General features: G+C 43.5%; 6 protein-coding genes and 1 non-coding gene across 31 annotated transcripts; 3 read left to right on the plus strand and 4 right to left on the minus strand.

Moving 5' to 3' along the window:
* The first annotated feature begins 12,966 nt into the window (after positions 1 to 12,966).
* Positions 12,967 to 58,899, plus strand: CHST3 (carbohydrate sulfotransferase 3). 2 transcript variants are annotated; one of them, XM_035138395.2, is made up of 3 exons: positions 12,967 to 13,425; positions 53,568 to 53,851; positions 55,439 to 58,899. In XM_035138395.2, exons 2-3 carry the CDS (start codon positions 53,715 to 53,717, stop codon positions 56,676 to 56,678), a joined length of 1,377 nt encoding a protein of 458 aa, XP_034994286.1. In that variant the 5' UTR covers positions 12,967 to 13,425; positions 53,568 to 53,714; the 3' UTR covers positions 56,679 to 58,899. The 2 variants fall into 2 exon arrangements, with proteins under 2 accessions (XP_034994286.1, XP_034994287.1); XM_035138396.2 differs by lacking the exon at positions 12,967 to 13,425 and having other exon boundaries at positions 53,709 to 53,989.
* A 21,639-nt stretch (positions 58,900 to 80,538) lies between these two features.
* AIFM2 (apoptosis inducing factor mitochondria associated 2) lies at positions 80,539 to 90,865 on the plus strand. Of its 2 annotated transcripts, none has more exons than XM_035137970.2 (9): positions 80,539 to 80,813; positions 81,488 to 81,696; positions 85,390 to 85,505; positions 85,596 to 85,712; positions 86,196 to 86,288; positions 87,305 to 87,413; positions 88,672 to 88,824; positions 89,344 to 89,544; positions 89,871 to 90,865. In XM_035137970.2, exons 2-9 carry the CDS (start codon positions 81,522 to 81,524, stop codon positions 90,023 to 90,025), a joined length of 1,119 nt encoding a protein of 372 aa, XP_034993861.1. In that variant the 5' UTR covers positions 80,539 to 80,813; positions 81,488 to 81,521; the 3' UTR covers positions 90,026 to 90,865. The 2 variants fall into 2 exon arrangements, with proteins under 2 accessions (XP_034993861.1, XP_034993860.1); XM_035137969.2 differs by having other exon boundaries at positions 80,550 to 80,813; positions 85,593 to 85,712.
* Positions 90,866 to 91,329: 464 nt separating this feature from the next.
* On the minus strand, positions 91,330 to 106,295 carry LOC118096315 (core histone macro-H2A.2). 2 transcript variants are annotated; one of them, XM_035137972.2, is made up of 9 exons: positions 106,172 to 106,295; positions 101,223 to 101,447; positions 100,425 to 100,531; positions 98,219 to 98,416; positions 97,155 to 97,265; positions 94,818 to 94,917; positions 93,953 to 94,042; positions 93,136 to 93,310; positions 91,330 to 92,139 (listed from the first exon to the last, which is right to left on the minus strand). In XM_035137972.2, the coding sequence occupies exons 2-9, from the start codon at positions 101,392 to 101,394 to the stop codon at positions 91,974 to 91,976; spliced, it is 1,119 nt and encodes a 372-aa protein (XP_034993863.1). In that variant the 5' UTR covers positions 101,395 to 101,447; positions 106,172 to 106,295; the 3' UTR covers positions 91,330 to 91,973. The 2 variants fall into 2 exon arrangements, with proteins under 2 accessions (XP_034993863.1, XP_034993862.1); XM_035137971.2 differs by lacking the exon at positions 106,172 to 106,295 and adding an exon at positions 105,766 to 105,975.
* Positions 106,296 to 107,848: 1,553 nt separating this feature from the next.
* COL13A1 (collagen type XIII alpha 1 chain) lies at positions 107,849 to 203,967 on the minus strand. Of its 21 annotated transcripts, none has more exons than XM_060274916.1 (38): positions 201,388 to 203,967; positions 195,170 to 195,205; positions 192,191 to 192,217; positions 188,160 to 188,210; positions 179,877 to 179,912; positions 179,311 to 179,337; positions 177,760 to 177,786; positions 173,670 to 173,696; positions 173,513 to 173,539; positions 173,062 to 173,088; positions 167,825 to 167,890; positions 165,466 to 165,564; positions 164,917 to 164,958; positions 163,954 to 163,980; positions 162,118 to 162,153; positions 160,857 to 160,919; positions 157,048 to 157,092; positions 152,904 to 152,936; positions 151,022 to 151,048; positions 150,372 to 150,434; positions 146,796 to 146,849; positions 145,268 to 145,354; positions 144,497 to 144,565; positions 142,350 to 142,373; positions 141,789 to 141,842; positions 140,564 to 140,608; positions 139,385 to 139,474; positions 138,668 to 138,712; positions 138,098 to 138,139; positions 137,508 to 137,534; positions 136,648 to 136,728; positions 132,040 to 132,075; positions 128,290 to 128,343; positions 127,386 to 127,439; positions 126,770 to 126,805; positions 122,554 to 122,631; positions 118,444 to 118,482; positions 107,849 to 114,477 (listed from the first exon to the last, which is right to left on the minus strand). In XM_060274916.1, the coding sequence occupies exons 1-38, from the start codon at positions 201,577 to 201,579 to the stop codon at positions 114,448 to 114,450; spliced, it is 1,923 nt and encodes a 640-aa protein (XP_060130899.1). In that variant the 5' UTR covers positions 201,580 to 203,967; the 3' UTR covers positions 107,849 to 114,447. The 21 variants fall into 21 exon arrangements, with proteins under 21 accessions (XP_060130899.1, XP_060130897.1, XP_060130902.1 ...); XM_060274914.1 differs by lacking the exon at positions 122,554 to 122,631 and adding an exon at positions 123,495 to 123,581; XM_060274919.1 differs by lacking the exon at positions 122,554 to 122,631 and adding an exon at positions 123,495 to 123,581 and having other exon boundaries at positions 107,849 to 116,758.
* A 124-nt stretch (positions 203,968 to 204,091) lies between these two features.
* On the minus strand, positions 204,092 to 261,652 carry LOC132591161 (collagen alpha-1(XIII) chain-like). The gene is made up of 3 exons (XM_060274931.1): positions 260,645 to 261,652; positions 249,137 to 249,206; positions 204,092 to 205,169 (listed from the first exon to the last, which is right to left on the minus strand). The coding sequence occupies exons 1-3, from the start codon at positions 260,948 to 260,950 to the stop codon at positions 205,108 to 205,110; spliced, it is 438 nt and encodes a 145-aa protein (XP_060130914.1). The 5' UTR covers positions 260,951 to 261,652; the 3' UTR covers positions 204,092 to 205,107.
* LOC118096677 (U6atac minor spliceosomal RNA) lies at positions 212,376 to 212,487 on the plus strand. Its single transcript, XR_004693956.1, has one exon. It is a non-coding gene; the product is annotated as a U6atac minor spliceosomal RNA (small nuclear RNA).
* Positions 261,653 to 382,204: 120,552 nt separating the features above from the next.
* Positions 382,205 to 387,838, minus strand: FAM241B (family with sequence similarity 241 member B). 2 transcript variants are annotated; one of them, XM_060274932.1, is made up of 4 exons: positions 387,557 to 387,830; positions 387,199 to 387,279; positions 385,563 to 385,689; positions 382,205 to 384,093 (listed from the first exon to the last, which is right to left on the minus strand). In XM_060274932.1, the coding sequence occupies exons 3-4, from the start codon at positions 385,653 to 385,655 to the stop codon at positions 383,815 to 383,817; spliced, it is 372 nt and encodes a 123-aa protein (XP_060130915.1). In that variant the 5' UTR covers positions 385,656 to 385,689; positions 387,199 to 387,279; positions 387,557 to 387,830; the 3' UTR covers positions 382,205 to 383,814. The 2 variants fall into 2 exon arrangements, with proteins under 2 accessions (XP_060130915.1, XP_034994453.1); XM_035138562.2 differs by lacking the exon at positions 387,199 to 387,279 and having other exon boundaries at positions 387,738 to 387,838.
* Positions 387,839 to 409,375: the final 21,537 nt, after the last annotated feature.

Raw genomic sequence — 409,375 nt, forward strand, 5'->3', positions numbered from 1 at the left:
TTCCCAATTGTCTGAAATGGCCTGGCTCCAAAGAACTGCACAACAAGCTACCCAAGGGAAATTTGGACGTGTTTCTCAAGCAACAGCTCCCCAAGCCACAAGGTAAACTTTGAAATGGAGGGGAGTTTCATAAGCAGTTTGTGATGTAGCATAATTCAAAGGGTGTGTGTGAATTCTACTGAGGATGCCCAATGCCTTGAGTGCTTCTAAAGTAGCTCTTTGGATACCAGCCAATAAATTTCTCAGTTCATTCTTTGCAACTTAAGTATAGGTTTGTTTTGTTTTGTTTTAATTATATTATATTATAAAAAGGACATTCTGGTTCTCATTAAAGGCTGCTTTGTTAATGGTGGTGCTGTAGGCAATGCACATCTCTTATTCATTTATTTAATGAATTAATAGGCCGTCGTCCAGAGTACACCAAGGAAGTGCACTAGGAGGAGCTGGCTTCAAGCAGCAGGCCCATTGGCAAACCAACTCTGTGTTTACAAAGATGTCTGCAAAAGTGACTTGAAGGCTGGCAACATCAACCCTGCCGTGTAGGAATCCCTAGCGGATGACCGCAGTGCCTAAAGAAAGACAGTCAGGTATTGTATCCACAGCAGTGACCACGGGAAAAGGAATGACCGCTGGGAGGAGTGTAGAGAGAAGAAATGGTGCATCTGCAGCAACAAAACCGGACACCTTCATCTGCCCCAGCTGCAATAATAAAACATCTCTCTCCTATATTGGTCTCTACAGCCACAGCAGGCGCTGTAACTCTCCAACTGTTTGACTTCAACCCCAATAGGCGCATTCCTCTATTGTCTCCCGAGGCAGGTGGAAGCCAACCACAACAAAAAAAAGTACACCATCTCCCTCTTGGTGGCTTACAGCATTATTATGATTATTACTTCATTCCAGGTAGAAACCGATCCCTATGAAACATCTCAAAGTGATATAACAATAAAGACGTCAACAAATAATAACACAACAAGCAATTCCATATGTAAAAACAAGTTAAAATCCAGTGTAGACCAGGATAAATATCTGCACTTGTTTGAAAAAGGCCACCTTCAACAGGCGCCAAAGAGAAACAGAGGCTGTGTCTGTCTGATATACCAGTGGACAGAGCCTCAAAAGACAGGTGCTGCCATGCTAAGGGCTCAGTTCCTACATCATATAGAACGGACCACCTGATGGTGTCTGCAGGTAGCCCTCTCTTGCGGAGCACAGTGACTGGCTGGGTAGAAAAGGGCTGAGATGATCTTTAGGCATCCTGCCCTGAGCTGTATAAGGCTCTCACCAGCACCAGCTCCCAGAACTTGGCTTAGTAGCTAATTCAGTACAATTCTTTCAACAGTAGTGTAACATGGTAGAGATAGCTTACCACAGTGAGCAGCCAAGCTGCTGCATTTTGCACCAGCTGCAGCTTCTGGGCCAACCTCAGTGGGCAGCCTCTGCAGATGAAACAGAAAAAAAATACACTACTGTATATCACTTATATATTGCAATACGGTATAAAAATAATATTAAAACCCTAGAAGAAAGAGAAGAGTTTGGATTTGATATCCCGCTTTATCACTACCCTAAGGAATCTCAAAGCAGCTAACAAACTCCTTTCCCTTCCTCCCCCACAACAAACACTCTGAGGTGAGTGAGGCTGAGAGACTTCAGAGAAGTGTGACTAGCCCAAGGTCACCCAGCAGCTGCATGTGGAGGAGCGGGGAAGCGAACCCAGTCCCCCAGATTACGAGTCCACTGCTCCTAACCTAACCACTACACCACACTGGCTCTCATACTAAAGATCAAACAAGATGCTAACAGTAATAATAGCAGCAGCAGTTAAGCATTTCACTTTTCATTATCCAATTCCATCAGCCATCCATCTATGAAATCAGGCAACTGTATTGTCAAACAACACAGCTGGCCAGCGCTTGGAGGACGGCTATTAATCACCACTCAAAAGCCCAGCAGGATTCCCTTTCAAGTTGTTTTTTGTTTTTTTGGTGTAGCTTCTATTCATTTTTGAAATAACACAGGAGTCATAGAAGCACCATGAGGGATCTCGGACTTAACCTCACTTTGCTTTCACTCTCTCTTTTAAGCTGAATCAAGGCCAGAACCCCAAAGTGCCATCCATTCACCCTACTGCATCTTCTGTGAGATGCAGTCTGCACACCCACTACTCTCTATTATTATTTGCTTTCTGCTTCCAAAAGATAAAAATATTTACATATGAAGCTGCTTTCAGTTTCTTTATTTTACTTAAACAAAACAAAAGAAAGTTGTAAAGTGGAAATGTAAAGTAGGCTATTCTGGATTCCCCCCCCCCCCCCGGTGGCTTTAAAAAGACAACCAGGTTAAGCAAATATCCGAATGCTTCCCCCCAAATAAATGCATGGTATAGCAATGGCATCAGAGTAGGCTTTGCCATTGATCTGCATGGGATAAATGGATTTATGAAGGTAGCCTTCCGCATAACAAAAAAAAAAAACTTTTAAGGAAAAGTGGAACTGAGCTTTTAGGGATGCACGCTCATCTGCTTAATTGTTCATTTTTGGCTGACTCATTCTGTTTCTTTTACATATTTCCAGATGCTTGCCTAGTGACTGTGTGGGGTTAATTGAAAAACCCGTCGGCACGAAATCAGGTGACGTTGCTGACACATCACCAGTTTGGACCAAAATGCAGATATTCAGAACTGCTGCAAGATAATTGGAATCAGATGTCTTTTTCCCTACCCTAAGCCTAAGGCATTTTGGTTGCTTTAGCAACTTATTCCCCTTGCTTCTCTTCTGATGTCATTCTTGGACTGCATTGCTTTGGAACCTAGTGGCAATGGCTGCCAGGATAAGGATGTGTACGATGGCTGGAAATATAGCCTGTGTGGACACACACACACACAGGCTGAAGGTGCAATCCTGCCAGCTAGTCATAACTTCATTGAAAGCAGTGGAGTGTGGCTGGGGTTATGATTGATTGGAATGACAAGTCAAAGCAAGTAAGTTTTGCTGGATTGGATCCTGTGTGTCGAGGACCAGAGATGGATGTTGCTTTGGTGTTTTGCAGAGTTGAAGGTGGCATGGTATAGCTATACCACTACGATAGAACAAGACCCCCGTTTCTCATGCTGTACATACTTTGTCATGGACTGGCTGGGTGCAGAGAAGTGCTGGGAGGCACCAGCTGGGGAACCCCCAGGGGAAGAAGGCTCAGAGCCAGGGGACTGGTGGTGGGACAATGATGCGTGGTCAGAGGGAGAAAAGGGAGAAGAATGGGAGGAGGATGTGTCGGGAGCTGAAGAGGCAACAGGGTTTAGTGAGCAGAAAGAGGCTGTGGCAGAGGGCAGTCCAGACTCAGAGGCAGGAGAGTAGGAGGGCCAAGAAACAGAAACATGGCAGGCTGCTGCAGAATCCAGGGAATCTCATCCTTCTGCTGCAACCTCAGGTCTCCTAGAACACACAGATAAATGAAGAGGGCAGAGCAATGAGAGAGAAAGCGATGGAGCCTTAGGTTGCTGGGGAAGGAAGTGCAGAAGGAGCCATAGAGAGCAGTGGGAAGGCGGGGACCTTTGGTCCTTGCAACTGCTTCATGGGGGCAAGACCTACCCTGGGAAGGTTTGTTGCGACCACTAAGACTGAGCTGTTTTGTTTCTTTGAATAAAGAGTTTACTGACATCTGACACTTTATTGTTTTATTGCTGACCTAGGCCCGACTCCAGCTCCTGACATACTTTCTCCTTCTCCTTCCTGTGCTACTATTATTTCTGGTCAAATAGAATGAGGAGGCTTTTGTGGTGCATCAAAACCTTGCAGCACTTGTTGGACCAAAGGCAAGAGTGGGACAAAATAAACCAAGGTGTACACATTAGTATGGGCACTGATATCTTGATCATGCCAACTCTCTTAAAAAGCATTGCCTGTTTCTTGAGGGGCTGGATTTTAACTGTTCTATGAAGGCAAAGGTATTGCTACACTTGAGTGTCCTTTGTCACTGTGAGCGGCAACCATATAGTGGTACCTTGTTACTCGAACGGCTTGGCTCCCGAACCAATCGGCTCCCGAACGCCGCAAGCTGAGAAATATGTGTTCTGGTTTGCGAATATTTTTGGGAAGCCAAACGTCCGACGCAGCTTCCGATTGAGTGCAGGAAGCTCCTGCAGCCAATCGGAAACCGCGCATTTAGTTTTCGAACGGTTTTGGGAGTTGAGAACCAAGGTACCACTGTAATAGTCTCGGGAAAGATGCCTGTTTTCATTTGCAGGGTGCGTATGATGAGACGGTCTTGTGGTGTCCACAGTGCACAATTATCATGCCATCTTTCCTTATATTTAGGTATTGTTGGACCACACCTCCCATCTTCTCTGATCATTGGCCATGCTGGGTAAGGCTGATGGGAGTTGGAGTCCAACAACACCTGGAGGACTGACATGCTGGCAACATAGGTTGACTTGGCATTTGGCTCCTGAGATTGCTTTGCTGTGTGTGCCGCTCACAACCTGCATTTGCTGCACCACTTTTAAAGCTGTCTGCCAGCAGCTGGGTTGCAGAGCAATGATGCGGGAAGTGTGGGAAGAGTTCCAAGCCGGCACATGGCAAAGCAATCATATAATTGCTTGACTGAATGTTGAACTTAGCGCAGCTAAATTCAACCCACATTCCTCATGGGACGATCTGGTTGTTCGAGTTGGCCCTAACACTGATTGATAATAAAATGGGGAAGGGGAGTTAAGAAACTGTGCTTCCAATTCATTCAAAGGGAGGAAACTGTCCTTATTGTGTGTGAAAGTACTGAATTTTACAAAAGTGCTGTGAAACCAATTGAAAACGGAGATGCCTGCAAAGTATTTATGCCTCTTTGCATGACAAAGGGCTGGTCTCTCAATTTCCTTTTTATATCGGGAGAAAACCACTAAGAACCATGCAGTCTTGAAGGAAAGCAAGAATGGCTTAGTCCTTCTCCAGCAACCTTCATATATTTATTGCTCCAGCTCTTCATGTTGAGAATATTCCCCGTAGGTAAAGCCGTTCTCAAATAACACATGCGATCAATTACAAAACGTCTTGCCTCTGCATTCACTCCCAACATGGCCGTGACTTTTAATTATATTGTTATAAGGATCTCGCTTAACCGCAACATGTAGGGCACACATTTTCTCGTAACACAGGAAACGATAAGCTTTAAATGTGTCTAGAAATCACACACGAGTCCCAGTAGAATGTGAGCAACCAACAATACCATTATATTTTCACATGTGTATTATACATTCTCTGCTGCAAAACTATATGCATGGGGAACTGAGACCAGGATTCTCGCTGGCGTTGTCATCTCTTCATCTGGCAAATCATGAACAGGAAAGCCATTGTGGCCAGAGCATCCTTGGTGGTGTGGGGGGAAGTGGGGTTGCTGTATGTCCTCTTTCCCCAGGACATAATAATAATAATAATAATAATAATAATAATAATAATAATAATAATAATAATACCCCACCCATCTAGCTGGGTTTCCCATTAAAACCCTCCCTAAACAGGGCTGCCTTCAGATGTCTTCTAAAAGTCTGGTAGTTGTTCTCTTTGATATCTGGTGGGAGGGCGTTCCACAGGGCGGCTGCCACTACCGAGAAGGCCCTCTGCCTGGTTCCCTGTAACTTGGCTTCTCGCAGTGAGGGAACCACCAGAAGGCCCTCAGCGCTGGACCTCATTGTCCGGGTAGAACGATGGGGGTGGAGATGCTCCTTCAGGTATACTGGATCTAGGCCGTTTAGGGCTTTAAAGGTCAGCACCAACACTTTGAATTGTGCTCGGAAACATACTGGGAGCCAATGTAGGTCTTTCAAGACCGAATGTTATGTGGTCTCAGCGGCCGCTCCCAGTCATCAGTTAGTTGCCACATTCTGGATTAGTTGTAGTTTCCAGGTCACCTTCAAAGGTAGCCCCACATAGAGTGCATTGCAGTAGTCCAAGCGAGAGATAACCAGAGCATGCACCACTCTGGTGAGACAGTCCACGGGCAGATGGGGTCCCAGCCTGCATACCAGATGGAGCTGGTAAACAGCTGCCCCGGACACAGAATTGACCTGCGCTTCCAAAATGACTCCCAGGCTGCACACCTGGTCCTTCAGGGGCACAGTTTCCCCATTCAGGACCAGGGAGTCCTCCACACCTGCCTGCCTCCTGTCCCCCCCAAAACAGCACTTCTGTCTTGTCAGGATTCAACCTCAATCTGTTAGCCGCCATCCATCCTTCAACCGCCTCCAGACACTCACACAGGACCTTCACCGCCTTCACTGGTTCTGATTTGAAAGAGAGGTAGAGCTGGGTATCATCTGCATATTGATGAACATCCAGCCCAAACCCCCTGATGATCTCTCCCAGTGGCTGCGTGTAGATGTTGAAAAGCATGGGGGAGAGGACAGAGCCCTGAGGCACCCCACAAGTGAGAGCCCAGGGGTCTGAACACTCACCCCCCCCCCCACTTTCTGAACACAGCCCAGGAGGAAGGAGCGGAACCACTGTATAACAGTGCCCCCAGCTCCCATCCCCTCTAGATGGTCCAGAAGGATGTTATGGTCGATGGTATCAAAAGCTGCTGAGAGATCCAGCAGAAGTAGGAAACAGCTCTCTCCTTTGTCCCTAGCTCGCCGGAGATCTTTGACCAGTGCGACCAAAGCAGTTTCAGGACATGTCCTCTTTTTTTCTTCATGGGTATGTAAAATGAGAGTCGTCACAGCAATCTGTAGTTAAAAGCAGAAGTTGGCAAATGTTTCTTCTTTTTCACTCTTCAAAATGGCGACTGGGAAGTAGCTTGCTGACGAACAGCACTGAGGTCCATGTACTGTACATTTTTATGCAGAGAGGAGTAGTGCAGCCTAGCAGCTAAAATAGGAAGCTGTGAAGGAAGAAGGCCCTGGTTCAGATTTCACCCCTGACATGAACTCACTGTTTTGGGAAGCCAAAAAGGACAGTTTCGCATGTTTCAATTTTGCTATCTGTCAGGCTGCAGGGAATCCTATCCCTCCCATGGTGGCAGCAAAGAAGTAGATAAAAAAAAGAAGAGTTCTTACCAATTAGTTTATTCAATATTCTTAGATAATGGTGTTGCTCTGAGTAAAGTCCCACCCCTCAGTCTCTCCTATTCTACATCACCCCTGCTGATCTGTGCTTTCTGCCTCTGAGCTTTCTGTTCTACTACTCTCAATGCACGTCTGGTCCTGGTAGGCGGGGGTGAGGAATGCTATCCAGAGACACTGAGTCTGTCAGCTGCCTCTCTCCTGGTGCTTCTTCCTGATGCTCTCCAAATATTCCCCAGCTTCTCCCCTCTGCAGCCTCTGAAGTGTGACCTTCTGCAAACCACTGTTCTAAATCTATACTGTCCTCTTATTGGAAAGGTGCAGGAAGGGGGGGGGGTTCCCACCATTCCTCCTCAGTTCAGTCCCTGATACTATCATTCTTGAGGAGCACAGTTTGCTTGTGCTCTTTGGGAATGGCACATTGCTGAGAGGTAGAACATATGCATTGCACGTATAAGGGCTCCCCACCCCCCTGAACTCCTAGAGAGCCACTGTCACTTAAGAGCATACAAGACTGGTCTAGAAAGAGCACTGAAGAGGAAGCTGTAGAAGCCAGGTTTTGAAGGACTACATGTCCCCTGACCCCTGACTATTGGTCACATTTGATGGGGCTCATGGGAATTGGAACCCAAAAACTTTTGGAGGGCTGCAGGTTTCCCATCCCTGAGACAGAGCAATGTTGAGACTCAGTGTAAGGCAGCTTCTTTGTTCAGCACATCTATTTCCCTTGCAGGTTAAAATGCTTTTCGGACATTTTTTTGAACAGAAAGGGACAAATGTAGGTTTACCACCACTCCCAGAGGGGGGAAATGGTATTCATTATTATTCATTACCTATTTAAATGAACCCATTTCCTAGCACCTCTGTCACGTCACACAAAACAAATTTAAACTGAGCACAAACCCAGCAAAAAAAAACGTGGCGCAACTTCGGTGTACATGCATTATGGATTATATGCCCATTTCATTCCCTGGATGCGCATATAAAATTTAGCATTGTTTTAAAACAAAATTGAGCTTTCCAATAAAAATTGCGTCCTTTAAAGCAACCAATGCAACGCATTTGACAAATCCCACAAAGAGAACACAGTGCAAAGGGGTGGGGGGAGAGGACAAGAAAAACAGCAAAGGAATGCAGGGGAAAGGAGCTAAAGATGCCTTCTCCAGTACAAAACAGGTGAGCCTGCTAACCTCAGGATCCAGAGAGCCCTTTGTAAGAGTAGAAGGCACCTTCACATGTGCAGGTGGGATACCTCTGATTTCTGACAGTCCCTCTCCAGCTGCAATCCCTTTTCCCTGCCTTATGCCATTCTGTCCCTCTGCCCATCAGAAGTTGCTTGGGGAGGGGCACAAAGGGCTGCAGAGGCAGCAAGGAGGCAGAAGAGGCCTGGTGCCCGAGCAGAAGGCTGCTTGCATTCCCCACCTTGCTCAACACTTTTGAACATCTTGCATTAGATATATGGTGAACCATTGTCAACGTGGAAATGTTGTTGTTGTTTTTTTAAAAAAGCATAGAGATATGAAAATGTCCCTTGTAAGTGTCCTCTTGATTGTGCAGCACAGAAAGTTCGGTTCAAACGCAAGCAGCTACCACAGAGTAGGATTTAGGGGTTGTGGGGCAGATAAACCAGCAGCTGGACTAAACGACTGTCCCAGTACCCGCATCACCAGCATGCTTTTTTGGTCATGCAGCTTATGATCTGCATGCATAATCTGTGTCCATTTGCTTCGGTATGCTACTTTTGACGACGGTGGTGGAAAACCATTCATGAGCTAAGTGGTAATCAAAAGCCATCGTAATTAGTTCACACCATTTCACTCTGGCTGTTTTAGAAACACCAGATTATGCCAGCAAATATTAAGTACCTTAAGGATATAATCATATTTGTTGGGGTGATTTAGAAAAACAAAATGCCACTCTCCAACTGGAAATCCAGTTGCATCTGCCAGTATGATTCTGCCCTGAATCTAATAATATGAAGCTCAGGGGGAGCCATAAAACCTCCAAACATGATGTGGAATATTGTTTTCTATGCATAAAAACGCCACAGCCTTAGGGGGAAATTTTTTCATGTCTTTCCAAAGCTAGATGTGAGTTCTGTATCCTCCATTTGGAAGCCCAACAACTCCCCTTTTCAAGGGCTTGACATGTTTCCAGTTCCAGCTCCCAGTATTTGCAGACCTTTTTTTGCATGACAAGGAAAGGAGCCATTGGCTCATAACTTAATCTCATGTGGCCTGAGCCCAGAGCTGCCAGAAGTATAAGCAAAAGCATTTCTACAATGAAGGCTTATGCTTTAAAATCAGAGTTTGCTCAAGATTTTCAATGTGAGAACTACACCTAAGTAAAAGGAACCAGTGATCAGAAGATGACACAATCTTCTTAGCTCAGGAGATTTCATCACCCCTCTTTATGCTACTTCTTAACTTAATGAGCGAGCAAAATCAGCTTGAACAAATCACCTTTTGCCTATGACAGGGGTTCCCAACAAAATTTTCTCGAGGACCCCTCATCGAGCCGCTATTGTGACAAGGACCCCCATTAATTCCTAATCCTAAAATTAAAAAGTGAGAGCCAAATTAAGAGTCTTTTTATATTTTATATTTATACGTTTTTTACAGTTACAACAGAGTACTCCATCAGTATACAGTTAGTTTTAATTTTCAGTTCTTAATGAGATGAGTTAAATCTGTCCTTTGAGTCCATTATTTCTGAAATATTAGGTTCCAAACCTGAAACGTTCACTCTGAAATCTGACCGCATGTTGAGCCGATTCCTATATTTGTTTTTCATGAAACACATGGAAGAAAATGCTTGCTTTGTTTACAAACACTACTGTTTTGCAAAGAGGCAGCGCGCGCCAGGGAGGAGGGAGGGGAATGGAGAAGACAGGGTACCTGCACAGTAGCGCACAAATGAAGCCAACACGCGCAAAGCATCTTGGGGAGGTAAGCGTTAGTAGAATGCGCGCGCTGCCTCTTTGCAAAACAGTAGTGTTTGTAAAGCGCCACCTAACGGCATACAGCAGAACTACTGCCTCTATCTAATTCTAGTTTTGCGCTAGACTCTGCTCATGCAGGAAGCGGCCAAAACAAAAAATCTGTTATCATACGAAATATATTTAATATATTTTTTATTCTAATAGCATCTTGCGGACCCCTCTGGCATAGCTCGCGGACCCCTGGGGGTCCCCGGACCACCTGTTGGGAACCACTGGCCTATGACACAAACATGTTACCGCCATGCAGATGTCAAGGAAATAAACAACTATTTGACACGATACAGCAATATAAAACAATTCCAAGGAACAAGGCCCCAAACCATTGCACCAACAGTAAACAATAACATTTGGGGTCCTGCACATCACCTGCAAACCCGCAACTTACTCAAAATGTACACAATTCATCTTTTGTGTGACATGACAGCCATAACTCATTTGCATGCTTTTAAATTCATGTTGCACAGAGGGCATTGTGTGAATGTAGTAGCATGCAACAACCAACTCCATTTTCTCAAGAACTCGAAGAAGAAAATCCCCCACAGAGGTGCAGCAACCTCAGAAGTCACATTACACCTATGGTTCCATCAGTCTGGCAGGCTCCTGTAGTTGCGAGCCAGGAACCAATTTAAAATTGATGCTAGGGCGAGAAATTGAATTTGTTGACCTCTTGCTAAACCTGCGGGGGATTACTATTATTCTTATATATGAGCCTGTGCTATGCTGTTAAAAAACAAACAAACCACTGTTTCAAGCTTGTGGCAAAGGGTGAGGCTTGAGGGATGGATGACAAAAAAGCTGCCAAAGAGATGATTGGAAAATATGGAAAGACTGAGTAGTTCAAAGGCATGGCTCATCTACTAGAGCCTGATTACTTTGGGGATACCATTTTCAGATAGAGCCATTTTGGTGCTTAAAGGATAGTGCAAAAAATCTGCAACTGGGGATATCATGCAGTCCAGACACATTTGTCTAGGGATGCATTGGTATAGACACACTTATGTGTGAGTAGTAGTCACAAAGATCTGCAACTGTTTAGCACATAGTATTTATACCAGTAAATCATTAAATTTAAAGCATTTCCCACTGTTTCAACAACAACAACAAAAAGCTCACAGAGTGTCCTAAAGACCCACCAGGTTTACAATCTTAAAAAAGGAACAAGGGATGGGGAGGGCAGAGGAAAACAAGCAAACTCGGGTACCTGTTCTTAAACAAGGCAGTGGAGGCTTAGGATCAGAGTTTTCCTTCTTTGAGATGGGCTACCTTCCCAGGTTGACAAGCACCATCAGATTCCACCAGAATCTGTCTTAACATGCAGGAGAAGTCCCTAACTCAACAAGGGTTTGAGACCCATTAGCTACGCTCACCTGGTTTGACCAGCCATTCAAAGCCATTCCTGGTGTGTGGCCACTGCTGCATGCTGATTGCTTCTAGGAGACACAGGTGAGAGCTGAGCTCAGGATGGGGAGCAAAGGTGGACAAACTACCCCCAGCAGGAACACGATGTGTCCCACACTAAATATACTACCCCTCCCAACTACTAGGTCTATATATACATGTAGGGCGGCTCCCTCCCAACAGAAGCCCCATCTTCCTTTGCCACATAAATTGCTGCTTTTGCAAGCAGAGGACATTCAAAGAGATATTTTTGCTTTTTAAAAGGAAAACAAATTGAAAGTCCTGCTGTGTACACACAAGCCCTCATGCATCTGTAAATGGATGCTTGGTCCCTAGGGTGAAGACGGTGAAGAAGGTGAAAGATGATCAGGGAAGCCTTTGCCAAGGCAGCAGTGGAAGGTGGATCAGTTTTCTTAATGCATGAAGGCAAAGCCAATGGAAGATTGGACTTAGTAGAGGAAGGAACACTGGGTAAGTATAGGACGTAATGCATATGGGCAAAGTTAGGCTCCTTGCCTTGCAGAATTACCGCAAGAAAGCTGCTTTAGTCACTTCCAGAAAATGTAAGGCAAGATGTAGCCAGAAATAACCGCGGTGGAATGAGCGTGTAGGGCAGGGGGTGCCAAGCTTTTGGGGACTGTGGACATATCTATACACACACACTGCATCCAAGAACACACCACTATCTATTATATTGTAGTGGTTCTTCTAAGCCGAATTTCAACATGGGTGGGGTAGGGATTCTGGGGTCCCAGGGAAGGCATTTGCAGGTACCTATGTGGCTGGTGGGCCCCATGTTGGTGACTCCTGAGTAGGGGGATGCATCCTGTTAAACTTCCTCATAGCACACACACATCGTTTTCTTGCAAGCATTTCCCGCATCTGAGCACTAGTGCATGCTTCCAGCTCCAGCTCCAAACTGAACCACTCAACCTGTGGACTCCTGGCGGTATCATTAAAGGGCTTGTTGTTCTCCAGGCGGCGTCCATCCCTGCACCAGAGGCTTGCAAGTGAAGGGCCGAACCCTGACACTACTACAAGTCTGCCGAGCTACTTTCCCTGAATCACACCCTTCCCGGCAAGGTCTGCTGTCAATCATTCCCCGCCACCCTACGCCTGGAGGTGCACTTTTGGGCGGCCGCGGCCGCGGCCCACAGATACACACCCACAACTCACGGGCATGATGAAAGTGGCGCCTTTTCTTTCCAGCTCCGCACAAAAACCCAACAACCCCAAAGCACCCCTCGTGCAGCCCAACCAGCGCGACTCCTCGCTCCTGCCAGCAGCAGGCAAGCGCCCCAGCAACGTAGCCGCATATTTTGCCGGCGAGGGTCTTGGACAAAGCCAACAGAAGGGTCCTTGTTAGCCGGCTACTCCCTGGAGAGGGAGGGTGGGAAGGGAGAGCGCGCGCAAGAAGGAGTGAAGTGGAGAGGGGGCGGCGGCGGCGGCGGGGTGGAGCTGGGCTCTTTCTGTCTCCCTCTCTCCCGCTGCCTGTCTCCTCCTCCGCCTGCAAAAGCTGAGGGAGCGAGGGCGGGAGCAGCCGGAGCCGGCGGGAGGGGATGCAGCGACTTTGCGAACACTTTGCAACTCTCCCTCGCCGGAGGCAGCGCTTCTCCCCGGCCTCGCCGCTGGCTCCCCCTGAAGCGCAGGTCGCGGCCGGGCCGCTGGGGAAGAGATCCAGGAACCCCGGCCAAGGAAAGGAACGCGCGTCTTCTGAGGGGAAGAGAGGTGGAGAAGGAGGAGGAGGAGGGGGGACTCCTTTCCTCGTCTCCAGGGCGCGCCCTCCCGCCTGACCTCGCGCACCCGGCGCCTCAGAGGGGGAACCTTGCAAGCGGCTTTCCTCCGCAAAAGACGGCGAGCCGGAGTGGATGGTCCCCAGGTTGCTGCCGCCGGCTGCCTCGAAGTCCCTTTCGGGACAAAGGCTCCCCGGAGCCGGCCCTTCCTCGGAAAGAGGCTGCGAGGATCCCGCGTACGGGTAAGGAGGAGGAGGCGAGAGATCTCGCGCCCCAGCCGCGCCTCCCGCGCGCTGCCACGCGGGGCTTCCCCGGCCGGCTGCGCCCTTGTCTTCTTTCTGCCGCTTTTCACGCTCTTTTGTTTCTCGGTGGCGGACGAGTCCTTTTGTGCTGTGCGCTGGTGGGTTTCTAGCTTCTCGGATGTGTCGGGAGGGAAGGGAGGAAGGAGCCAAGCCTGGTGGCGCATCCTGATGCTCGGAAAGCAGGACAAGGGGCTTTCCTTCCTTTAGAGACAGAGAGAGGGAGACCCCAAATTCCCAAGCGGCTGGCGAAGTTTTGTCGGAAGAGAAAGTAGCAGCAGGCTTTTGTTTTCCTATGGTTCCTAAGTTGGATTTATTTTATTATAGGGCTCCATGCTTAGAGAGCAAAGCACCTTTAAAGTTGCATTGGTGATAGAAATACGCCTGTGTTTTAAATCTCTGGCGCTGAATAGGACTTGGAAGGGCTTAACTTTTGGATTGCGCCTGTAGATATTATTTTTGACATAGTCTGTTGTATTGCTGAAGTGCTTGAAACACAGAAGAAGGGAGACTTTACCTGAAGTTGTTAGGGTTTTTTTTTTTGTCACATACTGGCATAAGATGCAAGATGTGGGCTTTTGAATTGTACAGAGCTCTTCCTAACCAGAAGGTTGTGGTGCTGAATGGGAGTTTTCAGACAAGCAACTTGTACACTGTGTTTCAGAGATTAGTTGCTGGTCGGAACAAAAGTATGTTTCTCAAGGCCTCATCAGACAAAACGAAGGGCGCAGTTCACCAGGCGTTTATTCTGCATCAGCCCCATTGAAAGGAATGTCAGCTTTGCCAGGGTGCTCCCATTCCATCATCATCATCACCATCATTAATTAAATTTGTATACCACCCTATACCCACAGGTCTCAGGGCGGTCAATAGGGATGGTATCAAACATTTTCTAAACAAAGGCTAGTTCTGTGTAGCAATAACTCATATGGAGCTTATAATGTATGATAAATGTACACAGTTTCATATCACCATGTGTACATCTGGCAAAACAGATATGTATTGGAGTTCACACCATTTCTGCATGGAAGTAGCTATCGTCCAGAGAATTCATCACATGTGAAGTGGTCCTCTCTTGCATTATATTCCCTGTAACAAAATGACTATGATGCCTGCTTTACAGATGGGGAACTGAAACCATCGGCAATCAGTGCAAACATTCAGAAAAGGTATTGTGGTATAGTCCTTCCGTGACATCACTACATAATACCGGAGGCATGTGGTACAGTTCTTCCATTACATTACCACTAAATAATACTGGAGATGTATTTCCCTGCAGCAGAATTTTCCTGAGCGTTAAGGACAATCATGTTAAAGAGAGAAAGTTGGCATACAATCACCTTCCTCAAATCATAGCTTTCTGTTTGTATAAAGTTATTGACATGGAGGAGCATTTAAACATGACAGCCCCACACCTGTTTTCTGAAGTGGTGCAGTCATGGGGTGGGGTGGGACAGTCTCAACATGCATTTTATTTCTGGGCAGCGAGCTAACCAAGTTCTCAGAGGTAAAAGTGCGCAGGGACTTGTTCATCGTTCTGCCCACTAAACTCTCAAGGTACCTAAGCTGCTGTATGGACCGCAGGGGAGTTATTGTGGTACATGAATGCCATCTGTCTTGTGGGTATCTGATGCACTGATCTGAAAAGTGAATGGGAAGTAAATGCAGAGATTACCAGAATCATATCATAAGAGTAAGATGGTCTCCGTTGCCAGAATTTCCAAGAACAAGACCTTTTGTTGCCCTTTTTTACTCTGAAGTGATACCCGACCCCACAGACCTCCTGCATTTAAGACATAATCCAATATGTTTGGCAGAAGGATAGGAGAGTAGCAGCCTCATTCCTGACCACTGGAAGTTTTGTTGTGCAATCCTTTGGTTTCTGCAGTTTCTCTGGGTATTGGCCACACATTTTCAAGTATAACTTCATAGGTGCCAAAGTACAGAAACTTACTTTTTTCCTGGTTAATTTTTTTAGGAAGCTGAATTCTGCACACACAACTTTTACTGATAGTCATAGCCACTAGACAGAAGTTCTTCTGCAAAAGACATAGAAGACAACATCCAAAGAAAAATAGTGCTTATGTATTTGTTATATTTGCACCCCACTTTTATTCTAGGGGACGCGGGTGGCGCTGTGGGTTAAACCACAGAGCCTAGGGCTTGCTGATCAGAAGGTCGGTGGTTCGAATCCCCGCGACGGGGTGAGCTCCCGTTGCTCGGTGCCAGCTCCTGCCAACCTAGCCGTCAAAGTGCACGTAGATAAATAGGTACCGCTACAGCGGGAAGGTATATGGCATTTCTGTGTGCTGCTCTGGTTCGCCAGAAGCAGCTATATAAAATATATCACACTCAGTGGGTTTTACCATATGATGCTGCTGAGAGATAAGGGATAAGTGAGATTTAGCTGAAGGTGAGAAATCCAAGCAAATTCTATAGTTCATCTTTGTAAGCAATCATACATTTGGTAGCAGTGTTAGCAGTCCCTATGGGCCTTCCAAACTGTAAGGTTGAAGTTCTTTATTTTCCAACTTCGGAATACAATATGCGTTTTCTACAGACAAGCTTTTCAGATGCTTTGTCTGAAAAAGAAGCGCTTCATTAAAACCAAAACCGCATACATAATGTAAATTGCCAGCAGATTTCAATAGAAGCAATACTGGTGGTAGGAAATGACAGGCACAAAGGCACGATAAAGCCTTTGTTTGGACTAGAGGACTACAGCATATGATAAGCTTTTGCCAGATGAGGGTCTCCTGTAACAATGATCTTTAATTGACTAAATAAGGGAAGACATTCATTGGAGTGAAAAGGAAGGCTCACGCTTTGAAAGCTGGTGGGAACAAAGGATGGTTAGGGTGTGCCTGTACTAGCTCCTCTTGTTGCATTTCTTGTCATTTCAGTCCAGTTTCCTCCTCACTGCCTTGGCCCACATTTTTTGCACATACTTTTCTTGTATGCATGAGAATCCACTTCCCAGGATTGAGGGCCACTTAAAACAAAAAACCAAAAAAAAGCCCAATGCATTTTCTCAAGGGAAGCTGGTCACCTCTGCACTTAATGCCATCATTTGAGAGCAAAAAGAATGGGGTGAGGTGCTCTGAAATGTTCTTATGGAGTTGCTACATAGCTATGATTGATCAAGCTCCGTGGTGATTTAATATTTGCCCTTCGAATAGAAATTAGCATTAGAAATTTGCAAGGTGCAGTGGTGGGATTTGCCTGTGCCTAACCAATTTTCAAAATGCAAAAGGCTGTGGCACTGAAGGAGTAGAGGGCAAGGTGAGAAGTTTGGATGAGCGATGTTCAGGGAAAATATTTGTCCAAAACAATTGCCAGATGGTTAGCTCCTCTTTAAAGAGGTTTTAGCTTTCCACAAGAAATGAAGGAAGAGGACACAGCACATGGAATTAAAGGAAGGAAGATGATAGCAGCACATGCAGTTAACAGCTCTTCCCGACCCTGCTTCTTCACAAAGGAACGTATGTAGATTTGTAGATTGAGCGAGTTATGGACTCTTTTCTTGTCACATTAGAGAAAGACTGCAATTCACGTTGCCAGCTCATGTACTAATTTTCTTCCAATTATGATATTAACGCTTCAAAGGAAAGTGCTCCAATCATACACCTACATTCGCACTGTGGTCTCAGTTCATATATTTTCACCCTGATCTCAAGGAGGACGTCAGTTTTTAAAGGCATACCTGATTGCTACAAAACTCATAATACTGGTAGTCTTTGCTCAGTCCACACAAATGCCTACCTTTCCATTCTTTGGATTCAGGGTGTTATGAGCTAGTTGCAAGGCAATCTGTACACAAGGAGGAGTAATGTGAGTGTGCAAAACCACACTTCTTATTTTGGAGGTGCTGCTTCTCACACTACCCAGAAGCCTCCAGGAGGACATGCCATTAGTGATCGGCTTCTGTCCTGAGGGAGGAAGACTGAGAGAATTTGTAACTATATCCTGCCTTTAGAGTCATGACAAATGCCATTCTGATTTTACACTGATACCCGGTCCTACACATCTCCTCTGCTTCTCTTTCAAAAAAATAAATAAATCTCATGTTCTCATCTGTTTAACTGCCTGTTTATTGATTCATTCCTTAGCTGGCAGGCTGTGGCCTCAACAACAGGCTACACCAGGCTTTTCTTGACTATGTGGTTTTAATTTGTCATTTATTTATTTCTGAGGGATAGCAGTGGTGTACATAGAAATATTTAAAGGAGCCGCCATGACTCATTGCATAGGTTACTGGATTTCGGTGTATGCGTGTCCTACATTGGAAAGATTTGAGGAAAGCCTTGTGTCTGAGCTTCTCCTGCTTTACAGGATTATTGTGAATATAACAGTGAAATGTTCTACCATTTAGAAGCGATACTAGTAATAACAAGTATTCTCCAGTAAAAAAAGAAAGAAAATAATCTAGATGCCTGTTCCATGTATATACAGTGGCGCCTCGACTTACAAAGGCGATCCGTTCCGCGGTGCTCTTCGTAAGTCGAAGTATTTGGTTGTTGAAGCGCCCGTTCTGTGCATGTGCGATTATGCGTGAAGCGCGATTTTGCGTTTCTGCGCATGCGGAGACCGCGCACACCGCTTCTGCGCAGGTGCAGAATGTGCGCGTGGCGAAAATACTTCCGGGATTGTCGACTTCGGAAGTCGAAACCTTCGGAAGTCGAGGCATTCGTATGTCGAGGTACCACTGTATTAATTCGCAAGTGAAATTCAAAGGTAACTTTGTGTTTTTGTTTTTGAAAAGGGACATGATGTTATCACCTAGACAATTAGCTACTTGTCCAGAATGTGCCAGACTCTGGAAAAGAGGACTTGCTCAGAAACATCCAGCAATGACCTCATCCTTCAGGCCAACCTTCTCCCTTTCAGGTGTGGAAAGTTCTCCTTCTGTCCTCCACAAAACCACTCAGTGGTGGAAAAAAAATGAGCCTGGACATCATTCTGGATCTGAATGTTCCTGGGAGGCTTCTGCTTCAGGGCTGGCAGAGGCAGGTTCACGTAAATTCCATCCATGGTATTTCTCTTCCAGCTTGGATCTCAGCCACTGTGATTGGAAGCTGTGACTTCTGTTGACACAGTTGATCGCTGCAGCCAAATTCTGGGATGGAGAGACAGACACATGGGTATATTCTTCAGAGAGAGCATGTGAGGACTTCTGTGGATAATTCCTGTTAGTATTCAGAAGCATTATCCACATAAATCCCTCATTCATCTAACGGGAGAATAGGGTGTTGTGTATATGTAAACTGCAGCATTTCATCCTACCTTAGAGTCCGGGGAGGAGGGGGGCGGCGGCACAGGGAAACGATTGGGTAAGCCCTTGCTCCCTCATGGTATTAGTGCTCGGTGCCTTTCCCACCTACTAATTGGGGAGATTTATGGTTCCCAAAGTGGATGTTGAAAAAACAATTATTTTTCCTGGTAACTTTTACAAACCCGATTTGATGCTTGGACTGGAAATGGAGCAAGGTTTCCTGGAAATGTTCACCCCCAGACGCTGGGATATTCAGCGTTCACCAGGAATATGACAATGGATTGATTTACATGAAGGAATTCTTTCTTAGCACTTCCTTGCCTCCCAAGAGCTGCCTTGGGGTGGTGGTGGGGAAACTGAGCACACTAGCTGCTTTAAGGTGGTAAAACAGAAGCAAAGGCAGATTCCAAAATAGCTTGAAGGAACAGTCGTCCCATTCAGTGGCTTCTCTGGGCTCTCGGTTGTAAGGGAGGGTGGGAAAAAATCAACAAGTCAAAAGGGGCATGTTTCACTTCCCCCCCCCCACTCCCCCTTCCCATAACAGCTGAGTAGCAATCTGTGGGCACATATTTTACAGTATATAGGGAGAGAAGGAATTTGTTTTATAAAAACACAATCTCGGAAAAAAAGCAACGCAGTGTTTGAAACCAGAATATCCCGACCTGGAAAAACAGTTTGTTGAGACACAGATGTAGGTTTGTGGTTTTGAACATGCCCTAAAGGCACAGCAGGGAAGAGTGTGAACAGAGCAAGCCAACATTGTATTTTGCTGTAGGAGGAAGCAAAGGATCAGCAGCCAGATGCACCTCTGTTGTCTTTAACGGCAGGAATTCCAAGGCCAAAGCCTCCTGCTCTTGGGCGAACTCACAGCTTAGCAATAAGTTTCCCAGCCATTCCTGGTGGTCTGCAGACCATGGCATGTAAGACATCATGTTTTTCACTTAACACCACCTCCAGCCTGAGGTCTGCTGTGTAATCTCTAAGGGTGCCATTTAGGTATACATAGCATGAGTGATGAGCCCACAGGGAACATGCACTTAGCTCTAGCTCTCTCTCTCTCTCTCTCTCTTTCCTAAACAGATAACCTTCCTCAGAGAATCTAGCTGGGAGCAACCACTTCTTTTTCCAGGAGAAGCCCAATTACGCAGAGCGCTGATTGGCTGGCCTTTGTGATAGGCCCAAAGCCACACTCTCCTGCCTCTTCAGTCTGCTTTGTGTAACGCTGATTGGTTAGTCCTTGTGGCAAGTCACAGAGCCATTCTCCCCTCCTGCCAAGCTGTATTTAAAGTTCTTTTTTTTTTTTGCGTGTTCAGACCTAGAGACCTCCCCCCTAAATAAATTCACACTTGACACAAATTTTGGTTTGGTTTTTGGCAGAATTTAGGCCACAACTTTGATTACAGAAAGTGAGTGGTTGCATAGGCTCTGGTTCGACTAGCTCCCTGCACCCTCGCAAGTAGCGCTGACTTAGGGCACCAGCAAAGGGTGAACACCTGGATAGGTGGAAAGCCGGGAACAGACTATGTCTGCCACCCAGATGTCCCCCTGGACTCAGGCACGGGCACAACCCCCTCACAGGGGTTGACCAAACCATTTTGTCCCTGGATTCCTTTAACAGAATACCCTTCACATGGGGATGGCGAGAGCATTCCCCCATCCCTATCACCTGAACCAGAGCCTATCCACAACCTTACAAGTTGTGACAATTTGCTATGCGGCAGGCAAAGCCCAAATGGCACTAGCCAATCAGCCAAGTGGGGAAAATTCCTGCCATGCCCCTGTCCCAACGACAGACGACACACGACGGCATAGCAAGATCAAGCGCAACAAAGCCCTAAAAGTAGGGAGAGGTGGGCGGGTGTTCCGAATGCACGCCCTGAAAGAGGAAGCTCTGGGTCATGTGCATGGGTGTATATATAGGTCCCTCGATCCGTTTGGTCTGTGCCCCATTGGCCAGATTGAACCCAACACCAAGGGACCTACCAATTGGGTGTTGTGGCTGACCAATCTTGCCCACCCACAACACAGGTGGTCGGTCTCCAGGTCTCACCGCAACATGTGCCCTCTTTGAGGGAGGACCTGATTAAATGTATCCGTGTTTTTTAAAGAAGGTTCTGAATGAAATTTAATTGGATGAATGTGCCAGTGTTTTTTTTGGGGGGGGGGGTAGGGGTGGCAGGGGATTGCAAAACCAAAACATGTGGTGGTGGGAAGGAGAAGAGAAAATCATTGCTAGCTAGGTATTAGTGTGAATAGAGGAGTAAAGCTGGGAAAAAGCAGAGTTTAAAGTTGGGTCAAAATGATTAAGAAAAAACACACTGCACCATTCGCAAGTGTCAAGATGGGGGTTAGTTTCATGGGGAAAACCCTCATTGAGCATGGACTACTCCATGCATGTAGAATTGCTCTTGTGAGAGTTTTTGTAGGGGGGAGGGAATGGTGCCCCCCCTCAACATTAGGCACAATGTTCTTTGTCAGATGCGCCATTCTGAGCAGAGGTCTGTAATGATGTGGTGGTGTTTTGACAAGGAAGTTAAAGAGATGGTCTCTGAGGAAAATAAACAAGCATGACCCTGAAGCTGACCTTCCTTGAACTTCAGAGAGATAGTGAAAAGAAAATGTCAGAGCAGAGTTATCGATTTTACAGTTGTAGGATATCTGTGTGGCTTTTTCTTCCCAATTCTTTCAATTTCTGAATGTGTAGCACGGGTGAAGAAATTACTGTTTCATCTCTCCCTCCTTCTGATCAGGGCCAGTCCTGGAATACTACGCTTACAAGGGTTCTTTGTGGGAAAGTGGTGGCACAAGAATAGAATGTGAGGTCATTGCTTTTTCAAGGAAAGGATGTTGCATTATATGTATTGCAATATACAGCATTGCATCGGGGTAGGATATCAGCCCTACTGAGTGACGCTGCCTGCATCCCGGCTGATCTAGGGTAACGTACTCTTGGCTCCAGGCAGCCATTGCATAATCAGGACTCAAATCTACTTGCTGCCTCTTTCTGCTTCCCTACTCATCACTAGTGGATATTATCCCAAATCCAAGTACAGTACGCAGATGACTCATCAGGAGTCCACATATGAATAGATTTCTTACCCAAGGCAATTTTGTTTGTTTTTTTGTGAAAGCGAACATCTCCTCTTTCTAGACTCATTCTGGTAGAAGTGGGTTGAAGAGGGAGGCATAGAATGTCCATAATTATTTATGCATTTTTTCCCCAAAATTGTATTTGCGAGGATCGTTTTGAGGCAAGCAGTAGATCGTTTTCATTTTAAGAAGCTTTGGCATTAAGCCTCTCCTTTACTGTTCCTTCAGGGTTATGATGACTTTTCCTTCAGACAGCTGTTGCAGGAAAGAAGAGCTTAACTTAGGCAAGGACACACTAATCTCTCTCTTCTTTTTGCTTTTTAATTATATTTTCTTTCTGTGTCTCTGTGCATGGTCTAGTTGATCCTTAATGCCACCATGCCAAGTCCACCAGAGATTTCAGTTGAAATGGGCTTGTAACATTAACAGTAAAATCCTGTGCACATCTACTTAAAAGTCAGTTCTGTTCAATTCGGATTGAGGCCGCAGTCCTATGCGCTCTTCCTTGGAACTGAACCCCATTGAAAACTGTGGAAGTTTCTTCTGAGTGAACACACATAGGATTGCACTGCTTGCATCCTCTTCATTGCTGTACTCCATTGTGCTTGCAGAATGATTGCAGATGCACAAAGAAAAAACAAACAAAAGCTGCATGGCTTCTTGGCAGAGAGAGATAGACGAAAGGGCTTTAAATTGTGTAATTACAGCTTTCTCTAAACACATTAAAAATACGAATAATATACACAAGAATGGAAGCCAAGGTTCCAGGCATGAACTGCTTCACTGCTGTGGGCTGAGTTAGGTCGCGACTGAAAGATGAGTAGGATGAAAAGGTAATAGACTGGCTTTGGGAAATTGCAGACCTTTCACCAGAGCCAAAACCAAACAGATGCTGCATTCACCCAGGAACAGCAGTAAGAAGAACCTTCTCTCAGTGGTTAAGGACCCTTGCGGAATCTCCAACCCTTGGACCAGCCATCTCTCTGTTTGCATGTTTGAAAAACTGGAAGTGGGAAGCTGAGATAGGCTACAGATTTCAAACATTCTCATTGGTTGGTGAACATCTTTCTAGTCTTTATGGCGTCCCGGGTGTCTGCAAGCATGCACATCTGACCACCACTGAACATGAACATCATTAGCATGAATAGTGGGTGGTTCTGTCGGAAAGTTAAGAAAGTAACGGACTGGTTTGGGACATGTAGTGCCTTTCGGATGAGAAAGACCACTCTGCCAAATGCCCCACACCCCTAGGAATAGCAACAGGGGAAGGTCTTTCTAAATGCAGAGTTAAGGGTTTTTGAAATAGCCAGCAGAATACATTTGAAAATTCCTGTATCAGAAAGGCAGGTTAGGCCATGATGCATATTTCACCACTCCCACCATTGACTGGGCGTCTAACACGTTTGCAATACCTTAGAAAATCCCTACACAGTTCAGTATAAAAGAATAAAAGCCAGAAATATATGTGCAGTTGTATGAGACTATAAAGCAAACAGATCAACTAAATATCACATAAGCAGAGAATTGCTACGCAGCCAACAGTACATTTTCCCTTTGATGACCGTACGTCTAGTTTGATGTTTTCTCACCAATTTTCTGATGCAGCCCAATTGTATGCATGTTTGCTTAGGAATAAGTCCCACTAATCACAGTGGGGCTTTCTTCCAGGGAGATGTGCATATGATTGCAGCCTTAGGCTGAACTCCGCAGCCTAGTCTAACCAGACATGCATAGGATTCTACTGGTAATGATTCATTAGTGGGAGCTCCAGACGTAATGTGTTAGATCTCCCTTTTTGGCCAATTCACACGAGCATTTTCTGATGCTGCTCTGAACCCGATTGCAGCACTTTGGGGCGCATGTGTTGGAAAATCCAAATTTTGTACCTAGGCAGCCCAGTTCTATGTCAAGAGAAACTGAATCTCACAAATAATATGTTAATTTGCTTATTTTGTGTACACATTTGCTTATTTTGCACAATTTTGCTTCCTTTAGTCATAGGATGTGATTAAGTCCTATTCAGGGCTGAATGCCAGTTAGGGGGGGGTCACCACCATAGCTGCCAAGTTATCCCTTTTTTACAGGGATTTTCCCTTATGCTGAATAGGCTTCCTCAAGAGAAAAGCGAAAACTTGGCAGCTATGGTCACCACTCCCCCCCCTTCCTCTGCCTTTTCGACACCTACTTCCTCAGTTCCCCATGCATAGTGAGTTCTATCTCCAGGCAAGCAAGCATTCTGAGCATCCTTCAGTTTGGTATCAGCATGGATGGCACCCAGAGAACAGTGCCCAGTCTACCATTGGCTCTTTGTTGAATTTGGGGATAGGGTGCTGCTGCTAGAGGCAGTGCTGTCAACACAACCTGTGGTGGCTTCAAGGGCTGATAACGTGAAACATCATATGGCTTCGTGATGATGCCATGCGTTCTGCTTTCATGTTCGTTGACTGCCATACAAAAATACTGTTTGTCTAAAGTCACCATATAACTTTGCTATATGGATATCCTTAAAAAAAAAAAAACAACAACCAACATTTTGAAGCAGGGAGCATTTTCAGGTGGTGAAACTGCAATAGTTGCTTACTGTATTCCACCATGTGTAATGTGCTTTACTCCCAGGTAGCTGTGCATGGGATCGTAGCCCAGCATAACTTCCATTTTGTTGCATCCCTATTGTGATCATGGTTTGTAAAGTTATCCCTCTTGGTTTAAGCGAAAGGAGCTTTCTGAGCATTTGAAACCACTTTAGCTGCTGATATACACTCTCTCATGAAGTATGTAGTTTGCTGCCCTGGCTGTCATCACGAAAGATACTCTTTTAGGGACAGAGCTGTACTGGTTTGGTTAGCAATGCTTTTGCACGGGTATGCTTTTGTCATCAGAATACTAGGTAAGGATGGGAAGCAGCTAAGGACATATGAGACCAGGGCCACATATTTGGGCAGGGCAGGACAACGACAATTGAGAACTTGAAAGAGGCTGTCTAGGTTTCTCTTTCTTTCTGCAAAGAGAAATGTCTATTGGAACTCAGCCTGCGTTAGTTTCACACACCACAGCACATGCTCCATGCCCAAGGCAACCTTGACAGTTCCCTCAGGCTCGAGCAGCAGTTTCCTTTGTGCCTAGACAGGAAAACTATGCCCTTCATCTTATTCCTTGCCTGTAGCCCCACTGCAGGTAATTGGTCATATGCAGCCAACAATGATATAAATAGCCCAGCCAGTTGCTCTGTTAATTAGACGTCTGCTGTCTTGGTTGTTTTTACTTTTTTGTGGCTTTCTCAAAGTTCTTCTAATGAATAGTGAATTCTTTAATGTCGGGCTTTCCAACCTTTATATTTATTTTCGTGAATGCCACTGTCTCCAAGGACAGCTGCAGTGTCTGGGGAGTGAGCGGATCGCGTCATAGTTATTCCTACAGAGGAGAAAATGTGGGGAAATCCTGACCCGGATGCTGATGCTTCCTTGTTTTTCTGTCTGCAGGAAAGATTGTAGCCTGGAGGCTCACATCATGCTCATTCCTATAGGGAGGGAAAAGGTGGTGGGAGCCTTCCCCAGATGCTTCTGCTTCCTGGTCTGTCTGTCTGTCAAAGGGCTGCAGCTCAGTGGTAGAACCTTCTGCCTTGCATGCAGGAGGTTCCAGGTTCAATTCCCAGCTAGGGCTGGGTGAGACCCCTGTCTGAAATCCTGAGAGAGCTACTGCACATCAGTGCAGACAATACTGAACAAAAAATGTGCTAGTGCAGCTTCCTACGTTCCTCTATTTTGTGTCCTCCTTGCCAAAAGTATGCCTCTTTTGAAAGGCTGCTTCTGGACTGCTATGCACAGTTACACTTTGCCTCTAGTTCACTGCCTCCCCAGCTGTCTTCGGGCGAGGTTGGGCCAGATTCAACGGCACTGTGCAGTCCTTGCTGCTGCAGCGGCACTCTTAAACAACACAACATAATCTACACACACCCCCAGTAGTGTTGTCTGCCATACTGTGAGTGGCTGAGAAAGGACAGCATTCATGTTCAGTATAGAGAAGTGCTTTTGATGGGCAGGAGATCATCCCTCTCCACCCAGAGGCTAAGCCAGGTCATCCCCTGTTTAAATGTGGGGCAAATTTGGCTTCTCCCGAAGGGGAAAGTCTCCTCTCCCTGTTTGATACCAGGTCTGATCCTATTACTTGCAGCTAATTAATACACAAGCTGCATGGAGCCTGTCATCGCGGGCAAATTCCAGGGAGCAAGAACAGTTCATTGGAGCAGAGCAGTCATAGCTGTGCATTATTTCCCACTGTGTTTTCATCTTTCTCTGCTTTCGGGACATAAAAAAATAGGTGGATGGTGGAGAAAAGGAGTATGAATCAATTAAATAATTCTACGACCATGGTTTTTCTCGCTTCACAGAGTTATTTTGCTAAACACTGAGTCATTTTGGGAAAATGTGACTTCATGCTTCCATAGAGTTTCCTTAGTCACCTGCTTAATGAAAGGTACTTCCTTTCTTGTAGGGTGGTCCCTAGATACAGGCACAGATAAATGGGCTAATATTTGCAGTCATCCTTAGCAGCTGGTTGGCTGACTCATTCTCCCTCTTTTAAACCTTCCTTTATTTTAAAAATAAACTCTACACTCTTCATTTTCTTATCCATCCAGAAGAAAGTATTCCAGGCACATGTATTCCCCACAGGGAAGGCAAGATATGCTAATTTATAATTATCCTCATTAGGTGGGATGGTGAGAGCACACAGCTGCAAGAAAGAGGAAATTAGTCTCAATGGGCTATAATTGTCTTGCACATGAAAAGTTCTGAGCCCAGAGCACTGGGAAATGGCACCAAGAGTAAGCTTCCAGTCTAGGCACACTCAAGAGGAGAGAAGACCATGCTAGGCCACTGGCATTATTCACCACTGGCATTACTTGTGACAGGAATGGGTGCCAGGAGCAGGTCAGCAATAACTCACACGGCTTCAGTGAAGTTAACTCATTATTCACAGAAACAAGACAGCTCCAGAGGCCATGCCTACTAGAGCACAGCAACTCTTGCCAGTAGAACTCACTGCTCTGAGGCAGTTGAGAAGACTGAAGTTCCCCTCCTTACCACAGCTCCTTAAATTTCCTCCCCTGGGTCCTCCCCAAGCAAGCTGAGGCACCGTCTCTGTGCTTGTCTGTGCTCCACCCTTTTCATACCTCTTCTGGTTCTGGGAGACTAGGGGCAAGGGGAGCTGGTTGCAGCACGAGAGGAAGACCACTTGGCTTCCTCACCTGCCTGACTCAACTCTGCCTCTTGGCTCCCCTCCCCTCCTGCCTCTGCCTCTGCTTCTGCCGCTGGGCTGCTCTCTGCCACAGACACTTCCTGCTCACTAAACCCTGTTGCCTCTTCAGCTTCTGAAACCTCCTCCCAGTCTGCTCCATCGTCTTTCTCTGGCCACTCATCTCTGGCTCTGAGTCTTCTTCCCTTGGAGGTTCCCCAGCTGGTACCTTCCACCACTCCTCTGCATCTAGCCAGTCCATGACATCTTGCTGCTCTTTATATATTGTAAGAGCAGGACTGATAATGCTATGCGAAAACCAAGGCTACCCCTGCGAAACAGCATCATCTTAAGTTCTCCCCTTGTACTCCATGATGGATAGAAATGGGTAGCTGTGTTATGTTATGTTATGTTATTCATCTTCCTGCCCCAGCCTGATGAATTTTGAGTCATGTAAAGAAGTTTCAGTCTTCTTGGGAAAAAATATGCTGCATTCCACTTGCCCTCCAACCAAACATCTCAAATCTCAGTGAACATTAGCTGTGTCAGAAAGCTGAGCGTCAGCTGGGAGCAGCTTATCCGAAGAGGGAAGTGTTAAAAGGTGCACAGAGACTCTCTCTGTTTCAGCTAACAATAGGCCATTTATTACTTTTAATTCTGCCTCCCTTACCCAGACAGCAAGCATGTAAATGAGGAGTTTTGATCCAGCACTAAAGAAGGTAACAGAGAGAGAGAGAGAGAGAGAGAGAGAGAGAGCATGGTAGGCATTACATTCTTTAATAAAGATTATTGCAGAGGGAGACTGAAAAGGGGAAGCTTTTAAAAATAGATTTATTTTAAGGTAAACTTTCTACTGCTGTACCTAGTTCCTACTTTTTATTTTAAGTTCAAATATACAAATACGGAAGTTCAGCTGGAAAAAAATCTCAGGCGCCTGGTCCTCTAGGTGCCTAGAATTTTTATTCAAGCACCTAAATGTTTGAAATATCTTTTCCTGGCTTTGTTCACCAGCGGTGAACATCTGCGTCCTTCAAGTGATTGATTCTCTCCAAGGGACTAGATCATATTATGTTCCTCATGTGATTCTTTTTTAAAAAATAATAATAACCACTTCCATTTTTCAGAATGTCAGAATCTCAAATCTGGCAAAACGTGTGGACTTGTAGAAACATTTAACACAGCAATTATGGCTCCACATGCCCATTTTCTCAGCACAGTAGTTTTCATGTCAGCCGATTTCATGGTCAGCAGCTACAGCTGCTCTCCAACTACAGGCCTTCCAGGAGCTGTGTAGGAGCTCTACTCATTGAGTAGCTGCATTCCTGGATAGACCAGGGTGCAGCTAAGTTGCTTTACTGTCTCATTCAGCTTCTTCATCTCTTTCAACTGTGATTGGAAACATCCTTGAACATGAAGTTGCTATGCTTATCCGCTTGTTCTATATGCTGGAGGAGCAGAATTTATTCTCTCAAATACCTCACACCTGCCCTTTTTGGACCAAAACATCATAATTTGTCAGTGTATGTCTTCAGTATGAGATTCCATAGTGCATCTTTTCTACTTGTGCCCTCATTAAATTTCCACAGCTGACTTAGCTGTTGGCATTATTTTCAGAGTACCTGCACTGTTTTTGATGTGTCAACTTTTCTGGAATAGGTGGTGATAATTATTTAGCGGTGGACAGTAATTATATTGTTTCCACGCACTACCTCCCTGTTCCCAACAGTCTTTACAGGGCAGAGAGAAAGGAATAAAGTTATTTTTGTAATGATATATTTATTGGGGCACAGAAGCAAGCACACAGACAAGCAGTGCTAGATTCAAGGCTGTATCAGTGCAATCTTCACAGTTCTCTCTGCAGGAACTTGTTAGCACCTCTGATAAACTATTACTCCCCACCGGCAACCCCCCCCAAACCCTGTTTTTCAGCATTGCACACTCCTTTAACTCAAACTGGACACATTAGTTCTCATCTACACTGCAGAATCAGATATATGGTTCAAGGAGACTTTGGGCAAAGGATAGCCTAATGAAGCCTTGGTGCCCTGTCAGCTACTAGGCTGTGCCTTTTAAAGGAAGGCCTCGTAGCAAACAGGAGTTTTGTCGGCTTTATGTGAAAGAACGTCATGCCTTGCTCCAGCCATACGAAGCATTTTGGTAGATAATTCATTACTCATGTTGGAATTTGGCCAACACACTGAGGACCCCTTTGCCTTGAGGAAGATATTTCGAATGTCACAAGATTTCAAATGCACATGTGTGTATATGACCTCAGCTTGACATCTAATTGGAAAAAAAAACACATGGCTGGACTGATACATGATACTTTCTGAAGCATAGTCACATATAAAAATCAACATCTGTAAAAGCTGCATGCAGATACGCCAGAAATGTGAATTGAGCATGCGAGGCTTACATAGTTCTATATCACAGTTGCTTTTTACTACTACCACTACTACTACTACATCTTGCATGGGGGTTGTATTTATGGAATGGCACATATAGGCAAAGATACATACCCCCCCCCCCCGGAATTGCCCTGCACAATAATCCTTACCTTCCAGGTAAAGCAGAGAGCTTGCTTACCAGGTTCTGGGATGGTCTCATGAAATATCGTGGGGCTGGCTGAGTTCTCACAAGATATTGTGGGAACTCAGATGGCCCTGCCAGATCTCACGAGACCATCCCAAAGCCTGGTAAAAGCTCTTTCCATGCCAGGAAAACACAACCCAAAGGGAGATTCTAAGTTCTCCACCTTGCACACAGTTAATTTGTGAGATTTTGACTGACCGGCTTTCAATTGCATAAGGTTGAAATCATGCCAGATAATTGCGTGCAAGATGCAATTATACCGTACACTGATGGCAAAGAGAGCATAGCTTGGGAAGAATGGAAAGAAAAGGATTTCTCATTACAATACTGTACTTGATTTTTTGGAAGACATTTGCTTAGGGTTGCCATATGTCTTGAATTTCCCGGACTTAGCTGGGTATTTGACCCTCATAAACATGGCACCCGATTTCCTTAAAAAAAAAACTCTAAAACTCTTTTTTTTTGAGATTTTGCAAAAATATATATATCATGGAAATGCATTCTGGTTCTCAGACTACTACCGGTAAGCCCCTCTGGATTCTATGTGGTTGTGACATATCCAGGTTTAAACACACAATTCTGTTGCTGTCATGTCTAGTTTAACCTTATGGTCTTCTCAGAGGCTTTGGTAAAGTTTCTGCATTCAGAAACCGAGCGTTCAAAAAGAAATGGAACTGAAAAGCATGTTTGAAGCTATGTAGAGGGATTTACATATTTTATTTCCCCCCTCCACCCAAGTTCCTTAAATATATTGACATGTTCACATCTTGGCAGTTAGAGACCCTGGACACGACTTGGAAAGCTTTAAGCTGTAAGCTCAGGAAAGCAAAAGAGCAGCCGTCACACAATTGCACATTCCATCAGAATAGTTAAGTGAACGTCAGCTAGCAGAGACTTTTAAAATGCATAAATGGGTGCAGGGCTTTTTTCAATACCCATCGCTGTGAAGATAATCTAAGCAGGGTTTTCGAAACCAAGTACCAGTCTTGCTCTGAGCTCCTGATGCTTTTCAATAGGCTGCTTTATGTACCGGGAGGCAGAGAAGTTAACTGAAACTACTCTGTTGGGAATTGACTCGTTTCTAAGAATCCAAGTGAAGAAATAGCTTCTTGTAGACGCTTCGCTTGTAACACTATTAAGTGAATGTTTCTTTAAGCAGCGCAAATATTACCCGTATTTGTATATCTACTGTGAGCAGGAGGGGCATCCGTTTACTGCATTTAAAAACCCAAAAACCCTGCAAACAGAGTCATTTTCAGATACTGGCTTTGCTCATTCAGTACTGGGGGTGCAGCACTACAACAACAGGCTGTGTCCCAAATCTACACACATTCATTGTAATGTCTGAAAGAGAGGGGGCTGCCTCAGGAATTGGGAAAAGCCTTTACAGGTGGTTCAAGGAAGGGGTGGTGCCTGGTGGTGTGTCTGTGAAGTGGGAGAGCGGCATTGTGCCAACAAATAATAATAATAATAATAATAATAATAATAATAATAATAATAATAATAATTTTATTATTTATATCCCACCCATCTGACTGGGTTTCCCTAGCCACTCTGGGCGGCTCCCAACAGAGGACTAAAAACAGAATAAAACTTCAAACATTAAAAACTTCCCTAAACAGGGCTGCCTTCAGATGTCTTCTAAAAGTCAGATAGTTGTTTATTTCCTTGACATTTGGTGGGAGGGCGTTTCACAGGGCAGGCGCCACTACCGAGAAGGCGCCAGACCTAGAGACATACAACGGATGTCAGAAGAGAGCCTATGCACACATAGCAGTTTTCCACTATGATATCACTCTCCCCACAACCGAACCTGTGTAGAGTGCTGGATGGGGTTTGCAAAGGAAAAAAGCCTCCACGGGGGCCCCTGTTACAAATAATGCATATAGATTGGCAGGTGTGGGGACAGCCTGGCTCTGTGACGCCACCCCTTCCTCCCATGTGCATTCATTGTCCGGAAAGGGTGAGCCAAATCCTGCAAGGGAGCCAGAGCTTAATGTTCTCTGTTTCTTCTGCTTCCCCCCTGCTCCCGACACCTTCTGTTCTCTACTAGAGTGAAAGCTCCAAATGTATGTTTTTGGGTAAAGGGGCACTTCCAAAATCCAGAATGGCATAAAAATAGTATGCTGGAAGGAATTTTTTTACATATATAAAAATAGTAGATCATTAAATAAATATGCGGCAAAGTTAATAGGAAGGTGGATGATTCCAGTCTGATGTGATGAACTGAATGGGATGAAAACTTGCTGTTCAGCTTTGAGCAGCCAACTGCACCGAAAGAAGACAGCTAGTCCCTATGGGGTCACTTGGTATTTAATACTCCATACCGAAAACAAACTCTGAACCTGCTAATAGATCTATAGGGGTTAGCGGTTCGAAGAATATTATCCACAATATCCTCCAAGGTTATGGTGATATGTTTTGCATGTTGCTGCTTTCGGAGGTGGCCCATAGATAGAACCACTTCCATGTTCACACCCTTTGCTTATTGGTGACTTTGAACTATGGGTGAGATTGACACATTCAAACTGCAATGTGATCAGTTTTGAGGGGAAGGGAGTGGCTTTGGCAAGTCTCTTTTACTCATTAAAGAGCTGTGAGGGACCCAAGGGCGTACCCACCGCGGGGCAGGGAGGGGCCGCTGCCCTACTCTAGAGGCAGGGCCGGTCGGGCAGCTGCGGGCAAGAGTGGCGCTGCCGGCGGGGCTGGTGGGCAGAGGCGGAGGACAGCCCAGCGGAGCGCGAGTTCGGCGCCCGCAGCAGTCTCTTGTGCCCGAGCCGTGCGGAGTCCACACAGCCGCGCTGTGTGGGAGGGGGCAAGGGCTGACGCTCCCGACGTTCGGTAGACCTTTGCGCATGCGCAAAGCGGGGCGCATGCGCACAGCGCGGCTGTGGACTCCGGCGGCCGCCGTGCAGGGCGCATGCGCACAGCGCGGCTGTGCTCAAAGGTCTCCCGAACGTCGGGAGTCGTTCAGCGCCTGCCAGACCGCTGCAGCAACGGAGCCTCGGATAGCTTCGCGGAGGCCGGGGCTTTGCTCCAGACCTCCGCGGAGGCCCCGATCCAAGCCTGGTTCCCTTCTCTCCCCCCCCCCCCGCCCACCCCCAGACTTCCCTCTTCTCCTCTAGGCGGCCGCTGGTTTTCTCCCCTTCGCCGCCGTCGCTTCAGGTTTATTTTGATTTCACCTGGGCTCTGTAGCCCCGCCCACATTCCCACTTTGTGGCCCCTCCCCTCCCGTGCCTTGGCCCCCCCCTTGCCCCCCCTAGTTTTGATCCTGGGTACGCCCCTGGAGGGACCTCTGACATTAGCATCACGAAGTGTGAGTCAAATTAACTGACTCCCGGTTGGCCATTTCCATATTCATTCCTGTGATTCCTGATTTTCCGGCATCTTCTGGTTCTCCTGGAGCAGATTCCTAGGCTCCCTGCCATAGTGCCGCGGAAACAGTCTGTTTAGGAAGAATCAACTCCTTTACCCAGATGAACACAAGATGCTGAAACCGGCTTTCCTGATTTCCTTTCTTCATCACATGATGTCTTGAAATACTTTCTCTGGCACCTCTTTCACCTGAAAAGCGAAGCAGAGTCCTGGTCTGTTTCAACTAAGTGGTAGATTACCACTTAGCCTAAGGCCAGCACTGTCACTTATTCTTGTGCCCGAGTGTATGAACTGCCCAAAGTGATTCTTGCCATGTTAAAGCTCTAGGATAGGGGATTCGTCTTGCAGCCTAATATAGTGAATGCTTCTGTCCAAGTGAAGCATGCTACTAGATTTCAGGTGAGAAAAGCTTCTGCCCCAAGGGATGAGGCCCATGCAGTCATAGAGGGCAACACTCAGAGTAGTTCCTTGACCCACCTGAGCATAGTACTGTCACCCTCCTTTTATACAGCCCAGTGTTTGAGTGGAAATCTTATTTTAAAGGACATTAATCACTAATTTAGCTGCAGTCAACGGGAAGCTGTAAAAAGGCTGAACCTTCAAACAGGAACTTTTAAAATGAAAGATACAAGGAGCCTGCTAAAAAGTGATCCAATGATCTAGAAATCAACATGCTCTGAACATAGTGACTGCCTTATAATCTTGTCCCTGTATTTCTACCCTGTATCTTGCTTTCGAAACTGTTTCTTGTGGGTCTTTGGACCTTAATAAAGAATGTGTGTGCGTAATATATTGGATTACGGTAAAGGTAAAGGGACCCCTGACCATTAGGTCCAGTCGCGGACGACTCTGAGTTTGCGGCGCTCATCTTGCTTTACTGGCCGAGGGAGCTGGCATACAGCTTCCAGGTCATGTGGCCAGCATGACAAAGCCGCTTCTGGCGAACCAGAGAAGTGCACGGAAACGCCATTTACCTTCCCACCGGAGCAGTACCTATTTATCTACTTGCACTTTGACGTGCTTTCGAACTGCTAGGTTGGCAGAAGCTGGGACCGAGCAATGGGAGCTCACCCTATCACGGGGATTCAAACCGCCGACCTTCCGATCGACAAGCCCTAGGCTCAGTGGTTTAGACCACAGTGCCACCCGCGTCCCGTTAGGATTGCGGTAGAGAGGGAATTTATTTGAAAATTCAAGAAATCCACATGGATTTCTTTAATTCCTGTTTCGACCCTTCGCTTTGACAAGAAATAAGGATTTCCCCCAACTTTGCTAAAGACGTGAACAATTCTTGTATGTTATATGCATACACAGTTTCATTCCAAATTCCCTAAATTATCCAGAACATACTTACAGCTGTGCTTATAACTATAAAATAGGTATACAGTATATGAATATACCAGTACTTATGAAATTCTTTTAACAGAAATATAGTACAACATGGCTCTTGACTCTTTTATACATATAGCTGCATATATTTGTACCTAAATCCCCCCCACGTCCCCCACAAAAAAAAAAAACCCAGCAGCTTGGACATCCGGGTGCTTGTTAACCAAAGGCAATCTCATGTAAGCAAAACTCAATTTTAAGTGAGGTGTAAACAGCACCCCTTTCTTCGATAGCCAGTTTAAGCATGCTTTTTATAACAAAACAAAACAAAACCATGTATTTTGGGCCTAAATGGGGGAAGATGACTTCAGGGAAAACAGGTGTGTGGGTTTTTTGGTTTTTGTTTGGCAAATTTGGCATTTGATTATATGTTTGTATAACAAATAGTGAGTAGATTGCCATATGCAGCAGCTTCTCCACCTCCTTTTTTCCCCTGCCAGGGAGAGTTACAAGGGTAGAAAACCCTTGAATTTAAGTTTTGTTCACTGTAGTGTAAACGTTGTTTCCTCTTTGTGACATTTAGTAGCGGGTGGCCCGTTAAATTCATTTAAGAAGACAAGATCTATTGACTTCAGTGAAGGAAGAGGGTAGCACGAGCCTTCTAAAAACAGCGAATTCCCATTTTATTTATGTCTTGAAAAGACTGTGCTGTTAAGAATACGGAATCTCTACTGCCCTGAAGAATGGTAATAGCCACAATAGTCCATGGCAGCTGTTGCCATCAGAAAGAAGACAACTTTAAGGCAGACAGTAGTTTTATGAGAGCTGAAAGTGGTTTGAGAGAGGTTTTGTTTCCCATGGAAATGAGTACAAACATATTTCTTCCTCTGGTCAAATAGGGGCAGTGCGTGAACCTCTGAAATCTTGAAGCAAAATAGTAGGACCATACTGTTACCAACAAGAAAGATGACAGAATCAAATGCAAGTAACCTTTAACTCTTCCTGTGCAGCAAAAGATAAGCCAGCAGCCGCTTCTCCAGCCTGTTCCCTGCTTGGTCCTGTTGTGAACGCCCCCTTCCTGTTTGCTGTGTTAGCACACCTGGATTCCTGATCAGGTTGGGGAGGGTGTGGACCCCAGGAGGACCATGAAGAGAGCAAGCAAGAGAAACTGGTGGTTCCTTAGAAGGTATTTGTTGTTTAGCTTTGTCAACAATAGCAGCTATCCCTCATTCAGACTTTCTTCAGCCCTTTCTCCTCCTTTCAAAAAAGAAAAGCAGCAGCAGTGTCCTCAAACTGAAAGGCCTTCTGTCATCGCAGGTGCCCAAGCAATGTTACCACCTGTTCTGAGCATTGCCACTAGTGCTGCTGTAATAGCTGCATGGGATAGCCTTTGATGAAGCCGTGCCATGTAAATCTGCTGCACTCCGAACAACTCTGCAACAGAATATACCAAATGACTCCATGACTTTGTAGCCGGTACTATTATTCCTCTTCTCCCAAATTACTATTTGTGCAGTACAATTGCCACCTCTGTTTAACAAAATGTTAGAGGGCCATTTAAAAACTAGCAAGTCCACTAACGTGGTAAGTTTGCCAGTGTTTCGTGCAAACAGCTCCCCTTGTGTCATTCAAGTAGTACAGTCCCCTATGTGAGGACTATGCCATATCCAAAGAGATGCAAGAAGTGATGGTAGGAAGAGATTGTAAGAGGTGATCACGGCATCTTTTATTCTGGGGTAGAAACCCATGACTAAGTGCAATGAAGTAATTCATTCTCTATTTCTAATCATGCTGCCATCATAAAACCCCCACCAGTTCAAGCACACAAGCAGTAGAGGAAGTCAAGTACAACCCAAATGCTTGTCTTTGTTTCCCAGCAGCTGTGTCACACAAGGAGTGGCTGATATGTGAAACAACAAAAACAAAATCCTTGTTTTTAGAGGATGCTCCACAAGTTACAGGAGGCAGGTGCCATCCTTTAAGAAGCATGTCTTCCTGTGTGTGTCCTGAGGAGGTGCTTTCATTCCATGAGTTTTTAAACTGCTTATTAATTCACCATGTATTGTTTTTTTTTAATGTGCTGTCTGATTAACACAGGAAATATAGAAGTGTTGCACAGGTCCACGACTCTCATTTGTTTCACCCAGCAACCCTGTAAGCTAAGTTAAAGGAGAAAAGTTGCAAAAGGGGAAAGTACAAAAGACTCAGGGTTCAGGTGCCATAGGGTATCCACTAATAATGCTTTTTTTAAAAAATCAAAATATTTTTGATTAACAAAATATGGCAACCCTAAATGACCTAATTCAGGAATGAAGAACCTGCAGCTCTCCAGATATTGCTGGACTGCAGCTCCTATTGTCCCTGCCAATTGGACATGCTCTCAGGAGCTGATGGGAATTGGAATCCAACATCTGCAGGGCCACTGGTTCCCAGCCCTGGCCAAACTGGAGATAGTCTGATTAAATAGATATTTGTGTCCATCTTCCTTGTCCTGCAACATCTTCTTACTCTGTATTATATGTTTGCATCAATGGGCTGTTTCCTCTTCCGAGAAAGGCTGTAGGAAGCTTAAGTACAATACTAAAATATGTTTTGTTTTGTTTGGACTTTCAGTCTGAGGTCAAGAATCTTGTCTGATGCAATGTCTGGCAGGATTCCTCAGGCTCATGTTCCCATGATGTAATGAGTAAGAATCAGACAGTAAAGAAGCAATAATCCATAATTGGCTGTACCACTTCAGAGCAATCATTTGAGTGTATGCTGCTGATGAAATGATGTTCTGAATGTAATATACCTATTGGCTTTTATTGGTGCAGTGAGGGGGGATTCCTAAAGCAGATATTAAACATGGAATTTAGAAATGTGGTTGAGCAGAAGTATAGTTATTGAAGAACAACTTCCCCAACGATGCTTCTTCACAACGAAAGTGCTTTCCATTCTCCACAACAGAAGCCTTTGAGCTCTTGAGTAGTTTTGCTGCTTTAGTTGTATTTGGAAATGCCATCGCCATCTGACATAGGACAACTGCAGGTGTCAAGTAAGCAGAGGTTTGAGTGTTTTTGCATCTTGTGTAAAGCATGCAGACTTATTCCCCTGGAAGTGCACCTCCAGGCTTTGAATAAGACATGGGAACATGACGAGAGGGAGCATGAATCACACATATTATCAAGCCAGATGATTTAAAAACTCGTCCAGCTTTGTTGCACTATTTATGTTTAGCTTTAAAAGTTCACAAGCAACCGTTCAGGATTCTGATGCCAGGACATTCTGAAGTGAGTTTAGAAAAAGAGTGCAGCCTGTGTATTACAGGGGAAGGTAGCTGACTGGGTACATATTTTTTTTGTATTGTTTTGTTATGACATAAAGAGGGTTTCTGGAGGGGAGTAGGGAGCCCCTGGGATATTGTTTGAGGTTACCTTACTGTTACCGGTAGGTAGGATGAGGTTCAAAGAGAGCAAGCCGTTTGTTTTAGTGCCATAGAAGTGCCATTTGGATTCCCATGCACAAGAATTCCTTGGGCTGTATCATCTGGACTAGGGGTTTTCAAACTCATCACCCCCGTGGCCATTGGAGACTTATAGTCTCAAAAATGGGGGCAGAGCTTGGCATAATCAGCTGGCAATTACTGATATCAGTTTTTATCTAACCCACCTTGGAAATTGCTAGATTCTTTGCCACGTCACTTTCCTAGCTTTCCTCAAACTAAATACTGTACAAACATTAGCTCTGGAGGTTTTGTGACTGCCGCCCCACCCCCATTTTAGGCAGAATTTGCTGGCCCAGAGGGTTGAGCCTCAACATACAGAAGGCTTGTTCTTTTATATTTTCTCCTTCCTGCCCTGGTGTGCATCCCAAAGTATTTTTATCCATTTCCTGTAATTTCTTCTCCCATTTGCCTTTCACACTCAATTTGTGCCTTTCTCGCTCTCTCTTTCTCCCCCACCCCTGTCCTGAATCCCTACTTATTTCTTTCCTCCCTGGCTCTTTTATATCTGTTTCTTCTTCCTTTAACAGCTTCCCTATCTTATCCCCTTCCTCTTTCTTCCTACTTTGCTTGCTTGTTTCTAATAAATATCAAAAATTTATCTGTTAATATTATTTTAGCTTATTCCATTTCTAATTTCCTTCAACGCCTTCTTGGGTCCTTTCCCCTCAGAGGAAGCTTCCTCCCTCCTCATTCCCAAAGCCCTTCTGTCTCCTGGCCATCTTTACCCAACATGGAAGAAGTTGCTGGTTCTGGCATCGGTCCAGCTGAAAGGCTTATGGCAACGGCAGGCAAGGGGTTAAGCAAGTGAAGAGGGACAGAGCAGGCTGTGGCACTAAGGCTTGCCTGAAAGTGGATCCACTGGTGAGTCCTGTCCCACTGTTTGACAGACATTGTTCTAGAGGAGGGTTTCCCAAACTTGGCTCTCCAACTGTTTTTGGACTACAATTTCCATCATCCCTGGCCACTACTCCTGCTAGCTAGGGGTGATGGGAGTTGTAGTCCAAAAAACAGTTGGAGACCCCAGTTTGGGAAACCTTGTTTGAGAGGGTCGATTTTGCACAGCCCAGAAATCAAATAATTAAAGTACCAGCATGGTGCAAATAGAACCAATCTTTTTAATAATCCAAAAATAAGTAAACCTGTCATCAGCAGTTTGCTTTTCTGTGAGCTATATACTATTTAAATATTACACTCGAATGGCCTGCAACACAATGAAAAGGCTGCTCCTGGTTGCTTGCCCCATGATGTTTCCCACCCTGCTGAGATGAAAGCAATTCTGAAGAGCATCCTTAAGCAAAGTCTCAAATGAAAACTGCAGACCATATTGCTTTGTGAGCCACCATAGGCTTTTAACAGTCCTTAGAAAAGCTCATAAACAGAAATATGACTTTTAAGAGGAGGCCTGTGGTGAGACAGAGGTCAACGAGCCTGCTTACTATAAAAGTCTGGCTCAGAGCAACAGTTCTGAACTGAAAGGGTACGTATAGACGGAGGAGTAGGGCCGGCTTCAAACGATCCGGATTTCTTAAAGCTTTGTGATGAGCAAACTCTTCATCAGGCTCCCAGTGCAAGCACCAAGCTCAAATTGCTTTTTGGAGGTAGCTAGCACAAGAAAAAGTTAGTGATCTGTAACAGACCTAGGTTTGGAATTCATCCGCAATTAGAAGTATTCTGGCAAGACTATGGATATACAGTATATATATTTTGTATTTTTTTTTGCTGGTTTGTTTTGACTTTATTCTTTAACCCTTCTCTATAGGACCCAAGTTAAATTAATATTCAGCTTACCATGAGCTGCCAGCTGCCTCACCTGGATTTTGCCCTCATTTCAGCCTCATAACCCTGGCTCTTGACTGTCCATATGGAAGACAATTGTTTTCCACGTTAATTTACCCGTAGGCATCTCATTCATTATTCCTTATTGTATCATATCTTCATCCAGCCCATACTGACACTCAACTTCATACTTCAGTATAGCAGCATTGTTGTTTTTCAGCTACATTTGTGTTACCCACAGCAAACACATAAAATGTGAATGGTGGTCTTAAACACATGGCAGGGAGTCTGAGTGGTTGTGTCCAGCGCATGTTCATATGCACCTGCCCATTGCATTTTATGATGCTGTTTTAGAGAATATTGATGTGACACCAGAGAAGCCATGTGTGTGAAGCAGCTGTGAGGACATGCATATACTTTACAATGGGTATTCTGAAAGACAGGCAACTCCCATTTTGTATGTGTGACCTGCACTGTTTTCAGATCTGGGCAATTTTAGTTAACCACCATAAAGGTGCTGTTCTTTGGGGACTGGATAGTCTGGCTGCTGGTAAATTATGCTCCTGTTGCCTTTATAGGGGTGGGTTATGTATATCTGTGGCATTTCTATCTTTTCGTTAATTCTGTATTGATTTTTATTGACTTCCTTTAATTTTGATTCTGTTAGGCTGCCTCTTGGGTCTCTTTTAATGGTAGAAAGGCAGGGTAGAAATCTTCTCATAAATAAATTAAATACATTTTCTTACACTGGCTGGGGTTTGTTGGCGACAGAAATCTGCTCACCAGTTGTCCCTCGGAAGCCAGAATTAACAGTACGTTCATTGTTGTCTCTGGGTATTTTGATACCGGTCTTAAAAGAGACTGAGGCTGCAAAACCACATTGAGTGCAGTTCCATAGAAAGGTGGTATACAAATTAAAAAATGGAATGGGAATAGAACCCTGTACAGTAGTTGTTTACCTGGGAGTTAGTCCCACTGATCTCAGTTGAAATTGCTTCTGAAGAGAAAGGTGTAGACAACTGCATTGTTAAAAGCAGAACATTGTGGTGTGTGTGTGTGTGTGTGTGTGTGTGTGTGTGTATTTAGAACTAGAAAATTTTATCCACGTTTTTCCAGGGTAGGAAGCATACAGCTGGGATTTAAAAGCAACACAGAGAACACATTTCTGAGTCTTAAATGAGAAGCATAAGCCTTCAGACTCGGTTACTTGGCAAATTACTATTTTTATGGCAATAACATATCTGAGCCAATGGTGCAGGTTGGAAGCGCAACACTCAGCCCTGTGTTTCACAAGAGAAGCTGAGAACACATTCAGCAGTCTTCTCTCCTGGTTTCTCAATCTTAATTTTGTGAAAAGAGACATCTGGGTCCTATGCGTTTTACTTGAAAGTAAGCCTCGTGGGATCAAATAATTGCAGCCTGTGTGTCTGTATGACACAAGTAATACCCCCTCCCAAACCCTGAATTGGTAGAATAACTGAAAGTTGTGAGAAGGCCTCAAATCTCGAGTTCTATCTTCCTTTATTTGCCCAATAAAAGAGGACATGCTGTAATCTCTGGCGGGGTGGTGGTGTTCTGTTATTGTTTTCTGCGTTAAAGTAACGGAAGGAAATGGCGTCTCTACAAAGCAATGCCTGCCAGTTAGCTGAGTGCTCAAGAGTAGCTGTTTCCCCTTTGGAGACTGAAGTGGCTGCTTGTTTCTCTCTGTGTCATGGCAGCCATGATTGAATCCACACCTGTGACAGTCGTATTCGGGCGCCTAGGGCTGGCGGACCTTTCAGTCAAACTCCGTATTCTTCTGTTAAGTACACTGTTTATAAATGGAGTTAGAACACTCCAGCAGCAGCAGCCGTGGTGGGCAAAGGGCAGTCCGGATTGGGATCATGTTGTCACAGGGAGAGAAGTAACCACCTTCCCCTTTACTGTTTTCCAATGGAAAAAGCCCCTTGCAGCTGCTATTTGCACTTGAGCAAGTATCACTTGAGGGTGGTGAGATTTGAGGGAGGCCTGTTCTCCTCCCCTGGCCCAGTACTGTGATCCTTTTCTGAATCAGCATAGGGATACACACACAGAGAGAGGGGGGGCTTTCTGCTAAGAAAGAAGTGGAAAATCTTAAGTGCACTTTCAAATAATGTACTTAATGTAATGTTTAGTTTAGCTCTGAGATGGGGGCTAGGGGTTAGGGTTTGGGGTTTCAAGTGCAGGAAGCAGATGATAGTTACAATCAAGGTCAAAAAGGCTGTTATATGTAATTAGAAATTCTTTTATTATAATTTTATCTAATTATGTATATCTTTTAACTTATTTTATTGTTATTAACTGTAAACTAAATCGTGCATGCCCTTGTTCTTGTTCTTATGTCTATGAGCTTAAAGCTGAAATAAAGTGATTGGAATTGGAATTGGTCATAAAGGCAGGCTGTCAGTCATTTGTACCAGGCCTGGCGAATCCAGAGACTTCATATTATTTGCAGGGCTTGAACCAGGCACCCCCAAACTGCGGCCCTCCAGATGTTTTGGCCTACAATTCCCATGATCCCTAGCTAACAGGACCAGTGGTCGGGGGAAGATGGGAATTGTAGTCCGAAACATCTGGAGGGCCGAAGTTTGGGGATGCCTGGCAAACATTACATGCTGCTGTTTCCTACCCTACCTGAAATGACGATTAATTGGAGTCCCACCCACCCCCTCCAGCCACTGCTGTGCTGTAGTGCATTGCCTTACTCTTATTCATATGCTACTTCAGAGATACTGCTTCATAACTGCTGAAGAAGATACCACTTTATAACTCTAGTAATGTAACCCCCAGAACAATATTTTTTTTTTGTCATCTTTAAACCTACTAAACATATGGTATCCATAAGCATAGCACATCTGGCCTGAGCATGGCCTCCACTTTCTGGGACTAAATATACTGCTTCCCGAGACTTTTATGTATAAATATTGGTTTAAAATGTAAATAAGTAAAGAATAAAGAATCTATTTATTGCATGGGTTCCTGGTTAGAAGTGCATGGGTTTCAATTATAGTCATGTGATTCTGTACCAAAACCCAAAGGCAGGCCAAATGTATTCTGGAAAGGGGGAGGGGTTCATTAGTGAAAAGCAACCTGTGCCAAAGTTTCGTGAAAGAGCAGGATGAAGGTTCATGGACCCCTGGAGGGAACTTGGATTATGTGCATGTTAACTAAAGGGTTCTAATAATCTGTTTGCAGTTGGATTCCTGTCACACACAACATCATTTACCACTGTCAGTACGTACCCTGTGGCTGGAGGCAGGCAATAGTTTTAAGAGGGGTGGAAGTGTTCTGTGATGCGTTGGTTCCTGTGGTCTCCACATGCATTTCTCTTGCCAGGCCATCACCTTTGGTCAAGCAGCTTCTGCACAGGGACAAAAATAGGGTGAGAATACATGGCGTTGGCACCATCTCTTCCACTCTCAGGGTGGGTAGGTGGGATTGTGTTTATCCAGCCTGAGACACCTGTTCTGGGATCCAAACATTTACAGATTGGCTCTGCCCCTCACTCCGAAACACTGAAATATTGTGAAACCTCTGCGTAAGCAATAAAGGGGCCGTTTCGCTTCACTACTGATAAGGACAGACTGGTCATTTAAGGCCTTTGGCAGGCAAATTTTGGCAGCTAGATAAACTATCCCATGGCAATAGGCTCAGTTGTTAGGTGGCTCTTGTTTTTCATAGATTGATGGACAATTGGAAAGCAGCAACCGTTCCTACTGGCTGCCTTTTAGCTGGGTTTGAAAACAAAAATATTACTGGGATTTGGTTGAGTTTTTATCTTACTGGTGATATATATTCCACATTATTAGAGTTTATGCCTAGCTTTAAATATATTTAATTTCCCACACATACGCAAGCTCCTGCCAGGAATAATCTGTAGGTGGTTTCATTTGTGCAACTGTTAAAAGAAATGGCAACATTTGATTATGACATCTTTTTCTTTAGCGGCCCCAAATATCCTGTCCCAGAGCAAAACCAGTCAGTAAATTAAACAGTTCAAAGCTTGTTGTGAGGGACAGGGGATATCGCGAAGTCCCTCCCCTCCTGAGTTCAAGCCCGTCCCCGAGCAAAGGGGAAAGCAGGGAGAGTTCCGATTCCAGTGGGGAAGCAGGAAGTCGTGTCCGAGGCTCAGGCAAGGTAGAGGAGCCAGGGTCCCAGGTGGGACAGGAAGGGGCAAGCAAGGGGGGAAGACCCATCCCCCCAACTCCAGAATTACGCAGGAAGAGGAGGGGCAAGAGGATGGGTCTGCCAAAGCTTTTGTGTTGGAGAAAGACGCGCCAAAAGCCATTAGGAGGTTCTGAAACAGACTGACCACATCACTCCGTGTAAATAGCAATGACTTGAGCACTGTAAATACGCAGCACCAATAAAAGAATAAAATGCAGAGCTGCGTGGCGTCGTTACTCTGAAGTAGTCCACTCCGGCCACCGTGACAGCAACCTCCTAATCATTTTTGGGCTACTTTGGAGTTGCCGAGATGAGCGTGTCAGAGGCGGAGAAGTGGCGGCAGATCGCGGAGCAAGCCCAGCTAGAACTGCAGCAGCTGTCGCTGCAGGCGCAGGGAGAATTGAAGGCAGCTAAAGAGGAGACTAAGAAGGTCCAGGACGACCGGCTACAACTTGCGGAACAGGTGAGAGAGCTTCAGGAAAAAGAGCAGCAATTAAGGGCGGTGGCGGTAGACCTCCAAAACAAGCTGGATGCAGAGAAAAACAAGGCGGGAGGGGCACCCCAAGTCCAAGTGCTGCCAGGAAGGAGAGCTGGGACCCTAGTTAGCAAGTTCAATGGAGACCCGAAGGAATTTCAAGGCTTTGAGACTGAGATTGTGTATGCTCTTGAGCTGCACCACGATGAGTTCCCTGATGATGAGCACAGAGTAGCGTTTATTGTGGAGCACCTTACCGGGGCAGCCAGGGAGTGGCTAAGACCGTTAATTGCAACAAGGAATCCTTGCATGAAGAATGTCAAACTATTTCTAGAAGGTTTGAAAACGATGTATTCGTCCGATAGTCATATGGACCAGACTAAGGAGGAACTTCATAATTTACGCCAAGGAAATATGACAGTTCGCGCGTATTGGGCGAAATTCACCATGCTGGTGCACAGATTGGGGTGGGAACTGGGGTCCCCCCCAATGCAAGCGGCGTTCTACTTGGGGTTGCATGAGGAGGTGAAGGATGAGCTCTCGAGAGGTCCAAAGCCCAGTGATATGGATCAGCTGAGCAAAGCGGCTCTGGCGGTGGGGGTGAGACAGGAATCCCGGTGGAGCGACAAACAAGCAACGCGCGCAAAGCGGGCTTGGTTCCCACGGTCGCAGGAGAAACCACTCCCCCAACAACCCTTTCAAGCCACGCCTGGGGCCAGCCAGGACCAGGAACCCATGCAGATTGATAGCGCGCGCGCGCGGGCTTTTCAAACCCCAGCGGCGCCAAGACGCAAGGAGGGAAAGGGCGGGAATTGCTTTCTCTGCAACTCCCCCCAGCATCTCGTCAGAGACTGCCCACATCGCAGGGAGTGGCAAGGAAGGGCGGGAACGGTGGTGCCCTCCCCCACTGACGCAGCACCACAGCAGGGAAACGGGAAAGCCTGGCTGCAGGAGACAAGGGGCAGCAGCCAGGCACAGTCAGCAGACAACAGCCCCAGCCCACCCACCCGCACAGAGAGGAGCAGAGCCAGCCCACCCCTCCCAGAGCAGGAGTGGTTCTAGAAGTCACGCTAACGCTCCCAAATGGCTATCCCCTGACAGTCCTTGCCTTAATTGACAGTGGTGCCTCAGCGAACTTCTTCTCGAGAAACTTTGCAGAAGAGCACCAGATCCAGCTTCTGCAGCTGGATTTTCCCCTTCACGTGGCAACCATTGACGGCAGAGAGCTGCTGGGGGGGGCCATCACTCATCAAACCCCCCCCATGAGAATGACGGTGGGAAGGCACTCAGAGACACTGGCATTCAACGTCACCACCATCTCAGACCCCCCCATCGTCTTGGGCATGAGCTGGCTGGCGCGCCACGACCCCTCCATCAGTTGGCACCAGAGATGCATCACTTTTGGATCGGACTTTTGCCTGGAACATTGCATGCAGCACCAACCAGGGGAGGGGCCTCCGATAGCCACGGTGGCCACCATGCACGTCAAAGGGGGTGAGGCGATACCCAAGCCGTACTGGGACCTGCAGGAGGTCTTCAGCGAAGCGGAGTCCGACCACCTACCCCCACACAGGCCTTTTGACTGCCAGATCAACCTGGTGCCAGGGGCAACTATACCCCCAGCCAAGCTGTACGCCATGTCAGACCAGGAACTGGAGGATCTGCGCGCTTTCATCGACAAGAACCTCAAGCGGGGGTTCATCAGAGAAAGCAAGGCAGCAGGGGGCAGCCCGGTCTTCTGGGTGGACAAGAAAGACACGCAACAGCGCCGCCTGGTGGTGGATTTTAGACGGCTGAATTCGGTGACAGAGCCAGTGGCTTTCCCCATGCCCAGAGTGGATGATCTCCTGACAGCAGCACGCAGGGGCAAGATTTTCACCAAGCTAGACCTGAGGGGGGCGTACAACTTGATCAGGATCCGGGAAGGCGATGAATGGAAGACCACGATGTTCACGCCTCTGGGCTCTTTTGAATATCGGGTGATGCCCTTCGGGTTGCAAGGGGGCTCAGCCTGCTTCCAGGCCTTCATGCACCACGTCCTGGGGTCCCTCCTCTTCAAGAACTGCCTGGTCTTTCTGGATGACATCCTTATCTATTCCAATGACCCAGTGCAGCATGTGAAAGATGTCAGGGAAGTGTTGCAGCGCCTGAAGGAGAACCACCTGTATGTGAAGCTGGAGAAGTGCAAGTTTCACACCAAGGAGGTGGACTTCCTGGGCTACAAGCTGTCAGACAAGGGGCTGGCGATGGACAAGGACAAGGTGCAGGCCATCCTGGACTGGCACAGCCCCAGGACGCGCAAAGATGCCCAACGCCTACTAGGCTTCGCCAACTTCTACAGGAAGTTCATCAAGAACTTCTCTCGCGTTACGGCTCCCATCACTGACTGCCTGAGAGGCAAGCAGAAGTTCAGGTGGACACCAGAGGCGCAAGCAGCGTTCGAAAGCCTCAAGAGGGTGTTCGCCTCGGACCAGAACCTGTTCCACGTGGTCCAGGACGCGCCCCTACGCATTGAGACAGATGCTTCTGAGAAAGCTGTGGGCGCCATTTTGTTGCAACTGGACGCCAACAGGGAGTGGAGACCCTGTGCCTTCTTCTCCAGGAAGTTGACACAGCCCGAGCGCAACTACACCGTGTTTGACAAAGAACTTCTTGCGATCCACGCTGCGTTCAAACATTGGAGACACTTCCTGGTGGGCGCCAAGCACCCCATCCAGGTGTGCACAGACCACAAGAACCTGGAGTTCTGGAGAACTGCCAGGGTGCTCAACCAGCGGCAGATACGGTGGGCAGAGTTCTTCTCGAACTTCAACTTCTCCATACACTACATCCCGGGAGAGCAGAACGTCAGGGCGGATGCCCTCTCCCGCAAGCCAGAGTACATGGAGGAGGAGGAGCCACCAGCCCCAAGGCACATTTTCCCCCCGTCGGCATGGTCCTGCGGAGCAGCAGTGGTGAGCGAGGCAGAACTCACAGCACTGACGGCAGCGGATGACTTTGCCAACCGCATCTTCAGAGAACTGAGAGGGGGGAGGGAGCAGGCAAAAGACTTTGCAGAACGCAGAGGGCTGCTTTTCTACAAGGGGGCACTGTACCTGCCCACCACCCAGCTCAGACGTACGGTCCTCAAACAGATGCACGACAACCCAACGGCGGGGCATTTTGGAAGGGACAAGACCACTCACCTAGTCATGAGACACTTCTGGTGGCCAGGGGTGAGGGAAGATGTTCGAGACTATGTACGGGGCTGTGACACCTGCCAGCGGGCAAAGGTGGTCAGAGCAGCGCCACCAGGGTTGCTGGAGCCCTTAGCCACGCCACACAGGCCGTGGGAAGTGCTGTCCATGGACTTCATCACAGATCTGCCTTCTTCCCGGGGTAAGACCGCAGTGTTGGTGGTGGTGGACCTCATGTCCAAAATGTGCCACTTTATACCGTGTGCCAGGGCAGTCTCTGCAGAAGAGACAGCCAAACTGTTTGTTGATCACGTTTTCAGACTGCATGGATTACCTTTAAGGGTTATTTCGGATCGTGGCCGCCAATTTGTTTCCAGGTTCTGGCGGCGGCTCATGAACCTCCTGCAGGTGGAGGTCAGCTTGTCGACGGCTAGACACCCGCAGACCAACGGACAAGCGGAGAGGGTCAACGCCATTCTGCAGCAGTACCTGAGATGTTACGTCAGCCAGAGGCAAACGGACTGGGTGGATCGCCTGCCACTAGCAGAATTTGCCTACAACAATGCAGTGCACGTCTCCACAGGGGTGTCGCCCTTTAAGGCCAATTACGGGCGCGACCTCAGATCTTTCCCAGAGAGGGAGGGGGAGGAGGAGGAGGAGGGCCCACAGGCTGAGGATTGGGCAGAGGAACTGGAGACGGTGCACCAGCAGCTCAGAGAACACTTGGAGAGGGCCAAGGAAGCGTACAAAAAGGGGGCAGATCGCCACAGGCGACTAGGGGAGGTCATCAGGGTGGGGGACAAGGTGTGGTTGTCCTCGGAGGGCCTTCCCACCAAAGGGAGGTGCAAAAAGCTGGCACCCAAAAGGCTGGGCCCCTTCACGGTCACGCAACAGGTAAACCCGGTGGCATACAGGCTGGCACTGCCAGAGGACATGAGGGTGCATCCAGTGTTTCATAGATCGCTGCTGTCGCCGTACAGGGAAAGCAGCAGGCTCCGAGACAGCGAACAAACCCCCGAGGGAGGGGGGGAGAGGGAAGGCAGGGAGCAACTCAATGAGGCCACGGCCATCCTGGATTCAAGGTGGGGGGTGGGGGGACTGGAGTACCTCATGGCATGGGAGGATGCTCCACCGTCCCAGAATGAATGGGTCCCAGCCACTCAGATACAGGAGGAATTCTTGGTGGAAGAATTTCACGCCCTCTTTCCCCACAGACCCAAGCCCTGGCACATGGAAAGGGAGGGGGAGGAGGAGGAGGCACGGGAGAGCAGCTCACCATGGCGCTGGGAAGCGGAGTTTGAGGAACCAGAGGATGAGGTATGGGTGTCACCGAGATCCACCCAGTCAGAGGAAGGAGCAGATTGGCAGAACGTTTTTACCCCCACCAGCTCTGACGCCACGGACTTTTTGGGATTCCCGTCCGCCCAGGCGGAAGGGGGGGGGCTCGCAGGACTGGGGGGAGGTATTCACACCAACGGGCTCGGAGAGCACTGAGTTCTTAGGCTTCCAGTCGTCACCGACACATGGGGGGGGCCTGGGGAGGGGTGAAGGAGAGCTTGGGAGGGGGGTGGATGTGAGGGACAGGGGATATCGCGAAGTCCCTCCCCTCCTGAGTTCAAGCCCGTCCCCGAGCAAAGGGGAAAGCAGGGAGAGTTCCGATTCCAGTGGGGAAGCAGGAAGTCGTGTCCGAGGCTCAGGCAAGGTAGAGGAGCCAGGGTCCCAGGTGGGACAGGAAGGGGCAAGCAAGGGGGGAAGACCCATCCCCCCAACTCCAGAATTACGCAGGAAGAGGAGGGGCAAGAGGATGGGTCTGCCAAAGCTTTTGTGTTGGAGAAAGACGCGCCAAAAGCCATTAGGAGGTTCTGAAACAGACTGACCACATCACTCCGTGTAAATAGCAATGACTTGAGCACTGTAAATACGCAGCACCAATAAAAGAATAAAATGCAGAGCTGCGTGGCGTCGTTACTCTGAAGTAGTCCACTCCGGCCACCGTGACACTTGTTATTAGAGAAACGTGAACTCCACAGGCTTGGCTGGGTTTCAGGCCTAATGAGCACAGCAGCAGGTAGGTCTGACTCCATGAAATCAGTTGCTGAGACTAAAAGCCCCTGCTTCCCCAAACCCTTGTAAGTCCTCCCCTCTCCAGGGCTTCTTCCAAGCAACTGGAGACTGTGCCTGCGTGCCTGTCTTTCCCCCACCCATTTCAGCCCTCTCCTGGTTCTGGGAAGGGGGAGACACCTGTTGCTCTTCACTAACCTGACTCATCTCTGCCTGTTGGCCTCCCTCCTCCCACCTTTGTGCTTCAGCTTCTGCCTCTGACTCCTGACTTCTTTCTGCCACAAACTCTCCCAACTCACTGAGCCCTGTTACCCCTTCAGCTTCTGCCACCTCCTCTTCCCCGCCCGCCACCTCTTCCCTGTCTTCTCCCTCTGACCACTCACCATCGTTGTCCCACCCCCAATCCCCAGCTGTCTTCCCTTGGTGGTTCCCCAGCTGGTTCCTCCCACCATTCCTCTGTGTCCAACCAATCCATGGCATATCCCTTCTGAGCTAACACCTGGAATTGCAAGCAAATGCTCGAATTCTGAAGCCATAGCTGCTCGCACCAAGTCAGTGTGCACATCAGAGCATTGGCACGCTTAACCAGTGCTTGCCCACAACAAGGGTTGGTTTTTATGACTTCTTTGCTACTGTTTATTTATTTAAGACTGGCCCTCCTCACTTAGCAGGGCATTCTATAGGATGGATCGTACTGGGATGGTGTTTCCAATTCCACAGTGGAGGAAGAAGTACAAATATATCCAGCTCTTTCTCCGAATAGGCAGAGGGTGGGCCCAGTGCAGTGTGTTTCATTCAGCCCCTTATTAAGGAGTCGGAGGTGGTTCCTGCCCTCAGTGGGATTCCCTTTCCAGGTTCTAGGCCCCCACCTCCTCTTTTGCAGATCAGAGAGAAGCCTCTGGGCTTCTGCAAATAAACAGTTGGTGGGAGCAGCGAGTTCTGCTTGTGCAGTTGCCTTTTAGAGCGCAAGAGTCTGAAAAGTCAGGAGGGCCTGGTGCCAGAGGGGAAGTGCAGCAAGGGGTCTTTGGGGAAGATTTATTTTTGGGAACGGAGAGATGTTAAGGGGGCAGAGGTTGATGGATGCTCTCAGCAGCTGAGGATGGAGGTTGCAAGGAAGAGGAGGCCCCCTGCTTTCTTTTTATTGCTCTCTCTGCTGAGCTGGAGCCTTGTTCACGCAGCAAAACAGAGCAGCCTTCAAGCCCTTGATGTAGAAGCAGGGTTTCCATATGCTGAGAGTCCCAGATGTTTCCTTGATGGTTTGAGGCAACACATGGGGGAGATACCAGAGTACCATACATTTCCCATGCCTGTGTGGGGAGATGTGAAGTGTCCACTTTAATTAATGGGAGTCCTATCTCTCTCCCACTTACTTATCTTAGTAGGGGTTGGCAACCTGCGGCCCATGGGCCACAAGCAGCCCATGGGAGTCGTTTAAAGGGTCCCCGAGCTGCCCCCGAGCCGACCGCTTGGCAAGTCCCCGTGCGCTGCACTAAACTGGTGCAGCGCGGAGCGGGGACTCGCTTCCGTGGTGCCGGAAATCAACATCTGTGCAGACGTGATCTAGCCCACGGAGCGATCTCCACGGGAGTGAACCGGCCCAGACGAGGTAAACCTTGCTGACCCCTGATCTTAGGGTGGGGCTGCATGATATGGGGGAAACACAGTTTCCAAATGTTTTTCTCTCCCACTCCCCAAAAAAACTTCCCCTAGAGAATTGCTGCAGTGCTCAGTACTTCTCTTGGCTATTGCAGGTACCCATTGGGTAGTATCTAGCAATACCTTCAGCAATGTATGTGAACTCTCCCTCTCCAGCACGTTCTTTATTTCCCTTTGCTGCTTTTTAAAGTTTGCCTTAAAGGCGTGAAATGAACTGGATGAAAATCTGCTTTGCCCGTTTGGTCTGGTTTCACCACTCCATTAACTTCAATGTGATTTTATTTAGTTACATTAAGAAATAATGCAGAATATTTATACTTCGTTAGAAGGATAATCCAAAATTGTGTATGGAGAATCTTATGTGTATAAAGTTTCTTTCTTTCTTTTCTGTACCTGCTGAGCTGTTTCGAAACTGCCATTGGCAGATATGCCTTTCTTAAAAAGGAGGTTCATAGAATCTATGGCATAGGTGTCTATTTCCTTCCTGCCCCTGATATCTGGGGGAGAAACTTTGTTCTTTGCTAAACCACACCATGAGAAATGCTTCTGAAATAGACCCTTCCCTGCTGCATTCCACTGGCAAGTAAATACATTTTTGTTAAAGGTTTTTGTTTTTTTAAAGCTTTTGCTGGTGGTTGATGGATGGTGCTATCTGGAGGCTAGTTTTATACAAGAAATTAGCTGTCAGGCTTGCTGCTTTCTCTTTTTTTACTGTTGTTTATTATGTGACGGTTGAACTTGCTTTTATTGGATTTTTTTTTATCGTATTTCATTGTCGCCCAGTGCTTTATGCTTTTGTAATTAGAGTATCTTTCTTTGGGTGCCCATGGGCCATGAAGGCAGGTAGCTGATATGATGAATAAATAATCAATTTCTGTTGAGCAACAGGTGGGACTTTCACTTTTACTGCTGCTGTCACTCTAGCCCTTTCCCAGCGCTGAAAAGCTCCAGGGCGAGGGCCAGCCTTGCTTCCTAGGAAAATATTTAGGATTAATTGCCTAGGAACCTGATCCATACCTTTCCTTGTGTCGTTTAAACTGTGCACCTTTGTCTTACTGCTTGGAGAAATATGGCTGGTACACATTAAGATTAACCAACAATGCAAACTGCCACATAACACCCAAGCATTAAATAGCTCAGACATGGTGAGAAGGTGGAGGGGTGAATGTTCAGGAGGAAATAATGAGACCGGCAGTCCTCAAAAAGGCAGTAGAGGCAGAGGGGCGAAGCTACACAATCAGCAGAACCTTGTTGCAGCTTTTAGGGTCATATGTTGGAATGCTTCCGCTATGCCCTGCTGCCCCCCCCCCAAAAAGCACCCTGCTCATTAAAAATAAAAAATTAAGGGTGTCGGGAGAAAAGTCAGGGTAGGCTAGAAGCGCTCTCCTTGATATGCAATATTTTAAAATGCATATATATAATACACACAGAGAAAGAGAGGGAAAGAGAGAGAGTGTTCCGATATGCAGTTCCTCCATTTACAGAAATGGATCACATTGCTTGGCACAGAATCTCGGGAAGGAAAGCTCAGACAACTGTGGGTGCTTCCAGATGGCTTTTTAAATATGCAATCTGGTCACTGAGAATATTGCAAATGGATAGTTGGCAATAGGCTTCTTTTCTTTCTTTTTTAACTGATTAGAGCTGTCCAGGAAAACAAATATGAAGATTGAATTGGGGGTGGGGAGGGGAAAATACGTCATGTGGATCCTGCAAAAAACAATAACCCCCACTTGTACGGATTAGAAGTACCGATCCCATAATAAACACCCCACGTGGAAGCACCTGCTTCTTTCTCTGCTGATCACTTGAGGTAAAGGGAAGTTTCACAAATCCTGTGCACACTCTCCATCATGAAGTGCTGCCATGGAGGAATTCTGGGGCTTTGGTTGGGTTGTGCCAATGGATGGAGGAGCCATGCTAGGATGCTGTCCTACCACCCTAGTTAGAATCATGGGACGGAAATTGGCAGCACCCCAAATTTAAGCCAGGAAAGGCGCAAGGGGCAGGTTGAAGCCAAGTGAATGTAGGTGTGAGCCAGGAGCTTTAGGAAGAGGCCAAGTGACACAGCCACCAGGGAGGTATGTCCCCCACTGACATGGGAGGGTGGTGCGTACCTCCAGGAGGCAACAGCCCCTACCTTCTTGCAGCTACCCTGTTTCCCCCTGAAGCTGGGCAGGGACCTTGGTGACTCACATCCTTTGGAAGCAATCCTGCACCGGATGAATCTCCTCTGTGGGCAGAGCCAAGAACAGAAGTCTAATGCCCATTAAATCCAGATAGAACCAATTTGAAATTGCATGCAGGTCAGACGCGCTCCTAAGCACGCAGTATACTTATTGACACGTGCAATTTCTCTCACATTCTCCCTCTCTGCAGGGCATCCGCCGGAACTAAAGCTAGATGATGCTTTCCAGATAGCTGAAGAACAACGGGGACGTTTGAAGAAGGTCCCTTTCCCCCCTTCTCCTCAAAGGGGAAAGGCCTTTCTTTGGCAAGTCATCGAACGCAACACTCTCTCTCTCCATGGATAAAGGGCACACGTTACCTCAAGACTTCTGGGAGCTGCTGCATTGCCTGAGGATGAGGAGCAAATACGCCATCCTCCTGGTGTTTGTGGTAGCCCTTGTCATTATTGAGAAGGAGAACAACATCATCTCAAGGTAGGAGGGGGAAAGGAGAGCTGTGCTGGAAGAGAGGCTTTCTCTGTATCCTAGCGTAGCCTTCAGGCTGCAGCTATATCTTACCACCTTTGCAGGTCCCAACTTGCTACCACCATCTCTCCGGCCTTTTGGAACAAGGTAAATATTTCTTGCCTCCCAGTGTGATTTAAGCTACCTCTTTACCCAGGAATGCAGGCAGGTTGCTCTTTTAAACATCATGCCCCACACAGGGATAGGTGGCGGCAATGGATGGTTGGAATTGGCTTCGTATAAATCGATTTGATTTTATATATCTATAAAAAGAAGAGCCTTCTAGCAGAATCCGCCTAGAAAGGGGCAAGAGGGAATTTCACGAAGTAAACCTTTTCTCCCTCTTGCTTGACAAGCTGCAGTTGCCAAAGTTCACTTTTCTGAACAGCTTTTAAAGGTACAGATAGGATCTCAGTCCTCACAGAAACATAGAAAACTGCCTTATACTGAGTGAGGCCACTGGGCTCACCCAGATGAGTGTTGTTTCACACAGGGCTCTCTCCAACCCTACCTGGAACCTGGGGCCTTCTAAATGCAATGCAAAACAAAGTTACGGCCCTTACCCTCCTGCTCATGTTGAAAGCTGTCTCAGACAGTGGTTATTACACTTTCCATAGACCACTAATAATTGACCCTTCCGAGTGTTTATACAAGCATGGTAGTTAACTACTGTGGCACATAGACAAACATTTCTATTCTCAAACACTCCCTTTTGCTACCCGGTAACCTATAACAGAAGATCGCTATTGCCAGGGCTGGCTTTATGGCAAGTTACAATGGCAGGGCAGCAGCCTCTGGTGGCTGACTGATTGTGCTGCAACTTGTCCATGCCACTTGTGTTGACTTTGCCAAAGAGATACATACACAGAGACTATGGTTTTTGGACTAACTGAGGCACTGATTTGCAAATGGTGTTCTGAGGGATATGGGGATTCCTTAGAAGGTTTACCGGGTTCAGTCAGAATATTAGAATTAGCATACTACTATGAAAATTTTCTTCACCCCAGGCAAGCCCAATACATTTTGGTGCCTAAGATCAGGTCACAAATGCCGTCCCCCACCCCAGACCTTTGGCAAGTAGTTGAGAATCAGCTGCTATACTTGCTTTCTTAAGGCCTGGAATAACCTTTGAAACCTTGCGTGCCCCCCTCTTTAATATTGTTGCTGCTCCAGTATACCTGAAGGAGCGTCTCCATCTCCATCATTCTGCCCGGACACTGAGGTCCAGCACCGAGGGCCTTCTGGCGGTTCCCTCGTTGCGAGAAGCCAAGTTGCAGGGAACTAGGCAGAGGGCCTTCTCGGTGGTGGCGCCTGCCCTGTGGAAGGCCCTCCCAACAGATGTCGAAAAGGGAAACAACTACCAGACTTTTAGAAGACATCTGAAGGCAGCCCTGTTCAGGGAGGCTTTTAATGTTTAATAGATTATTGTGTTTTATTCTTCTGTTGGAAGCCGCCCAGAGTGGCTGGGGAGACCCGGCCAGATGGGCGGGGTATAAATAATAAATTATTATTATTATTATTATTAGTTAGGGTGACTTTTGTTCTCTTTCTTCACAGGGTGTCTGACAAACTAAAGCAGTCTCCGCAGTCCTTGATGGAAGCCAACAGCACAGACTCTGGCTCGGTGCTGTCAGAGAATGGCTCCTTGCTGTCCTTGAGCGAGCTGGACGCAGCTTTCTCCCAGCTCAGGAACCGCCTTCAGAATGTCACTTTGCAGCTCGGGGGGACTTTGCCAGCGCCTGTTCAGGGAACCCGGAGACACATTCTTCTCATGGCCACCACCCGCACTGGGTCCTCCTTCGTAGGGGAATTCTTCAACCAACAGGGCAACATCTTCTACCTCTTTGAACCGCTGTGGCACATTGAAAGGACCGTGTCCTTCGAGACTGGAGGTGCCAATGCCGTGGGCTCAGCCCTTGTCTACCGGGACGTCTTGAAACAGCTCTTCCTCTGCGACCTCTACATCCTGGAGAACTTCATCATTCCGTTCCCAGAGGACCACCTGACCCAGTTCCTGTTCCGGCGCGGCTCCAGCCGCTCTCTGTGCGAGGAGCCCGTCTGCACGCCGTTCGTCAAGAAGGTCTTTGAAAAATACCATTGCAAGAACCGCCGCTGCGGGCCCCTCAACGTGACCCTGGCCACGGAGGCCTGCCGCCGTAAGGAGCACATGGCGCTGAAGGTGGTGCGGATCCGGAAGCTGGAGTATTTGCGCCCGCTCGTCGAGGACCCTCGCTTGGACATGAGGATCATTCAGCTGGTGAGGGACCCCCGAGCGGTACTGGCTTCCCGCATGGTCGCTTTCTCCGGGAAGTACGAGACGTGGAAGAAGTGGGCCACAGAAGGTGCGGCAACCCTCAATGAGGATGAGGTGCAGCGGCTGCAGGGGAATTGCGAGAGCATCCGGCTCTCGGCGGAGCTTGGCTTGAGGCAGCCAGCCTGGCTCCGTGGCCGCTACATGCTGGTCCGCTACGAGGACATTGCCAGGTCGCCCCTTCAGAAGGCAAAGGAGATGTACCGATTCTCGGGCATCACCATCACCCCGCAGGTAGAGGAGTGGATCCAGAAGAACACCCAGGCGCCTCACAACAGCAACGGCATCTACTCCACCCAGAAAAACTCCTCCGAGCAGTTCGAAAAGTGGCGCTTCAGCATCCCTTTCAAGCTTGCCCAGGTGGTGCAGAACGTCTGCAGCCCGGCCATGAAACTCTTTGGCTACAAGCTGGCCGGCAGTCCCGAGGCCCTTACGAACAGATCAGTCAGCTTGCTGGAGGAGAGGAGAACCTTTTGGATCACGTAAAGGTGCCACTTTGCTGGTGGATTTTTCCACATCGTAGCTTTCTTGTCGGATTGGAAAAGCCGGAGCGCAAGAATTGTTGGGGGGGAGAGCAGCGTGTAGCGCAAAGGGTGGAGAGGGGGGTGCGCCTTCGGCTAGCCTGCTTCGTGCTTCTGCTTACCTTGCACTCGCCGTCCTCGCACCGAGGTGCTTTCTGCTTTTTCTGGGAGCAGGCGTCGCCTGCCTTTCAAATCCCAGGCCCCTTGATGGATTTGTGAGGTGGCTGAGCTTCAATACAAAGGAGAGTTCAGAATCTGGCACAGGTTGCAGCATGAAGCGCTGGGTTCTGCTTTCCCTACCTCGTGTTCACATCCTCCTCAGCAGAGGAGGGCCTTTCTCTTAATGCCTGGGGCATTTGTGCACTAAACACCCAAAGAGAGAAAATATTCTATTTTTGAAAGTTATTAAAAGGGAAGAAGAAGAAGAAAAGAAATTGCTTTCACATCATGCTGGGGAGATGTAAGAAAAGCAGAGTTGTTGCACTGGTAGTTGCCTCAGGCAGCCTTAAATTTAGGGCTGATATTTGCGAGAAGGTGTGAAAGAGAGGAAAGAAACTTGTTCAACGGGAGGCGTGACTGCTTCATCCTTTTGACAAGAGGGTGTTTTGAACGTTTCCTACTTGAGACCCTCAGATAAATTAATGCCTTGTTTAAACTTGAGGAGATGCGTTTGGATCACACAGTCACCAGGGGATGGGGGGGGGATGGGACCCAAGCTGGCTCTACCGACAGTAATGACAGGATTTTGGCCTACACCACGGACAGTTTTGTGTGCTTGCTGCCTTTTGTCTTGCTTTACACCTAAGCCCTTGGACGAGAGACAGAAAGCAGGCTATGAAAACAACATTCGAAGGGAGAGGAGAGGAAGAATGGAATAGCATTCAGCCTGCGTCCCTGAGGATCAAGCTTCCGCAGTGCCATCAGCTGTTTTGGTCTCCGATAGTCTATTTTTGAAAACAAACACCTGCCATCTGGTTTTCTCACTTGTCACTGAATCAATTGTTACCGAATCTCATCCAGCCGACTGGAGGCGGTTAGAAACAATAGCTGCTTTCTTGTAAGGTGACAGAAGGCTGTGGCTTTAACTGTGTTTCCCACCCCGCTTGCTCCTCCCTACCTCCAATAATTGTTTTTGTGTCCTTTTCAAGTGCTGGCTGGAAACTGCCAATAGTTCTTTCTCTGCAATTTCAGAGGGGGGTGGGGGTTGTTTTGTACAGAGCAGGCCTACCGAAACACAGAGAGGACGAAGCAGCAGGCCAGTGGAGCTGGTTCAGTGATAGGAAATGGAAATGGTTTCTGCAACAGCAAGAAACAAGATCTCTGAGAGCCATCAATGAGCTCCTCTTATTCCTTTCTGTTTGTGGGTTCACTTTTTCGTTGCTTTGCTTCAAGTGAATGCAACCAAGTAGGAAACAACCCAATGAACCTTTAGCACATGTCAGCCCCTGCTATTAAACTGAAGCACTTACTAACTTACTTGCCCTGCCTGGACTGAGCATCCAAGGTGGAAATACTGAGTTTATTCCAGATGAGCATATGTATATGCCAGAGGGGAAGCTGTGATAGCAAAAACAACAAAGGGCCTTGCCTTGTGTCACCATGAACACAAAAGGATGTAATATAATGGCAAATACCAAGAGTAGCAGGAGATATGTCACATTTCTGTGTAGAGACAGATATATAGATTGTGATCCATTCTTCACAGCTGTCACTGTTCTTTCTTGCAATGCTAATTTAACACCTTAAAAAAGAAACAATTACTTTCTGTAATAGGAAAAATATCTCCAATCTCAATTGGCTGAGATGTCTATGGAGTCATATATTATTAGAACCTTCATTTCCTTTTCTTTCTTTCTTTTAACAAATGCCATTCGGCCAGAAGCTGTAATGCTTATGGCTTTTAAGACCATTGCTTAATTTTTTTTGCCGGGGGTGTGGGGAGAATGGGGAGAGAATTCCCGAATAAGTAACTGCATTTTATTTTAACCCAATCAGAAGAGAACTGTATGCATCACGGTCCTATTTTTCTGACATGAAGTGAGTGATCAGGAAATGAAAAGAGGACTTTTGTCCAGCTGCAGCAAAAAATAAATAAATCTCTCCACCCCACCCAGAAAAAAACAGTTGATTATCTAAACAGGAAATTCATACCATGGTGTAGAAGATAAAAAGAAAGAGTATGCCACTCAACATACTCTTTCTTTTTATCTTCTACACCATGGTTAAGAAAAATGCTTCTGGGTTGCCACTAACTCTTTCCAAAATGTCTCCCAAAGTTCCAAAGCTAGGTTTTCCACAGAAAGCATCACAGAGGAGGTGGGTGTTCGCATCAGCTAATTTTCACCCAGTTGTCACTCAGCTTGATGACTTCACACACTCAAGATTACTAGCACCAGTCACCTGTACAGCAAATGAGCACAAATTCTTTCCACTCCACCCTCCCTTTATTAACCTGTCTTCAGTGGAGATAATTTGCCTGATTGATAAGTGGTGACTGATCTTTGCCGTCTCACACATTCAGAGTATTAAGCAATCAGCAGAGTTACCAAATGAAGCATATGATGTGTGGAATTTCCCTCAGTTGTAATTCAGGGAAGCCTTTAAACAAGGGTTGTACATTCATTTCCAGTCCAGGACAGTGCTATGGGCAAAGGAGATTGATGTGGGCGCAGTCCGCATGGACCTGGGGTTCTTCTGCACACAGCAGGCATTGAGAGCACCTGCCTCACTGTTGAAGGAAACCCTCTTTATGGTGGGGAAGGGGGGTTCTTAGACGCAAGCAAAATTCTCTTTTGGGGGGTCACTGTATGGAAATGTTCATGTTCTGTTGCAGTGTTTTCCAAACTTGGGTCTTCTGCTGTTTTTGGACTACAATTCCTATCATCCCTGACCACTGGTCCTGGTAGCCAGGGATGATGGGAGTTGTAGTCCAAAAACAGCCAGAGACTCAAGTTTGGGACACACTGCTCTTGTATGGTGTGCATTGATGTCTATACGTAAAACACTTTTTTGGGATCACTCGAAAACCCCATTGATACATGTTCATAAGTTTTGGACAACCAACTCCCATCGGCCCCAACCAGCACGGCTGCAGTAGCCCAAAACATCTGAAGGCACCAGACTGGTGAAACTTGGTCTAGAGAAGAATGGTAGCATCCACAGCTGCAACATCAACTCACATGGCAGCTCAGGTGAATTCTGGGTTTATGTACTAGCAGATATTATTAGTGTGGTGCGGAGCCACACAATCTGCCCAAACCACATGGTCAGAGATTATGGACACAGGAGACAGTGTGATATGGCACATGCTACGAATTGTACAAATGAGGCTTAAATGTCAGTTTCTACACAGATGAAATATTGATGAAAAGCTACCTGTTCCATTGTCATGACGTTATGACACATGCTTACTTTTTGCCTTGGTTGAGAAGCTGCGTACAGGTGGCAAAGCAAACACTTCTACTGACTTTGCACCAAATGGTGCAAATTCTTTCCCCTGCAGGGTAGACATCTCAGTGGAGGCAGAATGCTACCTATTAAACGTTCTTAAGCAGGACGAGGGTCAGATGCAGCATAGCTTGCTCTATCTCCTGAAAATTACTACAAGGACGCATGACCCAAACATGGCCTGTTCCAAAGGACACAGTACACAGTACACAGTATAGTGTTGGATAGCCATGAAAACTTTCTATGAAAAGCAATATGGACAGTCTTTACTTCCAAATCTCAAGATATCCAGTCCACTGGCAGGTAGGATACTTTAACAGCCCCCATGCCCATTGGAAATTATTCTGGTTTATGGAAAGTTTCAGCCAGCACTGTGTTCATTATGTGTTGCTTCTGCTGTTGCTTACTTTTAATTGTGCTTTCACATTCTGTTGTGTTGTTTTCAAAAAAGAGAGAGAGAAAAGTACAACTGTGGCTTTGGTGAAAAGCAGCCATCATTTCTTTACATCTACAAAATGGTTCCAGTTTTGTATGTTTTCTGTCTGTCTTTAGCTGTAAAATGTGCAGTGGGTTTGTTTGTTTATTTATTTATTGTATGGGGGGAGGGGGAGATGAAAAATAACTTTATTAGCAGGAATTGGGACTGCACCAAAATAAAAACAGACTCGGAAATGTTTCCCAATGTATAGAAATGCAATTAAATTAAGAGTAGCTCTGGTTAAAATAAAACATGTCTTTTTTTCCCCTTCCTGTTTTTTTGCAAGAATCTTTTACGGGAGAGAAGGGTTCTATTTAAAGGAAAGAACTGGGCAGGAAACAATTACATTTTATTCTCCCTCTGTAATCTCAGAGCTGCAAATAGCTCTGACTATCTTAGAAACGATAAGGGGGGCCATTTGTTCTTTTAACAATGTGTTCTGTGTCCTCAGCTCAACAGAATTCTTCCTATTGCACCGCAAGAGGTGCATTTACTTATTTATTTGCCAATAAAAGGTGGTGTTTGTTTGAGGAGGGGGACATGGTTGCAGTCACATAAGGAAAGGATTGACAGTGTGATGGCATACAGACTTTTTCTTTAAGATCTTCAAATGAAAAAGAAAAGAATTGCATAGTTTTATCACACCCCAAAATGCAGGGGAGCCATAATCCATTGCCCAGTAAAGCTATACCAATAATTTTAGCCAATGGGGCTTAAGTGTGCCTGAATGGGTGCTGGATTAGAGTCATTAGCTGCATTTATACTTTACAGATCACAGGTGATTGGCAAGTCTAGAATCAAGCTATCTATCCTTTAAATATATTCATGGAAAGCAAAATAGGTATGGCTGTCATGCTGCAGCCCAGACAACGCCTTCATCATTAAAACGTTTTATGTCACAGCGATATTGCCAAACTTGCTTCTGCAAGGTGGCAAAGTAGGCAAGACTTTGCTTTTGCCCCATAGGAGGAGGGCAAAGCAGGACTTGGTGTAGGAAGGGCGAAGCCGTGGCAGCAACCTCAGGCAAGTTTTCTGGGCTGCAGCCTGGCCAACCCTATATCAAATATGGGGTTCATTCCCCCAGAGAGCCCCTGCTCTTGGCAGCCGAGAAAGCTTCCCGTTTTGTAAGGCTGCAGACATTTTTATATAGACTTATTTTAATTTGTATTGACATGGTGCAAGCATATGGAGATGCTTGGTTAAGCACAGTGTCTGCCAATCTTGCTGTATCCACTGGACTGGAGGATAAGACTCCAGGCCAAAAGTGGGAGTCCAGTATCACTGGTAGGAGCAGACCCAGGAATAGGAGGGGGTGTAATTCTTTGGCGGCTCTCGGGAGATCACACAGAAAGGCTCCCGACTCTGTAGCTAGCCCGGGGATAGACACAGAGAGGCAATTTTCTCCTAAGCCAATCATTTGACCTTCCTGAGCACAAGGGCACCATTCAGTGCTGGTATATTTATTTAAGGAAGGGTGGTTGGTTGGTGGGGTGGTGTTTTTTTTGGAAACTTGATGAACACATCTTCAGTCTGTGAGACAGGCTTTGACCTGGGTATTTTGACTTGCTAGATTATAGAAAAATCAGGTTTCCAACAACACAGCCTCGCACGTTCTCGTGTCTTCTGTCAAGATTCAATCAGCATGCTGTCTTCACTTCCATCTGTGCTGTAAAAGGATGCAGTTGGCCTAGGAGAATGGTGCATAAGCCCAGTTACTGGCTTCCTTTGCTGCGTGGCCCCCTGTTGCCTTGGGGCAGCTCCTATCAGCGGCCGGGTTCACTTTGCAAAGAAGAACTTTTGGCACACAAAGCATCCTACAAGGGTAAGGTGATTGGTTCGGGAGTCTTCGGAGCAGACAGGCAACAACAACTATTATTATCCATTTGATTTCTATACCGCTTTGTATTTTAAAGAAAGAAACCCTCAAAGCCGTTTACAACACATTAAAACATCAGATAAAAACAAACTAGAATAAAACAAATTGAAGCTTCAAGGAAAATGTTCCAGATCCAAGTGGCATTTTGCTTTCCCCATGTTTCTTTGCCTACTTAATTTATGTAGCTGCCCCATAGCAGAAGGAAGCTGGTTGGTGTAGTGGTTAGAGTGTTGGACAAGGACCTGGGAGATCAGAGTTCAAATCCCCACTCATGAACAAGAGATGGAGTTGAGTCATGAAGCTCACTGGGTGACCTTGGGCCAATCACAGCCTATTAAGATACCTCACAGGGTCATTGTAGGGATTAACTGAGAAGAGGGGTAGGCCATGTACTCCATAAATAAAGCTCTTCTGCTTATCTGCTTAAGGAAGCTGGAAGGAGCAGCCAGATGGAGATGCCCATCGCCAACCTGGCATCCAGAGACCTCCACGTGGTTGCAGTTGGACCCACATCAGATGCAAAACACCCCAGGCGCCTGGGGAATTTCTAACACGGGGCTTGTCATTGCACTAAGTTAAAGTTATTTATAACCCACCTTTTCCCCAGTCTGTGACTCAAGGCAGCTTACGCAGGGGGAAAAATTAGAACAAACTAAAACAGAAAAGGCAGTCATTAAAACGTAATTAAATGCAACTAAATGTTCATGTAGTAACAAAGAAAAAATAATGAGTTTGGAGTGGAGCCATCAGAGTTCCATAGGTATCGCTATGGTTGTCCTGCGAAACATTTTCAAAAAGGCAGGAATTACCAATGTTAAAAGAAGCCTGTAGTGGCACTGCACCTCTGATTATAAAGCCTGTTGCCCTACTTCAGGCCTCTGCCTCTATGTGAAAGGACAAAGCAGTGCGTGCAGTAGTTGAGTGCATTTTCCCACAGGATACAAGCAAGATACTGCCCTGAGAGAACTGGATTTGGAATTGTTTACTCGCCTAATGGCCTAAAATTCTGCAGCTCCACCACCCTGCCCCATCCAACATGCCTTAGAGACAGAACTGCAGGCGTGCATCAAGCCGAAAAGTTGAGCATTTCCAGCTGCTCTCAGCCTTCCAAGACTGTTGAGAGATCTGCTCTCTCCTACTTTTATCTGTTTTTCCATCTCTTGTTTTCTCGTTTATCCTAGGCTGTGCTTTAACTCAAAGTGAAGAATCATCTGTCAGTCACATCCCCCTTTTAAACCCCATCTTCGAATGGACAATATCATTCTGCCAGAAACAGCTGTTTTAGTTTGTTTAAAACCAAAACATCAGCATTCTGTACAAGATTCAAGGCAGGCCCTGTATCTTCAAACTGAAGGGGTTCACATGGGTGGGAGGAATCTGTGAGGAAGGAGGCCAGGAAGAACAGTCGTGTTACAATGGTAGGAAAACGTGCTTTCCCAGTATCTGCAAGAGGAGAGCAGGTGAGAGGTTCAGAGAATGCCCTACCCTCTATTGACCTGTAAGCAGAGATGTCTATGTTATGAGCTAGGAGCTCTCCCAAAAATAGTGAAACCAATATGTAAATATTTTCTTACTGGCCCTATGTGCTGTGATGGAGCTTTTTATCTGGAGAGCTTTGCCTAGTGCTTAAAACTTGGTCCCTGGCCTGCTAAGGCAGTGCCTCCTTGGATAGAGACATGTTCGGGTGATGTTTCATGCTCCTTCAAGGAGTGGGAAAACTCAAGGCAGCTGTAACATGAAGAGCGTCTGTATAGCGGCCCGTTTACAAACGAATGATTAAGAAGGCATTACAGGGGTGCAGAAACAAGCACACGGGCAGGGTTTTCCCACAAAGAAATGCCTGTTCTGCCCCGCTCAAAACCCAGGCTGCAGCTTTTTTTTTAAAAAAAATTTTTTTTGACAGGCCTGGCGGAAGCTCTTCCAGACAAAGCTGGTTCTAACTCACAACCTAGCAGGAAGCTCTGACTCATTTGCAAGCTGCTTGGAAGAGTCACCAACCATAACTGTGGCTACTACAAAACCGTCCTAATTTTTGTACTCCTTCGTTTTGTTTGCAATTTCCCCTCATCCCTCCTCACTCCCTGTTTCCTGCAATATACTGCCTGATTAAGAGGTCTGGGAAAGCTCAATGGCTTGCCACATTTTTGTGACAGTTCAGTTGGTTCCAACGTAGTGCCCAACTGTGAATTTGGGAGTTTTCACTTTTGGACCAATGTGGTTACATTTGCTTCTTTGGCTGGGGGGAGGGGGGAGAGAGAGAGAGAGAGTCAGTTGACCATTGGTGCCCTTGTCCCCCTCTAATAACATGCCACCTCAAAGCCCAAAGGTGGATCCTATGGCATAACAACAGTGCCTGGCTGCCTGGATAGGTTTTGTTGTCAAGCAAAGAACAGCTGCACATTAAAAAACAAAAAACAAGGCTGTGGACCTGTCAGATCTGTTTTTCTAAAATAAAATAAAATAAATGCAGAATTCTGCTACTCTAAACTGACATCTGTCTGGCACTTTTGTCTGGCAGTGAGAGATGGCAGCTGAAGATGCGCCAGCTGCTGAGACTGCCTGCTTAACTAACCACAAGTGTTGACATGTCCTAAGGTGCTCAGGAAAATAAAAATAAATGTGGGGTCTAGGAGACAAAGCAAAGCAGAAAGCACCCTCCTGTAAAGCTTTTTAACAAGCGCCAAAAAGGAGGCAATGGTATGCTCTCACATTTCCTCATCTGCTGTGTTGGTTGCTCACTGCCCCGATCCTCACCCCTGCTTTCCATTCTCCCCTGTTTCATAGAGAAGCAGTGAAAGGAGGAGGCATAAAATTTGAGTTCAATTTATTGAAAGGGAGGAGGTAGCCAATAAGTGCTGCCCCTCCCCTCAGATGCATGAAGCCTGAGTGCAGTGGTTTCGTGGCAAATCGGTACTCTGCACATGTACAGAGGCATTATTGTCATAGCCTGCCACAGATACCAGCCATGTATCTATAGCAAGCCATGTATTCTATAGCAAGCCATGATGCGCACCATAGGCTACATTAGTGCGGAAAGTATAAACTATCAGGGCACAGAAAATCATGTTTGCACGCTTCTTGTATCCCTTCCACCATCTTTTTTTAGCAGTGTTGACTGCAAAGGAAATGGAAAAAGAAAAAACACCCGAGAGTTAACTTTTCTTCTGTGTCCCCTCCAGCAGTAGCAAACGAATTGCCCACCACATGCTCACTGCAAAAGAGGAAGTCTCCTAAAGTTACCATATTCTTCTGTGATACATTATCAGACAGATGGTCTTAGGAGGATGAGAGAGAGAGAGGTATGCAATCTTTGCAATTATGGGGGGATGGTATGTAAACTTTGCCGGTTTCACAGAAATCCTTAACTGGGGGTGAGAGGGATAGAATCCAGATTTTTTGGATACCAGCCGATCTAGCAAGAGGTGTGAAGCTGATTATCTGCAGCTTCAAAAAGCATTTGCATCTAGCCCAGTATCTCCTCTGGCTGGCAGGCAGTGACTCCCCCAAGATCTCTCACAGAGGCCTTTTCCAAGCCCTGTTATTGGAGAGATAACTAGAGAGTGAACTTGAGACCTGCATACCAAGCTTATGCTCAGCCACTGGGATGTGGCCTTCCTCCACATGTGGAGTTGGCTTCATGGGGAACAGCCAATATGGCATGCTGAGTAAAGAAACGGGCTCCTGCTGCTGCTGTAGTCCCAACTAGGTGACGCCACTGCTACCGCTATTTCTGACGCAGGTAAGCTTTTTGCTACACCATCTGCAAAGGAAAATCTGATAGCGTCTCGGCAATTTATTTTAAAAAAACTCACTACGAAGGCAAGTTAATGTTTAATTTAAATTAATAAGAGTTGGAAGGGACCCCGAGGATCATGTAACTCACCCTCCCCCCGCATTGCACAAATATGCAGCTGGGATTGAACCTGCAACCTTGGCATTATCAGCACCATGCTCTAACCAATAGATTGCTTTAATTAGACAGTTGTTTTAGCAGGCAGCTTATGAGCAGCCTTATAAAAGCCTGGATAGCTCAGTTGGTTAGAGTATGATGCTGATAACGCCAAGGTTGCGGGTTTGATCCCCATACGGGACAGCTGCATATTCCTGCATTGCAGCGGTTTGGACTAGATGACGCTCAGGGTCACTTCCAACTCTGCAATTCTATGAAACAGAGCTTCCTTTCCTGGTAGGATAGATAGATAGATAGATAGATAGATAGATAGATAGATAGATAGATAGATAGATAGATAGATAGATAGATAGATACAGACAGACACACACACACACACACACACACACACACACACACACATACTGAAACCATGTGTTTATGTGCATGTGTGTTCAAATTCCCTTCAGTAGCGTTTTTATTTAGAGATCTAAACATCTTGTAGCATTTTTGAGCTTGTAATAGAAAATGTCCCTAGTAGGAAAATGCCATGCATTTTTTCCTAGCTTCACATTCGAAAAGAGAGTTCACTGTTTCTCTCGCTCCCCCTCCCAACCACTGTAATTCCTACCACGGGCAACAAAAGCTGTGGATTTCATTCAGCTCTATTAATATCCTCTCCATCAGTCTGGCTTTTGAAGCCAGGCTCAAAATTAGTTGGAGGCCGGCTGGAAATAGCAGCCCGTTTGCACTCTTGTCTCCTTTGTCCCCTTTCCCATGCCACTCCTGCCTCTAAGTGCAACCCAGCCATTTATTCACTCAGTAAACAAGTAGTAAAATGTCAACATGACAGGAATACACAAGTGGAGGGAGGAGGAAGGGGTGGCAGGGGGAGGGAAGAGCAGGTATTCTCCTTCACTGGCACAGGGGCCCAAAGGGTGGTGGCATCACCACGCGCTGCCTCCTTTGTGGGAGAGAGAGTTGCCCTAGGGAAGCCAGGGCAGCAGGCAAGCATCCTCTGGCCTCTTGCCATACCAGCCAGGGCTCTGAGGGGCCGCTGGGAGCTTGCACCCCTGCCTCCAAGGAAAGCCATCCTACCCTCGTCCTTCTGCCAGAGAAAGGGAAACTGCAAGGGGGGGGGGTTGCTTCTTGCCTTTCTGTCGAAGAGAAAATATTTCCACTTGCACAGCTGAAGGGAATCTGCACACTATGGGTTCAGTCAGCAGCCAGGGTCTTAAGGGTGGCGTGCGTGCAAAGTGCAAGTTTTGGACCTCTCTCTCTCTCTCTCTTTTTTAAAACTTGTAAGCTGAGAATATTTGATAGAAAAGCAGGGTATCATGTTGTTGGCAACCGTCTGTCTGAGAAGCAATGGAGTGCCCCTCCGGGGCTGAAGTCAAATTGCTGAGTTAGCAGCGCCAAATTGACCTCTCTGGGGTGCAAGCCTGGGTAGTGTGTATGGAGGTCCTTGGCTGCCCAGATGACAATACTTGCTGATGTGGCCCAAAGGAAAGTAGAGCAATATGTTTAACACTAGCTTGGCTGCAGGAATTGCCGGAAGGAGGCATACAAGGCACCATCCAACCATCTTAGGGACTCCATCTGGATTTGCGTAGGGTTTACTCCTTATCCTTTTCTTTTCCTGAAGATATCCTGCAAGGCAGCGGAGGTTTAGGATCAGTCTTCCTTCTCCTGGATGGGCTACCTTCCCAGGTGGATGAGCCCCACCTGCCCCTCCCTTCCCTCCACAGCATGTGCAGAAACTGCCTTGACTGTTGGCTAAATAATTAAGTAGATACTGCTAAAGCTGGGGATCAGCAGCTGGAGACTTCAGGGCTTTATCTGGCCACACACTGAGCTGGCTCTCTAGGTGTGCACCAGCCAACTCGCTTAAAAATCGATGTCAACACGCACTACTGTGAGCATTCAGAGTTCAACTCAGAGTCACCCCAATGTGCACATGGGTTTGTGAGTATACCACAAGTTTTAAAAAGAATAAACTAGGGTGCACTGAAGAACCCTTCCAAAAGTTACTAGAGTACCCGGTGGGGTTCACGTGTTATCTATTTATCCTGGAGAACCTATGATTCTGATCATTGCTGAGAATCACGTCCAGCCACTAGCTCTTCCTGTTGCAAGCTGACCTTGTGGGATGTTCTAAATGGGAGCATTGAAACGGCAGGCTCTGAGGAAGAAACAGCATTGCCTTGTGACTCAAAACACTTCCAGACATTCGCCGGCTTGTTTAAACTAAGAACAAATACCTCCATAGGGGTGGGGGGAGACAGGCTAGCGTGCAGGACTGTTAAAAAGCAAATCGGTGCTTGTTTAGGAAATGCTTTTAACTTCCATGTCACCCTGACTTCCAGTGGGGACTTAAGCAAAAACATACCCAAGACTTTTCCATGTGCCGCTGCGCCTTCTTCCTCCCAGACTCTTCCCTCCACCTCCCAGGCTATATATGTGATTGAATAACAGAAACAACCCTTCTTCTCTTACCCGCTTCATCAGTATAACCAGTTCCCATGTTCTGTGCCTAGACGGATTCCACTTGAATCAGCTGCAGCCCTGCAAACACCCTCATTTTCTAGTTAAGGCCTAAATTAATCCTGATGGACAAGATCTGGAACGGCTAGAAAAGTGATTCTCTAGGATGCTGGCCTGGCAGTGCTGGTGGTGTGCAGTTAGGAAGTGGTGAGGGCCAGGGAGAAGGCAGGCAAGCAGGAGTGAGGGGGAAGGTGAGAATTAAGACCGCAAGAGTGAATTAAGACCAGAAGGTGGGTGGGGGGGCGGCTAAGATATATGGCAACTGTCCGTTTCAAGAAACAACGGAGTACACCTCTGGGGGTGAAGTCAAACTGCGGCGTTAGCAGCACTGAAATGATCTCTCTGGGACACAAGCCAGGGCAGTGTGTATGGAGGTCCTGGGCTGCCCAGATGACAAGACCCCCCCCCCCCAGAGACACTCCACTCCAGATTTGTGAAAGGTTTACTCCTTAGCCTTTTCTTCTCTCAAAGATATCCCGCAAGACAGCAGAGGTTTAGGATCAGAGTTTTCCTTCTCCTTTATGGGCTACCTTCCCAACCTGACAAGCCCCATATGCCCCCCATTTTCCTCTACACTTGCAGAAACCATAATTGGGGCCACTATTGGTCTTGCCCACTCAATCCGCCAGAGCCTGCCTTCTCATGCAGGTTTGCTAAGAAGATGGGAGGGGGGGGGTGAATTCAGGTGAGGCTGACAGGTCTGGGCTTCAGGGATGTTGGCCGCCTGAGGAAGAATTCAGGGCTCCAACCATGGGAGGAAGGGGCAGTCTGTTTCCTTCTGGAGCCTACGTGCCAGAAATGAAACACTTTCTGTCAAAGGTGAAAGCATGCATCAACATAACCTAATATCCATCAAGTCTATATCAGCATTTCAACAGCCTATTTCACTGGAAATGGAAAATTCACCACACATTGAGTGTCTGGAAATAAATCCCCACAGAGGTGTAGGGTGTATAACCTCAAGTATTCCGGCAAACCTAAAGATGATCCAACTCTTTCAGAGGAAGTTTAACAAATAGCATTGAAAATGTTCTGTTCTCATGGGAATTTGATGCATTAGCCCAAGGGCTATAGCTGGGAGAGCTCTGTTTGTCTCGCCACCTTCACCAGCCAGTTCATAACCTCCTGGCCTCGGTTCTGCATCTAGAAATAGCAAGGGACCTTCCTTCACAGAGGTGCCATGTCTCCACTCCCGAGCCTAGATCATGTACACATGATTGCATATAACAGCCAAAGGCCTGTTACGCAATGCACATGTAGTGCGTTGAACGCTTGAAGGCGCTATGTCGATGCTACCCATCTGCATCCAGCCAGATCAATGAGACATGCAGATGCACCAACATCTGCCGTGCGTGTGCAAGACAGCTCCTATGCACAAATCTTTCTTTGCACTGAGGCAAAAGCTTGCAAGACAGGAAGCTTGTATAGGAAGCTTGTGGGAGCAAAGCCACATTGAACCAAATGGAATTTACTTCTAAGCAGATATACATAGGATTGCACTGTAAAGCACAATGCAGGTTAGGGCTCCACTCCCATATGCCAGGAACTTTCAAACTCAGTAGAGCTACCTTCTGAGTACACTTAGGAAGATGCCTGGATCAGACCATTTGTCCATCTAGATCCAGGTCCTTGTAGATGCCCATGTCAATGGAAACGGGATTTTTTTCTAAGAAATGACATTTTAATGCAAACAATGTCATGTGGACACTGCAAAAAAAAAATTGTGTGCATGTACAGTACTGACCCCACAATAAACTGGCTACCCAGAATTACCCTAAGAAAGATCTACGGTATATCACACATTGCCTGGGAAGAATGGTAGAACAGTGGCCTCTAATGTCCAATAGGGAGAATGCCAGGTTCACACAACAAATATGTGCAGAATTAACTCGGGAGTAGCTGGCTTACTGCCTGCTCTGTATTTCAAAGTATGATTTCTTATTTAGTAATCTTAATAATAAATATGAAGCAGGTGACCCAAGGCTATCAGGGCCTGACTGCAGGATAAAAATAGAGGGTGGTACAGTCATACCTCGGTTTAAGTACGCTTCGGTTTGAGTATTTTCAGTTTAAGTACTCTGTGTACCTGTCTGGAACGGATTAATCCACTTTCCATTACTTTCAATGGGAAAGTTTGCTTCAGGTTAAGTAGAGACTTCCGGAACCAATTGTGTTTGTAAACCGAGGTACCACTGTAATAAATTATATTTTACCCAGAGCAGACCCACTGGCAATAATGGACGTTGCTAAGGTTCATTAATTTCAGTGGGTCTACTCTTGAGTAAAACTTCATTCACTACCACCCACATTAAACAAGAAACATGAATTTGAAGTACGATCATGCTTCCCCATCATAAATTCAAACGGCACATGACTCCCCCCCCCCCGGCAACTGTAGCTCTTTGTAAACTGCTTTGAAGTTTTGTTAAAGGCAAGCAGTATACAGATCTTACAAAATGAAATGAATAGACCTAAAGACAAATCCAAGAAATTGCTTCTCTCAGACAATATTACAAGGTAGATTATATACGAAGGTTCTGAGAAAAGGTCCTTTAGTTGCTGGGAAGGTTTGTAACAAGTTTTCTTTTAAAGCCAGCAGGTTCTTTGGATACCACAGCCATTTCCTTGCAAAGGAAAGGTACATTCTGTTGTGAAATGTTGACAGGAAGAGAATTTTTCTTAGAATGGTCTTCCTATGATGCAGTAAGGCAAATAAATAAAACGAAGGCTCCCCCCCCCCACTGACTTGGAAAGAAATGGAGACAGGACGGTTTTGGGATGAATCAAAATGTCTCTCATGTACACAAAAGGTCTCTTTCTCTTGAAAGCCCAAGTCGGTGTCCAGCCCAGCCAAAAGGGGAAGCTCTAATGTGTGGTGAACTACAGGCCCAACAGACTGAGGAAACCCACAACCTGTGTACTTTTCAGTGCCCTCTTTTTAGCCAAAGGCCTTGGCTGCTTATTTTGGATGCTGTTGCCCCATCTAGATCTCATGGATTGGCCTGTTCCAAGAGGTGTTATTAACCTCCCATGCTCAGAAAGGGGTTTATCTTTCAGTCAGAGGGGAGCATTCACCTTTTTCCAAGAAGGCTGTAGAGGTGCTGGGTGAACCTCCGCCCAAATCCCTCAACCTCATTTAAGGTTATTTGTGTTTTTCAGCTGAGGAACTGCTCCCAGAGACCGATCATATAGCACCAGCACCCACTGTGCACCTGTTTCTTCTCTCACTGATCAATTGATGAGCCGCTTTTCACATTGGAAAAAATTAGGGGTCAGCAAACTTTTTCAGCTGTCCCTCAGACCCTGTGGGGGGATGGACTATATTTTGAAGGAAAAAAATGAACAAATTCCTATGCCCCACAAATACCCCAGGGCCAGATTTAGGTTTGATGAGACCCTAAGCCAGGGGTCAGCAAACTTTTTCAGCAGGGGGCCGGTCCACTGTCCCTCAGACCTTGTGAGGGGCCAGACTATATTGGGGGGGGGATGAACGAATTCCTATGCCCCACAAATAACCCAGAGATACATTTTAAATAAAAGCGCACATTCTACTCATGTAAAAGCACCAGGCAGGCCACACAAATAACTCAGAAATGCATTTTAAATAAAATGACACATTCTACTCATGTAAAAACACATATTTTTTTAAATCCTTTCATCGGTAATTCTTTTTGCTTCCATTTCTGTGCCAGTAATACTCTTGCCGCCGTGATTGCATATAACAACAATTTCCTATCTTGTCTACTAATGTCCTCACCAATAATACCAAGTAAAAATGCTTCTGTTTTTTTTGTTTTGTTTTTAAAAAATAAATGTATATTTCAACCTCTTTTTCATCTCATTATATATCATTTCCCAGAAGCTTTTAACTTTTTTGCATTCCCACCACAGATGATAAAAGGTTCCCTCTTTTTCCTTGCATTTCCAACATTTATTACATGTTTTAACTAATTTCACGGGTATCAATGTATCATTACCGACTTCACCTCCTCACCTTCCAAATGCCATTCCAACAGCAATTTATACATTTTAGGCGGCGTTTTAGGTGGCGGAGAGACCACTTTTCGGTGCTGCTGGGTGCCTGCCCTCAGAATCTACCTTCTGAGGTTTTGGGGGGCTTACGTCATATGCTTTTCTGGAACCTAACCCAAACAATTTCCCTTCCTTTCTGTTTGCTTGCAAGGATGAGTTTGGTCTTGTCAGATTGCTGGAAGTTTACATTACACATACAATTAACAGATGTCCACAGCCAATAAAACAAAGACAAACTGGTCTAGGTGTGAAGCCACTGGCAGGTGTTCTTTGATCAACCACAGGGGCATTAGCAATGGGAGGAAAAGCTATAAATGAAGGGCTGTTTTTAAATCCTGCTCTGAAGAGTTGTGGGTTGTATAACTAGGCAGGTAAGGATTTCTTTCTTTCCTTCAGACATCTCATCTATTCTCCTTTCAACGTGATCTTCTCAACAGGAAAGTCAAATGCTAAGGGGCCTGAGCTGGGAATAAATGACCAACCTTTGGTCACTTTTTACTTTGTAAGACCAGCTCTTGATACATCCAAATGCATCTCAGGTCCCACCCTTGATTTTCCACTGCAGACCCAGGCAGTCAGCTTCTCCACCCTTCAACACAGAGTTTGTGCTCCTCACATAGCTGCCAAGTTATCCCTTTTTTAAAGGGAAATTCCCTTATGCTGAATAGGCTTCCTCGTGAGAAAAGGGAAAACTTGGCAGCTATGGCTCCTCAGCTTGAAGTAGGGCTTTCAGCTTACCCTAAACCAGGCATCCCCACACTGCGGCCCTCCAGATGTTTTGGCCTACAACTCCCATGATCCCTAGCTAAGAGGACCAGTGGTCAGGGATGATGGGAATTGTAGTCCAAAACATCTGGAGGGCTGAAGTTTGGGGATGCCTGCCCTAAATCAACCTCCCCAGCTGCCAACACAATACGAGAGCCTGGCCTAAGGGCAGGGAACTGAGGCTACAGCCACAAAACCAGCAGAAGGCACCACTTTCAAGCTGCCTCACGTTAGGGAACAGTGAACTTGCCTTCAACTGCAGATAACTTTTACAGAGACATTTTTGATTCTTTTATTAATATTATCTCCGAGGCTGCTGTTGTTTCTGTGTCTTCATGTGTGGGTTATCTATTGTTGCGATTTGTCATTGGACACCATGAAAAGCTGTTTCTAAATTTAATAGCAGACAGTAATTTTTGCAAAAAAACAAAAAATGTAAATCACAGCCTCGTACAAGAGTGAAACTAAGGTCCAAACGGAAATGGATCTTATTTATGATTACATTTAGATCCCTTCTTCTCTCCAAAGAGCTCAAGACAGCAAACATGGTTCTCTCTCTCTCTTGCCCCATTTTATCTTCACAACAACCCTGTGAGGTAGGTCAGGCTGAGAGGCAGTGGCTGGCCCAAGGTCACCCAACAAACTTCACGACTCAGTGAGGATTTGAATCCTGGCCTCCCACGTCTTGTCCAACACTCAAACCACTACACCACGCTGGTTTAGGACATTTTGCTGAAGGGAAGGCAATGCTTTCACTGTTTTGTCCTGATGCACAAACTAAGACTTGCTCTTATGTGAATTGATCATGTGTGCATGTTCTCCTTTCCCTTATTTTGACATGCTGAGGTTCTGTTGCTGATAACTGGTGGAGCAGCTGAACTAGAGAGTTGAACTCAATATAACAACTGGGCAATTCAGGAACTTCTGAACGCATTTTACTGTGACTCAAATATGGGAGACTCAAACCATTTTTAGATCCTTCTTCCTTCAAGGCTAAATACTTATATTTTAAATAGTCCACAGAACAAAAACAAACAGAACTCTGAAGCATACTGGCTGTTGACTGAGGGCGCCTGTTTGCAGGCTGCAGTGGGAAAATAAAGTCAAAACAAGCAGGTATGCAACAATATTTGTAAAGCCTGGGGGGAAAAAACACCTGTAGTGAGCCCAGCGGGTGGAGGCAGGGAGGGGGAGAAGGTCTCATTTGACCACAGTGACTTCTGTATTCCAAGTTACTTTCCACTTGCTGCTAGTTTGTTCCTTTACACTTCCCCATTACTCACAAAACTTTCTTTTAGTTCAGCTGTTTTGTTTGGGATCAGTTTTTTTTTATATTGGGCAAGCATCCCTGTTGATTCGGGCCCAGAGCTGAAATTTCATTGGCTTTTTAAAAAATTTGTGCCGGGGGGGGGGACGGACGGACGGACAGGATCTCATCTTTGCCAAGTGTTTGAAGGGGATCTTGGGGAGTGTTCTTTAAATATAGGTGTGTGTCAAATTTTATGCACAACAAACGAGTTCCTGGATGCAATCCTATGCACACTGACTTGGCACAATAAATCCAGCTGAAATGAAGGACTTCCAAGGATAGAACCAGCCTTGTGTCTTTCACGCCTTTTTGTCTTATGCTGCTCAGCTAGCATTCTCGGTAGTGGCACCCGCCCTGTGGAACACCCTTCCAACAGATGTCAAGGAAATAAGCAGCTATCCTATTTTTAAAAGACATCTGAAGGCAGCCCTGTTTAGGGAAGTTTTTAATATTTAATGCTGTATTGTTTGTATTGTTTTAATATTTGATTGGAAGCTGCCCAGAGCGGCTGGGGAGACCCAGCCAGATGGGCGGGGTACAAATAAATTATTATTATTATTATTATTATTATTATTATTATTATTATTTAGGGAGGCAAATGCTGTGAAGGAGCGAAAATGCAAAATTATATAGCAAATGTGTTATTATAATTTTAGCCTACCTGCATATTAAAGTTATCCAGGACATTGCCCAGGCTTGAGCCCTGGAGAGGTCACTTCAGGCACTGTGATTCTCCAGTGGTTTGATTTCACCCCTGGAGGCGCACTCCATTATCTGCCAAGACAGATGGATGCCAACAACAATATCTAGGTGGCATTAATTTTAGTAAAAATGTGCTTTCATTCCTTGTTGCATTTGCAAACCCCGTCAACTACTGAACTGCCAAAGAGTTGCTCAATCATTACCACTGTTTTTCCCCCTCAACAAGTTGCTAAGGATGCAAATTCTGGTTTCCTGGACTTCTCAGGTTCTGATGGCTTTGCTTCCACTCAAAAAAGGGGTTTCTGTTTTGCAGATCAATTTAGTCACTTACACCTCCTAGTGGCCACAATCTGACAGATTTTCTCTGGCAACCTGAACTGATGCACCTTTATCTAGAAGTGTAGGCAGATGTAAAGCACATTGCCCCCCACCCCAAAGAATCCTGGGAACAGTTGCCCCCCCCCAACAGCTACAGTTCCTTAACAAACCATGGATCTCAAGATTATTTGGGGGAATGCGCCTTATGTATGGTATTGACCTGCTCTCAGCCCACTAATTCAATATAGTTTTGTCGTTGTTGTTTAGTGGTTTACGAGTACTTGTGTCCGACTCTTCGTGACCCCATGGACCAGGCACTCCTGTCTTCCACTGCCTCCCGCAGTTTGGTCAGACTCATGTTGGTGGCTTCGAGAACACTGTCCAACCATCTCGTCCTCTGTCGTTCCCTTCTCCTTGTGTCCTCAATCTTTCCCAACATCAGGGTCTTTTCCAGGGAGTATTCTCTTCTCAAGAGGTGGCCAAATTATTGGAGCCTCAGTTTCAGGATCTGTCCTTCTAGTGAGCACTCAGGGCTGATTTCCTTAAGAATGGATAGGTTTGATCTCCTTGTAGTCCATGGGACTCTCAAGAGTCTCCTCCAGCACCATAACTCAAAAGCATCAATTCTTCGGCAATCAGCCTTCTTTATGGTCCAGCTCTCACTTCCATACATCACTACTGGGAAAACCATAGCTATAACTATACGGACCTTTGTCAGCAAGGTGATGCCTCTGCTTTTTAAGATGCTGTCTAGGTTTGTCATCACTTTTCTCCCAAGAAGCAGGTGTCTTTTAATTTCGTGACTGCTGTCACCATCTGCAGTGATCATGGAGCCCAAGAAAGTAAAATCTCTCACTGCCTCCATTTCTTCCCCTTTTATTTGCCAGGAGGTGATGGGACCAGTGGCCATGATCTTAGTTTTGTTGATGTTGAGCTTCAGACCATATTTTGCGCTCTCCTCTTTCACCCTCATTAAGAGGTTCATTAATTCCTCCTCACTTTCTACCATCAAGGTTGTGTCATCTGAGGTTGTTGATATTTCTTCCGGCAATCTTAATTCTGGTTTGGGATTCATCTAGTCCAGCCTTTCGCCTGATGAATTCTGCATATAAGCTAAATAAGCAGGGAGACAATATACAGCCTTGTCATACTCCTTTCCCAATTTTGAACTCACCAAGAAGCTCAGCCTTATTTAACTAAAATGTGTATACCTTGCCTTTCATCACAAGATCTCAGGGCGGAGACCAATTAAATTAATTGAAAACAACACATCCTTTAAGCAAGCTTAAGGACTGATAAAAATGACTGACATTATCGCATACAGCAATCTTTATTTTTAATATTAACATACCCTCCCTTTCTCTTCTGCGAAGCAGAGCACATCCTCAGTAACGCTAGAGTCAATTATCCTTCAGAGAGGACTTGAATGATACTTGATATATTTTTAATGAGGAAGCGGAGGGGAAGAATCTCATCACAAATTCAGAAAGCTAATATTTTATTGGGAAGTTGGACTGGCACAAATGCAGTATTACTTATAGCCAGCCATTTCAGAGGATTTGCAGAACTGTGTACACCTAGGCTATGTGCTAAACTCAGTGTCCTGATTCTATCTAGTCCAAAATAAAAGCTAGAGCACCAGCATATAAAATATGTTATTGCACCTTTGATCTGCCTACTTTGAACATTATGGCATCACAGAACTTCCTTGAAGAGGCTGAGGGATGCAATGACGCTTATGCAACATGTTTCCAAGGAATGCAATGCCATCTGCCTATATAAAAATGTGGGTGGTCAAATGTGGGTGGCCAAAATTTTTACAGATCAGTACTACTCATAAGTTAAAGAAGCAAAGAGACCATTCATACCTGAAGGAGCGTCTCCACCCCCATCATTCTGCCCGGACACTGAGGTCCAGTACCGAGGGCCTTCTGGCGGTTCCCTCGTTGCAAGAAGCCAAGTTGCAGGAAACCAGGCAGAGGGCCTTCTTGGTAGTGGCGCCCGCCCTGTGGAACGCCCTCCCATCAGATGTCAAAGAGAAAAACAGCTACCAGATTTTTAGAAGTCATCTGAAGGCAGCCCTGTTTAGGGAGGCTTTTAATGTTTAATAGATTATTTTATTTCATTTTTCTGTTGGAAGCCGCCCAGAGTGGCTGGGGAAACCCAGCCAGATGGGCGGGGTATAAATAATAAATTATTATTATTATTATTCAATCTCATATGTGATTGATGTACAAAGCAATCCTAGACATGCCTGTTCAGAAGCAAGTCTCAATGAATTAAAACGAGGCATATTCTCAGAAAAGTGGGTATAGGACCACAGCCCCTTGTGCATCCAGAAAAAGCAAATGGTAGAGTCATTTCTGGACTGGAATATGTACTTCTTTAGACTATAAGCAGGGAGAGCTTCAGGTATCTGGTGTGTTTCCGCATTTAAAAGCTCTCTTCACACAGAAAGCTAGCATGTCAAGGAGAAAGGTTGAGTGTTGGAAATTTTTCACCTGTTACACGAGCTTTCCCCCAGGACTTGGAAATACAGTAGAGTCCAGTGCATGGCTCACGGGTACAGCTGCCTCAATAAATTGGTTGCAGTGTGGAAAACAGTGCTTGTGTGCAGTATTTTTCTTGCTGCAAATGGCAGTGGTCATTCAGTGTATGAGGAGGGACAATCTCAGCTTCACATATGTCTCCAGTTAAAAGGTAATGGGACCCCTGACCATTAGGTCCAGTCGTGACTGACTCTGGGGTTGCGCGCTCATCTCGCATTATTGGCTGAGGGAGCCGGCGTATAGCTTCCAGGTCATGTGGCCAGCATGACAAAGCCGCTTCTGGCAAACCAGAGCAGCACATGGAAACGCCGTTTACCTTCCCGCTGTAGCGGTTCCTATTTATCTACTTGCATTTTGACGTGCTTTCGAACTGCTAGGTTGGCAGGAGCTGGGACCAAGCAACGGGAGCTCACCCCGTCACAGGGATTCGAACCGCCGACCTTCTGATCAGCAAGCCCTAGGCTCTGTGATTTAACCACAGCGCCACCTGTGTGCTCCACAATGTCTCCAGTTACAACAGCCTAATTTTCTCCCATGTAAGCCCGACTCCCATGGATTTCTATTTCTATTTCATTTAATTAAAGAAATTTATATAGCACCCCTCGGTAAATATTTCCAAGGCATCTTGCCGACGCAAAAACTATATAAAACAAAAACAATAAGCAAAAGGACAGAATTAAAAATGAAAATGACACAGCAGCATAAACTTTCCCATTGAGGCTTGGGGAAATTACCGTACTGTAATTCATTTCAATTAACTTCCCAGTTACTCCATGATTCTACCATTCAAATACAGAATATAACTGCTGACTGTCTGCTTTCAAGAGTAGCCTGACATACAAAAACGACAAGTCAAGCAAGCTTGCTCATCATTTTTCCTTATATGAGGAAAAATGTCACCTGCTAAAGTTCTATGTATCAAACTGCTATTAAAAGAACAGAAACAAGGGTAGCAAAAAGATGGCAGCCCCAGGGATGAAACTTGTAACAGGCTAGGGAGCATGAATTCTGATCTTCTTTTAAGTTTCTAGTCCTTAAGTATGTGGAGACAGACTTCGAAGTGGGTGGGCAATGTCCGGTTTGTTTGTTCATTGTACTTATTAATTGGGTTTGGGTTGTTTTTTTTTAATGAAAAGTATCTCAAAGCAACTTGCACACACAAAAATTGCACATAGGTTAAATCCAACCAAAAACTGAAACTGAGCCAACATAGTTATAAACAGCACATTCATCTTTATAAAATGGCAAAACTAACATCCCAATCCACTGAAGGAGGCCACAAATGAATTAAATGTCCAAAGGCCTGACAGAAAAGAAATGTTTTTACCTGGTGCCTAAAGTGAAGCTGCCAGAGGTTTTTAACTGCAGTCCTATGTACTTTTACCTCAGAGAAAGCCCCAGCTGAACACAATGGGGCCTACTTCAGAGCAAACAAACATAGGGTTGCACCATTAAGTCTCAAAAGCGTCATATTAAGAGCCAAGCACCACAAGCTGTCCCCACATAACTGGGCCACCTCTTGAGTCGCAAACTCAGAATAGGTTATCCAACGGAAACAAATATATTCTCATGCATGTAACTGGCTGTCCCCAATGCAGAATTCATGCTGTGATCTTTCCACATGGCAAGCTCACAGATACTGCGCGGTTAGCAGTTAACTCCAGCAGGAGATGCTCCCAAGAAGAGCCATCGAAACGACTGCCTCATAAACCCGGGAGCGAAAACGGCGGGAACATGTTTGTGCGCAGAGTTGGGAGCGAGTCCCGTTGGAAATTACCGCTGCTGCAAATAATGCCGGGAGACCGTACTGTGTAACATGACGCTTCAGCTTAAAGAGCGCTTCCTCGGGAGTAAGTTTCAATGGACTTCAGGCGACTCCCCGAGGAAGCACGCGGAGCAGGACCGGTTATGAAACAAGATTGCCGACAGTCCCGGCGCCTCGCTAGGGGGCAGAAAGATGGGGAAGGCAGGGAAGGCGGTCGTGCGCCACAGCGCTCTCCTTGAGCGTCTTCCGGGATATATGAGGAACCGAGTGACGCCCGGTTCCTCAGTCATTGCCGAGCAGATAGCAATCGAAAACGGGTCAGTGATTCAAGCTACTTACTTGCTGCCACCCCCCTCCGCCCCTGGAAATAAATAGGGCGGCAGCGGCAGCGTTTTCCTGCTCGCTTGCAGACTTTGCATTTTGCAGGTAAGTGGAAATGCGGAAAGCTTCCAGAGATTTCCCTTTGTGGGGCGGAAATAAGACTTGGACCGAGGCAATGTTTACGGGTATTTTGGAAGGGGGTATATCGTTGCTCCGTTAGCAAAGGAGGATCGTGCCCCATATATGCTTCTCGACTTCTTAGCAGCATGCCGCAGTTTCATTAAAGCAAACAAACAAAAACAAGGCAGCTTTCCATAATAATAACAACAGTTTTAAGGAATAAAGCACCAAGCATTTCCTTTAGTTGCCTACCTTATGAGCTTGGCAGCAGGGAGACGTTTTCAGCAAACAGCTGAAAGTTTGCATACGAGGCACTCGTTGAATCTCGGTTTGAATTGGCTGATGATGCCGGAGTCTGTTCCCTGAACTTATCAAATGAGCCTCGCCAGCTCCGGGGACAGCCGGCCGGGGACTGAACCGGTATATTAGGGATCAGACGGTCCCTCAGACTTTCTAATGATTTCTGGATCCCATGCTTTATGAAGTATCCACAGCACAGCATGTGCCAATAAGTAATCTAATTAGAATTAGCATAATTAGGGTTTGTAAAATTAGTAAAAACTAATCGGTGCAATTAGTACGTACACAGATTTCTGTTCCTCAGCTGAACTCTTCACAGCATTATTACTCTCCCCCCCCCCCTTTCTCATTTTCTTTAGCTGCCTTGGCTGAATACTTTTTGCTGACTTTGCGATGGGCGGCCAAATCTCTGTGGACAAGTCGGTGCAGGTGGTGATAGTCGGTGGCGGCTTCGGTGGCATTGAAGCTGCCCGCAAGCTCAAGTGTTGGGGAGTCCCCTTCATCCTGGTGGACATGAGGGATGCTTTCCACCACAACGTCGCTGCTCTCCGGGCTGCCGTACAGAGTGGTGAGCTTCTCCTTCAGGGGCAGCAGCATGTGTGCTTCCTTCTCTAAGATACGGGCAGTTTGTATGAGGGAGATAAGCGGTCAAACCAAATGCATAGATACCGTAGGGGCTTATACCATAGAGCTGTGTTGCTTATATACACTGTTACTAACTCAGACCTTAGAATTCACAATTGGTAGAGAGGGCTCTGTGTGATGTCATTTCCCCTGCTCTTCTGGAGAGGAAGGAGCATATAGCACTTCCTGTTCCCCTCTTTCTTCAACCAGCCCTTTGCTTGCAGATAGCTGAAGCTGGTTACACTGTAAATATGCATACTGTATTTTCCCTGCATATATATTTTATATTGTTGCCACTGCTATGAACCAAAGGAAGATGATCAGTAAGTCAGTCATATTTTTAAACTTGCTTCCCAAGTTGTAGCCTGATTTGTTGTTAAGTGGAGCAAGAAAGGGAGAGTCAGTTTCCTTCAAAGCTGGACTTGCTCAAAGCAAAGCTTTATAGCCTAACTCCTATGCGTTATAAATTTTGCTGCCAAGGATGGGATTTTGAAACTCTGTTCAACCCACACACGTGGGTGCCTGGTGGGATAAATTGCAATCAATATATCCTCTCCTACCCTTTAAAAACCCATCCCACAAACAGCTTCAGTGTGCTGTGAGAATATTTGTAGGTAGGACGGGAGCTCTTGGATCTATTTTCAGAAATTAAGTACTGAGCCTGATAATCAAACACCTCTCCAGGGGGCAAAAACCAGGCTGAATCCTGCACATAACAGCAACTGTAGCCTCATTCTTTCCCCTACACTTGTTTTCTCCCTGCCCTTGTCCCCAACAACTTGATGGGTCCTTTCCTGTCAGGGCCATATGCTGGGAAACTACGGTTTTCTTTTAAATGCCTTGTAAAACTTTAGGAAAATTTTGCTGCTGTGCGAATTGCTAAGCTGAATAGTTTCCAGGTAGCACCCTGTGATTCTCCCCCTCCAAGTACTTGACATTCCTTGGTTTTTGCAGTCCCAGATGGGAGTGATAATGAGATTTACTGCACCCACAGTGGCAATATTGACTTGAGGAGACAAGTTATATGGGCCTGCTCTAACAAGAAAAAGTTTCAAAATTAAACCTGTTCAAGATACTGGGTTGAAATTCTGTGATTTAGCAACTTGAGAAGCCTGAGGGCACCTGAGCAATAAATACCCTGATCCTTTATCTTCTGTTCCATTTCTGTGTTGTTGATCCGAAGGATTGGTTATATTTTCTTTGCTTTTAGAAATTGATAGTTGTACAGTGATTTATGCCAGGTTTTTTTTTTTACGCTGTATACTGCTCTGGATACATTGGTAGAAGAATTGGACAGAAATACTGTAGATATAGGTATATTCATACGGTAAAGTTTTGGGAGCCTTAATGTTTGTGGCGCAGAATTATGACTGAGGCCTAGTCTACACATGCAGCAGAACGAGGTGGTTAAGTCCTGTGGTGGTAGAAAGAACCCTAATTTATAATTTCATTTAAGTTTTCTCTTTTTGTGTTGCCTTTTGTGAAAAGTTCACTGTACCTAGAAACTGGAGCAGATTCATGCCTTACATTTAAAACACACCCAACAGAAACCTCCAGAGTAGGAGGAAACAAGCTTGCTCCATCCTCCATGTGACAGCTCTTTAGATATTTGGAGATAGCTATCATACCTCTTGTCAGTTGCCTCTTTTCCAAGAATACAGTTGGGTGTGGTTTAAACACATGGTGTGGACCTGCAGGTGGGTTGGACTGAAGTGTTTTTGTTTCTGTTATAGGTTGCTATTTTAACTTGCATATTTTTTGGGGGGGTGTACACTCATGCACCCCTGTGCATAGCTGTCAACTTTCGGATTTGAAAAAAAGGGATCAGCAGCCTCACCTGTCCACTTTCAGATTTGAAAATAAGGAATCAGCAGCCTCACCTGTCCCGGGGACACTCTACGGCACGGGTGTCAAACACAAGGCCCGGGGGCCTAATCCGGCCCGCCAGACCTCGTCATGTGGCCCGCGTAGCCGCCGACATTAGCTGATGACAGTAGTTCTGGAGCCTGCGATTGGCCGAGGGTCAAAACCGGGGGCGGGGCTGCAGGCGGAGGCCAGAGCGCTGGAGCCGCGCTGACGGCCTTGGCCAGGGAATTTCAATTTCGAATGAGGCTGAGGGAGGCGGTGGCACAGCGGCCAGGCGGAGAAGTGAGATGCAGGAGGAGGAGGAGGAAGCCCGCTGAGGAGGTAGGAAAGCCCTACAGGCGCCGCCGGCAAAGTTGGTGCCGGGACGGAGCAGCGCTGGATTTTTTTTTGGCGGGCTTTGCTGTTGTCTCCGAGAGCGAGTGAGGCGGCACTGGGGAGCCGCCGCCCACCGCTTCCCTTCCTCTCCTCGGCTGCATCGGGAGATGGGCGAGCGAGCGGGCGAAAGGGACGCGGAGTGAGCCTGAGGGGGAAGTAGGCGAAGCGCAACAGCCGCTCTCTTGATGAAGCCGGGTTTCTCTTCCCTCTTCCCCCGTTTTCTCCTCATAGACACTCGGGAGGGTGCCTGGCTTTTGCTCTTGCCCCCCACCCCCGAGCCGCCCTTTGGCTTCTCAGTTCCGGCGGAGCTGCTCCCCGGGGGGCGGCCGGGAGGGAGGCGGCGGCGACGACGGCACGGGTTCCTGCTCTTCCCGCTCTGCCGCCGCCTCCTCTCAGCCCCTCGTGATGTAGGGCTCCAGATGGAGTCGCCTCGTGGTTTGAGTAGGTGGGAGGGGAATTTTTTTTTTGGGGGGGGGAGGTTTTCAAGCCTCCTCTGCCTGCAGTCCCAGTAGGGAGAGGCGGCGGCGAAGACGACAACAGCGCAGGTGGGGGGAAGAGCAGCTCTGAGGCGAAGATGCACGCCCGCTGGGGCTGCCGCCGCCTTCCTCCTCGGGAAATCCGCTGCCCTCCCTCAGCGCGAGGGGAAGGGACTCTGGCGCTGAGGAGGGAGGATGCAAAAGCAAAGCAGGGAGTTGGCGCTGCACCGCATGTTCCTGCCCCTCTCCAAAGCATGGGGTGGGTTGCAGCGTGTGGCATCCTGCCTAGCGGGGTTTGGGTGTGCGCAGGGCGGGAGAGGGAAGCCCTCTTTCCATCTGCAGGTTTCCACCAGCAGTGGCTTTCTCCTTCCTGCCGAAGGTTTAGTTGAGCCCCCCCCCCCCCGGAAGCCGTCGATCCCCACCTTTTGTTCAAATTTCCCTCGTTTACATCCCCTCCCACACACGCGCCACAACGCAGGAATGTGATCCGCGTGGGGGCGGAAATGAGCTTACATTATTACAAAAAACAGTAATAATTGAATGCAGTGACAATAATTTATGATAATAAAGAGTGGACACATAGTCCTACAGACACAACCGGCCCTTTGAGGGTGACCAAACTGCTGATGCGGCCCCCGATGAATTTGAGTTTGACACCCCTGCTCTACGGTATATCTAACAATCCAGGATAGCAGCGGGAAACGGCGCTGGAATAAGGGAATTTCCAGCAAAAAAAGGGAAGGTTGACAGCTGTGGCTTGGAATAAGGGAGTTTCCCCCCCAAAAGGGAGGGTTAGACAGCTACCTTCTCATCATGCCACACATAGACTAGGCCATACACGTATTAAATACTTAACTTTTTTGTATTCTTGCTCTTTAAGTACCATTAACAGCCTGAAAATTCTATACATCATTTTGCAGGATTTGCCAAGAAAACTTTCATCTCCTTCTCCAAGACCTTTGGAGGCAGTTTCCGGCAGGGTCTGGTAGTTGGAATTGACTTGGAGAAACAGCATGTCCTGTTGAATGATGGTGAAGTGAGTGCATTGAGGCTAAAATCTGTGGTAGCCAGTAGACATGAATTGCAAGGTCCAACTGACCCTCTTTTAACATCTTTTTTTTAGCAGCTCTGCTATTCCCACCTGATCCTTGCCACAGGGAGTGATGGGCCTTTCCCAGGAAAATTTGACAGACCCATGGACATGCAGTCTGCTATTCAGACCTACGAGGACATGGTTGAAGAGGTGATGTTGCAAATTCCTTTTGGTGGGAAAATTGGTCTTTTCACCATGTCTAGGGTCCGTACATGGACCTACCTTGGCTCACTAAAGTGATAAGGCTGATTTCTGGCAAGATGCCAGTTGGGCAAGTCCAAATACTCCCTTTCAATCAGAAACTCAGATATATAAGCTAGGCGCCAAATGGCTCCTTAAACCAGGGTTACAGTTGCCAAAACGTACTGCCTAGTTTCCATTTGGCGGCCAGATGGCCCAAAAGTCATATTTTTCAATACAACTTTTGGGTTTCTGAAAGTTGCTCTGATGCTGCAGATAAAATATTGCGGATAGAATTCCACAGGATGAGTTGTTAGCATGTGAAAAAAGGCAAGATCCAAGGATCTCCAGGCATGCACCTCCAGATGGTGGAGACATCTGGCACCATCTTTTGTTTCAAATTATTAAGAAATGTTAGCATATCTAAACTCTCGTTTCTCCTGATTTTAAAAGGTTGAAAAATCTCCCCGCATAGTAATTGTGGGCGGTGGTTCTGCTGGTGTTGAAATGGCTGCGGAGGTCAAGACGAAGTATCCCAACAAAGAGGTAGGAGCCACAAGTGATACTACTGCTCACCACTTTATTCCTCTGGTAACTGAAATTTCCCCAGAATAGAAAAGGGTTGCAGTAAGTGTGGACTGTTAAATGTTTGTGCATGGTTCTCAAGATCTCTATAGTTTCCATTTCTTTACCCCTGCCTTCCAATGGATAACTGCAATTCTGTGCATGGTTACTTGGGAACAAGTTCCACTATGTTCTTTGGGACTTGCTTCCAGCTAAGTATGCATAGGATTACAGTTGAAATTATTTTATTTTTAAAAGTGAATGGGTGCTTGGCGGTTTTTCCTCCTCTATTGCTTTGTCTATAAATGTGTGCTCAATGCTACAGGTTTGGCTAATTCCTCCTTTTTTTGGCCTTTTTAAAGTAGAGAAATTGCAATTTGGATGAGTTGTTGCCCAGTTCCGCTGTTATGTTGAATTGTAATCCAGGGACTCCATTTTATTTGGCTGTGTAGTGGATTCTAGCTTGCTATGTCTTCTGTAAGCTGAAGCTTTACTTTTGCGGGGGGCAGGGCAGGGAACGATCTAGATCTAGTTGCCAGCGTAGCAAACACAAATTTGAAAAGCTGCATGATTTTATGGGCTCTCAATGGCCATGTTTGGGTGTCATGGTATACTAGGTAAACTATTTACCATGCATGAAACCAGTTGCACCCACTTAACCATATTCCCTGGATTAGTGTAGTGTCTGAACCAGGAATTGTGGTTTCTTTCACACCAAGCAAACAATGATAAGCTAAGGTCTATTGATTGTGCTTTGAGAGAAACAAACCATGATCCCTGATTTGGATGGAACACTAAGCCACCAACTGTGTTTTATTTTCTCCCTAAAAAGGAACGAAGGGGCTCATGCATGGGAACCCATGCTTTACTACAATTTCCCACAATGTGAGAATGCTGCCTCTGTAGTAATCGAAAACCTGGTTAAATTGATACTGCAGACAGGTAATGGGTCTTTGTTGTTAACACTCACAAATTCAACAATGTGGTTTTGTCCCCAGGTCACCCTTATTCACTCAAAAGTTGCACTGGCAGATGCAGAAGTGCTCCCCAGAGTTCGGCAGGAGGTGAAGGAGTCCCTTTTAAAAGAGGGGGTACATCTCTTATTGAGTAGGTACATAGCTCATTTATTGCATGCAATTGTCTCCTAGAAAAACTGAAAATGATCTTTCCTCTTAAATGTTTCCAGACCAATTAAGGGTTGCTTCAGAAGTTTCTTTTTGTACTTTGGTATACATACACTGTGCATCTCAATGAAACTCTGCTCATGCAATTTATTTAGCTACTTTTAAAATAATACACAGGAGCAATTGGCAAAGAGGATTGAGCCCCTGCTCATATGTATTTTAGTAGCATAAATGGTTAACATGCATGCACATGTCAAATTAGGACATACAGTGTTTGTATTTTGTATGTTGCTCAAAAATGTTATTTAGAGTAGTTCATGGGGTTTACATACTATGGCAACTTTCATATAAGTTGGAATACTGTGTACTCTCATTGGACTTGGGAGAGTGTTGCTTCTGAGTAGACAAGCATAAGATTATACTACTGTTCCTCTTTTACTTCAGGTTACTTGGTGAGGATAACGGTAAAGGTAAAGGGACCCCTGACCATTAGGTCCAGTCGTGACCGACTCTGGGGTTGCGCGCTCATCTCGCATTATTGGCCGAGGGAGCCGGCGTATAGCTTCCAGGTCATGTGGCCAGCATGACAAAGCCGCTTCTGGCAAACCACAGCAGCACATGGAAACGCCGTTTACCTTCCCGCTGTAGCGGTTCCTATTTATCTACTTGCATTTTGAGGTGCTTTCGAACTGCTAGGTTGGCAGGAGCTGGGACCAAGCAACTGGAGGATATTGTGTATTTATTTTAACTGAAATGCTCAGGAGTTGTATACGATGCAAAGTCCTCCCTGGGACCAAGTTCCAACCCAATTTTTATAATTAGAAGTTGCTCATATAATAGAGTTCCAAGATTTTCTTTATAACCAGGAGGGTTAGTAACACATATTTTTTAAACAAAACCATATTGTAAGTTTTGAACTGGGCACTTGGTTACTTTTAAATTATGGTATCTCTAAAACAGGGTTGGGGACTGCAGGATTAGGGACTGAATGTAGGTTCTCCAGATCTTTATCTGACCTGTTAGATTCTGCAGGCTGTGCCATGTGGCCAGTTTAACACATTCCAGCCTTCCTGAGCACTCTGTCTGAAAAAGTTCCCCCACCCTTGTTCTAAAATTTAAAGGCAACTGACATCCTTTCAAGGAATAAATACCTTAAAGCACAAGAGGAAGGGAGCACGACTGTTGCAGTGGTTCAATGAAGTATGGTGTCATTGTTTTTGTTTTTTGGCTGCTTACAACAGGTCAGAAAGTTGAAAACCTGCAATCACTGACTTTAAACAAATTCAAAGAGAACATGATAGTGAAGACAGACAAAGGCACAGAGATTGTTACTGACATGGTGATTCTCTGCACTGGGATAAAAGTCAATTCCGCAGCATACAGCGGTGCATTCAGTAAGTTATTTCCCACCCTGACCTCATGTTTAAGGAAACATAGTTCTTCCAGTCCTCATGTCTCAATTATAAATTGGAATTGTGTGTAACTTTGTACTTAGTTTATGAAGGCGCCAGGCTAGCAGTATTCATTCGTTGGCTAATGTTGATGCCTTTTAAAATGTGACATTTTATTCATATAAAAGTATCTGCCTCCACTGGTAGCTTTTGGAAGATAATTAAGACACACATCCTATGCACACATAGGGAGTAAGTCCCACTGAAGTCATGCTTCTGAGTAGACATGCATAGGGTTGAACTGAGGGATAACATTCTGCATGTATTTTAATCATTTTTAGACTTGGGACTTTGGAAAAAATATACTAAAATGGGCACTTTTGATATATCTATATTATAAAGATAACATTAGATAAGACTCGTGGTGAGTTCATGGTTTCCATAAGACCAAGAAAGACAGGTTAAACTGAATTACATGTTCATGGAACTACATACTGATTTAATTCTATCATCCATCATTAGGCGACAAGCTGGCAAGTAATGGTGCTTTGCAAGTGAATGAGTACCTTCAGGTTAAAGGATATGATAACATTTATGCTATTGGCGATTGCGCTGATGTGAACGAGCCAAAAATGGCATACCATGCTGGGCTCCATGCAGATGTTGCAGTGACAAACATTGTCAACAGCCTGACACAGAAGCCTCTGAAAACCTATACACCAGGTAAGTTTTGTTTTGTGCCTTCATGTCGCTTACACGTCAATAAATGTGGATTACAAGGGTTATGACACGAGCTTCCATAACTGCACCAGAGTTTGAAGCTGCTATTTTAGGGGCCTTCCTACAGTCTTGTACTGCTGGTTCATTCCATACTTTGAGCATTTTTCTTGGGATTGTTCGGGTGGAGAAATAATAGTTGCCAATTAAATGTGTGAGCAAGGTCTCAATAGCTCATATAAGTGGGGAATATGGACTTCGCATGAAATGTGGGTTAAATAAATGACTTCAAGTAAATAATATAGCTTTATAAATCTTTGTGTCCCCTTCAGGATCACTCACGTTCCTGATCTCACTGGGAAGATGTGATGGAGTGGGCCAAATCAGTGACTGCTACGTGGGACATCTCTTAGTGACAATTGTTAAAAGCAGGGATCTTTTCATCTCACAAAGCTGGAGAAAGATGAATCAGTGTATGCCATGCTAGATAGAAAAGGGTTTGCAAGAAAAGATGCAGGTGTAACAGGACCAGTGCCAAAAAAGAATATACCTTTCAATTAAAGAAGGGTTGGGTAGTTATTACTAATTTTAAAAAGCTTAACTTTTATCGGATATGGTTTGTATCTCTTATCCAAGGTTATATTTTACATTAAACCTTGGGATCATTTTTACTAACTGGCTCATGAGCTATAATGGATTCTGAAAGTTCTTGAATTAAAAGAAGTAGCAACCTACAACCTGTTTTGTGCTGTATTCATTGAATTATGTGTCTGTCTGCTTGAGTTTATCTTTTTTTGGTATATTAAGCGTAAACCTACCTCCTTTAAGCAAACAATTTCTCCTAGAATATGTTTATATTGACTTCTAGTTGATCCAAGCCCAAAGGGTTTAGGGCAGTTGGTCCTTGCAGCTCCCAAAACTGTGTAAGCTATGATGTGGCACAGCTCAAGCTTTAGAACTTATCAGTTCCTAGGACCAGAACACTGCAGTTGTTGTTGCTTTACGTATTTTTTTGTGTTGAAAGTTGTTAAAAGCTTGGAGTTGTTTCTTAAACAATACAGTATGATGACCTGAAAAAGTGAAGTTTTTTGTTTTTAAAAATGTATTTACAAGTTGAATGTTTTCCTTCGATCCATGGGTCAATAATGGAACATTAAAACCTTTACAAACAAGCCTGGGTGTGTGCAGAATCATTTTGATTTAAAAAATCTAAAATGACAGCAACATACCTATTTTTCCTTGCCACCAACACATGGTCGTCTATTTCAAAGTAGATAAAAGGTAAATGTAAAATAACATTCCATTATGCACTACTTTTTCCTGTATTAAAAACTTTCATCCATCATAATACAGCTCTTTGTTGTTGTTGATGATGATATTCCAAGAACAAACAAGAAGGTGCCTCATCATACTACTTCCTTTGTTCATGGATGAGAGCAGAATTGGACAGTTTAGTGAAGCTGATTTTTGTCTTCTTGAGAAGGAATGGAACTAACATTTACTTCAAAATAAACTGTATAATACAGTGGGCACTATTCAACTAAAGTTGAGCACTTTATGTACTCCCCTAAAGCTCAACAGCTGAAATCTAGGAGACTTACACATACCTGATAGTTTTTTTGTGGGGAAATTCAACTACAAATTGTGACTGCATGGTTGCTTTTTTAGTACATTTGCACACCCCCCCCCCCCCATTTGTCAGATTCTGTGGTGTCTTTTAGTAGTGCAAAACTCCAATATAGTCAGTTCCACATATCTTTCCCAGTGGCAATGCTGAATGACAGACTAGCATGGAACTGGTCTCATTGTTCCAAGAGACTTCTCTGCCATAAAACTGAAGATGCTTTCCCTTGATAATAAGTTTTAAGTGAAAAGGTTTTGAGTTTCAAGTTTTTAAAAAGCATGATGCCACATTTTTATATAAAAACAAATAAGATGAAATATTCTCAGCAATTACAGTTCATTCTGGGGTAAAACAGTAAAGCACCAAGTGAGTTTTCTTTGAAATTACTTTCTCCAACATGGAATGTAGACATAACAAGGTTTTCTAACTACCAGTGGGGAAAGAAAGAGCAAACAATTCATTTTCCCACCCACTGTGTGTTGAATTGTCTTGCTACTCTAAAATGAGATTAATCTTTAAAAGGTCTAAACTAAAATAACTCGAGACATTAAAAGGTAAAGAGAGCTGGCAATGTAATTTCCTAGGGATGATAAAAAATGGTAGAGGGTGCCTAAAGCATGGTATAATTGCCGATCAAATTCTCCCAAACAAATTCCCCCCCCCCGCCATTAACAAAAGCCCTCCACCCATCACAAAACTTCAAAGCTACTCACATACTCCATCCTCACAATATTTTAAAAATAAAACCCACTTCTAATTCGTTCCTACTCATATTCATGTTGAAAAATAAATTTTCATTTGGCTTCTGTTGCTACTTTGCATCTAGCTTTGCCATCTCTTGCACGTAGATGCCAATGCTCTCACTGTCAAAAAGCACGAAGTAAATGTTCTTCAAGGAAGAAGGGCTGGAGTCATCAAAATGGGAAGAAATGGCTTTGAGTGTCAGCTGGGCTGCAGTCTGTTTTGGAAAGCAATTTCTAGATACAGGGGAAAAGACATCAACATTAAAGCTTGAACGTCAAAGCATTAGCCCAAATTATGAGCTAAATGTACTTTATAAATGCTCAACTCATAATCTACAAGATGTTATTTCAGAAAATTATCAATAAATAATGTTCAACCTTTTAATTGCTAAGATTATAGCAGCTAAAAATCAGAAAAAGCATATCTCCTACTATATTTGAATGGACAGAGAAAATTTGGTCCATAGTAACTATGATCAAGCTAACGAAAGTACATATGAATCAGCCTAACAGACTTATGGAAAAATGGGTATCTGCTGTCCAGGAATAGCAGTATATTTATAAAGGATGGATAATCTTCATTTGGGAAGAAGAGGACTGATAACAGGCAAGGGCTCATAGGGAGATGAAGCTTGGAAAGAGTGCAGTGGATCAAGATGTAGGTGAATCAACAACAGTAGTTTCAGGATACAGATAGTAGAGCTTACTTGGTCATGGAAATAAAGGGACAAATCTTAATATGGGAAGAGAAGCTGGCTGATAGTGCTCTCGAAGCACAATGGTAGTCATAGTGAAATTCAAAAAGATAGTAGACCATGCAATGTAAGTGATGGATGGCTACTGGGCAGAGGAGCTCCAGAGACACTGTTGGAGAGAAGTATCTTAGCATTTCACCTAGCATACCTAAATCCTTGGACAGCACTGAAAAAGACAACAGCTATTGAAATATAAAGTCAGTCACAGAAATCATTAGGGCAGTCAACTCTTTTCTAGCAAAGCTCTTTAGTAGTTGCATGAAATACTAGAAGTTCAGAAAGTGATGCTTTCTTTGACACAGAGATGCAATGACTTGAAAAGTTGAACATTATGCAGTCATTAAAGGTGCAGGACCTCTGGCAGGGGAAAAAATATGGCAAGCCTTCATGTCACACTTATAAATTTGTTTTGTGACAAATTTGACAAGATGCCGAAACATTCATAACTAAGTGGCGGGGCTTTACAGAGACATACCTGCCACTGGGGAAAGGTGGGAAAGCCACAGACTTCAGCTTCTTGTCTTCAGCAGCAGTTAAACAGTTCTTTACAGTCTCCTCCAGTTGCTCTTCACATTTGTCTGAACCCCATTGTGGGATGTGACAGTGAATGACAAACTTTGCTGCTAGACCAGTAGACTGGCTGAGAGCAGCTGAGGAAAAAAAGGAGAAAAAATCAAATATGTTAGGCTTTAAAAACACCCTGTCAGTTTAATCAGGTCTATAATTTTTGGATACGGAAGCCAGAAATTGTAATTGCAGGCCCCCAACCCTCTTGTCTGCCTTTTCCTCAGGAAGAACCAGCTGGATGGGGGCAAGCTTGCTTGCATACCACTGCTTGGAGGTGCCTTTGCCATCCTCCACCCATTGAGGGGAGGGTTGCCATGTGGTGTAACCCACAGCCCCCCTCCTTACTCTGGAGGGTACAAAAATCACTGTGAAGCCACTAAGCTCTGCAGCTTCAGAATTAGATTTAAGGCTTAACATCTATCGCACTCTGCAGAGGACAGCTCCACACTTGCTACAGTGAGTGTGGCAAATGAAACTGTTAAGCCTGCTATTCATTCATACTTCCAAACCAAAATAACATTCCTTATAAAAATATAAGGTAGTCTTTATTCTGTTGCAATACAAGCTACCTGTGGGATGGAATACCACAGACGTTGAAATAACTCATGCATTTTTTGAAAAGTTATTCCAAAGATAAACAACAGCAAGAAAAAACACTGAATATTTGTAAGGAGAAAATACCAAATGATTAATAAAAAAATTCTGCAATAAACAAAAGAGGTTACCTTCTGTGACTTCCAGAGGTCCTTGTGTTTTACGGAGTTCCTTTATGGTTTCTAAGAACTCTTTACCTCCAGACTTTTCCAGTGCCTTGCCTGGGGGACAAAAAAGCAAGACACATTTCTATTAAAATACTAGTGGAGTTTTCACAAAAATATATAGAATCTGAAGTAAGTCAGCTATCAGTTTTGAGCCTACAGCCTTACGGTTAAAGATTCATTTACCAATCCAAATAAAATTATTTCCCCTCCTCCCAGTGCCTCAACTTTCCATTTAAAATGTAGATAAATATTGTGCTGGCTGTCTCAAGTTTATTATAGTTTTATTGCACTATGGTTTTTATTTTTTCTATTTGTAAGACACCAAGATAATTCATTTTATGAGGTGTCTAAAAGACAATAAGCAAACAAAACTCTTAAAACACTAGCAGAAACCTAAGTACACAGCAAATGCAGCCAACTTTGGTGTAATTAAAAAGTATAAGTAGTATTGCACCAACTTATTGTGTTATGAGATATATAGGCATTTGAAATCTTGAAACAAGACATTTCAATTATATCACTGTTAAAAATAAAACAATTGCTACAAAGATGGAAAATGCTGTACAAATAAGGGCTTTTGTTACACATAACTCACGACTTCACCAACCTAGAGACCTCCAGAGGGTTTGGACTACAACTGCTTTGAGTGCCAGTCAGCTCAGCCACACTGGCTGGGACTGATGGAAGTTGTAGCCCAAAGCAGATATTAGTTTCGAGTTCTAATGTTAAGGTTAGACTTCAACAGTCCTCCTGGAAAAGGATTACAATTACAATTCAAAGGTTCAAATATCCCCATCTCCTTTAAAAAAAAAAAGTCTTAGAGACTTACCTACTTCTTCTTTGAGGTCTATTTCACTAGTAGTCGGGTGCACAATGCCTTCTACTTTCATAGAACCAATATGGCTGATGTCACTCTGCGTCAGAGACAGCTGCAAGATGCCAACGAAATGGGAGAAAGAATTCACAAGAATATAAAGAAACTGGCTGGATTGGACTAAAGGACTATACAGTACAGAATCTTGTTTCAAACATGCCGAATACCGGTAGCTGTCTTCAAGAATCCTGCAATTGGATTGCATGAAATCAAAAGCCGTCTCCTACTCTCTGACCCCAGCACATTGTATCCAGAGATACATTTTTGAGAGGAGGAAACCAGAACCAAACATAGGATTCAAAAAGTGACCACATCATAAATTCATATAAAGGCATCAGGATACTGATGAGCTCTATTTTCAGGTCCTTTCCTAACATTCCCAGCAAAGAATTTGCCTTTATGCTGCATAAACCAAGTTTATGCTTTCAGTGAGCTGCTAACCATAACTTTAATATATTTCCCATGCAGCCTGTTTCCTATCTTAGCCTGTTCACATCCCTTTTTGTGTGTGTGTGTGTGTGTGTGTTGCTATGCACTTTGCATTTATTTACTGATGCTGTTAAATTGTCTGCATATTAAGCTACTAAAACAGAAAGCAGATTGTACTATACTTCATTTTCTTATTGGTACCAAGCTGCTATCAAATTGCAAGGATCTCACTTTCAAGCTAGGGCTACCAGCAGCTCACTTTTCAGACTTCAAACAGAGCCTTTAAATACAGGATGACCACATGATCTTTTCCTTAGAAACCCCTGCTATCTTTTAAATGCCTATCTTTATAATCAAGTAATGCATTAATCTTGCCCAAATCCAGCTGCACATGTGCACAGCAGTAATTGGACTTATGTGTGCATAGCCTGTATCAGGTAACTGGTGATAATGCTGATCACCCATTCAGGGGAAGGAGGTAATGGAAGAGAGGGTACAAAATCCAGTCCCCTAACCAACAAAAGGTTAGAATAACTGCCAGTTTTCTAACTGCAGTCCAAGCATCTGGATTCAGGGAGGAATTATGCAAGCAATTACTCATTCACCTATGGAAACATGCAAAGAACCCTGCTCCCCCCCAGCTGATCAGGGCACTTGATTTCTGTGTTTATTATATGCATATGTATCTATAGTTACAGAGATTCACCTGAAATATACTGGACTAAGGGCACATAATTTCCCCTCTAATAGGTTCACTGTTTTCAGTTTGCACAAGAAATACCTAACATTTTTTGATTTCAGTTTTACTAAAGCTGCATCTTCCTATTATTACTATCATTAAATTTATATACTGCCCATCATCGGAAGTTCTCAGGGTGGTTCACAGAGAAAGAACAAATAAATAGTAAGAAAAAAGAAGCAAAGCAAAACAATACCCCCCCTTCCCACAAACATGTTTAAAAGGCCACAGAATATTAATTAGCCAGGTCAAAGAGGAACGTTTTCGCCTGGCATGTAAGGATGTATAATGAGGGCATGCAGCAAACCTCGCTGAGGAGAGCATTTCACAGGGAGCCACTGCGGAAAAGCCACTAGTTCACAGGGAGCCACTAGTTCACTAGTTCACATTTCACAGGGAGCCACTGCGGAGCATTCAACAGGGAGCCACTGCGGAAAAGGCCTATTCTTGTGTTGCTACCCTCCGGACCTCTTGAGGAGGCACACGAAGAAGGGCCTCAGATAGTGATCACAGAGTCTGGGTTGGTTTATATGGGGAGAGGTATTGCAGCACAGTACATGGGGAGAGGTATTGCAGCACAGTACATGAAGTAGCAGCAGTGTTCAGAGATGTCAAGATTATTGCGGTCAAAATTAATGCAGTCCCAGACCCCTGGAATTTGTGCCTTATAAATAATCCATACCTATTTCATGCAACACTTTCTCTCAAGAGTTTCTCTCTCTCTCTCTGTTCTCTCTCTCTCTCTCTCTCTCTCTCTCTCTCTCTCTCTCTCTCTCTCTCTGTGTGTGTGTGTGTGTGTGAGAGAGAGAGAGAGAGAGAGAGAATATTCGTTGCTGTGAATGAGGAGTAGTGATACCTCAGTAAGAATCATGATTGAATAGCAGGGGCATGGCCTGTTTTAAACAGGAGAAAGCTTAAACATGTAGCTCCTAGGGTGAAGATCTGCAGAGCGGCTACTTCATCATGATATTTTTTTTCTTAAAAGAAGGAATTGCTTCATAAAAATACTTCCTGGATCTTGAGGAAAGCCTGACTAAAATATATGCAAAGCAAAAGTCAATTGAGCAAATTTTGGTGCGGATAGTGTGGACATCATTTTATTGTACTGTTCTCTAACTTGGTACCTTCTGTCCTGGAAGAAGACTCTTGGAGGAGAGTATAGTGAACCCATCACCAGGTCCATCATCAGCTGCTGAATTTGATGCTCCTTCTTTTTCATTCTCCTTCTGTTTGTTCTATTGGGGGGGAGGGAGAAACATTAAGAAGAAGAAAACCTAACAGAGTAGGTGGGGAAATGTACTGTCAGAGAACCCCCCCCCCAAATTATTCACAACTAGAGTTTCCTCTGATGTGGTAACTTTTTTGTTTTCCACATGAGGGGCTAGTTCACATAAGCATCTTACTGTGTAAGAACAAAACAGAAAAGCCACTGTGTAAGGATCTTAACACCTTATAGGCAAAGGTGTGACTTGGCTCTCAAATGGACAATGTGAAGATCAATATATTTTGCCTTGCAGAGTTGGGTTTACTTTAATCTGTGCTATCATGGTCAGGTCATGTGTCCATTTGCAGTTATGATCCAGATTTTGAAAATATGAACTGTTAACATATCCATGTGTGACTCATCTATAGATTTTCTATCTCCTGGCATATATTGGAAGTGGAGAAAACAAATCAGCTCTTTAAATCTATGTTAAAAACCAAAAACACCAAGACTGTGGTCCTAAGCATAACTACTTTGAAATAAACTCTGTTGAAGTCACCCAATGGTTCACTTTCTCAGATGGAAGGAGCTTCCTTTGGAGGAAGGGAACCTTTGGATGTAATCCAATGAGACTAATTTCCAAATTATTTCCCCCCAAAAATGGTGGTCTGTTCCCTCTTTATACTATTACGTGTTAAGGATAGCATTATATGTAAGGCCCCCCCTCTCTTATAAATTATAACCCTATATGGCAGCCAAACTCTTGAAAAGCTTGAGTTACTCCTTTAAAATAACTTAGAGAAACAGATATCTTACAAGAAGTTCTAGTTTGCTCTTGCACACTTGGGGCTATTAATAATGAGAACCCTCTGAAATGAACCTGACCACAAAGAAAGGCATTATAATGAGACAGTGAGACCAGTCCTAAGAGGGATAGCATAGCTTGTTTTCCAAATAGAGCTGCTTAGTCCAAGTTTCACTTACCTTTTTGGGTGCCCGGGCTTTTGCAGCCTTTGTTTTCTTTCCAGTCTTCTTGGTCCCCAAATATTTCCTCCCTCTCTTCTCTGGAGAAGGTGAAAGGATAGTATCAGATTTGCTTTTAGTGCCTCGTTTTTTGGCAAGAAGCTCTGGATGAATTCTGGGCAGGACACCTCCACTTGCAATGGTCACTCCTTTTAGCAACTGCAGAAAGAAGCAGTGTACAGAGACAGGGCATACCTGAATACATGTTCTCTTGAGGGAACTCATTCACTTTGATAGATTTGCTTGTTTTTTTACAAACAATTCACTGTACAAAATGGAAAAACTCCAAATATGCAGCTCTGCTTTCATGCTTAAAAGAACAAAAATGTGATTAAATAAGCAAAATAAAAATAATAAATTCAGTTATACTTCCTACATTTAATACAAAAAGGAAGACACAGCAGTAAATGCCCAGCCCAAGATAAGTGAATGAATTTATAGTAAGAATTCTAGAAAAATAAAACATTAAGCAATTGTAGCCTCCCTGCCCCCGGTTAAAAATGTAGTGTTTGCAGTGTGGTGGCCTAGTTCCCACAGAGATTAAACTACTAGCACTTCTCTCTATAATACGTAGTTAAGTATCCCTCTCCACTGCTGCAAACTTCACCCAGAGAGTGTACCATTTCATCCCACTTCTCATGTTCCTTCCCCAATCTGGCAAAATCAACCCCTGCTTCCCTTCCTATTCTCCCCAATTTTCTCCAATGTAAATTATGCCAAGACCTCACTAGGGCAGCTCAGGAGTCTACTTTCAATCCTGGGCCAGTGTTCTGGGAATAAAGGCACCTCCGAGATCGTGAAGAGTATGAGCCCCTCATCACTGAACTACTGCAGACTTTTGCCCTCCCACAAACTTGACATTCAGGAGTAGGCTGCCTCTGAACACATGCATAAACACTGAACCATCATCAATCCTTTCTGCAATGCCCATGCCCATTGTCTCCTCCCAGTCCTCATATTCCAGCTAATTCCTTAACTTTCTCTCTCACACTCTCCCATCACTTTTAACAATCTACCACAGCGGTTCTCAAAGGGTGTGGCAGGACATCATGACAAGTGTGGCAGAAACATTCAAGAACAATAAAATGTTTAAACATTTCAGTGTAGTATAGTATATCCAGCCAACTGAGGAGTTATGGAGAGGTTTATTCACTGTTATGTTACGTTTTGGTTGGGCCTTATAAAGGTATGTTCTATTGCAGGCTTCCTTAAACTCGGTTCTCCAGATGTTTTTGGCCTACAATTCCCATGATCCCTAGCTAGCAGGACCAGTGGTCAGGGATGATGGGAATTGTAGTCTCAAAACATCTGGAAGACCGAGTTAGAGGAAGCCTGTTCTACTGGGTACGTCATAATTTTGGTGGTACTGTACCATAGTTTATGGATGTCAAAGACATAAAGTAGTACATCTCAATCTGATAGGCTACTCTTTGTGACACCTGTCTTGAGCTTCAGCTGCTGTTTTCATCCACATGAATCATGCAAAAAGGAGGGGAGAGAAGAGGAAGGAATGTCCCCCAGCCTCTAAATCAGTCTTATTCATTGAAATATTTGCACACTGCTCTGTATAGATTTCAGAGTGGTGTAAAACCATGGCAGTCATAGTTGAAACAGGACAATTGGAAAGCAACAGCACAAACCTCCAGCAGTTAAACTTGAACCAAGTTCAATGGAGTTTATTCCCAGGTCAGTAGGTATGGGTTGAAGTTTAGGTGATTGCATTTTGTGGCATTATAACAGTATAGCTGTTAGTATACCCTTTCTTAAACATTTCTGTGCTGGGGCAGCATGTCTAACTATTGAATACTGGTTAATAAAAATGTACTATTCAAATCAGAAGCACATGACTGTAGAACTGTTTAATGCAGAGCAGGTTGATAAGAATGCTTTAAATTGACTCCAAACACTTCCATGCTTAGTGTTTATTTTTTCATATTCTCTCTCCCCACTTGAAACCTTTAAACAACAAAAAAACAGCGAACACATTCAGGAAGAATAATTGCAAGCCAGGCAACACCTTGTTTGGCAAATTCAGAAAAAAACTGCAAGAAACCATGAGATCTTGGTTTTTCAACTTTTTTTCTAGTAGTGTTGAACTACAGTACTACAACAGTAATTAACAGTTATCCAATGTAATTATCTTCTGTAAATTGTTTGTAAAGCATACCTGATTCAGCTCCTCATCATTAGCAACTGCCAGAAGGATGTGTCTTGGAGCAATTCTTCCCTTTTTGTTGTCCCTTGCAGCATTACCAGCCAATTCCAATATTTCTGCTACAAGTACATTGGGATACATGTCAGTAATGAAATACGTATGCTCCTGGGACTCACTATATAAATAATTTACACATTTGGACCATCTGTGAACCACCACACATCGTTTCATTTCCTGGACCTGTAAATTCTGGGTCCTTTCTTGAAATGGAAAAAAGTCTGGAATGTGTGTATTCCAATACCTTTGCTTTTAATGATTTACTGAATTTACTAAATGGGGGAGGAGCAGCGCAGCACATTCCGAGTGTTGCCAGCTTGCAGTGCAGGGGGGTGGCTTCCAATCTTTCTTTTCACTATACCAGTTCCAGGCTGCTAGCACCCTCCTCCTAAAGGCACCATTTCAGAGCTTTCTTCCTGCTCCCACTAGCAGGAGAGGCAAACCGTGTACCATCCTGATCCTTCCAGCCATAATCGAGGGATTAGCATTGCACTATTATTTGACAATTTCTATTTATATGCTGCTTTTCAATTATAGTGCCCAAAGCTTCTTACAAAAAAGAAAAGCTTTCCCACTTGGGATAAAGCATGCATGATGGGATGTCCACTATTCCCACTGCTCTGTTAAAAGCGTGAACTCAACAACATCAAACAAGCAAATAATTTCTTTACCATTATATAGCCTCATTTCCAGAAGTGTTGTGCAAGCACTTGGCCTTGGCACTTCATTAATTTAATTAAAACATGCTCTTACCTGCTAGATATTCTATGACAGCTGCCATGTAGACAGGAGCTCCCACTCCTATCCGGAATTTGTATGTTCCTTTCTTTAAGTATCGCATCATTCTGCCCACTGGAAAAATAACGCCTGCTCTGCTGGAGCGAGACATTTTGGTCATTTTTTTCTTTCCACCTCGGGCCGACATGTTGTCGCTGTGTGTTTTTCAGTCTTCTGGCAGATTATTCTTATTTGCTTGTCCTAATATAAAACATACAAAGGGTGAAACAAGGATTGATATTGGGTGTACTATGGAGTTGGATTTTTTAAAAATGTTGGGGAGCAAGATTTCAGGCTGTGTACACACTATACCTGGCTACGCTATACGTTCAGAACACAATCCCCCGCAAAGAATTCTGGGCCTTGTAGTTTGCCCCCAACAGAATTAGAATTCCCAGCAACCCTTAACTGCAAAACATAAATGACCTATAGTAATGTAATTGGTATGGAAACAATACTTTCAATATTGTATCAACTAATCCACCATGTGAACAATTAACATGGTACAGCTGCCAACACCCATGATACATCTGAAACAAAGTTTTCATAGCCAGTTTCTTTGTCTGATGTTCATGTGGGTGTCAGTGCTTAGGCAGCAAGACCTTTATCACACACACATACGATGTTATGAACAGGTGTGAAGGAACCCCATGTTGCAGAAGTACAGTACAAAAATAAACTGAGAGAGAGAAAAAAACCTGTGTGTGAGACACACCTCAAAAACAGGGTGAAGACTGAGTGTGACCATGAAACACTGATTTGCCTGGTGGATCTGGAGAACTATGTGGGAGGGGAAACGGAATGGAGTATCCTGGAGGAGGGGTACTGACTGGAACAGTGAGCAAGAGCACTCCGCACTGCAACACTGGATATATGTCCCACTTGTCTGATTCAATTTCTCCTATTACAACCAAACCTGTTCATGTAATAGCCTCTCATATTATCCTAGGCTGTTCCAATGCAAACTAAAAATAGGGTTCTATACTTGTGTAAAGTGAAAATTGTGTAATTGTGTAAAGTGAAAATTTCTAAAAGGCACAGCTCTGTCATGAAGGGATGAGCATAATTGTACCTCTTGAAATTGTCTTTGCTACACAATTATGAAAAATACAGAAAATCTGTATCCTCCATTGCATTGGAATACATTATATTTTGATTCCATATGGCTACAAAGGCATATATATCTTATAGGTAATAAGTAATATAGAAGTATTTTCCATTTTTTTATTTGACCTGCTCTGTGGCTTTTAACCTGGAAGCCTCATACACAGATGAAACATGTCCTAGCAGATGAAACATGTCCTAGATAAATGGATCTCAGGGTTGTGATCTAACTATGGACTGACACACATCTGGTAAAATAGCCTGTGTTTGCTCAGAAACTAGGCAAAACACACACACACACACACACACACACACACACACACACACACGATTCTGTACATAATGCCCATTGTATGCTTGGCATTTTACAAAGTGAAAGAGGCACACAGGAGACAACAAAGGGGAGGAAAATAGAGCAGTGATAAAAAAGGGCAAGTAACTGCAATTATTTCAGTTACATGTACTTAGGCTTAGTTAAATGCATCATTATACTGTACTGTTATTTGTTTGTGCTGTGTAGCTTTTGTGTGCCTATGTGAAGGGAAATAGGATGGCAACCTTTTTCCCTGGCAGAGACTCTCTGCTTTCAATACAGGCAACTCATTTACACGGGGGTTACGTCCCAGGTCATTGTGCGCAGACAGCAAACCGCATGTAAGCTCATTCCGCCCTCTTCTGGTACCAAACCTGGCAAGTGTGCGCACGGTCATATGTGCATCAAACGTGCACAAAATGGGAGTTGCCCATACCAAATTACCGTATGTGCTGAAATTCAAACAGCTGCAGTAGTCTCAGAATGAGGATAAAACAATAAAGCAAACTGCACCTGTTTAATGCAATTCTTGTCAGACTTGTAGTTCTTTAAGATACAGAAACATAGGAAAGGTGAAAACCCCAGAAGGTAGAAGTGTTGTCTGTGGATAAATTCCTGACGTTAGCATACACAATATTTTGCATTTGTGTAGAAAGCTGCACGTCTACTTGTATTTCTGAGATAGGGCAACCTAATTCATGTGTTATCTAGGTGATGTGAGTCCTGTTCAGAAATGCTCTCCATGAGGAGAGGAGGGCATGGAGCCCACTGGTCCCACCTCCAATTTCCCTAATGGCTTCTCATCCATCGCCATCATACATTCAGTGTAAGGTTTGGAAGCTTAGGGCTCCCAAATATATAGCAAACCAAACCTTCAACCGAAGGTGTACAGGTTGTGGGCAAGCCCAGCAGACATGCCAATACTGCTTCTCCTTCTCACTTGTTTCCTAAGCACATAAAGGGCACTTCTGATTTTTATTTTCTTAAAAAAGAAAATGCTGTTAAGACTATTTCTATACTGCTTAATATATAAAATATTTCTAAGCAGTGCACAGAAAAAACACACAAATATTGCCTAAATATAGAAAACCACAAATACAAATTACAAAAACAAGAATGAAAAGTTAAGAAATAGAGCATTATAAGTGGCTGCAGCACTTCCAATCACAGGGGGAGATATCCATGATTGAATGTTCCCCATACAGAAAAATATATACGTACAGTGGTGCCTCGCTTAACGAATGCCCTGCTTAACGAAATTTCCGCTTAACGAAAGGATTTTTCGAGCGGAGGTTACCTCGCTAGACAAATGCGTTTTACGAAAAATTCGTCTAGCGAATCACGGTTTCCCATAGGAATGCATTGAAATTCAATGAATGCGTTCCAATGGGCAAAAAAATTCAAAAAAATTTCAATGCATTCCTATGGGATTCGCTAGACGAATTTTTCGCTATAAGAAAAGACCCGTGGAACGAATTAATTTCGTCTAGCGAGGCACCACTGTACACTAGTCTAGATGTTAGGGAGATGGGAATCATCAGACTACCAATTCAGTGGGAACTGGGCCTAAATGACGGAGATCAGATTACTCAAATTATGTGGCAACTTCATTATTTCTACTGAATCTTCTGGAACGATGCAGAAAATATAGATATTATTTATCTAAAACATTTACATCCCTGTCAACAGGCAGGGTTTCAAAGTAGCTGATATAACCATTATATGTGTTCTTTATTTATTATGACAGTAGTGATCAATTGAGGGGCTGCGTGGAACAATAAGAGAAAATGTAAAGAGAGGTAGACAACCATTTGGAAAAACAAAACAAGAAACCTCAAGATCTCGCAATTCTCTCTCTCTCTCTCTCTCTCACACACACACACACACACACAGAGCTCCATACATAATAGAGACACACTGCGCATGCTCCGCGGCCGTTTCCTCCATCCATAACATTCCCTCTCAGAAGTGGGAGGTGTGACATTGCTCGTCCTCATATAAGAACGCCCCACTCTTTAAAGGGGCTGGCCTTTAAATTCAAGCAGGAACCTTTCTGTTTCTTTCAAATTCAAACCGCCAAAGCATTAAAACTTATTTATGTAACGAGCGAGAGCGTGGAGGAAGATGTTGCTAAAACGGAGTCGGGGGCGGGGCACGCGCGCAATGAGGGACCCGCCCCGCCTAACGTTCTTTAGGGCACGCGCTCATAGGTCCGACGATTGAAATACGCGGGCTGGCAGTTTTTTCTTAAAGGGGGTGTGTGGGTGGGCGTGAGGGGGCCAGCTTTTAAAAAGGCAGGATGGAGGGCGTGCGCTGGTGCGCGAGCCGCCAATAAGGCGCAGGGAACTCTGGGAAGTCAACGCCGTTCCCTTTCCCGCGCAATTCCTCTTCTCCTAGCCTCTAGCGGGGCGGGTGGGGGAGGCGTCTACCGTCGGACTCTCTACTCAAATTCCCGCCTCTCTCCCCGTTCTGCTTGTGGCCCGAGATGAGCCGTTCCCTTGTGGTTGAGATGCCGTTAACCGGCTCTCGCTGAAAGGGCGCCCCGGAAAGGGAAGCGCCGGGGAAATGACCTCTCCTCACCTCACTCCCCCTTGGGAGAGCCGTGCGGTGGGGAGGGAGAGAGGGAATCGCGACCCCCGAGAGAAATGGGGGGAGGGGAGTAGAGAGAAACGGCGCGGAGGGCGGCGGCGGCGCCCCCCCCTTCATGCCACTCGGCGGCATTTTCTTGACCTCTGAGGAGAACAAAACGGGAGCGGGAAAACCGCCGCAGCCTCAGCGGAGATTCTCCACTCCCGCTTTTTTCTATTTCAACGGCTCGCTCTGCCGCCTTTCCTCTTCCCCTCGCTTCGCTCCCTACCGGGGATGGCGCGCCTCTCCCCGCATCGCCTCCATGCCTGGGAACGGGGGGCGGGAGGCTGCGGCTGCTTTCGGGGGCCGCTTCCCCTCCCGCGGCGCCGCTTCGGGTGAGGGGCGGGGGCGGCCAGTGACGGCGACAGGCCTCCTCCTTGCCCACCCTCCCCCACGGGCCCCAACGGCTTGTCCTCCGGGGGTGCATTAACCGAGCAGCCTTTCCCCCCGCCCCGAGCCTTCCCGGTCACCTGCCTGCCTGCTGCCGCCTCCGCTCTGGCGCCGCCGCAATGCCCGCGTCGCGCTTCCTCCTTTCCCTTCCGTCGCTTTTATTGTATGGTTTCAATGGCGGCAGCTCTGGAGGCCGGTGGTAGGGAAAGGAGAAGGGGGGGTCCTTCTCCACATACCACCTCTAGGAGGAGCCACGGTAGCGCGGTCCTCCGAGCGCCCCCGCCGCCAGCCCTGGCGTCGACGGCGCTCTCCTGGTGCCTCAGGGAAGAGCCGCCAAGGGGGCCGGGTCGCCGAAAGCGAGCAGCGATGCTGGCAGCGAAGCAGCAGCAGCGGGGCTTTTTAGCCTTGCTCTTCGTTTGGATCGGCTGCTGGTTAGTTTTGGAGCCATCGGGACACCCTCTCGAAATAACCCACTAAACCCTGTTCCTACCTCTGAAGGTTCCCAGCGCCTCCCGCTCCTGAATGCTTGGCGATTTCTATTATTTCTCGCTTCGCAGCTGTGACTTTAACCTAAAAGAAAGCTCTCTGCCAAGGAATACCTGCCCAAACAGAAAGGGGCGGGGCTCTTTGGGAAAATACTGTGCAGTGGTGCTTCTTTGGACCCGGTGTTACAACAGCGCTGTACTCTTTCGCAAGCTGCTTGAGATCGCTGTTTGGCGAGGATGTTGCAGAGCGCACTTTAGATCCAAGGAAGCATCAGTTAGGAGTCTTGTGTTGCTAGATTTCCCTCTTCATCGTCGATCCCACACAAAAAGTACGAGTCCTATGTGTTCAAAGCTACCACCGCAGCGTAGGCTTTTCGCCCATAATTATACATTGAAAGGGTGGCACTTCATTTCCATTTCATTACTGTACCACTGTTTAGTGCAGTAAGGGTTGAACAGTAACTTGTTTGGAGTTGCGCTTTTTAAAACTGTTGAGGTGGCATCCTCTGTTCTTAAAAAAATTCAGGCAGATTGCTTCCTGTAATAAATTAATGTGAGTTTATTGTGTGCAAAGAAAGGGAAGGACCATGCCTCTGGTAAAATATGCAGTTTGCCCCAGCAAAAAATTATGTGGAAGTAAGTCCTTTGTTTCCTGAGGCTTCCAGTAAGATGTTTATAAAATGCTTCAACTACATAAAAAATGCATCTGGAGAATTAGGTTCATCTCCCTATAGGACTCTACTCAGACTTAGTATTATGGGGAGGCCTTCCTCCCATGTCTTGCTACCTTCAGAGGCATGTCAAATGGACCTTTTCAGCGACTTCTCTCAAATTGTGGAACTCATTGCCACAGAGAGCTAGGTTGGCTCTTTCCTTTTGTGGACAGGCAAAGACTTGATTCAGAAACCTTTGGCCACTAACTGGCTGATGCAGCAGGGCCTTCTGAAGGTGTGTGATCTACTTGCCTTGCCTCACAATGTCTGCTATCAGCTCAATTGACTTGGTTTGATACTTTGAGTTCAGGGACTCAAACATTTCTAAAGTATGTGTCATTCCTTAATAAATAAATAAACTGAACTCTAAATCTTGCTTCTTTTGATAACCTGCCATTGTGAGATTTGACTTAATAGACCAAGAAGTAAAAATGTCTCATGGTAGAAGAAAGCAGGGCATTTACCGGTATTCTTAAATAATCAAAAGACAAACCCTTTTAATTTAAGAATAAATACCCAACTTTCTCCTACCATAAGCCATTTTAACTTATTGGTCTATTGGGCTTTTCATTCTGATTTGTCTTTAGCTAATAGCTCAAAACAAAACAGTAAATGTATGCACAGTTGTTTAGCATTTTAAGTATAGCATTTTAAGCTTTCTATTTCTCCCAGTGGTTTAAAATATATCACTTTCATTGTGAGGAGAGATTATTGGAAATCTCTGTTTATAAATATAAAGGTTGAGTAGAGACTGCTAAGCAGTTTCAAAGTTTGCAGTGAAAACTGAAGCATGGTAAAAATAGTTAAAACAATCCACCACTTAATAGCAGACAGACACACACACACACACACACACACACACACACACACACACACAATATATATATATATATATATATATATATATATATATATATATATACACAAAAAAAAAAATATACAGATACAGGTTTTGTAAGAGAATGCACACTTTATTTTTAAATCGGCTGCATGAAATAATAAATCGTAAACATTTGCCATTTTAAAAAGATAAATATTTACATCATATACAATAAGCCAACAGTACAGAATTGCATACAACTTACGTTTCCCAAATAATAACCTCACTACAGAAATAATACAAGATAAGTAAATGTTAGCACAGTGAATGTTTGTAGTTTTCTTGGAGTAGGATCAAATTGTTGCCCCACAGTGTATGATAAAAGAATGGAGAACTAGTTATGGCATTTGAGCGTATATCCTCTATGTTACCTAAGAAAGCTATTCTTATACTTGAGGCTATGTGCATATTGCAGTTTACTGTACTTCAGCTCAGTGTGCTCCCAGCACTGATGGTTTGAAACCATGGACACATCGTGCTAGCCACGATCCATATCCTCCAGTTTCTTGGGAATTACTGGTGTTTGATGTGTTTCCCCTCAAACCACCTTCCATCTGACTTGAAAACGTAAACAGCAGTTAATCTGAGGTGTGTTCATTTCAGATAGCCATTGTCTGGGCTGGCCTAGGACATTTTGCCTCGTGAGACAAAATAGAAAGTGCTGCTGCTTCCTCTGCAGCACCCCATGCCACCACTTTTCAGCAGCCACAGGCAAGTGGTCTGGAGAAGGCCCAGCATGCTGAAGGTGGTGGTGGGGAGTAAAAAGAAGCCAGAGAGGAACAGACTCTGAGCAGAGGAGGAGGAGGCGGCCGACAAGCACAGGAGGCGGTGAGCGACGTGCTCCTCAAAGGCTGGATCTGCCACGTGAGTTGACTGCTTCACCAGTCCTCATGGGTGGGCTGGCCATGTGCTGATGAAAGTTTCATTGAATTGGAATGGGCGGGGAGTAGCAGGTAATGCACATTGGTTGAAGACATCCCTGCTCCCTCTCCTGTGTGTACAGCAACATAAAAATGTGACTTGGAAATGTTGCGAAGAAAAACATGTCACTGCTTTTCAAGCCACGAATGTGTACGTATCCTGATTGAGTATATTTTTACATTAAAAGTGAACAATTTTTTTTTGCTACTACTTTAAAGATCTGAGCATCATCTCCTTACATTTTGTTACAGTATAATGATGAGATGTATGCTTGATTCCATTTCTCCAAAAAGTTATTTTGTTGGGAATGTTAAAAATAAAACTGCACTTATCCATTGATTTCAGTAGGTCGACTCTGTATATGACTTGTTGGATATAAACCTAAATGTTTAAATCAGTATTCAGCAGAAGCTTGAAATACTATTTTTAAGTGGGCATAAGCTTTGGCTGCAGTTAATTTCAAAATAACGTATCACGCATATATACTATTTAAACAGAATTATTTAAGTTAAGGCTGCAATTTTGTACCCTGTTATCTGGGATACACTTCTGAGTAGAATTGTATTTGGTTGTACTTTAAAGCTACATATAATTTGATGAGTTTGCATCTCTGATAAATAAAGGATTGCCTGAGGAAACAGGTAAAAAACAACAATAATAACTGCTTAGGTAGATAATCCAATTTAAATGGATAAATACCTCTAGTTATCTGTTTGAAGTAAAAAGAATTTGAAGTTACTTTCTCAAAAAGCTCATTAAATATTACCCTACAATATTTACAGGTAGGTAGCCGTGTTGGTTTGCCATAGTCAAAACAAAATTTAAAAATTCCAGTAGCACCTTAGAGACCAACTAAGTTTTGACATGGGTATGAGCTTTCGTGTGCATGCACATGGTATCTGAAGGAAGTGTGCATGCACACGAAAGCTCATACCAATGACAAACCTACAATATTTAGTCGGCATGCCAAGCAGTGATTTAACAAACTGAACATTTCATCGCAACCTATGTAGATATAAAGATGTATGTCTCAAATCAGTTGAAGCCTATGTAGGAGAATGTAGAAACAATGCCCCAACAATGCAATATATACCACTTTAATAAAGTTTTAAATATTTGTACATCAAATAAAACCAGATAAAAAGCATATTCTGTCATGTAAATCGACAAAACCAGAAACGACAAAAAATTGTTTCTGCAAATCAGTTTCCTGCAAAAACTGGCTCCATAACCAAAGTCTTTTAAAAATAAATAAAATAAAACCAAATATTAATTCAAAAGATTAGCTACTCATTTTTTTTAAAAAAATTCTGATAGCTTAAATATCTAGAATGAAATGATGACTTTGAAGCTATTACAAGACTCCCATTGATTATTCTGAGGTAGGATACCACAAAAAGAATCTTAAATGGCAGATTTCTGTATGCCCTGATTTTAATATCTTTACCTATTATTTATGAAGATTCCTAGAATTTATTTATGATCTACCTTAACCTGGACTTGGAAATAATTCCTATAGGGTCTGTCCTAAATTAACACTTTGAATTCATGACTAGTTTTGTTGTTGTTGGTAAATGCACACGGAAGGCAAATAAAACTAATTTGTCATCTTTCAATAAGTCACATGAGTAAGATATGATGGGTCCTTGGAAAGATTTTCATGGGTCTTTACTCACAGGAAATTCTTCAAAAAAATCAATTCCTTTGCATGAAAAACATTATTTTTGGACATGCATTTTTAGACATTGTGGTGCTGGATCCCATAATTAACTGAAGGGGAAGGAAAGTTGCTGCTAGCATTCCAAAAATGCTTGCACGAGAGTGCACAGAGCTATTGTAGATAGGCTTTTCTAGGAGTTCTCATGCTTATACAAAAGCTTGCATAGCTGCTAGAATGTATTTAGACTTAATTTCACTTTCTATATTTTTTTGCGGTTTGGCATGCACTGATTTCTAGTTTTGGAAGAATATGTAGAATGAAGACTAGAATTTTTTGATTACATATATTGGAGAACATTTGGTAGATACATTGAATAGGTGGTTAAATATATTTTATGAAAATATATTTGTTGCATGAGGAGAATGTGCACTCATTTTTAAGCGTCACTAGAATGAGTGGCACTGATTGAAAGGATATGAAAGATATGTAGAAGTAAGGTGTTGAACTGTATTGGGATGCGGAGACATGCAGAATTTTCTCTAAATGGAAGTTGGCACTCACCAGGAGCAATGTATTAACAGGAAAAAGTAGCTAATGGATTTACCATCAGATCCTTATACAGTACTTCCAATTACTGTCTGAAATCTCAATATAATATAGTAACTAGTCAAAAATAATAGCAACAATAAAACCTAAGATTAATGCATGTAAAAAACTATAATTCCTTGTCCATACATCATTCATAAAGCAAAGCTGGTATTTAGTTATTTAGATTTAAAACCACTGAGAGCTAACTTAAATATGCAAGCAACCCAAATGCCCAAAGGTTATATAGACTGCATAATGAACTTAGCATTTAAATGCTCAATTATTTCATAAATGCATTGGGAATCAAGCAAGATCCATTTTGTCCAGCATTCTCTTTTCAATAGAGGAAGCCTACAAGGAGAGTGTGAAGGTGATGGCAGTCCTCTCTCTTGCTCATTCCTCAGCCTCTTCATGTCCAGAGGTATACTGTGTATCTGAGCAAGGAGTTGTTTACTTTGGACAATTTGCACATTGAAAGTTAAAGCACAGGAAAGTGTCTTTTTGGATCACAAAAATGGCAGTATGGAGGTTAGTTTCATTTTAACAATCGCTTCAAACAGAACAGACATGTTTGAGTCTGTTTTCTTTTAGAGAGACCACCTGTCATCAAGAGAGACCATTTCTTTTCCCTTCCTGGTCCCTACATTTTGTGTAAATTGTTACTATTATTGAGAGAGACCATTTTGATCCCTCAATCCAGCTCTAGTGGTGCGTAATTATACGTATGCCAGAATGATGGGGGTGCACAGTTAGATGCACATTCACTGGCATGTGATTCCCTGTCCTCTTCTTGGTGGTATTAGCCAAATATAACTGAGTTGCTAGAGCTTGATTGGGGGCCTGTATTTAGGGAGTCCACAGTTGTTTGGTCCCCAGGGTAGTCTTTGGAAAAACAACAACTTCCGAGCTGAACATCTGCCCATCAGCAAAAAAAAGCACCAATTAGATAGTGTACTTGGAAGGCAAGAAAATGTTATCCCTAAGAACAAATGGTTTAGGAACAATTACAATTTTCTTGCTTTCCATATCAAAATACAGCTACAGAATATATAACAAAATAAAAAAGGAAATGTAATATTAAAATATGAATATATTAAAATACAAAGGCACACCGCCCTGCAGTTGGACACATTCTTACCTCAACAAAACAAGAACTGCAACAAACCTGATATGCAAAAATAGCAGTTCCTGTTAATACTTACATTGAATAAGTCTTATATAAAATCTGTTTTGAAGTAACATTCAATTTCTTCTTGTTCTTTGTGAGCACACACTCTCCCTGATCTGAAGAACATTCAGTCCAATCCAATTTTTTGCAGGTGCATACATAAAGAATTCCTAAGTGCAGAGGGCTTTCTCCTCAATGCTGGGCAGAGTCCTCTGTATGCATCCCCATTGTCCATATGGAACCTCCTCCAACATTGCAGTGAACACCTTTGCTGACCAGATTGTATATGTGGAGGTTGGGATGGAAACAATCCTTGAAACCTAGCAGTACATCTAAATTATGGCTACACTGCAACACAGATCCATGCTTATGCCCCATTGATTTCAATGGCATTGGTTCATAATAGTGCACTTAATTGTGCCCAGTGTGGTATAATTTTAATTATAAGGACTTAAGTGCAAGTCTCATTAACAACTACCCTGTATCACTTATGACTTGCCCATTTCTGGTTTTTCTGCAGATAAAGCTGTGGCAGAAATCATCTAGTGATGAAATAGTACCCAGTGGCAATTAAGCTTTCCAGTAACTAGTTTATACTATTTGTTCTCAGTATTGTGAAATCCTATTTTCTTACTGAATAGTTCAGGCTCTGCACTAAACTATGATTTATAAGCAATAAATGAAACATAATGGTTTAGATCCTGGACTGCTGCTGTTTTCAGAAGTGAGGGATTTTAATCTGCAGGCCCCCATAGTATATCCCAAAAGTGTCCCAGTCCCTACTAACAGACTTTCAGGGGACTAGAGGGAAGGTGGGGGGAGCCTCATTCCATGAATTCTGTCCTGGTGAAAGAAGCATCCAGCAATCAAGCAATCATTATGTCTGTTTTCTTAACAATTTATGGGTTGTTGCTGTTTTAGTGTTTATTGACAGTTCTCATCTAGAACTTTGTGGGCACTCCTATGTGAATATGATATTTCTGCATGAATCCATTTTCAGCAATGTAGGATGCAGATCTGCATGTGTAAACAGATGTATATACAGAATTGCCTCATGTGAAAGGAATAAGGGAACCCAAATGTATGCAAAAGTGTTGTATGCAAGGAGCTGTTGGGTCAATTTAACTGTGCTACAGCCCTGGGCTTAATAAGTGGCAAAGATATAAGGGAGCATTCAGAAAAGGAAAAAAAACAATCAAGTAAATTACAGATGAACTACCAGTAAATGCATTTTTGGCACAAGTCTTCACAACAGAAGACATCCCAGAGATACCTACACTTAAAACAATTTAACAATAATACACATGGAGTACAGTAGAGGAATCAGTAGAAGTTTTAAACGTAGTTGACAAAATAGTAAGTTACTGGAACTATATTGCATCCACTTGAGACTTCTTAACTAAGATGATATAACAAACTATCAAAATTCAAAAGGGGGGGGAATTGTCATTAAAATTGACAGCAGATTATTGGAAAGTTATATCCCCCCCAATCTTTTGTCCCATAAACTTGTACAATCTGTTAAAGCGGTACCCTTATGTTTTTAGCACGGGTAGTTCCACTGAAAAGGGGACCTAGAGAAATTGAACAGAGTTCAATACTTCATGACAATACTTCAGCAAATACTTCATGACAAATGTGTTTTTAGTATGAAAAATGTCTGAAAATGAGTAGAACTAAAATTATGTAAAAAAGAAATCAAACATTTATCAAATTTAAAATTAACTTCTAGTACACCAAAAGGATAATAACTTTCTTGCAGAAAAATAAACGGTAGCTTTTGAAGAGAAGCCATGAAAAGGTTAAGGATGGAATCATCATGTGAGTAAATGAATGTTTATCACTGGGCAACCAGGAAAGATGGCAAAGTGTTGCTGTATCTTCACTGAGCTGCTTTTCAGAGTCAATATTCAAGTTTATTGCTTAGAATTATGAGAAAAATAGCCCCTCTTCTGAAAAAAGCAACAACCACAGAAAGTTGCCTTATGTCCTAATGCTCTTCTTCACATCAGCTGCTGTATGACATGTCAAGATTTTCAGACGAAGGCTCCTATTATCATAACAGACTGAATTGAATGAAAAGAAATATGATGAAACAGAAGCCAGTTTCTCTCACATCTGGCACTGGTGCCGACCTCTGGAAGGAGAGAGCAAAAACCACTGGGGTATCCACCTTCTGTAGCCTCACCAGGTCCACTGTTCGGGAACAAAACTCTGGTGCGTGTGGCTCAAGAATACTTCCGTGCTCCTTGGAGGCAACTCATTCAATATCTTCAGCAAACCTTCAAGCAGGATGTTCTTGTCACCACTGTAGGCCTTCCACAAATATCTCCACTCTCTTACTTGTTTCATTATTTGGCTATCAGCCAAGGAGTTTGACCCTTTAAGTGACAGATATATTATTTCATATAGAAATGTCCTTTCAGATATTAGTAAAAGTACTGCTCTCATGTACTTAAAACTATGCAAAATCTCAAATTAATTTTATCTGTGTTCCACTGGGCTCCATTGAAACAAAAACATTTATAATCCTTAGATTACACCAGCAGCAAGTATTTTTCACTTAGCTATTTTGGGTTTTGCACCTGTGCCATCCCTTTTCTGAAAATGATGGGATTTTATCACACCTTTCTGAAATAATGTGAGTGGACTGCAGCTGGAATGTTGCACAATCCTTTGCTCCACTCAGAATAGTGACATTGTAAACCAGGAACAGTCTAGTTTTCTGTTGTGCCCTGATAGTGAACTAAATCTGAGTTGGGTTTCATAATTATTCGTTTGGGGTGCATCATGGGGATGCAGTGCACATTTTGAATTGTCAGCTGCAGAGCAGGGGCAGATATAAAGACCACCCAACACATTTAAAGCACATAGCTCGCCCCCCAAATCCCAGGATCTGTAGTTTCCCCCTTCACAGTGCTACAATTCTGTCTTTTAAACTACAGTTCCCAGGATTCTTTGGAGAAAGTAATGTTCTTTCAATGTGTGTTGGGTATGCTTTAAATGTATGTTGCAGATCTGTCCTTAGTGTGGATATTGGTGGTAGTCATGATGGGGAATTTGCATGGTGCATGACCTGAGTGACATCTTTTAAAATACTGGTCCGTGTCTATAGTATACATAACTCTAGTACTGCTTCCAAGACTAGAGAAATACATAGCAGTCATCTACACAGGGCTTAAGGCTTCACTTGTACTATGTTCTCCATACTAAAGTTCAAGAAAAGCTGAGAAGCCAGAAGAGATTTAGAAGGTTAGGGAGAAGAATGACGAGTCATGGGAAAATGAGAAAATAATTGGAAATATTCAGCTGAGGCACACACACCTCATGGCCTACCAAGCCAAAGCACATCCTGCTGTGGGTTTGTCTTGGTTTCAGTGGATTGACCAGAAAGCTGCTCTTTCCTCTATGTGAAGTGGTCAGCATATATTTAGTTAAGAATCTATCATATGTTAATGTCAAAGGAAACCTAACTGACCACTGATCTGAGGGCACAACTAGATGTGACCTTGAGATCATTCTCATGGATTGCGTTTATATACGGTATATATATTTTAAAAATTAGCTGCAGCCTGGGGGCCCCTGGGGTCAGGGCCACCACTGGGTCTCTTGGGTTCATGTGTTTTAATTAATAGTGACCACAATTCATTATTTCAGTCTCCTGCATTACCTTTAGTTTGGCACTGAAGTGAGGACAAGAAGCAACGTGTTAAAACCAGAGGAAAACAGCAGTTGTTTGGGTTGTGAGATCTTGCAGGGTGCAGGGGCAAACGGAAATGCTGAATAAATGCATCTTAGTGCAATAACATTTGATGCTCCTTAGAATGAAATATTTGAAGAGCAGCAATGCATGGAAAGAGCTTTTAAAAGTAGCTTTTAAAAGATGTCCAAGAACTGAAAAGGGTTGTTATGAATGCTAGAGGTTTCTACTGAGTTCAATGGGGCCAACTTCCTTATTGTATGGGTGTATAAGATTGTGCAGTCTTAGTTGTGTATCGGAAGCCGGCTATTCCCACCAATGACTACCTCATTAAAATGTAAACCTTTGCTTTAACTGATTCTAGAAGATCAGTGCTTTATGTATGTGCATGTTTTTGTTATCCACAAACTCTCCTACAAATTTAGTTATTTAATCAGTGGTGCCCTCTGCTGGCGATAGAGTTGAACACAGGTGATCCCTGTTGTTTCTTGCTTTGTTGGCTTAAGTTTTCCCATGAAATACCATTATATATATATGATTTATTTTACAAATGTTAATTTCATTTCATTTTAATAATGAAAGTCCACAGTATTTTAAGTTCTTGCATTCATTTTCAAATGGCTTTGTTGGTCTTCCTATGTACATAGAGTGATTCTTCCTGGCACCTTAATGCAATAACTTATTTAGCTGTATCACTTAGTATGAGTGCACAAATATCATGCAAATATTGCAGCTGTATTCCACAATGCAAGTAGCATAGTATCAATATACATATAACGATACAAATGACTGATCAGATAAAAAGGAGAAAAGTAGCATTTTCTGTACAAAAATATGCAGCTCTTTATCATTTGAAAAATGCATTATCTTTTGGCACTTCCAAAAAGAACACTGTATAAAAATAAATATTCTATGCACAAACACACATACACACACAGGCCAGTCCATAGTTAGAATCTTCACTGCAAAAGAAAAATATAAAACTATGTTAATATCACACATAATTTTGAGAGGGATTATCTGTTGAGAAGATGTGCTGTGAAGGTATACTGTTATGTGAGTATGATCCAAGGGAAATAATCTAGCATGTAATCAAAGCTAAGCATGTTGAAGTCCTATTGATGTAAAAGAGAGATTTTGCATGTTTCATCAGTATGAAAACATCTAGCTTTGTTGACAGGCATTTTTCTTAGGAACTGAAGTCCTGGGGAAATGACCTGTTCATTTTGCATTCTTCAGTACAGTAATTGACTAGGAGAAATTTGCAACCCATTTGGCCCTATTCCCTCTATATTCACAGTCTGCAGTTTGGAGTTCAAAATGCTTCACTGGGATTCCACTTTAATCAGTGGCAGTCTTATGATCTGCAGAGCTTTTAAGCTTTCTGCTTTGCTTGCTGGGCAAGGCCCATTCAGCATGCTGGCTCTGGAAGGTTAGGGATGCTCACACAACATCTCAGGAACTTGGACAGCCCTGTGAGATCTTGCAAGAGCATCCCAGGACTGGTGTGCTCAGAGGGCATTGCCCACACAAGAAAGGCAGAGAACTTAAAAGCTCTTTTTGCACCGGGAAAACCTGGCACAAAAAGCTGCTAAGCTCTCTGCCTTGCTTGCATTTAACTTGTGGAATTTCAGCCAGCTGGCCTTCAACCTCTTATAGTTGAAATTACACAAGTTAAATGCATATAAGATGTAATCATACTGTACTAGACATCTTGTGAGAGGTTAATCACATCATGAACTTTATGGAGAGATACTTTGTTACAATGGATGCACCAGAGCATCTTAATGCTAGATTCAGCCATATAGCATACTTCTGAATGCATAAAGGTTCACAAATACAGTACTTCACAGAGAGTCCAATACATATGTAATCTCAGTACAAATTACAGACTCTTGTTACCAAGTGGTTTAAATCCTAATTTTAAAAGTATTGGATGTTTAATTGTGAAAGTGTCTGTTTGAATAACAGAAGTGAGTTGTTAAATAAGTCTAACATTCTCATGAATGTCAAATTCTGACTTCTAAGGACCAAACTAGACATGTCATCAAACACATCATTAGTAAGCAGGTATGTGGATTAAAATAAAAAGAATAGCGGACTTGGGGTGATTTTTGTCAGGACCACAGTACATGGTGATAGGTTTAAATTTCCTCTATCATGGGCCCCCCAAAAGACAATCCCTTCCTGCTGTTTTTGACCCCAGAAGGAAAGTTCTCATTGCAGCACTACCCTCCTGTGCCTGCTCTGCATTAAAAGAAAGACAGCATACAGAGATGTTTGCTAATGATGTGTTTAGCGTCATGTCCACTTAGGCTCTTAAAATATTGGCATACAGTTTATGATTTGATATTATTATTATTATTATTATTATTATTATTATTATTATTATTATTACCTAGTATGGGCGGCTTACAGCATGGTAAATTGCTAATGTGTTTGGTTTGGTCTGATTTATAAAAGATACATTACCCATGTATTCATCTTATTTTCATATATTTGAACAATAAAATAGTACCTATCATATAGACGTTTTTGAATTGGGACAGAAGTGTGCTATGGCCAACCCTTCATGCTTTTCTGTTATAGTTATACCATGCAGAAGCAGCACATATCAGAATCATGCCATATTTTAAGGTCAATTTACCTTATTCCAGCATCCTTGAACTGGCAAGCCATCTTCCCCCTATAACAAAGAATGATTTAAGCAAAAGACTAAAATAAATCAGGAGAGGAAATAAATAATATAGCTGCAGAGAATATTCAAAATTTAAAATCTGTTTAGATGAAATATCCCAATGTAATACACCTTGCTTAGCCATAGAGTGAATAAACATGTTTGGTACAGGAGGGCTGCTTCTGCATATAATAGCAGGCCCACATGTTCCAAATCAGAATCTTGCAAGCAATTTCATGTTGGGTCTTTCCATACAATCAGTTTACTGTCCAATAAGTGTGGAATCCAGATCCATTAAAACTTATGGAAGTTTTGTCACTGATTTCTATGGTTCATAAATTACTCTCTAAATGTGCAGCTACTACTGACTGGTTTAGGAGGACCCCGAAGCTCTCCTGTTTTTTAGTGATTTGCAAGCTGTGTGTGCACCTATTATTTAAAATATCTGTAAGCACAAGTAGAATAATTTTCTCCAGCAAGGCTGTGCTCACCAAGCCATGATTATATGAGGGGAGCCAGTTTAAAGGAAAGTCCCAGTGTGTCCCCTAATACTATCAAATGTGTGCAGCAAGCCGTATTCCTGTCACCCAGATTTCTAATTGGATTACCCATTAGTCATTCCAGTATTTTAACGTGTATGTTTGATATATATATACATATACATTTATACAAACACACAAACCTATTAAAGAGCTGGTCAGACTTGTGGATTGATCAAACCTCAGGCAGAATTATGACTGGTTTGTTCCTCTGACAACTAATATGCTTTCTAAATAGAGATTTCACATGAGAAATAATACCTTTTTGATTATGGCAATCTTGAAATATAGTGGCAAGAAGTATGATAAATTAATGATCATTTGACACTGAAATAACTGTATGTTTTCTAAACCTATTATTCTTAATGCAGACACTCTCCTGACAGTACATCTTTTCACTGGTACATACAACTGCAAAATGCAATAACTGAAGATCCATTAACAATGAATGAAGAAGTTCCCATTGGTACAATGGTCCCATTGGCAGGAATGAATTGTATAATGCATGTAAAATCCAAAGTTAGGGAACAGGAGTTACAATTGAGGGGATCAACAGAAGGATGTGGTCATGAAGTGTGTTTGTTTTGCAGAGGCTGGGAGGCAGAAGGAAGCATATTCATTAGTAAAAAGCAGAAATTAGGCATATCACACTTGAAAAGCATGGACTTCATACATGCTCTTAGAATACAGAGCAGTCCAGGAACTATAGCAGCAGAGTGACAAGTTAAAAAGTAAGGTTTTTTCATGCTTGAAGCAGAAAGCATATTTTAACATTGGGTTTCTTGCTTTGTTTTAAGAATATGGCATCAGTTTGACTTTTCACAAGATTTTGTGTGTGTGTTCGTATCCATGTAGTGTATCAGAGTAGGAGTTCGTATCCATGTAGTGTATCAGAGCAGTAATGAATGTGGTCGATTCCACGGGGGGGGGGGCACTGAAAAGATCCATTATTGTGTGGCTAACTTGGACCTTGAGCTTGTTTGGAGGTTCTAGCAGGGGAGCGCAGCTATCGTATACCCTTGACCGAAGAACGGTACACTCCTTCTATCTGGGAAGGTCGTCCTCTTCCACCGAGCGCGCAGCTTCGGGAGGGACGCACATGGGGCGGTGAGGGAGGAAGGGGACACCCGCCTAGCCAGCCAGATCAGCCGAATCAACCCTGGCGATCAATGGGGTGACAGATGTCGCAGCCAGATCGCCCTCACATCCCAATATTAGGAGGGAAAACTTGTTTTAAGGAATGGAGGAAAGACCTAGCGAGGTTTGTCTGGAACGGGAAAAAACCAAGGATAAAACATCAATTGTTGATAGACAAGAGAGAAAGGGGAGGCTTTGCACTCCCCGATCTGGAACTCTATCATGCGGCTGCTGGGCTAGTATGGTTGAGAGAATGGATAGTTTTGAAAGAAAGAGAGTTATTGGATTTGGAAGGCCATAATACAAGATTTGGATGGCACGCATATTTGTTATAGGGGAAAATAAAATCACACAGAGGATTTTTAGATCACACCATAAGGAAATGCCTATACAACATCTGGACCAAGTTCAGAGGAATTCTAGAGCCCAAAATTCCATTATGGGCTTGCCCAACAGAAGCCATTGCGATTAAACGAAGAAATATGGATTGGAGCTGGCCGTCATACAGAGAGGTCACAGATATAGAGAATGGAGAGATAATTCTAAAAAAGTATGAGGACATTAAAGGAAGGATGACGGACTGGCTCCAATACTTTCAGCTGCGCCAAAAATTAGCTGTAGATATCAGTAATGGATTGGCTAGGGAAACATCAAGATTTGAAAAAGAACTATTAATAAAGAAAAAGAAAAATATCTCAGGGATATATGACCTCCTACTAGAGTGGGAAACTAAAGAAGAGCTAACCAAAACGGTCATGATTAAATGGGCGCAGGACTGTGGACATAACATAACAACAGAGCAATGGCAACGTTTGTGGACCAAAGATCTGAAATTCACAGCGTGCTATTCACTGAGAGAACATAGCATGAAAATGCTATATAGGTGGCACCTCTACCCACAGAAGTTAGCAAAGATGTATAAAGGGAGAAGTCCTGAATGTTGGAGATGCGGGAAAGAACCTGGATCGTACTTCCACATGTGGTGGACGTGCGACATAATTAAAGACTAGTGGGAAAAGATCTATAATGAAATCAAAAAACTATTCAAAACAACTGTTAAGAAACAACCCGTAATCTTCCTCCTAGGCATTTTGCCCGATAACTTTAAAAAGGAAGATAGAAAGCTTATGATGTATAGCTTGACCGCCGCTAGAATTCTGATTGCAAGGAAATGGAAAGATAAACTACCCCCTACCATAACAGAATGGCAAACTCTGTTGATTGAATATTTACAGCTAGCGAAATTAACAGGCTGGGTGCGGGATATAGAATATCAAAAGATATCCAAAGAATGGAAAATTTTTAGAGAGTATTTAAAAACATATAACAATAACAATATTCTATTGGCAGAACTTGAGCGATATCTGTAAAACATAAAAAGGGAAACTAAGAAAAGTGAGGAAGAATTTGTGGTTAAAGCTGATATAAACCAACCTGTGGGTAATAATATCAATAACAACAACAAAATTAGATATACTGGTGAAGGGTTGGAAGTTTTGTTTATTTGTGGAAATGGAATACATTCAGAGATATGATTTCGGTATGTATAATTTTAGTTTTGAGAATTTGGTTTGGTTGGATGTATTTTGTCATATATTTTATTTGTTTGTTTACATCTGGAAAGATCTGGTGTAAATAACTTTTAAATCCTTATTCGAAATAAAGGTATTTTAAAATCAAAAAAAAAAAAATATTGTGTGGCTAACTTTCTGCACCTTCCTTGGGTGGGGCATAGAGAGAAGAGCCTCCGATGAAGACTACAGGGTATGGGCTGGTTCATCTGGTGATTCTCTTTAAAGAACAAAAACAGCACTTTGAACTGAGCCTGGACATTATTTGGTAGCTGGTGCATTTGGGACAGAATCAGTGTAACATTCAGACCTTGTGGTCCCAGTCAATAACCTGTCTCCTGAAATCTTCAAGGAACGGATTACAAATGAGCAAATTACAAATTCAGAATAAAAAAAGAAAGAACTATGCATAGTCTTTTGCCATGATACATGGGAAACCTGTAATTCTGAAATAGAGGATATGAAATAGGTGTGTTGCAAGACAGAAGTGGGAAGGCAGGGTGACGTGGCGAATAGCAAGATCTGTGAAAGGGTCACAGTTTATATATGTGAATTAGACGCTCTTTTATGTGGTGTGAGATATTTGTAAAATCATGAAAGTTGAAGTAAAGCAGATATGAGCGAGCAACTTTATGTTCCTTAAACCAGCATATTTATCCTCATATATTGCAGGAAAATGGTAGTAGCAACCGGTCTCACTGCAAAAGCTGTTATGGGTGTCAATGGACATCAAGCATTTGGGAGAAAGGGAGGGGATATGGAAAGGGTCTTGCAATAAAGGGAGGAAGGAAAAGCAATCTGAAACATGCAGGAAAGGGAAGGTAACACCATACCAATGGGCAAGGGGCATCCAGCCCGTCCAGCCCTGGTAACCCCGGCTCACCCTTCTCGCCTTTAAAACCTCGAAGTCCCTGTTCGTGAAATCAACCACTAGAATTACTTTAGTCAGTGCAGATAATCTCCATTTTATGGGTGGAGAAACTCAGTAGAACAATGATGTACTCAAAGGCACTCAGGTTATAGTCCCAGTGTTTTTATGTACAATGGCATACAATGATAGATTTTTTTATAAAAAAATGTATTCTGAAATAATCAGAAGATATTAGTTTTAAATGGAGAAGATTAGAGAATGCTGTAGAGCTAGACAAGGGGGCGGGGAGTAAGTGGCTCAATGTCAAGAACTTTCTCCTTTTTCTTTGGACTAGATGTCTGGTTTTCACTGGGTGTCATAAACTGAGTACCTTGCATCACAATCAGCTGCAACATCTTTCTGATACAACATTTGCTCATCTCCAAAGTGGGCGAAGGAAGAAGGCACTTTTAGATTTCACTTTTACTCCGGCCCTCTTCACACATGCACATTCACTTGATGATTGTAATGTAAAGTTATGACCCTTTACAAACCCCTGTAGATAAGATCACAGAGTTTTCACATTGCCTCATAACACGTTTCATTTGAGTTAATTCAGCAGCAAGTCATCAAGTGAATGAGTGAACGCACATGTATGAATTGACCTTGAGTCTATGGAAGAAGCTGTAGCAGTGAATCTAGAAGTTTTAAGTGGTATTGCTTTTTCAACTGGGCAAGTTTTACACAGCCAGGACTTGCTCTAGCTTTCTTTTTCACTTCAGTAGGCATGGCAGAGCTCCCCTCTTTTTTAAAAAAGAAATCGATTCAAGACATTACTGCATTGTGGTGTCATTGCCTCTTGTCCTTCTTTCTTCCCCAGTGGCTTAAAATATAAAACAATGTGCCTTATAAAACACAACATACCAATGGGCAGGGTGCATCTAATCCAGGTGCTCCTTGGTCTCCCTTATCCCCTTTAGGCCCCCTAGAGCCTTTCTTGCCCCTTTCCCCCTGCAAATAATAGTTTATTAAAAAAAAAGATACATAAAAGATTTAGGATTATCCATTTCAAGTCAGTGTCTCATAAACAAAAACAAAATACTGTAATGTAAAAACAATTAACTTCAAAAGGTTGATTTTCTTTTTCATTTAACATTCTTCGTGATTTTTTTTTTTGGCTGGCTTTGGCATTTTATGTTTAAATGTACTGTATGTGTATTTTGTATTATTAAAACCTCAAATTTAAACAATAGCAAGGTGTTTGTCTTCCATTTTCATGCAGTGGCTCTGCTTTATACATACAGTTATATAGTTATATAATTATTATTTTTTCCTGGCAGCGTTTGTATTGTTTTGTCATGGCCTTTTGATTGATTGATTGATTCATTCATTCATTAAATAAATAAATAATCAGTGTTCCTCCTAAAATGTTTTAGAATAGTTAGCATTGGGAACAACAGCTCCTCACATTTGCTCAGAAGTAATCCCATTGAGCTCAGTGGGGAATTCTGACCTACAATATCCAAGCGGACAATAAAAGTAAAATTAGTGGTGGGGATCATTACACTTCTTTTCCAATGACTAATTTTGGGGAAAAACCACAATCTAGCTGAAGTTCTGTATTATTTTTTAAAATAAACATAGGAAGACACACTTCTGTTTAAAAATCACGAACTTTAACTGATAATCAGCTGGCTCAACCATGTTTTTTTATTTAACAGGAGAACATTGGCAAATTCTTGTAAAAATGCTCTGTACTACTTAAGTTCTTAAAATAGACCCTCAAAGGGATAAAAATGGAAACCATTGGCCTCGTGCTACCTCTCTGAACAATGGTGCAAAGTCACCTTGAATGAATAATGCCAACATCAAGCCAAGGACCAATAGTCAGAAAGACAACAAAATTATGAAATCTTTCCAAGCCAATTTACAAAAATCAGCAACATACAAAAGAGGAAAACATTTTGATAAGTGCTTGTGGATGTAGGATGTAAGTGGGATTGCTGCAGAGGGAGTTTCATTTAGTAACTGGTATAAGGATTAGGTGGCGCAAGGAGACGACATAAAATCAGGCAGAGTGGGTATATTTTTTAAGGGAAATAAATGGGTTTGGTGTTTGTTTGTTTTAATAAAACAAAAATAAACTGGCAGGAAAAATGGATGGGAAAGGAGAGGTCACCCAGGATCAAACGCTGGCTTAGAGGGAGGATAATCCAGGAGAAAATGCAGACTGGGTTGCGGCAGGAAGAGAAGGAAGGATCCGGGAGAAAAGGCAGAAGAGCAGGAAGGGATAAGGGGGACAAAGGTAGACCTGTAGAAGCAAGGAACACACACACGCAAACCACACAAAGACAGGAGAAGAAGAAAAAACAGTTGAAATAACAAATTCAAGTTTAATGCACAGAATAAGCATTGGCACCTTTTCAGCTGGTTTGTCCAAATGAGCACACTCCATTCCCATGAACTGTTATAACATTGCACCTCTATTTTCTTGACTGCTCTTTCTGGGAGATATACCCCTATGGTATATCACAAGAGCCAATGGGACTGATTAGCAGAAAAGAAGGACCAAGCTACATTTGGGGGGGGGCAGCATTAGATTCATGGGACAGAATCAGGCCTGCCACTGGATCCCTATAAAACAGGACTTGGGTGAGACTTAAAAGCACATTAGGGGCAGGCAGGAGAACCTCCTGTTCTCTATACACCCCACCCAAATTATGTATTTTTAGCTCTTTTTCAGCCAGGACGACTCCTAGGCTGGATGTAATCCTGCTAGGATAAAAACAGCTGGAAAGAAGCAGGTGGAGTGGGAGGGGCAGGGTAAGGGGTCAGCAATCTCCTGCCCTCTCCTCCTGTGCTTTAAATCAGCCCCTTTTCCGCTTTGTCAACATACAGCATAACACAACCAATATTGGGTTGTGCTACCAGCACATCTAGTTTGGAAAGATAATTTCCGCAACTGCTGCACAGAGTATTCCGTTGCCAAATCATGCTGCAAGTTAAATAACAGGCTTCCCTTGACTGTTTTACATCCATAGCACCACACATTTCATACCAGACTCAAGAAATGTTTCCAAAACAGCAATTAGTCATAAAGTGTCTGCTAATGATATATGTAAGGATTCTTCATTTCTTAATGACTAAATGGATACTTATGCAGGATTTGTGTGTGCACTGTTCCTGCTCACTCTAACTCATCTCCCGCACCCCGTATTGTGATTTCAAAGTATTTGTTGCAGTTTTGCAAAACATACTCCTGCATGGTGCTTTGGATCTCTATTCTCTTTAAATGGTTTCGGAATTATGAATGGCACTGAGAATTTTCCCAGAGCTTTATTACAAGCAATTCAGAAACAAAGCTGTCTCTTCTTGATGACTCTGTCTAACTGGGCAGAAGGTTCACTCATCAGTCTATGACAGTTACAGGTAGGTAGCCGTGTTGGTCTGAGTCGAAGCAAAATAAAAAAATTCTTTCAGTAGCACCTTAAAGACCAACTAAGTTTTTATTTTGGTATGAGCTTTCGTATCTGAAGTATCTGAAGAAGTGTGCATGCACACGAAAGCTCATACTAAAATAAAAACTTAGTTGGTCTTTAAGGTGCTACTGAAAGAATTTTTTTATTTTGCAGTCTATGACAGTTCTCACCTGCCAATAAACTTTTTGGTACAGAAACCCAGCCCGAAGTGGTTTCTGAATTTTCAGTTTTAGTTAACCAAGACTGTTCTAAACATTTTATCCAAAGTTAAAACCAACTGAAAAAGTCTCAGGAACTTGCTTGATAGAGTGATCCGAATAATAACTACATTTTATTTATTTTGTAATCAAAAGGAAGTTATTGAAATAAAAGCAGAGGTGGAATGATTAAGTACTCTACGCAACAGCAGCCTTGGAGAAGTCGTAAACGGTAACGCTCACCATGACTGTGATGTGCTGTGAAGACTTATCATCTCATTACTTCATCAAGTATTGTATCACAACTTTATTTTAAGATTTCCCAAGCGTTTCATGAGAATTATTTTGAACTTTGGTTCTATTATTGCTAGCAGCCAGGTAACAAAAAAGATGATAAGTTTATGGGTTATACTTTATTAGGCAGTTAGATTTTACCTTATCCCTTTTGATGTCCTCACAAATTTAATCATTCCACCATTTCTTAAAGGCCTTAATAGTGAAAGAGCCATAATTTAAGACTTACCCGGTTTCCTTTTTCACCTGGTGAGCCTTGTGAACCCTATAATATAGGTATGAATGTTTAAAGAAGTTATTCATTTTAAAGCCAGTGTGGTACCCTGCTTAGTGTTTGAATCCCCACTCGGCCATGAAGCTCACTGGGTGACATTGGACCAGTCATTGTCTCTCAGCCAAACCTACTTCACAGGGTTGTTGGGATAAAATAGGGAGGTGAGGAGAATCACATACATCACCTTTGAGCTACAACCTTGCTCACAAAGTGATAAATCTGACGACTGAGGTGGAAAAGATACGAATTGCTTTTAGGTCACTGGGCGGGTTGGAGACATCTTAACCTCTCTATTCATCCCATTCATTTGCCTAATTATTTCCCCTGCTGTTCTTACACCAAAGTTGGTGAAGCCTTTGGGGAGTGGCAAAAAAATTGCTTGTGGAATCTGATCCAGCCCCCAGGCTAGGAATTAGCCACCTTCGAACTAGACAGAAAATTTATCATACCTTTTTTTACTTATGGAGAAATTTAAAAGCAGAAGGTCTATATTCTCGTGCAGTAGAATTATTAAAGTGAATTTCATGGGGAAAGTGAGGTGGAGAAAGAAGAAAAAATACTCTATACTTACAGGAAGTCCTGCTGGTCCTATTGGTCCTGCTGTTCCAGGGTCTCCTTTATTGCCCTAAAATGAATTTAGGAAGACAGAAGTATTTCCTGATTTTGAAAGAGTACTGCAGGCACAGAGACGGTAGACCAATACTATATCTTTTATAGTAGCAAGTTACTTCTGAGCCTTAGGCAACAGAATTGTATTTTCAGTTTCACATAACTTTTTCTCAAGCTGACGTGAAATTGGAGAGATTTCCACCTCCATCCCTGCAAAAGGGTCCCCAAAGTGTAGGTTAAACTGTATTTTGCTGACTAGCAACAGAATAGTGTTAAATAAACATTCATTTTACTTTTTATCTCTGAAAAGGTAACATGTTCACATAATAAAACACATTAGAAGTGAAAAAGAGACAGTGGAAATACCCATTAGGTAAAGTAAATGACCTCTGGACAGTTAAGTCCAGTCAAAGGTGACTATGGAGTTGTGGTGCTCATCTCGCTTTTCAGGCCGAGGGAGTCGCGTCTGTCCACAGACAGCTTTCCAGGTCATGTGGCCAGCATGACTAAACCGCTTCTGGCACAATGGAACACCGTGATGGAAGGCAGAGTGCACGGAAACACTGTTTACTTTCCTGCCACAGTGGTACCTATTTACTTGCACTAGTGTGCTTTTGAACTGCTAGGTTGGCAGGAGCTGGGACAGAGCAACGGGAGCTCACTCCATTGTGGGGATTCAAACTGCCAATCTTCCAATCAGCAAGCCCAAGAGGCTCAGTGGTTTAGACCACAGCACCACCTGCGTCCCACCATCCATTAGGAAGCATTACTTATAATATCAGAAAAATAAATTTTGCTGCATTTAAGATGTATTGGACTTGTAACGGACGGCTGGTATATGGACCTGTTTGCTATAGGTTGCTCACCCTCTCTCCTTTTGGTCCTGCTGGTCCTGGAACTCCAACTGGTCCCGGAGTACCCTGAAATTTTAGGGAGAAATAAGTCCATGAAGCCATTTACTCAACATATTTCAAACTGGACAAGAGCATGAAAAAAGAGGAGTTTTTGATAATTCAGGTATACACTTAAATACTACAGCTTTTAAAGTTGATGACCATCATTATTGTATATACAAAGCAGAACCACATCTGAGCTGAAGAAGTTGAGCTGATAAAAAATATCAAAGACATTTCCTGAAACATTATTTATTCCTTTACAATCATCAACAAAGCTAAAAGCTGTAAGAAAAGGGGGGCAATGCACATTCATACTTAAAGCCTTTAAAAAGTGCTTGGGTAGGGTAGGAGAAAGTAAAGTTTGCATCACTTTTTACATAGGCAGCTCATCATGCAGGTTGACAGATCACCATGCCACAGGCAGTAATGCAAATGTACAGTAATATAATAGAGAACATGAGAAGGTCTTGTTCGTTTTCAAGTCCTTAGCTGCCATTTGAATTTAACTTCAGTGGGGCAGAGAATGGTGTGTTTTGGTTTTCGCTCTGGGTGCTTCTAGATGAGACAGAGGCTTATTGTGAGTCAGTGCTGCTCATGCGCTCAGGTTTTTTGTTTTTGTTTTGCACTGTCCACATGATGATGATGTTATCAACATACCTACCCACATACTGTATTGTTTTACATTTCTCTTATTGCAGAAAACCCGTTAAGTAACAAATAACATGTTACACATCTGTGGTCACCATAGGCTTGTGGATGTTATTTATTTATTTAATGAATAGTTAATCACATGTGTGGTGATGTGATAATAGTCCCCATTGCCACATCCCTGCTTCCACTTGCTCCTCACCTGAGCACAACCTAGCCATTGTATTTTCAGCACACAAGCCTGCCTGGTTCCACCAATCCAAACAATCTAGTTTGGAAAAGCTATTCCCTAAAGATCTCATCACAAGTGGGGGATTACCTTGGAGACTGTAATCACAGTACATAGATCAGAACTTCTCTTTAAGAAGAAACAAACCACAGATTTCGTGCAAGACCTCTTTATCATAATTTCTATATAGAGCTAAATAATGTATTTTTAAAAACACACACAAACATGGAAACAGATGTTTCCCACCAATCAAGGACCTCCCACTAATGTGGCTGGGGAACAGCAGAATGCATGTGAAAAACAAGTGTGTGGATGGTTGTGCGCCAACTGCGCGCACAGAAAACCTGGACCTTAATCGTTGTGTAACATAAAGCCCCCATCTGGAAGTGCCTTCAAAAGCATTTCCCCTTTTATAGCCAAGTCCTACCAAAATTTTATTGAGTTTATGAATCAAATACATCCATGCACAATCTAGCTTCTGGATCAGTTTATACAGTCAAATTAACACTCAATCCGTCTTTCCAGGGAACTATGGGAAATGTAGCTCTGTAGCTGCACAATTGTAAGTTTAACATAACATCACATTGATCCCCCTCAGTCCTAGGTATTGCTCTGTAAATTCAAGTATACATAAAGAAATCTAGTTTTTAAATACAAAACGAGCAGTACAACCTGCTACAACAACTTGGCACTGGAGGTTCCATTGTGATTTCACAGAAATCAAAATTATGGAGTCTGTGACACAATATGAAGACCTAATGGAAATAGCTGCCCATTTGCAATACAAGGAGGTCCTTTGTAAAATGGGTTAGTATAGTTATTCTGTCTTTCAGCATGAAGAGTTGGCTGGCAGAATTCATAGGTGGTTAACTCAATATTGTGAATTCTAAACAAGCCTAGTCAGCTTCGTCACAGGTTACAGCATATCTAGCCATACCTCACAAGCATTCTGATACCTTCACAGTCTCTTGCATTGCAAAAATGATAACCTCTCTATTGCTTTCATTATCACGTATCCCCCAAAAGATGAAAGCAAGTCACACAAACCAAAGAGTCCATATTTATTATAGTTCAGTTTCAGATTTCCTACATGAACGTGAGCAAATGAGTCAGGAACTGTTATCCAAGGATTGATGGCTGTGTGAACTGGCTGAAATGACCTAAGCTAATACAGGAAGAGGACTCAAGAGCCTTATTATGGAAGCTGCTGTTAAGCTATTAGCCTCCTGGGACCAACAAACTCAAGAGCATTGTCTACTTTAGATAGGGATGGATCCAAGTAGATCACGGAGTAGATATGAAGGCCCCCTTTGTATTTTTTTAATAGTACTGTAAGTTTTATTAGTATTGTCCACACAACAAGAAAAAAACTGAAAAATGTCAATACACAAAACACAAAAACAAGCATATGAAAAACAAATCCAAATCTTTCAAATTAATAATATAAACACTAAAAACAAAAATTGACTTCCACCAATCCCACAGCACCTCCTTTACCTCTCATTGTATCTTCCTGTTTTCCCTTATCTCAATCCTAATATCTAGATGTAAATCCCTCTTTCTTATCCTTTCACTTCACAAGGTTATTCCAAACTCAGCCAGATTTCTGTCCTCAAACCTTGACTTTTAAGGTATTCGTTTAGGCACTCTCATTCCTTTTTCACTTCACTCTTTGGTTTTTGTCTTATTATATCTCAATTTGGCTAACTCTAAATATTCTGAAAGCTTACATAACCATTCTCCCCTAGTGGGTAACTGATTCCCTTTCTAATACCGTACTTAGCCACCAGATTTCTTGCTGCAGACGTCGCATATAAGAAAAATTTAATTTTGTCTTTTGGGATATCGTCATTTAATATTCCTAAGAGGAATGCCTCTGGCCTTTTACTATATGATAGTCTTAGTATTTTCTTTATTTCTTCGTGGATCATGCTCCAAAATTTCCCACTTTGACATGTTTCAATACACTGTTCCTAAAATAATGGTTCATCCATATTTTTACTTGCCCTGTATTTTGATCATATTGTGTACCAATTAATTCTCCTGGGTCCAAGAGCTTTTCTTCTTGTTCTGTAGCTGTGCCTTGCAAAAATCTGATCTTACCCACTGAAGTTTGGTTAAGCAAAATCTTTCTTTGGATTTTCTTTGCATCTTATAAGATTTGATTCAACAGGCAAGACTGGATTTTTGCAAGGCACAGCCACAAGATAATGAGAAAAGCTCTCAGACCTGGGGAAATTAATTGGCAAACAATATGACCAAAATACAGGTCAAGCAAAAGTGTGAATGAGCCCCTAAGTCTTATTCCCATGTCTCATGCGCATATGACAAGCATCCTAGGCTATAGTGAGATCAGAACAAGAAATTGGTTGCAATGCATTGCTTGAATGTGTTTGAAATAAAAATGCAATAGAGTGCCTTTTGCTCACATAAGACATTTACAAAGCATTACTATGGTTGAGAAAAGTGGAAGGAGATGCTTTAAGCAAGCTTTCCATGGGGAGAGAAAAGAAGACAGTTGACGACTGACAATTTGAGAGACAGAAGTACATAACATTAATAATGGATCCATGCAAAAATTTCATTTATATTTTACAAAATATTACAAGTAAATAAAATAAAACCAGGTTATCTTTAGGACTAAATTCCCAGACCTGTGGAAATGTGTAACGATGTAAATTACAGCTATATGGTTGTTTGGCATCAAAATGTAGCAGCTGCATTTGTTATGTCTCAGCTTTTTGGAAGGACAATGATACAGATACGCGGTTGTGGCAGGACAAAGAAGACAAACCACAGCATTAGGGGATAGGAATGTAGGGTAAGAGAGAAATGGAACTCACCGGTGGGCCAGGCCTGCCGTCTAAACCTGAAGCACCCTGGACAGACAAGGAAGGGTTAACAAAACAAAAGGCAAGGAGGAAGGGAGGGTGAGGAGGGGAAGGGAGAGGTGAGTGAAGCAGCGACTGGAGACAAACATATGCTCACAATAAAACAACAAAACTTGGATCTCAGGGACAGGTGATGGCACTTACAAGGAAACCAACAAAAAACAAGACACTGAATGTAACATGGCCTGATAGCTTTAGGTTGCCGGTGAGAATGCAGCACACCAGCATGCCAGAATAAATAGGCCTAGCTTTGGGAGAGCATCGCTGCTGTCTCATGCTCTATGGCTGAGGTTGCGATGGTAACAGCAGAGCTGATGACAATCCTTAGGCCATCAGGGGGAGTTGCTTTGAATCCCAGCACCTTTACTGTCGCATCTGATTAAGGCACAGCTCTTTACCTTGGCCTCTATCCCACACCTGTGAGAGATATACCTCACCCTGTATATCTACCCTATTGTCCTGATTTTAATGTGTTTTCAGCAGTGCATTTTTAGATGGTGGCAACCAACCTTGGGATGTCATTGTGAAGGATAGGTACGGTAAGACATTAGTAGGGATGTGGGGGGAACTGGTTCAGTTTGCATTCCAATGCAACCTTCCCAAAGCTGTACTTAACAGAAACAGAAATATAGCTCGGCTTTGAAATTCATACTTTTCAGAATTTTGCAGTGCAATTCTTCAACCAAAAGATTGCATACAAAAATGTGTTGTTAAGGAGGAAACTGCTTGCTAAAATGCTGATACTAGGCAAAATTGTGCACAAAAATGCATATATCAGGAGAAATGTTCACAAAAATGCACATAGATTTTCATGTGGACTTTTAATTCCTTTAAAAATAAATAAATAAATTGTAAAACGCAAGTCTGGAAAAATGAGAAATGGACAGGGGGGGAAATTGACAGATCTGCCCATCCCCAAGCTCTAGTCATACATAAACAAGTTACTGATACTGCATGTTGTGCACATAGGCTGCATTCTCATTCAGGTATTCAAATAGTAACCAGCTTATGTCTGTTGTTTCTAACCCAGCAAGTGAAATGTGCAATAAGACTGATTATATTAGCTAGATAGGAGAGACTGTGAACTGTGAATGATCAAGCACATAAATTTGTTAAGCTGCCAATTTCTGATGGGCTTCTTCTTCTTCTTCTTTTTTAAAACAACTCGAAGGAAGAGACTGGTTGGTTGAGATGCAAGTTAAACCATGATCATTGGTGATTTATTAGGTTCTTCAAGCAAGAGAGAGAATACAAAGAAAGATGGGCACTGTTTAAATCTAGACAGGCTGACTGAATTAACAAACACACTTAACACAATACCTGCAGAAGATACACGGCCTCTGAACACAGAATCCATTTAGCTATCACAGGTAATTTCTGTCAATGGAATTTTTCTAATTTTTTTTTAAATCTAGCCAAGTTAGTGAATTCTGTATTATGTGTCTTGTGAAGTACTTTCTTTTGGCTTTCCTGAACCTACCATAAATCAATTTCACTGGGTGACTCTAAGCTCTAGTAACTGAAACTGTTTTGTGTGTTTTTGTAATCTGCTTTCTTCCACAGATACACTCTAAAGAGTATCATGATATGACCCCGAAAGAGAAATTTTTCAGCAAGAGAGCGCCAGTGTAAAGAAATTATGACCAGTTCCTGTACAACATCTTCTGTACTCTCAGCTCTTTGAAAGGTGGTAGCATGATGCATTTGACATCACCTCTTTCTATACGCATTGGAATTTGGCTATATTTGTTGCAGTATTTTCTCATGTAATGGTGCTGAATCTTCATATGCACACACCTCATCCTCTGCTAGGGGTACATAAGAGACTTTGAAACTGACACATATCTAATGGGATAATGTGCAAGGACAATGGTACATATGTCTTGAAAAATTAAGGTAAAGGGACCCCTGACCATTAGGTCCAGTCGTGACCGACTCTGGGGTTGCGGTGCTCATCCCGCATTATTGGCCAAGGGAGCTGGCGTACAGCTTCCGGGTCATGTGGCCAGCATGACAAAGCCACTTCTGGTGAACCAGAGCAGCACACGGAAATGCGCTTTACCTTCCCGCTGTAGTGGTACCTATTTATCTACTTGCACTTTGACGTGCTTTCGAACTGCTAGGTTGGCAGGAGCTGGGACCAAGCAACGGGAGCTCACCCCGTCACAGGGATTCGAATCGCTGACCTTCTGATCAGCAAGCCCTAGGCTCTGTGGTTTAACCCACAGCGCCCCCCGCCCCCCTCAGTTAATCTGGTGATGCATTCATTTAGCTAACTCAAAACTCTATGAATGCACATTGTTGTTCTTATCCAACAAAGGAGATCCATGTGTACAGAACAGACTCCCACTCAAGCAACCAATGTTCAGGCACATTCCAATTTTCTCCTGGACTTCATTGAAGTGACTGGATACAGAGCTTTTGTTACAGGTAGGGATGAACATATACAGCAGGAACCACTAGCCGGTTGTGTCACAGCTAGGATATATAAACCATCGTACAAACGAAACTAAATGATATAATATTATACATCAAAACCAGCCTTTAAGATCTATGAATAGGAAGCAATGTTCTGCTATGTACATTTATTAGCAAATGCAGTATGGTTGACTTGGGTATTTCTTCTCCAGTCTTGTTTAAACTCTCTGTGTTAAGTTCAAAAGTTTAGATTTTTTAAAAATAATAATAATCCGCCTTTAAATTGGTCCTGAAAAAATTGCCATGTTTGTTATGTCTTGCATTCTGTTGGCAACATTTTGGAACTCTCCGAGTGAGTTTCCATTTTCTTAGTTTTTTAAATTGTTTAGTGCTTCTGCCCTGCTTTAAAAATTATGTTAAAATCATGTCATTACAGCAACCTATTTAAACAAAGACCAGCAAACCATCAGCCAAACAATCACACAGCTGAAGTCTAGAGAACTATAAAGATAGTTCAGGTTAGTTTCTGAATAACAAGACCTGTCCTTATCCATTTGGTTTTGATGTCTGAATGCCATGGAAATCCACTAAAATTGAGATGCTGCCCATATGGCCCAAGGCCCAGATACAGATATCAGAATTCTCCTTTTTGATCTGCCAGCTGATCCAGCTCATGCTTATCTAACCAAGTTGCCATCCATTTTGCATTGCTTCACTATCACTCATTGATGACTTGCACAGGTGGTAGGGAAGGAAAAGCACATGCAATCCTGAGAATATCAGTGAGGTTGTATAAACAGGGCAGCTGCATGGTGAGATATGGCACTGGTCCATCTCTACTGCAAGCACATGGGCCTCTAGTTTCCAACTTCTGCCACAGGCAGCTGGACGTTGCCAAGATCAGGACCCTGTGGCCTAGTTGCCACTTTTCTATCCAGTGTATTTTGTGGTGTTGATCCCAGCATGTGAGCTGTAAGCCAAAGGTCCCCAATTCAAATTTCATTTCAGCTGTAAACTTACTAAGCAGCTTTAGATAACACATTAACTCTCATGCTCTGGAAAATGGGGATAAAGATACTGACTTGCCTTACTGGCTTGTAAGAATTAATGTGACAGTATATATTAAGTGATTGAACACTCAGCGTTTTATTTTGCAATGATCAAGCAACAATCTCTGGTTGGGTGAAGTCCCCATTCCTCCCAGTTGCCACTCGGTGGCTTCAGCTGTTTTCTACTCTCTGCCTACCCTGTGCTAGCTGACATCAATACTCCCGTAAAAAGGTGGTTAAGTGTCCACGATAACATTCCCTTGAACTTCATAACTGTAGGTTCTGCATAAATAAATGACCAGGGAGTTTGTAGCCCCCTCTTTCTTTCTGGCCTAGGTTTGCAGGTTGCCTCTGGAAAAGAGTGCCCTATGGTGGGTGGACACACAAAGCTACAGATGTCCTATGGATTGAGCAACAAACAGCATGCCCTATTGCAATCCAGAAACTGGAACCATGGCTTGGGATGAAATCTTCAAAGCGCCCATTTGCCATTAGCAAACTGCAGTGCAGGAAGACAAAAAGGGTATGTGTGGGCTGACTGTGTCATTTAGTCCATATTTAAGAGAGGAAATTGGTTATCTGGTGAGGAAAATTATACTCTAGAAACAGAACCCTAGAAGAAACAGGGAATGCTGGCTTTGTTTGAGAAGAGAACTCTGCCAGACCTAGGCTTAGCTGGTCAGCCTGGCCTTCCCTGATCTAATGCCCTTCACATGTATTGGACTGTAGCTCTCATTAGCCCCAACCAGCAGCCTTGTTTATAGAATCTACAAACTATTTACGTTTCTTGCTTGAATGTATTGGCACTTGAACATTATTATGAGCATAAGAAACACATGTAGCAAGAGCCCAGAAGTGAAATTTCTCTTGTTGGTATCACCCAAGCAATCAAAATCTGGGGGACCTTGAGTCAGTGACCAGAATTCTCAAACTCAAGACATTTGAGCTTCGTGGATTTCACTGCATGCCATTGTGTTTTGAAGCTTCTCATTCCATGTGTCATTTTATCAAATTATGCTTCTTATTTTAGTATTTGGTGAAAGCTTGGGTTAAGCGTGGCCTGTGAAGTTCTCCTTGCTTTCTAGATACTTACGGGCAATCCCAGAGGACCTCGGTCTCCTTTTTCTCCCTGGGCACCCTTTTCGCCTTTCATTCCAGAAATGCCTGCTTCCCCCTAAAGGAAAGATGTATCAGGAGAAAGCCTAACACTTCCTTGGAATGTTTCTAAACAGATATTAATTACATAGCAAAGGCACCCAGTAGCATCCAAGACATAGCAATGACTAAAGAACATTTTGCAGCCAATTTCACTCTCACACTAGACAACGCCAAGTTGCTCTACTGGTTTCATAGGAGATATTTACAGTGTTCAATAGTGAAAGTGACAGGATAATAAGTCTCTGTGGTCGATACCAGAGTTTATGCAAACTGAGAAGTTCTGAGCTCCCATAGATGAAGAGTACAGTAAATATTTGTAAGATATCTTGATTTTTCAGTGCAAATCACACAGGAAGGGCAAATGCATGTATTAGAGTCAAATTTCCACGTAAGAAAAAGAAAACCGCTTTGGAGCCATTTTGAGTAAAGAAGGTGTGGGAGGAGGGACACATAAACCCTTTTATCACGTGTTGTTTGCCTATTCCAAATTGCTCACCAGTGGCCTTTCTGAACAGAACAAAAAAAGCAGAAACAAACAAGTGTTTGGGCTTTACATACATGCACTGACACATAATGGTATAAGAAGCATGGGTTTATTTCAGCCTGAAATAAGCGTTTCTGTTTCAAAACCTGACACTATTTGAATGTGGGGAGATGGGGTATATTAATTCCGCTGACATGTTTGGAAAAACTCTAAACTGTCCCAAGCCAATAATTTGACCTTCAGAGCAGCTTCTTACACACTTCTTCTAAAAGGGCCTTATTTAATCCAATGTGATGGTCCTTCATTCTTACCTTAGGTCCTCGACCACCTTGAAGACCCTGTATTCGGAACAAACAAGAATAAAAGTTAGGGTGAGTTAAATTTCAGAAGCCCAGTAGCACACAGTTCCTACATTACTCATTCTATATATCTTATATGTTGTATTGTTTTCATTTTGTTTAAATTTTTTCACAAACTGTCTCAAGCTAAAGACAAGATAAAAATGGCTTGAACAACTAAAAGGCAGAGGGCCTTCTCGGTAGTGGCACCCGCCCTGTGGAACGCCCTCCCATCAGATGTCAAAGAGAAAAACAGCTACCAGATTTTTAGAAGACATCTGAAGGCACCCCTGTTTAGGGAGGCTTTTAATGTTTAATCAATTATTTTATTTTATTTTTCTGTTGGAAGCCGCCCAGAGTGGCTGGGGAAACCCAGCCAGATGGGTGGGGTATAAATAAATAAATAAATAAATAAATAAATAAAAATTAACTAAGTTACTTGCTCGCTCACACTGTGCATTGTGGTTAATATTGACTATTGGCAGCTTTGCAGAACAGAGTTGTGTATGAAGTTTCAGTGAAATGCTACCATATATGTACTGTAGTTGACAGATAGGACTTACTGGTGTTCCTGGTGGGCCCTGGGGCCCTGGTGGCCCTGCTACCTGAAACCCCAAACAAAAAAACAAAGGTCAGTGCCATAGTAAACAGCCTGCATAAGAGCACATTATGTAACCTTCAGAATGGTGGGCTCATGAGAGAAGTGAATGGCTATGGCATAAATAAAAAGAGCAGATAGGTACCATTTATGTTTCTGAAGTCTATCCTTCTGGGTGTCTTTTCTTCTCAACCAAGCACTGCATTAGAGGTGTGTTTGGCTGGAGAAGTGCTTGGGGTGCGGGGATGCAGAAAACCATGCTGTGAGTAGGGAAGGCTGCTATGGTCCTCACCCAGAAATCCCCTTTGCTGTTAAAAAATGGTCCCTGCCCTTACTCTGTGAGTACTCAGAGGTCAGCCACAGGTCAGTTGCCATCACGTCAAGGCGGGCCTCTTTTTCAGTAGAATAGTTTGGGGTAGGCAGTTTAAAGTTCACAACCCATTAAACCATGAAGGATGCTTTGACTACACCAAAGGTCCTCCCAGTAAGCTTCAGCTTCTGTTTTCAGAGGATAAATTGTGGAATGACAACTTACCGAATCTCCAGTGTCTCCTTTTGCTCCAGGTTCTCCTTTCTCTCCCTGCAAATGCAGCAAGTATAGCATAAACCCAAGCACTGGTATGAGTTTTCTTTCTTGAACTTTACAGTATTAAGAGCTTTCAGATGGCTTAACATTCAGATGAAGACATCCATTAGAGAAGAAATGCAGCCATCATTTTGCGCCCCTCCCCAAATATACTACAGTGTGCCTGAATAGCTGTGCTACCTATCTTGATCTTTGTCAAAATAGCTGGGCACCATTCTAACAAGTTGGCAAAGTATGTTCAGAAAGGAAATGTAATGGCCAAACTCTTAAGAAACACATGTTCCATATTTCTAGAAATTGTGCCTTCCCTGCACACAACTGATTAGAACCTGTTTTATCTCAGGCATAGAAGCTTCCACTTCCCCCCCTCTTTGTTCAAACATAATCGATTTCAAAAGCAGGTGGTTCTGACAAGCCTTTTTCTCAAGCAAGCAGCACTATGGTGGTATAGTATAACGACTTAAGGTGAGAACTGTGGTAGTGGTAGTTCCTGCTTTAAATCTCACCTCCTTCACAAACTTACTACAGAGCCTCAGGTGAGCAACCATTAGCTCAGCTTCAGCTGAGAAAGAATTCAAGGCAGTGTTTTGTAGTGCTTGACTATCCCCACAGAAGTGGGCTTTTTTGGGTGTGTGTGTGTGTGATCTAATTCTTTGGATAGCTTACTGTTAATCCTGGAAGTCCGATTGGACCTGTTAGGCCTAGAGGTCCTGGCACCCCCTGATCACCTTTTTCTCCAGCTAGGCCATCAAGACCCTATAGAAGAAGAAGAAGAAATTATTTTTAAATACTATACAATGCAATAGAAACACATGAGGGCACTGCTGGCATTATCAAAGTGGAAACGTATTGAGACCCAAGTACTAAGAAGGTTGAACTCAGGGCTAGCAATCAGCTGTAGACAACACCCTTTGTGGCCTTTACTCGCAAAACTTTAGCACATTCCACTCTCTAATGTGTTTCTTGACATGTCCCTAATCAACAACCCACTAGGCAAAGATCCTGGGAATGCAGTGCAGATGGATTGATTCGGTAGAAGCAGCGGCAGATGTAATATAATAAAGAGTGTAATTGAAGAACATTTATAACCCAGTTTATCTTTCAAATGAGCTCTAAGTAGTTAACAGGAAAATCAGTAAAACAATACACAACAAATTATAAACAATAAATCTTGCTGTTCATTTGTTGTTGTTTTGCTTCTGTAGTTTTTATTGTTGTGTCTTATATGGTTTGGCCTTGTAGGCCACCTTGAGGGCATTTGTCCAAAGGTGCACAAATAAATAAATGGGAGGATTTCACCTCATTATGACATCCCATTTATGTGAGTGTGACCCTGAAGTTCATAGAATCATAGAATTGGAAGGAGAGGCATTCCAAACTTACTTCAAGATAAATGTGTGTAGGATTTGGATTTCTGCATACAAAAATCACATTGAGTTCATTGAGAAGAATATTTGTGTATTTAACTTGTGAAGAAACAGGTAGACCCATCAGGAGGGAAGATAAGGCAGGATCTTGTCTTATGACAATTCAGTCAGGTGTTGAAGTCTCCAGGCCCAGTTTGGTAAAACATACAATCTGGAAGTTCTGATATCGTATGGCTAATGGCAGGTATATACTCAACAGCTGCCATAGATCAGGCCAAACACTTGCCAAATGGAGCCACCATAAGCATTCTTGTTTTATGGAAACAGTTTAAATCAAGATCATCATCAGCGCCTTTTATAGTAATTCCAGTTTTAGAGGGCAGATAATCTCACCTTCAGTCCTTTGAAACTGTGACCCATCTATTTTCGTGCTTGAAAGGCCAGCCAAATTAATACACTCCCATTACCTAGCCCTTACCTTTTCTCCATCATGTCCGGGAGGACCAGGCAGGCCAATTTCACCCTAAGATGCAGAAACCAATGGAGATTTTTTTAAAAAAATTGTGAAGGGCTATTTCACCTTTTTGGGTGTTAAGCATGGTAAAGGAATCATAGATAATTATAGCAAAGTTCACTCTCCAGGTGCATGGCAAAATCCAGGCAAAAGATAATGGTATCAGCAGGCTTGGTGGGGGAGTTCCAAGGGTTGTACAACAACAACAACAACAACAACAACAACAACAACAACAACAACTGCCTTTAGATACAAACCTTAAGGTACGAGAAAACACCAAACAACCCAATGAGGACTGAGCATAGTCAGTGGCTACAGAACGTTGTGAGACTGCAACCTGGAAATCTACACTGCACATTGAAATTCCCTGCCATAGCAGAGATGCACCACAACCGTCATACATAAAACCAAGTTTTATGCTTAAGGATGGACATACGGGTTTTTTAAAAAAGCAATTTGTCTGTGGTAAATTAATTTACAACCAGGGGTGTCATCTATCTGGCTTGTACCTAATATGCACTTGCCTCAGGTATAGCAATCAGGGGGTAAAATGTAATGTGCAGAAAAGCCTTTAGAGTGCACTTGACTAAAACAAGGGTGACAGAAAAATAAGTTTCTTGTGTCAGACATTATCCAGGCGTACTTTTAATTTTCATTTATAGAACATTTCCCCTTAGTAACGGAATGCATAGCACCACCTCATACTAAAACTAGGTATTTATTATTCTGCAGTTTTAAAATGTGAGATATAATGAGTAGGAAAAAAAGTTTACAGCTGCCTTTTCATTATGGAGTGATGAAGATACACAGGGAAAATAACTCTCCTGCTCATGTAATGCTTATACATGATCTTTTTCAGTTACCCAGGAGTAAGTTCTATTGAATGGGGCTTGTTTTTGAGTAGATCCTATAATTGTTGTTGTTTAGTTGTGTCTGGGTCACGGAGAGTTGGACACGACTAAACGACTAACAACAAAAAATATAGGATTGCATTGCAAGGTCCTAATTATTAGTAAGCTTGGAGCAGAGCATAATAACAAGTTTAGCATTTTTGAATTTCAATGAGAGAGAAAAACATGTGTAGGCATCTATTGCATTGAAACCTTATGGGCCTTAAAGTGTGTGTGTGTTTTTTTCTTCTAGATCATGCCCAAGTCATTTTTAAGGAATCTCAGATTGTGACTCTTACCTTCTGTCCAGGTAGTCCTGGAGGACCTGCAACACCAGGTAGTCCAGGAGGCCCCTAATGAAAGAAAAACTCATGTTTATAAACTAACTTGCTCTCTTCCTTTAAAAACAAAAACATTGCAAAAGTAGTTACAGGTAGGTAGCTGTGTTGGTCTGATGTAGTTGAAACAAAATAAAAAATTCCTTCCAGTCGCACCTTAGAGACCAACTAAGTTTGTCATTGGTATGAGCTTTCATGTCAATGACAAATTTAGTTGGTCTCTAAGGTGCTACTGGAAGGAATTGCAAAAGTAGATACTTCTTAATGGTAAGAGCTCTTTGACAGTGGACCAGGCTGCCTCAGGAGGTGGTGGGCTCTTCCTTTGCTTTTGGTACTTAAGCAGAAGCTGATGGACAGCCATTTGTTAGGGATGCTGCGGCAGCATCTTGCTTTGCTGATGCTGCACAGTGGTTGGACCAGATGACCTCCTATGTGTCTTCCAACAGTTGCTGATTCTACCCCTTTTATGTAACAGAACTTTGATTATAAACCCCAGTGCATATAGGAGAAAAGGTGACTCACCATAAGAGCCAAGGTTCGTATCTCCTGGAAAAAACCCAAAATATATATATTAAAGTTTCTTCTTGAAGAAGCAACTCTCTTCCTTTCACATCCAAACTAATGCTTAAACAATTAACCACACTTTGCATGAAATGTTACGTAGGTTTTATTTCCATTCTGGAACTTCAAAATAGTTTTTACACTGTAATTTTCTTTAGGGAGAACAGCAGCTTTACAGCATCTTCATAATAATCTATGGGTGAGACTCAACCCAGCAAATGTGAAGGGACTTCCTCTTCCTCTTCCCCTCCCCTCCTTGCAGAGGGTCACCCAGCCCTCTGGATCAGATGAAGAGGGACATCAGTGGGAACAGGGGACTCCTGTTTGCAGAAGTGGAACTCAGTGCACAAGTAGGGCACCACAACATATACCACCCTATATGTTTACGAATGTCCAAGTTGATCAGCTGTTACAGATGCATAGAAGAAAGCATCCAAGTTGGCATTCCTAATCTGAAACCAGCACTACTTCAGTACCCTGAAATTCAAAACCATTTCTCCCCAAGCAAGCAATTTTCATGCAGCTTTCCCTGTACATATACTATAGACCTGGTTTCTACAGCCCTTCAAGTGGTCCTTTTATAGTTCAATGCTTTAGACAGCCATACTACTGATTAGTGTACACTACTCCCACCCATCATCAATAATCAGGCTGCATTGAACTCATCAGTTTACTTGCCTATTTCTGGTGCACAGAAATAGCTTGAACTCCCATGGTAAAGACCAGAAAAGAATAGTTTAATATGAGGTACAAAATGGAATTTATTAAGCAGACAAGAAATCTTCTTTAGGGGAAAAAAAACCATTTCAGAAAGTTAAGCTCTTATTCAAAATATAAGTATTGCAAGAAGTTCTTTACTGATTCCTACTGCCTAATGGGTTTATAAACATCTGTTGTAGCTAGGTAACAAATCTGAAACATCTGCAGTATTGATCTGGCAGGTGGGGAACTATCTTATTACTACTTCTATGTCTGTACAACTCTTGCAAAAAGTGATCTACTGGCAGGAGCTATTCAGGCATATTATATAATATTGCATTTTGAATTAATGTCCTCTTTGTCCTAGCTGACAGCCTATTGGTAGAGTATAAAAGAGAACATGGAGTGCAGAAGTTAGAATACTGAGAGACATGCTGAATAGCATCGCAGTGTACAGTCTGAAGGCAAATGAGACTAACACTTTGCTGGAGCTAAGCAGACCTCCTCAGGTATTAGATGTGAGAAACGGACAATGTCTTGTCCCTCCTTCGACTCAGATATTCTGTGGTCTTGGAGATTCAGACAGTCGTTGATCATCTCCATATCTTGCATTCAGAGCTGTGGGTCTAGCATATTTTTAGATAAGGACCAAGATCCATAGCTTCCTAAACATTGCTTGCGATGACAGTAAGCTTAGGGCAAAAAAAAAAAGTGATGCTAAATGTATCACTACAAATTAAACCAAACTTTAAAAAAGTAAATAAGCAAGTGTTGGTTCCCTATCACTGACATTAGCTCCACAGGCCCAAGAGAATAACCCTTTCTAAGGGTTCTCAAAGAGAATTATCTCCACGTGGCAATGGAAGTTTTGCTCCTGGGGTTAACAGCAACTGCAGGGGTGATTGTAATTGAAATCATGGCAGGGGAATAAAGAGTTTTTTAAAAACTCTATGAGCCACAGTTCTGATTTTGTTCAGGGCCTCTCCTGCCTGCTATTTTAAAAGATTCATAGAACTCGTAGTGACCTGTTTAGCATCATGTATAGTTTGGCTTGAAATTTACCAAAAGTGTAAGGAATGGATATCAGCTCTGAACATCAAAAGAAAATCCAAAATAAGCTAGACAATAGACCTACTAATACAGTATGGTGTTTAGTGCCACATGTAGTTTGGCCCTTAGTGGACATCTGGATGGTTCTTTATGAAGCCCACTTCACAGTAAAGTCTAAATGTCACTCAAAAATCTTATTATTGGTTCATGGTGGCTGCATTATCTTTTCTCAAGGCATAATGTTTTTGCATTGTGAAACAATATGTTACTCTTCAAAAAATTCACCATAAAACAAATAAATAGGTCTTTGGAGCAACACATGGCACACCTGTGTTGTATGTGTCAGCTTAGTTTATTACCTGTAAAGCTTCATTGATATTGCCATTGTAATCTACCATTTCATTCTTTCCTGGTTCACCCTTGGGACCCTGAAAAATATTACATAGGTGGTTAAAACCAGAGTTTCCATCTAGATTAGAGATACTTCAGTGCTTGTATCTCAAAGTATTCAAGTATCTTGAATAGAAAGCCCTGAAGAAGAGGACATGCTTCACAGAAAAATCGCGTAGTGCAATTATTAGTGCACATATAGTCAGATTCTAACCCACTCTGGAATAGTCTTCAGTAAGCATATCTTCCTGTACTATATTTGCATAAAGATATTATCAAGCTGTGGTTCATCTGGGCAAAGACAGGTGGTGCTGCAAAGTACAGTGTGATGACAGCTTGCGAAAACACACAAACCACCCCTTAGTGGAAGAGGGCAAGGTGAAGGGAAGAAGTGGCCCAGGTGGGCAGGTGAGCCACAGAGGAACATTCAGTACAGACTGGTCCAGCTCCCCAGAAATTGCTCCCTAGCCCTGTTTTGCTGCCACTTGCCACTCCCCTCCTCCTTACCCTCTTCAAGGGCAGCTCCTGCAGTGTAGGGAGGGGTGGGTAGTGAGCTTTAAGGAAAAGGGGCTTTGTTGAACTGTAAGGAGTCAGGAGCTTTTTCTTGTGTGGTGGGGAATGTAAGGGGAGGAGGGTTGGCAAAGTCTCCAGGGACTGGGAAGTAGGTGGAGCTGGTGAGCAACTTAAGTACAGATGCAGCCCACAGTATGTATATAAAAGAGCAAGGAGAATTTACTCACCTTTGGTCCTGGAGGTCCAGGTAATCCAGGGGGTCCAGGTTCCCCTTTACCCCCTCCAAGTGCATTGTCAGAATCTCCCTTATCTCCCTAGATATACAAATAAAGAACAGTGATTGTAATGGTATGCTTGTATTTCTATAACAAGGTTTTTTTTTCTGAATGAGTGAAGGGGAGGAAGTGATAAATGAGAAGGTATTGCTGCTAATACCCCTTAGTCAGTTGACTGCTGACATTACATATACCGTACTAATTGTGAAACCAGTTAGCAAAACCAGCGCCATCCACATAGGAGGAGGAGAAACCTACGGATCTGGAGAAGCCAACCAGTATTTAAGAAATATAAAACTGAATGGGGGAGGGAGCAAAACAGATCAATGAGTATTAATCATGTCCATTGGGTCTGGAAAGTTGACTAAGATGTAGCTCTTCTGATGGGCCACTGTTGGTGCTCCCACATGCCTCTGAGATTTGGCCCGCCTTTCCAACCCCTTAATGTGGTTGGCCCCCTTGGAACGCCTTGCCAATTATACAGTGGTACCTCGGTTTACGAACCGAACCTCGGTTTACGAACCAAATAGTTCACTAGGGCTCGTTTCAATGCTCTACCCTCGGCGTTGTTAACTGGTAGATATCTCCAGATCCCGGTAGAACAGAGACTATGTCCTTGTGATAACAAGGAGATTGAATCTATAAATCATGTCCTCCTGCATTGCACATTGTATCAAGACATGAGGAAGGAGTTAATTGAACCCTTGTTAAAAAACTTACCAGGCCGCTCAACTGAAATGCTTACTAGATACCTACCAGCGGATTTTAATCCAGAGTGCACTAAGAATGTAGATAAATATTGTTACTACGCGTCAAGACTAAGACACGCCGTAACATCAATCAGTAACAGTGATAAAGCCGCCTATTAATTCATAGCGGATAACAGTTCAAGGGAACTATCCCTCATTAAATTTTAACCTAATTTTAATTTAAAATAGGATTATGAAACAGTATTGCTCAAAGATGATACTTAAGAATTTCTATTTTATATATTATTGGGTTTTCTCTCTCTCTCTTTTGCTGGTCTACGACCGTAATAAAGATATTATTATGAACCAAATAGTTTGTAAACAGGGCTGTTCTTAAACCAAGGTACCACTGTAGAAGTTTGCTTTTAGGCATCTTCTGGGGGGGAAACAACCACTGAATTATTCCAACAGGTCTTTCAGTTCTGAAATCCTTTGCCAACCAGCTATCACTGATGTGTTGACATTTTTACTATAAAAGTGTGTTTTTAGTCTGTATACCCGCCTTGTGGATATTTCATATGAAAGTGTAGCCTATAAACGTTTTAAATAAACAAATGTACAAAAATCCGAGCAGTGAAATATTTTTCTCCAGTCAGATTATTTGCTGTTTTTATGGAAGCATAAAGATGCATACTTGGAGGTGCCCTGTTCCCTGAATGTTTCTGTGCAAGCAAATACTGTAAAGAAAACATACCTGTTACCACATCCCCTTCCCAGGTAACAAAACCAACCTTTTGTCCTATGGTTCCAGGAGGTCCCGGATCACCAGGTTTTCCTTTCTCGCCCTGTTGGTGAAATATACACATGGTTGGATACCTGCTGCAATTATTAGTTTAATCTGCACTAGGATCAGCTGAATGGTAGTAAATCTATCTGTGGGCACAACTTGGCAAGTACCGGTATATCTACAGCTTTATTCCTGTTCCATTGCTAGTTTTCCTAATGAAGAACCATCGTTTGCCTTTTGATTCTATATAACAACATGGCCATGTTTCCATTTTCTTTTATACCCCCCCCCTGTGTTGTTGTTGTTGTTGTTTTTTAAAAAACATTCTGGTTTTTTTCTCTTTCTCTCTTTCAAAGAACATGGTTTAAAATGAAATAATCTCTCAAAATTAATCACCGTTTTATGAACTTTCCAATTTTGAAAGGCTGCCTTTCACAAACATCTTGTGAAGAAACCATCTTCACAGGACAATCATTTATCTGATGGTTTGATATTGGGGGTCAGGGACCAGGGATCAGCAGGTGCGTCACAGGTACCAGAATCTAGGTGATGCAATTCTGTATATGTCCAAGTTCATCTACAGTGCCCATATGGATGGCTTTATACCCTTGTGTTATGCCCAAGTACCTAAGCTCAATGAAACAAACAATATGGGTTCCCATTTCAGTTATCTAACACATAAACACCATTATCATCCCGAGTTTCTGGAAAGTTCTGGACACCTGTTGCAACCCAAGTAAGGGCTTAGCACACTTCCTCTTGTCCTGCTTTGAGCTAACGAGCAATTAGGCCTTTTCCAGATTGACGGTTGCTCAACTTTGAGCTAAAGAGCAAGTTTTCCCTGGAAAAGGAGTGGTAAAACCACTCGGACCATGCTTTCTAGGCATGGGACAAGTGGAAGTGTGGATGAGGCCTAAGAGATTTTGACAGGTTTCTGTGCAGGTGTGCATGCTTCACAGGGGCATAGCTGGGGGGGGGGTCGGGGTGGCACTTACAGCGGGGCCTGCAGTGCGCCCAAGCCACACATCTCTCCTGGGAGTGACACGGTGGCTTGGGCGTCTGCAGGCTCTGCACTTCCGAAATGGCAGCGTGAAGCTTGCAGCCACCTGCCACCTCCCCCTCATCCGCCTTACAGCTGAGGGAGAGGTGGTGGGCTGCCCCAGCTCAACTCCGCCCAGTGGGTGGCTTCTCCCGCCCCCATGTGCGGCTTGCCCCGCCCCTGGGTGCAGGGCATGCATGCTGCTCCAGGTGCCCGATGGCTAACCACGCTGCTGATGCTTCAGCTATAAGGAGAGATCACTCCATAGTACAAAAGGATCTGTGGGCTGAATGGCCAAACATTTTGAGTTGTGCCTTTGCATTACATAAAAACAGCATTCAGTTGCAAAGAAATTCATTTTGATCTTTTTATGAGCCACCTTAGGCTTATGCCCTGAAGGCACTGTGCAGTTAAAAGAACAAACAAAAACAATACAAAAAATCAACAGCAAAACAATGTAAAACACAGAAACAGCAGCATCCATCCCAAAAAAACCAAACTAGACATCAAACTGCAATTTAAATCAGCTATTCAACACACCAAAATGCATGGGGAAATAAAGAAAGGAATTTGCTGCAAAAAAGAGTTTATAATGAGTGGTGGGGTAGCTAGACCAATAAAGACATTCTAAATACAAGGTCAGATAGTTCTGGGATCCAAAAAAAGGCCTTGAGGGAAGACCTTGCATTTTGGGTAGAATCAAGTGGGAGAGAGTAGTCCTTTAAGTAGCAGACCCCAAGTTACCCAGGCAATAACCAGCACATTCAAATGTGTCTAGAAAGGAACCAGCAACTACGGTATTATAGTTATTTAAGAACTGGTGAGATGCAGTCTCTATAGCTAATACACTGTAGCTGCTATGTTTTGTACTAATGGAAGTTTCCAAGGTCTTCAAAGGATACATCACATAGAGTGCATTTCACGAGTCCACACTAAATGTTACCAGAGCATCAATAATTGTGGCTGGACAATCTCAGTTTAGCAGGGGTTGCAGCTGATGTACCAGTTCCAGTGACATTGCTTCATCAATCAGCAGCACCAGACTGTGAACTCGAGACTGTAACCCCATCCTTAGGGAAATGCAACCTAGTCTGTTCTAATTATTTGAGCTGGCCAGAATGCATTTTTGCTCAAGAAATGTCTGGATTTCAAAAATGGAAACTTGATTTAAATCATATTCATCACACTGATTTATAATAGCGCCAGCTGTATGGAAGGCTATCTTGAGATCATTTATTCTGAAATCATTCCATGTACCCTAGTGAGAGCCCATTTATGTAAATGCTTGATGGCTGGATCACATGGGTATGAACCACATTGCTTAATGGGAAGGGCATCACTAATATTGCATGTGCAGGCATGTTGTATAAAGCAGGTCTGAGAGCCATCAAGGGCAGTTCTCTTTATGGCAATAGGCCTTTGGAAGGAAGGGAAACAGAAGGGGAGCACGGAGGTTGAGGAAGAATGAGCCAAGTGGTAGGGCAGAATGAAGTACTGAGAGCTGCGTGGAGCAAACCTGATTATCTGACCGCTGAAAGTTCTGTCTGACTTTCCTTTCTAACTGTTTTCTACAACCAAGACAGCTTTCAAAGTTAAACCACAACAGCTGAGATTCTCAGGATGCCAACTTCTGTTCTAGATATAACTCCTTCTGTGTCTGCATGGTAAACATATGCAGTGGTCCAAATAGACAAGGCAATAACACTTTTGAGTACAGAGGGAAATTGTTTACGCAGAAGGCCATTTTCATCTACTCATGAGAAGAGAAGACTCCCTGGAAAAGACCCTGATGTTGGGAAAGATGGAGGGCACAAGGAGAAGGGGACGACAGAGGACGAGATGGCTGGACAGTGTTCTTGAAGCTACAAACATGAGTTTGACCAAACTGCGGGAGGCAGTGGAAGACAGGAGTGCCTGGCATGCTTTGGTCCATGGGGTCACGAAGAGTTGGACACGACTAAACAACAACAACATCTGGATCTGCAGTGGAGAAGCTGAGTTCACTTATATTTCAAAGTACACACAAGCCATTAAATGGAGTGATTCATTTTCAAATTAAATTGGGAAATGTGAAGAGTTAATAAGCTGCAGCCAGAGCTAATACTAATCAGTTGCGTGGATTTTGTTATCTTCAAAGTTAGCAGCTATTGCATCCTCTTATAAACCAGCATCCCAGCATACTTCCAAATCGTTCTGTCCTCCCATCATAATACTTATCCTGTTTGTTATTCCAAGGGTGAAAGCAGACACAATATATAAACATATCTCTTTCAGAAAACTGCTAATGTTTGAGTATTCTGAAATATTCTGAAATGTTTGAGTATTCTGAAATATTCTGAAATGTTTGAGTATTCTGAACAGGGGTGCTTCAAATTCTGGGTTTAGTTTTGGGCATACACAGCACACTCCACACATGTAAGGAATCAGATAAAAGCATTCTTTGGCAAGCATGAAAATGCAGCTCAAAGCAACCTGGTCAAGGTTTGGGGGAAGGACAATACAAATAAGCAAACCAAGCTCAAGCATTTGACAATGTCCTACCCTCTGCCCCCTTTTCCCTGGCAAACCTGGGGGGCCCATCTTCCCTGCAACTCCACGTTCTCCCTTTATTTGGAGGATGGGTAAGAAAAGGGAGGCAGAGAATAATGTCTGTTACGCTTGACTTGTAGTCTCCAAGCACAACATAGCCAAACCCTGAAACACCTAAAAGAAATAGCAAACTTGCTAAAACTTCTACTTTTGTTGCTGATAGCAACAACAACATAGGATTTATATAGAGTGGTGAAAACACTTCACACACCTAATCTCAGTAATCTACACAACAACCCTGTGAAGTATGCCATTATTGATGCCCTTCTATTGAAGCTTGGGGAGGAGTTCTAGAGCTAGGATATAGTAGCTCCATAGATAGATAGATAGATAGATAGATAGATAGATAGATAGATAGATAGATAGATAGATGATAGATAGATAGATAGATAGATAGATAGATAGATAGATAGAAACTTCTACAGACCCTACGGTGTTCACTTGTCTCCTGCTGGGGAGGGGAGAGGAAAATAGGGAACATCTCTACTGACCAAAGTATTCACATACTCACATCCTGATTATAACACCAGATCTCCTTAAGAGACTTAAAATAAAAGATAGACAAAGCAGACTAAGCACAGACGTTTCTTTAAGTGCAATACCTTTGTTCCTGGAATCCCTGGCTCACCCTGCATTAGGAAAAGATGGAAAAACAAACTGAGAGAGGAAGAAGAAGAGAGGAGAGGGGCAATTCTTTTACTTCCAGCACCAACAGGCAGAGTAGGTGACCATTCTTTGAAGAAGACCTCATGCCAAAGCCCCACTTTAGCTTTATTTCAATTTGCATTTACGTCTGTCTAATGGGTTTAACTAGGTCTCACACAGCTTTAAATAGACCAAAAGTATTTTATTTCAAGACTCAAAAACGGAATCTGCAGAAATACAGATGGGCAAGAGTTGTTAATATTCAAGTTTGAGGGCGGAACTAATGAAGAAAACATTGAGTTCCTATGTTTTCCTTCTAATGCAAATGTCAGTCAGGGCTATTTTCTGGGGAGATTCAGTAAGTGGGAAAGGATTTGAAGTCTTCCCTCACTTGCCGATTCTGCCCTGCAAATATTGTCCTAAGGAGGCAACTTTGGAAAAAGAGAACCGTGACTATGCAGATAGGAACAATGTTGATTTGGGCCACCAGAGCCCTAGTGCCCTTCTTTACATTCTCCCATAGAAGTGAATGGAGCACAATAATGTGCTGCTCTTGGAGAAACTCTGGTACTGACACTGGGGCTCAACCACACTTCCCTTCGGCCCACGATTTCTTGGTCCAAGAGGTTTTTCTTCTGTCCCACCACTTTCCCTGAGAAAACCTGTGGTTTACTGCTGAATTGGAACCAACGTCAATATGCATAAAACCCAAATGTCGTTTGTTCTGATTCAACAATAAACCACAGATTTTCCTGGAGAAAGCGGCAGAACAAGAAAAAAAAACTTCTTGGATCCGTGTCTAGAAATCATGGGACAAATGGAAGTGTGGATGAGCTCTGGGTGGCCCAGCTCTCACCAACAGAATTCCCAGGGAGGAGGAAGTCCCATTTGCTTCAGTGCAGAGTACAAATATACAATTCCACCCTCTGCACATATCCTACCTTTTAAAAGGAATTTTGGTAGCGCCATAAACTTACTCTGATAAGGCAGGTGCCTAGGACTCAGCTATACAGCTGCAAATAAAATGTGTGTTGCAAAGTGCATTATACAAATGTGGCATTAGATGGCAATGGTGAGCTATGGCAAATTCAATATTTTTTCAAAACTTTTTTTTAAAGCATTTCACAGCGTATTTTATATGTGTTTAGATTCCACACTAGTCTGTGAGAAAAGTTATATTATGATCATTTAAAAGAAATCACTCTAGTCTGTGTTTCTGTTTGCAACAGTGTTATAATGTCTCTGTAACACCAGCGCCTCAAGTGGGTTGTGGTACTATATTTTTGTACACCACTCTAAGCACTGGTTTGCTGGCACATCAAAGCTGCTTTAGGTCTTCTTTTTTAAAAAAGAAAAAGAAAAAAGAAGAAGAACCACCAGTGGATAGTGCATGATATGAGAATCTGCCATTGTGGCTATTTAATTAATCTGATGGATCCACATTATGAACTTCCTATGACCAGACATTATCTTAAACCTTTGCACTATGGACTAAGTGTCACTTTTTTTTTTTTTACTGTGAAGGAACTTTGTATTCATAGGATCTCTCCTGTGGATTATAATCTCTACTACATTACAAACACTAGATGTGATGTTTCTGAGTGCAATAAAAAACCCCAAAATTTAGCAGTTGAACTGACAAAATAGTAAGTAGTCATAAGGATAATTCTTTTTAAAAATGCTTTTATTAAAACAGCTCTAATCTCAGGGCTGTGCTTTGCTTTTCAGTTCTCTGCTCCCCACTATCTGATGCTAAGTTGAGAGCATACTTCTGTTTTCATCTCCTAAGAGAGCTCTACAGCCCCCCCCCCCCCGAGAGGTTAGCACTTGAAAACTAACCTTCATGCCTGCCACCGCAATTCCGGGATCCCCCTGACAGAGATAAAGGAAAGACAGGTATACTTTGATAGATGGTGAAAAAAAGTGTTTGTGCAAGAGAGTAAGTTTCAGAAAGTTTCTATTTTTTTTCTTGGGGAAAAAATTGATTGTTCTTGGGGTGGGGGCAAAGCATACCTAAGGTGTTGTAAAATGGAAGCCAACAGCCTTGGAAGATTACTAGGGCCAAACTAGATGTGACAGCAGCACAGGGCGTGTGGGGTGGATTGATTTTTGATAGCAAAGGGAGTGTGTGAATGAATCCCTTACCAAATCCACTGCTTACTTCCCTCCAGCCTCTCCCCGCAAAGACTTTTCCGATGCCAGAGCACAGATAACAAAAGCATCAACACACAAGAGTATAGGAAGCTCCCTGATACTGAGACAGACCACTGGTCCATCCAGCTCAATGTTTCACGAACTTGGATCTCCAGCTGTTTTTGGACTACAACTCCCTTTAGCCCTGACCATTGCCCATGCTGGCTGGGACTAGCAAAATCTTAAAGCTCCCATAGGACTGCAGATTCCTCACCTTTGACTTAAAGGGCCAAACTGTTGGGGGCATAGCTGCCAAGTTTTCCCTTTTCTCGCGAGGAAGCCTATTCAGCATAAGGGAAAATCCCTTTAAAAAGGGGATAACTTGGCAGCTATGGTTGGGGGCTAAGCTGCAGTTGGGAGCAAATTTTCTAAACCTAAATCTCCACCTGTGTTCCTCTTTTAGTTCTAAGAGAGGGAGAGAAAGGTGGGGCGGGGAGGGGGAGAGAGGGAGAGGAAGAGGAAGAGGAAGAGGAAGAGGAAGGTCTGCTGCTGTCACCTCTGGCTTGGCCCTAAGGGATTCCTCAATGAGGAGTTCAGTATTGGCAGACAAACTTCTCTCAAGCACAGTTTGCCTTCCATTACCAATCTTCTCCTGCAATGTTTGGTTGCAGGGAGTGCTAGGTGCATTGTGGAGCACATCACTGGTCCACATGCGCTTGGCTGGGGCACTGTGTGTGCTGAGAGGGCACCCTAGAAATCACTATAGATTGTTTGGTACCACAAAGGGGTTCCTCAACACATGCAATGGGGTCCTTCTGCAGAGGTTTTAAAACTCTTGGATCTAGACAGGAGTGTTTCACTGTTCCCTTACACTAGCATTATCAATGCATGTTTTTTTTAAGGGACCCAGGTGGCGCTGTGGGTTAAACCACAGAGTCTAGGGCTTGCCGATCAGAAGGTCAGCGGTTCGAATCCCTGCAACGGGGTGAGCTCCCGTTGCTCGGTCCCAGCTCCTGCCCACCTAGCAGTTTGAAATCACATCAAAGTGCAAGTAGATAAATAGGGATCGCTCCAGCGGGAAGGTAAATGGCATTTCCGTGCACTGCTCTGGTTCGCCAGAAGCAGCTTTGTCATGCTGGCCACATGACCCGGAAGCTGTCTGCAGACAAACGCTGGTTCCCTCGGCCTATAGAGCGAGATGAGTGCCGCAACCCCAGAGTCGGACACGACTGGACCTGATGGTCAGGGACCCCATTACCTTTACCTTATTGTTTTTAAAGAGAAAATGTGCTATTGCTTTTAGCAGAAACCAAACCTTGGCTGTTTCATAATCTTAAGGTTTTCACCATCAACTTTATTGAACAGTTTATGGTCTCATGGATGCAATTGTGCATATCTAGTATTATTTTATGACTGAGGGAAAATGTGAAGATTAGTAATGGGACATTAAGGTGGGGGAATGAAAGGAAATGTAGCAAGAATGCTATACAGCCATGGGATCTGTCAGGAGATCTTTGTACTCTGAATGACAGGAAAATAAATAATTCCTCACAAATGCAGGGGTTTTTTGTTTAACATGTGACAAATGAGTGTTTGGTTTTGTCCTCATATGTCTACCAATTACTTAACATTTGCTTTGCAATTGGATTTAGGCAAACTGTTGAGGTGGTCAAGGCACCACACAAGAAACAACTGGTTATTTTTACATATGACTTCACACGTTATCCAGGAGATTGTCAGCTACAGTATCTGCATTATGTCAGTGTATTTAAAAGAACAGTCCACATACTGTATAAAAATATTGTCCTTTGATTACTTAGCTATTTTGGCTGTTCATCTGAATCAAACTTGGGTGATCTCCGTGAAGGCTAAAGCACATATTGAGGCTGATGAAAATGATACTACAGAAAATGGCCTCCCTGTGATAAGTGACCCCACATCTGTCCATAATGGTTCCAACAGCATGTAATGCTAAACTATGTCTTAACATTAGGAGGAAAAGCCACAATGAGTCTAGGACTCTTGCATTCACCTCTCCTCTCCTCTTATGGCATAGCTGCAGGAAGGCTAGAACCTTCTGCCTCCATTTTTTATTAACCACAACTGTTCATTCTGTGCAACCATAAAATGTGGTTAATCATAGATACAATCTACGCAAACAAGCCAGGTTTATAAGCCACAGTCTGAAGCTGACTTGTTTTAGCAAACCATATTTAAGAGCATCTGAAGTATGCCCAGGTTTGAACATCACAACAAGCTGCACTTAGTCAAATAAGGAAACAAAAAATTATGAACTCCTCTTCATTTGTTTTGCCAGAGAAGGAGGGAACAAGCCAAAGGCTCACTGCAACTCAGTTTTGTAACATAAACTGTGGTTTAGCATTACATGTGAACACAGCCATAGTTTTGAAGTACGTACACCTATAAAGGCTGTTATATTGTGTCTCCACATATCCCTCCCAATGGCCTCAAGATGGCCATGGATATGCAGGATGTAATGGCTCCATTTGAAATACACTCACAAATGTTTCAGCAGGAAGAATGTCACCACTCTGATGAGCCCATGTTCAGTAGCATTTTTATGGCAAAAATAATGCCCACTGTAGACCACTGTATTTGACTGCTTCCTATTAATGACTGGAAATTATGCTAATGGGGAGCAAGCTCATCAAAGCAGCCAATATGTAACATGTAACACCAGGGCAAGGAAAGAAAGATACTGGAAGCCTTTGGGAAGGATATCAAGTGGTAAGAACTTCCTAGGCAAAAATCGCAGTGCAGATGAGCCTTGAGATGAGTGCTTATTGGCTAAATAAAGGAGGTGGCCACATTCTACATATTAGTATCTGTTAGGCTCTTCAATAAGAGCATTTGATTACAAGGGCAAGTGGTCCTAGGGAGAGAAGTGGGAACGGATGGAAATATTTATTGTTAGACATAGAATAATGGGTGCTTGGGGAGCTTAGTGCAATAGATGAACAACAAAAAGACTTGCTTGGAGAAACAGATTTAGATCATAAACCAAGAAGGGCAAACAGGTTCAAACATTGAAAGGTGTGAAGCAGATGGGGGTGGAAGAAGAGGGAGAAGGATCATACCTCTCAACTTTCTGAAACAGAAATCAGGGGCATAGCTAAAAAACACAAGGACAGAAGATGGAAATCAGGGATTCTATGTAATAACAGGTGAAAGAAACATTCAGAAATGCATCAGAGGTGAGTAATGTTTAGTAACTATGGGCTAGAGACATGAAGAGGATAAATATATATTGGGAGGATGGATTTGATTGAAGAGATGGCATGTCAATCCTTTAGCATGTAAATGAATGCAATTCCGGAGTCCTTTAAAAAAGGGTTATTCTGACCTAAAATATGTGCTGGAGTTTAATCTGAATTGCAGCTATGAATTTAAAACTAAGCACATACTCAAGTGGAATTCTTCTCCACTCCTGTGAAAGTAATAAACATTTGAACCTTGATCCAATGGCAAATCAGTCAAATTTATGCTCTCTGTTTCTGTGGCGCAAATGAAGCACAGATTGGTTTAGTGGACCACACAGTCATTGCAGTGGGTATTTTAAGGGCACCCATTTCACTTCACTTCTTTCCACAATGGGAAAACTGTTGAGGAATAGGCATGCCATTTGTTCAGCAAAACATTTCTTCCTGGTTCTTCTTCCTTTTGCTAAATAGGGCTTTGAGCTTTTTGTATTTTAAGAGTAGGAAATACATGTACAGAATACATGTAGAGAATGTTAAAGGTAATTGGTGTAATCTCTGAGACTCAGGGTCAGTTGAGAGGTATGGGAAAGGGTGGTCGGACAAGTCAGACTCCATTCCTTGCAGAATACCTGAACTCCTTGTTTTCCTGGTAGCCCTGGCATGCCCCTCTCCCCCTGGAATAGGAAAAAACAAGATAAAAATAATGAAGATGGAAGAGTGAGGGGAAAACATAGGTCCCCATATGACCTTTGTTGGTGACCTGACCACTGAAACTGTAGAAAACTGTATTCCATAAGATCTCAAGATGCTCTGAAGCTTCAAAGTAGAAGTCAACCATTGCTGTGATAATTTTTTACAATATAATTAGTAAATCCTGAATTTAGTATTAAACATTTGAAGTGTTAAAGTTATCATGATGAGAACATGGTTTTCTCCATCTTTTGCATGGGGAAAATGTCAAAAACTTAATGCCAGAATCAAACTAGAGACTGGTTGTGCCAGCAAATAAAGAATCAGTGCAGCATCATGGCTTGTGGTGTTAGGTAGTGTTGCAGAGATATTATGATAATATGTCATAGCCGTAGGGATCGACTTAGGACATTTTTGATGTCACTTCAACTGGCTGATGTTAACTACCTTCCCAGAACTTCACTGTGCTAAATTTATTACATCTGAAAACAACTTCTCTGCATGGCGGCCAAAACACAGATCAACTCTTTTGCTGTATGGGTAGTGTGTCAATTTCTCCCCAGCAATGCAAAGGATCATTTACCCTGGCATCATCATATCATGCGTTTTCCTACCACATAATGACTGCAGAAATGGGATGATGTACAATGGACCACATGGAGCAAGTGAGCCTAGAGGCTGTACGATTCAGTGATGCTGGCGTTTTGGATGACACTTCCTTGTTGTGTGTAAGATATAGACATGAGTGTCTCTCTGGACTATGGATGCATGATTGTGACAATTTTAGTTGTGCCCAGTTCCTCATTTCCCCAAACTTAACTTCAATTCACCACATTTCCACATCAGTATTCTGTTTTTTTAAAAAAAAACCTCATGAAAATCTGCGTACATATGTGCTAATTTCTCTTAATAAACACATTTTTGTTTACAATTTTTCCTAATATACACATTTTTGCAAGCAATTTCAAAAATGCAGAATGCATCTTTGAATGCCATTTTCACTAATATATACAGGCACACACACACACCACTTATGTGTGATCACTTATGTGTATACGCACAACACCAGGAAATAAATAGATAGATAGATGATAGATAGATAAACCAAACATATGTGTTCACAAGTGCCAAAAATGGGAGAAAAGTTTTGATGTTCACTAAAGCTAGCATGAAACAACGTACTGTAATTTGTTTCTGCTTCTAACAAACCAGCAGAGGGCAGCCCAGGATCTCAATTCAAAGTTTGGGGGTGGGCAAGTGCGGGGGGGGGGGGAAGAGAGAGAGAGACAAAATGCTATTCATTTCTTCCCACCAGGACAGTCTCCTGCTGGTTTCTTCTTTAAACTACAAGTTTCATGGAGCTTTGATTTTTCTTAACCATGAAATTGATGCTTCCTTCTCATCACAATCCAATTGGAAAGCCTGGATTAAGAAGATCTCCAGATCTCCAGGGTTTAATGATCTGGCTGTGCTCACAGACAGGTTGTGAAACTCTTGATGTATAATCCCTTTCACCTTGGAGAATGTGTATGTTTTTTTCAGCTGCCTGGAAAATCAGGAGACAATCTCTAGGTAGGTGTGAAGAACAGCATTGGGATATGCTAGTTAGCACTGATATTAGTTGTTAATGATTACCCACCTTCCTCTTAATATGCAACTTGCCGTTGGTTAATGACAGACCCAATGTGTGAATAACTGTGGTGTCTTTGAAAGCAGACTCACTGCAACCTACTATGAAGTCAGTCTAGGTAGGAGTCTAGGGCAGCAGTTTATAAGGGGCTGCCTTTCTACACAGTAGGTGACAGATGTCAAGTTTTCTTTCCTATTAGCACTGTAGTGCATGTATTTCTCTTGCTCATGAACACTAGGGAAGAATGGAGCGTCTGTACTTTAAAAAGAATAGGGGGGATATGACCATTAAATTATCTCAATACAAGTGCTGGGAAGCCAATTGTATTAGCATATCTTGTTTTGCACCGTCTTGATACTGTATGTGAGTGGGCAGCATATAAATACATTAATAAATAAAATTTGTCTCAGTAAGTTGTAGCGGGTACATTGAAAAGACAAGCTATCCAAATAGACATTTTTAGATGAGTTTATCATATAATTGTAGAGTTGGAAATCATATAATTGTAGAGTTGGAAGGGACCCTGAGAATCATCTAATCCAGGCATCCCCAAACTTCGGCCCTCCAGATGTTTTGGACTACAATTTCCATCTTCCCCGACCACTGGTCTTGTTAGCTAGGGATCATGGGAGTTGTAGGCCAAAACATCTGGAGGGCCGCAGTTTGGGGGTGCCTGATACTAATCCAACCCCCTGCAATGCAGGAACATGCAGCTCTCCCATACGGGGATTGAACCTGCAACCTTCGCATTAACAGCACCACACTAACCAACTGAGCTAGAACCAGCCCCTAAGACATTTAAACTGTACAGCCTGATATAGTTTGCCTTGTCTTTTGTGGATCTTGGCCAAAGTTGTAATACTTTTCTTTTAAAACACAGGAATATATTCAAAATTTATAGGCTCAATATACATTTTAATCAAATAGATAACATATGGGCATGAAATCATGTAGCCTGTCTTAAAAGGGCCCCGAGCATCAGAAAAAAAGAAAAAAAGAAAGGAGCATGCCAAACCTCAACATCAGGATCTGCCGATTTTAGAGTGGATTTGATGTGTCAGCTAACCAGACATTGTGAAGAAACCCCAACCCGTCTCGCAAGATACAGAAGGGCAAGAAATCATCAGCCAGTTTGAGTAGTCAAAGAAATGCCTTTGCAAAGAGTCAAATTCCACCAAACTCATAAAGATAGATTTCACCGTGTATGTATGTGTGCCTAGTGGAGCCAGGACATGGAAGTCTGCTAGTGGTTAATCACAACACAGATGGATATGCTATTAAATAGGCCACAGGTCTGTCTTGGGTCAAGATTTTTATAACAATACATTGTTCTGAGTAACCAGATTGACACCATGCCTACCTTCATGCTAGGCTCCCCTTTTTCACCCTGTGCAAGGGAAAACATAGAGAAGAAAATGGGGGGAAATAGAAAGGGGGGGATAGGCAGAAATAAGAAATTAGTGGAAATGAGCTGCATTGAGAAATGGATGAGAAATGAAGGGTGGCACACTTGAGAACTATGTAGATTGTAGATAGACCAAAAAAATTAAGATGGTCTGACAGAGCGCACAGTGTACACATACTTTTTTCCTTCTTCTATTGTCTCTGGCTCCACAGGTTTTTCAAGCACTATAAAACCAAGCAACTTTCTTTGACCAGAAACAAGAGCACAGAGCATCGTTTGGGCTAGAACCCAGCCATAGCATCTGTTTTCAATGCCAGGATTCAATTCTAGAACATATGAGATCAGAATAGGAGAAAGCACTGCAAAATGCATTCCTCTCACCACTAATTAATGGGAGGAAGCCTCTGCAGCAGGAATTAGAAATTCCAGGCCAGAGAGTGGTGTTTTCACCTGCCCTAGCAAAAGTGAGGCTGGGGGGGGGGAGAGTGTACCTACTACCCATCACAATGATGTCCACAAACTTTCAGGTCAAGACTGGGAAAGAAAAATATTTGCCTTAAGCCATACATATGCACAGAATTTGCTCTGGGTGCAACACCACTCCTCTTGTCAACATATGGGATGTTTATATGAACATCACTGTTGTAACACAGTGAAGTAGCAATCGGTTGAATTTGGGACATGGGAAGTTGTTAGTGCAATGCAAAAGTTACCTTTGGGCCAGAAGGACCAGGAAGGCCAGGGGTGCCAGGTAAGCCAGCCTCACCCACCTCACCCTGGGGAAAAGATACAAGGAAAGACAGGAAGGAATAGATACAGATAAGGGCCATAAAAAGTCAAGTTTTCTGGCTAAGAAGAATTATTATTAAGGAAATAGTGGGCAGTAATCTCAGGATGACACCTTTGCTGTCCTGCCTGGATGAATACAGGAAGGTATTTAAAAAAAGCAACAACAAAACATGCCTCTCCCATGTCAGTATCTACAGCCACAGCAGGCACTATAACCTCCCAGTAGTTTGATTTCACCCCCAAAGACACACTGCACCATGACAGACGGATGCCAACCAAACCAAACCAACACTTTCCTCATGTTTCACCTAACATCTGAGTTCCATGACCCAAGGCAGTGGGTCACAAGATTTAGAAGCCATCTCTTGGAAACTGCGGGGACTCAACCCTAGCACCAAAATGAACCTAATCGATTTATAACATTCAATATAACTTGCAGCACGATAAATCAAGGAAATAATAATAAAAGGACTCATTGTAAAAATAGCAGAAGTATCACAAACTCCAATGACGTGGCAAGTAAGATCAGCCATATAAGGCAAGTAGGTAAGAGCTGACCCAAACGTTTCAGTGGACTGTACCATCCCAGAAGATACATGGGGAATTGCTTCTTCGAAAGTGCTCACATTATCAAAATCTCTCTGTGTATGTTCCTGACGGTAGCTTTCTATGTGCAAGGAGGCTTTCATGTGCCCCTCTGACTCCCCTAATCAGATTCAGCCAAGGGTGGAACCACTGAAGGATTCCCAGAGTTTGTACATTTTGCGTGTGAATGTGGAGTCAAACTCATTTTTATTCCAGATAGGTGTCAAATCTTCAGGGGCTTCTTCTAGCAGAAACTGTCATAAGCGACCAAGAGAGCCTGAAAAATTGGAAACTTCTCCAGTCCCACCCTCTTGTTAACAGATTCTACCCATGGGGCATGACAGAGGTTGTGATGGCTGCAGGGGAAGAAGTCACACTTACTTCAAGCCCCAACACTCCCAGCCGAAGCTGCTCAAGGTAGGAAATGAGCAAAGTGTGATAACCAGGATATGCTTGTGTCTATGTGCATGAGTAAGGCAAGGATGGTGTATCTTTGCCAGCACTTTCCCAGATGGCTCAAATCTACATTAATGCATTTCAAACGCTGCTGTGCTTATTTCATTTTCTAGTCTTATGCTTCTAAAAAAACAACAACCATACCTTTCTTCCATGGTACCCCTGAATTCCAGGGTCCCCCTGTAAATGCCAATTGAAACAAAAACACAACAAGGATTGAGTTAGGTTGCATTCAGACTAAAACCCCTTTCCCTTTATGAACATGAACATAAGAAGCTGAGGGGGACATAGACAGATACAGGAGTCTGAAGGAAAAGCTGTGGGGTACTCATGTCCCTTGCAAATTTTTCAGCTCACTTAACTCTAATATTGGACCATTCTAGCTTTTAGGGATCTCTGTGTGACCAGATGTTGGGTATTACCTGCCCCTCTTTCGAGGAATAGAAAAAGTAGTGGCATGCAGTAGCAAGGAGAATTCTATAGTATCAAAAATATTTTCCTGGCTCCTGCCCAACACATTCAGACAGAAGCTCTTCCTTGGAAGTTAAGAAAGAGATTCAGGCAAGTAACAGGTTTGGCAGCAGACCCAGTGCTCAGGAGTCAGGATTAAGGAGTTCAGGAGCAGGCAAGAAGTTCAGAATTGGACAGAAGCAATGAATATGTCCCAACAAGTTTCTCTGCCCCTCTTGCCAAGCTTTGTAAAGCAAGGCTTGGTATGCTCACCCACAAGACTCTCTCACTTTGTAAGAATGACAATTTTGCAAGTACACTCTCCATCAGTGCAAGTTGGTCTGCTCCCATCTGCTGCCTGGTTCTAAATGACAAGGTTGTACCCTCCTGTTCAGTCACTGATGCCTCCCTGTTCAGCTTCCCCTCTCAGTTGACCAAAGCCCTCCCTAAAAAGGTCAGAGGGGAGAACCTGCACCTCTACTCTGTCTTCCAAAGTAACTAAAATCAGAGTGGAAAGGGGAGATCCCTGTTCCTTGGTTTCTTTTTCTTCCTCCTCCTCTTCCTCCTCCAGAGCCTGCCAATCCAATCTTAATTGTGCTGTGGAGCTCATTACTGATAAAGTATGCAGGTTTTAAAAGCTAAGTTTCTCTCTGTTCAAACAGCTGTGGAAGAATTATTTGGCTTCCTAGCTAGTTCCTGCCATACTTCCCAACCTCTTCTAATTGGATCTTAGTTCGTGGTTCTAAATCAGGTAAGGCCTGATTCAAAACTGGTCTTATGTGAAGGCAAGAATATGAGTAGGAGGAACACGGGCTCTTCCATGCATTACTAATTTTCACGCTAATAAACACATTAACACAAATAGGTTGTCCTTATTTTCCTATACCTTCCAAAGGTACCTGTACATACAGTGGTACCTTGACTTACGAAGACGATTCATTCCACAGCCGTCTTCGTAAGTCGAGGTTTTCGGATGGCGAAGCGCCGCTTCTGTGAATGCACCAACCACGCACGCGGCTCTGTGTAGGTGTAGACCGCATGCACCGGGCGCGGGCGGCAAAAAGACTTCCGGGGTTGTCAACTTCTGAAGTTGAAACCTTCGGAAGTCGAAGCGTTCGGATGTCGAGGTATGACTGTACACAGTAGGTTTATTCAGAACTTGTTCCTTTGCTATGTGTGTGTGTGTGTATATATATATATATATATATATATATATATATATATATATATATATTTGAGCCTGTGCTTCTAAGATGCATTAAACATGACAAGTCAGGGTCACGGATCCTTAAATAAACAAATTAATTAAAAGATCCCTACTTCTTTTTGTGTATGTAGGGTTCTCCCTTGTTCGTTCTCAAAGCATGATGGACTAACTCTCTTGTAATTAAACCATTTTGCAGAATCCCGAGAACTCAGTTTATAACCACGTTCTGGACTTCACTGCATTTCACATTTCACTCACAAAGTATTTGAAATTTTAGAGGGCAGTTTTTATATCTGGTATTTCTTCTGAGTTGCTTTACTCACCTTTGGTCCAGGAGGTCCTGGCAAGCCCTGCAGATAAAAGCATATGACATCATGAAGTAGTAAAAACCTGAAAATCCCCACAGCACTGGGCAATATGCTAAGGTCTGTACTACATTTACTTCTCCTCATACCATATATTTTATCTTTTATTACTTAAATAATGTATGCAGAAATTGTCCTCTGTAGTAAGTAAATGAATTCTAAGCCCTATATCAAGCATGCTGCATGTTGCATTATTTCTCCTTTTTAGGCCCTGAACTATTCATTTTAGGAAATGTCAGCTGATACTTCACAAACAACTTTCCATACACCTAAACTACTAGGCTATGAGATTGCAAAAAAAAAGCATTTTAGGCCCATGACTGCAGACATGCCACACCTTTAAAGCACTGTAAATCACCCCTGATAGAGCTACAATTCTCAACACCCTTAACAAACTATAGTTCCTAGGATTCTTAAGGTAAGGAGGATATGCTTTAAAAGAATTTAAAATTTATGGTGTGTATGCAGCTCAAGTCTCCCTCCCTCCCTCTCTTTTTCACAGATAATAAGCCTGTTTTGTGCTTATAAGGGCTTATCCTAGGATTAAAGCAGGTTGAGTTGAGAAAAACCCTCACTCCCAATTATTTCAAGTTAACCCTCCATCATGCACTCAAATCAAGAGGCTGAAGTTCATAGGTTTTTTTTAAATAAATAAATAAATACATCCTAGAGTTCAGAGGGGTTTTAAAATCCGAGAACCGAGTAACTGGACTTTTAGCTGATTACATTCAGACGAAGCTGGCAAGAGAATGGCCACTGAATGACCAACTCCCTCCACTGCTTGCTCACCCTTCCATTAATGCATGCAGTTGTATGGCACTGTTGAGCCAGCATTCATTATGTCCCTTGAAGGCACCGAGAAATAAATAATGTTCATGCAAGCAAATGCAGCAACTGTAAAGGAAAAGATGAAACGGATACCTTTCCATCCTTGCCGGGCTTCCCTGGTTCTCCTGCTTTTCCCTAAGGCAACACAGAAATGTGTCTTTCAGAGATGCCAGCTTGGTAAACCCTTATTTCAACAAGAGTGATTTTGACCTTTTGAAAATGCTTACTGTCCCTGAAGGAATGGTGCTGTTAGCAGAACATCAAATAGAATTTGAGGGCTTTTAAGAGTTGGGTGTCCTGCTGAGAGCGACATAATTGCATCCAGAGTGTGACTTCTTCACCCTGGAAGTTCACACAGGCTGGGGTAGAGGAAATGGCATCCTCATGTAACATGGGAGAAGATAAGAAAGGCTTTGGGGCAGCACCGTTGCAGAACCACCATGGAAATAAAAGCCAGATCTTTGGTTCTTCGGAGAACAGGAAGTATGGGAAATAAAAAAATTCCTTCAGTAGCACCTTAAAGACCAACTAAGTTTTTATTTTGGTATGAGCTTCCGTGTGCATGCACACTTCTTCAGATACCAAAGTATGGTATGGAAGGAAGTATGGGAGACAGACACAAGCAATTGAAGAGGTACTTACAGCTGGTCCAGTTGGTCCAGTTGGTCCTGGAGTCCCTGGGAGGCCTGGTGGCCCAGGTGGCCCTGGAGGCCCTTGGATTCCTGCCTGTCCCTGTTCACCCTGAGGTGCATTGAAAACAACGCTATCATCAGTGCAGCACAATGACCCTGGAGTGTGATCTACAGCAAGCAGAGGCTGAGCAAAGGAAGAAGAGCCAAGCCAAGCAAGTTGCTGTTAGTAAGTACCTGAAGGGGGTTTCCAAAACTTGGCCAAAGGGCAACGTGCGGATGGGCTTTCTGCATGGATTCCTGAATGACTTTAAAGCTCCCGTCAGAAGGAATACAACTCCCAATCAGATCTTAGGCTGGGAAAGCGAGCATCAATACTAAAGCCCATCAAACAAGCCCTTGCCATTGTTCTTAAGACTTCTCCTTCTTCTGCCCTTCCTTACAGACTTACAGACTGGGGGTTTCAGGGATGTCTGAATCACAAGACAACAGCCCCTTAAAACTACTACTTCTGTTCCATCTCACTCTCATTTCTGTTCTTACTTCTGCTGCTTCTTTTCCTATATTCAGAAGACTCCTTATAAGCTTATGTTTTCTCTCAGGCTTTAAGAATTTTGTTTGCTTGCTTTACTGATGTTGTTTATCATTTATTTTACATTGTGCCTCACCCTGGTATCAGTACCAATGAAGGGTGAGCTACAAATCCTTTAAATAAATACAATAAAAATACAATCTATTTTGGTGCATTATTATTACTATATCCACTGAATATTGCTCCTTCCTAACAGAATGCAAAATAGAATGTATGAATATAAGAACCCTGGTTGCATCTGCTTTTTCTCTACCCAACCTTGACTATGTCCTGAATTCCAGCCATTTGTTTCGTTGACTTCCCTGTTTTGTTTTTTTATACCCAGCCAAAGTGATTGTGTGAGATAGCCTGCAGTGAACTCTAACAGAACATTAAATCCACACACAATGAAACCACTTGGTGCTTAGCAAAACTTTAAAAAAAAATATAGCTCCAATTAATGGTTAAAAATAGGCATGTGACATCTGATAAGTATGGCGTTTGATCTCTGACTTACTCCCTCCATCCAGTTACATTCCAGATGAATCCTAGAGGGACATTCCAGGCTAAAAGTATTCATAAGCATACCATAATGCCACAGTAACAAGAGGCTTTGTGTGGGTTGGCATCTCACTATAGAGAACTCTTGCTGAGATGAACCATCTGCACTCATCTACACAAACACACATAATACTGTCCTCAAACAAAGCCAAGGGCACTGCGGCTGTATCCTCTGAAGGATGTTGTAGGCAGCTGAGCCAGTACTTGCCAAATGCCCATGTATAAATCTCCATAGATATACAAACTAATTCATTCCAGTGCCTTCATTCAAAGTGACATAGCTATCTCTAGAGGAGTTGAAGAGATTGTCAGCAGAGGTTCCCTTACAGTGCTACAGTCTGTCTGTCTAGGAAATCAAAGGGTGTTTGCTGTGGATGCAATCAGGATATTATTTTGTGTGGCAACTGTGTTTAGCAAACCTAACAAAACCAACACATTCCACAGTAAACATATTAAGTGTAGACACTCCTAGAGGAGCCGTGACCAATCTGATGTCTATGACACAAATCCTCAGGTAGTTAGAGATGGGTGCCTGTTTGTCACACTTTGCCAGGCCTTGAGGATGTCTAATCTAGCAAGCTGAAAACAGCTACCCTACAATGTGTTGTGGTGTTGTAGGTGTTTAACATTGCCTTGTTTTAAAAGGTCTAGTCAGTTTGCTGAGCCTCTGGGTCACCATTCTGCTTGGTAGGTCCCAGGTTGTGCAAGCTTGCCTTACAATACATGTTTACATGTTTACTGCAGGCGATACCTGCATGACACCAGTGCATAGTCTCGTGGTAAACACAGCCTCAGTATAATGCATGGAGGGCTCTTAGATTCACTTCTCCTTCTATAGTAATGCAAGTGGGATCATTTGCTCTCTCCCCAAGAAAAAGAAGCAACCCTTTTCTTCAAGTATATCCTGTGAAAACCTTGTTTTTCCTCAATAACACTCTTTCTTACAGCATCTTGTGTGGCCCTGAAATCAGATCATCAGGAAAAGCAGCCAAAATATTTCTGTTCATGCTTAGCTGCTTAAACTGAGAGGGCAAGCACACAAGTGAACTAAAACCAGCTTGTGGGGTCATTTCTGATGTACAGGCATGTCAAATGGGGGATATAACTGACTCTCTAAAGAGATCCCTGCTGCTTCTAGTTTTCATGAAACCCTCTCTAAGCAAGAAAGAAAGGAAGCTGATTAATCACCAGTCTCTGAAGGAAAAGAAAATGCTTAAAACCAGGAAAAGAAGAAGGATACCTGGAAGGTGCGTCTCTTTATGACTGGGGGTGGAGCCAGCCGCACTGAATTGAGAAGAGGCAACAGCTGAAGAAGACCGAGTCAGGAGGTCACAGGGCAAGGGCCAAAGGTCACAAGGCAAAGGAGGTCAGTAGGGCATCAAAAGTCATACAGAACAGCCAATGAAGAAAATGGAAAGGGGGGGGGAGGAAAACAATGAAAGGATGTAATGAAAGTAAGTCACAGTTCAGAGACAAGAATGAAGGGCAATGGAAAAGGTATCTGTCATTGGGAACCTTTTGGCAAGCCTCTTGAGCTCTTCTATGTTCCATTTTAATAATTTGAACATAGGCTTTGGTTTTATTCTTCAGGCTTCAGAGTACTCTAGATTTGTTTTGGTTTTTTTAAAAAAGTACTTTCTAGTTATATAACATGGAATAATAAAAAGTTGATCATGCTGTCGCCTTCTGCTATGTATCATTGCAACTAAGCATAGACACTTGCTACCCTTCACACCTGTAGTCTCTAGGCAGAGTACTTCTGCTCTCAATTTGCTTCTTGACTTGTTATTTGCACTTTTCTGTTTACATCTTACTCTTTGCTTCACCCAAAGTCACCATTCCTCATTGGTTGTTTTTGTGCTCTCCTTATTACTAGATATAGTTCATTTCTTGACCATTCTTTTTTGTTGCTAGCTAATCCCATAGCAAATTTGCTAATCACTGCAAAAGCTATTCTGATTACAACAGATATTCTCAGCAACCCATTTTTCATCCCTTAGATAGGCCCAACTGTATATCATTGAGCCAATTTATCTCCCTATTAGAGAAAACTAGTCATTATAGTAAAAGAAGTGTGCCTGCTTTTTTAAAACAAGCCCCCCCCCCAGTGAAAATGGATGTGAAGAAGGCATCTTTTAAATTTCTAAAGGGATGAATGCAGAATAAGTTAAAGACTTCACTCCAACAAGGAATCCAGCTCTACATCTTGGCAGAAGTTTCACTTCCTGCCAAGTCCAACTATAGGATATTTTTCTCAGAACTCATTCCTTCAGTGTTCCAAACATGAGCCTCTACATGGAGGTCATTTCACTCTTCAGTTTTACCATACCTGACCTCACAAAAGTAATTAGTATGCATGAGATGCATTTCTAATTTCAGCACCTTTCCAAAGTTTACTCCACATCATTCTACCTTGCGTGTGTGAGCGTGTGTATGTCTTGCCTCACAGCTGTCTCTATACGTGTCCATTTTAAATCCAAAGCCATGTGTTCCATGCTACAGATATCCATTCCACCTCACAAAAATGGCTCCAGGAAAACAAACATATCTATGCATATCTATGCATATTCTGCCTGCCAAATATTCAATGAACTGTTCCAACCACTGCATATGCTTATCCTCACTCTACAACTAGAATCACCCCTGATTTTCACTAGTATATGTGCAAGAACAATCAGGTCTTGCTAAAGCTCAAAAATGCAGATGCCTGTAATTTCTTTTGAGGCTGAGAGGTATGCCTGCAGGTCTCCCATGACAGCGACTGTGTACATTTCAGAGAGTACACTTTCTTCCCCTTATTTATGGCTGCTTGCTCTTTAGTGGCAGGCCAAGTTCCGGTCTTGTTGCAAAACTGAAATGTCATCACAATATTGCAGCACTGCAACCCAGTCATTCTGGGCAGCTTGTTAAAAAGAGAGGACATGTTGTGGTGGTAAAATTGGAAGAGCAATGGTTGGATTAAGAAGGCCACAATCAACAGCAGATCCAAAGACCACAGAGGGGCTCAGTCTGTGAATCACAGAAAAAGGCCCTGCACATTCCCTGTAATTCTTAAGAGGCGACAAAGTCAGCTGAATTTTTGGAAGCTGTAGCCCTCTTCAGGTGTTTTTCTCCACACAATCTCTGTTGTGCAGAAAGAGACACACACAGCAGAGCCATGTGCGCTTCCTCTGCCCCACCACAACACCACACACCTGCCTGTCCCCGGCACCATCAACATGTTGGGGGGAGATCTAAAGCAGGTGGGAACTGCCTGACAAACACACAGGGCGCCCTGTGAGTTGGAACCTGAGTGCTCCCGGAGGCAGCCTCTGCATGCTCAGCAGGCATATCCCCTTCAGACATTCCCCCAATGTATCAACACTGTGGGGACAGTATGGGGTGTGGTGATGCATGCAGACAAGCACATGCAGCTCCACTGGTTCTCTTTATGTGACTGAGACAGTACGGAGATAAACACCTGAATGGGACTTTCATATTCCATCCGTTCTGTGTCAGGTGTTAGATTTGAGCAAACATGACACTGAGGGAGATTTGGAATGCCATCCTTAGGTCCAGCAGTTTTCTTCTGATGCCTCACCTTTCCTAATAAGAAGCATGGGAGTATCTAGGGCAGGTATGAGGAAACTGTGGCCTGCCAGATGATGCTGATCTCCAAACTTTTATCAGCCCTGGTCAGTCAGGAATGATGGGAGTTGTAGTCCAGAAACATTAGGAAAGCCACAGGTTGCCCGTTCCAAGCTTGGTTAGAGCATGGTGCCGATAACGCCAAGATTGCAGGTTCAATCCCCGTATAGGGCAACTGCATATTCCTGCATTTCAGGGGGATGGACTAGATGATCCTGAGGGGCCCTTCCAACTCTAAGAGATTCTGTGATCTAAGAGTGCCTTTCACATGTCTTATAATCAACTGTGAAATTGCTCAGTAGAAGGGACTCCTCTTGAGGCAAGATCTAAAAACACAGACAAGACAAATATAGTGCTGATCAGGTTAAACCTTCAGCATCTCAAGTTAGGCTGGGAATGAAACCCTGGGGAACTGCTGCCAGCCAGTGTAGACAGTGCTGAGCTATATGGAACAGTGGCCTGGCTCGGTATGGCAGCTTCCTATGTTCCTAAATAAGTCTTGAGATGACAGTCATTAATGACTATTGGAAGGTGAGCTCAGGATAGTTCAGATGGCATGACTATGATATACAGAATGTTTTTCTTTACATCATTTGCCTTTTCCCACAGTGAAAAACTGAAATCTGATGGTAGCATGTATTTTATACATTTTCCTTTCCTTTTTTTTTTTTGGTAGTGTCCCACAGGTATGTTATTGGATCTTTTGCCACTGAGAACATGCAATATTGGATTCATCTCCTTGGCCTTTTGCAACAGGACCAGTTGTTAAACCCTTTCCCCACAAACCTTCAGTGTAAGGATCTGATTAGAACGCAGGGCTGCAAGTGTAGTGCTTAGGTATTCCTAGGGGGACAGTGGAGACAGAGCAACACAGAGCTGGGTCAATTTGATTCTCTATACCATCAGCAGCAAAATGAATTTCACCAACTCCTAAATCTAGTCCGAAGACAACTTGCAACCCCTGCCCAATCCTGTTGCCCTTTTTACCTGTTTCAGTTGCCTCATCTGTCCTCAAGGCTTGTATTGTGCAACACATACATAACCACTTGGTGCATTCATTTCCTTCGTTGAGAGCACAGTATCAGCTTTCCTAATTTGTTGCTTGATGGACAGGCTAGGGTACTACATAACAGTGGGGCTGGGTTTTCAGTCCTTGCTTTACTGACGGTGGTAAAGGAGGGTAACAGAGGCCAAAAAAAATCAGTCCATATGCCACATACACAATGGTAAGAAACCTATGATTCATAAATCCTAAGTATGCTAAAAGCAAGTATCTGGGCTATTTCTTCCTCTTTTTGGAAAAGAAAATAAGTTTGTTATTATGGAGCAAAGAAATTAAATGCCTTCCTTTACGATCCATGGGGGAGGGGGCATTTGAAAAGTATTGCTTAAGGGCAACGCTTAACAAAGATGGAAATTGTGACCAGTGCCCTGAGTCCATCCAAGATTTCCAGGCAGCAGGATAGGCCTAATCTTCTTGTCTAGCATCTCTCAAAGTTCAAAAATCATGAATCTGCTTATTGGTTTTTTTTAAAAAAGAAAAGCATAAGATTTTTATGACTTTAAGAAATCATTTGGCTCTGAAGTCTTTAAGAACATTTTTGGTATCATCTTGAGGCCCAGTGTTGTTTTTAAAAAGAAAAAGAGAACCTTTAAGTTCCTATAATTTTAATTAGAGTTGGAAGCTAAACTCTCAAACTTTGCTGGCTGCGGCTCATAGGTTTCAGGTTCCTCACCCCCAGAAACAAAACATAGGCTGCCGGTTAGTATAGAATGTAGCAGAGGAAGGCTCAAGGCATACTCCCGTTGCAAAGCTTTGCCAGAGCTTCTCCACCTTAATCTATTTGTTCATATCATGTGGATCATTATTATATTTCCTCTTATTATGTAGATCTCCTGTAGCTGAAAGCACCATCTGAGATGGGAAGATATAATTTATTAAATAACAATTCCAAATGTCGAACAGAGACAGCAAGCCAAGCTATTTTTTTTCTTTGTGATCGTATGGTATGGTCAAGTCCTCTTTACCCCTGATTAGTTTCTCGGTGTTTTAATATTCTGTGGGCCCTTATTTTCATCTTGATCAGCACTGGGAGAACTTGCAAGGGAGTGCAGCTGAACTCAGAGCATCGCTCAGGCAAACTATGCTTCTAATTTAAAAATAAAAAGCCCATAGCAATTTGACTGACACTGATTTTCTAAATAAATATACTTGGCTCTATGTTGTAATTATATGGGCCAGAACACACAACCAATCAGCCAGCCTTTGTTCCCTGCATTCGTCTGCCTCAGATACCTCTAAAAGGGTCATGAGCTGCATCCTGTCACCCAGGATCACCCAGGACCCTGGACAATCAGAACATCTATATCTCTCTGGGGTGAGGGCTAGATTTTGGGTATATTTATTAGGAGACTTCTCAAATGCTGAATATGAAGTATTTAAACCTATGTCCCTATAATAATTTCAGCCCCAATGTATGCCTTTCTAGCTGAAATTTCTGCATTGCAGGGGGTTGGACTAGATGACCCTCAAAGTCCCTTCCAGCTCTACAATTCTATGGTTCTAATGCAGAGAAACTGAGCAGAGCAATCCTAACTGGCAGATCTGCTAGCTAGATGGAGAAATTGGTGAAATGTTTCCCGGAAAACTCTGCACTCACTGTATCTGCCAATAAGGCAAGACAGGTAATAAAATATCTATGTGGATGGGGAGGGGGAAGGCAAGGACTGCAGGAGCCAGTGATGAACTCTAAGAACTCTTAAGTTCTTTATTTACATAAAAAACAATCCAAATAAATGAGAGATAATATGCAAGGGTCACTTTACAAACAAATAGAAGAGTCTGCTTACCCTGTGTGGATAATCTCCACATTGACCCTGCAAAAGTAGGAGATTAAAAGAAAATAGTTTACATCATGAATGGTGTAACCAAAATAGATTCATGGAGACAGGTTCATAACAGGTGCATTGCTGACTTGAATGCATCCATGTCAGTGAGGATAATGCTGATTTAAGCATCCTGTGGACTGGACTTTGTCCATGGATTCAAATGTGCAAAGGTGACATTATTTTCAAAAGCAACTGTGGATATTGAGACTATTGATTCAGGGTACATGAATAGCCTGGAGTTCCAGGTTGTTTCAGCTTCCAGTTTCTAGAAAAACCTGTTTTAATGTGAGTTAAAATCCTCTTTAAGGATATTAGCCTGCCTTGAACACAGGTATTTCTAGAAACTGAAACCCAAACCAACATGGAACTCCCTTTTTTATTGTAGGTAGAATGTTAATTCTGCTAAGCTCACCTTTTCTCCTTTTTGTCCAGTGGTTCCCTATAGAAAGCAGAAGACAAATATAGAGTCATGTCACATATATAATGGTGATAGTAAAGGTAAAGGGTAAAGGTGATAAGGAATGCCAAAAATAAGTGTGAGCAGAAAGTATGTACAAATAATTACTTACTGGTTGTCCTTTGGGACCAGCTGGGCCCTTTGAGGGGAGAAAAACCCAAGCAGAGGTTACATCGAGCGAAAAACAACGTGAACAATATGAGGAATACGACAGCACATGATGTAAGTTTCAGTTAAAACTTTGGCATTACAGACAGGAAACATAGGCAAGCTGTAACTCCCTTTTGTGATAATTCTCACCCAAACCTTTAAATTCCATAATCAGGTATCCTTAGAATCCTCCAAGTAACATATATTAATTGGGCCTGTTACAGATGTCATCTACTCCATGTGCAGATGTGGGAAATCTTTCTTTCATGGTGATGCTGTACATCAATTAAATATCCTTACAGCATGTGGAGTCCCCATTGGGAGAGACTATCCACTAGTGACATAATTACCAGGAACATTCAGCAGTGTGGGCAGTGGGATGCATAGTCTGTTGGGGTAGCATCACCAAAAGTAAGGATGGGGGAGGAATTCAGTTCTGTTTGCATTTAAAGACGACAGATTCACACTTTTCAAAACAATACTGTGTACCGAAATGGATATCCTAAGAAAGTTGGACTTATCCAGATTTTGCACAGCTGCTCTCCAGCCAAGCAATGTGACAAGAATGTGCAGACCATGGTAAAATGTGCACATAAATGCATATATTGGTGACAATAAATAATCAGATATGCATTTTGCTTCAAAGAATATGCACACTGAGCAAATATGCATTTAGAATGCACATGAGAAATTTGCACAAAAATGCTGACAAATTTTCTGGAGGGCTTAAAAAAATATTCCGATGTAGAAATGTGGAGACTGATTAAGAGTGGAAAAGTGAGAAACTGAAAGATACTGAAATTGACAGATTAACCCATTCCTAATGCAGGAAGAGTAAAAGCTTTTTCACACATGGGACAAATAAGTCTAAACTGTCCACTGCTTCTTGCAGAGTGGAGGATGGAATATTAGCTACTTCACAGCAGGGCCCTGACCTGTGAATGACAAGTGTGAAATCCACAGTGAGGTGGAGGTCTTATTGTCTTGCCAGCAGGTGGTGGCTCTGGCTCAACACCACTGCACCCCTTAATCCAGTTTGCTAAGGTATGCTGTGACATGTGCACACGTCTGGTGAAATGATCTGGGTGGCTTATAAACAAAAATAACAGGTGCCCAATTAAAAATAAAATCAGCAGCATTAGCCTATTAATTAACTAAAAGAAAGCAACCAAAAAGTAGCAAAACAACAGCAACAACCCACATTCAAAGTAAAATAGAGTCCATCAGCTAGACCAGCTAGACATTCAAAGCACAATAGTGTCCAGCAGCTAGATCAAGGTTTTCCAGCTGTGTTGGACTACAACTCCCATCATCCCTAACTAGCAGGACCAAGTGGTCTGGGATGATAGGAATCGTAGTCCAAAAACAGCTGCAGACCCAAGTTTGGGAAACACTGAGCTAGACTAATAAAAATCAGGCCATGATGTGAGATGTGTGCTGAATGTCTTTTTTACATTCTCTTCAGCGATAAGATAGTGCTGACATGGCAAACTTATCTGGAGAGGGATCTGCACACATTTTTTACAGCAACAACAGGGCATGGCCTACCTCTCATTTGCACACTATTCTGTGATATTTTGGCATACCTCAGGCTCTGATGCCCATTAGGGATACAGCTCTCTGAGGAAAAGTGATGCAGAAGTCAGTTGGAGCACAGCCATAGGCTTTAGCCTATTTAAAATCTTTTGTGCTTGGCCTCTTCCTTTCTGATGTTTGGGATGTACTGAAAATATGCCTGGTGGAGACTTGCTCCACCTGTGACTCAGTGAGCTGAACACAGACCACCAGGGGCTCAATAAAACTGTCTTTGGCGCCTGCCTGGAGCTCCCCCCCCCCAAAAAAAAACATTTTGGTTTTCTCAAACACCTGGATGGCCCACACAACACATGCCTGGTGGGCTGTGTTGACATAGAGGGTCACAAAATATATGCATACTGCCCCCAAAACTTAATTTAAAAGAAAATCTCACAATCAATTCATCAGATACAGAAAGCATGACATGTTTCAGCATCTGCCTGCAACAAATAATGTAGTGAAAATATACTATATTAACAGAGTGACAATTAATTTGAACAGTGGGGTTAAATTGGATTTCTGCAGGCTCTGGGCCAAAGCAAGCAGAAGCTTGCCAGACCACAGGCCTGTAGTATTTGATAGATTGTAGGGTGGGATTATTTCATTAACTCAGAGAGGAAGCGAAGTATACACTATATCCTGTGGTTCGCTCTGCTTTAGACACAGGGTAAAGCTCCAGCTTCGCAGAAAATAAAAGCATGATTCGAGCAATCCAGGAATCCAAGCATAAACTGAAATGAGATACTTTGTAAAACAGGGCCAATACACACAGGGTGGCAGCAGAATTAACAAGGTGGATAAAATTTATGGACCAGGAATTTAGTATGTGAAAGTGTGTCCAGTTACAAGCAAGATAGGCTAAATGGCCTGTATCTGGCTATTACTAACTCTGCTTTCCAAGTTATTGACTTGAATAATTTTGTGAACAGTTGATTTTCAAAACTGTGTGGGTTCCCTGACAAGTATTTCTGGGGTTTTTTTTAAAAAAAGAAATCTGGATAATGAAAACAGGATATCCTAACACAGTTTCTCAGCACTCAACCCCATTCATCTCAAACAGCACAGTTCCTCCCTCCCACCCTAACCTTCTATTAAGTACTTGTTAAGTTGGATGGAGGAGGGCTGGAGTGATGTGGAGCTACCATCTGATGGTGAAACAATCTGATAACCCAGTTCACCATGCATTTCAGGCTTGCCAATCACCCAGCAAATCCTCCTGAAGGTCCTAATTATCCCAGTGTAGCTTAAATCTGAAAGGACTTAGCAAAGCAGTCACAACAAGGAACTGTAAGCACAAAGGCAAATTAAGCTAGCTAAATTCATGGTGACTAGCATTATGGAAAGGAGAGGGATACCTTGGAAATATTGCGGGTTTGGTTCCAGACCATCAGAATAGAAGTGAATATTGCAAGAAAGCGAGTCACACAATATTTTGGTTTCCCATTGCATATAACAGTTATGTTGATACTATTCTGTATTCAATGAAGCCAGTGCCTCCTGGCTGCAGGGTCAGGAGGGGGAAAACCTGGCTCCAGTCCTACTCACTCCTGTGGCCAGAAGAGGGACGGCCGTGGTTTGCCTGGAAAATTTCACTTGATATTAGATGTAGTACTCAGGGCCGTCTCAAGCCGGTTGGGCGCCCTGGCGCGGAGATTCTTGAGAAATATTTTGCCTAGTTTAACAACCCACCCTGACCAAAAAATTATGTGCTTTCTCTTGGGAGTTGTTTATCCATTTGTTACATATAGAACAACATTGTATGCTTTAGCTGCAAGCAAACATCTAACAGAAAGAACTAGTGTATTATAGGAGGCCATGCCTTAGGAGCTTTAAGAGTGTATTCAGTTTAATCGTACCTTGAATTCGGTTTTACTCTAATTATGTTAAAATATTTAATATCATTAGAAGGCACTTTAACTTTCTTACTGTACAATGCTTTTATTGTTTAGGGATTGGAATTTTTTTGAGTTTATTTTTAAAGTGGTCAAGGCTAGTACAATAAATTTCCTGATGATGACCCAATAACCTAGTGCTGTTTGCAGGGGAGGGGGTGTCTTATTTACAATTTTTCCAGCAGAAATTACTTTCCTGCTTTCATTGCTAGAGTAGGAAGAGAAAAGAATGGTAGGGCTGCCATATGTCCAGAATTTCCCGGACACAGCTGGGATTTGTCCTTCGAAAATGGTGTCCTGGTTGAATTTTTGGAAACTGGTTAAAAATGTCCAGGAAAACCCGGGCGTATGGCAGCCCGTATTGGAAGTGTTGCATTTTTGGTGAATTTCTGAAAGAAAGAAAAAGCTTTTAAATTCAGCAACCTTCGTGTCCAGATTTTCACTTATTGAAAAATGGCAACCGTAATTTCCATTTTGAAAGGAGGACCCCACAAACCCACCCTGCCAGTCTTGCCCTTTTACAAGTTTGAAAGTCTCCAGCCTCAACCCAGCATATTGCACAGAAACAGATTAAAGTCTTATTACCGCTTCTCCCTTCTGTCCAGGTTGCCCCTGAAATAGAAAGGAAGACTGCATCAGGGGTGGCCATTCTAGTTACTAGGACATTTTGAAGCCTCAGACTTCTGCGATTGTCATTACCATTTAGTCATGCATTCTCCTGTTGCTTTCCTACAGCAATGGTTTCCTCATGGTTTGGACACCTAAAGCCCTAAGTGGTTTGGGATCATGTTATCTGAAGGGCTGCCTGCAAGTGGATGAGCCTGCCGAAGCATTGAAGTGAAAACTGTGACCCTGCTCTCTAACTCACTAGCAAGAGCCATTAGGCTAGCAGGTACCAGGAACAGGGCTTTCTTAACAGTGGCCTTACACATTTGGAACTCACTCCTCACAGAGATACGTACATATGGCCTCTTGCAGTAGGGCACAAATTTCTGGCACAGCAGCCTTCCTGACACTGGGGTGTTGCAATAGGGGGGCGAGGGGGGCGGGGCGCCCCGGGCTCCGCTCTGTGGGGGGCAGCGTGGTGCTCCCTTGCCACCTCCACCGACGGCCGCCGCTACTGCGGAGGCCCCAATGCTGCTGGCCTCGCCCCTCACTTCTTCCTGGTGGGGCGGAGGCAAGGGGCGGGCCAGAGAGCAGCATCAGAGGCAGCCGCTGATGCCCCTCGCCGCTCCGCCTGAGTAGCAAAAAGCACAAAGCGCACTACGGAGCATATTGCCAGAGCGGTGCTCCAGCGCTTGGATCCGAGGATCCCGATGCTAGAGTGGCGCCACCGGCAACCTGCTCCATGACTTGCTTTGCTGCTTCTTCCTGCTCAGGTGGAGAGGCAAGGGGCATCAGCGGAGACGCCGTTGCTGCTCCGCCTGAGTAGGATGAAGCACAAAGTGCGCTACGGAACGGGTTGCCACTGCTCTAGCATCGGGATCCTCGGATCCGAGAGCTGGAGCACCACCCCCGGCAATACGCTCCGTAGTGTGCACGCGTAAGGAACCCACTCCATCGTGCGCATGCGTCATGACATAGCGACGTTACGTCACGTTGCATGCGTCATGACAGAGTGGGTTGCTGCCCCGGGTGGCAGAGAGGCTGTGTATGTGCCTGGCCCCTGCAGCAATGCAAATGTTGGGAAGATGGCTCTACCTCACCACAATGGCCGCTACTGGCCTCATCGCTGCTGGTCTTTAAAAGAATTTCTGAAGATATATTTATTCAGGTCTGGTTTGGGCTGAATTGTGATGTGGGTTCATATCTTGTAAGTGTATTTTTCCCCATGTGTCCTGAAAATGGGGTTTTAAAGCTTTCAAAATTTAAACAAACACACAGATAAAAATAGAAACACTGGTTTATGATAGGTGGATTTTTTAAAAAGTCTCCAACTATATAAGTTACATTTCTGACAAGTCTAATTTCTAATACATGTCTTGTGGTAGTCTGCACACCAACATCACTTCACATATATGGATTTGCCCAGAATTATTGAAACAAATGATTTAGAGATAAACATTTTGGAAGTGTTAGTGACAGAAAGCTGTATGAGCAAGAACAAGAGTCAGGGGAGGGGAAATATTCACTTACTGGTTTGCCGTCTAAACCAATCTGACCCTGAAATTAAGACAAAGGAAAAGAGGTGAGCAGTTGACTTTTTGTGTAATTCTATACAGGTCTACCCAGAAGCAAGCCCCACTGTGTTCAATGGGGCTTTCTCCCAGGAAAGTATGTAGCAATGAAGTCTGAAACAGGCAAATATTCTGACTGTGTTCATAGCCCATATATACAGTCCACAAGACTGAACACCGGACAGAAAACACAAGGGAGTCTAGTGACTGAAAAAGCATTATGACAGATCTAGAAATTAGCTCAAATCACAACCCATATTTATAGTTTGATGTTACAGTTTTTGCTTTAATGACTCATTTGTAAGGAAAATATATGAGATCTCTCTACTTGTACATTTTTTTAAACAATAAATACATTTTTAAAGAAATCTAAGCAATGAATGAAATAGCAATGTCTTTTCTGTGACACAATCCCCAGCCATCCATTTTTAGAACAGATGCGTTGAGAGGCATTTAGTTTAAGGGATGCTGCACTTAGAAATATATCATTCATACATACCAGTATGCATTAGCAGTGCGACTTACCGGAAACCCAGGAAAACCTCTTGTTCCAGGCTGTCCCTGAAAAAGAAAAAGAGATTAGAAGAAACAGATGAGACAGCAACATGTGTGACTAAATCACTCCATCAGGCCTTGTGATTTCCTACTCTCCACCATTTGCCAGATGAAAATATGTACACTTGTTTTACATGACCTGAGGGATTAGCTCTTGACTGCGGAGAACTAATACAAAATGAAGCCATTTCTGTGGTGTCTGGAAGCTACCGCAAGTCACTAAATAATATTGGCCTCTCTAATCTCAAGTTGCACATTTCTCCATCACTCATAAAATGCTTATGTTGATGCTCAGCCACCACAAATCTTTAAATGTTTCAGTACCCTTTTAAGTGTAGTCCCCTATACCTTTATTTTTTCCCCAAAATTACAAGTCTTAGACCTTTAAACATATTGCTAATGCGGCTGCTGTTCCTCCTGGATTTGCTCCCACACTGTTCTGGGCACAGAAAAAGACTTCCATCCATGTGGTTCAGCTTGACTGAGGATATATTTAAAAGCTATGCAAATGATAGGTCTTCTATGGGCTGGGCATTGCTTATGTGTCCTGCAAACACACCATGAGGCCAAACCATGTGGGCAACCTATTCCTGAATCAGTGTGGAAAGAACTGCAAAACCTGGAGCAAACACACCAGGAAGGATGATATGTGCAAATAAGGTCTTGGGCCCAAATGAAATAAGCAGATGTACAATGGCTAGCCACTTGGGATCCCAACTACATGGAGATTGCTCCATGACAAAGTGCTGATATGAAGCTCCTCACCACATGGGTTCAACACTTACTATGCTGATTCCACCACATCATTGCAAACCATCAAACAAAGCAAACTGCTGAGCATGCTCAGTCCTCACTGAACTCTTGAGAATTGACTTTGGCTTTTAAAGATTGTCAAGCTTCTGCAAACTTTGGTCTTCTCATAAGAAGGCTGACAAGTCCTTCTTGCTTCTTGGTGGGTCCATTTTGGCTCCAATCCTGTCAGTGCTTACCACCTGAGTTCACTATTAGAAGGAGGGATGCTAAGAGAAACCTGTGCAAGGTTATCGCAAGGAACCTGGTATTCTACTCCCAAACAGATACAATTATAACTGCTGGAGGATATAACACAAATAACCGGTGTTGAGGAAATTAAAAGGAAAGCAGTTCTGTGGAAGAGACTATGTAATTTCCAATTTCCCTTCAATTGTTCTTCAACTATAGCCACTCAGGCTGGTTTCACATGAATGATGGGAAATAAAGAGGCCCAAGCAGCATTACAGAAGGGTTCGTTTTGAATTCCAGACAGTTTGTCTGAAGTTTCTGAATCAATTACATGTGTGTTATAAATTCAAGCTTGCTCACCAGTCCTTTTGGTGGAGTTTGCAGTGCCTGGGATCACTTTATAGGAATACTTTATATAACCGCATCACAGTGCCATAAAACGAGGCATTTAATGGTGGTCAATCAGCTGTGAGATGTATACTAAGCCTCAAAGATGATGGTGGTCTTGATCACTCAAGCCCAGTTGTCTGGCATTCATATCTCCTCATTCATTTTACTTATAAGGAAAATGTTGAAGCAAATATGGTTGCCAGATCAGTCTTAAGCAAGGGTGGTATGCAATGCCAACAGGAGATGGAGCAACAAATGTGTACATCCTGTGCCTTTCTGGTGGTTCCATGTATTTCAACTGTACCTAGTTTGTGCTTTCACTGTGTAGCTAATTCTAAGGTTTACTTGCTAAGGGTGCCTGGAAATAATGCTGCCTATTTTTACTTGTCTGATCTGACAATTTTGCAAGCATATATTGGATTTCAAACTTCTGATAAATATCAGTGCTCGGAGACATGTCACAACTCATGACTGGCTAAAATGTTTCTGACACATGTGTTGGAAAATAGAGAGGGAGGGAGAGAGAGAGAGAGAGAAGGTAATGTACATCATATATAAGTGGTTCTTTCGCTGGGCTTGCTCATATTGTTATAAGCATACTCTTCAATAATACAAAACGGTTCATAATTTGGGTGTGTATAGTCTGGAACTTGATTGCTAGTGGCTTATACAAGCCACTGCATGAGTATGTGTTCCATGCACTGGCTTACTGCTTTTTTGTTTTAATAAATATTGTAGGTTTTAAAAAATTGTGATGTGGTTTTATGGCCATGTTTGCATGTAACACTAAAGCAGGCATCCCCAAACTTCAGCTCTCCAGATGTTTTGGACTACAATTCCCATCTTCCCCGACCACTGGTCCTGTTAGCTAGGGATCATGGGAGTTGTAGGCCAAAAATCTGGAGGGCCGCAGTTTGGGGATGCCTGCACTAAAGTATGGTTTGGCATTACGTGCACAAGCATCAGGCCATAATAACCATGAGGATATTGCAGGCATCTGCTTTCACTTTTAAACTAATTAGAACTCATAGTTTTAAACTATGGTTTGTTAACCAGTCATATCACAAACCCTAGTTTGAACCTGGTTTGTTTGAACTAACCATAGGAGGAACGGGGGGGGGGGATGTCAGCCCAAAATCATGTACAGCACACCAAACACTAAACCATTGTTTAGGTCCATTATGTTGTAAATCACTAACTTCATAAACCCACACCAGGAGGCAGGACACGGATGTAACCAAACAAATAAAAAACAACATCCTATCTTCTCACTCTCTATATAACACATACATCTATTATAAACACTGCAAGTCTCCAGTTTTCTCTCCTCCACAAGGAAACTGACGCTCTAAAACTTCCCCTGGGACTTCCTAATACTCAGGGAAATGGAGACACCCTTCTTTGTCTAATAGACAAAGAATAGTTACATGCTATTGTTCTGCAATCTGATCCAAAGAAACATTCAGTGCTTAGTTACAAATTTACTCATGTGTGTAAATTGTTTATATAAGTAATTGCTTATATTTACCTCAATTGTTGAACAAAACAAAGCAAAACAAAATGGGGGAAAGATTATAAACTCTTATAGCAGATTTAAGATTGAGAAGAGTCCAGATAAAGGTGCTGAAAATCCCAAATCAATCTCTTTCCATTTAATACTTAGCACAGTCTAAGACAGGCACAGGTAGACCAGGTCTGCAGGATCTAATTGTGTTCACTAGAATTGCAAGCTCTACCAACCAAACCCAAGTGCAAAATAGTAGCAGCAGGAGGAGCCAGATGGCAAGCAGTAGCTCATATGCTAGAGATAATTACTTACTACACTAGGATAACCTGTACAAAAATAAAAATCTGCATCCAAGTTCCTTTTGATCAGGGATTCTAATACTGTAGCCTAATTTAGAAAGTGGGGAAGCCTTTTTGTTGTTGCTAGTTGTTGCCAATTGTGTTGTTATACACAATAAACTGTAGCAAATCTGCTGCTGCATCACAGTCATTTTAGAAGTAAAAGTAGCCCTAGGGTTTCACAGTTACTCTGTAAGGCAATTGTTTCCAAACTTTTTCTCTTGAGACATTTGCGTGTCTACCATGGAACCTCTGCTCCTTAGTGGAACGTTCCAAGTAGGGATTGTGGGGGAGGGGGGATTCAGTTCAGCTCCCATGTATAGGCAAATCCTTCAGTTTCACACTTTCCAAACCGAATGAGAATTGAAATACAGTCATCTTTCAAAATTCATACTTAACCAAACTTTGCAAGTCAGTTCTCCAATCAATGTGTACAAAAGATACATTATATTAGGGGGAAGTGTTCATTAAAAAATAATATATTGGTGAGAACAACAACCAAAAGTGCATTATTTTAGGGAAAACTGCATGTAAAATATGCACATTAGTCAAAACTGCATACAGAAGTGTGTCTATTAGCAAAAATTCCCACTTAAATACTGAGGAATTTTCACATGGATTTTATTTTTTCAATTCACAAATTGCTGCAGAAATATAGAGAACTGAATTTAAGAATGGGAAAATGGAAAACAGAAAGAACTGAAATTAGCAGATCATTCTATTTAATTCCAGGGCATTTTGTGAAATGTCATTCAGTTCATGTGGGGCACTCATTGGATCCTATTGTTTTCCCCATTTTAACAAAACCTAGAATACATCCACCCACCCTGTGCCTGGGAACATTCCTGGTATTAGTGGGCAAGCTGTTTTTTTGGAGAAGTTTGTCTACCCTTACTGAATGTTTCATTGAAGAATCTTTAATAAGCTTCCATGGAACCCTAGAATTACCAAGTGCATGTGTGACAGCATGCTTTACAAAAGGGCTTTCACGAGCCAGAGAATGAACACCAAAATCGTCTTAGAAATTCCTTGGAGAATTACTATGGCTATAAAGTGCCTTAAATTGTTCCAAACAGCATTTTTTTTAAAAAAAAAAATGCTGGTGTGACTGGAGTAGACTTGTTTAAAAAATATTAAGCTTTGTGATGTTGCATTTGGTCATATTGGCTTTGGCGGAATATATAAAACCACCTGGAGCCACTGGCTAAGGACCAAGGGGAGATGATCTGCTATAAATTCCATGGCCTGTCCACTCCGTAGCTTTCCGAAACAACAAGAAAGGAGAGGATCTCACTAATAAATCTCTGCATGTAGATTGTCTCTGAATGTTGATGGACAAGAAAGGGCTGAGAAAAGAATAGTTAGAGGAGAGCCGGAAAGGGTGCAACTTGGCCTCTGATACCTTCCTTGTAAACTGCTACGCTGCTCCTTTCGACTCTTTAGGCTGGAGACAATAAAAGGCCAGAGCAAAAGTTCAGGCACTAGAGATTCCAAGAAGCATGAAGCTTTCTCTTCCTCAAATGTTGTTTGTATCAAGTTCTCAAGAATAGAACTCTGGGAACTGCCAAGTCGTGGAACGCGTCTGTTTCTGCCATGCTCAGCACGATGCTTTGCTCAAGCCAGCAAACCCAAGTAATGTTAAGCAGCTGAAAAGCTCTGGATGTGCAACTGCTCACATCATCTTGCCTCTAAAAGACAGTCTGGAAACTATTTGTCATCTCACATCTGTCTAAAGCATGCTATTATTCCAGAGTACTCCTGCGTTTCTTTGCTATCAAGGTGCTCCTTAGCGCTTATCACCAGGTCACCATAAAACTAAATCATCTTTGCAATTGATTTGGAGATGGAGATAGAGATGGAGAAAAAGCATATCCCCCTGTACTGATGATTATGGCAGGCAACAATTCACTTCAAGCATAATACGTGCCTTATTAAAGCCACAGTCCTGAATTTTTTTCCTCTCAAGTAGTTCCACTCTAATAAAGCTTAGGTAAATGCTCTCTAGTGAGGAGTCTCAAGGCAAAATCAACATGCCTTTCCATTTTTGTAAAACTGGCCCTCAAAGATGGGTTGGAAAAGGCAGGTTGCAGGAGTCTTGTGGGCAAATTGCCAGGTTATCAGTGAGAGGGTGTTGTGGACAGTATGATTTCATTTCCTGGTTAGAAGCTGAAATTGCTAGATTCATTATGCACAAAGACAATGCAATTGCCTCTTTTATATCACTTTAGCCTTCTTAAAACTTTCAGCTCCTGACACTTCTGTGTCTGCAATTTTCTTTCCTCCCTCTCTTATCCTTGAAATGCAAATCCTGGCAGCAGAATTATTTTACTCCCAAAAGCAAGTATGCTAAGGGACAGGATGAATCAGTACTGAACCTACTCTATAATTATACAGATGCAGGTTGCACCATCACTCATAATTCAAAGTTGTAATTTGCCTTCTCCAGCCAAAGCTGCAGCACAATGTGGGCTGACGGAAGCAGTTGCCCACTAATGCAAAACTGAGGGAAAGTATCCACCCCCTTTCACACATTGTGCTTAAGATATTCATTACTATTGGCAGAAGAACACTGTGGATTCATAGCCATTCTGTATAAAATCAACATGAGGAGGGGATTCATGCTCACTAACCCTGGCCCTGCCTTTGCGTGGACAGGCAGAGACCCCCCCCCAACCCCAGGCAACTCCCTAGTGGAATAATGACTCATGACAACATGTTATGGGATTAAAATTGGCCACAACTTTATTAAAGAGGGGGCAAAGCCAGGGGGGCAAAGCCAGGTTGTATTTTAGGGAGCCGTGTAGGATCGCAAAAAAACGCCCCCCATTTGATGTGGGGAGCGGTCATTCATACATTTCCCTGGCCTTGCGTATGGACTATGCGCACACATGTTGAACACTTTATGTTCTGAATGCAGAATCTGTATCCTGCTGTGGGACACAGTTTGAGGCTCAGGAGTGGGGTCATGAAGTGCAATTCTGCTTCCTCTTCAATGTAATGTTTGTGTCCAGAATGGCAGTGTGAAAAGGGCATATTACATTCTGTTAGCATGTGGAGCAGTTTTCAGCTTAGTCATGCAATGGAGAAAAATCACCAGGTCACAGTCCAACACAGAGATAAATGCACTTAAACCATTGGTTTTAGTAGCCTGAGCATATCTAACTCTGTGCTAGATTGTGGCCACTGAGTATTATGGCAGCATATGAACACTATAGACTAGAACAGGCATCCCCAAACTGCGGCCCTACAGATGTTTTGGCCTACAACTCCCATAATCCCTAGCTAACAAGACCAGTGGTCGGGGAAGATGGGAATTATAGTCCAAAACATCTGGAGGGCCGAAGTTTGGGGATGCCTGGACTAGAAGGCAGTAAAAAGAGAGAAACTCAGCAACTTTATGTTTTCAGTCAGTAACGAAAATTGGCTGAAACATAAAAAATACAACATAAAACAAATAAGCACCTCAGCGATCTTTCCCCCCAGTTTGTCTCCTGGTTTTACCTACATCTGCAAGCCCAAGCATAAATATTGCAGTCTCCCCAAGATACTAACTTTTAGATATACTGGTAAATTACACAAAGCTGCCTTGTACTGAGGCAGGCCATCTGTCACAGGATTGCCTAATCTGATTGGCAGTGACTCTTCAAGGCCTCAGTCACAAATCTCTTCCACCCTAGCCAAAATTATTTAACTGAAAGTAGCATGGGTTAGGCCTGGCAACCTCTACCAGTGCATGCCTCTCTCTCTTGTAGTCAACTAACAAGACATCCCATTCTGTTTTCACTAAAGTGGACAGTAGTTTTGTGGCAAGACCTCCCTGAGAAATTCTGCTGGTTTTATCAACAAACTTTCCACACCTCTCTGAATTCCACAGATGTTTTACCTGAGAAGAAACCCAACGAAACCTCTTAGAATTTTACCATAAATAAAATATTGAAGCACCACCAATTCATTTCTTACAGTGTTGAATGCTGCCAATATGGTTCATCTTGGGTTGGTGAAGAAGAGAGTGGGATCTGGGTCTTTTTTAAAGCATTCAGGTGAAGCAATACCTGTTGTTTAGTATGTGCACATAAAAATCTGAGGCAAAATAGCAACACAGGCCTCCTGCCAAGTCAAGGTACATCAAACCTAAGCGTGTTCAAGTTGTTTTGGCACCCGAGGCAGAAAAATCCCACAAGCACCTTTCTTGGGGTGTAAAAATGCAACAAGAATAAATTTTGCTATTTCATAGAACCTACAAAATCAGGTGCTTGAGGTAACCAATTCACTCTGCCTAGTGATAGGGCTGGTCCTGCTAAAAGCTCTGCAGCAATAGTCAAACAAAAAGTATTTTGACAAGATTCTTTTGTCTCCTGCAACTTGGCTGTTGTCCACCTGCAGAAGGTAGGTGGCCATGGTCCTTTCTTTTGGAGACACTTGTCAGCAGACCTTCAATCATGAAGTCAGATGTAGCAAACAGCCTAAGCTAGTAAGTCCTCTGTAGTAGACCAGAAACTTCTGCTGTGAAAGTTCCCTACTTCCTTCAGCTACACTCTCGGTGAAGAGTCTTGCTCCTTGCAAAGTTTTTTTTTGGGGGGGGGGGAGAATACTACCACATATTTTCTGGGAAATGACGTCAAATTTCTTTCTAGCACATTGCAGCAGAAATCAGTGGCCAGCTGGTATTATCTGAAGGCAACACTATTTTTATTCTTATTTTGCTAAAAAAAAGCCAAGGGTGTGTAATATGCTTTCTGTTACTGGCTTTCCCCTTTAGACCAGAAAATATTTCCTTAACTTTTAAACACAGGAGGGGAAACCACTGGTACGGCCAGTTTGAGCTTTTGTGCTGAGACTGATGTACTTTCTAACCAATATATATAGTCTATAATTTCAATATAAAAACAAATCTGGCCAGGGATGCAAACCACATCATTTAGAGTTACAGGCCCTTTGAGCTGACTAGTGGCATTTTCCCACTCCCTGTATTTTTTGGGCAACTCATCCACACCCTTTAAACATTAAAGTAGAAGAAAAACAGAGGAGGCGACTTACTGGTGGGCCACGGGGACCAATGATGGATATGCCGGCTTCTCCTGGGGCTCCCTGCAAGGGATGGGGGGAGGAGGAGAGGGAGAACATGGACGTGAAAATCAAAACCAAAACAAGACTGTGAAATGGCTTAGAGTTGGCTGTTGAAGAAAAAGAAGGAAGGGAAGTATTTGAGAGTGGGGAAAAAATACACAAATGTAAGTGACAAAGCCAAAGCGAATATTTAAAGTTAAAGATTCAAATGAACAACAACTGAGGGCTGAAAGGAAAGCGCGGCCAAGGAAATAACGAGGAGGAAAAAAGAAAGTTTACAAAAGAGATTAAAAGGAACAATACATCTGCACACTCTTGAGTAAAAAAATGATCAAAAGCAGGTTTCTTCCAATTAAAACAGCAGGTCCCTTGGCCTTTTCCAAACAAGACGGGGAGCCATTTTGAACCTATTCTGAAATCAGATCAAAGCATCATTCGAGGCTCCTTGGGGATGGAAAGTATAATCTCACTATGTAGAGATTCTGACTCTACTCTCTTGTGCCAGAGTTGTCTCACTTCTAGTTATCATTATCTTTATTCTCTATAGTGAAGCCTCCTCTCCTAATCTGGAGGATTTGCGTTAACTAGGAGTAAAGCTACTATGTTCTATAAGAGCTATGAGAATTACACAACCATGCCAATTTATGTCTATGTTTGTTTGGAGAAACAGGGTTTCTGATTTTGACAACATGAATGATTACTGGTGGCTCTGACCCTGTGGATACTATCAAATGCAATTTGTTATATTATACCTGTCAATAATGAGTTAATTATATTCTGCCTGAATTGATGAGTAAATGTTGGTCAGTAAACATTGTTCCTGGCCATTAGTTATCATAGGCCTGGGTCTAAGGATTTGCAGTTCCTGTGACCAGCAAATAAGCCAACCCTATTAACACATGCTAAGCCTGGATCATTTGGCAACAGCAGCCTTCACACAGTTTGAACTGCTTTGAAGCAGGCTTAGCTGCTAAGATTTCTCCCAAGGAAACCTGGGAATTATAGTATCCTAATGAGGATTCTTTGTAAGAAATCCTTAGTTTATTCACAGGTTTATAGTTTCCAGTTAAGCTGCTTTGAAATTGATGTACGTTTGTAACAAATAGTTGACCTTTTCTGATAGTTGTCTCCAGTGTGGGAAGTGCTACAGCAAGTCAAAAGTCACAAAGAGCAGCTCGTCCCAACAGCAGTGCTCCAAGATGCAGTTTCCATCTTGCATTGCCTTCTCACACTGCAGAAGCAATGTGAAGGGGTCTAATGTCTTTCTAGGCAAGTATATATGTTTTGGAGTGACCAATTAGGGACAGGTTAATTTTACTTTTACTTTTTTCTTGATTTCTTGTTTTTTCAATCTTGAATTCAGTTCTCTGCATCTCCACATTGGTTTGTGATTATTGCTATTTTTAAAAAAAGTTCTCATGAAAATTCACCAGCATTTTCAGTGTGAATTTCTCATAATGTATACACGCTGGTATGCAATTTTGCCTAATATACACATTTTTGCAAAGCAATTTCTCTTAAATTAATTTTTGTACATTATTTACATGAATACATGAATTTTTATGGACACTTTTACCCCAATTTACACTTTACACTTTTATGCACACCTAACTTGGCTAGAGAACTGCATCACAAAATTTGGAGAAGTGTGAATTTTGAAGATGGATGTGTTTAGGTTCTCAAAAACCCCACAAAAACCCTTCAGCCACCATGTAAGGTCAAGACAGGTAGGCAGTAACTCCACCTCAAAATGTTGGGAGAATTTCTTTCTCATCCTATATTCTTTCAGAATGGCTTCATATTATCTTTATTGCCCTCAGTGAAGGTCAAAAATAAGCTGGTCAGGTTTTTGGCTAAGTTCTACCAAGCGCTGTTCTAAATATTTGGAATATGATTCACAACTGTTTATGTCATTGGGGATGGAAAATCAGTTTGGTTTTTGTTTAAGTGGGAGACCTAGATAGTAACTAAATTTCTGGAGACAAGGATGCTGTTGAAGATTCCACAGCACTGATGGTGCTGTGAATCGACTGTTCGCTTATTCCAGTGCCCCTGGAATAATGCTTAGTTTACAAATGTACAATTTGTAAATGAATAGATAACCATTACAAAAGCACTATAAATCTCCAGTTCTCTCCCCTCTAAACCTCACTGTCCTCAACACCTTAAAGGATCAGGGGAATGTGAATTGTTGCATTTTTGCAGCTTATTAATAACAGGGAATGAACAAAGGATGGGGTTTTTGAAGTGATTGTAGTGCAAAGAACCCATGTACCCATGAGTAAAGGGTCTCTGCAATCACATAGGATGGACAGGATGCCCAGCCCATATAGAGTTGCCACGTCTTAATTCAGCAAATTATGGACAGCCAGCCATTCACTGCACTAGTGGACAAGAGGAATAGGACATAAAAAGAGCTGAATGCTTAAACAGATAAAAAGGGACGAGTGTCACACCAGCAGCTTGGAGTGGTGGGTTCCCTCTAATAATAAGCTCAGGTGGTGGGGTGCCAAGAGGATTATAGCCAAAACAGGACTGCTGAGAAACAAGAGCATGCTTGAATGAATCCTGAGGTATGCAAAAGTATAAAACATTTTTAAAAGCTCTATGGGGACAAAAACAATGGCCCAATGAGGACAGAGCATGCTCAGTGGCATCTAGGAGTCACAGAATGTTGAGTCCAGTTGGAAAAAGAAAATGGAAAATGGAGAGTAGCTGGGGAGGAGAGGAGAGGACAAAGAATTGGCCTGCTTGAGTCCCTGACAACTTGCAATATGCTAGAGGAGGGCTGGCGTGCTGGAAAGAAACCCTAAGCAGCATTACTTCTGTTAACAGGTGAGGGTACACTACAGCTTTATGCTTCAGGTTCCACTTGTTTTACATAAACATGCCCAAATATTTAATGTCACACCTGATGAAGGTTTTTATACTAATTGTCTTGGATGACCTGAAGGAAATCAAGGCCTATGTCTGCAAGCTGCTTTGCTCTTCTGCTCCAGAATATATCATGCAATTTATCTTTTCTTCTTCGTGTCAGGTTGACAGGATTTCTAAACAGTCAACTCTTTTGTGGTACTTCCTTGGGAAGGACAGAGAATCTGCAGGAAACATCCTACTCCCCCCCATTTTTTCTTCTTCTTCTGAGGTGCTGCAACATCTGAAAAGATAGTGCTGCTGACTGGCACACACACAAAACATACATTTGGCGTTTGAAAAAGCCCTAGTTCTGTCTGGGTCAAAGCAAATAAAAATATGATATTTCGATTGCAATCTGTTCTGGCCTACCACTTACCTCTGCCCAAACATAAAAAGAACTGATGTAATGCTTTTCTGGATAGGAGCAAACGAAAACAGCACCACAGATTAAAGTAAACGTTTGAGGGTCCCCTCGCACCTGCTTTCCTCAATTATTTTTTATGAGGCTTTCCCTTTAGATAATAGAAGGTTGCAATCAGGAAATGGTGGACCTGGCCCAACACAACACATCTGGCCGCCTAGGACACAGCTGGTGCAGTTAACCACATTTCCAAGTGTATCTTTCCTGAACGCACCAATCACAGCTGTCAGCAACGAAACAGAAAATGGTTCCAGAAAGGTTCAGCTGCAAATGTTGAGTTTGCCTAGCCAGCCTTCACAATGTTAGTATAAATTATAGTAAACAACCCCCCCCCCCGGCGCTGTCTTGGAACATGTGTGGGCTCTTTCCACAGAGTGTCGGGGGGGGGAACCCGCCTTCTATTTCTTATTTGCATATATTAATTTCTGTAAAATTTGTACTTCTAAACCGGGCCTTTGGCTCACATGGGATTTCTTCCTTTCTTCTAGTCCAGGAAGAGCAGGGATGGGAGTTAGAGAGGGATAACTTGGGACTAGTTCCCAACCAACCACATGGCAAGCTTGTTGTCAGGGCAAAATACCTTGGTTAAGGAGGTGTTTCCAGGGGACATAGGTTTTTTTTAGGACACGGTCATGAAGTGATGAGCTGGGAAGAGCTGACTCACCTTCTCTCCAGGTTGCCCCTTTAGTCCCTGGGCCACCATTTACACCAGTTGCAGCCACATGCAAGAGGGTGAAGGAAGAGAGAAAGAGAGACACAAACACAGGAGTCAGTGTTAAGGCACACTAAGCCCCCAAACAACATAGATGCACACATAGAAGCAAACACACAAAAAACCCCATGTGACAAACACTGAAACATGCTTTGTTTAATGCTCACGCACAAGCACAGTGGATGGCAACCTTTGCTTCAGACTCCCTCCCAAGAATCCCTGTCTCTGGATAGGGGAGTACATCATATGGTGAAAAACTGTTCCTGAAACGTACCGTAAGGGTTTAAAACTAGTGTGCCTGGGAGATGAGTTCCAGCCCAGTCTTATCATGAGATGCTACTTTTTATGTTTAGGAATTTTATGTGTGTGGGACAGAGGGCACATTCAGTCATGCAATTGCTCATCTGCAGTCTGAAGTGGTACAGAACAGGGGTTGTTTTGCATCATGATTAACTCTTTGTCCAAAGACCCCAAAGAAGCCTAAGAAGGTGGCAGGAGCTGCTGCAGCTGAAGCTAGGAACCCAGCTTAAGTTCAAGAATGGCAAAACAAATGGTATGCGTTAGCAGTAAGCTCATAGAGTTAGCCAGGCTGGGCTAGATTTAAGCTCAAAAGTCAGCAATGGGGAAGGAGCAAGAGATTTGGCAAGGTTCCTTAGACCCACCGCAATCAAGAAAGATTTACTGTTTGGATGATCAGTTCTGATGGCGTCATTTAAGGCAAGTTCACCCCACCCCAGCCAATGCCACAATAACCGGAATAAAAGCATCCATTTGGCAAGGTAATCTGTTGTTACCACCCAACAGACCACTGAAGCATGAGCATTTCACCAATTGTAAGCAAAATATTAACCTGAGTACTAGAGCTGAACTGCAGACTACTCTTCAGTTGGTGGTAGGTTAAAAAGAACCTGAATGCCAACACCATTCTCAACAGTTTTTCCTTGATATTCCCAAGGATAAATGTATTTTTGTTTTGTAGACTTAGAAGTCAACTCATAGCCAAAAGCTGTACAATAAGATAAAATAAAATCCAGAAGACGCAGACTTCATAAACTGAAAACAAGAAAACCACTTCTACAATGGTTCTACACTTAACATTTCATAAAAGACACTGTAGCCTTCATGGATAGTTTATCCTATTGTCAATTTGCTCTTTTACGTAACACATTTCCCCTAACATCCTATTTAAATTCACTGCCCTCCCATTTAAACTTGTTGTTTCTTGCATTTCTTGTGAAGAATGTGGAAATTCTCACTTGGTTTGACATCTTCTTTCTAATAACGACTTTCAGATATTTGAAATTTGTCAATGCATCTCTCTAGTGGAGGCTAAACATGCACAGGTCTCTCAGCCTGCTTTCATATGACTTGATCTTCTAGACCTTTTGTAATTCATGTAGCTATTCTGTAAATTTTCTCCCATTTCTCAAGACTTTTAAAAACAATAACTGATACCCAGAACTAACAATACTTCCAATATTGTGCAGCTTTAGCCACCATGAAATATAGCTGCATGCAAGATTATATGACCAACACCCATTAGAAATTTTCACCTATCAACACTCTTTCCAGAAGTGTTGTGCTGTGTTTCCTCAAAAATACAATCAATTCTTGCATGACTACTTGGATGTCAGGTGTCCCATCATTTGGGGCAATATCACAGGTGATGGAGTGAAGTTTTTGATTGTTCTATTTATCTTTGCTAATTAACTTGCTGATTTGAGAAGTTATTGGTCTTGGTGGCCTTTGTAGAGTACATTTTCAAATGCTCTGGTCTTTATCATTTGGTTATTTACTTGAAATGTTCACGTTTTGACTTCTAACTTGGCGTGCATTTGGTGTATTACAACACAGATCATTTGGAATCAAACTATGAGGCAGACCAGGAGAAGCTTGAGTGTATCTTGATTGAACCAGGAATGAGGGTGCCAATTGTTGCATTTATTTTATGCCTTTTTGTACATTGGAAAAAGTTTCATTGTTTTTCTCCTTAACTAGGGGGAAGCTCATTCTGTCAATATTTGAAATTGAAGTTTGAGGTATGTCAAACAAAAACATTTTCTCATACTACAGCACATCCAGGTGCATGGAATAATGCATTTGGAATTATTAGTTTTTATGCATGTTACTGGAAATGCATGCACAGACTGACGTGCACTTGTATGCATTATAGAGGACAACAGTGGTCAGTGAGTGTGGGAATATATTCTTGCAGTGTTGGTTCTTAACTACAGGAAAGCAGCAGAATGTACTCCCCCAATCTTTAAAGAACAGGTTGCAGACACTTCTTTGGGATGTGATGTGACAAGTTAACATTTAGCAGTGGTTAGTATTAAATTGAAACATGTTCCGCCTTTATGGTGTTGACATTGCTATGTTGTCCCAAGCGAACAATGCTCATCCTTAGGCCAAAAATGTATAACTGCTTAATCTTTGCAGTTTGCAGTTATTTACACCCTTTTCCAACTCTGGAAAAGCTATAAGAAAGTAATCTGTTTTAGAAGCAATATTTCCCTGCCATACACACCCATTGCTCCTGTTTCAGTTGAAAATCTGGTGCTACAGGGCCTATAGTATAGACAATCCTCCAAACAGATCAGTTTCTTTTTCACATCCCACCATTAATTTATGCTCAGTGAGTTTCCATGTAATTTCTCTTCCTCAACTAATTAAGGATCCCTGCAGTTTTATCTAGTCATTGAGATTTCTTCTGCCTCTTGCTACGAAGCTCTCAGCAATCAAATCAGTTATTTATTTTTTTAATAGTAGCTGCTTCATGCTTTGCCTTTTGCACAGCCAAACTAGAAATGGGACCAGAGTCTTATTACCCTGAGATAATGAATATATCATGCCTCCCCCACAAAGGGGGCCTGGATAGCAGAGGGTTTAGAAGCAGGTGTGTCAGGTAATTGCAAAAGGTTTAAGACTCACCGGTAGTCCACGGATCCCCATGGCGCCTTTGTCTCCCTAACAATTAATGCAAAATCAGAGGGCAGTTGGAAACTGGCCATATGTGGTGCTATAAAGTGACACAGATGAGCTTTTACTTGGCATTTCAAGCAGCTGCATTGATTAATTTAAAATTTATGTAATTGGTTTAGATGTTTATGTGTTAGGTTGAAAGTACAGATGTTTGTGTATTTTATGGAATCTGAAGTGGAAACTATGTGGTTGGAGCATCTTCAATGTGATGGTATAAATCTGCTTGCATGGTATTGAGTGTGTATGTGTAAATATTTTTTAAATATGTCTATAAGTACGTAAGTATAGCTGTATAGCAGAAAAATTATAAAGAAACATGCATGGTGTCATTATATAGAAACATTTTATAGTTTCACTAATTTGCAATATTGCGTAACACATCAAAGTTGTTGAGAACGTAAGAACAAATCATAAGAAGAGCCTGCTGGATCAGGCCAAAGCCTCAACTAGTCCAGCATCCTGTTATCACAGTGGCCAACTAGATACCTATGGGAAACCAAGGAAGGAAGAAAATGAGGCCCCTCATAGTCTAACGACATATTCTGTTTTATTAGTACATTTCCTAGTCCATTAGTGTAATAATTGGTAGCCCATTTGTTCTTAAATTGTGTTTTATTTTGGATCCCTTGCTTGTTTGTTGTGAATCAGCATTATGTCACCATGTGGAGAAGGTATTTGAAAGGCTTATGATTATTAATCACCTGCTGTTCTTTTCTTCCAAAATTTTGTTCAAGATATTACTAAGGCAAAGGATGATTTAGGGGAGTACGGCCAGTTTGGTCACACTGGGTGTGGAGCCTCAGGGATGCTGCAACTATGATTTACAATGGAGCGCAAGAAGGGAAGGGGTGACAAATTTTGGTGTCACACAGGTTGCTGCTGAAATTTGAGACCCCAAGGTCTGCCACTGACTAAGGGGCATAGAAATAACTTGCTTTGAAGGTTTATGTTGTAAGCTGGAACAAGGTTGAACTTTCAAATATCCCTGGCTGCAGTTCTAACTATGTCTACTAAGAAATCACTGGGGCTTACTCCCAGCTAAGAAGGGGCAGGATTGCAACCTCATAGTGGATGCATGTCTACTTAGAATTAAGTCCCACTAAGTTCATTTGAAATTACTTCCAGGTAAGGATGTATACGAGAGTCATGACGTATATTCTAGCATTTATGAGTCTTATGTCTGGTAATGGACCCTCTATTTTGAACAATGCCCTGCCCTCTCTGTGTACAAATATTCATATATATCTTTGCAACCCTAAAGGCTAGCAACATGCTTTTAGACAATGAAATAAAGCTGAGTTGAATTCTGAACCCAATACTGCCTTCCAGATTCCTGTTGAATCACACCACACACACATCCCTGCCTATGATGTTCAGAATAAATTACTGATGCTTAAGAGAGCAGGATGCCTATCATGTAATGCCAAGAAACACACTCACTCAGGAGTAATGTTTATACCCCTCGTAGTGCATTGGCACAACCTTCATAGCTTAATAAGTCAGCATGGTTTGCCTGGCTGCCTGCCTACCATGTGTTTCTAAGGTTTTCATCACCAAAGCAGCCAACACACTATACAACCACATGAAAAACAATTATTATTATTATTATTATTATTATTATTATTATTATTATTTATACCCTGCCCATCTGGCTGCGTTTCCCCAGCCACTCTGGGCGGCTTCCAACAGAAATATTAAAATACACTAATTTCTTAAAGATTAAAAGCTTCCCTAAACAGGGCTGCCTTCAGATGTCCTCTAAAAGTCTGGTAGTTGTTTTTCTTTTTGACATCTGGTGGGAGGGCGTTCCACAGGGAAGGCCCTCTGCCTGGTTCCCTGTAACTTGACTTCTCGCAGCGAGGGAACCGCCAGAAGGCCCTCGGCACTGGACCTTAGTGTCCGGGCAGAGTGATGGAGATGGAGACGCTCCTTCAGGTATACTGGACTGAGGCCGTTTAGGGCTTTAAAGGTCAGCACCAACACTTTGAATTGTGCTCAGAAATGTACTGGGAGCCAATGCAGGTCTTTCAAGACCGGTGTTATGTGGTCTCGGCGGCTGCTCTCAGTCACCAGTCTAGCTGCCGCATTCTGGATTAATTGTAGTTTGTGGGTCACCTTCAAAGGTAGCCCTCATAGAGCGCATTGCAGTAGTCCAAGCGAGAGATAACTAGAGCTTGCACCACTCTGGCGAGACAGTCCGCGGGCAGGTAGGGTCTCAGCCTGCATACCAGATGGAGCTGATAAGCAGCTGCCCTGGATACAGAATTAACCTGCACCTCCATGGACAGCTGTGAGTCCAAAATGACTCCCAGGCTGTGCTCCTGGTCCTTCAGGGACACAGTTACCCCATTCAGGACCAGGGAGTCCCCCACACCTGCCCGCCTCCTGTCCCCCACAAACAGTACTTCTGTCTTGTCAGGATTCAACCTCAATCTGTTAGATTCCACAGTGTGTTTAGGTCCCTTATTTTTATTTCTTTGCATTTGAAAGTCACATTTGAGGGATATTTTATCCAAAGGTGTCCTGTCTAATATCTGAACTACCTTCAAGTCTGACCCTTGTCTGGTCTTTCTAGGGAAGAACTTTCCAAACTGATTTCTGAAGCAGAACACATTTTACTCCCAGATTTCAGAAAATTAATCCTAAAGCTCCCTAATTATCAAAGCTGAACCTTTTGGACAGGTAGATCCCATAGGTAGATCCGCACATGGGTTAATTCAAATTGAAATCAAGAAATAAAAAGTAGGAGAGCTTCTTGACATTTTGAATTGAGGTACCTGAGTACAAGACATGCACACACTATAATTTGTACATGCCTTGGTAAACAGCTCAGTTTTCCCAGATGTTTTTCCATTATCATGTCCATGTATATAACAAGGATTTTGTTTTTTAATGTACGAAGACATGCTTTGCAATTGACGGATACCCAGTCATATATCTTGAGCCCAGATATTTATACACACTGACAAAACAGCAAGCAAGAACAGAACTAAATGTTATGCTTTTTAGACTGAGCTGCCAACAAAAATGATACGCCAGCTTCAAGTTCTCCCACTCGTCCCTGTTATGTTTAGGCATATTGAGCAGAATCAAGACATCATGTTATACATTTCCCCAGCCCTTAACTGTGGTGTAGGCTGTGTTGTTGGCAGGCCAGGGTAGATGACTATCATGGGTGTCTTTGTACATTAATAATAATAATTTTATTATATACACCCCACCCATCTGGCTTGGTTTCCTCTGTCACTCTGGGCAGCTTACAGCACATAGAAAAACATAATAAAACATCAGACATTAAAAACTTCCCAATACAGGGCTACCTTCAGATGTCCTCTAAAAGTTGTATAGTTCTTTTTCACCTTGACATCTGATGTGAGGGCGTTTCTAAAACTTTTGGGGAGAAAACTCAACAAGAGACTATGGTTTTTTGGCACCAACCCCATGTTGGAGCTAAAACTGACTTCTGGCCGGAGAAACGTCTCTTTAATAAAAAAGAGAACTGACTTCCAATATCACATCCCCCAGTGAAAAACAGTGGTGCATTTATTGTGGTTATAACTGTTCATATAGATGATGATGATGATGATAATAATAATAATAATAATAATAATAATAATAATAATAATTTATTTATACCCCGCCCATCTGGCTGAGTCTCCCCAGCCACTCTGGGCGGCTCCCAATTGAATATTAAAACAATACAGCATTAAATAGGCTCTTTTGCTTTCCCCTGAGTGAACTAGCTTCTGAAGCCAGTAACTTATCATTAGATTAGATGGGGAAATGTCAGTCCTCCAGTCCCTCCGGCATATTTTTTGTGACCCATCATGTCCACAGACTATCACTAATACCTGATTTCCATGTGGATTAGCATTAGGTATGTGTTTACAAATCCCATAAAAAGTGACCGGCACCATGCTGGTTTTGTTTTTAATTTCTGATAATAAGACTATTCATATAAACAAGCTTAGAGGGGAAAGAAGAATGCAAGCTGTCAATAAGGTGGGAAAAGAATATTTACATCTTTTGCTGTTTGAGAGGAACTACAAATAGGAATGGTGTGTGTGTCTGTGTGTCTCCATTAAGAAGAGATTTAATGAACTAGCCCTGTTCCTACCTAGCAAACATAGAAGGATAATGGAATGGATTCTGATAATAGATCCTATCCCAGCTGGGCAAATGCAAAAACACCCAAGGTAAGCTAGGTACACCTTCCATTCCAGCAGTGACAGCTAGTTACGGAGGGGCAGAAAGTGGTCAAGTGACCGCCACTGCTGGTTGTGAGAGAGGGGCACCTGTGATCCATGACCTGGTGGAAGCAGCCAAAACAATAGTGCCTCACATGTAGCACTGTGCAGCTGTTTTGGTGACTGGCTAGCTCACCATATCCATGTGGATATTACAGACTAATTACACAATTGGCCCAAAACTACCAGCACGTGCCTTCATGAGCACCTCTTGCTCAGGCTACTCCCAACAGATGCTGGTTGGAAAGCCCCAGATGTTCCCCTCCCATTTGATAGTTGCTTAGTGGTATTCTTTTCCATACCCCCTTATCAGCCACTACTACTTCCAGGAAGTGAAATCAATGGTGGCATCAACCAGATCAAGAGATCTTAGGTAGCAGAAGTGGGGAAGCTCCTCCAAGCTTCTAAAATCAGGGTCACAATCAACATGCTTCCAATCACAGCACTAGACGACATTGACCAGGGGTAGCTGGCCAGCTGGCCTTGGATTACAATCCCCAACAGCCCCAGCCAACAGGGCCAATGGTCAGAGGTGGTGGAAACTGCAGTTCAGCAACATCTGGAGTGCACTGTGTTGGGTACCCCTGACACAGACAATGGGATGTCCAATATGAGGTAACTTTTATATGCTTAACTGTGCTATAAATGTGATTGGCAGCTTCCCAAAATGCCACTGTCTGAATGTGGGCTGGAAGGATGTGTCTTCTCTGTCATTATAATTTCCTGATGCTTGGTTTGTGCTAAACCCAAGCCATGAAATGCATGGTTTTTTGCTCAAGGAATGTTGTGCCACAAATTCCTGAAGGAAATCAACCCACAACACTAAAAAATCTAATGAATTGAAGCTTCCATTGCACATGGGCCAAACAGGTCAGCTGTCTATTCCTGCATCACTAAGAACACATTCCTCACACATTCGTATTTGTTCCAACTGAACCTGCAAATCCTTCCCATGGTTATATAATATAGGGCAGATTTACACCTCTGCCTACTCACAAGTCAATGCTGGGTATGCCAGGAATCTGAAAACTCCTGAGAGCTTTAATATATGACTTGTAAGTAGACCAAGGTATAGATCCTTTGTATGTTTCTGCAGGAGTGGCTTGCAGAAGCAACTCCAAGAATGAAAACTGCAATGTGGGGAAGGAAATACCCTAAGTGCTATGAGCTCACCTGAAATCAAAAGATCTTCTTAAAGGAAATGTGTGCTCTCCATTACAAGAAAGACTCGAGAAGTTCTATACCTAGAACCTTTGTCCTGACATTGGGTCAGTCTGCATGTCCCACTGAAATCCAGTTCTCTTTACAGCAGAAGGGGTGAACATGGTGCCCTTCAGATGTTACTGGACTGAGCAGTAGCCATGCTGGCTGTGGATGAAACTGATGTGAGTCCAAAACCATTTAAAGGGTACTATATTGTCTACCCAGGTGGCGCTGTGGGTTAAACCACAGTCTAGGGCTTGCTGATCAGAAAGTCGGCGGTTCGAATCCCTGCAACGGGGTGAGCTCCCGTTGCTCGGTCCCAGCTCCTGCCCACCTAGCAGTTCAAAAGCACATCAAAGTGCAAGTAGATAAATAGGGACCGCTCCAGCGGGAAGGTAAACATCTTTCTGTGCGCTGCTCTGGTTCGCCAGAAGCAGCTTTGTCATGCTGGCCACATGACCCAGAAGCTGTCTCCGGACAAACGCCGGCTCCCTCGGCCTATAGAGCGAGATGAGCACCGCAACCCCAGAGTTGGACATGACTGGACCTGATGGTCAGGGACCCCTTTACCTTTATATTGTCTACACCTATTGTCTGACAGTGTGTTCTTTTGCAATGGGTAGCCAGCTATCTCCTCCCCAGCACTCACAGACTTTAGGCAGCTGGCAAGAAAGGAAGAAGAGAGGGGGAGAAACACAAAAAGGGGGGGATATTTACCGGAAGCCCAGGTCTTCCTGAAGGACCCTGAAAAGAAACACAGCAAAGGACAAGTTGGCACAAGGAGCATGGGTGATTGGATTGGTACAGAGAAACAATAAAGACATAAGCTGGATGTGAAGAATACCACTCCGGTGGCGGTACAGCACATTCTTTGTGCAGATAAGGTGTCCTATGTTTAATTTGTGGCATCTCCGGTTAAGTGATCATAGATAGGAAAGCCAGGAGTTGCCAGACACTCTGGCAAGCTATTGGAAGTCAGAGTAGACAAGACTGGGCCAGATACTTATGAACTGACTTGGCACAGTTAGCATTGTGTAGGATACACAAAGATGTGGGGCTCACTAAAGAAGGATATGTAGCTTGTTGAGTACAATTGTGAACCACACCCGCTGCTACTATTCACTCCCACTGCTGTGAAGTCAGCAGGTGCATTTCTGCACTGGGATTAACTGGCATTACTAGTCCATGTAGATTCATTCTAGCATAGGAGAGTATGTGCAGCGAACAAGCACAGAACAAGCACACCCTACGTGAGTGAGAAGGAGAGTCCTTGGATAAACAGCTATTTGCTCAAATATGTTGTAGTCTTTCAAAAGAGCCAGTTGTTCAAATATGTTGTCGGCGTGACTCCTCTTCAGGCATGACCGATTCAAAGGAAAGTTACAATAAAAGAAGGAGCTAAAGAGATCCTTTCTCTCTTCCCCCCACCCTGCGTCTAAGCACGCACACACATGATGGATGATGGCAGGCGGACTATATTGTATCAATAATATAGGTCGCTGCTGGAAACAATTTGTGTAAAAAACTGGAATGCAAAACTCTTAAGCACATCAACTGTCCAATCCTATTTACTAGCGCTGAGCCAAAAGGCCTCACAACTTGACCACCCTGGCTGCAGGCTGCAAAGTTGGGAGGGGGGGGGGGTTGGTTATTTATAAGGGACACAAACATGTGAAAAATGCTTGCTCCATTTGCTACAATAGCTTCTAAGCTCCCTGCTTCTGCCTGGCAGTTTCCTGTGTGCTTCCTACTCAGAAGATGCCAGCGTGAGAGCAGGGGAAAATATTCCCTGTGTATGCCCTCACTCTGAATTGGCTTTAGAATGATACCACATATAATCATAAACAAGTGGCAACAGCTTTGAAAATAGGTGAAGCATGTGTGTGGTTTCATGAAAACCTCCGCCTGTCCCTCTCCAAAACCCCATGCTTGAGCCAGAAAAGTAATCAAAAAAACCTTTGGCTCAGCTCTAAATTTATTCGGGCACATGTACTTCCTTGTGTTGAAGCAGATATTGTGTTTGGACCTGAATGCAGAAGACCTGGGTTCAAAATCCCTAGTAAGCTGTGAAACTACCTTTGGTTAAGTCACTCTCTGTCCCAGCAGAATAACCTACCTGAAAGGATTGCCTACAGGATAAAAGGAGATAACCCTATGTATACTGTATCCAGGGGCGGACCTTGGTAATATGAAGCCCTGTGCGAGGCCAAAATTTGACACCCCCTCCATCCCAAAACCATCTCCCCAAAGCTGGGTAAGTGAGGTGCAGGGCTTTGGGAAGGAGGTGTGAGGCTCTGGCAGGGTCCTCCTGCCTCCTTCCCAAAGCTGGGCAAGCACTAACTAGGCTTTGGGAAGGAGACAGGAGGACTCTAGGACCCTGCTAGAACCCTCACACCTCCTTCCCAAAGCCCAGCACTTACTAGACTTTCAGAAGAAGGCGGGAAGGTGCCCCCTAGGCCCCTTTGCCAGGGTACCAGTCACGCTGCCCTAAACCCACCTCTGCTGTATCTTGAACAACTTAGAGGAAAGGCATGATACAATTGTGAAACACAAATAAATAATAAATACATGGTTACAGAATTACAGCCCCAAAGCATCTCTCTAGCAAGCCAGGCCTGCTAGCATTATTCCTGGCTGGATGACGCAACCATATGCCCATGGCAGAGACAGTCAAATAGCCTGTGCAACAAATGGGTGTCAGCTATGGTTTGAATGGTTGTACAAGGCTACATGAATGAGGAAACCCTTCTGGCTTTTGTTCAAGAAATCAGCATTGTTAAGAAAGTCCTCAGCCTCTCAGCTTTGGAATGCGGGTTCCAAACAGCTCCTGAAGATGTGAAGCAATCGGGTATGTTGTGTTTCTTCTGACTACACGTCTGGGCATTAAAGTTAATAAGATGAGAGACTTCGAGCAAGTCTGAGATCCCGAAATGTCTCAAAAGTGTAGACACGGCAGGCCCATGGTCACAAATTCTGTGTGGAGGTGTGAGTAGGGATTGTAAATCAACATGAAGCAGAAAAACATTGAATGCAAGTAGTATATTTTAAGTTATTTAACTTATTATTTTAAGTTATTTATATAAGACAGATGCCACACACAATCACCAATCCGCCCACAAGGCAAGAAAATAAGCACCATGCGCCCACCAATTCGGTTTAAAGGCAGGAAAATCAATAGCCAGAAAACAATGCAGTCATGGCCAACTGTAGCAAATCAAATGCCATAATTCACAACATAAACATCACACTCTTTGCTTAGCAATGAACAGTGAGGTAGGGTTGCCAGACTCAATAGAGGACAGGACTTCTGTGCCTTTAATTGCCCTGCTCTCTTTTGAGTCTGGAAACCTTAAAGAGAAACCAGCAGACCCTTTGCTTAGAAATTAAACAAAGGGTCTGCTGGTTTCTCTTTAAGGTTTCCAGACTCAAAAGAGAGCAGGGCAATTAAAGGCACAGAAGTCCTGTCCTCTATTGAGTCTGGCAACCCTACAGTGAGGTTGTGTTCATTGTTTTAAGCCTCTACCACATACAGCTAATAGGAATCACACAGCAATCTTCATGACAAATATTCTAGAGTCTGTACACAGACCCCAGGTAAAAGGAATGCATATTTTCCTTTTTTCCCAAATTTACTTTTGGTTGGTTTCACAAGGGGCCATAGCTCAGTGGATAGAGCGCACATGTTGTATACAGAACATCTTATTCCAATCCGTAGCATCTCCAGTTTAAAAAAAGCTTAGGTAGCAGGGCTGGGGACAACCTGTTGGTTAGAGTAGATAGCAACCAATGGCCTCACTCAGAAAGGAGTTCCCATGATCCTCCCTGCTTACATGTTCACAGACACGTAAGGGAGAGCAGGATCACACCCAGCAACATGCCATGCTCCGTGCCAGCTGGATATTTGGCAGCAGTGTGAATTAAACAGATACCTGGGCAGATGTAAATACTTTGGGCCAATGCATTTTTCATTGACTGCATTTTATGGCAGACTACTTCATGCTGGCACTATTGGGACCAAGCAGTTTTGCAGCACTTGGGGTCTCTAAAACTATAGTGTTTTCAGAAATTAGTTAGTTGCTGCATTTTCTTAAGGACGCAAAGTGAGAGAGATGCAAGGAGATCAGCGGAGACGATGTACCGTAAGAGTTTTCTTATTTTCACTGCACCCGTCTTAACTATTTGCCCTGGATCTCCCAGAGATTTTTTTATGTCATAAAATACTTGCTCTCTAAGTAAGCTTGCGAGAGTCTCGGAATGTTTCTAGTCTTCCCACAACAAAATATTCAGGTACCAAAAATATGGAAGAGCAGGTGGCACAGGCAGTTGAATCTTTTGTGAATCGGAGTAGCAGCAGTTTATCAGTTAAGCCCTTTCTGTCCATTAAGAATTTCTGATGTTTCAGGAATGTTCCTCCCTCTTCCCCAGTGCCCAGTCACCTTACCACCAGATGCATTCTTCACAACACACACAGACGTAGGTTTTGGTACTTACAGGGGGGCCTGAAAGAAAAAAGAAAGAAAAAAATAGTTACGCATGGTGGAATGTGTTAATGCTATTGAACTCTATAAATAGCACCTTTAATAACATCTTCCTCAACAGATCCATCATTTTTCAGTAGGATTATGAACTGGCAAGTGGATGGTTCATATCTCACCTTAGCCATAAACTTATCAGGATTCTGCAATATGTGAATAACAACACTGACCCTTATTACAAAGTTGTAAGGATTACTGAATAATTCAGGCATCCCCAAACTTTGGCCCTCCAGATGTTTTGGACTACAATTCCCACCTTCCCCAACCACTGGTCCTGTTAGCTAGGGATCATGGGAGTTGTAGGCCAAAACATCTGGAGGGCCGCAGTTTGGGGATGCCTGGAATAATTTATACAAGGCGCTTTAAACACTTAACAGTAGCACAGAAATGCTAAGCTGTGGGGTGGTGTGTTTTAGGTTTTGCACTACAAGAGCTCCTGTTACCTTGATGCTACAAAAACCAAATACATCAACTAATACAGGACAGTAACTGAGTTGTCTGATTTACAGCAGTGGAGTTCAAGATTATCAACCCTCAACATAGCTGCCAAGCCTCCCGTATTCCCTGGCCGAAAAACAGATTTTTTTTTTGTTTTTCCCCGGTTTATTCTGGTGCGACGGCCATTTTGGAACTGGGCGGAGCATGCTCAGAAGTGACTTTTGATGCTGCTTTGCCCAGTTCCAAAATGGCTGCCGCACCAGAAGTCGCGCTGGCAGCAAAATGGTGGCAGCGCTACTTCCGGTCTGCTACTTCCGGTCCGATCCCTTATTTTTCAAGAAGGAACTTGGCAGGTATGACCCTCAATGAACTTTCACCTGCATCAATTCATCTTATGTGTGTGGCAGAAGATTTTGGAGAACACTCCTGATCCTAGTCATCAACCAAAGTGGGCTGATAATTCATTTTAGAATGCAGCTAGCACTGCCCTCTGCACATGCACCTTACAGGAGACAATTAGCCATGACACTTTGGAGCAGCTTTTTGCCATTCTTCTCATCATGGAACTCTAACAAGATTTCATGGAGCACCAGGTTTCTTTGGGAAATAGTTTAAAAACCATTGGTTAAGAGTGGTTAGACAATGCTGACCAAGGCTGTCAGGATATGGAGATATATAGTACAACACATGACACATGGGGGATACGATTAGTCTGCCATTTTTGGCGGCAGCCACATGCTTCTACTTTGGTGTAGTTTTGCTCTAAGGCTGTGCCTACAGGCATGTTTATGGTGTACTCTCCAGTCCAGTCTCTCCTTTGTATCTAAAATGTAAGGTTTTCTTTAACACTTCCATTTTCAGCATCAAATCCAGGCACAACCCAGGGTGGAACTTTTCTGATTCCAAGCAGATGGAAGCCCTTTTGAAAACATTTTGCACCCCCAAAATGTTCTTTCTTTGTTTGTTTTTAAAATAAAGTAATACCATACATGATGATGTCATAATCCATTACAGTAGCCACTAAGTGACATCATATTGGAATTTTGGACTGCCACTCAGAAACCTCATTTGCTCTTTAGTGGCTTGGAAGAGGCCAACACACTATAAGGCGTGATCATGTTGCACCCAGACCTCTGTCAGCAGCACAATCTATTTGCCGGCAAGCTGCATTTCACACACAGCTTGCAAAACACAACTCAACTTTGTCTCACCTTGTGGGGTGCATGGATCTCACAGTCAAAAACTCTTTCTTTTTCTCTCTCTGGCTATCTGTGTACACCACATTGGAACGAGTTGGGTACTGTCTCAGTATAAAGGTAAAGGTAAAGGGACCCCTGACCATTAGGTCCAGTCGTGACCGACTCTGGAGTTGCACGCTCATCTCGCATTATTGGCCGAGGGAGCCGGTGTATAGCTTCCAGGTCATGTGGCCAGCATGACAAAGCCACTTCTGGCAAATCAGAGCAGCACATGGAAACGCCGTTTACCTTCCCGCTGTAGCGGTTCCTATTTATCTACTTGCATTTTGACGTGCTTTCGAACTGCTAGGTTGGCAGGAGCTGGGACCAAGCAACGGGAGCTTACCCCGTCACAGGGATTCGAACCGCCGACCTTCTGATCAGCAAGCCCTAGGCTCAGTGGTTTAACCACAGCGCCACCTGGATCCCACTGTCTCAGTATATACAATTTAAATTACAAAACCTACTTAAGTGGATAGTCAGAGCAATGCAGTAGTTAGAAACAGTTAGCTAGCTGATTCAGAGAGACTTAGTTTCTATTATATAATGGGGCAACCCCAGTATGGAATCTTGACCTCCTTGTGGGAAAAACTGAGTGTACATACAATTAAAAAATAAAACCTACCCAGTTTTCACCATACTGCACACATATTTCTTTAATTTATCCATCAGCTATCACATTCACCAACTTACCTTTCCATCTGCCACTTTATGCAGTTCCTAAACACTTCATTTCCCCACCACAACCAGGCAGCTAGACAGGCATAGCTGTGTTGTCTCAATGGTGGTGTTGGGAACCTCACACCTTACCCAAGATTGTGGGTGTGGGTGTGGAAGAATGGGAACTTTCACATTTGGTGGGAATGCCCTCCAGCTTCATCACTTTGGACTATGGTTTATCAGAAAATATCTATTATAATGAAACATCCTATCCAGTCTTCTTCATTAATCTCTTTGTTGAATTATTGGGATGATGACCCGATGTTTTCAATCTATTGAACTTTTAACCTGGCTGCTGGCTGCTGCCAGGATCTCTGTAGCACAGAAATGGAAAATGCTACAAGATCTCCAGTTTTCCCTGTGGTACAAAAATATGTGGACCTTGGCTATCACTGAAAAAATAATACATAAACTATGTGTTGCTAGGAGTATTGAGAACCCAGAACAATTTCACACCACCTGTGGGACTTTATTTCATACACCTTGGACTTGCATATACAAAAGTCTCTATCCTACTCACAGAATTTGGTTATCTTGACAATCTCCTATGTACCAACTGTTTCTTATTAAGATAATATCCAGCTTCTTCCATTGCCCCTATGTCTTTCCCCACTCTGTTGTTTTCTTTGGATTGCCTGCTATATTTCAACAAAACCTATAAAAATTGTGGTGTTAGGAGAAGCAGTTTGGATATGTTAGGCACTGAGGAATGTTTGGGGGCAAGCGAGGTCTGTACAAATGGGACAGGCTCTGCTTGAACCAGGATGGAACCAGACTGTTGGCACTTAAAATAACAAAGGTTACAGAGCAGTGTTTACACTGCATCTAAATTGCAGTAGGGTCCTCAAACTGCACTTTGTCCTCAAACTGAAGAGTTGAAGGCATTGTTCTGTGAACATGCTAACATGATTTATAGCTAGCTTTGTACAAGACATCAGGGTTAATAGCAGACAGTAACTGTTACCTTAATTCAGAAAAGGAAGCTCACATGAAGGAGCAGGCTTACACACATATTGCTGAACACTTTGTTCAGGAAGTGTTAATCAAATTGGTTCCTTCAAAAATGTGACCAAACAAAATCCTTGAGCATCCTTAACAAGAAAAAGCAGCTTTTAATACAGGTAAATAAAACAACAGCAGGAGGACTGGAAGATTGTAAACCACTTTGCACATGAGGAGGAGGAGGAGGAGGTCGTGAGGTAAATTTTCAAACAGATAGCTGAAGTCAGGAGGATGGAGCTATATTTTACGGCTAAGACAGTCTATTGATTTTAGCCAACAGCTTCACTAATCAGAGACAGATGCTATGTATCTAAGTGCATGAGAAAGGCCAACTGTGAGGGTTGAAAATGGGGAATGTACTGTTAGAACTATGGACTGAGGTGGGCGACCTGTGCATAACCATAACTTTGGCTTTACATGGAGACAATAAAAACCCTGTTCTGCTACCCTTATAGTCAAATTGTAAATGGTAAAGCCAAAATAACTTCCAAGTTGCCCTTTAACCTGGCTTCTCACAGAACAGTGGTTTAGGCTATCATGCAGAAACAAGTGGCAATTATAACTGACTTATTTTATGTTTAATAAAATAATGTTTAATCTTTTCAACTAGATTCGAACAGCTAATGTTGTCTCCATTGTGTTTCCAAATGGCACTAAGTGATATCCAACAGTCATACTCAGAGTATGACAAATGTGGAGATCACCTACTGTTTGCACTTACATTCTGCACTAAGAATAGGCTAAGAATGCACTAAGAATCAATTTTGGTTCTCCACAGTTTCTCATATTTTCCCATCTTAAATTCAGTTCTCATTTCCATATCAGTTTGAGATTTGTTTCAAGTCCTCATGAAATTTCACCAGCATTTCTGTGCAAATTTGTCCTAATATACACATTCTTGCATGCAATTTCCCCTAATGTGCACATTTTTGCAAAGCAGTCTTCCCAAACATAATGCATTTGGCATGTTACTTTCACTAATATATGCATTCATAAAAGGGAGTGGGTGGCACTATGGTCTAAACTGCTGAGCCTCTTGGGCTTGCTGATCGGAAGGTCAGCAGTTCGAATCCACGTGGTGGGCTGAGGTTTTTTTTGCTCTGTTCCAGCTTCTGCCAACCTAGCAGTTCAGAAGCATACCAACAGGAGTAGATAGATAGGTATCACTGTGGCGGGAAGGTAAATGACATTTCCGTGTGCTCTGCCACCTATCACAGTATTCCGTTGCACCAGTAGCACTTTCATCATGCTGGCCACATGACCCAGAAAGCTGTCTGCGGACAAACACCAGCTCCCTCGGCTTGAAGCGAGATGAGCACCGCACCCCATGGTTGCCTTTGACTGGACTTAACCGTCCAGGGGTCCTTTACCTTTTACCTATATGCATTCATATGCAGATTAAAGCACACAAAGATGAAAATATAATGTAGAAGCCTATTTTGGCATTAAGTAGTATATCAATTAAATAACAACATTAAGAGCAGTTAAAATGCAGGGGGCAATAAGAGCATCATGCCCAAGCAAATAAAAAATAAAAATCTGGACTCAACACATGCCAAATCAAAAATCCCCAAGCAACTGTAACTGGGTTGCCATGGCCCTATCAAATTTTAATCATGATGTGGGAAGAAATTTTGCTGCATCATACATAGAATTGTAGGAAGGAATGCCAAGGGTCATCCATCTAGCCCATCCCTTGCAATGCAGGAATCCCAACACTTCCAATTTGAAACCAAACCGGACCCTGCTTACCTTTGCTACATGCTGAATCATTCAGAAGAGAAGCAATGAGTCTTAATGTGTATTTCATATAAAAGTGCTAGGGAACGGCAACTTTAATATGAAACTTGACAAATCTACCTTGTTTCCCCTATTTTAAGACGTAGTCATAAAATAAGCCATAGCAGGATTTTTAAGCATTCAAGGTATGAGTGGGTTGAATTGTTCTCACCCCCAACTATCTTGTAAACGGGATGACCACAGAGAAAGTGTCAATATTGTAGCTGACTAACTGACTAAAACAATAAAAATGACCAAATATATGACAATGTTTAGGCCATGGGACTTGACTACCTCAGGTGTGCTTTGCAATAGAGTTTGAGCCTCAGGAATCACGGATAGGCAAAGCTATCTTTGGCCCACAGTGTTGGCAAGGAAGAAAGCAGGAAGTATATTTTTCCTTGGAAGGTGTAGGGAGGAGGACTGATTATGTGATAGCTAGAGAGGGGGGTTGTTTTCCTAAAGCCAGGGTTCAAATACTCCTGAGAGATAAAAGTGTTGGCTGGGTCTAGTGGAAACACACCCCTTGCACTATCAAATCCACAGGAAAGCTTTTAATTTTACTATGACAAATTCTAGAGAGTAGGCTGGGTTTGTCTGCAGCAGCAGAAACCAGAGAGTCTCGACTCTTGTGGCACCTCAAAGACAAAATAATATTGTGGCAAAACTTTGTTCTCCAATATATTTGTTAGTCTTTAAGGCTGTTTTTATTAGTCACTTGTGGTTCTTTCTGTTTTACTGTGTGCTAATTTTCATGTTTTCTTTCTGTCTCTGATCACAGGGGAGCAGTCAGTCCTTTCAAAAGATGTTTCCTTTCCATAGTCAATATCTATGCATTTGGAAACACCCTTTGAAAATAGGCAATTTGTATAGCTGAAGAAAAAATATACTGAAATATTTGATTAACTGTGTAAAAATATCTGGGGCTTAGGTTGACAGGCTTGTTTCATCGGGTTCCTGAGCTTTCCTCAAAATGTTCACAGATATTTCTAGTAGAAAGCGGATTTAAATACCTTTTTGTGGTTTCCTTTCAAGGAGGGGAAATGGGATACTTAATACAACTGTCAAAGCTGTAAGTGCTTTTCATATATTCTAGACTCTTATTAAAGGCAAGAGGTCACATACTAGACTCACTCATATGAGGCAAGAGCTAACAGAGCTTGCCTTTTAAGTTAAATGGGATGGCAAATGTGTCAGCCCTGAAACAAAAGGGAGTTTTCCAACTTTTTCCATTTCACCATTTGAATCTCATGGCAGTCTGCAGGGATGTTTCAAATTTCAGCAGGGCCCTGTTGCACCCACCCACCCAGCCTCTTGCCTTCCATTCGGCTGAATTCACCACATCATAGTTGTGACACCCTGCAGCGCCTCCCTAGGCTTGGCACCCAGTGTGGCAGAACCAATTCTGCTGCCTTAAAATGCGCCTCTGCAGTCTACTTGCTGATAGACTGGGAGTGAAGGGACACACAATATATTTATGAAAGTCATCACCAATCATGGAGGTGGAAGAAACACTGCATAAAAAGACCGACACTTTCAAAACCAGCTTTGGGGTTTGGGGGTGTAAGACAAGTAACAGTGCTGAAAAATCAATCAAGTCCAAATTTGAAAAGTAAAGTCAAATGCCCTCCAACCACTATCTCTCTGGCAGGATGGAGGCAGTCACCCTGGATTTCGTACAGTCATTAATGCTGAAGTTGTCAGAGTAGATTGCTAGTGGTCATGTTGCAGCTATTATTCTGCAATTTAATTCTGCAACAGAATGGAACATTCAGGCAAGGATCACTTCCCTCCTACCTCCACACTGGCCAGTCACACTTGCACCACTGCATGCTGGTTATTACATCCTATGGGAGGTCATATGCATCTCCCATATGTACAGTGAATCATTGCATTCTTCTCCAGGGCTCCAAAGGTAACATACTCACAAGCACAAGTAACCTGGAGGAGCAGTCCTGGGGAGGTGCTGGGCTCTGGATGTACAAATGGGATGCAGAAATGTAAAAGGAAAGTAGGTTGGCACTCCTCTTCATAAGTCTGGAAAAGGTTTAGGGGCTCATATAATAAGGCACTGCCTCTTACTGTGTGGAGTCTAACCATTTTATGTTTTATATTAACTGTTTTAATGCTATCTTTTAAAATTGTATTTTGCATTATGTAATTTTATTGTTTTTATTATGTGTTATATATTAATTGTTAGATGACTAATAAATATAGGAATAAATACATAAATAAACAAACAAACATGGATGCTCCATTGCAGCTAATGGACAGTGTGCTGAGGTACATGCTTGAATGGCCTTTGTTCAGTGGAGAAGTGAGGGGAACAAAATACATTTCCATGATGGAAAAGGGCAGAGTCCAATGTGGATTTTTTTTAAAGCAGAGGTCTTTCTACTGCTTTGCTTAAAATAGGTGGTACCACACCTTCCATAACAGATGCATTCAACTCCAGCCACCCAATCAGTCAGGCCTCCTTCATTGGCTTTCACCAGCCAGAACAGACAAGGTTCAAGTGGGCATTTCGCATGTGGTCAGTCTCTAACCTCCAAGCAAACACACACATTAAAAGATGACAAGCAGATGCTACGGTCACAACCACCGATCTTGCTCTAAATGTGGAGTCTAAGTAAGGGACTCCACATCACCTTCTGGCAAATAGAAGGGGAAGAAATGGAGGCAGTGAGAGATTTTACTTTTTTGGGTTCCATGATCACTGCAGATGGTGACAACAGCCACGAAATTAAAAGACACCTGCTTCTTGGGAGAAAAGTGATGACAAACCTAGACAGCATCTTAAAAAGCAGAGACATCACCTTGCCGTCTGTATAGTTAAAGCTATGGTTTTCCCAGTGTGATGCATGGGTGTACCCAGCATGGGGCAGGGGGGAGCAGCTGCCCCCCCTAGAAGGTCAAACCGCGGGCCTTACTAGGGAAGCAAATACCCTGCGCAGGCGCCCCGCTTGTTGACATGGGAGGGGAGGGGGAAGGAAACACTGCTGGTGCCGTGGCTCCTCGGCGGCGGCTCCTCCTCTCAGCCCACCCTACCTACATTTGCACCAATTCCCACCCACTAAAGCCTTCGCGCCTCACACTGGAAAGCCCTGCCGGGCGGCAACCTCTCCTGCCTAAGAGTTCTGCTGGGCTGCCAAGCGAAGGAGACGCGGCTCCCTGCATTGGTTGCAGCTGCTGCCGCGCTCTGCCTCCCAGTAGGCTGCACTACGATCGTCAGCACCGCAGGCTGGGAATCGCCCCCTTCCCCCCTCCACACCCCCTACCCCCCCTGAGTTACGAGTTGCTACTGAGACTCCTCCTGGGCCAGGAGAGGAAGTGCACCGACAGGAGCCAGTTCAGCCTCGGTGGGCAGAAGCCCGCAAAGGAGGAGTGGGGGGCGGCGCCCAAAGGCGGTGGTCGTGGCTGCTGCAAGGAAGCTGCGTGGGGGCGTTTGCACCGGATTGCCGGCGGCAGGAGTAGCCCAGTGGCAGTGACCCTTCCTCGCCGCCCCCTACCCCCGGCAAGAGGAAAGGAGCTGCCTTGGGGGGGCACAGCTCTCCGCTCCCCCTGCGTGCATTGCCCTCTCCGGGCATTGGCTGCTGTTTCCTTCTTTGCAATGCGCCACCCCCAGCCACTCTCCCTTGCTGCCCCTGCCGAGAGAGATGCGTTGAGGGTGGGGGAGCTGCTGCTGCCGCCGTAGGGTCGCAGCTGGGGGGGGGCTCGCCTGCGCTGCGCCACCCCACCTTTCCCATATTTTGCTCCCTTGCGATGGGGAGGCGGCGGTGGCAGCTTCTTCTTCGTTGAGGGTCTCAGCTTGGCGGGGGGTCACCAGTATCCTCCCAGGCCACGGGGGGTGGCCCCCCAGGACTAGCAGACCTCTGAGCTCCTTCCCCATCCCAGATATATAGGGTGGGAACTGGCAAGGCTTCGGGGGGACCTGGAGGAGGGAAAGCGGGGCCCAAAGGGGTTTTTCAGGGGGTGGCTAGCTGTAAATGGATGGGAGCGGTGTTTTCAGAGCAGGGCCGTCTTAAGCATACCTGGCGCCGTGGTGTGACGGATCCCTCTGGTGCCCCCACCCCCCCGTTTCCCGGCACGGCGGGCGCAGCTCACTGTGCGGCTGCCGCCTGGAGGGCCAGAGCTGCGCGCAACCCAGCCTGGGTGTAGGGCCGGCCCTGGGCCAGGGGGTGCTGCCCGCCCCCTGTTGTGACGCCCCGGCGCGGCGAAGGCGGCCCCAGGCCCGCGCGCCTCCGGAAAGCAGCCTGAAGCCGCTGAACAGCTGAGAGGCGCGCCTGGGGCGGCCTCAGGCGCGCCTGGGGCAGCCTCCGCCTTGCCTCTCAGCGGGCGCAGTGGCGCCCCTGGTAGCTTAGCGCCCCGTGCAACCGGACCGGGGCCTAGAGACGGCCCTGCTTCAGAGCAGGGGGATGTCGTGTGAGAGCGTTTAGGGGGTTCATTTAGAGGCTGCAGCCGCCGCCGCAGAGTCGTCGGGCCCGCTGGCCCTGTAGCCCCACCCACATTCCCACTTTGTGGCCCCTCCCGTGCCTTGGCCCCGCCCCTGAACGACCATGGCTTGCCCCCCCCTAGTTTTGATCCTGGGTACGCCCCTGGTGTGATGTATGGAAGTGAGAGCTGGAACATAAAGAAGGCTGATCGCCAAAGAATTAATGCTTTTGAATTATTGTGCTGGAGGAGACTCTTGAGAGTCCCATGGACTGCAAGAAGAACAAAGGTATCCATTCTGAAGGAAATCAGCCCTGAGTGCTCACTGGAAGGACAGATCCTGAAACTGAGGCTCCAATACATTGGCCACATGAGAAGAGAAGACTCCCTGGAAAAGACCCTGATGCTGGGAAAGATTGAGGGCACAAGGAGAAGGGGACAACAGAGGACGAGATGGTTGGACAGTGTTCTCAAAGCTACCAACATGAGTCTGACCAAACTACGAGAGGCAATGGAAGACAGAAGTCCCTGGCGTGCTCTGGTCCATGGGGTCACGAAGAGTCGGACACGACTAAACAACAACAAAGTAAGGGAATCTGAGTGACTTTACCAACAATGTGTTTTGCAGATTGATCACAGCTTGCGCCCAAAGGTTCCTCCTCACTACACAAGATGTTCAAATATAACAGACCTCCTAAAGAACTGTGCTAATGCAACATTGGCAGAGAAGTAGATCAGTGCTGTGGGGTAGTTCCCAAAATGAGCTCTAGCCCATTCTCAGTCAGATTCATTGCAAGTCTTCCTCCAGCTTTGTTCTAACTCTTTCCAGTTGCTTCATTACCCCTGGTTCCTCAAGAATCCAAGAAACTTGAGCACTTCCTGATGGGAGAGAGGGTTGGGGAGTGATTATGTCAACCATTTGTGCCATTTCTCTATTCCAGAGATCAACCAGCATCTTGCTGGTGACTAATGCTTGCTGCTTGAGCATCGTATTTGGTCTTTTCTGGTACTTTTTAGAGGGATACAGAGTGCAAGGATTTGTGAGGGCTGATGTAGTGTAGTGGTTAAAGTGTGAGCTGTGAATCAAGAAACTAGGCATGGCAACCTCAACCTTATGCATGGTGGTCAACCTTACAGGGCAGTTGGATGGATTACTGGAAGAACAGGAATTGAGGTAGCCCAAAATTGCTTATACATATAAATGAGCATGTGCATTTTTTTACTGAAAACTGTATCCTTTGGCCCCAGAAACCTAGTCTTTTATATACCTAGCAATGCCCCAAATGGACTGACTAAAGAAAAAGTCTGTGGGGCTTTGAGAGTTGCATCTCACTCAAAGATGCCATCATAACCATTACACGTTAGTCTTTTTGCCCATTAATCCTGATTTTAATGTTATACTAGTGAGAGATCTAAAAGGGGGTAGGAATCATCCAGGTCAAGTGTTGCTGTTTTCACCTATAGCAGCTGGCTTGTTTTCACTCTTTGCTGGATCCATGGCATGCCTCTAAGATATACCCAGACCCTTCAACTTTCTTGAAAGTCATGGCCAAATGAGCAGGTGGTATTGTCCTCCTGGGGGGGGGGTGGGTCCTCTCAGGGCTCATACCTCACATCAGTTCTCTAACGCTCCTTCAGCAGCAGCAAATAATGACACTCGATTGACTACCTGACGAAAGAGAGAATCTTTCTCTTTTTATTATTATTAGATGTATGACCTCTTGTTGACCTCAGTTAAAAATGTTGAACTGAGTTTTTAAACCCTCTTTAACCACCAGACCATAATGAACCACTGCTCCAAAAGTCATGAATGCTCAAGTTCAGGGGACTGTTTAAGTATAACAGTCTGATTAGAAAGACTGATGAATTTATGATGATCTATGAGGGAAAGGTCAAAGATCAAGTTACCATTTTCTCCTCATAGATTTGATGGACCATGGCAAATACATTCACCAGACTTCAGTATTCCATCTCAATGGAGAAATGGAAATTAATTGCATCCGTCCGTCAGTCACCCCCTAACAACATCTGTGTTGCATTATAGGTTTTAGAACTGGAGGTGAACCACAATCAGAGAGCTTTAAATCAGAAACCTCTGGAATTGGCAGAAAGGCTAGGTCACATTCACATTCATGTGTTTAAGCTTACTTGTGTGATCCTCTCAGTTCTTATCCACAATCTGAGAGACAGAGAGAGCACATCATTTTCTTGTTGCTGATTGGATGCAGCTGAACTATTATGAGAAGAACTATTCTTTTGACAATTTGGTTCCCAGTGATGGAAAAAAAGATAAATGATGAGTCATTTTAATTAAATGAACAATATATTTGGCTAACATTGAAACAGGACATGCTGTATGAATTTGACACCTCCCATTTTGAACCTAAACTGAAGCTAGAAGACTGTTCCAGCTCATTCAACCATTACTGCAAAGAAAATAGTTGGTATTTTCCAGAAGCCACATTGTGGGAAAGTAGAAAGAGAACAACAATCCACAATTAAATAATGGACCTCCATTCATTATGAGCTGATTCACACCTGTATGCTCATCACTGGATGACTACAACATCAGGTGATGTCTTGTACACATAAATGGCATTGGCACAGGTATAACACCGCATGTCATGTTACATCACATTGCTTTGAATATAAAAGTATTTTATTAGAATCATTTAACGTACTCAGACTGGATGCATTTCTGTAAAGTCATCTTGCCCAGATTAAGAGATAGATTCCCTCCCCGCCCGCCAAGATGCCTTATTTGTGACCTAGTGGGATGAAGAAAAATGCCTACACTTGATCCTGATGCCCCCATCCTTTCCACAAGGTTAGTAGAGACCTTCACAGCAATAGGACCCTGGAGAAAAAGTAGACCTAAGACATAGGCGCAAATATTGGCAGGGCACTGCTTTGTTCTTGACCACTTTTTTATTTTAAAATGTTCATATGAGGAATTATGAGGAATTGCAAGTAAATATTCATCCTTTACAGAATAAAATGAAATATACATTTTATTTTTGTGTTATTTTTTTAAAAAAACTTTTAAAATATATACACATCTCAGGATGGGGAGGGACAGTGGCAGTAAATAAATAATAATAATAATAATAATAATACCCCTACAAGATACATACATCTTGAACTAAAGTTCTTGTGGTAGGGAAAATTCGTATTTTACCATTCACCACAAGTCCTGCAAATTTCCCTGTATCAGAAGAGGAAATTAGAAATGCCCTTGATATCCTCTCAAAACTATACATGCCTTTATCATCTCCAGCAATTTAACTCAGCAATGCTGTTACATCCTGAGCTATGCAGTAAATCCAGTAATGCCTGCGTCTTGCTATTCATTTAGATGTTCAGATCAAAGGCATTTCTGAGGTTCATCTTCTTTATATCACCCTCTATAAAATTAAGGATAATGTGGAAGGGAAGTAGATACAGTCATTTAATATAAGAGAACTCTCACTGGCAAGCAGAGCAACGGAATGTATTTCTGGAATAATGTTACCTGTTATGAGTATTGAAGGCTGAGCTGAAATGTAAGCGTAGTTGCTCATATAGAATAGTATTCTCCTTAACACCATGCACATGAATGCAACTTCTGGGCAACATTTTTTCAATCTGGGAGCATATAGGGAGCTCCCGGCTTCCCTCTGCAGGGAAATAATGTATGTAGTATGTAATAGGCTCAACTTAATTTCAAACGTAACTGTACATACAAAGTTCTAGAAACTTTTATTTAAAAAATGAAGAAGAAAAGAAGCCAGCTGGGATCAGGCTGGGCCACTCCTTTAGGAATGTGCAGGGAACAAAGGCAGCTAAATAGAGGAAGATCTGGAGGACACAACTGGAATGCCTGCAGTGTGCCCAAAGTACCGGTATGAGAGAGCTGGGTTTGCATTGTCATTAAAGAAGGCTCCTCCTGGTGTTTAGGCCCCGTGTAACAGGTGTCTATTTTGCATGCTGATGTTTATGGGGTTTTAGTTAGCAGTTACAATAGGTCTCTCTCATGAAGTCCTGCAGCAAAGCATCCTATCAGTGGACAATATGAATACTACCTTCCACGTGCTGTGCTATACAGGACAAGTGCATTCCACAACCCCCAGACTGACTTGAATTGCTGGTGTGTAGTGGTGAAAAAATAAATAAAACACGTTTTATTGCTATTCCTTGCACTCACCAGCTAAGAATACGAGCCGCATATGTGTAACGACAACAACCCCTGTAGGGAAATTCAGACCCTTTGCAAATTCTTCAAAGCCAGGGCAGGCTAGAGAGACACAATTACTTTCAGAAATTTGGGGGTATGTTATTTGATAACGAGATAGCTATGACAAACAGTTAGCTATGAAATGCTAATTAAAATGTCAACCACCCTAAAGCTGACGTTTATTCATTAGGAAGGGAGAGATGTATTCCTTGGTGACGCTTCCTCTCAACTCCCCGCATGCTCTCAAAATCTGTTCTTTAGGATTCCCCAATCCTCTGGAGCAGATTTTGAGGGTGCATGGAGGGTTTCAGGGAACAGGAGAGGAGGAGGAAGTTCTGTTACACGAGCAGATGCTTTAGTCTTTTCATAATAAAACTAATTTGATGTGGCATTTAACATCCACATTCAGCTTGTATTTTAAAGATGAAGCACTCTCTTTTTCTTACACAATATTTTGGGATTCTCTTTTTCTTCTTTTTATTACCATTTAATCTGGGTTAAGACAGTTGTTTCTGTGGATTTTTTTAGGGTCTCTAATTCTTCCATGTAATTGGCTCTTCACAATCCTGTTCAACATATTTGTGAGATACTTAAACATACAGAAAGGACTTTCTTCTAACCAAGCTCGCATCCACCCAATATGACTTTTATCTCCCATAACCACTAATTAGCAGAACTGATTTTAGAACAGCCACAGATCCATCCCTCAAATAGTCAGCTAGCTGTCTCTTGGAGCCGGTGATACTCCACCTAAAAGGCAGATGAGAATGGCTACCACTGTCTTCCAAATCCCCATAATTAGCAGAAGGATAAATTTGTCAATTATATTTTTTGTGTGCCAAAGAATTCCTGTTCAAGTACCAAAACACAAGCATGCCATTATTTTATTAAAACAACCTAAAAAGTTTCTGTGGATCTCTAGGGCTATGTACACATTTCTGGCTTAAAAGATTGTTCCTTGTCTCAAGTCTCAATTCAGTTCAAAGTTGGCTTGGAGGGGAAATACATCAGAACACAGAATTTCATGTGTAAGAAACAACAGGACAGATATGGATTGTGGCTAACATCATGTGTACACCGCTTCCCAATCCGGCAGCGGGAGCACATTGGATGCCGAGGAAACAGGAGTGTGTAAACAGCCTTTGCCTTAGTTTGTATGCACGTAGCAGGCTATATGTGAAGTGGGTGCTCTATGAGAAGGCATGATTTTGGGAAGAGAAAGATCACACAAATTTGGTTAACGCATCTGTGCGGTGAACCTACCACATGCTCCATATGTACGTGGTGGAGGGAAGGTAATGTACCTGCTCCTACAACACATAAAGAGGACCAACACTAACTGTCTAGTAAAAAAAACAACAACCAGACATAAGATGTCATGTGCATCATTGGAGTGCCGTGGCTCTTGGAATGAATGTATTCCCTCTAGGAGCTTTGGTGATTGAACTTCAAAATGGCTGACACACACACACACACACACACACACACACACACACACACACACACACCTTATAGGACTTAGTTAACTTATTTTTAATTGCTTCCCCCATCGTGCCACAGGATCTGCAGTGTGGACTCTCTTCTCTTCTAAGTGCAAACCACTGCAGGTTTTAGTTGTGCCAACTGTCACGTGTTGGTTCCCCCAGCCCCCTCAATTCTTTTTGGCATTACAGAGCTCCTTTTGAACTAATTTTCTATATATATATATGGCTTAAAATTGAGGTCTAGTTTTGGAGGGAAAGTTGAGTAAATAAATAAAATACGATGTCACATGATGATTCAAATCAGTGGTTCCCAAACTCTCCCCCTCCCTACCCCTGCAATGGATGACTTGAAAATTACTGATAGCCTTGGCAGAGCACTCAGTGATTTTTCTGATTGTTGTAGCAATCTCAATGACTATGTTAGATGCTTTATTTTTATTGCTTCTTTTATTTCTTATATTGTATTTTATTGTATTAAAATGTGCATTCCATAGAATTCAAATAGTAATTGGTTGAAATCCAGCAAACTAAGCAATGGCGACCTTCAAAGTTAGGAGTTTCCACTGAAGTTTCCAATGCAGTGGCATGTACTAAGGAGCCAAGCCGCTTAAAAATTAAAATGGAAAAGGGCCACTTCAGTACATGGTGGAATTTAAAAACAACAACATCCAGCTGATCAATTTTTTATTTGGTTATTTTCACTGAAAGTGCACCAGGGCTTGCCTGCTTGCTCCTGGGTCAAAGGTTAGGATTAGCCAATTGCAGTAATATTTGTGAGTAGCTGCACCCTTTATATATTGCTTAAAACACTTAATTGACAGAGAAGTATTTAAGATTAAATCAGGACTTTCCCTCAGCTTGATCAGATCTGCCATAGGATCACAACTCCAACAGCTGCTACTATGGCCCCATGAAAAAACCAAACACACATACTTAGAAAAGGGGAACACTAGAGGCCTCAACTTTACCCATTAGCTTAACTCCATGGGGAGACCATACTGTGTAACCCACATGTTTTCTAACTTTTTCCATACACCATTCTGATCTCCCACTGCATCCCTACCTGGCCCAGCCTGGCCCACACAGCTGTCATGCTTAGGGAATCGGGGCAAAGACTGTGTCGCCTCAGAGGAAATTTGCTGGGTGGTCTCTTCTGTACTACACATGTTGCCTGGAGCAATATCAAATCATAATAAACAAGTCCCACACACAACCCCCTGTCAGTTCAGATTCCATTTAGACTGATATAATCTTCATTTTCACTTTGAAAGGCGGGAGGAAGCAGGAGAGAAGATAGACCTCCTTCTAGGAAGGGAAAAAAGGCGCATGACGTACGAGTAATATTCTTGCTGGCAAAGTGACTTACCAAGTGTATGTATACAAACGTGCTACTCATCAGCCTTTCCCCCCCTGTGTTGCACTTCCTCCTGCTATCCTCATGATTTCATGGGGAATATGCTTATTTAATTACCTTGTCCTGATTGAGCTGACTGGTGCCAAAGCAGCTCAGCAATGACATCATGAAAAGACGAGAGGGCAACCCTGAAGCTTTTGCAGTCTTATTAGAACAAGAAAACCAGGATGAATTAGATGAAAATATTTTGATTGATGCCACTCTCTCAAGAGCACATATGGGAAGAAGACCAAAGACATAACATGTGTGGCATGAATCGCACAACACATGTGCAAGGAAGATTTGTGGGTGTGCATTATGACAGAGGCTTCCTTTCTCCACAAAGGCCCAGGAGTGCTATAGAGTGTGTTCTAGTGGACAGATCTGTGGTCAGGGCACTAATAGCAATTGTGCACAAAATTCTGCAAGTGCAGCACTATGCCCCTTTTCTGAATAAGCCTCAAATATTTCAAACACCCAAACAGGTGAAAAGTACAGTGGACTTGGATGGAAAGATTCACCCTACTGGTTTTGCAATATGGAATCCAAGTATAATATACAACTAGCAGCAGACAGAGCTCTAGCTAAGTGGTTTCCAAACATTTTATTAGACGAACCCAGCAATGCAGCTTTATCTAGACTAGTTTGGGACTCTCCACTCAGTCATATTCCTCTGCACGGTGATTCTGAGTTATAAGCCTCTAGGTGTACTGGAGGTGAACTCTGCTCTGCCAGTTACCTGACAGCCATCCTGCTTTTGTAGTCCCCAATAGGCTGCTACAGCAGGGAGATTAACCACAGGACGGCCTAACACAAAGCAAAAGGCTGTAGCTCTGTGGTAGAGCATCTGCTTTGCCCACAGAAGGTCCCAGGTTCAATCCCCAGCATCTCCAAGTGAGGCTGGAAAAAAGCCTGTCTGAAATCCTGGAGAACTGCTGCCAATCTGTGTAGACAATATTGCGATGGATGGACCAATAGTCTGACTCGTTGTAAGGTGGTTTCCTATGTTCCTACTACAAGCCTGTGCAAACTTTGGTGGGATAGCAATGCATATCTGATGGGCTGCATTCAGCTTGGTGGGTGAAAAGTAATTTTCAAGTGTTTCCAAGGCAAAAACAGAATGCTTGGGGGTCTATGAAGAGCCAGGGAGGCTGCAACCGAGGACTCAAGTTAAATTTCTTGTAAAAATGTGAGTTAATGCTGAGAGGCAGTGTAAGTTGAAAAATTCAACACACCCTGTTGTGGCAACATTGGGCAGGCCACTGTTGGAAAGACGATACTGGACAATGTGGACTTTTGGTCTGACCCAACCGTGTCTTAAACTGTGCAGACTAGTCCCAGGGTTTCATACTGCAGACTCTTGAGTCTAAAATGCTAAATAAGTGCACTGGCTTCCAATCAGCTACTGGGCTAATTTCAACGTGCTGGTACTGGTGTGCAACACCCTATACAGCTTGGGACCAGGACATCTAAAAGATTGTCTAACCCAACCAAGCACTGTGCTGTATACCTCTTGCCGATACCGTCTCAATAGGAGATCCATTCCGTATGATGTAGGAATTGGACCTTTAGAGTGTGGCACCAACCCTTTGGAGCTCCTTCCCCTCTGTATTAGACAGGCACAGTCTCTATTGTCTTCAGGGCTCATTGAAGCTTTTTAAGTGGATATTTTTATCCTAGTCTGTAATATATGTTGGATTAAAAATTGCTTCTATATGCATCCTTCTTGTTTTAATTGTTAATCGCTTTGGAATGCTTTATGAGGAATGATTCATAGGTGAAATTAAATCAAACACATAAATAATGGAATTGCTAAAACTCTAGTGTTTAAACCCCGCAGTCTTTTGTATATTGAGATGCTGCAGAGCTTGCAGGTTTGTATACAGAGTTGATGTTTAACTGAAACAGACACAGACACAGTATGGAGGGTCAAGTCATCTCCTGGCAATCAGGCATGTCTGGTTCTGGTTCTCTTCATTTGCTTTACACATGACTGGGCAGACTGAGAATGTTCATAGCCTGCTTGTTACATCTTCACACTCCAGTTATTAGCTTCCTTGCACTAAAGTTCTGTTCAAAAGGCACAGTGAATGAATGTGCAGACATAAGAAGAGCCTGCCAGATGAGGCCAATGGCCCATCTAGTCTAGCATGCGGTCCTCACAATGGACACCCAGATGCCCATGGGAAGCCCCAAAGCGAGACCTGAGCACAACAGCCCTTTGCCTGCTTGCGATTCCCAGCAACTGCCTCTGAAAGTGGAACTAGAATATAGCATGGCAAGTATTATTGGTTAGTAGAAATGTGAACCAGGAGTGGAACCTTTTCTGAGTGGGGCTGCACTCTCACTGAAGAGCTAGGTTCAAAGGTTAGGGATGCTCCTGAACCCGCCATTGCTCCTAAATGGATAGGTGGCTGCTGTGGCTAGGAGTGCTTTTGTCAGCTTGAACCAGTATACCAACTATTCCTGGAGAAAGCATATCTCCCCTTAGTCAAATCCATCTTAGGTTAGTGCAATGCACTGTACATGGAGCTCCTCTTGAAAAGTGTTCTAAAACAACAGCTGGTGTAAATATGCAATAGCCACAATAATTTCTGGTGCCTGTTTTTCTGACCATATTGCTCTGGTCTTGCTTTAATTTACATTAGTTTCCAATTCATTTCTGGGCCAAATTCAAACTGCTGGTTTTATTTTGTTTTACCTACAGTATATAAAGCCCTACATGGCTCAGAACCTTCTCTTCCAACATGAACCTGTCCATCAGTTGTAGTCCTCCTCTCTGCACTCCACTAAGAAGGTAGGTACAATTGGTAAGATGTGGGACACGGCCCTTTTGATCGCAGTACCCTGTGGAACTTCCTCCTAAGGGGAGCTGAACTGGTCCCTTCTCTGCTGTCCTTTGGGTGGGTGGTTACCATATATTCCAGTTGGATCACTGAGATCATCTGCAGAAGCATCATTGGTTGTTCCATGAGTTGATAAGGTTCATTTGACAACAAGAAACCAAGCTTTTAGTGCCGTCAGCCCACAACTGTCACCTGATTTCTGATTTTCACTTTTTTATTGTATGGGTTTTATGTACAATTGTTGTAAACTGCTCTAGGTTTCTTTTTATGACTTAGTAGTATATAAATAGTTTTATAAATAAATAAAAAATTGCCAGCATTTTAGTGCACATTTCCCCTAATATACACATTTTAGCAAGCAATTCCCCCAGTCTAATGCAAAATAAAAAAATTCCTTCAGTAGCACATTAAAGACCAACTAAGTTCATATTTTGGTATGAGCTTTCGTGTGCATGCACACTTCTTCAGATACACACGAAAGCTCATACCAAAATATGAACTTAGTTGGTCTTTAAGGTGCTACTGAAGGAATTTTTTTATTTTGCTTCAACTCAGACCAACACGGCTACCTACCTGTACCCAGTCTAATGCATTTCAGTATGATGATGAGTATCTCACTTTATATACATTTCCTCCTAATATACACATACTTGTACGCAACTACAAGAAAACTGCATTGCAAATTTTGGAGAAGAGCAAAAACAAAACAAAACCTGAATCTCTCCCACTATCCCAGTTGGTAGGCCTCAGGATCCTAGTAAACACAAAGTAGATTCTATAAGGCTGAAGTCTGCCCTCCCTATGTTTAATTACTTTCTCAGAGTCACATCAAGGCGACCATTTTACCACACATTGTGCCACATGTTTTACTACACAGCTGCACCTGGCATGTAAAATCCTCCTTACCACTTGGAAGGATGATACAGTTGACTAAACTTGGCACACTAGCTTGTTTCTTTGTATGGGCTCTCAATGAAAAAGAGAGCAGGAGTTTAATAGCATGATGTCGGCTTGCTAAAATTAAGCACCTGTGAGAATGAAGATAGCACATGTCATTTGAATTTCACACAGTTGTGGAAGGCTGTTACTTTCAGAAATTCTTCTTCCACAGCCATGCAAAGACATACAAAAATGGGAAGTGGTTCCTTTAATCTGAGGGGAAAGAAGTGAGTTCTTCTGTTTTGCTTAATAATCATACTTTTTGCTTAATAATATGGAGCACCAACCCAGTAAAAAGAGAACCCGTGTTTACCGCAGGGTGAAGGCAACAGCTTAATCATTAATTGCGGCTAGTTTTAAACGTCAAAACCCAACCCAACCTCAGAAGTATTGCCTGGTCTTCAGTGACTGTCGCTGATGGGAAACTCATTGGAGCATATATTTGGAGGGGAAGAAGGTTAAGATGATTAACTGGTGCTAACAAGTTTAGGATGTGGAAGAAGTATTTTCTTGGACGTCCATCAAAGAGGGGATTGAATGTTCCGAAGCACAGTGGTGGGAGGGGTAGGAATGGGGGAGGCTGGGGGTGTTATGTGTTTACCAGATGATATTTCTCAACCAGCTCTGCCTCCTTAGCTGTCCTTCCAAGCAGGCGCAGCAGAACTCCTCTTTCTGCTCCTAGCCCCCTCCCTCCCACCCTAGACCTAACAGAGAGAGAGAGAGAGAGAGAGAGAGAGAGAGAGAGAGAGAGAGAGAGAGAGAGAGAGAACCCCAGTTAAAGATGTGTCCTGGCAGCTGGGCAGAAAAATGATCCAGGAGGAAGAGGGCAACGTCACTGCTCTTCCTGTTGATCAGTGCATTAAGGACACCCTTTAGATACCGGTCCCAGCAGATCTTCAGCCTCTTCTGTCTCCAAAGGCTGCACTAAAGGCTGGCCAAAAAGACTGATCCGAGCAGCTGAAAGTAAATCTCTCTTAATCCAGCAACTAAATGCTTCCTAGTGAAATAACTACCGATCCCTGTCAGGGACAGGAGCTTTGGTGCATTGATTTTAGGTAGCAAGGACAAGAAGTAAATTTGGGCTGGGGCGAGGTAGGTGGGGGGAATGGCAAAGTATTCATTTTCCTCATGGAGGAGACAGCAGGACTAGGACAGATTGGCACACACTGCCGAGGGTCAACTTTGGGGGCCAATCATGTAGAATTTGGTAGGTCCTTCATCTTAACTAGATTTGCTGGGTTGGAAGCACTGCAAAGGGTGGCGCTGTGGTCTAAACCACAGAGCCTAGGGCTTGCCAACTGGAAGGTTGGTGGTTCGAATCCCCACGGCGGAGTGAGCTCCTGTTGCTCAGTCCCAGCTCCTGCCCACCTAGCAGTTCGAAAGCATGAAGTGCAGGTAGATAAATAGGTACCAATCTGACGGGAAGGTAAACAGCGTTTCCGTGTGCTGCTCTGGTTCATCAGAGGCGGCTTAGTCATGCTGGCCACATGACCCAGAAGCTGTCTGTGAACAAATGCCAGCTCCCTTGGCCTATAGAGCGAGATGGGCACCGCAACCCCAGAGTCGTCCACGGCTGGACCTAACGGTCAGGGGTACCTTTACCTTTTAAGCACTGCAAAGAGAATGCCATCTCAGTGGTGCTTCAGATTGTTTTCACACCCTGATCCTTGCATGGCAGGAAGTTCTAAGGCAGCTTAATGGAGGTGGCTTCCTGTGGAGGTAAAGAATAGTGGGTATCTCAAGGGTGTTTTATAGGGCTGTGCAAAATATTCTCCGCGTTTGGTGGGGGGGGGGGGAACAGTAGTTACTAAGAAATAGAACTATTTCCTGGAAAGCACACTGTGAAAATATTCATGTTTTTGCAATTGAGAAGTGTGACACCACTACTTTGGTGTCATTTCCCTGCCCCCCCTGGTTGCTGCTCCTTTCTTCTCCCTGGGCTGATCAAATGAACAAGCCAAGCCAAACAGGAAGAGCATGGTGAATGGGATTCCACTGCAACACTAAGTGGCTAACCAGAACTGGCTATGACATAACTGAGGGGAAATGAAGTTAACTGAGAGAGGTGAGGCAGTGTAAACAAACAGCTAAACATTTTCTCAAGCAGTGCTGAAAATGGGGGGGGGGGGAGGAAGAAAGTCTTTCAACAGTGGGAAGAACGCTCATGGAAAATGGAACGTAGCTTTGGTACAGATTCAGTATTTTGTAGTACTCATTCACAGATCCATCAGGCAGTAAGCAAGCAGTCACACAGAAAGGCAAAGCTAACCTTAGACTAGCATGTTCGGCACCCCATCAGCCTAAAAAGCTGCTTGTGCCTGCCAGAAAGCTCTTAGTAACCTTTCCCTGCCAGCTCCAGACTTCAAACTATTCCCCCTGCCCTGGTCAAATTCCAAGCCAAGCATTATTATTTTTTCCTTTTAAGCCCCCACCCAGGCATGTGGGTATAACACACTCCATGAGTTCAGACTAGCCGCTAGTTCTCAGAGCCTACTGCTTATCAGGAACCCATTGCCTGCTTCATAGTCACATGTGTGCATGTACGTCACTTGATGGCTGTACGCTTGATCACTAACAAGTCTCCACTGAAAATCACTTCCTGGGAGGTAAAATGTTGTCTGTGTTGTTACATCTGTGATGGCCCAACATATGCAAAGAATGCCTTGAGGTAGCAGTCATCAAGAGAAGGAAGTTAAGCTTTCTGGTTACCCTTCTCCCCATGCCTGCAGTTACTTCGAAGTTCTCGACACAGAAAAATCGTTCCGTATTAAACTCTTTGCCCAGACATCTAAGCATTTGTATTTGGTCTACACATTACATGCACATTGCATGCACATTTATGTAACTATAGCCAAACAACTGATTTAGGCCAGGAAACAAGCACTTCACTATGAGCATTTAACTCTTTCGCTGCCCCAAATGATTTTCACCAGCTTAGAATTTTAAATGTGACTGAAATAGTATTGCACACATTATAAATCTCATGGGAAACATAAGCTGCTTGGGACTGATTTGAAGCAGAGAAATTAAAAGTGTGAAAGCATCCAGCTCTTCTTTCCTAGCCATTTCCCTGCTCCCTGAAAGGCAGCTTGCTCACTGCAATGAGGAGTTCTCTGCGGAAATTATTCATTGTACGTAAGGCTGCTTTTGAAGAATGACTGGTAACTGCAGTTAGTAACCTAGCACCTGTGTTTTAAACTGAGTGGGTCCTGGCACTGGGAATGCATCTCACTTGACTTTCCATAAGTTCCAGTCCACTGCCACTGCAATTCAGAGTGCTGGTGCTTACCTTTAAAGCCTTGTATGGCTTGGGACCTGGATACACCAACCTGCCCATTTACTAAGATCTTTCTCTGGGTATCCCCTCCATCTAAAGTGAGTGGGCTATATAGGAGAGAGCCTTTACGGTTGTGGCACCTCACTTGTAGAACTCCTTTCCCAGTTTTGCTTGGCATCTAACTAATATACTTTAGGAGCCAGGCTAAGACATTTTCATTTCCTTAAGCTTTTAATCTCTGATGCATTTTCTCCCCTCCTGTGATTGATTTTTTAATTGTGTTTGTATTAATCTGTGTAAACCACACTGGAGACCTTGAACTGAGCAGCAGTATAGGGGAACAGGAATAAGAATAGGAATAATTTATTGGCCAAGTACCAACATAATTGGAATTTTGCTTCGACTACATTGCAATGTAAACCATAGCTGTCAACCCTCCCTTTTTTTGCGGGAAACTCCCTTATTCCAAGCCACAGCTGTCAGCCTTCCCTTTTTTTGCTGGGAATTCCCTCTGCTCTCTTCCTAGCTTGGATAGCATAAAGTGTCTCTATTGAAGGCAAACTAGCACCAATTACCCTTTCTGCAATTCTTACTGCTCGTTGGAGCCTTTTCTTGTCCATCTTGGAGGCTGTGCCATACCAGGCAGTAATTCTATGCAGAGAACAGTTTCAATGATACCTCTATAAGATTAGATCAACACTTCCTGGGGCAAATTAAATTTTCTTAGTTGGTGAAAGAAATACAACCTCTGGTGGGCGTTTTAAATAATACTATTGATGTTGCCTGACCAATTTAAGTTTTGAGACATTATAGAGCCCAGGAACTTTAAGGACTCTACTACTACAACCATGTTACCAAAGATGGAAGGTGGCGGCAATGTTTTAATAAATAAACAGATAAATTAGAGGCATCCTAGGGCACACTTGCAGTTATACATACAGAGCAAGGGTGAGGCCCAGGAGGCCCAGCAAGTGTCGCTCTTGACCCGAGAATATGTCTTAGATTAGAACATGAACCAGAATCTTCTGCAACATGCGCAGGGGAGTGTCCCTTGGCCAGTTAACAGGGGCTTCCCCCATACCATGCAGTAATCATTCCCTGGTGGCAGAAAGTCTGGAAACCATTAGCCTATAACATGCATATGTACTTTTGTTTGTTTGTTTGTTTATTAGCATTTGTATACGGCTTAATATTTCAAAAATCTCTAAGCTAGTAGAAGAGCTGCAGCATTCCAGACTTTGGCCTCTCAGTCTGTGAAAACAAGATCTTGTTAAGCATTTCAATAATGCTGGCATACACAGAAGTCACTTGCTGGCAATGCCAATGAAACTCTCCATCTACACCAGATACTCAAGAGAAACATCAAGCATGCGTGCCCCAAATAAATCAAGTCTTTGTATGTATATATTTGCTAAATCCCATAATACAAGGCATTCTTTGTGCACAACAGGGTGTCGGAAGAGCTACATTAATTCTGCATGTCATGTTTTCAAGAATTTCTTCAGTTCTCCATCTACAGTTGAGACATTGCTTTGACAAGGCATTGGTTTATGTGTGTGTGTGCTACTGGGGAATTTGTAAAACCCTGAAAAGGCATTCCCTGGTGTAAACACTTATGCTGAGTATCTGCAGAAGTATAGACATGTGCTCAGAGCAGTTTTTGGAAGGGGGTTAATCAATCACCTGCATAACAAAGCATAAGAAATCTTTCCTGTTGAGGAACTGTTCTACTGGGCATTGATCTGGCATGAGGCTAGACTTGGATTTCATTAAGCCATGTTCTGATTTCATTAATTATGTTTAACAGAACCAGAGATCTGGAAGGGGCTGAAAGGACACCTGCCCCACCCTCTGTTCAGAAAGACAATTTGCACAACTAAGTGCTGAAGTGAACAATAATTGACATTTTCAGAAGATTTGCACTTGTTGAACTAGTCTTGTGAAAAGGCCACAGGAATTTGTCCAGATTCACAGTCCTTTAAAAAAATAATAATCTCTGAATAATGTTTTGAGTTAACAGATAAGGGGCCTGCTTGTCCACACACAAGGCATATTCAACATACACAAAAGTTGAATTTGTGTAGACCTTAAAAGAAACGGATTATGAATCAGTCCAAAGATGGCTATTAATAATGTCCACCTGTTAAACCAGATAAAATGAATTTGCAGTTGCCCCAAATATGTGGCACCCAGATCATGCTATTGTGTAGGAAGGGGATTAGTAAGGGCCAATTCATTTGACTAAATGGCATGATGAGAATGTTGGTTGAGTTTCAATCTAGGCACGTTCGGACAAAACTGCCAAGCCCTTCATTAGGAGCAGAAGAACACACAACACAATTTCTACTTCATGTGAAACTGGAGCAACCTTGGCAAGATTCAGGTATGTTTATGTGTGTTGTGGGCACTCCAAGCAGATGCCCATGCAGCAATCACTTCTTAATGTTACAGATCAGGCGGGGCTCACTTATCACGGGGAGACTGTTTTCAGCTGACAGCACCAAAGAACTCAAGGGAAAATTGCAGTTTGCTTATAATTCCTATTCACTTGACTGAATCTCTGGTAAATTGTGGTGACTGGAGTGACTATAACCTCAGTCCCAACCCATAGCTGCCAAGTTCTCCCTTTTTTTAAGGGAAATTCCATTATGCTGAATAGGCTTCCTTGTGAGAAAAGGGAAAACTTGGCAGCTATGGTCCCAACCTGAAATCTCTGTGTTCATCTAAGCTTCTGAAAAAATGGAAGATAAACAGTAGATCATACAGTAAACAGTAAACATACAGCACATGAGCACATAGAGCCCTTACATTAGTTCTGTACAGACTGGATTAACATGTGGAGGTTAGAAGCAGGATCCTTGTGTCTAAGCCTACCACACCCTCAGAACATAGTATTTGTTCACAGCTTTGGTGAAATGAGCAAGGTTCCAGTCAACTTATCTAAGAGACAAAGGATGAAATCACTAAACAAATTGTTCTTTAAAAATAGTTGCTCAGCCCCTTGAATCAGCACGTTATACACATTCTATACAGAATCATAGAGTCATGGGATTTTAGAGTTGGAAGATACCCCAAGGGTCATCTAGTCCAGTCGGCAGTTACCTGTGAGAATTATTTGCATGTGATAATATGCTGAAAACAGATGACTCATTGGCATTTCAAAAGCAAACAAGCCCCAGTCTTGAATACTGTCTGCTAGAGACTCATTGCATAGGAACAACCCATGGATCATTGTGTTTACATAAACAGCAGGAGAGCAGAACTTTTGCAAAAGCAGCAGTCCTCAATTCCAAAGAATTAAACAAAGTCCAAGGGGTTAGCTGTAAGAAAAATACAGTGGAAAATTTATCATGAAACAGTTACCAGATGTGCCACACTCCAAAGGCGTTCTAGTCCATTTATTAATTAGTTCTTCTGCTGCAAAGTTATTTTAGGAGTAGTTTATTTGGGGTGGGCTGCATCAAAAGGAGACACTGGTTATGCTGGATCTAGACACATCAAAGAAGTGTTTCAGTTTAAAGCATTGTAAATTTAAACAGGGAAAACAGGTAGAGAAAAACGGGACTTTCACATCACCATCTGGGACTCATGATTCCATTTCTGTTGCATGTTCATGACCCCTTTCTTACTGAGGTGCAAAACCTATGTCCAGGGGCATTAGCACCCCTGACTGCATGTGGAATTAATTAACTCAGGGCTCTTGCAGACTGTTGGGTTATAGGGGCAGGATTTGTGTGTGTCTTCTGCAACTTGTCATTGACACATTAATAGTGCATTAACGTTGGACTTAAACTGGACTATCCACATATAGTTCTGCCTTATTAGTTGTTCCACAATGCTTCTCTAATGCTACCGCATTATTGACACCTGGAGGGAATTCCTGTATTACAGTGCAACAAAAGGGGAATAAAAAATAAAGCAGAACATTTTTGGTATAGAAGTTACAGGATTTCAAAAAGATGTTGCAGGACATGCACTGATTTGAAGAACAGCAATATGATCACTGCAAAACTGCTACAGGTCAAACAGTATTGAAAGCATATCATACATGTATCATAACTACTATCATACTAGTGAGGGGGTTAAATTTATTGCACCCTTCAAATCAGATTATTCTCTCTGAGTGCATGTTTTTAAAAATTACTACTGAAACAAAAATATGAGCATTTCCATCATTTAAATACAATAGGCTCTTATAACTGATGATTCCTTTTTTTGGGGGGGAGGACATATTTTGTTAGTGACAATAGTGTGAAATTGATATTAATAGTGGTGTACACACAATAAAATTGGTTTGGAAATAATTCTGATACTAATGTGATTTTCTGATGGTTTGCATATTCTCTGGCCTTTATTTTTCCAATGGGCTTCACAAGCTACATAACATCATATAGCATCCCTGATGTGGCAACCATCCTTATGGTTGCAAGCCTATGGGCAAATCCTGTTTTATTTTTAATTTGTTGTACATTGCCTTTTTCAGGATACCTGATCAATTAATTAATTAAAACCCCATTGCAAGGAAAGGCTTAATGATGTCAAATAATCATAATGAAGGGCCAAGTGGCATACCATCTAACATTTCTCCAATGAAAATAGGGGCATCCTAAGAAAAAGTGGGACATTCTAGGATCAAATCAGAAACCAGGATGGCTTCTGTAAATCTGGGGCTGTCCCTGGAAAATAAGGACACTTAGAGGGTCTGAAGTAGTAGTCAATTGCCAGGGCAGAAATCTTGTGATCAATAGCTACAGTCTTGCAGAATCTGGCCTAAGGGGTCATGGGGACAGGCAGCAAACATCTCAGCTGAGGTTCACTCTTTTTCAGACCTTGATAACCAGCCAATACAATACTGGACCAGTCAGACCAGTGCAATAGCAGGAAGCTGGAAACCCCAACCTTCTCAGTTTCCTGAAAGCCAAATATGCAATACTTGTGTCTTGACAAAGACTAGGTTGTACAGGGCTGTGCATAGGTGCTGACTCCCTGGGATCCTGGGTGTCCGAGCACCCACAAATTTCATGAAGGGGCTGGGCACCCACAAATTTCAGCACCAGGGCCATGCATGCTGCATAGCACCCACTGCCCCAGGCATCCAGAGTCTCGAGGCCAAGCTGGCACTCCTAGGGCTATGGTGATAAAGTGCATTGTGTGTACTATTCCTAGAAAGCAAGGTGGAATATACATTATTGGAAAGAAGAATGTCTACCAATGGTGGCTGCACTTTCACGGAAAAAAAACATCCAGCATGGTACTTTGCTTGTCACTAACTACAACCTCTCTTTCCTCTCCATTTCCTTCTGTATTTGACCAGGGAGTTTTTATTCATGACAAACAGGCATGGCTGTGGCGGCTGCAGGGGACAGGGCATATCTTGTTACAAACCCTGCCTAGCTCTTTTGGTGGCTCAGAGCCAGGCAAACTGACAAATCACACTTCCTCTCAACACAGCCTCTGCCCTGAAATAGTCAGACCACTCCAGTTCAGAGCCCCCCACCTCCAAGAATCCCAAGCATCCCTCTACAATGCATCCCTATGGAGCACAAGCCAAAGCCAAGAGCTAAGCTGGTGTCCAGGCCTTTAATCTTAACAGGCAGGTTAGGAGCCCCACTGTCTGTCATGTTGTGCCTTATGTCAGAGCCAACTGAGGCCTCTTAAGAGCACATGAAAGGAAATTAATCACCATCACCATCATCACCATGCAAATAAAGGTGGGTGCAGGCAATCTTGTTTCCCAACAGGGAATAATTTTTGCAGGCAATGGCTGGTCGTTTCCAAAATTATGCTTACTTGAACAATAATTAAAACATGATCTAAGTAAGGAATCCTGGCTGTATGGATTATACACCGATGTGGGTCCTTAGAATTATATTTAGCACAGCTGGGATGCTTACTGAATACAAAAGCACAAAAATGCACTGCTAGATCAGGCCATGTTCATCTCTTCCATAATTTTATTTCATTCTGTTATTTAAAGCCTCTAAGGATGTTTCTGCTCTGCTGCTGCTATAATGATGCTTTACAGCCCCACTTTTCAGGCAGAGGTCAGATTACATAAAATTATTAAAAACAATAAGCACCAATACATATTATACAGTAAGACAGAAAAACAACTGTCTGTCTTAAAGAAACTCTTTCTACTGCTCCTCATCTCAGAGCAAGGTTTTATCGCAGAAAGGCAAAATATAATATTACAAGTAGCAGCAATTAACCAAATCTAAGCTTGAGCGATATTCAGAGTTATACATTTTCTGTATACAGACATCCTATTCAGTTAGCAGGCTTTTAGCTGTCAATGTACCTATTCTCATGAATTTGCACAATCTATTTGAAAGTTATCTAAGACCAGGCATTCCCCAACCTTCGGCCCTCCAGATGTTTTGGACTACAATTGCCATCATCCCTGACCACTGGTCCTGTTAGCTAGGAATCATGGGAGTTGTAGGCCAAAACATCTGGAGGGCTGCAGGTTGGGGATGTCTGTCTAAGACAGTGGCCATCACTACATCCTGTAATAGTGTGCTTTTCCATATATGTACTAATTCAATTTTAACCAAGTAAACAAACAACAGAAGAAAATGATGGTGGTGATGAAAAACCCACCCTCTTGAATTCCATAAAGTTCATTGTTCTGTGTGAGAAGTGCTTCCTTTTGTCAGCCCTGAACACATCCAGTCAGTTTCACTGGCTGATACCAAGATCTAATATGGGGTGTGTGTGTGTGTCTCTAAATCCACTTTTCCACCCTGCTCATAAATTTATAGACCTCCATATCTCCCCTTACTCATTTTTTCCTTAAGTAAAAAAACATTTAGACATTTAAAAGAGAACTAAAATAGTATTAGCCTTTTCTCATACATAAGTTGCTGATACACCGATGTTCAGCCTAACTTGGGTGCTATGGAATTAACAAATTTGTTCCTTGTTTTAGGCTGGTGAAAAGCAGCCCCACTGCTGTGAAGGATACATTCAAGAGCTCAGTTAAGAATAGCATTTGTGGCTCTGCATTTTCAGACCATACAAATCATAGTTATTGAAGGATGACATGCAAAGGCTGCTTACCAAACTAGGTTCTGCTTCTGTGGAATGAACATGGCAGAAGATCTTATTGTTGTGTTCAATAATATATATATATATATATATATATATATATATATATATATATATATATATATATATCACCTTATATAATATCAATCACCTAAAAACTGGGGGTGAAGGTTGTGATGCTTGCCTAAGACCACCCAGCACATTCAATAGACATTCCCCAGTTGTCCCAAATTGTCAGGTACCGTTCCTATTTTCTGGTCTCTGTCCTTAATGAGTTACTGTTGTAATGGTCTTGGGTTCATACATCTAACTACAGAATAAGGGCTAACAAATAATCACAATCTGCAGAGCAACTTGATGTTTTACAGCAGTCTCAAAACCTTTCTCTGCTCTAACAGACCTACATGCTCTTAGGGCAATGGTAGCCAACGTGGCTTCCTCCACTGTTGGACTACAATTCCTATTATCCCTGTCCTTTGACTATGCTAGCTGGGGTTGATGGGAGCGGGAATCCAACAATATATTCATTCCTTATCCCTGTTGGCTACCCCCATCTTAGATCATGTCCAAAAATAATCGTTTTCTAAGGAAGCGTTTAGCATCCCAAATAAGAAAATGTCTCTTAAGTCAGTGTTTCCCAAACTTGGGTCTCCAGCTGTTTTGGACTACAACTCCCATCATCCCTAACTAGCAAGACCAGTGGTCAGGGATGATGGGAACTGTAATTCAAAAACAGCTATAGACCCAAGTCTGGAAAACACTGCTCTAAGTTATAAACTCTCACTATTTTGCCTCTGTGGTGGTTGTTTTTAACCTGTTACCGGCAGTTGTTAGCTTTGCCATTTTTTAGGCTGAGGTACAATTTGAACTAGCAGCTTCCTGACCACTATAGTACACCACCAATGTCTGTAGTGTTTATGTACTAATGCAATCCTCCTGGAAGAGTAGCCTGATTATATGTGAGGAAGGAGTTGAACTTCATTCATTTTTGGCAACCCTAATGTAGAGAAAACAATACTCCTGGCTTCTGTGTGGAATTTTTGAAGGGCTTATCCCTTTCTTTTCCATCAGCTATGGAGAAACATTCTGGGAAATATAAAGGGCAATGCAAAGACAAGTGCTGACCTCTGAGGTATTCAACTTCCACTCTACCTCAGATCAATCTGTTATAAACATTAGCAAAGGCTAGGCCAAGATACCTCTTTACTTTTCTTTTTTTTAAAAAGAGTGGGTTTATTTTGGGGGCTTTCCCCCCATTTCCGTATATCCAAAAGTCCATAGAGTTGACTAGAGTGTAAAAGTCACTCATATCTTGGCTTCCCAGGATGCTATGCAGTAGCACTGTATAATAAGTTCCAATATACAAAGATTTAAACAGAACGGTGAGAACAAAATAGTGTTTTTTGCTATGCAACAAAGGAGTAAATAAAATTCCTTTACATTCCTGCCAGGTGGCACAAATCCAGTGCTTTTTTTCTGCGGGTACGCAGGGGTACGCATGCCCCTAAACATTTTTGGGCCTCATTGAGGGGCAGTATTACAATATGAGGAGGAAAATGAGAGTACCACTAAACATTTTTTTAAGAGAAAAAGCACTGGGCAAATCTATACCATAACTGAACTGGTTTAATAGTAATTCCTTCTGAATTACTATCAAACCTGTAGACTGAAACCTGTAGCTCTGTATCACTCCGAAAGTCAGCTCCCAGGATTATCTGGGGAAAACCATGACAGTTAAACTGATATAAAATCAATATAAGATTATAGTATGGGTCCCAGAGAGTGCAAGAATGAGAGTAAGAGAAGGCCCTGGCCTCTTCTTTTTAAAAATATACTTACTAAGAGCTTGTAAACTGATTACTTCACCTGCCATAAACATACTTATTGAGCAATCCCAGTGCTCCTCCTAGCAGAAAAGATATATGAGGTGCATTAGGGGGAGCAATAATCTCATGACAGGGATTTAAGCAGAACTTGAGCTTGTGAACATCATTCAGCATAGCTGCTCCAACTGCCAGGCATTGGTAGGGAATGTTGTTCATGGTTATCTTGGACCCATTCAAAGACTTGCTTCCATAGAGATGTTTCCCATGAACTGTTTGCTCAAAATTAGAAAATAAACCAAGCTTAAACAAGGGTGGCTTCCAACACTGCATTTCGTAACCAAGTGCAGTAACCCAATCACAGAATAGATATGCACTTTTGAAGGGTGGTAAAAAATAGCTACTTTTTATTTTTTAAAATACGTGGAATGGGAGGCCCAGTCCTTTCATGGACACCTCTTCCTTTATTTTTAAAGGGAATAAGAAGATTTTTTTCATATGTGTTCATTTTATCATGCAGCACACTAGGCATCTATTTTGTAACCAAGATTTAACTACATGTATAAAATGTAGTCTGAGCGGCCACTCTATGAAACAGGACCATAAGGGGGTAAGAGGGGGAAATATGAGACTCTCGACTGTTTCATTCCACACAGAGGTACACACACTGCAATATTATATGTGGACGATTATGCTGTACATCTGACAGGGACACCCTATGCATTCATAGGAAGGAGTAGACCTTATACAAAGTCACACTATTGGTCCATATACCGGTAGCTCAGTATTGTCTACACAGACTGGGAGAGGCTCTCTAGAGTTTCCACCAGGATTTGTTTCCAACTCTACCTGGAGATGGAACCTGGAAGCTTTGCATGCAAAGCATGTGCTCTAACCACTGAGCTACAGTCTTTCTTAAATAACTAGGTCGGAGATGGCTCAGTTAAGACAGGACTACAGGCAGCAACCATTTCGCACCAGGGTTCTGTTCCCAGCCCCTGCATGCATTGGCAGAGCATCTCATTACACCCCGCCCCCATTCTGCTTTCTTCCGGGTCCAAAAGGACCTGCACATTGACAATCACACGTCAGCTGGACACACCTAAAACCGTCACTGCCAATAGAGAGCCTCTGGAGAAAAGTAGCATATTTAATATCATATCTTACCCTCATCTCATATGCCTCCCTCCAGGCGACATTCGTATTCTCATATTGTAAATGGGAATTTGAGTCTGAGAGAGGGTGAACTCTCCCAGTGAGTTCATGGCAAGGCATAATTTGAACCAGGAACTCCCTAGTTCACACACAGTTCATCATTGCACCACACCTGTTCCATTTTCTGCTTACCACCGAATATACTTGGTTGCAATAAGCCCTTCAAGTATGCAATATTCATGCTGCCCTGTTCCACAGCAAGTAGCTGAACTCTCCATAAGCTGCCAAGTTTGAAGGCTGCCACCCTACATTGAGAATCCACATAACCCCACCACAATGCCAGACCTTCAAAGGACCTGCTGAAATGTGCCTATTTTCACCTGTCAGTGTTTAGAGGGCATGAGTGTCTTCACAAAGCAAGATCTGAATGTTATAGCCCTATTTTCTTTCTATATATACTGAGGCAATGAAAAAAAAATGTTTGGAAGAAATAAGGAAGTCATTAGCGCAATCGATTTCCAAGAACGCCTCTAAAATGGGCCTGAAGGTGTTCCCCAGCAGAGACCTTTTTCAGCTGACAGATGGTAGAATCATTTCATCAGGCTGTTCCAACACTCAACTCATATGACAGGCAGCAGGGTGCGGTCAGGTTGCTGCACTTTGAATGGTGATTATGCAATGCTGCTTTGCATCTTAGCGTGAGAAGACACGTGAGCCATCTATGAGCAGTTACCCCCATGCTACAAGTGTAGAGCTTCCAAGTGTTGCTGCTTGAGTCCTCTCACACAACTAACCACACCATGTCCACGCCACTCCTGGTTACAGTTTACAGTTTGATAACTGCTGTTTATTGCAGCAATAATCCACAGCCTCAGCCTTTTTCACTTGTTCCCTTCCCACATCTATGTTTTATAAAATGTTGGCCAGTGTCCCCCTTCAGATGTTAAGGTTATGTGTGCTCCAGAGGTCAGAACTTTCCTTTAGTTACATGTATATATTGGGTCTAGCACCCAAGAGCCTTGAACCTGACAGCAATGCAGCTTTTAGGTGCTACTATAATCCACAGAAACAATAATGTGCTACTTGGAAAGATGGAAAACTCATTTTGCTTTTGCCTTGAACCCACTTGGGGGTTCAAAAGTTCGACTGAAGCTCTGACAGAGACGGAAAGGAGTGATGAAGAGACAAAGAAAAAATAACTAGTAGAAAAGTGGGCTGTAAATGGAGGCTGACTGCAGGCAGAATGAAAAGAAGAAAGAACACAAAGGAACAGTGGAAACAAGAGGTGTCAAAATCCCAAATCCTACGTATAGTAAACAATGAGAGGCTGGCAGCACAAGCCTTCTTCTGGCAAAATAATCAAAATTATTTCAGTGGTTTCTTAGTTACAATGTGATATAGCGGATACACACAGATACACTTAGCCTTTCCAATGCAGGATTCATGGCCCAGCCAGGAAGCTCAATGAATGGGTGAGAGCAAGTCACTTTTTAAAATTAGTATCCTTGGACAGAAAAGTAGAGCCTATGAAAAGGTATGTCTGTTTGCAATGCCCACATATGCAATGCCTCTCTTTATTGTCAAACGCCAAATCAAAATACACATGGACAAAACAGTTGTCTGTGAAAAATGTATTTTTCCACACCTCTAGCTTCAGATAGTTCCTGCTAAATCCTGAAAGATGGCTGTTAGTAGAGATTTCATTTCAACTATTTCCTGCCCCCTTAGAATAGCCTATCTCTTTATTTTTATTTTTTACACAGAACCTATTATTTGACATAGTATTTTGGATGGTTTGAAAACTCCTTCTTTCTAGCTTATCCACCCCACTATAGTTTGAATACCCACTAGCTGAATACTTTTCAGTATACACTCCAGGTGGGTCCCCCCCCAATGGCTTAGGGAAGCTATTTAGGACAGTTTATCTATCTGGCATCAGATTTCATTGGAACCATAGAGCCAAGTTACATGTTATATCCAACCCATTGTTTGGAGTTGTGTGGTTTATTATTTTTTTTTAAAAGCTTTAAACAACAACCATGGGAAGGGTGGGGAGCTGATGAGGATATGAGGGATGGAGGTACTGATAAAAATTGCCCCCTAAAATTGCTTTTTATGTCAGGAAAGAAGCTTCTATTGGTGTCCCTCCTTACCATATGCAAACAACAACTTTGGTAGGGGAAATTATTTTTGTTGCAACTGCAGAACTGACACACCCCAGTCCCAACCTGAGCAGTGCCCGCCATGACTTCCTATTTGAAGTTTAAAAAATAAATAAACTACAGATTAAATGTATAGCTCTTCCTGTAGCCATACCCTCCAACATGCCTCAGAGGGCAATCAGGACATGCATCTTTTGGGATCCTGCTCCCACAGGTGTCACCTGGCTCCCAGGAGAGTACGGCCCCTCAAAATGGGTGCCTTTGGGGGGCTGTGCTTCTGTGGGAGCCAAAACGGGACCTCTCGAGATCCAGTCAGAAGCTGGCATGACTTCTGTAATTCTGGGGTGTCCTGCTCAAAGCAGGGCAGTTGACGATTATCCCTATAGTGGAACAATATCTCCATGGCTAACTTTGTGCTGGCTATTTCTTAATCCCTTGCACTTCATTCTAGAACTTCTAAGGATTCTCCCTTCAATGGTGACTTATGAGACCCAAGCCTACAACAGCCTATTAATTAGATGCTTTTTCAGATCTGTGTTCGGTTCCTTCTTTCTTTAAAATGTTTTTCCAGTGGTTTAAAGTTGGGGGATTCTTTCTTAAAGGAAAATGAAATCATGAATTTTAGACAATTGCATAAGCAATTGAAATCCAAAAACAGTTCAGCTCCTCAGCCGATAAAGTGGGTTCTAGGCTGCCCATGAAAGCTTATGCTCCCATAATGTGTTAGCCTTTAGGGAGTCATGGAATTATCTCATTTAACCAGACACTTATTGTATTAAGAGTACCTTGAAAATATTATTTTGGGAATGGGGTCAGCATGTCACACAACATGCAGCAACTCATGTTCTAAAAATTGGGTGAAGTACAGGCTTTGACAAAGTTCACAATAACATTTATCAGATCCAAAGATGCTAGGCAGCAACAGCCAAGACCATAGCAGCTAACAATCACGGACACAGCTCAGAGATTTCCTGTACAGTCTTATGGTGATCTTTAAACCTTTGGTGACCCTAGAGAAAAACTCAACTCACAGCGGGTGCCACACCTATCCCAAAGCATGACAGATTAGTAGTGTCGGTTTCCTGAGCCTAAGGAAACATAGATTTCCTTATCGTGTCTATAAATAACATTAAAACTGTGTTTTACTTCTGCCTATATTGTTCTTATCTTTAGTGCTAAGATAACCAAGACACACACACACACTTACGTATCCTCTTTACAGCTTCACTTTACTCAGTCTTCTGTTAAACTAAAAGTACAAATTTTACAGTTTGGACCATTTACAATTTCCCTGCTTGCCTTATATGTGTTTCCCTCCTGCTTTCAGAAAGTCTGCAGATGAACTTGTGTTCTCTTTTCCTTTCTGCATACTAGGCAGAACTCAAAAATCGGGGAAGAATCTGTGGGAAATATGGCACAATGTCACTTACGGCAAACATTTATTTTCAAGAAGGAACATGAGGTCTCCTTGTTTATAGGCACCATAAGGGGCTGGCTTTAGAAGAGAACCTTGAAAACATAATGCTGACTCTCCTAAAGTTTGAGAAAGCTTCCACAAGGACACACTGTCTAGGATCAAGAATCCATATAAGCCATAAGCATATCAGGCATGGGATGTGTGTGTCAAGAGTGTAGTGGTTTCCAAGGTCTTCTCCTGGTTTAATATTCACAGTGAGAAAGTACACCTGCATTGTTCAAAGTCAACTGGAGCCCTCCTGCCAGACCACTACTCCAATTCTGCATTCCACCCATTGAATTCAGTAGGGTGACTGAAATGGGTGAGAGTGGGAATTTTGAAGATGACATCCGTGTCCTTGGAATCTTTGGTAATGATACAACAGACGCCTAGAGGCAAAAAAGGAAGTCACAGATTCATGTATGCATGTTACCCAATCATTCCTTGGTTACGTAGTCACTCATACATTCATTTGAAACAAGGCTACCTCTCCAGAGGAGAGTAGGAACAACACAGAATGGTTGCTGAAATATTGGGAGGGGGGCATGTCACAGAGAGCAAAGTTTTCTTGAAATACACACACACACACACACACACACACACACACACACACCTTCGCTCAACACTAAGTGAGAGCATATGATTCAGCTACCCAGTAAAATATTCCCATTGAGAAATGTGGCATAAATAGCTACTCTTAAGTTGAGAGGTGTCCCAAGAGTATTTCAGCAGCTGACTAGATCCCTCCTTTTGATAATGGCCAGTGCAAAAGAAGACAATGACAGACATTGAGGGATATAATTTTACAAGATGCTTCAGTTTGCTTGTGGACCTCAAGGCATTATGAAAGTCATGCTTTCTCTGACCCGCTGGTATGCAGACAGACAGCACTACATCACTCTCGCTGTCTGTTCTTGCTCACGTTGTTTATGTTTTAAAGCTTTTGTTTCATACACATCTTCCAGAGCAATTACGCAATCAGACGTCTCAACCTCCCTGTGTGGCGTTTGCAGTTTTAAAGTCCACACACCACAGGTGTGTTCTCTCAGGTGTATCAATTGTATTGGTGAGATATTGCAGCACTTTAAGAAAATTGTCAAGAATGTAGAATGGGGGTGGACGACTCTTAGGGCATATGGAGGTGCCAGTGCAGCTGCAACAGGGGTGCTATTTGGTTAGGGAAAGGAAGAGTTGCTGGAATCTCAACGGGGTCCCATTTTTTGTTACTTCTAAGCAGGCACTAAGTATTTATTTGTTCTGTCCAGCCTTTCTTGACGTTTGTTTTACACTACTGGTGTTTGCCTGGTTATTAGTTTTGAATTCATATTTTTTTTAAAAAAAATTGTATTGCTTTTATCTCCTGTTGGAAGCTGCTGCGAGAGGACATTGTCCTAAAAGGTGAGTTTCAAATATTTAAAGGAATATTTCGGGAAATAAACTAATTTGCCTCAACATAATATTATACAAGCTTAAGTTAGGACTGTCACTATACTGATGGACCAATCCGGATCTGAATGTAAGTAAATAAATACATAAATAAATGCTTATATGCATCCATATAAAGCATGGTTGGATAACCTTTTTTGTGAGGAGACTCTTGAGAGTCCCATGGACTGCAAGAAGATCAAACCTATCTATTCTGAAGGAAATCAGCCCTGAGTGCTCACTGGAAGGACAGATCCTGAAGCTGAGGCTACAATATTTTGGCCACCTCATGAGAAGAGAAGACTCCCTGGAAAAGACCCTGATGTTGGGAAAGATTGAGGGCACTAGGAGAAGGGGACGGCAGAGGACAAGATGGTTGGACAGTGTTCTCGAAGCTACGAACATGAGTTTGACCAAACTGCGGGAGGCAGTGGAAGACAGGAGTGCCTGGCGTGCTCTGGTCCATGGGGTCACGAAGAGTCGGACACGACTAAACGGCTAAACAACAACAACATAAAGCATGGTTGGATAACTTTTTTTGGCTCAATGGTCTCTTTGTCCTCCAGTGACCCCTCTGGGGGATGGATGCCAGTTCCTCCCAAGTGTTTCTGGCCACTACACAAACATCAGCAATCACATACATGCACCATATATTTCAACTGTCCTGAAAATGCCAGGACTTCTGCAAGCAGGGAAAGGGAGCAGGGGCAGGGAAGGGTGGGGGCAGGGGCAGGGGGAAGAGGAGGCAACCTGGCCCCTCATTGTGGTACAGCAGGAGCCACGGGCAGGGTAATGGTGGCAGCAGGGGCTCCTGCAGTCACACAAGGACCCTTCAGCAGTCATAGCCACTGACCATAGAGACTACTTTGCTGGAGTAGAAGAACCGCCTTGCAAACATCTGGTGCAGGTGCCTCCTCTGGCACCCAAGGTGGGCTGATGGAAGCCTCACAGTTTCAACATATAGCATCTAACGGTCCTGCATATAACAAAGACATTTGCTGGTATAGTATTGTTACATACTCCTCTTGGTAACAGCCATTGGGCCACTCAGCCAGCTTCACCCTTTCCCCGTATTTCATCAGCAGTGTGCATATATAGGGGGGATGGGGTGGGGGGAGCACACTGATTTGGAATAGAATGTTCCTATTTTCATCTGAGGAGTGTTGGAGGGTTTGATCCACATAGACATGCATAGAGCACCTCCACCTTTTCAGTAGATCCTTTAGATCCATAGAAGAGGGTGAGTACTTTCCTCCCCATTGGTGCTGGGCTTGATGTAGATGTCTCTATCTAACCCAGCACTGTGATGGAAAGGAATATCATGCTATCCACTATTAACAGAACAGAGTGGATGCAATTTCCATTTTTGCTGTGGTTTTGGATTGTGTGGATGGATTTAAATTGCCCAGCTCAATGTCACCTGTCTGCCCCCAACCCACAAAAGCAGGTCAAAGTATTTTGGGAACAAAAAACTGCACTCCTACCTGCTCTGTTTCCCAAAGGTGCACTCAGGAAACATCAGAGCAGAGGAGAGTGCTGTTCCCTGTTTTTGGAGTGCTCTGATCTGCTTTCAATAGCAGCAGCTACAGGACAGAAGAGACACTTCATTCAGTGGTTTTGCCACTATATGGTAGCAGGACTGTTGTCCACAGAACAGACAAGCTGGATAAGAACTATGAGTCATCAATTCCCCATCTCTGCTATACAAGTCTTGTACATGTACAGGTACAGGTACAGGTACAGGTACAGGTACAGGTACAGGTACACACACACACACACACACACACACACACACACACACTTGCTGAATCATTGTTACATAGGCATGTGTAAAATTAACTTAACAAATGTTGCTTGTATCATTGAAACTCTTCTAGCTTCCCTTCAAATTCCTCAGATGTTTCACTTGAGAAAGCACCGTCAAAACTGCTTTGAATTTTGCTTTAAGCAAATTTTTGATGACAACTGTACTCTGACAACTGTACTCTGACAACTGCAGAAATTCACTAGTATAATTCCACTACTTTCTACATTTACCACATGTGAGAGTGATTATCAACAGTTCCTCTTGGCCATTCATAATTCCCACTAGCCCAGTGAATTCCATGGTGCTTACTTCTGAGTAGACATGTGTAGGATTGTACTATTAGAAATTATAAAAATGCATGATGTTACATTTTGAATAGGACTGCAGTGTTCATAGCTTTTCTACAGCTGTGTCCAGTGTTGTATAAATTAGAAAAAGCACATTGATACTAAATATGTTGGCTTTAACAGCCACATTTTATATTGCTGGCATTGGTCACCTTGCAGCCCTGACATCATCATCATTATTATCAAAAGCAGGAGTAGCCAAAGGATGTCATTCTAAATCATTGCCTTAACATACTGAATCCTTCTAAAATTGTGCTTACATTCCAAAGGTATACATTACTTTGATTCAAACAGTCTCAATGTCCTCAGCTAGCAGTCTCACTCATTAAAATATGTTTTATTAAAACATTTCATAAGCAAGTCTCTACAAAAGCCTTGCTCTCCCCCTCCTGATTTCCTTGAAAAATGAAGATTTTCAAATGTTCATTCTCATCAAAGGGCTTTTGGGATGAACATTCAAAACCCCTGGTACAGTCAATCCCCTTCACAGCTACTTCTCCTCCTTTCCCAAGGAAAAAGCCTTGGCTTAGGGAAGATGGATGGATAGTTGACAGCAGAGGGACTGACATGTGGAACACTTTTTCCAGTTGGTGATCATAGGGATTGGTTTTAAGCATAACAATTTCTGGGAGAAAATGAAACCACACACATCATTTGTAGCTAATAATAAGCAATAATAATAAGCAATATACAGTCAAACCCCATGATGCCCAGTAGGAAAAGATATCCCATGTGTCATTTGCTGAAGATGGGAGAGACTTTCCTATGTAGATGCAACCATTCCACGACCTGCTACTCTCCTCCTTTTCCCCCAAAGGAATGTTTTTTTTCCATTGGAGAAGAGAGAATGGCAGGGAGTGGTAGAGGTGGTATATGGGTCCAATGCAAACCCCGATCAAGATGGCCAATCCAAAATGCCGTTCAAACACAGGTTGGTTTGCCTTTTCAAGCACTTATATATTTGAAAAATGTCTAGATATTTCTACCAGTGTGTTTTGTTTTTATTATTTATTTAATTATTTAATAATAATAAAAATAACTGGAACTACTCCAGCATCTTGAACAAACATGGTTTGTAGGCAATGTTTATATAAAATAGGGATGAATGGAACTACAGTACGTAGATGAACACTCAGTTTTGCATACATTCAATCTTAAAAAACTTTATGTGAAGTTTTTTTTAACCATATGAAAACTTTACATCAAAACTGCACACATTTTTGTATGTACTTTCCCCATAAATATGCATTTTGTGCAATTTTTATGGATTCCCCTCTAAAATGCGCATGTTTGAACTGATAGCGCATCACAAAATCCAGAGAAATACACAACTCAATTGCTAACTAAGGTCCAATCTCTATAGAAGTCCAGAACTGTGAATTAGGTCAGTTTGCTTTAAAATGTGGACCAAATAAATTTTCCCTCAGTCCCTTAAATAATATAATTAAACAAATGTTGCTTGATGCCCTTAGAATTCAAAGTTTGTAAGTCCTCAGACACTCTAAACATTCAGATGCCTTGGCCTATTACCAGGGGCGTACCCAGGATCAAAACTAGGGGGGGGCAAGGGGCGGGGCCAAGGCACGGGAGGGGAGGGGCCACAAAGTGGGAATGTGGGCGGGGCTACAGAGCCCAGGTGAAATCAAAATAAACCTGAAGCGACGGCGGCGAAGGGGAGAAAACCAGCGGCCGCCTAGAGGAGAAGAGGGAAGTCTGGGGGTGGGCTGGGGGGGGAGAGAAGGGAACCAGGCTTGGATCGGGGCCTCCGCGGAGGTCTGGAGCAAAGCCCCGGCCTCCGCGAAGCTATCCGAGGCTCCGTTGCTGCAGCGGTCTGGCAGGCGCTGAACGACTCCCGACGTTCGGGAGACCTTTGAGCACAGCCGCGCTGTGCGCATGCGCCCTGCACGGCGGCCGCCGGAGTCCACAGCCGCGCTGTGCGCATGCGCCCCGCTTTGCGCATGCGCAAAGGTCTCCCAAACGTCGGGAGCGTCAGCCCTTGCCCCCTCCCACACAGCGCGGCTGTGTGGACTCCGCACGGCTCGGGCGCAAGAGACTGCTGCGGGCGCCGAACTCGCGCTCCGCTGGGCTGTCCTCCGCCTCTGCCCACCAGCCCCGCCGGCAGCGCCACTCTTGCCCGCAGCTGCCCGACCGGCCCTGCCTCTAGAGTAGGGCAGCGGCCCCTCCCTGCCCCGCGGTGGGTACGCCCTTGCCTATTACTAACCAGTTTTTTCGTCATCAGAGTAGCTAAATCAATGCAAATTAGAATGGCTGTGACTTATTTGCCTTCCCAAGAGATTATGACATCACAGTACATCAGTCTGTGGTACTAACAGAGATAGGGTTTGAAGAGATGAGAACACTGCCAGGGGCGTAGGAAGGGAGGTGCGGGGGGTGCGGTCTGACCCGGGTGTCATCCTTGAGGGGGGTGACACAATGGCATACCGCAGGGGGGTGGCACTTACGGCGGGGCCTGGCCTACAGCGAGCCCGAGCCACGCCTCTCTCCTGGGACTGACACAGTGGCTTGGTGCCCCACACTGCCCGAAACGGCAGCATGGGGCTTGCGTCCGCCAGGCGGACTCTGTGGGCAGCTTGCTGTGGTGCCGTGTGTGGATCGCAGCACCCCCATGCGGCACTGGGTGCTGGAACACTGCAAACATGAACACTACCAGAATGCTGGTTTTAATTGTTAGTTGAGGAACAGGGGATAAACATTTGAAAACAAATACAGTAATAAAAGATCATAAGAGACAAATAGAAAAGAATCAGAGAACAAACTAATATTCCAAAACAATGCTGGTTTTCACACAACCTTCAATGAACTCAAGGGTTTGCCTTTGGCTTTTGATCAAAGTTGCCCTCTCCTTGCCTACCCATAAAGACTCAAATGATACTTCCTATCTATATAAAAGCCGCCATAACTATCACCACAATATGCAGTTCCTACCTGCTGGACAGTTGCATCGCTGGTGGATGTCTCTAGCTTCCCGATGTCTTGGCATGTTGAACTGTAATCTCTATAAAGTGAAGGCAGGAGGGGAAAGCTACATCAATAATAATGAAACCCAAGACTTGTGCATGTTAGAAAACAGCTTTTGAAAGGAATTCAGTTCAGAAGTGTAGCGAGGAAAAGACATCTGGTCTCGGATCAAAGACAGACAATTGCCTTCAAATTTAATCTCAACATCCGCTTGACTGAAAGCAGGCAGAGCAAATTTGACAGAATTTCTAAATGTGATTCCTTGCGGAGGGGCTGGATTGCTGCAGAAAGGGGCAATTACCCTCACAGGGAAAATTCCATGTGGCAGACACAACAATTTAGGTTTGGGAGCACACCCTACTTTTCTAAATACAGTAGCCACCATGGGAATGTCAGGCAAAAATGTCCTCCATGTAACAAGACAACCCTATCCTATGTGATCTCTAATGTTTACAAGTATTCAACCACCACATCACTTTCCTTAAGCCCTACCCCTGTCTCACCCTCTGTCACCATAAATGTAGAATGCAGTTGCAGTGGTGGGGTGAGTACCTACCTGCAAATATTATGGTCTTTAATAGAGAAGACTAATTTCTAACAGCGGCATCCACTATGCATATGCCAACCCTCAGTAATCTGTTCCATCAAGGGTTGCTAGTTCTCCTCTACATTATTTATTTATTTTGACAATTTATATACCGTTTAATTACAATAATCTCTTAGCAGATAAAGTTATACAGTGCCAACCAGTACAGATAATACGGGCCTAGACAGTCCAAGGATCCGACTCAGTATAAGGCAGCTTCCTACAACATTTAGAAAACTGCATCAGATTCATGTGCCACAGCCAATGCAATGGCACACTATTGCAACTAAGTAAGGAGCTTTGCTTCAAATCCGACATGTATCATATTCATCTTTTCTTAGCCATGTACCTGATAAGAGGAACCAACACTGTCAGAAATAGGAACCTATCTTTAGCCTCCTTGATCTGTTTTTAAGACTCAGTATATGGTGACCTGAATTTCCTAAGCGCTGTACTGAGATGCTCAGCAACACACACAAACTTAACCACTTCAGACTCGGAAGGAATGGCTGTGTTATCAGATCATTTATTAATCTGGCTACAGTCCAATGCAGAGTTACTTGGGAGAAAGTCTCGTTGAATTCAATAGGGCTTACTTCCAAGTATGTTTCGGATCAGGCCATAAACCTGCAATCCCTAGCATATTTCTGCTAGAAATTATGTCTCACTGAATTCAATGGGACTTACTTCTAAGTGAAAATGTTTAGGGCTTCAAATAGATTTGAAGCCCAAATTCAGAAAGTTTACATACAATTTAAAAAACAAACAAACCTGGCTTTGTTTTGTTTATTTATTTATTTAAATTTAAATTTCTAATATAGATATGCCATTCCTTCTCCCTGAACCTTCACAAATCTGTATTTTCAAATAGTTGTACCTTACATATTATCAGAATCACATTAGGGCTATAAGAAACAATATTCAAATCTAGGCTTGAAGGGTGAGTTGTCCAACCCAGGTGCTTGAACTCAATTAATTGAATGGGGCCTGATCTGCAGGCTGGTATTGCTTTATTAACTTGGCATGGGAAAAAACAACTAGGCTACTAGTATTTATACTGGGCTGGTCAATCCAGAGATGTACTTCCAACCACAGGTCTTAAGCTGCACACACCTAGTCTCTTCAGTGCCTTAAGACTTTGATGATTGAGTATAAACAATCTAAGATAAGTAACTTACTAGGCTAGGTCTCAGCCTGTGAGGTTTTCTAGTTGAAACTATGGAGTTCCCAATAAATACTATGTAATTGTGTGTGTGTTCCCCTTTAACAAAACCTTTGGATGCATATGAACTTCTGTTCTGGAAATGTTCCACTCTTCATCCTTGATGTTTACCTCAAAACCAATGAGAGATTCTAATTCTGTATCTTGGATCTTCTCAACTGTGTGTATTAAATTTCAGCTAGGGCCATAAATAGGACATCCATATCCTTTAGTTTGATATGTAACCTGGTCTTTGAAGACCTAATTGCCTCCTTTTATACTTCCAGGTGTTAATTTAAGCATCTTACCACAGGCGTTTGCCATCTCAGTAAGATTGCTCTATTAGGAACTTGTAGGGTACCATATGTCATTCCTTCTGGCAAGTTCAGGGATGAGGCCATGTGACATGATTTGCATGGTCAGAAGGTCTCTGTGACAACTCATCCTCTAACAAGTGAAAGCTAATGCTTCAGGCTTAGAACACAGCTCTTTGATGTACTGTTTATAGCACCAGAATATGGCAAATGCAAAGAGAATGGCAGTCAAAATGGGGAGGGCAGTCGGGATATGAAAAAAATGGCATTGTTTTCCGTTTTTGGCTGTGGCCAAGTATTGTTGCAACTCAAGGATGGCAGAAGAAATGTGAAGCCTATTTTGGCTCTCAAGACAGAAATGCAGCATTTTCTGGTTTTTTTTTTTTTGTTATCAGAAAAGACTGTCACTTTCCATACTATTCCAATAACTTGGGAAATATGCACCTTCTGACCTAGGGCACTACCAGATGGCTGTCATTTTGGGGTAGGATTCAATCACATACTGGTAAATTCAGGTCGTGCAATTAAAGTTGATTTGGTGCTCTTGCATAACAAACCAGCTTCCACCCAAAACCAGATTTTTTGCAATAAGGAGAGTGACAGGAAAAGGCACTGGGAAGTGTAGGATAATGACTGCTTGATACAACCTTGTGTGATATCCCTGCAAGCACATCAGAATGAATGCTCAATAAATAGCTGACCTTGCCTCTCTGCCCCACAAACTTTGTGCAAGTAAGTTGAGACAAATGTTCAATATACTGGCTGTTCAGAAGTGACCCTAGACTGCTGAAGACAATTGCAGAATGTTGATCATAGGGTTAGAACTGGCTCAGGAAGCTTAATATCTTGGAATGTAAATTGGAAGACATGGAAAGACCATTCCTATATTCGCACGGAGAAAAGCTACAAACCCCTATCTTCAACAAAAATGTGGGTTTCCACCAAGGAAAATGAAGCTTTCTCCAAATAAAATAGGTGATGTGATAATCAAAACAACTTATTTAGTATGTAAGTTTTCAGATTGCCCTTCAAGCAAAATGGAAACGACAAAAGCTATCCTTTGAAAGTGTATCTGAAGAAGTGTGCATGCACACGAAAGCTCATACCAATGACAAACTTAGTTGGTCTCTAAGGTGCTACTGGAAGGATTTTTTTTTAAAAAAAATTGTTTCTACTACATCAGACCAACCTGGCTACCTACCTGTAACTAGAACTTTGAAAGCTAGTTTTAGGTAGCCTGTGCATAGCACTTTATAGAATACAAGAAGGCGGATGCACATCATGGAGAGCTTACAATCAAAGTTTCACAGGGGAAACAGCAGAGGGCTGGGAGGGAAGTGGAGGCAGGGGCAATATGTGAATGTTTCAAATACCTGTGCTTAGCCTTTGTTTACAGGCTTAGTTGCAGTAGGGCATGGGAATTAGGGGCCTGACCCAAAGACCTCACAGAAAAGGTAGGTCTTAAGGAGGAATTTAAAGGAAGTAAGGTGGTATCACACAGGTATTCTGGTAAGCAGCTCCAAGTATATAGTGCAGAAAGGGATAAAGAGTTGAGTCTTTTGAGGGAGCAGAAGGAAGGTCATAGTTGAGAATATATATCAGAGCAGAGATGAGACCATTACAGGCTACTGGATCATTAAAGAACTAAAATCATCTCTTGAGACCACTGTCTTCTGTATTCTACAAGATGATCAATTTTAAATCCAAAGCACAAATGTAGTGGTATAGTGTGTATTTCTTTCAGCATAAAGTTAGGTCTCTATTCATAACTGAGAACAATGTTCTATTGCCCCTCCCACTATGCAGCTCCAACAACTTATCCAACAACTCTAAAAACAACAAATGGATTATTGGATGACTTATACATGCCCAGGTTGCCTTTGTCCAACAAGCACAGATGCAAAGTGATAATAAAGTCAACTTTTAGAAGTCAGAGCCACTAGTGTGACCTGCTATGGGAGAAAGTTGCTTTTTCTCTTTGAAATTTTTGTGTATGCCTAAAATGTCACTGTTTTGTTTTTTGTCCCATAAATGCTGAAGAATTTCGCCTTGCAGCCAGGGTACTCTCTGGCCCATCTACATCATTCTCAGTCTGCAAACACATTTGTCAGGGAAACACAGTTGGCGGAAAACCTCATGCCATTGCTTGCTGCTCACTATCACTGGCAGTACGTAAGGAACAGAACCGGGGGGGGGGGGGAGCATTTAAGGGCACTTACCCTGGGCCTCCACATATAGAGGAAGACACATTAATGCTGACAAACAGCAACCGAGAAGGGTGGTTGCCTCAAATTAACATGCAGCTGTTGGATGCTAAGCTTCTGGGTGTTCAAAAGTTCTTGTTAGTGCAATCTTTCTGAACAAATCAGGATCTGATCATTTTTGCCAGGATATCTGTCAAAGGTGCTTCAACAAGCAGGAAAAAACTACAGCATGTCCCAACTGATATGTGCATCTGGATATACCCATACTCAAAGTATGCATCCCATTCACAAGTCCTTCATTTCCCCCCCCCTCTCTTCTGAGTGTTAGACAATATGTACGGATCATATTTTAACTGCCTTTCAGTGTCTTAGGTTCATACGTGGCTGGCTGGAGGTCCTTCCGCAGCTGAGAATATTAAAATCAAATTTACACAGTGATGCAAGCAATGCTTTACAAAGAAACCAGTCTGTCAAAACCTCCATACATTGATCATATTTTAAGAAAAGCGTACTATTATGTGATGCTTTTATATGTGCCACCCTTTCTTCAGAGAATCTAGTGGCATATGCAGGGCTCCATTCGGGTACTTGTCAGGCCCAGCTGTTTAGCATCAGACACAGAAAGAACCTCTTTATACATCTTGACTTCAGGCCATCTTTAGCCTTTAGTTAAGTGTTCTTGAGTCATCCTGAATTTAGTCAAATATGCAGCCTGATCCTATCTGTGTTTTACACAGGCGGAAGTTCCCCTGAGTACAGTGAGGTTTGTTGCCAATAAAGGAAATGGAATTGCAGCATCAGGCCACACTCTGGAGAGTACTTACCAGGAAACAACTCCCACAAAACCAAATGGATCTTACTTCCAACAAACCAGCTCCCAGTGATGGCCCTCCTTCCCCAAAATGTCATCCCCTGCAGAACCATCTAACCTTGCTGGGAGTAGAGCAGTTACCACGTCCTCTAAACAAACAGTTGTCTGCTGGATCTCTCAGCGGCCTTTGAAACCATCGACCATAACACCCTTCTGGACCGTCTAGAGGGGCTGGGAGCTGGGGGTACTGTTATACAATGGTTCCGCTCCTTTCTCCAGGGCCGTGTCCAGAAAGTGGTGGTGGGGGGTGAGTGTTCAGACCCCTGGGCTCTCACTTGTGGGGTGCCTCAGGATTCCGTCCTCTCCCCCATGCTTTTTAATATCTGTATGAAGCCGCTGGGAGAGTGAAGGCGGTGAATGTCCTGTGTGAGTGCCTGGAGCCAGTTGGAGGATGGATGGTGGTTAACAGATTGAGGTTGAATCCTGACAAGACAGAAGTACTGTTTTGGGGGGGCAGGGGGCGGGGTGGGTGTGGGGGACTCCCTGATCCTGAATGGGGTAACTGTGCCCCTGAAGGACCAGGTGCACAGCCTGGGAGTCATTTTGGACTCACAGCTGTCCATGGAGGTGCAGGTTAATTCTGTGTCCAGGACAGCTGTCTACCAGCTCCATCTGGTACGCAGGCTGAGACCTTACCTGCCCGCGAACTATCTCGCCAGAGTGGTGCATGTTCTACTTATCGCCCACTTGGACTACTGCAATGATAATGATAATGATAATGATATCCCTTCCCAGCTTATGCCCCCACCAGTGGTGTACTGCCTCTGAATAATGATGTTTCATTTAGCTTTTCTGGCTAATAGCCACTGAACGGCCTCTTCTCCATTAATTTGTCTATTCTCATTTTGAAAGCATCTAAGTTGATGGACATTGCCACATAGTGTGCAGTACCAACAGGAAATGCCATTAGCTAATTAGGCTTCATGTGAAGAAATACTTTCTATTGACTGTCTTCCATCTATTGGGTGACCCTGGTTTTAGAGTTACAGGAGCACATTCTTTCCACCTACTTTTACTATGGGCATTCATCATTGAATAAGGATGCATCAAAGTCCCATATAGACACAGTATATGAAGTACAGAAATCCATTCACATGGCTTGAAAAGGACAATGTCCTTTGCATTTACTGCTATGGAACTCAGCTGAAGATAAGACTGGATCAGCCACCAGATTTATTGACTGTTAAGCAAATGCTTTACTTTTCTGCTGAGATCAAGGAAGCCCAAGTGTGCTTAACTTTCTAAAAGGCCCCGTGCTTGCAAAATAAGGAGGAAAGAAACCAAGTTAAAGCTGAGCTGCTTCATTAATTCAGTGCATTTGCTTCCCTCTGCCTCCCTTAAAAACCACACTGTGCTTTATTCTGTGTTGTTGTTGAATGATGTGAACCTTGCAGCTGTAAAACTCATTAGGAGCCACTGTAACTTGTTCATGAGAATGTGACGGTAGAAGTACTGACAACGTGAAAAAGAGTAGGGACTTAATGCTCTGCTTGGGGGGGCGAGTCATTCTATACTGTTTTCTTTCCTGGTTCCATTCTGCTATCCATCTCTCTTGTCAACCTATATGATAGTCTCTTATCCTTGCTTTCTCCATTCCTCTCCCTGTCTCTTACCATAATTGTCTGTATTTCTTTTCCACTTTATCTTTCCCCAGCAACTCCCTCATGCCTCTCTCCTCCATACTTGCTTGTCAATCTTTCCTTTGGCACTCACAGAGAACAAAGTAGAAAGGGCCCATTGCCGTGTATCATTCTCCTCTCACTTGCTCTAGTTAACTCCAGCAAAGCAAGTGCAACTGCATCTTGATCAATCTAATAGAATACACTCTTTCCGTTAATCTAGTGTTTCTCAAACTTGGGTCTCCAACTGTTGTCGGACTACAACTCCCATTATTCCTAACTAGCAAGACCAGTCAGTTGTCAGGGATGGTGGGAGTTGTAGTCCAACAACAAAAGGTTTTCCCAGCCATGTGCTGTGGAACCATGATGTTCCTTGTGAGATTATCATGGGTCTTTCACTAATGGCAGACAAAGGAAGCTTAACCACCATTATTGATTTTCTTCTGCAATTCACAGCAAAAATGGTTGTTTCTTCAGCTTGTAAACCACCTTGTGTATAGTAATATATTAACACAGTATAGAAATTAAAAGTGAAATGAAATGAAATGGAGGGTATTTTTCTTTTACACTTTGTCAGATTGCCTGAGACAACAGTGAAGCTAAACAGGTCACACTGGTGTCCCAAGTCTACTGAGAATGGTCCTTAGAATAACCTACAAGATTCCCTGAAACCTACAGCACGTATATGGCAGGTGCACAGGGCTTTCTTAACAGACTGTTCACATATTACTCTCATTTTAAAACAGCTACACTGGTTATCAATGGTCTTTTGAGCCTGATTCAATTTACTTATGCAGACATTTAAAGTCCTGAAGAGCCTGAGATTCAAGTATGTGATAGAATGCCTTCTCCCATACTTTCTCTCCATTTTTAAAGATCAGGTAGGGAGACCTTCCTGGTAGTCCCAAAAAGGGATGAGATCAGTAGTGCTGGGACCCATAGTTGGGCTTTTTCAGTGGCAGCTCCAAAACGTTCGAGCCATCTCCTTACTGAAGTACACCTTGCCTCAGAGTTAAACCTTTTTAGGAACAAGGTAAAGACGTACCTATTTCATGAGGCAGGTGGAAATGTGTAAAACATCTGTGGTTAGTTTTGGATTGTGTCACTCACAATTTTATGCTTTCTTTCTTGGTTTATGCTGTGCTTGTCTTGTATTTCTGTTTTAATAGCTTTTAGAATATCTATTGATGTGTTTTATAATGTGTTGTACGTCGCCAACCTAGCAGTTCGAAAACACGTCAAAGTGCAAGTAGATAAACAGGGGTGGTGGGAAGGTAAACGGCATTTCTGTGCACTGCTCTGGTGCACCAGAAGTGGCTTTGTCATGCTGGCCACATGACCTGGAAGCTGTACGCTGGCTCCCTCAGCCAATAATGTGAGAAGAGCGCCACAACCTCAGAGTCGGTCACGAGTGGACCTAATGGTCAGGGGTCCCTTTAGCTTTACTTTTACCTTACATCGCCCTGTGACCTTATGGTGAAAGGCGGTATGTAAATTCCTAAATAAAGAAATAGAAAGATAAACCAATAGAAATTTCAAAAACAAAACAAACTGCTGGTCTAGGGAACATAATTTCTATTATTTGGTCAGGAGGAAATGTGTATCTATGGTTGTTAAGCATACGGTAGTAATATCTGTGCAGTACTGTCTAGAATGAGACTTTTTTTACCACACGCACCACCAGCCCCACCATTTATATTACAAACTTTGTGTTTGGGTTTCAAACATTAGTTATTCAGTGTATGTTAGCGAAATGAAATGCCAATCATTGTGATGGATGAAGAGCAGGGGAAAGAGGGACATTCCAAGCACTAGCTGGAGATGCCAGGGATTGAACCTGGGAACTGCTCTACCTGCCACTTAGCTACAGCCCTTACCAATGGCACAGCTTTGTCAAAACAATTGCACAAACCAGCAATTAATGGTTGTAAAAGTAAAAAATCCCCATATTTTTAGATCAAAAATTCTCATTGTGCTATTTTCCCCAGTCCCTCCTATCAGAAGCCTTGATTGTTCTGCACATGCAGCAGAAAAAGTGGTAGCAGAATCTTCCAGAGGCACTACTTCAGATAACAAACAAACAAACAAACAACAGGATAGCAGTTCTAGCTCAGTTCAACCCTTGTGGCACCAATTTCCTACTTATAGGGATTTTAAAATACATATGCAAGTGTTTTCAAAAGTGGTGTCCTTCCACATATAGTCTGAAACAGAGCTCTGCCTAAGAGTTGTCACCACGTTGCTTGTGGGCAGAAAAATGGAGGGAACCATTTCACCAATTTTCTGCAAGAGCAGAAAAAAACTCCAATGTTTTCTCAGGGATGGGCCTTACCTTTAGCAGCTTCTTTTCTCCTCCCCCTCAGCGCCCCACAAAGGGTTTGTTTGTTTATCTGCCGCAAAGGACAGAAACACCAACTGTGTAGGCAGCCTGGTCATCATTTTGCATCCTCTTTGATGCACTGAACATTGTGCCATTCCAGGGCATACAGCGGAAGGGGGGTGGGGAGAGATGTACAGCAGAATATTTGAATAAAATGCTGCAAAGTGGCCTTCGATTTATACCGGGTAGCTAGGTGTAGAAAGAAAAATCTCAAGGGTCAGTCCCCACCCCCCGGCCGCCCCCCCCCAAAGTCTTTTGATAAATTTTGGCTCAACCCTTAATCCAAAGTGGTACCGTCCATCCCATCCCCTCAGAACTCTACCATCTTATTCTGCTGCACATGTAGACCAGGTTTCAGGCACTCTCTCATAGCGAATTATCTCCTTATGCTGGAGTGCAGCCAGTCTTCCACAGACAGGACTGCTGCCTCTGTGTGTCTCTATGCTTCTCTCATGTATCCCCCTTCAAAATCTACCATCTGTTTGTTCTTCCTAAGGACATGAAATTAATTAAGGAAGAACATAGCTGTTTTTAGAGAAGAGGAAATAACAATAATTAGTTGAGAGGCAATCTTTCATTGTTTAAGTTAATCTCATCCCACAAGCAAGCATCAACATATTATTTGGGGCTTACATATAACAGATTGTACAAAACATGGCAACAGTGGTATTTTTCTAGAAAAGAGGTGCCAGAACTGACCATGAATGCCTCCCCTGTTCTCTTATAATGGCAATGGCGCTCACCTGAGAGGTGCCAGAACTTAGTTCCGGCTTGGGGGGGGGGGAGCTCTGCATGGCAAGGATAAAGAAGCTACCGGTAGTTTCCAGTCAAGGCATTGGATTGAGATTCTGGAGAGTTGTCTTCCCGCCCTGGCTACTCTGAAACTTGGAATATGCTCTGTGACTCATCTGCACCACCTGTGAACTGGGAGAAATGCTTATGGAATGGCTGTGAGTCTAAAACGCATTCGTATCTGTGAGATGTTTAATATTAAACATGGAAAGCATAGGGGAACAGCTGCAGATCAGTGGCAGAGTGCATTCAGGAGGTCCTAGATTCAAAGCCTGGCATCTTCAGTTAACATGATCTCAGGCAGCAAGACTTGGAAAGACCTTGGGATAAGGTCCAAAGGAGCCACTGCTGGTTGGGAGTGTAGAATGCTGCTTCAAACACACATGTAATTAATGATGTAAAAGAGATGCAACATGGCCATTGGCCACACCTGGCAGAAAGAGTGAAGGGGCCACAGAGATTGGCACACTGGAGCAGAGCAGTGGGAATTCTCATGTGACTGGACTGGAGTAGTCTGCTTCCGAGCTTCAAGATCTTATTTCTCTGTGTGGTCTTGCCAACTCCTCCTAACAGCACTTGTTTATGCAGTTGCCCCCCACCCCGCCAAGAGTCAGTAAACAGATCCTCTCTGATTTCATTGTTATTCTCCTCCCCCTCCACCTATGAGATTCTTAGCAGAGTTAGATTTACTTCTGAGCACTGCCTTGCCAGTATATTGCTTTTTGCAATCATGTTCCCACCCTACCCTGCTGCAAAGCAAAATCTGTTTTAAAAAAGAAAAGAAAGCAACCTGGGTTGAAATGGAGAGCAGGTTATTCTGAAAGCCTTCCAACAAGCAATGAGGAATCAAGATGCCTCTTAACCTTTCCCTGATCCTCTTTCCCTTCTAACTGATTATAGACTCTGCATGTTTAGCTACTTTAGTGAGCTTCAATGCATGCTCCCCCATGTGCAGCTTCCGATTGGTTTCAGCTTTGCCGTATCAGTCCACAAGCTTCCAGTTACCAGATGTAAGTCTGCAATCCCATGTATACTTATATGGAAGAAAGCTTTATTGAATCCAGGGGTACATACTTTGAAGTAAAGATGCATAGGATCTGGCTGTCACTTCAGGACTGCATTCCTCGGGCAAAAGTCCCAGTGAACTCACGCTCCCACCTATAGACTCAAGCTGCATAGATTAAACAGGTGATGTTAACTCTATGCTAGTTATTTATCTGGTTTGCTTGTCAACCTACCTACTCATCTATTTCTGCTGGGGATAAGAATAAGTGGGAGGAAAGCTGATATAATTTAAAACTGCCAAGGAAGGCTCAGAGAACTCGTGGGCTGTCAAACAGAAGTGAAATCCCAAGCCCCAGAGAAAGAATCAGAGACGTTTCACAGCGCTTGGCAACAGCAGAGGCTCTGGTGTATCATTTGCCTAAACAACTGAAGCTTGGATTTTGCAGGAAGAAGACTAGGACAGAGGGTTTTAAACATATTTGTGAAAATGAAAGAGCACCGACCTCAGCAAGCAGTTGGTCAACTCTTCCCAAAATAGCTGTCTCCATTTGGTCTGCGGAGAGGCAGGCAGGCAGCGGAGTGGATCTGTCTGCCTCCAAATCTGAAACCCTGGATTGCAGGTCCGACGTCCTGAAGTACAGCAGGAGGCTCAGCACCAAAGAAAGTAAAGATACTCCAGGCAGCCCAGAGCTCAGCAGAAGAGGTATCTTACAGCATCTTTCCCCATCTCCTGTCCTGGGATGTGTGAGGCAGCCGCTCTCCAAGGCACCAGGAGCAGCCCCCTTCCAGCCCTTCTCCTCCACCACCATTCCTTCCCTGGCCTGAGAGGCAATAAATAAATAAATATAGTATAAATAAAGCTGCAATCTTCCTCTCAGAAGTACAATCCAGAACGCATGAAAAGAGCACCGTCCAAGGGAATCCCAAATGCCACTGAAGTAAGAAGAAGGAAAAAAAGACAGCTAACAAAACCAAACAAAAATGTAAAGGGATCAAAAGGAGAAGAAGGGAAACGAACTTTCCCCTTCCAAGGGGAAAAATCAAACTCCAGAAAAGTTTTGGAGTTTTTTGGGGGGAGGGGAGGGGAAACAATCTGATCAGGGCTGTTGTTGTTGTTGTTGTTGTTGTTGTTTGTCTTTCAGCCTTGTTTGTTGTCTCTGTTTTTCTTCCCTCCCTCTTTGTTTGATAAGTTTTCAGTTCCTTAGCAGAGCAGGCAACAGATTGTGCATGGAGGTCCCCATTAGAGAGAGGTAATTCTCAAATGATTGGGAGTTGTACTGTGGCTGTTCCTGACTTCTCTGTAATATGACACACATACACACACTCTCCCCTCTCCTCTCCTCTCCTCTCCTCTCCTCTCTCTGTCTCAGATATGCTGGCTGCACGGCTTCCCAAAGCAACCTCCTCTGCTCTCCCTTTCTCTGCCGATGATTTATTTATTTATGCAAAACTCCTGGGTGGGATTGGATTCCAGGCTCCCACCTCCTCCAAAGCCCCACAGGTCCCTCAAGTGCCTTTCATCAGCTTCTCTTTGAAGTGGCACTCACTGCAGTCATTTATAGCTGCAGGAAAGTGACTATAAAGCAGAGGGGCAGGACTTGTGTTACCCACCCACCCATCTCACATCAGGGCGATTATGTCGGTGGGTTTGTTTTGATTTTCATTGCATCTGTGGAAGTCAAGCATCCTCCTCCCGGGTCTGCTCTTTCCAGACAGGTCTGCTGTTTTCGGACCAATTTCGGATCTAAAGAACTTTGGATAGTTCACTCAATCAAGTGCTTTCAGTCAGTTGATTTGTCCTGAATCTTTTTTTGCAGCTCCTTTCTTTGTGTTGTGGCTTCATTGCTGATATGTCTGGATCCCTTTGGCTCAGGCATTTCACACATGTGAAGCATGTTCCTCATGTCAGCAAGGAAACCAAACTGCAATTCTGGAGAACAATGTGCGTGTGGGATGTAACTTCAGACTAATGGTTCAAATCTTCTCAGTTAGGTTTGCCAGAGTACAGATATCATGTAAATCGGGTCCTCCCTGCAAGAGAGGGCACGTGTTCCTGTGGGTCCCAGCAGACTAGGTCTAGGTGTTGGGGCGGGACAATTGGAGCAGCCACAACACCCTATTGGTGGTCCATCTGATGGGGTGCAATTGGGCTGAGGGCTTGCCAATCAAAGAGTCAGATGGACCAGTACTTAAACGCTGAGCTCATCATAGAGACCCTCCTTCTCCGGTTGAGCTGCATCGGAACACCTGCCCACCACACTCTAATTTTAGGGCTTTCGCTTGACATTGCTATGCCGTCGTGTGTCGTCTGCCGTTGCTGCAGGGGCACAGCAGGAATTTTCCCCACTTGGCTGATTGGCTGTAGCCAATTTGGGTTTCGCCTGCTGCACAGCAAATCGTCACAACTTGTAAGGTTGGCAGATAGGCTCTGGTTAATGCTAATAGGGCGGTATGATTGCTTAAAGGTAAAGGTAAAGGGGCCCCTGACCATCAGGTCCAGTCGTGTCCGACTCTGGGGTTGCGGCGCTCATCTCACTCTATAGGCCAAGGGAGCCGGCGTTTGTCTGCAGACAGCTTCCGGGTCATGTGGCCAGCATGACAAAGCTGCTTCTGGTGAACCAGAGCAGCGCACAGAAACACCATTTACCTTCCCGCCGGAGTGGTCCCTATTTATCTACTTGCACTTTGATGTGCTTTCGAACTGCTAGGTGGGCAGGAGCTGGGACCCGAGCAATGGGAGCTCACCCCGTTGCAGGGATTCGAACCGCCGACCTTCTGATCAGCAAGCCCTAGACTCTGTGGTTTAACCCACAGCGCCACCTGGGTCCCATGATTGCTTACCACCCTATAATTATATATTCAGGTATTTCTCTTAAGGGAATCCATGGACTGATGGTTGGTATTCCCCCAAGCCGGGTTGCTCTAAACCAGTGTTCTGGGCACACGTGGGGGAATCAGGGCCCAGTTGGCGCATGCCAGTCGGGCAACCCCGTCCCAGGTGTGTACCTGGCTGCTGTCTCCAGGTGCGCCCTGTGTCAGTGCTACCCTAGGTAGCTAGTCGAACCAGAGCCTATGCAACCACTCATTTGATTTGCAATCAATAAAGTTGTGGCCTAAATTCTGCCAAAAACCAAACCAAAATTACGAGTTATGTCTGAATTTATTTCTAGGCCTGGGATAGAGGCATAGCTGCCAAGTTTTCCCTTTTCTCGCGAGGAAGCCTATTCAGCATAAGGGAAAATCCCTGTAAAAAAGGGATAACTTGGCAGCTATGGATAGAGGGTCTCCACACGCAAACTCTCACTTTAAAATAGTAAGTTCATAGGACAGATTAACAGTTATGCAAAGTGGGCTATGGCCCCTATACTATGATGAAACTATAGGGGAATTTCACAGTGAGCTAAGGATGCTTAAAAGTGATAACGTCATGAAGGGAAAGCAGTTACAGTATGTAGGATTGACTAAAATTTCAGACACCTTTCCAGAATGAAGAATAGAATGGCCATGATTTCTGTACAGTTGCAGGTTTTAGGTGCAGCTTCTGTGGATGAGCGTTGGCTCTCTTGGCTACTAGCTATGATGGCTATGTTTTACCTCTACTGCTAGAGGCAGGGCATTTCTGTATAGCAGCTGCTGGGAATCACAACTGGGAGCACAACTGTTGCACTAGGATTCTGCTTTCGGGCTTCCCATAAGCATCTGCTTGGCCACTGTGAGAACAGGATGCTAGACTGGACTGTTATTATGTTCTGAAATGCTGGTAGAGATGAATTGGGTTTGGTCTCTGACACAGGGATAGTATAGGGCTCCTGCATCCTTTAATCTAGCCTGTTAAAGGCCAGGACCTAGAACTTAGATTAAATGAAGGAAATAGTACGGTTCCAATGGCTCCATTTGCCTCCGAAAAATAAATAATAGGAAGAAGGAGGAGGAGGAGGAGGAAGAAGAAGAGGAAGAGGAAAAGGAAGAGGAAGAGGAAAAGGAAGAGGAAGAAGAAGAAGAAGAAGAAGAAGAAGAAGGAGGAGGAGGAGGAGGAGGAGGAGGAGGAGGAGGAGGAGGAGGAGGAGGAGGGGCATTGGTGTAATCTCTGTATGTCCCTAGGTCACAATAATTGGTGTAAACTTTGTATGTGCCAATGAATTGTAGATTCTGTAACACCGAGACTCAGAAATCTTAGTTCAACAGCGAGAACCCCTTAAATTTCTCTTTTACAGTAGCTGGTAAGGGAATGGAAACAGACCTCTTTGGTTGGATGCAATTTCCTTAGAACTCATTTTGCAGGTCCTGAGATTGCACACCTCCTCCCAGCCATTCTCCAGAACTTCAATGCTACAGGAATTAATCTGGCAGTTCATGAGTCTGCCCAGAAGCAGTTCCAACATAATGGTCAAACTCCATGAGAACAGCTCTGTAATTATTCCTGTGAAGCAGTAATATTTGGAAAATGCTGAACTGAAATTGAAAATCCATGTGGCTCTGCCAGAAGTTTGGCCAACAGGCAGGAACTCAGTGAGCTCTGGTACAGGCAAGTGGCCAGGTTGAGTCAATGGAGTATTATAACTTTAGTCAGCTATAACCAAAGGCAAGTTATGAAGCCATAAAGACAAAATCACAGGTTTTTATCTGGGAGGCAGTTCCATAAGGTGAAGTAAGGTGAGCTGGGTGGGAAAGAAGAATTGTGTATGTTGATGGAGAAAGGTCTTGGCTTGCTGGTTACAGGTTACCATGGCAACATTGAGAAATGGAAATAATCTACTCCAGAAGAACTGCTAGCTCATCCAAAGGTATAGCCAGGAGCCAATAGTAGACTGGAACAAGAAAGGATGGATTGGTGAATGCTAACTCTTCCTAAGTTTAAACAACAAAAAGTAGTGTGGCACATGAGAACACTAACAAATGTTACGTGCCACAACTACCCAAGCATTCCATGTTGGTTGAAAACCCTTTGCTGGTTTTCCAAGTTGATTGAAACATCAGATAGTGCTTATGCCCAACTTCAGTTAGTGTGCCAGCTACAGCTGTTCCTGGATCTGGCCAACTTGGCCTCAGTAACCCATGCACTGATAACCTCATGTTCGAACTGCTACAGTGTGCATTATATGGGAGTACTCTTGAAAAAGATTCAGAAGATGTAGCTGGTGCTACATGCTGCTACATTGTTATGGAGTGATTAGAGAAGACAGGGCCTTATCAGTGATGGCACCAAGACCTTAGGACTCCTTCCTTGAAGAAATATGGCTGTTCCCCTCACCGTAGACATTTAGAGGCCTGCTAAAGACTCCTGTATTCATCTGGTCCTTCAGGAATTAAATGTCCCAATTTTTGTCTGGAATTTTTTGTAATGGTACTGTATTTTGATTATGTTGTACACTTCCCTGGGCTATTGATTGGGGAGGAAGGGTTGTATAGAGATCAGATAAACAAACAAAGCATAGTTTAGTGCAGCATACAAACATGGCCTCTTAACAAGAGGTAACAGTGTGGTAAAGCTAGCTCCAGGTTTGAGGAGGCCCTTGGCAAAGTACCCTCTGAGTAGCACCCTCCCACAGCAACAGGCTTGCCTAGTGAGCTTACCAGGTAGTGATGGCAAATGACAGCAATACTCTGATTAGGACCAGGTATCTGGATCTAGGAATCAGACACCATTTTAATTTCCCCCAATGCTCACTGTGCTTGGGACACTGGGTAAAATTAAAATGGCAACAGGCTCTTAGACCCACCTACCATGTCCTGATTTATAAGAATAAATGTGCATAAATTGAGTCCAGGGTAGTAGGGCAGGTGTTAGAAGTGGGTCCTGTGGAGTGTCCAGGATACTGGATTGGCAGAACAATGCAACTGTTTTATCCCAGTTAACTGACAGATCAGACCAGACAAGCATCTCAAATGAACTGATTGTGCACCCTAGAGCATGGTGCAAGATGCTCTGTCGACATGCAAGGATTTGTTTGCTGATGATGTGAAAAAGGTTCCCTAAAGGTAGACAGTTTGAAATAACTATTTGAAGTCAATAACCCATATTCTGAAAGACAATGACTCCACAGATCCTTAATGGATGTGTGCCTTCTTTGTGAATGTCCCAGTAGGCACCACAGTTTGGGGTCAGTCTACCTCATACAGACACACTGAAAGAAAGCAGCCCGAGGCTACTGTGAAGCGTGCTTACTAAAACACATGCTGAAAATTGGCCTCTCAAATGGAGCTCCCTTCTGACTCTTTGCCTGTCATTTACACAGTTTAAATGAACATTTTGCGTGCAGTCTGTGCTGGAAATTGCTGGCAAAGGAAACTCATATTTGTCTCCAGCCTGAGCTCAGTTTCAGAGTGTTTTGAAGAAATGGACCTTTTGGGACCCAGTTGAAGAGAGCGAGAGAGATCTGTTACCCTTCCGTCAAATAAACCTTTGAAGGACCCAAGAGCACACGCTGTTTATTCTTTGAACAGCCATATCCCTTTCGCAAGCCACTTGTTTTCTAAAATGAGATTTTAGTGTCTGCTTGACAGGAAATCCTTTCTTAATTTTTTCTAATGGGTTCCTTGTCATTTAACAGCTCGAATGAATGTTGTGCCTTTGGTATGCTTTGCAAACATGCTCCTATTAACAGATATCTTCTTTCAACAGCTTTTCATATATATATCTGAGTCTTTCTAACACATGATGAGGTGCAAGGAATAAGTGCATTAATTTTTTAAGAACGTTGTGTAGATTTCTTCTGAACTTTGTGGTTCTTTGATTTTTTTTCAAGGTTCTATGGATCCAGCTCAGTTAACATTGTTATGCAGTATATTAACCTTTGTTTGTTTATTCAATTGCACCCCATATTTTTTGTCCTGATCAGCTCCTGAAGTAGCTTTAGAAAAATATACAATTGCAATCCATGAAAAGGCACAATAGACTGGATTGCCTGGCAGTGTTCTATGGCAATCTATTCTGGTCCCTAACAATTTGATTTCTTTTCCAGGTTCCACACTGAGGTTCTTCCTCCAAGATGGAAAACGTAGAAGGAAGTGCAGATGGACAAAAGGGCTGGCTGGTTATAAAGATATCAGCTCACAGAAAGCTCCTGTCTGGTGATATCAATATGTCCTCCGGATAGTAAATTAGTATTGCTCTCTCTTAAAAAGGATGGCAATTACAGTAGAGATGCCAATTGCAATAAGGAACTGTGGATGGGCACAATCCTGTAATTCCCAAAGTGTATCATGAAAAAAAACCGCTACAGTATTGCAAGAAATAAATGAAATAAGGAATTAAAGGCTCTTGTGAGTTCATAGTATCCATCTACAGAGGGGGCTATCCTCTGCATGAGTTGCAGCTTTGAACTTGCTTAGAACAATGATTCAAGCAATAACACATGGGATGGACACAGAGTGAGAGCTAAGAGTAGTTACTTTTCTACTCTGAAATCTTATCTCATTGGGTATAGCAAAGGTTTTGAAACATTGGTGAACAATGGGATTAGAAGAGCAAAGAGGCAAGCTGGTAGGTCAAGTGGATGGGTTGATCAACCTAGATGATGGTGATGATGATGATGATGTTGATGATAATAATAATTTATTATTTATACCCTGCCCATCTGGCTGGGCCTCCCCAGCCACTCTGGGCGGCTTCCAACCGAATATTAAAAACAGTACAGCATCAAACATCAAAAACTTCCCTAAACAGGGCCACCTTCAGTTGTCTTCTAAAAGTAAAATAGTTGCTTATTGCCTTGACATCTGCTGGGAGGGCGTTCCACAGGGCGGGTGCCACTACCGAGAAGACCCTCTGTCTGGTTCCCTGTAACCTCACTTCTCGCAATGAGGGAACCGCCAGAAGGCCCTCAATGCTGGATCTCAGTGTCCAAAACTAGTACACTCTAGATCCAAAACTAGTACACTCTAGATCAGGCATGTCAAACCTGCGGCCCTCCAGATGTTCTGGCCTACAACTCCCATGATCCCTAGCTAGCAGGACCAGTGGTTGGGGAAGATGGGAATTGTAGTCCAAAACATCTGGAGGGCCGCAGGTTTGACATGCCTGCTCTAGATGATTTGGACTAAAACTCCCATCATCCCTGACTGTGGGCCAAGCTGACTGAGGCTGATGGGAGTTGGAGAGTACCAGACTTGGTTACATGGTCAAAGTTCAAACAAGATCTGTCAGAATCTCTGCTGAGTGGCTCAGACCATGAACTAAGCAGGACAAGAAGTTATGCCGATGAATTCTAAATTTATTTGCTGTATATGGGACAACTTCTGTTGGTGCAAACCATGGGGATCAGTAACTGAAATTCCCTAAGATGGGTTGAGAAGAATCTCTCTGTTCTTCACTTGCATAGGAGCCAACTCCTAAGAGTTGAGGTCCCTTTGCCCCCCCCATATAATATTTCATGGGGCTGCCCCCCAAGTGATAGCATTGCCATTCAAATGGGGGGGTGCCGCATCTTGTGATCAATTATGCAGGGTGGGGCTTAACTGCACCCCCCCAATATTTTATTCAAGTTGGTACCCCTGTTCACTTGTAATTTCCTCATGTGGTCTAGAGGGCAAAGCTCTCTGAATCCACTCTAGGAGTCACAAATTGAGACTTCAGTAGATACCAACCCCATCCCCTCCTTTTTTTAAAAAAAAAGCAGCCCAAAGATCGCTGAGTGTGGACTGTCTCTTGTGGATGTGAGGGAGATGGGAAAATGTGCATAGAAAGGAATAAATGTACCCTGTTGTGATCTCCTTAGGGTGTTAGAGGGGGTTTTCCTCACAGGGAGGGATGTGCTCCAACCTCCTGATCATTCTAACTTCTATTCTTCTTTCAACAATATTTTTCCAGTACCTATGGACTTATGTCCCCTTCATGGATCAATGCCTTGTCGTGGCGAAGGGGCTTGAATAACTCAGAGAAGCTATGAGCTATGCCATGCAGGGCCACCCAAGATGGACAGGTCATAGTGGAGAGTTTTGACTAAACGTGATCCACCTGGAGAAGGAACTGGCAAGCCACTCCAGTATCCCTGCCAAGAAAACTCCATGGACAAAGACAACAGGCATATAAAAGTTATGACGCTGGAAGATGAGCCCCTCAGGTCGGAAGGCGTCCAACATGCTACTGAGGAAGAGCGGAGGACAAGTACAAGTAGATTCAGAGCTGATGAAGCGGCTGGGCCAAAGCCGAAAGGACGCTCCGTTGCGGATATGCCTGGAAGCGAAAGGAAAGTCCGATGCTGTAAAGAAAAATATTGCATAGGAACCTGGAATGTAAGAACCATGAATAGAGGTAAGCTGGATGTGGTCAAAAATGAGATGACAAGAATAAATATCGACATCCTGGGCATCAGTGAACTAAAATGGAAGGGAATGGGTGAATTCAGTTCGGGTGACTATCATATCTACTACTGTGGGCAAGAATCCTGTAGAAGAAATGGAGTGGCCCTCATAGTCAACAAAAGAGTGGCAAAAGCTGTGATGGGATGCAATCTCAAAAATGACAGAATGATCTCGATACGAATCCAAGGCAGACCTTTTAACATCACAGTAATCCAAGTTTATGCACCAACTACCGGTGCTGAAGAAAGTGAAATTGACCAATTCTATGAAGACCTACAACACCTTCTAGAAATGACACCAAAGAAGGATGTTCTTCTCATTACAGGGGATTGGAATGCTAAAGTAGGGAATCAAGAGATAAAAGGAACAACTGGCAAGTTTGGCCTTGGAGTTCAAAATGAAGCAGGGCAAAGGCTAATAGAGTTCTGTCAAGAGAACAAGCTGGTCATCACAAACACTCTCTTCCAACAACACAAGAGACGACTGTACACATGGATATCACCAAATGGGCAGCATCGAAATCAGATTGATTATATTCTCTGCAGCCAAAGATGGAAAAGCTCTATACAGTCAGCAAAAACAAGACCTGGAGCTGACTGTAACTCAGATCATCAGCTTCTTATAGCAAAATTCCAGCTTAAACTGAAGAAAGTAGGAAAAACCACTGGGCCAGTAAGATACAATCTGAATCAAATCCCTTATGAATACACAGTGGAAGTGAGGAACAGGTTTAAGGATTTAGATTTGGTGGACAGAGTGCCTGAAGAACTATGGATGGAGGCTCGTAACATTATACAGGAGGCAGCAACGAAAACCATCCCAAGGAAAAGGAAATGCAAGAAAGCAAAATGGCTGTCCAACGAGGCCTTACAAATAGCGGAGGAGAGGAGGCAAGCAAAATGCAAGGGAGATAGGGAAAGATACAGGAAACTGAATGCAGATTTCCAAAAAACAGCAAGGAGAGACAAGAGGGTCTTCTTAAATGAGCAATGCAAAGAAATAGAGGAAAACAATAGAATGGGGAAAACCAGAGATCTGTTCAAGAAAATTGGAGATATGAAAGGAACATTTCGTACAAAGATTACCATAATCAAGGACAAAAGTGGTAAGGACCTAACAGAAGCAGAAGACATCAAGAAGAGGTGGCAAGAATACACAGAGGAATTATACCAGAAAGATATGGAGGTCTCGTACACCCCAGGTAGTGTGGTTGCTGACCTTGAGCCAGACATCTTGGAGAGTGAAGTCAAATGGGCCTTAGAAAGCACTGCTAATAACAAGGCCAGTGGAAGTGATGATATTCCAGCTGAACTATTTAAAATTTTAAAAGATGATGCTGTTAAGGTGCTACACCCAATATGCCAGCAAGTTTGGAAAACTCAGCAATGGCCAGAGGATTGGAGAAGATCAGTCTACATCCCAATTCCAAAGAAGGGCAGTGCCAAAGAATGCTCCAACTACCGCACAATTGCCCTCATTTCACACGCTAGCAAGGTTATGCTTAAAATTCTACAAGGCAGGCTTAGGCAGTATGTGGACCGAGAACTCCCAGAAGTGCAAGCTGGATTTCGAAAGGGCAGAGGAACCAGAGACCAAATAGCAAACATGCGCTGGATTATGGAGAAAGCTAGAGAGTTCCAGAAAAACGTCTACTTCTGCTTCATTGACTATGCAAAAGCCTTTGACTGTGTCGACCACAGCAAACTATGGCAAGTTCTTAAAGAAATGGGAGTTGGGGGGGGAGCTGCAAGATGGCGTCAAGGTAAGACGTGCTTGCCGGAGCTCCTCTTTTTAAGTTTTATTAGAGCTCTTCTTTTAAGTTTAATTAGTGGCCTTATATCCCTTCAAACTTCTCGAAGACGGATTGAGGTTGCTCTGTTGATAACGCCAGGAATTCACACTGTTGATACTTGTGAAGTTGGCGTTGTAAATCAGTTTTAACGAGCTGGATTGCTGTCTTCTCCGGCAGCGAAAAGATGGCGAACGGCACCCAGTCAGCGTGAGCTCTCCGATCTATCTTTTTAAAAGACTGTTTTTAATTACTATAGAAATTTGTTAAATTCGGTATCGTCTTGGTACCCTTTAGGCTTTTTTAGTTTTTAGTTTTTTAGTTTTTTATTTTACTTTTTAAGCTAGTACTTTAGTTATTTTAGTATTTACGAGGTTATCTGGGAGATATCCACTGACCTGGAATCCTGGGGGCAGCTGCATGAAGAGAGAAATGACTCAACAACCGCACAGCACTGCTGATAATAGGAGAGGAATTGGGAAACGTACCAGAGATATAGAGGACATAGAGGAACTGGGGTGCCTGCCTCTTGCCAAGCAAACTAAAATTAGTGAACCTTCCTTTGAAAGGACAAAGGATACTTTTAATATTCCGGTTTCAAACACTTTCGCCCCGCTAGCAGAGATGACTGATGAGGAAGTCACCCTGAAAGAACCTTTTGATAACCTGGATGCTAACCCTTCAAGTAATAATAACATCAATTTAAGAAGATCTACAATCACTGATATCCATTCGAAAGACTGTATTAAAGATCAAGAAAGCTGCCTCGCTGGTGCATTATCTGAACATTCGACCACTTTAGACCTTGTTGCAAAAACGGTGGACTGTATCTTTAAATATATAAGAGACATCCGAGGATCCTTAGAGAAGATTATTTCTCTTGTATCACTAAAAGGTAAAGACAGTCCTCAGGAGGCATTACCAGAGACTAGAACTACACAAATGCCCAGAGCACCTGTTTTACCTCACACACCTCGCATAACCCCTCAGGCTGCTTGCAACCATGAAAATGAACAAAATAAGGATGAACAACATTCTATACCTTCCCATAAACTGTTGCTGCAAGCTACCAAAATCTGCCTAACAGTTTGCCCCTTCAGAGGCCAGGTGATTAACTGGTATTACAAGAGTGAGATAAGGAGGCATCTAGCTGGACTTTTGGGGGTAAATCCTTACTCTATTGATTTGATCCATATTGATCATGTTAGCAGCAGGCCTCAGATGCAGAGAGTGCTGCTCTCATTTGAATCCAAAAGGTTCCCTACACGTATTATGTCCATAAGAAGATATTTAATCAATTTTGGAATTTTTGCTACAAGAGTATTTGCTAATACCAAGATATACCCTCTTTTACCTAACTGCTTGCTCAAAAAGAAAGCAGTTAAGTCTGAGGGCCTACCAGTTACCACGACTCCAACTCCCCTGGTTGCAGACCTAATCAGCTGGATTGATGTCCCCCTTCCGCCACTGACGAAGGCTACCCATTTGGAGAATTCCATAGAGCATGAATTACTTCTATCCTTTTCCCACCTGCCAAAATCTGAACGAACAGAGATAACGGACAGATTGGACGAGTTGTTGCTCTGGCTCCGTAACTCAGAAGACCATGCCCATATAAATAAGATGAATCCCCCCCCAATTTTAGACCATCCTACTGAAGCCCAAGTGGAGCCTGTTTTAATAACCCCCAATCTTCAATATGGCAGTATATTCCATGGGGATGCTAAGCCTGTGCAGGAACCAGTGGGAGATTCGACAGCCCTTTGGTCAAACTCGGAAGCTGTGGCACGGCTGAACGCCCTTTTGGAGGCAAACCGAAAAGGTTGCCTTCCACCTGCCTTACATTGCATGTTCCCTACAGCAACTGTTGACCTAAAAGGTCCATCTCCCTCCACCTTAGATGCAGAGGCCATGGATCTGTCACTAAGTGATACCCCTGTGCATCAGGACTTACCCCTGCAGTTACCAATAATTAAGCCCCAGTCTTTGGCTGTTGCTGCAGTAAGTGAGGCTCGGAAACTGTCTGGCAAGCAAGCTACAATTACTTCCTTCTTCCAGCCTATTGCTCCCCCTTGTAGCAGGCATTCCCGGGTGGATTTCTCTGAGCAGATTCCGCAAGGGCCAGCATGACCCAAAGGGGTGACCAGGAGGTCACTTACTTTCTTATCCTGGAATGTAGCTGGTATTAAACCTAAGTTGATGGACCCATCCTTTGTTGCTTACATAAAAAGCAACCGTATCCTTTTACTGCAGGAGACATGGGCTTGTGAGGACTTCTTTTTATCAGGGTATAAGGGCTTCTACCTGAGTGCAAAACAGAATCCGTCATCACCAGGTAGGCCGCAAGGTGGGCTGGCTACCTTTGTCTCCTTGGCCTTAAATCTCCAGGCAGAACAAATCGACATCCAATCGTCATCCATGCTAGGTGTAAAGCTACAAACAGCAGAGGAAGTGTTTGTGGTAATCAATGTTTACCTGCACCCAGTTTATAAGAAAAATCTGGTTGACCAGAGATGGAAGGAAATTCAGTCGACACTCGAAACTCTCCTCGATAAATACTCTGAAGCCACCTTCCTGGTCGCAGGAGATTTTAATGGCCGATTGTCTTACTCTGATAAATCCTTATTTACTAAATACAAGAAATACCCTCCATTATCCATCCTAACTACAGACCTTTTACCCAGGAACTTTAAAGACAGTGTTGCCACATATGCAGGCCTTAAATGCAGGCAAACCTTGTTGGCCCTTAATTTTCATCTGTTAAACGGAGCTCTTAGTTCTGATTACCCAGCTGAATTTACTTTCTGGTCAGGTTCCCGAGCCTCTACCATTGATTTTATCTGGACATCAGTAGAGTTGATTCCCAAAATCACTAACTTTAAGGTGGTAACAAGGCTGGAAAGTGATCATTTCCCCTTAGAACTTTCCCTGACCCTGGCTGGAAATCTGGACACGTATTCCTGTGTGCCTTTAACAAACAATCAGCTGCAGATGAGGCCTATTGCCTCAAAATGGACCGACAAAATGGCTCAACGGGTAAATGAATTCCTTTGGTCTGACCAACTTCAAGCGACAAGGGACTCCCTTATCCAGGCAGATGAGCCACTGCCAATATATGATAAGCTAGTAGATCTGCTAAAACCATCTATGGCTCGGGTTCCGGTAATGAATAGTAATCATTTCCCTCATAAAAAGTGGTTCGATGAGGAATGTAGACACTTTAAGAGCCATCTGTATAATGAATTCTTGGCATATAGGGCATCAAATGATCCCGTGCCTAGTAGTCACCTTATGAACCTCAAGAGAAAATATAAAGCTCTATTAAAGGATAAGAAGCTTGCGGCAGAAAGAAACAACTGGAACAACCTTCTAAAAGCTGCAGAGAATAGAAATCCCTCCTCCTTTTGGTATCAAATTTCCCAATATCTGGGCAGACCGTCGATAAGGATAGAACCCCAAATTTCAGCTGACACCTGGGAGAGCTTTTTCGCTGATTTATATGCAGCCCATGCTGCTGGCGGAGAAAGACCAGATTTGGCCCCCATGCCTGAGTGGGACCCAGTTACCTACTCTGAAGTGGAAACACTTATAGACCAATTTAAGGCGGGCAAGGCACCCGGAGATGACCTTATATCCATTGATGTTATCAAAGCTAATAAGGATTGGTGGTGCCCACTCCTAGCAGCACTTTATACTCATATAAATAAAACAGCGAAGTTCCCCCCAAGCTGGAACTCAGCACTGATTGTATTAATACATAAGAAAGGGCCGCGTACTGACCCGGCCAATTTTAGGCCAATCAGCTTGCTGAATGTTATCGGGAAGATTTACTCAAGGTTTCTGCTCAATAAATTAACGATCTGGATGGAGAGCAATAATATTATCGCAGAGGAACAAGCGGGTTTCCGCCCTGGAAGATCGACAACAGACCAAATTCTAATCCTGAACCATCTGGCCGACAAATATGCTGGCAAAGGCCTAAAAGCCCTCCATGTCGCCTTTATCGACCTTAAGCAGGCCTTTGATCTAATCCCCAGGAACCAGCTATGGACAAAACTGGCAGCGACGTCTATTGACCGCCGCCTCCTTTTGCTGATTATGAATCTGCATACAAATACCTTCCTGAGAATTAGGCTAGATGGCAAGGGGCTAGTCTCTAATCCGGTTGCCACCACTAGAGGGGTAAGACAGGGCTGCTTGCTTGCCCCTGCCCTATTTAATTTCTATATTAACTCACTAGTGGCCCATATGACCAATGCTGCTTTCCACCCGCCAAAATTAGCAGGTAGAGCCTTGAATGTCCTCCTGTATGCGGATGACGCCGCCCTTTTAGCTACCTCCCCCATTGGGTTAAGGAGGATGCTTCGAGCTCTTCATGAATACGTGACCCAACACGAGCTCCATCTTAATTATGCCAAGACCAAAATAATGGTCTTTGCTGCTCGACCAAAACCTAATTTGTGGTCAATTAATGGTATTCCCATAGAGCAGGTTAGTTGCTTCAAATACCTGGGTCAGATAGTTCGATCAAACAGGTCCTTCTTGGCACACAGAGAATATATAGCCGCAAATGCTTCTAAAGCAGCTCTGTTGATTAGATCCCTGTACTCCAAGAAACAGGCACAAACAGTGGATGTTGCCCTGCGACTCTTTAAAATGAAAGTTCTCCCACTACTTTTGGTGGGCATTGCCTTGGGTACGCGTAGGGACTTTGTAAGATTGGAATCCATCCAATCACAATTCCTCAGGGCCATTCTCAGGATCCCCCCTTCTGTTGCGGGTGCGATCATGAGATTGGAGACCGGTTGCCAAGCCTTTACGTATGTGGCCCTGAAAGCGAAATTATGGCTATGGCTCAAACTATGTTTCAGACCGATGGGTTTGGCCCCCCTGATTCTGAGGGATAATTTTAAATCTCCATGGGAAAGGGAAGTGGTAGAGGAAGTGCAAAAGTGCGGTCTGTCCTCCCTTTATATTGAGTCCATGACGTTCAGTCGCGCTAAAGCGATGATCGCTCAGAGATTGGGGGATATCGCCAGACAGGAGGACATAGCCCGCGTGAAATCTGGGATGTTTTTAGGGGAGCAGGTGTATCGGTCTGCACCAGCCCGTTACCTGGCGGATATCCACTACGTGGAATACCGCAGACTACTTACTGCGGCTAGACTGAATGTCCTTGATTCGGCGGTTTTGAGGGGAAGATTTGGAGGAGTCCCATATGGTCAGAGAATGTGCCATTGTGCCTTGGGTGAGGTAGAATCCACAGAACACATTCTACTGAGTTGTCCCTTTTATAATGATTTAAGGCAATATCTTATAGACCCGTATTTATCTCAGTTTAGTTCCCGACCAAGAGAACGGCAGGCAGCATATTTGCTAAACAAGCCCACTGGGAAAATAACCTTCTCAGTGGCTAAATTCCTTTTCCTGGCGCTCAAGTGTCGGAAACATATAATCGAATGTCTTGATGTGGGTTACCTGTAGGAGGTTTAGTAGTGCGGTCATACCCCATTTATGTATCCCGCTGATGCCCTCAGTTTTATATTTTTATGTATCCCGCTGATGTCTTCAGTTTTATATTTTTTATATTTTATGTATCCTCCTGATGCCTTCAGTTTTATATGTTTATCTTTGTATTGTGAAATGTTTTTGTTCTGACTATCGGTCGAATAAAGTATATTGATTGATTGATTGATTGAAATGGGAGTGCCTGATCACCTCATCTGTCTCCTGAGAAATCTCTATGTGGGACAAGAAGCTACAGTTAGAACTGGATATGGAACAACTGATTGGTTCAAAATTGGGAAAGGAGTACGACAAGGTTGTATATTGTCTCCCTGCTTATTTAACTTATATGCAGAATTCATCATGCGAAAGGCTGGACTAGATGAATCCCAAGCAGGAATTAAGATTGCCGGAAGAAATATCAACAACCTCAGATATGCAGATGACACAACCTTGATGGCAGAAAGCGAGGAGGAATTAAAGAACCTTTTAATGAGGGTGAAAGAGGAGAGCGCAAAATATGGTCTGAAGCTCAACATCAAAAAAACCAAGATCATGGCCACTGGTCCCATCACCTCCTGGCAAATAGAAGGGGAAGAAATGGAGGCAGTGAGAGATTTTACTTTCTTGGGCTCCTTGATCACTGCAGATGGTGACAGCAGTCACGAAATTAAAAGACGCCTGCTTCTTGGGAGAAAAGCAATGACAAACCTAGACAGCATCTTAAAAAGCAGAGATATCACCTTGCCGACAAAGGTCCGTATAGTTAAAGCTATGGTTTTCCCAGTAGTGATGTATGGAAGTGAGAGCTGGACCATAAAGAAGGCTGATCGCCGAAGAATTGATGCTTTTGAATTATGGTGCTGGAGGAGACTCTTGAGAGTCCCATGGACTGCTAGAAGATCAAACCTATCCATTCTTAAGGAAATCAGCCCTGAGTGCTCCCTGGAAGGACAGATCGTGAAGCTGAGGCTCCAATACTTTGGCCACCTCATGAGAAGAGAAGACTCCCTGGAAAAGACCCTGATGTTGGGAAAGATTGAGGGCACTAGGAGAAGGGGACGGCAGAGGACAAGATGGTTGGACAGTGTTCTCGAAGCTACGAACATGAGTTTGACCAAACTGCGGGAGGCAGTGGAAGACAGGAGTGCCTGGCGTGCTCTGCTCCATGGGGTCACGAAGAGTCGGACACGACTAAACGGCTAAACAACAACAACATAAAGCATGGTTGGATAACTTTTTTTGGCTCAACGGTCTCTTTGTCCTCCAGTGACCCCTCTGGGGGATGGATGCCAGTTCCTCCCAAGTGTTTCTGGCCACTACACAAACATCAGCAATCACATACATGCACCATATGGATGTACGCCAGGCACACCAGACAGGAGTGCCTGGCGTGCTATGGTCCATGGGGTCACGAAGAGTCGGACACGACTAAACGACTAAACAACAACATGGACTAAACAACAACATGGACTTATGTGAAGGCATTATGATAGTGACTGTTTTGCTTTCAGTCTCCCTCCCAATAACTCCAAACGCTGTATTTGATTTTGAGTTGCTATTTTTGTATTACTGCTGCTCTTTTCTTTGATAGAATTCACCCTGGTTTTCTTTCCTGATTTGCCAGCCATCTTAGATCCTATCTGTGTATAAATGGAGTTATGGTTTCCCTCTCCAGTGTGTATTACTTTTAGATTGACCTACATAGAATCTCACCTGCCATTTTGTTACTCATTCACCAAGTCTGGACTCTAGAGATATCCTTTTGGATCTTTACACACACAGCTTCGGTTTTCACAAATCTGAATAATTTGTTATCATCTGGACACTCACCCCTGACTCTAGATAATTTATAAATAAGAAAGACAGCATCACTCCCAATACATGTCCTTGAGAGACCCCAGTGGTTATTTCCCTTCATTGTGAAAACTTCCTATTTTATTCCCACAGCATCCTGTTTTTGATCCAGCTATCAATCTATAAGAGGCCCCGCTCTCTGATTGCTAGGTTTATTTAGGAGTCTTTGGTGGCTCCCCAGCAGTGATTCACCAATAGTCTGTTGCCGCACTCAAAGAATTCTAGAAAGCTTAACAAGACAGGACTCCCCTTCATAGAAACCATTCAGAAGCTCCAGCAAGGCTTATTCTTCTATATGCTTGAATTCTAGCTTTAAAAACACTTTCCATCAATTTATGTATTACGCATATTAGGCTACTGGGCTTGTAATTTCCAGGCACTCCTTGAATTCCTTTTAAAAACAGGTATTACCTTGACCACTCCTTCCAGTCCTCCACTTATGAGGTCAATTTTAGGGATAGCACGCATATTTTTGTTAGATCATCAGCTGCATGTGTCTTGGTGTGCAGCATCAGCTCAGCAGGAGGGAGGGAGGTCAAGTGAGGCGCAGCCCCACCATGCTGGCTATACGCCACGTGAACTCAAATGCACATTTATATTTAATTTGGATATTAGTTCTAGAACTTCATCTCTTTATACCTCAGTCTGTGTTCCTCAGGTACCATCCCCAGAAAAGACTATTCTGGTGTGAGTTACCTTTCCAGAATCCTCTGTGCAGTGACAGTTCAAATAATTAATCTCACTTCTCTGCAAACTCCTAATCCTTGTTCAGTAATGAAGATAGGTCTATGAGATGTCTAATTCCTGCCACTAGAGGGAACAGATGCTGGTTTTTGAATTGATCAGATTGTGGTACATTAAGACTTCAATTTTAACCATGCCTCCTCAGAGGTAAGTCCTGATGAATTCAGTGGTGCATACTCCTAGGTAAATGGTGTTAGGATCGTAAGTTCAAGGATACCCTAAAATATGGAACTGGGGATTTGAAAGTGAATGTCTGAAGTACCGTATTGGCCCGAATATAAGCCGCACCCAAATATAAGCCACACCTTTAAAATTGGAGGGGGAGGGAGAGAGAAAAGAAAAAACATCCAAATATAAGCTGCTCCCTTCCTCGCTGCTCCTGGCTGCATACTGGGTGGGGGTGGGGGCAACCCTGCTGCGTTACCAGTGGCTTTCCCCTTCCTTCCTCGCTCTCTCCCTTCCCGGCCTTGGGTGAGAGGACAGGGGACTACGCGCAGGGCAGGCACCGCTTTGCTGTGCTCCTGGTGCTGTTTGCCCCAAACTCCTGGCTATATACCGTAAGGTCACTAATATAAGCAGCACTTTAACTTTTCATGGTTGGAATTTGGGGGTAAAGTGAGGCTTATATTCAGGCCAATATGGTAATACAGTGTTCAAGGACTGCCCTTCTTGTCTACAACAATTCATTCTATAGTTGTGTTCAAACAATACCTTTAAAGCGCATTCGAAGCACATTATTTCCTTCAATAATTCTGGGCACCCTCACAGATTTAAAATTCCCAGCAACCTTTAACAAATTACAGTAGCCCAGAATTCTTTGAGGGAAATAATAAGTGTTAAAGGTATAGTGTATACACAGCATAAATTATTCAATTTCAGATTCTCCTGACAAGTCTGTAGTGTATACACATAACCATTACTGCATGCCAAAACTGTCACAGTAAGTTTTATTTTGGAACTGGTTCTATACTTATAGGGTGTTCAGCATGTACTAAGGATTATACCATGCATTTGTTTCAGCTTACAGCCTGCCCTGTCTTGGAAGGCTAACCACACAGAGACATCTATTTTCAGTACTATATAGACAATTACCAATTCTGCCAAAATATGCTAATCGTTTCCTAAACCAGACCACTACTTAAGTATATATTAAAACATTTATGCCACCCTTCAACCTCTTTGGGGTTTCTGTGCAGTATGCAACAAAAATATATATCATAAGGCAAAGTAACATTTACGAAACAGCAGCTAAGACCCTTAAAAGGAGACTGAGATTTGCAACATATTAAAAACGCCTGGGTAAATAAGGGTATTTTAAATATTCCATCATAGCCATGGCCATGGCTTAAGTAAGCCAGTTGCTGGCATTCTTCCTCCTCACCCACTACCCCAATCTACCAGTGTGAGGGCTACATCTGAACCAAACTTTATCCTTAATGTTTACAAAGGAAAACGGCTACCATATGTGTAGCCTTCATACCTCAGAACTAACCAGAGAAAGTTCTCCATAATTCACTATTGATTTGTGATACAGGTATTGCAGCCAAGATGCCTGAATGAGTTTATAACTGCTTTTTCCTGCCTCCCAGCCACCTCCATCCTCTTTTCCATCAGTTCATTTGCTGGCCATGTCATGCTGTTTCTCTAGGCGCGGGTTGCTGCATGTCAGCGTAGTTTAGGTCAAATGAGAAGCTTTGGCTGCAGATGTGCAGGGCGGGTAATTTCTTTATCCACAAGGCATTAAGGAATCTTATAATCCTGTGCCAATATAAACAGACTAATTTAGCTGCAGACCTCTTCCAACTGGTATACTTTGAATTATCAGGGCTGCCCTGTTTTAATAAAGTGCCTCCAGGGACATTCTCCACCCCCCAGGGAATTTGGAATCACTTTCTGACTTTGATATACGCGGAAAGATCCATGGTGTGGCCCTTCCTAAAAATGTGAAGTGCAAGGCAGGAGTGTTTGTTCCTGACCCTGAAATGGGACTGGGAATGGCTGTGTCTGAAAGCTGGGAAAAAATAAATAGATGGCTACAATGCTAGCAGATGGTTTTCACTAGCCCAAAATTTCTAATTTCTAATGGAGAAATTCATCAGTATGGAGAGCTGATCATTATTCTCTAAATCATTTATACCCCGCCCATCCGGCTGGGTTTCTCAGGTGGTCTTCCAAATGTTGATTTATTCCAACTCCCACCAACCCTAGGTTAGCCAGCTGTGCTCTAAATATTGGTTTTCCAAAATGAGAAAGTTGTCACTGCATGAAATATTTGCTGCACTCCTGGTTTATCTGGAGCTATAAAATATCATAGGTTCTAAACTACCAATGGTTTGGCACATGGCAATCACATAAGGTTTCCAACTGCCGATAATAAGACTGAGACTATTTGCAGCATGGGGCAAAGTAGGTAAGGAGGGTAGTTATGCACAACATATATGTAAATGTAAATGCATGTGTTTATGGAGAAATAGCCTATTAATACTCTAAATCTGAAAGAAAAAAATCACTTCTGGGTAAGATGGATTGGTCCATTCTAGTCTGCCAACAAAATTCAGAGAAGTGTAAAATCCAAAGAGTTATTTTGTTCTACTCCACACAATCAAGCAACAGAATCCACAAGCATCCCTTTTCTAGGTAACATGCCAACATGCCGCTCTCTCTATATATAGCAAGGAGAAAGAAGGGAAGAAAGATACCACTGGGTCTTTATCATCTGACTGGTCTATGGTCTAGGCTATAAATCTCCAAGAATAAACTATGGTTTGCAATCACCCATCGCAGCAAGGAAGGGGAGGAGAGTGTGTGTGCCTGAAACAGCTCATTCCAAATCCTACATGAGAACAAGATATCTGAGATCAGCCAAAGAGCAATGAACCACCCTTGTAGCCAGTATGTATTTTTAATAGCTAGGAGATGTAATTAGCAGTGCTGGACTGGCCATGGTTTCCATTCAGTCCTGAAGTAAATCAGATGACAGCATTAGGTAATTTTTTTACGAACTCTCAGGGCCGTCGTGGGGATGAAAAGACATAAGCCCATGCATCTTGGAGCAAGGGAAGGATACAAATGAAATAAATAATCTCTTCCCTAGATCCCCAGTATTTCAATTTCTATCCCAACAACCTTCACCACCATGCTTTCTTATGGGCCTCTCTGGCAGCAGCTGTAGTGCTGCTGAGTGAAAATGTACATGGCCTTTAGATGACTAATCTATGTTTTTCTTAACAAACATCACTGTACTGCCAACAACAATCTGCTTTGCTAACCACATGAAGCCATGGTTTTGTCACAAAATACCATGTTTAAGTGCAAATAATATCCCTTTTTTTCTTGTAGTTTGTAGGGAAATGAGAGGTCTTGGCTCGTTTAGGTGATCCATTGCTGTCAATAACTAGCAGGCCAACATCTCAAACTATTGTAAATATATTAATGCAAGACTTTCTTTGTATTCACTAGACTCAAAAAAGAACATCTGGAAACAGATGTTCTGTGAATCAGCATAAAAGGCAGTGGAAGAACAGAAATGGCTCACAGCACAGTGGTAAGGCAAGGAGCAACAATAATGGAGTCTGTCAGTGATTAGTCATTGCTGATCACAAGGGAAAAGCACAACAGGAAGTAGTCAAAAACCACTCTTTGCAAACTTAGTGTTCAATAGAGGAAAGACCTGAAGCTGCTGATAGTAGTATATCATCAGCAGTAAGAGTCTCAGGTCATGCAAATCAATCTGGGAGTGAGCAATTATTAGGCTGAGAACCCAGGCCAGAGACGACAGCTCTAGAGAACCACCCTCCCTGGGCACAGCATTCCACAAACAGGGAGCCACCACAGAAATTGTACTCTGTCATGTTGCCACCCTCTGGGCCTCTCATGAATGAGGCACATGAAGAAGAGCCTCAGATGATAACTTCAGGGTCCGGGCCAGTTCATATGAGGAGAGGCAGTCCTTGAGGTGTTGCAGTCCTGAGCCATTTGAGACTTTAAAGGTCAAAACCCTCAGGGACGCGGGTGGTGCTGTGGTTTAAACCACTGTGCTGCTTGGACTTGCCAATTGGAAGGTTGGCAGTTTGAGGGCCCATGATGGGGTGAATTCCTGTTGTTCGGTCCCAGCTCCTGCCAACCTAGCAGTTCGAAAGCATGCAGTGCAAGTAGATAAATAGGTACCGCTCTGGCAGGAAGGTAAACGATTTTTCTGTGCACTTCTTTGGCTTCGCCAGAAGCAGCTTAGTCATGCTGGCCACATGACCTGGAAAAACTGTCTGTGGAAGCGGACAAATGCCGGATCCCTCAGCCTGTAAAGCGAAATGAGCACCGCAACCCCAGAATCATTCGCAACTAGACTTAACTGCCAGGGGTACCTTTACCTTTTTAAGGTCAAAACCAGCACTTTGAATTGGGCCCAGAAACTTATTGGCAGCCAGTGCAGTTGAGCCAGGATCAGTGTACTGTAATATGCCCAAACCACATTCCCCCAGTGAGCAACTCCTTCAGAGGAAGTGTGACCCAATCAAGAGCAGGCAACCTCCCATCCATCTAGTCTAGGGAACCACCCATTAACAGTGCCTCAGTCCTTTTTTTATATATTATATTTTATTGATTTTATACAAAACAAAAACAAAAACAAAAGATACTACATTACATGTTTACCACTGGCTTCCACCCACCCTCCCAAGGCCCTCTTCTCCCACCAGAGGGACCCCCGAAAGGCAGGCAGCCGGCAGTGTTTCCTTTTATGGCTGGGTTTCTCCCCCACCCCTCCCTCCCCCCCCCAGAATCCCCCCCTGCCACCGGGAGACTCCAAGAGAGGGAACAAAGAGGGGGGCATCCGTCCAGCCAATTTCCAAACAGAAAAAAGAAAAACAAAAGAAAGAAGAAAAAAAGGAAAAATGAAAGAAAAATGACTTCCCCAACCTCCTCCCTATCCCGATTTCCATTTTCGATTCTTATTTAACAGTATTCTTATTCTTATTCCCATTCTATTTCTACAAAAAAAATTAACCTTATATTATAAAAAAAACTGTCCCACTTTTAAAGTCCTCTTTAATCAAACTAGCTTGATCTTTCTAAATCTTTTTCATAAACAAATCTGCTCGTTACTTTTATTTTTGACCTGCCTGTTTTTTATCCTCCAAAGCTCCTCTTTATTATTCTTATTTGCACAAATTAAAAATCATGATTTTCCCCCTCCCCGCCCCGATCACGGCCTTTCCCTTCCCGTCCAGTAAGTTCCAAAGTCGTCAGTCCAGTTGTCAGTCCTTTTTATCTGTCCTCAATAATTGATATTCAGTCTTCCTTCAACCCACCCCCTTCCTAACCTGTTTCAAAAACCAACCCCCTCTGTCTCCCCCTCCCCAGTCTTCTTTTCTTCTTTGCTGGCCATTTTTCTCATGGGTGTTCTGTCTCTCCTGTAGCTCTTGCATCATTGACTCCTCTGATCCATCTTGTTCTTTAAATTTTCCTTTTTCCCATCGCTCAGTTCATACGGCCACTCGTCGTCTTGTGCCTTTTTTTCGGTTGAAACCTTTTCCTGTAATTCTTGTGTTCCTTCTTTAATAAAGTCCTCTTTTTGCAAATCTTGCTCCTTTTCCTCTGGTAAGTCCCGTTCTCTGAGCTCCTGTAGATCTTGATTTATTTCCAACAATTGTTGCTGAGTCTTGTACGTTTCTGTTCTAAGTTCCCATAAGAGTTTTATCACTCTGTCCTTGAACGCAGATGTGCAGTCTTTTGTTGCCATTGTTCCAGCTTGCTGAGGGTGGCACGAGGCTTGAGAGCCAGGGGGTGTTTACAAAAGAGATATATTGTTGCAAAATCCAAACTGGAAACTGTGTATTGTCCGTAGTATCTAACTTCAACTTTAAATTTGTTTCAAACATTCAATCAAAAAGTTTTTAAGTATCAAATCCTTATTAACATCCATCTTCACAATCAGCTTACCGTCCTCTCCGGGCTGCCGATTTCAGGGCAGGGAGAAGCTCTCCCTTTCCTAAGGTGCAGGGGATATCAGCTTTAAAATAAGTCTCTCTCCTTCACCCTGCCACCGGAGGTAATTCTTTAAATTTAGTCTCTGAAGGAGTTCATATAATAAGCTGCTTTTCGCTTAGACTGGTCGCCATTTCAATTGCACTGCTTCTTGTATCAATCAGTGGGAGAAGGTGACTTCCGTTCTTTTCCCCTTACTCCCGATTACCGAATTACAGTCCAATATTATATATTCAAACTTTACTCACGGGTTTTTCCAAATCAAAAATTTAGAAGAATCTGCCGCTCACCACCACCGGACTCGAAGCTTCACTTCGCTGAGGTAACGCTGTTCTCCAAAATGGCCCCCGCGACTGCAACCCTTTCTCTCCGGGACTCTTATTAGAGCTCACCAGAGGATCGGGGAGTCGCTAAAAAATGGGGCACCGCCGGAGCTTTGTTTCCAGAACTCTCGATCTGGAACTCTTTTGGGGCGCTGCGGCACTTTCGCAGCCTTCCCCCCCCTCAGCGAAGCCGGGCTGTCTCGGAGCTCGAGACAAACCCCGCCGGCCAGATCGGGCGACAAACCGGAAGTCCAACAGTGCCTCAGTCCTATCTGGGTTGAACTTCAGTTAGTTTACCCCCACACCCCACTCTGCAGGCATAAGCAGAACTCCTTTTGATGGTGACCATTTGTCTATTGCCATTCCCCCTAACCACTTAAATGCCTCTCCAAGTGATGCTACATCATGCTGTGCCATTGCTCATAAGGGCACAATGTGGAGAAAATGGCAGTTCTCACGGTGGCCACCATTCTTCCACAAATATAAGTTTCATTTTTTTGCTTTTAAGTCAAAGATGAGGATGCCAACCTTAGATTGTAAAAATATTGTTCTTCACAACTGCTTGGTCAGCTACTGAACCAGGGTTTATCCTGAATGGTAATGAGCAGAGCTGTGCATAAGGTAGAGTTCAATGGCTTTTCATTCATTACAGGTTACCTGCCAGAACACAGAAAAAACAAAATGGATAAAAATAAATGGATGGTTGAGAACTCTAGTCAAAGTGGGACCATTGCTCCGAACAAAGACAAATTCTGGTTCATTATAGGGAAGATGATTCCAAACCCATTTTCTTCACTGTTCTGCATCAAAGGAAAAGTGCAATGTTTCACAGGAACCGAACTTGCATTTCCCCCCCCCCTTGGTGGTGTCTGGGTTTGATTTCATCCAGAACGTACCCCTCTGCAATCAGAGGTCACAGAGATGGTCATCTTCTCCAGCTGGAGCAGCACGATGATCTCACTTCCTGATCATCCTGGGTGGTGAGACTTTTTAACAGGCAAACTTGCAAAATTGCAAAAAATATTTCTCCAGTGAGAAAATGCCGAAGAACATCAAAGTACTGACAATCTGTTCAGAAAATGTATCAAAGCACACTTCTAAACACCAGTACTGTAAACGGGATATTTGTGTGTGTGTGTTTGTGTGTATCAATTCATTTTACATGATGGAAAGTAGAAGCCATGTTAAACAACATTTAAATATTAGATAACTTATAATAATAACTCAAGACTTTAATTTATCAGAAATGGGGAGCGGCCATTACTTCTTTATCTCCAAATCTCAGGTGCATAACCTAGATGGAGGTTATCTGCAATCTCCATCTTGGAATTGTCTACAAGCTGACTTCATGACAACATCAGCCTAATTTCTGCACTTTGCCCCACCTATCAACTCCCTCACTGCCTGCTTATTGTAGCATCCTGCCCGATGAAGACTTCTGGAGAGCTCAAAAGCTTGCCACACTTTTGTGACATTTTAGTAGGTTCCCCAAAAAGGCATAGTCCAACTTTAGATTTTGGAGGGTGTGTGTGTATGGATCAACACAGCTACTTTTGCTCTTTATGTGCATAGATGAATACAAAACTAGCCATTTGGGCAGAATCCTACAACCAGAGGAAGATGATTTTCCACCATGTGGACTTTTCATTTTGAGAGTTACATCTCCTCCAACCGCTAGATAATACTGTTTGACTTCAATTGACTCTTTTACCTAGGACAACATCCAAAATTAATCCCTGGCCTTGCTAAATTAAGGACTGCCAGGTTTCACTTTACTCCCGCTGTCTGCCAAGCCCAGAGACCTGTGAGTTACAAGCCAGACTTTAATTTCTCAGAGTTGGGGAGCAGCTATTGCTTCTTTATCCGAGATTCCCAGGTGTGCAACCTGATATCTATAACACCTGGGAGGGACTTCAGACTGCAATCTCCATCTTGGAACTATCTGTAAGCTGACTCCATGACAACATCAGCCTAATTTTTGTACTCCCCACCCCCACCCTACTTCTCGCCCCCCTCACTCCTATCTTGCCTGATAAAGAGTGCTGGAGAACTCAAAAGCTTGTCACACTTCTGTGACATTTTGGTTGGTCCCAACAAAAGTATTTTGGTTGTTAAACAATGTTGCAGTTAAAGGGTAATGATATTTATACAGTATATACAAAAACTTAAGCAATTAGACGAATCAAGTGCTCCGATGAAGGAAAAGCACAAGATGGAAGCAATACAAGATGAACAAGTGGGAGTGGGCTGAGAATGACAACACCAAGATTAAGGTGGCGCTGTGGGTTAAACCACAGAGTCTAGGGTTTGCTGATCAGAAGGTCGGCGGTTCAAATCCCTGCAATGGGGTGAGCTCCCGTTGCTCGGTCCCAGCTCCTGCCCACCTAGCAGTTCGAAAGCACATCAAAGTGCAAGTAGATAAATAGGGATCGCTCTGGTGGGAAGGTAAACGGTGTTCCCGTGTGCTGCTCTGGTTCGCCAGAAGCACCATTGTCATGCTGGCCACATGACCCGGAAGCTGTCTGCGGACAAACGCTGGCTCCCTCGGCTTATAGAGCGAGATGAGCGCCGCAACCCCAGAGTCGGACACGACTGGACCTGATGGTCAGGGGCCCCTTCACCTTTACATTTTAAAGGTGAAACAGAAGAATGAAGCACCGATTTAAAAAAAGGCAGTAGAAAGGAAAAGGAACCAGTAATAAATAAAAATGCGCATGTAAAATCTGTGTACTGTTCTTCAGATTCTTTGGGGTAAAACATTTTGCTGAGGAAAAAAGAGTTGTAGAAAACACATTGAGAACGCAGCAGAAATAAGGAAATGCTTTCAAAAGTATTATAAGCAACTATATAAGAAAGATAAAGAACAACAGCATAAAATGGAACAATTTCTGGCCAATTATGGATTGCAAAGAATTCCAACTGATAAGAGATCCCTACTCAATTATAAAGTTACAAAGCAAGAAGTGGAAGAAGCAATAAAACAAATATCATTAGGCAAAGCACCAGGATCAGATGGCTTGACAGCAAAGTATTATAAAATTTTAAAAGATTGGTTAATTTAACCATTAACGGACATGTGTAATAAGATTCTTGGAGAGGACAAAGCACCTGAAACCTGGAAAGAAGCATATGTAACTCTGATACCAAAACCAGATACAGACAGAACACAGATGAAGAACTACCGCCCAATCTCACTTTTGAATGTGGATTACAAAATTTTTGCCAGCATTTTGGCATCAAGATTAAAAAGGGTTTTAAAAAACCAGATCCACAAAGATCAAGCAGGGTTTCTACCCAATAGGCAATTGAAAGACAATATTAGAAACATTGTGGATTTTTTAGAAATGCTAGAGGTTAAGAAGAATACAAGTGCAGCTTTAATACTTATAGATGCGGAAAAAGCATTCGACAATATTTCTTGGAGTTTTATGATGAGAAATTTAGAGAAGATGGAGGTAGGGCAGTGGTTCATCAATGGACTGACAGCTATATATACAGAACAAAAAGCTAAAATTATTGTGAATAATGTGGTCTCAGAAGATATTAGAATTGAAAAGGGAACCAGGCAAGGGTGCCCACTCTCCCCTCTGTTATTTATAACGGTCTTGGAAGTTTTGCTGAATAAAATTAGAAAAGATGAGGAGATTGCAGGGATAAGAGTGGGAAAGAAACAATATAAATTAAAAGCCTTTGTGGATGATTTAGTTTTGACAGTTCAAGATCCAGAGAAAAGCATACCAAAAGTATTAGAGGTTATACAAGAATTTGGGCAGCTGGCAGGGTTCAAATTGAATAAATTGAAAACCAAAGTGTTGAGTAAAAATTTAACAATAGAAGACATTGACAGATTACAAGAGACCACTGGCCTCTCGTTTGTCAAAAAGGTGAAATACCTGGGAGTAAATATGACAGGTAAAAATATAGATCTGTTTAAAAACAATTATGAAAAGTTACGGAATGAAATTAAAAGAGATTTAGATACATGGTCAAATTTGAAATTATCATTGTTAGGCCGTATTTCAGTGATAAAAATGAATGTATTGTCAAATTTATTTATTTTTCAAGCGTTACCTATTGTGGAAAAGCAAGGATGTTTTAAAGAATGGCAAAAAGCATTATCAAGGTTTATCTGGCAGGGAAAGAAGCCTAGAATTAGATATAAACTATTAACGGATGTTAAAGAAAGAGGAGGCTTCTCCCTGCCAGACTTAAAGTTATATTTTGAAGCTGCAGCATTTTGCTGAATGAAAGAATGGTTTATGCTTGACAATATTGATGTTTTGGACCTAGAAGGTTTTGACAATGCATTTGGTTGGCATGCCTATTTATGGTATGATAAGGTCAAAGTTCACAGAGGTTTTAAATGCCATATTATAAGGAAATCGTAGTTTAATGTATGGGTTAGATATAAGGATTTTTTAGAAAGGAAAACATCCAGGTGGATATCACCTCTAGAGGCTAAAGTAAACAAAAAGTTGAATATGGAGGCCAAGTGGTTGACATATAAGGATATTTTGGTGAAGGAGAACGAACAGATTAAATTAAAAACATATGATCAATTGAAAAGTCAATTGAGTGATTGGTTACAATATCATCAAATAAATGAAATATATAAATTGGATAAGAAAATTGGTTTCCAAAGTGAAAACTCTAAATTGGAAACAGAATTGCTAGAGCCAAAAATCAAAAATATTTCTAGGATGTATAATCTATTGTTGGAATGGCATACTAAAGAAGAGCAAACAAAATCGGTGATGATTGAATGGGCAAAGGATATAGGGCATAATATAATGATGGAAGACTGGGAAAGGTTATGGAAAAGTAATATGAAATTCACTGCATGTAATATGTTAAAAGAGAATATGTTAAAGATGATGTATAGATGGTATCTCACACCAGTGAAACTGGCAAAGATTTAGCATAAAAAGATAACAAATGTTGGAAGTGTAAAGAAGCGGAAGGAACCTTTTACCACATGTGGTGGACTTGCCCCCAAGTAAAGAGCTTCTGGGATAAGATTTATAATGAGTTGAAGAAAGTGTTTAAAAACACATTTGTTAAGAACCCAGAGGCCTTTTTACTTGGGATTACAAGAAAAGAATTGCCGAAGAAAGACATCACTTTTTTTCTGTATGCCACAACAGCAGCTAGAATTGTATTAGCAAGGAACTGGAAATCTGAAGATATGCCTACAGTGGACGACTGGCAGATGAAGTTGATTGAATTTATGGAACTGTCTGAATTGACTGGGAGAATCCAGGACCGGGGAGAAGAAGCAGTGGAAGAAGATTGGAAGAAATTTAAAATTTATTTAGAAAAGAATTATAAGATTAAAAATATTTAATAAAGGAAGTGGAAGTATACGGAGGTTGTAGAAGCCAATTTGATTTATGTAGGATGATCTAAGATAAACGAAAAATAGTTAATGTGTTTTCAAGATCCAATTTATATTTTGAATATTTTGAATTATTGGAAATTGGTTGGGATAAAGGATCGAGAATAATACTTAGAATGAGTAATTTGGAAAAAGAATGTTGGTAAGATTTAGAAGTGCTAAATTAGTTATAAATAGAAACGTAGAAGGGAGGACAGGAGGAAGTCCATAGAAAGAATTGTATTTGATCAAAATAGTATTATATAAAGTTAAATTTTGGTGTTATTGATGTTCAAATGTGTTTATGATTTTGTATGCTTCTGTTCTTTTTTGTTTTTATTATTGTTGTATTTTTCTTTTAATTTTGGGTTTTTTCCCCTCTGCATTGTTATTTTTTTCTGTTAATATAAAATCAATAAAAAATATATATTAAAAAAAAGTTGTAGAAAACAAATAAACTATCTCACCAGCACTATGAAGCCCCCTGTCACTTGGTACAACATAGCCAGGGGACTTGTGGACTACACTTTCATCATCCATGACAAGGCCACAGGCTCCCCATCCCTGTAGTTTAACATATTCTATACTGGAAGAATTGGCTTCCTAAGGTGGGCGAGTTTTAAGCATTCCACCACAGCCAGGATGGGGTTCTGCAGACAGAAGGTGATGAAAATTTCAGCAGCTGGGATTACTGAGATCACCCGTCAACATGGTGCAGATTAATCCTTACCTTAAACACAACCTTTAACTTTCTCCCGTCCCGTACAGATGAACGGTTGTCAACCATCCAGTGGGGAACACTAAAGTGTTATATTTGAAAGTAATACCCGGTACAGTGGAAGGTGAAACCTGCTTTGACATTGGCTTCCCAGGTCCCACTTTCAGGGATCCCACACGGCAATCCAAATTCACCCCCAGGTCTCCTTACAAAATACAAATCTTCCTCTGACACATAATACCCTAATCTGTCTAATTTACACACATTTTGCTAGCCCTATATATAAAACATAGGGCTGAATCAAAACATCAGACCTAACTTTCCATCCTCATTAGCAAGCTATGAAGGTGGGCTCTCACTTTCATTGATTCTTCGATGGGAGGAGGGACAAAAAACATGGACTAATTTTGTGATTGTTCCAGCAACAGAGGGACAGAGGGAAAGAAAAAAGCACAGTAGGAAATACTCTCCCACTTCTCAGTGGTTTGCAGTTTTCTTCTACAGAAGTGAATGCCAAACTTTTGCTCCTCTGGGAAAAGAACTGCATTTGGGGACACTGTTGCAACGGGATCAGACTCCTGGTCCCTCCAAACCATGGGTCATAGGTCTTCCACTGAGAGGGAACCTGCCTGGGGGCACAGTCTATCTCTCTGTGAACAGAAAACGAGGGAAAAGAAGAGTATCTTTCATTAAAGACAGACTGCCTAGGAACCCAAGAATGAAGTGGGAATGGATAGCTAGCTCAGGAAATTGAAAACAACTTTTAGTAAAAACTTCCTATCCCTCAAAACACTTAGTCTTTTATCAAAGATCCTTCTTTTTCTGACAGCAAAGTGTAAGGTTTTGGCAGAGCACAGCTGCACTCCAGGATAATGCAAAAGACAGGCATGATGGCTACGAGGTTCACAGCTAATGGACCAGAGTCGTTTTCAATTACGCTCCGCATTGTTTGCAAAGAAAAGCCAGGGACAAGGAACGCTGCTAATGTCATCTGGGAGCCACATCGTTTCCAGCATTCCTGGACACAGTCTTAAAATCCATTCACTGTACCTTCAAAGATCATCCTGGGTGTTATAAGCCATGAGGGAGCGCTTGTTCGTCTCTTTCTTCAGTTCTGATCCTGGGCTTGCTTCTGTGCACAATAACACCTGGACCCTCCCTGCAGTGCTAAAGTAAAAGAGAGGCCTAAGCATTTTAACATTGCACACTTTATTTACATTTTCAGTGGTGACATTATTTTTATGATTACAAAACCAGTGTGGTTATAGCCGGATGGAAATTGGTTTACAACGTTGTGCCTCCATCCTCCCACGCTGTCACTATCACATATGACAGCTCTGAATTTTCAGAGAAAGGCAGCCTAGAGAGCTGAACAAGCACATTATATGCAGCAAGATGAGTGGGAAACCATATATTAGAGCAGGAAGGTACTGCAGGTGGGCAAAGCGTTGTTGGTAGAGGTCGTATCATGTTGGAAAGAAAGATGAAGCATCTAGTAGGCATGAGAGATCACACGAGATCAGAATTAAGGACATAGCAAAGGAAGCAAATGGAAGCGTGGGCAGTCAGGAGTGGTCATACTATATGGGATGTTATTAGCGTGGCATATAAGGTTTCACGAGGTTTTGACAGGTATTTGAGTTTATGTAACCCACCCTGGGACATTAGGGTAAAGGGTAGGGAAAAGATCCATACAACCCAACATTTCTGAGGTCATTTCTGAGAATACAATAGCCATCTACAGCACCTTTGGACAAATATACTTCTTCCACCCATAACCAGGTTCTGCACCAGCTCCACCCCTGCATTCTGATCTGGTAGATTCTAACCTTGCTCTTATTCAGTCAGTGGGATACTTCCAGACTCTGCTTCTGCTCTGCCTGCCCTGGCTCTGCCTTCCAGCCCTGTCTCGGGGGCTATTGTTTTTGAAAACAAAAGTCTGCAGTCCCAGATAAGTGAACATATCTAACAATTGCTCATAAAATTGGTCTCAAGCCAAATTGTTCTGAAGTTGACATTTAAGACACAAGCTGGCCTAATGGCTGGATTTCCAAAAGATAAAAACACAATTCTGACAGCCCTTTGAATAAGCAGCATTGCCATTTGGGCCAGGACATGGGAATCTGGTATCTGTGGACAATGGTGAGTGGTACCGGGGTGAAGCTTTGCAATTAATCTCGTGCTTGAATGCTACTCAAGGCATTCTAAGATGAATACTACTCTTCCATTTTTCAGTTCCATGCTAACAGGTGATTCTCTCCTGTGGCCATCTTCTTGAAGGAAACGAGTTTGAATTACTTGTATTCCTCTTCTCTTGAGTCTGGAACTGAAGAAGGCAGTGATTGATACTGACGAGTGGACTGATGTGGCTGCATTTTTTGACCCAAGGGGCAAACCTTCACACAACAGGCTGGTCATAGTTTCGTATTAGAAACATGCTAACATGCTAAGAATCAAAAAGATACCAACAAATCTATAGGATATATATCACATTCAAAATGCAAGTTTACATTTCACTTTCAAATGTCAAATTGAAGAAATCATTGGCAACAAAACTAGTAAATTCAGTGAGTTTCAAACATTTGTAGATACTTGTTTCAGCTGCAATTTCAGCCAAACTATTAAACCCTATCCCTTCTTCAGCCCTCTAGGCTCTGGCCACATATCTCCCCTGTAAGTGGTTGGGTCAGTTGCTTCTAGAAATGTCAGGCTGGAGATGGGCAACAGAGCCTTCCAGTAAGAGATTTCTTGCCGTCTGCATGGAGACGTCCACTGAAGTCGTTCCAACTTACAGCTGCTAGCAGGGGATAAGGTAGCAGCTGCTGCTGCTGCTGCTGCTTAGATATCTAATATTAAGCACACAGCTCTTATTGTATCAGCCTTCTCTGCATCTTTGTGTCGGCAATGTGATGTTAAATCTTTCAGTGGCAGGGGTTAACCTGTCTTATCAGTCAACTAGAAAGAAAGAAAAAGGAGACCCACCATATGCGAGATATCCTCCAATTTTTACTTTTTTTGCAGTTGCTGTGATGAATTAGCATTTTAGAGAAAGATCAAGGCAATATGTGGATCCTTTTATTTGACTCTTGAGTAGTTCCCACCCTAGTATGTTATTTTGGAACTTATCCTACTATTTACTACCATTACTGGTTATAATTACCACCACATTTATAGCCTGCCTTTCCTCCAAGCAACTCAAGATAGGGAACTTCAGGGTTATCCAATGTTCTCCTCACAACAATCTTGTAAAGTAGGCTAGCCTTCAAAAGGCTAGTCCAAGGCTCAACAGGGATTACCCAGTTGCCAGTCACTGAGATCATATGCTGGTGGCATTTTGCATGTACACCAAACTGTTTCCAAAATCACTCACCAATTAAACACAATCAAGATCTGAATATTGGTAAAGCTGACTAATCACAAATAGTACATAAAGAGAAAAGAAGCAGAAGGAAGGAAGGAAGGAAGGAAGGAAGGAAGGAAGGAAGGAAGGAAGGAAGGAAGGAAGGAAGGAGGGAGGGAGGGAGGGAGGGAGGGAGGGAGGGAGGGAGGGAGGGAGGGAGGCAGGGAGGCAACAATGAGGAGAAAAAAATTAAGAACTAACAAGAAGCATAGAAAAGTAGAAGAACGAAAAAGTCAGCCAAGCTTGATCAGAAGTGCAAGGGGTTACCAGCAGTGCAAACTGTCCAACCAGAAAATGAAAGAATGAGTTAATGGATGTTGAAGTGCTTTTTTTAAAAAGAGTTTTAAAACATTCAGCAGTTTTTTGTGTTTACTGGTAATTACAGCGTGACTAAAGAAAATGGGCAAAATTAGAAGGGGGAAATGTTAGCATGCCTTTAAAAAGAAGTTGGAAAAATGAAGGCACTAAGAAGGCAAATACACAGAGGAATACAAGAATGGCTCTACTTCTACTTAAGGGATCTAATCCAACTCTAGTCATGCACAAGGAACTTTGTACTACAACTAGTGGTCCTGAATTGGGATGTGCCTTTCCATCGGCACCCTAATACATATCCAGCAAAAGCAGCATGAGATGCATCCCACTTGTGCACACATAAGTTTGCATCTGTATATGCTGGATTTAAAAAAAATGATTTTCATGTAATTTTGTTTTTCAGGCTCCCCTAGAACTGCTGGGAGAATTTTAGTGTACACTCACCCTAAAGAATAGTAGGGAGAACACCTCTCCCACCCCCCACAGCCTCATGAAGAAATTCATGCGCAACTGTGGGTCCAGTTATTACAAGTAATGGACTTGGCCACAGCTCCTTCCAGTCTTCCTCTCTCAGCTCATTGCTTCCTTCAACCACCAGTATGAACTAATAGTATAGTTTCATTCTGTGTCAACTGAGTGAAAATTCTACATGAGAATATTTGGGAACACTCTCTTCCTTCACTCCACCTTCCATTTTGCCACTTATAAATAAGTAGAGAAATTGTAATGTAGCCAAATCTGATTCACTTCATGGTGTTATGATGCTAGCACATTCACAATGTGATCCTAAATTGTTTGGGATCATGCAGTGAAGATACGGCACGACACTCTGTATCAGGAAAAGGGTTTGGATTGTAGAAAATGAATATGTATTTATAAGTCTGTTCTCATTTTTTGTTGCACTGATCCCTCACTCCCATCAGCTACCTCATTTTCATCCTTCTTGAATATATTCCAATCCAGGTCAACCTTTGTTTCACCCCTACCAAATATGCTGAAGGAGATCAGGCCACACTGCATTGATTTCACCAGCAAATGCCTATAGGTGTACAATTTGTTGTGCATTTGCCAGGAGGACAGCGTGATCTTTGATTGCTGACTAAGCTATTGCTTCTTAAAGTTGATCTTCCACAGCATATAAGAGAGAAACCCTTGTTTGTTTTACAGCATAATCCAAAACTTGTCTTCTCAAAAGTAAGCCCCACTAAATTTAGTAGGGTTTACTCCCAGGTAAATGGGGTTAAGGTTGCAGCACTAGATAGCCTTTTCACTTCCATACGTAGATATGACTAAGTATGGGGCTATGTGACTATTGTGTTCTTATTGGGAACAAGACAATAAAATCATTGTTTACCTTCCTGACTGATGTGTCCTCTAAACTTACCATGACATAATGTGGGGGGGGGGAATTAAAACCCAGTTTTCTAGGACAAGGAAAATGTGTGGTTCTCCCCACTCCAACTACAATAAAAATCTCATATAAAAATCCATCACTAGTTTGGATGTGGGAAACCCAGGATGTGAACTTCCCCACAGAGCCTCAGCCTAAATGAATTTACAGGGCTACTGTGAGATTAAGTCAAAACAACCTCTGTTATTGAATGAAAGATGGAGTTCAAATATGGCATATATGGAAAAATGGCACCCATTGCTGTGATCAGTTAGTGACACTGTCAAACAATTCTTTTACCATAACTCCACTTGGTCCATTATAATACTGTGATTTAAATGTGCCAAGCAATTGTGAACCTCTTTCTATGTTAAGGATTGCCTGCACACATACAGATTCCTTCCTTCCTTTCTTCCTTTTGCTTTTAACTAAGCATAATTGTGAGTCTGTATGTTAGCACAAGTGTCTTGAAATATTTGGAGTGCATGGGCTGGAGTGGAATGAAATATCATGCCTTTCAGCAGGGCCATATGGAGAGAAAATAGCAAAGGATCTGATAGCAGGTTCCTTTCAAGATGTACAGGAATAGCAGCACACATCTCCATGGGATCATATGGATGAAATTCCTTGGGCCTTGAAACCTGTTGAGAGTCTTCAAATTCTTCTGTATACAGGAAGGATCTTTTTGATATAAAAAAATACTGGATCTCTATATTGTTGGATAGTCTTTGGTGTGCTTTTTCCTGAATAAATCCTCCGGTAAATCTGTAATGTGCAGCCCATGCACTTTTGGTTACAGAACATGTTTAGTTTTCCAAGGGTTGGTAGAGGGGGGGGGATGCAATATGCAGCAGCCAATCAGCATAAAGCAGGGAGGGCACTGAGGCTCAATGGTTAACTTCCCAAGAGTCTCTTCTCCGCCTTATGCTTTTGTGATTCTGCTTTGGATTAAACCTTTCCCCACAATTCAGAAATATCCCTGGTCCTTCATAGATGCCCCCCCAAAAGTTATCAGTCACTACTACCACAAGGCCTTTGGATGCCACTCAGAATGGAAACTTTTAAAATCATGTAGATAATAAATGGAACCATGATTTTGGAGAAATGTTGGAGCCAGATAGTGTGGGAGCCCATATATCAATATACCTTAAAAAATGTAATGTACTTGCAAAAAGTTATTCAGTACCACCCAAACTAATTGTTAATGTACATTTTACGGTGGGACTATGCATTTCCTAAGAGTACTGCCAAGAAGTAAATGCATTTGGGGGTTTTTAGATTACAAATTACCGAATACCTGTGAATCCCAAAAGAGAATTGCTAGCTATGATATCAGTTAAGGCTCAATTAAGATTAATGACACGTTTCATTACTCGATAGGTGTAATCTGGTTAAATACTTTTGAGTCTTACCAATTTTGTTGGCAAGGAGAGGTCTGCATGCTCATCCACACTACAGTGGAAGTCAAATAATTCAAACATCAGTGTAGTAGTAACCTCTTTTCTCAGCAATCAAAGGAGGAATCTGGGCTATTGCAAAATCATTGTTTAAAAATGCTGGATTTGACTAGAGGACCATCTGCTACAGAAAAGCTACCTGTGGAGTGTTAATGGTATCCCGGCCTTCAGCTTTACCAATACTACTGTCTTATTAGTTTTATTATTTGGTTGTTGACATTTTAAGCCCTATAAATAATTTTGGATTAAGATTACCTACCATCTTGCCTCTTCTGCTGATGTTTAAAACCTTTCAAGTAAACCCTGCTGGTCGTTCTATGACCAGCAGATGATAATGGAGAAGTAGGCTTTCTCAGTGACAGTACTGACCCTCTGGAAGGACCATCCTCCCTTAAGAATGACCTTTAAATTCCTGTCAAAAACCTGACTCACGCCTGACTCTTTAATTTTTAATTTTGTATATTTCTGAGTTTTATTCTGTGGTACACTGATATGTTTGGTTTTTATCTTATTTTTATCTAGTTTCATTATGGAACGTTGCTGGATTTCAGTTGCATTTTATGTAAACCGCCTAAATATTTTTTATAATATTAAGCAGTATGCTTTTTTAAAAAACAACAACAAATAAGTAGGTAAATAATATGCTGCTGTGAGAAAGAGGAGCATTTGAGTTGTGACCATTTTTCTGCTAGTGGCTCCTGCACTGCTGGAGGAATATTTTAAAAGACCCAACTACTAGGGGAGGATAGATCCCAACCACAGAATCAACCCTCCACTGGGAGGAGTGGTGGCAGTTCTGTGGGGCAAACCCACATGTTTAGCCTCCCCCCCAAAAAAAAAATATGGATCTAAACCTCACTCCACACTTGTAGGAACTATTCAGGGGGAGGAACCTCAGGCCCAGGGCCCAAATATGTCCCTCTAGGACCTTCTGTTTGGAACTCAACACTCTTCCCAGAACCACTTCTCTCCCCACAGACCACATCCTGCCCTCCTTTAATGCTTTTACACAGGACCGTCTTAAGCATATCTGGCACCCTGGCGCCATGGTGCGAAGATCCCTCCGGCGTGCCGCCCCCGCCCCGTTTCCCAGCGTGGCGCCCCCCTGGCGCCCTGTGCCACCCAGCCTTGCCGTAGGGCCGGCCCTGCTCCTACATGCATTTTACAGACATAATTTTATTTGCCTGTTACTGAACAACTGAGGCTGGGAGTCCATAAGTCACAACAAGGTACATATATTGTTTTATTCCTAGCCATGAACCGGGACAGCACACATATAGGAAGTGTCCAAATGAATCCTAGGTGTTTGACAATTATTTTTGCTGAATGTGTCAACATTGCTGGTGTTTCAGTTTTTTTTAATTAATTTATTGTTGTTAGAACTGTTATTAAATAAATGGCTGTATTTTGGGTGAATGTATCAATATTGCTGTTTGTTTTTAAAATAATATCTTATTGCCGATGTGATTGTTATTAAAGAAATGGCTGACTAAGAGATGTGCCCATGGTGAATGACAGAAATTTTACATTTTCACTTTTTGATCTTGCGTAGGTAAAACATGACCCAAAACCTGAACCTGCTGGAGTAGGAATCCAAAAGTAACCATCAAATACAGATTCTTACCAGACTCTTGCAGATGGATTTATGCTCTTTGATATATTTACGGAGCTGGTCAATGAACAAAGGCAACCTTTTTTAAGCAACCCCAGACTTTGCAGAGCTGATTTTGGGATTGCTTGGGAACAAAACTCCTGTCTGGCCTATAGAATCTATCTTTCACAGGCAGATGGAATGCCTACAGCTTCTTTTAGCTGTTATTAATGTTCAAGGAAACGTGGTTGGAAGAGTTCCATTATCTGAACCAAAAGAAAGGCTTGGAAAACCTCATGAGAAGCAGCAGACAAGCCTTGGGTCTATAGCTTCCTCATCACAGCTGTGGTTCAGAACACGTTTGAGATTCTCAAACTTTTCAGCCACTGCCTGCCAAACATAAAGACCTCAAAATCATTCCCAGTTGCATGCATAAAAATAAATAGTGCTTTTCATTCAGGCAGTGCCAATGCAATATGAGTTACTGAATGAGAGCCATCATGCGCAAATACTGCATTCAATCTGGTTGTTGAATGTTGTTCATGCTACATTGTCTGTGAAACTCACACTGTAACATTCACCGTCACACTGCTTTATTTATGGCTAGTTGTTTTGTGGTGTGCCGTGGTTTACAGAATTACAATTAACTGCACATGGCTAAAGCTAAAAGTGTTTTAGGAAACTGTTTTGTGAAAGCCCAGTAGAGATGTTGAGAAACACAATCTCAGCATTTCTACTTCTTCACCTGTAATTTTGAGCAAATTGAGTTTCTAGGCCTATGAGGTTGACAGCCTCTTGGGAATGACATTCCAGACACTGATGCGAAATGTTCCCTCATGGTTAACATTACAGCTCAACATCCTATATCAAACACTTTCAATGCCGTTTTACATGTGTTTCCACATATTTCAGGATAAGTGAGCTTGTGTGTGTTTTTTTGTTTAATAACATATGCTGGAGCAAAATTATCTGTGGGAATAAATGTTTAGTAAAACCTCTGTTTGGATCCATGCCACCGGTGTGTGCCGTGAAACCAGGCCTTAAGCAATACAGTAGGAAACGTCCGTAGGTTTGGAGCATTGTCAGAGATGTCGTTCTATACTTTATTAACGTCTTAGAAACAAACTTCCTGGCTGACGGACTGTCTTCCTCCATTTAGGAGGCACGCAATCCCATCTCCTATCTGTTTCCAATGGAACAGAATACAGTAGACGATAACCCCTTTTGGTTTAAAGACATTTGTGTAACCTAGAAAGAAAAGAGTTTATAGTCCCAGTTGGGGAACACAATGTAAAAGAGATGAACCTTGTTGTAACTGAAACGTCTTAAAAGCCCCTTTGAGCTAACTGGGTGGTGACTAAACTGTGAAGGGTCATTGTGCTGGGAAGACTAGAAAAGAAGAAGTAAAAAGGAAACAGGAATGTGTGGGTGAGTGCATTATGGGCTCGTCCACACTTTTGTGTGTGAATTGTCATTGTTAATAAAGTAAATATCAGTGACTGTACTTTTCTGCATTTCAGTCCCTTCTGACCTCTGTATACAGTCCTCCCCAACCCATCTCATGACCATGTATATACTGTATGTACTTGCAATTCAAAATAACATTTCATGCATCTGTTGAAGTGCACTGTAGCCCATAAAAGCTTATGCCATACTAAATTTGTTAGTGTTTAAAGGTTTTGCTGCAAGAGATTAACATGGTTACCCCTCTGGATACTTTTTTTGTCTTTCTTTTTAAACCAAACCAAAACTTTCCCCCTGCCCACCCAATTGCTCCAATCTTTTCCCAAACCAAAAATTTGTGCTACAGTAAATAGCAGCTGTCTGCAAGGTTGCACAGTAGCTATCTTCTGCACCTGACACCTGAATATATACAGAAGCTAATGTGCACAAGTGTGTGGGCTGACCAGGCACAAAGGCCAGCCACAGTTTTGTGAAACAAATGTGCAATGGAAAAGACTCTTCTAAAGATTCTGAACTCCTGAGGATACTCTCTGATTTATTATCTCCAGAAAGTTCATAGATGAGAGAAAAGGTTGTGATGGAGAACTCCATACCTCTTTGTACAAATCCTTCCCCTATATTCCTCAGGCACACAGCATACTCTCCCTATACTGCTATGAGTTTGAAGGGGAGGAAGTAGGCTATATGTGAGACCCTTCTAACCCCTGGATCCAGCAAGTGTTAAAATATAAGCCTGGCTAGGTTCCTGTGTTGAGGTGATTGCCTGGGTGATTTACTTTTGTAGGGTGGTAGTGGTAGCATACCAAGCTCAGAACAGAAGTTCCTGACAAATGTTCCCTGATGAGGGGGACCCCAATCAATGTAACACTAAATGCCAATGTCTTCTGTTTGTGTATCCTGATGTATCAGCATCAGCATAATAATTTATTAAATGTGCAAACTGGAAGGCTTGCTCCACAGAACAAAGTTTAGATCAGTGGGTTAATCAGTGTTAAGCTTCTCTCCACCATCATCACCCACCAAGCCAGGGTTATGAGTTTGAAGCCCTTTTTCTGTCATCTTCATGGGGCTTTATCTGCAAAGTTTTTAAAAAATATTCCCTCTGCCAGACTAAGCTGCAACTTTTGAGATGAACATAAGACAAGTTTGGGTAGACCAGTACAGTAAATTGCCTCAAAGCCACCTATTCTGGCTTATTATTACATTCTAACAGGAGAGTTTGCTGCCATAACTACTAGCTGACTGGCTGAATGTGGTATATTCCAGGTGTACATATGAATGCATGTGCCTGCATGAGCACACACTCGCACATGTATGTGTGACTGTTCTTTATGCAGGAGTCACCCCAGCAGCCTCCAGATTTCCAGAGCTGACAAGAATTAACTAGCAAATGTGCCCCCCCTCCACACACACACTCCAGCAGCATATGTTTTCACTTCAGAAATATTTCTTGACATCTGTATCCAATAAAAGAAGTGAGCAATACAGAATTGAATAAAGGGAAGTGGACATGGGGCATATATCCCTGACTTTCCTCTGCCTATCCACTCTCAGTCTACTCAATGACCCCTTGCACAAAAAGGGTGGGGGAAGACACACTCAAAAGTCAGGGCTTCATTTCAGTCATTCCAAGCTGCATGCTAGGAGAAAACTGCCAGTTGTTGGCATTTGTCTGACTCAAAAGACAATGGAGTGTGTCTCCAAGGACGAAGTGAAACTGCTGTGTTATCAGTGCCAAAGTTCCCCCCTCGGGGCACAAGCCAAGGCAGTATGTGTTGAGGTCCCGGGTTCCCCAGTCAAAAAATACCGTATTTTTCGCTCCATAAGACACACCTGACCATAAGACACACTTAGTTTTTAGAGGAGGAAAACAAGAAAAAAAATCTGAATCAATGCTACTGTTGGCGGCGGCGGAAGGAGGAGCAACCCGCTTTCGGGCTGCTCCTCCCTCCCCCACCCCTCAGCCGCTGGCGGCGGGGGGGAGTAGCCCGATTTCGGGCTACTCATCCCTCCGCTGCTGCTGGGAGCCATGGCTCCAGCGGCAGAGGCACCCCTCCACTTGAGGGATCCTGCTGCCGTCCAGTGCCTTCACTCCATAAGACGCACAGACATTTCCCCTTCGTTTTTAGGAGGGGGAAAGTGTGTCTTATGGAGCAAAAAAATACGGTATTTTTTCTCTCGGCCTCACTGTGGTGCTCCAAAGGAAAGCAGACAAATACGTTTGGCTGCAGCAGCTGCTGGAAGGCAGAGTACAAGGCACCATCTAACCATCATAGGGACTCCACTCTGGATTTGTGTAGGGCTTACTCTTTAGCCTTTTCTTCTCCGGAAGATACCATGCAAGACAGCAGAGGTTTAGGATCAGCGTTTTCCTTGTCCTAGATGGGCTACTTTCTCAGGCTGATGATGAGCCTTATCTGCCCCTCACTTCCCTCTACATCACATGAAACAAACTAATTAAAGGCTTCTTTGACCTCACTGGGGTCATTGAAAGAGGTCTTACCACTGCATCGTTGTATGATTTGCTACATTGGCCTTGCCATCAGTTGACCTCTGCTGGGGGTGAGACATTTTCCTGCATCTGTGCTTTGAGTGTGATTTGATCATTCAGTCATTCGTGTTGCAGCAGAATCACCTGCCCTCCAAGGAAGCATGCCAATCCAATGACAATCCAAGCTCAAGGGGCCAGGCTCCCCTGAGGTTGGGCGGCTCTAATTCTTAGACACTCTAAAAGTAATTCTTTTTAGTTATGAGCATGGTGTGCCACAAGTAGAGGTGGTGGAGAAATTTGACTCAGTTAACATTTTAAAATGAGACTATCTAATTCACACAATGGCAAACTGAAACACAGCCATGCTTTGAAATCTGCACTTCTCCAAATTTTGCAATGTAATTCTACAGGCAAGTAAATGTGTACCCGAAAGTATATACTAGGGGAAAGTGTGTAAATAAATGAAAACATTAGCAAAAATAATTGTATATCTTATTATGGTATACAATAAGATGTGTATTAGGGGAAATGGTTTGCAAAAATGTATGTACTGTCCAAAATTCCACAGAAAACTGTGTATATTAGAAATGATTTGCACTGAAATGCTGATTAATTTTCATGAAGACTTTTTTAAAAAATCACAAACTGATGTGGAAATGTGGAGAACTGAATTTAAGACTGGGAAACAGAGAGAAACCAAAATCCCCCCCCCAACCTTGCTAGCCACATGCTATTCCTTGTGTCTCATAATTGCAGAGTAAATCTGGCACAGATTTATTCAAGGAAACTATAATACTTTGACTACTTTTTACAATTTTAGACTATACTTACATTACATTTGCTTTTCTTTATGGCAGCAACTTTGCCCACAGATAATTGATTCTAAGATCTCATTTTAGCTAAGAACAAGTTCACATATTCATATTCATCATTAAGTAAGTGCCACCACATATCACACACTACAGGCAGAGCTTTCTTAACAGTGAAGACTACTTTAAACATGGAGCATGGATCTCAATGGGCTTACAAATTTTGAGCAGATGTGCATAGGAATGAGCTGTAGACATCCATAAGACTGAGTTGTAAGTGGTGAGATTTCAAAAGATATGCATGCATTTGTGAATTAGTCCAAATCAGGGAACCCTAGCGAGAAAATTCAGGAAACAACTAAGAATTTAGTTGAGGAAAGACTGAGAATATTAAGCATGAGAAACATGCACAATGAAGCAATGGAAAGTGCTAAAAATGAAAAATCACACTCTAGCAAGGTTCCTTCTACCTTGCTTATGTTTCACAGAGTATCGAGTGCCAGAAACAACTTCATGCGGAACATGAAAGTATACAGGTGTTGTCAGAAAAGTAAAGGTCAAACTAAACAAGACATTTAAGTACACAACACGCAAAAATACTTAAAATGACCTCATCTCCTTGTTTACAGAAATTAGTAATACGGGCCTCCAATCCAGCTCAGGACTGCAAAATTTCAGGAAACCTAACTTTAACATTAAGTCAGAGCTCCCATGCTGTTCAGGCTGTCGCTGCAAACAGAACTGTGTGCATGTGCAGAATTCTGAGCCAGAAAATGATTCCAAATGGAAGTCAATTTCTAACACTGCTGAGCGTGACCAGCTGGACAAATTTCCATACTATATTTGAGGAATTACAAACTTCAGCAACTTCATTTGGCACAATCAGCATTAGTGATTTAAGGATTCGATCATTACTTGCTGGTGTCCCTTATATTAATAAAGATGCTGTATTTTAAGGCAACGCCTTAAAAAGAGAAAAGAGAAAGAGAAATTAAAACAAGTTATAAGAAGGGCCATAGCTCAGCAGTATAGCATCTGTCTTGCAAGCGGAAGTCCCAGATTCCTGGGTTCAATCCCTAGCATCTCCCTCCAGTATGAAATCCCGGACAGCGACTGCCAGTCAGTGTAGACAATACTGAGCTAGATAGACCAGAAGGTCTAACTCAGTGCAAGACAGCTCCCTGTGTTCTTGCCGAAAAGATTATGCTTTATTAGGAAGTCTAATCGCTTGTGGGGTCAGCTTAAGCGCCAAAAATCCACACAGATACAGGAACGCCATTTTGAATTTCTGATGAGTTCTCTCTTTTGCAGCAGGCTGGGCCTGGCTGAAAAAATTGATATACAACAGGAACCCACTGCCTGTACTTCCTGGAAACAATTGAATGTGTTTTTGTTCCCACTGAACGAATAGGTCTCTGCCCCGAGTGTCTGCTTTGTATATATATATTTTTATTTTAAAAAATCATTCATTTTCTGTGTTTTAACTTTCATTATATTTTGTACATCTCCTTGAGACAGAAGAAGAAGAAGAAGAAGAAGAAGAAGAAGAAGAAGAAGAAGAAGAAGAAGAAGAAGAAGAACAACAACAACAACAACAACAACAACAACAACAACAAACTGGCCATAGGCATCACCCTCAAACATTTCTGCTCCTACTGCTACTTGTTTCTCCAAATGAGCAAAGTCGCTGATAGCCAGCCATCTTAAATGTATACAATACCTAAGGAATACCCCCTGCACAGGCAGGAATATGGCACAAAAGAACTGTAGTCTGTGACTCACCCTCTGCCATGCAGAGCAAACCTTGTCAGACGGAGTCTCTTGGGACGAGTGAATTCTGGGCCTTGTTGAAGTCATTTTGGGGCACGGACTTCTGCACACCTAGGATTTTAAGCAAAACATACATCTCGTAAGAATATCAAGCCCATTTTTAATGTGACATTTCCCACAATTCTTCTATTTATAAACTCCTGTTCCCTGTCATACATTTCCTCATTACAAGGCCTTTGATGTTTCAAAATCGAAGAGCGAGTTTTTATTGTTTCGTTACAGTTTCCTGTCTCTGTCTTCTGGTATATTTGGATTTTGTTGACCTGGCAATTCAGTTTATTTCACATTTCTATGGTGGAGGGAGAAAAAAAAATCACCTTGACTTTCTTCACCTCCAGATGCCTTTAACACGCCTAAGAAGGAAACCTCTCCGGAATTAACAGACAAAACATCAACTGAATACCAAACAAACATCCAAACTGGGAGCAATTTCCATGTAATTGGCTCCATAAGTGACCTCAGCAAGATATCTACACAAAGCCTGCTGTCAAAATCACATGTAATGGAAAATGAGATTTTAAAACCCACAAGAGTGCAAGACAAAGTGAAGGATGAAAGAAACAGTGCCCGATACAAGTTAAAAGGGAGATGCTTGTTTTTGTGCTATAGTGGTCTTGCACGATAAAACCAGCCCAACATATTTTGGAGAGGGTGTTTTTTTAATAAAACAACAACAACAACACACTTCTATATTTATGACATTTAATTCAAAGTCCACATGTGAACATTTCTGGCCAACTCACTGGTTCTATGCCAGCAAGTGTAACAGGAGATTATGCACCCTCAAGAGTAAAGTTGTTTGCTCTGAAGCAGCTTTCTGTTTCTGCTGCTCTTCTTCCTGCTGTTCCTGCAGTTTCCTCTCTTTCTCCCACAGGCCTTTTTCTTTTTTTAGCGCCTCCTTCTCTTTGGCTGCTGCACTGTGTTCAATTGCTGCTGTTGTTCTAGACTGTTCTTTTACAATAAGGCAGTTCCTCAGGTAAGCAGCCATTTTGGCCCCCTCAATTGAACACAGCGCCACCTGTAGTTGAATTAGCAGCATAACAGCTAGCTCTAGATTACGCCCTGTCAGGTTTAAAGCTGCTTATTAACGTAAATATCTTTATCCTGGTGGATTCACAACGTAATGGAAAGTCCAAATGTGAAGGAATCATGAGGTAGCAAACCTTTTGCCTGCCTTTCAGAACCACAAATAAACTATGAAACAAAAACTGTTGCCCCCCAGGCCAAAGATACCGTGAGGCTGTGATCAGAAGTGGAGCATCATGGAATTGCCACACCACATACGGAATGTACTACTCTTCCGTCTGCTATATTTGTTTTAAATTACCAATGAGGTTCTTGGCCACTGCAGGAGAAGCCGGTGGCATTTCACCTCATACATCTGTTCCTCATACAACCAGTACACAATTATCACATAACTTCTCACCTCACCGTTCACTACAGGGAAATCTGGGCAGGTTTTTGAAGGCTTGGGGCGTGAGGCAAAATGTCCCCAGGGATCCCCTTAATGTAGCAGGTTGTGTGAGAGAACTGGGGTGATGCCTGCATCTACTTCTCCCACAGCACCGACTAAGAGGAGGCTGTTGCTCCTCCTTGCAAGTGTCTTTCCATTTTGCACTGCATCACAATACTGTAAAAAAATACTGTTGTGTATTGAGTCAAAGGATTTTATATCTGTATTATTATTGTCTGTATTTGCATTAGGATAAAGTAACTGCCTTTTGGTCCCAGAGGGTACAGCTACTATTGGTTCATTTAAGCTGCTGTATTTGGATCCTCTGTCTTATTGGTTTCCTCCAAAAGGCAGCACTGTGATTGCGTGATATTGTTCCCTCCAAAATGTATCCCTTCCTAGCTAGTCCCCTGTCCCTATAAATGTAGCTTTCCTCTCCTCAGTCTTCAGTCTTGTTCACTTTAATAAAGAGCTGTTACTAGAGAACTGCCTCCAGCATGTTTTGTCAAGAGAGCTGAAATCACAAACCCCACGTCACAACAACTGGCGACGAAGGTGGGATCCGGAATGCTGAGGAGCGGTTAAACACAACCCTGCCTCAGAGTCCGGATTGCAGCTGAGAACAAGACTCACTGGCCAGCTGAGAAGACGACCCTGCCCGCTAGGACAATGGAGAGTCCAAGGGTATTGGAGCCCTTCCAGCCATCAGAGCCCCACACCTGGGAAGACTACGTCGAACGCTTCGAGTTCTTCGCAGTGGCTCAAGGGATCACCGATGCCAGCAAAAGAAGGGCCACATTCCTGAGCTACTGTGGGCCCGAGACCTTCAAGCTAGCCAAGGCATTACTTGCTCCAGCTAAGCTGAGTGAGACATCTCTCCAAGATATTCTTGCCTGCCTAACAAGCCACTTGGCGCCTACTGAGACCAAGATGGCCCGGCGGATGGAGTTCCATAAGAGGCAGCAGCATGCTGGGGAGTCTGTATCCGCATTTCTGGCTGAACTCCGGAAGCTCGCTCAGCACTGTGGCTTCCAAAATCTGGAAGAGACTCTCCTGGATCGGTTTATTGGTGGTCTGAGCAGCAAGAAAGCCAGAAGACGCATCGTGGCTAAAGAAGAGGTTACCCTTGCTTCAGCCTTGAAGGAGGCCACCGCCACGGAGAATTATGAAAGAGAGGAGCTTGATGCCAGTCGCAAGGCCACTAAGCCACAGATAGAAGTTGCGCATGCCATGGACGAGCTAGAGGCTACTCCAAGCCAGAGCCCAGTCCGTGGGGTTGAGTCGGTGCGTCAGGCCTGCATAGTGCACAGAGATCGCCGAGGCAGTTGCCCAGGTTGTGGCGGAAACCATGAAAGGAAGAGTTGTCGTTTCAGGGATGCTATCTGCCGGACGTGCGGAAAGACGGGTCACATCACCAGGGTCTGTAGATCGGCGGCGTCGGGAGCGACAGGAGCACCTAGACTGGAGCATCGCAGACCGCCCACAGCAACTCGTTTTCTAAAGGACTGCCACTACGTAACGGAGATCAATGGGAGGGCCGTGCAGTTTCCAGCGCAAGGCAAGGCACACGTCAAGGTGAAGATTGAGGGTCAGCAGTGCGACATGGAGGTGGACTCCGGATCTGCATTCACCATCGTGTCAGACCAGACCGCGAAGACATTCTTCCCCAGGGGTAAGTTGCCCCCTCTGGAGCCCTTTCCGGCAACCTTGCAGTCGTACTCAGCAGGCCGCATCCATGTTATGGGAATGTGTGCCGTGAGAGTACAGTTCCGGGACAAACAGGCTGTACTCAAACTGGTGATTGCGAAGGGCAGTCGCCCCAGTCTCCTGGGCACTGACTGGTTCCCTGCCCTGGGACTGAGTATCTCAGGGCTTAATTCAATCCAAACCTGCCCTGAGATGAGCGAGGTATTATGCAAGGAATTTGCTGGTCTCTTTAATGGAAAACTGGGTTGTTATAAAGGGCCCCCAGTTGACTTCGAGTTGGACCCCGGGGTGGCTCCAATCCGACTCAAACCAAGGCGAGTGCCATTTGCACTGCAACCCAAGATCGAGGCAGAGCTGGATAAATTGGTCAAGCAGGGAGTTCTCTCACCCGTGGACTCTGCTAAGTGGGAGACTCCAATCGTCACGCCCCTTAAAGCAAATGGGGAAGTCAGGATATGTGCAGATTACAAATGTACTATCAATAAGGCACTCAGGGGAAACTCATACCCCATTCCAGTTGTATCACATCTGTTGGCTAAACTGGCTGGGGGCAAGGTGTTCGCAAAAATTGACCTGGCACAAGCTTACCAACAGCTGCCAGTAACCCCACAATCAGCGGAAGCACAGACTATTGTCACACATAAAGGGGCGTTCAGAGTTAACAGATTACAGTTCGGAGTTTGTGTGGCCCCAGGGATTTTTCAAGGGCTCATGGAACGCCTGTTAAGAGGTCTGCCGGGGGTCTTGCCATTTTTTGATGACGTTTTGATTGCTGGAAAAGACCCACAGGAACTGGTTGCGCGTGTCCGTGCAGTGTTGCTCAAGTTCAAGGAGGTGGGGTTGCAACTGAAAAAGGAAAAATGCAGTTTTGGGGTGCCAACGGTGGATTTCTTGGGGTTTAAAATTGATGCATCAGGCATCCACCCCACAGATGCTAAGATTAAGGCCATCATCGAGGCACCACGACCACAGAACAAGACGGAGTTGCAGTCATTCCTGGGACTTATTAACTTTTATCATTCGTTCTTACCCCAGAAAGCTTCGGTAGCTGAACCATTACATAGACTATTGCAGAAAAAGAATGTGTGGCGATGGGGGCGGGAGCAGCAGAAGGCTTTTGACTCCTTGCGAGGAATGCTGAGTAGCAGGAGCGTCCTTGCTCATTATGATGAGTCAAAGCCGCTGGTCCTGGCATGTGATGCCTCTCAATACGGTCTGGGGGCTGTGCTGAGTCATAGGGAACCGGATGGGTCGGAAAAGCCCATCTCTTTCTATTCCCGTACGTTGTCGCCCACGGAGCGCAACTATGCTCAAATTGATAAAGAGGCACTGGCTATTGTGTCCGGAATCAAAAGGTTCTATGATTATTTGTACGGTCGCCAATTCTCCATTGAAACGGACCACAAACCACTGTTAGGGTTGTTCAACCCAAACAAACAAACGCCACAAATTCTCTCCCCCAGAATGTTGCGTTGGTCAATATTCCTGAATGGGTTCCAGTACACCTTGACCCATGTGCCGGGGAAACAATTGTGCCATGCTGATGCGCTGAGTCGCTTGCCCCTTCCTGGCGGGAGCAATGAGGATCCTGCTCCGGCGGAGCACATTATGATGCTAGAAACACTTCCGGGGGCTCCTGTAACAGCTACGGATATAGCTGAGAAAACGAGGAAAGATGCTGTTCTCTCCCGTGTGCTCACTTGGGTGGGGAGGGGGTGGCCAGGTGGTCCGCATGAAGAAAAATTCAGGCCTTATGCGACAAGGCAGCACGAATTGTCCATGCATAAGGGTTGTCTCCTATGGGGAGATAGGGTGATCATCCCAGCACCACTGAGAAACAGGGTTTTTGAGACGCTTCACATGGGACACCCGGGAATGGTCAGGATGAAGTCACTAGCCCGATGTTATGTGTGGTGGCCTGGAATGGACCAGAACATAGAACAATGGGTACGAACATGCAAGGCATGCCAAGAGGTGCGGCCAGAAGTGGCCAGAGCACCAGTCCACTGGTGGGAGCAGTCCAGGACTCCCTGGAGCCGGCTGCACATAGATTTTGCTGGGCCATTCCAAGGGAAGGTCTTTTTGGTTATCGTTGATGCATATTCCAAATGGTTAGAAGTGGCGATGGTCCCTAGCATGGCATCAGCTGCCGTAATCAAGGTGTTGAGGCAGCTGTTTGCAACCCATGGGTTACCTGAGACCATTGTATCAGATAATGGGGCGGCTTTTGTATCCCAAGAATTCAGGGCATTCTTGGCTGATAACTTCATAAGAGGGGTCACATCCGCGCCCTTTCACCCATCCTCCAATGGGCAGGCTGAGCGCATGGTAAGAACAGCCAAAGAATCCATTGCACGCTTAATGGAGGGTAACTGGTCGGCTCGCATTGCGCGAATGTTATTTTTGCAGCATGCGACGCCGTGTACTGCGACAGGCAAGTCGCCAGCCGAGCTGCTCTTAGGTAGAAGACTGGTAACGGTGCTGGATTATGTCCACCCAGATAAAATGCCAAACCGTAATTCAAGAGCAACCCCCCAGGCTGAGACTGACACAACAAGGTATCTCGCCCCTGAAGATCTGGTCTGGGTGAGGAACTATTCACGAGGTCCGCGGTGGGTGGCCGGTGTGATCACCCGGGCTAGTGGACCTGTGTCCTATTATGTGACCTTGGAAAATGGGCAAGTTTGGAAGAGACATATAGATCAGCTGAGGCGCCGGGCGCTCAGCAGGGAGGAGTCAGATAATTCATCCCTGGCTAATGACGCACAGCTGCGAGACCAGAGTGAAGATGGCCCAGAGGTGCAGTCACCAGGGGCTTCAGCAAATGAACCAGGGTCTGCTAGTCCTCATGATGACGAGGTACAGGTCGGGGACCCTGAGATGTCTGGGACTCCATCTGTTCCTGATGAAACCCCTATAGCAGCCCCTCCACCACAGGTAACACCCAATCCAGAACCTACAACACCTGTTGTCAGGAGATCAGGTAGAAGTTGTAGGACCCCACAGTACCTGAGGGATTACGTCTGCTGTGCTCACTAGGGGGGGAGGGGTGTTGTGTATTGAGTCAAAGGATTTTATATCTGTATTATTATTGTCTGTATTTGCATTAGGATAAAGTAACTGCCTTTTGGTCCCAGAGGGTACAGCTACTATTGGTTCATTTAAGCTGCTGTATTTGGATCCTCTGTCTTATTGGTTTCCTCCAAAAGGCAGCACTGTGATTGCGTGATATTGTTCCCTCCAAAATGTATCCCTTCCTAGCTAGTCCCCTGTCCCTATAAATGTAGCTTTCCTCTCCTCAGTCTTCAGTCTTGTTCACTTTAATAAAGAGCTGTTACTAGAGAACTGCCTCCAGCATGTTTTGTCAAGAGAGCTGAAATCACAAACCCCACGTCACAACAAATACCATAATAAATAGCTAACAGTTTGTGGGCTTTTTGTGTCAATGAAAATATTTTGCCTGAGGCAGCTGCCTTACTTTGGCTATTGGTAGGGACAATCTTGCACCCTGCAAATACCAGCAGCACCCTCCCCTCCCAGGCTCTCATCTCTTCAAAAAGAGCTGTAACCTGCTGGCCTGGTCACCCAGAATCACCTAACCTCCCTCAAGAGTCTTTGACTTGCTTTTTAGAAGGGAGACGGGTGGTGGGTGAGCAAGCAGGTGGTGAAGAAAAGTGGAGGGAGTCGCAGAAAGAGGTTCCATGTATATTAGTACTGGTCCCCCTATTAAGGCACAGGGAAATCTAGAAGATCTCTGACTATTGTAGTGATTGAAGCAGGGTCTGGGTTTGGAACCCCCTGTTCCTTAACCTTGACTTAAAGAAACCCATTTTTCATAAAAGCTAAAGTTGCGGGGCCATGTGTCATTGTCACTTCTGCTCTCAATTTTCCTGGCATATGACTCAAATCCTTTACAGAGAATTATTGTGTTGACAACCTGTTGAAGGAGTAGATCTCTGAAATTTTGAAGAGGTGAAGCCTTACACAGATGTTTTTATTGTTGCAGTTCCTTCCTTTGGACAAGGCTACAATCAAGGCTTGTACTGTACGTGTAAAAACTGAGAGTCCTCAGCATTTGTGAATTATCTAACATGGTGAACTTAAAAAAGATAATGTACTCCTCTGGGGGAAGAAGGTTATATGAAAAGGGCACAACAAGGACACAACATATACCAACAGCTTTCTTGTAAAGAGATTCCACTTTAGTATGTACATGTGGAAGATAGATAAGGTTGATGAGAAGAACAATGCTGTGACAAACAGGGGTCTGGAGGATATGCCCCGGAAAACTGCTTTGCTGTATTTAAAATATACATCCCAGCTACAATATGAAAAAGTGGATCTATTGCAGGGGTTACTGGATTGAAGAGAAAACCTGATGGACTGCAAAAAGCACAAAAGCATGTTGAAGAATTAAGAGGGAAGTATAGTGTGTTTATATTTGATTTCCAAAAATCTTATAACTGGAGCTGCACCGAATATTTGCCAGTATCGATTTTAAAGGCAAAAATAGCTGTTCCAGCGGAGTGTAAATATCACCTGATAAATTTATTAATTTTTAATTTGAAACAGCAATACTATGGTGTCATTCTCGATTCTGAAGTAGTCACATGAGAATAACTATCAGGAATCACAGCATGACATCACAACACTATGCAGCCAATCGTGTCTGGCTATTATTTTATCACTGAGGGCAAGTGAGGTAAATTTAAATGGATAAGGGAACATTTTAGTAGATAATAAAAAAAAATTATGGCTGGAAAAGAATCCATTTTTTGTTATGCAAAATGGTCCTGGATAATTTGGGGCAACCCGACCTGGGGCAGTACAGGGCTCTCTTGACCCAACTTGGTCAAAGCTGAGATCGGCTTGAATTTGCCAAATTTGGTTTGGAATTGGGACTTTGGCCAAATCTAGTGCATAGTCTTATTATTTTCCTGCCAAATGATGGTTAAATCAGTGCTGTTATGGAGGGTTCAGCCTGCCATATTGATTCAAAATGGCATCTGATGGTATTCGAACGTAGGCTCAAACTCACTCTATGATCTCAGGAACCATGATGCCACATTGGGGTAAAATATCATATTCAAAGGTGTTCAAATCATTGCAGGTGGCTCAGTTCACCATCTTGGGTCAAAATAAAGTCTGGTGGTGTCCCAGCCTAGACCAAAACCTACTACTTGGGAACTGCCATGCCAATTTGAGCAATACCTTAAGTGGTGCAGTTTGGAATAATTTGGCCCACCACCTTGATTCAAAAAGGTGTCTGATGGTGGACTTACAGGGGAGGAACATGGCAGACTGAACATCTTCTGTTGGCAGCTCGCCAATGGCAATAATTGTATGATGCTTAATGATAGCCAAACCATAAAAAGGTAAGGTAAAGGGACCCCTGACCATTAGGTCCAGTTGTGACCGACTCTGGGGTTGCGCGCTCATCTCGCATTATTGGCTGAGGGAGCCGGCGTATAGCTTCCAGGTCATGTGGCCAGCATGACAAAGCCGCTTCTGGCAAACCAGAGCAGCACATGGAAACGCCATTTACCTTCCCGCTGTAGCGGTTCCTATTTATCTACTTGCATTTTGACGTGCTTTCGAATAAATCTTGGCTATTAAATTCACTCTGGTAAAATAAAGTGCACAAGGGATTAACCCACTCCTCCCACCCAGGAGCCATCATGCCAAGCTGGGTGACAATATATTCAGAGTTAGGTAAATCAGTTTAGAACATTTCACTCTGACATCTTGAATCAAAATGGCACCTGGTGTCCAAACATAGATGAAAACTGGCCCCTTGTCAGGTTATTTCAGAGAAGAGGTCAGGCCAAAATGGTTGCTTAACAGAGGAGCAGCTTTATTCTTGCTGCTTCTCTGAAGTAACCTAGCAAGGGGCCAGTTTTCATCTATCACTCAGTGATGCCATCTGATTGACGGATGATGCTTTAGGGGAAATGGCCTCACAGGCCAAATTGGACCCCCTATTGGGTGAAGATTGGCCATGACCAAACCCCTGATTTAAATGAGCAGAGCTTCACTCATGCAGAAGCTCCAAGGATGTAAAGAAGCATGCATGTGGCTCTGGATTAAGTTATTTTATTTCATATAATTAAATTACTAAAACACAAATATTAAATAATCCAAAAGATTTGGAGCTTTATATTAATATCTCCAAGGCTATTTATATGTTACCAAATGAGGCAAGTAAAAACAAAGTTGATGAAAACTTGTAGTTGGAAGACTTTAAAGATTCTATCATTTTTTCAGTGTTGTTTTTGAATAAGAGGTGAGAATAAGATAACTAGTTTCTGAAAATACAAGAAATCTTCACATTATCGAAGCATCCGTCTACTCAATAAGACTCTGCTCAGAAGATGGGACAATCTGTTTAAGTAATACACATCTGTAGTTTGCTATAAAAAAGACTGCTAGAGAATGAATAAATTCACCAGGGATATATATGATGGAGAACACAAAATATATATTTTACAACCAACTAAATTCTACTTGGGTCTCAGTTTACCCAGGAGAATTAAACAGCGGTATGATTATAGAATTTTAAAAGAGGCAAGCATAAAAAGTTCAAACCTATCTCCCGTACATCCTATAAAAGTTAGGAAATTCATGGCCCCTTTAGTAGCTACAGAGCCAAAACCACGGTAATCCTCAGTTTGAGTCCGAATTGTTTTCAATTTGTAATCTGAATGAAAGAAGAGGTTCTTAATTCCAGGTGCCACATTTTTGGCTATACGTAAGATGAAGTTTCTTAGAGCAAGGGTTATATCATGATAAGTATTTTTGATTCTTTGCAAGAGTCCCTGGGAACTTACTGAAGTGCTGGATATAAATCCATTAAATAAATACATGAATATGTACATACATGCATACATACATACAGGGACAGAGCTTTGTTCTTTCATTTTCCCAGCAGTCATCTGCCCCTTCTCTAACATTATTTATTTCATTTGTGTCCCAAGACAATTCAGAGTAAACCCATAAATTCACAAGCAGATTCTAGTTATTTCCATAATTTGGTAGATCTCGTGAAAGAACTTTCAAGAGCAACACCAACTTGGAAACTGTTAACTAGAACCAGGAGAGGTTATATGCAGCGAGGCAGGGGACAGCCCATCAGATATTTGAAGATGGTCTCTTCTTCAGGCTAAACATACCCAATGCCCTCAACCGTTCCACATAAGGCCTGGTTTCTAGACCCCTGGTCATCTTAGCCACCCTCCTGTACACATGTTCCAGCTTGTCAAAACTCTTCTTAAATTGTGGCACCCAGAACTGGACACAGTACTCTAGGTGTGGTCTGACCAATGCAGAACAGAGCACTACTATTACCTCCCCTGATTGGGATACTATACTTATGTTGATGCAGCATAGAATAAAGGTAATGGGACCCCTGACCATTAGGTCCAGTCATGACCGACTCTGGGGTTGCGGCACTCATCTCGCGTTATTGGCCGAGGGAGCCAGCGTACAGCTTTTGGGTCATGTGGCCAGCATGACTAAGCTGCTTCTGGCGAACCAGAGCAGCGCATGGAAACGCCGTTTACCTTCCCGCTGGAGCAGTACCTATTTATCTACTTGCACTTGATGTGCTTTCGAACTGCTAGGTTGGAGCTGGGACTGAGCAATGGGAGCTCACCCCGTCACAGGCATTCGAACCTCCAACCTTCTGATCAGCAAGCCCTAGGCTCTGTGGTTTAACCCACAGCGCCACCAGCATTCTAATGCATAGAATAGCATTAGCCTTTTTTGCTTCTTGCATACCCTGAGTGGTGCAGGTTCTCTTAATGGGTAGCCTCAAATAAACTTATCTTTCCTCTTCACCCAGGGTCTTAATTCCTATCACACGTTTCATGTGCTCATGGCCAGCACCAGCAAGCACCGTTCTTGGGCATATGCTGAGGTCCCCACAAGCTCCACTCCCACTGCTAACACTAGCCTAGTCTGGGCATACTTTTCCTTCCTGGTGCTGACAGGAGCATAATTACAGCATTGCATTGTGGGGGATTTAACGGCAGTCCCAGCAGGTTTAGCCACATAAGCCCAGTGCTCCGGTGCTGCAGCTGGCCTCTTGCTGCAACTTACCACCTGACAAGTCTGCTGTGGGGTGGGGAGTGACCTACTGAGGGCACTTTACCTCAGATCTGGAATATGTTTTGATCTCGTTCTGCACATATGTCTCAAGTACTGAACAAAGTGGTATCTGCAGTGCATGCCAGGATGAACGTCTTTAACCTCAGGAAACTAAGTACTCATTATGCCAGTGAAGCAATACCGTATATAAGGCACGTCCAACAGGTAGATCACTGGTAGATCACTGGCTCCCCCCCAAAAGAAGCTCAAGAACTTTGGCTCCCCTAAAAAATGCTCAACATTTTAGCCCTTCACCTCCCAAAAAGAGGGCTTTCCTCCCACCTCAGAAAAGCTCAACAACTTTGACCTGAACCCCTAAAAAATGGGGCTTTCCTCCTCCCTAAAAAAGCTTAACAACTTTGACCTGAACCCCCCCCCAAAAGGGGGTAGATCACTGCCAGTTTTTAACTCTGTGAGTAGATCACAGTCTCTTCGGTGTTGGCCACCCCTGCAATATATGAACAGATATCCCTAGCTATGTTTCCTACTGAGTTAATATTTCTGTGCTATTGACCTTGCCCCAACAAAAGACTAAGAGAACAGTTCACGAAACCGAGCTTTCTAAATGGCCTGCAGTTGGCTCCTTCTCCCAAATATTTGGGAGAAAAGACTATAAACTCCTGCTATTTGCACTGCATCCTAAATCTGAGCATCAGCCAACAAAAACTGGCACAAGTTCATGGATGTCACACAGGAGGCACTGGGAACATGAACTGGTGTGAAAGCCTGAAGGAGCAAAAGGGAATGCAAATGTAGTAGCCAGAGAGACAGATTTACAAGAGGGATACAGGAGATCTTGGTAAATGTGCTCAAGAGTCTAAGTTAGGCTAGTGTTTGACATGACTTAGACAGAAGGGAGGGAACTAAGTGAGAGAAGAAGGAAAGATTGAGAAAAGAACCAAACAGAGACAGAAACAGTGTGTTGAATGCACACACAGCTCCATAGATTATTGGATGAAACGGATAATCTAGCCCCATTTTAATCTGGCTTCAAGCCTGGGCAGATGGGTGGCAGGGAAAGGTAGAGAGAGGAGCAGGGGAAGCATGCTACTGCTGCTGATTTTCAGTTATAACTTATTCTTCTTTTTAAGAAAGGATATTCACTTCAATAACATACATACAGGAATAAAGGAAGAAATAAAGACAATACAACTGAACTAAAATTAAACATACACATAAACACAAAGTGCAAATTAGGGTTGTTTCATCCACAATCCTTTAAAGGAATTATTGTTGTTGTTATTGGGAGTGAAGGTAGTAACATTCCTCCCTAAATTTTAAATATGTTATTTTATTACATATAGCAATACAAATGTTTGAGATACAGAAGACAAACAATTATTGATTCCAGTTTCTTACCCGCCCTTCCCCTTAAAGCCCCAGGGTGGGTTATAACAATTGAAGCAAACCTGAATGTTAAAATGCAATACTGTAACGTGCAATGTTAAAAAACCCTTTTTAAGCATCCCTGCTGCACACCCTACACTGTCACCTCTGAATGAACCCAGAGACTCTTTGCTGTTGTCCGGGGCCCAAGTCCAGACCATAGAAGAGAAAGGCAAACAGAAGTGTATGAGGTCAGATGCAAAGGAACTAAGTGGAAACTTGGACAAATACTGGAAATGGTTGTAGTGACCGAAGTAAAATAAAGTGAGGACATGGGAAGGAAGAAAGCCAGCAGGAAACCAGGTCTAGGTGCGGTGAGGTACAATAAACAGAAAACACCAGTCCATAGAGTAGTCTATGGGGGGGTTGTTTCAGGCATACAGCTTGCAACTTTCATAAAATATTGCTTTTCTTACTGTAACACCTCAACCTTCCTTTCCCCCCAGCTATAGTGAAGAGAATGGTTGAAGGGGAGAAAGCCTCCTTCATCTGTCACTGCTTCTTGGGGACCCCATGAAGTTAGTTCAATTTACACCTTTTACCACTGCAGCAGAGTGTTTCATTGACTTGCAGAAGCTCTGTCCCTGAGGCAATAAAAACCTAAATTGCTGCAGAAACCAGGCTGTGAAATAGCCCTGCTGGAACTCCAAGGAGCTTCATTAGTGTGATGGCTGCTATGGGAAGTCTGTGCATGCTGACAAGCAAAGCGTCCCAAAGGCCTGATATTTAGCTATTGCCTTTGGCTAGGGAACAACACCATTTATGGTGGTGATCTGTGATTTCCCCAAGATAGATGGCAAAAATCCCAAGGCTTCCTAACTGTCAAAATATATTCCTGAGATTTAGGAGTATGCTTGTCCAAAAAATTATCCAATGAAAATAGGGATGTCCTATTCCATAATGGTGATGATGATAATTTTACTATTTATATCCCACCCATATGACTGGGTTGCCCCAGCCACTTTGGGCTGCTTCCAACAAATATAAAAACATTAGAAAACATTAAACATTAGAAAAACATCCCCATACAGGACTGCCTTCAGATGGCTTGGGGGTTGGATAACTCCATACCCTCTAACATTTCTCAGATGAAAATAGAAACATCCTAAGGAGACATTCTGGGATCAAATCAAAAACCAGGATGGCTTCTGTAAATCCAGGACTCAAACTTATAATATCTGCAACAAAAATAATTATCCTCTTCTAGGTAAGAATATGGAGGAATCTAAATCTGAATGCGATATATTCTGAAAGAACTGGGGAAGGGAAGGGAAATGGATTGCTTTTCAACATAATAATCCCAGAGCTAGGCATTAAATGCACACAAATATCCTCTTTGGTTTCATCCCAAATCCCTTCGACCTCCTGCACTGAACCTGAAGCCCAGACCCAGAAGAAGAACAGCGTACTTGGGTCAAGTAGTACAAAAAGCCCAAAGCTTTTGGAGCCTCTTGGCGCAAGTAGTCATTCTGGCAGCTCAGGGTTTCTTGGCACAAAATGCACTTCTTTCTTTCTTTTTTTCTTCTCTTTCTTGGCCTAGTGCTTCTGTCCAGCTTTCCTAATTTTCTGACATCTTGAAAATGTCAGTCAGTTGCTTTCAGTTTATAACATATTTCAAAGCCTAGTTATTCAGCCGTGCAACAACAGAGATGCTCAGCTTTCAAAGCTGAAGATAGGGATTTGTACATGTGCTGAATGGTCTTTATTTCCTAGGGACGTCTGCACTTTCTCTTGCCTCAGACTTGCCTCTTGCTTAAAACTCCATTACTTTGCCTTTCTTTGCCTGCCAGAGGGGACTTTCGCTAGGTAATTCCTAGCAAAGTGTGCTACTAATCAATGGACAGATTCCAAAGACACATTCAAGCACAACTCAGTACATGCATGAGACACAGTTCTCCCTTTCTCCAAACATATTCAGTGAACATACATATTAATGAGTACTATATGCATATTTAAAAGCCATCTCCAATTTCCCATCACACTCTGTGATGGACAACACTGCACATGTACACACCCACACACCCTTCAGTTTACATGTCACCAAAGTTCTTCGTTACTTTCAGAAAACAGGAATGCAAATTGAATTGCATTCCAGCTTAGAATGTAAAGCAAGATGCTGAGTGTTGGTTACTTGTTCAGCTGACAAGCTGGTGAAAGATTTGAGGTTGTATTATTATATTCACCATTATTTTATTTATATACAATATTTTCTACAAATTTGTACTCAGAGTGGTTTACAGCAGAATAGCAGGCCAAAGAAATACTATAATAACCATGATACATGATTAAAATCATAAAACTATTTGCAATGCTAAATAAAAAATCTAATAATTAATCACTTTTGTTGGTCAATCATTAACAAGTCATTTAAAATGCATCTAGAATATTAAACATAAAACACACAAACAGGTCAAGTGATATCCCCAAACAGCCAAAAAGTTAATGACAGTAATCACTACAACTAGCAGCTTTAGGTGTGTAAACTTCTAAATATTAATTTTTTTACTCCCAGTGATAGTAATAGCGATGTCCTGGGTGTTCAGATACTCTGCTAGAATACTTGTGAGCAAAATTCAGGTAAGCAAATCTTATGAACAACTGCCCCAGGGTGCTGAAATTTACTTTGACCCATAGGAAGGAGGAGGCAGTTTGAGATGTTCTGCAGGGCTGGTTTTTTGTTTTTTAAAAAACTGAGGATATGAGTGGGATTACCAGTCCCAGAATCAATAATGGGAAACTGGCACTCCTCCATGCATTATTTCTCCCAGAAGAAGATCATTTAGCTTTTTAATCTTGAGGATTGGCTTCACAATCTGAGCATGTCTAGCATTGCTAACTGTGTGTATTTAACTAAAATCTAAACTCTAGATCAAGGAAGGAGAGCCTATAGCATTCCAAATGTGGAACTACAACTTCCATCATTTCTAACCATTGACCATGCTGGCTGGGGATGATGGGAACTGTAGTCCAAAAATATTGAGGGCACCAATCTTGGTGAAGGCCACATTATTCTTTCTCGGCTGCACAGAGGACACGCTGTTGCTGTTCCGAATACACACGTCGAAAGAGGAAGCTCTGGGTCACGTGCATGGGCATATATACTGTAGGTCCCTTGATCCGTTTAGGCTGCGCCCTATTGGCCAGATTGAACCCAACATCGAGGGACCTACCAATCAGGTGTTGTTGCAGACCAATCTTACCCACCCACAACACAGGGAATTGGTCTCCAGGTCTCACCGCAACATGTGCCCTCTTTAAGGGAGCACACAATTTTCCAAGTGTCTTTCACCCCTTCTCTGACACCCAGACCAACTCACTTTCAAATTATGCCTTCTGGCAAAGCTGGGCTGAATTTCATGGAAGGCTGGGCTGAGTTTCAATGAAGCTGAGCCAATTTATAATTTATATTTCAGTTTATTGTTTGGAGGGTTGAAATCACGAGCAGCTTCAAGCCTTCGCTCAGAGCAGCTTCAACCTGAAACCAGGCAAAACCCAGACATTTTGGCTGAGTTTCCTGATCAGGATTTGTTTGAAATTCAAAATGCATTGAAACGTTGGTAGGGGGTGGGGGGAGTCCTTCGGATGTGAAAGCTATAAAAGGTTTTGCAAGGCTTTCTCAGTTAATCCATACCTCTGCATTTCATGTTGCTAGTTATATTATAAATTATATATCTCATATAAAACTGTGGTTCAGATCCATATGGGAAGTAGTTGGGGCAAGAAATTCATTTGTTTGCATTATCAAGCATAAATCCAGGTCTCCTTGATCCCCTTTCTTACAAGTGGAATAGCCACAAATGAGGATGGGATTTCAGCGAAGGAGAACATCATTGCTCAGTTTCATAATTGTATTAGGAAGGTGGAAAATTGTTTCCTACAGGTCTAATTGGTTGGAAATTCTTTCTCCTGCAGGAAATGAAAAAGTTCATTGTTCTTGAGATTGGTGTATATATCCTATTAGACATGCTCTTTTTACCTCAGCTACCTCTGGCATCGAGGAAACTGAAACCCATACCATAAGAACATAAGAAGAATCTGCTGGATCAGGCCAGTAACCCATATTGTCTAGCAACCTTCTTCTCACAGTGGCCAACCAGATGTCTTTGGCAAACCCACAAACAGGACCAAAGCACAATAGACCACTTCCCTACTGTGGCTTCCAGCAACTAATATTCAGAAGCATTACCTCCTCCAACTGTGGAGGGAGAGCCCCGCCATCATGGCTAGTAGTCATTGATAGCCCAATCCTCCACGAAATTGTCCAATCCCCTTTTAAAGCTATCCAGGTTTGTGGCCATCACTGCCTCTATCCACTATCTGCTTGTGCCACATTATGACTTGAATGACCACAGGCAGCATTCTTTTGTTATAAGCAGAAATATATGTTTAGGTGTGCAAGGTCCTGTCTCAATGCATGGAAATAAGCAAATTCTCTTTCAGATAGTATTACTTAATTTGATATCCTTTAATGCTATAAAACCTATACTGCCTGTTTTGCCCCCTAATCGGCCATGTCAAATGAGGAGACTACTAGATGGCAATAGCCATGTTAAAACCAGTTTAATAATATTATACTGTACTAGCCTTCAGAACAGCAAAGCTGCCTTACTAATGATTTCATGTTCCTTTTGCCAGTGTGCTGTAGTGGTTAAGAGCAGTGGACTCGTAATCTGGCGAACCGGGTTCACGTCTCCGCTCTTCCACATGCAGCTGCTGGGTGACCTTGGGCTAGTCACACTTCTCTGAAGTCTCTCAGCCCCACTCACCTCACAGAGTGTTGTGGGGGAGGAAGGGAAAGATTGTTAGCTGCTTTGAGACTCCTTAAGGGGAGTGAAAGGCAGGATATCAAGTCCAAACTCCTCCTCCTCCTCCTCCTCCTCTTCTTCTTGCCAATAGGTAAATATCAGCTGGTTATGTATAAATAGTAATCCAGATAAGAAGTCCTCTTAAGGATGAGTAACTGGTAAAAATCAAGTGTCAGGAGTATGGGCAGGAGTCAGGCTCTGGGGCCTGTAGTGCTTTGCAGGACTGGGGCCTGCCTCAGCTTGTGCTGGAGCAGCAAGGCGTGGCCACACAGGTGAAGACCTCAGCTTGTGCTGGAGAGGCAAGGAGTAGTCACCCACGTGAGGCCACTTGAGATCTCACTGCATCTGGTGGCAGGAGCTGGGAGGGATAAAGCCCAGCATTTCCCTTCAGCTCTTTGCCCCAGCAATGCTATACCTGCTTGGTTGCATCTGGCCTCCTGCTCCTCGGACCCTTGCCTTGCCGACGTCTTGATCCTTGCTCCGTGGACCCTTGCCTTGCCGACGCCTTGATCCTCGACCCTTGTACCTTCGCCTTGCTTCCTGTTCCTTGATCCTTCGCCTTGCTCCTTGCTCCTTGGACCTTCGCCTTGTCGTCGCCTTGCTCCTCGACCCTTGGACCTTCGCCTTGCTTCTTGTTCCTTGAACCTTCGCCTTGCTTCTTGTTCCTTGAACCTTCGCCTTGCTTCCTGTTCCCTGGACCTTCGCCTTGCTTCCTGTTCCTTGGACCTTCGCCTTGCTTCTTGTTCCTTGGACCTTCGCCTTGCTCCTTGCTCCTTGGACCCTCGCCTTGTCTTCGACCCTTGGACCTTCGCCTTGCTTCTTGTTCCTTGAGCCTTCGCCTTGCTTCTTGTTCCTTGAGCCTTCGCCTTGCTTCTTGCCCCGTGGACCTTCGTCTCTGCCTTGCTCCTTGACCCTGCAACTGCCTGCTGCTGGACCCTCAGCCCTGCACCTGTTCCTGCTTCTTCACCACCATCTTGCCTCTGGTCCTGACGCCCGCCGACCGGACCGTGACATCAGGAAACAGAAGGTGGGGGTAACTAGACAGTTTTCTTAATGGAAGGAAGGAATTGAGTGAACCAATAGCCATGTTATTTACTTTGCAGAAATCTCAAGCGGACTGTAAAGAGCTGCAAATAGGTCTCTACAAACTGGGCGTGAGAGTAGATGTAATGCAGTAAAAGAGTAATGCATTTGGAATTAAAATAAAAAAATAAAAATACACACACACACACTAATTGAGTCAAAAATTTGTCTACCCAAGAAAAATATATTGGGTTCTGGAGAATAACTCAATGAAAACAACATCTCACCACTCAGTGGTCATCACCTCCATGTCCCGACTGTGCGTGATGATGCATATGGTTTGACAGTGTTGGAATGGAAACAGAATGCTGAATTAGGTGGATCCTAGTGAGATTCATCAAGACAACTACTATGGTCTTATGTCCTTAGAGGTGAAGGAAAATATATTTAACTTTTAACCTTGTCCGCAGGTGGTAATGGGTAAATTTTGAGAGAGGTGCATGGGGTAAAATACAGATTAATATGAATAGTATTCCCAAACTATTAGTCATGCTGCTGTGAGACATGAATTCTGATGTGAAATGGGGCATAGATGCTCTTTAGACTCTACTCTGCAATTTCTTCTGTCCAGTCACCATGCATCTACTCCTGTTTTTAGGGTTCTTTTTTTGCAGTCTGGCTCTGACCTCAATATTGCTGATTTTCAGGAGAATATTAGAACTTGGAGGTGGTAGGACCACTTTAAGGTTCCTTATGATATAACAGGAGAGTGTCTTAATCCTGGTTCTGAGGTAATTATACTGCATATATATCATAAACATGGCTGACTAGAGGTTTCTGCAGTCTTGGAAAAGCAGCTACTCACCCACCTTCCTCTTCACAAGCCTGTTGACCTTGCCCCCTTTTCTACAATCAAGCTGGAATTCACAAGTTCACACCTTGTAGTTGCTCAGTCCAGAGACTTTTAATAATGGCCAGGTGTTGCCAGATTTGGGGCCCATTTGGAAATAGTATTAATGTGAATGATCCTGGTGTCAGCACAGTTGTAGTACTCAAGACCTTTACAATGAGTTGGATCTGCTGGTCCAGAGGTGAATGGCCAATATAGATTTTCATATAGAAGCTGAGCTGACTGACACCTTTTCAGCCATTGCCTGAAATGCTGTTAAAACAGAGAGCACCACAGGAGGGGGAACTCTGTGTATAAACCATTTGCCACTTTGTCAACTATAGAAGCAGCCAAGAGAGATGGAACAAGGAGAGGCCATTTCCCCCCTTGGATTTGGCTGCACAGAAGGTTAGTACAATAGCAATTCTCCTCTGGAGGTCTATATACAGAACCTGTTTAATTTGTAAATGAAGGGTTTTGGCACACTTTCAACACTTACATTGTGGCTCCTTTAATTAATTGCACCATCAGTATACAAAATGTCAGAATAGGGGTGTGCATGTAACGCCCCCTGAGAAATTTCTGCAGTTTTATCTAAACTCCTTTTGTTTTGCAAAAGATAAATAAACCATTGGATGTTTCTCCTGAGCAGGAACTGCAAAATTTATCTCAAATTTTCACTTCAGATGAAACGCTGTGGCAAGTGTTATGATACCCCATGAGAAATGTCATTAGTCATTACTGAAAACGTTTTGCTTTCCTGCAAATTCCTTAGACATTTAGTTTGAGGAGGAACCTCCACATTTGCCCCAGCATTTAATTTAAGTGACATTTTGTGGCAATTTTTATTCAGAGTGAGCAGGGTTAATGTGTAGAGCTGTGAACTATCATTATGAATCTCTCAATTTCCGATCTGTGTTGTTTCCACATTTTTTTACTCATAATTCTCTTCCATTTCTGTGACGATAACTCCCCTTCAAAGTATGAATTGAGGATATTTTAATGTGTATTTTAATACATAAGCTGGCAGTGCAATCCAATACATATTGACTCAGAAGTAAGTCCCTCTCCGTTCACTGGGACTTACTCCCAGGTAATTTGTTATAGGACCTAGTTTAGAGAGACAATTTCACTGAGTGTGGCTTCTCATCCTCACATAACAAGCTCCACTTGCAAGCAACCCAACAAATCATTGTTATGCACAATTCTTAAAGAAACTGGCACCCTGTCCTCTTTTCAGTCTAATCATACTAGACAAGAGTAGTAGCAGATGTTGCAGATTAGAATCATATTGCATTGGAAGCAGGGCTGGCCCAAGACATTTGGGCACCTGAGGCGGACCCCAAAATGGAGTCCCTCCACACTAGGGAAGAAGGGGTAAACGAAGATCTACATCAGGAACAAGGGGGGGGGGAGAAAGAATGACATCACCTGCCCCTGAGGACCCTGCCACCTGAGGCAGTTGCCTCATGGGTGGGCCAGCCCTGAGTGGAAGGAATGGCTTAGAAGACCTGCTCGGTAATATAAAAGGGTTTCTTCTCTGTATTGCCTGATGGTTTCTGAAGCAATCTGCTACTGGTACATACTTTCTAGAGTGATCTTCCAGAGGTTGATTCCATAACGAGCACGTTTCTGTGTGTGTGTGTGTGTGTGTGTGTGTGTGTGTGAGTGAGTGAGTGAGAAGCGAGCGGGGCTTCTCTGGGACGAGCTGCCTGCGCGAGCTAAGGGGAAAAGAAGCAGCCGTGAGAGAGGAAAGTTGCGGCTGCGCTTCCCTCCAGTCGAGCGGGGAGTGGCGGCCAGAGCTTGAAGGGCGGGAGGGCGAGGGAGGGAAGGAGGCAGGCAGGCAGGAGGTCTGACATGGGGCAACTTCCCCCCCCTCCCCAAACCGTCGCCAATTTCCCTCACAATTTTGTCTCCTTTCCTCTTCGGACACTACCCCCCCCTTCTCAAAACTCCACCTTTCTTTATTTCTTCTTGAGGGGGGAATCCCCAATGGTGCCTTCCATTATGTCCTCTCAACACCGTTCAGGGGGGTGGGGTGGGGAGAGTGTGTGTGTGTGTGTGCGTCCAGTCTCTGCGTCCAATCCCTGTGTCCGTGGGGCACATGCGCAGTAGCGCAAACCCAGGGACACAGGGACTGGATGCAGAGACACTTGCACTTTATTATATAGGATAAGATAATCCTGCTGCTGTTGAGCTGTTTTATATATTTCAACAGATTGGTGCCCCCACCCCCGTTAATTGTTATACTGTATTATAAAACACTTTGTTAATGAATATTAAAAAGTAATATACAAAAGCTATAAAACCAGTGGTAGCCAATGTAGTGCCCTCCTGAGGTTGTTAGACTCCATCTCCCATCAGCTTCATCCAGCATGGCCAGTGTTTAGGAAGGATGGGAGTCCAACAACCTCTGGAGGGTAGCAGTTGGCTACTCGTGCTATAAATAAAGAAATATGGAAGTGTGAGGGTTGACATAATGAAACCGAGTCCAGTGAGGATATATCCAACAGCCAAGGCACACCCACTAAGCTCAAAACCTATGAGGAGCGGAGACAAAAAGACCTAAGTGCAGATTATCCTACAGGGAAGAGTTGGGCTGAAGGGTTATTGTGGGGCGCCATCCCATGCTAGAAAAGCGATATTTTTTTTAACTTGTAAGTTCATGCCATTGAGTATGTTTCACAAAAAGGTGGGAGATCTTATCTACGTAAAAAAAAAATTCCCATTTCCTTTTCTTGGCTTAAATGCTCATTCTTTCCTTCACGTCTTTCCAGGTTGCTGCGATTGGAGGTTGCTTTACAGCTACAGTACGAGTTGCACCAGAGAAGGGGCATGGGAATTGAAATCTGCTGTTTCTCCATCACGGAGTCCAGAGGTAAGCCCTGTGAAATGAACCCCCAGACATTATTTCTCAATAAGGTAATGTATTCCTCTGAGGGGCTCAGACAAAGAGCTCAATTTATGAACACTCTGGAATTCCTAAAAATAAATATCCTGAAACCTTTGAAGGGAGGATTGCTTCTTATTTAGATTATATATGTTCATGAAAAGTCTGAAACGGAGATTTTTTGCCTGCTATATATCCTCATTTTTAACACTTTAATGGACACTGGCAGCCTTCTGGAGATATTTTGCTATGCCTGCTCCCAGTGGCATGCTGGGGCAGGACGTCATGGACATTTTATTTTTATTTTTTTGTGAATTGCATGTTGTAATGCAGGGAATGCACAGATTCTTAAGTGGCCTTCACTTCGGCCACCTTTCTGAGCCCAGGGACACATTTCTGGTCCCCTACGTAAACATAAAGCATTGAGTGAAAATGCTAAACTGTTGTCCCGGAATAACACAAAGCATATACTGGAATGTTGTATATTGACAGAAGTTACTTGACTCACACTGCCTTGGACTTTTGCCAGACTAGACCAGCCCTGAAGGGGAAACTGCACTCTCCCTGCTGTCTATCACAGACAACCCTGGTAAGGCCAGCTTCTGCATACCGAGACACCAACTGCACACGGCATCAGTAGACATCCATGATTGATCTGCTGGCATTTCCTTCATTGTAAATTGCCGCTTTGGAGAGTTGCAAATGTGACTGCAGTAGTGGTGCTGTGGCAAGGGATCATTAACCCTTTCCTCAGTAGACATCCATGATTGATCTGCTGCCGTTTCCTTCATTGTAAATTGCCGCTTTGGAGAGTTGCAAATGTGATTGCAGTAGTGGTGCTGTGGCAAGGGATCATTAACCCTTTCCTCAAGGCTTCCCACTTTCCCGCGCATCGTTCGCACCTCAGTTCTAGTAACAGAAGCAGACAATTGGCAGCACCTATCCTTGCAAGAGTTTGAAATGCTGACCTCCTTATCCTGTTACAATCCTTTGAGCTATGAGCTATGGCTGTGGCTAAGGAACAAATTTGTATACTGCCCTTCATCCGCAGATTTCAGGGCAGCTCACAACAAACCAATAATCCCCCACTTCCTCCAACATATTTATCAATCAGCCAAAGGCCTGATTAAAGAGGAACATTTCTGCCTCCCTTTCTTTCTCTATCTGTCTGTATCCCTGAACCCGGAGATTAAAAAGAAAACTTTAGGCTGAGTCTTTTTTCTGAATGGTTGGCAACCCTCAATGCATGAAGAGGCCTGGAGCCCTTCTGAATTAGTGTGGGTGAAGGAGACTTAAGAGCAGCAGAGCCTTAGCTTTGCTGCTCGTCCAAATGTCAGCCTTCACCCTCCATTTTTTAAAAAAATCAGCCCGCAGCTGCTTTGAAGCCCACAAAATCAAGACTTCAACAAGCAAGTCTTTTATAAGTTTATCTGTCTCCTACACAAATTCAGGTCTGACCTGCATTACTTAATCTAGCAAAATATTCCACAGTCCCCTGCTTTCCTGTATGCGACTATGCAGTAATGTAAAACATCTGTGGAAAGGGAGGAAAAGCAGAGATGCCTACAAGGCACATGAAGCGGGGGAAGAAGGAGTGGGGGGAAGGAGCAGCTTTTTGCTACTTGGAGCAATTTGGCAGGAAGTCCAGTTGGGATTTTGGTAACTGATTCTTCAGGACTGCAGTAAAATAAAAAAAATTCCTTCAGTAGCACCTTAAAGACCAACTAAGTTTTTATTTTGGTATGAGCTTTCGTGTGCATGCACACTTCTTCAGATACAGTGAAATGGAAGTTTCCAGGCACTTATGTAGAGAAGGGGTGGGGAGGGGTGGGGATGGGGAGGGGGGATCACTCAGAAGGGTGGTGGAAATGGGTGCTTGACTGACTGATAGCTGTTGATGACCGCAAACGACTGCAAATGGTTTTGCATGAAAAAGCAAGGGTTTTGAGATGGCTGAAGATCGCTTATCATGTATAATGAGATAAGAACCCGATATCTCTGTTCAAACCAGGTCCCTCCATGGTTTTGAGCTTGGTGATAAGTTGCAATTCAGCAACTTCTCTTTCCAGTCTATTTCTGAAATTCTTTTGTAGTAAGACAGCTACTTTGAGATCTTGTATAGAATGTCCTGGGAGATTGAAGTGTTCTCCTACTGGTTTTTCTGTCTTCTGGTTCCTGATGTCAGATTTATGTCCATTTATCCTTTGGCGTAGGGTTTGGCCTGTTTGTCCAATATAGAGAGCTGAAGGGCACTGTTGGCATTTGATGGCATACACAATGTTAGAGGATGAGCAATTAAATAGTCCTGAGATGGTATGTTGGATGTTGTTGGGGCCAGTAATGGTGTTGTCTGGGTGTATGTGGCAGCAAAGTTGGCATCTGGGTTTATTGCAGGCTCTGGTACCAGTGTCCATGTTAAGTCTGGTGGTTGTATTATTGTGGGTGAGGAGTTGTTTAAGATTGGGTGGCTGTCTGTAGGCAATGAAAGGTCTTCCTCCCAGAGCTTGAGAAAGGGAGCGGTCATTGTCCAGGAGAGGCTGTAGATCTCTGATGATGCGTTCACACATCATCAGAGATCTACAGCCTCTCCTGGACAATGACCGCTCCCTTTCTCAAGCTCTGGGAGGAAGACCTTTCATTGCCTACAGACAGCCACCCAATCTTAAACAACTCCTCACCCACAATAATACAACCACCAGACTTAACATGGACACTGGTACCAGAGCCTGCAATAAACCCAGATGCCAACTTTGCTGCCACATACACCCAGACAACACCATTACTGGCCCCAACAACATCCAACATACCATCTCAGGACTATTTAATTGCTCATCCTCTAACATTGTGTATGCCATCAAATGCCAACAGTGCCCTTCAGCTCTCTATATTGGACAAACAGGCCAAACCCTACGCCAAAGGATAAATGGACATAAATCTGACATCAGGAACCAGAAGACAGAAAAACCAGTAGGAGAACACTTCAATCTCCCAGGACATTCTATACAAGATCTCAAAGTAGCTGTCTTACTACAAAAGAATTTCAGAAATAGACTGGAAAGAGAAGTTGCTGAATTGCAACTTATCACCAAGCTCAAAACCATGGAGGGACCTGGTTTGAACAGAGATATCGGGTTCTTATCTCATTATACATGATAAGCGATCTTCAGCCATCTCAAAACCCTTGCTTTTTCATGCAAAACCATTTGCAGTCGTTTGCGGTCATCAACAGCTATCAGTCAGTCAAGCACCCATTTCCACCACCCTTCTGAGTGATCCCCCCTCCCCATCCCCACCCCTCCCCACCCCTTCTCTACATAAGTGCCTGGAAACTTCCATTTCACTGTATCTGAAGAAGTGTGCATGCACACGAAAGCTCATACCAAAATAAAAACTTAGTTGGTCTTTAAGGTGCTACTGAAGGAATTTTTTTTATTTTACTTCGATCCAGACCAACACGGCTACCTACCTGTATTCAGGACTGCAGGAAGGACATAGCCAGAGAAAGCATTTCAGGGACCTGCTTGTAAAATAAGAGAAATGAATAAAAACACAGCAGAAGTAATAAAACAGGAGAAGTGACAAGATGGAAATCAGACAAAGCAAAGCTGGGGGTCATAAGTTTTGGCTTGAGATTGAAAAGCATGCAGCAGCCACTGCTGAGATCTTCCCCCCAGGCATTAGAAACATAGGGTGAAGCTGGCTCAGCAAAATCCGCCTTTCTTCTCACTAATAATTGCCTTCTTATAGGAGTAGCCCCAGTAGAATCACCAAGTAAAAAAGCATGGAGTGAGTGGAACCCTCTTTCTGAAGATTGGTGGGCAGATCCTATCGCATATGTTCCGGAGAAGAAAACAGGAGGGCACCTCCCAGTGCTCTTGTGAAATAGTGGCCAAGCCAGCTTGCACATTGCATCTGATTTGGCTGCTTATTTTTCTCTTGTCTTCAGCGCACATGCGGAGTATCCTTACAAGAACTATGTGACATGTGGACTGGAATTCGCCGCCAGGCCCTCCTCATGTTCGACAAGCTTCAGTTGAACCATGTCTACAAAATAACAAGCCACACAACACTTTCTTTGTCTTGCTGCACTAGCATGGCACCCAGGGTAGCAGCAATGCCGTCTCAGATCTTAATGGCTATCAGCTCTGAACTCTATGGGATGAAGTAAGATGGTTGCATTTAGGGATACGTTCTGAGCAGGGCAGTCTCGAGTTCGCTCCGGCACCCCCACCCTCGCAGCGTGCAGCATGGCTTCCGTGTGGCTTCGCTGCGCAGCGCCCCACCTGCCGGCCCAACGCCCTGCCACCCCGCGCCACCGGGACTATACCTAGAGCCGGCCCTGGTTCTGAGGTACACAAAATCTGTCTCCATCTTAGAAAGGACACTCAGGCTAGGCTGCTGGAACTGTCTTGACAGTACAGCAATATTCAGTCTTCTTTTGTTAGTAATAACCTTCTGCCACCTGAAATGTTGGCAGCACTAACTCCACTCTAGAGTAAACATACCAAATGTTTCTTCTACCAGAGATGCTAACTTCTCTCTTTTGCTTTCTTATAAAGCACATTTTAAATGTTACTTATTTCAGAACTTTTATAGAATGCTATGAAACGCCTCTAACATAACAACGTGCAAAATCTTTTCTTGAAAAATACAGACCCCATTCAGTCAAAGGTTTATTGGCAATACAGTATTGCAATACTGTCTCCCTCTCTCTCTATTTCTAATCTTACTTGAAGCCAGAAATATAGAATCACTGAATTGCAGAGTTGGAAGGGAGTCCTGAGGATCATCTAGTCCAACCCTCTGCAATGCTGGAATATGCAGCTGTCCCATACAAGGATTGAACCTGCAGCCTGGGCATTATCAGCACCACACTCTAACCAACTAAGCTATCCATGTTCTGATACACACATTGATATAATCAATGTAAGCACAATGCTTGGATAGGCTTGCCAAAACAAAGAAGTTTTAGTGGGCATCTATCCACTGTGGTTCTTTGCAGACAAATAAGTCTTATGACTTTGATTTGGTTGCCTGGGGCATGTGAAAGAGAGTATAACACCTCCTGCAGCAGTCATGACTACAAATGCTTTCTCAAAGTGGTCCTTGAATGGCCCCAAAGGGGTTTCTTTGAACCCTCAGTACACCTGCTGTGCTTTCCCCCCTTGTATTGTACTTGGACTGCAAAAAAGGAACAGAGGTTCTAACATCCTGTCATAGGGAGCTCTGCAGATAAGCACCAGAAGAGCTCAAAGAGCAGGCGAGAGAAGGGAATCTCCCTTTGCAAGCTCTTTTATGTACTGTCAATAGAAGGGAAAACTCAAAAGAGAAAGCATAATTATTTGCTCCTCTCCGCTAATGGTCTGAAATGAGCACACCACCTATCGATTTGCCATTTTCTTTCCCCAGAAGAGAAAGCTTGAAGCTCAGTGAACATAAAGAAACAAGCTGGAAGAGAAAAGAAGGAACTTCAAAATGAAATTCTATAATAAAGCGAAACAGTAACAGAGCCCATTGTGTCCAAGGGATGTCATTCATTTATATGGCATCTCCATCTCCCCTCCCAACCCCCAACCCCGGAAATGATAATATCAATTCTGAGGTCTCAAATATAGAATAAATATTCATAAATGCACACACATCTAAATATATAAACCATGTGTCTGAAATAGTACAGGAAAGCAATCCTGAAGCCATTTTGACTCTTTCAATGACTTCCTCTGCAGTAAGGGAGGCAAATGGCAAAAGCCTCCTTTTCACTTACAAATCCTGACTTAAGAGCACATTTGTGTATGAATAGGGTGAGCCTGTGACCTGGATTCAGGAACTAAAGCATTAACCATCAAAAAAGAATGGCCAGGATACCCAGGTAATGCAATCAGAATCTTAGTGGACTCATAGAATCATAGAGCTGGAAGAGACCACAAGGGCCATCCAGTCCAACCCCCTGCCAAGCAGGAAACAAGAGTCCATGGGGAGTTGGGCAGCAAAAGCCAAACTCAAAAGACCAGAAACAGCTCCATGTTCAGAAGTGAGCCATAGCTCCACTTTCCCCAAACCAAAAACCTAATAAAAGGTGACTTTGCCACCATTACTCCTGGTTAACAAAAATATTAGTAGAGTCCTTAGGCGCCATTGGTACCAGTGGAATCTCAGCAGCTTTACAGACTTTTAGACAGCAGACGACATGTATTAGCTGAAGTCCTTGATCTTTCATGTTTCCATCCAGCAAAGGATATTTCCAGAAGTAACGTATATTAGCATACAGTTTCCTAACAATGTCCCTTTTAAGATCTGCCTTGTTTTATAAATAATTTAAAACTCACTTGCCACTCAGAATTGCATCACAGGTTTTAATTAGGAGGAAGAACGCCTTGTTTTACATAGAGAGCTTCCCATCCAGGGACTAAAAAGAGGGCAGGGGAATCCAAATGCCAAAGACAACCTGATGACAAGCAATTCAAAGGCACATCAGTGTATATTAAGTGCCTGGAAATGAAGGTAAACACCATGTGCTGAGATTCTGCATCTCTTGGGAGTTGCCTCCCATATCTTTCTGGCGCCTAACCATCTTAGCTATGCAGGACCAATAACCAACTAAGGAGCCTTGGTGCTTTTGTTTAAACCTTATAAATGTAGTGCTGGTGAAAGATGTTTGATTAAATGCAGCCACATGCGAGAGATGGAAGTCTTCACTGCTCAGTGCTCAAGGGGCAACATTTCACTCTTCTGTACGTTCCCTGCAAGAGTGTCACGGCATCAATCTACCAGGGATTGTCCGTACAGGGTAGGCCAAGTACCGTATCCTGTTAGTGAGTCAGTTTCATGACTTCTCTCTTTGAAATTGCTAACCAGTTGTGGTTTGGGAGATGTGGTCACCTGTTTGCTCTCAGGATGTGGGATAATGCAACCAATGAGTTTGACATTAGATCACCAAACAACTGTTAGAGGCTAACTCTTGCCACCTGTTGGGCTTTGGGTCATGTGCCGTCTTTAATACTCTCTAGATTAAACTAGCTGGTTCTGAGTCTGCAAGAGTTAATGCTTATATTGTATAATACACCCTTTTGAGGCTGGGAAAGCTTATTTTCTGTGAGCTTCCTTAAATTACATTAAGATCCAGACCACAATCTCCAGGTATATGGTAGCCCCTTGAAATAACTACATACATACATACATACATACATACATACATACATACATACATACATACATCATATAATCACAAAATCATGCACAGAAGCAGACTTTGATGACAGTAACCTCTGCAGCATGCAGGAGTTCACATGGGCAGATCTGGTAACAGCAGAACTCACAAAACCAGAAGCAGCTTACGGCATACCTGCCAAGTCTCCCGCAGAAAAATACGGGCTCAGCAGCAGCAGCGGCACCGGAAGTTGCACCGGAACTTGTCCGGCGGCCATCTTGGGGGTGGCCATGCGGCCACCTCCAAGATGGCTGCCGCTATGTGGCCGCCCCTAAGATGGCTGCCAGGCATGCGTAGAAGCTATTTCTGGTGCCAGCGGCGGCCATTTTCTGGTGCCCATAGATGGGCAAACCAGCACCAGAAAAATGGCTGCCGGCAGGAGCGGATTTAAGGGAGATTTACGGGAGAGGAGCTCAAACAGGAGACCGCCGGGAAATGGTAAGGAAAAACGGGGGGTTTCCCGGGGAATACGGGGTACTTGGCAGCTATGGCTTACGATATCTGGTGGGGTGGAACTGCAATGTTAGCATCCTGGCAGCGGTGTTGCTGCCACTTACTAGGACGTAGAGGGGAAAGCCCAAAGTTACAGAGAGGTCAGGACTGTGTTGGTGCACTGCCGGAGCCAATCCTGCTAGGAAGTATCCGCATACCTGCCAAGTCTCCCGCAGAAAAATACGGGCTCAGCAGCAGCAGCGGCACCAAAAGTTGCATGCGACCAGCATGACAAAGCCGCTTCTGGCGAACCAGAGCAGCACACGAAAATGCTGTTTACCTTCCTGCTGTAGCGGTACCTATTTATCTACTTGCACTTTGACGCGCTTTCGAACTGCTAGGTTGGCAGGAGCAGGGACCGAGCAACGGGAGCTCACCCCGTCGCGGGGATTCGAACCGCCGACATTCTGATCGGCAAGCCCTAGGCTCTGTGGTTTAACCCACAGCGCCACCCGCGTGGTGGCACAATAATCGTGCATAAAAAACCAGTAAGCAAAAACTCTCTGGACTCTAGGCAAATTAAATAGCATTAAAAATGCATCTGACCCTATAGTATAGGGTTAGAAATCTACCCACAAGAAATTTATTCTTGTAAAGCAATATGCTGATGGGAATATTTTAAGTAAACGGAGGAACTTCCTGCTGCTCCTGCCCATGTCACTAATTTGGTGGTTTGGCAATTTCACTGGAACCTCAGGTATCTGGATCCCATTTGGTTTATGTATCAAGAAGTACTGAGCATTTGTCTATTGGTACGTTTTAGTAATGAAATTAAAGTTGGACACATTTTCGTTTTTCCTAATTCCTGGTGGTAAAATCAGTTTTGCAGCTGGGAAAGACTAGCTTACAATCCTTTGTTTTACAGCACTCTCTCTTTGATCACCATCAACGTGGCGTCAGCTTCCACTGGGCTGCCACTTTTCACGGTAAGCAGTTAGTGTGACACTTCCCCACCTTAGAGAGCCCTATATATATCAGGAGCTCAAATGCAATTCATGCTAATCTCTCAGGGGCCATTCCATTTTTTTTCCTTTAGTCAGTTTAGTTAACAAATTTAAGCGCACGGCTGTCACTCATTTGTTGCAGAGGATCACACTACCAGGGAGGGATTTTGGTAATATGGAGCCCTGAGCAAGGGCAAAATTTGGCACACACACACCTAAATATTTCCTATTTTCACAATGATCCCCTTTGGTACAGTTGTTGTTTTTAATGGATCTTCTCAGTAGGTACCTGTATAAGTTTTATCAGTGGTCTTTATCTAGAAAAAGAGGTGTCGGAACTCACCGTGAACACCTCCTTTGTTCTCTTAGAATGGCAATAGCACCCACCTAAGAGGTGCCAGAACTGAGTTCCGGCATGTTCCGGCTGGGGAAAAAACACCCTGGGTTTTATTAGTAGCAGTATTTGTATTTTGCGACCCTCCTCAGCAGGAGGAACTGCTCACATTGCCCTAAATCCAGCGCTGGTTATTACATTTCCCCAGAACCTAAAAGGCAATATTCTGTAACAAAAATGTCTTTTATGATCCCCCTGCAGTTAGAGCATCAATTGCAAATGTGAATGCTGCATCTTTTGTAGTTGCCCAAGCGGGGCAGACCGTGCTGGAGAGTGCCCTATGATCAACGAATCATTATAAACACTTAGCTTTTTTGAATATTTATGTAGTGTGTTCGTATTCATATCACTTCACATACATTATCAATGTAAGTAACTGTAATTAGTCCTTATAGTACTATTATCACCCTTTTTTAGATGTGAGGGTGTACTATAGGGCAGGATGGGAAAATCTTTTCAGCCTAAGGGTCACATTTCCTTCTGGGCAACCTCAGGGTGGCTGCATCAAATGCTGTAATCGAAAGCTGATATACATAGAATCATGGAACTGTAGAGTTGAAAAGGACCACAAGGGTCATCTAGTCCAACCTCTGCAACCTTGGCATAATCAGCACCACACTCTGACCAACTGACCTATCCAGGCTAGTTCATTTAATGTAATGTGTAGTTTCACACTCGTTGTACTAGAATTCTTCTTGCTTTGGCTCATCATTGAGAAGCTGGATGCATTGAGAATTCATGGCAGGATAGTTGTCTGTTACTTCCTATGCAGTAAACCCAAAGCCTTGTGTGTTGCCTCTACTGAAAGGACTAGGCGTTGGCCAGGGAACAGCTGGTGGATCTCATTGCAAACTGTGCACACTACCGTAATGGATTGTGTAAGCAATGTCAGGGTATTATTTATATCCCTTTATTATGCCTTAAACTCCCATGGTGCCACTGGAGAGGAACAGGTGCAATGTTGACTGTGATCCAGTGGCCAAGAATGTTCCCTCTGCTCTGGGAGCCCAGGAGAGAGCTGATCAGAGAGGTACAAACCCAGCTATCTGAAATTACTCTGTAATACTAATGGGCTACAACAATAAAGACAAAAGCTTCACAGAGCTGTGGAGATGGAATAACTTGACTGTGACTCTCGGCAGCCTATGTGGCTAGGAAATCAGAGATATTCAACAGCAGGAATTCCCCAACAAGTGCATAATCTGAGTTCGTTTATACAAGGGTCCACTCGTTATAGTACCAGAGGAGGACAACTGGAGTGGAACCCTTTAAATCAACCTTTAATGCCTAGCTCAAAAGCAGGACAACAGGAGGGGGGGTGGTTCTCCTGGGGCTTTGCTCTGTGCAGGCACCTGTGCTGAATAGGCAGGAACACATGGTAGAATCAATCCACCTGACACAACAGCCCTATCGCTCTCTCCCTCAAGCATTAGAAGGATAATGTTGTGCTTAAAATGCCCAAACTACCTAACCCAGTATATATATTTTGAAACTGCATTGGCAATATGCAAATATATTAAAAAGGAGATTTATCTGTTCCATTCCTTGAGCTAATAATAACCAAGAATAGAGCTGCTTGGGGGTTTTGTTTCGTCCATATTTTTTAACCAAACTGAACTGATCTGCATTTCCTAGACTAATACACAAATCATAATGCAATTATCCTTTCATTTTCATATTTCTCTGAATATCGCAATAGTTCAGGGCCCGGAAAAATGCACCAAATGCTTACAAAGGTAAAAATGGATAGGAAAAGGAGTATCTTATAATAAATGCATAGAAAAAGGCCTATATTGGGGTAAAATGCATAAAAAAGTGTACAGTACATTTTGTGTGTGTGCTTTAAAAAATTGATTTGTAGAGTGATGTGGAACTGCAGTAGAACAGTCTTAGAATCGTAGAGCTGGAAGGGAGCACTCATGTGTAGGGTTTAATAACTTGCCTGGATCTCATATTAAATACAGCTTGCAGCTGTATCTCCGTGTAAATTCGACCCTAGATTTTGAATATCCAAATCACTGCAGTGATGTCTGAGGTAAACCTATAATTTCTTCTACCTCTTTTTGCAGTTCCCAGGCAAAACCCTTCTACTAAGCAAGAAGGTAACAAGATAGCAGATGCCCTAGGAAGGCACCACACTTACATAAGGCTGAGCACTTGCATTTTACCTCTTAGTACGGTAGCTGGGTATATATCTGTATGCTTAAATTCAGGAACAGGAAGAAGAAGAAGAAGTTTGTAGTGATGTGGTACTGTAAAGCACAAGCAAAAGTTACTACATAATGTATCCAGCAAGGATATGAAATGATACTCCATTTATAGGCAATGAACTTCAAAACAATGCATTCTCAGAAGGAAAATTCAGAGTCTCTCCTTTTCCTTACTAAGAAATCCTTGGAGCAGAAGCAATTAACATTTGCCAACAACCCCTGGAGTGGAACACCTCATAAATCTTCCTTTTCCAAAGCCAAGGCAGCACATGCCTCTGCTTTCACGAAGTTCACTGGGAAAGAAAGTGAGCATTGTTCAGTGGCCAGACTCAGGTGTGATTGGAGCATCCCATCTGGAGCATCTGTTCTTGAGTCTGAGCATGTCTATCTTCGGAGAGGCTTTAGGAGGAAAGAATTACAATAAGGAAAAGAAGGATTTTTTTCCTCTTCCTCAGACCAGCACTTCTGGGTGCTATGTTCCTACAACATATTGTTTGATAGAAATTTGTAAAAAAACAAAAACAAAAAAAACAATGCCAAGGCTACAATTTTATGCACATTTACCTGGGACTAAGAGCCCAACTAGACAGGGTGTGAGAGACACGTGACCAAATTTCATGACTAAACATAGAAGAATCAAACTAATTCACCCCATTTTTGCCTTAATTGGCATCCCCCCCCCAAAAAAAATGACCCCTGAATTTTTGAATTTTATTGATATTGAGGCTGCATTTTATGTTGTGTTTTATGCTATTTTATGCTGTTTTTAATTCGCATTTTAATCAATGTTTTGTATTTGCTGTTAGCTGCCCTGAGCCTGGTTTTTAAACCTGGAAGGGCGGGGTATAAATAAAATATTATTATTATTATTATTATTATTATTATTATTATTATTATAAAATTCACATGAACATTCACATTTAAATTTAGATAGGAAGGCATTTAAAATACACTTTCTCTCAAAATACGCATTTTAAAATGCATTTTTTGTGTGCTGAGAAATGCACCAGAACCTTTGGAGATGTGCAAAACTGGATGGGAACATCCAGTCCAATCTGCACATGAGTCTCTAGGAGGTGTGGATCTGGTCTATTCATATCAAGATTTCAACACCTCACACACCCACAATTTACTTACCACAATATAATATGCACCAGCAAAAGAAGAAATGGAAAGTGGTCAGCTAGGACATTGCTTTGGACTCCCCCTGCCTCTGGACTCCCCCTTGCCCCACACCATCCCCATTACAATGAGTGCAGTGCACTGCCAGGACATCACTGCATCCCCCACTCAAGAGCCCCGCCCCCTCCCGTCTACTCCTCTGTTTGCTAATTTAGATTTCTCTTGTACACATTTCCTATAGTATTGTGAAATCTGATTCCAGTTGTGGGTGCCCAAAGAGCACAGGCCTTCACAGTTGCCACTACTGAGCGTGCCCCTTAGCACTTGAGCATGCTCAGTAGAATTCCATGGACAAAACCGGCAGGAATATGAGAAATGATTCACTGTGAAGCCAAGAAGAAATGTAGGGGATTCCAGAATGACTTCATTGAATCTGATCATGAATCTGACATGGGAGTCTATTCAGTTCTTAAAGGGTCCGTGAGGCTGACCAGTAGGGATGCCATCTCCCCCTCCCTCCCCAAAAGATATTGAATATCCTAAGCTTAACAGATTCTTGCAAGTACTGGCAGGCTTCGGGGAAATGATGAACTCTCATGCTGTAATTGGCCATTTGGCAGGGTGAGAAGTGTGGGAAGCAAGCAGTTCCTAGACAGCTAGGACTGAGCATAGTATGCTTAGTAACGGTAGTGGCGAGCTCCACCCACCCACTTTTGGGGTGTAGGATTTAGACTGCTGATCTTGTGAAGGGCCGAAGGAATACAGGTTTGCTACAAAATCAGGGCACAATGGAAGTCTTGCATGCTAATCCTGTGCGGCGGGGATACTCAGAAGTCCAGCTGGCTGAGTTCGTCGACCCACTTCCAAGTAAATATGCCTATGGCTGTACCCTTCCTGTGTTTTCAGACCAGCATGCCTTGAGTCGGGAGAGAAATTTGGTTCAGCTGGCATCTAAAAGCTAACCTACAAAATATGTGTTTTCCAAAATAAAATAAAAAATGAATCACACCCATCCTTCAAAAACCACACTTCTCCAACTTTTGCAGCACAGTTCTCCAGCCAAATCAGGTGTACATATTTGCAGGATGGCTTCTGTACCTCTGGGATGCCCACTCAAATTGGGATGGTTGAAGGGTACGGTAATGTGCAAATTCATTCTTCATTATATGGGTGGGTGATACAGGGCAAAATATCAAAGCAAGATACATTGCAGAGGTCTGCCATCTTTTCTACGGTCCTCAGTTGACCTGTTATAGTTTGAAACAGGGGCCCTTCACTGTAACCCAAGAGGCCTCTTTATTTTAAAGAACAACAAATGCTGCAGAAAATCCCAAGCCTTTATGTTGTTACCATCTGCTATGTCTGCTTCAGTCATTGTTTTGTAGTCCGATCTACAACAGTGCAAATTCTGACTGTGCATACATCAAATCTGTCTTTAACAAACTCAAGGACAGTTTTCTGGATCTTGTATTGTTTTTCTTGCACACTGTTTCTGTGTTTCATGGGGTTTGCACCTTCCAGTCCAGAAGTTGTATTTACAGTTTGTTGAGATACTAGGACAAACTAGTATTCACCTAAAACATTGTGTTGGCTTATCTCAAACACACAGCAGGGCGCTGAGGGAAAATCCAGTGTCCATGTTTGTTCAGCGGTTAAAAGCAGGTATTACCCTAAAGATGCAAGAGCTCTGCAAATAGCAAATGGGCATTTTCCTCTTTTCTAGCATCAAACAGAAGTTATTTCATGACACAATGAACAGAGGATTCTGTGTCTTCCTGCCCCTACTTCATATAACAAGGCAAAGGAGAGAAGGTAAGCAGGGCTGTCCCATTGCCTCTGCTGAGAGACTAGCTTCCTGTGGCCCTCCTTCAACTACCACCTAGTGCAGGGATGAGGAACCTTTCACCCTCCAGATGTTACTGGACTACAACACCCAGCGCACCTGGCCATGCTTGTTGAGGCTGATGGGATCTGTAGTTCAGCAACATATGGAGAGCCAAAGGTTCCCCACCCCTTATCTAGTGGCAGCCATTCCATCGGCCTTCCTGAATGCTCTCCATTCCAGCTGATCTTCAGAAGAACTGTACCTTTAAGAACAGGTTTCTAAATTTGCTTTTTTTTCCTTCCTCCTCCTCATCCCCTTTTCCTTGTGTGTCATGTCTTTTAGACAGCATAGCTGCCAAGTTTTCCCTTTTCTCGCGAGGAAGCCTATTCAGCATAATGGAAAATCCCTGAAAAAAAGGGATAACTTGGCAGCTATGTTAGACAGTAAGGCTTATGGTAAATACAGCCTTACTACATTCTTTTTAAAAATAAAACTGCTTCAGGAGCCTTTTTAAGATAAAGAACAGGGTAAAGGTAAAGGTAAAGGGACCCCTGACCATTAGGTCCAGTCGTGACCGACTCTGGGGTTGCGCGCTCATCTCGCATTATTGGCCGAGGGAGCTGGCGTATAGCTTCCAGGTCATGTGGCCAGCATGACAAAGCCGCTGCTGGCAAACCAGAGCAGCACATGGAAACGCCGTTTACCTTCCCGCTGTAGCGGTTCCTATTTATCTACTTGCATTTTGACGTGCTTTCGAACTGCTAGGTTGGCAGGAGCTGGGACCAAGCAACGGGAGCTCACCCCGTCACAGGGATTCGAACCGCCGACCTTCTGATCAGCAAGCCCTAGGCTCAGTGGTTTAACCACAGCGCCACCTGGGTCCCTTTTCTTTTCTTTTCTTTCTTTTTTTTAAAAAGAACAGGGTAAGACGGTTTAAATGAACAGAAGTAAATACAGTAAATAGCTACAGCTGGCAGATGATGGGGAACTGAGGTTTGTTGTGATGTATCACGACACGTTCTGCTAAATATTACATGTGGAGGGGAACAGAAGCTAAACGTGTTGCCCCTATTTTTAGAATCAGCCCTGCATTTATGGTAAAGCCAAGTAGTTTTATCCCATAACTGCTTGTGAACACACAGGAGAGATTATCTGTTTTCCGCTCAGTTGCCAATTTCCCTTTCGGATGTCCGTTTACTAAACAGCGAGGGGGAAAGAGATTCCTCAGAACACTTCGCTGAAGCCAGTCCTCAGAAGTGCAACCAAAAATCATTTACTTTATGAATAAGTGAGCATTCATTCACTCCACCCTAAATATTCCCCTCCTTGCCTTTCTCGTCCTCTCAGCCACACAGTTCCTTCTCTACTTCGCTCAGCTCCTGTCCCTTCACTATGTCTCCCAGGCCCTGTATTCTTCCACTGTGCCACTCCCGCCATCACCCCCTCCTCTCCACCGCCACCTTCTCTCTCCTCCAACCACTGCCAGGCCCAGGCATGCCTTTCTCCTTGAGATTCAACTGGGGGGGAAGGTGGTGCTCTCTAACCTATGTCCTCATGGACCACCTGGGAGAAGCAAAAAAAGCTGGACCAGGGGACAGGTTATGGTAGGAGGAGAGGAGGAGCATGGGGGCAGAAGGTTCTCCCTCCTTCCAAGGGCCTAACGTGCAGGGCCAGCCCAAGATGTTTCGGCACCTGAGGTGAACCACAAAATGATGTCCACCCTGCTAGCGCCAAGAAGCTGCTGTAGAGGCAGCATGGGGGAGCAGCTGAGAAGGCGCCAGATCCAGTCTCAAAGGAGCCATCACAGCAGTGGGCAATTTATTCCTTGGAGGCCAGATCTGCTGCTCCTGTTGCCTGAGGCGGTTGCCTCACCTTGCCTCATGGGTGGACCAGCCCTAATAACATGTCTTTATATCCAGAGCCCAGAGAGATGAATCCTGCCTACTTGCCCCCACAAAAGTCCTAGCAATTGACAGCCTCTTTCTATTGCCCCATTGCCCTGGTTCTGAGGTAATTGTGTGTCCTCGAGTCCTCAAGATAATGTGTGTGCAGCACTCTTTTACTCCCTCCCATCCACTTCAGTGGGAGGTGAGGTGGTGAGGAGAGGGAAAAGAACTTAATTACAGCATTGGAGTTGGGTGGGGCCTCTGCTTCCCTGGCAACCCATTTACTTTTGCTCCCCCAGGAGAATGGAGTTACGTTTTGTTACGCTGACAGGCATTAGCTACTAATATTCCATATCACCATTAAGTCATTATTAAAATGAGGCCTGTACCCACTGGAAAATGTTTAGGAGACACTGGAAAAGGTTTAGGAGAAGCCCTTGCCTAGAGGGAATATAAACTTCTCCCCGGCAAGAGAGCCTTACAAAAATGAGGTAAGTTTTGGCTTTAAAAACCAAAAATCTTTTTCCATTCCGTTTTTCAGCAGTCATTTGATGAAGTAAAGGCCTGCAGCAATTAAACATGGAGGTTTAATTTAGAGAGGTCTAAACCTCAGGTGGCGGCTGTTCTTATCACTTCTCAGCAGCCTGAGCTTATATCTCCAAGACGTTCTGCAGGCTTTCCCCACTGAATTTAGAATTGCTGTACATTGCTTGGGTGTTAAGAGGGAAAACGTGCTTTCAGTCACAAGCGTTCCAAAGGACTACTAAAGTGGAGAGAGGTTGAAATTGAAGAGCACCTGTAACCAGGAAATAGACTAATAGGGGTGTTCCTTCTCTGGAGAGAGAGAGGCTACAGTTATGTGGGCAGCAGGTTGGTTGGCTGACAGTGGGTGATAGTGACACCTGCTGGAAATACGCCCTCATTAGACAGTGGTAGCATCTTTCTTTTGCTATTCAGAAAGAGTTCCACAGAAATGTTTAGCTGGATTCCAATATGAAGTTCCCACCATGGTAGTCTTTCATCCTGGTTTGTTTGCACAGAGCTATTCATCAAGCACTGGGATCTGTTTGTGGGGAGGTAATAAGGCATTTCGGCACATCTTCCTGTTCCTTTCCTTATAATAAAAAGTCCATTTGGGGAGAGATGTGGGTTTGTTGCACAAGAGCTCCAAATTCCGCTTTAATTGTGCACCCTGAATTGTATGGGATGACACTGAACCTCAAAATGGCGGCAGTCTGTAGTGGCACACTATGTCTCCAAACTCTTCTGTTATAGTGCCAAGGGGGGGATCATTTAGATAACTTTTTTAAAAGAATGCTTGACCTATGCAAATGGCAGGGATTGTGTATGTCAGAGATAAAAGGGGATTAAAGAGAGAGAGAGAGGCTGAATCTGTTCCTTTAAGAGCAAGAAGGGACGCATTCTAGGCAAATCTTCTCTAAGTGCAGAAGCGAAGGCCAGGCCCCCTCCACTTCCACAAAGTATGAACCAAAATGCACGCCGGTGAGAGGGGGACGTTCTGGTGGCAGCAGAAGAGGTGGGGCATGCTGAGCCCCATCGCTTGCACTTCCACCTCTTGAGTTGGGCACTTCATCCTGCCCCACAGGGTGCTGGCCTGCCACCTAAAATGCTTCCACCATCCGAATAATCTTCTCCTGCCCTGTCCTGAAGGTCTTGCACCCAGACTCATAATCCTACCTACTTGTGAAACTTGAAACCTTCAAATTCAGTGCCCTGAGTCACCACCCAAGGCTTTTTCTTTCCAAACCTCAAAACCTTGCTTTGCCCCCAACTTATCAGCAAAACTCAAACTAGAATATCACCTTCTCTGGTGGAAGGATTCAGGCAACATTTACAGCTGAGAGCCTGGCCCAGCACTATGTATATAACATCTGCTTTGAGGGGGGAGACCTTCGTCCTGTGTGTCACCACAGCAGGGAAAATGCTTCTTTCCCCACTCTATGGCTCTCTGGGGGCCAGGAGGTCAGAAGGCTGGATGGAGATTTATGAGCTTCTCCCAGTAAAAGACTTCCCCAGATGAACTTTTTGCACTATTCTCTCCCCCTTATCCCTTCAGGTGAATGGGAAGATTTGTAACAAAGGTAGGCGGGTATGGCCGATACTGAAGAGCCCATTTTTTGACCTCTTGTTAACATGTTAAATTGACGCATGGGCAGGTGGCTTCTTGGCAAGTGAACAGGTCATTGTCTAGCCTTGGCCAATTGCACAGTAAGAGCTTTCCCCCTTCTTCATTTGTTTGAGCCAGAGGAAATCTTTCTGTGTAGGAAGCCAGTAGTCACATTTATTTAAACTTGTCTCTGCCCTTACAGTAGTGCTTCACACTTCTTCTTATTTTTTAAATACCAGGACACGAAGAAAGCTGAGACCAAATTTACCTCGGATACTATGGGCAAGGCAATGTGTATGGAAAATTCTGCACCACCTTAATACAAATCCTGTACTAGCAAAAGAGGCATCCTGCATCTAGTGTAAGTATTTTTTGTTTTGCGTTTCCGTAAAGGTAAAGGGACCCCTGACCGTTAGGTCCAGTCACAGACTACTCTGGGGTTGCAGCGCTCATCTCGCTTTACAGGCCGAGGGAGCCGGTGTACAGCTTCCGGGTCATGTGGCCAGCATGACTAAGCTGCTTTCTGGCAAACCAGAGCAGCACACGGAAATGCCGTTTACCTTTCCACCGGAGCGGTACCTACCGGTATTTATCTACTTGCACTTTGACATGCTTTCGAACTGCTAGGTAGGTTGGCAGGAGCAGGGACCGAGCAATGGGAGCTCACCCCATCGTGGGGATTTGAACCGCTGACCTTCTGATCAGCAAGCCCTAGGCTCTGTGGTTTAACCCACAGCGCCACCTGCATAATTTTAGCCTATTTCTGCTAGTTCAAGGGAGTGTTCTGCAGGTCAGGTACTGGATTTTATTCCACAATTGCAATGTTTCACCAGGCAGTGCCCTACTCGGACTACCATGAGGACTACTACCATGATTTTCATGATATCAATATTCTGAGGAGCTAGATGGTCCATTGGCCTGTTGCTATAGGTTTATCTTCTGTTCTTAATGCTAGATGTCAGGGAGGAAGATTCTAGCCTACCCTTCTCCCTGACATGCTGGTTTTCTATGTGCAGTGATTTATTTGTTTTTCTGTATAGAGGAGCATTCAGTTCTGAGCACCTCCCTTGCACTCTGAAATGACACAGTGCAGAAACATGTCTGGTTTACCAGAGAGAGATCAATTAAACGAATGAGTCTGTACCTGTGCCATGTGCCGCTACCTGATGCACCAAATAAGTGTCCACCCAGTTGGGATCTTGTATATATGCACACAGTGTATCATCTGGCAGGAAGTGGAAATCCCATACATTTCTTGGCCATTTGCACCTGAGCCAAGTCTAAATGCCAGTCCTAAAAATATAGCCTGGAAGCTGCAGCATGCTAACAACCTTCCTTGCTCCTGCCTCCCTTCCATACACACTGCCTGCACCACCGGATTATTTTTGAATGAGGACACTTTCTTGAAAGTAACTTGAGGCTACACAGAAGCCATTCCCTTTTCTTTCATGTTCTTTGGTTGTTGTTGCTGTTGTTGCTTCATTCAAGCTGCATCCCGACGTTAAGTATGCAGAAGGAGGAAAAGGGAGAAGCAGTCTCTGTCTAGGATTACACTGCTGTGTTGCTTCTTCTTCCTTTTGCATTGCCCAGTTTGGTTTTGTATATAAGCCACATTTGTCCTTGGTTAAGTTCTGCTTCCTGCAGGCTCGTCACTGAAACATGGAATTACTAATGTGTGAGGAGAAAAGGGCTTGGCAGTCTATTGGATTATTAACTCTGGTGAAGAGCAGAAAGAATATAGGAAGGCTCAGGGGCTTGAGATCCAAACCCAGAGGCTACTAGACCTATTTGAGTTCTATCTGCTCTGCCTCATATGGTTGGAGGCAGTAATTCTTCTGAATACCAGTTGCTAGAAACCTCTGAAGGGCAGAGGGCTTTTGGGCTCAGGCCCTGACTGCAGGCTTTCCACAGGCCTCTGGTTGGCCACTGTGAGAACAAGGTGCTTGGCTAGATGGGCCATTGGCCTGGTCCACCATGGTCTTCTTATGAACAGTGCTGTTTTTGTGTGGAACAGAAGGCAGACATATACAATGCAATGAGCTGATCTGGAAGTGCCTTGTGCTCAGACCACATGTATTTTGTTCCCTCCACAATTCTGAAAAAAGTAAAATAAGTGCATAAATGTCTCCTTATACCCTAGGTATCAACAAGAACCAGAGCCTATCTGCAACCTTACAAGTTGTAACGATTTGCTACGTGGCAGGCGAAACCCAAATGGCACCAGCCAATCAGCCAAGTGGGCAAAATTCCTGCCGTGTCCCTGTCCCAACGACAGGTGACACACGATGACATATCAAGGTCAAGCGCAAGCCCTAAATATAGGGAGAGGTGGGCTGGTGTTCCGATGCAAAGAGCCTGAAAGAGGAAGCTCAGGGCATGTACATCGGGTTATATTCTGGTCCCTCGAAGTGCTTTGACTGGCATCCCGCTAGCCCAAATGCTCCCAGGTTCAAGGGACCACCAATAGGGTGTTGTGGCTGCTCCAATTATCCCATCCACAACACAAGGCCTGATTGTCGGGTCCCACCACAACACGTGTCCTCTTTTTAGGGAGGACCCGGTTTACCACTTGCACTGGGTATAACAGTGAAAATACTCAAAAATTCAAGCATTCAAATGGAGGAAGGACATTTTCTGTTGGAAATCTGGCAGGATTCCTGCATTACAGGGGATTGGACTAGATGAGCCTTGATGTCCCAACTCTACAATTGTATATTTTACTCCTGCCCCTCACTGCAAAAAGAACCCATCCAATGGAATCTTAGCCTTATACTACCATTGCTGCTTTTAAATCCCTCTCACAGCTGAAATAGATGTCGCCGCTAGAGGGCACCCAGTATCACCTAGCATAGGCATCTAGCCAGATATCACAAGATTTTGGATTATATAGTGAAGGTGGAAAACCTCTTGGTATACTCAGAAGACAAGTTGAAAGGAAAGGCATTTGATGCATACAAACCCTCATGCCCTTACATATTTAAAAGGCATGTGGAAACCTGCCCCAAATCTGATTACATCTGAGGATTAAGGGGATGAGGCATATGAGCCAGAAAACTCCTGCTTCCAATCTCCCTTTCAGCTGTGGCCTTACTGGGTCCCTCTCACCCACTGTCTGCTTCCTCCAGTCTGTAGTATGGGGATAATATATTATTGGCCTTCCTTCTACGGGTTTTTAGAACTGTGGAAAACGGGGCCCTTAAGGAAAGCGCCACATAAGTAGCTTTGTTGGTTTTGATGGGATTTAAGGAAATATGCTCGTGGTCTTCCTCTCAGACACAATAGCAGCAGGTGGATCTGAGTCTAGGCAGCTGCCCTTCACAGCAGCTGAGCGAGATTCCTGAGAATGGGAGAGTTAGGGAGCTCACTGTGGCTTCCAGGCCTCTTGACTCCATTCATCTGGGACAGCTTCCCTCCCGGACAGCTCAGATAACTACTTTGGGGATTTGCCTTAAGGATCTTTCTAATCCTGCACTGCCCTGTCCTATACAAACTTCTCAAATTCCCAGCAAATGGAGGGTGTACTTTATGGCTGGGCAAGTGGCTTGGAGCAGAAAGCCACTTGTCCGTTTTTTCTGGGGTGGGGCCGATTTCACGTGAGTCTATTGTCAGCAAGTAGACATCCCAGACTCCCTTAAGAATAAATGGGCTCTTTAATCAGGACTGTCCTTAAGTATTTGATCATACTAAGGAAATGCCCCCATAAGCTGTAATTCAGCCATGCTGTGTGGCAAGCTCTGCATGGATCCACCTCTCCATTACTGCCTTGCATAGAACCCTCTTGCTTAGCATTCCCCACTCATGACTAAACCTCCAGCAATGGGGCCATTGGTATCTTTGATTCATTACAACAGAGTCCTCATTGCTGAAATTTTGGTGGTATGTTTCGAAAGGGGAGACAGAAAAATCTCTTTCTGGATTTCCAAATATCTGCACTTGCCCAAGTGGTACAGAGCATATGGGTTGGCTTGCTTAATATAGGCGACTCTCAGCTTAAGCTGTGGCTACGTTCTGGGGATAGCACCTAAAGCCAAAATTGGGTAGAGTCAAGACACTTTGGGTTCAATGGCAGGTGGAACTTCCAAAATCTATTTTCCTGGACGTCCACCCCCCTTTTGTTTTGTTTTTTGCCAAGCACCTAAAGCTGAATGCACACTAGTTAAATGTGCATAAATTAAGAGTTACCTGTAATTCAGTTTAAGGCACAACTTTATATCTTTCTTCACTTCTTCTCTGTGCTGTTTGGAGACCCATTCAAGTGTGAACATCTTCTATAAGTGGTATAAGTTGTTCTCCTCCTCCGCTCCTCCACTCTGTCTTCTTCCAGCTGTATTTTTTTCCTGATGGATAGTTTAAGTATTTTAAGCACTTCCAGTCATGTTAGTCAGTTGCAGAGAGGCAGGGAAGAAGTCTTGTGTCACCTTGAAGATCAGCAGATGTATTGTGGCATATTTCGTTGACTCAGTGGTGCACTGACACAATTTTAGATTGTGGATTTAACGGTCTTACAGAGCAGCCTGTGGCTCTTTCAATGGCCATGTGTATTCCTCCGCTTACATCCAAATGTGGTAAACCGTGTCCTCCCTAAAAGACGGTACATGTTGCGGTGAGACCTAGAGACTGACCTCCTGTGTTGTGGGTGGGTAAGATTGGTCAGCCACAACACCCGATTGGTAGGTCCCTCGATGTTGGGTTCAATCTGGCCAATGGGGCGCAGTCCAAATGGATTGAGGGACCTATATATACCCATGCACATAACCCTGAGCTTCCTCTTTTGGCTCGTGCATTCGGAACACCCACCCACCTCTCACTACTTTTAGGGCATTTTGTGCTTGACCTTGGTATAGCGTCATGTGTTGTCTGTCGTTGGGACTGGGGCACGGCAGGAATTTTCCCCACTTGGCTGATTGGCTGTTGCCATTCTAGTTTCGCCTGCCACATAGCAAATCATCACAACTTGTAAGGTATTCCATTAAAGGAATCCAGGGACTCAAATGGTTTGGTCAACCCCTGAGAGGGGGTTGTGCCTGTGTCGGAGTCCAGGGGGACATCAGGGTGGTGGACATAGTCTGTTCCCGGCTTTTCGCCTATCCAGATGTTCACCCTTGGCTGACCTATGCTGGTGCCCTGGGTCAGCGCTGCCTGCAAGGGTGCTGGGAGGTAGTCGAACCACAGCCTATGCGACCACTCACTTTCTGTAATCAATAAAGTTGTGGCCTAAATTCTGCCAAAAACCAAAACTAAAATTTGAGTCAAGTGTGAATTTATTTAGGGGGGAGGTCTCTGGGTCTCAACATGCAAACCAGTCCTGTTGCCTTTGAGGTCCCTTGTGCTCATTCTGTGGAGTGGGGTCTTGATGTCTGCCTCCTTCCCCTACTCTGAAAGCACAGCTGTGTGGACTAAATGCATGGGATATTGTCCTCATTTCCCAAATGCACACGTTCACATTCATTCAGCATATAGAGAAAAAAGTGGAATCAAAGAACCACAAAATAGGTGAGCAGTCTAATTTTATGCATGCATACACACCATGGCCTATTAACACACACACACACACACACACACACACACACACACACCACCCTAGCACAAAGAGAGCACCTCGTGGAAATAACAAACTGACTCTATTCCACAAAAGCCTTATGACACATACAGGCAGGGGGAGAAATTTGGTTTCCATTTCATTTCATACCTACCTAATTTGCACTTCTTGAAACAATGTGCAAACTGAAATACAGCCAGTGCTTTCTATCCTTTAAAAAATATTTTGCGGTACTCTCATTTTCCTACTCATATTGAAATACTGCCCCTTAATGAGGCCAAACTTAGATTCACAAAATGTTTAGGGGTATGCGTATCCCTGCATCCCCTCAGAAAAAAAGCACTGAATACAGCTATCCTTCAAAATTCACACTTCTCCCAATTTTTGTGATGCAGTTTTTCGAACAAAAAATGTGTACATAATGCATGTATTAGGGGAAAGAGTCACTAGAAAGGCATAGATTAGTAAAATGCAAAAATGCATTACATTGCTTGCAAAAATGTGTGTATTAAGGGAAATGGCATACAGAAATGTGTGTATTTAGATGAACGTGCACTAAAATGCTGACAAATTATCACGAGGACTACAAAAAATAGTAAACTGATGCAGAATTTAAGAATGGAAAAATGAGAAACTAAGAGAAACCAAAACTGACAGATTTTATGCATCCATAATGCCACATGAGTGTTTGTTGTTTATATTTTAGGGGATGGTAAGAGTATTGAGACCAGCAGGGTAAACACACAAAAACTAATTACATAATTTATTCTGGCAATAGGTGCCTGCCTAGTTTATTTAGCATAAAACAACTTGTTTTAAAGAGCAGGTTTTTAGGGTGTCCATTTAAAGCCTTGGCCAAGTGTTATTAGTATGTCTGGCAGGCTGGGCTGGAGGAACTTCTGACAGCCGCCAGAACGAAACAATAGGGCTCTGTAATTGGGAGCTTCGACGTATGGTTCTTGGGGCTGCCGAGGCTGCTGGCAGGACACGTACAGCTGCTGCAGATCCAGAAGAAGGGCCAGGAGCTGAAGGGAAATTAATGATGATGAGGGAAGTCCATCATTCCACACACTGGTCCAAGAGATTAATGCCTCCTAGATGAGAAGCAGTATAATGCAAAAGTTCAGGACGAGACAGTAAGGAGCTGAAAGGGAAGAGCCATAAATAAGGCAAGGAAAATAAAACAGAAAGGAAGCTGGCAAAAAATAAATACCTGCGCTTTGACAGTGAAATATACAGGCAGGCCTGTGGAAGCAGAATAGGGGTGGGGGTAGGGCTAGGGGTGATGGGCTGCTTCCTGAAAATGGAATGGGAAGATCAGGAGTCCTGCCAGCCTTATGGCGCATGCAACAGAACAGACGGGCCATTAAGACATAGGACTTGTTCTCTCTCCTAAGGCCTCACCGTTGTCGAGCCATGTGAGACTTTCACACAAATGCCAAGGCTATTGAAGACAAGGAGCAGAACAAGCAGCACTTTGTCCTGGCTTCCCTCCCACTCCCCACCCTACATGCAACTGCCTCAGGAGTGTGGAAGGAGTTTGGTGAGGCAGTTTGTACATGGAGGTTTGCATCACTCAAGAGACTTGCAGCTAAAGGTGTGAACAGTCTCCCTGGAGCAGCAGTGGGTGCCTTCGGCCAACCCATTTATTGAGCATTTATTCTGATTTGATTGCACATGGAGGTTAGGCAATATGCCGTCTTTACTGAGCATTTGTTCCTGCATTACCACCATCCCCTAAAATATGTGGCCACAGAGGAATGTTGGATGTGTTGCTTTCTAAGTTTGCGCACCTGCCTAGCCAGTGTTCTGTGTAACCTGTCCATGTGCACACTCCAGAATCCTTTGCAAAATGCAAGAGTTCTGCAAGTGGATGCCTTGGAGTTCCCTAATGTGTAGAAAATGTTCTCTTCAAAGTATACACTCTGAAAGCAACTGCCTTAGAGAGCCAGAGATCACCTTGGGATCTGCAAATCTGAGCAATAATTTGTATGGCCCAAGAGAAGGCCACACGGCAAGAAGCAGGAGCCAGTTCCATCTTTTTTATTATTCATCGTATTATTTAAACACATCATTTCCTTTCGGCTTGCTTTCAATCTGCCAAGGCACATCTTCGTCACCAGAAGAACTGACATTGCAAATGAATGGACGGATCGCTGCAGGTTCGGAGATGCAGTTTGCATAAGCACCCCCCAAAGTTTTTCTGAACCTCATCCAAACTCTCTGAAACTGCAGAAATAAGCAAATAATGTTGCCAGATTTCCCCCTAGCGTTTTGGTGCTTCCTGCTTCTTCTTGGAAATATTACAAAAACAGAGCGATTTCCTCTAAGGGACGAAATCTATAGTTACTTCTGATCTCCCCTTAGTTTCCTAACTAGTGTTTCTTCTCTACTTGGACCATTTCTTCCCGATAATGTAAAAGCAAAAATGACAAAATCCAGGGCATTTTTAAAGGGGAGAGGCCCTTCTGCAGCTCTCTTATCAGCCATGTCCACACCATATATTTAAGGCATACAGTTTTCCCCAAAGGATCCTTGGAACTGGAACTGATTACAGGTACTAGGAACTGTAGCTCTTGGGGGAAGCCACATGCTTTAAATAGAATTTTTAAAATAATAACAATAACAACAACAAACGTGGGGTGTGGACATGAAGTTATAGAATGCGGTTCCATAAGCGATTACCATGACAAATTAAAACACTTGTTGCTAAAGTTTCAAAGGGATGACAAGTCATACTTCAGAGTCATCAGGACTTGCTACCATTCTGCCATCCCCATAGCTACCAATAAGAGCACCAACACTATTAGCCTTTAAAATTGGGCTGCCATATGTCCGGAATTTCCTGGACATAGCTGGGATTCTTCCGACAAAAATAGTATTCAGGCAGAATTTGCAAAAACTGGCCAAAATGTCCAGGAAAACCCTGTGTATGCCAACGTTTGTCAGAAGTGTAGATTTGTTAGCGAATTTTCGTAAATATAATTTCGTTTAAAAATGTTCATTAAAAAATTGCAACCCTACTGTAAAAGGCTTTAAGAAGAAGAAGAAAGGACTTTTCTAATTCACTGATGGGAAGAGAATTAAATGCTACCAGGCTACTGTCACCAGCAACTGTGTTAAGCTGTCAGAGAGTTTTGAGGGGTGAGAGAAGTGGCGTAGTTTGCGAGCATATAAATGCACTTCTTAGCATAGTCTGAGGGTGGAGAGGCAAAATACTGGCAAAACTCAAGGAGCCTTGGGTTATGGGCCCAACTCCAATATGTGTGGGTGGGTGGTATTCAATAACACCACAGGTTGTGTGTTCTCCCCCTCCCCACTCCCAGCTTTTTTATTTTCCCTGCTGAAATCTGGTATGAAACTGCTGCTACTGTTAGTCCAACAGATTAAATGGTCCAAATCACTTCTTTTCCCTCTGATGCCTGGGAGAAGTGGGGGATTGTAAACCAAGAGTTCAGATTACAGAATTCCAGCAACTTTACCACAATTCGAGAGGTTTTTCTCCTAGCCCTTTCCATTGGACGAAGTCAACCTAAGAAAATGTTGAGGTTTTTCTGATCTCTATATACTATCATTTGCCACCAAACACTAGTGACAAGTCATCATTTTGCAGTATTTTCATTCCTCAGTCTCTCCCATCTGCTGGCTCTTCTTTCATGTTATTCCCCTCCACCCCCCCACATCCTTGGATTTAGGATTTATTTTGTTTTTTAAAAGAAAAGGAGAGCCGTTTGTACTTCTGTTGTGTGCCTCTAGCAAGCTACCCGCTTCTATGTTTTTGTGAAAACGTGGAGCAGTTGCTGTGATTTACAGCAGTGTTAACAAAAATGTCAGAGCTTGGGAGTGTCATAGGAACGGATGTGCTGGCAGCCTGCCTGGACAAACACACTAAAAGTCAATCCCGGATTGGATACTTGAGGAATTAGTGTCTGTACAAAGATGCTTTAAATACGGAGAGAAAGATGTGGATTTTTACAAGGGAGGCTTGAAAAGTTCCTCGGAGCAATTTAACATATGCCACTGAGCCAAAGACTGCACCTGCCTTTCCTGCTTATTGGAAGCCTGGCTCCTGTTCCTTGTTGGAGCAAGCCTCCCCTTCTCTGCCTTCCCTAGTTCTCATTTTGAGAGATAACACAAACCCCCTGATCCTGTTTGTTCCTCCCCTCCCACAATGAATCTGCTTTAAACCTAAGGAATGGTCTGCCCTATGCATTGACTGCACTTGAGAGCCAATTACAGGTGGCTGTGACAGGCGTCCAAACTGCCATGGGGAGACAAAGTGTTCCATGTCTTGAATGTTTCTCACCCTTGGGTCCCCAGATGTTGTTGGACTACAACTCCCATTGTCCCTAGCTAGCAGGACCAAAGGTCAGGGATGATGGTAGTTGTAGTCCAACAACAACCGGGGACCCAAGGGTGAGAAACACTGCTAGGCTGATGTTTCTTTTGGCCTAGGGACATTTCGGTATACAAGGAATACACTTTTTGTGATCCATTGCGTAAAATGTGATAAATTACTTATAGAACAGGCAGGGAAACCTTTTCAGGATCATGTTCCCTTTGGGACAACCTTTGGGAGAGGGGGTAGCATGTCAGTGGTTGGTGGGGCCAGAGGCAAAAGTGGGTGGAACAATTAATGTAAATTTTGCCTTGGTGTACTGGGCTAGGCTCTACACATGCTCACATACCCCTCACTAGCCTGCATACAGGAATGCAAGAAGCATGATCAGAGTTCAGGGATGCATTCCAGCCAGGCAAAACTACTTAAGGAGGTTTCCAGAGAAGCCAGTAGGGGATGTGACTAGGTAGGGTGGGGCTTTCAGAGAGTACTTGGGGCCAGATAGAAAGGTTTAGAGGGCCACATTCACCTCCCCAGCCTGAGCTTCCCCACCTATATATGGGAAACAATTAGGATACTATCCTATAATCCCTGGTGTGTGTGTGTGTGTGCGCAAGGAGCCATTGAATGTTGCATATTAGTCTTTTGCACATACAGAATCCTTGTGCATACTTCAACAATGTGGATGGAAAGGCCGCAATGTGCACCCTGTGCCCTCCCCAAATCTGCTCTGGAGAGAACAGATTTAGGGGTGTGCAGCGGGGAGGGAGAAGGGAAATTCCAGTACTCAAGCGTTTCTCAGCACTACTTTGGATACAGCACAGGATGTCCCCCTGAGATAGGTTCATTAACGTGTAATCTTTGGCATCAGTTTGGAGGGCATTCAAAATTTCGGGATTACATGTTAATGAAGCTCCCTGAGCTTGATGGGGCTTCCTCCCTAGCAGGTGTGTTTAGGATTGCAGCTTCAGTCATACAAAGATAACATTTTTTATATGTAAGAAGGCAGTGTTGTTTTTAATTGAGCAAATGGAAGTTATTGCTGTAACTGATTAAGCATTAGAACAGTTGCTATGAAAAATGCTTGCTCCAAGTAAAATTGTGGTTCATTCGCCCTCACAATTTCAAGTGAAGACAGATCCCAATGACGAGTTGTAAAAGGGACAAAGAACTGGGTGGCAGTTCACAGGGTAAGACGGGTGTCAGTGGAACAGTCTGTCAGTAGAGCAGAAAGCTACAATTAGTGTTTCCCCAGGGGGTGTGCCGACTGACGAAAGCAAGGAGTGTTGTCAGTCAAAATTGAGTTGTGTTGGCAGAGTTATGTCTTGGGAGCTTTCGAGTAGAAAAAGGGATGTGAACCTGCACAACACTTGTCTGTGGAGAGGGAGAGGGAGAGGGAGAGGGAGAAGGAGAGAGAGAATTCATTAAATATTAGCCTGCCTAATAAATTAGAAAAATGCATAGTATTTCCTCCTCTGCAGTGGTCGTGTCCCAGTCCTTTTATTATTTGGAACATTTCTTCCACGCACAATTAAATGTTTGTCCATCCCACACAACTTGCTACTCTCTGAACATTCTGGAATTGCCATTTGCTGACATCTCCAATGCTCAGCCCTGGAACTCCTATTTGGTATGAGTTGCTGTATCTGTATTTGCGGGTTTTCTAAAGGTTAATCTCCCCTCTGACTTTTCTGCTGTACAGATTTCTTCAAAGTTGTCCATTTGCAGGCCTGCACTGAAGGGGGTGGTGGGGTGACCTGTGCCAAGCTGGGCGTTCTCTGGCAGTGTCCAGGCAATGTTCCTTTTTCACTGCCAAAGAAAATGGAGGGAGGAGGAGGAGGGAGGAAATGCTGAAGCCATAAAGAATACTGGAGAACTAGTCGCATTCAATCTTCCTTTTCGAGTAGAAGGGTTCCCATGAATGAAATCACTGAACATAACAAAGTTTGAAAAGTGAGCAACAGCAGACGATTTTGGTTGCGTTCACAGTTCTTGTGGAAACATTGCAAATCAATGGCGGCTTTAAGGAGAGCCATTCAATTTAATATATTTCCCCCTCAAAGCAGAAATATATGAGAAGAGACTTTGTGCATGCATGCACCTAAGCACCCACCCCAAAACACCACCCACACATTCACCTTCTTTATGGTCTGCACTCTAGGCCAGGGATGGGGAACCAGTCGACCCTCTGGATGTTGTTGGACTACACCTCTCATCAAACCTGATTATTGGCATGCTGGCTAGGACTGGTGGGACTTGGCCTCCAAGAACGTCTTGAGGGCCACCAGCAGCCCAGCCCAGCTTTAAATGATTACACACAACATATGGTGTTCATAACAAGGGGCAAGAGACCAGTATGGCTTTCCATCTTGGTATGCAGAATTTCTACATACATAATGCAGTAATGGGCAGCACGCTGGGGAAAGCAATGCACACCTGACCTCCTGACACCTGAGTTGCTGCTGCTTACCAGGAAGGGGAGGGACAAGGGAGCAGGGAGGTTGGGATGTTGCAAATGCACTGGTGGAGTCAAGCTGGCACTCCTGCAGATGCATTTGCATCACACACACTTCCTCACTGCCTCTCCCCTTCCATTCCCGGAAAGCAACAGAGACTCAGATGTTGGGAAGTCAAGTGAGCGCTACCAGCTCACTGTGGTGTCTGCTACTGATGCAATGTAAAAGTGAGCAGCTGAAATAGAGGTAGCAAGCTCCTCCCCCTTTTTGTCAAGCATAATATTAGGAAAATGTGGCTTTCCCTGCTGCCAAACCTGCATGGGTGCTGAAGTAAGCTAGTCCTGGGGTGCTGGATTATGCACCAATTCCCCTCAATCCCTTTTTTGTCAAAACACCCTCACCTTCCTCTTCCAGCAGCTTTTGTGGAATGATGCTCTTTCAATTAATCCTCATTTCCCTAATCTTGAGATATATTTTCCACTGAAATCCAAGTCATGCACTAGTTACTTACCTTGACATCCTCCTCAACAGCTAGCTAGATAGATAGACTGATAGATATTTACATTGAAGGTAGCTTATATTTGAAAGCACTAGAGACAAACTGACATTATACGCTGAGGGAAGCTTGATATTTATTTGCCTTGGTTTGGAGTTACAAGGAGCAGCATATGAGGTTTATTTTTTCATAACAGGCCTTTCGGCAATGTTTTCTCAGATGGTGGTTTATAGTCAAGGGGAGCTGATCGTCCTTTGGATGGGTGAAAGGTGCTTCTTCAGCTCCAACACTCCTATAACAGTAATTGACAGCAAGGATATCTGCCCCCCCACTTCCCCCCCTTGGTTATCCTGTTTTTTGACTTTTTTTGGCAGTAGCTGCTTTGGATTCCGGCTCCTCTGGACCTCCTAGGGGTTTTCAGTTGTGTGGGAGTACTCATTCTCAGGTGTTAGCAGAAAATGAAAACATGGGCTGTGTTTACATTTGGCTAGACAGTCTATCCACCTGCCTAGACGTAACCAGAGAACCGTTTCTCGTGACCGCAGGGTTTTCTTCTGCCCAGCAGGAATCATCTGTCTCTTTAATGGCTTATCCACACAGACAAGGAGGGAAACCGTTCCAAACCTGGGGAAGTACTGAATTTGGGTATGTAAAAAAGGAGGCACACAGTCATCATGTCTGAGAATCAGAGTGTGTTTTTCACCCCTAACAATATAACTGATGATGGTTCCCAGGTAAGTAAATACTCAAAATAAAGAAAGATAACTAGCATCAGAGCACAAATCTACTGTTTCTGGTAGATCTGGTGACTGAGTGGTGGTGAGACTTGGGTAGGCCTGGACTCTGAAAAACTTATTTTTCAGGTCTGTCCCTCTGCTGATTCATGTTTATCTACAGGTGACCCCAGCATCAAGACCTCTTTCTGCTCACTGCTATATCTGTGTGACGGACAGATGAAAACAGTCTCATACCCTGTTTCTCCGAAAATAAGACATAGCTATAAAATAAGCTGTAGCAGGATTTTTAAGCATTCAAGGAATATAAGCCATACCCCGAAAATAAGGCATAGTGATAGGCATAGCAGCAATGCCGGCCGTGGCAGGAGGAGGAGGAAAATTAAGACATCCCCTGAAAATAAGCCATAGTGTTGTTGTTTTTTTAAGGAAAAATAAATATAAGACGGTGCCTTATTTTCGGAGAAACACGGTAAATGTATTGATTCCACAACCCATTGTCTTGATTTTGGACACACACAAACACACAACCAGGTGACCTCTATGATTTAGAGACAGAGAAGAATCTGATCCTGTCACCTTCCAGATGCGAAGAAAACCTCAGCAGCATGATGCTGTATGCGTGTTTATGGTTTTTCCAACCCGCCATTCATCGCAAGATCCCTTGAGTACAACACTGTTAAAACACAACAATAAAAGGCAATAAAACCAAAATCACGTATAAAATAAACATTAAAATCAACATAAATGATAAGCAGCAATACACTACCGCCATAGTCTCCTTTGGGAGGAAAGGCTGAATACAGCCTGTTGAATTCTGCCTGTTACAGTTTTCAGACCACTTATTATAAGAACACACTTCTGACCTCAGACTTGCAGTTAACTCCATTGGGAAAGGAAGACTGCACTCCTTAATGGGAATAACAAATTGCCAAAGGCAGGGTGGACAGATGGAATTTCGGAATGAGTCACAGAACAGTAGTCGCCCTTCCATGCCTGTCTGTGGCTTTGCTCGGAAGCTGATCTGTTATTTAGAAGCCCCTTGGTATTGCTACTGGGGCTTCAATAGCAGGGAGGGGCAATTTATAATTATATCCTGTGTCATCTTCAGGGTAGATGCTGAAACCATGTTTACTCCCGCCGCAAATTTAAAGGACACAAATTTGATCATACTTCAAAAGATCATAGAATCAATTCCAAGGAATTGTTTTTATTATTTGTTCTTTGTGAATCAAGCTGCCTCTCATTCCATTTCAGCCATAACCTCTTGGCTGTCAAAAGAAACCCAACTTTGTGTAACAGCTAATCATTGCTATCTGTGGAGCACACTTGGCCAGCTTTATTCAATTAGTTGCTAGGCAAGTGAAAAGTCCCAGGGCTGTTAATCGCTATCACGCATTGCAGGGGTGGGGAATCTCTTTCAGCCCAAAGGGCCATATTCTCTTTCGGCCAACCTCCTGAGGGCCACATGGCAATTGTGGGCAGATCCAGAGGGAAAAGTTGGGGGAGTGTGCCATGGGCCAGATGGGGAGGTCTGGAGGGCTACATTTTGTTCCTAGGCCTGAGTTTCCCTGCACTGGGCATGTTAAGATGGGTTCTATCAATGTTATTTGAGTTCCGATACGATTTTAACATCTTGCTTTTATCTTTGGTGGCAATAAAAAGAAGTTATTGAAAAACTTACAAAACAAAAAACCTAGCATTACTTTCAGATCAAGATTTTTAAGCTATGTTCTGAATGCAAATACCTTTCAGGCATTCATGCTTTTTGCCTGTTATTCAACATTTTGCTTGGTCTCTAGCTCCAAATAAATCCTGAAGATAAGCAAAAGATTGAAGAGGCATCACTTGTGGTGTGATCCTGCTCTCATAACACATTATAGGCATATGTTCTAGCAAACATATACTAAATCAGTTGCAGCTCTGCCATGTCCCTCATGCTCACCTTTGTGTGGGAGGTGGGGGTCTTTTTTCTTTTCTTTTCACCCTTTGTGTCAAAATCTGAACAATTATTTTTAAAAACAATTGAAAAAACTGCTATTGAGGGTGACGTGTCAGTGACATCATTGATACTAGCCAATGGGTAACCTTCCAAACTAGCTTTACCTCTCCAAACTGACTGTGCTGGAAATGTAGAGGGACTTTTTTTGAGATTGCACTGGGACAAAAAGTATATTTATATTTAATGTGGTAAGAGGGCACTTTTTAAACCAACTCCCACAGCCTACGAATATTGCATAAGTCTTCATCTTAAGACAATTCTCAAGAGGACTAGTGTGATATTGTTTTACCATCTCTAAATGGCTTGGGGCTTCCGAACCAAGTGCGGGGATCCCAACAGTCTATTTAGTAACTTCACAGTCAGCTAGATACTGCCAGTCATTTCATGCTGCCTTCCTCATTTCTGCCAGGAAATGAATTCTGTGGCTACACATTCCCCCTCCTCCGCTCCTGATGATTATTCCACACATGGTTACTAAGTGCTGAAAGACAGCTCCTCCTACAGGCACTTAAGAACCATCCTATATGGTGTTTAAATCTTCAAAACAGTCAGAAGGATAGCAAGAGGGATCATTACATGATAAACTTTAGGGCCACCAGGTTGCAACCCAAATAAACATCCATGTAAATGGGGGTAGGGAAGAGAGAGAGAAATACTGCATATTTTCCTAACACTTACTCATGAATGAAATATTTTAAATTGCAAACCCACTCCACAACAATTGAGATGAAGAATGAATGTGTTTCCCAAAGGTATTATTATTATTATTATTATTATTATTATTATTATTATTATTATTATTGCTGAATGAGGCCCTTAAAGAAGATGCGCCTTCCTTCAGGCAGAGACAAGGGTAAATCATTAAGTGGAAGTTGTATTCCACTGAAACCAATAGTACTTCCTTCTGTGTAAATCTGTCAGGGGTATAGCCATACCTCAGTGGTAGAGCACATAGTTCATATACAAAGGGTTCCAAATTCAGTTCCCAATATCTCCAGGTGGAGGTGAGGAACCACTCCTGTTTGAAACCCTGAAGAGCTGTTACCAGTCACTGTATATGGAACTGAACTAGGTGGCCCAGTGGTAGCAGTTCCTGCCCACAGTGACAGACAGACATAAAATTGCACTAGATAGGCCTATAATAAAAATTTGTAGGAAGTGACTGATGAAGGATCTGGGGAGTGATAATGAAAAATGTCCATTAGAGGCCCACTTCCCTCTGATGACAGCAGCTGATAAGTGGAACTAAAGTGTTCAATGTATGGTTGTAGTGAGGGAAGCCATTCTGGGAACACCAAACAAGAAACAGGAACTTAGAGAAGCAGCCATTTTATAGCAGCATGATTAGAGTCAAGTTCCTTTGCCCATACTTGACTCCAGTCTGTATAATTTATAATGTTTACAGCAGCACATTCATTACATTTATACACTGTGTCTACTTCTGAGATGTGTTTGCAAAGGCCCGGTGCTCTCGAACAAGTAAACTGGCTCTATGCAAGGTCAAACAGTATTAAGTATCCATGGCCCAATTGACCCCTGCAGCAGTCCCTGTCTGGCTGGTTGTTCTGAAGCTATCAGAAGCCACTGTATGAGAAGAATGTCAGCCATGTAATAAAGAGAAGTCAAACCTATTTATTATTAAGTTGGGGTTGTAGCCCCTGACGTCAGCTGCAGGGCTTGTTTTTGGGCCCTCCGCTTAAGTTCTAAATTGCTACACAAAAGCTTTTGCATTATCCCCCTCCCCTTGTTGCTGCCCCTCCTTCCTACCATTCCCACCAAATCTCTTATTCCCTGAACTGAAATGGGTTAGCATTCCTCTTTGCTGAGGCAAGTGGATAGCTCTCAGCAATGCCAATTCCATTTTAAGTCTTTCCTGCTTCCATGGCGCCCTGTAAGGGCAGGCAGTTTGGGTGCTGCGAAAATGTCAAGTATTTGCCAGCATTCTTTCAAGCTTAGCCCATTCCTGGTACTTTCAGAATAATGTTGGAATTTAGTCCATTAGCTTAAGCTCTCAAATGGTTTGTCTCAATTACTCTCCTGGCTTTGGGATCTCCCTGTGAGCTGTTCACAAAAGCACACACTTTCTCGCAGTGTTCCCCTATTACAACATGCTCTCAGTATTCAGTGCCAGGTGCTGGTATTTTTAGTGTATGTGTACAGAGTACGAATGGGAAAACTCAGGCCTGGAGTCCAAATGTGGCCCTCCAAGCCTCTCTCTCTTTGGCCCTCAGATTTCTCCCTAGGTGACTCACCTCACTGGTCCTGTTTCACAGCCCAAATGTTTTTGTCTGACCAGAATATGTCCTTGAACTCTGATAATGTCCCTTGCTTATCTAGATGGAAGATAGAGGTTTGTGTTTAGGTAAACTAGCCTAATAATAATAATAATAATAATAATAATAATAATAATAATAATACTTTTTATTTGTATCCTACCGATCTGACCGGGTTGACCCAGCCTTCCACTCTGGGTGGCTTCCAACAAATTATAAAAACACAGTAAGACATCAAGCATTAAAGGGCTGCCTTCAGATGTCTTCTAAAAGTCATATAGGCCTCTGCCTGGTTCTCTGTAACTTCACTTCTTGCAGTGAAGGAACAACCAGAAGGCCCTCAGAGCTGGACCTCATTGTCTGGGCTGTACAAACATAATGTTTACTGTCATTGCTCAGGCCCCATGTGGCCCTCATAAGGTTTCACAGAAGAGAGTGCAGCCCTCTGGCTGAAATTGCTCCCTACCCCTAGTAAAGAAGACTCACAGGGGCAAAGTGGCTTGTCCATCAACACATGGCAGGCCAATGGCAGGGAGGGAGGGAGGGAGGGAGGGAGGGAGGGAGGGAGGGAGGGAGGAGCTGGTGGGGCTGAAAGGCTAAGCGATCAGCCAAGAAGTTCCCATTCAAAGCCACTACTGCCTTCAAGTTCATTGGTGGCTTTAGGCAGGCCACTAGTCTCACAATCTCAGCTGCCCATCTGCAATATAAGGATGACAAGAACATAGGCCAACTACACAGGATTGTTGACTGGAAGGATTGCTGAGGGCTAATTTTGACTGAGGGCCAACAATGGGATCTCTTGTCTCTTTCTGTTCTAGCAAATAGGAGCTATGGGAAGGAGAGGCAGCAATACAGTGTGACAGGGAAGGGAAGGGGCAAAGTGCCAGCACTTATTTCACAGCAGGGACAATGATGTCATCACCTGAGCCTGCTATTTGCCAGTCTTCTGCCTGCCAAATATATAAGCTTTTCTCAGAGAGAAGCCCGCCAAATAAGCTAAGCAGAGGAAGAGGTGGGTTGAATTAGCATGTAGAGCTGAAGGCTAAATTGTCACTTTTTTATTTTGAAAAAAACAAAAAACCCAACATCATTTCACTATGAATCCAGCAGAACTCTTTATCAGGCTGTATGCTTAGCAAATGGGGGGCATGCAAGAGAGAGAGAGAGAGATGCTGGCCTGGTATAGAAGCCATAATATCTGCATTGGTCAAAAGTTCGTTTTTGTTTCATAGTCTTAGAAGGGGTGTGGCTGTGGGAAGTTGTCAGGGAGAGCACTTGCATTGCAGAATTTACCGCTACGCCACTAGGGAGGGGGTGTGGATTGGGACATCAGTGCTAGAGGAGGGAGAGTTCATTCCCCCCCCACACATGCTGTTTACCTTATATGGCTTCCTAAAGTTGCCGTTTGCATTTCCACAATACAGTGGTGCCTCGCTTAACGAATGCCCTGCTTAACGAAATTTCCGCTTAACGAAAGGATTTTTCGAGCGGAGCTTGCCTCGCTAGACGAATGCGTTTTATGAAAAATTCATCTAGCGAATCGCGGTTTCCCATAGGAATGCATTCAAATTCAATTAATGTGTTCCTATGGGCAAAAAAAAAGTCAAAAAAATTCAGTGCATTCCTATGGGATTCGCTAGACGAATTTTTCGCTATAAGAAAAGACCCGTGGAACGAATTAATTTCATCTAGCGAGGCACCACTGTATTTCCCTAGTCCATCCCTCAGGGCTGCAGCTCCAGTCAAAATTCTCCACCTGTGACTTCCATAATTTCATTGCAGATCTTCACCATTCAATCTAGTTTGGCATTGGGACAATGTACGTGACATCCGAATGCTGAGAAAAGGTCCAGGTGTGCCTGGAGTCCCATGAATTTGGGGGACCTCATAAGGAAAGCCATAGCTTGTGAACTTGTTCTCGCTGAATGCTGTTCTTGGCTGGTATTGTTTCTCAACAAAAGATGAATGTAACCAAAAAAAACTGAAAGGCGTTGGGTCCGGCCCTGACCTGTAACAACCCAACTCTGGAGCTTCCTACTACTCGAGAGCCAGCGTGGTGTAGTGGTTAAGAGTGGTGGACTCGTAATCTGGCGAACTGGGTTCGCTTCCCTGTTCCTCCACATGCAGCTGCTGGGTGACCTTGGGCTAGTCACACTTCTCTGAAGTCTCTCAGCCTCACTCACCTCACAGAGTGTTTGTTGTTGTGGGGGGGGGGAAGGTAAAGGAGATTGTTAGCCGCTTTGAGACTCCTTAAGGGGAGTGAAAGGCGGGATATCAAGTCCAAACTCTGGGGAGACAGGAAGCATGAAACAAAGCATTCTGAAACTGAGCTTGCTAATTCAAAAGTATCCTAGGCAGAAGGCACCTGAGGCTACTTTGCTCCAGGGTTTATTCAAGTACCGTAACTAACTGTATGGACTGCATCTTATATAATGAACGTTTTGTACAGGAACATTTGCCAATTTCTTCTGGAGTGGGAGAGTAGTGCATTAAACAGATATTTGTAAGCACTCTGCCATACAACCAAACTTTGGGGAAATTGCTCCATTTTTCTACATGACCTCCCCACCCCTTCACCTAGTATGAATAGATTTCTGTTGAGCCGCGTATTATGGAACGAGCCTGACTGTTCCAGGCTCTGTGTCACTTCATAACCTTGGCTTTATTAGCCCCAGTTGCAGTAATTCTGAGAAATCTTAAGCAGGGGCTTTGATTTTCAGGGCCTGCTTTCTCTTTAAAATTAAAATGCCTTTCATCATTTAGAAAACAATCCGGCAGGATGAAAAAAAAATGGAGGGAAAAAAGGAGAGGAGGCTTGGAGCAATTAGGAGAAATGATTGAAATACAGGGGACCCATTTGAATTTCTTTTCCAATTTATTTCCATATGGAAAAGAGCCGTGTTCCAACATTAAATGTGATAATAAAAGCTTAGCATCCTCCTGCAAGATTAAACAGGCATGTTTGCAGCCACCTGAGACTTATTTGAGGGGAAATGTCCAGATGGGCATAGAGTAGAAATTTCAGCGTGGGAGAGGCCTCCTTAGATGTCTCATCCAACCTCGAAGAGACCACTCAGACGCGGAGCATATGCCTGCCAACACGTCAGTTTGTCAGTCTCTTTACAAGCCTTTCTGCTCCCTCATTATATAGGGCCTGTCCAAATTGTTCCAGGTGGAAGAGTTTTGGGTTCTGCCGGAAGCAGCAATGGTGGAGTGTGTTGTCTACAGTTAATACAGTAAACGACTATAAGGACGACCTCTTTAAATATCTATTTCACTGGTCAGACGAGTTCCAAGATATTTTCTTCTGTAGCTGCCAAATCCCTTTAGGCCTTGGGCAGCTACCATAAATGAATGAAGTTACCTCACAGGGCTGTTGTGAAGCTTTCTTTTTTTAAAAAAAATGCTGCTCTGAGCTTTTTGGCGCAAGGTCACAATAAAACAACAATACAGTACTCATAATAATAACAGGCCTGCCCAAACATGATGAGCCTAAATGCTTTGGTCAGATTTTTGGTAGAGTGGATCTCTTGCCTCCTCCTAGCACGGCTGTTCTGTGCTCCTGAATTATTACAGTGGTACCTCTGGTTACAAACTTGATTCATTCAGGAGGTCCGTTCTTAACCTGAAACCGTTCTTAACCTGAGGTACCACTTTAGCTAATGGGACCTCCTGCTGCCGCCGCACCACCAGCACACAATTTCTGTTCTCATCCTGAGGTAAAGTTCTTAACCTGAGGTACTACTTCCGGTGAGCGGAGTCTGTAACATGAAGTGTTTGTAACCTGAGGTACCACTGTATTCCAATATGGTTTTGTTCTTGTGGTTTTTCTTTTATGGTTTGTAACTGTACCTGTTTTAATTGTCATACTTTCATGATTCACCCTGGGCCCCTGTGGGGAAGGGCAGGACATAAATGCAAATAATAAACAAAAGTATTTGTGTCTGAGTCCAAACAGCGAATGTCACCCCCATCCCCACCAACCCCAAGGGTGGGTGCATTGTACCTAAGGCTAGTCAAGTTATTTTGCCACTAAAGACAGAAAAATCCCACAAACACCCTCTCCCTGGAAGTAAAAATACAGGAAAAGCAAGTGATAAAGTAATAACTTGCCATTTTGGGGGGACATCCAAAATTAGCAGCCTGAGGTGGCCACCCCATGCTGCCTAATGGTAGAGCCAGGCCTGCACAGCCCTCCAGCCACGTGGTATGACTTTCTATGTCCTCTGCAGACAGGTTCTTCCTCCCACGTGGCTTCAGACCAAGCTGGAAAGAGCATCTGAGTGAAGAGATGGCCCGATTCCCAGGTACATACATAAGCTCCACTTGAATGTTTGCTTTCCCATTTTACTCTTTAAATCTTTATCATTTAATTTATGGGCAAGAGCAAGCTAGTGTCTAGGAGGGCAGATGGGAGGTTGCTCCAACTCCTTCCCTGAGGCACAAAATGGAGAAAAGGAATGTGAAAGCTACTTAACAACCTCACTGAGGTTGCTGTGGCATGCAGCGTGAGTAGACACTGCATTCACCTTAAATGCTTTCCACAGCTGATTGTCCAGTGTAAGTAACTGCTAGGGACAATCTGGGCAATGACAAAGTTTCTACCAAAACTGGATCAGCCTTGAAAAAATAAAAATGTAGATCAAAGGCTGCACACCTTTACCTCTTCCAACACCCTCATCTGTTATGCCATTTCCAGACTGACAGGTTAGACCGGAAGAATCAGTGTATTTTGCTTCTGTTCACAACCCCACACAGAGGCTACAGGTTTATCCACACCTCTCTTTGCTCTGTCACTTGTTCTGGAGGAACTGGATATGGAGGAGGGGGTTAATTTCCTTCATGAGCCCAAATCACCCCAAGTATTAAGTAAGCCAACAGGTGCAAAGTCAGCCAAGCCAGTTGCTATGGCAACAGCCCAGCAATCTATATAAGTGATTAAGGCACATCAGCTCAGTGTGTGTCAGGGCCAGTCTTGTGAAATAAGTCTGACCGGAAGTGTGAGTCAGGGTCTGTGTTTCATCTTGAATCGCTGGAGCAACATACAGTGGTACCTCGACATCCGAACGACTCGACTTCTGAAGGTTTCGACTTCCGAAGTCGACAAACTTGGAAGTCTTTTCGCCGCGGTCAGTGAAATCGCGCTTCACGCATGCGCAGAATGGGCGCTTCGACAACCGAAGACTTCGACTTACGAAGACGGCCGCAGAACGGATCATCTTCGTAAGTCGAGGTACCACTGTGAATACTTTGTACTTTGTATATATCTGCGCCAGCTTTGAGCTCAATGTTGTTGTTGTTGCGAAAGCAGCATACAGATATTAAATGAAATCATATCCCTGTCTCCCTCAGTCTCCTTGCTAACCCTTGTCTCAGTCTTTCAGAAAGAAGCAGGAGTGCGATGAAGAGGTTGAGGTGAAGTTCGCTGTTGCCATGGCAGCACTGTATTGGGACAACCAAGCAGTTGTCAGCGGGAATGCTCCATTTTGTGACAGGAACTGACAGGGTTCCTGCCCTGGTTCTAGGCCTCATGGAAAAAAATTACACTTCCGTGACAGAGAGGAGAGAGAACCGAGACCCAGGAAACTGCAAAAGAAGATATGGGCATATTTTTGCAGAGCCGCGTGGTCTAATAGGTTCCCCTTACACAAACACTTTCCCTGACTCTCTGCTTTAACTAGAGGTTCAAACTATCGAGCAGTCAGTACTATATCAACACCTCCAGCACAGCTTCAATAGGCACCCTTCAGTCTAGAAGGGGCAGGGAACTTCCCTGGGAAAGATCTAAGGCTATAGGCAGTGGAAAATGAATTTTCCCATTCCCCATGAAAATTCATCTCATCTTGATGAATTGCAGGACGAAATTTCCTTTATCATCCCAGGGATCCATCTCATTTGCAAAGGTCCTGGGAAACATAATTTGTTTCTTAGCCTCCTGCTGTCTGTGGTCTTCTTGCTGAAAAGTGACATCATTTACAAAACCAGTAGCAGCAGTGATGGAGTCCCAAGTTGCTCTGCAAATCATTTTGCAGCTGGCCATAAATAAATATAGGAAATTGTGCCATTTCAATATCGAGAGGGTCGCAGTTAAAAAACGGATTTTAATTTGGATTACAAAAGAAAGGAAAAAGCTCTAACCTGCATAATGAATAGCACTTAGGAGGATTAAATCTGAATAGTGCCTTAAAACTACATTATTTTTCAGAGGCAATGCTGTTAATTTTTAATTATTCCCTCTGCACAATGGAACTTTACTTACTTTTCCTCTTTAACTTCCAGCTCAGAGTGAAGTCTGAATTTCTTACAATGATCTGGTGCTGCAGTGTTTTTTATTTGACATAAAGCAAGGAAAGTGATAACAGTCCAATCCCATAAACTGCTGTGGTGGATTACAGTGTATAAGATCAATCACCAGGTCCCGCCATCAATAGTTCTCATTATACTGCTTGATTCAATGTTGTTACAGGAACAGCTATATTAGCCAGGATGTCCAACCATGGTAAGATACAACAGTGCTATTAAGACAAACAAAGATTTATCTAGCAAAACCTCTAAATCACAATAATTCCTGAATTTATAGAGTAATCTAGACCTGCTAAAATTAATGGAAGCTTTACCACTGATTTCAAGGAGATGCAGTCTGTACTCTCCAAGTTTGTCTAATGAGTTGTAGTTGCACATCTTCCATGATAGAAGCACTATGCACTTCCTTATTCCTGGACTTACAACTTGTTTCACAGTTGCCTGGTGCTCAAGGGAGTTGAGACAACACAGATGTGGAAAAAGTCACTACATACAGCAGGTCAATTCTGTAAGATTGGGGGATTGCTAATATCCATGAACCCTGTCGCAGAAGAGGCAAAGATTCCACTGTGGCACTCGCTCTTCACGGCCATCGCACAGGAAGCAAAAATTAACCCAGTTAACCCTGTTGAGAATATGTGAACCTTAACTTAGAGTCTGGTTCTCATCAAGCCATCCCATGGGAATGAAACTAACTATCAGAAGGGAGGGAGAGACAGACAGAGAGAAGATGCACTCAAACTTGAAGGAGGTTCACATTGGGGTAACCTTAGACCAGGAAGCCAGAGCATCATTTAGGAAAAGCAGAAAGGCAATCAAGGAATAGCCCTTCTAGCTCCTCCTCTATGATTCAGGCAGTACAAAAACAAAACAAAACAGAGTACAAAATTCACTTTAGCTTACACAGTTTAGGCTGCAACCCTAAAGCTCCATTGAACACAGTGGGACTTACTCCTGAGTTAACATGCATAGGATTGTGCTGTTGCAGGTTGTGTGCTTAAACTGATCTTCTGCTAAAAAGCAACACCCCTCGAAGCAGCTAAGAACATTAAAAATAAGAGATTTACAATAAATACATAAAACGATATAAAAGCATAAATAGATTTAAAAAACAGAATGTCAGATAAAAACAATATAGTCTTTAAAAGGACTTTGTGGAATTTAGTGATGCGGGCAATGTTTTAAAAACTCCCTTTGATAATAGTTTTAAGTTCCTTAGTTCTCACTGTTATACTCCAACCTGTCAGAGGATGTTAACCAACTTTTTCCAAATTACTGGTGTCAATCTGTGTGCCATAGTATTTGTTATCTAAACATCCTGTTAGATGTCTACAAGCAGGCAAACTGGTTTCAAGTTAGCCACACAAGCAATTGTCATACAATGGTTGCGATTCATGGATAGTCGTATACACAAGTTTCGCTCCAACCAAGTTTGGTATGGCTGGGGAGTCCCCTGGATGGCCTGTTTATTCTGCATTCAACCTGATTTGTTTGCACAAAGCTTGTGTGGTGGTTACACTATGTCCAGCCCTTATTGAGCATTCGTTCTGGTTTACTTGAGAAGTTGTTTGAACAATGAGCATTCGTCCAGAATTACTTGCAGGGCATTTACATCTTTCTATTCATTGGTTCATTCTACACTTTCCAGTGCGTTTCACCACCACATGCCAAACTGCAAAAACTCGTGTGTGTGTGTGTTAAAAAGTGGATTTGTTGAACTAGGGCAACGGCATTTTATCCACTTTAATTGTGCAAACCTGAAGCTCTTGTATGTGCTTCAATCCCTTCTGCAAAATACTGAAAGTCTGCAGGCACCCCATGTAGAAGTGGAACACAGGAACTGCCTTACACCAAGGGAAATAATTACTCCGTCTAACTCAGTATTGCCAGCACTGACTGCAGGAGTTCCAGGCAAGTTTCTCTCCCAGCCCAGCTTGGAGAGCCTGGACCTGGGAGCTTTTGCATGCAAAGTGTGTACTCTACCACTCTTCCACCAATATTCTTGGAGCAGGAGAGGGAATTCAGAAAACTCAGATTCCTAATGAGACGGACAGGCAGTTTTTAGTGCAATTCTATCTATGCTTTGCAGCATTTGCCTATCATCACAGTTATTAATATATGTATGGAGAAACACCAGGAAAGTGCAATGCTTCGTTGGCCATCCCAGAAATGTTATGGATGTTTCTGTGTAACAAGCATGTGATGTGCTGAAGGAGAAGTGGATTTTTCCAAAGGCAAAGGGACAAAAAAAGAAAAGAAACACCCACCCGAACCTTTCTGCTCCTAATTATCTTCTCAAAAACCTCCTCTAATTATTTGGGCCTCCAAAATTATCCTGCTCTTGATGAAAAAGTCATTTGATTCCCAGGAGGAATTCCAGATCACTGACCGCATGTAAAATAAAGTGGATCTTAATCAGGCAACAGTCCATGTTGGGATCTGCTGAACAGAAAGAGATATTTCTGAGATTTTTGGTAATAATCCAAATGAGAGCGAAAATAGCTGTAAAGGGAGGAGGAAAGGAGCTTACAGCCCACTCTTTGGCAATAATTCCAGCCCAGCCTTACAACTGCAACTACAAACAAGCAAACTGTTTGTCTGAAGAAGTGTGCGTGCACACGAAAGCTCATACCAATGACAAAGTTAGTTGGTCTCTAAGGTGCTACTGGAAGGTATTTTTTAAAATTTTTAATTTTGTTTCAACTGCAACTACAGACAGACATTCCAGCGAATCAGATGCTGGGACAGCCATCAATCTTCCAACCCACATCACCTCATGCAGGTCATATGCCTTTGTTCTTCTCTTTAATGTCACATTTAATGCATTTTCCCAATTCTTCATTGCATCATCATCATCATCATCATCATCATTATAAAAAATGAGGAGAGGTTTTTGGGTGGCATTACAGGATTAAAGGATTTGTTAATTAGCATGATGCATAGCTGACATCTTTTGCAAACTTTTAAGGAAATTATTGATTGATAGGTTGATTAATTTTTTAGCTTGGCCCTTCAGAGGGATAGGCACAGTGGCGGAGGAAGCCGCTTGGGCACCCGAAGCGGCAAACATGACGTGCACCTGGGGGCGGGGCATCTCTACGTAGCCGCACATGCGTGCTATGTAGTGGTTTGGCGGCGGCAGCGCTCCAGCGCCATACGGATGGTGTCGGGATCCTTTGCTCATGGATGCAGCCGCGAGCAGAGGATCCCGGCACCATCTGTACAGTGCTGGAGCGCCGGCGACACCCAACCGCTGCTCGCGCCACCACGGTGGGGCACCGCCTTGTCACCCCCGGAGACACGGCACCAGGAGCATACCACCCCCATGTTGCGACACCACTGGATAGGCATCCATTGGCTGAACACAGTCGGTGTGCTTCCAGGTTGCCCCCCTCCCTACATGCTACATCTGTCTTCCCTCTTAGCATCAGCAGATGTGGTGGGAATAGAAGGATTTGGGCCTAAGACTGTAGCTTTCTCATATATTCCAGGCCTGTGCTCTGCCAAGGGAAAGGTGAATAAATGGAACAGTATGTTGGCCTCCTCAGAGCAACACTGATGCTTCATGAAGCTAAGAACTGTCCACCGAGACTCCTTTTTATAGTTAATGGTTAACCTCTCCTTTCTCATTTCCTGCTCTTACTTATTAAAGATGGCAAATTAAACCCTGCATCCTGCTTGGCAGAAAGTTTCACATGACCCTACCCTTGTCATGCCAACAACTACAAGGGTGCTGGATTGAGTCTTAAGTGTAGAAAGAACAGCGACATTTGCAAGCAGCTCCACAGTTGCAGGGGAAACCATTGGACAACACTATGGTCTGCTTTGTATTTTGCCGCTGTGACCTCACTGACTTCAGTCACTCAGCTCTCCAATTGGGACCAGCCTTGCTTTTAGGCAGAGTGAGGCAGTTGCCTTCTGCAACAAATGTTGATGGGATGGGAGTAGACAGAGCTGTGTGTGCCATACTGCCTTCAGTGGAGGATGCTGTCCCACTACCAGTTCCAATGTGAGTCAGTCAGTCTGGTCAGCTTTTGCACATTACCTGTTTGTCACTTACAGGCAGCCCAGTGGGATTGTGTGTGCCATGAAGGTCCTGATGGGGAAACTGCATAGTGCTGTCAGTCACTGTTGTCGTCGCTTCTAGCCAACTGATTGGTGCCAACAGCAAGCCTCCTTTGCTAAGCAGCAGTCAGGAGCACTTGAAAGCTCTTGATGGTTCCTTGACAGCCACATTTCTACCTGTCCTATCTCTGATACTATATATGACATCAGGTGTGGGGCAGGCAGTCATGATTTGGGAATGGGAACAGCCTCATAGCCAAATTGGGATCCATGACAGATTTAATTGGGCCCAGGATCCGGAAGTTCCCCACCCCCTCAGTTAAAGAGAATATATATGGAGATGATAGATAGATAGATAGATAGATAGATAGATAGATAGATAGATAGATAGATAGATAGATAGATAGATAGATTAGAGAGATAGATAGATAGATAGATAGATAGATAGATAGATAGATAGATAGATAGATAGATAGATAGATAGATAGATAGATGATAGATAGATATAGATATCCTTGTTTTATGTGTAGTTCTCACTCTCTTTTACTTTGAATTGGTTTGTTTTTTTTAATTATTCTCATTTTAAAATGTTGTGAGGCACATGAAGCATTCTCTCAGGAAGACAGAATATAAATAGTCTAATAAATAAATAAATAAATTTAGGCATCAGCAGAAAACGTGCGTTGATAGAGTTATCTCTCCCTAAAAACAGACCTAGTAAAGCTGGAATTCACCATAATGAAGGAAAGCTGGAACAGTTTATCATATTTTGGCTGCTTGTAATTTGTTTCTGTAGTTTTTGGATCTCACACTGTAACAGCACGCAAAGTGCATAGTAAAATGTTACTCCCCCCCCCATACACTTAGAAACACTATGAGTCCTAAAGGAGAGGTTGGATGAATGTTGTGTTTCTGTATGACACAAAATGGTTTGACTGGCAAGTGATGGTGCATAGCCTGTTTCAGCAACAGGAAAAATGAGTGTCAAGGGTCCATCAGATTGTCAGCATACAACTACAGCTGTGCTTTAGAGTCTACGGGGAAAAAACACATCTCCAATTTTCATGACAGCAATTTGATACAAGGACCAAAAAGTATGTGATGTGCTTAATCTCTGTTTAATACTTTGTAATCCAACCCCCTTTAGCTTCCAAGACAGGACGCTGGCCCTGCTAATAGGCAGCTGCCTCAGGCGGTCAATTCTGGGTGTCATGAAAGGGCAGCAAATTGTTGGTTATTGATTATTGTTGTATTGTTACTGCTGGGGAAAAGATAGTTGAACTAGATTGCCAAGGGAGAGACCTAAGTTTCACAAAGCAAAATGTGTATGTTGAGGCTGTGGCTTGAGTGGACCCATGCAGGGTTTGAAGCATGCCGTAGGGGTCATGTGACTCCTTGAGTTGTGAAGTGGGTGTATTCTCAATTTGTGAGCACTCTAACTCCATGTAGGTAAATTCACTCCCAATTTGACTTGGGTTCAGAGTAACTGCTGGCCAACTCCATGCTGAGCAGGAGGAGGCAGCAAGTGCAGCAGCAGTTGGGGAGCTGGATCCTATTCTTCCCCTTTCCCCACAAGTTTTAGCAGCTGCAACCAAGGAAGAGGCTTCTGCTCTGACAGCATCTGAAATGGCAACCTGCCCTGGGCATATAAGACAGAGGATGCAGCTTGTTTAGAAACAAACAAAGCCCTAAATTGCATTTACTGCAATGTTTTGCTAATCTAGACACACATACACCAGGGAAAGTGGAGTAGACTGCTCATTCAAAATTGACATCAAGATGACATTCAAGGACAACATGACAGTTTTGCTTCCTCAGGGAGTCCTAGAGGGGTAGCATGAGTCCGTGTGCCACTTATATTGGCTACAGCATTGGCACAGTTCATGTTCACTTATACTGGACTGGCATTTGGAGCATAATCCAAATCCTAAAATACCATGCAGCTTTCTCCTAATTTTTATTTTTATATATTTTTTTTATCTTCTCTTTCAAAATTGCTCAGTAATCTCCTATTCTTGGCCATGAAGGGGAGGGATATCTCCAACTAAGGCATATTCAGCATAGACCTATTACAATCAATGTTAATTAAGTTGATTCTATTGATTTCAACAGGCAAGAAGGTGGTTTCTGCTCAAAGTGAGGGGCAGATGTGGCTCAGCCACCTGGGAAGGCAGCCCATCTAAGAGAAGGAAAACTCTAATCATAAACCTCCGCTGCCTTGCAGGATATCTTTGGGAGAAGAAAAAGCTAGGGAATATGATGGTTGGATGGTGCCTTGTACGCCTCCTTCCGGCAATTCCTGCAGGCAAACTGGTGCCTAACGTATTGCTCGTCTTGGACCACATCTTGTCATCTGGGCATCCCAGGACCTCCATACACACTGCCCAGGCTTGTGCCCCAAGGTCATTTTGGTGATGATAACGCAGTGGTTTGACTTCACCCCCAGAGACGCACTCCATTATCTCTTGAGGCAGGCGGAGGCCAACAACAACAACTGACAGGGAGGGAAGAGGAACTTATGGTGTTTTCTTCCTCAGGTTCCAAATAAGTTGACCCACCTTGGGCATTAGCCGTGGTGAGGAGCGGGGCACCATTTGTTATTCCACCTTATGCAGCAAAAATGTCTTGGGAAAGCCATGAGGTGGATAATCTTTTAGTGTCTTCCTTGCACTTGCCCCCCTCTCCTTCTATCCATGAATTGGGTAAAACAAGCCTGATTTCACCTTGCAAACGTAGCTGGAATTAAAAGGCTTTTCCCACATAGGATGCGCTGAAAGGCGACTGGCTTCCTTTTCACATTTGCAAACGTAATTTGTTCCTCAGCTGAGCTATGAAGTTGTTTCTTCTCTCATCCACAGGAGCAAGTTAACAGGGGGTCAGTGCCATCTGGTGGAGATAACAGGAAAACACAAACTTGCCCCTCCTTGGCTCAGCTCACCACATGGATTTAAAATTAATTGCTCATTCAGCCGATGGTCATTATGAGATTGCTGGGTTGCACAGCAACTTGAGATGTTTTGCACCATGTAAGACTTGTGTGCAATGTGTTTGTTGGTGTTTTGTTAAGACACAACAGGAAAAGAAGAGGGAATGTTGTTGGTCTTTAGCTAGTCGGTTGCTACTCAGGAATGGATGAACTTCCTCAGCCAGAGATTGTAATTTACTCAACCAGCAAGGAATTCAATGTTACAGTTTTGGGCAAAGATTCTCTGGTATTTCAAGATGCAAATATGCACAGAAGCACACTATGGCAGAAGAAGCATTAAGCTGCACAATATCCACCAGGTGGCACACCAACAGTCTAAAGTCCCACTTGGGCAAAAGACCTGCTACTTTTTTTCCTGAGTACTGCCAGATGTATAGATGAGTTACACTAAATTTGCAAAATAATTTGCCCACTCAGTGGTTATTTTCACAGCATTCCAATAATTATGGGCCCAGATTTGTTGTTTTGCCTTTCATTCTCTGCATGAAGGATCAATACCACTTTTATAATAGCATGTCATTCATTAATGACTTGGGCCAGGAATGCACTTTATAAAATACATGTGGGACCTGTGACACTGGCTTGTGGAGTGCTCTCCTTCAGGGTTTCAGGCAGGGAGCCATGTCCATTTTCAGGATACTCCATTCCATTTCCCCTCCTTCTCCAGCTGTGATCCCACCCCCTCTGCTACCAACACACTCAGTTTTCTGTACATACATACATACATACATACATACATACATACATACATACATACATACCTACCTAGTGCTGGTGAAAGTTTATTCCCCCTCAACCCACTTTTCATTCCGTAAACTGGTCTCAGAAACAGCAAATGATCCAGGGCTGCTATGAATTCTTAAAGACAGTGCTTTTTTTCTTTAAAAAAATGTTTAGGAGTACTCTCATTTTCCTACTCATATTGAAATACTGCCCCTCAATAAGGCCAAACTTAGATTTGCAAAATGTTTAGGGGTATGCGTACCCCTGCGTACCCCCAGTGGGGGAAAGCACTGCTTAAAGCTAAACCCACAGTAAGTTAATGTTGGGGAGCCTTTTAGGGGGGGGGGAATCAAAACTCAAAAGATGTCACATTTTCTTATAGCAACTGGAGATCAAGAATGTACGTTGCTAAGTCTAGTATCTGTACACAGTAGGGAAAACCAGATTGTTCAGAACCAAGTATATGAAGAGTGCACATGCCACCTTCCCAGTCTCCTGCAACATGCCCTTACCCAACCTCAGGAGTTGTCGCATGCAAGGGGGGAGAAACTCTTACCGTGTTTCTCCGAAAATAAGACACCGTCTTATATTTATTTTTCCTATAAAAAAAAAAACCACTATGGCTTATTTTCAGGGGATGTCACTAAGTCTTATTTTCGGGGTATGGCTTATATTCCTTGAATGCTTAAAAATCCTGCTATGGCTTATTTCATCACTACGTCTTAAAATAGGAGAAACAGGGTATTTGCAAAGACCTACCATGCCATGTTTTGTTTTACTCATTATTAGGGTGGGTGGAGAAGATAAGAAACCATGCAGCAGCCATACATCTGAGACCCACTAGTCGATAGCCACATTTCCAGGAACTGTCGTTTTAGTTTTTTAAGAAACCAGCATGTTTCCCATGTTACGAGAATGGGTGGTACAGTAATGTAAGTTTAACTCTCTCAGAGAGAGAGAGGGAGGAAGCATCCTTCACATCACCTGTGAAAACACTCAGAGAGACTCTCACATCCTGGGCTTTCCAAACCCAACACTTTAGAACTCACAAAGCCATGTTTGATCAATATAGTGGCTGAAGTGTAAACATACACTCATGAAAACCAGCCAGTTGGAAGTGACACTTTAAACCCCAGCTTGGCAGAGCACTGCTCGCTCTCTGCATCTCTTGAACTTTTCAAAATGATGCTCTCTTTTGAGTCCCGCACGTACAAAGCTGGGCTGAGTGTTTCCCTCCCTCCCTCAGCCTTGCTTTGTGTGACTGATGGATGGCCTGAGGGGCTTCCCTCCGCAACCCATTCCTCGAGCCCCCCACCCACCCCACATGCCTGAATGGCTTATTAGGGAGCCCCTTTGTGGTGTAATTGGATTTCTCCCCTTGTTAGTTTGAAATGAAAATGTCATCTCGATCGAGGGAGGAGCCCATTCAACTCAAATTAAAGCCGGTCATCTCTTCAGTGAGCTGTGAAGCTATTCATGCTGCAGCAAGCAGCTGCAACTGAAGGCGCTCTCGACAATGCCTCAGAAGTACTCTCCAACCCCAGCTCCCTCCCCACAACACATGCCACCACACACAACTGGTCTGCTTCTGTGGTGTTACACATACAGATACTGGCCAGCCCAAACAGCACATGTTGGTCAGGAAAGCTGAAAGCTCAAGGTCCCAAGGAAACAGAAATGTCAGGACTTGGGTTTGAAGTGGATAATCTTAGGGATCCCTAGCTGAATGAGCCACCACAACTGGCCTGGTGTCAGCAGCTGCCAGGGCCCCAGCAAAACCACAGGACCCAGGTGGCTGGGTCCGCAAGTCACCATTTATATTTCTCCACAATGCCCTGGGCACTGTGAGACACTTTAAATAGCAGCTTCCCTACCACCAGGTGAGCCCACGGTCTGTGAAGCTCACCCATGCAGATAGTACTATGTCAAGGTATTAGTAATGGGTTTACAAAATGGCCTCCAAAACCCAAGTATCAAGGGAGCCTGGAAGCAGCTCATTCTGGGACAGGGACTGTAGCCTCCTGCTGCCGCCATTTACCTCCAGACACAGGCAAATACATGGCAAATACACTCAAGGAGCCAAGCTCAAGTCTGAGCAGACACATTTCAAATACAACATCCCTTGGGAACATGGTTATTTAAAGAGATTAGGATTGAAGATTAACGCACCCGGAGGACAGGCACCCACCCGCCTTCCACTTAAACCCATTGTTCTGTTATTGCAGGGAGCATCACCTCTACAGCAAGCACAGGAGCAAGCTGCTAACAGGATTAGTTCTGTTACTTGAACTCACAATAGTGACTGCCTGCACTGAAGGACCACCTCTGACAGGGGTTTCCCTGAGAAATTCAGACAATCCACGAATGCGGGTGAATAAAAGGCCAAGTGAGGGAACAACACTGGGGGGAAACGTCACTGATTATTGTGGGTCAGCTTCCCAACCCAATCATGTGTGAGCCAGTAGTTAGTGATATAGATGTTATTATTATTATTATTATTATTATTATTATTATTATTATTATTATTATTATTATTACCATCACCATCATCACCATCCTCACAGCAACCAAGACCCCAGAAGTTGTTGCAGCCACATTCTGTGAGCTCCTAACTCACACATTAAAACTGCTTATGTGCACGCAGAGGCTGAGCATCTCCCCATGTACTTCTCCAAGCTTGTCTCTCCAAGCAGAACCAGTGGTGAGCAGAACCAGTGGTGTGGCTCTTTGGGTCCCAGCCAGCACTGCTGCCTTCTCTTTGATACATCTGCTAACCAAGTGAGTGACTGAAAAGCTGGAAGCAATGCTACCCTACTAACCAGAACAAGTGAAGTTTCCCCGTTTGTGTGTGTTTAAAATTACAGAATATGCTGAGGTTTAAGAATGGACAAAACTTTGTGAACTGTTCAGGGGGGGGGCTTTTTGGCTGAAAGACACCCCAGAAATAAATTCTAACCCACTCACAGCCTGTCCTGTTGAGATCTGTCCTTCATCTAGACAAGGCAAAACAACTTCCAAAAGCAAATAGAGGCATTTTTGCTTATAGCAGCCACTGTCAAGCTGTTGGTGTATCTTCAGATGGGAGGGTTTAGTCATTTGAGCGTTCAAAGGGTTGTGGCCGTTATATTTCTACAGGTTAATGTAATACTTTTGGTTTTAAACGTGTTGCAACTTGCCTTACGTCCACAGAATAAATCTGAAATGTAAGTTATGTCGGTAGCTAATTTTTCATTTAAGCCTGCAGCATTCATTATTAGCAGCCCAAGATCAAACACATAAAGGAATGGAAGCCACAGCCATTTGGAAAGGAACAAAAGATGTGTATTAAGGAACAGTTTACAAATAGTATTACAAAGAGTTGAGGGAGGTGGTTACAAAGCTTTCCTTTGCTTGGATTTGACTCCTCCACTCCTGTTTTCAAGAGGAGGCCACCACTAGCAGGGGAAAAAGTGTGGGTGGGTGGGTGGGTAGTTCTCCCACCAGGTCATACTTCAAGGATGCAGAAATGTCCATTCACGTTAATTAACAGACGTGAGAACCACGTGTCACATGCCCACTGCACACTCACTTAGTAAGGCCCCCCCATTGCAACACACACAAACCACACACACATTATGAGACAATGGATGGTTTTGTGCTTAAGGCAGACCCCAAGTGAGCACCCCAGGAGCCAGCACTCACACAGAGGCAACCATTCATCAGCACTGTTGCCTCCAGCATGGGGACTGTGTATGCGGCAACACAAAGTACAGGGGCCACATGTACAGCTCCCAACATGGAAAAGAATTCTCAGAATTGCCCTTCCCCATGTACACTGATTAGCTACAGAGCGGCCTCCTCCCATCGACTATGCAAAGTGTGGTTCCATGATCAATTATTTCCACACAAACCCAAACTTCCCTCCATTTGGAGATGGTATTTTAATCCTATGACTGACCTGAGTTAAGAAGCAGGCCCGGCTCTAGGTGTGGTCCCGATGGCGCGGGGCTGGCAGGGGGACACTGCGCAGTGAAGCTGCGCGGAAGCCGCACTGCGAGGGCGGGGGCGCCGGGGCGATCTCCGCGCCTCAGCGCCAGGGCGCCCAACCTGCTTGAGACGGCCCTGTTAAGAAGCTTGGTTTTCCATCTACCTTCAAGCACCTACCTATATTTAAAAGAACTGGACACACATCTCAAAAGTGATAGCAAAGGCTCAAGGTCGGATTGTGACCAAGAATGCCAAACCAAACCCAATCCATTTTACGACTCCCAGGTTATGAGTGTAATGCAGCCTTGTACGACCTGGTGCACTCCAGATGTTGCCAGATGCCACCTCAAATCAGTCCCAGACTGCATGGCCAATAGCTAGGGATTGTGGGAGCTGTAGTCCATCTGAACCTGAAGGACCACACATTTCCCACCTTTGATTTAAACCTTCTCAATTATCATGTTAACTACCTCCTCTCTAAGGGCAATAAACAATGCCTACTTAGTCATCTCATAACACCGCCTTTTACATACGAGGTTCATTAAGTGTTTTTGTTGAGAGAACAATTGAGAGATCCACCTGCTGCCTTTTCACCCCTTCATCAAAAAACTAAGCTTCAACCAACAACCCTGAGATTGCCTCTACACCCAACTGCTACACCTGAGCAGCACAACAAGAAAAAGCCAACTGGAGTGGAAGAAACTGTACCCTCACAAACTCGCACTCCATATACTGCTTCCCCCCACAGCTCATTTCTGTTCCCTACAAAATCTATTTACATAACATTTTGAGGGCGGGAGCCCATATGGGCACGCATACACACAACAGGGACACATTCGACCCCCCCCCCACACACACACTCTAACATGCACTCACACACTGGACAAGGAAATGTGGCTCTCCATCCACCAAGCAGCATTCATGGCTTGTAGAGAAGTTCCTGTCATCGCTGGCTTAAGTGAGAGACAACGTAGATGAGGCCCACCAAGAGTAGGCCACGCACGCCGACCATCATGAGAAGGAGCAGCAGCAAGATGGACATGACTGGCTCCACCACCTGGTTTCCAAGGTTCCACGTGAGGAAGCCCATGTTCACCAACTGTTGGTTGATGTCTGAAAGCAGTGAGCGCTCCCCTGGCCTTGCTGCATCCTGAGGCTGCTGCTGCTGCTGTTGGCGGTAGTGTTGTTGTGGAGCAGGGCCTGCGTTCATGTTGAAAAAACCCTGCGGAGGAACCCCAGAGAAACAGAGTGAATTCATGACGCCGGATCCACTTTGACAGATACAGTAAAAGCCAGAAAGAGCCAGAAATGCAGCCATTTGGGTGGTTCATAGATTCCAAAGAGCAGGTACTACCATAGAGAGAGTTTTGAGAAATGAGGAGACAACACAAAAAACTTACAGGCCTCTGCGGTGATCACATTCCTTGGACATTGTTTAAAAATGTTTTTCATTTTCCACCTCATCCTTAAAAACAGTGCAAGGCATTAAAATGCAGCAGAAAACTTGATTTAAAAAAAAAGCCCAACATGGTTTAAGAAACAGTAAGCCTGCAATCCTATCTACGACAGCTGGACTTAAGATGCCAAAGAAGGCTCCCTGGGGCACACAGCCTACACAGAAATGGAGCCAGAAACAAAATGCTGCAGTGTGGATCACTCCTGTTTTCAGGATATCCCATCCTCCTCCCCTTCTTCCCTCGTGTTCTGTCCCTGGCTTCATTTGTACTATACCGCTTTTTCAGTCATGGCTTCCCCCAAAGAATCATGGGAATCATAATTCATCAAGGCTGCTGAGAGCTGCTGTTCCTCCCTCAAAGAGCTAAAATTTCCAGGGTTGCCTGTGGAGAAGGACTGACAAACTCCTCTGACAATGGCCATCTCCTGCTCCAAATAATCAAGTCAGTATTTTGTGACCAGTGAGCACATGCAGTACTCATCAAACTGTTTTTGGCCTCCTCTCTCCCCCCCCCCCGCCCTCCCTCAATCTTTCCCACCTCACCCACCCAAGGCTTTTCTTTTAAACACACATCTACAAACCATGGTGTTCCCCTGAGTCTGTTGATAACCCCTCTAGCATGTGAATGGTGTGGTTTTTGATATGCAATGACTGGGCTTCAGAGAACTAAAATCCCTATTAGTATTGATGATTCACAACTAAGGCTGCCATGTGAACCCTGGCTAGGCAGCAACATAGGCCCTACAGCATCCACTGCCCTGCTGATCGTGGCAGGTAAGGCCAGAAGGGCGGGCAAATCTACTGCACCAGTGACAGCAGCGGGGATGACTCAGGATCCAGCAACCTTCTCCTTCCTGCCCCTGGAGGACCCCATATTGGGTCTTTCTGCAGATGGAATAGGGAGCTCCACATGGTTCTCACCTTTTGGACAGAGGCTGGCAAGGTTAGGACCTGTGGCCCAACCCAACTCCCCCTCTCCACCTCAAGCTCAGTGTAAAGGTGGTTTACAGTGCCCAAATGCAATTCTGTGCATGCTTACTTGGAAGCAAGCCTGGCTGAATTTACTGAGGATTTGCTTTAGAGTAAACATGTGCATGTACTTAAAAGGGTAATCTTTGAACAGATCAACCAAACTGCAGAATTAAGCATCCATTTGCAACAGGAATATTGAAGCCTTTCAAGTTCCTCACATAATAATTCTCAGCAAAACTGAAACATCACAAAGGTCTTCTCACCGGCCGGGAAGAGTTCCCCCTGTTCTGAGTGCTCTGCTGCACTCGAGGGTCATCGTCTTGTACAATGTCGCCGTTGGCCAAAATCCGCACCATCTTTAAGGATCGTGTGGTGTTTGCTTTGCCACACCTGTTAACATACAAAAGAAAAGAGATTTTAATGACCTCCAACTGTTGTCTTAGGGAAAAGAGCAGTTTAGAGAAGCTGGGACATGCATATACATGAAGGCAGTGCTTTTTTCTAAAAAAAAAAATGTTTCAGGGTACTCTCATTTTCCTACTCATTGAAATACTGCCCCCTCAGTGAGGCCAAACTTAGATTCACAAAATGTTTAGGGGTATGCGTACCCCCAGAAATAAGCACTGCATGAAGGCACATTGTTATACTATTAGTTGCTCCACAAATACGGTAATACTGACACACACACACCCTTTTCATGATCACAATGGCTAGTGCAGATTGGAATACTTATCACACTTTTCACACAATCCTAAACTCTATGCAAAATAATAATAATCTATCTCATGGATAATTCATATAGAAACCCTGGGGGGGGGAGAGAAATAATAATAATAATAATAATAATAATAATAATAATAATAATAATAACCCACAACCAAACAAGCACTTTGGCAGCTTAAGCAATAAACTAGCAAGGCTGACTCACACACTCCTGTACAGTAGAGCCATTATCATCCAGTTAAAGTGGATTAATCACAGGACTCTTTAATCGATTAAGTTGGCATACACTTCGTAAGAATGAAAATGAAAAGCATGTTTTGCTTTTAGATGATGCATGCATTTGTTGCAACAGACACCATCTTGGAAAAATTAATCCCTCCTAGCTGAGAGAAGAGCAATTAATCACAGTCCATTTTAAGCAGTGACCCTAGGCACACTCCCCAGGGAGCAAGTCCCACTCAATTCAATGGGGCTAACTTCAGACTAAGCAGGCATAGGACTGCACAGTTGATGAGTCAGAAGACTTAATCGCTTAATCCAATTAACCGACAAATGGCTGCAGCCTGATACAGTATCTAAACAGAAAGGTGAAAGTCTGTCTCTAATTCAGGCTTCCTCAAACTCGGCCCTCCATATGTTTTTGGCCTACAACTCCCATGATCCCTAGCTAGCAGGACCAGTGGTCAAGGATGATGGGAATTGTAGTCCCAAAACATATGGAGAGCCGAGTTTTAGGAAGCCTGCTTTAATTCCTTGGACGATTAATAGAAATCACAAATGGCAGATTTTAGAGAAAGCTCCACACATTTGATTAGACTCCAAGGCTGCATCTTAATATAGATTTCTAAGCACTCAAACTAACCTGGGAAACAGTCCCATAAAAGCAGTTATGACATGGTACAAGACAGTATGAGGCTGGTGTCATGCATGACCTGACTACAGTCAGGAGGACCATTACAGATTGATGGCCCAGGCATATATTTTATTTTTGTTATTATATTTATCAGGCACTGTCTCTCGCCGGAGGCAACTCAAAGCATCTTCACCAAAGCAAAACATAATGTACTTCAGGAGTGAGATGCACATTCAAGTTCCCCTAAAAAAACACACAGGCAGATTCACACAGTATGAAGACATAAGCTAGAAAAAATCCCCAGACCCATTAAAATTTCTCACCTACAGCTTGAATTCACCAGTCAGCGTTAGACACGCTACTTCTCTCTCAGGCTCAGCTCTACAGTTGCAATATTGACCTACCTTGCAGGGTAAGAGCAAGCAGAAAACACAGGTAGTAGAATTACAGGACTCACTGCTACGAGTTATGATAACAGAGCTTGGTTTTTTCAAAATGTGAGGTGCCCTAGATTGAATGCCCAACCTCTCCTTGGGAGGAAAGCCACCCCTTCTGACAAGGGGCACTCTGCACATGCTCGCAAAGCGCTGCTTATTGCAGCTGCTCCAGGGCAGACACCCAAACCCCTTCGGATAAAGGGGCCAACTTCCCACGCTGCATTTGGCTCGAACAAAATCCTACCGAGCAATCTCGGCAGGTAACTCTGCCCTGCTTCAACCAAGGGGATTCGCATTTCTTCGGCTGCATCTTAGGATTCTGCATTTCTAACAGAGCTGCCCCTTCACAGGATAAAGCAAAAAATAAATAAATTGGCGGCGGGGTGGAAGGGCTGAATGAACAGTTAAGAGATGCACCAACTCGCCTCTTTTCTCCCCCTCCGGCTGGTGCGAAACGTCTCCGGCTGCTAATGCTGCTGCTCCTCCAGCTGCTTCCTCTCGACTGTGACACATCTAAAGCTTGGCAACTTCCTCCAGGCTGTCAGCGCCGGAAGTTGCAAGCAGGCGAGGGAAGGGTGAGGCACAAAGCAAGATCCTGTGGAGAGAAGCATTTGCAGAACCTGAGCACCCCCCTCTTCAGGCGCCCTCCGTGAACTGCAGGTTGCTCGACGGCAAGAGAGCTCGCACTGGCGGACGGAAGGAAGTTTTGCTGGACCAGGACCTTCCAGATGTTTTGGCTGCGGCTGGTGGGAGGTCCAGCCGACCTCTGGATGGCCGCGTGTTCTTCGCCCGCCCCGCCCCCGGGTAAAGGGGGAAAAGGAGGGCAGGGCTCCCCCTGCACCTTTAACCGCTGGGTAGAAGAGAGAATTGCAACAGGTGCACAATATACCCATAGCTATCACGTTCTCCCCTTTTTTTAAGGGAAATTCCCTTATGCTGAATAGGCTTCCTCGCGAGAAAAGGGAAAACCTGACAGCTATGAATATACCTGTTGATATTTCCCTCTTCTGAAGGTTCAGGAGACTTGCACTCTTTTTTTCCTTTCGTAGTTATGCTAGCTATTGTAAACAGGTGTGGGGTGACCCTACCCACTTCTCTGTCTTTAGCAAATATCCGGGGTGCAGAGGTCTGCAGGAGACCCTTTTAGTGACAAGTAACTAAATACATAATTGGCTACTAGTTATTGCAGATCAACCAACTCTTGAAGAGAGTGCATTACACTAGGCAGAGAGAGGCAGCTGCCTTAAGCAGTATTTAACTTCCTGTATTTTTACTGCCACAAAGTGGGTGTAAGGGCGTTTGAATGATTTTCTGCAAGGGGCACATTGATACACCAACAATATTTCAATATCGAGAAACGTTACTCGTGTCGTGACATCACTAAAACCTGTCTATACATGTGTGAGTATGACAGTTGCGAACATGCCACCCGCCAGTTCGCTGTTGGCATTTGATGGGAGTAGGTATGTTTTTAGCGCGGCCAACTAAAAAATTACGTGAAATGTAAAAGTGTTCCAACGCTGTTTTATGTCGTTTAGTTAAGATTTTAAAATACCAAAGGTACGTTATCCCACTCAGTAATCAGGGTTACATGTGATTTTTAAATAAGTTCAGTGGTTTTATTAATAATTGTTAGTTTTCTGAAAATGTCTGTTGGGGCAATTTGATACATATAAAAGTGCCCCGCTAGTGTACAATAGTGCCCCAATATACAAGTTTGCATGAAATCTCTGAACTGATTTCCTACCGTACTCATGAAATTTGAAAAGAAAAAACTGTTGTTTACTATGTGGCCAAAGTAATTTCTAAATATAATATGACAGATTATCAAGTGTCATATCTCAGGAAAAACCAGGATCTTGTATGTTTGTCTTCCCCATTGTAGAAGATAAGGCAAGCGTTGATTTCAAGGATGTTGTTTTGCACTTACCAAAACCATATTTATCAAAAGGCACATCTCGAACATCATCTCTTTAGACTTTTTCTTTTGACTTCAGTGGATATAATGTGCAATAGAAGCTAAACATTAAGTAATTATCCTTTTTTATAAGCATTTTGTTTAAATTACTATTTTTTGACTACCTAATGTGAGTTATTATACTTTTTTTAAAAAGCTTTTCCAAAGTTTTTTTTTAATGCATAGGTGTTTGAGGAAAGATTAATATAAGTTTTGGTAAGAAAACCTGCCATAAAGTCTATGATATGTGTGAAACACTGTTAGTTTTGATACGTAATTTAGATTTTAAGTAACAAATTGTAAGGCTGATGATCTCTCACAATAAAAATTGTTTTTTTAATTAAATTTTTGTAAATAATTACCATTCTCATACAATTTACGCTTTGTATCAAAGTGCCCCGTAGGTGGGGCAGAATGATACAAAACCCATTTTTCACTCAAGTAATTATATTCTCATTATGTTCTAACTTTAATGGTTCTTTTGATTGCTATTATAATATTGATTAGTTATGTCGTGCATAAAGCTTTTTTTTTTATTTGACACATTTTATTACATAAAATACAGTATGAGATTGAATTTTTCTGCATCAATCTGCCCCTCTTCCCCCATCCTTTCACAATGCAGAGCCGTAGCTACTGGGGTGGGTGGGTGGGTAGCTAGCGGTGAAGCCTCCAGAGGGGCACCATTGAGGCTCCCAGCCTCCCTCTCTCTCTCCCCCCCTCTCTCTGCAAGTGCGTGGGGGGGGGTTGTGCCAAACTGGGTTTTTGACCCGGGTGAAATAAAGCCTAGTTTCGCCCCTGCACAATGGAATGGTCTCTCCCTCTCCTTCCCCTGTGTGCCCCCTAAATCTGTTCTCAGAGTTCTCCTAATCCGCTGGAGTGGATTTGGGGTGGCATGGGCCAGTTGCCGGAAGAGGAGAGTGGGGATTGGGAATCCTGCTCCACTGGAGTTAATCCTTGCACTAGTACCAATGTTGAATACCACCCAAAGTCTGCAATTTCTGCAGATACAGTCAATGCATTTACTTTTATTTTTCTCAGCAACCAGATCTGGTGGGGAGGGGTGGGCATCAACAATGGTTCGAGTGATATATAGATTAAATGAAGTCCTGGTAGAACGTCCATTGCTTTTTCTTTTGTGGGTAAAGGGATTTCAGCACAATTCAGGCAACCTGGAACTTTGTCTGCATGTGTGCATTTTTGCTCACTGTACATGTGCCAGAATCAACAGTAAGTGCATGTTAATTTTTCTCAATCCAAGTATATCTCTCATTTGTTTAGGTGAAGCCTGAACTATGTTTCTGCTTCATGGAAACACCAATACAAAACCATCTCTTGGGGTCTCCCTTTGTAAATGTCTCCTCCTTAGGGGGAAGCAAAACAAACCCCAAAATAGGTTTTAACAAAGACACGCTGCTGTAGGCCCACATTGTGAGCCTGAACGACAGAACTAATCCTTTTAACACTTGGCTGCCTTTCTTTGCTAAATGGGGGGGGGGGGATGAAAAGTAGGGAAAGCAGGCTCAAAGTTTGGGATTGCAACATTAATCCCCTCCCTATGCCTCAGAAACAATGCAATCATTTCAGGAACACATTTGAGCACTTTAAGTCTCCCATACCTCTCACTTCTAAAGCTGACTAGAATGCTAAAGAGTCAAGATGCCGTTTGGTGTGTTGAGAGACCCTCCTGAGATTCAGTTTTCAAACCATTTATGCAGCTCTGGAAAATATAAATTTTGATTCCTGGATTGTACTTGAATACCAACTTATACTGTAGATTCTGCCAGCATTGATTAAGTTAGTAAGTGGGCGACAGATTTAGGGCAGCGTGGACGGTGCCCTCGCAAAATGCGACAAGCTGAGGGGGTACAAAATATTAATAATGACAAAAATAAAACCTATATTTATACAGGTGCTTACTGAGAAAATCCATAAGAAAAGCAACTGTACCAAAAGGATTTGTTGTGAAAATTTATTGTGCCGTTTCAATTCAATTTCTCTCAGCCCTGCCCCACCCCTCAACATGATGTTAACTGTTTTGAGAAGACCCGGGGTGTGTTGAAATATTCATTCCGTGTGTGTGTGTGTGTGTGTGTGTGTGTGTGTAAGTAAGTGTAATCACAGAGTCGGAAGGGTCATCTAGTTCAATTCACTGCAATGCAGGAATCTTTTCCCAATGTGGGTTCAAACCTGTGACCTTGAGTCTCGTGGTCTACCATGGTGTAGTGGTTAAGAGCGGTAGACTCGTAATCTGGTGAACTGGGTTCGCTTCCCCGCTCCTCCACATGCAGCTGCTGGGTGACCTTGGGCTAGTCACACTTCTCTGAAGTCTCTCAGCCTCACTCACCTCACAGAGTGTTTGTTGTGGGGGAGGAAGGGAAAGGAGATGGTTAGCCGCTTTGAGACTCCTTCGGGTAGTGATAAAGCAGGATTAAGTCCAAACTACTCCTACTCCTACTCCTCCCCCCCCTCCTCCTCCTCCTTCTTCTTCTTCTTCTGTTTAGGGAAGCTTTTAATGTTTGATGGATTTCTGTATTTTAATATTATGTTGGAAGCCGCCCAGAGTGGCTGGGGGAACCCGGCCAGATGGGCGGGGTATAAATAATATATTATTATTATTATTATTATTATTATTATTATTATTATTATTCTACCAACTGAGCTATCCCAGGTCCATATTTCTCTTTTAAAATGAAGTACTCCCTTCAGTTTCAGCCCTCTGGTTTAAAATTTGCCCCTGCTAATCAACATTTGTATCCTAAATAGTAAATAAAAACTTTACTTGATTCCCCAATTAAATTGATTCAGCCTTGCAACTCTTAACGCCTCTCTATCTCTGCTTACAGGTCAGGCACAGGTACTGCTAAAAGTGGACTGGCATTCAAGTGCCCAGCTCTGAAGTAAGCACTGAGATTTAGCTCTCCTGGCTAGCACCATGGCTTTCATCATAAGAGAGATTTACAGGCAATATTTTATAAACTAAGACAAGCAGTTGTATCTGAAGTACCCCTGGCAATCGTAGTATATTGTATATCAGGGTGGCCAGAAGGTAGATTGAAGTATATTAGTAGATTAGATTAGTGGTTTTCAGTAGCTCAGCAAGGGTTTCTGGTTCCCAATTTTTTTAACAATAGCAACAACAACAAAACTGTTTATTCCACCTAAATAAGGCGGCTGAAATGAAAGCTAAGCAGGAGTGAATGTCTTGTGTGAAACAATAGTGAGCTCAGTTCAGTTTTAATACCAAACACAAATTCCTAGCCTACAACAAATTCATAGGCACTCTGTTCCTTAATGCTAACTGTATGCCCTTTGTTCCTGGCTCTGGTTACTGAATCCTGGAGTTGTCGTAAAAACCGAAGTAGATCAGGCATGCCTCCCCACCTCTCTTGTTAGCTTTTGTAAAGTACTGCACTTTAGGTTCTTCAAAGTGTTTCACCTGCACATTATCTTGTAAACCTTTTAACTAATCTGTAAGATAGGTCAATATTATTGCCCTTATACAGGATGGGAGTATTGTGGCTGAGAAACAGCTTCCCTAAGGCCAACTAGTCAGTTCATTGCAGAGGTGACGTTTGAACCAAGGATGTCCTGGTTTGTAACCCAGCCTCCAAGACCTACCAGACTGTACTGGAACCTGTTTAAAATATGGCAACCAAGGCGGCTCCCATATCAAAATTGGGGCAAGCCAGGAATCTATTTCTCTGGATTGGAAGGGCTTGCAGAAGAGAGTGGTGGCAGGAGTGAGGTCAGCATTGCTCACAGAGCTGCTTTTGTCAAGGGCACCTCCGGTTGCAGCTGCTTCCTGCAGCGTGAAGTTTCACAGCTCACCAAAGAGATGACTGAATTTAATTTGCCATGAATGGGCCCCTCCCTTCATCTAGATGACATTTTCATTGCAAACTAACAAGAGGAGAAATCTAATTACATCACAAAGGGGCTCCCTAATAGGCCATTCAACTTGGAGAGTGTGTGGAGGGAGGGTGAAGAGGCGTGGAACTACTCTCCAAACCAAAGTCTGGAAGGGGTCTCTGCGGCTACAGGATACTGAGCAGAAAACAATGTGGTCAGAGTTCCGGCAGAGGGAGAAACAGCCTATAAGAGAGACCGCCCACTACAACAACACTGGTTTGGAGACAGACAGATGCTAAAGGTCATGCTTTTAAGAAGGGAACTTGGAGGAAAATTCCTTCACTTTATTGGAAAGGCAAACTTGGATCCACAATGTGAAGGATTTCTAGGCCACTGAAGACCAATAACTAAAGTGATTATAGTAACATCTCAAACACCAACTCTTTATCCCTCCAGAATCTCAGCACCTGTTCACATAAAACCTTGCGTAGACTTAGTGGCTGAATGATACTTCATGGAACAGTGGTTCCTAAAGAATGCCACAAATTTTCTCTCGGGGCACCAGCACTCAAGGGCAAATGAAACGCACCATCATATTGTAACATGAATGTAGGATAAATTCTATAAAATGACACAGAAGGCAGAAAGACTATATTGAGCATGAGAAACAATGATTAGGGAAAGTGTTTGTCTTTATTTCTTTAACTGGCCCAGTTACTGAGCCATGGATGTAGCTCAAAACAATATTTTCCCAGTGGAGATAGTTCGTACATTCACCTGATAGTGTCATTAAGGGTATGTGCAAACGAGTCTCATAACAGATGCAGTGTGAATATAAGTGACCTCTCTCTCTACCTCTCTTTTAAATCAGAACCAGTGAAGGCGGTGAAGGCCCTGTGGCCTGGAGGCAGTTGGAGGATGGATAGCGGCTAATGGATTGAGGTTGAATCCTGAAGAAGTACTGTTCTTGGGGAACAGGGGGCGGGCTGATGTGGAGGATTCCCTGGTCCTGAATGGGGTAACTGTGCCCCTGAAGGACCAGGTGCGCAGTCTAGGAGTAATTTTGGACTCACAGCTGTCCATGGAAGCGCAGGTCAGTTCTGTATCCAGGGCAGCTGTCTACCAGCTCCATCTGGTACGCAGGCTGAGACCCTACCTGCCCGTGGAATGTCTTGCCAGAGTGGTACATGCTCTAGTTATCTCCCACTTGGACTACTGCAATGTGCTCTATGTGGGGCTACCTTTGAAGGTGACCCGGAAACTACAACTAATCCAGAATGCGGCAGCTGGACTGGTGACTGAAAGACCTATATTAGCTCCCAGTACGTTTCCGAGCACAATTCAAACTGTTGGTGCTGACCTTTAAAGCCCTAAGCGTCCTCGGTCCAGTATACCTGAAGGAGCGTCTCCACCCCCATTGTTCTACCCGAACACTGAGGTCCAGCGCCGAGGGCCTTCTAGCAGTTCCCTCACTGCGAGAAGCAAAGCTACAGGGAACCAGGCAGAGGGCCTTCTCGGTAGTGGCGCCCGCCCTGTGGAATGCCCTCCCATCAGATGTCAAAGAGATAAACAACTACCTGACATTTAGAAAACATCTGAAGACAACCCTGTTTAGGGAAGTTTTTAATGTGTGATATTTTAATGTATTTTAATCTTTGTTGGAAGCCACCCAGAGTGGCTGGGGAAACCCAGACGGATGGGCGGGGTACAAATTATTAGTGGTGGTGGTGGTGTCTTGGAGAATGTCTTTCTCTGTTAGACACTATTGCAGTTCATATCAAACACTTGGATTAATGTTGATGAAATTGAACAGCAAGCCAAATTTACTCGATGCTAAACACAAAACTGTCAAAAGAAGGCAGAAGGGGGGGGCAAGGATGGGACAGCACCCAAAGCCTTAGACAAACTTTTTCCAAGAAACAAGTTTAGGGTAAATTCATTTATCCCTGTTATGGATGCTCTTGAAGCCAGCCTAGACAGAAGAACAACAGTCTGTAGGGTGTAGCTGGCATTTTTTTTTCATTTTGATGTAAGAGTATCCAAAGGATGTAGAACTTAGTCTAGTTGATGAACTCTTGCACTTCCACGTGTATGTCAAACAAGAGCACCCTGGAAAAGAAATTTTCAGCCCATATATATATTCATATACGTTTATTCTCTGCATAGAAAATGATAAACTGTGACTTTCTGATTTTAATTATCTACTTGGTAGTTTGCATCCAAAAAAACTCAAAAGAAACTGTAGTGACTTTGTACATAGTGTAATGTTATAACAAAGCTGAGATTCCCCTGTGAATGTTCCATGTGAGTGTCTTCATTAATCCCACACTTCTGTAAACTTACTAAAGGTTATACATTTATAAACAATCTTAGTATCAGTGCTAAAATTTCCGCAATGTTCTACTTTCATTGCATACATAAAGAAGAGAACAATGTTTTGCGTCTCATGATCAGATGCTATTAAGTTTGGGCCTCTCAAGGTCTCCTAGCTCAGGGCCTCCACTTGCTTTAATCCAGGCCTGTCCTCAAGCCATTAGTTACATCTCTTGTACTTGCTTTGAGGGGGGGGGGGAGGCGTTGCATTTTGTTTTCTCACTTTGCTGTTCTTCTGACCAATCTAGTCCCAATTCAGAAGTCTTTCCACACTGAGATGAAGCACCAAACTGAGCAGTCTAGTTACTCAAATCTCTTATTCTGCTGGAGACCAATATACCTCAACAGCAGATGAGGTAGCAAGACTTATCCTGGATTCCACTACTTCAGGCTACAGCTGGGAAATGGCATGGTTGAAAACTTCTGTGTGAAGAAAATCAACATAATCAAACCATAACTTTTCTCTCTAATGCCTAGTTTTCTGTGCACGACGAGTTGTTGTTAAGGCCCTACCAATGGAGAAAGGGAGTTGGCCACCTCAGGCAGCATATGCTGGGATGGGGGTTGGGCGGGGCAGCGGAAAAGTTGTGAGGTGTTTTTGTAAACTGCCCTGAAAGCTCTGCTGAATTCAGTATAGAAATCTTTCTTCTTTTAAAAATCAATTTCATTAAAGGTTTCAACATATAATGCAATAAAAACCAAACAAAGTTAATATCTAAAGAGAGCAAAATAATAAAAAGAAGGAAAGAGAGAAGGGGGGGAAACACCCCCACAAAAACAAAATTTTATATTCTATCAACCTTCTATCTTAATCTTCAATTCACAGAGATCCATGTTTTCCCAGTTCCCACCTGGGACAGCTCCTGTCTTTCTCAGCCTCACACTCTGAGAAAAACCATTTTATTCTGTCTCTCACATACACCTCTTCTATCAATCTTCATATAATATCACCCATATCATACTTACAAGTAATATTATTTAATATTTATCAAATACTATCAAAAGCTAGGTTCAGCTACCAGTCCAGTCAGCTTCTGTATATAAAATTGGGGGGTTGGGTACCATCTTGTCCTTCCCCTCAGGCAGTAAAATGTCTTGAGCCAGCCCTCAGTTGTGATTGTTTTTAATCTGGAACAGCATTCAGTGATGGAGTCCCTCACCTGCCCACACTGAAGTGGCTCTCTCTGGGGACACTTTTATCCCCTCATCTGATCTGCCTGAACCGGGTGAAATTGGCACTTCAACTGCAGATTCTGAGGGAAAGAGTGAAGGGATTAAGAAAGAGGGAGAAAGACTATCCCTAGCATTTTGTCCTTTGGAGCCACAAAGCTTTCTGTAAGACCACAACAGTGCTTAGTCCACAGAGCATGGGACTCTTAATCTCAGGGTCTTGCTGGGCAAAAAGATTCCTGCCTCGCAGGGGGCTGGACTAGATGACACTCGTGGACCCTTCCAACTCTACAATTATATGATTTTCCAGTCAGAGTTTTTCATATTTCCTTTAGCTGCCATGCCTTTCGTCTCCCATCAACAAAGCATGAAGAGGAAGAGGAACTGTTATCAACGCCCAACTCAATGAAAAAGAGAACCAGGGAGAGAGAGTGAGAGAGAGGTGAGGAGTAGTAATGAAAGGAGTCTTATTCCCCTGTCTCTCACACACATGGCTTCCTTTTTAGTCACTCTGTCAGTTCAGAACAAGCCTGCTCAACCAACCGCTGCCTTGGGAGAGAGGCATTTGCTTGGCCCTCTCTGCACACTGCAGGTGAATTAGCATCTGTTTGGTTCTCCCCAGGCTGAGCAAATCATATCTTCAAAGCCACTGCAGGCCTGAATGAGGCCCACACATTGTGCCCTTTTCTTCTCCTGACGATTGACTGAGCTAATTGAACTCTCCTTTTCTGGAAGGACCGAACAAGGGTTTCTCCCCGAAGGGCGGTGGCAAAGGGGGCATAAAAGAAAGAAGAAGAAAAAAACAGGAGCAGAGAGAGAGAAAGGATCTCTTCTTCTTTTTTCCCAACCCAATGAATGAACTCTGATTCCCAAACAGCATCTCTAAGGTCAAAAGGTTAGAAACTAGATGGCCAAGTTAGCGCCTGCAACGTGCTCCTTCCTGAGACTATCCGGCTTCCCTTTCAGTTCCAATTAGTCACTACACTCTATAGATGTGTCTGACACATCAACCAGGCAAAAGCCGTGACTGCTGTTCTTACAGACCCTGGGCTCAGTGCTTCAGCTCCCGTGCTATATAGCCAGCTTTATTCATGCACCTCCTCCTTACTTGACTTCCTTACTTTCCCTGTTCGCCCAGCACTGCCTGGTCCCGATTCTGCATCGTGGTCAAATTGCAGTCCAGGTTTAAGCCCAGGATTGCCTGCTTCCATACTGGCCCCTGCTCCTGTTCCTTTATGGCAGCTTAATAGAAGCTCAATCTGCATTCATTGTGAGGTAAGCTTATCTTCAGATCAAGATGCTAAACAGCAACAGGCTAGCCCATGTGTTTTTTTCCTGGTCAGCTGGAAATTCTATTCATCATGGTTGTTGTGGATTACTTACATGCAAGACATAGTCTATTCACAAATCCATACAAGGCAGAAGTGTAACAAGAAGAGCTTTTCCAATAAAGAAGAATCCGTGGTGGGAAATGAGGCCACTGTTGTTGTTTTTGCCACTGTTAAAAGCAGGGGGTCCTTCGAGGAAAAGGAAAAGGAAAATCTTAGTGTTGGGTAAGCTATACTGAGAGAAATTTGGGAAGTAAAGGGGTCCACAGCAGACAGATCTGTTTCGAAAAGTTTTCTTGAGGTAATAACACTGAAAAACTCAAACTTTAGAAATCCCTCTATTTTTGTCGTCCAGTGTTTTGCAGAACAAGGGTCTTGTGATATATGCACCAACAAATTTGTACCTTTGTCCAAGAGCACAGTGATGTTCCCAAGCTAACCCAGTGAGTTTTTCCTTCATCTTTACTGTTAAGGGCATAGCATGGGGGGTGGCGGGTGACACAGGGGCCATGGCTCTGGGTGCACAATTTTTGAGTGGGTGCAAACCAGGCAATCCCATGTAAGCGACCCCAGTATGGCCTAGACCAATGCTCCTCTCTGCCTCCCAAGGGCTGTGTCAGCTGGCCGGGCTCCCCCCTGTTCCAACAGGCAGGCAGCTCAGCACAACCCTGCTTTGCTCCGGTGGGGGTGTGGTCGCTCCAGCAGCATCAGTGGTGAGGGCTGGGCTAGCACCCCACCCAGCATGCGTGCATGCGAGCCCCGGGCACCAGCAATCGATGCTACACCACTGCTTACTGTGGCCTAAGATAGTGTGTTCATCACCACAGGGGGCACTGGAATGGTGAATTTAAAAACTATTTCAGCCTTGGATAGACTACATTTAGGAGCAGAAGGGGCAGGGCTGCTTTCCCCTCAGGGTTTTGTTTTGTTTTTCAGCTCAAAATTGCTCCCTCCCACCCACAAGCTGCTTTTTCAGCATTTTGCCCATCTTAGTGAGGAGCAGGTGGAAAAGGAGCCTCTCTCTACCTGCCCTTTTCCAACTGAGGCTCAAAGTAAGGCTGCTTTGGGTTAAAAAAGAATGCAGAGGAAACAATCCTGGCACTCCACTTACAGTGCAATCCTTTGCCCTGTGCAGCAGAACCGTCCTCACTGCCCTAAATCTGGCACTGCAACAGCTTCATATAGATAATTAAGCAGACGCCGGTGACAGAGCTGAGTCCAGCAGCATAAAATAATCCTCATGGGGTGGCGCACTAATGTGAGCACAGTTTCCCCTGTGGGTGACGTCCCCCCTGGTGATTATTCACAATATATATTTGCCAGGTATTCTTAAAAGACAATGGTTTCCAAAGCAGTTATACTCCCCCACCACCACCGCCATAAAAGCAATAGCTAGAGGGATGGGTTCGGTAGGCAAAGAGAGAAGAGAAATCACTTGCAGCAAACGGCACTGAAATATAAAGGGAGACAGCAATCATTTATTGGGGGGACGGTAGGGGAGCCCTAGATTGACCAAACAGAGAAAAGAGAAGAGTGTTTGAAAGACATTGTGCCAAGTGATGAAATACCGGAGCATTAAAATGGGCTGAAAGGGGGAAGCACGTGAAGAATTGTTTATTTTTTAAAGAAGAAGCAATAAATTTAAAGGCAGCAGCCCCTGTGGAATTATTAATGGACAATGAGGTTGAAACCTTGGCTTTGCCTGGTCTAGCTGGGGGAAGATGAGCTACTGAGTGGCATTTGATCAATAGAACCAGCCAGCCACAGCAGATGGCTGAAGAGAGGCCAGGTGGGGGAGGGGACACATGGAGTAGGACAGAGCACAAGCTGAAGGTCTGCCCTTCTGTCCTCCGCTCCCCCCACCCACCCTCCACAGACTGAGTACTTGGCCGAAGCTTCCATGCAACAAGGAAGAACCACACACACACACACACACACACACACACACACCCCAGGTTTGCGAATGTCTTGTTAAATCATTACCAGAGCCACAAGGTCAGACACCAAGCCGTCTGCCTCGCATTAAGGTCTAAATCGACCTTTTTCTTGGCTTGTTTGTATGAGCGCTTTGTGGAGGGTGGGGGGGGGGAGAGAAAGGCAGTTGTTCTCAGTGGAAGATACTGTTAACCCTACAGGCCTCCCAAGGATGCATGCTTATTCAGACTGTGCGAGGCAAAGGCTTCATTTGACACCAAGATCTTGCACCCCTTTCCACCCTGGCTCCCTTAGCTCATCAAAAACATAAACGCTTCATCTACTACTCACGTGTTCCTACGAACCCAAGTAGCCTTGAGGAAGGGAGCATACAAGGTCATTGAACTAAGGCACAGTTTCAAGAACCATCATTGCACCGAAAACACGGTACACCATTAAGTGAAGTGATCTTGCAAAAAAGCAAAACTATATCTTCAATTTCTGTTAAGATACAGGCAATGACCAATGTGCAAGGGGGTTACATTCTGAGGCACCATGTGCTAATGTGAAATCGTGTATAATCAAAACACCCATTGAAAAAGCCTGCAAACAGCTCATGCCACCCCTGCCCCTTTTTGTGCCATATGTGGGCACTTCTCAGTTTGGCACAGTGCATGCATGCACAGTTGCGCACATATTGGATGTGTCCAAAACGATCAATGTCTGTGCGCTAAACAACTGTGGTGGACTGTAGTCTACAAAAGCATCGTTCTGTCTCGGGAGACAATGAAAGAGTGCGCCTTTGGGGGTGAAGTCAGACTGTTGGAAGGTTGCAGCGCCTGCTGTGGCTGTAGAGACCAATATGGGAGAGATATGTTTTATTGCAGCTGAGGCAGATGAAGGCATCCAGTTGTGCTGATGCAGGCACACCATGATGTTTCTTCTCTCTGTGCTCCTTGCCACTATTTATTTAAGTAATCAAATAGGTTACCCCCCCAAAAAAAAGGGTTGTGCACAGGGCCATACAGACCATAAACCTGCCACTGTGAACACAGACACTTGTTGACTGTTCATGCAGGTGAAATGTCTATAAAACACAGAGCAAGGCAGATAGTTCAGAGAGCTGGCAGCAGCAGCAGCCAAAGAGGAATGCCTACAGTGCTTTGCCTCCCTCCCCTTCCTGGGCACAGCCAGATGTGACCGTATCTCAGACTGAAATGTTATCAGTGGCATTTCCAGCTCCTGGCTCAAAACACCTGTTTTAATTCATTAATCTCCTGACCCCGGCACACGAGGGCTCTGTATTAGGCAGGCTATTTGCTGACCAGGCAAAAAGACTGAACAAGATCAGAAGAGTGGTGTTTCACTGTCTGTACCTGCTGCTGCTAAGCAACTGAAGCTGATAGGACTGGTTTTCTGAAGTATTTGTGAATGATGGATTGGTACCTGGGAGGTAAAAGAGATGGGAATCTCCCCCTCCTGCCCCCTCCGCTGCCACTTAGAGAGGGAAATTCCTGATTGTGCAGTTGAATCAAATGCTTGGCTCTTAGGTGGGTTGTCCAGCATAGATCATCATGTGAGACTGGAGTTGTAGCTTTGTGAGTACACCAATGCAACTCTCTTTAGAAAGGCAGGGAAAGGTTATGCAACATACTGAGGACTGCAGAGGCAAGATGATTTCTTGGACCTGCTTCATCAGATCACAAGCTCATACCATTTAACAAAAATTCCTCCCCTTCCTCTATTCAGACAATTCATGGTTACAACAATGGATCTCGGTGACATATTGAAGGAAATAATGTATGTTCCCTTGGCCTGCTCCTAACTGGCTTGACTCCTAAAACCTTGCATCCCCTCTGTCATCTTCAGTGGCTATATGAACAGCCTGGCAAGAAGAAATCAGAATATCCAGAGAATTTCTCAATAATTCTCCATTTCAGTTCTTTGTGTTTTCTTTGTCTAGCCATTTTAATGTCTCGCTCAGCACCTATTGTTCATCAAAGTTCGGTGTTCTTTGATTGCAGCCCAACATCTCTTTTCAACACTGAGTTTTCAAAATAAAATTTAGTATGCACAAATAAGGCACAATTTGGTGCCTTTCCCCCCCGAACTGGGGCTTCACTTCCACAATCATTTCCCCAGGGCTCAGGATAGAGGCAAAACACCTTGTGGCATGATATTTACCATGAACACTACAAGATCGCAATGAAACATGGATTGTATGGTTCAAAGGGACACAGGTGGCGCTGTGGGTTAAACCACAGAGCCTAGGGCTTGCCGATCAGAAGGCGTTTCTGTGCGCTGCTCTGGTTTCGCCAGAAGCGGCTTTGTCATGCTGGCCACATGACCCGGAAGCTGTACGCCAGCTCCCTCGGCCAGTAAAGCAAGATGAGCGCCGCAACCCCAGAGTCTTCCGCGACTGGACCTAATGGTCAGGGGTCCCTTTACCTTTACTATGGTTCAAAACATAACTGTCTGAAGTCTAAACGCCCACCCAGCTGCTTCCACACATGTGCACATCCATTTCTGAGGGAAAGAGAAAAGGAACAAAATGCATTATAATATGATATATCCCCTGAGTGTGGGGAGCTCATAGTGAAACTTAAGCCTCACTTCACATGTTTTATGTGTGATACGATCAGCAGAGAAGTGGAGGACTTTCTCTGTGGTAGCCCCTGAATTGTGAAACCCCATCCCCATAGAGGTGCATCTATCAACTTGCTTGTCCAGCTTTTGCTGTGTGCTGAAGATGACCTTCTGCAGTTAAGGTGCGGGGTCCCACCACTTTTGCTGTACTTATTCTGATCTGCTGCATTTGGAATGGTTTTATTTCTTTTTATCATCTTGGATATTGTTATTGTAACCCACCCCGAGACCTTATGGCGATGGACTGGTAAGAAATCTTCTAAATAGCAATATGCATGATGAGGGCTCCACACAATTAAGGAGAAACAGGGCAGTGGGTCTGGCCCTGGCACCAATATCATCATGTGCCTTCCTGATTCCCAATATCTACTTTTTGAGCACTTACATCTGAATAGGGCAAGGCTGTGCACATAACCTTCCAAGTGATCTAGAACCCTGAGCCATTGGAGTTCTAGATCACACAGAAGCTTATGCACATAGAGCTCAGTGTTCATTGGCTTCCTGTTGTCAGGTGTCCATGCTCAATGTGTAGACATTGGGGAGGAGCTACATGATGTTGGGGTGAGGCCGGTGGCAGCATTGCCCCTTCATCCACTTAATCATGTGAGGACCCCTTCGCAGATATAACATGGAAAGAGAGGGTGTTGGTCTGTAAAGTTTGTACACGACTCCTTGACCCAAATAGCTGGTTTCAATGCAACTATTGTGAGTTGCAAACTGCCATTTATAGGGGAAGAAAAAGGCACTTCATTTCAATAGACTGACACTTGACTTATGCCCAAAGACAGACAGAGACCTCTTGTCATATCTGCTCAGATGTCAATCCCAACTATTACCTCTTTTAAATTCAACAGCATGTAGACCGCTGACCAGATGAGACGGAAGTTTCTATCTTATACATGTTTGCCATTACCTTTCAAGCTACTGTTTTGGTTTGGTATTAATTTTTAAAGGAAGGCACTGCAGCTTTAAAGAGATTCCCAGACTTCCTTTTGTGACTGCTGGAGTGGGCAGGGCTGTGGAGGAGGTGGAGACCAAGAAGAACAAAAATAGAAAGAGGCCAACAAAAAGGAGTTAAATGTGTGAGTGACAAGTTTTCAGCAACTGGCTTTAGCTTGAACTGAACCCTGTGAGGTCGTTTGCATGAAGAAAGGAAACAAATGAGCTGGATTTTCATGCTTGGTGGGCAGTGAATGAATAAGCATCTTTTAAAACCCTATCAGGAACTCTTTGGATTGTCATTATAAGTTGGAAGAGAGGGGAGAGAGAGAGAGAGAGAGAGAGAGAGAGAGAGAGAGAGAGAGAGAGAGAGAGAGAGAGAGAGAGAGAGAGAGAGAGAGAGAGAGAGAGATCTGGTCATGTGAAAGAATCCCAATTCTTACATTTCTACAGCAAATGGGATTGGAGTTCCTTACGTCATGGAGAATGGCACTGTATTATTTGAACTTGTTGTGGTGATGGATACACCTAGCAGAAGCAAAGGGAATAGAAGGAAGTGGGTTTTTTATAATAAAAAAATAGTGGTTGAGGAGCTGTAGCAATATGATCTTAGGACCACTCCTAGTTTGACATGTTGGCAATGGGAGTCATGTGGAACTCTTTGCAGAGTTTCTCATTAGCTGAAGCAGTCCAGGTGATGCCCAGTTTACACTGCTTCATGGGCTATGGCTAATTCACATCATCCCTGAAGTAGCCAGATGTTTTGGCTGACTGCCTGCAAGCAGGGTACCACAAACAATATTTAAGTGGGGAGAGGTTGCATGGTGCAGCAAACCTATTTGGGGGGGGGCATTTCCAGTGGCATGCAGAAACATGAAACCTGTGCCTGGCATCAGTCTTAAAATCTGTCTTGCAATGGACAAGAAGCTGACACATGCGGCCATTTCAAGACTCCAGAGTAGTTATGTTTATTTAACCCTGTACTTGTTGCAACTGTCAACTTTCTAAAGTGATGCATCCTGCTGACTAGGGTATGAAACAAAGGCACTTTGCTTCAGCGCTGTGAACTCTTTAATAACAATTGCAAATGTACAAGAAAACTCTGTGAGCATCAGCTCCTATCACATGCCTATCTTGCAAACATGCGTTGTTGGTTTAACTGCATTGTAAATATCTCACAGATGGGGCTTGGAGCTCAATGACATTAGGAAGGCCACAGGTTCTCCATGCCTGCTCTAGATCCTGATCCAAATAGATATAACAGAGATCATTCATATAGGCTGACTCTGGTCCCAGCTAAAGTTGGCCATGATTAAATCCCCTAAAAGGCAATGGCACTTAGCCTCAAGTAATTTTAACTGCATTGCATACAAGAGGTTTTATGTTCTTTTTAAAATAATTTTTGACAAGCGGTTGCTATTTTCTGTAATTTCTTTTGTTCTTTCTTGCGAAACAAGCTGCTGTGTAATTTTTAAAGTGTTCCATGGATGCACTATTCTGTACACCCACAGAAATGGAAGTGTTCCAATTGGTCACCACTTCATTGAAAAGGGCAAAAAGAAACCTTGGTTGTAATGATGGCTTTGGAACTGCCTGGTGAACAGAAATGAAACCATCATGTGCTAAACATTGAGCAGAGATGAATGGAAGAGTATTTCAGTCTTCATTATAAAGTCTCCATGGGCTTGCCAAAACCATAGCAACCAGTTCGAGCAATGATTAACCGAATAATGTGGCAGCAAAGCAGTGGGGGTTGGGAGATGCATTCAAAACCCTAAAACATTATCCGCTTCTCCAAAAGTTGTAAATTTCCCCACAGTATACAGAACAAGGCTCAAAAATGAGGCTGCAGTGCCGTAAAACCCACTTAAGTGAATCCATTTAAAGAACTAGCTTGAAAGTTGTTTCTTTTAAAAAAAACAACTTACTAACAACATTTCAGAGCTCTACAGTGTCTACGTCTTGCAGGATTCCATTCTTTGTGGCCCCATTTTCTTTTACTCAAAAGGATACTTATGTGGCTAAAGTATCTATGATTTTGAGAACATTTGGAGGGGAGGTTATTCTATTTTGATGACGACAGTAGGTTACATTTTCCATTACACTAGTGTTTCACACTCTAGCAAACCATTGCTTTGGTCTTAGGATGAACTTCCATCCTTTTGCAAGCTGCATCATGGTCCCCATAATAACAGAATGTGCAAGCTACAGAAGTAGGGAACCTGTGGCCATTCAGAGGTTGTTGTACTCCAATTCTCTCCAGGCCTAGCCAGCCTGATCAGGGCTCATGATGAGAGCTATAGAGCTACTTCCCTGGTTCCCAATCCCTGATACAGATATTTTCTATTTCCCCACAGTTTAGGAGTTAGAACCATAGCATCTCTTGGAAGTTTATATCCTATCAGCCATCCATGTGGACAGATGGGAACAGAACTAGCTGGAGGCGAGGTAGGTGTGATGGTGAGCCCAGAGTTTTTTTACTAGTGCTAAAGACCCCATAGGTTTGCAGGGGGGGGGGGGAATACTACCCCAACAGAAATCTCTTTTCTGCTTGACAAGGGATGTGAAACACAAATGAGTTGATGAGCCACATTCCCCACCTAGCAGATGCCCAGATGCATAGTATTTCACACATAAAAGTCTCTTTCACCTGAATTTAGCTTCACAGCTTCAGTAAAACATCAACAGTTGAGAGGGCAGGGAGTAGATATTAACACTGTACAATGCACCCCATGTTAAACAGGTATGCTTAGAACAGCTTCATATATTACAATCAGTAGCTGGCGGCTGGCAGAGCTTGGGTTTGTGATGCCTGAAAGGAAAAGGTGACACAGACTACAGATTAAAATGAACACTGAGCAACAACTGTTTTCAGTGGTTTTCAACCAGTGCACCATGGCACCCTGGGGTGCCTTGAAAGATGGTATGGGGTGCCGCGGGCAACATTGTCCTCTGTCCCTCTTTCTTTTCCCTCCCTCCTCTGATGCCCTTTTGCTTCTCTGCCACCCAAAGGGCTTGTGCAGTTGTTTGTTGCAGCAGCCCTGGCTACAAGCTCCCTGGGCAAATGATGCCTCAGGTGCTTGCCAGGGGGTGCTTCCCAAGCCCCTGTGTAGTGTGAAGAGGCACCTCTCTTTGGGGCGGGGTGGGGGGTAGCTTGGATACTAGGGGCAGCAGCTGCTGCTGCCCAGAGGACTCCCAGGGAGAGGAGAGGAGGCTGAGGGAACATCCCACAAGGGAGGGTGTTCGAAAAGCACTGAGGGGCTGCTGGCTCTGCAGACAAGGGGTGACATAACTGGGCTTCTGAGCCCCACGGGGTGCCACAGAAAGAATGTAGCTGGTCAAGGGAGCTCAAAAAGGTTGAAACTCAACCTCAAAAAGGTTGAAAACCTCTGGTTTAGGTCATTAGAAACAAGCATAACCAGCTAGTGGCCGAAGAAACTGGGCAGACAGCTGGTGGCACTTGCTTGACACATCCACAGCAGTTTGGTGTTGTTTGTGAAAGCTCCTTGCTGTGGCTCTCATATTTCAGCACCATGGCCAGTGGCTTCCCTTCCCTTCTACCGTCCTTTTGCTCCACAAAATGGTCTTTATACACTTGGCATTCTTTCGCAGAGAGATTCTCCCAGCACCACACAAACTTGTGATGTTCCTTGGCGACAGAGAAGCTGGTACTAAGCTAAGGAGACAAAGCAATGTGCAGGCAATCCACCCGCTCTGGTTCATTTGCTCTGCTCATTGCCAAAATAATTGACTGGCGGTTCTTTGCTAAAGGAGAAGGAAAGGACTTTGCAGTGAGATGCTGGAAGATGCGTGGAGGGAGCACTTCTTTCCACCAGATTTGAAACTTATATAAGTATTCTAGAATTGGGGAGATGGCAGGTGACTTGCTGGCATAACAAGACACAAGCATTGCCAAAATATGGCATCCCTCAGCAAATAGCATGGCAGGGGGTGCAGACAGTTCAAAATCACAACCAGATATCTAAACTAACTTTCGAGATAAAAAAAAAATTCTCATGTTGATGCTTCCTTTGTGCCCTGCATGAACCCTCTATAATCCAATGTTGGGTAAAGATGGCCCAGGGTAGTCAACATGGCACCCTCTAGAGCAGGCATCCCCAAACTGCGGCCCTCCAGATGTTTTGGCCTACAACTCCCATGATTCCAAGCTAACAGGACCAGTGGTCGGGGAAGATGAGAATTGTAGTCCAAAACATCTGGAGGGCCAAAGTTTGGGGATGCCTGCTCTAGAGGTTGTTGGACCCATTGTCCCTGCACCACATTGGCCACTCCTGCCTTAGCTTCTTTATTAATAGTTCATATTTTGGGGTGATTGGTGCTTTACTGCTGTGGCAAGCCAAATAGAGAGAGAGGAGGAGGAGGAAGCTTATTAACCAGCAGGAATGTGGCAGGCATCAAGGCACAGATGCTATTCAAAATGTTTGGCCGCAGGAGTTGCCAGAAGAAGGTGCACAAGGCACCATCCAACCCTCTTAGGGACTCTACTCCAGATTTGCGCAGGGTTTACTCCTTAGCCTTTTATTCTCCCAAAGATGTCCTGCAAGGCAGCATAGGTCTTGGGTCAGAATTTTCCTTCTCCTAGATGGGCTACCTTCCCAGGTTTATGAGCTCCATCTACCTCTCATTTACCTCTACAGCATGTGCAGAAAATGCCTTCTTGACCATTGGACCCATTATTGGTCTCATCCACCCCACCCACCAGAGCCTGTCTTCACATGCAGGGGAAGTCCCAGACTCACCGAGGGTTTTACACACATTGACTACCCCCACCTGGTTTAGCCAGCTAGTTAAAGCCATTCCTGGGGTGTGGCTGCTGTTGCATGCTGACAGCTTCTAGCAGCCCCAAGTGAGAGCTGAGTGCAGGTGAGAGCCAACTTCCATCTCCAGTTTGTTAAAGAAGAAAAGGATCTGGCAGCAGGTGACAGAAAAGAGCTCTGTCTCAGAGCCCCTTTGGTCATAGTAGAAGACAACACTGGGCTAGGTGGGCAGCATAGTATGTTCCTATGCTTCCTACACCTCTAGGTAGCAGTGTGGATAAAATGGGAATTAGAAGAACAGCATATACCACCGGAAGGTCCTTAGATAGATAGATAATCTTTATTGTCATTGTCCCATACAGAACAACGAAATTGAAAAAATCTCTACATCAGACATTCAAAACCAACAAGCCTGCTATCCCATCCTGATTAGTCATCCCCCCACAGACTCTGATACCCCATAATTAAATACAATATACCCCCATAAAGACTACCTTACACTGCATTTAAAACCATAATCCCATTTGGATAGAAACTGTTTCTCAGGTGGCTAGTTCTAGTCTTCATAACCCTGTACCTTCTTCCAGAAGGCAGAAGCTGAAAGAGATCATTTCCGGGGTGCACACTATCCTGCACTATCTCTGCAGCTTTCTCATGGCACCTGGAAGCACAGATTTGATCCAAGGTGGGAAGAGTGCACCCAGTTATTCTCTCTGCAGCTTTTACAACCCTGGACAGCATTGTTTTTCCCCTGTGGGGAAGGTACAAATGAAATAAACTCTTAGCAGTGCAATCCTATGCACTCAGAAGCAAATCCTACTGTATTCAACATGGCTTACTATTAGACAAGTGTGTAAAAGATTGCAGCCTAAAAGGCTTTTGGTTTTTTGGGGGGGTGAGTAAGATTTAGAGGCCTAGACCATAGTCTAGGTGCTCAGGAAAGAAAGATGATTTGGGATTAGGAAAGGAGATGTGCAAGAGAACACAATAAAAATAATTTGGCAGGAGCTGACAAGCATCTATAAAGCTGGGGAGCAGGAAGGGTATGTGCAGGTGGGTTAATGACTGGTGACCCTATGACTCACCTTCTTTCAGGTCACCAGGCA

The sequence above is a fragment of the Zootoca vivipara genome, chromosome 5, assembly GCF_963506605.1.
Source record: "Zootoca vivipara chromosome 5, rZooViv1.1, whole genome shotgun sequence".
NCBI classification, from domain to species: Eukaryota; Metazoa; Chordata; class Lepidosauria; order Squamata; family Lacertidae; genus Zootoca; species Zootoca vivipara.

Excerpts from the sequence above, each read along its gene's own strand:
- CHST3 (XM_035138395.2), top strand. The coding sequence starts at position 53,715 with ATGGATAAAGGGCACACGTTACCTCAAGACTTCTGGGAGCTGCTGCAT. Across the intron at positions 53,852-55,438 it reads GAGAACAACATCATCTCAAG|GGTGTCTGACAAACTAAAGC; the intron begins GTAGGAGGGGGA and ends CTTTCTTCACAG.
- AIFM2 (XM_035137969.2), top strand. The coding sequence starts at position 81,522 with ATGGGCGGCCAAATCTCTGTGGACAAGTCGGTGCAGGTGGTGATAGTC. Across the intron at positions 85,713-86,195 it reads ACGAGGACATGGTTGAAGAG|GTTGAAAAATCTCCCCGCAT; the intron begins GTGATGTTGCAA and ends TGATTTTAAAAG. Across the intron at positions 86,289-87,304 it reads CGAAGTATCCCAACAAAGAG|GTCACCCTTATTCACTCAAA; the intron begins GTAGGAGCCACA and ends TTTTGTCCCCAG.
- LOC118096315 (XM_035137972.2), bottom strand. The coding sequence starts at position 101,394 with ATGTCGGCCCGAGGTGGAAAGAAAAAAATGACCAAAATGTCTCGCTCC. Across the intron at positions 94,918-97,154 it reads GTCTTCTTCCAGGACAGAAG|CTGTCTCTGACGCAGAGTGA; the intron begins GTACCAAGTTAG and ends GGCATCTTGCAG. Across the intron at positions 94,043-94,817 it reads AGACCTCAAAGAAGAAGTAG|GCAAGGCACTGGAAAAGTCT; the intron begins GTAAGTCTCTAA and ends TTTGTCCCCCAG.
- COL13A1 (XM_060274910.1), bottom strand. The coding sequence starts at position 201,579 with ATGCCACAAATTAAACATAGGACACCTTATCTGCACAAAGAATGTGCT. Across the intron at positions 164,959-165,465 it reads CTGGACCAACTGGACCAGCT|GGAAAAGCAGGAGAACCAGG; the intron begins GTAAGTACCTCT and ends GTGTTGCCTTAG. Across the intron at positions 138,713-139,384 it reads TCGGACTTCCAGGATTAACA|GGAGAGAAAGGAGAACCTGG; the intron begins GTAAGCTATCCA and ends CTGCATTTGCAG.
- LOC132591161 (XM_060274931.1), bottom strand. The coding sequence starts at position 260,950 with ATGGTGGTGGAGGAGAAGGGCTGGAAGGGGGCTGCTCCTGGTGCCTTG. Across the intron at positions 249,207-260,644 it reads TTGACCAACTGCTTGCTGAG|AGATTACAGTTCAACATGCC; the intron begins GTCGGTGCTCTT and ends TTCACTTTATAG. Across the intron at positions 205,170-249,136 it reads GCGATGCAACTGTCCAGCAG|GCCCCCCTGTAAGTACCAAA; the intron begins GTAGGAACTGCA and ends TTTTTCTTTCAG.
- FAM241B (XM_035138562.2), bottom strand. The coding sequence starts at position 385,655 with ATGGTGCGGATTTTGGCCAACGGCGACATTGTACAAGACGATGACCCT. Across the intron at positions 384,094-385,562 it reads GGGGGAACTCTTCCCGGCCG|GGTTTTTTCAACATGAACGC; the intron begins GTGAGAAGACCT and ends GTTCCTCCGCAG.